The 576716-nt window shown below is 41.8% G+C and overlaps 1 protein-coding gene across 6 annotated transcripts; it reads left to right on the top strand.

Annotated features, from left to right (window-relative positions):
* Window positions 1-115601: 115601 nt before the first annotated feature.
* On the top strand, window positions 115602-576176 carry RIMS1 (regulating synaptic membrane exocytosis 1). 6 transcript variants are annotated; one of them, XM_077487395.1, is made up of 29 exons: window positions 115602-115643; window positions 156317-156660; window positions 163939-164795; window positions 195443-195499; window positions 202691-202758; window positions 213007-213117; window positions 216891-216990; window positions 220002-220125; window positions 235864-235910; window positions 238170-238282; window positions 246442-246572; window positions 246785-246956; window positions 260056-260209; window positions 260329-260400; window positions 296471-296624; window positions 304049-304174; window positions 305168-305230; window positions 319217-319294; window positions 322699-322788; window positions 328038-328109; window positions 336521-336624; window positions 387456-387568; window positions 395033-395199; window positions 408139-408359; window positions 545769-545910; window positions 549878-549990; window positions 565690-565791; window positions 567387-567526; window positions 573533-576176. In XM_077487395.1, exons 2-29 carry the CDS (start codon window positions 156320-156322, stop codon window positions 573749-573751), a joined length of 4251 nt encoding a protein of 1416 aa, XP_077343521.1. In that variant the 5' UTR covers window positions 115602-115643; window positions 156317-156319; the 3' UTR covers window positions 573752-576176. The 6 variants fall into 6 exon arrangements, with proteins under 6 accessions (XP_077343521.1, XP_077343516.1, XP_077343517.1 ...); XM_077487390.1 differs by lacking the exon at window positions 115602-115643 and adding an exon at window positions 341947-341976 and having other exon boundaries at window positions 156320-156660; XM_077487391.1 differs by lacking the exons at window positions 115602-115643; window positions 156317-156660; window positions 163939-164795; ... (13 more) ...; window positions 305168-305230; window positions 319217-319294 and adding an exon at window positions 341947-341976 and having other exon boundaries at window positions 322770-322788; window positions 328042-328109.
* Window positions 576177-576716: the final 540 nt, after the last annotated feature.

The raw sequence follows: 576716 nt of genomic DNA, 5'->3' as shown, positions 1-576716 counted from the left end.
TGGCAGGTGACGTGGCAAGTGACGTGGCAAGTGGACAATCCACTTGTGGCAGGTGACGTGGCAGGGGACGTGGCAAGGGACGTGGCAAGTGGACGATCCACAACTTGTGGCAGGTGATGTGGCTGGTGACGTGGCAAGTGGACAATCCACATCTTGTGTCAGGTGACGTGGCAGGTGACGTGGAAAGTGGTGTGGCAAGTGGACAATCCACAACTTGTGGCAGGTGATGTGGCTGGTGACGTGGTAAGTGGACAATCCACAACTTGTGGCAGATGGCATGGCAGGTGACGTGGAAAGTGGACAATCCACATCTTGTGGCAAGTGACGTGGCAAGTGGACAATCCACAACTTGTGGCAGGTTATGTGGCAAGTGATGTGGCAGGTGATGTGACAAGTGGACAATCCACATCTTGTGGCAAGTGACGTGGCAGGTGATGTGGCAAGTGGACAATCCACAACTTGTGGCAGGTGACGTGGCAGGTGATGTGGCAAGTGACGTGGCAGCTGACGTGGCAAGTGGACAATCCAAAACTTGTGGCAGGTGACGTGGCAAGTGACGTGGCAGGTGACGTGGCAAGTGATGTGGCAAGTGGACAATCCACAGCTTGTGGCAAGTGACGTGGCAAGTGGACAATCCACAACTTGTGGCAGGTGATGTGGCAGGTGACGTGGCAAGTGAACAATCCACAACTTGTGGCAGGTGACGTGGCAAGTGACGTGACAGGTGAAGTGGCAAGTGACGCGGCAAGTAGACAATCCACAACTTGTGGCAGGTGATGTGGCAAGTGACGTGGCAGGTGATGTGGCAAGTCACGTGGCAAGTGGACAATCCACAACTTGTGGCAGGTGATGTGGCTGGTGACGTGTCAAGTGGACAATCCACAGCTTGTGGCAGGTGGCATGGCAGATGACGTGGAAAGTGGACAATCCACATCTCGTGGCAAGTGACGTGGCAGCTGACGTGGCAAGTGACATGGCAAGTGGACAATCCAAAACTTGTGGCAGGTGACGTGGCAAGTGACGTGGCAGGTGACGTGGCAAGTGACGTGGCAAGTGGACAATCCACAACTTGTGGCAGGTGACGTGGCAGGTGACGTGGCAAGTGAACAATCCACAACTTGTGGCAGGTGATGTGGCAAGTGACGTGGCAGGTGATGTGGCAAGTGACGCGGCAAGTAGACAATCCACAACTTGTGGCAGGTGATGTGGCTGGTGACGTGGCAAGTGGACAATCCACAGCTTGTGGCAGGTGGCATGGCAGATGACGTGGAAAGTGGACAATCCACATCTCGTGGCAGGTGATGTGGCAAGTGACGTGGCAAGTGGACAATCCACAATTTGTGGCAGGTGACGTGGCAGGTGATGTGGCAAGTGGACAATCCCCAACTTGTGGCAAGTGACGTGGCAAGTGGACAATCCACAACTTGTGGCAGGTGCCGTGGCAAGTGACACGGCAAATGCAAGTGTACAACTGCTCTCTATGCTGCTGCTGCTCACTCTGATCAAAATAGCAGAAATAGTTAAAAAAAATGCTTTGAGAGCTTGGGGAGGGTCTACATGATGTTATCTTTATAAACGCGTCTAAACGCAAACGCGTCTAAACGCGTCTAAACGCGTCTAAACGCGACATGCAAACGCGGCAAAACGCGCGTTTCTAAACGCGCGTTTCAGCTTTTTTTTGACAGAGGTTTCATCTGCGTCTCGTGTGCATGAGGCCTAAAGTTCCATTTTTTTGGTTTGGCTGATTCTAGGCATTTGAAAGCAAGAGTGTTATTTAAGGGGACTGTGCTAAGTGAATAAACACAGAGGAACCTTTGTCACCTCCATGCTGAAAATACCCTCACTCACTCAGTAGTGTCCCGTAGACATTGTGCTGCCTGATTTTGGTTTCTCTGGTTGCCAGACATCACAAATGGTTCACTTGACCAGCGCCTAATGATGTTTGTGCAGACATGCCTGTTGGAGTTTGTTTTGTAAGCAAGCTTTTATTAAACCAGTAATAAACCCCCAGTATTTTTTTTAGCTTAGTGCATTGAGCACTATAAAATACACATTCCTCTATTTGCTAAAAACCCTGGACAGTGTAGTCTCTAATCAGCCTATTAGCTGGGGGGGGTAGGAAGAGGGAGGAGCAGGGAAGTGCCTGTCAGGAACCATGAAACAGACAGAGACAGAAGTACAATCAAATCACACTTGTTTATTAATAAAAATAAAAAGGTAAATAGAAAAGAACGTAGTCAAGCATAGCCATAGTCCAGTAGCCAGATCGGGTAGTCAGCCAGTCCAAAGTTCATAAACCAGATCGGGTAATCAGCCAGTCCAGACGTCAGGGATCCAAGGAGAGCAACTGCAAGCAGGATAGAAGCTAGGAGGGATGTCAGCAAGCCAGTCTTGAAACAAACAGCAGGAGATGGTTCCTAGTGATGTGACCAACGTGAAGGCAAAGGAAAGAGTGAGCTGGAAGGCTTTAAATAAGCAGGTCAGACGAGCATCATCGGGAACAGCTGGTAACTGTGGAAAGAGAAGAGAGCTGGCAATTAGCTGACAGCTGAGCGGCCAGCCCAGAGGAGGAAGGGCTAAGCCAGCCCTGACAGTGCCTTGCCATGAGGCTGCATGTTTCTATTGATGCGCACAGATTAGGAAGACATAACTCTAGTCACTAGTCACATGCTGCAGGAAAAAGGAACTACTGTACCCAGACTCAGGAAACCTGGGGCAGTAGTCATGGCACCAGATTGGTGGGTTTGGGAGGGGCAGGCTGCTCTATTTGGGAGGGTTTTTGGGGGGTGGCTTATAGGGCTGGGGGCCAGGTGAACCCGGGTGGGGTGGGATTGGGAGGCACTGGTATTATGTTGATCATACTGTTTTTGATATGTCAGCACCTTTTTTGTTACTCTTGTTGTGTTGTGAGTATGTGACACCTACCCATATATGGCTATAGGGATAGGCAGCGCCATATTTTCAAACTCGGGGACTCCCAGGACATACTTTTTTTGTTAACTTAATAGAGTTTTAGATTTAGTTGGAATCTAGCAGGAATTCAATTAAAATTTGCTGTCCTCTAATTATGATTATAGTATATTTTTTTTTTTGTTTTTTTTTTGACAGATTTATTTACTATTTTTTGTATGCTAAACCATATACAAACAAAGCATAATACGAATATCTTTACAGAATAATTATATAGATAGATTATAGTATATTTTTTAGAGAAAATATTGTTTTGATAAACATTTGCGCAACTATAGCGGGTCCTAAAAAATCAGCACCCTTTTTTTTTATTCCACGGGTCATGTCCTTTCAGAAAAAAATATGGCTTGGTGGGTGTTTTAGAAACTTTGAAAGCTGTAAGTGAAAAAATGATAACCTCCAGACTTTTAGAATAATACGCTTATGCACAGTTTTGCATACCTTAGATTTTTCACCTTTTCCCAAAAAAAGCACAACCTAAAATTTATAAATATTTGGTATTTTTAGTGAAATTTTAGTAGGAATTTAGTAAATTTGTTATGTTAAACATTTTTTTGATAAACATTTGAGCGACTATCGTGGGACCTAAAAAAGTAGTAGCATATTTTTTTTTTATTTTACTTTCAGAAAATGCGTGGTTTGGGGGGTCTTTTACAAACTCTGAACGCTTTAAGGGAAACATAAAACATTGAGTTTAAAAGTGGACCTTGTGGCCTGACAGCGAAAGGGTTAAAAGATAAAGAAGCTGTATACCCAGTAACTGAATAAATTAGGTGCTGAAAGTGATAAAAGCAGAGGGTTTAATATCACTTTAAGCATAGGGGGACATTTACTAAAACGAGTGCACTCCGAATCTGGTGCATGGTAGCCAATCAGCCTATAACGTCAACTTGTTCAATTAAGCTTTGACAAAAAAGCCTCAGAGTTAATTGGCTTCTATATAGAGATGTACCAGATTTTACACACTCCTGTTTTAGTGACCCCCATAGTACTAAGAATAAGGCTGAAATACACAAGGATAAAATATATAGTAAGCATCATATTTAAAGCAGAGCAGCCAAAAATACCAAGATAAAATAAAGAGCCCATTCAAAATATAATGACAAAACCAGCTTTTGCTACATTATTCAACTTCATTCCAAAGATTTCCCTTGCAGTACTTTTCTCCTACTAGACTCGGCATCTTTTAATGGGCTTTCTCTGAGCCCAGGTCATTCTGCACCAACCCAGCCAGTGACAAGACAGTGAAAGGTGAAGCGGCATATTGATGCGCTCACCCCTCTATCACACTGCTTCCCAATTGCAAGCTTCTTGTCGGCACATGACTTGATTGGCTCATTGTGCTGCTTCTTCCTCTCACACTCAAGTCTTGCAGTACAGGGACTGCCAAAAGCAGAGGTCAATTTCTGATACAGACATTTAAAAAATAAATGAACCACTTGACCTCCGGAAGATTTACCCCCCTTCATGGTCATGCCATTTTTTGCGATATGGCACTGCTTTACTTTTACTAACAATTGTATGGTCATGCAATGCATGCATGCCCCTACCCGGAAGTGTAGGATCATGTGTGTATATATATATATATATATATATATATATATATATATATATATATACGTAATCATGCACAGGGGTGCCACCCTGTAGCAGTAAAACTGCTATAGGGTGGACCTAAAGAAGTAAAATGGTGTTTTCATGTTTAAACTCCAATTATTATTTGTATCACATGCATACATTTGTCCAGGTTGGCACAATGTAAATATACTTTACTCATACCCAATGAACTGCTGGAAAAGCTTGAAATCACTGTAGTAGTCGGCACTACTAAAGTGATAGTTGAGGCTCCCACTTTATCACAGTGGAAACAATTAAGTCCCAGTTACCTTTGTATAAAGCCACATACCTATTACGGGGCTGCTCTAAAAAAAAATCCATAAAGTGTGGGATATTTGGATTGAGGCCCCCTCTACTAATGCAGACCAAGGACCTCTTGGTTAAACAGATCAATCCCCTGTGTCTTAAACTATTGTTAGAGCATCCACTATGGATCATATTGGTTTTTGATCGATGGAATAGAGAAGATAACTTTATCCTCCATCTGGTACACACCTTAGACTCTGAGTGAGCGAATCACGCCTCTTTGTAGGAATCCTACCTTATAATTAGAGTGTGCTACTGGTTTAGTGTCAGTTCGGGCACTAGTGTTGTTGCTGAATGTACAGTATATGTTTTTTTGATGTATATGTTTCGAGCCTGGTATGCTAAATAGACTCTGTTTTTGTATAATTAAAAAAAAAAAAAAAAAAAATAAAAGAATAAAAAAAAAAAAAAGAATAGCTGAGACCTTTCACATCCTGGTCAGGTTTTATGCAAGTCACTGTCACACTGCGTACAGACCACATGAGGTCCCCTTCTAGGCATTCCTAGAATTATGTGTATTTTGTTTTAGTGAATACAAGGCATTCTCTGATTGGACAAGGTGGAAAAGAGAAGCAGTGATGTCACAACCTCTACTTTGTCCAATCAGAAAATGCATTGTATTCATTGAACAAAACTTTTTTTTCCCCATACTTCCCACTCCTGATTAAAAAAAAAAAAAAAAAAGGTAAGGGAATGTGCTTATAATCCTTAACTGCTACAATTTTTTTATTTAAAGCGCAGTTCCACCCAAAAGTGGAACTTCCGCTTTAAGCACTCCTCGCCCCCCTGACATGTGACATTTGGCATGTCATTTTTTGTGTGTACCCTTTTTTCGTGAGACTTCCTGTCCCACTTCCTGCTTCCTATCTTTGGACACCTAGGCTAGACTCCTCCTCTCGCCCTAGGCGGCCCCTCCCTGCCAGCAATCTTCTGGAACACAACTCAGGTCCTAGAAGATGGGCTGGCCAATAAGAGAATGTAGCACAACTCGTGCATGTGCAGTGCGCGCCCGGCCATTAAGCCGTAAGCTGTCACGGCCAGGTGCCCACAGTTACCACCGACGGTGTAGAGGAGAGGAGGGGGAGAGGAGCTAGCCTCTGGGCAGCCACATTGCTGGACCATGGGGCAGGTAAGTGTCGGTTTATTAAAAGTTAGCAGCTATGCTTTTTGTAGCTGCTGACTTTTAATAAACGAAAAAATGGCTTTAAGGTTCATTTCAGGTTTAGGGAGATATAGTGGCATTTGTACACATGTGCAGATTTACCGCCAGGCTCTGCCAGCCCCCAAATACCATCTAGGCACATGCTGTTTTTTTTTTTAAATGGCGGAGAAAAAGGGGGGATTACATTGTGGTTAGTTCTTCTTTAAGGTTTGCTCAAGTCATCTGGGTCTCTATTTGTATGTTCCATTGACAGGACTTGAATGTGAAGTTGTGGGACTCCTGTATGAGGGGAACAACTGTTGTGGGGCAAGTCACACAGTGTTGGTATTGGTCTATTTTTTTATTTTCTCATCAACTTCATTTTTTCTGGACAAATAAATGCATATGTTGATTTATCTGTTATCGTTCTGTGTACGCTGACATATTGTATTTCTAGCCTTCCATAAGGCTAAGAGCAATGTGCACAGTGATATAGCCTACCATTCAGCAATTATCTTGCATTGCTGTAAACTTGAAAAGCCTAGATCTGCTTGGTTGATGAAGGTTGCTGCACTTTGCAAATCATCTTTTGTTTTCATTTCCATATTAAATCTAGTAATCTGGCGCGGGTACAATAAATGTTTACTATTAGAATGACATCATTGTTAATACAGAACTATTTCTCTCAACCACTAATATCGTTTCATATTGACTAATTTTACAGCCTTATGCATTACAGAAAAGAACATTAGGTCCCTTGATAAGTTCCTTGTAGAATTACCTGATGCCTCATCAACAGTCAGTTGCTGCGTGCTATAGAGCGTATGTGCAGAGAGCAGAAATGGTTGAGTGGGCAGTTGGCAGTCATTCATTGCCATTGATTGCCACTCATTCATAAAAACTGCACAGCTTAGAGAGGTGGAGTCCAAAAAAAAAAAAAGAATGAGACACTTGCTGGTAGCACTGGCTTGCATAATGTAATGTGATTACTGAGGCGACTGCAATGCTGCTGATAAATGTAATGAAGAGATGTATGATAAACCCTCATGTAATTAAAGAGCATAGCTAAGCAACAGCCACTGCATTAGAAAGTCTTAGATGCAGGCTGTGCTCGTGACATACAGTGCCTATGTGCCATTTCTGCCTTTTTCTGCCTGCTTGATCTGCTCTTATTTGCTGTTAGCTGCAGGAACTAACTGGTATTGGTCTGTAATCGAAGATAAACATGCTTGATTGACTGTCAGACTTCTTGTACATGCCTTATGAAGAAAATGAAGATTTCTTGTGAAAAGTCTGCTCTTTTGTTTGGTCCTCTTGTTAGCAAGAACTAGGTCCATCTCAATTATACATATTTATACATACTTAGGGTTGCACCGATGCTAGTATCGGTATTGGTGTACTTTGCACAAGTATTGGCACTCGTGCAAATGCACCGATACCTGAAACTGATACTTTCAGGCTCGGTTCTTTGGGCTGTCAGTGGGTCTCCCCAGTATTAAAGAAGTCCGGTAATTGGAGCTGTCAAAAAAAAAAAAAGCTGGCAATGTTTATTACCAACATTGCTCAGCCCTAAAACACTAAAATAAAAAGAAACATTGTTTCTTTTTGTATCTTTCTGTTTCTTCATATGCAGATCAAAGGGATGAACATAGGCATTCGCAGGGAGTCTGCCAGGTGTGCCTGGGCACACCCTAATCACTATGGCCCCTTTCACACTGGGGCGGTGCGGCCATCGGCGGTAAAGCGCCGCTATTTTTAGTGGCGCTTTACCGTCGTTTTAGCGGCGGTCTGCGGGCGCTAGCAGGGTGGTTTTAACCCCCGCTAGCGGCCGAAAAAGGGTTAAAACCGCCCGCATAGCGCCGCTGCAGCGGCGCTTTCCCGGCGGTATTGCCGCGCTGTCCCATTGATTTCAATGGGTAGGAGCGGTTTAGGAGCGGTGAATACACCGCTCCTTCACCGCTCCAAAGATGCGGCTAGCAGGACTTTTTTCACCGTCCTGCCAGCGCACCGCTCCAGTGTGAAAGCCCTCCGGCTTTCACACTGGAGTGAAAGGGGCCGGTTTTTTCAGGCGCTACAGAGGCGCTATTTTTAGCGCTGTAATGCCTGAAAACCGCCCCAGTGTGAAAGGGGCCTATGTGTGTTGCTTATTCAACCTAGTGGCTTCCCCTCCATGTTGGCCACCCCGCCCCACAGTGCTACTGGCTTCTCTCCTCTCCTCTCCCCTCATCCCGCTTTTGCGAGGGATGTTTTATGATGGTGAGCATGGGAAGGGTTTAGTGAATATGTAATTTACAGGTCCCTTCCTTTTCTAAATGAACATAGTGAACACACTTACTCACTGTGTCCATTCATAACGGAAGAATAGTAACTGAATTTACTATGCTTCAGTTTGTGAATGAACAGGAAACCATTCAGCACAGCACGGATTAAGCAGGTAAAACCGCGCTATGGAATGGGTTCTGGCCAGCAGGAATATATATAGGTGTTAATTTATACCTGTAACCTTGTATTTTGTATGATTTTTTTATGATTTTTATTGGTTACAATTCTACTTTCTAATTCTTTATCCTAAAAGGTTTATTAGGAGTTTTCTCTGATTTTATGAGGTTGCTGCCACCCTAGTATGCACAGGCTGCATTGACAACCTGCTTTCATGGAATGGTTCTTAATTATAGGTTACTGGCGCTACCTCCAACCAACTAATTCCAATACCACTATTTATTTCCTCAAACTTTTATGTCTATTACCTCAACCTGTCCCCAGGGACTACGTGAATTGAACCCGTGTTCCGTGTTTTAACTCAGCACCACCCCACTTATCCAACACCTCAAACTCAAACCAAAAGTGATTAAGCACCACTTTATATCTCCTCTGCTAGGTGAGCTGATACCACTTATTCTACATATAATTTCATTAGTACTTCAAATCAAAAAATGTAAGTATAAGTGAAAAAGTGATAAATGATTAATAAAACCTCTACCGCAAAAAAACCAAAACCAAAAAATTTTTAAAAAATCCAAACAAAAAAGACAGAAAAAAAGACAGAAAAAAAACCCAAAAAACCCAAAAAAGAAGGTAAAAAACCAGAAAAAATCCCCAAAAAAAGGGGGGGAGAGAAAAAACTTCCAGGTGTTATATAGTGCAAACACTTCCTAACTGGGAAGCAAAACTACCTTCAATTTTTGTACAAATTACTTGTGCTAATTATTAAATATCCCAAATATCCCTACATTAGTAAATGTGAAAAATATAAAGAAATATATAAAAAGTCCGATTACATCCAGTGATATATGCACCAATCCAAAACCATATAAAATTGTGAAAGGATCAATAAGGCAAATATATATACAAAATAACCAGTGTATGTATCATAAAAATATTTCAGTCCACAGTGAGTCTTCTATAGCCGTATCAATGTGCCATTACACCTCTTCAAAATACAGGAAAGGTGACTTTCGTGAGAGTGCCTGCGCTTTATTAGTGACTTTCGTGCTTGTTCCCCCTCAAGGATCCCCACTCACCAGATCCATTCACCCCCTAAGGGGTTATACGCCCATAATCTGTATCCCATTTATCCGGAGATTCCACCAACCAGTTGTGTCTTCAGCGGATCCTTCTCAGGGTTTTTGTAAAGAGATGCAGGAAGATCCTTATATCCACTAATAATTCCTCAAATAAAAGAAAATTCCCTCATGGTGTAGTATTTTTGATTATACTTGGGAAAGAGGGGAGAACAGTCTGATATTCTTCTTTAAGGCAGGTATTTTTTAATTATGTAGAAACAGTAGGAGGCTAGTATCCACTTAAAAAAATGCTTTATTACCAAAAACTTTATACAACACTGTATGCAAAACGAGGGTTTTTTTATGCAAGATGCAGTTTAACAAACCATACATCAGCATACACCGTATATGAATTGTATTATACGGCTAACAAAAAAAAAGTACCAACCCTTTTCAGCAAAAAAAGAAAAACAATATATCTTTAAAAAAATAAAATAAAAACAAAAATACAAACCAAAAAGATAAAAATAAATATAACGCACTGATTCCGGAGTGCAAAAAATATATATATATATACCAAAAATCCACAAATTGTAAGAGTAAAAAATGTAAAATAAAAATAAAATCCAAAGTCACCTACAGCCCTTGCAGCAATAACTGCACTTCGTCCCAAAAAAGCCCTATTCCCCCAGTGCTAGAGTCCCCTTACTGCAATGGGGTTAGATGATGGTCTCCCCAGGGGACCGTTTGCCAGGCTTAAGTAGGTTAAGAATGGGGCTACGTAGGTGAAAACAGCCAACATAAGATGAAAAAAACATAAAGGTTAAAAGGATTTGAAAAGTTGTTATTGGGCTCGCTTTCTTCAGCCCAAGTATTCAAACTAGCCGGTCCGCCGCGATGCAATTCCCCTGAACGCTCGGCGTGCGCTCCAGGCTGCGTTCCAGCGGGTCTGGCGCACCGGAAGTGACGTGTGTGCGTAATGACGCTGTACGCGTTTCGTCAGAGATGGATGTAATCGGACTTTTTATATATTTCTTTATATTTTTCACATTTACTAATGTAGGGATATTTGGGATATTTAATAATTAGCACAAGTAATTTGTACAAAAATTGAAGGTAGTTTGGCTTCCCAGTTAGGAAGTGTTTGCACTATATAACACCTGGAAGTTTTTTCTCTCCCCCCCTTTTTTTGGGGTTTTTTTCTGGTTTTTTACCTTCTTTTGGATTTTTTGTGTTTTTTTTCTGGGTTTTTTTTCTGTCTTTTTTGTTTGGATTTTTTAAAAAATTTTTGCTTTTGTTTTTTTTGCGGTAGAGGTTTTATTAATCATTTATCACTTTTTCACTTATACTTACATTTTTTGATTTGAAGTACTAATGAAATTATATGTAGAATAAGTGGTATCAGCTCACCTAGCAGAGGAGATATAAAGTGGTGCTTAATCACTTTTGGTTTGAGTTTGAGGTGTTGGATAAGTGGGGTGGTGCTGAGTTAAAACACGGAACACGGGTTCAATTCACGTAGTCCCTGGGGACAGGTTGAGGTAATAGACATAAAAGTTTGAGGAAATAAATAGTGGTATTGGAATTAGTTGGTTGGAGGTAGCGCCAGTAACCTATAATTAAGAACCATTCAGCACAGCACAAAGCACTTCCCATTCATTCACTGCCCTATGCAGCTAAGGCTGCAGAAAAAGTCATGTGTGTTTGAGCTTTGGGGTGCACACCTTGATGCAATAGGCTGTGCACACCTATGGGGATGAACACATTTTCCTCTGTTTAACCCCTTATTAACCCTTAATTTACTCTAATCGTCCTTCATTAACTCCCTATTCTCCTCCATTTAATTATTATTTTCAGCTTTTTTTTTTTCTTTTTTTTTTCATGTCTATTTTATAAACGATAAACAATTAAAACTTTTTTTTGTTTTGCTTTGTTACACATATATATTAATGTTTATTTACGCATTTCACATTGAAAAAGCGCTAAATTCAAAAATAATCAATTTATTTCATTTGTAAATAACTTTTCAATGCTTTGTACCATTGCTGACATCTGAAGTTAAAACAAAACAATTGGTAAAAAAAATTATTGGTACTCGTACTCGTAAAAAAAAAAAAAACAGTTAAGTGCTCAGTGCTCCAAAAATGTAAAAAAAGAATGAAGTGTGTGGAATAATTTAATAAAATATACAATAAAAGTCTCAAGTGATCACTCATTTTTTTTGTAAATTAAAAACTTTGGCCTTTTGTGTATGTGGTGTGGAAAAAATAAAATCAAATTCAGCTAGCACATTAAAGTTTAACTAAAAGCAAAACAATTTTTTTAACATTTTGGACTGAGTAGAGATGGATTAGAACACCTGTTATGTTTTTTTCTGCTGTCTATGTCCCCATTAGGGAGATTCACCCTCTCTATATGTCCAGTTTACCATTATCATTGAAAGTAAAATAAAATCCCAAATTTTGGGTCGTCCCCAGAACAGTAGCAGAGAGGGAATCTTCCAATGAGGACACTAGTTCTGGTGACCTGGGGGGCCTCGCAGGATTTCTCTCACTTCTTGTTTTGGCTCTGGGACAGAGGAGTTATAACCCTCCCTAAATCTATACTAAATTTCTACTTTAAGGATAAAATATATATTACACACATACACGTAACAGACTGTTGCTGTATGGGAAATTGTCTCAACTGCAATCTGGTACTAGTGCTTGGTCTCAGCTTCCTCCCCTCCAACCTGCTACCGTTGCTTGGCTTCCCCACCTACAATCAGTGCTGGTGTTTGGTCTCATCTTTTTCACCTCCAACCTGGTGTTGGTGATTGGTCTCTCCTTTCTCTTCTCCAACCTGATACTGGTGCTTGGTCCCATCTTCTTCCACTCCAACCTGGTCTCAGCTTGGTCTCAGCTTTCCCACCTCCACGTCTGGGAACTGTGGAGGCCAGTTACCGGAGCTCTGGCAGTGGAATGTTGTCCCATTCTTGACTGAGCATATGCTGCTCTAAAACCTGGATATATCTTTCAGCAATGATGGTGCCTTTCCAGATGTGCAAACTTGCCCATCCAATATACACTAATGCAACCCCATACCATCAGAGATTCAGGATTTTGAACTGAGCGCTGATAACAAGCCAGAATATCCCTCTTCTCTTTAGTCTCAAACAGGGTGCCGATGGTTGTCAAGAAGAATGTCAACTTTCAATTTGCCTGAACACAGAACAATTTTATACTTTGCAGTAGATCATTTTAAATTAGCTTTGGCCCAGAAAAGATGGCAGCATTTCTGGATTATGGGTTCTGCTTGAATGATAGAGCTATACCTTGCATTTTTGGATGGCACCACAAACTGTGTTCAAACACTGTGATTTTTTGAAGTATTCTTGAGCCTGTGCAGTGATGTCCATCACAGAATCATGATGGTGTTTAATGTGTGGAGATCATTATATATGTTTGCAGCTTCCCGTAAGATAATTTTTTAATGTAGCGCTGTCTTAGGACCTGAACATCACGGGCATCCAATATTGCATTTCAGCCTTGTCCCTTGTGCACAGAGATTTATCCAGATTGTTGGAATGTTTTGATGATGTTATGTACTGTAGATGATGATATACCGTATTTTTTGGACTATAGGAGGCACTTCTTTCCCCCAGAAATATGGGGGAAAATGTGCCTGCGTCTTATGGTACTCCGCAGCCTCAGCCTTGGGAAAGGCTGCGGCTTCGGCCTAGCTCCAGATCGGCAGCCATCTTGGTACACTCGTCGGCCGTTTACAATGTGATCGCTCCGTCAAATGATGGAGCAATCACTTGTAAACAAACCAGCATCATGATGCCTCCAGTTCCTCTTTCCCCTCTGTGTACAGATCTGTACAGTGGAGGGGAGAGGTCGGATGGCAGCAGAGCTGTAGGCTGCATCTGTAGTGCCCACAGCGCTGCTCTGTGACAAGTGCAGTCACAGCCATCCCTCCATACCCTGCCAATACTCTGCAATTCCCTGCCAATACTCTGCAATACTCTGCCATACCCTGCCAATACTCTGCCATACCCTGCCAATACTCTGCCAATACCCTGCCATACCCTGTCAATACTCTGCGATACCCTGCCAATACTCTGCAATACCCTGCCAATATTTTCTATGGTAATGGCCACTCTGCATTTTCTATGGTAATGGTCACTCTGCATTTCATGGGCACTGGAAAATATTTTAGTACACCATTTGGTTCAGAATATTTTTTTTCTTGTTTTCAACCTCTAAAACCTAGATGTGTCTTATGGTCAGGTGCATCTTATGGAGCGAAAAATACGGTATTTAAAGTTTTTGCAATTTTATGTTGAGGACCATTATTCTATAATGGTTCTGCAATTTTTAGAGGCAGCTTTTCACAGATTGGAGAACCTCTGCCCATCTTTACTTCTGAGGCACTCTGATTCTCTAAGATGCTATTTTTATATCCAATTATGTTACTGACCTGTTGCCAGTTGAGTTAATTAGTTACAAAATGTTCTTCCAGCTCTTCCTTTTTACTACCATTTACTTTGCCAGCTTTTTCTTGCCCTGCCCCAGCTTTTTGTGAGACGTGTTGCTGCTATCAATTTCAAAATAATCATATTTTTTTCTTAAAATGGTACATTTAAAAAAAAAATCAAAATAAAATATAATTTAAACATTTGATATGTTTTCTATTGTGAATAAAATATGGGTTTATGAGATTTGCAAATCATTGAATTGTTTTTATGTAGATTTTACACAGTATCCCAACTTTTTTGGAATTAGGGCTGTATATACATAGCCACAGTACATGACAGTCGTGGAGTAGTCCACTCAAGTGGACCTCTGATAACAAATAGACTTACATACTTACAAACGGAAGCAAACAACAGGAAGTAAGAGGAAATCTGCCTCTAGGAAGGGAAGTTCACTACTGTATGAGTTATCATAGGCAAAAAGGTGTCTCCACTGAAGGTTTATCACCAATCCTTGTTTCCACAACAACCCAAACTTTTAAAAATCCAATTCTCACAGGCACAGAAAGTGAGGTGAAATCTTCTGAACAGAGGCCCTTAGGTATGCTGTTCAAAAAGATGTAAAAAGAATTAATTTTTTTGGCTGGAGTTACACTTAAAAAATTTACCTGTTACAACTTACATACAATTTCAACTTAAAGTGATTGTAAAGCTTTGTGCTTTTTTTTTTTTTTTATGAAACAAACATGTCATATTTACCTCCACCGTGCAATTAGTTTTGCACAGTGTGGCCTCAAACCTCCTCTTTTGGGGTCCCCCGGCGGCACTGGTAGCTCCTCCCTGCATCGTATAACCCCCTATTAGAAGCGCTCTCCTGGGGGATTGCCTTGCGGGAGCGCTCCTGAGTCCAGCATTTGCATCGATTGACGCATAATGTCGGACTCGGTCCCACCCCCTGTGCCGCGTTATTGGATTTGATTAACAGCAGCAGGAGCTGCTATCAATTTATCCAATCAAGATCTGAGAACCCTGGGCAGAGGAAGGGTGTGTCTCCACCTTGGGAATTATGGGGCTCAGGTGAGTAAAATGGAGGGGCTGGGGGGCCGGTCACTAGAAGAAGTTTTTTCACTTTAATGCATAGGATGCATTAAGGTGACAACCCCTTTAAGAACAAACCTACAGTACCTATGCTGTTTGTATCCCGGGTACATTGCAGTGATGGTGATCTAGCGCTTCTCGTGTCTCCCCCCAGGATTCCAACACCAAGGAGGATTTTAGCCTTTGGTTGCAATACTAACAACAATATTTATAGTTTTGATCTACAAGTGAAATGTGTTGAAGTTAGCAATTTCTACTTTGTATATGGTTTCAAGTGTTTTATTGTGTACTCTAGAATTATGATAATATGGGTAGCCAAAATACACTATATTACCAAAAGTATTGTGACACCTGCCTTTACACACACATGAACTTTAATGGCATCCCAGTACTAGTCCATAGGGTTCAGTATTGAGTTGAACAGCCACTTTCACTTTTCATTGGTTTGTGCAAACTTGCTGGTTGCATCCAACTGTGCTACTTTCATAAATATGTGCATTCTAGTTGTGTACGGCCCTCCACAGTCATGTGAATGAGCCCTAAGAATACATGACAAGCATTTGCAAAGTGCTGTTAAATGTCTTCTGGTTGTAGAAATGTTTTTAACATCCTGAAATATTAGTGATAAAACCATTAATCTTTTTGCTGTCTCTAAAGACCTGTTGGAATCTATAGTGGGGATCTGATGTTTTCTGTACCCTGTGATCATATTTGGAATAGCGTTTGAGGATGGAGGCATAGTACTGGAGGGTGTCTGGACAGACGTACCAGCTGGTTTTCCATCATCTATCCATTGGGCTTAATCTTAATCTATATATACATTTAATGGTGGTGGTTCTCTCTGTCTGTTACCTTCCGTTATTGAAGTGTTTTATTTCTCCTCTATCAAGATATGGGCTAATCTGTCATCATTTTTTAATGTATATTTTTTATATATTTATTTTGCATTTTGGAAATGTTTTACATTTCTCTGCACTTGGTTTTTACTTTTTATATTTGTACTTTTTATTTGTACTTTTTATTATTTATTTATTGCTTGGTGTCACGGTTTTTCACTTCATTCAATCTTTTACCAACTATATTCATTTGTCCTTATTGTATCCACGTGGTTCTTTTAAACATTGCATTTTGGGAGATACTAACTGCCCCTCTTGATTAGAGCTACAATAAAAACAAGGAAGACAAAATAAGGAATGTGAAATTCACAAGCAGACTAAGATAGAAATAACTTAATGAACACGCCTATAGGTTCATAATGAACCAAAAAAAAAAATTAATTTTAAAAAGTAAACTCATTCTAGTGGGATGTGAGAATGCCTTGTATTCTTTTAAAAAACACAAGGGGTTTTCTGAATGGAGGAGCTGAACAGTGAGCAACCCACTGTGATGGCTTTGCTCCAGCCCTGACTTTAAGGCCGGGTTAACATACTGTATTTGCGGATGTGGTTTGCAGTCCAGGGTCCGGTGCGTTTCTGTTCACTGCTTCAGGTGAGATCCAGGTGCACATTTTTGCCTGAATTCGCACCTGAATCGGATGCAAAAAACTCACCGTGGCCACCTCAGACATGTGCAAACTGGCTCTATTGAGAGCTGGTCACATTTACATTTCACGCAAATTGGATCCGGTTTAAAACGCATCCAATTTGCATATATGTGAACCCAGCCTCAGTTTCGCTGCTGGAACTTCAGCAGTGACTTCACTGTCAGAGGCTGCATAGAAGTAGCATTTTTCTAGAAAGATAAGAAGCAGACATCGTTGGAAATACCTTCCTAGTACCTATTAATGTCCCAATAAATTGTCTGCCCAGTTTTTTCAGGGAGAAAACATTGTTATTTTTTGCAAAACAATATATAATGGGTGAATCATGCAAATATCTTGGAAACTTTTTAGTTTGTTCTTAAAGTGAATCTAAACCCAAAGACAAAAATGCATTTCTTGCAGCTTACTAGTCTTTTGATGTGATGGCTAACTTTTTTTTTCCAGGGTTTTTTTTCTCTTTTTTAGATGCTATTCCTGCAAATAGCTCACATCTTGTCTATACACTTTTCTCCACTGTATCTATGGGGGCAGCTATGGTTGTCACACTGACTTGGAGGCAAACATGTCTGTCTTTTATTTACCTCCATTGATGGGACTAGTAGTTTACATAATAAAAAGAAGGATGTTTATGCATTAAGCACAGCAATGGTCCTTTCACATTGGTCCACTTTTGCTGCACTAGAAAGCACCTCTTTAGCTTGACAAAATTGCATCAAAATGATTCCCCTTTAGATCCAATAAAACCTTTCACATTGCCGTGCTGTGGTCTGAAAAGTCCTGCATGCCGTATCTTTGGTGCGCTTTTCAAAAGCTCACCAAAATGCACCTTTCATTGTAGGTCAATGGGAACGCACCAAAAATGCACAGAGGGTTTGTTTTCATGTGCATTTTTGGGGTCACATAACATCTTCCTTTTTTTTTATAGACAGCACCTGCTGGTGTCCCTAACAACAACTATTGAATTGCTGGTTGTTAAGGACCCAGCACATACCAGTATCCTTAACACCCAGCAGATATCTACACATAAAATACCCCCCCCCCCACCCTCATTGGTGGTCACCCCCAGCTTCTTTCTGCTTAGTCTCTTCATTTGGAGGAGTCGGTCCAGCTGTCTCCCTCTCTTCCACTCACATTTTCAGAGCCGCTGAAGCTATTTCTGGCAGTCCTGTCCAGTCTACACAGCCACTCCCCTCTCTGCAGTGTCTGATGGTAGGCTCCACTATGTTTGCTTTCCCTGGCCGCTCTCTGCACCGCCGGCCAAACTGACTCCTGCACACCCACTCTTGCACAAGAGAGGAGCTGGGGGTGAAATACTTTGGGGGGGGGGGGGGTGTTGGGAATGAATAACAGAGCTGGCAGGTGCTTAACCACTGAATAGCAGAGCCGGTACCTAACAGCATCCTAATAACCATCATATGTGTTAAGTTAAATGTTAACACAACACATTTAAAACATGTAACAGATGTATAGTAGATGTTATCCGAATTTGACTGCAAAAGTGAAAATACACCTTAAACTTCTTTAAGATGGTTTTGGATGAACTAGAGAGAAGGGTGAAAGCAAACCACCCTACAAATGCAACAAATTTATGGAAACTTCAGCAGTGGTTTTGGGAAGAACTTTCCTGAAAAGAACGGCACAAGTGTGTTTGGCTGTCTTATCTGCAATAAATACTACTTTGAAGAGTCAGAAATGAATAATGAATAAGGGCCAGTTCACACCAGATGCAGTTCTGTGCAGTTCCATTTTTCTGCACCAATTCAGTCAGTTCCAGTCATTTTCTGCACCAGAACTGACCGGAAACTGACCAGAAACTGACTGCATGGTGTGAACTAGAGACATTGTAATACATGGAAAACACTGTGCGCACTGTGCATTTAGACTGGATTCACACTAATGCATTTTTAGTGCTTTTTGCATTTTGCAGATTTGCACAACAGAACGTGTTCCATAAGAAACCATGTTAAATGGACTGTAGTGCAAATCTGCAAAGTGCAAAAAGCACTAAAACTGCATAGGTGTGAATCCAGCCTTAAGGGCCAGTTCACACTAGATGCAGTTCCTTGCAGTTCTGTTTTTTCTGCACCAATACAGTCAGTTCCGGTCAGTTTCTGGTCAGTTTATGCACCGGAAACTGACCAGAAACTGACTGCATGGTGTGAACTAGAGTCATTGGAATACATGGAAAACACTGTGCATGCATTTTTAGTGCAGAAAAAAAGCACACGGAAGTGAACGGAACTGCGTCTGGTGTGAACTGGCCCTTAGAGTCTATTTTCACACCTAAACATTTTTTTAAATATTTTTAATTGCATATAAGGCATTTGGCACATTAATAATACCACCCCTGTCCCATTCAGTTTTGTTATAAGCTGACAAATTGCAAAAAAAAGTATTAAAAAAATATTATTTTATGCATAACTTAGGGCCGGTTCACACGACTCGCCTCGCCACTATCTTACAAGTCGCCCCCGTTCTGTACAATGGAACCGTTCTGAGAGGAGCGACTCGAGACGCTCCGACTCAGAAAAAAGGTTCCTGTACTACTTTCGGGCGACCTCGGGGCGACTTGCATTGACTTCTATACAGAAGTCATCTGCAAGTTGCCGCTGAGGTCGCGGCAGGTCGCGGCGAGGCAAGTCGGTGTCGCCTCGCATCGCCTGCAGTGTGAACCGGCCCTAAAGGCTGAAGAGGTTTGCTTGTAAACAAATTTTAGCCTTCATGTGATCACCATGATTACGTATCATGGTGATCACATAATTGAGAACCAATTTGATTTGCTTCCAATCACTAATTGGAGACCTGTGACAGTCAGATGCACTGAGGTGCACCTTGATAGTTTAGCTGCAACAAAGAATAACATTATCACAGCATGTTAATCTACATACTGGAAAAGTCTGTAAATGAGGCCCTTTTTCAGACTTGTGCGACCTGAAAGTCGCCCGATTTTCCATGATTTTTTGCTGCGATTTTGCTGTGACTTTAAGCAATGCCTGTATAATGTTGAGGTCTAGGGATGTCAAGTCACCTCAAATTCAGACCAAAGTAGTACAGAGACTACTTTCAAGTCACTGCAACTTGAAGTTGCGCAGATATGACTGGTACTCATGAAAATCATGAAGTACGACTTGTCATGCGACTTTGCAGTCCCAAGTCGCACAAGTGTGAAAGGGGCCGTAAAGTGTTTTTAAAGGGGGAAAAAATAACAAACATGTCATACTTTCCTGCTCTGTGCAATGGTTTTGCACAGAGCAGCCTGAGTTCCCTCGCAGGCACTCTGGGGCCCTCCCCCTTGCCGAGTGGCTTGCTATGGGGGGCGCTCGTGCATGCTCGCTCACGAGCCGGCTCTGTGTCCATAGGACGCAGAGAGCGCAGCTCGGCATCCTTCTCCCACCTCACTGGCTGTGATTGACAGCTGTGGGAGCCAGTGGCTCCTGCTGCTGCATCTCAGCTAAATTGGAGCGAGAGACCCGGTAGAGCCTCGCTTTCGTGCACTTTGCTGGATTGAGATCGCTTAGGTAAGTATTGAGGCGGCTGAGGGGGGAGTTGCACACTGAAGGTTTTTTGTACCTTTATTCATAGAATGAAGGCTGGCATACAGGTTTGAGGCTGGATCAGAAGTTACCCTTGACTGGTGGAGAAAAAGGAGTAGAGAGGCAAAACAAATCCACAAAAGTAATAACATCTTGCAAGGAATGAATTAACAATAGGCAGCATGCACTGCTACCTATAGTAGTAAAGACAGTTTCTCAACAGGAGAAGGTAACTTGCGTGTTCCATCTTGAGGCCTTTGCACTATTCAGTAACAACCGGAGAACGCCTGAATAAAGGTAGTAATGTAGTGGATCAGGTCAATTCAGACTCTAAACGCTGTGGAGGTTGGGGGGAGAGAGATTGAGTATCAACAAGGAAGAGATTCCATTCTTTGAGAGACTTTTGTCCAGTAGATCGGGTCTTACCCCACTAGGTGTTTTGGGGGGAATCCCGATGCTTCTCAGGACCTTGCTAAGAGGTGCATGTTTTTCTCGAATCATGACCGTTATGTGAGATAGGAATGCATAGAGAGATATCACTGCTCAAAACTAAATTTTGCTTAGCCGCTGACATGAGGCATTCTGTGACCTGAAAAAAAGAATGCAAGCTAGGACATCCCTAGGTGTAGTGTCTGGCAAAAATTTCAGTTTAGGAATCCTGTGTGCTCTGTCAATACATAACTCAGTGTAGGATCATTCCGCATACGTAGAGATAATTAGATATCATCATAAGTATAAGAGCCTTCATTAGTTTCTGAAGTAAAACTGCAATTTATGCTGATTGCACATGTTCAGTAATACCCCGAAATGTAATGTTGTTCCATCTAGATCAGTCTTCCATGTCAGTAATTTTTTTTCAACCATTGTATTTTAGCAGAGTGATCGTTATGTGCATCAACAAGATTAAGTGCCAAAAACATTTCCTCCATTTTAGTTGCTACATGGTGCAATCTCTTTGTGTGCCTTTGAACAGTATGACTGACATTAGCTAGTGTGTGCCTCAGGAAAAGAAGCATTATTTTCATGGTGTGCTCTGAGATAGGCTGATCAGCTACAGGGAAGGCTTTAATAAAGGGCTGGAAGACTGATCTGCTGTTATACTCTGGGTTTCACAGGGGCTGGATGGAGGTCTAGATGCAGTACTTTCTCCTCTCTTCTCTGCCTTGTTTTTGCAGGGCTATGTGTAGTGGAAGTAGGTAGTGGGGGTGATTCACCCAGACCATGTAGGCTGAGCTGTCAGTATACAGTGCTCCAGGTGTTGCAGAGCTGCCGCAGAATGTGCCATTCAGCTGGGGATTGGCGCCATCTTGGCATTTGAGAACCAGCTACTAGATAGAAATCTGTGAGCTTCTGTCATGCTCTTACTGCCTTGTGCTGCTTTGACTTGTTCTGCCATGATAAGTTGCACTGGAGCCACTAAATATTTCAGTCTGATTGGAGTTCTGGGTTATGTGACCATCAGCAGCGCCAGCCAAACATGCCCCCTAGTTTTTATTTTGAAATAATTGTTTGACCTTAGTTATATTGAAATACTGTAACCTGTTCTGAATGAGGCAACCCAAAATATGTATAATCTGAAACCGTTTTCTATACAATAATAAAATAAATTCTAAGAGCTTCACAAACAGGGTCAGTAGCTTAAAAAAAGGTTCAATTACTGAAGTACAAACAGGCAAAATGTGCCATGGTTTACCTTTTCATTTTACCAGTATTCTATCATCCAAGTGCCCTATTTGTAAGCAGCATAGGTGACGTCTCAAGGTCAGGTACAGTCTGTTTTAGGTGATATTTTAACAGTTTGTCACCTTACCTATCAAATTAACATGGTGACATAAAAGCCATTAGCACTTTAGATAAGGCACATTCTTAGTCCCAGGGCAGTTTTAACACATGCTGCAGCTATTGCAATAGCAATGAAGTGATAAAAGAAAAAAAGATACCCTACACTAAGGAACTAACATTAATTTTAAAGATCTTTCTTCACATTAATAATTAATACAATAATCTATCTGATAGTGCCTGTTTTTATTCTTCATAATATTAATCATCATTGTTGGCCTATTTTTCATAATATCCGAGGACTGAATTGTCTCCGATGTTCTGTATAACTTACAATTCTTCATCCAACTTTATGTCATAGTGAGTTTTCCGGTCTGTGTCTGATTTTTTTTTTCCTTTGCAGAATTTTGATATCAAGACTTTTGATAATGGGTTTCCTATCTGGGATCATTAAGACCTCTACAGCTATCAAATGCGTTGGCTGAACTTTTTTGTTCCCATGAGCATCATGGGAAATGTAGTTCCAAAACATCTGGGGTGCCAAGGTTCACCTTCACTGCCCTAGGATCTACCCACATCAAGTCCCAGAACTGGTAAAAGTGACTGAGTGGATCATGGGACATGTAGTATCAGCACTAGAAAAGGAAGGAAACAGGAAGTCACAGAACTGAAATTCAGCCAGGAGGAGGAGTGACAACACAGACACAGAAACCTGCTGTATACAGCTAAAGGAGGCACAGTCAGGTCCATAAATATTGGGGCATTGACCCAATTCTAATCTTTTTGGCTCTATACACCACCACAATGGATTTGAAATGAAACAAACAAAATGTGCTTTAACTGCAGACTTTCAACTTTAATTTGAGGGTATTTACATCCAAATCAGGTGAACGGTGTAGGAATTACAACAGTTTGTAAATGTGCCTCCCACTTTTTAAGGGACCAAAAGTAATGGGACAATTGGCTGCTCAGCTGTTCCATGGCCAGGTGTGTGTTATTCCCTCATTATCCCATTTACAAGGAGCAGATAAAAGGTCCAGAGTGTGCTTGATTTCAAGTGTGCTATTTGCATTTGGAATCTGTTGCTGTCAACTCTCAATATGAGATCCAAAGAGCTGTCATTATCAGTGAAGCAAGCCATCATTGGGCTGAAAAAACAAAACAAACCCATCAGAGAGATAGCAAAAACATTAGGTGTGGCCAAATCAACTGTTTGGAACATCCTTAAAAAGAAAGAATGCACTGTTGAGCTCAGCAACACCAAAAGACCCGGAAGACCATGGAAAACAACTCTGGTGGATGACCGAAGAATTCTTTCCCTGGTGAAAAAAAAACACCCTTCACAACAGTTGGCCAGATCAAGAAAACTCTCCAGGAGGTAGGTATATGTGTGTCAATGTCAACAGTCAAGAGAAGACTTCACCAGAGTGAATACAGAGGGTTCACCACAAGATGTATAAACCATTGGTGAACCTCAAAAACAGGAAGGCCAGATTAGAGTTTGCCAAACAACATCTGAAAAAGCCTTCACAGTTCTGGAACAACATCCTATGGACAGATGAGACCAATATCAACTTGTACCAGAGTGATGGGTACCAGAGTGATGGGAAGAGAAGATTATGGAGAAGGAAAGGAACTGCTCAAGATCCAAAGTATACCACCTCATCAGTGAAGCATGGTGGTGGTAGTGTCATGGCGTGGGCATGTATGGCTGCCAATGGAACTGGTTCTCTTGTATTTATTGATGATGTGACTGCTGACAAAAGCAGCAGGATGAATTCTGATGTGCTTCGGGTAATATTATCTGCTCATATTCAGCAAAATGCTTCAGAACTCATTGGACAGCGCTTCACAGTGCAGATGGACAATGACCGAAGCATACTGCCAAAGCAACCAAAGAGTTTTTTAAGGAAAAGAAGTGGAATGTTATGCAATGGCCAAGTCAATCACCTGACCTGAATCTGATTGAGCATGCATTTCACTTGCTGAAGACAAAACTGAAGGGAAAATGGCCCAAGAACAAGCAGCACAGAAGACCGTTGCAGTAGAGGCCTGGCAGAACATCAACAGGGATGAAACCTAGCGTCTGGTGATGTCTTTGTGTTCCAGACTTCAGGCTGTAATTGACTGCAAAGGATTTAAAAGTGAAAGTTTGATGGATGATTGTTAATCTGTCCCATTACTTTTGGTCCCTTAAAAAGTGGGAGGCACATATACCATCTGTTTTAATCCCTACACCGTTCACCTGATTTGGATGTAAATACCCTCAAATTAAAGCTCTTAATATTTAAAATCCATTGGGGTGGTGTATAGAGCCAAGAAGATTAGAATCGTGTCGATGTCCCAATATTTATGGACCTGACTGTAAGTTACATAAACTGACAGCGGGGTTGTGATTCATTTACATGCACAATGCATCTGTTATTTTGGATATGGATTTTTTGAAAATCTGAAGTTCTTCTCTAAATTCAGTCTTTTAATATCATTCCCTCACTCCATAACGTTACCACATGAAGAGTAGCATCTACCGAAGCTCACTAGACATAACGCACAGGTTTTCTGTAAATCCAAATAAGAAAGGTCATTTTCTTGTTATAGCTTCAGAGTTTGGGGTACCCCTGGATTTCCCTTACACCACAGAACTAAAGGTGTAGAGCCCATTTTACACTTTATTGCTAATTTCTTTTACAGTCAATACATTATTATCAACCTTTCACTTTTCTCCCTTTAAACTTCTGCACAGTTTTATAGGGTCAAATAAATCTGCTCTCAAAATGTATAGCAGGGTGCTTTTCACTTGCTATTTCATATTATTTCTTTCGTCTCATTATTTTAAAATATTGTGACGTAGAGGAAGGTTCACTGGTAAGAGTTTTTCAAGGTATTTGCAAGGAATATCAGGTTCAGGAAAGCCTCTTTTCAAGCCTACATTTCCGTAGATACTGTGATCAAAAAAATATATTGCTGTGTGACACGTATTCTGTCCGGATTTTTATTTCAGCAATTCCATATAACAGCACAGTTGGAAATAGCTGAATACCTTTTAGTTTTCCTAGATCAAAATGATCCAGCCTGACAGAAACATGGTGCAGGGCAAGTGGCCTCTTATGTTGAATGGCCAAGTATATCTAAAAGTTAAAGAACCATTACTGAAAGAATTGGAAAATAATGATTTCCACCTACTGTGAAATGCTATATTTTCATGTAGCTCCCAGAACCTAAAGAATATACCAGGACGGAAATGTAACGTTTTTCAATTGTGATAACTTGAAAAGTTTTAACTATTCCTGAGTTTTAAATATGAAACTTTACATGTTTCCTGTTCCACCATAATCATTAATCAAATATGGTAGGGGACATTATGCAGGAATAATCTGTTTATGGTGTGAGTGAGTTCTGGCAGAGAAAGGGTGCCTGATAGCTTAGGACAGGTAACGTATGGGAGTAGTCAGATTGGAGGCAGGTAGGTTTTTGTCCACCATTGTTGCTGAGGTTGAATGTAAGCTGTTTGCTTTCAGACAGGCACAAGAATCAGACCTAAGTCTTTGAGTGAAACTGAATGAGTCTGCACTGGAATAGGCTGAGAATGCCAAACCAGGGACTACAGTAAACGTAGACAGGAGGCTAGAAATGGTGTATTGCTTTTGAAATATCCCCCGCAAAGATGGATCATTTAGGTTTATTCCCATGTACACTTATACCATTGTTCATTCTACAACCCCTGGCAAAAATGATGGAATCACCAAATGTTCATTTAATTGTTTGATTGTGCAGGAAAAAAACTAGACATGCCTCAAAACTATTTTCATTTAACATTCCAACCTTCTGACTTTCAGAAAAAAAAAGAAAACTGTAGTCACTTGCAACTGTTTTTTGTAGATCAAGCAGAGGGGGAAAAAATATGGGATCACTCAATTCTGAGAAAAATATTATGGCATCACCATGTACTTTGCAGTTCTAAAACAGACATCCTGAAAAATTACGTCATTATCACCAAACATCCTTTCAATTGATGGAAAAGTGTCCGAAATCTCAATATAAACACCTAAAAACAGAAAAAAAACAAGGTTACATTGGGCTAAAGAAAAGCAATCATGGACTGTGGATGACTGGATGAAAGTGATATTCAGGGGTGAATCACAAATCTGCATTGGGCGGGGTGATGACGCTGGAACTTTTGTTTGGGTTTGTTCCAATGAAATGTATGAAGACGGCTGTCTGAAGAAAACATGCTAATTTCCAAAATCATTGATGATATGAGATTGCATGTCAGGTAAAGGTACAGGTGGGATGACAGTCATTAAATCTTCCATAAATGCACAAGTTTATATTGAGGTTTTGGACACTTTTCTTATTCCATAAATTTAGAGAATGTTTGGTGATGATGACATCATTTTTCAGGATGTAATCTGATGCAGATGTTTGTTTTAGAACTGCAAAGTATATGGTAATATTTTCCACAGGATTTTGTGAGCCCATATTTTTTTCCTCTACTTGATCTGCAAAAACAATTGCAACTGACTACAGTTTTCTTTTCTTTTTTTAACTGTTTCTTTGGCCAGGTTCACATTGATACAATTTGGAATGCGATTTGACATGTCAAATTGCATGCCAAATCGGTGGCTATTGCCAGGAAATGGCACTGTCCAAAGCGGTGCGACAGCGTCTTTGCGGCACGCACCGATTTCCAAAAGTAGTTTCTGTACTACTTTTGGCTACTTTGGGTATGAGTTCAATAGACGTCTGTGCAGGAACCCGCACAGATGTCTCTGAAATCACCCTCGAAGTTGGACTGACATGCAGATATAAAATCGTGCGAGTTTGGCGAGTTTGCATGATTTCAATACCGCAGCAGTGTGAACCTAGGCTTACAGCCAGAAGGTTGGAATGTTAAATGAAAATAGTTTTGAGGCATGTCTGTAATTATTATTTTTTACACGATTAAAATAAAATTTTCAAAGAGTGGGGATTCCATAGTTTTTGCTAGGGGTTGTATTACACAGCTTGTTGTTTTTTGTATTCCACCAATTGGCAAATAATGGTAATTCCATTGATGGTTGCTGTGTGACATATTCTTTTTGACATACTGTATATATTGCAGTAGAACACTGATAGTTAGCTTTTGCAAGTCCAGTGGCACAACACATTTGGGGCTGCTCCTATGCACTATAGTAAATTTGTCATCATTAATCACTGTGGCTGTCAGTGCATTTGCTAAATGCCAGTGCTAACTACTAGCTGTCAGTAATTCTTAGTGAGTTATATTTCCATAAAGAAGACAGAGGTTGTTATCCTGCTTTGTTCTCAAAGGCAGTCTATAAAGTTACCCATGGATTTGAGATGATCAATACCCAATGATGGATTCTTTAAGGCAAATGGTGTTCAGCTTTGTTAGATTTTTTTATTGTCTAGCTGCCGTTGACTTTAAATAGGTAATCCAGAGCTAGGTATGTTGTCCTGCTTTACTCCTTTTGATTCCATAACTATAAAAACACATGTTTGTATGTTTCGAGCATATATTTTAATAGAATGTCTTTCTACAAGCAAGATCCATCAGCCTTTGAATTGAGTCAAAAGTGTATTCTTCCTATGACGTCTATAGGTAGCTTAGGGCAGGTTTGGTTTAAAGGTCTGTTTTTCTTCTTTACTGAACATCACTGAGTTAAAGAGGAAGTAAACCCTGATGGGTTTACTTCCTCTTTGTCTCCCTGCAAAGGTAAAGCATAATGGGCTACTATGCATTGCATAGTAGCCCATTATGTGTCACTTACCTGACACAGGAGCCAGCCATGTCCCCTGTAGTCCGGAGCATCCATCTTCTACTGGGTATCGCTGCTCCGGGCACTCACAGCGCCGGAGCAGCGATGACGTCACTCCCACGCATGCGCGCGGGAGCCGCCACCTAAGCGCTGCTGTCTACGGCGCATGCGCCATAGACAGCTGTGACTGTCTTTTAGTAAATATCTCCTAAACCATGTAGGTTTAGGAGATATTCCTTGGACCTACAGGTAAGCCTTAATCTAGGCTTACCTGTAGGTCAAAGTGGTTTGTAAGGGTTTACAACCACTTTAATTATGAAGTTATAGGGGCAGTGTTGCAGTATTCAAGGCTAAGTTGCTACTTGTTCTGTGTTTGTAAACACATCAACATGCATCAACACTTTTTTTTTTTTTTTTTTTGCAAGCAGCCTCAATGCAGTAATAAAATAGGAAAGTAAAGTGTTTGTACATTTTTTTTTTAGTCCGATAAATATCTCAAACTTACTACAGTCTTCTGCTGTCTGCAGGTTTTCTTCAGTTCTTTACTTCTATGCTGTAAAGGATGTGCACATTATAGGTCTGCTTGTGTTATACTCCTCTTTCTTGTCACCATCAGATCAGTCAATTCCTAATCTCATGTGATATTTCTGAAGGCCGCCTGCATCTCCAAGGTCCTTTACAGTTTTTGGTTCCGAATTTACCATGGAAGCTTTTGTAGCCAAGTAGCATTATTATTGGATAGGTCACAATAAAACAGCCCCCAAGGTCCATATACTTTTACAAAAAAAATGGGCAAAAAAATGGGTAGTTGCACTGCTAAATAGTATGACGTTTAATACATTAGTCCATCACTAAGTCCTTGAAGTGGAATACCCAGTATATATAAAATGGCAGAGATGAAGAGGGGGGACCTGTATTCATTACTTTAACAGTCCAGAAAACCTTGGCAGCCTTTGAGGGGGAAGTTGAGAGCAGACTCCAGATATGCAAAGAAAAGGAAAACACAGGTGCCTCTAGGTTAGAACTGTAAACATTTAATGAGATACTGGTGCATTATCCACTGAAGGTTAGGGAAGTAAGGCACAAGTCCATCCACACTGGCGTGGCGTCAATCCGTACAGAGCAGTGTACAAAACAGCTGATTTGGGAGGAATCCTAGCCAGCTGGATCTCTGGGACCAAGACAGCCAAACTGAGTCTTGGATCAGGCTGATGATGAGGGCTGGAACGCAGTGTCAGGCATGGTGACATCACTGGTGGGGTCGCAGTGTCGTTTCGGAGCATGCACACTGGCAGGTTGGACTCAGGGCATGTTCCTTCTTCAAGCTAATGGGACCTTTACTGATAACAGCCTTATATGTGCCTTTAAACACTGCCATCCAGTGGAAAGAGTGTGAAGTACTTTCCAACATGAAATACCCAGAGCTAAATTAATATAGATATACGCAAACTGTTAACCGCTTATGGTTTAACAGAAATCATGTAACATCACATATTAGATTCAGTTCTTGGAGTAATTCCATATAACAGGGCTATGCAATTAGCGGACCTCCAGCTGTTGCAAAACTGCAAGTTCCATGAGGCATAGCAACAAGCATGACACCCAGAGACAGAGGCATGATGGGACTTGTAGTTTTGCAACAGCTGGAGGTCCACTAATTGCATATCCCTGCCATATAAGAATAGGCAATAAAAAACATTAAAACATAAAATCAGTCTGAAAACACTGCATTGCATTACATTTCTTTTGAATAAATTAATTGATTATTTTGATAATAATAGTATATATAGATTTCAATAGGTCAAGGAAGGGAGGGGGGTTGGGGGGATGTTTTTATGGAAAGATGCATGGGATTGTTATTACCATGTATAATATGTATATAAATTATAAATTAAAATAAGAGAATCTATTTACACTCTGTATGTATATCACATAGAGACCAGTAGTACCTGAATATTTATTGCGAGGCAATAATTTATATTTTAGATTTATGTGATAATAGTATATATTATATATACTGATGGTATATGGTGTGATAGATTAATGATGGGATAATATAATATAGGGAAGTAGTTACGCCTTGAGTGGGCTGTTGGGAAATAGAGGAGATAGGGGGTTAGAGAAAAGGAGGGGGAGGGGGGATAAATAATATGGGGGGGGGAAAAGAGGGTAGTTTAAACATTAAAATAACACTATGTTTACTATTAGGACAAAACCTCCCACCACCCCAAGACAGAAAAATATTTTATATGAGAACCACCTTGTTAAGGAAGTGATACCTAAGGAAAAGGGGGAAGAAAAGCAATTATTGTAGGGAACTGTTATAGTATAGTAGACACCTATAATTCCTCATTAAGTTCCCCTGGCGAGAGAGTGTCGAGAGAGTAGATCCAATATATTTCGCATTTGCAGAGCCTATGGAATCTCTCAGCTTCCGAAAGGTTCATAGGCATCTGTTCCACGATCCACACTTTTAGGCCCTCAGTATATTTCTTGTGATATTGGGAAAAGTGGTCGAGGAACGCTGTGTTTGTTTGCTTCCTCATCAATTCTCCGGTGCTTGCCGAATCTCTGTCAGAGGAGGCCGATAGTACGACCTACATAAAGTTGGTGACAGGGGCAGCTAAGGCAATAAACCACATAATCTGATGAACAGTCATAAAATTCACTGATGTAGGTTTTGCTATTGGTAGTAAATTGGTTCTTGCCATGTTCTACAAAACTACATGTCTTGCATAGTGTTTTTTTACATCAAAACATACCATGTAATGGTATAAGGCATATCTAGAGTATCAAATTAGTGGGGCGAGATTTAAGCTTCCTTGGTGTGATTTTATTTTTATTGTTGGTGCTTTTCTGTGTGTGACTCTGGGGAAGAAATATCTGCCACTGTTTTTTGAGAATTAATTCCATTTTTTTGTAATCGGAATGGAATCCGGTGATGAAGCGAACTGATTGGTCAGATGCCCCTTTGTCTGTTTTGGTGGGTATGTCTCGTGAATAATGAGTATAAACTTGTTTGACCAAGGATTCTGGATAGCCCTTGTCCTTGAGTCTGTTAGTGAGCAAGTCGCTTTGTTCTGAATAGTCTGTTATTTTGGTACAATTACGTCTCAAATGGCAGAATTGCCCTTTGGGTACGTCGTTTTTCCACTTGTGGTAGTGACAGCTTTTGTAGTGTAATAGTGAGTTGCTTGCTGTCAGCTTACAGTAGTTTTTAGTGTGTATTTCGTCCTTAGAATTAGAGTTCCAGATCGAGAAATGCAAATTTGTCTGGGTCTGTAACATTTGTGAAACTAAGGCCATGTGGGTTGGTGTTGCAATGAATGACAAAATCCTGAGATGTCGTTACTGGAGCCATTCCAGCTGATAATGATGTCATCTATGTACCGTACCGTAATAAATAAGATGTTTAGAGTAGGGATTATTTTGCCAAATGTATTGGTGCTCCCAGAGGCCCGTGGATAGATTGATGTATGAGGGAGCAAAATTGGCTCCCATGGCAGTGCCTTTGACTTGCACATAATATTGATCATCAAAAGGAAAGTAATTATGTGTAAGACAGAACTTAGCGCATACCAAGATGAACCCAGCTTGTCTATTACTCATATTTTGGTCATGGAATAGAAAATGGTCCAGAGCTGCTAGAGAACTTACATCGAGAGACATCCAAATGTAGTCATTATCCCATTTGTATTTGTACTTTAGTTGCTCTAATAGGGGGGGTACCATCTCTTATGTAGGACTGCAAGCCCTGGGCCAAGGGCTGAAGATAGTGATCAATTTATTTGGACAATCCCTGTTATGCTGTCCATGGTGGCTATGATGGGTCTACCTGGGGGATCTATGAGACTTTTGCGGATTTTTGGGGTATGATAAAAAATATGGTGTACCCACCTATTAGAGCAGTCATACAAATGGGATAATGGATAATTTGGATGTCTCTGGAAGTAAGTTCTCTATACACATCTGTGCCCCACACTATCTTTTACTTCTTTCTATAATAAATATCCCAATTTAAAAAAAAAAAAAAATATATATTTTTTCCTCAGTTTATTCTTGTACATATTTTTGCAATAAGCGTATATTGATTGGTTTGCACAAAAGTTATACCGTTTACAAAATAGGGGATAGATTTATGGCATCTTATTATATTTATTTTTTACTGGTAATGGCGGCAATTAGTGATTTTTATTGGGACTGCGATATTGCGGCAGACAAATCAGACACTTTTGACACATTTTTAGGACCAGTGACATTTATTCTGCAATTGGTGCTATAAAAATGCACCGATTTACTGTATAAATGTCACTGGCAGGGAAGAGGTTAACACTAGGGGCGATTTTCCCTGATAGAACCGGGATTTGTGTTCCCGATTCTCACTCTCTCACGAGCGATCACGGTGCCCAGTGTCATCTCGCCCGCCAGGCACTCGCATCGACACCGGGGACACACTGTGGGCACGCGCCTCCTACAGTGTCTTAAAGGGCCAATGTACAGCTACGATGGCTCACCCAGGGGAGCCATCCTGCCACAGTATAACTGCGGCGGCTGGTTGGAAACCAGTTAAGGACATTTATCCTCTCTATTTGTTTACCATTATCATTGAAAGTGAAAGTAAAAGAAAATCCTAAATTTGAGTTGTCCCTAGAAAAGTAATAGAAGGGAAATCTTCCAATCTTCTGGTGACTTGGGAGTCCCCAAGGAATTCCTTTAATGTACAGGGATTTCCCCCCACTTCCTATTTGGCTATGAGAAAGAAAGTGAAGGGAAATCTCTGCAATGGGACACAGATGGCAAAAAAAGGGTTTGCTTGCTCTATCCAAAATGAAAAAAAAAATGTTGCCAATAATTTTACTTTAAGCTCCACTCCGAAGTTCTTCCTTGTGTAGCCCTGCCTGTTGCTTCACAACCTTTGTGAAAAAAAACAGCATTGGCTGTATCGAGCTCCGAATGTGCATGCGTGCTGCTTGGCCCATGCATTCCTATGGCTAGAGCATGTAATCCTTTGAATGGCTGGGGTCACTTTGAGTACTAATCAACCATAGGAATGAATGAGGCAAGCAAGCAGTACACATGCGGAGCAGATGTTGTTGGAACTTTCTAAGACTAAGGCTGTGCAGTGCCAAGCAGGGCTGCACAGTGAGGCAAGTGTTAGGTTGATGGCACCAAGGTGTCCTGTAATATTTGCAGATTGTTCTAAATAATGCCACGGTTGCATTCCACTGCAAGCGCACACAAATTATTGGCTCATTTACACCCGATGTGTTAAGCTGTGTTGATCTAGATTTATAGCTTTAATGTTCGCGCCAATATCTCACATGTGTGGTCCGAACATCGTTTACATGTATGCGTTCGCTTCTGCACATGAGCATGGAGGAATGAGGTGCTTTACATTTTATTTATTTATTTATCTATTTTTTTACACGGCTACCTTTGAAAGCAAAAGATCCAAAAAAAATCGTTCTTTTGATTGTAAAAAATTTAGAAGTGTTAGTTTCCTGGGATTACCAGTACAAATGGTAAACCTGAGAAAAAGCCTCCCACTGCATCTAAATGTGATCCAGAGGCTAATCAGCCACTCGGATTGCTTTTATGAGAAACAGAATAGCCGGCTGAAAAAAAAATACCAGGATTATGGCTAATAGCTTCAGCCATAACCCCAGTAAATCACTTCAAATCCGCAACGTATATATATATACATGTTGCGGTTGGCAAATTGATAGGGCAAGAAAATTGCAATCAATAGGTTCCTATGAACCACTCAGTTTGATAGGAACTGACTTACCCATTAAACAGGAGGGATTTACTTTATTAACATTTTTAATGGTTTGACCATATTCTCCCAAATGGTTAACCAATAAGGGTAAAGTTTGGGCTCTGCCAAATTTAGGTGTCAGACATTAGCATAAAAGAAGTTTTGGGCAGAAGTTTTTGGGCAGTTGGAGTAAAGTATATGACCGATGTAATCTGGTCTAACTGCTAAGAAACAAACTTTATGAAGAGTAAGAACTTTATTAGGACTGAAAAATTATCCAAAATCAATTCTAATCGATAATGCAAATTGTTGACAACAGTTTTTATTATCAATTAGTTGGTCAGCCGATTAGTTGGCCTGCATACAGAATGCATTATTACAGAAACCTTGCTCACCTCCCTGCTGGGCCTCAAAGATCTTCTGCCAACATTCGTAGTGGAGAGAGCGCACAGAATGCCACCGATCCCAGGTGCCCCACCGTAGCCATTCTTCATACTCGGCAGAGATATTTACTCCATATGCAAGTATATAGGGTAAGATGTACAATGCTGGTATTTACCTTCCAAGTCCTACAAAGCCTTGCCATTACCGCAATATTGCTGTTTATGTTTATACTGAAGTCACTCATGCACAGCCAGATTATCACTCGATCACGGCACACTGACCCATGCCATTGTCTTCAGAGCAACTTGCTGGTGTATGCATCTCTCTTCGGCACAGGAGCTTGATCTTTCGAGGTTCTGCTGATGCTTCTGGACATCCCATGTGATTACTGCGCATACACAGGATTTGCTATTGAGGCCTAAAGCAACATTTGAGTAAGTTATGGCCAGAAAGATACAAAGATGGTGTTGGCTTCAGAACTAACGGGGAATAAGTGCACCCAGAAATACAGTTTGGATCATAATTATGCCAGAGAAAGCATTCGGTAAGCAAATACTTACCTTTTTGAATGAGGTTCTGTTTTTTAATAGGGTTTGAATGCAGGGTTTACTACTCCCTCAGTTTTCATTATACTTATTTTATTATCAGAGGCTAAACATGCAAAAGATATCATTACATTGTTTTATACTGTAGCTCAGGCCTAAACACTGATGGTAAAGTGGTAAAGGATGGATTGTGGGATTCGGGAAGAAGGGACAGCTGGGAGGTGCCATGTATTCTTTGTTGTTGCTCGGAGCAAAAGAATTGCTCATGAGCAGCTCAGGAATTTACATCGGTCTATAATTAAACAGAACACTATGATTTCTTTATTAGTAAATACTGCCTTGGCAGACACCCAGACTACTGTGACAGTAACTTAAAGAAAAATTGGGAATGGCTTGTAATGTAGTACTAATTATAGGCACTGTCAACACTCATAGAGGAGGATTAAAACTATCTAATTATTCATGCTTTTAAATGTTTTAATTGTTTAAATTCCCCTCGTCCTCCATTTAAATTAAAGTTTAATCAGTAGTTTAATTCAGAATGAGCCCATCAGAATATATTTTTCAAACATAGCAGTTTCATAAATTTTTTTCTTTATTTAAGGATTCAATTGCATTTTAGAAGCTGTAAAGGCATTTTATTCTCGTAAAATTTCTTGCATCACATGCAATTGGGGGGATTTACTAAAACTGGTGCACACAGAATCTGGTGCAGCTGTGCATAGTAACCAATCAGCTTTTAGGTTAAAGGCTGTGCATATTGTCATGCAGCTTTGGACATGACAATTCGCAGCTCTTCTTTCTCTGGTACAGATGTCTTCTTCCTTCTGTGCAGTCTTCTCCCCGAGCTGTCTTCTATTCTTCTATGTGTATGTATATATATATATATATATATATATATATATATATATATATATATATAAAATTTATATTATATATATATTTATTTATATTATTTTTTTCAATTTTTTCTAAGGGGGGGCAAGATTTGTTATTGCGGTATTTCCGCTTTAAGACCTCCTCTCCTCCTCCTCTTTAACATTTTGGCACTTTTTTTGGGGGGTGGGGGTGGGGCAGGTACATGGTTTTGGTACCCTTTCCCACTTTCACTCAAGTCACAAAAAAAGCTATTTATCTCAAAGGAGTTTAATTTATCTTTATATGCATACGTATTTTGTTACAAGAAGCAGGTAGGATATGGAGGTTATTATAGATATTAGATAAATAATTTCACCGTAATGTTTTGCCGCTAAGGACATGTTTTAACTTGGTTGCAAACAGGAAATACATATAAAAAAATGTGTAAACAAAAACAAGCACCCCCTTGTTTTCCAGCGTCATTTTATCACTGGTTGTGTGAACGGATACTAATTATTGCAAAAATATTAGTGATAGTTGGCAAACTATCAGCTCGAATATGACATTTTAGAAAACTGAAGAAGATATGAGGACTTGAGTTCCTCTATTAAAAAATATTTACCAAAGATTATTGTTATAATTAGTTCCCTCTGTATAGAAAAGCCACTCATTGTGAAGATTTCTTTAAAGAGGAGCTCCAGGCACTTTTAGAAAAATTAAAAATTACAGTCAGCAGCTACAAATACTGTAACTGCTGACTTATTATAACAATTATTATAACACTTACCTGTCCAGGTATCCTGGGATGTCGGCACCCCAGCTGATTTTTCAATCTTGTAAGGAAAACCGGCAGTGAAGCCTTGCGGCTCCACGGCCGCTTTCGTACTGTGCATGCGCAAAGCGTGCTGCACTTTGTGAATGGCCAGGTGGTGGGGGGGAAGGAGGAGTGGGGTCAAACTTCCTGGTGACTTCACTGCAGCGGGATCAGCCGGAAGTGGGAGCGGGTACCTGTTTGCCTCCTTCTACAGGGAGGAGGCAAACAAGCAGAGCTTCCCCTTTTAGGTTTAGCTCCCTTTAATAAGATGATGATCATCCTGATGACTTAAAGTGGAACTGCACTCTCACAATCGATAGGCAATTACGGTATATCACAAAAGATGTGTTAAATTTGGTGTTATCACTTTCACTCTCTCATACTGGTCACTAGAATTTCAACATGGCACCTCATGGCAAAGAACTCTCTGAGGATCTGAAAAAAAGAATTGTTGCTCTACATAAAGATGGTCTAGGCTATAAGAAGATTGCCAAGACCCTGAAACTGAGCTGCAGCACGGTGGCCAAGACCATACAGTGGTTTAACAGGACAAGTTCCCCTCAGAACAGGCCTTGCCATGGTCAACTAAGGAAGTTGAATGCACGTGCTCAGCGTCATATCAAGAAGTTGTCTTTGTCAATGTGAACCTAGTCTTACCTTTACTTTTCAATCCGCACTTCTGCAATTTCCTGTAGAATACAATTCAATTTGGTAACCTGGAGGCATTTTGTACACAGATGGCGCACAGAATGCGCCCCATAAATGTAATTTTCTGCTTGTGTGATTGGCTTACTGATTTTCCCACTAGTCAGCACTAAGATACAAGTCAAATTTTGAGCATGCCTGCAACAAAAATAAAAAATTTTGGTGAGATATTCTCAAAGGGAAACCATGTCTAAAGGGATACAGACCTTGCCACTTTCCTCATTAGAACCCTGCAGGTTCAGCAACTGATTGATAATTAGAAAATCACTTCCAGTCAATTCACTTTGCACATGGACACAGACAAACAACTATTTCTTCAGAATAACAAAATCTAGTAATTTGCAACAAAGTTAAAAACCTTGCAATGTACATAGACCACCCAGAGAATGTTTTTTTCTCAAATTAAGTGGCGTTACTCTTTAAGGGGAATCTCCCCAATGGGGCACAAACAACAACAATAAAAAATATAACTGACAGGGGTTTTAACCATTCCATCCTCTATCCAAGTTATAATTATAACCTTTTAGCTATAGATATTATTTAAATGAAGCACTACCATGTCAATAAACTATGACTGAAACAAACAGCAGTACCAATTGTGTTTCTTTAACCACCTCAATACTGGGCACTTACCCCCCCCCCCCCAGGCCATTTTTCAGCTTTCAGCGCTGTCACACTTTAAATGACAATTGCACGGTCATGCTACACTGTAACCATGTAACGTTTTTATCATTTTATACACACAGATTATTGTGGTATTTAATCTCTCCTGGGTTTTTTATTTTTTCCTAAAAAAAAAAGACCAAAAATGTCTTTTTAAAAAAAAGTATTTCTTAGTTTCTGTCAGTAAATTTTGTAAACAAGTAATTTTTCAACTTCACTGATGGGTGTTGATGAGGCAGCACTGATGGGCGCTGATGAGGTGGCATTTATGGACACTGATGAGGCGGCACTTATGGACACTGATTAGGTGGCACTGATGAGGAGGCACGAATATGCCGCACATATGGGAACTGATAGGTGGCACTGATGAGCACTGATAGGTGGCGCTGATGGGTGGCACTGGTGGGCACTGGTCACAGATAGGCAGCACTGGTAGGTACAGGTAGGTGGCATGGATTGGCGGCACTGATGGTCATTTATGGGCACCAGTGATGGGCAGCACTGATAGCCAGCACTGACTGGCATCACTGATAGCCACTGATTGCTGGCACTTGTGGGCACTGATTACTGCCACTTATGGGCACTGGTTGCTGCCAATTGTGGGCACTGGTTGGCACTGCTGGCAGTGGCATTGCTGGCACTTTATTGTAATCAGGGCACTGCTGATCAGTGCCCTGATTACATCCCTACATGTCCTCTGTGAGGAGATGCCGCTGATCGGCTCTCCTCTCCTCACACTCTGTCCGTGTGAGGTAAGGAGCGCCGTTTACCGGCATCTCCGTGTTTACATGTGACCGGCTGTGACTGGACACAGCCGATCACATGGTTAAAGAGCCGCGGCTCTTTACACAGATTGGGGTCGCGCCATGTCCTAGCAACATGGCGTGGCCTCGATCGCCACAGGGACGCACGAGAGCGGTCATTCTGGAGGGCCATTATATGACGTCCACCCAAAACAAGAGCCGTGCCGCCCAGCTGTCATTTGATGGTCGTTGGGGGGGAAGAAGTTAAAGTTCCAGGCTACCACTAGTCCTAAAATGTCCCCCCAACACCTATGCTGACTAACCTATATAAGAAAGATGTATATACTTACCTATTTTCTGGCCACTCTGGTCCGGTCATGTGATCCCCTTTGGCAGCTGCAGAGAAGAGGTGAGAGCACTCAATAACTGCTAGGAATTCCTGTGAGTGGTGACATCACTCATTGGCTTCTATGGAACATCTATTGTCGGTGCTCCCGCCTCTATCCTGCAGCTTCCACTGGCTGACACAGGGGGACTGGATCATGTTACCGGAGGTAAGTATATACATCTTTCTTACACAGGTTAGTCAGCATAGGTGTTAGAAATGGGGAGATTTTTAAGACCAGTTAGGTGGTAGCATGGAGTTGTTTAAGGTACCTAAAGCTTTGCTTGTTGTGCATGATATTGGGTGTATTTTTAAACAAAATAAAGCATACATAGAACAAATCAGCTGTGATTTTGAATTTCACTCTACTATATACAGATATACAGTCTTTGCATAAGCTAGACTTGGGGTCATGCCACACTGATCTGCAATTCTGCTGCTGGAAACACCTCCAGATTTTTAGTGTTTCATAGAGAGAATCAGAGTGGGTGCTTAAAATCAGAAATGCTTGGGCTTCTTTTTTGGGGGGGGGGGGGGGGTTAAAATATGAATATAAAGCCGCGTACACACAGGCGGACTGTCTGGCCAACTAAGTCCGTCAGACAATCCGACAGACAGTCCGTCCTACTTTTGAATGAACGGACTTGACCACACACGATGAACAGACAGTCCGTTGAAAGCTTGCGCGATGACGTGTACAGCACGTACGACGGGACTAGAAATACGACGTCCAATACACTGCAATGCAACCTTCGGCCGTGTAAATCCTTTCTGAGCATGCGCCATACTTAGTCCGTCCAACTTGCCTACTCACGAGCGGACTGTCCGCTGAAACCAAAGTTGGACGGACAATATTACGGAAATTCCGAAAGACTTAGTCCGCCAGACTGTCCGCTGAAAAAGTCCGCTGAAGCCCACACACGAGCGGACTGTCCGCTGAAATGTGTTTCAGCAGACTAAGTTGGACAGACAGTCCGCCCGTGTGTACGCGGCCTAAGGCTAAAAGAGCAAATCAGCAAATAGATTGTGTTTTTTTTTTTTTTTTTTTGGAGTGTACCTTCAAACTACAGGGCATCTTTTTTGTGAACTATTGAATGAGTGTAATATTGTGGATTCCTGAGCTTCTGCAATAAATAATATCAGGGGCTGTCATTGTTGGCATCCTTCTGTATATATGATTTTCATCATACTGGTGAATATGTAGATCCAAGAAGGCAAGCCAAAAAGTCAGAGGTTTCTCATCTCCATACTTGGTCTGGATCGGTGATTAGGAGCACATAATGAAGAGGGCCGGCATAACAGCCAGATAACTAGAATTTTCAGCAGCAATCGGTAATAGGAATCTTCATGTATCCCTAATGATGGACTGCCTTTTAAAATTGATTGGCATATGTGATAACTGCTCTGTGGACGATGCCAGGCATAACCCTAGTGACTAAATATATTAACATAGTAGACTGTTACCAGGAATGTAAAGCGAGCTTGTTATAGCAGTAAAATATACTTATGCACTACATAATCTAGAAAATGCTGATAATTAGCATTTATTTGCACTAAATGAAAGTGTTTTACAGGTAGTACAAATAGATCAAGCAAGCGAGGAAGTGGGCGAGAACATGTGAGAAAATTCTGCCAGGGCTGCTATAAATTATCCTCCTATTATTTTATTAGACTCTAGAATCAATTTCTACTAAGGAGTCACTAATGCGAATATAATAAATGGATTCCTATTAAGACTTCTATGGAGACTGATAATAAACCCCATAGAAGGCAATGACTCTAATTATTATAGAAGATCAATTTGTAGAATCATAGGTAGAATTTTTCCCAGTACATTGATCCTTCTTATGTATTTGCTTCTATAAGCCTGATACTGGGCCAAAGCATGCATTTAGCAGGATAAAAAGTAGAAGGTTCTTTTAGCATGAGAGAACGTATAACTGTAACCGTAGACTTGAAGAGTTCAGGTTATGATAGAAGCATAAACCATATCCAGGCATCTCCTCTTGGAATCCCAAAGAGCAAACCATATGTATCCTATGGTATAGTATGTCTTTTATAATTTCACAATCATAGTTAACGTACTTGAAATCCTAGAGGAATGGCTGTTTAGCTTCTAGCTATCTATTAGCTAGAAACTGAACAGGATGAATTCCTTTAGTAAAAAAAAAATGCCTAAATGCCTAATTGTAACAATATTGCATTCATGAATGAAATGTGCAAATATACAAGTGCTGTGGGTTTTATTTTTCAGGAACTACTGTTAGTCCTGCACATGCACAGAGTGGGAGCAGGCTGTCAAGCTGTCAGCCAAACTGCAGGTTACTCTCCCATTCTAATCTGTGGGCAGGTTTATGGTCCCAGCTGCCCCCACGTGCTTCAGTGCCCTGAGGCAGGCCCTCTCTCCTGTCTATGGTTTTGGCCTGGCACTAGTGATGAGGGTTCAGGTTCCTTATAAACATTTGATTAACATATCTACATTTAATTAAAGGGCAGGTGTACCAGTGTGATAAAGTGTTACATTTCTATTTTTTTTTTTATTTAGTCGTGGTGTGTTTACAGCACATACATTTTAAGAAGGAATAGAAATCAGAGAGGAAAGAAGCAGCAGAAGGATGGCATGCTCAGGAACACTGTCAATGAGAACCTCCCGTATGAGACAGGTGGAAACAAGATTTTATGAGCATATATGTTTAAGGTGATCCTCACTGCCTTGATTAATATAGATCCTCACAAAGTTCAGATGCTCCTGATATAAGCCAAGGTATAGGCTTGTGTTGATGGGCTTTGGGGTTGAGTTGATGGCGCTAGTTGACATTCAGTTATAGCTACTTCTGGGGTCATTCAAAACTAAAGTGGTTGTAAACCTCAGTCATGGAATCTGAGCAAAGCACATATATCTATAGTATTTACTTATCTCTCTCCAATGCTCTAAGTGTTATTTCTCTCTGGTGCTTTGTTCTTCTGTTATCAGCATGGGTGACTTTTGAAAAGTTTTCCTGACATGAGATACATTTTGTGTTGGGAGGGAGGAGGGAGGGAGAGCTCAGAATGGAGCTTGTCTATTTACAACACAGTTCTTCTGCTGTGTGAAGGGAGGTTACTACAGTCTCTCCTTCCCCTCCTCTGTGCTTCTGACAGATGAAGAATGTGTTTAAACTCTATCTGCCCTTTTGAATGGATGTAGGGAAGAGATTTCTGCAGATAAACAAGTAAAACTTGTGTAGGAGGACACACAGGATCTCTGTGTATCATCTGAGGCTGTTCACTTTACTGGATATATGTAAGGGTTTGCAACCACCTTCAAATGGTATTAACAAACATTTTATACTTACCTGCTCTGTTCAGTGGTTTTGCACAGAGCAACCTCTATCCTCCCCTTCTCGGGTTCCCTGCCAGCGCCCCTTGCTCCCCCCCCTTGACTAGTGCCCCCAATGGCAGGCTGCTTGCTATAAGGGAACCGGCGCATGCTCACTCCCAAGCCCTGCTCTATGCCTCCCATAGAGCCGTGGCCTGGCCCCACCCCCACTCTCTACTCATTGGCTCACTGGCTGCGATTGACAGGAGTGGGAGCCAATGGTGCCTGCTGCTGTCTCAGCCAATAAGTAGAGGGAGTCCCGGGACAGCCGAGGCTTTTGTGCACAATGCTGGATTGAGAAGGGGCTCAGGTGAATATTAGGGGGGCTATGGGGGGAGCTGCACACATAAGGTTTTTTTTAAAAAACTTTCAGCCTTTACAACCACTTTAACTGATAGGTGCATTTAACCAGCAGTTGATCTCCTTGTGACCTGCATTAGACCTGCTTCAAGTATGTTTTGCATTCCCTTAGACTTTTGCGGGGATGCAAAATCTGCCCTTTGAGACAGCTCTGGAAGTTGAGGGAAAAAAAAAGGAAAACATTATGTATGCAAATGTGCTTGCTTCATTTGCCTGCAATGCATTTATCCTATAAGTTTAGTTAGAAAAGAAAGCCTACTTTGTTTTAGTTAATGGAAACCTGTGGAGGCTGGTAGTGATTATGGCTTCTTCTGGAATTATTAGTTGCCTGACTGTCCTGCTGATCAAGTAAGTTCTGAGTCACTGACTTGGAAATACAATTCATAGTAGATGTTTCTGTGATTTTCCTCATATGCATGCTTTTCCTGATAATAGACTTAGAACATATTGAAAACCGAGACAGCCTGTTAGGACCTGGGCTTGAACCTGGGACCTCTGGTATGTCTGGTGGTGACTCTGCTTGCTGAGCCACCTTGAACGCTGGACAACTCCTTGCACAGTTCCTTGGATAGTTCCTTAGACAATTCCTTGAATGATATTGTCTTGAATCTTGTTTGCCTTGGACCTTGAATCGTTTGCTCCTCCCATGAACTTCCTGATTTAAGCCATGTCTCTGCACTTCCTGGTTGCCAGAATATTGTGCCTTCATCAGCCAATACCTTGCTCCTGTATCTCCTGCTGCCGACTGTATCTCCGCTACCATTTGTTACTGATATTTGGCTCGTTCCTCAACTACGCTTCTGCTGAATCCCAACCGGCAACTATTTGTTACTGACTTTTGGCTTGTTTCTCGACTACGGTTCTGCTTGATCCCTACCTGCTATATCTGCTACCGGGACCCCGGCTTGCTCACCTCCTGGTGGGACTATCCTGAGGACCACGACCTGGCACTAACACGCAAAAAAAAAGCCCATCTCCACCATCAGGAGCTCTGGTGAGCTCTGATGAATACCGGTTAGTGCTTAGACCCCGCACCTCAGGTGAACTCGTGTCATCAGCCAGGGTGAGCTGTATGAATATCTACTCTGCTGCTATAGCTATTGGCCTCTGAGCCTGACTCCAGACCGTGACAGAATATTCTGGACAAAAACATGGAGGCCATTGTAGCAGCTGCTGTGGCTCCTCTCAGGGTGCAAATCGCTGAGTTGCAGACGTTTGGCATTAACTACCAGGAAAAATGTTCTGAGTTACAAATTGAAGTGAAAGGTCTACAAGAGGAAATCCTTGATCTACACAAACAATTGTGGGATTTTCATGCCCAAAATACTTCGGCCACTAATGCACGAATGCCCCACCACTCAAGTTTAACGGAGACCGCCGCCATTATAGAGGGCTCCTTAATCAGTGTCGTATATACTTTCAGATGCAACCTGCTGCATTTACTTCTGACAGGAAAAAGGTGCTGTTTATTATCAACCTCCTGACTGAGGAAGCCTTAGCCTGGGCCTCCCCTTATGTGGAGAAAGATAATGTCATCCTGGATGATTTTGATTCTTTTGTGACTGCGATGAACTAAGTTTTCGATGATCCTAACCACTGTGCTACTGCTGAGGCAAAATTGCACAATTTACGGCAGGTTAGATGCTCTGTTGCAGAGTACACAACTCATACCAATTGGAATCCAGCAGCACAAAAGAGTCAGTTCCGTCAAGGACTCTCGGAACAAGTAAAAGATGAGCTTGCCAGAGTAGAAAGTCCTGACAACCTCAAGGCTTTTATTAAATTATGTATTCAAATTGATCAGAGACTTACTGAAAAGAGAAAGGAGAGACTGGGAATCCTAGGCAGTAATGGTGGCATGCATTTTTCTACTACTCAGTATCCTCCTAAGGGTCCAAGAGTTTTTCCTGATTCTGACACACATGAACCTATGCAGGTGGATGCTATTAAAAGATCTATTACTACTCTGGAGAAAGAAAGACGACGTTCAGAAAACATATGTCTTTATTGTGGAGACTCTGGACATTACGCAGTTAATTGTCCCAATAAATCTAACCACTTGCCTACCAGGCACGGGCACCCCTTTCCTGCCCAAGCCATTTTTCATTTTTCAGCGCTGTCGCATTTTTGAATGACAATTGTGCAGTCATGCAACGCTGTACCCAAATAAAAATATTTATAATTTTTCCCCCACAAATAGAGCTTTCTTTTGGTGGTATTTGATCACCTCTGTGGTTTTTATTTCTTGTGCTATAAACAAAAGAAGAGGGACAAGTTTGTTTTTGCTATAATAAATATCCAATTTTTTTTTTTTATGAATTTTTTCCTCAGTTTAGGCCGATACGTATTCTTCTTCTACATATTTTTGGTATTAAAAAACGCAATAAGCTTATATTGATTGGTTTGCGCAAAAGTTATAGCGTCCACAAAATAGGGGATAGATTTATAGCATTTTTATTATTATTTTATTTTACTAGTAATAGCGGTGATCTGCGATTTTTATCATGACTGCGACACTGCGGCGGACATATCGGACACTTTTGACACATTTTTGGGACCATTTACATAGCGATCCATGTTATGAAAATGAATTGATTACTGTATAAATGTGACTGGCAGGGGAGGGGTTAATACTAGGGGGTGAAAAACAAGCTCTGGACTGCCGCACTCTTCAGAAAACCACTTTCTCTTAATGGAAAATCACATCACAGCTCAACAAACACAGTGAACAAGGAAAAATTGCTGACGTTTCGCACTAGCTGTAGTGCTTATTCATCCCTTCTCCTAACAGTAGGGCGTGATCGAGGGGTTAATATGTTCCCTATGGGAGTGATTCTAACTGTGGGGGAAGGGGACTGAATTGGGGGAGGTGACCGATCGGTGTCCCTATGTACAAGGGACGTGGATCTGTGTGTTTACACACACAGATCCACGGACTGCTCAGTTACTGGGCAATTGCGGGTGCCCTACAGACATCGCGGCCGCCGGGCATGCGCATTGGGTCCCTAGCGACACAGCGGGCACACGCGCGCCCGCCCCCTAGTGGCCCGCAATGGAAATCATGTCATATGACGGCGGCCCAGAACTACAGCTGCTTCTTCCCACCGTATATATGACAGTGGGCGGGTGGGAAGTAGTTAACAGAAAAATTACAGCAATGGATGTTACAATATCTGAACAAATAAACTCAATTTCTCAGTCCATATGTCCTTTGATTCAGGAAGCAAATAAAGTAAATTCTTTATCAACTCATTTTGTCATCCCTATAAAGCTTATTGTTGAAAGCAATTAAATACCTTGCTCTGCTATGCTGGACTCAGGGGCTGGGGGAAACTTCATAGACATCGAATTTGCTCAAAGTAATAACATTCGAAAAAGAAATAAACTCGCCCCTATTGATATGGAAACTGTGGAGGGCTCACCTTTGTCTTCAGGACCTGTTACCAATGAGACAATCCCGCTTAAACTCCTAATTGAGACTGACCATCAGGAGACTATCAGCTTTGAGCTGATTACATCACCCAAGTTCCCTATTATCCTGGGCATTCCTTGGTTCTCTATCCATAATTAAAAGTGAAAAGTGGTCCTGCGCAAATCAACCAAAATCATAAATAAAGTGCTACGTGCTTATACTCAAAATTAATAATACAAATAATTAAATATATAGAAAGCAGGCAAAAACAAAGTCCATATAGTAGATCTCAAATTCTTGTTCAATGGCACCAATTAGGAAAGCAGCAGGCAAAAAGGTACTTCTAAAAATCGGAAGGCTAAGGGCTCCTAGAACTCTCACCTCCAACTGTAGAAAAGTAGGCACATCAAGCAAAGCAGACAACCTCCATTCTTGTTACCAGCCACTAGGGGGTCCTCAGCCACGGCCGACTAGGAAACAGTCATCTCCGGATTGGGCCACAAGGTGGCCATATATTACTGTGTAGACTGTACTGTAGCTACGAAGAGGGTTTCCACAGGAGTGTGCAGCTCAAAAAAATATTAACATAGAGAGAGAGGGAAGGCTCTGATAGTGTAGTAATTCTTAAAATTGTAAAGTTTAATCAGTAAAAAGTGTATAAATCGGACTCTCACATCTTAAACAATAACACAGCACATTAAGTAAAATGGTGTCCTGGCGTTTTCCACCAGTCCTACTTCACTTCCGGTACGACGTTATGGCCACTCCCTATGCGTTGCGTCAATCACGTGACTTCTTCAGGGGAACGCAACGTCGTACTGGAAGTGAAGTAGGACTGGCGGAAAACGCCAGGACACCATTTTACTTAATGTGCTGTGTTATTGTTTAAGATGTGAGAGTCAGATTTATACACTTTTTACTGATTAAACTTTACAATTTTAAGAATTACTACACTATCAGAGCCTTCCCTCTCTCTCTATGTTAATATTTTTTTGAGCTGCACACTCCTGTGGAAACCCTCTTCGTAACTACAGTACAGTCTACATAGTAATATATGGCCCCCTTGTGGCCCAATGCGGAGATGACTGTTTCCTAGTCGGTTGTGGCTGAGGACCCCCTAGTGGCTGGTAATGAGAATGGAGGTTGTCTTCTTTGCCTGATGTGCCTACTTTTCTACAGTTGGAGGTGAGAGTTCTGGGAGCCCTTGGCCCCCCCGATTTTTAGAAGTACCTTTTTGCCTGCTGCTTTCCTATTTGGTGCCATTGAACAAGAATTTGAGATCTACTATATGGACTTTGTTTTTGCCTGCTTTCTATATATTTAATTATTTGTATTATTAATTTTGTGTATAAGCACGTAGCACTTTATTTATGATTTTGGTTGATTTGCGCAGGACCACTTTTCACTTTTAATTTTCGTCTGGTAGTTTCGTGTAACGCTATCAGGTCCAGCTGCAGCTTCTAGCACATTATTGCGATATTTGCACGTGCACTTATTTATTGCATTATTCGTTTTATGTATTCTTATTTTTCATATTGATTTTATATATGAGGTATATTATTACCCTGTTCTTTATTGATTATTTTCACCTGTAAATAGTAGCACGAAGGCCTTTTTTCACTATTTTTCTCTATCCATAATCCCTCCATCAACTGGGAGACATATTCTTTAAGCTTTACATCTGACCATTGCAAGAAACATTGCAAAGAATCTTATTAAATAAACCCTCCACCAACCCAAGATTTACAAGCAGTTTTGGCAACTATCCAGTCATACGACAAGCTACCTCCACAATATCTTGAGTTTCGGAACATTTGTGATAAAAAGAATGCAGATCAGCTGCCACCTCGTCGCTCTTATGATTGTTCCATTGAATTCCTTCCAGGGGCAGAAATACCATTTGGTCACCTGAAAGTGCTCAGGGAGTGGATTAATGAGAATCTTGAGAAGGGTTTTATCAGACACTCAACCTCTCCTGCTGGGGCAGCCTTATTCTTCGTGGCAAAAAAGGACTCCACCCTGCGTCCGTGTATTGACTACAGAGATTTAAATAGGATCACAATTAACAATCGCTATATTTTATGTATTTGCTTTATGTTTAATTTTGATGATACATGATGTATTTGTCGATAATTAAAATTCAATAAAAACTATTGAAAGAGAAGAATCGCTATCCACTCCCACTGATTCCAGAAATGCTTGAGAGACTCCGCTCCGCCAAGCTCTTTACCAAATTAGATTGTTGTAACCCCTGTCAGTTAGTTTTTTGCCATTTGTGTCCAAATGGGGAAATTTATCACCTGTTCTTGTATCCCAGCCAAAGCAGGAAGGGTCACCAGAACTTGTATCTCCGTTGGAAAATGTCCCCTCTAATCCTGTTCTGGTGACAATCCAAAATGTCTTGATAATACAGGTACATTTAGCATTGGCAAATAGAGGACAATAATCTACCTAATGGGGACACAGGCAGCAATAAAAAACATCACAGGTATTCTGATGCCTTTCTGCTTTATCTAAAACAAAAAATAAATTTTGCCATTTGCCATAAGTTATACTTTAATGAGAAAAGGGGAAAAAAGATGCACTGAAAATAAGCTTGTTTTTTTATTCCTGTGGAGATTTTACAGATGGATTGCAGACTGAATAAGAGAAAAAGTACATGATCTAACAGTAAGGGATGTCCCTGGTAGGAAGGGACATATGTCAACCTTAGATCAGCCGCTGATTTAAAAACCATCCCCAGTGCATAAATATGCCTAGTATTGTTGTTGGCATATACTGTACTTTTTAAATGTGCCTGAGTTGAATAGTTAGGAACAGACATATATCAGTTAACCACTTCAGTACCAGGCACTTAAACACCTTCCTGTCCAGACTGATTTTGAGCTTTCAGCGCTGTCGCTCTTTGAATGACAATTGCGCGGTCATGCTACACTGTACCCCAATGAAATTTTTATCATTTTTTTCCCACCAATAGAGCTTTATTTTGGTGGTATTTGATCACCTCTACGGTTTTTATTTTTTGCTAAACAAATAAAAAAAGACCAAAAATTCTGAAAAATATTATTTTTTTTGTTTCAGTTTCAAAACTTTGTAAATAAGTAAGTTTTCTCCTTCACTGATGGGCACTGATGGGGCAGCACTGACGGACACTGATAAGGCAGCACTGATGGGCACCGATGAGGTGGCACTGATGAGGTGGCATTGATGGGCACTGATATGTGGCACTGATAGGCGGCACTGATAGGTGGCACTGATAAGTGGCACAAATTGGCACTGATAGCTGGCACGGATGGGCATGGATAGGCGGCACAGATGGGCATGGATAGGCAGCACGGATGAGCATGAATGGGCACTGATAGGCAGCATGGATGGGCACTGATAGGTGGCATTGTGTTGTATTATATTGTACTGATGGATGCCAATCAGTGCCAAACAATAATGCATGCCAATCAGTGATGCCCATTGTGGGCACTGATTGGCATCCATTGTGGGCACTGGCATCCATTGTGGGCACTGACTGGCATCCCTGGTGGTTTAGGGTGGCATACCTGGTTCTGGCATCCCTGGTGGTCTGGTGGCGCCCCTGGTGGTCCAGTGTGGGTATCCTCGGGGGGGGGGGGGGGGGCTGCGCTGATAATCGATCAGCACAGACCCCCCCTGTCAGAGGAGCAGCCGATCGGCTCTCCTCTACTCGCGTCTGACAGACGAGAATGAGGAAAAGCCGATCAACGGCTCTTCCTATTTACACTGTGATCAGCCGTGATTGGACACGGCTGATCACGTGGTAAAGAGTCTCCGTGGGAGACTCTTTATTGAGATCGTAGTTGCGGGGTGTCAGACTGACACCCCGCAACAACGATCACGCGACGTGCGCCCCCGGGGGCACATAACGGCTTAATATCCTGATCACGTCATATGACGTCCAGTCAGGATATTAAAACCACTTTGCCACTGTCATTTTGCTATATAGCGGGCGGCAAGTGGTTAAGCAACTCATGCTCATTTACATAATTTTTAATCGTAATGATTTATATATTGCCAAGAAATCCAAATGATGTCTCCATTTGGGCATGTTGGGAATCCAGTTTATGCTTCCTAGCAGGGTTGGCAGGGTAGAGAAGATGATGTGGTAATGAAAAGTTGTGCACTGAGGCATGGAAGCTGTAAAAAAAAAAAAAAAAAAAAAATCCCTGCTTTAGCAAGCAACATATATGGAGACAATAAATGTTAGAAAAAATTAAAAAAATTGTACTTTATGGAATATCCACTATAATATACCACTTTTTAAGACGGACTCAATTTTCTTTCTTATAACATGCATAGGCATTAAAGCAGTAGGGAACCGAAAAAGAAAAACAAGCAAAAAAAAAAACTATTTTTTCCCGCAAGTTAAATGTCATAATGTGCTGGTGTGCATCACATACTAGCCCATTATGAAACACTTACCTGAAAATGGAGCCCTCTAGCAGCACGCTGTCACTGCTGACAGGGCTTCCATCTTCACCCGGTCTTCCTTCTGAGTTCACATGCTTCGGCCATCAGATTGGAGCCGCAATGTCTTCACTCCTGCAGCACAGCTCTCCTAATGGACGGCATGCCATCCATTGAGTGTGCAGTGCTCATGCGGCAGTGACATCACTGGCACTGCTTAAGTAAATATCTCCTAAAGAGTACACGCCATTTTTTTCTTTATTTTTTCAATAGCCGGGTTCCAACAATTGGAACTGCGAGTCATTTTAAATGGGGTTTGCTTTAAGAATGTAATTTTTGCTGTAGCATGTTTTATGCATGCTACAGATGCACCACTTTACACGCAGACTAAGGGGACCCTCAGGCACTAAATTTAAAGGAAATTTTCATTTTTATTGTTGCACTTGTAGCATAATTAATATCACTGCTCCTGAAAAAAGTATAGTTTTTTACATTTTTGATGATACATGTCTCACAGGGTAGTACCCAGACCCCCATTTCTCTTTTATGGCCAATTACTTGCACATAAACCTTCAAAATGGGCACTGGGGTTCACTGTTCAAGTTAGAACATTTAATTTAAATTCCTTCTATTTCTGTTGTCCATTGAATAATATACAAATTAGGGATGGGCCGAACAGCCCCCTGTTCGGTTTGCAGCAGAACTCCCGAACAGGGGGGTGTTTGGCCTATCTCTAATTTGTATATTATTCAATGGACAACAGAAATAGAAGAAGTCATTTAAAATCCAACAAAAGCTGAAGTTATTTTTTGGTGTGTATGGGGTTATAACTCCTGTCAGTTTTTTGTATTGTTGCCATCTGATCCATTGGGGAGATACCCTGTCTATTTCTTCCCCATAAGAGGGAAATCACCTCTTAGACAGTTGTCACCAGTGTGGTCAATGTTAGTAGTTGCCACTGATTACCTTCGGCACCAGGAAGCGACCGGTAAAATCTGGAAGTGCCCATGTTTTCATGCCACAATATTCTTCCTGATGCTCTAACAGTGTTTCTTGATTGTCATATCCAAGTGGTGTCAGAATGTTACAGGAAGTCTGGAGTAAAGCCACTATGCATATATACAGGTCTGGAATTGGGGGATTAAAGGCACACACTTTACAAAGTAAAATGAAATTGTGGCAAAGTAAACACACTTTGCATATATATCACAGGTAATTTTGTTCACCTATGCTTTAGTTCACCTATGCCTACTTAATAGCCCTAGTGTAACATCCTTGTTAAGTGTACACCTGATGATGCATCCTTATGTCGAAACGTCAGGTGGAGCTAAGGACGTGTGACGTGGGATGCTGACCAGAGAAACGGCGGCTATTTTGTTGGTTGGAAATGCCGGTTTGTTTCCACAGGCTTGGTTTTTATATACAATACATTTTGTTACCCGGATGCCTGCACAATGAGCGTTTTTATTCTTTACATATCTGTGTTGATGCTGGAGCCATGCGTTGAAGTTTTTATCAATTGAAGCGGTTCTTGGGTTCCTTTGATAATTTGGAGAGGGTTAGGCCAAAGGGTTGGATCGATCGGTGCAGAGGGACTGTTGGGGCCATTAACTAATACTAATGCCGCGTACACACGTAGCCGACTATCCGGCGGACTTAGTCTGGCGGACTTCCCGCCGGACTTCCCGCCGGACTGTCCGTCCGACTTGCCGAACGGGCTACTTGCCCACACACGGCACTTTTTCAGCGGACTAATACGGCGTACTAAGTCCGCCGTACTATCCGCCGTACTTTTGAAATGAACGGACTCGCCCACACACGCGGAGGAAAGTCTGCTCATTTTGAGCGCGTCTCCAGATAGGCGGGGCCAGCGAAGGAGGCGTTGCTGGCCCCGCCACCTGGTATGGACTTAAAGGGGAACATCGGCGTGGGGGTCCCCCCAGGTCCACATCAGACCCTTGTCTGAGCACGCTACCCGGCCGGCCAGGAAAGGGGGGGGACGAGCGAGCAGCTCCCCCCCTCCTGAGCCGTACCAGGCCGCGTGCCCTCAACTTGGGGGGTGCCTTGGGGAAGGGGGGCCCCGCGGCACCCCCACCCCTAAGCACCTTGTCCCCATGTTGATGAGGACAAGGGCCTCTTCCCGACAACCCTGGTGTCCTCTGGTACTGTGGCACCATAACGGGCAGGGACATCATCCGGTGATGTCCCTATATAAGTCGCCGCGTGTCCAGTCCCCGTCATTGTGAGCGGAGAGAGCGACGAGTCAACATCTGAAGAGAAGAGAAGAACAGAAGAACAGAAGGCGGCGACAGAAGGCGCGGTGGTCCGGCAGAAAAACCGAAGAGGGGGACAAGACCCCCGAAGTCGGAAGAAGAGGCCAGCAGCGAGGAAGAAAGCCGGGCTCCTCCGCTAGTAAAAGAGCTAGAAGAAGATAGCGGAGGAGTCCGGCGAGAAGACCCCCGAAGACGGAAGACCCCCGGAGCTGTGCAATAAACAATTTTTACCCTGTGTTGTGTCTTTTTGTACTTTTTTCACAGGTGAATGGGTAGGGGTACATTGTACCCCATACTCATTCACATAGGGTGGGGGGCCGGTATCCGGGGGCCCCCTTATTAAAGGGGGCTCCCGGATTCCGATAAGCCCCCCGCCCGCAGACCCCGACAACCAACGGCCAGGGTTGCCGGGAATTGGCCCTTGTCCTCATCAACATGGGGACAAGGTGCTTTGGGGTGGGGGGGGTGAGAGGCCGCCCTTCCCCAAGGCACCCCCCATGTTGAGGGCACGCGGCCTGGTACGGCTCAGGAGGGGGGGGGGGGCGCTCGCTCGTCCCCCCCTTTCCTGGCCGGCCGGGTAGCGTGCTCGGACAAGGGTCTGATGTGGACCTGGGGGGACCCCACGCTGATTTTTTTCGGCATTGGGGTTCCCCTTTAAGTCCATACCAGGTGGCGGGGTCAGCGACGTCTCCTTCGTGGGCCCCGCCTACCTGGAGACCCGCTCAAAATGAGCGGACTTTTCTCCGGGCGGGAAAAGTCCATTCATTTCAAAAGTATGGCGGACTGGCATACGCACGGCCGGATTGTACGACGAAATGCAAGTCCATCGGGAAGATTGGAGTGCAAAACTATTTTCTAAGTCCGCCGTACTTTCGGGTCAAAAAAGTACGCCGGAGGCTACACACGGGGGGATTGTCCGGCGGACTTGAGTTTGCTGGACTTTTCCACCCGATTGTTTGATCGTGTGTACGCGGCATAACATTGCGTATACCCTTCACACTGGCGGTAAGGGTCAGGTGATTTGGGTGCTGGTGGTGGCTATTCTATGCACTCTATCTGGTTCTGGAAGTAAGATTTCTGATTCGATCGTCTTCACGTTTTTTACTATTGATGGACTTTATTGTTTATTAATTTAAACCCTACACCTTTCCATTTAAGTGTACACATAAATAAGTAATGTTTTCTGTAAACAGTCCAAGAAGTGTCCTATTTTTATTTTCGGTTATGTCAGGTATCCTCCAGCACATTGAAATGGAATACCACACAGTCTAATAAAAATGCAGCTATCAGCTATAGCAGAGCAGCTACTAAAACACAATACTACAAGACCTTTAAATATAATGCTCTGTAACTTAATTATTTATGGTTCGGCTACTTAACATTAATCTTTATTGATCCATTTTCCTTTGATGCTTTACATTGATGGTACATTAATTTCATTAATTTTTTAGATTACAGGAAGCATGATCCTCTTATTTTAGTCTGTGGTGATTTATGTGTATGCTTTTACAATATGGAACAGAACATCAGATATATCATTCAATGGAATCATAGTCTAATGAAGAACATAGTGTTTAAAAATAAAATAATTGGTATTTGTTTATAGTCATCACCAGGACAATTCAGACTGGCATCATTACAAAGAATGTGCAAAGCTCAATTGAAGAAGCTTTTCAGAGTTTCTATATTTGGCTGTAATTCACTGGTGGCTATTCAGCTTAGCTCTACAGGAGATATTTTGGGCAGTGGCTTTCACCATGGATTCATTGAGTCGTCCTGTAATGTTAGTAGTATTGCACAACAAGTATTCTTACTTAAATTTATGTTTCTGCAGTCTTTTAGAGCCTTTGATTCTTTAACCTGTTTTCACTATTCTGATCCATAGTCAGCCACCCTATTTCAAATTATAGTCTTCTGCTGTAATTTTCATTATCATTATCAACTGCCCAACCCATCCTTGTCTTCCCACTCCTTTCTGTTTATAGTATTGTCACTTAAAATCTTTGCTAGCTTGTAGGGACACACCCTCAACAGTAATAACCAAGTTGTTGTCAGGTCACCTTGAGGCGAGGTGACAGATGCACACCGTAGGGATCAGGAGTGCACTGCAAGGTTGTGGACCCTACGGCTGACTGCTGCAGGCGGGGGACAGATCCCACTGGGGTTAGAGTGTAAGATTCCCTGGGGCGCAGAGTCTAAGAGCCAGCAGGGGTTCACCAGCGCCTCTAGTGGTGAGGATGGACTTGGCTGCAACTGGCTCCAGGTCGCGACCCCCAGGGACCCCCAGCTCACACCCACAGTAGGCAACAGGAGGATAGGGATGGTGAGGGACAAAGCCAAGGTCGGGGCCACAAGCAGACAAGAATAGTCGGGGACACGCCAAAAGGTCAGGATCACAGGTAAACAGGCATAGTCGAAGACACGCCAAAGTCGGTAACGGAAAACAGTAGAAGAGCACACGGCAGGAAACAGGAAGCTAACACACAAAGGTATACACAATGGTTGATCAGCACTGATGGCCTGCAGTGCACAGGTTAATATAGGGCTCCCTGATAGGGCCTGGGGTGGAGCCATGCTTAGAGGAGAGGTTATAAAAACCACCAGGTGGAAGTGGCCTCTTAGTCTGAACACATGAGGGGAGGTAAGCAAACACAGGAAGATCACTGCATAACCATGACAGTTGTCAGATTTTGTCTGTAGTGAACTCTACCTTTCTCTATATTTTAGCAGTCTATATTACATTATTAGACATGTATGCACAATTAAAGGATAAGTCCACCCTACCACTAAAATTGCTACATCTACAGACATCCATGATATAAGCCTAACCTATCTAGCCCTATAAAGAAGAAATCAGTATACATAACTTTTTTGAAGCCAATCTGGTCCGGTCTCCATCGGCAGAAACTCTACAGAGGACACAGCCGGCAACAGCTGTGAAATGAATGGGGAGTGACGTCACCCATTGACTTACTATGGGGCTTCTGTTGTCAGCTGTGTCCTCTGCACCCGCCTGACAGCTCAGCATGGGATCAGGTCGGATCGGCTTCAAAGAAGTTACAGTATGTTTACTGATTTCTGCTTTACAGGACTAGATAGGTTAGTGCTAGATTGTGGATGTATATAGATGTAGAGATTTTAGTGTTAGGGTGCACTTATCCTCTAAACAGCATAAGCAAATACTTTGTTGCTATTAGCCTTGTATTTAAAGTGTTAAAGTGGATCTCCACCCAAAAGGGAAAATTTTAAGGCTTCTTCCCCTGCTCCTGTTTGTGAAATGGAGCTTTTAGGGGGAAGGGGGAGCAGGTACCCAATTTTGACAGGTATCCACTCTCACCTCCACTCCAGTCTCCTTAGGTGATCGGAGGTGGAAGTTCCCCTTCCCCCCTCCCTCCTGAAGTCTTCTGGAACACATGACAGGTCCCAGAAGACTTCGGGCCAGTCACAGAGTGCAGAGCGAGAGAGTTGCACAGCCAGGTGCCCATAGGGAAAATAGCCAAGTTGCACATAGTGAAGATGCCGGAACCAGCGAGGGAGAACACGACTGGGGTGAGCACACCGCTGGATCCTTGGACAGGTGAGTGGCTGTTTATTAAACGACAGCAGCTACAGTTTTTGTATCTACTGACTTTAAATTTTCACTTCAGAAACTGGAGCTCTGCTTTAAAGTGTGTGTAAAGGCAAAATGTTTTACATATGGGATAGAAAAAGGGAGAGTTATAACCTCAGCCAGATTTTATTTTTTTTCCCCATCTGTGTCCCATTGAGGAGATTTCCCTCCACTTCTTGTCCCATTGCCAAACAGGAAGTGAGAGAATATCCCTCCAAAGTGAAGGAATCCCAGTGTGTCCCCATTGAAAGATTTCCCCTCTATTACAGGGCACAGACTTCAAAAACTGACAGATGTCTAATACCTCTCCACTTGCCAAAACTAAAAAAAAAAAAGTTGCACTTTAATATCAAATGTGTTTTAAGGTCAATGTGATGTTTAAATCAGACCCAAACCATAGTCTAAATGTAACTTGTTTTCTACCTTTTCTGTCACCTAAGCAGATGGTAAAGCTCTGAAATACTTTTCTGTCAGTAGTGGCTACAATCTGCATGCATCTGTAGGCTCTAGAAACACTGCATCACCAAAGAATCATGTGATCTCTATAAAAGAGTGACATTTAGGGCCGGTTCACACTGTGGGCGATGCGAGGCGACACGACTCGCCTTGCCGCTATCTTACAAGTCGCCCCCGTTCTGTACAATGGAACCGTTCTGAGAGGAGCGACTCGAGTCGCTCCGACTCAGAAAAAAGGTTCCTGTACTACTTTCGGGCGACCTCGGGGCGACTTGCATTGACTTCTATACAGAAGTCATCTGCAAGTTGCCGCTGAGGTCGCGGCAAGTCGCGGCGAGGCAAGTCGGTGTCGCCTCACATCGCCTGCAGTGTGAACCGGCCCTTAGGTACGTTAGCCAATCAGCAAACTGACAATAGAGTATTACATAGCTTTTGTCATTATCTTAGGTAAAAGGGAGTGAAATGTCGGCTAAAAAATAAACCAGGGTTTACAGTAAGTCAACTTTATTCCATTGTATTTAGTCTTGACTATTGACAATGTAAATTAAGGCTAAGAAAAATAAATAAATAAAACTATATTAATCTTAGGAGGGATCAGACCAGTTGCTGCAGGGCCTGAAAGGACCAACCTTTTGGGGAGTCCTGGGTGGGGTGTTAAGTACCATTTGTTGATCTATTCCTCATCACTGGAGTAGTCTGTGTCCAATAAAACAGGAAGTAACAGACTCGTCTGTAATTGCAATTGTTTTGGGAGTGTCTTCATCCCCATCCTCTCTGAAATCTGCTGTACAGAGACTGCAAGAGGCTGATACAAAATATAATTAAGGAACTTACACTTCCTGCATAAAAGACTCTATTAAAGCGGGAGTCCGCCGGGACTCCGCGTTTTTTTTTTTTTTTAAAAGCCAGCAGCTACAAATACTGCAGCTGCTGACTTTTAAAATAGTGACACTTACCTGTCCAGCGCTCCCGCGATGTCGGCACCCGAAGCCGATCTCTAGATTGTCTCTCGGGTGCTGCCGCCGCCATCTTGGGTATGTGAATCAGGAAATGGAGCCTTTCGGCTTCATTTCCCGGTTCCCTACTGCGCATGCGCGAGTCGCGCTGCGCAATAAGGACGGTCCCCGCTGCCTCTGGGATCTGTGTGTTTCCCAGCAGGCAGCGGGGCACTTGCGGAAAGGGGCGGGCACTTGCGGAAAGGGGCGTAATCTACGCCCATTTCCGCAGAGAGCTATCCAGGAAGTGGGTGCAGATACCTGTACTGTACAGGTATCTGCACCCCCCTCCCCCCTGAAAGGTGCCAATTGTGGCGCCGGAGGGGGGGAGGGTTCCGATGAGCGGAAGGTCCACTTTAGGGTGGACCTCCGCTTTAATGGTTACATTTTTGTTTTTATTATTTTGTGTCTTTATATCTTTTCTTAGTCAAGTTTTCCATTTTTTTCTTTTGTAGGCTTAGTTAGGGATTCACTGATGCCAGCTTTTTAAGACCCAGTACGAGTACCGATACTTTTTCTCAAGTACTCGCTGATACCAATTATCAATGCCTAATTTTAGTGTCATGTGACAGTTTTTTAGACTAATGAAAAATTATTAGTTAAAGTGTTACTAAACCCAGGACCCGGAATTTACTATATCTGGTCTTCCACAGTACACAGCACATGAAAATGCAATAGTTTTAGTAACTACAAACTGCTAAATACCTTTTTCTCACCTCACCTTCCAGGAGAGCAACACATAAGAGATGAGAGGCTTCTCCCACAGCAAAATGTTTTTTTTTTCTTTCTCTGACCAGAAGACTAAGAGTCAGATGGTCCCCCTATGAGTCAGGTTTAGCAATGCCAGTGAGGGCTGCAGTAACCTGCTGCCTCAGAGCTTCTCACAGGTCGCCACCAGGGCATTGTGCAGGCGGTTTGGGTTTAACTGATTCCCCCGCCATTGCGCACCACTCAGCTGCCCGGGTCTCCTCTTGTCTTCCCCTGCGTGCAGCAGGCGCCATTTTCCAAAACAATGCAAGACACCAAAGGGAGGACTTAGTGCACTCCAAGCCTCACAGAAACACACAATGTTTCTCAGGTTGAAACTTCCTGTCAGAGCAAGAGGAGGGTGAAGCATGCACAGCGTGACCCAGGAAGTGGGCCTAAAGTGTGGAGGAGATGCCGGACCCATGTGGCTGCAGAGACTGAAGCATTCCTGTCTCACAGGGCTCAGCGAGCTGCAAGGAGCTGAAAGTCTGTCTGAGCCCACTTCACGGAGAAGGAGGATGGAAAGACTGCACAGGGGGTTGCAGGCAAGAGCAAGCCGGGGCAGAGCAAGTGTGTTTACCTACTATGGGGGTGATACCAGATTGAGAAGTAATGCCTAGTAATCCCCCATGCTCTTGCCTCTGGGGATGGGGGCCTGCAGCCATGATACAAGGGGCAGGAAGAGTGTCTATTGGTTGTTCCCTCTTCTCTTGCAGATTCGCCAAGTGAAGTGCAGGAGGTCTCAGACAAACAAACTTCCTCATCCGCTAGCACTAGTGGCAGTAAAAACCACACTAACCCATTTTTGTAATAGGTGTATTAACAAATTGTCTGGAAAAGAGGATTAATGAAAGATTTTCTTTAATCTGTTCAAGAGGAAATGTTGGCCACTATTCAAACTTTCTGCACCTCTTTACCCACACCTCAGGTGGTAGACTTAGAACAACTCACCCCTAAAGAGGGTAATGACCCTTGCTTCCCCTCCCCCCCTCCTTTTGAAAAACGTTTGGATCCCAGAAGAAGTGTGTGTGCTACTGGTGCAGTGCACACAGCCTAACTTGGCAGCTCCCTAGTGGGTACAGCAACTTGGAAGGGGGGGATTTTTGGCCGCTATCCTCTTCTCATGCAACCCTTGAGGAGAGAAAAGCAAGCCCTGTGGCTGTGGCAAAGGGAAAGAGAAACAGCGCTGAGTACTTCCCTTTTTTTGCCTTGGGAGATTAGCAGCAGAATCTCTAATGACAGCCTGGCAGTTTCTGGGCATTGAGATAGGACTCCCTCCCTCAATACAGGGTGCTACTATCCTTGCCCTTGGGTCTGGGAACAAACAAAGCCTAGAAGCTTTAGCTAGACCAATGTCCACAGCTCTCTTTTACAGGAAATGCTGTGGCTATTGCAACATTAAGTTGCCAGCATCTCACTATAAATCCATCAATAAGGATAAATATAGTGAAGAGTTGAGACCTGCTAGACACAAATGGTTCCTTTTAGGCTATTTTTGCCACTAAACAAAGTACACATTCCTAAAGGGTTAATTGAAAGGATGTAAAGTGGTCTGCGGGTACCTGGTGATTCCAGGAGTAATAGCACAGATTTCCTCTGGTCAGCAATGCATACCAAGTAATTTGAATATATTAGGCCAGCTGCTATGAATCTGGCATATAGCTTCAAGAGGGTTCATTTAAAGGTTGTTGGCTTTTAAAAGCCTGCCGTACCTTTGTGAACATATTCTCTTTGTGGGGGTTGCTTGGTATGTGTAACATCTTATCAAGCTCCAACCTTGTAATTCCACCTTACACTACTGCAGTTATATCTGTAGTAGAGCTGTATGATTAATTGTTAAGAATTAAAATTGCGATATTTTTCCCTTCACGATCTTCAAAACAACATGTCACGATCTTTCTAACAAGTGCAGAGAGTTCTCACAGCTGGGGAAAAAAAATCCAGACAGCCTTCCAAGTTTAATCACAACATAGGAATAAGTAGAAACAAAGTATCTTTTCGTTCTTTTATCAAAGGAAAGAACTCCAATGTGTAGCTGAGGGAAGTTTAACCATTTAAAGACCAAACCTTTTCTGACATTTGTTGCTTACAAGTAAAAATCATTATTTTCTGCTTGAAAATTACTTGGAGCACCCAAACATGATATATTTTTTTAGCAGAATAAAATTGTGGTCGTTGCAATATTTTATGTCACACCATATTTGCACAGCGGTTTTTCAAGCGCAATTATTTTTGAAAAAATACACTTTAATTCATTAAAAAAAACTAAACAGTAAAGTTAGCCCAATTTTTTTTGTATAATGTGAAAGATGTTACAATGCGAGAATCATGATATTTATTCTAAGCAACAAAATCGTGATTCTCATTTTAGCCAGAATCGTACAGCTCTAATCTGTAGGTGTGTAAGAGTTAATTGGGACCTCTTGAGTGTTTGGGCAACAGCCCCACCCTGGGATGAATTCGAAGCATAAATTGTTATCCTGCAACCCTTAATTGATGGGTTCTGGTCAGGGGCGGACTGACAACTCACGGGGCCCCCGGGCAATAGGAGATTATGGGGCCCCCAGGCAATCAGAGATTATGGGGCCACATAGTATACACAAACACACACACAGTATAATATCACACACACAGTACACACAGACATGTTTCTATTGGCTGAGAAGGTACTGGAGAGGTGGGGCAACTATAATCTTGGGTTTTACTGAGGCTGGCAACCCTGATGGGGCCCCCTAGTGGCATGGGGCCCTCGGGCAGTGCCCGAGTAGCCCAATGGTCAGTCCGCCCCTGGTTCTGGTGCAAACCTCTATGCAAGAGCCATATATACTAACCTGTATCTAATGATTGCTGGTTAAGCCCTAGAGGTGTCTGATTGCCTCCAGGCTAAGATTGTGACCACCTCTTCTTAAGGCTTAATTGATCTCTAGGTCTGTGCTCATTAAGACCTTAAATGCTTGGGAGGCTTGGACTCTTTCACATGTGTGTCTGTCTAACTACACCTGCTCATACAATGGTAGACCAACAGCTATTACTACTGTGGGGTATTCACACACCTTAGACTTCCATTATTTGGAATTACCCTGCTTCCTCTCTGGTGGTTGAAGGTTTAGTATATAGAGTCCAGGCTATGCCTGTGGTAGATTTTGCCCTTTGTTGGGCAGTTTAATATACCATGACTCTGACTTCATGCTTTGTCTGGTTGTACATCAGAAACACAGAATGTGGAAGTTATTTGTGTCTTTTCTGGTTGTCTTGTTGCACATCAGAAATATAAAATAGTAAGTGTTACTAATCAGAAAATGCACAGCATTTATAGTTGTTAGTGACATTTCTGTCAGTCTTAGTACTATACCCTGTTGCTAATCAGAAATGCACAGCATTTAAAGTTTGCTAATGACATTTGTTGGTCATATGACTATACGCGGTTGCTAATCAAAAATGCACAGCATTTAAAGTCTGTCAGCGACATTTCTGGCAATCATCAGACTGTAACCTTTTGCTAATCAGAAAAGCACAGCATTGAAGTTTGTCGGTGTCTTTTCTGTTATGACCGCACCGTGTTACTAATCAGAAAGGTACAACATTGAGAAGGTACCTTTTCTGTTTTCATATTAGTTAGATGACTGTACCTTGTTGAGTATCAGCAAAGCGCAGCACTGAAGGACGGGTCCTTCTGTCCTTATATTGCCACACAACACTAGAAGTTTCTGTGTATTTTCTGTTTTTTACATTTGGCTGCACATCAGAATATGCAACAGTGAAGATTGTGTCTTTCCTGTTTATATTTATTATATAGCAATACCTTGTTGCACTTTTCAAATTCACGACTCTGAAGTGATGGTCCATCTAGCTCAGGGGTGCCCAACCAGTGGTCCGCGGAGCCCTCTGATGGGGCCCGTGACGTCCTGCTCTGGGATGGATGGTTGGCAAGCCCAGATCACGGGTTCCTGACCCTGCATCCCAGAGCATCAGTGTTGGGAATGAAGCCGGCGGTAGAGGAAGCAATCGGTTGCATAGCAGAGCCACATAAGACGATGCTTCCTGTATAGCGCCACCTCCTGTCACAGGCGGAGTGATACCAAATGCACTCTGCCTGGAACAGCAACAGCTGGCGATACCCGAATTGAAGGCTGTTATTAAAGGTATGTTTAATACTATAATCACAGTGTATATATGGACATATCTGTTCTACAGTGGTTACCAGGCTGCTTTCAAACTGCCTTGAGCCATAGACCTCAGTTATTACCTACGGGTTTGGTGCGCTTGCAGAAAGTGCACAACACCTGCAGGATATAATGGAATTCTATGGCAAAGTGCAGCTAACCCACAGAAAATCTAGAGGTGCACTGCTCTGGGTGGACCACAGCACATCAGTGTGAAAGCAGCCTCAGCCTTTAACATGATCGGTCCGACTCAATCAGACCCTCCATTCACCTCTATGGAGCGGCAAATGTAAACAGACGTGTGTTTACACCTGCATACCTTCAATCTGATCCGCTAAAAAGAAAAAAAAAACAGAAAGGGATCTGTCCCCTTCCATATGGGCAGATTGGAGGACCCATAGAGTAGAGTGGGCTATGTCCATGTCCGCTTTGCATATGCGGAGTGTACACGGACCTGTCATTTGCCCACTCTTGCTCTTCAAAAGGTTGGGCACCCCTGATCTAGCTGCACTTCAGAAATACACAACATTGTTGTCTATAATCTTTATATTTGTGATATTAATTTATACATGTATCACCTTATTTTTGCTTGAACACAGAAGAGGCCAGGAATTCTGGCTGCAGAAACTTCAGATGTCAGAAAATTCAGTCCCTTACATTCAGGCGTGCCTGATGCCGCGTACACACGACCAGACTTTTCAACATCAAAAGTCCGACGGAATGATTCCGGCAGACCATTCGATCGTGTGTGGGCTGCAGCGGACTTTTGATTTGCAAAAGTCTGACAGACTTTAGAAATGGAACATGTTTCAAATTTTTCCGCCGGAACTCCGCCGGACCCAGTTCCTACTGAGAAATCCGCTCGTGTGTGTGCTAGTCCGACGGACAAAAACCGACGCGAGGGCAGCTATTGGCTACTGGCTATGAACTTCCTTATTCTAGTCCAGTCGTACGTCATCACGTTCGAATCCGTCGGACTTTGGTGTGATTGTGTGTGGCCAAGTCCGTTCATTCAGAAAGTCCGTCAGAACTCTGTCAGAACTACGTCAGAACTCCATCGAAAGTCTGTCGGACCTAAGTCCGGTTGCGTGTACGCGGCATTAGGCATTCCCTGTGCTTGTAACCCGGTAGAGTTGTATGACACTGGAAGAAGGCTATAAAAATCACCCTTTTTAGTACTTTGGTTCATAGAAGTATTACCTGAAGATGCAGTATCAAAAATTATCTGATCCATATACTTAACTCAATAGGTTTACAGTTCCATATGTATTCTTCATAGCAGAACTGGTCGTAGCAGACCAACTTGAGTGTTCTGCTCCTTCTATAGACTTAACCTCCTGTAGTAGTAGTTCTGCCTAATGTATGCACTCATTAATACCAAAAATGTATCCAATGGTGTTGGAGTGGATTATGGTTCAGACATCAAATAGGATTTACAGAATAGGTACAATCTGGTGTTTGTTTACCAAGCTCCTTTCCGCCTAATTTTAATGCATTTACGTGCAGGGGTATATGGGTATATAGAGCACTGTCATAGCTGACAATACTAGCATTAGGATGTGAAGGAAGTAATAAGGTTGATGTGCTTGAGCACATACCTGTCCAGCCTTCTAAGCCCAGGGAATAACCATTTTTTCTTATTCGACTACCCTTAAGTGTGCTTTCCTTTATCCTTCACTATGAAAAAGGAATAAATGATAACTTTAAGAGGACCTGCAAGGTCAAGCTGTCAAGGAGTCCTTTTTTTTAAATCCTTCTCCTGAACAGAGTTATGCTTAAGCCAGACCCTCCTTGGTGATCAAAGTTGTATCTTTGTTCCACAGCGCAGGTCTTTGGTCCTTTTAGTGGTCCTAAGAAGTGTTATAATTGCTAGATGAGACAGTCAGACTGTGCTAATCTACTGATTTCACAGGTTTTCTGATTCAATCTTTAAAGAGCAATCCACATAGATCCTGCATCCGAAGTAGAGAAGGCAGGGACATCAGTGGAGCAAACCTCTTGAACAGCCTCCTGATCAAGCTAAGATACCTGCATCAGTCCTAATGAAGTGGAGGTTAAACGTGCTGCAGAACCTGAATTTTGGCAGGAAGATCTTGCAGCCAGTGGTCCCACCCTAAGGTAGGCCTGCGGATTTCGTGATTATCCTCATATGTTTCCGTCCTGGAAGGTGAGGTGAGAAATCAATGGTTACTTACCGATAACGATATTTCTACGAACCTTGCAGGATGGCAGGCCTACTTCTCGCCCTGTTAAGGGTGGAGGAAAATGTATACAATAGGAGAGTGCCTAAGACCTCTTGTGAATCAATTACTTTACAACAACTGAGAGCCAAAGGATAAGTTGGGGCCTTTTAAACAACTGTGAACTGATTGTGTTTCCTGTAGGGAGGAGCCTCTCATCTCTCATGTATTGCAATCCTGTAACACTGTTATCTTTAACCGTCGGTTTTTCATCAGCAGTATATAGCAGTCTTGTGACTTCTATCAGTGACTGGTTAAAGCTTTTAGGAGGAGTTTTCATTCTGCTCTGACAGTCCTATCAGGCTGCAGGACCCCTAAACCTCTGTCTAGACAGTGCAGATTGGCCCTGTGCTGATCATATGTACACTTCCAAGAGAAAAAAAAAACTTTCTAGCAATACACACCAAACTGAGCATGTGTAGCCTGTCCCCTAGTCTCTATTCTATCAGGAGATGGGTTGGGGACAGTAGAAGAAGGGGAGGATCGGAGAAGACAGGTTCAAACATCCTTTTTACATAATGCAGAGGATTAACTCCCTAGGTTCCACAGTGAGTATAACAAGCATGCTTTACTGCCTATACAGACTAATTTTGCTGTTGTGGGTTTAGTAGCACTTTAAGGCTGCGGTTAGCCCCGGTGCACATATATACGAATTGGATGCATTTTGAACCACACTCGATTTGCATAACATGTGAACTAAATTGGTTTTCTATGGTGTCCGTTCACATATGTGAGGGTTGGCCGCAGTGCGATTTTAAAAAGAGGTACAATTTCCTGTCCGGTTCAGGTGCGATTTCCAGTATCATACACTTTAAAAAGTCACATCTGAACTGCTGAATGAAATCGCACTGGCCTCTTTTTACAAATCACATCGAATCCAGCTCCGCACATATATGAACCCAGTCAGTCTGCGGACTCGAAGGTGTCAGTTTTAGTATTGCCACATTTGCACATGTACAAGTACTCACGCAAATGCTTAGTATCAGTACCGATAACCTTACCAGTATCGGTGCAACACTAATCTTGGTCATACTAAAGAAAGTATGTACAAAATCACTTCACAACCCTTTTGAAGTGAATTGGGGAGTGCTAAGTACCTGAAGCTTTCTTATCTTATTGATATACTGTAGGAGATCAGTGAACAGAAGTTCAGTCTTCTTCACTCTCTATTCAGAAATCGCCATAAGATGTCTGAATACAGTTTTGTGAATTTAGATTAACAAATACCCCAGCGTGAAACTGTAAAAAAAAGGACTACACCAGAGATATGAGGAAATTAAGATTGGAAATGAGTGGGTGGCTGCTACTTGTTCTCCTTGAAAAATTGACTGCTTGCTACCGATTTAATTATGTACAACCAGCCTGTCGGGTTTTTCTTGAACGTTCAGTGGCACTGGCTATAGCTGACAACACTGATCATTATATTCCCTGCCAACAGAATACAATAGCTCAGCAGGAGTGATTCCTCCATGCACATTGAATGTGTGGATGGGGAAATCGGGTCATTTTTTAGTTCAATCCACTGGTTGCATGAAAAAAGACTCATGTATGGCATGCCTAAGTGATGGCAGCAGATAGCCCACTGATAACCAAAGTAACCTGATTCCCATATCAGACAGTTATACAGATAAGACAAATCGCTGTATTGTTATATAAAAATGTTATGCACTCCAACACGCTCTACACTTCTTTATTACATATTATTTGCTGCACAAGCCTAGGAGGATTTTCTTTGTTTTTTTACTTGGTTGAAATTAATCTTAAGGCCACAGCACTGACTAACCTCGAAGTACCAATTCAGCTGACTCTTTATATATATATATATATATATATATATATATATATATATATATATATATATATATATACACACACAAGTTAAGATTGTCCAATGGGCTATAGAGATACCATAACTTGGAAATAGAGCCGTGTTTTCTACAGGTTTACTCATAAGAAAAAAAAAATTATAAAGCTGATATTTACACGTGAGGCTCTGTCAGGTTTATAAAAGTTGTGCTAATTAAATGAGAATGGAAAGAAACATGTTTTGGCAGGTTGCAGTGGAATAAACTACTTTCTTATTACATGTGCGAGACTTTTTAATCTCCTGGTTGCATTTATGGATATTGACTCCATAGATGCCAAGCCACTTATTATAGTATGTATTGTAATTGTAATTATAGTTATCGTAATTCCTAAAAAGGCAAATCTGAAGTTTATGTATTCATATTTTTGCAGAGTTACATTGATCCAGCTTGCATCGATATAAGCATGCGTGTGTCATACCTGGTTGTTTCTTGTCCATTCCCCATTCATTCTGGAGATCACTCGTAGTCACCCCTACTACAGACATCACCACTACAATCCTTGTACCCGACTGAACAGGAGGTTGCTCACACTGTAAAAAATATTGTGCTGGGTCTACTTAAAAAATTGAGGCAACTATTTGCACCAGCTTTTTAAGTACTGTCAACTAAACTTATTTTTGTCTGACTCATTAGACTTTTCATGTTTTCAACTTTGTTGTTTTAAGTAAAGCCAACCAACAAAATGTTTTTCAGTTTATAGACCATAGTGTTTTAAGTTAGGAATACATACCTTAAAGTGATTGTAAGGGCCGGTTCACACAGCGAGGCGAGGCGAGGCGACACGGCTCGCCTCGCCTCGCTCCCGCAAGTCGCCCCCATTCAGTACTATGGAACCGTTCTGAGAGGAGCGACTCGAGTCGCTCCGACTCAGAAAAAAGGTTCCTGTACTACTTCGGGGCGACTTCGGGGGCGACTTGCATTGACTTCTATACAGAAGTCCTCTGCAAGTCGCCGCTGAGATCCCCGCAGGTCGCGGCGAGGTAAGTCGGAGACGCCTCGCCGCGCCTCGCTGTGTGAACCGGCCCTAAAGGCTCCTTTTTTATTTTTTTTAAATAATAAACATGTCATATTTACCTTTACTGCGCATCTAGTTTTTCACAGTTTGGCCTCGAAAATACTCTTCTGGGGACTCTTGACGGCTCTTGTGGCTCCTCCCCACGTCAGATAACCCCCTGGGATAAGCACTCTCCCGGGGGGTTTCCTTGCAGGCGCACTCCTGAGTCCAGCATGTGCGTCCATAGACACGAATGCCGGACGCGACCTCGCACCCTGGCGCCCGCGTCATTGGATTTGATTGACAGCAGCGGAAGCCAATGGCTGCGCTGCTATCAATCTATCCAATCAAAAGCCGAGAACCCCCGGACAGAGGAAAAGCATGTCTCCGGCATGTGAAAATTCCAGGGCTCAGGTAAGTAAAGCAGGGGGATGGGGGGCCAGTCAGTGCCAGGTGTTTTTTGACCTTAATGCATAGGATAAATTAAGGTGAAAAAACACGAGGGTTTACAACTCCTTTAACTTGTCTGGAACTATCGTTTCCATTTTTCCAGTTTGTAGACAATAGGTTTAAGTAAAGCCAACTCAATTTTTCCAGTTCCTAGAAAAGCTTAAGTTAGGAACACATACATTAACTTAACTTATTTATTTCAAGTACTTATATAGCACCGTGAATTTATGGAGTGCTTTATATATACAGTTATGCTCATAAGTTTACATACCCTGGCAGAATTTGATTTCTTGGCAATTTTCCAGAGAATCTGAATAACACAAAAAACTTTTCTTTCACTTGTACTTTGTGTTGGGCTGAAGCCATTTATTATCAATCAACTGTGTTTACTCATTTTAAATCAGAACTGAAACGGAAACTATCCAAATGATCCTGATCAAACGTTTAAATACCCTAGTTCCTAATACCGTGTATTGCCCCCTTTAACATCAATGGCAGCTTGAAGTATTTTGTGGTATTTGTGGATGAGGCTTTTTATCTTCTCAGATGGTAAAGCTGCCCATTCCTCATGGCAAAAAGCCTCCAGTACTGTAAGTTCTTGGGTTGTCTTGCATGAACTGCACATTTGAGATCTCCCCAGAGTGGCTCAATGATCTTGAGGTAAGGGGACTGAAATGGCCACTCCAGAACCTTCACTTTATTCCGCTAAAGCCAATGACAGATCGACTTGGCCTTGTGTTTTGGATCATTGTCATGTTGGAATGTCCAAGTATGTCCCATTCACAGCTTTCTGACTAATGAATGGAAATACTCTTCCAGTATTTTTTGATAACATACTGCATTCATCTTGCCAACAATTTTTCCTAAATTTCCTGTGCCTTTGTAGCTCACACATCCCCCAAACATCAGCGATCCACCTCTGTACCTTTCATCATAGGTCTTGTTGACTCCTTGCCAAATGTATAGTTTATGGTTGTGGCCAAAAGGCTCAATTTTGGTCTCATGACTCCAAATGACTTTGTGCCAGAAGGTTTGAGGCTTGTCTCTATGCTATTTGGTGTATAGTAATATATGTGGATACTTTGTGGCATTTGCGTATAAATGACTTTCTTCTGGTGACTAGACCATGCAGCCCATCTTTCTTCAAGTGCCTTCTTATTGTGCATCTTGAAACAAACACACCACGTTTTCAGAGAGTCCTTTATTGCACCTGAAGTTATTTGTGGGTTTTTCTTTGCATTCCGAATTTTCCTGGCAGTTGTGGTTGAAATTTTAGTTGGTCTACCTGACTGTGGTCTGGTTTCAACAGGACCCCTCATTTTCTAATTCTTGATTAGAGTTGGCATTCTTAATTCCTTGGATATCTTGTTATAGCCCTTTCCTGTTTTATACAGTTCAACTACCTTTTCCTGCAGATCCTTTGACAATTATTTTGCTTTCCCCTTGACTCAGAATCCAGAAACGTCAGTGCAGCACTGGATGAAAGATGCAAGGGTCTTTCAGAAACTCATTGACCTTTTATACACACACTAATTGCAAGCAAACAGATCGCAGGTGAAGATGGTTACCTTTTAATAGCCATTCAAACCCCTTTGTGTTAACTTGTGTGCATGTTTTCAGGCCAAAATCACCAGGGTATGTAAACATTTGATCAGGGTTATTTGGGTAGTTGCTGTTGCCATTATGATTTAAAAAGAGTAAACACAGTTGATAATAAATGGTTTCAGCCAAACACTAACCATGAGTGAAAGAAATGTTTTTGTGTTATCATTCATGTTCTCTGAAAAATGACCAAGAAATCATAATGTTTGCCAGGGTATGTAAACTTATGAGCACAACTGTACATTGTACATTCACATCAGTCCCTGCCCTCAAGGAGCTTTCAATCTAAAGCCGCATACAAACACGCTTTGATTTTCGGACAACAGAACGTCCGATTTTTGTGGCACGTTAGTCTCATTTTTGAAAGTGAAGAGGTTACTAACAATATACGAGAATTTTCGTTTGACAGAATACAACGTCAGAAGTGATGTAACGTGTTGAATAGTTTTGTATGTATTCTTTTGTTTCTGAGCATGCGTAGTATGGCTCTTACAAAAATTTTTTCGTATGAAAACCATACTAATGAAATGAAAATCAGACCTTGAGTTCACATCTGACAAAAATTTTATAGTCTGCACATCCAGCTTTTGTCTGACGAAAAAGTGAAATCAGCTGTCGAAAGCACCGTACTAACGGTAACACAATTGACGTCCGAAAATCAAAGTGCGTATATGTGTCTTAAGATCCCTAACTCACAATCATGTATACACATACTAGGACCAATTTACACATGAGCCAATTACCCTACCAGCTTGTCTTTGGTGTGTGGGAGGAAACCTACGCAGGCACAGGGTAGAACATGCAAACTGCAGGCAGGTAGTGTAGTGGTCACGATTTGAACCAGCGACCCTTTTGCTACTAGGCGAAAGTGCTAACCACTACATCACTGTGCTGCCCTATTACTTAGGTACTTAGTTTTAAGTGATATTAACCTGTAACTTACTCAGTTTTTTTAAGTTGCTAAATCTTATTTTCCCAATCTATTTGATATGTTTTGAGATTTTTATATAAAAATAATACATTAATATGTTTTTTAAAAAAAGGAATAGTCTCACGAAACAGGCTTTCAGAACAAAGTAACATCTATTATTTATAAAGTGGTAAGGCCCCTTTCACATGGGCTTATAGAATTCAGTTTTTAGCTGCGGATAGATCAAGTTATCTAGCGCACCTAAACTCACACAATGCTTTCCTATGGCCCCATTCACGTTCTGCATTTAGCAACAGTTTCGTTACATGAGGTTTGGTGCGGCGGTTAGAAAAATAAATTTGACTGCGTCCAGGACCGCTTTATTGCAACTACAGTCAGGTCCATAAATATTGGGACATCGACACAATTCTAATCTTTTTGGCTCTATACACCACCACAATGGATTTAAAATGAAACGAACAAGATGCGCTTTAATTGCAGATTGTCAGCTTTAATTATTTGAGGGTATTTATATCGAAATCAGGTGAACGGTGTAGGAATTACAACAGTTTGTATATGTGCCTCCCACTTTTTAAAGTGGTTGTAAACCCTTACAAACCACTTTGACCTACAGGTAAGCCTAGATTAAGGCAGTGGCGTGCAGGCACACTGGGCAGGCCGCAGATCGCGGCGATATGCCACGAGCGTCGGCTCCCATGCGCATGCGCGGGAGTGACATAATTGCGGCTCCAGCGAATCACGTTGCCGGAGCAGCGAGACCCAGAAGTCACTCCAGGATCCATGGCAGCGGCGAAGAGGAAGACGGAGGACCGCTTCGGGGGCTTCGTTCGCAGGTAAGTTATTCATAATGAGCTAGTATGCTATGCATACTAGCTCATTATGCCTTTGCCTTACAGGGTGTGTTTTTTATTTTTTATTTTTTTGCCATTACTTCCTCTTTAAGGGACCAAAAGTAATGGGACAATTGGCTGCTCAGCTGTTCCATGGCCAGATGTGTGTTATTCCCTCGTTATCCCATTTACAAGGAGCAGATAAAAGGTCCAGAGTTAATTTCAAGTGTGCTATTTGCATTTGGAATCTGTTGCTGTCAACTCCCAATATGAGATCCAAAAAGCTGTCACTATCACTAACACTAAAAAACAAAAAAAAAAAACATCAGAGAGATAGCAAAAACATTAGGTGTTGCCAAATCAACTGTTTGGAACATCCTTAAAAAGAAAGAACTCCAGGAGGTAGGTGTATGTGTGTTAAAGTCAACAATCAAGAGATGACTTCACCAGAGTGAATACAGAGGGTTCACCACAAGATGTAAACCATTGGTGAGCCTCAAAAACATGAAGGCCAGATTCGATTTTAGATGTTGTTTGCCAAACAACATCTAAAAAAGCCTTCACAGTTCTGGAACAACATCCTATGGACAGATGAGACCAAGATCAACATGTACCAGAGTGATGGGAAGAGAAGATTATGGAGAAGGAAAGGAGCTGCTCATGATCTAAAGCTTACCACCTCATCAGTGAAGCATGGTGGTGGTAGTGTCATGGCGTGGGCATGTATGGCTGCCAATGGAACAGTTTTTTTTTGTATTTATTGATAATGTTACTGCTGACAAAAGCAGCAGGATGAATTCTGAATTGTTTTTCGAGCAATGTTATCTGCTCATATTCAGCAAAATGCTTCAGAACTCATTGGATGGCACTTCACAGTGCAGATGGATAATGACCCGAAGCATACTGCCAAAGCAACCCAAGAGTTTTTGAAGGGAAAGAAGTGGAATGTTATGCAATGGCCAAGTCAGTCACCTTACCTGAATCCGATTGAGCATGCATTTCACTTGCTGAAGACAAAACTGAAGGGAAAATGACCCAAGAACAAGAAGGAACTGAAGACAGTCGCAGTAGAGGCCTGGCAGAGCCGGTGATGTCTATGCGTTCCAGACTTCCGGCTGTAATTGACAGCAAAGGATTTGCAACCAAGTATTAAAAAGTGAAAGTTTGATGGATGATTGTTAATCTGTCCCATTAATTTGGGTCCCTTTAAAAGTGGGAGGCACATATACAAACTGTTGTAATTCCTACACCGTTCACCTGATTTGGGTGTAAATACCCTCAAATTAAAGCTGAAAATCTGCATCTTGTTTGTTTATTTTCAAATCCATTGTGGTGGTGTATAGAATCAAACAGATTAAAATTGTATCAATGGTCCAATATTTATGGACCTGACTGTATCTGCACATAACTGCAGGTAATCGCAGTGCACTATTTCTCCTGCAGATAGCAGCTGCAACAAGGAAAGAAAAACAGGAAGCACATCAGAAATGGCAAGAATGTTCCAACGCAGCTAAACACAGCCCCATGTAAACGCACATAAACGCTGCTAATCGCAATGTACAACTGCAAGTGAACGCTGTGCCAGGATTCTCTGATTTTCAAAATAACAAAAAACGTGTGAAAGGGGCCTTAGAAATGTAATGAACGTAGAATACAGAATGTAGTAACTTTTTTTTTTTTAAAGTTTTTTTGGAAAGTAATTTTTGTGCTATAAACAAAAAAGAGTGAGTTTTTAAAAAAAAAAAATTTTTTTACATTTCTGCTAAACAAATTTATTCATCAGTTTAGGCTGATATATATTCTGCAACATATTTTTGGTAAAAAAAAATCGCAATAGGGGTACATCGATTGATTGGTTTGTGCAGCATAAATATGGTATATTTGTTTTTGAAATGTAAAAACAAAGTGGGTGGGGCCTTAGGTTACATAATCTAACGTTTCAATGTCCAATATCTCAAAACAAACAGTTTGTTTTTGTGGTACAAATCAGCACAAACACCCCACAAACAAATTGTATAATTGTTTTTAACTACTTGCCGACCAGCCTCCGTCATTATACGGCGGCAGGTTGGCACGTTCCAGCGAATCGCCGTACCTGTACATCAAATCCTTTAAGAGCCATAGCAGGCGTGGTGCGTGCGCCTGCTTCACGTCAGAGGATCTGATGCATGTGGCCAGGGCCGCGATGTCTGCCGGCCACCCGCGATCGCGGGCACGAGAGCCAGAACAGGGATTTTTGTGTGTAAACCCGACATTCATACTGTAAGCAGTAGCTGCCAAGATAGTGCTACTTAACAGGGGTTTGAAAGTTGGTTCTCACACTCTTGAGACAATATGTGCATCACACAAGGTTCCACAATCTCACAGATGAGTTAAAAGAGAAGTAAGGTATTTTTTTTTCCAGTTTCATACTTACCTCGGTGGATGCAGCATTGGTCCGATGCTGCATCACCATCCTTGCTGAAAATTTGACTCCCCCAGCTTGTCGGCTGCCTGCACCACCCTGTTAAACTGATGGGATCCATGCCCCATCCATGAGGACCCTTTATCGGCAGCCCTGATAATCACTACAAATAATTTGATTATACTACATATTATTAGATTCAGCTCTATAGTTTGTATACTAAACACTATATATGGAAAGGACATATACTGTTTAATGCATTGAATGTGTTAATTGGAACTTTGCTTGTATTAAAAAAAAAAAAGAGTCCATGAATTTCACAGGCAGCCCCAATTAAATAGCACTATACCCGAGCACTACCTTGTTCAGTCAGGAAAGTGTGACTCTTCAGTGTAGAATGAAAGGTGCAAAAAAAAAAAAAATTCACACCCATGTTTCTAATTTGCCTTGCTGATAGGGAAGTGAGTGAACATGCTGCTGCAGTGGAATTCAGTATAGTTGTTACAATGTTGTCGTATTCCAAACTTTGAATTTGGTGAGGATTATAAAGGGTGGTTCCTAATATGATCCACTGGTTAGGCTGTTGGCCTCTACATACCATCTGACATTTTCAGGTAATGTGACCTTTGCTGATACTTTGGTCTTGTGAGCAAGAGATAATCAGAATTCATGAGTGTTCAGTGTCTGTTATTGCTCATAGAAACATAAAAGAGTGACGGCAGAAAAAAGACCAAGTGGTCCATCGACTTGGCCTAATTCATTTTTAAAGCGGGAGTCAGCCCAGAGTTTTTTTTTTAAAAAGCCAGCAGCTACAAATACTGCAGCTGCTGACTTTTAAAATAAGGACACTTACCCTCCCAGCGCGCCCGCGATGTCGGCACCCGAAGCCGATCTCTCGATCGTCTCTCGGGTGCTGCCGCCGCCATCTTGGGTATGGGAGTCAGGAAGTGGAGCCTTTCGAGCTTCATTTCCCGGTTCCCTACTGCGCATGCGCGAGTCGCGCTGCGCAATAAGGATGGACCCGCTGCCTCTGGGATTTGTGTGTTTCCCAGCAGGTAGCGGGGGACTTTCGGAAAGGGGCGTCGATTCACGCCCCTTTCCGCAGAGAGCTATCCTGGAAGTGGGTGCAGATACCTGTACTGTACAGGTACCTGCACCCCCCTCCCCCCTGAAAGGTGCCAATTGTGGCGCCGGAGGGGGGGAGGATTCCATTGAGCGGAAGGTCCACTTTAGGGTGGACCTCCGCTTTAATTCATCATTATTTTTATTCATGCTTTGTCTTCAGATTTACCAAAACCTTATAATATGAGGTCAAAGCTTAGGAGTTTCAATTTGTATGCAATCAGGCAGGCCCTTGCACTACATGTTTTTGGTAAATCTGGAGACAAAAATCAGCAGAAAATCAGATAGTGTGTAGGGGGCTGAAGACAGTGAGTAGGGATCGAGGGCGGCGCCAAGTCCCCCTGTCTGTGTCAATGGATGCAGCAACGGTGCTCAGGAGTGAGCACGCACGAGTGCCCCCATGGGAAGCAGCTTCCCGTTGTGGGCACTGGACAGAGAGGAGGAGCCAGGAGCGCAGATGGGGGCCTCGAGAAGAGGAGGTTCTGGGCTGCTCTGTGCAGGTAAGTATAGAGAAGTTTATTTAATAAAAAAAATCCTTTACAATCACTTTAAGTTGCCACAAAACTCTGCATGGAAGTGCAAATCTTGCAAGAAGATCATCCTATACTGCGCTTCAGTGTCTTCTCACTGGATTTGGGCTGCTCAGCCTTCCCGGGGATCTTGCCAAAAATGGGAGGATATCATCCCTTGCACTGGGAAAGTCAGAGAGAGGTGAGCATGTTATCTATCCCCCCCCTCCCCAGGTACTTTTCTGAAATTAGTATTTTTATTTGGGGGGGGGGGGGTTATTTGGAATAAGCAGACTTTTCCGTGGAGATGTAAGGTTCATTTTAAGTCATATTTTCAGCTTGTAGTTGCTGAGTGCGGATTCTATCCTACAATCAGTACATCCAGGTGTTTGACTTTTTACACAATGCATTAGGATGCAGCAGATGGAGGTTTGCTCCTTGTTGTAATTGACATTTGCCTGTGTGTGGCCTCCTTTTGGGCTGGTTGCTGTGAGAGCATTTGCTTCAAACTGAGAACAATGCTTACTTGATTTTAAGTTGGCTTTCAGTCACAAATAGTAATCACTGATGTCTTCTGTGACTGTAGCTGTCAGTATACATTGACAACCCTGCTTTTCTTGAATGCATTCAATATACTGCTTGCAGCATCTGTGGTGTATTCAGAAAAAAAACATCATCAATGTATACTGTCAGCTTCTATCACTTTAGGAACAGTTCAGAAAAAAATGTTGTACTTTTGAATGTTTACACATCACTGTAATGTACAGTATATATTTACTTCAGCAATAGAGCTCCAACTAAATGCCCATACTTGTTTGGTACAAATTGTGTTTGAACTGTATAATTATATTTTCTATACTAATATAACAGCAACCCATTTTAATTTATTACTTTACTTTATTAGTTTACACAATATATACAGCCATTCACATCAATCACTGCCCTGGCAAAACTGACATTTGAATGTCCCTATCACAGTCATACGTGTCATGGTATTTCTTCAAAGCACAGGTGTACATGCTTGGGCAGATGGGGTACCCTTCAACATTCTGAGGAGAAAAATAAGTACCCCTTGCCTAGTGTACCATCAGCCCCCTTCCTCCCCAGTTATTGAACTGTAGGCATAAGCGGCCTATATTGAGACTACTATAAAGTTTATAATTTTACCATACTGAAACAAAGAAAAAAAGGATGCCAAGCGGGGGGTAGCAATGAGTTAGCGATTTCACATATCCACCTTCTAAAGTGAATAAGTGCCAACTAAACAGTTTCCAATTACATGCAATATGACGGTTGGATCCTCTTAAAACAATAAAGTGCATCCAGTGACAGTAAACAATAAAGTGCATCCAGTGTCAATAAAAATGACCAAACTATAATATTTGCAATGAGATCAACTTTGTGACTCAATCCATAAAGTGCATATAGTGCAAAACAGTGCAAAGCAGGTGGCACTGTTTGGCGGTGGCACTGGTTGTCACTGGCAGGTGGCACTGATTGGCGGTGGCACTGGTTGTCACTGGCAGGTTGCACTGATTGGCGGTGGCACTCGGCACTCGGTGGCCGTAGCTTTTGGCTCCTCCCCCACAGCAAGCAGCTTGCTATGGGGGCACCTGAGCCAAGCCACTGTTCTGTGTATCCATTCAGACACTGAGCTGTGGTTTGGCCCGCCCCCTTTCTCCTGATTGGCTGACTGATTTTGACAGCAGTGGGAGCCCATGTCTCAGCCAATCAGGAGGGAGAATCCTGTACAGCCGAGGCGCTCGTGTATATCGCTGGATAGAGATGGGGCTCAGGTAAGTATTAGGGGGGCTGCTGCATAAAATGTAGAGCTGCACGATTACTTGTTAAGTATTGTTATCATGATTTTTTTTCCCCTCACAATCTTGACAAAGCTTTTTCACGATTTTTTTACATTTTTTTTTCTATGCAGAGAATTCTTTGCTGAAGCCGACAGCTGTCAAAAAAAAAAAGGCCAGTCTGCCAAGTATCACAATATTCCTCAGCCCTAAGCTAACTATAAACATTGTAACGTTTTGTACTTTAGATCAAAGGAATGAACTTTGGTGTGTAAATGAGGGAAGTTTAACCACTTAAAGATTAAATCTTTTTCTAGCACTTGGTTTCAAGTTGAAATCCTTTTTTTTTTTTTGCTAGAAAATTACTTAGAACCCCAAACATTATATATATTTGTTTAAGCAGAGACCCTATAAAATGAAAGGGTGGTTGTTGCAATATTTTATGTCAGGGGTTGACAAATTTGCTTTGAATTTAGGAGCCAGTTGGAAAAGTTAGGAGCCAGGTTTTTTTTTTAAGAGTGGTATGGATTGTAAGCTCCCGGGATAAGGCCAGTCATTTTCACCCCCTATCCCTAACTCACAATGGAGCACCCAGTCAATAACTCCAATGTAACGCTGTTACATCAGGGTTTTGGGCTGACCAGAAAGAGTAAGGCTGGCAACAGATGGAACTGGTTGGCTTAGGAAGGTGGCACTGGTTTGGGACTGACAGATGGTACTGGTTGCCACTGGCAGGCACGTGGAACTGCCAGATGGCACTGGGAGGTGACACTTGTTGGCATTGGCAGGTGGCACTATTGGCACTGGCAGGTGGCACTGATTGGTGGTGGCACTGGTTGGCCCTGGCAGGTGGCGCTGGCATGTAGCACTGATTGGCACTGGCAGGTGGCTCTGGCACATAGCACTGATTGGCACTGGCAGGTGGCACTGATTGGCAGTGGCACTGGCAGGAGATTGGCAGGTGGCACTAGTTTGGAACTGGCAGGTGGCCCTGGTTGGTGATGGCAGGTGGCCCTGGTTGGTGGTAGCACTAGTTGTTGCTGGCAGGTGGCACTGATTGTCACTGACAGGTGGCACTGATTGTCGTTAGCAGGTGGCACTGGTTGGTGTTGGCAGGTGCCACTGGTTGGTGTTGGCAGGTGCCACTGGTTAGAGGTGGCACTAGTTGGCACTGATTGGTTGTGGCACTGATTGGTGGTGGCACTGGCAGGTGGCACTGGTAGGGGGCACTGGTTGGTGGTGGCAGGTGGCACTGATTTGCGGTGGCACTGGCAGGTGGCACTGATTGGCGGTGGCACTGGCTGTCACTGGCTGGTGGTACTGATTGGAGGTGGCACTGGTTGTCCCTGGCAGGTGGCACTGATTGGTGGTGGCACTCGGCACTGGCAGGTGGCACTGATTGGCAGTGACACTGGATTGCACTGGCAGGTGGCATTGATTGGCGGTGGCACTGGCAGGTGGCACTGGTTGGTGGTAGCAGGTGGCACTGGCAGGTGGCACTGATTGGTAGTGGCAGGTGGCACTGATTGGCGGTAGCACTGATTGTCACTGGCAGGTGGCACTGGCAGGTGGCACTGATTGGCAGCGGCACTGACAGGAGATTGGCAGGTGGCACTGGTTTGGAACTGGCAGGTGGCCCTTGTTGGCGGTGGCACTAGTTGTCACTGGCAGGTGGCACTGATTGTCGTTAGCAGGTGGCACTGGTTGGTGTTGGCAGGTGGCACTGGTTGGCGGTGGCACTAGTTGGCACTGATTGACACTGGCACTGGCAGGTGGCACTGGTTGTGGTGGCAGGTGGCACTGATTGGCGGTGGCACTGGCAGGTGGCACTGATTGGCGGTGGCACTGGTTGTCACTGGCAGGTGGCACTGTTTGGTGGTGGAACTGGTTGTCACTGGCAGGTGGCACTAATTGGCAGCGGCACTGGTTGTCACTGGCAGGTTGCACTGATTGGTGGTGGCACTCGGCACTGGCAAGTGGCACTGATTGGCGGTGACACTGGATGGCACTAGCTGGTGGCACTGATTGGTGGTGGCACTGGCAGGTGGCACTGGTTGGTGGTAGCAGGTGGCACTGGTAGGTGGCACTGGTTGGTGGTTGAAGGTGGCATTGATTGGCGGTGGCACTGGTTGGCACTGACAGGTGGTGCTGATTGGCGGTGGCAGGTGGCACTGGTTGGTGGTGGCAGGTGGCACTGGTTGGCACTGGCAGGTGCCACTGGTTGGTGGTGGCAGGTGGCACTGATTGGCAGTGATACTCGGCACTGGCAGGTGACACTGATTGGCGGTGGCACTGGCAGGTGGCACTGGTTGGTGGTGGCACTGATTGGTGGTGGCACTTGCAGGTGGCACTGGTTGGTGGTAGCAGGTGGCACTGGCAGGTGGCACTGATTGGTAGTGGCGGGTGGCACTGATTGGCGGTGGCACTGATTGTCACTGGCAGGTGGCACTGGTAGATGCCACTGATTGGCGATGGCACTGGTTGGTGGTGGCACGTGGCACTGGTTGGTGGTTGCAGGTGGCATTGATTGGCGGTGGCACTGGCAGGTGGCACTGATTGGCAGTGGCAGGTGGCACTGGTTGGTGGTGGCAGGTGGCACTGACTGATTGGTAGTGACAGGTGGCACTGATTGGTGGTGGCACTGATTGGCGGTGGCAGGTGGCACTGATTGGCGGTGGCACTGGTTGATGGTGGCAGGTGGCATTGGCACTGGCAGGTGGCACTGGTTGGTGGTGGCAGGTGGCACTGATTGGCGGTGACACTCGGCACTGGCAGGTGACACTGGTTGGCGGTGGCACTGGCAGGTGGCACTGATTGGTGGTGGCACTGGTTGGCATTGGCAGGTGGCACTGATTGGCGGTGGCACTGGTTGGTGGTGGCAGGTGGCACTGATTGGCGGTGACACTCTGCACTGGCAGGTGGCACTGGTTGGCGGTGGCACTGGCAGGTGGCACTGATTGGCGGTGGCACTGGCAGGTGGCACTGGTTGGCGGTGGCACTGGCAGGTGGCACTGGTTGGCGGTGGCACTGGCAGGTGGCACTGGTTACTCTGTTACTGAAAAGTAACAGAGGAGCTGTCAGAATTGAACTTAATGTTGGGGGGTGGGCGGGACCCAGCCGGGGTGTGAAACTGACAAGTAGCAGAGAGGCAGATCTGTCAGATTTGAGCTTGATGTCGGGGTGGGTGGGTCGCAGCAAGGGTGGGCGGGACTCAGCAGCTATCAAACATCAGCCAACGATTGGGCTGCTTAAGAAAAGGGGCAGGGCCACATACAAGTAACGGCCCGCCCAGATCCCATTGGCTGGTGTTTGACAGCTGCTGGATCCCGCCCACCCCGGCCGGGTCCTGCCCACTCCGGCCGGGTCCCGCCCACCCTGACATCAAGCTGAAATCTGACAGATCCTCCTCTCTCCTCTCTCAGTTGCTTCTCAGTTTCACACACTTAGCGTGGCGCTTGCCAGAGCCGCTGAGTGTGGAGGATGGAGGAGGACAGCAGTCAGTGTTAATGCGCTGCATGTCTGGGGCATCAATAGTGAGTGGGCTGGTGGCAGCTTAGGCGCCAGGTTGCGATTTCTGGTCGCATTGGGGTTTGTCGAGCCCTGTTTTATGTCACACTGTATTTGCGCAGCAGTCTTTCAAATGCAATTTTTTTTGAAAAAAATACACGTTAATGATTTAAAAAAAAAAAAAAAGCTAAACAGTAAAGTTAGCCCAATTTTTGTTGTATAGTATGAAAGATGATGTTATACTGTGAGAATCGTGAAAGAATCGTGTTCTTTATTCTAAGCAAAAAAATTGTGATTCTCATTTTGTGCAAAATTGCGCAGCTGTAATAGAATGCATTAAGATCAAATACCTTCTGCCTTTACCACCACTTTAATCACAAAACTGTGAGCAGACACAAAAAGAAAAACACTCATACCTGTCTGCATGTTAGAAGAGAGCCAAATCAGTGAAAGTGCAGGTCATAAAAATTCATGCTGTGGCTGTGGTGGAAACTGAAACCAGGATCACACTGTAGTAAGACAAAAATGCTGACCAGTTTAGCCTCTGTATGATTTTAAAATCAAACTTTAAGCAAGCAAATATATAAAACACATTGAAATCTCCACCAACAAGCTTTAACCAGACACTGATAGAAGTCACAAGACTGTTGTAACTGCTGATGAAAAAGGTATTTAGCAGTTTATATTTACAAAAAAATATTGCATTTCCATGTTCTGTACTGTGGGAGACCAGATATAGTGAATGCAAGATCCTGGGTTTAGTAACACTTTAATACAATCCAGTGAATAAACGGCTAAATAAAAATAAGTCCACATGCAAACAAAAGTCCTCTTCAAAGGTGTTCATATCACATCTGAGTGGTAAACATCAATTACCAATGTAGAAAAGTGTCCAATCATGAAACCACCACCTTTTATAGAGAAAACTACAGCTTACCAGCTATATATAACTTAAAGAAAGGTCATCAAGGCTTAAAGCGGGAGTCCGCCGGGACTCCGCATTTTTTTTTTTTTTTTAAAGTCAGCAGCTACAAATACTGCAGCTGCTGACTTTTAAAATGGTGACACTTACCTGTCCAGCGCGCCCGCGATGTCGGCACCCGATGCCGATCTCTAGATCGACACTCGGGTGCTGCCGCCGCCATCTTGGGTATGGGAATCAGGAAATGGAGCCTTTCGGCTTCATTTCCCGGTTCCCTACTGCGCATGCGCGAGCCGCGCGGCGCAATCCAGACGGTCCCCGCTGCCTCTGGGAACTGTGTGTTTCCAAGCAGGCAGCGGGGCACTTGCGCAAAGGGGCGGGCAGTTGCGGAAAGGGGCGTAATCTACGCCCCTTTCCGCAGACAGCTATCCCGGAAGTGGGAGCAGTTACCTGGATTATCCAGGTAACTGCACCCCCCTCCCCCCTGAAAGGTGCCAATTGTGGCGCCGGAGGGGGGGGGATTCCGATGAGCGGAGGTCCATTTTAGGGTGGACCTCCGCTTTAACACTAGGAAACCCAGCTTTGGAGCATCCAAGGGCAGTTCCAGAGCTTCTCCCCATACAGCAGATGGTTAAATGGTAACTCAAACCAACATCATCCCCGAAGGTTTACCACATGGACACAAAAATAATTCTCCAATAGTGTAAAACCTTACTATTAGATTTATTCAAATTTAAAATCCTACTTACATAGAATAAGTCATCATAGTGCTATACATTAAAATCCTCACCGGCCAAAAACAAACACAGCACTTGCACTTCCAGGAATTCAGGAATGCAATGTCAGCACACAGCTCCTCCCTACGTGTTTCGTGCCCTGGACAACGTCATGTGTGATGAAACACAGCCAGCTTCCTACTGCACATCTGTGAGCAGCCATCTGGAACCTGTGTGTGTCCCAGATGGTTGCACGGGGAAGCAGGAGGGGGTCGAACATCCTCACAAATTGCTGCAGCGATCTGACCCAGAGGTTGGAACGAATACCTATCAAAACCAGGTACCCGCCCTCACCCTCCCAAAAATACCAAATGTAGCAGTAAGGGGGGGGGGGGGGACAAATAAGCAGAATTTCCCCTTTTGAGTGACGTTCCACTTTAAGCTACATCTAAAGGAGTCTCTAATATCCCCATCATTCTTCCTCTGCTGGATAATGCTAGTGATGGCAAGAGGAGTTCTGCAGAGCTAGTGCATCATTTTCTTCCACTGTGCAAACATCTGCGTCTTCCACAGGGAACTACAATTCCCATGATTCCTTATGCCACCTAGTGTGCCTATTTTACATAACACAGGCCAATTTGTCAATCAGTCAGCAGGGGCATAGGCAGCATAGTGGGCGGAGGCTTGGAGCAGTGGGCAGGGCATAGGCAGGAATGGACGGGGTATGTGCAGGCTGATCATGAGGGGAAGTGGGCAAAATAGAAGTATATGGCAAAGCGCAGCTGACCTGCAGGAAAGCCGCAGGTGCACTGCGCTGCACCCACGGTGCAGGTAAACTGCAATGCATTGGTGTGAAAGCAGCCTTATAGAGGGTTCAGGACAGTAAGGGCTTGTTTACAATTGAGGTTTGGGGGGGGGGGGGACACTGATCATTTTGCATGCATTTGTACAATAAGAATAAGACCTTCCTAATGTCACATGGCAGCTGTAGCAAACTGGCAAATGCGTGATGCTTCCATTTTACAACAAATATGTAAAGAAACTCTAGTGTTATTTCAGACAAAGGTTTTAAAAGGAGCTAAAAGCTGTTTCTTAGTACAGCACTTCTTACAAGAGTGAAAGATACCACACACTTAAAATCACTCTGATCCTGTGACATGGAATGTTCAAGTATATCCAAAGATACATTGGGGTGGATTTACTAAAATCGGAAAGTGCAAAATCTGGAGAAATTGGAGAATCTAAGAAATAGAAACTAATCAACTTCCATTTTTTTTTTAATCAAAGCTTAATTGAACAAGCTGAAGTTAGAAGCTGATTGGCTGCCATGCACAGCTGCACCAGATTTAGAATTCTCTAGTTTTAGTAAGTCAACCACATTGTGACAAAGCCAGGGAATTTCCTTGTGAAATGAAAGCTGAATTCCAGGAATTCAGCTACTTTGTAAAAACTGTAGGCATACCATGAGTTAAAGCGGAGTTACACCCATATAAAAGTCAGCAGCTACAAAAAGTGTAGCTGTTGACTTTTATTAATCGGACAGTCACCTGTCCCACGGTCCAGCGATGCAGGCGAACGAAGCACCACTCATCTCTCCCTCTTCTCTGCGGTGCTGGCATTGTCACTGTGGCTTCACTCACTGTGAAAGCACGAGTCACGCTGCACACTGTGACTGGCCGGGCAATCATTTAGGACCTGTGACATATCCCAGATGATTGCCAAGAGGAAGTGAAATTCCTTCCGGCGCCATGGTGCCGGAGGAAATGGGAGCTGGATCCCTCTAAAAAGAGGGTATCTGCTCCCCCCAACAAAAATGACATGCCAAATATGGCATGTCAGGGGGTCACCTGCACTTAAAGCGGAAGTTCAATTTTTGGGTGGAACTCTGCTTTAAGTCTAACAAGGTGCCTGCTGCCTTGTAGACTTAGCTCTATTACTCACTGACACATTTACTGTGCTCTAGGAAGATAACTTCCAGAGCTCCATTGCTGTTCACTATGGTATCAATCTCTAGAACTGGTAATCCCGTGAGTGAGAAAAATATATATAACAATAAAATTATAAAAAGATTAAATATATTATATAAAGTATATTCCACAGTCCGTATTGAATCATGCACTGAAAAGAGTCCACTCTGTGTGCAAATATCTGCTAATCCCGTGAGTGAATCGTTATTCCATAGGTGATAGCGTGCAAGGTGTCCACACACTGGTAGCAATGGCTACCTTACCTTACTGCTGTAAGGGAGCAGCATATATCCTTTTGAGCAGGTGGTAGATGTAAACAACAATGGATGCCCCCCTCTCTCGGTCCTCAGTCACAGGTAGCATATGCATCCATAGGAGAAGAGAAAATGCCAATAGTGAAGTATGTAATGCAATCCGAACTTTATTTTTTAAAAGGACACAGTCCAGGGTACTCACATTTTAGCATACACCATAAATGCAAAAAACTTTACACGAAGCGACAGCATCAAACGAACGAGCAGGTAGTGTGTACTACGAACGTCACTTCCGGTATCCACCTCTCATCTCCTTCTGCCCATTCACAGAAGCCTTTGTATTATGTGAACTCTTTCACAAAATACAAAGGCTTTTGTGAATGGGCAGCATAGGGGAGGGGCGGGCATAGCTGCCTTGTGTGCTTCTCTTCTCTCACAGCCCAGAGTGTATCATCGTGAGTGCAATAAACCTGTCACATATAAGTAATAGAGATAAATCCCAGAGGTGACATGCTCCTACTTGGACTTAGTGTTACTAAACCCACAACAGTACATGTTTGCATGGTTGGTAAGGTTGAATAAAGACAAAAGCCTATCCAGTTCAACCTGTGTAGGTGTGTGTGTAGAAAAGTAATTTCCCATATCCCCGTATACATTGTTTTTGCTAAGATGCACATCCAAGAGTCTTTTAAAACTATCCATACTTCCTGCCAACACCACCGATTAAAGAGAGTTCCACATCCTTACCGCCCTAACAGTGGAAAAACCCCTACGCAGCTTAAGGGTAAACTGCTTCTCTTCCAGTCTCATTGTGTGGCCCCATGTCTTCCTACACTCATTGGGACTACAAAAGTTTCATATTTATGCTGGGATCACCGTTGAGATATTTGTATATCGCTTGCATATCTCCTCTCTCTTCTCCAAGAAGAATACATTTAGCGCTTGTAGTGGTTCCTCATAATTGAGGTCCTCCAGTCCCCATATTAATTTAGTTGCTCTTCTCTGGACTCTCTCAAGCTCCAGCACATCCTTTCTGGGGATTGGTGACCAGAACTTGACGGGATACTCCAGATGCGGCCGAACCAGAGTTTTTTTTAAAGTGGGAGAATTATCGTTTTATCTCTGGAATATATTTTAACCACTTGCTACCCAGGCCAATTTTGACACTTCGCTCCTACATGTAAAATCGTAATAATGTCACTGGTTCCCAAAAAAGTGTAATTTGGGGTCATATTTGTCTGCCGCAATGTCACAGTCCCACTAAAAATCGCCATTACTAGTAAAAATAGTTAAAAAGAAATAAAAGCCCCTAAATCTATCCCATAGTTTGTAGACACGATTTGTTGATTGCACAAACCAATCAATATACACCTATTGCAATTTTTTTTTATTGATTTTTTTACCAAAAATATGTAGAAGAATATATATCGGCCTAAACTGATAAATGTTTTATTTATATATTTTTTGGATATGTATTGTAGCAAAAAGTAAAAAATATAGTTTTTTTATTAAATTGTCGCTCTTTGTTTATAGCGCAAAAAAAATAAAAAATCACAGAGGTGATCAAATACCACCAAAAGAAAGCTCAAATTGTGGGGGAAAAAAAGGACATCCATTTTCTTTGGGTACAGCGTCACGCAATCATGCAATTGTCAGTTAAAATGGCGCAGTGCCTTATCGCAAAAAATGGCCTGGTCATTAAGGGGGCAAATCCTTCCAGGGCTGAAGTGGTTAAAGGTCATTTTTTTGTCCTTAATATGACATTATATGTTTTGGTTTAGGCACCCAGGTTTAACCTTTGTTCTTCTATTCAGTATTTATTACCCCTTGGAAAGCACTCATGATACTTTTATTTAATATGTTCCTAAAGCACTCCCATTTTTCCTCCGTGTTCAATGTTTCAAGGATTTGGTCCCACTTAATATCCTGCAACATTGAGCGCAGTTTAGAAAAGTTTTTGAAATTTAGTGTTCTTGTACTCCCCTCATGCCTCCCTTTCCTATTATTTATGCGGAATGTAATAATTCTGTGGTTGCTAGTTCAAAAGTTGTTCCTTGTCTTCAATCTATTCCCTGAAATATTTTTTTAGGACTCTCCACCTTCCTCTTTGTCATTGATGCCAACGTGTACTCTGTCCACCCGATCCACGATGTGCCGAATCTGAGCGCCCGATAAACAATATACTGTTTGCCCACCTCAGTCTTTGTGACAGATTGTCCTCTCTGTCCTTCTAATAATTGAATCCCCTACTACCAGTACCGGTCTAGCCTTTCCTGTTTCCCTGGCTTCGTCCTTACCGGAGCAGTTACTCCCCTGGCAGCTAGGGGAAGGCTTCTGCTCCAGCACTGCCACCCCTGAGCTTATATCCCCAACATCATGCAACTTGGCATATTTGTTAGGGTGTACCAACTCAGGACTGGCCTCCCTAGTGCTCTTCCCTCTACCCCTCCTAGTTGTCACCCAGCTAACTATCTCTGGCTCCTGTGCCTCCATGTCTCCACCTTCATCTACACTGGCCCCCGCCAGCACCTGCTGGGTAATGTCCAAACTCCTTTCCATGTTGTTAATGCTGCGCAGTGTTGCCATCTTGTTTTCTAGATCCAGGATCTGGGCTTCCAGAGAAACAAGCTAACATCTCGCACAGCAGTATTTGCCCCCGATTGACTCGTCAAGGAATGCATAAATTAAGCAGGATGTGCACTGGGTCGCATGATCCAATCCTTTTTACCTGCTAATTTAATTGGGATAATTAAATGGTTACTCTCAGTACTCTATACTAATCTTAGGTACACCCTGTGCTAGAGTTCCACGTTGTTTCAAATGACTCTGTTATCCCCAATACTTCAAGTTACGTCAGATATTACTCCCAAGTTACTTCAGATATTACTCCCTGGGTTACTGACGATATTACTTCCCGAGTTACTTCAGAAATTACTCCCCAAGCTACTTCAGAAATTACTCCCTGAGTTACTTCAGATATTACTCCCCGAGTTACTTCAGATATTACACCCCGAGTCACTTCAGGTATCACTCCAAAGTTAGTTCAGTTATCACTCTCAAGTTACTTTAGGTATTACTCCCAAGTTACTTCAGATATCAAAAGTAAAATCAGTCTGTATATGCTGTAAAGCATGCTCGTTATACTCGATGTGGGACCTAAGGGGTTACTCCTTTGCATTGTGTATAAAGGCTATTTGATCCTGTCTCTCTGATCCTCTTATTCTTCCTGTGTCTCAAAAAAAACAAAAACCTAACGATTACAGAGCCAGTGGGTGGGCTGCACATACCTAGTTTGGTGTGTATATATATATATTTTATAAATGTCAGCAGTGAAAATGCCTACATTTGACATGGTATCGACTTCTTGAAGTCTTTGTACATTAGAGATGGGGACAAGAGAAGCAGTCCAAGGAGACAATCATTTGGGTGGCAGTGTAAGGAGCATGCTGATAGGAGAAGAGAGTAGAGCGAGAGATGAGTTACACATTAGACTGTTGATTTTTCTTTTCACTGTCCAGTCAGAGTAGTGGAGTAAAAAGACCTGTCGGTGTTACTGAACTGCAGCAGAAAAAAGAGCTCTTCTGCCCAGCCAGATAGGGCTATGCTGTGTTATTTGGCTGTGTAAATCTTAGGACTGGATGAACAGAGATGTAAATCCCTAAGCTGGTAAACCAGATGTCATATACAGTAGGGGAAATAATTATTTGACCCCCTGCAAGTTTGCCCACTTACAAAAAAATGAAGGGTCTATAATGTTTTATCATAGGTGTATTTTAAATGATAGAGACAGAATATTAACCAAAAATCCAGAATAAATATGATACAAATATTATAAATTAAGTTGCAGTTCAGTGAGTGAAATAAGTATTTGATTCCCTACCAACCAACAATAAATTCTGGCTCCCACAGATTGGCTACAGTATGTGCCCATGTGGTACACAGATTAGTCCTGTCAATTTAGGAAGGTGCTCCTAACTATAACTCGTTATGTGTATAAAAGACACATGTCCATAGAATCTCTTTCTAACATTCAAAACTCACCATAATGGACAAGACAAAGAGCTGTCAAAGGATATCAGGGACAAGATTACAGACCTGAATGCTGGAATGGGCTACAAGACCATCAGCAAGAAACTTGGTGAGAAGGAGACAACCGTTAGAGTGATTATACGCAAATGGAAGAAATACAACCATCAATCACTCTCGATCTGGAGCTTCATGCAAGACTTTTCCTCATGGGGTAAGGATGACTATGGGAAAAGTGAGGAATCAGCCCAAAACTACACAAGAAGAGCTTGTGAATGATCTCAAGGCAGTTGGGACCACAGTCACCAAACCATTGGTAACACAATACACTGCCATGGACTGAAATCCTGCAGCGCCTGAAAGGTCCCCCTCCTCAAGAAGGCACATGCACAGACCCATCTAAAATTTGCCAGTGAACATTTAATTGGTGCAGAGAAGGATTGGGAGAAAGTGTTGTGGTCAGATGAGACCAAAATTAAGCTCTTTGGCATTAACTCAAAAATTAAGAAAAATTCTGACTATGACCCTAAGTACACCATCCCTACAGTCAAGCACAGTGGTGGAAACATTATGCTTTGGGGCTGTTTCTCTGCTAAAGGTACAGGCCAACTTTGCTGCATTGAGGGGCCAGTGGACAGGGCCATGTATTGTAAAATCTTGGATGAGAACATTCTTCCCTCAGCCAGATCACTGAATATGGGCCGTGGATGAGTTTTCCAACATGACAATGACCCAAAACATACCACCAAGACAATAAAGAAGTGGCTCAAGAAAAAGCACATTAAGGTCATGAGTGGCCTAGCCAGTCTCCAGATCTTAATCCTATAGAAAATGTATGGAGGGAGCTGAAACCTTGAGTTGCCAAGCGACAGCCAAGAAATCTTAAGGATTTAGAGAAGATCTGTAAAGAAGAATGGACCAAAATCCCTCCTGAGATGTTTGCAAACCTGGTCACCAACTACAACAAACATCTTACCTTTGTACTTGCCAACAAGGCTTTCTCCACCAAGTACTAAGTTGTGTTTTGCTTGGGGATCAAATACTTATTTTACTCACTGAACAGCAAACCCATTTATAACATTTTTATCGTGTTTTTTAAATTTTTTTGGTGGATATTCTGTCACTATCATTTAAAATACACCTATAATAAATTATAGACTCTGTAAGTGGGCAAACTTACAAAATCTGCAGAGGATCAAATATTTATTTTCCCCACTGTATGTATTTTATCTGCATATTTAACTGTTTGCCTGAAATTCAGGTTTAAATTGTCGAATATAGCTCTGAAGGTATCAGTTGCTTATCAGCAAATCTTTTAATACATATTTGCCGGCAAATGCTTTTTTGTTTCTATAGTTTTAATAAATGGACATATGTCTAGCTTTTATTGCTAAGTTTCAGTTGGGCTCATTTGAGCTTTGATAGCTGCCTCACCAAGAAAGATGTGGAAGAGCTTGGAACCCATTCCTACTCAATTCAAGAAAAAGAAAAGAAAAAAAGATTGACTGGAGATCATCATCATGTATGTCTTGATTTCCCTGGTAAAAATATAGGCATAGCTAGGTTATACCTAATACAAATGTACATAGCAAAGTAGTAAACCTTTATGCCTCATATGCACAATCGGACTTTCCGACAACATAACCGTGGATTTTTGTTAGAAGGATGTTCCTAGAGGCGATTCAGTTCGCATTGTGCGCTATATAAGTATTTCATTCATTCATTCATTCATTCATTCATGTTGGCTTCAACCTGTCTTGCATACACACGGTCACACAAATGTTGGCCAACAATTACAAACGTAGTGACGTACAAGCCGTACGTCATGTCTCCACTACGAATGCTAGTTTTACAAGACTGAGCGCTTCCGGCTTGTACTTGATTCCGAGCATGCATTGACTTTTTTCCGACGGACTTGTGTACACATGATCCGAAAGACCGACAACAAACACTTGTTGGCGGAAAATTTGAGAACTGCTAGCCAACATTTGTTGGTGGAAAGTCCGCCAATAAATGTTCGATGGAGCATACACACGTCGGATTTTCCGCCAACGAGCTCACATCCAACATTTGTTGTCGGAAAATCCGATCGTGTGTACGCGGCATTAGAGAAAACGTATCTATTTAGCTAAGTAAAAGGGAAACTGTTACTGTTTTGATATCAACATATGTATAAATAGTATTTTCTTATGCATTGCACTTGTGTTTCCAAGCTTCTAAGTGTCAGATGATATGGTTTTGCCATTAGTTTTTGTGAGTAGTTAACAGATTTTCTCCTCTGATGATTTATGTTCTTTTCCTGCACAGGAGGCTACATCAGCAATTTGAGAGCTACAAAGAACAAATCAAAAAAATAGGGGAGGACACGCGTCGGTATCCTGGGGATCACAAGGATGACGCTCCAACGTGTGGCATCTGCCACAAAACAAAGTTTGCAGATGGCTGCGGACATTTATGCTCTTACTGCCGAACAAAATTCTGCGCCCGATGTGGAGGTCGTGTTTCGCTTCGGTCAAACAATGTAAGTACACTTTCTTTTACACGCAGTATTTATTTAGTGAATATTGATACAGAAGTTGTATGTATTTACAAAAGTGAGTACACCCCTTTTGTAAATATTATATTATATCTTTTCATGTGACAACACTGAAGAAATTACACTTTGCTACAATGTAAAGTAGTGAGTGTACAGCTTGTATAACAGTGTAAATTTGCTGTCCCCTCAAAAAAAAAAAAAAACTTAAGCAATATATCACACCAAACTGTCAGGTAGTGTGTGAGTCAGCGCTCACTGGCAGCTATAAGGTGGACCATAAGGGATCAATAACAGGAGGGGGGGGGGGGGGGTGGGACAACAAGATATACCCAAAATGTATTAATAAGAATTAATCCATACAGCCCATAGTAGTAAGGGATATCAAGGAGAAGTCCACAGGGCAGATGCATCCACAGGTGAATGGGGATTGTACAGTCACCGGCAGCTCCTCAGCAGGAAATGGGAGTTCCCTCAGACAAATAGAAACAACAGAAAGAGGGCACCTGGGTCAGTGTGATATTCAAAGCAAGTAACACTTTATTCAGATACATTTACATAAATGTATCTTTTAAGCTGCACGCAGGGTGGATATGGTTCACCAATCAAGCAGTCAGCCGTCACAAGGGATGAGAAGACCACTGTGGGGTTAAGCTCAAACTTGCCATATGGAGGTATATAACCAGCAGCGTCTCCAGCTCTCGCACCTGCTCCCACAGAGCTGGCAAGAGACCAAATCAGGACGGGGGCAGGCCGCAACGCATTTCCGAGGTGCCGCCTCCTTCTTCAAGCAAACTTGCCCACCTCTAGAGGGAAAAATTTATACTGTCAGGACAGAATAAAACAAAAGACATCCAATCAGTACAGAGACTAGGCGTGGCCAGTCATCCAATCAATAGGGCTATACTGGCCAACTTTTTTAGCTATAATCCAATCTCCAACATGTATAGCTGTCATAGCATGGCACAAGTGTACCTATAGCACAGCGGGCAACGAGCTTAAAAGTATATTAAATAGAATAAAGGAAAATGGGCATGATTATAAAAAAATCCTTAAAAATGATAAAAAATGTCATCTGATCTGAATGAACGGCTGCATTGTAACACATCTATGATAGCATTTTATAATAAATGGTAAAAATCAAATAATCACTATATAAAAGGTGACTTCAAATAAAATAACCTATTATGATCACTACATTATTAATTACACCAAAAAATACAAATGATAATTTTATCGAGATACGCATCAAGTAATAATTCCTATCAGCATATCTAAAGGGCAATGGATATATACAGGGACTTTGAGGAGGGGTGGTAGGTAAACAAAAGGGAGGGGATGTAAAGGATAGAAGAAGGGAAGTAAAAAAAAAAGAAAAAGGAAGCGGGAAGAGGATATATACTCTTAGTTGTGAGTATAGATAGAAGTCAACACAATTCTATGATACCTACATCTCCTCATTCAAACCCCCAGGCGCCAGAGAATTCAAGGTAAACATCCAATAGGTTTCCCTACGGCATAGCTTCTGGAGCCTTTCAGCCTGGGAGTCACAAGGAGGGATAGATTACAACACCCAGACTTTTAACCCTTCAGTGGATTTATTATGGACATGAAGGAAGTATCTAGGGACGCTATGTTCATCCCTTTTCAATAAGTCTCTGATGTCCTGGAGGTGTGTTTTGGGTCGTTATCATGTTGGAATACTGCCCTGTGGCCTAGTCTCTGAAGGGAGGGGATCATGCACTACTTCAGTATGCCACAGTACATGTTGGCATTCATGGTTCCCTCAATGAACTGTAGCCCCCCAGCTCCCCAGTGCCAGCAGCACTCATGCAGCCCCAGACCATGGCACTCCCACCACCATGCTTGACTGTAGGCAAGACACACTTCTCCTTGTACTCCTCACCTGGTTGCCGCCACACCATCTGAACCAAATACGTTTATCTTGGTCTGATCAGACCACAGGACATGGTTCCAGTAATCTATGTTCTTGGTCTGCTTGTCTTCAGCAAACTGTTTGCAGGCTTTCATGTTCATCATCTTTAGAAGAGGCTTCCTTCTGGGATGACAGCCATGCAGACCAATTTGATGCAGTGTGCAGTGTATGGTCTGAGACAGGCTGACCCCCCACCCCTTTAAACTCTGCAGCAATGCTGGCAGCACTAATATGTCTATTTCCCAAAGACAACCTCTGGATATGACACTGAGCACGTGCACTAAACTTCTTTGGTTGACCATGGCGAGGCCTGTTCTAAACGAAACCTGTCCTGCTAAACTGCAGTATGGTCTTATCTCCGTGCTGCAGCTCAGTTTCTGGGTCTTGGCAATCTTCTTATAGCCTAGGCCATCTTTATGTAGAGCGACAATTCTTTTTTCAGATCCTCAGAGAGTTCTTTGCCATGAGGTGCCATGTTGTACTTCCAGTGACCAGTATGAGAGAATGAGAGTGATAACACCATATTTAACACACCTGCTCACCATTCACACCTGAGACCTTGTAACACTAACGAGTCACGTGACATTGGGGAGGGAAAATGGCTAATTGGGCCCAATTTGGACATTTTCACTTAGGGGTATACTCACTTTTGTTGCCAGCGGTTTAGACATTAATGGCGGTGCATTGAGTTATTTTGAGGGGACAGCAAATTTACACTGTTATACAAGTTGTACATTCACTACTTTACATTGTAGCAAAGTATAATTTATTTATTGTTCTCACATGAAAAGATATAATAAAATATTTACAAAAACGTGAGGGGTATACTCACTTTTGTGAGATACTGTAACATTAAAAACACTATTGCGCACCAGAGGTTTATCAGAAACTGGAGCATATAGGCATATTGCAGGAATTCACATAAAGAAGCTCCCCCTTTTTGATGCCAAAGGTTATATGGGCTTGTATTAGCATGCCTCGCTCAATCTTTGGTCCTCAAACCCATATGTTTGGTAAGTCAGGCTTGTATCCTCAGGACATGGTCTACAAACGCTATAAAGAAATATTTTTCAGTTCTTTTTTTTTTTTTTATTTGTTTATGCTTCATTATAAATACTGCAGACTTTTTTTTGTATTTCTTATTCGTAAAGTTAAAAAAAATGTATCTATTGGATCTCATTCACACTAATGCTTTCAGGCATCTGATATAAGTTGCAGGTGCATTTCCTCCCTAGAAGAGACAGCTGCAGTATACAGCTCACAATAGTAATGAATGGCTCTGTGTGGATACACATCGTACTTATATAAGCCCATGCATGTAAATGGAAGTAAATTCCACAATGTGGTTTTTGTTGTATACTTGAGTACAGCTAGCATAAGGCAAATTATTACTATGGGCAACTGAATGCTACAGCTGTCTCTCTCAGGCATGGAAATATGCCCACAATTTATGTCAGATGCCTAAAAACGGCCGTGTGCATGAGGCCTTAAGATGTATATCATATTTAGCAACCAGCAGATTTTTTTGTAAATAGCTTGGGTTATAAAAACAAAATGATTAGCAGCATATCCGGTTAAAATATGCGTATGTGGCCATGCTTCGAAAGGAACATGAAAGCTCCGTATTTTAACCACTTCAGCCCTGGACGATTTTACCCCCTTCCTTACCAGAGCACTTTTTGCGATTCGGCACTGCGTCGCTTTAACTGACAATTGCGCTGTCATGAGACGTTGCACCCAAACAAAATTGACGTTATTTTTTTCTCACAAATAGAGCTTTCTTATGCTGGTATTTGATTACCTCTGTGGTTTTTATTTTTTGCGCTATAAACAAAAGAAGAGTGACAATTTTGAAAAAAACACAATATTTTTTACTTTTTGCTATAATAAATATCCCATTAAAAAAAAAAATAATAATAATTCCCTCAGTTTAAGCTGATACGTATTCTTCTACATATTTTTGGTAACAAAAATTGCAATAAGCGTATATAGATTGGTTTGCGCAAAAGTTATAGCGTCTACAAAATAGGGGATATATTTATTCGATTTTTTTTTTTTTTTTACTAGTAATGGCGGCGATCTGCAATTTTTTTTCGTGACTGCGACATTGTGATGGACATATCGGACACTTTTGACACATTTTTGCGACCATTCACATTTACACAGCGATCGGTTCTATAAAATTGCATTGATTACTGTGTAAATGTGACTGGCAGAGAAGGGGTTAACACCAGGGAGCTCTGCAGGGCTTAATATGTTCCCTATGGGAGTGATTCTAACTGTGGGGGGAGGGAACTCACAAGGGGAAGAGACCGATCGATGTTCCTCTGTACTGGGAACACACCATCGGTCTCCTCTCCACTGACAGGATGTGGATCTGTGTGTTTACATACACAGATCCACGGTCCTGCTGTGTTCCCGGGCAATTGCGGATGCACGGTGGACATCGAGGCCGCCGAGCACGTGCACCGGGTCCCGAGCGACGCCGCAGGCACACACGCGCCCCCTAGGTGGCCGGGAATGGGAGGACGTCATATGATGCCCACCCAGGATGGGAGATCCCATCTGTGGGCGTCATATGACTATGGGTGGGTAGGGAAGGGGTTAAGGAGGAGCTCCAGTCGGTTTTCTGAAATTAAAAGTCAGCAGCTACAAAAAGTGTAGCTGCTGACTTTTAATAACCAGACACCACCTGTACCAGGATCCAGCGCTGTGCTTACCCAAGGGGGCAACAGAGACCAACTTTGGTCCTTGATGCCAGCATCTTAACTGTAGGCACCAGGCTGTGACAGCTTGCGACTTCACAGCTGGGTGCCCCCTGTGCATGCGGGACTTGTGACATGTCCTAGAAGACTGTGGGGAGGGGGGGGGAAATTCTGCTCAGATTGCCTAGGCAATCCAAGCGGAAGTGGGAGCAAGTACCCCTCAAAACCAGGTACCTGCCCCCACCCCCAAAAAAAAGCCAAATGTCAAAGAGGATCGGGGAGGCTTTAAAGCAGAACTTCCGCTTTAATTAGCAATTTGTGAAAGATATTTTAAGCAAAAGGAAAACATTTCGCCTTTCAAAAAAAGTTCATCATAAAACTGATTAAAAGCTCTTCTAGTTTCTTTTTAAATCATAAAGAATAGATTAAACAAGTAAACATGAATTTTGTGCTGGTCACATAATAGCACAAGATCAGCACTGTGGACAGTTCATAACATACTGTTTCTTGATTATCATACTGTTTCTTGATATTGGTGTATGCATGGTACTATAATGCTTTAAACAAAATGGTAAATTAGCTTGCAGCATAAAGTAATGAATACATGGTCACACCTCAAGAAAATAAAGTCATTGAGGAACGATGTGTGATTTGCTACCCTGCAAAAAATCGTAACCTGCCAAGATTGTCAAAGAGGTACATTTAAGCCCATTCATTATGTTAAAGAGCAATACACTTCAAAGCACACTGCGTTGCTGGTGTGAATCAGCCCTAAATGTTACATTTTTTTTTTGAAAACTGTGAAGAAATCTGATACAAATAAATGATTTACCGTATATACTCGAGTATAGGCCGACCCGAATATAAGCCGAGGCCCCCAATTTACCCCCAAAAAACTGGCAAACTTATTGACTCGTGTATAAGCCGAGGGTGAGACATGCCTGTCCATCCCTGTGTGTGTGTCCGTCCATCCCTGTGTGTCCGTCCATCCCTGTGTGTCCGTCCATCCCTGTGTGTCCGTCCATCCCTGTGTGTCCGTCCATCCATCCCTGTGTGTGTGTGTGTGTCCATCCATCCATCCATCCCTGTGTGTGTGTGTCTCCATCCATCCATCCATCCATCCCTGTGTGTGTGTGTCTCCATCCATCCATCCATCCATCCCTGTGTGTGTGTGTCTCCATCCATCCATCCATCCATCCCTGTGTGTGTCCCCATCCGTGTGTGTGTGTGTGTGTGTGTGTGTGTGTGTGTGTGTGTGTGTGTGTGTGTGTCCAGCCTACCTTTGTCCCGAGCCTCCGTCCCGTGCCTTGCCTCCTTGCCTCCGTCCCGTGCCGTGCCTTGCCTCCTTGCATCCGTCCCGTGTCGTGCCTTGCCTTGCCCCCGTCCCGTCCCGTCCCGTGCCGTGCCGTCCCGTGCCCTCTTCGTCGGCGGCCATTGTAAAGTTCAAAAGCTGCGCCGCCGCCTTCGCCTGTGATAGGCGGAACACTGAATTTCCCAGCAGCCTGTGTTCCGCCTATCACAGACGTCGTATCATCCTCGTCCGTAGTACGAGGATGATACGATGTCCGTGATAGGCGGAACACAGGCTGCTGGGAAATTCAGTGTTCCGCCTATCACAGGCGAAGGCGGAGCCGGAGGCGCGGCTTTTGAATAGAATGGCCGCTGTCTGTCTGCTCGACACGCTGATCGAGCGGGCAGACAGCGATGACTCGAGTATAAGCCGAGGGGGGCACTTTCAGCCTCAAAAAAGAGGCTGAAAATCTCGGCTTATACTCGAGTATATACGGTATCTATTTTTTATGGAATGTCTTACTTATGAATTTTACTGTGTCAGGCCTTTAATCTATCTAGGTAGTAAAAATGGCAGGAATAGGGGCCTACTTCAGATTACTAGAGCAGATTGTATCCTTGTGCTCAAAATGTGGTGAGTACCTCGTGACTACTGAGCAGAAAGTGTGAAGCGTGCACTATGTTCCATTTAAAGTGCAAAATCTCTTTAACAAAGGAAAATCATTTGCTTGCTGTAAAACCTTTACCTTTAACCTTTTCTAAACTGCTTGTGAATACCTGCTTACCATTCATTTTATCATTTTTTTTCTTCTTTTCTGCTTCCTTGGATGCTTTCCCAAAGGAGGACAAAGTGGTTAGAATCTTTTCTTTCTTTTATCTTATATATGATACAACATTGAAATATTTCAGTAGACATTATGGTGCCAAATGCGTGGGTTTTGTTATTGTGTAGTTTTGACAGTCATGATGTAGCTACTCTTCAATCACTCACTCGGTAAATTAGATTAGATACAATTTGCAATTTAAATTACCTTTGTCAGGTAACCTATGTTTATATGAGGTTAGAAACAAAACTGCAGCTGTTCTCCTATTTTTAAAACAGAATATAAATACTATATTCTAATGTAGCAGTAAAACAAAGCCACTTAAAATGCAGGTAGCATTTAAAGTAAACATGTATTAAGTTTAACATTAGTAAACTTGCACATATACTCAAAGAGGTTCTTCAACCTGAAAACAAAAAATGAAAAGTCAGCAACTACAAATACTGTAGCTGCTGACTTCTATTAATAGGATACTTACCGGCCCAGGGATCCAGCGCTGTCCTCATCCGAGCTGGCTCTTCGGCTGTCTTTGTGTCCAGTGCCAGCATGTTTACTTGGAAAGCTGCCTGTGACTGCTTGCGGCTTCAAAGCCGGCTTCCACATGTGCGAGCTGCTCTGCCTTTTGTGAATGGTCCCACAAATCTTGGTGCACCTCAAATCTTGGGACAATTAGATATGCAAACAGAAGCATTTTACATTCCATTGTTTGCTCCTAAATGTGGTAGGCAGAAGCTCATGTAGGCACATATAGGTGCTGGCTATTAAAGACACTGTCAGTGTTAAGGAGACACCAAAATGCTACAGGTATGAAATATAGGCAGATAGAATTAGTTGCAGCAGTTTAGGCAGACAGTGACTTGATCCAAATTACATCTTGCAGATCATAAAAAGCTTTAACCTAAAACATATGTAAATCTTCACAGATGACCATCAGATAGGTCAAAAAAATCGAAATATGCCTAGCTCCAACAATACACGTGGTCAGAACAGAAACTTAAAAGGCACACTAAAAAGAGGATGGGACTAACTAACAGAATAACTCCAAGCTATGGAGTGAGAAGGGACAAAATGATTTCAAGGCAAACAGTGCATTTGTATCATGATGCTCCCCATCAAAATCCATGACTTCAATTTAAAAACAATTGAGATTTAAGTCCAAACAAGTGAAGGCCTAAAGAGAAGAAAGCAAACATGAATATAAACGTATAAAATCATTCCTTGTGCCTGTAAACAGGCACTGAACACAATAAATGAGTCTGCCTTCAGGCAGCAACATGCACCAGTCCTTCTTACCTTCCTTTTTTAAGAGGTTGGTATGAAAGAGAAAGCCTCCTCAATGGTTGGAGGTCCTTTGCAGATGTGCCATCTACAATACTCATGGTGCATCTAAAAAAAATGTGACTATCATCAATAAGTTAATTTATTTCAGTAATTCAATTCAAAACTTGAAACTAATATATTTTATATAGATGTGTTACACACATAGTGATGTATTTCAAGCATCTCTTTTTTTTTTTTTTGATGATTATGGCTTACAGGTAGTGAAAGCCCAAAATTCAATATCTCAGAAAATGTGAATATTACATAAGAACAATAAAAAAGGATTTTTAATACAGAAATGTTGGGTTACTGAAAAGTATGTCCATGTACAGTATAGTATGCACTTAATACTTGGTTGGGGCTCCTTTTTGCATGAATTACTGCATCAATGCGGCGTGGCATGGAGGTGATCAGCCTGTGGCAGGGCTGAGGTGTTATGGAAGCCCAGGTTGCTTTGATAGCGGCTTTCAGCTCATCTGCATTGTTGGGTCTGGTTTCTCTCATCTTCCTCTTGACAATACCCCACAGATTCTCTATGGGGTTTAGGTCAGGCGAGTTTGCTGGCCAGTCAAGCACAGTGATACTATGATCATTAAACCAGGTATTGGTCTTTTTGGCAGCATGGGCAGGTGTCAAGTCCTGCTGGAAAATGAAATCAGCATCTCCATAAAGCCGGTCAGCAGAGGGAAGCATGAAGTGCTCTAAAATTTCCTGGTAGAGGGCTGAGCTGACTTTGGACTTGATAAAACACAGTGGACCAACACCAGCAGATGACACGGCTCCCCAAATCATCACGGACTGTGGTAAATTTTGCATTTCACTTGGAAATTAAGGTCCCAGAGGCTGGAGGAAGAGTGGAGAGATACAGAATCCAAGTTGCTTGAGGTCCAGTGTGAAGTTTCCACAGTCAGTGATGATTTGGGGAGCCGTGTTATCTGCTGGTGTTGGTCCAGTGTGTTTTATCAAGTCCAAAGTCAGCACAGCCCACTAGCAGGAAATTCAGAGAGAGAGAACTTATTGCTTCCCTCTACTGACCAGTTTTATAGAGATGCTGATTTCATTTTTCAGAAGGACATGGCAGCTGCCCACACTGCCAAAAGTCCAAATACCTGGTTTATTGATCATGGTATCACTGTGCTTGATTGACCAGCAAACTCGCCTGACCTAAACCCCATAGAAAAACTGTAGGGTATTGTCAGGAAGAAGATAGGACACAAGACTCGACAATGCAGACGAGCTAAAGGCCGCTATCAAAGCAACCTGGGCTTCCATAACACCTCAGCAGTGCCACATGCTGATTGCCTCCATGCCACATTGATGCAGAAGTTCATGCAAAAGAAGCCCTGACCAAGTATTGAGTGCATTGAGTACATGGACATACTTTTCAGTAAGCCAACATTTTCAAATTAAAAACCCTTTTTTATTGGTCTTATGTAACATTCTAATTTTCTGAGATACTGAATTTGGGGTTTTTACTAGCTGTAAGCCATAATCATCAAATTAAAAAAAAAAAGAAATGCTTGAAATGTATCACTATGTGTGTAACGCATCTATAAAAAAATGTATTAGTTTCACATTTTTAATGGAATTACTGAAATAAATTACATTTTTGATGATATTCAATTTTTTGGAGATACACTTGTACATTTTCCTTAGTATTGATTGTAAAATGATGACATGTATAAGTTGTGAGATAGCTCGTACAAATGAAGACCACTTGGAAAGGCATTCAACAGTGAGAACTCAGCCTTGTCCTTGACTTCACAGAGGTATTGCGTGGAATAGTATTAGCTCTGAATCCCTTATCAGACTCTGGATTAACCAGTTCAAATATAGAATCAGTGTGAATTGTGATAGGGTCATTATTCAAGCAGTCAGGTGGGGATGATAAAATGTCTGAAAATGCAGTGGCTGGTGCTGCATGAATGCCACAATCGGGCAGTTGAGGTCCGTAGGCACATAGTTCAATTGATCTTCATTGGAGAACTTTCTGATGCATTCTACTCTGTTATTGACATACACATAGAACTGTTTTGTCTGTTTGTGTATGTATCTCAACAGTACTATCTTGCTGTCTGTGTAAAAGTGAAAATAATCACTTTCAAAGTCTATTTCATGTTTTATAACTTCAGCAATTTCATTTTTTTTCCAAAAACTCATATGCCTGTAAACTCCTGAAATTGCCTATAGTGTACATGGACACATTGGCAAACATGAAGGGGAGTTTCTAGACAGAGAAAAATGAATGCTCAAAAAATGCCTGTAGAAGCAGCTTTTTTGAGTTAAAGTGTGCATGAGCCCTAATTCTGTTAAACCTTCCAAGTTGGTTTAACCAAGTTTACCTTGTCTGCTTAATTTCTAATCTGGAAAGAATTCTGGTTCTTGATGTGCTTCAGCATCCACAGAAGGCCTCTTGCACATGATACTCCTGTTAAAACATCTACTTTTTCAAACGTTTTTTTTTGTATGTATTTGCGTGCATTTTCACGCATATGTGTTTGCACAATTTTCATGAAATTCACGGATGCGAAATGACAAAAACTTGTTCTCGCATTTTTGTTCTGCGCAATATGTAAATGGGCATTTGCGCACATTTGTGTGCACTCGTGCAAATTTGCATGCATGAGGTGTAAATTTCTGACCAAAAATGCAGATTTTTATGTTCTTTTTTTTTTTTACTGAAGAATGCACGGCACTTGTTTACGTGTCTGTGTGCTTAGGCACATTCAAATTAATGGGCATTTTTTTTCGCTCAGTAAAAAAAAAAAAAAGCTGGACTGAGCTTTTTCAAACTGCAGTGTGCAAGAGGCCAAACATGGAATGTTCTGCTGTGACGTTGTTCTGACAATGAAAGAGTTACCTGACAGCCTCTGAGAAATGTATCAGTTGCTTGGCTCTGTGTATGGAGCTTTCTGTCTTACTTGTGTAAGAGGGTATTCTAAGCAGAAATCAGAATGTTGTGTAGTAGTGTAGGCAGCCTCTACTGTGTACATGTTTAATACACAATTGGCTTGTGTAACAGTCCCATTAGGCAATCACTGTAGTGTTGGTATTGCAGGCTGTAAGATTGTGTGCTGTGATTAGCTTGTAGGCATGTACAGGATTGTATGACAATGGATGTATAAGCCTAAATTGCTGTATATACGGGGTCTAAATCGTGCAGTATATTCCAGAGCTATAAAAGATTTTTTGCCTGTAGCTAAACATTTTTTTGGCTGGAGCTAAACGATTGTTTGACTTTTCTGCTTCCCCAAACTAAGTACAGAGAGATAGCTGTAACTTAAAGTCTCAGCAGTATAGACAGATAGTGACTTCAATCAAATGAAATCTTACAGATCATAGAAAGTTTTATTTAAAAACTTGTTTTGATCTTCACAGGTGAACAACAGATTGGTCAAAATCTCTTATGTCCTTCTCCAGCAATGCATGTGGTCACAACAGAAACGAAATAGGCACACGCTCAGGTGTGAATGCAGCCTGAGACTAACTATACAGAGCATCTCCTTGCTACATAGTGAGGAAGGGACACAATTATTTAAAGGCAAACAAACAACAATGCATTTGTAACATATTAGCCTTTGTTTGATTTGCAGATGCCATGGTGCTGCACGTGGCATCTGTTATGACACCTGCCTTTCAATGGCTTGACCATTTGGTTGAAAGCTAACATAAGCACATAAGTAACCATAACATTTATCATTCAAAGGCATGCCTTGAATGTAATAGTCATGGAAAACTGTGAAATCGGTAGGTTTAGTTTTGCTATAAAAGCCTTTCTCCTATTTATAGTATAGATCCAAGATGCCACATCTACATTCCTCATGCAATTATTTTATCTGATTACAACAGGGTGATAATAAATGTATCTTGAGCCAAAAATTGTTTTTTTAGGCTAGAATAGCAAATAGTGAAAAACCAAAAAGTACCATAATATGAAAGCTACAGATTTCAAGAAACTCTGCTATAGGGGTTATACAGTATACAATAATGACGGTATTGTATAGAGCCATAAATAAGACAAAAAGCCAGCATGCTAAACTGAAGGATGGAAAATTGATTGAAGTACTATATCAGCAAATAGTTAGCATCAGTGTTTCAAGGTGTTGAAGGCTCTTTAACTCTGCTTGTCAGCTTAAAAAGAGCTTGGCCTGAAAACGTTGGTGTTAACCTTTTGCTTTCCTAATAATAGTTAGAAAAAAAAAAATGTTATGTCCTGTTGGGTAGACGTAATTTATTTCCTGTCATTGAGATACATCAGGAGGTAATAAGAAATCCCTTTAAAATGAGGAGAAGCCCTCGTAGACTGTTATCACCCAAACAAGTGTCCCTGTTGGGAGATATTTCCTGTGCTATTGACTGCTATAACATTTTTGATTTCCCACCATTGTTTAGCCAAATGACGATGGTCACCAAGGCAAATAGAAGGGGTAAATCTCCCCAGCATAGACATGGACAGCAATTAAAACCTTTTAGGGGTTCTAAACCCTTCCCTACTCTATCCGACACTACATACCAAAAAAAGTTTAGGTTTAGATATAATTTAATATGAAATCTACCGATATTCTATATTCCACTCCCTCCCCCAACCCTGTTCCAACTTTTAAATTTACCTGGTTCTGATCCAGCAGGATATCGTCTGCTCGTTCTTGGTCTTTGGGGGTAGGAATGCCAGTTAATTTACTTACCTCATGTATGATGTTATAGTTTTACAGCCAACCTTATCTCTGGTTATACCCCATTATAATCAATGGTACCTGTAGTGACAGGCTGTAAACTGTGCCAAGTCCTCTGCAATCCACAGCATACTGTAAATGTGTATTTGATTTTGATGAGGACTGCCTGAATGGGCATTTACTTAAATGTGTGCTCATTACTGGTATTCAGAATTGTAGCTTTCAACAAGTTAGTCCTTGGGAGAGTAATTTTTGTTTGGCTAATAAGAGGACTGGCACTTAAAAAAAAACTATGCTCAATATTTAGCAAAAATGTTGCCATTATTTCACACTCTCCAATTTTAAACCCAATTGTAACCAATTTTTTTTACAGATAATATGGGGAATACTTACAGTTACTATTTGTTACAATTACTATATGTTTTTTATATCTGTCTGTGACCCCACTGAGGAGATATTCCTTATCTCTTATTCCTGTGACTCCTGTGCAAGAAATGCTGTAGTCATTGTGTAGTGGGTAAATAAAACATAGACAGCAGTAAAAAAAAAGGTTTAATCAGTCTCCACTATAGATGAATACAGCAAAGAAAACCGTGTCAATTGGGAACAAATGTGACCTAGCAGCAACAAAAAACTGTGAGATACTAACACAGTGGCAAAAATATGTACAAAAAAAGCTGCGCTAAAGGTTTTGAAAAAACAATAATTCATATTGAGTGCATTACAAAAAGTGACAAAAATATAAATATGTGAATAAGAATATAGAGATGATGAGATGCAGTAAAAATCCAGTGCAAAGTCCAACAAATAAATATAATCTAGTGAAAATGTTCAGTGATTTCAATGGGTCTTCCACACCATCCAATATCTTAAGTGATCTGTGAATTTTCACCACCAAAGGCTTGCTTACCAGATCGACTGGACCGTTCATCACAAAATGTCATACACACCTATGGCTCCATACCCAGTCAGGGCCTTTATCCGGTCCATCTCCTGAACATGGAACATCAGTCCTCCTCAGCGATGTTCGTGGAAGTACCCCAAAAAAAAAGTAAAAGAGACTCTGCATAGAGTAAAAATTCTCACGGTTTATTTCTCTTAAAAATACACTTACAAAGGGACATATTGTAGTGTAAATGCGTGAATTTGCATGTGCAACCGGCACACATACAGAAAAACACATCTTCCGGGACACGAGTGTAGCAGTGACATCAGCATGCCCCTCCGCCCTATGTGTTTCATTATATGTATGACATCATCCAGGTGCCCCATCTGTATATTCCTATTCACATATTTATATTTTTGACACTTTTTGTTATGCACTCGCTCACTATGAATACTCTATTTTTTTCAACACTTTTAGCGTGGTTTATTTTGTATGTATCCACTATAGATGAGTCAAATTGCCCTGGGAACAGTTCCAGCAGGGTTTGGCAAACTTCAAAGAATGCTGAACCCCATTGAAATCAATGGATTTCAATGGCTTGTAATGCCCATTTTCTGGTTTGTCAAAAAAAAAAATGCATCAGGTTTGGACACTGCCCCGGAGAATTTCATTTGACAGCAATTTAAACGATATAATTTTTTTTCTTTGTAAATGTCACTTTTGCTGTAACACATCATACAGCAAAAATTTTAATAAATTGCCTACAGTCCCCCTCAAAATATATACCAAACCCTTTGATTCTGGTATGGATTTAAAGAGGGTACCTCACGCAGAAAAAAAAAGCGTAACCTAGAATTAAAGACAAATGTCTAACGTAATTTATTAAAAAAATAAAAATCCCCAAAAATTTCACTTTTAAACCCATTGTCAATCACAATGCTCACAGGCTCTCTGAAGTTTAAAAACTCAACAGACCCAGGGCAAATGACTGTTCCCAACTGTACTGCTTGCTGAATGACAGCTCCCCAAACTATATAAAGGAAGGGGTAGCAGTGACCATATTTGGGCAATGATGTCACTTCTGTGGCCAGGGATTCCCAGCTATGTAAGAAATTTCCAGTGCAGTGGTTGCTAGAGACGTATTGGGTGCCAGCACCTGCTGTCAGTGCTAGCTGCTTCCTTAGGAACCTTTTGACAGGTGGAAGCTGTCATATATTGAAGTGGTAGAAATACCATTGCTATATATATGATACTCCGCTCCCACTGAACAGGAGGCTGAAAGGGCAAAACTTTTTGTGCAAAACTTGACCAAGGCTCAGTCTCTAAAAATGCAACATCACATTTTTGGCTGAAGTTGGGGTTTAATTTACCAATATAAATAACTGTCTTTCTCTTTCTTTCTTTGAAACCTGTGCTGATAGCCAAGACCCAAAACACATATGCAGATTGAAAAGAGTAAAAACCTGCCAGATCTGCATAATTTTTCTAGGTCGGTGATTTATAAAGTATTGCTGGAAAAAAAAGAGTATATTAAATACACCCATTTTTTTTATTTCTTTTTTTCTTCATCAAACTCTTTCTTCAAAATGTTATCCATTAGTGAAGTGTGGCCTACTTAATATTCAGTAGAATAAAAAAATACCCCTAAGAGCTATTCTATAATTTGATGGATTGCCGTGTGTGTTTGCTGGAAAAGTATACTCATAGGTAGCTCTGTCACTTGAGTTGGTGACTAAACGTATGCAGACGTAGTTACTTTTGGGGATATTTATTATATCTGGCAATGGCTTATGACACTTAAAGTGGGTCAGTCTGGCAAAAATTTTATGAAGCGTTGTTTTAGAACTGCAGAAACCCAATGAGCTATGGTGTTTATGTCTACTATTTCTCATGTTAATGTTTCTATAAAGAGCTAATAGTGTTATTACTGTGGTAAATAATCATATCTCCAGCTTAACAATATACAGTAGGTGTGCATACATTGTAGATTTGTTTCTGCTATTGATTACATTTCTGGAGTCTCAACAGTTAGCTGTCCTTAGCTATCCTAAACTAATATTACTTTTGCTATGCTGTTATAAATTCACTAGCATTCACTTGTATATTTAAGGACAAAACTGTGCCAAAGATCAGTTTTAAACATTAATATGTAAAGTTGCTTTCCACCAGATCCATAATACCTACCACAACTGTAAGTGACCCTGTCCCCACTGGAATAGTTTCAAATGTGTTTTTTTTTAGCATGCGCCTTAAATTCCCTGTGCGCATCTTTAGTTGTTAAAAAACTTGCCTTTACCCTAGAACCTAGGGATTTATGTAAACCCCTAACTTAAAATGATTTTCTTTTTAAATATAAAAATAACAAACCTGTTATACTTACCTGCTCTGTGCAGTGGTTTTGCACACAGCAGCCCAGGTCCTTCTCTTCTTGGGTCCCTCTCTTCTCGGGTCCCTCTTTGTTGCTCCTGGCCCTTCCCTCCTGCTGAGTGCTCCCACAGCAAGTAGCTTGCTGTGGGGGCACCCAAGCTGAGCCACAGTTCCCTGTCTCCATTTAGGCACAGAGCTGCACTTCAGCCCCACCTTCCTCTCTCTCCTCATTGGCTCACTGACTTTGATTGACAGCTATGGGAGCCAATGGTGCCCGCTGCTGTCCCACCCAATGAGGAGGGAGAGTCCCGGACAATGGAGTCTCTTGTGCAACATTGCTGGATCTAGATGGGACTCAGGTAAGTATTAGGGGAGTTGAGGGGGGCTGCTACACACAGAAGGTTTTTCTTAGAATGCATTAAGATAAAAAAAACCTTCTACCTTTACAACCACTTAAAAAACCTTCTACCTTTACAATCACTTTACGTAATACACCCTCCAGATACCTCTCCACAATTCAGGCTCCTCTTCATAAATTGGGAGAGGCATGCAGTTTGTATTGAGGATGTGTGTTACAGATCTTGGCTTAGAGTTTGGCATTGAAGATTCACGCTAGGATCTGAGGGCACCCAGGGTGCGCACAAGCAGATGGCCATGTGCTGGAATATTTCGAAGGGATTTGCAATGCAACTTGGCTCTGCTCATTTCAGGTTGTTCTGTAGCCACATCAGTCTGTATCTTAGGTGCAAGTTCAGCTTATAGCAATAAAGCTTGTTCCAGGGCTGCCACATCTTGTTATTGGAGACAGAAGTAGCAGCAGAACACTGGGTTTACCTCTGTGAAGAGCAATAGAACCCCGAATGGCCAAGTATTGCCATTTCTCCCCATTCTAAGTAATGCTGTAATAGGCTTGCATATAAAGATTTAAAGTTGTTGTCACTCAAAGAGGTAAAATCACTGCCAGCCCCTCTCTTGTGTACAGTGATAACACACCCTGTAAGTGTTTTTTCAAACGGTGTCTCTAAATACCTTTTTTTCTATTATCTTCAGGCCGGTCACGTGACTACTGGCCGCTCTGCTACTCCAATCCAGGGCGCCAGCTGTAGCCTTGGATCGGAATAGCAGTGCGGCCGGGACTCACTTGACCGGCTTGAAGATAACAGAAAAAAGGTGTTTAGAGACACTGTTTTCAAAAGAAACTCTTACAGCGTGTATTATTGCTGTATGCAAGAGAGGGCCTGCCAGTGACATTTTAAAAACTTTTTTACTAATAGCAGCGAGGGGGCCAAGACAGCTCACACAGACACAGGAGCTGACAGGCAGGGAGGGGATGGGAGAGCAGACAGAGGTGGACAGGAGAGAGTGGATGACGGAAGCAACTAACCACAATGTCAGGGCTCAGCAGCCATGATAAACCATGGTAAGTTTACCGAGAGGAGGACAGAACCATGCAGGATTAGCCAGGTATTTTACAGCTTCCAGAGAAGCAGATTAGATAGCACAAGCACTGTGCTGTTTAACCTGCTATAAGGAAACAGGATTTCTCTTATTTTTTTTCTTTGTTTTTTTAGGGTTACAACCACTTTAAAATCATGTCTTTTTTCACCTGCCTGGACCTTGGCTGTGTTAGCTGGTTTAATGTGTTTAATGTGGTGGCTGCCATCAAGATTCAAATACGTATTCTAGTCGTACAACTCCAATTCCCAAAAATTTGTGACGCTGTGTAAAATCGACATAAAAACACGAATCAATGATCTGCAAATCTCATAAACCTGTATTTTATTCACAATAGAAAGTAGAAAACATATGAAATGTTGACGCCCGTTCACATATGGTGTTTTGGGACCTCTGGCAGAATAGCTGTAATTGCACTGTGTGGGTGCCATTCATTTTAAATGGCATCTAAACGCAATGCTGTTGTGTTTAGGTGCCATTTACTGCATTTGTTTAGGTGCCATTGCATTGCATTTGTTGCATTACAATCACAGCAAACCACATTGCAAGAAGCTTGAGGCCCCAAAACGAGCAGCTTTTTTGGGTGACATGTTTCGCGCAATGTGGTTTGCTATGATTGCCGTGAAATGTACTAAGCGGCAATGACAGCGAAACTGCACCACGTTTAGGTGTTATTAAAATTGAATGGTACTCAAACACGTGTGGTGTCACTATGTCACTATTGAAGTGTGATTAGGCATCACGGACAGAATCACAGCAATTTCACTTTAATTTAAAAATAAGGTAATTTTGAAATTAGTGGCAGCAACACGTCTCAAAGAAAGTTGGGGCAGGGCAACAAAAAGCACACAAAGCCCTTGTACACACGGTCGGAGATTCCGACAACCAAATCCGTCTGATTTTTTTCATCAGATTTTGTCCGACGGATCTTGTCCGAAACTGTTGCATACACACGGTCGGACAAAGTTGTCGCAAAATCCAATTTTTCAGAACGTGGTGACGTAATTTCGTTACGATGGGACTACGTTCAGGCTAGTAACCAATAGCTTTGATGTAGGAATTTGATCTGAGCATGCATGGCACTTTGTCCGATCGGAATTCTCTACACATGATCGGAGTATGTCCGATTGGAGCATTTTGACGGAAAATATTTCCAGCAAGTTGGAAAATTTGGTCCGGCGGATATTCCGACGGAAACAGTCCGATGCAGACCACACACAGTCGGAATATCCGACAAAACGCTCCGATCGGACACATTCCGTCGGAATCTCCGATCGTGTGTACAAGGGTAAAGTGGCAACATGTCAGTAGCATGATTGGGTATAAAAAGGGCGTATTAGAGAAAGTTAGTGTGTCTCAGAAGTAAAAATGGGCAGAGTTTCACCAATCTGTAAAAAATCTGCATCTAAAAATTGACAAACAATTTAAGAATAATGTTGCATGACATAAAATTGCAAAGACTTAAAATACATCATCATTTACAGTACATAATATCGTAATAATAGATTCAGAGAATCTGAAGAAATCTCTTTGTGCAAGAGACAATGCTGAAACACAATATTGGATGCCAGGGATCTTTGAGCCCTCAGAGGGCACTGCATTAAAGTGGAAGTCCATGCAAAAACTAAATTCTCTGCATCTATAGACAACAGGGATCTAACACTAACCTCTCTATCCCTGTTAAGAAAAAATTAGAATACATACCTTGTTTGGAAGCCGATCTGACCTGCTCCGAACGGATCTCGCGCTGAGCTGTCAGCCACGGCTTCACTGTAGAGGTGGGTGACAGGCGACAATGGAAGCCTCATAGTAAGTCTATGGGTGACGTCACTTCCCATTTATTTCACAGCCGTTGTCGGCCATGTCCTCTGCAGAGCTTGTGCCGCTGGAGATCAGGTCAGAGCGGGTCAGATCGTCTTCCAAAAAGGTATGTATACTCATTTTTTCTTTACAGGGATAGAGAGGTTAGTGTTAGATCTGTGGTGGCTATAGATGCATGGATTTTAGTTTTTACATTGACTTCCACTTTAAAAACGTGCATGATTCTGTGATGGACATCACTGCATGGGCTCAGCAATAGATCCACAAATGTCTGTGAATACATTTTGCTGTGCCATCCAAAAACACAAGGTAAAGCTCATTATGCAAAGAAGTAGTCATATCTGAATATGACCCAGAAACACCACCATCTTCTCTGAGCCAAAGCTAATTTAAAACAAAATGGTCTGTTGCAAAGTGGAAAACTGTAAAAGACCCCCCCCCCCCCCCCCAACCATATATTTTCTGAAAGCATGTAACCAATAGAATAAAAACAGGGTGCTACTGATTTTTAAGGCCCTGTGATATTTGCACAAATGTTTACCAAAATAATATATTCACTAAAAATACGCTAAAAGCATTATTAGCGGATATAAACACAACATATCTTACAAAATGCCTGCTAAATTCCTACTAAATATGAACGTATGCAAAAATATAAATAACCAAATTTCTCAAAAATCTGAAGGTTTTCATTTTTCCTTTACAGCTTTCAGAGTTTGTAAAAAAAAAAACATATATTTTCTGAAGCATAGGACCATTAGAATAAAAGGAAGGTGCTACTTATTTTTGAGTCCTCATGATATTTGTGCAAATGTTTACCAAAGCAAAATTTTACAAAAATCTTGCTAAATTCCTACTAAATATCAAAGCTTAACCTGTATTGAGTTAATAAATAACAAATATGTGTACATTTTTAAATTGCGCCTTTTTGCAAAATGGTCAAAATGTACTGTACACAAACTTATAAATCACCACATTTCTCTAAAAATCTGGAGGTTTTAATTTTTACTTACAGCTTTCAGAGTTTGTAAAATATTCCCCAAACTATACATCTGTCAGGGCTGGGCTCAGCCCTTTCCTTCTCAGAGCTGGCAGCTCAGATGTCAGCTAATTGCCAGCTACTATCTCTCCAGAGTTACTCAGCTGTTGATGATATCCTACTCGCCATTCCTGCCTACTTAAGCCGTTCAGCCCAGTGGATCTCTGCCTTCACCTTGGTCAACATCACAGAGACTCATGCGTTCCTGTTTAAAGACGTGCTTTGCTGACATCCCTTCTGGCTCCAGATCCTGCTTGCTGTTCCACTACATTGATCCCTGACTTCTGGCTTGGCTGACCATCTGTTCCGGTTACTGAACTTTGGCTATGTTTTGACTACAGTTGTTCTTTTAACTTTACTTTTAACTTTACTTTTATTACTAAACAAGTGTGATTTAACTGTACTTGTGTCTTGGTCTGATTTCATGGTTTCTGACAATATCTTCTGAAAGCATAGGACCAGTAGAAAAAAAGGAAGGTGCTACTGATTCTTAAGGCCCTGCAATTTTGCACAAATGTTTACCAAAACAATATGTTTGCAAAAATGCACTAAAATCATTATTAGTACAAACACAGAAAATTTTAAATAATTTCTGCTAAATTCCTTCTAAATATAAAAACTAACCGTGTATTGAGGTAAATAACAAATATTTGTAAATTTTAAATTGTGCTTTTTTGAGAAGTGGTGAAAACTGGACGAACGCAGAATTTCTCCAAAAATTGGGAGGTTTTAATTTTTCACTTGCAGCTTTCACAGTTTGTAAAAGACCCCCTAAACCATATATTTTTTGAAAGCACATGGCCAGTAGAATAAAAAGGTGATACTTATTTTTAGGGCACCATGATATTTGCGCAAATGTTTATCAAAACAATATTTTCACAAAAAATACACTAAAATCATTATTTGTGGATTCATACATGGCAAAATTTACAAAATTCCTGCTAAAGTTCTACTAGATGTAAAAGTTAAAACTGGATTCAATTAATACACCTTTTTGTGAAATGGTGAAAACTGAAGGTGCACAAAACAGTAAATAAAAACAATTTAATCTAAAAAGCTGGGGGGTTACCATTTTTCCCTTACAGATTTCAGAATTTGTAAAAGACCCCTCAAACCATACATTTTCTGCAAGCACATAACTTGTAGAATAAAAAATAAGTGCTGCTGATTTTTTGGGCCCCACAATAATTGCCAAATGTTCATTAAATCGCTATTTTCACAGAAAATACACAAAGTGTATGCCCTTAGAGGGCCATGTTTACCTCAATGGGGATGCACAGGTGTTCTGTAGTGCAGGCAGTCCCATTTATGTCAATTGGGATGCAAAGGCTGCACAGGCATAGCCACTGCTCCCATTCTGACGTGGGTGTGGGTGCAGGACCCCGAACGCAGACAGTGTGAGCTCAGGGACATGCACCCGTACCTACATGGATGTCATGGATGCTACATCCCAAATTACTTCAATGGGACTGCCTGCATACAGGGATGCACAGAACACATGTGCATTCCTGTACAGGTAAATAAAGCCTTAACAGGGGTGTACGCTGTGTATGCCCTATGTGAACAAGGCATTAGGCTCCTTTCACATGAGCAGACTGATCGGGTCCGCCTGTCTTTTTTACAGCTGGATTTGATCAGACCACCCATTGTTTTTTATAGAGAGGCGGATGTAAATGGACATGTGTCCATTTACACCTGCCTACATTTGATCCGATCCGGTCCACCAAAAACAGACTGATGGGGCCCCATTCCCGATCCATCTAGCAGATCAGATCTGATGACAATCGGATTGAAACAGACAGGTGCTCTGTTTCCATCCGACTGCTCTATAGAGAACAGTGGGTTGTGCCTGTGTCTGCTCTGCATCAACGGAGCAGAGACTGACTTGTCATTCACATGCTCAGCAGGGATCAGAGAACAAATTCCCTTCTGAGCAGGCGGATCTGCTTGACAGAATCTGTTCCAATGTGAAAGGGGCCTTATTATGTTTTTTTCTTTTTGTTTTTTATATTTTGTAACCTTTTACCTTTTTTTTTACATTTACAATTATATTTTTTTATATTTTGTACTTTTTTTGTTTGTTTTGTCTTTGGTGAGATATCGGAGGTCTAACAGACCCCTGATGTTTCTTTTTTGAGACAGTGGAAGGAACTTTAGACAGTGCCCTTTTCTGCAGCACATTACATGAATGAATAAGGAATCTTTATAGAGACTCCTATTCATTCATAAACTGACACGTAGTAAACAGTTTACTTTGCTCAGTTATCACTAGGAACAGGAGCGATCTGTAGTGATCGCTGCCTGTGCCCATTGTAATAAAGGGAGGAGGCTGGTAAACACATGTTTACCAAGCACCCAGCCCCAACCTCAGCTGCCATTGCCATCCCACCCAACCCTGCTCTCCAGCCTGACAGCTTGCCAGAGCTGGCCAGCCAGCAGCAGCAGGAGGTGGGAGGGGAAAGAGGGAATGCGACCCAGCAGAGGGGGGTCAGAGATCCGGGAGTCATTGTGGGGGGTGATCGGAGGGGCAGGGGGGGCATAGTTTGATTCTCTCAAAGCCCCTGGAGCATCTGAAGTCAGCAGGAGTGGCAGAGAAGTAAAGCCAGCTTCTCAAAGGTAGCTGCAGGGGATCGAGTTTGCACGTGTGTGCATGTATGCGCGTGTGTGTGTGTGTGTGTGTGTGTGTGTGTGTGTGTGTGTGTGTGGGGGGGTAGAATCGGTGTGGGAGGGGGGGGGAGAAATAGGTGCTGGAGGGGAGGGGATAAAGGACATAGAAAAGAAGAGGGGAATTTCTAGAGGAAGAGGACCGGCAGGAGGTGTAGAGGCTGGAGACAGCGTGGGGGTAGTGGTCACATTTGAGGTGAATAACTCTGATCAGCAGATTGCAATCTGCTGATCAGAGCTATAGGTTTGTTCAGCAGATTCTGCTGAACAATTCTGCTATAAGTTTATGGTCACCGAAGTGACCATGAGCTTATAGCAGAAGGAGGAACGAGGTCTGCACGGTGTATGGACCTGGCCAGCTGGAAGCAGTGCTTTAGGTCTGAACACTGTATGGACCTGGCAGCAAAAGGGGTGAACAATTGATTTTTCGATTTTCTTTTGTGAATAAAATATGGGTTTATGAGATTAACAAATCATTCATCATTGCATTCTGTTTTTATGTCGATTTTACACAGCGTCCAAACTTTGTTAGAATTGGGGTTGTATAAAAAAAATACATAAAAATAAAACTACTCACAATACCTTGGCTTTCAGTAAGACTGACTTTTTATTTTGACTCGTTCATTATATAGTATCTAATTCCTTTTTTCCTGTATAATGTTATTTACTGGCTGAAAAGTTTTTATCTGTTTCAAGTTTGTTTTGCTTACATGTACAAGAAAAAGGACCCCATGTTAGCCTATTAGGATGTGATTTCTCTGCACTTGTAAAGTAGTGTAACACTTCAAGTAGTTAAATTCCAATAATAAAAAAAAGTAACACTGCTAGCAAGCATAAAGCTTCCTTCATGGCGGAATGCTGAGACATTCTGAACCAACAAAACTTCAACACGTCCTTATTGCTTGCCTGACCCTTCCCATATATTTCTACTGAACATAGAGGCAGCTCATCATAAGATTAGGCCATGTAGATTGGTGGGAGAAAATGAACAAGCGCTGACGCTACCAGAAATTATCAGGATTTTGCCTTTTCAGAATGATTCCATCATGCAGTAAAAGGTGCATGTGTACAAATGGAATACATCGCAAGCATCCAAGATGCATATTGTTTATTACGTCATTATGCTACTTTCCACAAATGGCTGCATACAACTGCCTTTGCCAATTCTTGTTAAAGGGCTGCTGTATGCAGCTCTAGAGCATCAGGGAAAACAAAAATGAAGTGTCTTTACACTGCAGAGGCAAATGTGCCCATGTGCATGTAGCCTAAATAGCTGAAAGAATCATAGGAGGAAAAGGCTACTCCAGACTAGAGATGCAAACTTTCCGTAAATTTTGAAGCCATAGGAAAAAAAACATATTTTCCCCAGTTTTTTTTTTTTTTTTGGAAAAATTTGGAATGTTCAGAAAAATTTAAAAGAAATTCAGTGTGGAGTAGTTTTACAAGTTGAAAGTTACTTTGTTACACTGAGAAGGTGAAATGCAGTATATATAAAAGTATTATGCTTGAAATAAAAGTATAGCTTAATAAACTAAACTTGCTTTTTAAATGTTTTTTTTTTTTTTTCAAATGAAACAACAAGGACTGTATATGTGAAGAACATTTCAACCATACACAAGAACAGGTAACCACCCCGCTTTCCCTCATAATAATTTAAAAGCTTCCTGCCAATATGCATTTTCAGTTATTGACAATGCTGAATCCAGAAGAATATATTGCTCTTGCAAGAGCGTGAACAATTTTCTCCTGATTTTCTGGTGTCATTTTATCAATGAATGAAGGGATTGTGTATTATTGGGAGGCTGTGGTTTACAACACTTCCTTACTTGAAGATGCGGCTGGTGAAGAAACCAGAAGCAGCAGAAAGAGTGTTTCTGGAATTAGAACTCTGGAGGGAAAGGCTACTTGCACTTTCATTATGGTCCTCATCTTTTCATTCCATAAAATATTTTTTAATGACTGTTGGGCACCTCTGGCATGCGTTTTGTCATCCTTGTAGTATTTGGGAAAGAATATTTCTTCTCACAATATTTGCAAACTACAGCTTTGCTCTCGTGAAACTATGACTGCACTCTAGATGTTGGTCTCACCATTTTACTGAGAGGACAAAAGAAAAAACTATTTACCGACCAGACTATAGGTAACCATTATACTGTAATGGTGGAGAGCATTAGTAGGAATTATTTAAAGGTCAAAAAAGATCAAACTAGATTACCTCTTAGCTTACCTGAGAGGATAGAAACTATCATCTACTGTATCCCAAGAATCACCCAACTGTAGAAGGTTCTCTTGTTTGAGAACTGCATTGAGAAGTACATTGTTGCCTGAAATGTATTCCTGGATTTGCTTGTCTTCCTCTGAGAGATCTTTCAATAATTTAAGACTTTACATAAAGGTTTAGAAATCTTTCAATAAGGTCTTCATGTTATATAGCTTGAATACCATGTCCTGGATATATTTTTTATTATCGTAATATAATATATTCCACACTTCTTTTTTTCCCAAATTTTCTTTAAAAAAAACTCAATTTTTCCCATGCCTTCCCACCTCTACTCCAGACTCTCTCCAGTGCTGGCCACATGACCACAAGCTTAAACATTTGGTCAGGTCGACCTCCTTAATCAGGCAGAGACATGTTACCAAAAAGCCTAGGCTTTGGTCATGTGTTTGGCTCTGGAGGATGTTATCTCTTTAATTCTCTTTGTGTATTCTTTGTATACTCTCTTTTACAGTTTTCCACTACTAGAAAGGTGATTTGCAATCCTCAATTTATATACAGTATATACATTAGCAATAAAGCAACCCAACAACACACTAAATTATTGTTTTCCAGACTGGCTAAGCATTGTATAATGATATGGTGTTTTCCAGCAGAAAGATATTTATTTTTATAGTGTGAGTTCTAGCTTTTCCAGAACTTCACATGGTTGCTTGTGTTTAATTGCTGTAACCCACACCTCCCACGTAACATTTTAGAGGTGTTAACGGTGATATTAGTATTTCCTAATTTTTTTACGTCAGCTTTCTCATTTATTTCCACCTTTTCTTTGACATTTTGTCAAAGGTGTGTGTGTGTGGTTTTTTTTTCAGATTTCTATTTGTTTTAATATATTTTTTTTATCGCTTTTTTTTTTCATTTAACTTTATTGCAGTCACAAAGGGACTAACAAGCCCCAATGTAATGTCACAAGCAGTTAGCCGGTCCTCTTATTACATGATTGACAGCTCATAACTTGAAAGTGACATAAAACTCATCACTTCCAAGTTCATTAGTCGCAGAGGAAATCTGGGAACAGATGTTCCTCAAGCTCCTCCTGCTTTAAATATTGGGGCATTTTACTACTATGGGGGCCACCTGCAGTAAAGGGGAATTGGCATCATTTGAGAAATGTCATATCTTGTAGTACAGTACAGTATAGGACACGGGCCACCCTCCCATTACTTGTTTTACTATGCATTGCTTGCTACAAAAATGAGGACCCATGCAGTGGGGTAGGGTTATAGGCAGTGTTAATTTCGTCGACTAAAACATTTTAGTCGGCCAAATAATTTTTGTTGACTAAAATAGTCGACTAAAATGTGACTAAAACAATTGAGATGACTAAAATACGACAAAAATTGCATTTTAGTCAAAAGACTAGAACTAAAACGAAATTGAAATTTTACTTCAAAATTAACACTGGTCTGTAGTGCATGTTCATACCATAAATAATAACATTTGGTTTTTCACTCCAGCAGTATATAATGAGTTTGGGAATTGTAGAGAAATGTTAACTAATGCATTACAATTCAATTACACTCATTAGATTTTAGCCGACTAAAATGTACTGTAGATTTTACTCGACTGAAACATAGGACATTTTAGTCTACTAAAATATACTAGAGATTTAGTCGACTAAATACGACTAAAATTGAAACAATCACAGAAGACTAAAATGGGACTAAAACTAAAATTCCATTTTAGTCCTAAAACTAATGCCGCTTACACAAGATCTGAATTTTGTCTGAAAAAAGCTCTGATGGTTTTCCCGATGGAATTCCGACGGGATATCGATCAAGCTGTCTTGCATACACATGATCACACCAAATTCCAACCATCAAGAACGTGGTGATGTACAAGACGTACGACGGGACTAGAAAAGGAAGTTCAATACCCAGTAGCCAATAGCTTCCATCTCGTAGTTGAATCTGAGCATGCGTGAGTTTTTGGGCGACAGATCCAGATCCAGGACGAGGGGGTGGGGGGGGGTGGAGTAGCACAGAGGGGGACCAGAGCAGGACCTGGGGAGCTGGAGGAGGTAACGGGATGATCAGTGCGAGCAGTTACAGTCACAATCTCCCTGTATAGCTTTCATTAAAGCAGCTGAGAGGCGTGGGAGGGAGAGGAGGAGAAGCGGATGTCAGCTGCTTTATTGAAAGCTATACAGGGCCCTGTAACTACCCACACCAATCATCTGTGAAGCTGCCCGCCCCCCCTCCCCCCCCTGCTACGCGAGGACTCGGGTATCGGATTAAGCATCAGAGCAATTGCTCCACATCGCCACCGGTGCAAATTTTAATTTTTCATTTTCACTGAAGTGTATTTATAATATAATAAAAAAATGTGTAAGCAAGTTTGTAAAAATGTAAACGTCGTGTCAAAAATGACTTAATAGTGCATCTAAACCCAAGAACAAAAATGTAATACTTTGCAGGCTAAAAGAGGTATGGAATGCAGAGAGATATAATTTTGTCTCTGTACAAATCATTAGTAAGACCTCATCTGGAATTCACAGTTCAGTTTTGGACACTAGTTCACAAAAAGGATATTGGGGAACTTATCAACCAAACTGATAAGAGACATGGAGGCGCTCAGCTATGAGGAGAGATTAGAGGACCTGAATTGATTCTATCTTGAGAGGAGGAGATTAAGGGGGGATATGATCAACATGTATAAATACATAAATGGTCCATATATTGAACTCACTGTACAGTTATTAAGCTTATGCCATCACAGAGGACTAGGGGGCACTCTTTACATCTGGAGGAAAAAATATCTAATTTCCAAATACGGAAAGGCTTCTTCATAGTAAGAGCTGTGAAAATGTGGAATAGACTCCCTCAAGAACTGGTTCTGGCCAGCTCAGTAGATTGTTTTAACTACTTCAATACCAGGCACTTTTATCCCCTTTCTGCTCAGGCCAATTTCCAGCTTTGAGCGCTGTCGCACTTTGAATGACAATTGTGCGATCATACAACACATTAAAAGAGGAGTATGGCTTCGGTCTGATGCTGCATCTGTCCCCCGGCGTCTCTGCACTGAGAACCGATCGAACATTGCGGGTGGCTTGGTTCTCTCGGCTCCCCAAGCAGAGAGCTGTTGCCTGTCAGTCAGCAGCCCCCCTACTCTAAGCTGAGCTGTGGATGGGCAGGAAGCGGCCAACTTAGCGGCTCGCTGAGAGGCTGAGACGGCTATAAGTTCAGGCACCTGACGGATCCAGACTCCCAGAGTCGAGATGACGTGGTGCTTGGACTGGTCTTGGTGACATCAGCAGAGAGCGACTCACAGGAGTGCAAAACGAATTGCACTCCTGTGATCCATAGGAGAAGCCCAGCCAAACAAGCTCAGGGTTGACTTCTACTAATGTTTTTTATTTTTTGCTAAATAAAAGAAAAAAGACCGAAAATGTAAAAAAAAATTTTAAGCAAATAATCATTCTTCATACATTTAGACCAAAACTTATTCTGCTACATTTCTTTAGTGAAAACAACCCAAATCAGTGTATATTATTTAGACTGTAGGAAAGTTAAGGAGTCCACTAACTGATATACACAGTATATCTGAAAATAGATCAGTCCTGATGTACTGACGGCCGTCTCATTTCTTGAGGCCCAAAAATTTCAGGACAGTACAGATATGCCCCAAATGACCCCTTTTTGGAAAGTAGACAGTCCAATGTATCTAGTAAGAGACATAGTGAGTCTTTTGAAGTTGTAATTTTTTTGTGTTAAGTTTTAAATTAAGGAAAAAGTCCCAGTTTTTTTTTTTTTTTACATACTGTCACTAGTGCAGTACAGCGTCATTATATAACTGGTGTGGCAGTGATCAGGGACACTGACTTTTAACACACTGTGACCAGAGCAATACAATACTCCCTATACCACACTTTCTGCTGTAAAGTGGTTGTAAAGGTAAAACATTTTTACCTTAATGCATTCTCTGCATTAAGATAAAAAACCTTTTAACATTTTCTTCTCCACAGCCCCCTTATGAACACCTACCTGATCCTGATCTCAATCCAGCACTGTGGCCACCTGCAGAAGCTCTTCTTCCCCTCTCTTCTCATAAGACACTTGGCAGCAACAGAAACCATTGGCTCCTCCTTCTCTCAGTCAAAACCTATGAGCAAGGGGCAGGGCTGAGCCGGGCTGTTTGTGTATATAGATGCAAACAGCCCGGCTCGGTATTGAGCCTGCACGAGAGCCCCCATAGCAAGCGGCTTGCAATGGGGGAACTCAGAGGAGGAGTCAAAAACACCAGTGGCGTACCCCAGTATGTATAACATGTTTGCTATTTTAAAAAAAAATGCCTTTACAATGCCTTTAATGCATATAGGAGACAGTTAATTTTGAAAATGGTGTCTACTTTTAGAGACTCTAACCTTCTTTGGAGACACATTTTACCATAAATTACTTTTTCGTCTTTCTTTTTAAGCGCGTATATCTCTATTTTCGTTTTTTTGTTGTCATGACATCTCAGTTGGTAGTTTGTACAGTGTAAATTCCCTTTACAAAAGATTGCAAAAAAAAAAAAAAAAACATTCTTAATTTTATATCTTCAACTACAGTACATAGATGATTTGTTTGCACCTTTATTAATACGTTCTTGAGGGAAAAAACAAAAAAAAAAAACTCTGTGTGGGCTTGCCTTGCTGTGTTTTGACATTATTTCAGCCACTGAAATAATGTTTTATTAATGTGCATCTGGTCATCTAGAACATCTAATGAAAATGGGTTTATTTAAAAATAGATTCTAAAAGTAGTATGCAGTCTTGGGACGTCAAGGGAGAATGTTTGCCTGCTTATAGTGTTTTTATGGAGATTTCAGTCTTATTAGAGAACAGTGATTAATCGTTGTAGAAGTCTTACTTTCTCTTGGGATGCAACCGCAGACAACACGTATAAATCGCCCAAGAATTATATTGCATTATGAGAACAAGCAGCATTGTTCCTAAAACTGAAAGCGTGAGGTCTGGCTATTCCAGAAAAAAACAGCATTATTATTTTATTTGGATGGAGGAAATGACACTGTAGACACTGTACATATTCTTCATTAGTTTGCCTATTGTTCTCCTTTCCTCATGACATTTGTAGGTTAGCGTTCTGTCTTCTAAAAATCTCTTCCAACAATTGATATTCTCGATTTGCCCCTGTGATCTGCAGTATATTGTGGAGTAGTTATGTGCTACAAATCGATTTCTCTGATTCAAAAAGTTTAAAACACACTCTCCACTGCAGACATGATCTGAACTCACAATCAAAAATAGGATGTTTACTGAAAATATAATAAGGAAAAAGTGGGTTTTCCATAGGACATTTTTTATTTACTTTTGTTCTTTTTGACAGTTTTTTTTTTTGGGGGTGCTTTAGTGGAGTTATTGGCTATGTCTGTGATCAAGTATTCAGAGCTTTTAAGTTGAAGAAGACTAAACAACTTCAGCAGCATGAGCAACATTGTCAATGTACTGGATAGGAAAGCCAATATTTTAAAATGCTAAAAAAATTGAAATTTTTTTTTCACAATCAACCAGTACCTGCATGTAAAACTTTGCAGGTAATGTTGACAATAAACTCAAAGGTTATCTTTTTTTTCCCATGAGGCAACTGCTTCTTTATCTTGGCAAGAGGGCCAACAGGGAAGACGATGGAAGAATTTGTTCATTCTTTATTTTTTTTTCTGGAATGTAGTGACATCACAGCAGCATATTGGCATTGTGGATAGATGGAGAGACTAATAACATAAAACCAAAAATGTAGTTGTCTCCATAGCTTTCTTAGCATCATTATCTGTGATCCTGGCAAGGAGGTAGAATATGATGAAAAACGAGACAAAATGCAGTTCAGATCAGCAGTATAACCACTTTGACCAATGAAGGGATTATGGCTAAAGAATAGATATATTGTATTCTCTCTATTCAACATTTGGTCCAGGTAGGGGGTTCAAGCATGAAGAAGGCATCAACAATGAAATTAGTTACGCATTTCTTATAAAGTTTGTGCCATAGGAAACAATTGTTCTTATAAGCAACAATCACATTACCTGATTAAAGTTTGAACTTGGACTATGACCTAGTGGAGTGCTAGAGGTGCACATGGCCACCTTGGCATGGATCCTTTCAATAATATTGGAAGGAATGCAACATTTTAGTATCTCCTGGAATGGTAAGCAGCGCCATTTGAAGACATTGCAACTTGAGAACTTAAGCAAGCTAGGTTATGAGGATAAAGTGAATAGTCTTGGCTTGTATAATATAATGTGGCCTGTGTGCTGTTTCACAAGAGAATGTGTTAGAAGCATAGTATGTGTAATATATGCATATGAGAACAGCTACATGTAAAAAAATATTATCAATATGTATTTTCTAAAACATTACATCTATGTATAGCGTGTAGTCTTAAGCCTCATACATACAATTACATTTTTTGTGGATTTTTGTCTTCAGATTTACCAAAACCATTTGACCTTGTGTTATATGGTTTTGGTAAATCTGAAGACAAAAATCTGCAGAAAATCAAATAGTGTGTATGGGGCTTTACATACAGTATATTTGGAAGTAGCCATGTGGGTTCATCACATACATATAGGATTCTGCTTCTTTTATTTCTGAAATGGTAATGAGGTACAACTGTTAGCAAAAATATGTGGGCATAGGACACACACAAAGGAGAATTGTACAAAAAATTATTGGTTAAAACCGTAAGTGTTTTTTTTACTACTACTATTCCTTTATACTGGCTTTTGGAATTTACAAATGCAGAAATTTATAAATTGGATGAAAGGTTAAGCAGTCAGTAGTTCATTTTATATACAACTATATAGAGTAGATCAGAACAAATGAGGAGGAAAGAGGGACAGAGGGACTTTGTTCAAAATCAGGGACAGTCCCTTGAAATCAGGAACAGTTGGGACGTATGCTGTCTCTGACTGCATAAACTCATTGACACAATAAATACTCAGCATGACTGATCTTTTATAATAGTTCTAAAGCAGCGACCTTAATCAGGGTGAGTCCAGTAGTTTCACCTAGTGTTTAATAGGCATGGGCGAACGGATCGGCCTGAGCATAAGTTCGGGCCGAACTTTCGTTGTTCGGCCGTTCGGCAAACAACAAACATTTTGTGGTGTTCACGGGAAATTCAAAAGCCGCGGAACGCCGCTAAAGTCTATGGGACACTAACAGGAAGAACCAAAAGTGCTAATTTTAAAGGCTTATATGCAAGTTATTGTCATAAAAAGTGTTTGGGGACCTGGGTCCTGCCCCAGGGGACATGTATCAATACAAAAACATTTTTAAAAACATCAGTTTTTTCAGTAGCAGTGATTTTAATAATACTCAAAGTGAAACAATAAAAATGTGATATTCCTTTAAATATCGTGCCTATAGTATGCCTGTAAAGTGGCGCAGTTTGACATTTCTAAATGAAAAACTGATCGTGGCTGGAATGAATTGTTGGGTCTCGGCAATATAGATAAAACTCATTGAAAAAAATGGTATGTCCCCCCCCCCAATCCATTACCAGGCCCTTTGGGTCTGGTATGAATATTAAGGGGAACCCTGAACCAAATTTTTTTAAAAAATTGTGTGGAGGTCCCCCAAAATCCACACCAGGCCCTTCAGGTCTGGTATGGAAAATAAGGGGAACCCTGCGCCAATTTTTTTTAAAAATGGTGTAGGGGCCCCCCAAAATCCATACCAGACCCTTATCCGAGCACGCAACCTGGCAGGCCACAGGAAAAGAGGGGGAATGAGAGAGCAGCCCCTCCTGAACCATACCAGGCTACATGCCCTCAACATGGAGAGGGTGCTTTGGGGTCTGACCCCAAAGCACCTAGTTCCCATGTTGATTGGGACAAGGGCCTCATCCCCACAATCCTTGCCCAGTGGTTGTGGGGGTATGCAGGCGAGGGGTTTATCAGGATCTGGAAGCCCCCTTTAACAAGGGGACCCCAAGATTCCGTCCCCCCATTGTGAATTGGTAACGGGGTACATTGTACCCCTACCATTTCACAAAAAAGTGTCAAAAATGGTTAAAAAGACAAGAGACAGCTTGGGACAAGTCCTTTATTAAAAGATAAAAAAAAATAAAAATGTCCCACAATGTAAATCCATGCCATCCAGTGGACCGAGGAAAAAAAAAAGAAGCTGCAAGAGTTTTGCCTCCATGGGAGGCTCCCGCCGAGTGATGCTTCTTCTTGGTGACAGCTGTTATATAGCTGAGGTCGGGGCCACCTGGTGATGTAAACGGGTGACCCCTCCCCTCTCTGACACCAAGGGGGCTTTCCCTTACCACGGATCTTATTAAGCAAATCAGTGCAAACAGCAAAGCTGAAGATCATAGTATGCAATAATCCATGGTAATCAGTTGGATTTCATTTTACTAATCAGATCATAAAGTCTAGTTCGACAGTCAGCAATCCATCGATCGCGGGTTACCTGCCGATCACCGGCAGGTGACAGGTAGACCGCGTCCCTGCATTGCCAAACCCGTTCTGCGCTGCTCCTCCACTCCCTGTGAAATTCTTCACATTCTGCAAATGCGCTGGCGCCTGACCTCTTCTCTGTCTTCTCGGGAGCTGACGCATGCGCAGAGGATGAAGAATTTCACAGGAGGCGGGGGAGCAGCTGAAGCATCATACACAGTTACTATTCCGGGAAAGATCAGAGGCACGAGGGTGCACAATTTCATGGGCGGGATTGAGAACTACGTCTAGTGTAAACATAGAGCACAGACACAGACATGCCAGAGGCAATCTCCTGGGTATACACAGAAGGACACAGGATTTTAAGGGCAGTCTGTATGAGGAGAGGTGAGCTGAGTGGCCACACAAAGATTTAACCCTACAGCTGCCAGGCAGAGAGCCAATTGACTGGCTCACAATTAACACCTGAATTGCCAGGCATCTCAGTCTTACAAATACCATCCACTGCTCGATTGACACCATCCACTGCTCTATTGACCCCATTCACTGCCCTACTGACACCATCCACTGCCCTACTGACCCCATCCAGTGCCCTACTGACTCCATCCAGTGCCCTACTGAACCCATCCACTGCTCTACTGACCCCGTCCACTGCCCTACTGACCCCGTCCACTGCCCTACTGACACCGTCCACTGCCCTACTAACCCTATCCACTGCCCTACTAACCCTATCCACTGCCCTACTGACCCCGTCCACTGCCCTACTGACACTGTCCACTGCCTTACTGACCCCGTCCACTGCCTTACTGACCCCGTCCACTGCCCTACTGACCCCATCCGCTGCCCTACTGACCCCGTCCGCTGCCCTACTGACTCCGACCTCTGCCCTACTGACACCGTCCACTGCCCTACTGACCATCCACTGCTCTACTGACACTGTCCACTGCTCCACTGCCCTACTGACCCCGTCAACTGCCCTACTGACCCCGTCCACTGCCCTACTGACCCCATCCACTGCCCTACTGACCATGTCCACTGCCCTACTGACCCTGTCTGCTGCCCTATTGACACCATCCACTGCCCTACTGACACCATCCACTGCCCTACTGACACCATCTTCTGCCCCACTGTCATCATCCACTGCCCTATTGACACCATCTACTGCCCTACTGACACTATCCACTGCACCACTCTCACCGTCCACTGCCCTACTGACTGACAAAGTCTTCTGCCCTACTGACCCATGCAATCTGCCCTGCAAACTGCTGATACCTGTACACTACCTCACATACTACTGAACCCTGTACACTGCAATACATCCAACTAACCTTGGTCACTGTTTGCTATGCGGTGACATGCAGGGACATTGAGTGAGATGCGATATTATGCAAACATATTGCATATCACATCTCTGGAACACAGAGAAACACAGTGTTCTGGTATGAACATGACACATAGAAGACTATTGTTTTCTGTGGGTCATTGTAGTTACCTGCATTTATCCATGAGGAAAAAACACAGGTAACTGCACACAGTGTAAAAAGGCTCCAAATCCCAGTGATCTCTCATCTCCTCCATGTTGTTGAAGTCGAAGTGGATTAGCACAGAATTTAGCCCAATAGTAAAAGCAAATGGAAAAACGAAATAAAATAAAAAGTTGTCAATAATATAATCCTTCACAATGAAATAGGTTAGTGTTCAGAATGTTAAATCTTTTGCATTTTTATGTCTCTACTTCCTGGGGAGTTGCAAGATGAACTGCCATAGCCACATACTCCCAACAGCCACACATTGCACTCTACTGCTCTTCATTCTTTTGCATAAAAGCTGTCTAACACATTCACCTTTTTTGTTGTGTAGAGGAGCTGATCTTTGCGATTCCTTTGCTGAGACTTAGGTTATCACCTGACTGGTATTTTGCCATGCTGTACTAAGTCCAGTCCCTTAGTGTTATCATGTAACCTATTTCTTCTCTGCCACGTGTCTAAGGGCTCTTTTTTCTGTTTTGACTAAGGAGTACCCTCGAGTCTAAATGCCATTGCTAGCAGCACTGAAATGAAGTTTGCTTTGAAGCTTGTTCTGCTGCCACAATCCTCACCTCTTGCCTGCTGCTCAGCAAGGAGGATATCCTACAGAAATATACAATATATTACTATATAAATATACACTCACCGGCCACTTTATTAGGTACACCTGTTCAATTGCTTGGTAACACAAATTGCTAATTAGCCAATCACATGGCAGCAACTGAATGCATTTAGGCATCTAGATGTGGTGAAGACGACTTGGTGAAGTTCAAACCGAGCATCAGAATGGGGAAGAAAGAGGATTTAAGTGACTTTGAACATTGTTGGTGCCACATGGGCTGGTCTGAGTATGTCAAAAACTGCTGATACTGGGATTTCCACACACAACCATTTCTAGGGTTTACAGAGAATGGTCCAAAAAAGAGAAAATACGCAGTGAGAGGCAATTGTGTGGACGGAAATGTCTTGTTGATGTCAGAGGAGAATGGGCAGACTGATTTGAGATGTTAGAACAGTAACTCAAATATCACTTGTTACAACCAAAGTATGCAGAATACCATCTCTGAATGCACAACACATTGAACCTTGAAGCAGATGGACTACAGAAGCAGAATACCACATTGTATGCCACTCCTGTCAGCTAAGAGCAGGAAACTGAGGCTACAATTCACACAGGCTCAACAAAATTGAAGATTGGAAAAATGTTTCTTGGTCTGATGAATCTCGATTTCAGCTTCAACTCTCAGATGGTAGGGTCAGAATTTGGTGAAAACAACATGAAAGCATGGATCCATCCTGTCTTGTATCAACAGTTTGGGCTGGTGGTGGCATAATGGTGTGGGGGGATATGTTCTTTGCACACTTTGGGCCCCTTAGTACCAATTGAGCATCGTTTAAATGTCACAGCCTACCTGAGTATTATTGCCATCCCTGTATGACTACAGTGTACCCATCTTCTGATGGCTACTTCCAGGAGAATAATGCACCATGTCACAAAGCTCAAATCATCTCACCACTGGTTTCTGGAACATGACAGTGAGATCACTGTACTCCAATGGTCTCCACAGTTAAAAGATCTCAGTCCAATAGAGCACCTTTGAGATGTAGTGGAATGGGAGCTTCACATCATGGATGTGCAGTTAACAAATCTGCAGCAACTGCGGGATGCCATCATGTCAATATTGACCAAAATCTCTGAGGAATGTTTCCAACACCTTACTGAGTCTGTGCCATAAAGAATTAAGGCAGTCCCGAAAGCAAAAGTGGGTCCAACCTGGTACTAGCGAGGTGTACCTGATAAAGTGGCTGGGGAGTGTGTGTATGTATATGTGTATATATATATATATATATATATATATATATATATATATATATATATATATATATTACACTAGAAAGAGAACAGCCAGCAAAACACGATTCAGTTTAAGTTAGGGTTGAGCACTTTGTTTTCCCAAGGGGCCACATGGAAAACTGGAACTTAATTCAGCTCAATATTAATTTTGGACCAGGGAAGATCCGTAAGTATGTAAACATATAAAAAACAAGCACCTGGCAGTGGAAATAATAGGCACAACAGCTCATAAATGTAACATAAGAGCTTTAAAAAAAATAAAGAATGTGTAGAGGAGGAGAAACCACCCCTCATCCCCACTTTATATTTATAATAAAAAATCTGGGTCACTGACTCACCGCACATTGCTATGGTGTCATCCTCAAACCCCCCCACCACATCCTCTTTGTAATCCCCTATCTGGTCCCATTGTTCCTTTATCTGGACCGTGATAGATAGATTCAGGAGGAAGAGTGGAGTTGATTGGAAAGCTCCTGTCCACTGATCCCACTGTACAGAATGAATCTGGATATGTTTAGCTTTGTGTACTTGAAAGTTTAATGCCGCATACACACGACTGGACTTTCCGGGAAAGAAAAGGTCAGACAATCTTCCCGACGGAGTTCCAACGGACTTCCGAATGAACGGACTTGCCCACACATAAATGAACCAAAGTCCGTTTGTTTTGAACATTATGACATACGACAGGTCTAGAAAAGGAAGTTCAATAGCCAGTAAGCAATAACTGCCCTTGCGTTGTATTTGGTCCGTCAGACCAGCATACAGACGAATGGTTTTCATGATAGGAATTGATTCCGTCGGACAGATTTGAAGCATGTTCTATTTCTAGGTCCGTCTGAATTTCTAAAGAAAAATGAATGATTCCGTCTGACCTTTTCTGCCGTAAAGTCCGGTCGTGTGCACCTGGCATTAGAGTTCAGAATCCTGGCACACCTGCTGGAGAAAGATGTTATCACTATGCTAATACCATCACATAGGGGGCTCAACAGCACCTTTTGAGATATAAATGAAGTTGCAGGGTATGTAAATCCTAATAATAAATATCAGAGCAGAGGTGTTGCTAGGGGGGGACTATTAATGCTATAGCCCCAAGTTTCTAGGGCAGTGGTCAGCAACTGGCCCGCCACTGCTGGATGCGGGCACCTGGCCCACGGACATTATCACAGGGCTGGATGGGGGCGGTGCAGTGGGGTGGGGTTCAGGGGACAGTGGGATTCATTGCTGGGCACGGGTGAGGCTGCATTGCAGGGCACTGGTGAGGCTGCATTGCTGGGCACTGGTGAGTCTGCATAGATAGGCACAGCTGAGCCCTGCATTCTTTATGTAACCAACACCTGAGCCCTGGGGCTATCTGGGGACCCTGATGTAAGTAGGGAGGCTCTCTAGGGACCTTGAAGTAAAGGGAAATCCGCACTCAGATATGCAACAATATTATATATATATATATATATACACACACACACACACACACACACACACACACGTATATTCTATACATGTGTATGCCCACCCAAGCATATGACTTTCTTTACTGCGCTGCTATGGGCTCTAGCCCCAGATCTTTTCTAGACCTAGCAATGCTCCTGTCTCTTAGTAAGACCTTTTCAAATCTACTTCTAAAAGCATTTTGTTATATCGGTTTGATAAGTGCAAAAAAAAAAAATGATTTATACTGCCATTAGTTACATTGTTTCCAGCTATGTTCAGAACTACAGTACTCCTCCCTTCTATGTTATGAAGAGGAGTGAAGGACGTTTTCCACAGTCCTGTCCTAGAATGCAAACGATTTTGAGGCAGGATACATTTGGAACTAATTAACTTATTAATTATGTTGTCTTTTATATTTAATGGGAATTTTTAGAAGTTAGTTTTGCTTGTATATACTAAAAATGTCTATTTTTATGAAAATGGTAGATTTCTTTTGTGTACAAAGTTTTCCTGGAAAAAATTCTGTCTTTTACGTGCTTTGTCTAAATAGTTATTGGTAGCCTATTTATTTCCTTATATATTTCCTTGCATTTGATTTGTGTTTAGGCTTTATTGGTCTTGTAACAGTAAGCTTAAACTCAGTAGAAGTAAATGCTTTGAAGGGTAAGCATTTTGGACAGTCCTCATCACATTGAGTTTCAGTGTACTCTACATACCAAGGCACTTTGCACGCTAAGCAGAAGTGTTTAACAATAAATAATAAAAGTAAGCAAGTGACTTTGATTTATTTTTCACAAACTGTAACTGTAAATTCTCTGTTGAAGTGTCACAATATATAATAGGGTTAGGATTAGTATTTGCAATGAAAAAAATTCACAGAAATGCTTCCTTCTACTGATGTATACATACGTCACATGGGCATAAATGACATTTGTATTCACCACCAAGATGAAAGGAGTCTGTAATATGAAATCTGACATGTGTGAAAGTGCTGAGCAATGATTTGTGTCTGAAACACTTTATCGCCCACTTGAACGAGGCATTTTTCTTATTCACTGTGTCCCCCCCGATGTCCTTAATATTCTAACTAGAAAAGATGTACCTGCTCTTAAATGGGAAAGGTTGGGGTGTCTTAGCGGTCAGTATGCAGGAGAGGAATGCGGAGAATATCACGGCAAGTTACATAGTTGGTAAGATTGAAATAAGACACCAGCTCAACCTGAGTGTGTGGCTGTGTGTAGAGGGTACAGTGGGTATAGAAAATAATCATCCCTCCCCTTCTTTAAAGTAATCACATTTTGTTGCTTTGCGGCCTGAAATTAAGACAGACACAGTTTTTGTTTTATGCAACTGTATTTACTAGTGCAACTTATAACATCCAAGTGAAAGATATAACATCAACGTATAAGAAAAAATAAAATCTAAAACAAAATCACTGAGTTGGAAAAAGGATCACCCCCGCTCATGTCAGTATTTTGTTTGACCACCTTTTGCTTTAATCACAGCCTTTAGTCTGTTGGGATATGTCTCTACTAACTTTGCACATCTCGACTTTTCAATATTTTCCCACTCTTCTTTGCAGAACTGCTTAAGTTTGTTTAAATTTGATGGTGACCGTTTGTAGACTGCAGTCTACAAGTGATTCCACAGATTTTCAATGTGGTTTAAGTCTGGGGTCTGAATAAGCCATGCAAAGACATTCAACTTTTTCTCCTTCAACCACTATGTGCTCATTTTTGCTGTGTGCTTTGGGTCATTGTCATGTTGGAAGGTAAACCTTCTTCCCATTGACAACTTTCTCGCAGAGGGCAGCAGATTTTCCTCAAGATTTTAATGGTATTATGCCCCATCCATTTTTCTTCTATTTATCTGGGAATTGCTTACGTGGTGACATCAGCAGGTCGCTCCACCTTAGTGCACAATTTGGGGGGGGGGGGGGGGAATGTAATTTTCGCCTCGCCTAGCCAAGATGCTATAAAGCTAAAAAAAAAATATATCTACATGTTAGGGAGGGGGAGAAGTCAGGGGAATTTTTTATTTTTTTTGTTTAGGATGAAGGTTCCCTTTAAAGCATATGCATTGGGTACTGGGTGCTGCAGTTTTTACTTACATGAATTAGGTACCAAAGAGAGATTAACATACATGCCCGGGTACTGAGGTGATAATACTGATGGGTCAAGTACTGAGTGTTGAGAGGTTATCTATGTACAGCAGCACTGTAGCAGCACAAGAGGTAATGAGTATATACTGAGGACAGGTGGGTGCATAGTCTTACAGTGATTGTAAAGTGCATGTTATGGAGGAGGAATACAGGGGAAAGGCCAATGTATGTGTGCTTGGGGAAGGATACTGGGAACAGACCAACGTGTGTGTGTTTTAGAGTAGGGATACAGGGGACAGACTTGTGTGTGTGTTCTGGAGGAGGGATACAGGGGACAGACCTATATATGGGCGTTATGGAGGAAGGATACAGGACACAGACCAATGTATGGGAGTTATGGAGGATGGATACAAGAGACAGACCAATGTATGGGAGTTATAGGGGAGGGATACAGGACACAGACCAATGTATGGGAGTTATGGAGGATGGATATAAGAGACAGACCAATGTATGGGAGTTATGGAGGAGGGATACAGGAGACAGGCCAATGTATAGGAGTTATGGAGGAGGGATACAGGAGACAGGCCAATGTATAATGCCTTGTACACACGGTCGGACATTCCGACAACAAAATCCATCTGATTTTTTCAGATGGATTTTGTCCTAAACTGGTGTTGCAAACACACGGTCGGACAAAGCTATCGGAAAATCCGATCGTTCGGAACGTGATGACGCTCGTTCGTTACGACTGGACCACGTGGAGGCTAGTAGCCAATAGCTTTGGTCTCATAATTTGATCTGCTCATGCATGGCACTTTGTCCGATCAGAATTCTCTACAAACGATCAGAAAAAGTCAGATTGGATTTTTTTTTGACGGAAAATTTGAAATCCTGTTCTCAAATTTTTTCAGTCGGAATTTGCTCTAGTGTGGACTCGATATGTACAGTAGGCCACATGTGAATCCCTGATCTCAATAGGGCAGCAACAGAGATGGGTTGTGGTGTCAATAATGTCCATGAGTAGTCAGGCTTAAAGTGCAACTAAACTCCAGATCCCTCGCCGGCCGCTGTTATCTTCTCTCTGGGCTTCTTTTGGGTGCCTTTGGATTAGCCAGACGGTGATGTGGGAGTGCATGGAAGTTATTCTGGCACAGCTGGAGTCTGTCAGGAATGCATGATGAACTGCTTATGGGCTGTGCAAATTCCGTTGAAGACTGCGAACAGGCAGCTAAGCCTGGCTTATTGCAGACGAGATAATGCATGTCTTTCCTGCAATATGATTCTGTTGACTTGCAGTTTTTACATTTTAGGTTTAGTTCTGCTTTTAGTGAGAGGAAATTTTGATCTAGTGTGGGCCACTGTACACAAAGTGGTAACTATCATTGAGGCATATTGGCTTGTAGTTCCAGGTGGGAATAAGCACTCTCCGATGTCAACACTGAGCATGCTAATGGTTTGATGTCACCCAATGACAGGAAGAGGAGAAACGCCTATATAAAGTACTATGTGAAGTTAGGATTCTAGGAAAGAGTAGTAGTGAGATTAAAAAGCAATGTAACTACTGTGAAGACACACGGTAGGCAACAATTTATCACACGAAAAGGTTAAGCTTTATATACAATTTAATACAATTTTCTGTTCATATAATTCTTAATGAAAAAAGTAACAACTAAATTATTACGAGGAATGCATGTAATCAGTATTCTTTTGCTGACTTAGACATCTGCAATCCACAGCAGGATTAAAATACCATGTATTTTTAGAAGATATTTGACCTAGATGCAAAACATGACTTTTTTATACAGTGCATATAGACATATATGTATATATCAAACATATGCAGAACTGAGTTTTGCAGTAAAATGTCCTAATTTCTAGGAAAACACTTTGTACTGAGGAGCACATTCATAAAGCGGTGAATTTCATGTTCACCAAACATTCACTGCAGGAGAGTCTGTCAGGTTCATGTGTTTTAAATGGCACTGATTAAGGGAGAAGTGTGGGATAGCAAAGAAAACAAACATACATTCTCACCTATATGGCTGCAGCATCGGTCCAATGTTGCAGCTGTCCCCTTTTAGCTCTTAAGAATGAGAACTGAGTTATCAAACGACTGCTGATCGCTCAATTCTCAATCTTCACTAAGCAGGAAGTGGTGAATGTTAGTCACCGGCTCTCTGCTCCGCCCCTCCTGCGCTCAATGGAGACCTGGGCTGTGAAATTGGCAGGAGCCGCAGGCTCAAGCTCCCTGTGGCATGTTGGAAGGTTGAGCCAACTGCAGGTCAGGCATCTGGGTGGATCCCGACCTTGAACGGGTTGTAAAGGTTCATTTTTTATTTTCTAAATAGGTTCCTTTAAGCTAGTGCATTGTTGGTTCACTTACCTTTTCCTTCAATTTCCCTTCTAAATGTTTTTTTTCTTTGTTTTCTTTGTCTGAATTTCTCTCTTCCCGTTCCTCCTCAGTAAGCTGTTCAGTAAGCTGTTCTGGCTGACTAAACACCGCTCAGATGATGGTGTGAAGTTTACTGAGGAGAAACAGGAAGTGAGAAATTCAGACAAAGAAAAAAAAACATTTAGAAGGGAAATCAAAGGAAAAGGTAAGTGAACCAACAATGCACTAGCTTAAGGTGGAAGTAAACCCATTGATTTAAACAGTTTAAAAAAACGGCATGCCGTGAATGCTAACTGCACATTGGCTGTGCTCCTCAACCAAACTGTCAAACCACCCAATGGCTGGTCTCATAACGGATCACATGTGCAGCACCGTGGACACTGAAGATTAAACAGAGGCAAAGATGGCAGCTTCCGTGGATGAAAACGATAGGGGAGTTTACTTCCACTTTAAAGGAACCTATTTAGAAAATAAAAAATGAAGCTTTACAACCCCTTTAAAGTCAGGATCCTTCCAGAGCCTGGAGTATTGTGATTTCAGCCAACAGCAGGTTTTAGCTGCATCTGGGTCACAGGAGTGCAGAAATAATGTGACCAAGAAGATACGTTTGGGGGAAAAAGCTTTAGCCATACATCTCTTTTAATTCACCACCAGTGAATGTTTAGTGAAAGTTCTATTCACTGCTTTAGAAACATGCTATGCTTAGTATTGCATGTAAAGAGTGCAGAATACTGAAACTACCCATAGCACTGTGTTCTACATGGAAACATGACAGGTAATCATGGTAAGATCAACATGACTTGTATCAGGTAATGCTCTGCCAGTTATACTGCAGTCTAGGAATAAGCTGAATCTCTATGTATAGTTGCTGTCATACATTAAGTTATAAATAATAGAAAGATGTTTTCACCAAAGCAGAACAAAATAGTAAGTTGCCACATCCCTAATAGCATAGAAAGACTGAAATACCCCCTAGGTGGGACTTTAAATGGCAACAACACTAGAATGTATATTAAATCGGTATTTATTGAAAAATTAGAGATAAAAAAATCATCAATCACATATATGATGATTAATAAATAAATACACGTAGAAAATTGCCAAAAAACATATTTTCTTGCAATATAATATTGTTACATATGTCTAGTAGTTGCTCTCCAATCTCTGAAAAAACTCTTCGGCACCCGACATGTTTCAGGTTCAAAGCCCTTTCATCAGGGGTATTTATATAGGAGAATTTGTATTCAGTATGAGAAGAATGGTGCAGCACTCAAGTACACAGATATTCAGACATAACCTTTTTCCTAATTGATATACAGCTGTAACATGACCTAGATCTTTTCCACCCTGTCTGAAGGGAAACTTCTAGTCCTTTGCTGCTGGTCACATGTTAAAAAAAAAAACTGACTTTGTAATACGGAGTAAAAATACAGTAAACAATTAATATCAATAGACTTTTAAATTCTCATGCAAATATATATTTGAAATCAAATCATATTTTTTGTCAATAACATGGTGTGGGTGGATTTCTCCCAGTCACAGGCTGATTCATGCCCCTCCAGTCTGTGTCCTAGAATAACTGGGGGGCGAAGCCTCTATTCATTTACATATAATATCCCACCCACATTGTGTTTAGCTGGCTAGTGGTCACGGAGGAGGAGGGAGTGGGTTGTTATTTACCACTGTTTATAAGCCCACTTGTGTGACTCTTTAGTCATATGGACTGCTCAGATGTGATAGGGAGGAAATGCTCAACATAGAAAATCACTGAAAACTGAGCATGTGCAGAGTTGTCACCACAGCTGCAAAATCCCTAGCTGAATTGGGGACTTAGACAGAATTTGGAAATAGAGAACAGCAGGATCAACCAGTTTTTTTTGCAGAATACAGAAAATAAATCTCATAGTTACTGAGTGAGCAAAAGCAGCATGTAATACAGCATTTATTGATAGCTTTTTTTATGATGTGGGCTTGTGGCACTTTAAGGCTGCTGGGCACCTTCATTAATCATCATGGTCAAACAGTCTTCAGCTTCCTGAAAAGGTACAGAAGGCTTCCTCCAGGCCTTGGTGATCGTCTATTTAGCTACTAAGAAAAGATGCATAGCTAATTTCTGCTGGTGAGTCCTGGAATGGGATGATGAGGTAAAGACAATTTGGCTTACTCACAGACTATCAGATATAAAGGGGGTCTGAAGTAAGCCAAAGGTTCTAGACCAAAATGCAAACAATTTGGGAAAGGACCACCATGTATAGAGCACATCACCCCATGGTCCACAGCTCCTAAAGCATTTATTATTGTAGGTGGGGTTTGCATGAGTTATATGTGCTGGATCTCAATACCACCTAAAGAGGACTTTGTAGATTACAGGCCATCCAAATCCATGGGTGCCCCAAGGTCCTGTTTCCACTGATTAACATAGGAAAGCATTGATTCAGGGTAGAGTATATAGTGGATATTATTTTATGGGACCCCAGAGAATGTAAGCAGATACGCTTAAAGCCTGTTTTCTGGAAGGGGATGTCGGAGGTAGGACTCAAGGACATAATCCAGTGTTGAATTTGTAAATATCTTTAATATTCCTAATTGGGTGCACCATGGTTTTTCGTAAAAGTATTCAAGGGAGGAAATACTCGTGTTGCAGTCTTATGAAATGAATTACTAGTGATCCTACAATGAGGGTCCTTGTTCAGGCAGTACCTCTTCAGTGACAACTGTGTCCCATTTGTACTCCTAGACTGTCACCTTGCCAAATAATGCAGGTTCAGATTGCAAGCTTTAGTGTCCCCCGAATCAGCAGTGCTCAGTATTCCTGCGTTTCCATGCTTCTCCCTTCAGCTGCTGGACATAAGGAATGTAAGCACTATGTAAGCTCTGAGTTACTTTAAAGCAGGGGTGTCAAACTCAATTTCATTGCGGGCTGCATCAGCATTCTCGTTGCCCTCAAAGAGCCAGTTGTATCTGTAAGACTATGTAAAATATGTACTCTTTATCATATTAAATTATTACCTCTGCGCTTGATTATTACTGGTTTAAGTAATATCTTAAGACTTCAGCTGTGAAGGGCAGTTGCAGACTGGCACAGAACCCACTCACACTCTTGTAGTAGATGATACAAGACTGAAAAAGAGGGCTGCACACCGTTGGTATCATCCACAAGAAACTTTATTGGCGTCTGCCCAGGCAGAACATTGTTCTGCCATGGTGTTCTGTCTGAGCAGTCTCCAATAAAGTTCCTCTCTGCAGCCAGCTGCTGAAACGGGGGTCAGAAATAAACCTCTCTGTGGCTGCATGGTGAAGCACAAATTTGGGCTGAGGAGTTCTGTCCTACTACTGAAACCAGGTGAGGGTGAAGAAAAAAGGGGTTCTGCAGCTGCAGGAGAAGTACGAAGGCCACATGAAATGGCCTCGAGGGCTGGATTTGGCCCACAGGCCTTGTGTTTGACACATGTGCTTTAAAGATTACGCAGGGCTATGAAGTTTCTTCCTGCCTCCCATGTGACGGGAGGCAAGTTTTTTTTTTCCGAGTATAGACTTATGTTTATCCCATGTCAAATTGAATATATTATCTTACTATTGATTGAATCTGTACATGTGCAGGAAGTTTGTTTTAAGTATCAACTCCTCTTTCTGTTAAATAATACTCTAGTTTTATAGGTTCGTTTTTCACTTTCCTTTTGTTAGTTTTAGTAATGCCCCCTAGTGTTCTTGATCTTAGTTTCATATTGAAAATCCCTCCTGAATCTATTGCACATCTGCCTCTATGCTATAGCGATTAGCAGACGGGGAGGCTGTCAGGCACCTTTTCCGAGGCCAAGATGCTGAGAGAGGCTCCCCTTATGACTAAGCGCAGTATAGGTTATACGGGAGGTATAGGGCTCAAAGAAGCACAGGTTGCCAGAAGGTCAAGAAGGATTGAGCTGATGATCACTTGGAGACTTTGCTTGAGAAGACGACAAGGAGTATTCAGGACACTTAGTAAAAATCTGGCTGGGGGTAGAACACAGGAGAGCCAATTGGAGGATGTGGTGGGACCAGCTGAGGGGCAATCATAGGTAAGTGATAAGCAAAATCAGTGAGCCAAGTCAGGGTCAAACACTGGTAATCAGGCAGGTGCAAGTATAGCAAAGTCTGTGAGCCAAACTGGGGGTTAAACACTGGTAATCAGACAGGTGCAAGTATAGCAAAGTCTGTGAGCCAAGCTGGGGGTCAGACACTGGAAAGGAGATCAGAGCAGGTCAGGAGGCAAGCCGAGGTTACAACAGTAATCACTTGAAAGTATAACACAGGTTCAGGAACAGTGAAGAGCTGAAGACAATCCAGCAACTTGGGTCAGATAGATGCAGCCTTTTATAGGCCAGCAGGGGGAACCATCTATCACATAATGTGCCTATGGCGCCAATATCTTCTACTGGCAAGATTGCCAGTACTTCCCCAGCCTATTCCCTGACACTATTTTTTTTAACAGAGTTGTTCTGTAGTCCTGACACACTTTCTGCCCTAGGGTGAAACTGCTGCTCTTCCCTAGACACAGTAAAGTAATTGAGTGTTGGAACCCTAGGGCAGGAAGGAAAATAATTTATCCACCACATCTAAGGATTGGTAAGCAGCTATATGCTATATTTTTTGTTCTTGTGTATAGTTCACTTTACTTTTTGGCTAAAGTTCTATTTTAAAGCAGAACTTTGAGTATCTAAAGCCTAAAAAATATATTGCAGCTTACTAGTTCTTAGATGAGGTGCCCTCTTTAATTTAATTGTTTCAGGCTTTTTTCCCTTTTGTGTTATTTAACCACCTTCCAAATAACTCCCCTCCTGTCCTTGGGTAGCTACGCTCACTATAAGGTCCATGACCAGACAACATAACATTCAAAGCTTGAAATCTTTAAAGTGGTTGTAAAATCCTAAAGATTTTTACCTTAATGCATTGCCTGCATTTAGGTGAAAAATGTTTCAAAATGTGTATCGCCCCCTATCGTCTAAGGGTGAAGAAGTAATGATGAAACCTGTCAGAACAGGACCATATGGTGACTGGAAGTGACGTCAACACGCTGACCAGAGGTGACGTGGACCGAGAGGACCGCAAGTGTGGTGGGATACAGAGTTTGTGCCCACACTATCCGGAGTGGTGTGCTGGCTTATTGCGAGTTTGATTTGATTATTATTATTACTGATGCACTTTTGTGAGTATTTTATTGGGCGTTCTATTTAAATAAAGCATTTTAAAAGGAATTATGCTTTGTGGGCTGCTTTTTCCTTTTGAGCATGAGTGAGCCTATCAACTTATGATGGAATGCAGGCTCTGATGAGGACCTGCTTTTCTGGAAGGAGTTTTCAAATCCTGTTTTGCAAATCAGTAAAATGATGGCAAAAGTAGTTGGTGAGTGTTGAACCATAAGGGGAGTGGATTTCACTTGGTCGCTGTGGTAAAGCGGATGTGGAAAATAAGAAGCACCTGGGATTTTGTACTGTTTACAAGCTTGTATGCCCCAAAAGGGGATTTTTTATTTGAACTGATGGACTTTGATTTATTATTACTATTTATTTTTATGATTTTGCACAATAAAGTGAACTGTTGACTTCATTACTGGGTGTTTTACGTATGTATAATAATAATAATAGTATTATTCTCCCTGATTACCGCCAGCTCTAGTACTCCAGTCCTAATCCTGTCTTGTTTATTGACCAGGTTTTTACCTGCTGCCTGAACTGATCCTTTGCCTGTTTGCTGACCATGTCTCTGCCTGTGGCCTGAACTGACCCATATGCATATCCTGCTGATTACGTTCCTGCGAGATACCAGTTTTAGCCTTCCCCTACGGACAGTTGCACTCCCGAAAATACAATAATTTTACCGTTCTTCCTTTTTTCAGCCTCCTGTACTTCTTGGCCAGTGAACATGGCATTCCTGGGGGCAGCCATATACCAGTAGGGTAGACTTGGTTAGCTTATAGGAACTGGGACTGCTATAGGTGAGGCTACATTAAGCTGTATTCCCTGACAACTTGTACAGAGGCGACCATTACAGTACACTGGAGTAGTAGAATGTGTTTTGAGTTGTAATGCTCGGTATGCCCATGCTGTGTGTGATAAATATCTTATTAAATTGACAACTTTGTGTAATAAAAATGTATTTTCATTTTCTTTACACATTTTCCAAAAAAACTGTGGAAAAAAAATAAGGTCTTCAAAAGACTCACAGTGCCTCCTAAAAAAAATGCCTTCTGGTGTTTTCATTCCTGGTTCTCCAGGGCCTCCAGAAATGTGATAGGCAGTCAGGAAATTATATACATACTTTATGCCCCTGTAGGGTCTGAAGGTGCTACTTGGATTTTGGGCCCCTGTATGTGGCTAGGCTGTGAAAAAGCCTCACACATGTGGTATGTATTGTCATACATGGGAGGAGTAGCAATATGTGTTTTGGGGTGTATTTATAAATATGCCTATGATGCATGTTAGAAATATCTTATTGATTGGCAACTTTGTGTAAAAAAAATACATTTTCATTTTCTTTTCTGCATTTTCCCAAAAACTTGTGGCAAAAAATTTAAGTTTTCAAAAGATTCACTATGTCTATGAAAACATATTGGGTCATTTTATGGGTGTTTCTACTGTCCCGGTGCTCTAGGGCCTCCAAAATGTAAAAATGTGATAAGTAGTCAGGAAATTAGATGTTTAATTTATGCCAGTTAAATGCCTGAAGGTGCTTCCTGGATTTTGGGCCTCTTTATGCATCTAGGTCAGGGGTGCTCAGCCTTTTGAAGAGCAAGGGCTACTTAAGTGATTTGGTAACCGGCTGCAGGCTTGCAGCCTTTGAATGCCAGTGGGAGGGAGAGGAGGAAGAGGGGGCTTTCAGCAGTTGCAGGAGGAAAATGGACAGGATTGGTTCTTATATATACCGCCCCTCCTGTCAAAATGTAAAACCGTATGTGGCAGGAAGGCCGCACAGGCCCCCTGGAGCATAGGACAGGGTTGGGAAGATGTGATAAAAACACGTCTCAACTATGGGGTTTACTGCCCTCCCCCAAACCACAATTGTGAATAAGCCCTTACTGACACTGCAGGTGCAGCACATTGCACCTAACTCTATCCTGCAGTTTAGCTGCCCTTTGCCAAGGACTTCTATTTTATCTTGTGGGTGTGGGGCACTTTCTGAAACAACTCCTGCAGTCAGTTTAAGGTCAAGGGCCACATCAGAGGGCTCCAGTGGCGTAGCTAGCACATCTGGTGCTCAGGGACGGTCATTTTTTTGCACCCACCCCCCCTCCCCAGAAAAATGGTGCGTGACAATAAAGCAGCGCCATGCCAAGACTGTGGGTGTGGTCAGATTGCATCAACAGTAACAGTGGGAAGGGCTTAAAGTGCCATATACTTTAACGACTGTGCCACAAGCCAGTATATAGCAGACATTACAAACCTCAGTATATTCATTTTAATACAATAAAACTGTTCTATTGCATATCCTTTACTACACACAGCTAACCTTAAAGTAAAATTAAAATCTTGTTTTTTTTATTGTTATACTTACCTGCTCTGTTGCAGTGGTTTTGCACAGAGCAGCTTGGATCCTCCTCTTCTCCTGTCTCGCTGGCACCCCTGGCCCCACCCTCTTTCTAGGTGTCCATACATGCAGCTTTCTATGGGGGCACCCAAGCAGGGGTGCTCCCAAGCCGCAGCTCTCTGTGTCCATTCACACATGCAGCCATGGCTCGACTCCATTCCCTTCCGTCTTCTTATTGTCTCACTGGCTGTGATTGACAGCAGTGTGAGCCAATGGCTCCAGCTCCTGCCAAAAGCCAAGCAGGAGTGTGAGTTCCTGGACAGCCAAGATTCTCGTGGACATCGCTGGATTGAGGGGGGGGGGGCTCAGGTAAGTATTTGGTGGGGCTGGGGGGCTGCTGCACACAGAAATTTTTTTATTTTCATGCATAGAATGCATAAAGAGCAAAAGTATTGTGCCTTTACAGCGATTTTAACAAAGAATGTGCTGTACTTACTTAGAATGCAGTAGCCAGGAGTAAGAAATGTAAAACACAGTGAGGGGAATTTATCAAAACTGGTGCAGTCAGAATCTGGAACAGCTGCACATGGTAACCAATCAGCTTCTAGCTTTAGCTTGTTCAAAAAGCTATGAGCTGATTGGTTGCCATGCACAGCTACTCCAAATTCTGTATGCTCTAGTTTTGATAAATTCCTCTAAGGGCTCATTTAGACAGGCGCTGAGACAGGTCCTGTATGCTGAACCAATTTTTGCTACATCCACCAGAGAGCTTCATCTATAGAAGTGGGTGCACAGATCTGAATGCAGACACTATGCATTTGGATACATGCATCCCTTCCTGTCTGCATTTAAATTTAGACATTTGATTATGTGTATGCAGCTGTGGCATCCCAATTTACTTTGACTGGACTGCATGTACAGGGATTCACAGAACAACGTGCATCCCCACGCGGTACACGGCCATCACAATAGGCATGGGCGCATATGCTCCATGTGAATGTGGCCTAATTGTCATCTGGGCCAGATAGCAGGAAAGAGGAAATGTAAAAAAAGCAAAGTATAGGAATTTTATTTATGAATCATACTTACCTAGGTAGATGCTGCATCTGTTCCCCCACTGGCTCTAAGGCTGAGAACTGATTAATCATACAGCAGATCACTCAGTTCTCACCGCTCCCTGATCAGAGAGCTGGTGGCTATCAGTCTCTGGCTCCGCTGTGATCAGCAGCGTACAACCAAACTGGCTTTGGGTGTACTTCTCCTTTAATAATTCTATCACACAACCTGTCTCTTTGCTCCTGTTTGGCATTACTTGCGACAATTGCTAAATGTCCCCATTTATGTGTTGAACTCACCCTCCAGGGCCCAGGCAGGCTCTTCCTCAGTCCAGGCTTTAAATCCAGTCTCTTTCTTCCTGAAGCTGGAAGGTTCTTCGGGCACCCTCTTTTCTAGTCCATAGGGCCTCCACAATCCCCTTCTCATAGTTCAGGGCCTCTAGACACCTGCTGGCCTAGTCCAGGGCCTCCGGACACCCCCTCTCCTAATCTGGCACCTCCAGGAACCCCCTCTCCTAGTCCAGTATCTCCCTTGTACCCCTCCCCAATCCAGGGGCCTTTGCCACACCAAGTAACATTTGCTAGTCGATGAACTTCTCTGCACCCCCCAGTCCAGGGCCCTCCTCTGCACCCCCCAGTCCAGAGCCTCCTGTCTACTCCTCTCCTAGTCCAGAGCCTCCTCTTCACCCCTCCCCCACTCCAGCACTTCCTCTGTGCCCCCCCGTCCAGGGTCTCCTCTGCACTCCCCCCCCCCCCCCAGTCCAGGGCCTTCTCTGCACACCCCCCTCAGCCCAGGGCCCTCTTTGAAGCTTCCGCTTCTCTGGGATGCCTCATGCAGAAAAGACATAGGCTGTTTGGGCACTGGGCAGAGCTAGGAGGGACACCTCACAGCAGTCCGCCGGGGGTGCCGCTGCTCTAGGGTATCACTGCCGCCAGATCAAGTGTAATGGACAGGCCGTGCCCGCTGCATAGTTTGACAAATACCAGAGAATCAAATAGGAGGGAAGCCACACAGGCGCACCAGCGCTGAATTATTCCCTTCCACTTTGGACCAATAGATACTTCTATTGGTCCAAAGCCAAATCAATGTAACTATACAAAAATATAAAAATATCCATACCTGCAATTAAGCTTTTACATTATGTTTAATAAATACAGCCAATGTAACATTGATTAAAAGAGGCAGCCTGCATTATGCATTATTGAAACATCAAATCAATTTTCTCAAATAAATATTCAGGTGCACATTATTTTTTTCTTGGAGAGAAAATGCTGCACATACTGTGTATGTATAGACTATAAACATTCTTTCTTGCAGAATTACTTGCACCTTGATTTTCAGTCCCTGAAATACCCATGTATAGATGATGTGGGTATTGTTTTATACAGATATTGATGAATGTTTACTTTTTTTCTGATTGTAAAACCATTTACTTATATTTGCTTTATTAGGTGGCCATACAAAGAAGTAAGAATCTGTCACTATGTCTATTCAGTAAAAAGTGACAGGTTTTCTTGACAAGCCATGCAACCTCTAAGCACCCAATGTACTCCCCTTCACTGTGCTGTCATGGTTCTCCATTCATTGTTTGAGCCCTTTAGAAATGCCCAACCCTCCTGGGTATGGGGAAGCATGTAGGCTTAACTGTGGAGGACAATCAAGGGGTTAAATGTGCATAACAAGTGTATGTAAGGCTATGTGTGCTGTTTGTACTCACAAAATCTGTCTGGCTTCTCTCCTTGAATGAAAAGAGTGCAGGGAGGAAGAAACCAGCCAGATCCTGTATGTTCTGTTTGCAAACACACAGAGGTCTGTACTGTGATTGGCCACAGCGGATCAGCAGGTATATAGCCAAAATCATTGGCTGTAACTGCTGACAGACTTGTGCTGTGGCCAATTACATCACAGACCAGCAGGGGAAAACCAGGAAGTAAGCTGCCACATACCCATTTGTCTCTTAGCCTGCAGCTTCCACCCACCTACAGTAAATGGGTGGGCAGAAAGTGGTTAAAAAATTGTAGTCAGCTATTGGTAAACATAAGTAATTTTATTGTTTACTGTGCACTATCTCTTACTAATGTATGTGTGTTACTGTGTAAATTTGTGGTTGCAAATCTCTCTGTACATTGCAGTAGTACAGGTTGGAAGGGAGAGCCTATAGCAGCAGAACAGTGCTGTGCTGTGTCATATCCCTCATCTCTCAGCAGTCAGGATTAGTGATGGACGAACTTCCGACGGGACGTTTCGCGAACGCGAAATGCGAACGGACCCAAACGTTCGCGAAACCGACCGTTCGCCGCGGGCCCCATTGACTTCAATGGGAGGCGAACTTTGCAAACCTTCATGTCGAATTTGCGGCCACGTGGTAATTATTAGGGGGTAAAACGTAGTCCCACCATCTGGACAATGACATAATACATGTATGAGGTGAATTTGGGATCGATAACTACAAGCATTTTTATTTTATTTGGGAAATTGTTCTAACAATTCAGGACTATGGAGCTAATGAAGGCAATGGAGGAGAGGGAAGGTCAGGGACCAGGGTAGGCAAAGAAGAGGGTGCAGGAGATGATCACCAGCAGCGTGACATACCGGAATGACACATGCACCGTGATAGAGGCATCTGACAGCAGCACCGTAATACAGAGCACTGACAGCAGCACCGTGACATACAGCGCTGACAGCAGCACCGTGACATACAGCGCTGACAGCAGCACCGTGACATACAGCGCTGACAGCAGCACCGTGACATACAGCGCTGACAGCAGCACCGTGACATACAGCGCTGACAGCAGCACCGTGACATACAGCGCTGACAGCAGCACCGTGACATACAGCGCTGACAGCAGCACCGTGACATACAGCGCTGACAGCAGCACCGTGACATACAGCGCTGACAGCAGCACCGTGACATACAGCGCTGACAGCAGCACCGTGACATACAGCGCTGACAGCAGCACCGTGACATACAGCACTGACAGCAGCACCGTAAGCAGCCCCAGGAGGAAGTCAGCACAGCACAGGGATGGTGTGATCCCCTCATAATAAGAACCCCCAGGAGGAAGTCAGCACAGCACAGGGATAGTGTGATCCCTTCATAATAAGAACCCCCAGGAGGAAGTCAGCACAGCACAGGGATATCATAAGCAGCCCCAGTAGAAATATGACACCGCTCAACCTCTTCAAAGAGGAGGGTAGGGGCATATAGTACGGTGTGCTTTTTTGGGTCAAGGAAGTGAGCCAAATGAATTAAGAAGGTCTGTGTGCTTGATTAAAAAAATAGTTTATAGACATATACATGGTCTACTGGTCACATGTGTTGAATTCCTCCGAGATCCATGCCTCATTCATTTTTAGAAATGTGAGGTAGTTAACACTGTGGTGAGCTAGGCGAGTACGCTTATCGGTCACAATCCCCCCTGCTGCGCTGAACGTCCTTTCGGACAGGACACTGGATGAGGGGCAAGCCAACAGTTCGATTGCAAATTGGGCAAGCTCTGGCCAGAGGTCAAGCCTGCCCACCCAGTAGTCTAGGGGTTCATCACTCCTCAGAGCGTCCACATCGGCCGTTAACCCAATGTAGTCGGACACCTGACGGTCTAGGCGTTCCCTGATGCTGGATCCGGATGACACCTGTCGATGGGTCGGCTGAAAGAATGACCTCATATCCGAAGTCACCAACACATCTTCAAACCGGCCTCTTCTTGCAGGCGCTGTTGGATTGGTACCCGCAAATCCTTCTCTGGGAGTGGGAATTGCTCCTCTGCCAGCGCACGCAAAAGCAGAATGCAGCATTTCTCGAAGCAAGGCCTGGAAGTGCTGCATTCTGACAGCCCTCTGCGACGGCGGTAACATTTCCGCCATTTTGTGTTTGTACCGGGGGTCTAAGTACGTTGCCACCCAGTACTGGTCCTTGACCCTCATGCTTTTTATACGGGGGTCCCTATTAAAACACTGGAGCATGAAGGCCCCCATTTGCACTAAAGTGGAAGCGGTGTGGTGGCCTGGCTCCTGCTCATCATCCAGGATAATGTCGTCCTCTTCATTCTCCTCTCCCCATCCTCGCACAACAGGGATCCCAGAAAGGTTTAAAGCATGCTCTTCTTGCTCCTGCTCATCCGCCCCGGCACCATCCTCCTCTGACTCCTCATCAGACTCCTGTTGTTGACTTGTCTCAGATAGAGTAGCCCCCCCTGGGAATTCATCCAGCATTGCGACTTCCTCATCTTCCCGCTCCTGCTCCTCCACAGCCTGATCAATGACACGACGCAATGCACGCTCCAGAAAGAAGGCATAAGGTACCATGTCACTGATGGCGCCATGGCTGCGACTGACCAGTTTGGTGATCTCCTCAAATGGCCGCAGAAGTCTGCATGTGTCGCGCATGAGCAGCCACTGGCGCGGTGAAAAAAAACCCAGCTCCCCAGAACCGTTTCTTTCGCAGAGTTCATACAGGTAGACGTTAACTGCACGTTTCTGCTGGAGCAGCCTATCAAGCATATAGAAGGTTGAGTTCCATCGCGTCGGGCAATCGCAAATAAGACGTCTGACCGGCAGATGGTGTCGCCGCTGAATGTCAGCAAGGCGAGCCATGGCCGTGTAAGATCTTCTGAAATGGGCCGAGATTTTCCTTGCCTGCCGCAAGATGTCCTGGACCCCAGGGTATTTGACAAGGAATCGCTGCACGACCAAGTTTAAGACGTGTGCCATGCACGGCACGTGCGTGATTTTGCCCTGTTTCAATGCGCTAAGCAGATTGGCACCGTTGTCACACACCACTTTACCAACTGTCAAATTGAGCGGTGTTAGCCACTCATCTGCCTGTGAACGCAAAGCTGAAAGGAGTGCCGGGCCAGTGTGGCTCTTTGCTTCCAGGCACAACAGACGCAGCACGGCATGGCAACGTCTCACCTGGCATGTGGAATAGGTTCTGGGGAGCTTGGGCGGTGCAGTGGAAGAGACGCTAGCAGCGGAAAAGGAGGAGGCAGCTGAGGAGGAGAGGGAGGAGGATGGAGTAGGAGGAGGAGAAGAAGAGTCAGGCCTGCATGCAATCCGTGGCGGTAAAACCAAATCTACACGGGTGCCACGGGTTACATGCTTGACGGCCGTCAGAAGGTTCACCCAGTGGGCAGTAAAACTGATATACCTTCCCTGCCCGTGTTTGCTAGACCACGTGTCTGTGGTCAGATGTATCTTGGCACCGACACTGTGTGCCAGAGATACATTCACTTGCCGCTGAACATGGCCATATAGCTCTGGGATGCCCTTCTCTGAGAAATACTTCCTTCCTGGGACCTTCCATTGTGGTGTTCCAATGGCCACAAATTTGCGAAAGGCCTCCGAGTCCACCAGTTTATATGGCAGTAGTTGGCGGGCTATGAGTTCTGACAAGCCAGCCGCCAACCGTTGGGCAAGAGGGTTATCCGGCATCATCATTTTTTTACGCTCAAACATTAGGCCCACGGAAGCCTGCCTTTTTGCAGAAAAATGTGAGCTTGGCGTGATGGAAGGTGGAGTGGAGGACAATTGTGAGGAGAGAGGAGAAGGAGAAGTAGAAGACGAGGCTGGACGGTGAGAGCCTGCAGTGTGGCTTTGTGTGTTCCGTTGCTCCCACTGGGCTCGGTGATGGCTGCTCATGTGCCTTCTTAAGGCGGTCGTCCCTAGGTGAGTATTGGGCTTACCGCGACTAACGCGTTGACTGCAAAGATTGCAGATGGCAACGCTATTGTCAGCAGCGGACACGTTAAAAAAAGCCCACACTGCGGAGCCATGTGCCGGTGTCCTGGGAGCGCCAGATGTGACCGTACATGGTCGATGACTCGCTCCTGATACATTTGCAGTCTGCTTTGTCCCTGCTGTGCAATGTAAGTCATTGCTGCTTCTCCTCCCTATCTGCTGGTCCATATCTCCCTCTGAACTCCCCTCCTCTTCCTCTCTTGTGGGCACCCACGTGACATCACTAGACACGTCATCATCAACGTCACCTTCCCCACCGCTATAAGTAGAGATCTCGGAGTAGGCAGCAACACCGGGGACCAACCTCCTCCTTGGGCTGATCTGGGTACTGGCGTCAGACTGCTGAGTAGCGCTTGTTGCTACCTCCTCTTCCTGATCCAATACCAAGAGTGGCTGCGCATCAGAAATGTCCTCTTGATATGGATCGGAAAATAATTCCAGTGACTCAAGCGGAAGGTATGTGGTGGTGGTGGTGGTGGTCGTGTTGTTGGTGGTAGTGTCTTTGGGGGTGCACATAGCAGAGAGTGAAGAAGAGGGTGCAGATCGAGAGGATGAGGAGGGTGCAGAAGAGTAAGGCTGAGCGAGCCACTCAACCAAGTCTGGTGCATCCTTTAAAGTAATTGAACGCACCTTCTGCAACTTCCCACTTTGGCTCAAGCCTGTTGCTCCTGCCCTACCCCTACCACCCCTGCGGAAGGGCCTGCCTCTTCCTCTGCATGTCATTTTTTAAATGACCCTGTGACAAAACTCTTAGTCCCTATACCGCTGAAGGACTGCTGCAGTATAGGTGAGCGGTCAGCAGTGGTGCACGTCAACCCTATCTATTGTGGACCTATAGCGGTCCTTACAGAACAGCAGACTGTACCGCACTCAAGCCTATGTACCGTAGCACCCTATACCAAGTTACCAGTCCTTATAAGAACTTTTGTGGACCAAGCAGGTTGTGTATTAGTGTTTAGCAGACTGTACGTCAGTCCCTATACCGCTGAAGGACTGCTGCAGTATAGGGCAGCGGTCAGCAGTGGTGCACGTCAACCCTATCTATTGTGGACCGATAGCGGTCCTTACAGAACAGCAGACTGTACCGCACTCAAGCCTATGTACCGTAGCACCCTATACCAAGTTACCAGTCCTTATAAGAACTTTTGTGGACCAAGCAGGTTGTGTATTAGTGTTTAGCAGACTGTACGTCAGTCCCTATACCGCTGAAGGACTGCTGCAGTATAGGGCAGCGGTCAGCAGTGGTGCACGTCAACCCTATCTATTGTGGACCGATAGCGGTCCTTACAGAACAGCAGACTGTACCGCACTCAAGCCTATGTACCGTAGCACCCTATACCAAGTTACCAGTCCTTATAAGAACTTTTGTGGACCAAGCAGGTTGTGTATTAGTGTTTAGCAGACTGTACGTCAGTCCCTATACCGCTGAAGGACTGCTGCAGTATAGGGCAGCGGTCAGCAGTGGTGCACGTCAACCCTATCTATTGTGGACCGATAGCGGTCCTTACAGAACAGCAGACTGTACCGCACTCAAGCCTATGTACCGTAGCACCCTATACCAAGTTACCAGTCCTTATAAGAACTTTTGTGGAACAAGCAGGTTGTGTGTTAGTGATTAGCAGACTGTACGTCAGTCCCTATACCGCTGAAGGACTGCTGCAGTATAGGTGAGCGGTCAGCAGTGGTGCACGTCAACCCTATCTATTGTGGACCGATAGCGGTCCTTACAGAACAGCAGACTGTACCGCACTCAAGCCTATGTACCGTAGCACCCTATACCAAGTTACCAGTCCTTATAAGAACTTTTGTGGACCAAGCAGGTTGTGTATTAGTGTTTAGCAGACTGTACGTCAGTCCCTATACCGCTGAAGGACTGCTGCAGTATAGGGCAGCGGTCAGCAGTGGTGCACGTCAACCCTATCTATTGTGGACCGATAGCGGTCCTTACAGAACAGCAGACTGTACCGCACTCAAGCCTATGTACCGTAGCACCCTATACCAAGTTACCAGTCCTTATAAGAACTTTTGTGGAACAAGCAGGTTGTGTATTAGTGTTTAGCAGACTGTACGTCAGTCCCTATACCGCTGAAGGACTGCTGCAGTATAGGTGAGCGGTCAGCAGTGGTGCACGTCAACCCTATCTATTGTGGACCGATAGCGGTCCTTACAGAACAGCAGACTGTACCGCACTCAAGCCTATGTACCGTAGCACCCTATACCAAGTTACCAGTCCTTATAAGAACTTTTGTGGAACAAGCAGGTTGTGTGTTAGTGATTAGCAGACTGTACGTCAGTCCCTATACCGCTGAAGGACTGCTGCAGTATAGGTGAGCGGTCAGCAGTGGTGCACGTCAACCCTATCTATTGTGGACCGATAGCGGTCCTTACAGAACAGCAGACTGTACCGCACTCAAGCCTATGTACCGTAGCACCCTATACCAAGTTACCAGTCCTTATAAGAACTTTTGTGGAACAAGCAGGTTGTGTATTAGTGTTTAGCAGACTGTACGTCAGTCCCTATACCGCTGAAGGACTGCTGCAGTATAGGTGAGCGGTCAGCAGTGGTGCACGTCAACCCTATCTATTGTGGACCGATAGCGGTCCTTACAGAACAGCAGACTGTACCGCACTCAAGCCTATGTACCGTAGCACCCTATACCAAGTTACCAGTCCTTATAAGAACTTTTGTGGAACAAGCAGGTTGTGTATTAGTGTTTAGCAGACTGTACGTCAGTCCCTATACCGCTGAAGGACTGCTGCAGTATAGGTGAGCGGTCAGCAGTGGTGCACGTCAACCCTATCTATTGTGGACCGATAGCGGTCCTTACAGAACAGCAGACTGTACCGCACTCAAGCCTATGTACCGTAGCACCCTATACCAAGTTACCAGTCCTTATAAGAACTTTTGTGGACCAAGCAGGTTGTGTATTAGTTTTTAGCAGACTGTACGTCAGTCCCTATACCGCTGAAGGACTGCTGCAGTATAGGGCAGCGGTCAGCAGTGGTGCACGTCAACCCTATCTATTGTGGACCGATAGCGGTCCTTACAGAACAGCAGACTGTACCGCACTCAAGCCTATGTACCGTAGCACCCTATACCAAGTTACCAGTCCTTATAAGAACTTTTGTGGAACAAGCAGGTTGTGTGTTAGTGATTAGCAGACTGTACGTCAGTCCCTATACCGCTGAAGGACTGCTGCAGTATAGGGCAGCGGTCAGCAGTGGTGCACGTCAACCCTATCTATTGTGGACCGATAGCGGTCCTTACAGAACAGCAGACTGTACCGCACTCAAGCCTATGTACCGTAGCACCCTATACCAAGTTACCAGTCCTTATAAGAACTTTTGTGGACCAAGCAGGTTGTGTATTAGTGTTTAGCAGACTGTACGTCAGTCCCTATACCGCTGAAGGACTGCTGCAGTATAGGGCAGCGGTCAGCAGTGGTGCACGTCAACCCTATCTATTGTGGACCGATAGCGGTCCTTACAGAACAGCAGACTGTACCGCACTCAAGCCTATGTACCGTAGCACCCTATACCAAGTTACCAGTCCTTATAAGAACTTTTGTGGAACAAGCAGGTTGTGTGTTAGTGATTAGCAGACTGTACGTCAGTCCCTATACCGCTGAAGGACTGCTGCAGTATAGGTGAGCGGTCAGCAGTGGTGCACGTCAACCCTATCTATTGTGGACCGATAGCGGTCCTTACAGAACAGCAGACTGTACCGCACTCAAGCCTATGTACCGTAGCACCCTATACCAAGTTACCAGTCCTTATAAGAACTTTTGTGGACCAAGCAGGTTGTGTATTAGTGTTTAGCAGACTGTACGTCAGTCCCTATACCGCTGAAGGACTGCTGCAGTATAGGGCAGCGGTCAGCAGTGGTGCACGTCAACCCTATCTATTGTGGACCGATAGCGGTCCTTACAGAACAGCAGACTGTACCGCACTCAAGCCTATGTACCGTAGCACCCTATACCAAGTTACCAGTCCTTATAAGAACTTTTGTGGAACAAGCAGGTTGTGTATTAGTGTTTAGCAGACTGTACGTCAGTCCCTATACCGCTGAAGGACTGCTGCAGTATAGGTGAGCGGTCAGCAGTGGTGCACGTCAACCCTATCTATTGTGGACCGATAGCGGTCCTTACAGAACAGCAGACTGTACCGCACTCAAGCCTATGTACCGTAGCACCCTATACCAAGTTACCAGTCCTTATAAGAACTTTTGTGGAACAAGCAGGTTGTGTGTTAGTGATTAGCAGACTGTACGTCAGTCCCTATACCGCTGAAGGACTGCTGCAGTATAGGTGAGCGGTCAGCAGTGGTGCACGTCAACCCTATCTATTGTGGACCGATAGCGGTCCTTACAGAACAGCAGACTGTACCGCACTCAAGCCTATGTACCGTAGCACCCTATACCAAGTTACCAGTCCTTATAAGAACTTTTGTGGAACAAGCAGGTTGTGTATTAGTGTTTAGCAGACTGTACGTCAGTCCCTATACCGCTGAAGGACTGCTGCAGTATAGGTGAGCGGTCAGCAGTGGTGCACGTCAACCCTATCTATTGTGGACCGATAGCGGTCCTTACAGAACAGCAGACTGTACCGCACTCAAGCCTATGTACCGTAGCACCCTATACCAAGTTACCAGTCCTTATAAGAACTTTTGTGGACCAAGCAGGTTGTGTATTAGTTTTTAGCAGACTGTACGTCAGTCCCTATACCGCTGAAGGACTGCTGCAGTATAGGGCAGCGGTCAGCAGTGGTGCACGTCAACCCTATCTATTGTGGACCGATAGCGGTCCTTACAGAACAGCAGACTGTACCGCACTCAAGCCTATGTACCGTAGCACCCTATACCAAGTTACCAGTCCTTATAAGAACTTTTGTGGAACAAGCAGGTTGTGTGTTAGTGATTAGCAGACTGTACGTCAGTCCCTATACCGCTGAAGGACTGCTGCAGTATAGGGCAGCGGTCAGCAGTGGTGCACGTCAACCCTATCTATTGTGGACCGATAGCGGTCCTTACAGAACAGCAGACTGTACCGCACTCAAGCCTATGTACCGTAGCACCCTATACCAAGTTACCAGTCCTTATAAGAACTTTTGTGGAACAAGTGAGTTGTGAATGTTTAGCAGACTGCAGCAGAAGGGCAGCAGTCAAGTATAATATCCTTTCTATATTTGGAAGAAAGAATATTATACATGTACAAGCCTATTACTGTACCACTGATACCAGTCCTGAAAAGAACCTTTGTGGAACTAATAATAACAGCAAGTCTTTAAAATTACCCTCACTGCCTGACAACACTGCTTCCTTCCTGTCCCTATACAAATTGGCAAAAAAAGAGAACGATTAGTGGTTACTGGAACAGCTCTTTTGTGGACCTTGATAGTAACAGCTAATGATGATGATGATGATGATGATGATGAAAGACTAATCTGGCTGTCCCTGTAGCATACACCGTCCTTTCCCTTTCTCTAAACTAACAAAAGACACTCAGGCTGCTGCAAGAATCAGCAGCACAGCAAACCTATCAACACCTAACACCTATACCAGTCCTGAAAAGAACTTTTGTGTACCAAATAGCTAGTGGTTTATCTCTCCCTACTCCACACAGGAACCTGTCCCTATCTTAACAGAAGAAAGAATGTAAAATGGCCACCGGATCGGGTGTATTTATAGGTTAGGGGGAATGTACAAGTGTCCATGTGCTGTCATGTCTCAATTGGCTGTCCTGTATCACATGATAAACGTGTCACCAAAGGTTAAAGTTCTTGTATACATTAAACACGTAAGTCCGCCGCGGCGAACGACGGAAAAAGGCGTTCGAACGTGCGGACCGCGAATGTCGGAAATTCGCCGCGAAACGACCGCCGGGCGAACCGTTCGGCCATCACTAGTCAGGATTAAATTGGAGTGTTGATGACTGGACTTTTGAGGAAAATGGCACAGATCTGTGTAGTCACTGGCACCTTTGCAGTGTGAATTTAACAATGGGGCTGAGATTACATAGCTCAGAACTGTACCTGATTTGGAGGGACTGTCCCTGATTTGGAGCAATGTCCCTCTGTCCCTCATTCCTCCTCATTTGTCCCTCATTTTGGTCTGATCTATATAGTTGCATATAAAATGCATGTTTTATCTTTCAAAAAGTGTTCCCCAGTGCTAAACCTTTCATCCAATTTCTAAATTGCTTTATTTGTACATTTTAAAAGCCAATATAAAGGAATAGTAGTGGTAAAAAAGCACTTATGGTTTCCCTCATGTCCCTCATTCCTCTCAAAATGTTGGGAGGTATGAGATTACAGTGATAAACCATCTCTGAATCATTGAAACTAGCATATCTATTCATACTTTTAGCAGTTGCCTTTCTCAACCTTTTTTTTACCACAGAGAGACCCTTATAAACAATTGTATGGTCTCAGGGAAACCCTGAAAAACATATTTCATTGGGGATCAATGGAAAAAATGCTGTCTTTTCAGTAGTTCATTGCTGTCATAATGTTGGCTCTGCCAAGTGGCATTGGCATTGGAAGCTATACAGGTAGTGTTAGATGGGAGTTCAATAAGCAAAAGTTCAAAGAACCCCTAGCAACCTCTAGAGGATCCATATGGTCCCAAGGAACCCTGGTTGAGAATGGCTGCACAGAAAGCTACAGTTATGCTTTGTGTCAAAATATTGTTAGAAGTATGCCAGTTAAACATTCAGGATAATCTTGCTTAATAGACATCTAAAATGTTGTGTTTGCCTTGTAAAGTATCTTTTAACATGAATAAAGAACTCCTACATTGGTTTATAGATTTTCTAGCATGGCTACAAAAAAGATAACTGTTAAAGCTTCATCAAAGCATTTTTTTTTATCTTGCTTACACTTGTGGACTGTACAACACTTTATTTCTCATGGCTGCTATAACATAGCTGGTTACCATATCCCCGTATATGAATTTACAACTAGAGCTCATATCTGATTCCGTACTGTACAGTTTATGTTAGTGTTTAGTACACCCTTGTCACCAATATTGTGTCTAATAGAAATATTTGAATAAGAAAATACCATTTTCAGAAAGCTGTAATATGTTACTGGTTAGTTTTACAGGAATTGCACATTACAGGAATGTGGTGTAAACTGTGGTTGACATTTACTTGCTCCACAAAAAAATGTTGTGAGGATTTCTAGAAAGCATAAGTATGGGGTCAACAAAAAAACCAACATACTCACCTCTATGCCACAGCATCGGCAGTTGTCCCACGCTGGTTTTGAGCCAGAGAACTGAGCGATCAATTCACACTCAGTGGAGAGCAGTGACTGCCAGTCACTACTGTCTGCTCTGCCCCTCCAGCACTTACTGGAGTACCAGACTGTAGAGGGGGCAGGTGCAGCTGGCTCTGGCTCTCGGTTGCATGCTGGGAGGCAGAGCCAGCTGTCAATCAGACAGCAGGGTGGATCCTGACAATATGGTCAGGATCCTTCCAGAGCCTGGAGCAGCTCTGCCATGTCAGCTAACAGTGGACAGTAGCCCTCTATCAATGATTCTTGGTCAGATGAGAGCAAAAGTAAGGGCACTCCTGTGACCCACAAGAAAAGTATGGTCAAAAAAGCTTTGGCCATACTGCTCTTAGAAGTAGTTGCTTCTATCAACTTGTGATATTTCAGCTGTATTTGTAAATGTGTATCTGAGTTTTAAGATAAAGATGGTAGTTTCTAGAAAATGTGCTATAAGATGTTTAGGCAATGCTAATTTGACAATATTTTGAAATTAACCCAATGAAGGAAAATGGGTAATTTACATATAAATGATTGTTGTGTGTAAGAGCTATACATGGACAATACCAACGATAGTGCCATTCTTAAAACATAGTGGATCTATACATGCTATAGCCTAAAGTGAAACATAGGGATCCATTTGTAAAATGTTTTCATCTAATATAAAGAAATGAGGGTACATTCCAAATATGAACATTAAAATATTGCCTATTTCACATGAGTGTGACTCATACTCTTCTCTGTCTTAATTTAGGTTATGTGGGTTTGCAATCTGTGCCGAAAACAACAAGAAATCCTTACAAAATCAGGTGCATGGTTTTTTGGAAGTGGGACACAGCAGCCAGCAAGCCAAGATGGAACACTAAGTGATACTGGTACTGGTGCTGGCTCTGATTCACCAAGAGAAAAGAAAGCAAGACTTCAAGAGAGATCTAGATCTCAAACTCCTTTAAGTACTGCTGCAACAGCTGGTTCCCAAGACGCCTCAACACCTAGTTTACAATCTGATAGTAGCAAGGGTTCAGAACCATCACTACCATCTGCAGTTCAAGATCAGAAGACTTCATCAAGGTCGAGAAGTGAACCGCCACGAGACAGGTAAGATAGAAAAAGTAATCCATTTGTTGTGGTACAACAGTTTATTTGCTATATGGTGCAAAGTCAGTTGTTACAACAATGTTTAAATTCCAACACTGAAAAATGTAATGTTATCTGGAGATATTTCTAGCTTTTGTATGGTCCACTAAACATATATATTGAATATATAGATAATAAAAAGCCAAACTGCATGGTGTTTCCCTAAAGAAAAAAACTGGCTAATTGTTGAATTGTTTAATATTGTATAATTACATATGACATTTTTAATACATAATTGTTGTTTATGTGGTTAGCTTATCACAATGGGACAAAGTAGACCAAACATGTGGCATGTAATAAAAAATCCCATAAAAATGTAAGAACATTCACTAAAGCTGCCAGCATCTCCAGTTAACCAACAGTGATTTTATTGAAATCTTTATAGCACAGATCTTAGCCACTTATACCAATAACATACACAAATTTAAAAAATAATCATAAGCACATACAGTATATGGAAAATTTAAATAAAAATAATCCCCTCTGTGTCCTTCTATTCCACCCAAAATTACAATATTTTCCTCCTGTTATCTTCTCCATCCGTGATAGGTCAAAATAAAATATATATAAAGTCCCTAGCATACTCCATAAATCAGCTTTTATCAAAAATTAAGAACACTCAAATTTTTCTGTGCATTTACAGCATGCACTCACTTTGCAGCATGTAAAACAGACAGCACAACTGAGCTACCTCAGAAGCGCAGTTCCTCCTCCCTACCTGGTTCTGGCATTCAGCGAGATGACATCACTCTCAGCTGCAAGTGAAGTGGGGGCTTAGAGTGATGACATCACTCTAATGCCCTCTACACACGACCGATTTTCCCGTCGGAATAAACTCTGAAGGTTTTTCCAACGGAATTCCACTGAAACTGTCTTGCATACACATGATCACACCAAATTCCGACCGTCAAGAATGTGGGGACGTACAACACTTACGACGGGACTAGAAAAAGTAAGTTCAATAGCCAGTAGCCAATAGCCTCCGTCTTGTACTTGCTTATGAGCATGCGTCGTTTTTGGTACATCGGAACAGCATACAGGCGAGCGGTTTTCCCGATAGGAATTGGTTCAGTCGGATAAATGTAGAACATGTTCTCTTTCTAGGTCCGTCAGAATTTTTGACGTAAAAAGTCAGACTTTTTCTGTCAGACATTCCGCTTGTGTGTACATGGCATTAGTGCTTGATGGGCACAGAAAATTGTGAATGTTCTTTTGTTTTATTTTTGGAGAACACTATGGTCCTACATATTTTATTCTGAGTTATCATAGAGCAATATAAAAAGAAGATAGAAGGAGGAGAGATCGGTCCTAATTCTTGGGAAAAGACTGCATGACCTTAGTTAAAAGATAAGGTCCAGCAGAAAAGATGAGCAGTGTTCTAATTATGGGATTTTCCACTAGTGGAGTTGCACAGAAGTAACCCATTTTGAAGGAGTTATTTTTTTGCACAAAAAGTGGTTATCTGGAGGATCTTATTGCACTGAAGAAGTTTAACATTATCTGTGGGGAACATATTGTGAGAAGACTAAGGCCGCGTACACACGGGCGGATTGTCTGTCCAACTTAGTCCGCTGAACCGTGTTTCAGCGGACAATCCGCTCGTGTGTGGGCTTCAGCGGACCTTTTCAGCGGACAGTCTGGCGGACTAAGTCTTTCAGAATTTCCGTAATACAGTCCGTCCAAACTTGGTTTTGTCCGTCCAAACTTGGTTTCAGCGGACAGTCCGCTCGTGTGTAGGCAAGTTGGACGGACTAAGTATGGCGCATGCTCAGAAAGGATTTACACGGCCGAAGGTTGCATTGCAGTGTATTGGACGTCGTTTTTCTAGTCCCGTCGTACGTGCTGTACACGTCATCGCGCAAGCTTTCAGCGGACTGTCTGTTCATCGTGTGTGGTCAAGTCCGTTCATTCAAAATTTGGACGGACTGTCTGTCGGATTGTCTGACGAACTTAGTTGGCCAGACAATCCGCCCGTGTGTACGCGGCCTAAGCATAAAAGCTTGAATGCACTTTGGAATTTTGGCTGGAATGGAAGGACAATTAGAAGATTCTTTTTTTATTTTTAATGTGCAGAAAATGTGCCTGTACTGATCTACCAGTGTTTTTTGCAAGGTCACAGAATTTAAAGGGTTACTCCACTTTTGTGAAAAACAAAACAAAAAGGAGTTAGTGTACTTTTTAATTGACATGTATACCTATGCATGGTGCTTCTGGGTAAACACTATTCCAGACCGTAATTCATTCTACGACTTCTAAAACCTCCTAAAGTGATTGTAAAGGTTTGTGTAAAAAAATATAATTACAAACATGTTATACTTACTTGCTCTGTGCAAAGGTTTTGCACAGAGCAGCCCTGATCCTCCTCTTCTAGTGGGCCCTGGCAGTGCTCCTGGCTCCGCCTCTTCATTGGGTACCCCCACGTGGAGCCGTTTCCATGGCTGCACCCGTGTAGGTGCACTCACGAGTCCCACTGCTGCATCCATTGACACAGACAGCAGGACCAGGCCCCGGCCCCCCATGTCACTGGATTTGATTGACAGCAGTGGGAGACAATGGCTCCTGCTGCTATCAATCTATCCAATGAGGACAGAGACAGTGGCTGAAGTGCTTGTGCACATCGCTGGAACAGACAGGCTCAAGTAAGAAAAAGGAGGGGGGCTCTGGGGCAGCTGCAGCACACAAGGTTTTTCACCTTAACCACTTCAGCCCCAGATGACTTTATCTCCTTCCTGACTAGAGCACTTTTTGAGATTCAGCACTGCGCCGCTTTAACTGGCAATTGCGCGGTCGTATGACAATCTACCCATACAAAATTGATGTCCTTTTTTTCACAAAAATAGAGCTTTCTTTTAGTGATATTTGATCGCATCTGCAGTTTTTATTTTTTGCGCTATAAACAAAAAAGAGCGACAATTTTGAAAAAAAAAATGTTTTCCCTCAGTTTAGGCTGATATGTATTCTTCTACATATAAATCGCAATAAGCGTATATTGATTGGTTTGCGCAAAATTTATTATATCTACAAAATAGGGAATAGTTTTATGGCATTTTTAGCTAAAAAAATGTTTTATTAGTAATGCCGGCGATCTGTGATTGTTATCGGGACTGCGACATTATGGCGGACAAATCAGACACTTTTGACACTATTTTGGGACCATTATCATTTATACAGGGATCAGTGTTGTAAAAATGCATTGATTACTGTGTAAATTACACTGGAAGTGAAGGAGTTAACCACTAGGGGGCCGTGAAGGGATTAAATGTGTCCTAGGGAGTGATTCTAACTGTGAGGGGGCTGGGCTTCAACACACAGGACAGTGATCACTGCTCTCGATGACAGAGAGCAGTGATCTCTGTCCTGTCACTAGGCAGATTAGGGAAATGCTTTATTTACAAAAGCATCTCCCTGTTCTTCCTCTCCGTGAGGCGATTGCGGGCATCCAGTGGATATCGAGTCCACGGGACCCGCGATCACGGTCATGGAGATCATGGTGGACGTGCTCGCGTGCCTGTGACACTGCTTCTTAAAGGGGACGTACCTGTACGCCCTTTTGCCTACCAATGCCATTCTGCCGACATAAATCGATGCACGCTGGTCAGCAAGCGTTTAATGCATAGAATGCATTAAGGTGAAAAATCTGGAGACTTTACAATGCCTTTAAGATTTAGATTCAGTAACCAAAAGATACTTGCAATTTTTACCATTTGGAAAGTCATAAAGAAACAGAAGTTAATAGGTCTATTAAAGACAAGCAAGACTAGTAAACAAGAACAAGACTAAGAAAAATTTCCACTGCAATTTCTATGCAGGTATAAAAGGAAAACTCTTGCATCACTGTAAAGGACCAACATTTAACCAATAACAGCAGTCTGTAGAGTTTGAATGCTACCACAAATAATAACGTTTCATGGCCAATACTCAAATATTTTTATACCACCACCATCAGTCAAGAACGAGAAGCTTACAAAAAGGGGGGGGGGGGGGGTGGCGGGGTGTTATTTACTAAGGGAAAATTCACTTTGCACTATAAGTGCACTTGGAAGTGCAATTGATGTAGATCGGAGGGAGGCATGTAAGGAAAATAAAAAACAGCATTTTTGTTTGCACATGATTGGATGATAGAAAACAGCAGAGATTCCCCTCATTTCAGATGTTCCCCTCAGATCTACAGCGACTGCACTTCCAAGTGCACTTGTAGTGCAAAGTGGATTTGCCTTTAGTAAATCAACTCCAAAATGTGTTGTTATCAACCATGAAATACTCCAGCGAAGCAAAGATTAAAGCCCCATACACACCATCAGATTTTCTGCTGCCTTAGGAGTTTCAATGTGTATGTAATCAGACAGGGCCTTGCACTACATGGTTTTGGTAAATCTGAAGACAAAAATTAGCAGAAAATCTGATAGTGTGTATGGGGCTTAAGGCTGGGTTCACACCAAGGAATGGAGTGGCTCACAGCCGAGGGTTCCAGTGCATCTCCGTTCACCGAAAAAAAATTAAAAACAACCAAATAGGTTTCACTTATAAAGGTAACAAATTATGGTAACAAAATGCCCCTCTTGACCAGATTACTCAAACCTGTGCACTACTGTCTAGACTTGGGATGCCCAGCCACTGGCCTGTGACATTCTGCTCTGGAATGGTGGGTCGGCAAGACAAGATTGCGCATTCCTGACCCGCCATCCCAGAGCATCAGTGTGGAGAATAGAGCCGGGAGTAGAGGAAGCATGCGGCTGCAGTAGAGAGCAGAGCTGATGCTTCTTGTGTAGTGCCGACTCCTGCCACAGGCGGAGTGAAACCAAATAGACTCCATCTGGGAAACAGCTGGCGATACTTGCAGGATGATTCCTGAAGAGAAGATTGTGTTTCAGGCCGGGTTCACACCGCTGCGATGCGGGAACGCCGCGAATCCACGGCGTTTTCCCGCATCGCACACCTCCCGCCGGCAGTTCACACTGCCCTATGCGGACGGCTGGGAGTGTCAATGTTATGTTAATGACACCCCCAGATCCGTCCGCATATCGCAGTGCGATCTGCCGACTCGCACAGGAATCGGATCGCATGGTGTGAACCACCATGCGATCCGATTCTGTTGCGGACCAAAAAAAGGGTCCCGTGCGAGTTTGCTGCGGGAGCGCTGCGAATTCAGCCATACTATCTGTATGGCTGAACTCTCATCGCTACGGAGATCGGATGTGATTTGCGGTGCGAATCACATCCGGATCTCCCCCCGCAGCAGTGTGAACCCAGCCTAAAGGTCAGTTGTTTTAATTAACCCCCATGGCGGTATTCCCGAGTCTGGCTCGGGGTGGAGTTTTTGTACCAAAAGCGGTAACCCCGAGCCAGACTCGGTACCGCATCGCTGAATGCAGGGAAGGTTTACTTACCTTCTCCCCTGGATCCAGCGATGTCCCCCCGCTGTGTGAGCGGCTCGTCCTCCACCCCAATCATCACGGAGCTGATCTCCGTTCCCTGCGAGCGTTGCGACACACGGGGATGGAGATCGGCGCCAAATTCAAAAAGTAAAACACACACATTACATACAGTATAATGTAATCTTACAGATTACATTGCTGTATGTAATTATTTCACCTCCCCTTTGTCCCTAGTGGTCTGCCCAGTGTCCTGCATGCAGTTTTATAATATAAAAACTGTTCTTTATGCCTGGAAACTGGAAATTGTCCATAGCAACCAAAACTGTCACTTTACATCAAAAATGATTTTAGACCAGCTAGAAAACAGCGATAATAAATTAGAATCACTCGCAGAATTGAGCGATAACGATTTGTGGGGAGATCCGTCATCAAATACTGAAAAGTAATGACAGTGACAATTCTGCAACTGAGCAAATTTCAGTGTTTTTGATTTGATTACATTATTGAATAATTTTTATTATTGTTATATTATTATTTGGTATAATTATTTATAGTTATTTATTATATTATAAATTATGATTTCATTTTTCAAACTTTATCATACCCGGGATGTCTGCTAGACTCTGGTTTGGACAGACTTAAGTGAGTTATTCCTAAGAATTACTGGACTACAATATAAAACGCCAAATTTTCATGCAAAATAATGGTACCACTTTTAGCATCTAAAATCCGAAATAATCGTACCGCCAGGGAGGTTAAAATCACATAGCAATGGGCATATCATGTTCTAGTTCTGCACTGGTTACTCTGGGCTACTTTCAAACTAATCTACAGGTGCAGTGCAGTGCACCTTCAGGTTTCCTGCACTAGACTTCTGTTATTACCTGTGGGTTTGGTGAACTTTCTGAAAGTGCACCACACCTGCAGGATATATTAGAATTGTAAGGCAAAGTGCAACTAACCTGCAGGAAAGCCACAGGTGCACTGCGTTGCACCTGCAGTGCAGGTAAACCACAGTGCATCGGTGTGAAAGCAGCTTTAGGCCCCTTTCACATGATCGGTCCAATCAGGTCCACCTGTCTATTTTTCAGGCAGACCCAATTGGACCCTCAATTCACCTCTATGGTGGACTTTTTACACCTGCCTACCTCCAGTCTGATCCGCAAAAAAAAAAAGGAGATCTGTCCCCTTCCATCTGTGCGGATAAAATTGGAGGACCCATATAGTAGAGCAGGCTGTCTCTGTGTCCGCTCTGCACATGCAGAGTGGACTGGGACCTGCCATCTGCCCGCTCCGCTCATTGTGCCCCTGAAACTGTTACCAGGTCAGGCACAATGGACACCCCTTGTCTAGACATAGCAAATAAGTTTAAACATAGAGAGTTAACCTCTTTGCGATAAGTGCACACAAATATGTGGCCTCTCGTCGGCCAGGCCTTTGCCCCCGAGCGGCCGCATATTTCTGTGCAGTATTGCCCATAGAGCTGTGACGAGAGTGTGCACCCTGCTCTCTCCCAGCAAAGTTACAGACGGGTAACTGAAAGCTCCCGCTTGCTGCTTGCATCCGGGAGCTTTCCGATCATGTGTCCGCCGTAACAGCCATTCGCAGCAGTCAAATGACCATAAGCCCTATCCCACCTCCCTGCATTCTAAAGCCCTTAAAGGGTCCGCAGGGTCCCCCTCTAAGCGGTTAGGATACTAAAATTATCAATTGTGACAAATACTACTACATTCTGTCCTAGATAAAATATAGTCAGTGGTGTAGGAATCTTTTATATTCCTGCTTAGAATAACTGCTCTTTTGTAATGGAATAAAAATAAGTTGTACTTAAAAATTAAATATATATTGGTTCAATTCTTTCCAGAAAGAAGACTGTAGCTGTTTCAGAACAGAATGGAAAAGTCTTTAAAGGGGAACGAAAGAGAGCCCAGAAGTTAAATCAACAAGGTCAGGCATATCCTGATGAACATAAAGAAAGGAGAGAGACTAGAAAATTAGGAAAGGGGAGATCCCAGGACATTCCAGAAAAACTAGAGGAAGGAACAAACTTAGAAGATGATCAGCAAAGACTGGATGATGATTATCAGACTCGGTATAGGAGCGACCCTAACTTAGCTAGATATCCTGTAAAACCACAGCCAGAGGAGCAACAAATGCGTATACATGCTAAAGTTTCAAAGGCACGGCATGAGAGGAGGCACAGTGATGCTTCCCTACCCCATGCAGAACTGGAAGAAACAGAAGTTCCTGAGAACAAACTAGGGAAAAACTCACAAGTACCAGTAAACCAGGATAAAAGAACAGTTCTGGAAAGTCATCAGTCATATTCAATTGATAGAAATGGTGACGAACCTATTTCTAAATCCAAACAAGTGTCCAATCACAGCCCTCCAAGTCCCAGACACAGTCCTGTACCCCCAGAGCATGTAGAATTGAAAAACCACGATTCATTTAAAAAACAAAGTCGGTTAGATCCCAGCTCAGCTCTTTTAATGAGAAAAGCAAACCGTGAAAAAATGGAGACAATGTCAAGGAATGATTCACTTAGTTCAGATCAGTCTGAATCTGTAAGGCCATCCCCACCAAAGCCCCATCGATCTAAGAGAGGTGGAAAGAGGAGACAAATGTCTGTGAGTAGTTCAGAAGAAGAAGGGGCATCAACACCGGAATATACAAGCTGTGAAGATGTGGAAATAGAAAGTGAAAGTGTCAGTGAAAAAGGTAAGAGTGTTGTTTCTTCAATGCATATCTATCACTGAACCCCTGGGCTTATGACCCACTATTATTATGTATGATTGTAATATCTAACATAAGGACTCTAGCCCATTATATACTTTATAGACTTTGAACTATGTATCTCATTATCCTTCTCTGCCATATGGACAAATTAAAAACTTAAATAAAAATGTTTTGAACACTAAAAGGTAAGAGAATGGTGTGCCAGTTTTAAATATCGTATAATGTATTTTAGCTAGGAAAAGTGGTAAATAGATACGCAAATTTACACATTTTGATTTTAATTTAGTAGCATTATGCATAGATAGTAGTATTCTTTACTCTACAGCAACAATGGAAATAAAGCTTTTATTAATCTTATTACTGGTATGAGCTTAGCACTGATATCTTTGTCATAGGTTGTAGTTTCCCATTGCTGTTGCACTTCATAGTTAAAAGGGAAATTGTTTTCTGTATCTCTACCCAACGTAAATTAAATCCAAAATGTAATATTGTTGGTTTGGTTTTCTCACTCATCCCTTTTCCAAAAAAAAGAGAGAATGTTACAAAAGCTTGAGAAAAAAAGATGAAATATTCCACCATATGCTATGACCATAACCTACCATGTACTGTTATCGAAACACTTAAAGTGATATTAAAACCCAAAAACATTAATGTGATATATTGCAGCTTACAAATCATTGGATGTCGTGACTACATTATTTTTTTCATTCTTTAGACTTTTTTCCTTTATCTTCACCTGGTGATCCAGTCAATAACACAGTTCCTGTCCTAGGTTGTCTCCACCCTGAATGGAGGAGCAACTGAGATAACCTTGGACAGCAGCATTGTCAATCTGTGGAGATGGTAATGCTAAATGAACTAGGAAATTTAAATGGACTAACACATTTAAACTAAAAAAAAACTCCCAACTAATACTTTTAGGCATTTTTTTTTCTTTTGGGATAAGGGTTTTATGTAAATGGGGGAAAAAGGCTGACCATTATAAGCACCCTGTCAGTGTTAAAAAGTTTGTCTCAGCCCTCTAACCGCCACTTTTACTGGATAGCTTGGTCTGGTAAAGGGAGTTACCAAAATACTAGAGTTACTGGTCTGATCACCGGGTGAAAACAAAGATAAAAATCAAAAAAATGAAAATAATGTATCCATCACATCTAAGAACTGGGAAGCTGCAATATAACAAAAGTTTTTGTTTTTGGGTTTACTACCACTTTAACTCAACACCCAAGCAATGCTTTATCTTTCACAGTAAACTATTGCTCCTGACATATTTTTACAGACTGCTGTTGCATGCTTTCTTCTGAACATGCTGGTTTCCTGATTATTATTCTAACCTACTGGCTTTAATATTATACTATAACTGATACAGTATGAAGATTCAGAAAGCCATAGTAAATTTAATGATCTTCATCTCCATGTTTGTAATGATTCAAGTTATCGAAGCCAGAGGGTCATCATAACAACCAGGCAGCTAATGTTTGCAGAATTAGAAGTCTGTTTCTCTAAAGAAAGGTTTCCTTTTATTGCCACTTAACAGTTTAAGCATCGTAGTCATTGCATTACCAGCCTCCATTTTTAGTTGTAGAGTTTTTCTGAATATTACTGTCTAAAAGGTACCATGTTGCCCATATCTTAAACAGGTCAAACAAACCACTCTCTCTCTGTGCTATAAATCTTCCCGAGGAAGATTGTGATGAGGGGTGTGGCAGCTACTCTGCTCTGCCAGCATATTCATTGGAGTGGGAGAGCAGGAAGAATGTTTCCACTGAGGATGCTGGGACTGTGACATCATAATGGGCGGGAACATCACCCGGTGACCCCACCCATTGTCCCTATATAAGTCGCTGCGCAACACGTCCCTGTCATTGTGGCTAGAGACAATGTCAAGTCAACATCTCCAGGAAGCAGAAGAGAAGGCGGCCACAGCAGCGGCGACCCCCGAAGTCGGAAGAAGAGGCGGTGGCGACAGAAGACCAGGCCACCGCTAGTAAAAGAGCTAAAGGAAGAAAGCGGAGGCCCGGCAAGAAGAACCGAAGAGGGGTACAAGACCCCCGAAGAGGGAGACAAGACCCCCGAAGTCGGAAGAAGACCACCGGGTGGCGACGAAGAAGAAAGCCAGGCTCCTTTGCTAGTAAAAGAGCTAGCAAAAGAGCAGAAGATAGTGGAGGAGTCTGGCGAGAAGACCCCCCCAAGACGGAAGAAGACCCCCGAAGCTGTGCAATAAATTATTTTAAAACATTGTGTTGTGTTTTATTTACATTTTTTTCACCAGGTGAATGGGTAGGGGTACATTGTACGCCATACTCATTCACATAGGGTGGGAGGCCGTATCTGGGGGGCCCCTTATTAAAGGGGGCTGCCGGTCTCCGATAAGCCCCCCGCCTGCAGACCCCAACAACCAACGGCCATGGTTGTCAGGAAGAGGCCCTTGTCCTCATCAACATGGGGACAAGGTGCTTTGGGGTTGGGGGCCCCTTCCCCAAAGCACCCCCCCATGTTGAGGGCATGCGGCCTTATACGGCTCGGGGGGGCTCGCTCGTCCCCACCCCCTTTCCTGACCGGCCGGGCTGCGTGCTCAGATAAGGGTCTTATATAGGCCTTGGGGGGACCCCCACGCCGTTTTTTCGGCATAGGGCTTCCCCTTTAAGTCCATACCAGGTGACGGGGCCAGCGACGTATCAATCTCACCGCCAAAGGCGGCAACACTGACCTCCTTCGCTAGTCCCGGCTACCTGGAGCCTCGTTCAAAATGAACGGACTTTCCTCTGTGTGCGGAAAAGTCAGATCATTTAAAAAGTCCGCCGGACTAGCACACAGACAACGGAGTCCGGCGGACAATTTTTTAGTCAAAACTACTTTCTAAGTCCGCCAGACTTTTGGGGAAAAAAAAGTCCTCCGGAGCCCACACGGGCGGATTGTCCGGCGGACTCTGGTCCGCTGGATAGTCTGATCGTGTATGTGGCATTAGTGTCACATGATCTGTCATTACTTATATACACACCTTTTTGAAAGGCCCCAGAGACTGCAACACCTAAGCAAGAGTCACCACTTACCAAACACTGCCATGAAGACCAAGCAACTCTCCAAACAAGTAAGGGACAAAGTTGTTGAGAAGTACAGGTTTAGGTTATAAAAAATATCCAAATCTTTGATGATCCCTAGGAGCATCATCAAATCTATCATAACCAAATGGAAAGAACACGGCACAACAGCAAACCTGCCAAGAGACGGCTGCACACCAAAACTCACGGATAGAACAAGGAGGGCATTAATCAGAGAGGCAGCACAGAGACCTAAGGTTCCACAGCAGAGCCTGGAGTATCTGTACACTGGACGACAATAAGCTGTATACTCCATAGAGTTGGGCTTTATGGCAGAGTGGCCAGAAGAAAACCATTACTTTCAGCAAAAAACAAAATGGCACATTTTGAGTTTACGAAAAGGCATGTGGGAGACTCCCAAAATATATGGAGGAAGGTGCTCTGGTCTGATGAGACTAAAATTGTATTTTTGGCCATCAAAGAAAATGCTATGTCTGGCGCAAACCCAACACATCACATCACTCAAAGAACACCATCCATGTTTTTCAGCAATCGGGACTGGGAAACAGGTCAGAGTTGAGAGAAAGATGGATGGTGCTAAATACAGGGATATTCTTGAGCAAAACCTATATCACTCTGTGTGTGATTTGAGGCTATGATGGAGGTTCACCTTCCATCAGGACTATGACCCCAAACACACTGCTAATGCAACACTTGAGTGGTTGAGGGGAAACATGTAAATGTGTTTCAATGGCCTAGTCAAAGCCCAGACCTAAATCCAATAGAAAATCTGTGGTCAGACTTAAAGATTGCATTAAGATAAAAAAAAATCAGATTTTACAACCCCTTTAACCACTTGCCTACCACTTACACGCCTTTCCTGCCCAGGCCATTTTTCAGCTTTCAGCACTGTCACACTTTGAATGACAATTGTGCGGTCATGCTGCACTGTACTGAAACGTATTTTTTATTATTTTTTTCACACAAATAGAGCTTTCTTTCGGTGGTATTTAATCACTGATGGGTTTTTTTATTTTACAAAAAAAAAAGACCAAAAATGTTTTACTTTTTTCCTGTCAGTAAATTTTGTAACTAAGTCATTTTTTGCCTTCACTGATGTGCTCTGATGAGGCCGCACTGATGGGCACTGATAGGGTGAACTGGTGGGCATTGTTGGCACGGATGAGGCGGCACTTATGGGCACTGATGAGGTGACACTAATATGCCGCACTTATGGACACTCATAGGAGGCACTGATGTACACTGATTGGCACTAATAGACAGCACTGGTGGGCACTGATAGACAGCACAGATAGGTAGCATGAATAGGCGGGACTGATGGGCATTGATGAGTGGCACTGATGGGCGACACTGATAGGCATTGATCAACAGCAGTGATGGGCATTGGTGGGCACACTGATAGGCGACACTGATTGCCAGCACTGACTGGCATCACTAATGGGCTCTGATTGGTGGCACTTGTGGGCACTAATTGCTGCCACTGCTGGGCACTGATTGCTGGCATTGGTGGGCACTGTATTGTGACACTGTATTGCTATACTGTAATCAGGGCACTGATGATCAGTGCCCTGATTACATTCCTAGATGTCCCCATGCGTGGAGATGCCGCTGATCACCTCTCCTCCACTCTGTCAGCATGAGGCGAGGAGTGCCAATTACTGTCACTTTGTTGTTTACATGTGACTGGCTGTGATTGGACACAGTCGACCAAATGGTTAAAGAGCTACGGACGCAGCTCTTTACAGAGATTGGGGTCACGCCGTGTCCTAGTAACACGACGCGGCGCAAGAGCGTCCCAGAACGAGAGCCGCACGGCGGGGTGGGTAACAACCAGTTAAGTAATTTTAAAGCAAAACGCATAATATACAGTAGTACAGGATTATAAAGAAAACAAGTGTGAAACTTTTATCTTTTAGGCTGACCCTGAAAAGTGACCCGTATCACGTAACCTTATGTTAACCACTTCCCGACCAGCGCACGACGATGTACGTCGACAGAATGGCACGGGCAGGCATATTGGCGTACATGTACGTCCAATATTCGATGCCGCCCTGCCATCGGGAGCGCGCCGCCGGCGGCGCGCTCCCGCGCTGGTCGGGACCCCCCGTGAGTCCGGTCGCGGGGACCCGCGGACTCGATCGCCGCGGGCATCCCCGCGATCGTCTCACGGAGCGGCCGAATGGAGGAAATGCTGTATAAACAACATTTTTCCATTCTGCCTAGCAACTAGTGACGCTGATCTCTGCTCCATGTGATTGGAGCAGAGATCAGTGTACACTAAATGAAAGCCCAACCCCCCCACAGTTAGTAACACACCCCTAGGAACACTTAACCCCTACACTGCCACCCACTGGTTAACCCTTTCACTGCCAGTGTCATTTACACAGGAATCACTGCATTTATATAGCAGTGATTACTGTATAAATGACAATGGTCCCAAAAATTTGTCAAAAATGTCCGATGGGTCCCCGACAATGTCGCAGTCACAATAAAAATCGCAGATCGCCGCCATTACTAGTAAAAAAAAAATAATAAAAAATTATTAATAAAAATGCTATAAAACTATCCCTATTTTGTGAACGCTATAACTTTTGCGCAAACCAATCAATAATCGCTTATTGCGATTTTTTTTACCAAAAATATGTAAAAGAATACGTATCGGCCTAAATTGAGGGAAAAAAATAATTTTTTATATATTTTTGGGGGATATTTATTATAACAAAAAGTAAAAAATAATGCGTTTTTTTCAAAATTGTCGCTCTATTTTTGTTTATAGCGCAAAAAATAAAAACCGCAGGGGTGATCAAATACCACCAAAAGAAAGCTCTATTTGTGGGAAAAAAAGGACGTCAATTTTGTTTGGGAGCCACGTCGCACGACCGCGCAATTGTCAGTTAAAGCGACGCAGTGCCGAATCGCAAAAAGTGGTCTGGTCTTTGACCAGCAAATTGGTCCGGTCTGAAAGTGGTTAAATTATAAAATGATATATATTATAAATTATGAAAGAGTTTTTTTTTCACATTTTGGTTAGTGTTGAGAAGTTGGAACCACTATCAGATTTAGCAAAGTCCCTAATGGCTTGTTTTTACCAATTGCATTGTAATGCTCTGTACACACGGTCGGACATTATGACGTCAAAATCCATCTGATTTGTTCCAACGGATTATGACCCAAACTTGTCTTGCATACACAGGGTCACACAAAGTTGTCGGAAAATCCGTTCGTTCAAAACGAGGTGGCATACAACACATACAACAGGACTATAAAGAGGGCAGTAGCCAATAGCTTTTGTCTTGCCCATCGGAATTGTCTACAAACGATCAGAATTTTAACAATCGGATTTTGTTGTTGGAAAATTTTAGATCCTGCTCTCAAACTTTGTGTGTCGGAAATTTCCGACGGAAAAAGTCTGATTGAGCCCACACACAATCGGATTTTCCGACAAGATCCGATTGCACATTTTCCATTGGAAAAAGGCCGATCTTGTGTACAGGGCATTATTCATTTTGTGTCATTTTCCAGCATAGGGATAATGTAAGAAGATCAAAAAATGTCTAACTGTCCCAATAATGTGTTGTATGGAAATACCTTGGAAAAAGTCCCTTTTGCTGCGTCTTGGGTATGCTGACCTACACTTTGACAATTTGATAAAATCAATAAAAACTTGTCAGATTGTCCAAATATCTTTAAAAAAAGCTATCTGACGTCAATGTTTAACATCACACACACACACAAACACAATATAAAGTGTTTTCATTGAAAAAGCCCTAATCTTAGGATTTAACGCTGAAACCTGGACCTGTTTATCTATGAACACCTAGTTGCCTATTTAGTGTTAAATTATATGTAAACCCTCATGAGGGGCAAAATATTTGTATATACATTATAAATACCTAAAGCACACTGATCTTCCCCGTGAATGGCTTTGAGGGGTGTTCAGCACAAGTATAATTATTGGAGGGGAAAGGCTAAGTTCCCAGCACATCCAGAAAACTAACCATGTTGTGCCCTCATGCCTCGTGTGGTCATTTTTAAATAGGAAAGCAAAGGGACTGGCAGGAACACTAGGCATTTCACACAAGGGAAGCAATACAAAGAGAACAGGATCATTTTTTTATGCTACAGCATGCACATATCAGGAATATAAACTCTTGGGTTGACATATTTTTTAAAAGTATTGGTGCTGAATGCTACCAAAGCCATGCTGACACTGGGAGGGTGGTACCTAAAGGACCTAGTTTGCTAAAATTGTGTAACAAAGTTCTCTCACAGCTAGAATCTCTAGTTGTGTTTATGAAGAATTACAGGCAATCCATTAATATGGTGTGACAATATCAATTGTAGAAAAAGGGTTGGGGATTCAAGTCTTAAAGTGGACATTGTACCTGAAAAAGAAGGTTTGTTTTTGTGAACCCTCCTGCATTAAAAGTTGTACGTTAACAGAATTATTGAGTTAAATAGATTACCAACACAATTGTAACTAGGTGGACTAGTATATTAAAGCTCTACTTTGAAGAAAGATGGGAGCTTCAAGCAAATGCATGAACCTGAATTTTGCTTGCAATAACACACCTATTTTTACTTCCAAGGTAGCACCCGGACTAGGGAGGGAGGGGCAGTACTAGGAGCCAACCAGGCATGCAAGAAACATAATAACAGAAGAAGAGACCAAAGGAATAACTATATCATTCTGCTTTTCCTTTACTATTTAATCACAGACTGGAGCTGAGAAATGACCTAGCATTTTTCCATAACTGCAGTTAAGAATATTCAAGTCACCAACCTGGCCGTGCTGTGTGGTAGGGTAAAACCTCTCCCAGATATGGATATTAGCTAAAAGTTTTTTTTTGTTAATGTACCGTATTTATCGGCGTATAACAGGTGTATAACACACACATTCATTTTAAGAGGGAAGTTCCAGGAAAAAAAATACATTTTAAATAAGGCAGCTAAAATGTAATATTGGTGTATAGCACGCACACGCTATTTGCACCAGATTTTCATGGTGAAAAAGTGAGTGTTATACGCCAATAAATACAGTACATTTTTATTACTTTAGTTACCAGTATGCCACACTTCGGGCAGACAGATGGATTCTGGAAGAATTGTCATTGCAGAGATGCCCATTTCCCTCTTGTATGTAAACGTCTGGCACATTTAGGGTTAAAGTATTACTAAATTCAGGACCTTGCATTCACTATAATCATAAGAAATAAATCAGAGGGCCCACAGACCTAGTGCATGATCCTTAATAACAATTCTTAAATGAATACAAAACAAAGCGATATACTCACAAAAGTGTGCTTGTATTAGAGCATTACAAACAGCATAGCTCCAACTGTCCCTCATTTAAAGGAATTGCCCGTCTTTTGGAGCCAAGTCCTTCTTTCCTTCATTCCTCCTTAGTTCTCCCTCCTTTTAGTCTGATGTATAGACTCCTATTAAAATTGTATAATTCGGCAAAAGTAAGTAAATAAACCTTTCAACTAACCTCTGAAATGATTGCATTTTTTATTATGAGAAGCCATAAAAAGAAAAAGTAGTGGCGAAATCTGTTTAACCAGAGGTTTGGGCCTTACCGTCCCTCCTTCGTGTCTCAGAAAATTGCGAGGTATGGGAGGGTTCAAGGGCTGCTTCCTTAGCACAGCTTTTTTACAGCAGCTAAGCCTGGAGCCCAAAACTATGAATCCCAGTAGCAACAGAAGGTCAGGAGACAAGAAGAAGGCAGGACATCCAGATGCCTGCACAATGTGGACAATACTTCATCAGGTAGCTAATGTCACCAAAGCGGTACAGAAAAGAAAAATAGATGAATTTCAGCTTTAATTGTTTTGGACAATTTAATGTAAAAAATAAGTTATTTTTATATTTGTTGCTTAATTTGTTTAGCATTCTTTTCCTTGGTGGCTTGAAGTAGAGTGGAGATGAAGCAGCCATTTTGGGTGCACAGGGAGAACATGCAAACTTCATACAGATAGTGTCCTGTTTGGGATTTGCTGGTACAGGGCAGAGAGGCCACTGTGCTGCCTAGGTATTTTATTACGAGAACATTTGAACTGTTTGCAGCAGTGTTAAATGTAAATGTAAGTAAACCATTATGCATAACACCAAAAATAATATTTACATTTAATGTTTACTGACGTTTTTAGTAACTAAATGAGCACTTTTGCAGCTACATTCAATAAAAAAATTAATCCTGAGGTATTTGGACAATGCAAGTAATAGATGTCTACACACAGTGTATATATATATATATATATATATATATATATATATATATATATATATATATATATATATATATATATATATATATATATATACACACACACACACACACACACACACACACATCATATATAATATCATAAGCCTACTCGCTTCATTCAGACTGTTTGATTTTTTTCTTCTTGAAATGTTCTCCAACTGACCACTAGAGGTCACTCAAAGACCACTTTCTTTTTTGCTGAAAATAACGCTTATAAAAAGTAACACATAGAAATCTGAATTACGCTCCACTTTATTGAATGGCCACCAGCTTTTGTATACAGATCATTATTTTGAAATGTGAACAGATATTTCTTAGCAGCAGGATAAGCTGTTTATTTTTTAATTGATTTGCATGCATTTAGGTTATCAAAATAATGATTATTTCACTAAACTGTAAAGTGTATGTGCAATATACTCTTTTAAATTTAGCTTTGGAAGTGTGGAAGAGTTGGAATACTTTTTCGGTTACTAAGGATATGCTGTGCTCCATTAAAGGGATTATAACGCAATTTATGACCTGCTGGCAAAGGTTTTACCAAACAGGAAGTAAGGAGATGTATACAACAATAACAATCTGTTTGGGTTCTAACCTTACCTTCCCTAATATTCTTTTTTTTAAATTATTTTCTGGGTGGCAGTCTCTATATAGTAAAATTGTACAGAAAGAAAGGCAATTATAGGAAATCCCTCTAACAGAGCCCCACTTAGCAATAAAACGTCAACAGGGTTTCTAAACACCTCCCCCCCCCCCCACTCTATCCAAAACAGAAAAAAAAATTGTTTGAACATCTGCCTTTGAAGTGTTTCGGTAGTTTAACACTTGCTTACTGGGCACTTAAATCCCCCTCCTGCCCAGACCAATTTTCAGCTTTCAGCGCTGTCACACTTTGAATGACAATTGCGCGGTCATACAACAAATTTTTAGCATTTTTTCCCACAAATAGAGCTTTATTTTGGTGGTATTTGATCACCTATGAGTTTTTTATTTTTTTGTTAAAAAAAAAAAAAAAATACAAAACCGTTTTATATTTTGTTATAAAATTTTGCAAACAGGTAATTTTTCTCCTTCATTGATGTACACTGATGAGGCTGCACTGACGGGCACTGATGGGCACTGATAGGCTGCATTCATAGGCACTGACAAGGCGGCACTAGTGTGCACTGAGAGGCGGCACTGGTGTGCACATAGAGGTTGCACTGGTGGGCACTGAGAGGTGGCACTGAATGGCATTGATAGGTGGTCCTAAAGGGCACTAATAGTTGACACTGATAGCTGGCATTGATAGTTGGCACTGACAGGTGGCAGTAAAGGACACTGATGGGCACTGGTAGGTGACACTGATAGGCAGCACTGCTAGGTGGTGGGCATTGATAGGTGACACTCCTGGGCATTGATAGTGGGCACTGATTGGTGTCACTGATTTACACTGGTACAAACAAGAAGAAAATCCCTATTGGTGGACTTTGGAGGCACGTACAACCATATAATAGAGTACAAAACTGTATTTGTATTTATACAAAATATGTATATACATAATCCCAAAAAGAATGAGAACGGTATAGTACAAAACCATTAAAAATAAGAAAACAATGTCTCTAATGCAGAGTTGAGCACCCATACACAATAAGGTGAACCCAAACACTTGTTACCCTATGCGTTTCAGAGAAATTTTACACTCCTTCATCAGGGGTAGGTGTGGACTATATGAAACATAATTCTAGTAAAAAACACAAATGACAGGATATTAGGAAAAGAGGCAGACATATAAGTAATGTAGATTAATCAAAAAAGTACTTACATCACAAAATATGCAAATAATCCACAGTTTATTGCGGCAGCTGACGGTAAGGGAGGCGAGATCGGGTCCCAGGTCGGCACGCCCCTCTGAGCGGTGTGTGCGTGGCCCCGTCCACAGCGCGCATGCGGACCCACACGCACCGGAGCGGTGCCCCACCCACTCCACCCACTGACAGACCAGGTTTTTTCCGCTCTACCTAAAGTCCACAAGGACATTAAAAATCCTCCGGGCAGACCCATCATCTCGGGTGTTGGGGCTATAAGCGATAATGCGAGCAAACTTGTTGATGAGTTCCTGAAACCTCTGGTTATGTCTTTACCTTCTTTTATCAAAGACACACTACACTTTCTTCAAATCCTTGAGCATTTACAGATCCCTGATAATGCCTTATTCATCACGGTTGATGTAGGGATGTATAGTTGCATCCCCCACAACAAAGCAGAGACGCTTGCTTTTAAGCCCCAGATGAAATGTCCGCTGACATTCCACGGTGGGGTGGTTCCTACAGGACCCCCTCATTTTGTTAACATCTTTTTTAATTATTGCAATTCATCAGTTTTATCGAGTTACATATGTGAAGCCCAACACACTGAAAGGCCATATCAGCTGACTATTCGACCTAATTGTTTTTAATTCATAAGACATTGCATGACCATATTTGCATATTTTGTTATTAAAGTACTGGGAACAACTTTTTTGATTAATCTACATTACTTATATGTCCGCCTCTTTACCTAATATCCTGTCATTTGTGTTTTTATTAGAATTATGTTTCATGTACTCCACATCTACCCCTGATGAAGGAGTGTACAATTTCTCTGAAACGCGTAGGGTAACGAGTGTTTTGGTTCACCTTATTGTGTATGGGTGCTCAACTCTGCATTAGAGACATTGTTTTCTTATTTTTAATGGTTTTGTACTATACCGTTCTCATTCTTTTTGTGATTATGTATATACATATTTTGTATAAATAAAAATAGTTTTGTACTCTATTATATGGGTGTACGTGCCTCCAAAGTCCACCAATAGGGATTTTCTTCTTGTTTGTAGTTTTTATAGGATGTGGCACAACAAATTTGCACAGACATGCTGTTCTATACCTGTATCTCTCTGATTTACACTGGTGGGCACTGGCAGGCAGTACTGGTTGGCACAGATGAGATGTCTTGGTGCCTCTTTGGGAACGATGTTCCTTATATAGAAGCCGGTGACCGAAAAAAAAAGTTACCGATCTTCTGTTTACATCATGTGATCAGCTGTCATTGGCTGACAGTTGATCACGTGGAAAGGGGCTGGGGTCGACCCTTTACTCTGATCTTGACTCGATGATCACAACGCACCCCGCCCGCGCGCGCCCTGCAGGGGGCAGCCTATCAGTTCCCATCAGTGCCCATCACAGAGAAGGGGGTTCCCCTAAATGTACTTTTTAGGCAACTAATAATATATATAAAGATATACAAAAATAATATAGTAACCGTAAAGTTTATTGGTAATTGAACATGATTAAAAATGTGCACGAAATATTGATTTATCTGAACACAGTCAGTAAATATCTCCATACAAGAGGGTATATGAAAGAACCTTCTTACACCCAATGCGCTTCAGGATACAGTTTAATCCTTCTTCAGGGGTGCAAAGGAATTTATATAATGTTGAATGGCAAGATCATTTTCAATATTTCGATATATAGCATTAAAAAGTACAGACAAACAGCACAAATTAATTGTGCCAGTGGGGTTAATATCTCAAGGCAAAAGGGCATCAGAAAGGTCTGTGAACAAGGGAACTCCAAGGCAGCAGAATGGCCAGAAGAATATACTGGGGCCAGATAGTGGAAACCCCTACTGTTAGAACTTAGAAAGAGATTAAGAGAGCCAGCCGCACACCCTGACATCTAGCAAACAAGCACTTTTTTAAGCAAAGTTTTGGCAATCAAGATGTTAATTTTATCTAAACTTTTGTTCTTTGTTTAGGGCTTTATCAATATACTCTTTTAAATTTAGCTTTGGAAGTGTGGAAGAGTTGGAATACTTTTTCGGTTACTAAGGATATGCTGTGCTCCATTAAAGGGATTATAACGCAATTTATGACCTGCTGGCAAAGGTTTTACCAAACAGGAAGTAAGGAGATGTATACAACAATAACAATCTGTTTGGGTTCTAACCTTACCTTCCCTAATATTCTTTTTTTTTAATTATTTTCTGGGTGGCTGTTTCTATATAGTAAAATTGTACAGAAAGAAAGGCAATTATAGGAAATCCCTCTAACAGAGCCCCACTTAGCAATAAAACGTCAACAGGGTTTCTAAACACCTCCCCCCCCCCCACTCTATCCAAAACAGAAAAAAAAATAGTTTGAACATCTGCCTTTGAAGTGTTTCGGTAGTTTAACACTTGCTTACTGGGCACTTAAATCCCCCTCCTGCCCAGACCAATTTTCAGCTTTCAGCGCTGTCACACTTTGAATGACAATTGCGCGGTCATACAACAAATTTTTTGCATTTTTTCCCACAAATAGAGCTTTATTTTGGTGGTATTTGATCACCTATGAGTTTTTTATTTTTTTGTTAAAAAAAAAAAAAATACAAAACCGTTTTATATTTTGTTATAAAATTTTGCAAACAGGTAATTTTTCTTCTTCATTGATGTACACTGATGAGGCTGCACTGACGGGCACTGATGGGCACTGATAGGCTGCATTCATAGGCACTGACAAGGCGGCACTAGTGTGCACTGAGAGGCGGCACTGGTGTGCACATAGAGGTTGCACTGGTGGGCACTGAGAGGTGGCACTGAATGGCATTGATAGGTGGTCCTAAAGGGCACTAATAGTTGACACTGATAGCTGGCATTGATAGTTGGCACTGACAGGTGGCAGTAAAGGACACTGATGGGCACTGGTAGGTGACACTGATAGGCAGCACTGCTAGGTGGTGGGCATTGATAGGTGACACTCCTGGGCATTGATAGTGGGCACTGATTGGTGTCACTGATTTACACTGGTACAAACAAGAAGAAAATCCCTATTGGTGGACTTTGGAGGCACGTACAACCATATAATAGAGTACAAAACTGTATTTGTATTTATACAAAATATGTATATACATAATCCCAAAAAGAATGAGAACGGTATAGTACAAAACCATTAAAAATAAGAAAACAATGTCTCTAATGCAGAGTTGAGCACCCATACACAATAAGATGAACCCAAACACTTGTTACCCTATGCGTTTCAGAGAAATTTTACACTCCTTCATCAGGGGTAGGTGTGGACTATATGAAACATAATTCTAGTAAAAAACACAAATGACAGGATATTAGGAAAAGAGGCAGACATATAAGTAATGTAGATTAATCAAAAAAGTTGTTCCCAGTACTTACATCACAAAATATGCAAATAATCCACAGTTTATTGCGGCAGCTGACGGTAAGGGAGGCGAGATCGGGTCCCAGGTCGGCACGCCCCTCTGAGCGGTGTGTGCGTGGCCCCGTCCACAGCGCGCATGCGGACCCACACGCACCGGAGCGGTGCCCCACCCACTCCACCCACTGACAGACCAGGTTTTTTCCGCTCTACCTAAAGTCCACAAGGACATTAAAAATCCTCCGGGCAGACCCATCATCTCGGGTGTTGGGGCTATAAGCGATAATGCGAGCAAACTTGTTGATGAGTTCCTGAAACCTCTGGTTATGTCTTTACCTTCTTTTATCAAAGACACACTACACTTTCTTCAAATCCTTGAGCATTTACAGATCCCTGATAATGCCTTATTCATCACGGTTGATGTAGGGATGTATAGTTGCATCCCCCACAACAAAGCAGAGACGCTTGCTTTTAAGCCCCAGATGAAATGTCCGCTGACATTCCACGGCTGGGGTGGTTCCTACAGGACCCCCTCATTTTGTTAACATCTTTTTTAATTATTGCAATTCATCAGTTTTATCGAGTTACATATGTGAAGCCCAACACACTGAAAGGCCATATCAGCTGACTATTCGACCTAATTGTTTTTAATTCATAAGACATTGCATGTCCATATTTGCATATTTTGTTATTAAAGTACTGGGAACAACTTTTTTGATTAATCTACATTACTTATATGTCCGCCTCTTTACCTAATATCCTGTCATTTGTGTTTTTATTAGAATTATGTTTCATGTACTCCACATCTACCCCTGATGAAGGAGTGTACAATTTCTCTGAAACGCATAGGGTAACGAGTGTTTTGGTTCACCTTATTGTGTATGGGTGCTCAACTCTGCATTAGAGACATTGTTTTCTTATTTTTATTTCAATAATTTTTATTGAAGATTTTCAGCAGAACAAAGCAAAATAGATGAACATTCCTTATAATAAGCAAGTAAAATCCACTTTTGCAGAAACAAGGGTAATCTAGAAGAACAAAGATCTAGACAAAAACCTAAAAGTACGTATCTGTATAACAACTAGACATGGTGTTTCCATATCAACTGCAGTGTCATGGACCCATAGCATTCAATTAATTCCCAACCGTGGAAAATGTCCAGGCAAGGCTCACAAGCCCGTAGCCCCTGATGCCCCAAACGGGATCAAGCTGCAGACCAGGGGCTGGGCTCGCTCACCAAGACCAGGGCACTCCCCATCCATCTCCTCCGAGGTCCAAAATTTGAGGTACCGCTAGAAAATTGTGTAATCAATTAGTCCAAAAGATAGCTACTGTCTGTCTTCTAACCCCTTTCGGGGTACCACATAGTACACCAAGAGAGGTGGTAAAGGAGGGAAAAGAGAAAAACGTGTGAAATGATAGAAAAAGGAATAAAGAACGTAAATTGCTATTCAGGCATTACTCACTCCATAGGCCAGGGTTCCAGGCCGCACCCCCGGAATGAGAGAAATATTACACTTTGTAGCCCAAGGTTCCCAAATCAACCGGAATCTCTCTGTTTTGTCTTTCCATTTGGCCACTATTTGTTCTTGTACCATAATCCAAGTTACCTTGGTTTTAAACATCTTAAAGGAGACCGTGTGTTTCTTCCAGGCTTTAGCTATCGTAACTTTGGCTCCAAGAAAAATAAAAAACGCCAGTTGCTGCAAATGTTTGGGTAGAGTCGGAATAATGTGATTTAGCAGGGCTGTACTGGGATGTGGAGCTATGGTGGTCCCTGTAATGGAGCTAATTGTGCAGAACACTTTCCGCCAAAAAGTGCGGATGCGAGGGCAAGACCACCAGACATGAGACATGTCACCTTCCAGATCACAGCCCCTGAAGCACACTGACGAGGAGCCCTGAAAGATCTTGGCCAGCCTGGAAGGAACATAATACCATCTAAATAAAACTTTGACACTCGCCTCTATGAGCGAGATATTCAGGATACCTTTGTGAGCTCTCATCGCGGCCCCATACCATTGTTTCGACTCCCAGGTGTGGCCCAAATCAGCTTCCCAAGCCCGAGCATAAGGGGGCTTATTGTCCGTCTTCAAAAGAGCCGCATAGATCAGTGAGATGCCCCCCCTCTGGTCCGCAGTCTGAGCACACCATTGTTCATATTGTGTCATATAAGGGGGAAGTGGCTTAGAGGTCCAAATGGAATTTAAAAAGTGTGAGAGTTGCGTAAATCTATATAATTCCGAATCGGGCATATCTAGTTTCTTTCTGCAGTGTGTTAGAGATAGAGGGCCTGTGGGGGAAAAGAAGTGTCCAATTCTGTATAACCCCTTATCCGTCCACCATTTAAAGGCTTCTATATCTTCCCCCGGGGGGAAATCCCCATTGTGGAAAATGTGTGTTAGCGGTTTCAGTGGGGAGATCAGCGATTCCCGTTTAAAAAGGTTAGAGCTCAGCGCCATGGAGTGTGAAAGGGTGGGAGCTAGAATCGCCGGTTTGCGTTTAGGGTTGCAAGTCATCAGGAAATCTATCGTGTGGTGAGGAGTAGACTGTCTTTCCATCAACAACCAATCCGGTTTTACAGAACCGGAAAAAGCCATAGATATCTGGGCCAATTGCGCTGCTTGATAATAACCCCACAGGTTGGGGAGACCCAAACCCCCTTGAGATTTCAGCCGGTATAGCGTGTTTGAGGAGCATCTGTAACCTTTCTTCCCCCAAACAAACCTCACAATGTCTGATTGTAATTTGTTCAGAAATGTTTTGGGGATCGGAATTGGGAGGGAACGAAACAAGTACAAAAGACGCGGTAAAAGTGTCATTTTCACCGCATTAATCCTACCCAGCCAGGAAATCCCACATCCAGACCAACGAGTCAAATCCGTTCTACATTTTTTCGCCATGTTAGGATAGTTAGCTTGAAATAGCGTGTGTATGTCCGAAGTGAGATTGATCCCTAAATAAGGAAGCTGGGAGCGAGCCCAGGAGAAGGTAAAATTGTTCGACAGTTGGGAGAGCATATCCGCGGAGATCGTAACGTTCAGAGCTAAAGATTTTTCCATATTGACCTTTAGGCCCGAGATCCTACTAAAATCCAATAAAGTCCGGTTAATTATGGGCATAGAGGTTAAGGGCGAGGTAACAAAAAGGAGGAGGTCGTCCGCATAAAGAGCACATTTGTGTTCACAAGACCCGCACATGACTCCCCTAATGTCGGGGTTGGAGCGTAAGGCAATGGCCAAAGTTTCTATGGCTATGGCAAAGAGAAGCGGTGATAGTGGGCATCCCTGTCTTGTCCCCCTACCGATGCTAAATGCGTTAGAGTACCTACCCATCAGACGTACTTGAGCCGTAGGATGCGAATATAGTGCCGATATAAGGTTAAGAAAGTACTGGCCGCACCCCCATCTCCCCAGAATATCCGTTAGGTATGACCAGTCAATGGAATCAAAAGCCTTATGAAGGTCGATGGATAACAGAAATCCTTGTTGCGGGGTGCCCCCGTCCCACTGTGCCTTAAGGAGTGTTATAATATCTACTGCACGTCTAATCTGGTCTGGTCCCTGTCTCCCAGGGATGAAGCCCACCTGATCTTTGTGTATGTATCTAGGGATAAAGCTTGAAAGTCTGTTCGCCAGAATTTTTGTCATTATTTTAATGTCATTATTCATAAGCGAAATAGGCCGATAATTGCCCACCTCGCTGGCATCCTTTCCGGGTTTTGGAATCACTGAAATAAATGCCGAGTTCATATCCGGGTGCAAGGAGGCTCCATCCCTGAGAGAATTGAACATTTTCACCAGATAAGGGGCCAGACCAGGGCCAAATTTCTTATAATACCCATTGGAGAATCCGTCCGGACCCGGAGCAGAGCCCACGGTAAGAGATTTAATAGTGTCAAGGACTTCTGCAAGAGTGAACGGATCCTCCAACAGATCCTTATGTGCCTTGGATATCTCGGGCAATGGGAGAGCATTCAGGAGTGTCTCGCGGACATTTGTAGGGGGGACAGGGCCTTGTTTATATAAGTCCGAAAAGAACCGCATAAAAGTTTCCATTATTTTAGAGGGATTCTGAGAAAGGTCCCCTGAATGTACCCTGATCTTAGGAAAAGAGTGTGAACGTGGCTTGGGGGTCAGTTTTACCGCTAATTTTGAGCCAATCCTATCCTTCTGAGAATAAAATCTGGCCCCCGTCCAGGTAAGATGCTGAGCAGCCGCTGTAGTCAAGGACATGTTTAGTCGGGCCCTGGCCTCGTCTAGTTTGGCTAGGGAATCTGCCGTGGGTCGTTGTTTATGTGCCTTAGCTAGTGAACGGAAGTCTTTTGTGAATTTGAGAGTGTCGGCCTGATGTTGTGCTTTGAGATTAGAGGACAACTGTATCAACTTACCTCTTATTACAGTTTTATGTGCAGCCCATAGTGTAACCGGCGATATTTCCCCTGTATCATTCAGTTCAAAGTATTCTCTGATAGAAGCCGCTATGTCTGCGCTATGTGCAGGATCGCTCAGAATGGATTCCCGGAGACGCCAGCACGGGCGACTCCCTGAACCCATAGGTCTCCTGGACACTACAACCACCATGGAGTGATCCGATAATGACGAGTCAAGAATTCTCGCATGTTCTAGCAAGGGGATCGTTTGGGGTTTTGTAAAAATGTGATCTATTCTAGCATAAGTGTGGTGTGGAGCCGAAAAGTGTGTATAGTCCTTTGCCCGTGGGTTCATCTCTCTCCAAGTATCAATCAGATCCTCAGAGTGGATCGTGTGGGCAATGTTAATGCTCTGTTTTGACGGACGTTTAGGTTTGGACCTACCCGATGCTAATTTGTCAAGAGAAAAATCAAATGCTACATTCGAGTCTCCTCCGATAAACACCGTGCCCTTAAGGCGGTGTCGCAGCTTCCCCAGCATGGATGTAAAGAAGGTGCTTTGGCCCTTGTTGGGCGCGTAATAGGAAACAAAAGTGTAGCATTCCCCATCTATGTATCCGGATACCAGTATATATCGACCCTGAGGGTCCATAAAAGTCTCAGGTTGAGATAGGTTAATGTGTTTGGAGATACACACTGCTACCCCTCTAGTTTTGTTCTCTGCGGAGGCTAGAAAAAATTGAGGATAATGTTGATGTAAATATGTGGGTTTGAAAGTAGAAGGGAAGTGCGTTTCCTGAAGTAAGAGAATGTCCGCGTGTACGGAGCGGTAATGTTCGAAGAGCTTCCGTCGTTTGAGTGGGGAGTTAAGGCCTTGAGTGTTGTGTGAAAGAATTTTAAGGGTGGGCGGCCTAATGGGTGTATCAGTCATGGACCAGAGGAGGGCAAACTACACAAAAGATCAAAGACTCACCGCTCCTATGAAGAGAGCCATACTGTCTGCGATGCATGAGCCACCAGTAATAACCACAAAAGTCCCGGAGTGCAGGCTGGATGTCAAAGCTGAATTGGAGATACCTGCAAAATACATAGAAAGAGAGAAGAGGGGAAGAAAAGAACATGAAGAAGAAAGGAGAAACAAAAGGAGAACGGACAGTAGCATGAGAAAAACCATGTCGCCTGATCAATATGCTATCAAATAAATTCCTACAGGGGATCCCAGTCCCCATCAACCCCCCTGAGTGGTCAGAATCCCCCCAACCACCCCTTAATTGCAAAAAGTCGGGGAAACCCTAGAAGAGGGTATCCCGAATGCGGCTCAGAAGCGTCGAAAGTGCCTCTGAACCAGGAGGAGCGCACTGAAACCACCACCACCCCGCCACCTTTAACTACATAAACTATTGGGCCGGCAAAAGCCCACATTCAACTGCTAACAGAGCGCCCATATTGAGCTGAAACAGGGTAACTGAAATTCTAGACCCAGATCAAAAGGTATGCACCCGGTAAGTCGATCCAGTCCCACCACCCCACTCCCCCTTTCCTGCACATAGGTATGGTGGTGCATTGACCTAACCTCTATCGAATCTCTACCTAGGTCCCGTATTAAGTTGTACAACAAGATAAACATAAACATGAACTAAAGCAGGCCCCCTGGTACATCCCTTGTGGCCGCTGAGAGCAGACCCAATGTTATCAACAACAGGATAGTCACATGTCTGGTCTTGCCGTTGTGAAAATAGTCTGTTTCACCAACTGCAAAAGTTATGAGAAGCAGTTACCGATACCTCAGACAGGAAGTAAAAGAGGCCATCCTGGATCTATGGTAAAGAACAGATCTTTTTTATAGGGAAAAAAAAAAAAAAAAAAAAAAACACCCAAAAAACGGATTAATAAAGGCCCAACATGTATTTCTCCAGATGTGAGAATACCTCCCTCATATTTCCCTGTACATCAAAGAGGGAGTGAGGGGGGCTCCCAAATTTCCCTGTGTCCCAGAGCATGTGGTACAATCAGGGGATCCATTCAAAAAGAAAAAAAGGGGTAGAAGATCATCCCCAGAAGGGGAAACAAAAGCTGTCTCAAGGTGGTAAATTTTCCTTTGAACGTTTGGAGCTTTGTGTCAGCCAGATCTGTTGCAGCGGACTCACTGGGGACGGTCTCTTGACTGATGCAGGGGTCCCCCTGTTGGACTGTTCCGTTGTGGGTTCCAAATGTATCAGGCCAATTCGAGTCAAAAGTTTTTCGCCTTCCTGGAACGAGGAGAAACCAAAGCTTTTGTTCTTATATGAAAAATTCAGCCGCAAAGGAAATGACCATCTGTATGCGATTTCTTTATCCAGTAACACTTGTAGTAATGGTTTGAGCGATCGTCTCTTCTGTATAGTGTATGGGGAGAGGTCAGCGAATATCTGGATCTTGTGACCCTGAAACGATAGGTTCTCCGTATATCTGGATTTACGCATGACCTCTTCTTTCACCGAGTAATAATGGGGTTTGACTATAATGTCTCTGGGTAAGCCGTCGGTACGGGGAGCCTGGAGAGCCCTGTGAGCTCTATCCAATTCCAAATGGCGCTCTGGGATGTCTGGGATCAAATTCTTGATGAGAGATCTCATCACCTTATGTACCTCTTTTTCAGTTTCGGGGATCCCCCTCACCCTGAAATTGTATCTTCTCGATCTGTTTTCAAGGTCATCGATTTTTGCAAACGCTGTTTCCAGTTGGTCCTGAACCTCCTCTAATCTGGCCGAATTCTGGTTGATCCGGGATACTGCCTGGTCAGTTTTCCGTTCCACAGTGTCCAGTCTCTGACCTATCTGCTGTAAATCTGCCTGTAGAGAGGTAGTGATCTGGTTTGCCTGCATTGCAAGGCTTTTGGACAACATGTGAGAGAAAGCAGTCATCATAGAAGGAAAGTCTGTGGGGGGGGGGAGATCATCTTGTGCCTCACTGACTGCAAGCAGCAGGCCTGTATGTGGATCCCTCATAGGGGTGGATGGATATCCTGCGCTCAATCCACCCAGCAGGGACTCAGTGGAGGAGGGAGAGTTAGTTATCTGTAGGGGGGCACAGTCTGTACCTTGGAAAGGCAAATGTTCTTGGTCCTGATCCGCGATGGAGGTGTCCTGAGGCGCTGTGGCCGGGAGGCCTCGTGACGCCGCCGCCATCTTAGCATAGCTGACAGGGCCGCTTTCAGCCTTCATGCGGCCGGATAGATCCTTCCTGGCGTTCGGGGTCGCCATCCGCGGGATCCTGGAGTATTCCCCCGTTCGAATCCGCCTATTTGCTGTGTGTTAGGACGCTCTGTGCTCCGTGGTGGTCTTTACAGGGCTGTGGTGGAGCGGAGCTCTAGAAGCCGGCGGCCATCTTGGGAGACTCCGCGCATGCGCCTTTGTTTTCTTATTTTTAATGGTTTTGTACTATACCGTTCTCATTCTTTTTGTGATTATGTATATACATATTTTGTATAAATAAAAATAGTTTTGTACTCTATTATATGGGTGTATGTGCCTCCAAAGTCCACCAATAGGGATTTTCTTCTTGTTTGTAGTTTTTATAGGATGTGGCACAACAAATTTGCACAGACATGCTGTTCTATACCTGTATCTCTCTGATTTACACTGGTAGGCACTGGCAGGCAGTACTGGTTGGCACAGATGAGATGGCTTGGTGCCTCTTTGGGAACGATGTTCCTTATATAGAAGCCGGTGACCGAAAAAAAAAGTTACCGATCTTCTGTTTACATCATGTGATCAGCTGTCATTGGCTGACAGTTGATCACGTGGAAAGGGGCTGGGGTCGACCCTTTACTCTGATCTTGACTCAATGATCACAACGCACCCCGCGCGCGCCCTGCAGGGGGCAGCCTATCAGTTCCCATCAGTGCCCATCACAGAGAAGGGGGTTCCCCTAAATGCACTTTTTAGGCAACTAATAATATATATAAAGATATACAAAAATAATATAGTAACCGTAAAGTTTATTGGTAATTGAACATGATTAAAAATTTGCACGAAATATTGATTTATCTGAACACAGTCAGTAAATATCTCCATACAAGAGGGTATATGAAAGAACCTTCTTACACCCAATGCGCTTCAGGATACAGTTTAATCCTTCTTCAGGGGTGCAAAGGAATTTATATAATGTTGAATGGCAAGATCATTTTCAATATTTCGATATATAGCATTAAAAAGTACAGACAAACAGCACAAATTAATTGTGCCAGTGGGGTTAATATCTCAAGGCAAAAGGGCATCAGAAAGGTCTGTGAACAAGGGAACTCCAAGGCAGCAGAATGGCCAGAAGAATATACTGGGGCCAGATAGTGGAAACCCCTACTGTTAGAACTTAGAAAGAGATTAAGAGAGCCAGCCGCACACCCTGACATCTAGCAAACAAGCACTTTTTTAAGCAAAGTTTTGGCAATCAAGATGTTAATTTTATCTAAACTTTTGTTCTTTGTTTAGGGCTTTATCAATTTCCGTTTCAATGTTTTTATTGAAATATTTTCACAAGAGAGAATACAAAAGTTATGATGATAGAAGTAGATCCTCCACTATGTGAAATACATACAAAATACATATTAACCTTTTACCTGCTAGGCCCTGTGCTCCATTTTAAACTTAGCTGCCGGACCAATTTTGCAATTTTTCTATAGCTTTTTTATTTTTCCCTTACAGCTTTCAGAGTTGTTAAACCCCCCCCCCCCCCCCCCACCATATATTTTCTGATAGACCAGTAGAATAGAAATAAGGTGCTACTGATTTTTAAGGTACAACGATATTTGTGCAAATGTTTATCACAACAATATTTTCGCTAAAAATTCACTAAAATAATTATTAGCAGATAATAACACAGCACAGTTTACAAAATTCCTACTAAATATAAAAGCTAACCTCTATTGAGTTAATAACCAATATTTGTAAATTTTAGATTGCTCCTTTTTGTGAAATGGTGAAAATTGAACATATGCAAAAATGTAAATATCCAAAGTTCTCAAAATATCTAGAGGTTTTCATTTTTCACTTACAGCTTTCAGAGTTTGTTAAAGACCCCCCAAACCATAAATTTTCTGAAAGCACATGACCTGTAGAATAAAATTAAGGTGCTACTGATATTTATGACCCCGCGACATTTGCGCAAATGTTTACCAAAGCAATATTTTCGCTAAAAATACACTAAAATCATTATTAGCAGATACAAACACAGCAAATTTTACAAAATTCCTGCTAAATTCCTACTAAATATAAAAGCTTAATCTGTATTGAGTTAATAAATAAAACATTTTTTTTAATTTTTTTTAATTTTTAATTGATTTGCAAAATGGTGAAAATTAAACATACGCAAAACTATAAATAACCACATTTCTCAAAAAATCTGGAGGTTTTAATTTTTCACTTACAGCTTTGAGAGTTTTTAAAAGGAAAACGAAAAATTAGGTCCGTATGGTGTACAGACCTGGCCAGCTGGAAACAGTGCTGTAGGTCCGTACACCATATGGATCTGGCAGTGAAAGGGTTAATCCGAGTATTGTAAAATAAAAGATAATGGAAAAGGCGTGTTCCAAAAAGCTTCACCAACACTATAAAATACTTTGTTCGTGGTGGGTTGCCCCAAACCAAGTCAATATACTAAACTTTTCCAGCCTGCTGTATTCTAAGTGCCTAAGTCCCACAAAATTTGAAATGACAGCGCAGCTGCAGAGTACATTTCTGATCCTATTATCAGTATGTAGGCCTCAATGGCTTAGAGATATTCACAGTATAGTCTGCATGTGTTTGTTGAAGGGGATCTGTACCTCCAGTAGAGGGGAGCAGCACCCCTCATCTCAGCAAGCAAGTCTTCTCCCTAAGTTAGCAATATCATTTCTCAATTTAGAACAGAGAGCCAAGAAGACCTAAAAAGAGTGGTGGTAAAGACCGAGAGGGGGAAAAAGAAAGAACAAAAAAAAAGAAGAAAAGGCGAGGGGGGGGGGGGGTATAAAGAGGTAGGCGATAAGAGAAGAACTCATTCTCCAAGTCCCACGCACCTGAAGCCATTTTACTCAGGTATAGATTTATGGTCGTTAGTCAGATACTTGACCCACAGGTCCCACACTTTCTCAAAGACCTTAATTTTCTCGTTCATGATCTCTGACAGCTTTATCATTTTACGTCCCTGACTTTACATTTGAAAATATACTGTCATTGTTCAATAAATGTATCTGTCAAAAGAAGAAACCCAAATTTGGTAGAAGGTTGTTGTACAGACCTTAATTGCATGGTGGCTTAGGAGTACCTAACCTGTGCCATTACTATCTGGTAGCCAGACTGGCACAGTTAGCATAAGGGCAAGCTCCTTTTCCGAATATCCCTGGCTTCAATTTAAAAAATCTTCTTTTTGCCCTTATTATCTTCCAGGTATTCTTTGGTCGGATGCTATTCTGGATAAAGATATACTTTCTTTGAATATTGTAGTGGGCCAACCTCTTTACCTGTGGTCAATCTATCAAGCCAAATATAAACTACCCTTTCAAGCTTCCCAGTTAGCTTCCTTTTCAAAAGACCCGACATTTCCTGTATCCTTCTCTAATAGGAGATATTTCTCCAGATGGATCCCTTGCAATCTGGTTTCACTAGGTTCACTTACCACCATTATTCTTTTGCTCATTTACAACAGGCACACAATCTGACAATTCTTGACAAATTTATGTACAAATTATATACAACAAATTAGACACTACAATAGTACCCACTATAGGTTGGTACCATCCCAACATACTCATTTTTAGCACATTTGCCTTTTCCCCCCCAGGTCCAGAGGTGGTATCACTTCTTTATATCAATATCTTAATACCGTTTCTCTGCCAGACAAAACCCTTCTTATGGCTTAATGGGAAGCAGAGATAGGACTTTCCACTCAAGACTGGTTGGACATGTTATCTAATCTCTATAAATGCACCCATCCCATCACAGTTAGGGAAACTGCAATTAAATTGCATACCAGATGGTACATGACACCCTTCGGAATTCATTCATATACCCTACTGTTCCTGCGACCTGTTTGCTCAGTTGTCAGGAACAGTGCCTCTTTACCCGTATTTTTTGGAGTTTCAAAAATAGTGCTTACTGTGGAAACAAGTTACCACTGAAACAGCACATATTTTAAGTCTTCAAATCCCTCCGACTTTACCAATGTGCCTATTGTTTTCTCCAATTTCAGATGTACCCCTGCCCTGTGAAAGGCTCTTACACACTTTATACAGTGTGGTTCAAGGGGCTATGGCCCTTAATTGGCACACTTCCTCTGCCCCCTGGTCACATGTCTTTTCCTCTATCCCCTGTTGACGGGTCTTAGATTTCATGGAGTCTATTAAGATCATGGGGAAGATTCACCACACTATTTTTGAAATTATTCTGATCTTTAATAGGAAGTGAAATTGCTGGTGCTCCTATTAGAGATAGTCTGTTACTGATATGTACTTATCCCGCTGGATATGTTTACATGTCTTCAACTGCCTGAAATTGTTACTGTTTAATAATATCCACACATATTGTCTTCCCATATATTTTTCCCACTAGTATTGCTTTTGACTGCCGGTCTTTGGCCTTATATTAGAATACTTATGAGACTTGTATTTGCCCTTTTTATGTTTCAATTTGAAGATTGCTTTGGACTATGTGATAAAGAAGATGCACAGTTTTCTGTCGTTTCCTTGATTATATCTCTTATGCTGGTTGCAGGGTTTGTTTGATCTGGACACTCTGGTTTACTGGACATTTTGTTAATTTGATGTTTATTTTCAATAAAAGCATTTGTAAACATAAATGTAAAATTTGCATATACGATAAGCTATTAGTTGAAATTTGCATTAGCTACTATGGTCACTAAATCTAGCTGTTTAACCCCTTGCCACCACTGCCCCTGACCCTTTAAGAGGTCAGGACGTGAGCTTTCTGATCTTGTGACTGCGGTGATTGACTGTCACAGTGGTCACATGATCAGAAGCTCCCGATCAAAAGTATACATCGGGTGCTGCCCCTGACAGCTTAATTGCTGTGCTGAGAGTGTGCAGTAAACATGCTCTCAGTACAGAAAAATCTGTACCCCATGGACCCATATAAATTCCGACACTTTGCATTAAAGCCCACCTGTCCAGCGGCTGGATATATGCATTCGGATGGCAGGAACTGGTTAACGGCTTTTGAGATAAAATTATTCCAAGGACAGGGAGCTGCCTCATAGACTTGCATATTGCAGAAAGCAATAAAGCACCGTAACACTGCAAACCAGATGTGCTTGCATAGAAACGGAGAAACTATGGCTATCTCAGATTATACATAGAAACAATTGAAAACAAATAAATTCACACTGATTACATTATTTACCTCAAGCTTATCTTTTATATTTCTTAGTAATTTTAAATAAAAAACCTAGAAACTTATATTTAGAGGTAACCTTGCCCATACCATTTTATGTGACAGAGATTAGTGTGAGTGGAATTGAAAAGTCCAGGGAAATTAAATGCAGCTGGCTAGGATGTGTCTGTATATACCATGCTGCAAATCATCAGAGTATTTTCATATTAATAAACAGAAGTTGTTTGTACATCCGAAAATTCATAAATTGCGCCCCCCCTCTCCAACCTGAGCAATAGCATGTAATGTCAAGCCACAGCAAGCAAAGCTAGCAGACTATTAGTACATATAGAAAAGGGAATTTAATCCAGAGATAAAACTATAATCCTGACACTTTATAAAGTTCTGGTTCGGACATATCTTGAGTATTCCATCTAGTTCTGGTCAACAATCCTCAGGAAGGCTGTGCTGAGGCTGGGGAGGGTCCAGAGAAGGGCAAAAAAATATTAAGGGGGCTGGAGGACTTCAATTATGAGGAGCAACTAGAAGCACTAAATGTACTCTCCCTGGAGAAGAGACGCTTGAGAGGACATATGATAGCGACATACAAATATCTCAGTGGTGATCCCAGCCTAGGTAGTAAACTATTCAGTCTCAGGGAGTATAAAAAGACACGAGGCCACTCAATGAGATTGGAGAAGAAGCGGTTTCACCTTAAGCTGTATAGGGGGTTTTTCACTGTCAAGGTGGAAAGGATGTAGAACTCTCTTCCACAATTGGTGGTGTCAGCAGGAAGTATTGATAGCTTTAAAAAACTATTAGATGTGCATCTTAGTGAACACAATATACAAGTATAGGGGAAATGATTATTGACATGAACACACAGATACACAGATTGAGTTGGATAGACTAGTGTCTTTATTCAACCTTACCAGCTATGAAACCTCATCCTTGTACAATGAACAAGCACACTGTTGACAAAGAACACAAGGTATGGATATTATTTCAAATGATCTAAATTGTAGCTACCTGTAGGTAAAAGTAACCAGGCAGTGTTTTCTACCATTTTAAAGTATATGTAAACCTTTACCTTGTAAAACAACCTATTCAGCATTAAATAGAAATAAAAGGCAAAACATTTGTGTATTTTTTTATACAGTAATTAATTACATAACCTCTGTTCTCAGCTGCATAGGGGGTATAGAGAGCTGGGGGTGGAGAAACAGCGTAATAATGATCTTCCCATTGAATGGCTGTGCAAGAGAGCATGTCAGCACACAAGTCCTGGCTATTAGTGGACAGACAGGCTGTGCTTCTAGAAACCTGAAAAGGCTGAGATGGATGAGCTTTAATGCCTAGCATATTCAGTTTGAAATATGAAAGAAGGGTAGTTGAAAAGTTCACTAGGTTTTTCAGCCTAAAGAAGAAATATAAAGAGAAGAGGACACTTTAACACAAGTACATGGTACAAAAGACACATATCGGGAATATGAAATTTTGGGGTAACACATTCTTTAATGTTGATTGAGAGAGTTTAGTTTTAGTTTAATGCTTGCAAGGTGGTGTGGGTTCTCTGTCTTGACCACTGTGACCATTTGTCTCTCACAGTGGTCACAGTATTGGGAGACTGTCCTGCTAGTTCCTAATCGGAACCAGGGACCTGGAGCTATTGGTCACAGCTTGGTCAATGTCGTGGGAGAGAACCCATATGTGATGTGTGCTACTAAGTTCTTTCTGCCCATATTACTTGTGTGTGTGTGTGCTTCTTTCACAGCCAGTGGACTGTGTTAGGGCACAGGAAGTAGCCTTGGCTTTTTATCGGTACATGTTTCTTTGCTATCCTTGGACCCATGGGACTAAGATATAAATAGTTTGAATACCACTGCTTTTAATGGACCGTTACTGTTTACGCCATTGCTTTTAGTGATCGCAAAGTAAATTCCTATAATACTCAGGTTAATTTGATTCCATGAAAAGGCAACCGGGATAACCTGTTAAAAAGGAATGATGGCTAAACATACTATAGTAGGTGATGTCCCCTTAAACTTAAGGTCTGAAACATATGGCTGGAGTTGGAAACGACAACAGTAGAACAAGAAGACCCTGTGAGTCACTCGGTCTGATCTGATTTACATGTGAAATGATGGTCCCTCTGACTGTTCCTCGGGGGGTACATCCTGATCAACCACGCACTTGTAGCCACCCGTTGGGCGTGGATTTTTAGTAAATGATACCTGTTGTTTGGCATATGTCTATGTAAACTGTCGAGCATTTCACTTATCCTGTCATTTTTAGCAGCAAGCTACGGGGTTTGTTTGTTATTGTTAACTTGATTAAATTGTTTAGGGTTGTAGTAAGGTATAGTAAGCCTTGCCTATATTTTATACACCTTGAGTCGGGGAATGCCCAGAGGCTCTGTTATATAACTTTCTTTTTCTGAAATAAATAAAAATAATCTTAAAAAAAAAAAAAAAGAATGATGGCTGCAGCAATGCTATTGATATTTTGCAGTTCCTGAGCTTGTGCACAGTTCTTTTCAGGAAACTTTTTATGGGGTGCAAAATTTATTTCATGCCACAGTCTACAAATGACCGGCATTTGCATCCCTTTTCACAAGACTGTTAATTCTGAACTCATCAGGCCTGCTGTCGCGGCGAAAACTGGAATCTAGTTAGTATTGCACTGAGTAGCTATTGATTAATGTAGTAATCAATGAGGGCAATCCGCTGCAGAGATTTGTTTTGATGACAGCAGCACACTGTATATGGCAGGTCTGGCCTCATTGCTGTGGGATGTTGGACACTGCAGAATATTTTGGCTCAGACCTTAAACGGAGCTGCCGCTGCTGATTTTATTTAAGCACATCTGTATATCTTTCTTTTTTTTTTTTCCTATTTGGCAGCTTTGACACCCAGCAGGACTATCTCCAGCTACATTATTGTCAGCTGTTTATGGGCTCACTGATTCTTGTGCTATGTTCTCAGGGCTTGTCCAGTTTTTGCTCCAGACATTGCACACAGGGACAGGTAACCATTGTGGTACTGCAGAGAGGACAGCTTTTTACTGGAGGAGTGCTGCAGAATGATTCAATAGCATGTACTACACATGTGCATCTCACTGTGGATTTTTGCATATTTACATGTATAGTTTAGTAATATGTGATTTGTCTGGCTAATAATGGCTTTAGGATTTCAGGTTCTGTGTATAAATGTGCTTCTTACAATAGTTTTCAAGCTATGTTAACTTTATCAAGAGGGCTGGAAGCAAGCAATGGCATGCAATTCATTTTAGGCTGTATGTGCATGTTGGGAAGGGATTAATCTTTGCTGTTGCTTATACTGGAAATGTATACCGCTGCCTTTTTTTTAACATAGTGATGGTATTCACTGGAATAAAATTCACGCAGATTGTCTGGGTTATTTTTAGCTGCTGTGTTTGGCAGAAGACAGTTGGAGTGTCCTGTGCCCCTTCAGTCATGCTGTGGTTAGTACATTTTAAGAGCCTATTGTAAAGCAATGAGTGTCTGTTTCTGCACTGTGTGATTAAATGTAAAAGATGACAGCTTGCCTTGGACAGTGCTTGGAATGAAGTCTTTGGGTAACAGAACTATTTGCATGAATATGTCAGGTTTTTTTTTTTCAAGTTACAGTAAATGAAAATCAATTGTATGAAAAGTCTCCTATAAGGAGTCTCATAACACTTAGACGGCCTAATGCTTCTACACTCTGAGCGGGGAATTGTTGTATTATCTTCCACTCCCTAATGTAAAGCAATATATTTCTAGCAGCACTTATAGGCCATTACAGACAGCAATATGCAAGTTTGGATCTATACTAAATCTAAGGGCCAAACATAATTGTTTAAACAGGAAACAACATTTAATTGTTGTCATTGTATCATATTTCTAGTGCTTTACATTACATAATGTATACATATCGTTATATATATATATATAATACATATAAATAAGCATTGGTGGGATATAAAGATGCAACTATTGTCTCATTGCTGCAATAAATAAAAATGTATCAAGTTTATATAATAAACAGCAATTTTAAGTGTGTAAAAACCGCATTAACCAATCACATTTTATCTGCTAATGATCTGATTTTAGCAAACAGAAATCGGATTTGTTTCCATTAGTTACTGTGTTTTAAGTGTCATAATTGTGCTTTTCAGGATTGAATATAAAAATACCATCTCCTCCTCTGGTTAAAAATAAGAAGTGTGTATGTGTATAAGAGCTGCACGATTCTGGATAAAATGAGAATTACAATTTTATTTGCTTAGAATAAAGATTTGTTTTTGTTTTTTAATTTATTGAAGTATATTTTTTTCCTAAAAAATAGCTTTTGAAAGTCTGGTGCGCAAATACAGTGTGACATAAAATATTGCAACAATCTCCATTTCATTCTCTAGGATCTCTGCTAAAATAAAATATACAGTGGATATAAAAAGTGTACACACCCCTGTGTGTACTAAGAAAATGTCAGGAAAGATTTCTAGGACAGCTGAACTTTATTTGGGGTTAATCAGAGGCAAGTTAAATAATTGGCAGGTGTGTACTGAGTCCTATTTAACATGTGTTTGAATGTGATTGCTTCATTCTGAACACAGCGACATCCCCAGTTATAATTTTTTTTTTTTACTTCCTCCTAAAAGATTTCAGTTTGTTTTTTAACTGAGTTGTACAGTTTATAGATCATATTAAAGGTTGAAAAAGTTCTGAAATTATTTATATTTTGTCTGATATTTTAACAGGGGTGTGTAGATTTTTATATCCGCTGTATATAATGTTTGGGGATTCTAAGTAATTTTCTATCAAAAATTACAGAAGTTAACTTGTAAGCATCAAGTGTCAAAAAAGGTTTAGTCTTTAACCACTTTCAGACCGGACCATTTTGCTGGTAAATGACCAGAGGTCTTTTTACACTTTGGCACTGCGCTGCTTTAACTGGTAATTGTTCGGTCATGCAATGTTGTACCCAAACAAAATTTGCGTCCTTTTCTTCCCACAAATAGAGCTTTCTTTTGATGGTATTTGATTGCCTCTGCAATTTTTATTTTTTGCGATATAAACGTAAAAAGACCGCAAATTTTGAAAAAAAATGATATTTTCTACTTTTTGTTATTAGAAAAATCCAATAAACTCAATTTTAGTCATACATTTAGGCCAAAATGTATTCAGCCACATGTCTTTGGTAAAAAAAAAAGTCAATAATTGTATATTTATTGGTTTGCGCAAAAGTTGTCACATCTACAAACTAATGTACGTTTTCTGGAATTTACGCAGCTTTTAGTTTACGACTGCCTATCTCATTTCTTGAGGTGCTAAAATGGCAGGGCAGTACAAAACCCCCCCAAATGACCCCATTTTGGAAAGTAGACCCCCTAAGGAAATTGATAAGTGGCATGTTGAGCCCATTGAATATTTTATTTTTTTGCCTCAAGCGATTGAATAATGACAAAAAAAAATATTTTTTTTTTTTTACACAAATTTGTCACTAAATGATATATTGCTCACACATGCTATGGGCATATGTGAAATGACACCCCAAAATAAATTCTGCTGCTTCTCCTGAGTACGGGGATACCACATATGTGGGACTTTTTGGGAGCCTAGCCGCGTACGGGGCCCCGAAAACCAAGCACCGCCTTCAGGCTTTCTAAGGGCGTAAATTTTTGATTTCACTTCTCACTACCTATTACAGTTTTGAAGGCCATAAAATGCCAAGATGGCACAAAACCCCCACAAATGACCCCATTTTAGAAAGTAGACACCCCAAGCTATTTGCTGAGAGGCATGTTGAGTCCATGGAATATTTTATATTTTGCCACAAGTTGCGGGAAAATTACAAACTTTTTTTTTTTTATTTTTTTTTTCACAAAGTTGTCACTAAATGATATATTGCTCACGCATGCCATGGGCATATGTGAAATGACACCCCAAAATAAATTCTGCTGCTTCTCCTGAGTACGGGGATACCACATATGTGGGACTTTTTGGGAGCCTAGCCGCGTACGGGGCCCCGAAAACCAAGCACCGCCTTCAGGCTTTCTAAGGGCGTTACAGTTTTGAAGGCCATAAAATGCCAAGATGGCACAAACCCCCCCCAAATGACCCCATTTTGGAAAGTAGACACCCCTAAATTTAGGGGTACACTAGTGAGACTAGGTATTAAATGGCGGGTGCCCTGAAACTATAAAAAAATAACTAACCAACCAGCGTCACCTGTAACAGTTATATGGTGATCACTGGTGAAAGGGTTAACTAGGGGGCAATCAGGGGGCTTTATGCGGTAGTATATGGGGGTCCCTGGCGCTATAAAAAGCTGCGGCGAACCTAAATACCTACCTGCCTAACTAGCGTCACCTGTGACACTAATACAGCGATCAGAAAAATGATCGCTTATTAGGCTGGGTTCACACTGGAGCGATGTGGGAACGCCACGAATGCGCGGCGGGTTCCCGCATCGCATGCCTCCCGGCGGCAGTTCACACTGCCCTATGCGAACTGCTGGGAGGGTCAGTGAAATGTTAATGACACCCCCAGATCAGTTCGCATATCGCAGTGCGATCTGCAAACTCGGATCGCATGGTGTGAACACCCATGCGATCCGATTCTGCTGCGGACCAAAAAAAGGGTCCCGTGCGAGTTTGCGGCGGGTGCGACACGAATTCAGCCATACTATCTGTATGGCTGAACTCGAATCGCACAGAGATCGGATGTGATTTGCACTGCAGTGCGGTGCGAATCACATCCGTTCTCATAAACCGCTGCAATGTGAACCCAGCCTTAGTGACACTGGCGACGGGGGGTGATCACAGGGTTAAACCTTTATTGGGGGGGTTAGGGGGGTACCTTAGAACTAAAGGGGGCTAACCCTAACTGCCCTAACAGTTATTACAGTCACAAATGACACCCGCTGGGTGATCAGGGGGTTAAACCTTTATTAGGTAATAAATGGCGGGTGCCCTGAAACTATAAAAAAATAACTAACCAACCAGCGTCACCTGTAACAGTTATATGGTGATCACTGGTGAAAGGGTTAACTAGGGGGCAATCAGGGGGCTTTATGCGGTAGTATATGGGGGTCCCTGGCGCTATAAAAAGCTGCGGCGAACCTAAATACCTACCTGCCTAACTAGCGTCACCTGTGACACTAATACAGCGATCAGAAAAACGATCGCTTATTAGGCTGGGTTCACACTGGAGTGATGCGGGAATGCCACGAATCCGCGGCGGGTTCCCGCATTGCATGCCTCCCGGCGGCAGTTCACACTGCCCTATGCGAACTGCTGGGAGTGTCAGTGAAATGTTAATGACACCCCCAGATCAGTTCGCATATCGCAGTGCGATCTGCAAACTCGGATCGCATGGTGTGAACACCCATGCGATCCGATTCTGCTGCGGACCAAAAAAAGGGTCCCGTGCGAATTTGCGGCGGGGGCGGCGGGTGTGGCGGGTGCGGCGAATGGCTGAACTCGAATCGCACAGAGATCGGATGTGATTTGCACTGCAGTGCGGTGCGAATCACATTCGTTCTCATAAACCGCTGCAATGTGAACCCAGCCTTAGTGACACTGGCGACGGGGGGTGATCACGGGGTTAAACCTTTATTGGGGGGGTTAGGGGGGTACATTAGAACTAAAGGGGGGTAACCCTAACTGCCCTAACAGTTATTACAGTCACAAATGACACCAATGCAAAAAAAAAAAAAAAAATGACATTGGTGTCACTGTGACTGGGGGGCAGGGGTAATTGGGGGGGGTGATCGGGGGGGGTGTGAGTGTGCCTGGCATGTTCTACTGTGTAGTGTCGTGTTGGTGCAACTCACCGATCCTCTCTCCTCGGTGTCGGAACGAAAAATACCGACACGGAGGAGAGATTACATCACTTCCTCTCCTGTGTTTACATTACAGGAGAGGAAGTGATGTCACGGAGCATTTTCATTCGTCGGGAGCGATCGCGAGGGGGTGGCCATGAATGAATGGCCGTCCCCTCGTCCGGGATCGCTCCCGAACGAATACCGACCGCCGCGGGCACCGGGCGGGGGCCCGATCGGGCCCCCGACCCGCGGGAAGGCAGGGACGTACATGTACGCCAATATGCCTGCCCGTGCCATTCTGTCGACGTACATCGTCGTGCGCCGGTCGGGAAGTGGTTAAGTGGTTAAACTGACCTCATTTACAGACAGAAGTTCATTCCTTTGATCTAAAAAAGAGAGTGAAAAAGGAGAGATACATGTTTCTCTTTATCGCTGTTGATAAACTTTTGTTGATTTTTTTTTTCTTTTGACAGCTCTGAGCAGAGAACGCTTTGCACTTGTTTAACATGAATCGGGGAAATGCTGTATTAAGATAGTGAGGAGGGTTGAATCGCGATTAAGATTTTTTAGCGATTAATCGCGCAGCTCTAATATATATACAGTTGTGCGCAAAAGTTTACATACCCTGGCAGAAATTGTGAAAATGTTGGCATTAATATTGAAAATATGACTAATCATGCCAAAAACAGTCTTTTATTTAAGGATAGCAATCGCATGAAGCCATTTATTACATATTTTTTTGGATCCTTTTTAAATCATGATAACAAAAATCACCCAAATGACCCTGATAAAAAGTTTACATACCTTGGAATGTTTGGCCTTGGTACAGATACAGAAGGTGGCACACAGGTTAAAATGACAAAGGTTAATTTCCCACATTTGTGGCTTTTTAAATCACAATTAGTGTCTGTGTATAAATAGTCAATGAGTTTGTTAGCGCACACATGGATACACTAAGCAGGCTAGACACTGAACCATGAGGAGGTAGGAAAGAACAGTCAAAAGACCTGCATAACAAGGTAATGAAACGATGGAAAAATATATCCAAAGCCTTGAATATGCCAGTCAGTACTGTTCAATCATAACTTAATAAGAAATGGAAAATTTGGGGATCTTTTGATACCAACCCATGGTCAGATAGACCAAGACCATTTGGGTGATTTCTGTTATCATTATGATTTTAAAAGGATCCAAAAAACTATGTGATAATAAATGGCTTCATGTGATTGCTATCCTTAACCACTTACAGACCACCCGCCACAGGTTTACAGCGGCTGTTTGAACGAGGATATCGTTGTTATGGCAGCAGCTAGCTGCCATAACCCAGGCATCCTCCTTTTCAGCGGGCGGTCCACTACAAGATAAAAGTAGTCTCTGCGGCAGATTCGTCGCAAGATTACTTTTATTGGTAGCGGGAGAGGGGCCCCCTTTCTGCCGCAATCTGGTGCCCTCTGCTGGCTTAGTATGGAGATAAGAGAGGGGAAGATAGGGGGAGGGGAAAACATCACTTCTGCCCACAGCTCTTAAAGGGCTATTTTTTTTTTTTTAATGTTTATTTTTTGCATGACATGTTAGGTATCAATTTACTTGGAGTAACATTATCTTTCACAATATAAAGAAAATTGGGCTAACTTTACTGTTGTCTTATGAAATTCAAAAAAGTGTTTTTTTTCCCCCCAAAAAGTGCGCTTGTAAGACCGCTGCTCAAATACAGTATGACAGAAAGTAGTGCAACGACTGCCATTTTATTCTCTAGGGTGTTAAAACATTTTTTTAGAATGTTTGGGGGTTCTGAGTAATTTTCTAGCAAAAAAAATGTTTTTTAACTTGTAAACAACAAATCTCAGAAAGAGGCTCGGTCCTTAAGTGGTTAAATAAAAGACAGTTTTTTGGCATGATCAGTCATTTTTTCAATATTAATGCCAAAATGTCACAATTTCTGCCAGGGTATGCAAACTTTTTGAGCATACATATATATATATATATATACACCAGATACATATGTGTTTTTATGTTATTTTGGAACATGGAGTTACAATAATTTTAGGTACAAAGTATTGGCAGAACCATCTATATTTCACTCTGAATTTCTCAGGGAAGCATGCTTTATATGCAACACCAAAATACTGGTGTATATTGCTAACGTGCAAACCTGCTAAATCTAAGCTAAGTTCTGCCAATAGTTGGCTGACAGCATATGTGGGTAAGTAGAGTTTGCAGATATGTAATGAGAACTGCGCTAAAGATAAGACATTCCAAAAAATATACTGTTTAATGTTGAGCGGATGGTGTCTACTAGCCTTTCAACAGAGGTAAATGTAAATCTATAGTGGGGCTTAAAGTAAAATTTTGCTTACCATGCAGGGTAAAGCAACAGGTTCACTTTAATGCCAACCCCAATAGCTGTTACTCCTTACCTTTCTTTTGCTCCCCCACCACTCCATTTTCCTAGGAAATCAAAGGGGCATGCTGTTTACTTTCAGATATGATGGCCCTTGTTACTCACTTTGATCTCTTTCACATGGCAGCTTTGGTAATTATTCACAACAAAGGGTTTTTCTAAATTATTTTGGGACCCTAAAAATTTGTTTTTATTAGATCTCTGCCAAATGAATAGCCTTTTAAATATAATGCAATGCCCCCCAAATCTATTATGTGACACTTTTCAAGGTATGCACATACATATTGCTTTAAAACCATACTTCCTCCTTTCAGGTCAAGGTCTAATTTGAATGGAATTCTTCCTGGAAAATCATAAATATTTATTTACACTTCTGATGATGCTTTGCTAACTGTTCCTACATAAATGGCTGCTTTCATGTTCCAATGTTTGAACTTTTTACAGGTGATTTGGATTATTACTGGTTGGACCCTGCCACGTGGCACACTAGAGACACATCTCCTCTTGGCTCGGTAAGAAAAAAAAAAGATAATTTCAATAACTTGTTTCTTTACAATTCACGTCACTGCCATTGAAAATCTCATTAGCCCAGGTTCACACTGAGTTTGGGGAATAAAGCTGTGCAAGTTCACTCCTGCATGTCAGTCCGGATTTCGGCCATGATTTCAGAGACGTCTGTGCAGGTTTCAGCACAGATGTCAGTGTAAGCCCTGGTTCACATTTCTACAATTTGACATGTCAAATTGCTTGTCAAATCGGCAGCACTTGCTAGCAATGGCACTGTCCTAATCAGTGTGACGCTGCATTTGTGGCGCCGCACCGATTTCAAAAAGTAGTTTCGGTACTACTTTTTGCGATATCGGGCTACGATTTACATTGAGATCTGTTAAGAAACCTGCACAGATGTCTATCTGAAATCGCAGCCGAAATCAGGACTGACATACGGGTGTGAAATCGTGCGAGTTCAGCTGAATTTGCACGGCTTCATTATCGCAGCTCAGTGTGAACCTGGGCTTAATGTGAAAACCAATCAGTCTTAACAAGCTGGGTATGGGCTTTCCATTAAAGTTGAGTGCAAGTCTGTGCACTGGGATTAGGTGCAGAAGCAAGCCGATTTTGGGAGTTTCTGTGGCTCCATGGACAAGCTGCACATAACAGAATTGCAAGGACCTGGGTTTTCAATACTGTATGTATATATTATGAAAACCCTGGGGAAGCGGAATAGGAAGGATAAGCACACTTAGCATTTATGACAAGCAGACAGCTCGATTTTTCAGATAGAGGCCAATATATTTCACTCCATGCAGTTTTCTCTTAAGGAAATTGATAGTTACTTTCATCAATTTAAAGCAACATATCAACTAAAGGTATTTATATATTTGCCTGGAATAATCATTATGGAATACTTGTATGACTGGACATTCATTATGGTCAATTCTTTCCACCAGTCTACTTGTTATCTTGTTGCACATATAATGCAATTCTCCTTTAAACATCTTAGGATCTTGGAGCCTAATCAATATGAAAGTCCCTCTTGTCCAATAAAAGGGATTACACAGAATTACCCTGTCAGGGATTCCTCTAATTGGCATATGGCAGTGTTGGTTTTGGTTGCAGAAGTATACTTTGTATATTAGCTAAAGCATTGAAGTAAAGTGTGAACAGTTTTGTCACGTTTTAACCATTTCAGTCCCAGGAGGGTTTACCCCCTTCCTGTCCAGAGAATTTTTTGCGATTCTGTACTGCGCCACTTTAGCTGACAATTGCGTGGTCATGGAACGTTGTATCCAAACAAAATTGACGTCCTTTTTTTCCCCACAATAAAGCTTTCATTTGGTGGTATTTGATCACCTCTGCGGTTTTTATTTTTTGCGCTATGAACAAAAAAAGAGCGACAATTTAAAAAAAAAAACTATATTTTTTACTTTTTGCTATAATAAATATCCCCAAAAAATATATAAAAAATTTCTTCCACAGCTTAGGGCGATATGTGATCTTTGACATATTTTTTGTAAAAAAAACTGCAATAAGTGTATATTGAATTGTTTGCGCAAAAGTTATAGCGGCTACAAAATAGGGGATAGATTATGGCATTTTATATTATTCATTTTTTTTACTAGTAATGGTGGCGATCTGTGATTTTTATCGGGATTGCGTCATTATGGCAAACACATCGGACACTTTTGACACTATTTTGGTAGCATTGTCATTTATACAGCGATCAGAGCTACAAATAGCCACTGATTACTGTATAAATGAAACTGGCAGGGAAGGGGTTAAACACTAGGGGCGATCAAGGGGTTAAGTGCATCCTAGGGAGTGATTCTAACTGTGGGGGGAAGGGCTTACTACATGACAGAGATCACTGCTCCCGATGACTGGGAGCAGTAGATCCCTGTCATGTTGCTGGGCAGAACAGGGAAATGCCTTGTTGGCATCTACTCATTCAGCCTCTCCTCGCTGCAATTGCGGGCTGCTGGCGAACATCAAGTTTGCAGGACCCATGGGCACGATCACGCGGTGCGAGGTGGGCACGCGTGCCCGATAGGTGGCAAATTCAAAGGGATGTACAGGTACGACCATTTGCCTGCCTGTGCCATTCTGCCAACGTATATGTGTGTGTGGCGGTTGGCAAGTGGTTAAATAAATAAAACATTATTTGTTATATTTCATTTAGGTATTCACAATGTTGTGAAAAAGTATTTGCCCTTTTCTGATTTTTTTTTTTTGGCATATTTGTCACACTTAAATGACTCAGATCATCAAACAAATTTTATTAGTACACAAAGATAACCCGAGTAAATACAAAATGCAGTTTTTTTTTTTTTTAAAGAGTATTTATTGAGAAATGAAACGGACATAATATTACATATGCAACAAAGGTAAGTGCAGTACAGTAGGACCAGCATCGCAGATGAGGTGCGCGAAGAGAAATGAGAGCAGATTAAGGCTGTAACATATTAATCGTATATCACTTACTGAATCAAAAGAACCAAATAGCAAGTAATGAATCAAATAATACAGAGCAGCAAACTGACAGTAACTGGATGGATCCTGAGGCAAGAGTATGTTGCGATAGCAATATAAAGTTAACCAAGAAAATGTCATTTCCCAAGATTAAGTAAAGAAAAAAAAGGGGGGGGGGAGAGGGGAGAGGGGGACACATACAGGAATAGGCAAACGGGGGGATGATGGAGGGGGAGAAGGCAAGGAGCCATGGGATCTCGTGTCTAGTCCCAGGGGTGGAAGGTTCCGTGGGGTAGAGTAGACCCTGGGGGTAGTGGGTTGTTGAGAGCAGATTAGACATTAGAGGGGGGGGGGGAACTGACCCCCAGAGCGGATGAACGAGCGCCATAGTATAAAAAGGTGTAGTGGTCCAAATTGGTAATGTCCACCGGGGAGAGAGTGGTCGATATGAAGGGAAGCCACAGCGCATAGAAGTGTGACTTTGCTTTTTCGTCCCGCAAATTTGCGTTGCATCGGTCCTTGTAGAGGAGTGAAAGGAGGTCTTTCTGCGTCTGAGCGACGGAGGGGGAAAGAGATGAAGTCCAGCTTTTTAGAATAGATTTCCTGGCTAGTAGCAAGCAGAGTAGAGCCCAGTCTTTGTGGGAAGGTTTGCAAGGCGTGCAGTTGGGGGGCATGAAGCTACTTGTGTGAGACCACGGAAGTAAGAGGGGGTCCCAATAACCAAAGATGAGGAGGAGGGGGTCCTTTGGCAATTTCAACAGGGTTACTTTGAAGATGTAGGCGAGTATCCGGTCCCAGAAAGATGAAATAAAGGAGCAGGACCAGAAGCGGTGGGCCAGCGAGGGCCTGTTGAGAAGACAGTGGGGGCACTTGGTGGTGTCCTGATCAGTGGCAGATGGAAGGAAGGGAAGGTATGCCCTATGGGCAATTTTCAGTTGCGATTCTCTCCAAAGTTCGTTGGGAGTTAGGCGGTAGACTTTGTTGAGACCTTGCAGAATTTTGTCTACTAAATCCGGGTCAGGAAAGTCTTTCTTCCAGTTGGCGACAGATGTAGATGTCAGTGGGGAAGAGTATCGCTGGAGCAAGGGTTTGTAGATGTCTGATATTTTGTAGGTATCGTCCCTGAGCAGACGGTCCAAGAAGGTTAAGGTGAAGCGTTTGTGTTCATCACTGCAGATGTCTTTTAAGTAGCTGATGCATTGCCTATAATGAAAGGCATGTGCTGGAGGGAGGGAAAACCTTTCTGCTAGGAGAGCAAAAGGCAGAGGGTGGCCAGAGTCCAGGTCACAAAGTGTAGCAAAGCTGGTGATGCCCTTCTCTTTCCAGAGGTGGAATGGCTTGTGGAGTAGGCCAGGGGAGAAAGTAGGGTTCCCCTGTATCGGGAGGTGTCTGGAAACAAAAGGGGGAAGCTTAAGGCACTTCCTGGTTTCTCTCCAGGCTATGGCAGTGTCCCTGAGTAGGAGATTGTGTTGGAGCAGTGGTGGTACCGATTTCCACCGGCAGTGGAGGAGAGCTGTCAGCGAAAGTGGAGAGACCATGGCGGCTTCCATAGAGTAGTTGGAGTATCTGGAGGATTGGGATATCCAATCCAGGCCAGTGCGCAACAAACATGACAAATTATACAATCTTAAGTTAGGCAAGCTAATACCCCCCTCGTGTCTGGGAAGATGCAACTTTTTTAGGGCTATACGTGGGCGTTTGCCCTGCCACAAAAAGGAAGAAAAAACTGATTCCAGAGTCTTGATGTCCTTGTGGAGAAGGAGCAGAGGGATGGTCTGGAGTGGGTACAGTAGCCTAGCAAAACTAACCATTTTTAGAAGGTGGCATCTTCCCAGAAGCGAGAGAGGCAGATCCATCCAGTTTACCATTTCCTGAGAGATTTTTGTGATCAGGGGGGGGTAGTTGAGGTGGTAAAGGGAGGAAGGCAACTTTCCAATTTTAATACCAAGGTAGGTGATGTGGGAGCTAGCGGTCGTAAAGATAGAGTGTTGCGTCCAGGGGGGTTTACGATAGGAGCCTATCGGGAGGATTTCGCTTTTGCTGTAATTTATCCGAAGCCCCGAGCAGGATCTGAAGACGTCAAAGACCTCTTTAATGGTGTGCATGTCGGAGGCAGGGTCCGACGAGAAAATGAGCACATCATCAGCAAAAAGGGAGGTGCGCAGATCATGTTGACCTATGCGGATACCGTGAAGGGGAGCTTTGTGTGATAAATATCTGGACAGGGGTTCTAGGGCGATATTAAAGAGGAGAGGGGAGAGTGGGCACCCCTGACGAGTGCCCTTGTGCAGGTGGAATTCATCTGAGAGAACTCCAGCCGCAACTAATTTAGCTGCAGGGGAAGAATACATGGCTTTGATAAGGTGGCAGAAGTGCCCCGTGAAGCTCATTTCGGATAAAGTCATAGAGAGCCAATCAAAACTGACATTGTCGAAGGCTTTCTCCGCATCTAATGTTATAATAGCAAAGTCCCCATCAGGGTTGTTTTTAGCATGTTCCAGGGCGAGCATAACCTTACGGATGTTCAGGGTAGCGGTTCTGCCTTTCACAAAGCCAGATTGGGCAGGGTGAATTAGGGAGGGAATGATGGCAGCTAGTCTAGTGGCTATTATTTTGGACAGTATCTTGACATCCAGGTTGAGGAGGGAAATCGGCCTATACGAGCCTGGTTCGAGGGGGTCCTTCCCCTTTTTGTAGAGGAGTTTGATAACAGCCTGATTCCCAGAGGGGAGATATGGACCACCGGACCAGATGCCATTGTATACCTTATGGAGGGTGGGCTCTGTGATGGAGGAGAGGGTTTTATAGAATTCACTGGTGAATCCGTCGGGACCTGGAGCTTTGGACGGGGTTAGTGTGCGGATCGTGGAGGAGATTTCGGCGAGTGAGATGGGGGCATTAAGGGTTTCTAATTGTTCAGAGGTGACTTTAGATAGGGGCACACTATCTAGGAAGGAGCGGGCAGAGGCATTATCTATAGGGTCTGGAGCGTAGAGGGCCGTGTAATAGTTTAGCATCACCTTGTTGATTGCTTGTGGGGTGGAGTGAAGGACACCCTTCGTATCTTTAAGAGAGGTGATGTGCGTCGGGTGGAATGCGCCCTTGCACAGCCTCGCTAGGAGCTTACCCGCCTTATTGCCAAATTTGTGGAGCGTTGCGTCGAGTTGAGATCTTTTAGTGCGTTCGAGTGTGTCCGCCCAGGTGTCAAAACCTTGCTTGGCTGCCTGCCATTCGGCTCTATTGTTGGGGGAATCATTAGTGGAGAGGGATCTTTGGGCTAGATGTAGTCTCGCGCTGGCGCGTTTATAATGGGACAGGGCGTTTCTTTTGAAAGAAGACGCATAGGAGATGATTCGGCCCCTGAGAAACGCTTTACCAGCATCCCAGAAGAGGTTGGGGGAATCTGAGTGTGGGGAATTCGCTTCCGAGTATTCACGCCAGGATGCCGCCATAAAGTGTTGGAAGTCAGGATTATTGTGGAGATAGGAGGGGAAGCGCCATAGTCTAGGGTGTGGTGGGAGATCTAAGTTATCAAGTCGAATTACGATCGGGGCATGGTCAGAAATAGCTATGTCAAGTATTTCTGCTTCAGACAAATTGGGGATGAGATCGTCGGATCCGAAAAAATAGTCGATTCTCGAGAACATGTTATGGGGGTGGGAGTAAAAGGTGTATTCCCTGTCTGCCGGGTGAGACAGGCGCCACAGATCGCGAAGATGTAGGGACTCCATGGTGGAGGCAAAAACGGAGGTGGCAGAGGGAGCACTTTTTAACCTATGTCGTGGGAGAGGGGATCTGTCGTCTGTGTGGTGTAGGATGTCGTTGAAGTCACCGCCGACTAAATGGGGGGTTTGGGTGAAACGAAGGAGCCAGGAGGTCAGTACGCTATAAAAGGACTTGCCAGGGTTATTGGGAGCGTATACGTTAGTGATCACTAGGTCTTTGGTTCCCAGGCGGACATGCACTGAGAGGAGCCTGCCCTGAGAATCTGAGTGTGTGGACAGTATTTCGCAGGGGAGGTTTTTATGTATCAGCAGGAGAACACCCGCCTTACGGTTAACGGCATCTGAGCCTAGGACCTTGCCAACCCAGAGTTTCTTCATGCGATGAAAGTCTGGAGCGGATAAGTGGGTTTCCTGCAGGAGGGCAATATCTGTTTTCAATCTTTTTAGGTGCCGTAGGACTTTCATTCTCTTATTGGGCGACCTGAGGCCTTTCACATTCCAGGATATTATGTTCATGTCAGGGGGGGCGAGAAGGGGAATTGGGCCGATGTTGTATATTTATCGCTAGCCGGTGGACCGAGTAGGCCGGACTGTAGATTGAATAGAAGGAACCCGGTGTGGCAGTGGAACCCGTAGAGTGTGGTGGTCAGAGGGGGGACGTAATCTCCGTGAGAAGGTAGGGGGAGGGAGCAGGGGGGGTGGGGAATAAACTTAAACACATACATAAACAGAAACATTGGAGCGGACTTCGCTTTTTTCCGCATGGAGTCACTGTGTAGGCCAGCCCCCAGTGCACGACCCAAGGCATGGAGCAAAAGCACTCGGGTGGGAGTATGAGCAAGGTTAATAGTGCCAAGGGAGAGCCAAAAGGAATACGTGCCATGGTACGGCGCTAGTCATGCACAGTGAGTCCAGGGGGAGCACAATAACATCATAAGACATGTAAGGAGTGAGCTTCGTATATACATGCAGTTTAAACATTTTAGGATAGAGACCCAGAAAAGCGGGGTATTCTACAGGTGGAGCATATATATAAAAGAAAATGTGGACCGCAAAATATACGTAACAAAAAAAAAACATATAAAAAGCAAGTAAACATACAAAGGTACTAGTGTAACCATAAAGTATAACGTATAGAGTGGCCGCAATAGCGGCAGGACCACGTCTAAGCGAGGACAGAGAGTCAGTCGAGGTAGAGGTGGCCAAGAAAGCAACGGTGGTGTGACTGCTACATAGGAGCAGAACTTGGTACAAGGCCTAAGGAAGAGAGAAACCGGGTAGACATCAGGCAGAGCATCAACCGTGCCTGATCGGATGTATTAGAACTAACAAGGCAACTTACAAGTCTGACGGACCCGGCGAAAGGGTCACCGGAAAGGTGAGCAGAGGAGGAATCAGGGAGACTGCCATGTCCTCACCGAGGGGTATCACGGGGATGGCGGTCCGGGGCAGAGGGCCTGAAACGTTTGGGCGAGTCTTTCCGTGGGCTCCTTTGGTCCAGGGAGCGGTTGAGCGATGATGACTTGGATGGGGTGTGGGGGTGCGAATCCCAGTGAAGAGAGCGTAGAAATGCCTCCGCTTCAGAAGGATCTTGAAAGGTCAGTTGGTCGCCGTTCGGAGCCTTGAGGCGCAGGACAGCCGGGAAGGCCAGGGAGAACTTGAGTTGCATTTTGAAAAGTTCCGAGCACACCTGCTGGAATGCTTTCCTCTTCTTGGAGACCTCGATGGAATAATCGGCGAAGATTAGGACCTTGATTACATCCAGTTGAAGAGAGCGAGTTTGTCTGAACTTCTGTAGGATCAGGGCCTTGTCAGAGTAGATGAGGTACTTTGCGATTATGGGTCTAGGAGATTTGCGTTCAGGTGTGGCGGGACCCATACGGTGGGCCCTCTCTACCGTGCAGGGGCCCGGGAGGCCCAGGGCTTCTGGGATGCGAACTGCGCAAAAGTCAGATAGTTCGGAGGTCTGAAGCGACTCAGGAATGCCAACGAATCGCAAGTTGCTCCGTCTGGCCCTATTTTCCAAGTCATCGAGCTTCTGCAAGATGTATTGGTTTGTCCTGTCCTGGGAGCGCTCTGTGGCTTGGGCCTGGTATAGTTCCTCCTCCATGTCTGACACGCGGTGTTCCAGGTCGTTCAGTCTGGTGTGGTGTTCGCCTATTTGGGCCTTTAGCTGTTGCATGCCTGCATTTACAGCCTTTTCCACCGATGCAGAGATCATGGGGGATAATAGAGCAGCCACGGCCTGGGCAATGCGTTCCGTAGTGGAATCACCAGCAGGGGTTGTGGGGAGAGTGCCCTGGGATGGAGGGGCTTGAGAAGCCAGTAGGGGTTGTGCAGAGCGAGGGGAGGATGGGTCACAGCTCACCTCCATGTCTGTCATGCGCTGCGAGGAGAAGGTAGCCGAGTAGGCCGAAGCCGGGGCCTCAATTTGCGGCCGCGCCGCGGTCGCGGGCGGCGCTGTATTCGCTCGCGCGCCGGTTTTCTCCACGAACTTGTCCATGGCTGCAGGAGGCTATGGCAGAGGTGGAACGATGGATTCCCAGCCGCTCGGCCGAATTTATAGGCAGATTTTAGGGTCGTGCTGCGGGAGCTGAGGAGAGGAGCAGTCACTCCATGCGGCGCCGGAACCGGAAGTAAAATGCAGTTTTTAAATGATGGTTTTGTTTATTAAGGCAGAAAAGCTGTCCAAATCTGCCTGGCTTTATGTGAAAAAGTAATTGCCCCCTAAACCTAATAACTGGTTGTGCCACCCTTGACGGCAACAACTGCAATTGTTTGTGATATCTGGCAATGAGTCTTTCACATTGCTGTGGAGCAGTTTTGGCCCACTCTTTGCAGAACTGTTTTAATTCAGCCACATTGGAGGGTTTTCCAGCATGGATGGCCTGTATAAAGTCATGATACAGTATCTCAATTGGATTTAAGTCCGGGCTTTGACTAGGCCACTCCAAAACCTACATTTTGCTTTGTTTGAACCATTTGGAGGTGGACTTGCTGTTGTGTTTTGGATCATTGTCCTACTGCATAACCCAAGTGCATTTGAGCTTGAGGTCATGAACTGATGGCCAGACGTTCTCCTTTAGGATTTTATGGTAGAGCTCAGAATTCATGGTTCCATCAGTTATGGTAAGTTGTTAAGGTCCTGAAGCTGCAAAGCAGCTCCAGACCATCACATTACCACCATGCTCTTGGAGTAATTTTTGTAGGCCGGCCACTCCTAGGAAGGTTCACTACTGTTCCAAGTTATCTCCATTTATGGATAATGGCTCTCCATGTGGTTCACTGGATTTCCAAAGCCTTAGAAATGGCTTTGAACCCCTTCTTAGGCCGATACATGTACATTACTTTGTTTCTAATCTATTTTTTAATTTTCTTTAGATTGCTGCCTGATGTGTGGCTTTTTGTAATCTGTTAGCGTGCTTCACTTTGTCAGAAAGCTACTATTTATGTGACTTCTTGATTCAACAGGTCTGGCAGTAATCTGGCCTGGGTGCGGAAAGTGAAATTTAACTCAGCTTTCAAAAAAATGTGGTTAATCACAGTTCATTCATGATTCAGCATGGGAGGGAGTGAGCATTGTTGCTGATATTTTCTCTCCCCTGAAGCCAACCGCTGGGAGATAACATGACTGGAGTGGAGTGCCATCTTCTGCATTTTCCTTTTACAGGGTAGTTAGTATAGGGGTTAGAAGGGCAGTGGGAGGAGGTTTAAGCTTAGTTAGATCAATCCTGGAATTCCACTTGAATGCTTATACTGTATTAAAATGTGACAGATTTATTATTTTATGCCAACATATTGCGATTCATAATAAATGAAAAATGACCATTATATACGTCAGTTTTATTTGTAATAACTAATAAATGTATCTTTTCATTAATATATTAATATGTTCTTTAAACTTTATTTAAATTAGTTTGCCTTGTATAACTAGCTGTCCTTTGCTTTCTGAACCAGTTGGCTTAGAAAAATGTGTCACTATGAGTTAAATGCTCCTGGAATTGACTGTTGAAACAAAGAAAAGAATACCAAATACATTTTGTGTTTGTATTTAATCATCTTATTCAGCATCCTGTAACCTGGCAGCCTTCAAAGGAGGGTGATCGTTTAATTGGACGTGTTATTCTTAATAAGAGAACAAGTATGCCGAAGGAATCAGGAGCACTTCTGGGACTGAAAGTAAGCACATCTCTTTTAAAGTTGCGGTGGTTTTATTAACGTTCTAGATGCAGAATACATAAACAATTTATATTTTTGAATTTAAAACAATATAAATGACATTCAAAACTTCCGCCTCATAGAAAATTATTTCTATGTATTCATTTGCCACTCTTTACAGCATATCATAGATAATAAATACACAAACAATAGGGATGCTCCATCTTTAAAGGGCACCTATACTATTTGCCAAAATGGAGAAAACAAGACAATGTTTACAATGAATGAATGAAATACTTATATAGCGCACAATGCGAACTGAATCGCCTCTAGATTCAATGTTTGTATTAAGTCTAAGTTTGAGCTTTGTGTCAAACCCAGTGGTATTTTATGCTTTTTTTTATTTAACTTGCCTTTTTCTGATGTCTTCAGAACATTTAAATGATGACTGGGCTGTTTCCCTCTTTGGTCTTCTTCCAGTGATGGGTAGTCCCTTATGATTGATGCTAATGATATCCTAGATCAGTGATGGCGAACCTTGGCACCCAGATGTTTTGGAACTACATTTTCCATGATGCTCCACTACACTGCAGAGTGTCAGAGCATCATGGGAAATGTAATTCCAAAACATCTAGGTTGCCAAGGTCCGCCATCATTGTCCTAGATGATGCATCAGTGCATTAAAAGTGCAAGGCACCGCTCTTGGGGGGAGGGGGCTAGGCCTATGACTGATGAGTGATGCAGAACATCTTACATTGAAGAAAATATTTTGTGGGGAGCAGCTCTAAACTGTAGGTTAGTGTTGCAGCCGGAATCAGCAGCAAGTATGGCCAAATCTGTGTAGCTGGGACCCAACTGAATATGCTTTAAGTGAGATTTAATTACAGTGAAACAAAATCCATCCAAACACCAGCACACAGCAACAGTGACAGAATATTTAACGAATCAACCTAACAAAAAGAAAGACTAACAATGAGCTATATACAATATATTTTCAAAAATGGGGAACACAGAAAAGCAGGAGGGAACAGGAGGAGCAGGGAGCAGATGGGAAGGGGGGAAAAAAAAAGGGATCAGGAACAAGGGAGAGCAGGTACAAGGCAGCAGGTCAGGTTTAGAATAAATGGCACGCAATCTCTGGCAGCAGAGCAAAACACTGGAGCGAGAGGTACTAGTAGAAGTTTACCTTCAGTAAATTCCCTCCTAGCAGCCAGCATCAGGTGGAAACTAATTACTGGGATCTGCTGGCTGCTGGGAAACACCGCTGATGGACACCTAAACTACATCCTTCCACTCTGGGAAGCACAGTGACAGCAGCAGGTGATCCAGATCCTGACACAGCCAGTGTATTTAGGGGTCAAGGGAACATTTAAAAAAGAAATAGCTCAAAGTTGGGCTTAAAATGTATCCATGCTGCATTACCATGGGTGGCATTTGTTTTTTCTATTTTTGCTGATAAAATCAGAAAGAAGAAAACTGTAGTAGCCTCAGACAAGCAAGTTAGAGAGGAAATTATGCTGGCTAACTGGCCTTGACTTTGTTTGGAAGTGTATTTATCATTTCTAGACTTTCAACTCTGTTGGGTAAATTGTAATGCTATTAATAGCTGTAGGCCACACTACAAAAATCTTTCTACGTCTTGTTTGATGGGTGCCTGACAGAACAGGAAATGAGAGTGAAGCCCCAATGGGGCACAAGTGGCAATAAAAACACATTTTCTAGTAGTGTTGTTTCCTGTCAAGGTGGCTGGTGTTAGAGAGAACATGAAGAGGTGAGCCACACACAGCATTTCAAACCCGACTGTGAATAATTTTAAGGAGACATAAAATAAAATGAAATGCACCTCAGATGCAGGTAGGTGTTGGTTCTTGTCATAGTTCCAGGCACCAAACACAAATATGGGAAATTGGCCCAAAGGGGGGCACACCTGACATTTGAAGTTTACACAGACAGAGGAAGCTAAGCACCAAATGATCAGTTCTAAAGACCATATAACCTTTATTGAGTATAAGTGCAACCGTATGAACAAACACAAAAAAAAAATCCCTTATGTTCTGATAATTACTATTATACATATATATAGTATGTTCTATAGACTACGTGCACTTATAATGTAATGAAAATCCTATTACATAAATGAAAAAACATAAAACGTACAAAAACAAGATGCCCTTTATGGTAAAAGTTTTTTTTTTTGGAAGAATATATTGCATTGTAAAACCATTTGGAATGTCTTCCAGTAGCAGAACTTGTTAACTTGCAGCCAATCATGTTACATTTTTATAATAACAACTGCTCTAAATGGAATAAAGGTGGGCTACTTTGCTTAACATAATTGCTGTAGCAGGAGGGCATATCATGGAAATCAAGGATTAAAAAATCAGTATGTGATCAAAGAAATACCTATACTTTTGTTTAGGACAGTGAGGCATAATTAGCCAGTGGATATTATGAAAAAAAATCATATATACTATAATTGTTTATTTGCAAGTTTACCTTGCTTCTGCATGCTCCAGTTTTGAGTCTCAGTGTGGTTTTTTTAAAGGTGATCTCTTTCTGTTTACATATGTAGGGGTCATCCTATGCTCCAGCAGACATAAATGCTAACACTCCATCTGACCAGTATTCTGAATACTTTAACCTGACTGTGTCGGCACTACTGATATAAGCCTGCTGAGACTGCAGTACTGCATGTGTCAGCCTAATGGCAGACTTCTCTTGTTAGGGTTCATTGATATTGTTACAAATTGGTATGTATGTACAGCGCTGTGTGAGACTAGTCACATGGGAGGAGAAGAGAATGCCCCTGCTCAGCATTTCTTTTCCGTGTTTGCTGTGTGTGATCTTGCAGGCTGTCTCAGGGGACAGGATCTATAAATTATGTAAAAACGACAATTGTTTTACATAATGAGTATAAGTACTGTTATCCTTAAAGCGACTATATCTAGAAGTATGGAGGCTGCTATTACAGGCCTTGCTCTAAAATTACTAGATGCACAGCTGTGTCTGACTTTGGTCAGATATTTTACCCACAGTCCCAGAAGAGGCATTCTTGTAAATGAGTATCAGAAAAAGGTCAGAAGTGTCTATTTTTATACTGGGTCCAGATCAGAGACTCAGACAACATTTATGTCAAACCATCAGATTGACAGCCAGGAACTAGCATTCTCAAAAGAGAGTTCAGTAATGGTAGCCTTCATTAATATTTCATTACGATCTTCCTTAAAACTCTGCATTTTCCAAAAATTAAAACAACTTTGTGCGAGCCACAACTTAACATTTAAAAGGTTGCCTTCTCTGTGAATGTTCTGAGTATATGAGGGATAGTTTTCTGTTTTAATGTACAGATTCTAAATTCTATACTGTGCATACAAGGTGGCCTTAGTGTTGAGTAAGGGGCCCGCTGTAAAATCTAATGTGATAATGTAACCAACTCAAGCCTGTATTCTCTGTTCTTTAGGCTATTGTCAACTACCTTTGAAATTTGGAATTTAGCAATGATCTGTAGCGGCTGTAGTTGCTAGCAAATTAAAATTGCATGAACCTCACCGTTGCCTTTCTTAACCAGTAAGGAATATGTATTGTTTGTTTTTTTACTACATAGTGCATTCAGATCATTTGGTATGTTTGTAGAAAGACAGTGTAAAGGTTTGTTGATAATCTTTTTATAAATCAATTAGAGTTAGCTGGGGTACTGTTTTTTTAATTGATACATTTTTGTATATTTGTTAATCCATTTCATAACTGTTTTTCCCCCTTATTGTTCTAATTGTATTTATACATTATATACTCAGGTTGTTGGAGGTAAAATGACTGAAACAGGACGCCTTGGTGCCTTCATCACCAAAGTCAAGAAGGGAAGCCTTGCAGATGTTGTAGGCCATTTAAGAGCAGGTATTTCAATAAGGCTTCATGTCTGCTTACATGTAATATTATAGGTATTACAATTATCCATTAATTGTCTACACTGTTGTATGGACATCCAATACTAGGGATGAAATTCAATGTATCAATGAAATAGGCAAATATTTTCTTGTTAGTTATAACAGCGCCAGATGCCTGTAGCTTCAGAGCTGTATTTCCAATCAGTGTAATTACTATTATATTTTGAAAATAGCATTTTCCAAAAACTTGTGGCAAAAAAATGAAGTTCTCCAAAGACCTCTTAAAAAATACCTTGAGGTGTTTGCTTTCCAAAATGTGGTCATTTTGTGTGCTTTTCCTTTTGTCCTGGTCTTCCTGGGCCACCAAAACTGTGATAGGTAGTTAGGAAATTAGATGTTTAATTTATGCCCCTTAAAAGGGGCTCCTTGGATTTTGGGCCCCTCTATGTGGCTAGGCTGTGAAAAAGTCTTAGGCCGCGTACACACGCGGGGACTGTTCGCTCAACTTTGTCCGTCAAACAGTTTCAGCGGACAGTCCGCTCAAAATTAGCATGGACGGACTTGCCCACACACGACGAACGAACAGTCCGCTGAAACCGTGCGCGATGACGTGAACGGCACGTACGACGGGACTAGAAAACGACGTCCTATACACTGCAATGCAAACTTCGGCGTGTAAATCCTTTCTGAGCATGCGTGGAACTTAGTTTGACGAACAAGCCTACACACTAGGGGACTGTTCGCTGAAACAAAGTTTCAGCGGACAGTTTTTCGGAATTTCCGAAAAACTTTGTTCAGCAGACTGTCCGCTGAAACTGTCCGCTGAAAGCCCACACACGAGCGGACTGTGCGCCGAAACACTGTTCAGCGGACAAAGTTGAGCGAACAGTCCCCGCGTGTGTACGCGGCCTAACATATTTGGTATCCCGATACTCAGGAGGAGTAGCAGAATGTGTTTTCTGGTGAAATTATATCTATGCCTCTGATGTGTATTCTAAATATCCTATTAATTGACAACTTTGTGTATTAAAAATACATTTTTATTTTCTTTTCTGCATTTTCCAAAAACTTGTATCTAGGCTGGGAAAAAGTCTGACACACGTGGTGTCCCCATACTTGGGAGGCATAGCAGAATGTGTTTTGGGGTGTAATTATAAGTATGCCTATGCTGTGAGTGAGACATAACTTGTTAAAATAACAAATTTGTGAAAATAAGAAAAAATTATATTTAATTTCTTAATTTTCCCAAAATTTTTTATGAAAATTTACAACTTGCCATTTCTCTTACTAAATGCCTAGGATGTGGACTATCTGCTTTCCAAAAAGGGGTAATTTGAGGGTATGTGTACTGTCCTGGAATTTTCGGGCCTCAAGAAATATATATACCATAGTTTGTAGACTCTATACTTTTCACACAGATTAAATATTATACACTCCGTGTATTATCATTAGCTTATCATTGGCTATGGCACAGCAGTGGGAGTTGTTGGCTCCCGCTGTTGTCAATCACAGCCAGTGTGTGTGCTCTGTGTAGACACAGAGAGGCAGCTCGGAAACTAGCACACAGAGTGCCCCCAGAGTAGGCAGCTAGCTCTGGGGCCAGTCAGCAAGGCAGAGGAGCCAGAAACATCTTAAAAAAAGCTGTAACTGTCGCAAAAAAAGAACATTTTTATTTGGGTACAGTGTTGCGTGACTGAGTAATTGTCAAAGTGTGACAGCGGTGAAAACGTAACAATTTCCTGAGCAGGAAGGGGTTGAAAGTGTCTGGTATTGAAGTAGTTAAATGTGAATAAAGTAAGATAAAAAGTCTGTATGTGATGTGCCAAAATACACTTCACTCTGTGGTGCCTTACATGCCTGGTATCTCAAACATGTTATGAGTTTTATTCTTTTAATAAATGAAAGGGGGCGGCACAGTGGTGTAGTAGATAGCATACTCGCCTAACAGTAAAAAGAGTCACTGGTTTGAATCCCAACCACGACACTACCTACCTGGAGTTTGCATGTTCTCCCTGTGCCTGCGTGGGTTTCCTCCGGGTACTCTGGTTTCCTCCCACACTCCAAAGACATGCTGGTAGGTTATTTTTTTTGGTCATTTATGATGGCATGGAAAGATCTGGTAAGAAGTTTGGGCACATTATTGGTGTGCTGTCCCCAGAATAGAGTGTATTTTGGCACATCACATAAGAACAAGAATTGTATGATTTCATCCATGAGCTTTTTATCTTTACTGAATACACGTTTATTTTTCCTTAATGATTTGTTCAGTTGATTGGGAACTTATCTGTGTTCTTTTATGCTGATGTAAAGGGATTATGTTTTCTATATATGGCTTGACCTTATATATATTCAGGTACTTAGTCTGCCGCTTTTCCATTTTCAATTGAAGATACACTTAGCCCAGGAATTCTATTTTTTTTGTTTTGTTTTTAATAAAAGGGCTTTGAGAGCCCAATTAAGCATCTGGCCAAATTATGCTGACATTAAATAGTACTAACTAGTTTATTTTGTATAAAAATGCTCATGATATCAAGAATGTTTCCAGTAACATAATGCACATGTTGCCATTTTCGTTTTTTTAGCACAGTGAGATGGATCAGCAAGCCATCAGGAATTACTCTCAACAAAATACACAATTCCTGGATACTGGTTTTAATGTACTGTATATATGGAGTAAAGTAGAGTGGTCCGCATATGCCACGTTGAATATTTGCATGTGTGTCTCTATGATCTGCATAAAGAATACAATTCAGGAACCGAAGTCATGATTAATATGTTGAAGAGTTAGATCTTTTTAAACTAATTTATACTTTAGTTATTTTAGAGTAGCTGTGTCCAGTATTGTTTTTCCTGTGTAGCAAGTTAATAAAATAAAAGTATATATATTTTTAATACTGTTATAAAAATGCTGCTGCCATTTCAGCTTAGAAATACAACTATATGTTTAAAGTCAGTGACGGTTATCCCTGTGTGACCTGTGTTAAGGCACATTTAAAAAATATTTTTTTGCCTTTATTAAAGGTGATGAGGTTTTAGAATGGAACGGGAAGCCTTTACCGGGTGCAACAAATGAAGATGTTTACAATATCATTTTACAATCAAAATCTGAGCCACAAGTAGAGATCATTGTGTCCCGTCCCATTGGGTAAGAGGCATGCATATAATTCTTTAAATAAACAGTGGTCCTAACCTTTCACACAGCACTACATTTTTTAATCTTTCAATAGTATTTATTGGTTTTAACCGGTAGAAAATACAAGCTACATTTTGAAAACACTGAAAATAGAAACATATTTTGGCCAACACGGTCTACAAGGCATTAAGAGGATATTATGCCAACACCAGTATCACATTGGTTAATGTACCATGGGTGATTAGGTAACTACGTCCAAATTTGACTGAACACAACCTATATGTGATTAGGCATTATTGAGAACATCATAACTTGAAAGTATAACTGTTTAGGTATATTTTGTCCCTAGGCTTGTCACAACAGTACTTATTAGCATGTAAGAGAGAAGAGGGTAGGCGAGAGTCCCACCAGCCACCCCCAATGGGATCATGCTGTGCGTGGGGTGACCATGAGGCCTCCTACCCCTTACTGATCTTTGGTACAAGATTCTAGGGGGAAAAAACTTACAAAGGAAAAGAAAGAAGGAGAGAGGAAAGAAAAGAAAAGGAAGAAATAAGAAGGGGTGGGGGAAGTGCACCCCTGTTGTTCCCTACTTAACTATACTAACAGCTCATAAACCTTCAGACAGATATTTCAACCATGGTTCCCAGATCTTATCAAAGACTGGTTGTTTATCTAGTAAAATTGCCGAGAGCCGTTCATTGATCATGATCCACGACAGCTTCGCTTTCACCAAGTTTAAGGGGATCATGGGCGTCCTCCAGGATCTCGCTACCACTATCCTGGACGCCGTAAAGATAAATTATATACTGTAAGTTTCTTTGTGTGTCCTGGTACTATTTGGTTACCCAACAGTGCCATTGCATTAAAACTTTATAATTCACTCTATCAGTGAGGTATTGATAAATGATTTAGAGACGGATTGCGCTATTTTATAAATGTTTTTTTACCCATTTATCAAATTCCATTGTTGCCTCTATATCCTGTTCCCATTTGTTCATGTAAAATAGTTTTTCCGACTTTGAGAACAAGATACTGTATATTTTTGAGATGTGGCCTGTTTGCTTATCGAAGCACCTGCACAGGTATTCCATTGAGGTGGAAGTTTTGATATCATTTGTACGCTGTAAAGCCTTCATATAAGGCAGGTAGGTGGTATACTTCTGTATCCGGAAGTTGATATTTTTCTATTAGAGTTTGTACCTGGGCCAGGTAGGGTTCAGGCTCTTAATTGCTCTTAATTGCTACCACTATTTCTCCCTCTGTGAAGTCATCTTCCATTAGTTCTACATGTTCCTGTGCTACCTTCGGGAGGGGGATATCATGGAAGAATTTGTCCGCCTGAGTTGTGGGGAACGGGTTTGGTTTCTTATATAATATAGAGAAAAAATGTGAGAATTCCTCTATTATTAATTGAGGATTTTGAGTTAATTTCCTTTCTTGCGTACGCAATCTTGGCATGGTAGGATTCTACAGTCGGGGTGAGTTTCCTGGCCAGGAGCATAGTGGGTTTGTCTCCCAGCGTGTAGAATCGATGTCTAGACCAACGAAGATACTTCCCTTGGTGGTGAGACTAAGGTTTAATGCTGTATGTGCTTCTTCTATTTTATGTCTCAAATCTAGTTGGGGTTTAGACTTATGTTCCTGGACTATGTGTTGTAACTCCTCCTCTTTTTGTTGTATCATTTGTACGTGGTTACGTTTGGTTCTGGAGGCTATTTGAATCAGGTTACCACAAATTGTGGACTTATATGCTGCCCAGTTAACACTGGGGGAGGTTATCAATTGCACGATTGTCAGCAAAATATTGTCATAGGGCAGTCTCTATCTCTGTAAGTATAGTAGGATCATTAAGTAATGAGGCACTCAGACGCCACGTTGAGGGTTTTGGTCTAGTCCACAAGTCAGTTAATGGAATTTGTACTGGAGAGTGGTCAGACCACGAGGTGGACAGTATTTTGGCCGAGTCTACGGAGGGAAGAAGTGATAATGGTGTAAATATATGTTCTATACGTGAGTATGTTTTGTGGACCTGAGAATGAGTGTAATTCCTGGTCATGGGATGAAAGTCTCTTCAGATGTCTATGAGATCATGGGAGTGTAATATCTGAGCCAATTTGCAACCCTGTTTGGGGGTGTGTTTCAATATTGGTTTGTGTTCATTGGTTCTATCCAGGGCTTGGTCTAAGAACACATTGCTATCACCCCCTATTATGATGTGGCCCAGCACATGGGGCATCAATGCTTTGAGCATGGTCTTAAAAAATTGTACTTGGCCCGCATTGGGGGCATAGTATGAGACGAGGGTGATTGTATGTTCGTTTATTTTCCCGACGATCATGATGTATCTTCCCTCTTTACCCTTTAATTACTGTGGTGGGAGTGAACAGGACCCTCTTCGCTATACAAATCGCAACCCCTCCTTTTTTATCTGGGCCGTTAGATAGGTAGAATGTGAGGTATCTGGCATTTCAATATTTGGGGGCTGAGGTACGAGAAACGTGCGTTTCCTGGAGGAGCAGGATGTCTATACCCAATTTGTGATATGTTTGGAAAGCCATAGTTCTTTTCATAGGGGAATTAAGGCCCTGAACATTATGAGTTCATATTTGAGTATGAGAGTGTTGGGTGCTTAACATTAAGGTTCGGCATACTGTACTCGCCTGTTGTAGTTATCCATCTTCACCTCCGAGGTGCTGGTGTTTCGGTTGAGATCTTCTGACTTTGGAACAGGGGTGCACTTAAGAGAAGGGATATAACAGAGAAAAGAGAGAAGCAAGAATTATTGGGGATGAGATAAACTGGACCAAGGTATATCTGCAACCCAGAGACAAAGAAACAGTATCCGCTGATGTAATATTAACAAAATCATGGGGGTTTGGAAAATTAGAGTTCCCATCAGGTAGGATGAGGTTGTCACCACCTTGCCGGGTAACGACAAGCTCACTAACCTGTGGCATGCGTTCCCGCCACGGTCCTTTCCATTTAAAATATAATAAAGGGGTTGTAGGAAACCGGTGGATCTATTTGAGCAAGTAAAGTTTTTAAGTAAACCTGGGGAGGGGCTACCGCCAATTATACTAGTATAACCCACAAAACAACATTTTGTATTTTCATATATTAACGCTCTCCTCCCAAATAGGAGGGACCCCCCCTCCAGGAACAAGGTGGTCACATTAAGGCTTAGTAACATTATCAACTTCTAAGAACTTTAAACAACAGTATAAGTCTCAAAACGCTCGAGGGAAGCCTTTTACAGGCAGTTGGTGATTCTAATTATCACCATGTGGGTAACACTTTCATGTAAGAGTCATCACAATCATCTATTTGGTCCTGCGGGAGGGTGTAGTCTCTTGGAAGAAGATCGCTGGCGTTGGTCCCACAGTGGTAAGATTGGACAACCTCCTGCTTGCTGTGCTCAAGGGGAGAGAGATTCTTTGGAGATCAAACCCAGGCTCATGAGGACTTCCTCTCCATCCGGAAAGTTGGCAAAGGAGTCTTGCCCTTATAGGTGAATGACAAGTGAAATGGAAATGACCAGTGATATTTGATTTGGCGATTAGTAAGCTGGGCCAGTAAAGGTTTCAATGCGCTTCTCTTTTGTATCGTCAATTGAGAAATGTCTGCAAATATTTGTATTGGATGGCCCAGGAGGGTGATGTCACCTCTGACGCGGGTTGTGGACATTATTTTTTCTTTAATTCTATAGAAATGTGGGTTGCCTATGACATTTCTAGGTAGGCCATCTTGTCTAGGAGCCATCAGAGCTCGATGAATTTGATCGATTTCTATGTGATGTGGAGCAATTTCTGGTATCAAGTCCTGCATCAGGATGTGTATAGAATCCTCAAGGTCAGTCACTATTTCCGGTAGGCCACGTATTCTAAAATTGTACTGCCTGGACCTATTCTCCTGGTCTTCAATTTTTGTGTTTGCCTGGTCCAGTTGTTTTTGTAGAGAATAGATCAGGTTAGTGTTCTGATTAACCCTCCTCACTGTGCCATACATCTTAGACTCAATAGTATCCAGCCATTCTCCAATACTATTGAAATCATGCTTCATTTCAGCTGTAATAGACTGGCAGGCTTTTGTTAGCTCTTGCTGGAGTAATGTTGAAAAGCGGGCTAGTAGGACAGAGTCCCCTGAATATGGTGCAAGAGGTAGAGGGGGATGATCGCTCCCTGTGCTCTTCTGGCTTAAAGCTAACTCAGCTATTTCAGCCATGTTTCTGTCCATAGATGAGGTTGGAGAATCAGCACTGTCTATCCCCTCCCCCTGATAAGTATGGGAGGGAGAGAAAGATAAACATGGGGATTCACCCTTCTGTTACTGTATCATGTCATCCTTTGACTGGGATGAAAAGGGATCCCGCTCTCGGTCTGCTTGTGAGGCTGCTGTGTTGTGAGGTGAGGTGGCTCCTTGTGCAGGGAGGGCTATATTTCGCTGTGTCCCACTCACCTGCTTGGCTGTACTCGTCTCTGTCCTCCGGCCCGATGTCATTTTGGATGGGGGAGTCTTATCTGATGCCTGTTCTGTGTTCCACGAGCGGAACAAATAGGTGGGTGGCGGGGGTTTCTTTTTAGCTGGCCCCCTCCGCGCGCATGATGGCGACATAGCATGATGTGGTCCTCGCTCTTTCTGAGGGTTTCTTGGAGGGTTTCGCGGAAGCTGAGAAAGTCCGGAGGCGTGCGGAGCAGGTCAGAACACATGCGCACTCCCGCACTAACAATTTTTAAAAAATTGACCTTTAACGTCTAACCAGATCCTGACATTTTAACACATTCCACTCCTTAACTATAACCCGTTACCTAACATTAAGTTAACTCTTATCAATTTGTCCATCCACTACTACTTTAGCTAATACTTTAGGTAATGTTATCTATAAAAGTGGATACACTCATTGCATGCTTTTTTTTTTTTACACTTGCCTCCAGGGCTGGGCCTTTTGGCTGGGGCTGGGGGAATACCAGCCAAAGGGCCTACCATTCAATTGCACATTGGCACCTGAAGCACTATCAACTTCCCTTTTCCCATTTTATGTTGTCTGTCGTGTTGTTTTTTGTTACACGTACACAGTTTGGCACTTACTCACCCTCGACCAGTAGGGTGTAGGTCCTCGGGCTTTACCTGAAAGTCATGGTGGGGAGGACACATAGCCCTTTGGTCAGATTCTCCCCCTCCCATGGGGTCTTTCTTTGGGGGAGATCCACATGGTACTTGTCAGGCCCCCCTTAGAAAGGAGTCCAGTTTTGGCTGAATGGACCACGATTACCCCAGTCCCCATCAGGAGCTTTGTGCCAAGGGAGACCAGCGCCAGGGTCCTTTCCCTTCGGAGGAAGACCATATATACACCCTGTGCACTTTTTTTGTATGCTCACTTTTTTTTTATGACCTGGTGTTTAGTTATGAGTGTGCTCTCTGTACTGCAGAGCTTCAAAAACAACTGGATACTTACCTGATCCACCTGCAAATACCACACAAATTCTTATAGTTCCAGCATCAATATGATACAGTAAGAGATACAGCTATCTCAATAATAAAACAAAATAATTTGATGAAAACAATGTATTTTGTACATCTCATATATAAGCCAATATTCAAAATTGACTTAGGCACAAAAGTAAACATGTTCACATTAGCTTCTAAGCCTTAGATACTCATTTAGAACAGGTAAACAAATGAATGCATACATATGGGCAAATCTTCCAGAGCTAACTATCCAGGAGCTTGAAACTGTATGTATGTGTGCTTGCACTGTAAAATAATAAGAAAATATGGACTTTAGGTCTTTCCACCCTTCTGAATCTCATTATTGGTCAATCACTATGATATACATCCTCTCTGACCAATATGGTGGTGTGGAAGGTGGCATGGCAAATTTAAGATTCAGGAACTGAGTTTGGAATTTGCATACTATAATTCCTAGAGTCAAAGCAGAAGTAGGGTGCTACTACCCAATATAATCAGAAGATTGTTTAGAGCTACCTGGGTGCGGAGAGGCAGTCACGCAGCTGCAGTAGCAATCATGAGAAAAGATGGTCCTCAACTCCAAAATCTTCAAAATGTATTGATTCTCCATAAAAGACACAGACAGCAAATGTAAACGCATTTCAGCCTAGCAGTAGTAGTAGTGAAAAAGGCCTGCAAGGCTGAAACGCGTTTGCATTTGCTGTCCGTGTCTTTTATGGAGAATCAATACATTTTGAGGATTTTTCAAGAGGAAACAAGGAGTTGCGGACTATCTTTTCTCAGGACTCTTAGCGATTCAGGGCTCATAGGCAGCTCTATATTGTATGCAAACATACATACGGGTTTAGAGGGAGCTCTGTTGTTTATGTAAATATACATGCAGAAATCCTTCTTACATGTAGGTGCCTGCTGTGTATGTCTGAGTTTGGAGCATTTTGAAGTCAACACTGGTACACGCAATTGTCAGGTAAAACTTTTCTCATCTAAGGTTGGCCCAACATACATCAGAATTGCCCATCCACTAATTATTATCAAATCCTGTGGAAGCCTGTTATTGGTAACATACTTATCTTGAGGCTTTCAATCCAATAACTAGACCTGTTTTAAAGCTAGTTTGGCATTTGCATTTGGCAGTTTTATTGATGCCTTGATCAGTTTTTTGCTCTGCCTTTAGTATCCATTTTTTTTGTTTTTTTGAACCATCAAAAAGGAGTCCTAGGTACATTATTTTGTACCATGCAATGCTTTATTGCTAACCATGCTGCAGACAATGACAAGTTTTGTTTCATATTGTTTACAAAGCTGTGGTTATTACAGCATTTTGTAAACTGGATTTGTGTATTTAACCTTCCAACAGAAAGCACTGCTCTGTAGTTTATTGAGCAACCTTAACCTTAAGCTAATAGACCCTAACACCAACTTCTCTCATGCAGAGCATGCCATCCATGTAATTTATCTAGATGTACTGTACTGCGTGTTTCACAATTCTGTTTTTCTCTTGTTTTCCTTCCTTTTTTATCTCCATAACTTGTATATTATGAATCTGTTGAGTAAAGTTAGCATTTTAAGTAAAGAGAGAAACTTGCCTATACCAGTTACACATTTTTTTACCGTAGACATTTAAACACAAATTAAGAAAATTTATTAAAATATTATTATTATTTTTATTATTATTATTGTACAGGATTTATATAGCTCCAACATTAGAGCTTACAATCTAGGAAATATAAGTTCAGTTTTCTAGAATGTTATAAACATAATGCATATATAAACATTTATTAAGACAATAGTAAGTGTAGTAATGAGGTGATCCCCACAATGGGGATAAAAATTTTTTGCAGAAGGGAGTTTAACAAGACATGTAGCCACTCATTAAAATTATAAGAAGAGAGGTTTAACAAACTACGTAGATGGCTTTTTACTGTAAGAGCGGCAAGAATGTGGAATTGCCTTCCACAGGCATGGTCTCAGCATGCATCAATGGTTTCAAAAAACTATTAGATAAGCACCTAAACGACTGCAACATACAGGGATATTCAGTGTAATACTGACATATAATCACACACATAGGTTGGACTTGATGGACTTGTGTCTTTTTTCAGCCTCACCTACTATGTAACTATGTTATTATGTTATGTACATTGCCAATGTAAGGTATAATACCTGGCCTTAAAGATAGACACGTTTTGTAAAGAGTTAATTTCCTCAGAATCCATGGCAGTTAGATGTATAAAAATATCAAATCAATCTACAAAAATAAATATAATACAAAATAAACAATAGAAAATACATAGAACGATCTAATATATTACAGTGATAAAAGTTGATCTCATGTCACACAGCCAAAAGGGAAAGATGAAAAAAAAAAAAGATGGGACGCCTAGGGGATTTCTCTCACATGTATCCCATGTGTCAAAAGAGGGGGTGCAACCTTTGCGGGGCAAGCATAAAGACACACAGCCAAAACTTAGATCCCACTATTCACAAGAGCAAATATCACATGATTCTATATTTTGCCTTTTTAACATACACAGAATCACACAAAAAGCCAGAATAAAAAGAAAACACCTTTTTTGTCACACTTTGGTGGCTGAAAGCTAAATAGGTTGGAAATTTGAGCTGGGAGTTAAAAACCGGAGTTGTGCTTTTGACTGCTGGTGATTGCTGTCACTTTTTAAACAGCATTTTTTTCTTTCCTTCCTTCAGTCTGCTAATTAAGGGGAGTGGTTAATTGACCACTCCCCACGTCAATTTTTTTTTTATTTGAGGCGGGGGTTCCCCTTAATATCCATACCATTCCTGAAGGGCCTGGTAATTGAATTTGGGGGAACCCCACGCTTTTTTTTTAATCAATGACTTTCAATTATAGCCCCGAGTGATTTTAAAGGACTTTTTTTCCTGCAGAAATTACACTTTGTGCAGGGACAGTTCTAAGCACGGGAAATATGCGCCCCTTCACAGGCATACTATAGACACCCCCCAGGTACAAAATTTAAAGGAATATTACACTTTTATTGTTTCACTTTAATCATTATTAAAATCATTGCTCCCGAAAAAACTGCCATTTTTAAAAAAAAATTTGCATTGATCCATGTCCCCTGACCCAGGTCCCCAAACACTTTTTAGGACAATAACTTGCATATTAGCTTTTAAAATTAGCACTTTAGATTTCTCCCATAGACTTGTACAGGGTGTTCCCGGCTTTTCGAATTTGCCGCGAACACCCCAAATTGTTCACTGTTCGCCGAAGAGGCAGTGTTCGACTCGAACACAAAGCTCATCCCTAGTATACAGTAAATTAGCAATAGCTCCAGGATGAATACCGCTGGAACAGTTGTGAGTGGGTTGCCCTTCTGGAAGCTCACATTGTAGATTTGGAGGAGCAAATTGCAAAACTGGCAGAACTGACAACCTGGAAAGGGGTCTTCTGCTCACTGAGCAGGTAGTTAAAGGGGCTGATGTGTAGGGAGGAGGGGTAGGTCAGGAATATCAGGTAGGAAGATGGGTTAATGTAGGCGGTGGGAGTGGTCGGGGCTCCCAGAAAAGAAAGGCCATCCCTGGATTTTAGCACCCAAACAAATTTTCCAAGTTGGGTGAAGATGTGGGGGTGGAAAACTCAGGTGGCAGCCCTAGATGTCACTACTACACCTAACAGCCGGGAGAACAGCCCATCTAGTAGGGGTGGTAAGGGTAGTGCAAGAAGGCCTAGACAGTTGGTGGTAGGGGATTCTGTTATCATAAGGAACGATAGAATCATTTGTCTACAGGATCACTTCAACCGAATGGTTTGCTTTCTCCATGGTGCCAGGGTTCAGTATGTGGTGGACCGGATTGATAAATGACTGGGAGGGGCTAGTCGTGACCCAGGTGTCTTGGTCCATGTTGGAACCAATGACAGAATACATGAAAGGTGGAGACTCAATTTAAAAAACTATGTTGCAAGTTGAAGGGAAGGACCTCCAAGGTGATATTCTCTGACATATTGCCTGTGCCATGTACAGCACAGGAAAGACCGGGGGAGCTTAGAGAACTGAAAGCATGGCTAAAGACATGGTGAAAGACTGAAGGGCACTGGGCTGACTTTTTTGTTGGGGTACAACCTATATGCTAAAGATGATTCACATCTAAATAGAAGGAGGTCTTCTGTGCTTGGGAGAGGTTTATTGGAAGTCTGGAAGAGTATTTAAACTAGGATTGAGATGGGGAGGGTGAATTAGATTATATTGAGGTAGACAGGCCAGACAGGGGTCAGTCCCTAATGGTGGCTGGAATGATGGAAGATGGGGGGAGGGCTATGGCATGCGATAAGAAGGTTCCCGTGTTACAAACAACCATTGGAAATGGTACTATTTGTGCACAAAAAATATGTGAAATACATGTGCAAATTAGGACAATTAAAGTGTTGGTTCACCAATGCCAAGCAAAATAAGTGAGTTGGAAGCTTTGGTGCATGAAGAGAATGTTGCTTTAATTGGTATTGCTGAATCTTTGCTTCATTCTTCATTCTACTGGGCTGTAAATTTTCCTGGCTATGCTCTCGGAGAGACAGGGCAAAACATAAAGTTTGCAGTGTCTGTCTCTATGTGAGAATTGATCTCAAAGCAAGTGTGAAAGAAGACCTAGTTGATGTAGATTGTGAGGCTGAATCATTATGGGTGAAATTGCACATAGGTGTGCACACTACAAAGTTAATCATTGGAGTTTGTTATAGGCCACCCAGTGTTATTTGCACAGATAGAAAGGGCTGAAACAGTGATTATAATGGGGAATTTTAATTACCCTGAAATTGACTGACGTAATGGCACCACTGGAACAGTTAAAGGGCAAAAATGTATAATCCTATTACAAGGCAATTATATGGTACAGTTCATAGAGGCCCCAGTTAGAAATTATGCTCTGATGGACCCGGTAATCTCAAACCATGCAGAGTTTATTACTATTGTTCATATAAAAGAATATTTGGGTACCAGTGACCATAACATGATTTCATTTAACGTTAGCTGTAAACAACAAGCACATACTGGAAAGATAAAAAACACTTTTAATAGGTTTTATTTTTACCCGTTTTAAAATGATGTGGCTCATGACCAAAGTTCAAAAAAGCTATAAATAATAAGAAACAAGTGTTTGAACATATAGAGATGAAGGAGTACTGTCATTTAAATGTTACTAGGAATATAACACAATATTTAGGCCGCAAAAATTCATAATGAATGAGAGATTGCAAAAGATAGTAGGATAAGCCCCCAAAAATTCTTCAAATATATTAATAATAAAAAGACCAGGTCTGAGCATGTAGGTCCTTTACAAAATAATTTAGATTGGATGACTAGAGACAAAGAGAAGACAAATTTATTAAATACCTTGTTCAGCTCTGTGTATACAAAGGATCATGGGGAAGCTCATGTCGATAATGGGGATGATATTGATAAAGTCTCAAATGAATCACAATGGCTCAAAATGTATATGGTCCAGAAATATTTAGACAGAATACAAGTAAATAAAGCACCTGGACCAGATGGCTTACACCCACAGATCCTAAAAGAATTGAGCTTGATAATTTCAAAGTAATTGTTTTCAAATTTTTAGGGACTCTTTAATGACTGAGATGGTACCACTAGATTGGCGTTAGGCCAACATGGTGCCTATATTTAAAAGGGGGGCAAAGACTTTACCAAGTTACTGTAAACCTGTTAGTTTACCTTCTATAGTTGGGAAGATACTGGAGAGTTTAATAAAATACAACATAGATGAGTTTTGCTAGATAAAAAATATTTTAAGCAAAAGTCACATGGATTCATGAAAGACAGAAGTGACCAAACTAATCTGAGGTCTAGAGGCTTGTAAATGGATTTACAACTATTCAGAGAGTAGTGGTTAATGATTCATACTCTAAATGGTCTAAGGTTATTAGTGGTGTACCCCAAGTTTCAGTATTGGGACCCTTACATTTTAATATATTTATAAATGATATAGGGCCTAGGATAGTGTATATGGAGGTTTTCTATTTGTTTGTATGTGTGTGTGTGTGTTTTTTTTTGTGTTGGTCGAGCTGGATGGACTTGTGTCTTTTTTAAACCAGATTAACTATAACTATATGTAACTATGTAGCCTATGAAATAAGATGAAACATAATTAAAAAAAGAAGAGTGAGAGTTGAGAAGACATGACATCCATAAGCCTAAGGAACTCAAACTATACCTGCCATTAAGTGCCTAAAAATTCAGCTAGCATTCAGTAGTTGAATTTGCCATCCCATCAATGTATCCTAAAAGTAAACCAATAGAAAAAACATCAACATCCAACCATGATGTCTAGCCAACTACAATCCAATATAAACAAGTCAAATACTTTAAAGAAAGTCCCCAGTTGCACACAAAAAAACAAAATGCCTACCACCTTTTTTTTTTAATGTTCTGTCTCTCTTTTTTTTTTCTTTTTTGGCTGTTTGACATGATTTTATATTTTTTAACTGGAATGTAATAATAGTTTTGTATGTATTTTCTATTGTTTGTTTTGTGTTATGTTTATGTTGATGTTTATTTTTTTAGATTGATTTGATTTATTATACAGTGCCTTGCGAAAGTATTTGGCCCCCTTGAACTTTTCAACCTTTTGCCACATTTCAGGCTTCAAACATAAAGATATAAAATTTTTATCTTTTGTGAAGAATCACCAACAAGTGGGACACAATTGTGAAGTGGAACAAAATCTATTGTATTTTTGAAACTTTTTTAACTAATAAAAAAATGAAAAGTGGGGCGTGCAAAATTATTCGGCCCCCTTGCGTTAATACTTTGTAGAGCCACCTTTTGCTGCGATTACAGCTGCAAGTCGCTTGGGGTATGTCTCTATCAGTTTTGCACATCGAGAGACTGAAATTCCTGCCCATTCTTCCTTGCAAAACAGCTCGAGCTCAGTGAGGTTGGATGGAGAGCGTTTGTGAACAGCAGTTTTCAGCTCTTTCCACAGATTCTCGATTGGATTCAGGTCTGGACTTTGACTTGGCCATTCTAACACCTGGATACGTTTATTTGTGAACCATTCCTTTGTAGATTTTGCTGTATGTTTGGGATCATTGTCTTGTTGGAAGATAAATCTCCGTCCCAGTTTCAGGTCTTTTGCAGACTCCAACAGGTTTTCATCCAGAATGGTCCTGTATTTGGCTGCATCCATCTTCCCCTCAATTTTAACCATCTTCCCTGTCCCTGCTGAAGAAAAGCAGGCCCAAACCATGATGCTGCCACCACCATGTTTGGCAGTGGGGATGGTGTGTTGAGGGTGATGAGCTGTGTTGCTTTTACGCCAAACATATCGTTTTGCATTGTGGGCAAAAAGTTCGATTTTGGTTTCATCTGACCAGAGCACCTTCTTCCACATGTTTGGTGTATCTCCCAGGTGGCTTGTGGCAAACTTTAGACAAGACTTTTTATGGATATCTTTGAGAAATGGCTTTCTTCTTGCCACTCTTCCATAAAGGCCAGATTTGTGCAGTGTACGAATGATTGTTGTCCTATGGACAGACTCTCCCACCTCAGCTGTAGTTCTCTGCAGTTCATCCAGAGTGATCATGGGCCTCTTGGCTGCATCTCTGATCAGTCTTCTCCTTGTCTGAGCTGAAAGTTTAGAGGGACGGCCAGGTCTTGGTAGATTTGCAGTGGTCTGATACTCCTTCCATTTCAAAATGATCACTTGCACAGTGCTCCTTGGGATGTTTAAAGCTTGGGAAATCTTTTTGTATCCAAATCCGGCTTTAAACTTCTCCACAACAGTATTATGGACCTGCCTGGTGTGTTCCTTGGTCTTCATGATGCTCTCTGCGCTTTCAACAGAACCCTGAGACTATCATAGAGCAGGTGCATTTATACAGAGACTTGATTACACACAGCTGGATTCTATTTATCACCATCAGTCATTTAGGACAACATTGGATCATTCAGAGATCCTCGCTGAACTTCTGGAGTGAGTTTGCTGCACTGAAAGTAAAGGGGCCGAATAATTTTGCACGCACCACTTTTCAGTTTTTTATTTGCTAAAAAAGTTTAAAATATCCAATAGATTTCGTTCCACTTCACAATTGTGTCCCACTTGTTGGTGATTCTTCTTAAAAAATTTAAATTTTATATCTTTATGTTTGAAGCCTGAAATGTGGCAAAAGGTTGAAAAGTTCAAGGGGGCCGAATACTTTCGCAAGGCACTGTACATATAACAGGCAGGGATCCTGAGAAAGTGAACTCTTTGCAAAATGTGTCGACCCTCGACACCAAATATTACACTATACATTGGCTATATATATATATATATATATATATATATATATATATATATATATATATATATATATTATGCTTTTTGTTTTAACGAGTTTTTGAATAAAGTTATTGGTATTTTAGTCATTTTGTGTGATTTCTTGGTGGCACATATAAAGTCTCACTTACCCACCCTAGCCCTTTTTGAACAAGAAGTGGTTATTTAACATCTTCCCGCCCGGCCTACAATAAAATGATGACTGGGAGGGACATTTGCTGTTCTGGGTGGACTTCATATGAGATCCTCCCCAGATCACTCCTTGTGCATGTCCCATGGGCCGCGATCTGTCAATTGCTGTGTTCGTTGCACACAGTGGATGGACAGGTCAGTGTACCGGCCCACTGTTGGTACCACGTGATCCATCATTATTTAAGAGGTCTTTTTAATTTAGCAAAAAATAAAAATCCCAGTGGTGATTAAATATCAGTAAAACAAAGCTCTATGTAAAAAAATAAATAAAAATGTCATATGGGTACACTGTTGCATGACCACGCAAGGAAGGGGCTGAAAGTGCTTGATATTGAAGTGGTTAACTAGAGATGGTGTCTCCTGAGAAATGTGTATAGACAGGGTGCCCCAACTCTACATACATTTAAAAGATGAGTTTCCCATTCGATAAGATGGACTACTGCAATTTGTATTTCATGACTGCTCGGGTTTCTTTATTGAATGTCTAGTAAGACTGGATCAAAGGAATATATATTTTATTTATTATTTCTTTTCAAATATTCTGCCTGTTAGTCAACATATGAATAGTATCTATGACTTTTATAAACTCTTGAAGTGGTAGTAAATTCTGTACTGTGACTATCTCCTAAAAGGAGATATTCAGAGTGCATGCAGCCACTGATATCACCAGTGCATGCACTTTGAAGGTCTGGCATCCTGTGCCAGACCTTCAGAGCCCATGCTGTAAATGGCAGCTCCTGCATGCATGTGTGAGAGATGTCATTGCACCAGTGGCCACTTATGTAGTCAGAGGCCGCAAACCCTGAAGGAAGACCAGGGGAAGATGGAAGCCCGCTCAGCAGTGACAGCGCTGTGGTGGAGGGCTTCGTTTTAAGGCAAGTCTCTCAAAATGCATACTAGAACGTGATATTTCCTTGCAGGAGATTTTTTCTTTTCTTCAACTGCAGCTTACTATCGCTTATGAACTATAAATTAAGACACTTGGGGTTGGATTACTAAAAGGGAATAGGCAGTTTATTTTGCAAGGGAATTTTCCCTTAACTTAGTGAATGAGTTGAAGCTCTGCTGTATTCAGTCAAGTGCATGTGTTTGATTTTCCTTGCACATGATTGGGTATTTTTTTTACAACATTATTCTTTAACACATGCACTAAGCTAAGGAAAAAATCTCTTCCAAACTAAAAATACTCTTGAAAAGTGAACATTCTCTTTCACTTTAGTAACAGAACCCCAAGATATCATGGCAAATAGATTCCGAAAGAATTCTCTGTGCTGTCTATAGCAAGCATGCACATTCTTCTTTTCATACTGTCTATTCAGAAAGGAAGGAACTGGTTGTTGACTGAACAGTGATTTTTTTACGTAATATCAGGGCTTTTTTCACAGAAAATAGGTGCAGGAACTCATTTAATGGTGGTGTCGGCATCTGCAATGCACCCGGGCACCTGCATCTAACTTGTCCCCATCCCGCACTCAGTGGGAGTCAGCTCTGATCTGTGGGAGCAGTTAGGAGACAAGCTTTCACAGAAGTCAGATTTCTGTGGTTACAAGTGATATTGGTGAACAGGGACCAGAGGGCGTGAGCCAGAGGTGGTGGGAACTAAGTTCCACCAGGTTCCAGCTAAAAAAAGCCCTGCGTAATAGTAATAGTTTGATAGATGTTTGTAGTCTCTGATAGTAAATACTGTATGTTGTGCTAACCCTGTATAAGTTTAGCTCTTTTAATTTACTGAGAAAAGTATTAAATACCACAATGGTTTTGTTTTCTTTCTGTTCACTCCAGAGACATTCCAAGGATCCCAGAAAGCTCCCATCCACCATTAGAATCTAGTAAGTGTTCAGTTTTCTTTATCGTATTTATTAGCATGTTGCTAGACAAATGGTTGAAACAAATACATTTTTTCTATAAAAAAAATTGTAAGATTTGAACTCTCTCATGCAGCAAAATGGTACAGGACTACACTTCATATGTCAATAATATGGGTATATATAGCCATATGTGCACCACTTAGAGATTTAATCTATGACCTGAATAAGTAAATTTGAGAATGTAATTTAACTGTACTCTATGGTCGCATGATCTTCCTTGAGGTTTTTATCTTGCTCTACAATGCCTGTGGAAGGAGTCAGTTGGAGCCAACAGAACACTGCAGTAATGCCCACTCAACATCCATTGACATTTAGCAGACATTATGCCTATATAAACTAGTATACAGTACAGGACAATAAACAAGATGCTGCATGCTACATGTGTTTAAAGTCCAGACCACAATGGCATGTCTGAGCTCCCTTTCCATACACCTGTGACCTAAAATAAAGGAGTGGTAACTTTACAGTGTAGCGCTAAGAACTTCCAGAGAAGTTGAACAAAATTCCTCAGATGATACCTGCCAGTACACAACATGGACAGGATGATAAAAACAATGCAGCCCTCTTAAGTTTGGGGAATCTTCCAACTGCAGAAACAAAATTAAACCAAGGGTGCAAACAACTAGTGCATTAGATACAACATTTTATTAAAAGACATAAAAAGTATATACTCATAAAGGAAATAGTGATAACAGCATTATGGGCATGCGCTTCTCTGGTTTGAGATTGCAGGTCACATCAGAGAGCTTCACGGGCCACATATTGAGCACCCCTGCCCTAAAGCCCAAGTGTGTTTAACTGACAGTCTGAAAAGTGACTCTCTCAGTGAGTTTTGTGATAGACTGGGCATCCGCAAACAGGAAGTGAACATACTGCAATACCCTTCAGTGAAGATGCAGTGAAGTACAGAGCAACAACATTTTCAATCAAGCACCAGAGGCTTAAAGCAGAGGGCCACCCTAAAAAAAAATTACAATTGTTTCTAAAAATCTTAAAAAAAAAAAATGAAGACTATTTTTTTTAACTTACCAGAAATGGCTGTTGCCAGGCAGATCGTCCTAATCTGCCACTTCTTACACCGCGGTAATCTTCAGTCTTCTCCTTCTCATGTTGTCTTCTGGGGAATGGGGCGCACTGTGTTGTGGGAACTCTGTGTGTCCCAGAACACAGCCAGACATTCACAAAGTGCTGCGCGACTCACGCATGCGCAGTAGGAAATGGGCAGTGAAGCCACAAGGCTCCACTGCCTGTTTCCCTTAGTTAGAATGGCGGCGCTGGGAGCCAAGGGACGGGTCGGCCTCGGGCAGCCGAAAACGCGGGCACCCTGGACAGGTAAGTGTGCTTATTAAAAGTCAGCAGCTTCGGTGTTTGTAGCTGCTGTCTTTTTAAAATATTTTTTTCAGCTGGCCCACTGCTTTAAGCAGATGGGTTTAGAAATGGATGAAAATGAATGAGTTCTTCTTTAACTGACTCACTATTACAGCTGGAGACATCCACATAAATAGAATTTTCAGACAAAGTTCAGCAACAGCAGCTTGCACTTTTCTTTCAGTACAGGCTTCCTACAGTTAACTACTATAAACGGATATTTCTCTCATGCAAATTTTTGTCTCAGATGAAAATAGTCAGTATTGCCCATAGCATCCATTCATACAGAGATTCACTTTACAATTGTTATTTTTCTGCAAAACAGACAGACTTGATCTGAGGCACATTGACAAATAAGGCTAATTGTGTTTCTACAAAATTCACTTTAGCTTTATTATTATAAACCGGTACATGGCTTTATAATGGAACACATGGCAGCATAAGTGGCTGAGACTTATGGAGTAAACATAATACAGAAATCACAATAGCAACAGCACAATTTATCACTCTTGCATACATTTCATTCAGTTATTTCGTAATCACTTGAGTCCTTGGCACCGCTTTAAAATGGCACTAGAATAGTGGCTATGTGTCCCAGTGCTGTTTTAAAGTGGCAGCGGGGATCTGTGGATCTCAGCGCAGGCAAGCACTGGAACCACCGGCTGCCTTTGATATCTGGAATACAATGCTATGCCCAGAAGCTGAAACAATCGGCTCCTGAGCTTCGGATGCTTTCACAGAGTGCTTTAAATGTGGAATTCAAGTAATGAATGGAATACAGTTTTAGACTAAATTGTAATTGTTTTGCAAATGCAGCTCATTTAATGTAATCCGTGTTTCCATATGTGTAAGGTTCAAGTTCTTTTGAATCTCAGAAGATGGACAGGCCTTCAATATCTGTTATATCTCCAACCAGCCCCGGAGCACTTAAAGATGCACCTCAGGTCTTGCCAGGGCAGCTGTCTGTAAGTATATGTCTGTATATCTGGCAATGTTTGTGTGACATGTTTCATTAAAAAGGTCACTTAAAACTGAACTCCAGGCGAACAGCTAAAGACACAGTTTATATGGGAATTATTTTACACACCTAAGAATTTTGAATTGTGTGTAGCCCATCTTGTGAACAAATCGCCTATCCCAGCCCTTACTGGCCAAGCTTGAGTACTTCTTCGCAGGAGGTTAGAGAATACTTTTTAATGCAGATGTACTGATTATATGGTGTTTTGTTTTCTGGAGTTCAGCTTCAAGTATGGAGTGCAACTTCAAGTATGTTAACAACCATGGCATGAGATGTTAAGTAATAACATTTTGACAAATGCTTTAATTGAACCGTTCCCCAAAACTGTATTTTGCCCTAAAAGCTCAAAAAAAAAAAAGCTCAATGAACTTTGGGATTTTTGATACTCAATTCTCCACATTTTACATTATCATTTCTACAGCTAAGCCTCACAGGCTTGTCTGTACAGTCCAGTGCTCTATGGTGGAACCACTGTCCTCTGGAGTGGTTGGGTGCCAATATTTTACCCTGTAGGAGGATTTATCAAACATTTTTTTTAGAGAGCGCCCCACATTTTATATATGTTATGTAGAGGGGCACTCCCCCTGCCCTGACTTTCCTATTTTTTTTTCTTTCCTTCAACTCTTCTGCTACTTTGGTTGAAATATTTTTTCTGGGTACTTAATTTTGTAGTAGAATACCATTGTAAAATAAAGTTCATAATGTACAGTATATGACTTTAGCCACTTAAGTCCCATACCATTTTGCAGGCCAAAGATCAGAGCACTTTTTGCGATTTGGCACTGCGTCGCTTTAACTGACAATTGAGCTGTCATGCGATGTGGCTCCCAAACAAAATTGATGTCCTTTTTTTCCCCACAAATAGAGCTTTCTTTTAGTGTTATTTGATCACCCCTGCGTTTATTTTTTGCGTTATAAACAAAAAAAGAGCGTCAATTTTGAAAAAAAAAAAATTGAAAAATAAATATCCCCCAAAAATATATAAAAAATATATTTTTTTCCTCAGTTTAGGCTGATACGTATTCTTCGACATATTTTTGGTAAAAAAAATCACAATAAGCAATTGATTGGTTTGCGTAAAAGTTATAGCGTTTATAAAATAGGGGATCGTTTTATGGCATTTTTATTAATAATTTTTTTTTTTACTAGTAATGGCGGCGATCAGCGATTTTTATCGTGACTGCGACATTATGGCGAACACATCGGAAATTTTTGACACATTATTGGGACCATTGTCATTTATACAGCAATCAGTGCTATACAAATGCACTGATTCCTGTGTAAATGACACTGGCAGTGAAGGGGTTAACCACTAGGTGACAGTGTAGGGGTTAAGTGAGCCCTGGGGAGTGTTTCTAACTGTGGGGGGCGTGGTTGTGTATGACACGTCACTGATCTCTGCTCCGATCACAGCAGAGATCAGTGACGCTGTCACTAGGCAGAACGGGGAGATGCTTGTTTATATTAGCATCTCCCCGTTCTTCCTCCCCGTGAAACGATCACGGGTATCCTTGCAGCGATCGAGTCCTCGGGACCCACGATCGGACTAACGGAGGTCCCGACCAGGGCGGCACACACGTGATGGCATGGCAGAAAATTTAAAGGGACGTACCTGTATGCCCATTTGCCTGTCCATACCGTTCTGCCGACGTATATCGGTGTGCGCCGGTCGGGATGTTGTTAAAGAAACATATTTTTCCTTTTTAAAGTATTTTTAAAGAGCCTTCCATGTGACGATGCCGACCAAGTTAAATCTGTCTAGTCCATAATGTCAGTGTTGGACAGAGAGTAGAGAGTAGAGAAAGTAGTAGAGATTTCAAATTCTTGGAGTGGAGATGCTTGCAGAAGCCTTGACAGCTCAGGATCATGGGTAGAAAGTACTGGGCTGGGGGGTGGATGGTGTATGGGGGGGTGGGCTGGGGGGTGTTCGGTGTTAGGTAATTTTTACAGAAAATCTGTAAAGATGACCTAACACTTCAAATATAGATATTTATAGGTTTTAATATCACAGTGTGCAAAGTGCAGCAATCTACAGCATGCATTCAGAATTGTATTTTCCCTAATCTGACTCCAATAGATAATTGTACACTTTGGGTTTCTATGTTTCTTTTTTTTAGTAAACACCCAAGTTGTACATATTCATAAACAGAAAAAATTCAGTTCCAAGAGATATACAAAGTCAAGCAATCCATAGTAACCATTTAGATGTTTCAGATTTGAATTGACTTAAGTTAGTTAAGAAATTAAATCTAAATTATGAACATAGGTTATTTTTAGCATTCAAAGAATCAACTAGTCAGTTGATGAGGATTGGACAGATCACCATATCGTATACTTTGTAGGCTAATTTTAATTGCCTAATTTATCCTCTTAATCTCTAAATTGCAATTTATCAGCAGGTTGTAACTTCTGGTACCTGAAAGACAGTTTATGTTTACAAAGTATCATATTTGCTCAATATTTGATATTGATATTTGCAATATCAGATCTGGAAAGAATAGAAACAGTTTGAGAACTGCCTAGCATTATGTATTAGTAAAACATATTATATATTTAATTAAAGCGGTATTAAACCCCAAAACAAAAATGAAATATGTTGCAGTGCTAAGATGTGGGGAATGTGACGAAACGTCCCTACACTCCGCTTGAGTGCTTTCATCATTTACCGCTTCCTCCCAGTCTGAATATAGATATCAGATGCTCCCAAGCACAAAACAAGATGAGACTTGTTTCACTGCTAACATGGACTGATTTATTAGAAACAAAATGACAAATATGTATAATACAGTAGAACAGGCGGTCCCCCCCTCCTGCTCATATTATTCTAACAATATAACTGTAGCCAGAAACAGAATTGACATGAGCTGGAGGGGGGGAACTCCTCTTCTACTGTATTATAAATACTTGTCATTTTGGTTTTAATAAATCAGTCCATGTTAGCAGTGAAACAAGTCTTGTCTTGTTTTGTGCTTGGGAGCATGTGATATCTATATTCAGACTGGAAGGAAGTGGTATCTGTCGAAAGCACCCAAGCGGAGTTTAGGGACGTTTCGTCACATTCACCACATCTTAGCACTGCAACATATTTCATTTTTGTTATCCGCCCGCTGAGCAGGCGGATGACAGGTCCACTATGCAGAGCAGACACGGCACAGCCCCGCTGTTCTCTATGGGGCTGTCAGATGGAAACGAACCACCTGTCTGTTTCCATTCAACTGTCATCCGATCCGCCTAATGGGGGGGGGATCCAGCTTTCCCCCAGCTGTTTTTTGCAGACAGGTGCCACTCCATAAAGAGCAATGGCTGGTTTGATCAGGTGCACCTTAAAAACTGACAGGTGGATTCGATCGAACCGCCCATGTGAAACCGGCCTTAGCAAGATTTCCCTTTACTTCCTGTCCCGTAGCCAAAGCAGGAAATGATAGGGAATCGCTCCAAAGTGAGTGAATCCAGGGGTGTCCCTGGGGTCATCAGAACTAGTGTCCCCATTAGAAGATTTACCCTGTATAACTTTTCTGATGTCAACACAAAGAATTTGGGATTTTCTTTTACTTTACCAGGACAAATTGCAAAACTAAAAAATGTTTTGCCTTTAGTTACAAACTAACTTCAGTTAACACTTTTATAAGCAGCTACAGCAAACAGTTTTTTTTTCTTTCCCTTTTGGAATAAAGCATTTACATAAATGAATAAAAGCCAACCTTTATAAAGACCCCTGTCCATTTGAAATATTTTGTCTTGACCCTCTAGTTGTTACTTTGTTTGGACAGCTTGGTCTGTTAAAGTAAGTTGAAAAAAAAGACATTTACTAGCTGGATCACAAGGTGAAAATAAAGGAAAAGAGTCAGAAAAAAAACCTAATGCAGCCACCACATCTATGAATTCATAAGCTGCAATTGAAAAAATGTTTGGTTTTGGGTTTCATATTGCTTTAATATATACAGTAGGCCATCAGGCCACAGGGGAAATTAATAATAATAATAATAATAATAATAATAATAATAATAATAATAATAATAATACAAATAACAATATTTTGTTATCCAAGCTTTACTTAACTTTAATCCAGGATTCACACATTTTTCAGTTGAATACTATTTAAAATTGTGTGAATATTGCTTCATAGGTCTACAAATATTGGGGTAAAACAATTTTTAAATCCAAAATCTTGGATTTTATAGTATGAGCATAGTACGAGTATGTGTTTTTTATCTATTGCAAGCGTGAACATGAACTGTGCTATTATACATCTCAAAAAATATACTCATATTAAAATCATAGAAAAAAAATCTCCCTTTTTTTTTACCCCTACGTAATCTATTTTCATTTCAAAATGCTTTTCATTAGTTCTTCTAAGAAAATTGTGCATTAGAGACTGTCGCCTTCAGGGTAAAGTGCATTTCGTAGTGTGTGCGCAATATGTGTTATTCACATTGCTAATAGCATTTTTCTTAATGGGTCTTAAAACATTCTCGGACTTTAGAAATGTTTTCTATAAAAGTTAGTCAAGCTTGTATTCTTTAGCATAAAAAAAAATACACAAAAGTTATCACTACATGGATATTTAGTTTCTTCTTGGTATGGAAAGGCCCTTTAGAAATTACAATCTTTTTGATATTTCCTTTTTTGTAATGTACAGTAGCTTTATTAAGCTTTTTTTTGTAATTTTTTTTGCCGTTTTAATCAGCACAGGAGAAATGTAAAAAATGACTGGGGAATTGGTAAATCAGCTGTTAATAAGTTGTACATGAAGTCCAGAGTGTTTCTGCACACATGCACCTAGCCAAAAAGCTTGACAAAAAGAGGGCAAGCACCCCTAGTTACCGTTTCACTTGAAGTGTAACTGTGCCCAGACTATTAACATTAATGTATTGATATATTTTTCTAACAAGCAGTAAAAACTTTAAAGCAAGCCCAACGTGAACTCTATACTCTACTGCAAACACTGTGGAAAAAATACCCATTAATATAAGTTAGGTTTTTCTACGCTCTCATCAGTGTAATCTTCATTAAAAAAATGACACCATGGCCTCATTTATCCTCTGCTGGGCTCTGTTCTCCATGTTTCACCTCATGTGGCCAGACCATTTTTAGAATTTCTCACTTTTTTTGTCATGTTTCACTTGCACTAATATATTAGTTAAAAATTAATGAAAAAATTATAAACAAACACCACAAATGCATATTGTATATACCCGCATAATCCCACAAAACCAAAATTATAAACCAAAGTGTATTACATAAAAGACAAAAGTCAATGCATTGGTGAAAATCAATCCTAGCAGCCGCAATAATCAGTATTTAAACTCTTCAAATGTATTCCACCTCATTCTCTTTCCACCATATTATTATTTGTATGAGGTTACCACAAATTATGTGACTCTCAGTTTATAAGAAGTCAAACAGCGCTGAGTATCTACATCGATCTGCGGCAGGTACAAGAGCCGACATTACTCCAGCCCCCAAAAATCTACCAAGTAATGCTGAAGCAAAAGAAAAAAGAGCACCAGGTTCCAATAGTGTAAAATCCTGAATAATTCTTTATTATAAGTTAAAAACACTTACAACATGCAAAGGGCAATTGGCATCTCTTAAACTACAATTTTACAAAACTCCAAGTGGTTGCACACATGCGTGGTGATGTCACAACTTCTGGCTCTGCTCTATGCTTTTCATCATCATGTTCAAGGAAGGATCAAGTACTTTATGATTTATTGATATATTAAATAAAGTGTTAACGCAGCTGAGTCTTTTATATTTTATGATCTAATACCACTTTGATCACTTGGTTTCAGCAGCAATTTTCAAGAGAGCATGGGTGTTTAAGATTTTTTTCTTGCACACCTCAATGCTTTTGAGGTTGCTGAGCAGACAGATCTTTCAGACACATATGGTGGGACTGTCTGAAAGAGGGTAAATTCTGGATTACAGTTTTCCAAATGCTGTACACAGTTACAAATATTTCTGTTTACATGGACCCCTAGGCTTCATGTACAATAGCCTACATTTATGGCTGTTGTGGAAAGACACAAAACCGCATTTTATGATGCGACTTGCGTTTTCCCGCGGCCATGGTAAATGTAGGCTAGTGTACATGAAGCCTAAGGGGCCTTGCGAAAGGATATATTTGGCCGGGGGTCAAAATGTCCCTATCCTGAAAGTGATATTTCCATGTTCATGAGAGGGAGTTTGAAGCTCACCTAAACGCAGTAGCTCTCAAACTCTGCTAAAAGCCTATGTGTACATTCACACATAGGCTTTTATGTAGTTGAGTTTAAGAGCTTTCCAAAAAAATGACAAAAGCTCCTAAACACATGTTTAGGATCTACCAGTGTGGGCTAGTGTACATGAAGCCTTACAAAGCCCTCCTACATTGGCAGCCTGCAAAATGCACCAACACTCATTTTAGGTTAGTATTGCACATCCTCATGGCATTAAAACAAGTCATAGTGCATTCCTGGAGGAATCCAACCATCTCATTTGCTGAAGTCAAATTTCTCAAGTGTTGATTTTTGAAAAATGATTGCCCCTCAAACTAAAAAGATGTCTAAGTTTCATAAGACATGAAAGTTGTGGATCAAGATCTATATACCACCTTCTTTTGAGCCAAAGTCTCTCTGGATCAAAAGAAGTTGGAGGGGGAGGAGTTAGTCCCCTGGTTCTTTCTCCCCCCACCTTCCCTCCTCCATCACCCTTTTTTCCATCTCCTTTTCCCACCAATCCCTTCTTCTTCTTTTTTTCCCCTTTCTTGCTGCTTTGTTATACAATTTTTTTTGCTGGGATAAGGGGTGGTCCTGTGCACATTTGGTGGAGCAGTATCCTGTACCATTTCTCTTATTGTCTTGGTTCTATGACATATCCTCCTTTTTTTTTTTTGTTCTGTTGCCTGTAAATCATTGAATTCTTCTGTCCCCAAGACTGCTTGTAGTTCTCAGTGAATTGCAAGGATGCTGGTGAGTACTCTCATACTTGCATAGTAGGTGACATTGAAAAAAAAGACACAAGTCCATCCTATGTGTTTGATTATATGTCAGCTCTCGTAGTTCATTGATACTTCCTACAACTTTTCTTGTTCATTGTTATTATTGAAATAATTACAAAGCTTACATAATAAGAGAAGCACTAGAAACGATTGAAAATATGACTGATAAACATAGGGTGTTATTTACAAAAGGTAAATCCACTTTGCACTGCAAGTGCACTTGAAAGTGCACTTGGATGTGCAGTCGCTCTAATTCTAAGGGGTAGATCTGAAATGAGTGGAAGCTCTGCTGATTTTATCATCCAATCATGTGCAAGCTAAAATGCTGTTTTTTATTTTCCTTGCATATCCCCCAAGTGCAAAGTGGATTTGCCTTTAATAAATAAACCCCATAGTCTGTGTACAAAAGTCATAACTTTAAGTCATATGAGGTAACAAAGCAATGAAATGTGATGATAAACCAATTGGTCATAATTAGAAAATAGAGCGGAGGTTCAAAGCCTCCAAAAATACACATAATATTGGTCCATAAATCTGGAGATATAATGCCAAGTTAGCCAGGAATAAGGGTCATGTAATATACACAGGGGAAACCCCCTAAAATCATACCAAAGAAACAACAAGAAAGATAGCAGGAAAAGAAGAAGAAACAAGAAAAGAACAGGAATATTTTTTCCTGTGTTGCGGAACCTTTAAAAAGAATCAGCTGTGGTAATCCAGCATGCTTCAACACATGATAAAGCACATAACTGCAGAGCAAGGTGGTGAGAATAGGACCTAAAGATGCATTTCTCCTCAGTTCCTGCAGCTACTTAGGTCAATGATGTTTTTTTTAAGCTCTTATTGCTTGTTAAGTATAGATCAACACTATAATATCTATAATCTGGGCACAGGTACACTTTAAGAGAAATTATAACTGAACATGTTTGTATTCTCAGCCCATTCAGACAACCACTTCTGCTAGCCAAACACATACATATGTAGCAGCAGAAGAACAAATCCGTGAAAAATACACGTTTGACAGAACAGTGTCAGAAAATTCTGTATGTCCTGTTTTTTAATTGCTGTACTTTTTTCATTTTTCATTACAGTGTATATCTGATATTATTATAATTGTATTTTAGGTAAAATTGTTATATGATAAAGTAGAACATCATCTAATAGTCACTGTGTTACAAGCAATAGACCTTCCACCCAGGCCAGATGGACGCCCGAGAAATCCCTATGTAAAAATGTATTTCCTTCCGGACAGAAGGTAAGAATTTAACATAATGCTGTTTTTCTTTTAAATGCACGAGAAAGAGACATGACATCATGAATGTTAGCTTCTATGTTTCTCTTAGGAACGGTTTCCTTTAATAAATAAAGCCTTTCTACTTTATGGTGTAAACAAATGTTTGACTGCAATCATAACAGCTGCCACTAGATGACAGTATATAACTTTGTTCTAACTTCTCTTTTTAACAGCGATAAAAGTAAAAGGAGGACCAAAACAGTGAAGAGATGCTCAGAACCAAAATGGAACCAAACATTTGTTTACTCCCATGTGCATCGTAAAAATTTTAGAGAAAGAATGTTAGAAATTACCGTGTGGGATCAGCCTAGAGTACAAGAAGAAGAAAGCGAATTTCTTGGCGAGGTATTTGTGAGAATTATTGAATTGCTTGATGACACTTTCAGACAGAGTAACATGGTAATAATAAAACAAGTAGAATGTTATGCTAACCATTAGACAAAATAAGGTACATCATTTTTTTATCTTTATTTTTTTTTACACAAAGACAAAGAAATTAAGGGAAAAAAATATCCCTTATACCGTATGTATGTGTATATGTGTATATACAGTGCCTTGAAAAAGTATTCATACCCCTTGAAAATTTCCACATTTTGTCATGTTACAACCAAAACGTAAATGTATTATATTGGGATTTTATGTGATAGACCAACACAAAGTGGCACATAATTGTGAAGTGAAAGGAAAATGATAAATGGTTTTCAAAATGTTTTAAAAATAAATATGTGAAAAGTGTGGCGTGCATTTGTATTCAGCCCCCTGAGTCAATACTTTGTAGAACCACCATTCACTCCAATTACAGCTGCAAGTCTTTTGGGGTATGTTTCTACCAGCTTTACACATCTTGAGAGTGAAATCTTTGCCCATTCTTCTTTGCAAAATATCTCAAGCTCTGTCAGATTGGATGGAGACTGTTGGGAAATTTTCAAGTCTTATCACAGATTCTCAATTTTTATTAGGTCTTGACTTTGACTGGGCCTTTCTAACACATGAATATGCTTTGATCTAAGCCATTCCATGTGTAGCTCTGGCTGTATGTTTAGGGTCCTTGTCCTGCTGGAAGGTGAACCTCCGCCCCAGTCTCAAGTGTTTTACAGACTCTAACAGGCTTTCTTCTAAGATTGCCCTGTATTTGGCTCTATTCATTTTCCTATCAACTCTGACCAGTTTCCCTGTCCCTGCTGAAGAAAAGCATTCCCACCGCATGATGCTGCCACCACCATGTTTGTTGTGGTGTGTTCAGGGTGATGTGCAGTGTTAGTTTTCTGCCACTCATAGCATTTTGTCTTTAGGCCAGAGCACTTTGTTCCGCATGTTTGCTGTGTCCCCTATATGGCTTCTCCCAAACTGAAAACAGGACTTCTTATGGCTTTCTTCTTGCCCCTCTTCCATGAAGGCCAGATTTGAGAAGTGCATGGCTAATAGTTGTCCTTTGGACAGATTCTCCCACCTGAGCCGTGGACCTCTGCAGCTCCTCCAGAGTTACCATGGGTTACCATGGGTTTCTTGGCTGCTTCTCTGATTAATGCTCTCCTTGCCCGGCCTATTAGTTTGGGTGGATGGCCATGTCTTGGTAGGTTTGCAGTTGTGCCATAATTTTTCAATTTTTGGATGGTGGATTGAATAGTAGACCTGTGCACACTGAAATATTTTGTTTCGGAATTTCGTTTTCGTCCGAAAAATACATTGATTTCGTTACTCCCGAAATTAGTTTTTAATTATTTTGTTTCATTAAAAAATGCATTCGTCCAAAAATCCGAAATAATTAAGGTTGAATCTGTCATTGAAGGCTTATGGTATCTGTCGAATGTCCTAGGAAGATTTGATGGAGCAGCCAAACTGTACGATGCCGCAATTGTACATTTCCGGTTGAATGTTCCGCTTACAAGCTATAGTAGAATTCTAATGTTGACATTTATTAATTATTATTACTAGTCAACCAACATTAGAATTCTTCTATAGCCTATGGGCGGAGCATTTGACCAAAATGAGTCCACTCTCGGCGACTGCTTCGTCAAATCTTCATGTCACATCTTTTCTCTTTATGTCGAATTATCTTGGACTAGTTAGGTTAGGCACATTCAACCTTTTTTGCTATTGTCTCTATAATATTGAATCTTTTCTCTCTATGTCGAATCTTTTCTCTCTATGTCGAATCTTTTCTTTCTATGTAGAATAATCTTGGACTAATAGAGCTAAGGTTAGGCACATTCGACCACAGGTTCGATGGACATAGATTGCTATTATTAGCGCCATGTCGAATCTCCTATCTATATCGAACTGTTGTCACAAACGAAAACGAAAATAAAGCATTTGTTTATGTTGGATCTTTCGGTTTTCGGATTCTGCACGTTTGTTATCATTTGTTAAAAAGATAAAGAAAATACCCGAAATTTGGGAGAAAATGCATTTGGACGAAAACAAATGCATATGTCTATTGAACAGTACTTTAAGAGATGTTCAAAGATTAGGATTTTTTTTATAACCTAACCCTGCTTTAAATTTCTCCACAACTTTATCCATGTCCTAGGAAGATTCGATGGAGCAGCCAAACTGTACGATGCCGCGATTGTACATTTCCGGTTGAATGTTCCGCCTACAAGCTATAGTAGAATTCTAATGTTGACACTAGTAATAATTATATTTATTAATTATTATTACTAGTCAACCAACATTAGAATTCTTTTATAGCCTATGGGCGGAGCATTTGACCAAAATGAGTCCACTCTCGGCGACTGCTTCGTCAAATCTCCATGTCACATCTTTTCTCTTTATGTCGAATTATCTTGGACTAGTTAGGTTAGGCACATTCAACCTTTTTTGCTATTGTCTCTATAATATTGAATCTTTTCTCTCTATGTCGAATCTTTTCTCTCTATGTCGAATCTTTTCTTTCTATGTAGAATAATCTTGGACTAATAGAGCTAAGGTTAGGCACATTCGACCACAGGTTCGATGGACATAGATTGCTATTGTTAGCGCCATGTCGAATCTCCTATCTATATCGAACTGTCGTCACAACGAAAACGAAAATAAAGCATTTGTTTATGTCGGATCTTTCGGTTTTCGGATTCTGCACGTTCGTTATCATTTGTTAAAAAGATAACGAAAATACCCGAAATTTGGGAGAAAATGCATTTGGACGAAAACTAATGCATATGTCTATTGAACAGTACTTTAACCACTTTCAGACCGGACCATTTTGCTGGTAAATGACCAGAGGTCTTTTTACACTTTGGCACTGCGCTGCTTTAACTGGTAATTGCGCGGTCATGCAATGTTGTACCCAAACAAAATTTGCGTCCTTTTCTTCCCACAAATAGAGCTTTCTTTTGATGGTATTTGATTGCCTCTGCGATTTTTATTTTTTGCGATATAAACGTAAAAAGACCGCAAATTTTGAAAAAAAATGATATTTTCTACTTTTTGTTATTAGAAAAATCCAATAAACTCAATTTTAGTCATACATTTAGGACAAAATGTATTCAGCCACATGTCTTTGGTAAAAAAAAAGTCAATAATTGTATATTTATTGGTTTGCGCAAAAGTTGTCACATCTACAAACTAAGGTACGTTTTCTGGAATTTACGCAGCTTTTAGTTTACGACTGCCTATCTCATTTCTTGAGGTGCTAAAATGACAGGGCAGTACAAAACCCCCCCAAATGACCCCATTTTGGAAAGTAGACCCCCTAAGGAAATTGATAAGAGGCATGTTGAGCCCATTGAATATTTTATTTTTTTGCCTCAAGCGATTGAATAATGACAAAAAAAAAATTTTTTTTTTTTTTTTACACAAAGTTGTCACTAAATGATCTATTGCTCACACATGCTATGGGCGTATGTGAAATGACACCCCAAAATAAATTCTGCTGCTTCTCCTGAGTACGGGGATACCACATATGTGGGACTTTTTGGGAGCCTAGCCGCGTACAGGGCCCCGAAAACCAAGCACCGCCTTCAGGCTTTCTAAGGGCGTCAATTTTTGATTTCACGCCTCACTACCTATTACAGTTTTGAAGGCCATAAAATGCCAAGATGGCACAAAACCCCCACAAATGACCCCATTTTAGAAAGTAGACACCCCAAGCTATTTGCTGAGAGGCATGTTGAGTCCATGGAATATTTTATATTTTGCCACAAGTTGCGGGAAAATTACAAACTTTTTTTTTTTTTTTTTTTTTTTCACAAAGTTGTCACTAAATGATATATTGCTCATGCATGCCATGGGCATATGTGAAATGACACCCCAAAATAAATTCTGCTGCTTCTCCTGAGTACGGGGATACCACATATGTGGGACTTTTTGGGAGCCTAGCCGCGTACGGGGCCCCGAAAACCAAGCACCGCCTTCAGGCTTTCTAAGGGCGTAATTTTTTGAGTTCACTTCTCACTACCTATTACAGTTTTGAAGGCCATAAAATGCCAAGATGGCACAAAACCCCCACAAATGACCCCATTTTAGAAAGTAGACACCCCAAGCTATTTGCTGAGAGGCATGTTGAGTCCATGGAATATTTTATATTTTGCCACAAGTTGCGGGAAAATTACAAACTTTTTTTTTTTTCACAAAGTTGTCACTAAATGATATATTGCTCACGCATGCCATGGGCATATGTGAAATGACACCCCAAAATAAATTCTGCTGCTTCTCCTGAGTACGGGGATACCACATATGTGGGACTTTTTGGGAGCCTAGCCGCGTACGGGGCCCCAAAAACCAAGCACCGCCTTCAGGCTTTCTAAGGGCGTTACAGTTTTGAAGGCCATAAAATGCCAAGATGGCACAAACCCCCCCCCCCCAAATGACCCCATTTTAGAAAGTAGACACCCCTAAATTTAGGGGTACACTAGTGAGACTAGGTAATAAATGGCGGGTGCCCTGAAACTATAAAAAAATAACTAACCAACCAGCGTCACCTGTAACAGTTATATGGTGATCACTGGTGAAAGGGTTAACTAGGGGGCAATCAGGGGGCTTTATGCGGTAGTATATGGGGGTCCCTGGCGCTATAAAAAGCTGCGGCGAACCTAAATACCTACCTGCCTAACTAGCGTCACCTGTGACACTAATACAGCGATCAGAAAAACGATCGCTTATTAGGCTGGGTTCACACTGGAGCGATGCGGGAACGCCACGAATGCGCGGCGGGTTCCCGCATCGCATGCCTCCCGGCGGCAGTTCACACTGCCCTATGCGAACTGCTGGGAGTGTCAGTGAAATGTTAATGACACCCCCAGATCAGTTCGCATATCGCAGTGCGATCTGCAAACTTGGATCGCATGGTGTGAACACCCATGCGATCCGATTCTGCTGCGGACCAAAAAAAGGGTCCCGTGCGAGTTTGCGGCGGGTGCGACACGAATTCAGCCATACTATCTGTATAGCTGAACTCGAATCGCACAGAGATCGGATGTGATTTGCACTGCAGTGCGGTGCGAATCACATCCGTTCTCATAAACCGCTGCAATGTGAACCCAGCCTTAGTGACACTGGCGACGGGGGGTGATCACGGGGTTAAACCTTTATTGGGGGGGTTAGGGGGGTACCTTAGAACTAAAGGGGGCTAACCCTAACTGCCCTAACAGTTATTAGTCACAAATGACACCTGCCGGGTGATCAGGGGGTTAAACCTTTATTAGGTAATAAATGGCGGGTGCCCTGAAACTATAAAAAAATAACTAACCAACCAGCGTCACCTGTAACAGTTATATGGTGATCACTGGTGAAAGGGTTAACTAGGGGGCAATCAGGGGGCTTTATGCGGTAGTATATGGGGGTCCCTAGCGCTATAAAAAGCTGCGGCGAACCTAAATACCTACCTGCCTAACTAGCGTCACCTGTGACACTAATACGGCGATCAGAAAAATGATCGCTTATTAGGCTGGGTTCACACTGGAGCGATGCGGAAACGCCGCGAATCCGCGGCGGGTTCCCGCATCGCATGCCTCCCGGCGGCAGTTCACACTGCCCTATGCGAACTGCTGGGAGTGTCAGTGAAATGTTACTGACACCCCCAGATCAGTTCGCATATCGCAGTGCGATCTGCAAACTCGGATCGCATGGTGTGAACACCCATGCGATCCGATTCTGCTGCGGGCCAAAAAAAGGGTCCCGTGCGAATTTGCGGCGGGTGCGGCGGGTGCGGCGGGTGCGGCGAATGGCTGAACTCGAATCGCACAGAGATCGGATGTGATTTGCACTGCAGTGCGGTGCGAATCACATTCGTTCTCATAAACCGCTGCAATGTGAACCCAGCCTTAGTGACACTGGCGACGGGGGGTGATCACGGGGTTAAACCTTTATTGGGGGGGTTAGGGGGGTACATTAGAACTAAAGGGGGCTAACCCTAACTGCCCTAACAGTTATTACAGTCACAAATGACACCAATGCAAAAAAAAAAAAAAAAAAATGACATTGGTGTCACTGTGACTGGGGGGCAGGGGTAATTGGGGGGGTGATCGGGGGGTAAAGGGGGGGTGTGAGTGTGCCTGGCATGTTCTACTGTGTGTGGGATGTGTTGGTGCAACTCACTGATCCGCTCTCCTCCGTGTCGGAACGAAAAATACCGACACGGAGGAGAGAATACATCACTTCCTCTCCTGTGTTTACATTACAGGAGAGGAAGTGATGTCACCGGGGATTTCCATTCGTCGGGAGCGATCGCGAGGGGGTGGCCATGAATGAATGGCCGTCCCCTCGTCCGGGATCGCTCCCGAACGAAAACCGACCGCCGCAGGCACCGGGCGGGGGCCCGATCGGGCCCCCGACCCGCGGGAGGCAAAGGACGTACATATATGTGCTTATGCCTGCCCGTGCCATTCTGATGACGTACATCGGCGTGAGGCGGTCGGCAAGTGGTTAAGAGATGTTCAAAGATTAGGATTTTTTTTTTATAACCTAACCCTGCTTTAAATTTCTCCACAACTTTATCCCTGACCTGTCTGGTGTGTTCATTGGCCTTCATTATCTGTTCACTAAGGTTCTCTAACAAACCTGTGAGGGCTTCACAGAACAGCTGTATTTATACTGAGATTAAATTACACACAAATTTTAGTTTGGGGTATCGGAGTAAAGGGGTCTGAATACAAATGCACACCACACTTTTCACATATTTATCTGTAAAAAATGTTTTAAACCATTTATCATTATCCTTCCACTTCACAATTATGTGCCATTTTGTGTTGTTCAATCACATAAAATTCCAATAAAATATATTTGTTTCTGGTTGTAACATGCCAAAATGTGGAAAATCTCAAGGGGTATGAATACTTTTTCAAGGCACTGTAACTTTTATCATTTAGATAGATGTTAAATTGTTAGTTTTTTTGATGCTGATGTGTTGCATCATGACATTACCTATAAGAAAGTAATACATTGACTGGTCATGTGATGACACACAGCTAATGACTAGTACAATGTAAAGGTGTTAAAAGTATGAGACATGCTTCTACTACTAAGCCCGCCATTCAGCCACTCCTTTCTATCAGCCAGCTTGTCTTTTGGCAGAAAACTGGCCATACTCTGGTGCCAATACCCCCTCTTCTCCCATTGGCCAGTGGTGACGCTCAAGGATGTCTATTTGTTAGACAATAGCTTGATGCTGCCTATTCCACCTCCTCTTCTCTGAGTGCCTGCAGTGCTTTGGCTGCTCTATTTGAACATCACAATTCCTGGGCTTTGGGTTTTTAATAGACTTAACTATACTGGCACTAATCTTTTACTTTGACTCTTAGTTCTGACCCTTGCTAGCTTGTCTTGGGTTGCCCTACTGTCTGCTGCCTGTCATGACCTCTGCCTGACTCTGGATTACACTATTGTCTGCAGCCATTCCTGACCTCTGCCAGCCTCTGGACTTCCTTACTGGTAATACTCCTCTTTGAACATCTGTCCATGATAGGCAGCAGCATGGAATTGCCAGTTCCTACTCATTTGCCTTAGTACCTTGGGCACTTAATTAATGTATTCTACACTGGGACTGCTCAGACCTGCAGATATGTCCTATGACATTCTGCATGCTGCCTTTTTCTAACACACACAGTTCCTCCCAGAAAAAAAAATGCTCCAGGTGGGGGAAAAGGTGTGGCCAGTGTTTAACCTTTTTGCATACCACTAGAGCAGGGGTGCCCAACCTTTTGAAGAGCGAGGGCCACTTAAGCGGCATGGTAACTGGTTGTGGGCCACAATGAGTGGAGCGTGTGGATGACAGGTCCATGTCCACTCTGCATATGCATATGCAGAGCGGACACGGACACAGCCCACTCTGCTCTATGGGCCTTCCAATCTGCCCAGATGGAAAGGGATGGATCCCCTTCCCTTTTTGTTAGCAGATCAGATTGGAGGTAGGTGGGTCTAAACGGTCACAAGTCCATTTATATCTGTTGCTCCTTAGAGGTGAATGGAGGGTCCGATTGGGTGGGACAGATTGTGTCAAAGGGGCCTAAGGCTGCTTTCACACTGATGCACTGTGGTTTACCCACATCGAGGGTGGAGCGCAGTGTGCTTGTGGCTTTCCTGTGGGTTAACTGAGCTTTACCATAGACTTCTATTATATCCTGCAGGTGTGGCTCACTTTATGAAAGAGCAACAATCCTGCAGGCAATAACAGATGTCTATGGCTCAGTGCAGGTAACCCTGCGCTGCACCTGCAGATCAGCTTGAAAGCAGCCCAGTAATTACTGCAGAACAGATACGCCCATATATACACTGGGGGTTATTTACTAAAGGAAAATCCACTTTGCACTGCAAGTGCACTTGAAAGTGCACTGAAAGTGCACTTGGAAGTAAAGCGAGGGGAACATGCAAGGAAAATAAAAAACAGCATTTTAGCTTGCACGTGATTGGATGATAAAATCAGAGCTTCCCCTCATTTCAGATCTACCCCTTAGATTTAGAGCAACTGCACTTCCAAGTGCACTTTTAAGTGCACTTGCAGTGCAAAGTGGATTTACCTTTCGTAAATAACCCCAACTGTGATTTTAGTAATAAACTTACTATTAATAACAGTCTTCCATTCAGGTATCACGGGCTGTTGCTTTCCCAGGCAGAGTGCATTTGGTATCACTACCCCTGTGACAGGAGGTGGTGCTATACAGGAAGTATGGGCTTATGCAGCTCATAAGCCCATACTCTGCAGCTGCCACTTTCTTCCTCTACCACCAGCTTTGTTCACAACACTGATATGCTCTGGGATGGTGGGCCGGCAACCCACAATCTGGGCTTGCCAACCTGCCATCCCAGAGCAGGAGGTCGCGGGCCACATCAGAGGGCTCCGTGGGACACATGTGACCCCCGGGCCACTGGTTGGACACCCCTGCACTAGAGAGACCTATCACTGCCTGCAGTTCATCTTATGAACTGCAGGCAGTATCATAAGTGTCATCTTATGACACACTCCTAGACTTTGTTGACAGCTTTTCACAAAAGAGTTGAAAAGGATGGGCCAGCCCAATATTGAACCTTACGGACTAAGACTGGAATGCCACTAAAGTTCATGTGCGTATAAAGGCAGGTGTCCCAATACTTTTGGTAATATAGTGTATATATACAGTATCTCACTAAAGTGGGTACACCCTTCACATTTCTGTAAATATTTTATTGTATCTTTTCATGAGACAACACTGAAGAAATGACACAGAGTAAATTTGCTGCCCCCTCAAAATAACTCAACACATAGCCATGTCTAAACCGCTGGCAACAAAAGTGAGTACACCCCTAATTGAAAATGTCCAAATTGGGCTCAAAGTGTCAATATTTTGTGTGGCCTCCATTATTTTCCAGCATTGCCTTAACCCTCTTGGGCATGGAGTTCACCAGAGCTTCACAGGTTGCCACTGGAATCCTGTTGGCTGGTGGATGTTAAGAGACCTTGCGCTCCTCTACCTACCATTTGAGGATGCCCCACAGATGCTTAATAGGGTTTGTGTCTGGAGACATGCTCGGCCAGTCCATCACCTTTACCCTTCTTTAGCAAGGCAGTAGTCGACTTGGAGGTGTGTTTGGGGTCATTATCATGTTGGAATACTTCCCTGTGGTCCAGTCTCCAAAGAGAGGGGATCATGCGCTGCTTCAGTATATCACAGTATGTGTTGGCATTCATGGTTCCCTCAATGAACTGTAGCCCCCAGTGCATGCAGCCCCAGACCATGACACTCCCACCACCATGCTTGGCTATAGGCAAGACACACTTGTCTCTGTACTGCTCACCTGGTTAATGCCACACACGCTTGACACCATCTGAACCAAATAAGTTTGTCTTGGTCTCATCAGACCACAGGACATGGTTCCAGTAATCCATGTCCTTAGTCTGCTTGTCTTCAGCAAACTGTTTGCGGGCTTTCTTGTGCATCATCGTTAAAAGAGGCTTCCTTCTTGGATGACAACCATGCAGACCAGTTTGATGCAGTGTGCGGCATATGGTCTGGGCACTGACAGGCAGACTTCAACTTCCCTTCAACCTCTGAAACAATGCTGGCAGCACTCATATGTCTATTTCCCAAAGACAACCTCTGGATATGACACGGAGCATGTGCACTCAACTTCTTTGGTCGACCATAGGAGGCCTGTTCTGGGTGGAACCTGTCCCGTTAAACCACTGTATGGTCTTGGACACCTGGCTGCATCTCAGTTTCAGGGTTTCGGCAATCTTCTTATAGCCTAGGCCATCTTTATGTAGAGCAACAATTCTTTTTTTTAAGATCCTCAGAGAGTTCTTTACCATGAGGTGCCATGTTGAACTTCCAGTGACCAGTATAAGAGTGAGAGCTATAACACTAAATTTAACACACCTGCTCCCTATTCACACCTGCGACCTTGTAACACTAACAAGTCACATGACACCGGGGAGGGAAAATGGCTAAATGGCTAATTGGGCAGAATTTGGACATTTTTACTTAGGGGTGTACTCACTTTTGTTGTCAGCAGTTTAGACATTAATGGCTGTGTGTCGAGTTATTTTGCGGGGACAGAAAATTGACACTTATACAAGCTATACACTCGCTACTTTCCATATATATATATATATATATATATATATATATATATATATATATATATATATATATATTTTTTTTTTTCTTTTTTTTCTCCCACAAAAGTATTGAAACCTCCATGTTTAACTGAGAAAGATTGCTGAGAACACCAGTGCTTACACTTCTACTCAAACAATGCAGCTTACCAGAGTGTAAGAACTCACACATGAATGTCATATAGAGCTTGTGTTGTTTTGTACTCAGCAAAGGAACTCATTGGTACTCCTACACAGCCATCCAGCTTATTCCAGTCTGCTTTCCACCAGCTTCCAAAGCAGCACTCCTCTGGTGGTTTATCGCCCCCAGGGGAGAACAAGAAAATAGCACTCCCATTATATTAACCTCCCTGGCGGTATGATTCAGTCTGGATTTAGGTGCTGAAAGCAGTACAGTTATTTTGCATGGAAATTTGGCATCTTATATTGTAGTCCTGTAATTCTTAGGAATAACTCTCGTAAATCTGTTCAAACCAGAGTCTAGCAGACATCCCCGGTATGATAAAGTTTATAATATAATAAAGAATAATAAAAAATATTCAATAACGTAATCAAATCCTAAAACACTGAAAAAGGGACAATTTTTGGTTGCTATGCTATGGACGATCTCCAAATTCCAGGCAGAAAAAACAGTATTTATAATATAAAAGTGCATGCAGGGCACTGCACAGACCACTAGGGACAAAGGGGGTGTGTCATTTTGTAATACAGTACTGTAATCTGTAAGATTACAGTGCTGTGTGTGTTTTGTGTACTTTTACTTTTTTGAATTTGCCGCCGTTCTCCGCTCCCGTGCGCCGTAACGTTGCAGGGAACGGAGCTCGGCGGCATTCAGCACTATGAATCGAACGGAGGACAGCTCAATCACACAGTGCGGAGGACATCGCTGGATCCAGGGGACAAGGTAAGTAACTCTCACTGTGTCCTCCCTGTATCCAGCGAAGTGATCCCGAGTCTGGCTCGGGGTTACTGCTCCTATCAGTAAAATCCTAACCCGAGCCAGACTCGGGATTACCGCTAGGGGGGTTAAACCAACATCTGACATTACCCTGACTCCGCCCAACTCATTTCAGCCAATTAGCTGTCTTCAAAAAAAAAAAGCGCAACATATTTGCATAATCCCCTCCCCAAAGATATTGTAGGCTTATAAATGAACAAAAATGTAAAATGTCATTGAGAGCCAGAATAGAGAGTTGATCACATATGAAGTGTCAGATGCTGACTCGTAGGGCTTATCTTTATTATTGTATCATGCCGGGGAATGTTAATCTACAGACTGCACATGGGAAGGGATTAAAAAGGCTTACAATTCCAGCAAGAATACGTGTTGCACAGTCCCATCACTCATGACTCCAGTCTTCGCTCTCTTTCTGATTCACACCTGCCAGTAGATTCAAGAGCAAGTGACACTTCAGGTATGTCAGATGCCTGTGTTTCCCTGCTGTGTGCTATAGTGCCACCAGTTGGCTCTTACGTCTTTAGTGTGTCCTGTCAGCCTGGCACAGTGACTGCCAATTGAAACCACAGCAAAAATGTATCTTTGCAAATAAGTGAAAACTATCGGTACTGGCGCTGAGGATGGTATTATTTAATTGTTTTGCACTGTGTGTAGCTGTAATTTCCACCATAGCATTCATCTTCTGCTCTTGTATCTCTGTTTAGTTTGTTCATTTGTTTCTGTCCTTTTCTTCCATTGTGTTCCCTGGTTTACTTTCCCTGTGCCTGAAGACATCTGCACCTCCCCATCATTGGTGGCTGGTGCCCAAATCTTTTTTTTGGGGAGGCGACACAAACTAAGACCCCCCCCCCCCCCCTGCAGCGGCGATCATAACCCCACCCAAACAAACCCCCTAGGACAGTGATGGTGAACCTTGGCACCCCAGATGTTTTTCCCATGATGATCATGCACTCTGCAGTGTAGTTGAGCATCATGGGAAATGTAGTTGGGGTGCCAAGGTTCGCCATCACTGCCCTAGGAGAGGGGGGGCGACGATCAGCCATCACCCCCTTTTCTGTGCCCCGAGCCCACTCTTTTTTGAAGCCTATTCGAGCCCCTGGCTCTAGTCACATGCTTCAAAAAAAAAAATTCAATTGGAATTCATGCGTCCAGTGCCCCCCCATGTAGATTAGGGGGCGGACACATGTATGGGGGGCAGCACCCCTGCACCACTAATGGACAGGCTAACCCTGCTCCCCACAATAGAGATTGCACGGCTAGAAATCCATGTTTTTAGAGTCTTTAATTCTACCTATAATCAGCACAGGAAGCCTACTTAGTCCAGCTTCATAGTATTATATAAAACATAGAATAAAAGTGAGCAGACCTTTTGAATTTAGCATGGTGTTAACGTTACAGAATAGTGTTGTTTATTTTACTTTATGTGCAAGACTTGTCTCACAATGTACCTTTCCTCTCAGATTCTCATAGAGCTAGAGACTGCACTATTAGACGATGAACCTCACTGGTATAAACTGCAAACACATGATGAGTCTTCACTACCTCTGCCTCAGCCATCACCTTTTATGCCAAGGAGACATGTACATGGGGAGAATTCTAGCAAAAAATTACAAAGTAAGTGTGCAACAGTGGGAAATGGCTATTTCATTCCAGGTAAAAAAATGTCTGCTAATTGCTATGTGCATCATTCCTCTTCTTGAAATGACCACCTATACTGGTTTGCTGTTGTACAGGATCTCAGCGAATCAATGATAGTGACTTCTCAGATTTTGATGTTGATGATGGTATTGGAGTTGTGCCTCCAGGTGCGTTGGTAAAAGGCATGGTCCTATCTTCTTTGCTTTATTGCTTTTGTTTCACTAATTAAAAATTTTGTAGGATGTTCATTTTGGAGATTCAGTGTATTGTGGAGACTAGTAATAAAATACTGAATGTGATTAAGATTCCTATTTTGCAGTTACATGGATTAAATGATTACCAACACTGTGTACTCAAATCTGCTTTGATTTATCATTAAAATGATAAAATATGGGGTTATTAAAGATTTTGCTTCACAATGCTCTGAGCTAATAAATGCAACATTGATTTTAGAGCGTGAACACCATGACATCAATTAATGTTCTGAAACGCATAGATTTGTCTTATTTGTTTATTTGTTCTGCTTGTGGAATTAACTAGTCTGTAGTTCCCATGGAACGTTGCTGCTGCACGGTAGTGTTAACAGTGCATGATGCATGGCTGGCAATTTATAGTTTGCAAAAATTCAGATACAAAATAGAAATTCTGATATGCCACCACTGATGCCTATAGCAATTGCTTTCAAAGTCTTATTGCTTCTGTAGGTGTAGGATATACTTTTTGCCGTGACGGTATGGCTTTTGGGATTTTTAGTTGTCTGCATACTGTACATTAAAACTATTACCAACCATTGGCAGAACATCCATTACATTTTACTAACTCATGTATGACTGTTTCTGTGTTTACATTTTTTCTCACTCACACATTCATTCACTCTTACTCTCTCACTCACTGACTTTTATCCCGTCCATCTACGTTCATGTTTTAAATAATTTTTAGCAGGATGGAAGGTCCAGGGAAGTAAAGCTGACTCTTCAGCTTCACTGTATGTAAAGTCTTTGAACTGGAGAAATGTAGCAGGTGAAGTTGTATCTCCCAACCCTTCATTTTATTTCAAGTTTATCTAAAACAAAATATTTTTTTACAATTTTTTATAGAGAAAGGAAGGCTGGGGCCTCTGTCAAGTTTTTATTATTTTCTGTGTCTTTATAGCAAAGCACTAAAACCAAAAGAAAGATCCCAGATTTTAGATTGAGTACACTTCTGGTGGGGAATGGTGGGGTATGCTGAGAGGCTTAGCCAGCTGCCAGTCAGGCGTCTGGGATCCCTGCAGAGGCTGGACTGGCTCTGTGATGTCTGCCAACAACGGGCTTTAGCTCGCTGTTGGCTGAATCTGGATCACAGTAGTGCACTCCTGTGACCCACAATAAAAGTATGACCAAATGCGCTTTGGCCATACGGCTCCTTTAAATTACTGTTAATATGAACATTTTTACATGTGCCTTAAAAAAAAGCAGTTGGTAGATGCATTTATGTAGTGGTAAATTTTTTCTCTGTAAAATGCAGTAAGCGTTTTTTTTGGTTTGGTTTATGGTTGGGATGCACAAATATGGTACAAATTACAAGTTTTCAGTCTATAATGCTGTTTCAAACATTGGCACTACACACTTAATTTTTCTTCTTTACCTTTATTTGGATAAATAAAATCGTAATATATGCTAATGCTGTGTACACACGATCGGAATTTCATTCAGCATAAAAGACCAATGAGAGCTTTTCGTCGGAAAATGCGACCATGTGTATGCTCCATCTGAATTTTGCTGGGCGAATTTCTGCCAGCAAAAGATTGAGAGCAGGTTTCCTAATTTTTCAGATGGAAATTCCTATCCTGTGTATGCAATTCCGATGCGCAAAAGCTCACGCATGCTCAGATTCAACTATGAGATGGAAGCTATTGGCTACTTGGTATTGAACTTCCTTTTTCTAGTCCTGTCATATGTGCTGTACGTCACTGCGTTCTTGACGGTCGGAATTTGGTGTGACCGTGTGTTTGCAAGACAGCTTGAGCAAAATCCCGTCGGAATTCCGTTGGGAAAACCATCAGAGCTTTTTCCGACCAAAATTACGAACATGTGTACGTGGCATTACAGGTTCATTGTAGACAAAACCAATATGTTCTTTTTTTTCTCAAACTCCAGGAGAATTGCAGAAATTGTCAGTGATTATACTTTCATGTTTTTGCTGTTACCAACTCCGTATATTATACAGTGGGTATAGAAAAAACTTTTTTTTTTGATCCAACTGTATTTACTAGTGCAACTCATAACATCCAAGTGAATACCGTATTTGCCGGCGTATAAGACGACCTTTTACACTTAAAAAAACTGAGCAAAAAGGAGGGGTCGTCTTATACGCCGGGTCCGCTGCTGGGATGCCTTCTGGCTGTCCGGTAATACTGTATGTAGCTTCGGCTACATACAGTATATACCACTGAACCAATCCCAGTGAGCGATGTATTCAAATGAATACAGAGCCTGCTCGGATTGGAGCAGCAATCTCTGCCAATCCGAGCAGGCTACACACAGTAGCCTGCTCCGATTGGCTTTGAGAGTGAGGCGCGGGCTGATGATGTAACAGCCTCCGCCAATCCCAGCAGGCTTTGTATTCATTAATAGAATACATTGCTCGCCGTGATTGGCTCCAGCACCAGAAGGAAGAAGGAAATGGCTCCAGCAAGAACGAAGAAGAAGAGGGATATGAAGCGTCGGAAGCCTCGGAATCGGGGGTCGTCTTAAACGGTAAGTACAGGCAAAACATTTTAACTGTGCAGGTTTTTAGGGGGTCGTCTTATATGCCGGGTCGTCTTATACGCCGGCAAATACGGTATACCACCAACATGTCAGGGACTGGAGCATTTGCCAGGATAGAAGCAAAATGGATGGGGCAAAATACCATCAAATTCTTGAGAAAAATCTGCTGCCCTCTGCCAAAAAGATATCAATGGGAAGACATTTTGACAATGACTCAAAGCACACAGCAAAAATGATCACACAGTGGTTGAAGGAGAAAAAGGCAAATGTCCTTGCATGGCTTCATCAGAGCCCAGACTTTAAACCACATTGAAAATCTATGGAATGACTTGTAGACTACAAACATTCACCATCAAATTTAACTGAACTTAAGCAGGTCTGCAAAGAAGAGTGGGTAAATATTGCAAAGTCTAGATATGCAATGTTAGTAGAGACATATCCCAACAGACTAAAGGCTGTAATTAAAGGAATATGTGGTCCAACAAATACTGACACAGGAGGGTGATCCTTTTTACAACTCATGCTTCTGTTTTTGAATTTATTTATTTTTTGTGTCATGTTGATGTTATATCTTTCACTTGGATGTTATAAGTTGTGCTAGTAAATTCAGCTAGATAAAATAAAAACTGTGTCTGCCTCATTTCAAGCTGAAAAGCAACAAAATCAGATTATTTTAAAGGGGGGGAGGGGGGTTATTTTTTATACCCATTGTATTTGTTTTACAAATATACATTTAATACACAGCACTTTAGGTTAGATATGGAGGTAGAAAAGTCTAGAGGCTTTATTTGTCCGATTAAAACCTATGACACAGATGTCCAATAAGGGAGGCATCACTGCAATGAGCCATTTACTTTGAGAGTATACTGAGTGGGTTGCAGCTAGCAAGCTAACTTTATTGCTCATTAGGTTATATGTAATCTAGCAACATTTTAGGCATCCCTGCCAATTATCAAGTTAAGCTTAACATTAAGACTAACAGCATGGTGTATAGTGCTGCATTGTAGTGACCTGTGGTGCCTACAGAAGCGCTGCAGAAAAATGCAGCATTCACTCTAGCACAGGGCACATAAAAAACATGATGACTGAGGCTATATGCCCTTGTTTTGCCATGAAGTTGTATGCCCTTGTTTAGTATTGGAGTTTCCTTTGGAAGTGGCCAATTCCTGTGGTAAACTCGGCTATTTGCTACCTTAAAAAGAGCCTCACTACTCTCCTGGAGGTTAAGCCTGTGTTCAAAAATCTGGTAGATAAGAGGTTAGAAGCCCTACTTAAGGCTATATTCCCCCTGGCAGGCCCTGACATGCAACCTGTAGTATCTATGGCAGTTTGTCAGATTAGTGCTGTCTGGACTAAGCGTATAAACAGAAATCCCAGCTCCATCATAGTTAGCTAAAACTTTGAATGGCTTGACGGACACACTTTCATCACACATCCAAGTTTCTAAGCCTTCTCTGTACACAAATGCTTAGAAATCTCAGGGTTAATAATAGTCAGCTGAACTCCCCTGCAAGAAACACCTCTTTGGTCCCTCAAGGAAATTACCGGGGATAAAAGTACTCACCTCCCCCCAAAAGAAAAAGGCTTGCACCTCTACCAGTAGGGCTACTACCTCCTGAGGTTAGAAAGAGTTCCAATTTTGCCTCATAGTCTTCCAATGCTAAGTCTAGGACAAGCAAGAATCCATGTCCAACCAAGCCAACCAAGACTGGAGTTTTGTCTTGAAAATGCCAGATCAGTCATTGCCTCCCCTCTTCTTGGGAATTTTCAGGTCTCATCATACATCTAGGATGCTTACCTGCACATTCTCATATTTCTGCCTTGTTAATGCTATTAGCGTTTTACAGTAGGTGATCAGTATTACCAGTTCTTCATATGACCTCTCCACATGTTGCTCCCTGGGTCTGGCTCTTCTCTCAGGGGATCCACATCATAGGGTAACTGGACTATCCCCTTTTACAGGATCAATGCTCCCTGTCCCTATGAGCCAATATCCAGTGGATGGTATTGGTTCTGCAGTAATTCTGTTGAATCCTCAACCTACAAAGTCTTTGGAGTAACTGGGTCTGACAGTGTCCAATCCAAGGTTTCATCAACACACTCCTAGTGGCCTCAAAATGTTGCTTCAAGTAAAGTTCAAGTAGGTTAAAGTAAAGAGATATAGTACATGTGAATAAACAACAATAAACACGTGTGGCAGCACATCAGAATAGACAGAAGAATTCTCTGTAATCATAATGATCTGTATCAGGTTGTGCATATCACAGGCACCATATTTTGCTAGGTTTTGTTCAGGGAGTAGCTCACATCTCTTTACCTGTTTATTCCCCTCTATCTCCTTGTGATCTTAATCTGGTTCTCTTGGCTCTTCAGAATTCTCTTGTATGACTTTACCTGTAAGGTGGCTTCTCTCAAAGTATAGAAGTATAGTAGAGAGTATCTGAGTTGGCAGTTTGTAGTGATGTAGTGGATGCTGTGACATTGAGTCCACGGGATCTGCGGGCACGCTCCCACAGCAGGCTCATGCTCGCTAGCCTGGGATTTTCAAAGGGACGTACGGATACTCCCTTTTGTGCACCCATGCCATTCTGCCAACGTACATTGGCACATGGTGGTCGCAAAGCGGTTAAAGGCCGTCTTTGCTCTTGCAAGCCCAGCACTCCAACCAGCTATTAATGCCATTTCAGTATAACAAACTACAGCTAACTGGACTAGGGCAATGAACAACCAACATGACCCTGTATTCTAGGATCCTGTTGGTGGAGAGCAATTACAGCAATTTCCTTCTGCTTTTTTTGTGTGAATGCATAGAACTTGTCATGAGATACATTTCCAAAATGGTCCTAATTTACATTCACATGTGAAAAATCTTATGACTAAAAGCATGGACAGATGAAGCTGCCTGTAAAAGGCACCTCACGTGCCTTTTTAATGAAAACATCTGTTTGGTAAGCAATTCCTCAAAGAGGTCACAGGTAGGAAGATTTTACTTTTACAGCAGAAGACCCCAAACACTTTCTCCTTAGGAGCCCCTAGCTCCTCTAAATGCAGATCACCTATCCTCTGCAGCCAGGCTTCAACATCAAAATCTAAATTCAGCCCTTCCTTTCTGCACATGACATGGCCCACCAAGGCCATCAAGCCTTCCACAAAGCCCTCTTAACAATGTAGAGGCACCCTCAGTCCTAAGAGTGTGGGAAAAGTCTGTTACAGTTTGCCTCTTTCTGGGCCACAGACCTGTGGGTTATACAAAATAGAGTTCAAAGCTCTACCACCTCACCGCTTTCTTCTTTTAGATCAGCAAAAAAATGCCCAAGGATAGTTAGATTTGCAGAATGCCCTGAACCATCTCTTGTCCCAGGGATTTGTTGTGCCATTGCCACAACAAGACAGGTTCAAAGCATTCTACTCAAACCTCTTTATGGTGCTAAAGCCCAATGGAGTAATTGCATATATGAGTGATTTATACATATGTATATACCATAACTGGCCGATGCCCCTGCAAGCTGAAAATCACTGACTTCTTTGCCCCACTTGAATTTTGGTCTAATGGATTGGATGAAGTGAAGAGGTGGGGTGGTGACATCACACTTTCTGCCTCGTCCAATCAGAGAATGCTTTGCATTAATTCCAAAAATGCAGAGCATTCTATGAATGGCACCCTGCCAAGCTGCCAACCTCCCGTGTTCAGAATGCAGCAGGCCAGCCATTCAGCACAGATGCCGGAAGCAAGTGAAGCTCATTGAAGTAGCATTGTTTACGTCTGTGATTTCCAGCTTCCAGGGGCATTGTCCAGATATGGTTTATACATATTTACATACCTGGAATTCCTCTTTAAAATCCTTCAACAGAAGCCTTCAAATTCTGAACATTGCAGACGCATGGAATATGCAAGGTCAGTAATTGCCTCCCTGCGACAAAGGAAATACTTTGCATACTTGGGCATCTAAGATAAATGTCTGCATGTTCCCATTTACCCACTTTATTAGAGCTTTCTGCTCTTTGCAGTGACAGACAATTACTTCCGGTTTGTCACACTGCCCTTCTGCTTATCCTCTACTCCCAGAACCCAGGGTATCCAAGTAACAGGCTATCTAGAGTACCTTCTTTTTAAGCACTTATCTCTCTTCCAGCTTTTGGAAAATACCCACAGGACATGTCACGTACCTGGTGGTTGGAGCCCGGAGTGCAGGGAGCGGCCTCTCGTAAGCCTCTGGCTCGAGATCCCCTGAGAGTGGGAACAGGGACTCTTGAGGTCAGAGGGCACAAGTGACAAGCAGAGGATGGTAGGTATGGCCCTGGAACTGGCGTCAGACAGAAGCGGGAGCAGGCTGGTAGTTCTGGAACAGCTGGTGAACAGTCAGCGGCTGGCAGCAGGTACAGGTGGTAGTACTGGAGCGGCTGGCAGGCAGGCAGCAAGCAGCAGTGGACACTGATGGCAGACTGGAGCAGCTGGCAGGCAGGCAACAGGCAGCAGCGGTCACAGATGGCAGGCTGGATCAGCTGGCAAACAACAGGGTCAAACACAGGCCGGGTCGTCAACGGGCAGGCAGCAGAAGTACAAGGAGAAGGCAGAAGCGTGGTCTAACGGTCCGAGGGTCAAGGCTGGCAGCAAGCAGGAGTAGTCAGGAACAGGCCGGGTAGATCAGGGCAGGAACAATCAGGTAACAGAGGTAAATCACAGGAACGCTGTAGACTGGACAGCACTGGGAGACTGTAACAGGTTCCTTAAATAGCCCTTTGGGCGCCAAGAACGGTCGCACGGCGTGTTTGTGCGTGCCCGTGCAAAACCGTGCAGCCGTTCGTGACCCCGCGCACCCGCGTGCGCCCGTTCGTGCCCTCGCGCACCAGCGTGCGCTCGTTCGCCACATCGCGCACCCGCGTGCACCCGCTCGTACCTATAAGCACCCGTGTGCGTTCGTTCGCGCCAACGCGCGCCCATGGGTACCTATTGGCTCTGAACGAAGAGATAACGTGGACAGGCCTTCCACGAGTCACTGGATTCCGGGAACGACCATGACAGGACAATTCAGATGCTCCAGGCCTTTTGCTGGGCGATTAATTTTAACAAACTTACTTTCCAGCCTTCCCTTCACCTTGGATACTTGGGATTGATTCTGGGCAGATGCCAAGTAAACATCTTTTTCACAGAAAAAACAGTCCTTGCACTAAGAGCATATATACAAGAATTGAGATCCAAGAGATTCCACAATGTGATTCTCCATAAGAGCTCCAGGCATAATGGTATTTTTTCAGAGCAGTACCATTCACCCAATTCCATTCAATACTCCGACTTAATCTCCTGTCAGCTTGGAAGTAAGCAGGCTCCTTCTCTTGATTTGTTATACTGGTGGCTCACCACCATAGCCTGAACAGTGGAATTTTGTAGCAAGCAATAGGGAGATCATAAGAACAGAGAACTTAAACAGCGGAGTGTCCTGTACTGTATTTCACTAATCAGATTGCACTGGTAATTTTAAAAAGATACCTTTTGATTTCTATATCTTGAAATACAGTACAGGACACAGCCATGGGTTATAGGTGTGTACCTTCAGGTATTGGAAACTAGCAAAGCTAGATCAAATAGCAGCCAGTGCGGAGGAGCCAGGAGTCTCGCCAAGAGTAAGGAGAACCAGTGGCTTCCACGGCCACAGTCACCCCAAGCTCCGTCTGCAGTCATGGAAGCCACTGGTTCTCCTTCCTGTTGGCAGGACTCCTGGCTCCTCCACGTTGGCTGCTGTTTAATCTGTCCCCCTGTGCATGTTTACTTGCTGCTTGCTTGATGCCGGTTTAATGATTGACTTCCAGTAATTCATCTGTAAGTGTGCTATTGTCAATAAAGTGTTGCCTCTTTTATTCCACTAATCCCAGTGCCTGGTTCTGTGTTTCCCTTCATGGATTCCCTGTTTGTCCTGTCTTTGAGCCCGCGCAAGGGACATCATGCTTTAAAGTTAACCATTGCACAAAGGATAAGTAATTTGATCGAAGAAGCTTACATTCGCAAAGAAAAATATCCTCATGCACTTTTACATGCCTAGTCCACCAGATCGGTGGGTGTTTCCTGGGCATTTTGGCATCAAGTCTTTGTAGCCTAGCTGTGTAAGACTGTCGCCAGTTCTTGCGTTCATATTTTTTCAAAGTTTTACCAATTGGACGTCCAGTTTTCTTTAGATGCAGCTTTTGGCCACAAGATTCTCACAGTGGGACAGCGGAAGTTGGCATTTGTTGTTTGGACCTGTTGGCAAAGTTATGTTTACTTATGTTAACTGTTGCCCAGCTTTGCTAGTTTCCAATACCTGAAGGTACACACCTATAACCCATGACTGTGTTCTGTACTGTACTCCAAGGAATGGAAATCAAAATGTATCTCATTTGGATAACCAGCAAAATCTGATTTGGGATTTGAATTAAGATATGTTTGTCATCGCAGAGTATGAAACATGATTTTGATTTGCATTTGTTTCTTCTCATAGCAGATTCCATTTCACTCCTGAAAAGAAGGATTATTAGTCACTTAAAAATACACAACTTTCTCGACCAAAAGCAGCATGGCTTTACTGGGGGCAGATCATGTCAGAGTAAGCTGATTGAATTTTTTGACTATATGACCAATGTTTTGGACCAGGGTGGTGCTGTGGACATAGCATCTCTTGATTTCCACAAGGCATTTAATACAGTTCCACATAGTGATCTAAAACAAAAGTTGTCCATGCTAGGACTTAACCCTTGGGTAGTTCAGTTAATATGCAGTTGGCTAAAGGATGAATACCAGAGTGTAGTTGTAAATGGGATTCATTCAGAACAGAAACCAGTCACTAGTGGTGTACCACAAGGCTCTGTACTAGGTCCTGTTCTATTTCATCTATATGTAAGTGATATAACTAAAGATTTATTGGGCAAGGTATGTCTTGTTGCTGATGATTGATACAAAGGTGTGTAATAGGGTTGATATCCCTGGAGGTGTCTGTAACATGGAACATGATTTGGCATTGCTGTAAGAATGGTCAAAACAGTGGAGACTGCAGTTCAATGTTTCCAAATGTAAAATAATCCACCTAGGGAAAAATAATCCCCTGAGAGAGTACAACATTGGGGATACAGTGTACTTATTTCAGATGATTGCAAAATGAGCAAAAAGTGTGTGTGACCAGGCAGTGGGAAAAGCAAATAGAATTCTAGGATGCATCACTAGAGGGATCACCAGCAGGAGGAAGGAGGTCCTGATTCCCCTATATAGATCTTTAGTGAGACCTCATTTAGATCACTGTGTCCAGTTCTGGAGACCTCACTTACAGAAAGATTTTGATAAAATGGAATGAGTCCAGAGATGGGTAAAAAAAATAGAGAAAGGTTTGGGGGATAAAACATATCAAGAGCATTAAATCCTACACATTCTATTCCCACCCGCACGACAGCTTTGCTCAACTCGATTACATCTTCTGCACCCCAATCTTGCCAATTCCACTAAGGCAGATATCCATACATGCCCTTGGTCTGATCACCACATAGTCTCTTTAACACTTCATGCATGGGTCTAGCCACCACAACACACTTATGGCGAATCAACGATTCCTTGCTCACTGATCCATCAAGCAACCAACAAATCCTATCTCATCTTGAGCAATACTTTGCACATAACGTAACCCCAGACATGTCCCCTACAAGTATATGGATGGCACATAAGGTGGTAATGAGAGGCCACCTGATAAACATTGCTTCAACCAAAAACAAATCCAAACTACCAGACATTAGGTCCCTCACGAAAGATCTAGACCATTTATATAACAGAAACAACCAAAACCCATCCAGTGACCTTCTTAAATTCCAGAGAAACGCACTACCTTAGACACAATATTAACATCGGACACCGAAAAAGCCCTTAGATGGTCTAAAGCTAGATTTTTACTCAACAGCAATTCATATTCCACCATGTTTGCTAGAAAATTAAATCAATCCATGAAACCACCTCACACATACAAATTAAGGAACTCTTCTGGAAATACAGTGTTCCATCTCAAGGAAGTTATGAAACTGTTCTTAGACTTCTATAAAAATCTTCTTTCCATACCACAATCCTCCCCCAAACAATCCTCCCTAGACTGGCTCAATGACATTCCATTACCCACTCTCTCTAGGGATCAAATCTAATCTCTCGATGCCCCTTGCACTGATCTAGAAGTTAACGGAATCATTGGAACACTAAAGATTTCCACAGCCCCAGGACCGGACGGGTACTCCACATCGTACTATAAAAAATGTGCCTCTACTATTACCTCACACCTTACTAAACTATACAATAATATATTGATAGGCGGCCATTTCCCATCTGAAATGCTTTTAGCTAACATGTCCCTTCTTCCCAAACCAAATAAAGACCACTCCACCCCTCAAAACTTCTACCCAATATCGGTTATTGACAACGACCTAAAAATATTTGGCCGTATTTTGGCTGACAGATTATCTGCGGTTATCTCCCCATTAGTTAATCCTGACCAAACTGGTTTCATTCCTAACAGACAAATAACAGATAACATACGACTGACCTCAAATATCATTCAAGACTCCAACATACATTCCAAATGCACATTATTACTTGGCCTTAATATACAAAAAGCTTTTGACAGCGTTTCCTGGTCATATCTTGACACACTACTCCCCAAATATGGCATTAACAATGATTTCTTACATGGCTTTAAGGCTCTCTATCACAACCCACAAACATGTATCAAACTCACAGGCAACAACTTTTTTCCCCTGACCAAAGGTACCAGACAGGGTTGCCCCCTCTCCCCTCTACTTTTCGCCCTAGCGATAGAGCCCCTCGCCTGTGCTATTAGAAATAACAAAAATATTAAAGGATATCTTATGGGATCCAGAGAATACAAACTGAGTCTTTATGCAGACGATGTGCTTCTATTTATAACTGACCCTCTCATCTCCCTACCTAATTTAACTAAAACCCTTGACATCTTTTATGACCTGACAGGTCTGGGTGTAAATCTATCTAAGTGCTTGGCCTTACCAATCAATATTCCCCCAGCCTTAATATCTTCACTTAAAGACAAATTCTCATTCAATTGAAACACAGATTCGTTTAGATATCAAGGTACTCAGATTACACCGTCATATAAAACATTATACCAAGCAAACTACCCTCCCTTATTTAACAGTATTAAAAATCTATTTAAACTATGGTCATAATACCAAATTTCATTCTCGGGCAGAATAGTGGCTGTAAAAATGATACTACCTAAACTTTTATTTTTCTTTAGAGCCCTTCCTCTTATTCTACCTAAAAAATTCTATTTTTACAAATCTTCATAAATGCACCAAAACAACCTCAATCAGAGAATCAGCCATCAAATTGCTCTACAGATGGTATCTTGCTAAACTTAACTCATTTTATCCCTCACTATCCCCACTCTGCTTTAGGGGTTGTCCCTCCCAGGAAACACTTCTAGGTATCTTTTGGGACTGTCCCCACATTAAGATCACTGGGCTTAAAGTAGAAGTAAACCCATGGATTTAAACAGTTAAAAAAAAAGGCATGCCGGGAATGCTAACTGCACATTGGCTGTGCTCTCAGCCAAACTATCAAACCATCCAATGGATGGTGTCATAACAAATCACATGTGCAGCACCATAGCAGTTGAAGATTAACCACTTCAGCTCCGGACCAATAAACACCTTAAGGACCAGAGGTCTTTTTGCAATTTCGCACTGCGCTGCTTTAACTGGTAATTGCGCGGTCATGCAATATTGCACCCAAACGAAATTTTGCGTCCTTTTCTTCCCACAAATAGAGCTTTCTTTTGATGGTATTTGATTGCCTCTGCGATTTTTTTTTTTTGCGATATAAATGGAAAAAGAGCGAAAATTTTGAAAAAAAAAGATATTTTCTTCTTTTTGTTATAAGAAAAATCGAATAAACTAAATTTTAGTCATACATTGAGGGCAAAATTTATTCAGCCACATGTCTTTAGTAAAAAAAAAGTCAATAAGCGTATATTTTTTGGTTTGCGCAAAAGTTATAGCGTCTACAAACTAGAGTACATTTTCTGGAATTTACACAGCTTTTAATTTATGACTGCCTATCTCATTTCTTGAGGTGCTAAAATGGCAGGGCAGTACAAACCCCCCCCAAATTACCCCATTTTGGAAAGTAGACACCCCAAGGAAATTGCTGATGGGTATGTTGAGCCCATTGAATATTTATTTTTTTTGTCCTAAGGGATTGAATAATGACAAAAAAAAAAAAAAATGATATATTGCTCACACATGCCATGGTTATATGTGGAATTGCACCCCAAAATATATTCCGCTACTTCTCCCGAGTATGGGGATACCACATGTGTGGGACTTTTTGGGAGTCTAGTCGCGCACGGCACCCCAAAAACCAATCACCACCTTCAGGATTTCTAAGGGTGCAAATTTTTGATTTAACTCCTCACTACCTATCACAGTTTCGAAGGCCATAAAATGCCAAAATAGCACAAACCCCCCCCCCAAATGACCCCATTTTGGAAAGTAGACACCCCAAGCTATTTACTGAGAGGCATGTTGAGTCCATGGAATATTTTATATTTTGCCAAAAGTTGCGGGAATATTACAAACTTTTTTTTTTTTTGCACAAAGTTGTCACTAAATGATATATTGCTCACACATGCTATGGGCAGAAGTCAAATTACACCCCAAAATAAATTCTGCTGCTTCTCCCGAGTACGGGGATACCACATGTGGGGGACTTTTTGGGAGCCTAGCCACGTACGGGACCCCGAAAACCAAGCACTGCCTTCCAGATTTAAATATAAAATGCTACCAAAAAACCTGTTAGCGATGGCAGGGATCAGGCCTGACTCTGCGATCGCTGCAGTTATGTGTTTAGTGTTTTGTAAGTGACAGTGATCGATCGATACTGCACTTGGGTGGGCTGGGCAGAGGGGCAAAACGCAGGTGCTAGCAGGTATCTGGGCTGATCCCGCTAACAATGCGTTTTTTTGGAACCCTAAACTGCTGGGGACGCTAGTATAGATCTGATCAGATCAGATATTGTTCAGATCTATAGCACTACGGGAGGTGTATGCTTTGCGTGTGGGTGTTAGCGGTACTGGCACTAACCAAATAAATATTGCAAAGTCTAGATATGCAATGTTAGTAGAGACATATCCCAACAGACTAAAGGCTGTAATTAAAGGAATATGTGGTCCAACAAATACTGACACAGGAGGGTGATCCTTTTTACAACTCATGCTTCTGTTTTTGAATTTATTTATTTTTTGTGTCATGTTGATGTTATATCTTTCACTTGGATGTTATAAGTTGTGCTAGTAAATTCAGCTAGATAAAATAAAAACTGTGTCTGCCTCATTTCAAGCTGAAAAGCAACAAAATCAGATTATTTTAAAGGGGGGGAGGGGGGTTATTTTTTATACCCATTGTATTTGTTTTACAAATATACATTTAATACACAGCACTTTAGGTTAGATATGGAGGTAGAAAAGTCTAGAGGCTTTATTTGTCCGATTAAAACCTATGACACAGATGTCCAATAAGGGAGGCATCACTGCAATGAGCCATTTACTTTGAGAGTATACTGAGTGGGTTGCAGCTAGCAAGCTAACTTTATTGCTCATTAGGTTATATGTAATCTAGCAACATTTTAGGCATCCCTGCCAATTATCAAGTTAAGCTTAACATTAAGACTAACAGCATGGTGTATAGTGCTGCATTGTAGTGACCTGTGGTGCCTACAGAAGCGCTGCAGAAAAATGCAGCATTCACTCTAGCACAGGGCACATAAAAAACATGATGACTGAGGCTATATGCCCTTGTTTTGCCATGAAGTTGTATGCCCTTGTTTAGTATTGGAGTTTCCTTTGGAAGTGGCCAATTCCTGTGGTAAACTCGGCTATTTGCTACCTTAAAAAGAGCCTCACTACTCTCCTGGAGGTTAAGCCTGTGTTCAAAAATCTGGTAGATAAGAGGTTAGAAGCCCTACTTAAGGCTATATTCCCCCTGGCAGGCCCTGACATGCAACCTGTAGTATCTATGGCAGTTTGTCAGATTAGTGCTGTCTGGACTAAGCGTATAAACAGAAATCCCAGCTCCATCATAGTTAGCTAAAACTTTGAATGGCTTGACGGACACACTTTCATCACACATCCAAGTTTCTAAGCCTTCTCTGTACACAAATGCTTAGAAATCTCAGGGTTAATAATAGTCAGCTGAACTCCCCTGCAAGAAACACCTCTTTGGTCCCTCAAGGAAATTACCGGGGATAAAAGTACTCACCTCCCCCCAAAAGAAAAAGGCTTGCACCTCTACCAGTAGGGCTACTACCTCCTGAGGTTAGAAAGAGTTCCAATTTTGCCTCATAGTCTTCCAATGCTAAGTCTAGGACAAGCAAGAATCCATGTCCAACCAAGCCAACCAAGACTGGAGTTTTGTCTTGAAAATGCCAGATCAGTCATTGCCTCCCCTCTTCTTGGGAATTTTCAGGTCTCATCATACATCTAGGATGCTTACCTGCACATTCTCATATTTCTGCCTTGTTAATGCTATTAGCGTTTTACAGTAGGTGATCAGTATTACCAGTTCTTCATATGACCTCTCCACATGTTGCTCCCTGGGTCTGGCTCTTCTCTCAGGGGATCCACATCATAGGGTAACTGGACTATCCCCTTTTACAGGATCAATGCTCCCTGTCCCTATGAGCCAATATCCAGTGGATGGTATTGGTTCTGCAGTAATTCTGTTGAATCCTCAACCTACAAAGTCTTTGGAGTAACTGGGTCTGACAGTGTCCAATCCAAGGTTTCATCAACACACTCCTAGTGGCCTCAAAATGTTGCTTCAAGTAAAGTTCAAGTAGGTTAAAGTAAAGAGATATAGTACATGTGAATAAACAACAATAAACACGTGTGGCAGCACATCAGAATAGACAGAAGAATTCTCTGTAATCATAATGATCTGTATCAGGTTGTGCATATCACAGGCACCATATTTTGCTAGGTTTTGTTCAGGGAGTAGCTCACATCTCTTTACCTGTTTATTCCCCTCTATCTCCTTGTGATCTTAATCTGGTTCTCTTGGCTCTTCAGAATTCTCTTGTATGACTTTACCTGTAAGGTGGCTTCTCTCAAAGTATAGAAGTATAGTAGAGAGTATCTGAGTTGGCAGTTTGTAGTGATGTAGTGGATGCTGTGACATTGAGTCCACGGGATCTGCGGGCACGCTCCCACAGCAGGCTCATGCTCGCTAGCCTGGGATTTTCAAAGGGACGTACGGATACTCCCTTTTGTGCACCCATGCCATTCTGCCAACGTACATTGGCACATGGTGGTCGCAAAGCGGTTAAAGGCCGTCTTTGCTCTTGCAAGCCCAGCACTCCAACCAGCTATTAATGCCATTTCAGTATAACAAACTACAGCTAACTGGACTAGGGCAATGAACAACCAACATGACCCTGTATTCTAGGATCCTGTTGGTGGAGAGCAATTACAGCAATTTCCTTCTGCTTTTTTTGTGTGAATGCATAGAACTTGTCATGAGATACATTTCCAAAATGGTCCTAATTTACATTCACATGTGAAAAATCTTATGACTAAAAGCATGGACAGATGAAGCTGCCTGTAAAAGGCACCTCACGTGCCTTTTTAATGAAAACATCTGTTTGGTAAGCAATTCCTCAAAGAGGTCACAGGTAGGAAGATTTTACTTTTACAGCAGAAGACCCCAAACACTTTCTCCTTAGGAGCCCCTAGCTCCTCTAAATGCAGATCACCTATCCTCTGCAGCCAGGCTTCAACATCAAAATCTAAATTCAGCCCTTCCTTTCTGCACATGACATGGCCCACCAAGGCCATCAAGCCTTCCACAAAGCCCTCTTAACAATGTAGAGGCACCCTCAGTCCTAAGAGTGTGGGAAAAGTCTGTTACAGTTTGCCTCTTTCTGGGCCACAGACCTGTGGGTTATACAAAATAGAGTTCAAAGCTCTACCACCTCACCGCTTTCTTCTTTTAGATCAGCAAAAAAATGCCCAAGGATAGTTAGATTTGCAGAATGCCCTGAACCATCTCTTGTCCCAGGGATTTGTTGTGCCATTGCCACAACAAGACAGGTTCAAAGCATTCTACTCAAACCTCTTTATGGTGCTAAAGCCCAATGGAGTAATTGCATATATGAGTGATTTATACATATGTATATACCATAACTGGCCGATGCCCCTGCAAGCTGAAAATCACTGACTTCTTTGCCCCACTTGAATTTTGGTCTAATGGATTGGATGAAGTGAAGAGGTGGGGTGGTGACATCACACTTTCTGCCTCGTCCAATCAGAGAATGCTTTGCATTAATTCCAAAAATGCAGAGCATTCTATGAATGGCACCCTGCCAAGCTGCCAACCTCCCGTGTTCAGAATGCAGCAGGCCAGCCATTCAGCACAGATGCCGGAAGCAAGTGAAGCTCATTGAAGTAGCATTGTTTACGTCTGTGATTTCCAGCTTCCAGGGGCATTGTCCAGATATGGTTTATACATATTTACATACCTGGAATTCCTCTTTAAAATCCTTCAACAGAAGCCTTCAAATTCTGAACATTGCAGACGCATGGAATATGCAAGGTCAGTAATTGCCTCCCTGCGACAAAGGAAATACTTTGCATACTTGGGCATCTAAGATAAATGTCTGCATGTTCCCATTTACCCACTTTATTAGAGCTTTCTGCTCTTTGCAGTGACAGACAATTACTTCCGGTTTGTCACACTGCCCTTCTGCTTATCCTCTACTCCCAGAACCCAGGGTATCCAAGTAACAGGCTATCTAGAGTACCTTCTTTTTAAGCACTTATCTCTCTTCCAGCTTTTGGAAAATACCCACAGGACATGTCACGTACCTGGTGGTTGGAGCCCGGAGTGCAGGGAGCGGCCTCTCGTAAGCCTCTGGCTCGAGATCCCCTGAGAGTGGGAACAGGGACTCTTGAGGTCAGAGGGCACAAGTGACAAGCAGAGGATGGTAGGTATGGCCCTGGAACTGGCGTCAGACAGAAGCGGGAGCAGGCTGGTAGTTCTGGAACAGCTGGTGAACAGTCAGCGGCTGGCAGCAGGTACAGGTGGTAGTACTGGAGCGGCTGGCAGGCAGGCAGCAAGCAGCAGTGGACACTGATGGCAGACTGGAGCAGCTGGCAGGCAGGCAACAGGCAGCAGCGGTCACAGATGGCAGGCTGGATCAGCTGGCAAACAACAGGGTCAAACACAGGCCGGGTCGTCAACGGGCAGGCAGCAGAAGTACAAGGAGAAGGCAGAAGCGTGGTCTAACGGTCCGAGGGTCAAGGCTGGCAGCAAGCAGGAGTAGTCAGGAACAGGCCGGGTAGATCAGGGCAGGAACAATCAGGTAACAGAGGTAAATCACAGGAACGCTGTAGACTGGACAGCACTGGGAGACTGTAACAGGTTCCTTAAATAGCCCTTTGGGCGCCAAGAACGGTCGCACGGCGTGTTTGTGCGTGCCCGTGCAAAACCGTGCAGCCGTTCGTGACCCCGCGCACCCGCGTGCGCCCGTTCGTGCCCTCGCGCACCAGCGTGCGCTCGTTCGCCACATCGCGCACCCGCGTGCACCCGCTCGTACCTATAAGCACCCGTGTGCGTTCGTTCGCGCCAACGCGCGCCCATGGGTACCTATTGGCTCTGAACGAAGAGATAACGTGGACAGGCCTTCCACGAGTCACTGGATTCCGGGAACGACCATGACAGGACAATTCAGATGCTCCAGGCCTTTTGCTGGGCGATTAATTTTAACAAACTTACTTTCCAGCCTTCCCTTCACCTTGGATACTTGGGATTGATTCTGGGCAGATGCCAAGTAAACATCTTTTTCACAGAAAAAACAGTCCTTGCACTAAGAGCATATATACAAGAATTGAGATCCAAGAGATTCCACAATGTGATTCTCCATAAGAGCTCCAGGCATAATGGTATTTTTTCAGAGCAGTACCATTCACCCAATTCCATTCAATACTCCGACTTAATCTCCTGTCAGCTTGGAAGTAAGCAGGCTCCTTCTCTTGATTTGTTATACTGGTGGCTCACCACCATAGCCTGAACAGTGGAATTTTGTAGCAAGCAATAGGGAGATCATAAGAACAGAGAACTTAAACAGCGGAGTGTCCTGTACTGTATTTCACTAATCAGATTGCACTGGTAATTTTAAAAAGATACCTTTTGATTTCTATATCTTGAAATACAGTACAGGACACAGCCATGGGTTATAGGTGTGTACCTTCAGGTATTGGAAACTAGCAAAGCTAGATCAAATAGCAGCCAGTGCGGAGGAGCCAGGAGTCTCGCCAAGAGTAAGGAGAACCAGTGGCTTCCACGGCCACAGTCACCCCAAGCTCCGTCTGCAGTCATGGAAGCCACTGGTTCTCCTTCCTGTTGGCAGGACTCCTGGCTCCTCCACGTTGGCTGCTGTTTAATCTGTCCCCCTGTGCATGTTTACTTGCTGCTTGCTTGATGCCGGTTTAATGATTGACTTCCAGTAATTCATCTGTAAGTGTGCTATTGTCAATAAAGTGTTGCCTCTTTTATTCCACTAATCCCAGTGCCTGGTTCTGTGTTTCCCTTCATGGATTCCCTGTTTGTCCTGTCTTTGAGCCCGCGCAAGGGACATCATGCTTTAAAGTTAACCATTGCACAAAGGATAAGTAATTTGATCGAAGAAGCTTACATTCGCAAAGAAAAATATCCTCATGCACTTTTACATGCCTAGTCCACCAGATCGGTGGGTGTTTCCTGGGCATTTTGGCATCAAGTCTTTGTAGCCTAGCTGTGTAAGACTGTCGCCAGTTCTTGCGTTCATATTTTTTCAAAGTTTTACCAATTGGACGTCCAGTTTTCTTTAGATGCAGCTTTTGGCCACAAGATTCTCACAGTGGGACAGCGGAAGTTGGCATTTGTTGTTTGGACCTGTTGGCAAAGTTATGTTTACTTATGTTAACTGTTGCCCAGCTTTGCTAGTTTCCAATACCTGAAGGTACACACCTATAACCCATGACTGTGTTCTGTACTGTACTCCAAGGAATGGAAATCAAAATGTATCTCATTTGGATAACCAGCAAAATCTGATTTGGGATTTGAATTAAGATATGTTTGTCATCGCAGAGTATGAAACATGATTTTGATTTGCATTTGTTTCTTCTCATAGCAGATTCCATTTCACTCCTGAAAAGAAGGATTATTAGTCACTTAAAAATACACAACTTTCTCGACCAAAAGCAGCATGGCTTTACTGGGGGCAGATCATGTCAGAGTAAGCTGATTGAATTTTTTGACTATATGACCAATGTTTTGGACCAGGGTGGTGCTGTGGACATAGCATCTCTTGATTTCCACAAGGCATTTAATACAGTTCCACATAGTGATCTAAAACAAAAGTTGTCCATGCTAGGACTTAACCCTTGGGTAGTTCAGTTAATATGCAGTTGGCTAAAGGATGAATACCAGAGTGTAGTTGTAAATGGGATTCATTCAGAACAGAAACCAGTCACTAGTGGTGTACCACAAGGCTCTGTACTAGGTCCTGTTCTATTTCATCTATATGTAAGTGATATAACTAAAGATTTATTGGGCAAGGTATGTCTTGTTGCTGATGATTGATACAAAGGTGTGTAATAGGGTTGATATCCCTGGAGGTGTCTGTAACATGGAACATGATTTGGCATTGCTGTAAGAATGGTCAAAACAGTGGAGACTGCAGTTCAATGTTTCCAAATGTAAAATAATCCACCTAGGGAAAAATAATCCCCTGAGAGAGTACAACATTGGGGATACAGTGTACTTATTTCAGATGATTGCAAAATGAGCAAAAAGTGTGTGTGACCAGGCAGTGGGAAAAGCAAATAGAATTCTAGGATGCATCACTAGAGGGATCACCAGCAGGAGGAAGGAGGTCCTGATTCCCCTATATAGATCTTTAGTGAGACCTCATTTAGATCACTGTGTCCAGTTCTGGAGACCTCACTTACAGAAAGATTTTGATAAAATGGAATGAGTCCAGAGATGGGTAAAAAAAATAGAGAAAGGTTTGGGGGATAAAACATATCAAGAGCATTAAATCCTACACATTCTATTCCCACCCGCACGACAGCTTTGCTCAACTCGATTACATCTTCTGCACCCCAATCTTGCCAATTCCACTAAGGCAGATATCCATACATGCCCTTGGTCTGATCACCACATAGTCTCTTTAACACTTCATGCATGGGTCTAGCCACCACAACACACTTATGGCGAATCAACGATTCCTTGCTCACTGATCCATCAAGCAACCAACAAATCCTATCTCATCTTGAGCAATACTTTGCACATAACGTAACCCCAGACATGTCCCCTACAAGTATATGGATGGCACATAAGGTGGTAATGAGAGGCCACCTGATAAACATTGCTTCAACCAAAAACAAATCCAAACTACCAGACATTAGGTCCCTCACGAAAGATCTAGACCATTTATATAACAGAAACAACCAAAACCCATCCAGTGACCTTCTTAAATTCCAGAGAAACGCACTACCTTAGACACAATATTAACATCGGACACCGAAAAAGCCCTTAGATGGTCTAAAGCTAGATTTTTACTCAACAGCAATTCATATTCCACCATGTTTGCTAGAAAATTAAATCAATCCATGAAACCACCTCACACATACAAATTAAGGAACTCTTCTGGAAATACAGTGTTCCATCTCAAGGAAGTTATGAAACTGTTCTTAGACTTCTATAAAAATCTTCTTTCCATACCACAATCCTCCCCCAAACAATCCTCCCTAGACTGGCTCAATGACATTCCATTACCCACTCTCTCTAGGGATCAAATCTAATCTCTCGATGCCCCTTGCACTGATCTAGAAGTTAACAGAATCATTGGAACACTAAAGATTTCCACAGCCCCAGGACCGGACGGGTACTCCACATCGTACTATAAAAAATGTGCCTCTACTATTACCTCACACCTTACTAAACTATACAATAATATATTGATAGGCGGCCATTTCCCATCTGAAATGCTTTTAGCTAACATGTCCCTTCTTCCCAAACCAAATAAAGACCACTCCACCCCTCAAAACTTCTACCCAATATCGGTTATTGACAACGACCTAAAAATATTTGGCCGTATTTTGGCTGACAGATTATCTGCGGTTATCTCCCCATTAGTTAATCCTGACCAAACTGGTTTCATTCCTAACAGACAAATAACAGATAACATACGACTGACCTCAAATATCATTCAAGACTCCAACATACATTCCAAATGCACATTATTACTTGGCCTTAATATACAAAAAGCTTTTGACAGCGTTTCCTGGTCATATCTTGACACACTACTCCCCAAATATGGCATTAACAATGATTTCTTACATGGCTTTAAGGCTCTCTATCACAACCCACAAACATGTATCAAACTCACAGGCAACAACTTTTTTCCCCTGACCAAAGGTACCAGACAGGGTTGCCCCCTCTCCCCTCTACTTTTCGCCCTAGCGATAGAGCCCCTCGCCTGTGCTATTAGAAATAACAAAAATATTAAAGGATATCTTATGGGATCCAGAGAATACAAACTGAGTCTTTATGCAGACGATGTGCTTCTATTTATAACTGACCCTCTCATCTCCCTACCTAATTTAACTAAAACCCTTGACATCTTTTATGACCTGACAGGTCTGGGTGTAAATCTATCTAAGTGCTTGGCCTTACCAATCAATATTCCCCCAGCCTTAATATCTTCACTTAAAGACAAATTCTCATTCAATTGAAACACAGATTCGTTTAGATATCAAGGTACTCAGATTACACCGTCATATAAAACATTATACCAAGCAAACTACCCTCCCTTATTTAACAGTATTAAAAATCTATTTAAACTATGGTCATAATACCAAATTTCATTCTCGGGCAGAATAGTGGCTGTAAAAATGATACTACCTAAACTTTTATTTTTCTTTAGAGCCCTTCCTCTTATTCTACCTAAAAAATTCTATTTTTACAAATCTTCATAAATGCACCAAAACAACCTCAATCAGAGAATCAGCCATCAAATTGCTCTACAGATGGTATCTTGCTAAACTTAACTCATTTTATCCCTCACTATCCCCACTCTGCTTTAGGGGTTGTCCCTCCCAGGAAACACTTCTAGGTATCTTTTGGGACTGTCCCCACATTAAGATCACTGGGCTTAAAGTAGAAGTAAACCCATGGATTTAAACAGTTAAAAAAAAAGGCATGCCGGGAATGCTAACTGCACATTGGCTGTGCTCTCAGCCAAACTATCAAACCATCCAATGGATGGTGTCATAACAAATCACATGTGCAGCACCATAGCAGTTGAAGATTAACCACTTCAGCTCCGGACCAATAAACACCTTAAGGACCAGAGGTCTTTTTGCAATTTCGCACTGCGCTGCTTTAACTGGTAATTGCGCGGTCATGCAATATTGCACCCAAACGAAATTTTGCGTCCTTTTCTTCCCACAAATAGAGCTTTCTTTTGATGGTATTTGATTGCCTCTGCGATTTTTTTTTTTTGCGATATAAATGGAAAAAGAGCGAAAATTTTGAAAAAAAAAGATATTTTCTTCTTTTTGTTATAAGAAAAATCGAATAAACTAAATTTTAGTCATACATTGAGGGCAAAATTTATTCAGCCACATGTCTTTAGTAAAAAAAAAGTCAATAAGCGTATATTTTTTGGTTTGCGCAAAAGTTATAGCGTCTACAAACTAGAGTACATTTTCTGGAATTTACACAGCTTTTAATTTATGACTGCCTATCTCATTTCTTGAGGTGCTAAAATGGCAGGGCAGTACAAACCCCCCCCAAATTACCCCATTTTGGAAAGTAGACACCCCAAGGAAATTGCTGATGGGTATGTTGAGCCCATTGAATATTTATTTTTTTTGTCCTAAGGGATTGAATAATGACAAAAAAAAAAAAAAAATGATATATTGCTCACACATGCCATGGTTATATGTGGAATTGCACCCCAAAATATATTCCGCTACTTCTCCCGAGTATGGGGATACCACATGTGTGGGACTTTTTGGGAGTCTAGTCGCGCACGGCACCCCAAAAACCAATCACCACCTTCAGGATTTCTAAGGGTGCAAATTTTTGATTTAACTCCTCACTACCTATCACAGTTTCGAAGGCCATAAAATGCCAAAATAGCACAAACCCCCCCCCCAAATGACCCCATTTTGGAAAGTAGACACCCCAAGCTATTTACTGAGAGGCATGTTGAGTCCATGGAATATTTTATATTTTGCCAAAAGTTGCGGGAATATTACAAACTTTTTTTTTTTTTGCACAAAGTTGTCACTAAATGATATATTGCTCACACATGCTATGGGCAGAAGTCAAATTACACCCCAAAATAAATTCTGCTGCTTCTCCCGAGTACGGGGATACCACATGTGGGGGACTTTTTGGGAGCCTAGCCACGTACGGGACCCCGAAAACCAAGCACTGCCTTCCAGATTTAAATATAAAATGCTACCAAAAAACCTGTTAGCGATGGCAGGGATCAGGCCTGACTCTGCGATCGCTGCAGTTATGTGTTTAGTGTTTTGTAAGTGACAGTGATCGATCGATACTGCACTTGGGTGGGCTGGGCAGAGGGGCAAAACGCAGGTGCTAGCAGGTATCTGGGCTGATCCCGCTAACAATGCGTTTTTTTGGAACCCTAAACTGCTGGGGACGCTAGTATAGATCTGATCAGATCAGATATTGATCTGTTCAGATTCTATAGCACTACGGGAGGTGTATGCTTTGCGTGTGGGTGTTAGCGGTACTGGCACTAACCTAGCGCTGCCTGGGGCGACGCAGACCCTGACCCTAAAACCTAATTGATATCACCCGCCGGGTGATCAGGGGGTTAAACCTTTATTGGGTAATAAATGGTGGGTGCCCTGATGCTATAAAAAACAAACTAACCAGAGTCACCCGTAACACTTATACGGTGATCAGTGGTGAAAGGGTTAACTAGGGGCAATCAGGGGGTTCAAATTTTTATTAGGTAGTATATGGGGGTCCCTGGCGCTATATAAAAACCTGACGGGGAACCTAAATAACTAACTGGCTAACCAGCGTCACCAGTGACACTTATACTGTGATCGCTGGTGAAAGGGGGTGAAAGGGTTAACTAGCAGCAATCAGGGGGTTAAAACCATTATTGGGTAGTATATCGGGGTACCTAGCGCTATAAAAACCTGGCGGTGAACCTAAAAAAATAACTAGCTACCTAGCGACACTAGCGACACTGATGCAGCGATCAGAAAAACGATCGCTTAGTGACAATGGCAAAAGGGGTGAAAGGGTTAACTAGCGGAAATCAGGGGGTTAAAACCATTATTGGGTAGTATATCGGGGTACCTAGCGATATAAAAACCTGGCGGTGAACCTAAAAAAATAACTAGCTACCTAGCGACACTAGCGACACTGATGCAGCGATCAGAAAAATGATCGCTTAGTGACACTGGCAAAAGGGGGTGAAAGGGTTAACTAGCGGCAATCAGGGGGTTAAAACCATTATTGGGTAGTATATCGGAGTACCTAGCGCTATAAAAACCTGGCGGTGAATCTAAAAAAATAACTAGCTACCTAGCGACTGTAGCGACACTAATGCAGCGATCAGAAAAACGATCGCTTAGTGACACTGGCAAAAGGGGGTGAAAGGGTTAACTAGCGGCAATCAGGGGGTTAAAACCATTATTGGGTAGTATATCGGGGTACCTAGCGATATAAAAACCTGGCGGTGAACCTAAAAAAATAACTAGCTACCTAGCGACACATGCAGCGATCAGAAAAATGATCGCTTAGTGACACTGGCAAAAGGGGGTGAAAGGGTTAACTCTAGGGGCAATCAGGGGGTTAAATCTTTATTGGGGGGTGATAGGGGGCTACCCTGGACCTAACACTAACTGTCCTGACAGTTTTTACTGTCACAACTGACACTGAATGCATTGATCAGTAAAGAAATGATCAATGCAATCAGTGACACTGTGACTGGGGGGGGAGGGGATCGGGGGGCGATCGGGGGGGGGGGGTTTGTGTGCCTGTGTGTACCTACATGTCAGTGTAGTGTTGGTGCACACTTACTATTAGTCTTCTCCTCGTAGTCCGGTCAAAAAGACCGCCCCGAGGAGAATGACATCACTTCCTCCTTCCTGTGTAAACAATACACAGTGGGAGGAAGCTTCTCATTGGCCAGGAGCGATCCAGAGGGGGTGGCCGAAAACCAACGGCCATCCCCTCATTACGGAGCGCTCCTGGAGCGAACCGGACCGTCGTATCCAACGGGAGGGGGTCCGATCGGACCCCCCACCCGCTGGAAGGCAGGCACGTACATTTACGTGATTGTGCCTGCCTGTGCCATTGTGTTGACGTACATTGGCAATACGGCGGTCCTTAAGTGGTTAAACAGAGGCAAAGATGGCAGCTTCCTTGGCTGAAAACGATAGGGGAGTTTACTTCCACTTTAAGGCTAGTACAATCATAGAAAAAATATCTGGCAGAAAGATTTCTCTTACACCCCAAATATGTCTTCTATTCTTTCCTATACAAGATATTCCAAGGATTAACACAAGACTAATCCATACATAATATGGAAGCGATGCAGGGAGGTGGTGGGGAGGGAGTGAGTGTGGAAGAAAATGAGGGGGAGAGAGAACAAAATTTAGGTTCTGTTTTTTTTTTTTTGCTGTTTTTTTCTCTTTCTCTTATGGCCTTACAGAACAAACAGCATTATGAAGGCCAAGGAACACACCAAACAGATCAGGGACAACGTTGTGGAGAAGTTTAAAGCAGGGTTAGGTTATAAAAATATATCCCAAGCTTTGAACATCTCACGGAGCACTGTTCAATCCATCATCCTAAAATGGAAAGAGTATGGCGCAGCTGCAAGTGTACCAAGATATGGCTGTCCATATCTTGGTACGGGGAGGGGGGCTGAATACAAATGCACGCCACACTTTTCACATATTTTTTGGTTTAAAAAAATTTATACCATTTATCATTTTCCTTTCACTTTACAATTATGTGCCACTTTGTGTTGGTCTATCACAGAAAATCCTAATAAAATACATTTACGTTTTTGGTTGTAACATGACAAAATGTGGAAAATTTCAAGGGGTATAAATACTTTTTCAAGGCACTGTATAAAGCAGCAATGTAAATGTATTATTTTACCTAATTCAAAATGTGCAGAGACAAAGTACAAATTGTAGTGCTGTAAGTCATTTACAGTACAATTTTATATAGTAAAACAGGGGTCTCCAAACTTTCTAACAAAGGGATGGATTACTGTCCTTCAGACTTTAGGGGGGCTAGAGTGGTCAGTGGAAGTAGAAAAAGCCCCAGTGTCAGTGGGAGTAAAATTTTTTACAGAGTGCCTGTAGTCAGTAGGAGGAGTAATAGTGCCCCATCGTTGGTATTAGTGGGAGGAATAGTGCCCCATTGGTATTATCAATGAAAGGAATTATGCCCCATTGGTGGTGTCAGTGGGAGGAATAGTATACCATCGATGGTGTCAGTGGAAGGAAATATGCCCCATTGTTGGATCCTTGTTTATGTGTGCCTAATCCAATAGTTAGATCCCTTAAAGAATTCTTGGCATCCTAAAAAGAAAAAAAAAAAAACATACCTATTTCCCAGGTGTCCTTGGCTATGTCAAATAATGTCACATCACTTCTTTGTCATCTTCTTCCTCTGGCAGAGAGGGAAACCTAAAGCTGCAGAGAGTAGTACTACATAATGGGGGTTATTTACTAAAGGAAAATCTACTTTGCACTGCAAGTGCCCTTGAAAGTAAAGTCGCTGTAGATCCGAGGGGGACATGCAAGGGAAATAAAAAACAGCATTTTAGCTTGCAAATGATTGGATGATAAAATCAGCAGAGCTTCCACTCATTTCAGATCTACCCCTTAGATTTATAGCGACTGCACTTCCAAGTGCACTTTCAAGTGCACTTGCAGTACAAAGTGGATTTGCCTTTCGTAAATAACTCCCAATGAGTCATTGATCTAATATATCAGGCAATTAGTGGACCTCCAGCTGTTGCAAAACTAGAAATCCCATCATGCTTCTGCCTCTGGGAGTCATGCTTGTGGCTGTCAGTCTTGCTATGCCTCATGGGACTTGTAGTTCTGCAACAGCTGGAGGTCCGCTAATTGCACATCCCTGTAATATATGATAGGGAGGGACCATGCCCTGGACTCACAAAAAGTGGTCCCTTTCAACCCAGAAGAGGCGTGTTAAAGGATCAGTGAATATTTAGGGTCCAATGAGGCCATGAGGTCAGATGAGCTGCTTTGTTGTTTTTTGACACTGCCTAGGGATGCTTTTTTGGGATGCCCAAACTGAAATTAGGCTTTACTAACTGTTGAGGTAAGGAAATGCATTGCTCCAATGAGTTAGCTCACTCATTCATTTGCATTGTGAGAGGAAGCATTAAAGTTCAATCATTGTGAAGCAATGTAGAGCAGGAGGCACTCCAGAGGGACACAGTTACATAGATCTGCTTTTCTACAAAGCCTTAGCAAAGCTGCATCTATAATATACCATTTTGGGTGTCTCAAAAAAGGGTCACGGAGAACCTCAGCTGTGAGCAAAAAGTAGGGGATATGATCACTTAAATATACAGTATACATACATAATTCATAATTCAGTTAATTTTAGGCATGATGGGACTTGTAGTCCCATCATGCCTCTGCCTCTGGGTGTCAGGCTTGTGGCTGTCAGAGTCTTGCTATGCCTCATGGGATTTATAGTTCTGCAACAGCTGGAAGTCCGCTAATTGCATATCCCTGCACTATGGGAAGTGTTCTTTATTGTAAGAGCTTTTTTTTTTTTAGCAAATTCAATATATTCTAATAAAACTAATAGGACATTTCTAAAAGCACAGAATTTTAATGGCTACATATATTAATGAGTAATGCATAGTAAAATGTTGATCCATAAATTATCTTGGTGCTTTTTGGGATTAGGAAGGGTTGTTTACATTTTAAACATTGTGGCGAAAGAATAGAAGCATTGTTAGGGTTGTACTGTTACAAAAACAATGTAAACAGTGGCGCTAGAAAGATGTATAAAAATGAATTACAACTTTTAAAAAACAATAATAAATTAGATCAATATTGATCATGTATGAAGGTAGGGGTCAAGCTACTCCTGACAATAACATTCTAGTTATAAATCTAATTAAAAACTCATGGTAAATATAATAGTCCATGGATAAAGTCCATTATAAGTGTTCAATCAGCTCTTGGAGGCAGCAACCTTAGAGCGAAGCAGTGAACTCTGTAGGTTAAAGCAGGAAACAGAGGGGTGCCAGACTAATGCAGGCCATACACGGTCGAATTTCGAACGAATTTTCTTTTCAAAATCAGAAAATTCGTTTTTTTTGTGATCCGATGATGCCACCATTGATTTTCGAAATTCGGCCGACCAAGCCTTCAATTTCACCTCATGTTGCTACAGAAAAGAATTTTCTTGGCTGGGAATCTTCTTTTCTCTCCGTACATTTTCTTTTATCTCCGTACATTTTCTTTTATCTCCGTACATTTTCTTACATTTCTCGCACGATTCTCCCATCATTGATCAGAAAATCTTTCGTTTTTCAAAAAATTTCCAACATGTCCGATTCCTCAAATTTTATTTCCGCACGAAAATCGGCTGTTGCTGCAGCCCACTAATGGTGCGAAATTCATACGAAAATTCTTAGATACGATTTTCGAAAGAAAATTCTTTCGAAATTCGAACCGTGTATGGCCGGCATAAGTGCAGTATTAAAATCATTGGTTTAATACATAAAAGCACATTGACAACTTACCAAGTGGACGAGTAGTAACATGTAAATCGTCAGTCCCAGAATCTCTCCCAGCCATCCTGATGGCCATGGCAGCCTCAAGTGCAGGCTGTGTTTTGATGGAGACAGGAAGCCCCGATCACGTGACAAGGAAGGGCGTACTTGTCGTGCTGACGTAAGAAGGGCAGTAAAGCATTTCAAAGCAACTGCTTCTTCTTCAGACCTAATATATATAGGAAAGAAAGACTAAAAAGCAGACCTGATAGGCTGACAGACCCATCAATGAAATATAAAGAAAACAGCCTAAGGGAATAGATTGAAAGGGAAGTGTGGATATTTGTTAATAAGACAAAGCTACAATATGTTTATACTGGCTGTTATTAGAGTAAAGTAAATAGATGTGATCCAACAGTAAGGATATTATGCACAATTCCTGATGAATGAAAAATAAGATAAAAATAAATAAATAAAAAGGAAAGGAGGTGAGGGGTAATCCATAACCAAAAATGGCTGCATTTACCCCGTAATAACAAAGTAGGGTGTGTGTTACATTTTTGCTCACCACACTTTCTGATGACATTGTAATGCAAGCATCCCGATCATATCACTTCCTGTCATCGACTTCCGACTTCCAAAATACAGCGGCGGTGGAACGCATGCCGATTACCAAGTGGAGGCTGGGCGGCTGGGAACTTCTACACCTGGCTTTATGCTGTTATCTCTAGTGCTGGGGAAAGGCACATAAAAATGTGAGCAGCCAATTGGCATTGTTATTATATTCTTTATTTTAATAAACTATATTGCGCTATGGTCCAGTTCTATGTTTATTTCTAACGTTATACTTATGGTGGAGAGGAGGATCCCAAAGGTTTACAGCTCAATTGGCAGACCAGCAAGCCCACTGATTTTTACACACAGCCTGTTGTGACCTTCTTTTTAGTTAAAGAGGTCATCTACATCTGGTGAGTAGGTAATTTTACTCACATTCATCTGGTCAAATTCATGAGAGTTACGTGGTTAAGGTGCAGGGATAAGATTCACAATGGAAACAATATGAATGGACTTTGATTTGATTGATTATTGGACTAATGAATTTATCACGAATAAGATTAATTTTATAGTTTGATTTATGTACTGTATTAGAACTATGCACTTTATTGATGTTGTATTATCACTAATGTGTACTATTTAAGATTTCATTTTATTTGTTAAGCACTTTACTAGCGCCCCCTACCTCATATCACTTCAACAGCAAAAAGAATGTCCAGTAGAGTCAAGGCACAAGATTACACAAAAAAAAAGAATTCAAGCAATCGTAATAAATTAACCAAATTATTATTTGTAGATCAGAAAAATTGTCATGCATATATTTAGAAGTGTCAATAATTTTGCAGTTAGCCAGTCGATCTACTAGAGAGTTCAAAAGATTAAAACTGAACTCCAGGATCATACCCTTTTCCTTTCAGAATTTTTCTCTTTACTGTCTATTCATATATACGGTAAAAAAGCAGAACTTTTTTTATCTTCTGTAGACAGAAAAGCACAGTTCTAATATGTGTCAAGCCACTAAATCTCCTGCAAATGGATGTAGGTACAACTCACAGAACTTCATTTTTCACAACCCTCTAGAAATCCTTTTTTGCTGTGAGACACTATGGTGCTAGTTAGAAATCTGGATATCCTCCCCATTAAAGGCAATGGGTATTTTTAGATGGGCAAAGACCAGGTTGATCCACAGACCATATTCACCCACTGCAGGCTGGGCTGATATAATGACATCAGTACTGCTTTGCCTGAAATACAGAAAGGGGAAAAAAGTATTTGATCCCCTACTGATTTTGTACGATTGCCCACTGACAAAGAAATTATCAGTATTTAATTTTATTGGCAGGTTTATTTTAACAGTGAGAGGCAGAATAACAACAAAAAAATGGCGGCAAAACCCTTGTTGGCAATCACAGAGGTCAGACGTTTCTTGTAGTTGGCCACCAGGTTTGCAAACATCTCAGGAGGGACTCCTCTTGGCAGAGCCTCTCCAAGTCATTAATGTTTTGAGGCTGGCGTTTGGTAACTCGAATCTTTAGCTTCCTCCACATATTTTCTATGGGATTAAGGTCTGGAGACTGGCTAGGCCACACCGGGACCTTAATTTGTTTCTTCTTGAGCCACTCCTTTGTTGCCGTGGCCTTGTGTTTTGGGTCATTGTGCATGCAATACCCATCCAAAACCCATTTTTCAATATGCTGGCTGAGGGAGCTTCTCATCCAAGATATGACAGTACATGGCCCAGTCCATCTTCCCTTTAATGCAGTGAAGTTGTCCTGTCCCCTTAGCAGAAAAACACCCCCACCTCTCCTGTGAATCATTCAGATGTTCATTAGCAAACTTCAGATGGGCCTGTACATGTGCTTTCTTGAACAGGGGGACCTTGCGGATGCTGCAGGATTTCAGTCCTTGAGGGCATAGTTTGTTACCAATTTCTTTCTTGGTGAGTATGGTCCTAGCTGCCTTGAGATCATTGACAAGATTCTCCGGTGTAATTCCGGGCTGGTTCCTCACCATTCTTATGATCATTGAAACTCCACGAGGTGAGATCTTGCATGGAGCCCCAGACCAAGGGAGATTGGCAGTTATTTTATGTTTCTTCCATTTGCGAATAATCGCACCAAGCTGCTTAGCAATGGTCCTGTAGCTCATTTCAGCCTTGTATAGGTCTACAGTCTTGTCCTTGACATCCTCGGACAGCTCTTTGATATTGGCCATGTTGGAGAGATTGTAATCTGACTGATTGGTTCTGTGGACAGGTGTCTTTTATATAGGTACACTCCCTTTAAGAAAGTGCTCCTAATCTCAGCTCATTATCAGTATAGAAGACACCTGGGAGCTAGAAATCTTGGTGATTGATAGGGGATCAAATACTTATTTCACTCATTAAAATGCAAATCAATTCATACATTTTTTGAACTTCATTTTTCTGGATTTTTTTTTTTTGTTATTCTGTCCTTCGCTGTTAAAATAAACCTACCATTAGGGATGGGCGAACGGTTCGGCCTGAGCATGAGTTCAGGCTGAACATTGGCTGTTCACACGCTCACCGAACAACTGAATTATCAGGGGGATCGGCCATTTGTTAGGCCCACCGAACGACCACAATGCACTGCACCGCCACCCAGTGCATTGAAATGTCTGATTGGGGTTCATTATTTGGTTCCAAACTTTCACAATGTTCAAAAGTTCTGGTGCGAACCGAACTGGGGGTCGTCTGGCCCATCCCTACCTACCATTAAAATTATAGACTGATCATTTCTTTCTCAGTGGGAAAACGTACAAAATCAGCAGGGGATCAAATGTTTTTTTTCCCCTCACTGTTCATGGTGGTGTTAACAAGGCCCCTACGCAAGAAGAGGGAGCAGCAGTGACAGTCATCTTTCCCTAACCACTTCAGCCCCGGAAGATTTTACCCCTTCATGTCCAGGCCATTTTTTGAGATACAGCACTGCATTACTTTAACTGACAATTGCACAGTTGTGTGACGCTGTACCCAAATAAAATTCATGTCCTTTTCAGCTGTCAGTTGGGGAATCCTTAAAGTATCGGTATCAGGTATCTGTGCATTTGCATGAGTACCAATACCCGTGCAAAAGCTTGGTATCGGCACCGATACAACAGTGATGAAACAAATCCTCTTACAAAAGTTTTACTTTACTTTATGTGCAGTCTTCTCTTCTCTACAGACATTCAAAAGTACATAATTATGATAAAATCCTTCTCCATCTGTTAGTATCACAGAGGAGGGGGCGGAGTGCTGCAGTTACAGTGTGTGAGAGCTGATTGGAGGAAAGGAACACACCCCCTTCAGACAGGGCACAGGACTGACGAAAGGATACAGAGCTGTGTTCTTAATTGGCAAGCTGTTTGCTGAGCTCTCTCCCCCGTCACAAACTTATCTGATGTGTCAGAAGGGACTTGTGCTGATAACAGAAAAAAAAAGCACCAGAGAGAAACAACACTTAGCGCTTTGGAGACAGATAAGTAAACACTACATATATACTATGTGCTTAGTTCAGATGTCATGACTGAGGTTTACAACCAATTTAGGGTACTAGTATGAGGCAGGTTTGAGGAAGGTGTATGCAAGCTCTGCTGCATTATTAATTACCTAATTAATAAATATAGATTCTGTTAGGGTAAGGCATTTCATTGGCATATAGCAGGGGTAGTGAATTAAAATTCAAGGAGGTCCGGTCACTAAAATATTTTTCCCGCCGAGGTCCGAATCACATACGAAGTCCGTACCATGAAAGATTGTACGCGTCTTCTTTTCTTTTTTTTGGTGCAAGCCACGCTCTCTAGTGCTTTTCTTACAGTTTCCTCCACATGCTCTGGTAATACTCTGTAAATGTAAGTGTCCCCAATAGTGTTTACCCTTACATCAGGTGCCCCTACCAGAGTAATTCATTACATTGGGTGCCCCTATCAGACTATTCCCATAAATCAGAATCAGTTGCTACCATTGGGGAGGGCACCCTCTTTTATCAGATGTCCCCATCAGAGTGTCCCCTTACATCAGGTATTCCCATCAAAGTGCCCACTTACATCAGGTTTCTTCATCAGTAGGACCCCTTACCTCATTTGTCCCCATCAGGGTGCCCCCTTACATCAGGTGACCTCATCAGAGGGCTCTTTTAAATTTGGTGTCCCCATCACATCAGGTGTGCCCATCAGAATGCCTCTTTACATGAGGCGTCCTCATCAGAGTGAACCCTAACATCAGGTGCTCCCATCATATCAGGTGTGCCCATTTGAGTACCCCTTTACATCAGGTGTTCTCATCACAATGCCATCATACATCAGGTATTCCCATCAGAGTGCCCCCTTTCATCAGGTGTGCCCATAAGAGTGCCCCTTTACATCAGGTGTCCCCCATCACAGTGCCACCTTACATGGGGTATTCCTTCCCCCTTACATCAGGTGTCCCCATCACATTAGGTGTGCCCATCAGAGTGCTCCTTTATATCAGGCATTCCAGTCAGAGCACCCCTTAACATAATATGTGGCCATCAGCCTGCCCCCATTAGTATAAAATGTTCCCATCAGCATGCCCCTTATTTTATCCTTATTTTATGTTAAGGTTCACTATGATAACCCTTAACCTAATATGTGCCCATCAGTTTGCCACCACTAACATATGTGCCCATCAGCATGCCCCAAAAGAGAAAATGTGCCCATCATTGTGCCCCTTTATATATTACATCCCACATACCTTGAGGGCAGACAGGGAACAGAAGATAACAAAGGTAACAAGTTTCAGGGGCTGAGAGCTGTGCCAGGTGTTTTGCTGAAGGGGACGGGGCATGGATCATACCCCGTGGCCGGCAAGGAGTGCGAGTCGGGAGCCAAGGGAAAATGTGACATCACACCTTACCTCACTGGGAGATGCAAGATGGGCAGCAGCAGGGTGCGGGGCACACATGTAATGTCATTGGCTGCAGGGACGCTCGTGGTCCCTGCAACCACTGGGAGAAGCGGAGGCACTTTACACTGGTGGCCTGATGGTCCAAACAGGAGCATCGCTCGGTCTGTGTTCGGACTGCAGTTTGCCATTTGATGACAGCTGACATATAGCCTATCTTAGTGCTGGCTGGAGTTCTTCCTCAAGTAATCTTGCATCTGTGTTTTCTTTTTCATGGTTTTCCTTATTCAAACTATTTTTGTATAGGTGTGAATTTTTCACACATAATGTGGTTTGATGTTGCCTGTGAGGACATTTACGGCCATTTGCGAAGCATGAGAAAACATTGCCTGGTGTTTTATTGTATGTTGATTGATTGCAAGAATAAAAAATAGTCAGTTGTACCTATTTTTTCATGTATTGGCTCTTGTGCAGAGAATATTGCATGCTAATCTTAAAAAGGACATTATTTATGGTATCCTTTAAAAGAGTATTAAACCCAAAAGAAATTTTTTTTTTTATATTGCAGCTTACCAGATCTTACATGTGATGGCTGCATTAGTAAGTCTGCTGTTTTTTACAAGCTCAAGCTTTGCAGCTTTCCAGCAGAATGTTTATATGGCAAAGAGGAGAGGAGTGTGAGGTGGGGTTTGGCTTCAACTTGTTAGTGCATCGAAAACTGCTAATACATTTAACACTACCCAACCCCCCCTCTAGACTGACAGTGCTGCTCTCTGCTGAACCTCCTATGCTCATTGCCCCAGAGTTGTGTCTCACTAATACAGGAGTTGGGTTACTGGCCAGATCATTAGGTGAAAACAGAGGGGAAAAGAGCTGAAGAAAAGAAAACTGATGCAGCTACCACATCTAAGGATTGGTAAACTGCAAAATAATGCAGTTTTGGTTTTGGGTTTAATATTGCAAACTGCTGTGACACAACATCCAAAGAGTAATTTTTTTAAAATATTTATTTTAAACCTGTTAATTAAATTAAATAAAGCATGTGTCTGTGTTTCACATACCAACAGTTCAATATGCTTTATGTACGGTTTCCAAAAGTAATCTCAAAACTACATTTAAAACATAAGGTTTCAAATGTCTTCAAGCCTTACTCCAACACAGTGCGATTTCATGTTCATTTGTGATGCTTATTTTACATGTAAAACATTTTACATTGGTAGGTTCAAGGTCTAATGCTAGACAAAGCAGATCCACAACGTTAACAGTGCCAGAACAACAAAGAGTGACCCATCACCGCTCACGTTCCGTATCTCCTCACCGTGTTGATGATCAGGGCAGGACCCGCTCACGTTTACCAAATGTGCCATTACAGAGGTAAGATGTGCTCAGTGCACTAATAAAAATCTGATGATATGGTCAGCATAAACTAACAGTTTAGATGCATGAATTATGAAGGGACTTGTTATCCACTTTGGCTCATATATAAAAAAAAGGATATGTCTAAGGCAGAGATGTTTTTTTTTTTTAATCTGAAGATCCTATCTGAAATAATGTTACCATGCTGTGGCCCAAGAGGAGAATTATTACCAAAAATGTCAGCAAAACTAAACATTGACAAATTATTTGGGTGGCACAATGGTGTAGTGGTTAGCACTGGGTGGCACAGTGGTGTAGTGGTTAACACTCTCACCTAGCAGTAAAAAGGGTCACTGGTTCAAATCCCAACCACGACACTGCCTGGAGTTTGCATGTTCTCCCTCCTGTGCCTGCGTGGGTTTCCTCCCACAATCCAAAGACATGCAGGTAGGTTAATTGGCTTCTGTCCAAAATTGGCCCTAGTATATGAATGAGGACCTAGGATTGTGGGCTCCTTGAGGGTAGGGACCCATGTGAGTGTACAATGCACAGGGGTAGGGACAATTGTAGACACTCACTCAGGATGGACTGGTGTCTTTGTTCAACCTTACTAACTATGAAACTATGCCATTTGGCATATTTTTGTGAACTTTAGTTAATATTTTTCTGTGAACTTTAGTTGAGTTGAGATACACAGATTCTTTGGGGTTTTTTTTATGCATTTTCAACTAGTGCTAGAAACTCTTCACCTCATAACTTTGTTTGCTTGTGACACCCCAGTTGAGAAACACTGTCTTAGACATCAACAAGCATTTAACCCTCACGGTATTGGATACAGCCTCATCGCAAGGGGGATTGTTTTCCCTGAAATTCAGCCTTAAGTTCTGTTCTAGATCCTGGGGCCTAGAGACTTTGTACAATTTTTCATGGGATAAAGCCCCCAATTTCAGTTCCACATTTGTCCTGTTACCAGCCCTTGCTGATTATGGCCATGGGTTTTTTTGTACATGAACTAAGACCAAATGCTTCTCCCATCCCTAGTAGAGTTGTGCTGCAGTGCATGTCTGTGTTCCGGCCTATCTGGCCACAAAGACAGGCAAACTGACCAGGCCATCATGTAAGAGTTGTGAAAGTCTGTGCAGAGGCATACTGAGGAACTTAGTCCATATAGCCAAGAGGTTGTTCTTTGCTTTGTATTCTGTGTGATGCTGAAACCCTGCATCCGAAACCTGATGTTAAAGTAACTTTCTTCTAGACTAAGTCCTTGAAGCGTGCTCTCTCTCTCTCTCTCTCTCCCCCCTGTGTGTATATATATATTATTATTATTATACAGGTTTTATATAGCTCCAACAGTTTGCGCAGCGCTTTACAACATGAGGGCAGACATTACAGTTACATTACAATTTGATACAAGGGGAATCAAAGGGTCCTGCTCGTTAGAGCTTACAATCTACAATATTATATACAGTGCATCCCTAAAGTAATCAGCCTCCCTTCAATTTTTTCAGTTTTGTTATGTTGCAGCATGATACTACAGTTGTTTAATTTTTTTTTCTTCTTCTCATTATTCTACACTCATTACCCCATAATGACAAAGTGAAAACAGTATTTTAGAAATGTTTGCAAATGTATGAACAAGGAAAACTGAAATATCAAATTGCCATAAGTATTCAGACCCTTTGCAACAACACTTGAAATTTAACTCCGGTGCCTCCCATTTCTTTTGATCATTGCTGTAGAATCTGGTTCTTATGATGTTTTTATGATATTCTGTAAACTTATATTTGTGAGACATGTCCAAATTATAAAGTCCTTCCAGTTCTTGTGTAAAAACTCAAAATGGATTTAATAATAAAATAGCATAAGATTACAAGAAAGATATTAAAATTAAGAATGTAAAAATAATATAATATATAATAATGTAGTTATGTTCTTGACATAAAAATTGTGTTTGTGTATAATCATGTGTGTATGTACAGTAGCTTTGTGCAGCTTGTCCTCGTGTAAGTTCCAGAAGTCTTTTATCTTACTTTTTCCTCCATAAGTGGTAGTAAAATTGTAATTTTTACCTACAGGTAAGTCTATAATAAGGCTCACCTGTAGGTAAAATTAACTTCTTCTGAACGTGCACCGTTCAACCTGGATGCAGCCAGTGATGTCACCGGTGCGTGCACACTGAAGGTCCCGCATACCCCATGCAGGACCTTCAGAGCACTGTGCCATAACAGAGAGCTCCCGCATGCATGCGCAAGAGTGAGATCATCGTGGCTCCTGCTGCTCACACAGCCGGAGTCTGCAAACCCAGAAGGAGGATCGGGGGAAGATGAAAGCCCTCTTATTGGTGACAGTGCAACACTGGAGGTCTTCATTTTAAGGTAAATATTTCATAATGTGCTAGTATGCAGTGCATACTAGCACATTATAGTATTATTTTGCAAGGGAAAGTTTTATCTTTATTTTTTTGGAGTGGTTTACTTCCCCTTTAAATTTGAATCCCATTCTCTCCTAAAATGGGTTGGTTTAAATTACTTCTGCTGAGCTCTGTCCCTTTATAAGTCTTCCCCCTCCTAACAGCCCCAAAAAAAAAAATGCATTCCTAGACTCAACTAAATCAAATACTACATATACCAATATATGTATGCTTTATACCAAATTATTTACCATATTCAAATATTAATCAAGAGATATTACATTATAAAACTTATATTCTTAACTTATATAAAATAAACTTTTTCCACTTTCAATAGCCGTACCATAATCCACAGGGAATCTTAACCTGGGGAGATGGAAAGCTGGCCAACTCATGACTAAGTATTACCATTTTTAAGCTCACCAAGGATATGTACAGAAAAACCAAAGTTATATAGTATATATATAGTTTTCACATAGATTGGAAAAAGTACCGTATATACTCGAGTATAAGCCGAGATTTTCAGCCTCTTTTTTGAGGCTGAAAGTGCCCCCCTCGGCTTATACTCGAGTCATCGCTGTCTGCCTGCTCGATCAGCGTGTCGAGCAGACAGACAGCGGACATTCTACCATTCAAACGCCGCGCCTCCGCCTTCGCCTGTGATAGGCGGAACACTGAATTTCCCAGCAGCCTGTGTTCCGCCTATCACGGACATCGTCTCATCCTCGTACTACGGACGAGGGTGAGACGATGTCCGTGATAGGCGGAACACAGGCTGCTGGGAAATTCAGTGTTCCGCCTATCACAGGCGAAGGCGGAGGCGCGGCGTTTGAATGGTAGAATGTCCGCCGAGGCGCCGACGAAGAGCGGCGATCCTGGCAAGGCACGGGACGGAGGCAAGGCAAGGCACGGCACGGGACGGGACGGAGGCAAGGCACGACACGGGACGGAGGCAAGGCACGGCACGGGACAGAGGCAAGGAGGCAAGGCACGGGACGGAGGCAAGGAGGCAAGGCACGGGACACAGGCTCGGGACACAGGTAGGCTGGACACACACACACACACACACACACACACACATGGACACACACACACAGGGATGGATGGATACACACACACACAGGGATGGATGGATGGATGGAGACACACACACACAGGGATGGATGGATGGAGACACACACACACAGGGATGGATGGATGGATGGAGACACACACACACAGGGATGGATGGATGGATGGACACACACACACAGGGATGGATGGATGGATGGAGACACACACACACAGGGATGGATGGATGGATGGACACACACACACACAGGGATGGATGGATGGATGGACACACACACACACAGGGATGGATGGACGGACACACAGGGATGGACGGACACACAGGGATGGACGGACACACACACAGGGATGGACGGACACACAGGGATGGACGGACACACAGGGATGGACGGACACACACACAGGGATGGACAGGCATGTCTCACCCTCGGCTTATACACGAGTCAATAAGTTTGCCAGTTTTTTGGGGGGTAAATTGGGGGCCTCGGCTTATATTCGGGTCGGCCTATACTCGAGTATATACGGTAACATAAGTATATTGTATAATCTAGAAGAAATAAAAATATAGCAACTCAGTTATTCTATTAATATCCAATACCCTCATGCATATGTTAGTAATTTAATAAGCAAATATTAGATATTAAAATAAGGAAGGCTTCTAACAGTTGTTAAGATATGGTAAAGGCACACTCCTCTCTATAAAAGACCTCACAGCTGACAATATACTGTATCTGAGGAAAAGCCATAAGGTCAAAGGAACTGCCCGCAGAGCTCAGAGGTAGGATTATTGCAAGGTGCAAATCTGGGGAAGGCTACATAAAAATTTGTTGCACTGAAGGTTTTCAAGAGCACAGAGGCCTCCATAATGGCTGCCCACTGACAGTCCTCATCCTGAGCTTGAGAGGATTTGCAAAGAAGGATGGTAGAAAAACCCCAAGTCTAAGTGAGCAAAGCTTGTCACATCCTACCCAAAAGGACTTGCGCCTGTAATGGTTGCGATAGGTGCTTCAGCAAAGTACGGAGGAAAGGGTCTGAATACTTAAGTACGTGTGATATTTCAGTTTTTAGTCAATTCAGACATTTCTGAAATTTTGTTTTCACTTCATTATGGGGTACTGAGTGTAGATTAATGAGGTAAAAATGAATTTAAACAACTGTAGTAGCAGCCTACAAAATTGAAAAAAGTGAAAGGGGTCTGAATACTTTAGGAATGCACTGCATGTATATCCATTATATATAGTTGTGCAAAATGATATTGTAGAAGACATGAAGAACAAGCACTTACATTCTTAAAGGAGAGGCTATGGTTACAAAAACATTGGTGTCTGCAAAAGCAAGCAAAGTTGGTTACATATGGGTCAAAGCATGTAACAAAATGAATAAATAGACATACACTACACCAACCACTATGACAACATTTTTAATGGTAAAAAAATGAATAAGTAAATGTACTAAACCACAATAAAAATATGACAACATTGGCACACATAGAACACCACAAATAGTCCAGACCACCCTCCTACCAACCATAGGCTTCTACATTAACCATTGCACTATTATCCTATCATGGATTATGCCCAGAAAGGACTGTTGAAGCCCCAATCACTCTCTAAGACTGGATGCTTATCTTTTCCAAAAGTGTCCTATGCTGCATTCATACAGTCACTGTACTGTCAATCTTATATTGTTAGCAGACATTTAGAATACACTGCAGTCTTTGGTATTTATCCACTTCAATACAGGGAACTTTTACCCCTTTCCTTCCCAGGCCAGTTTTCAGCTTTCCTCGCTGTCACACTCTGAATGACAATTGTGCAGTAATGCAACACTGTACCTAAACAAAATTTTTATTATTTTGTTCACAAAACTAGAACTTTCTTTTGGTGGTATTTAATCACCACTGGGTTTTTCAGGTTTTGCTAAATAAATGAAAAAAGGCAGAAAAGTTGGAAAACAAAATTAGTTTTTCTTTGTTTCTGTTATAAAAGTTTTCAAATAAATAATTGTTCTTCATAAATTTCAGCCAAAATGTATTCTGCTACATTTCTTAGGTGAAAATAAACCAAATCCGCATATATTATTTAGTTTGTGTGAAAGTTATACAGTCCACAAACTATGGTATATATCTGTAAAATTGATCAATCCTGTTGTACTGACGGCCTATCTAATTTCTTGAGGCCCAAAAATGTCAGGACAGTACAGACATCCTCCAAATAACCCATTTTTGGAATGTAGACAGTACAAGGTATTTTGTAAGAGGCATGGCGAGTCTTTTTTTTTGTAAATTTTTTTTTATAGTAGTTTTAATTGTAGATGACAAAACAGAGCCTCTTGGACATACCTAGGCTTGGAGACACAAAAGAAACAAAAACTAAAACAATAAAAGCAAGACTAAAACTTCCTAAAACAACCAAGAGCTGTACGCTCAATCCATCTATACAAATTGAGGTACAGGAGTTTTTCACGGCAATCTTCAGTGGCAGACTTAGTAATGAGATGCCCTCTCTCCCAGAACCCAGTCACCCAGTATCGTCCACCCTGTGTGGCAGAAACACAAAGTTCTGCAACCTAAGGGGGTACAAATCGTAAAGTCTGAAACTCATTATTCGTCCAGAGAATCTGCATTTGTACCTGAAGACTCCATCCAGATATTCCACATTTTATGGAAGTTCTTACCACACACCCTAGACAGATAAGTGGCCTTGTACAATGGTAGGGCTATGGCGAGTTTTTTGAAGTTGTAATTTTTTGTCATAATTTTTTGGAAAAGGAAGAAATTTAAAAAATAATAATAATTTTTACCTACTGTCACCAGAGCAGTACAGCATCATCCTATAACTGGTGTGGTGGGGATCAGGAACACTGAATGGTGACAGTAAGACCCCTTTCACACTGGGTCATTTTGCAGGCGCTATTGCGCTAAAAAATAGTGCCTGCCAACTGACCTGTAACAGTCGCTGCTGTGTCTCTAGTGTGAAAGCCTCAAGGGCTTTCACAATGGAGCAGTACGCTAGCAGGACGGTAAAAAAAGTCCTGCTAGCAGCATCTTTGGAGCGGTGAAGGAGCGGTGTATACACCGCTCCTCTACCGCTCCTGCCCATTGAAATCAATGGGGCACTGCGGCTATACCACTGGCAAAGCGCATCTCGGCCGCTAGCGGGGGTAAAACCGCCCACCGTTAGCGGCAGAATAGCGTTGAAAATCTGACTCACCTCCCGCTCCAGTGTGAAAGGGGCCTTACACACTTAGAGTAATGTAACATAGTAACATTTTACTACTCCGGGAATGTGATCAGCAGTTTTTTTACACATTTCATTGCTATAAGCAAGCATCTTACTGAATGAAATTGATTCATTCAGTTTGTTTTGTTGTGATTAGCACTGATTGGCTACAGCTGATCACATGGCACAGATGAGCTGTGATTGTCTCAGTCTATACTATGTGATCACTCTGAAAACTCACAGCTAGCAACACAATTGTACGCAATGGATGGCTTGAAAGGAAGCCATCCATTGTTTACAACTGTCATGTGACCTGCTGTGAATGGTTACAGCGGTCACATGGTACCGGCAGTGGGCCGGTACTGTGATCATTCATGGGCTGTGTCTGGTGGATTATGGTGACTGATCATGCCGTAGTGTGGCCCTGTGGGTGTGCATGAGGTGCGATCCGGGAGGATGTTACATGACATCCACCTGTATCGGTGAGAATCCCGCCTAGCTATCATTTTGCTATAGGCTGGCCAGGAAGTTAAAATCCCAGAGATCTAATAAGACTATACTATAGCCATATAGAAGCACAAAAGGATACAAAAACAAAAAAAAATTCTGGATTGTAAAGCCAGGGGTATTTTTTTTGGGGGATTTACCAGAGACAGCTTTAAAAAATTGGTAAAAGTTCTGTACAGTTGGCATTCTTATAGTAAATTTACACTTAACTTGCTCTTGTTGGCCAATTCCAGGAGTCTGGATGAAATTCATCAAATGAGACGATCACGTTCTCCAACAAGACACCATGATGCCTCCCGCAGTCCAGTTACTCACAGGTCCAGGGACTCGGACAGTCAGTATTTATCTGATCAAGATAGGTATGTCTGCACAGCAGCTCTAAGATATGTAGGCCTGTATTAATGGAGAGGATTTGCCTTTTCCAACACTCTTTCTCATAATGCAATTTACCCTGTTCTACATGAAATTAGTGTGAGTCACCACATAATTTTATATATTATTAATTCACAATGAATGTAATGTGTGTTTTAGCTGTTCGAAACATATCTTAAATATTGATCCAATGGCTCACCCTGCCCTACTGAAAAGTCAATTAAATGTACACATCCAGCAAGGCTTAAGATTATATTGTCACTTGCTCATTCAGGCCATTTACCCCTCTGTAAGGTATACTTATTAATCAGCACTACCCAACCACCTCCCCACTGTAGGAGTGCACCTTTATGTTTGCTTCAGTGTTGGATGGTGTCATAACTTACTCTGGTGAATGATGTCACTGCCCCCTCTCCCCCACAATCCACAGTGTTCAGATCTGGCAATTGGCCGCTCACCAACACAGTCAAATGGGTAAAGTCACATGTTCCCCAATGCCCAGAGATTGATATAAGTATACCTTGCTGGGGTAGTGGGCTATCAGCAGGCACTGCCACTTTGCTCTGAATGGGCAGGCGACATTGGGGTTTACCTTTCCAAAAGGTAAATAGACTGTTCACTTTGTAGGAGAAATCGCACTATGCAAGGAAATTTTCAGCAGAGCTTAGTGAAAGAGGTGAAGCTCTGCTGACTTCCATCATCCAATCAAGTTCAAGCAAAAATGCTTTTCCTTTCCTTGCACATGATTGGGTATTTTTTTACAAATTAAAATTGCACCACATTCACTAAGCTCTGGGGAAGATTCCCTTGCAAAATGAACAGTCTGTTTGCCTTTAGTAGATCAACCCCTATAGTCTTTTTAAACTATGCAAAGTTGCCTGTGATGGTTGTAGCATGAACTGTTTTTTTTCATTTGGTTGTAGTATGAACTGTTTTTTTTTTTCCATTTGCTAGCTAATTAAAAATTCTGTTTTTGACAGTGAGCTTCTTATGCTGCCCAGAGCAAAACGTGGCCGAAGTGCTGAGTGTCTACATACTATCAGGTATTGTGAACTTGCAGTTTATTATGAATTTATAGCTGAATATATTTTCTTATGGTAATATGCAGTGTTCTACAATACAGTTCAGTGTTTGAGCTCATATACAAATCATTCAATGAAAGGAATCAGCCAAGAGAAATATATTGACCTTCCCTTTCCCCTCCCCACTCAAGGTACATCTTTCAGGTCTATTTAAATGATCCTTTGGCTTCATTATTTTTGAAGTGGCTGACCTTTACTACATGTTTAGTAGGTGAAGTGGGGCATGTTTGTTTACTCCATGTTATTAAAACCCAGAAGTCAGCGGGGCCGTCTTGGAAGGAGGTAGGAGGTGTCAGAGATATTTTTCCTCATTACAGCCCTATTTCAATAAGTTCTGTTACAAGATTGCATCAAATAAGCTCAATTATGCTTAGTCTTTATAGTCTAAAAGTACCTGCTTCTATCAAACAGGAATTTAGTTTAGTGTCTTACTATTTTGTTGCAAGATAACAATACACCACCACCAATTAGCTTAAATCATCTGGTGTATGGCAAGATATCCTTCCCTAACCAAAATAAATTTTGTATGTATACAATTTTTCCATCAACTTTGATAACATCTTACAAATTATTGATGTTTCAAGCATTGGTTCCTTATATCATTTGCTTTAAAGGGAATATATATTGGTTTATTAAAAATGTAATTTATTTTAATGTTATTTAGTATGACCAGGACTAAAAAAAACAAATGTAAACATATTTAAAATTTCTTTTTAGTCAAGTAAATATTAAATTTGCAGGTAATACTATGTAGTTTTAGTCCTGCCAGCAGGTGGAGCTTCAGACCCCATTTAATGTATTTTTCACTTTCTCTTTACCATGTGCTTCAAAAACGTGTTTCGTAATCGTACATCAGGGGACACAGAGCAGCATAGTAATAACTATGTGGGTTATAAGCCACCTTTAGGTGAATAGACACTGATATAACCAAAAGGGAAACAGGAAATGCCCCTCCCTATATAACCCCTCCCATACCGGGAGTATCTCAGTTTTTTCACTAGTGTCTAAGGTGTTGGTTACGAGTGAAGATGTGCTCTGAGGAGCTCCACTGGAGGGATCCTTGCTGGATTTAAATAGCATTCAGAGACCGGATCCATCCAAAGTGAAACTGAGGCCAAAGTGGATGGTACCCGGGCCTCGTATAGGAAGAATGAGGTTTTGCCTGTAACGCCTCTCCTTGCAGGGCTGGACCCTGGTACTCAGGGCTTTGGTCATGCTCACATTACCTAAAGATTTTCCTGGCGGGATGCTATACAAGTCCAATGGAGTGGAACCCCGATAAAAAGGGACCCGGTCCTTGAAGGTTTGCTAATGCAGCCTACCGTGATGGGTGAAGTCTGGATCTGTCTGTCACAGCAGTATCCTGCAGTGAGGATAAGGTAAGGGAAGAAGCCTAGGAACTATAAAAAGTCCATCTATGGCTTTTCTTCCTTGAGTAAAATGTTGGCATGCCTTAAGTCTCCACTAGAGGGAATAAAATGCACATATCTTGGTACGTTGCCTCTCAGTTCAGCTCTGTGTCCCAGTTAACAGCATGTGTGTGGTCTCGGCCGCTAGCATATATCAGGGGGATCCTCATAAGGGAAAAGATTTGCTAAATACAGCATTTCCCCCCTGGGAGAACTAAGGGGCTGGGAGGTACAACAGTAGTTTGTACTCCCCCTCTACCCCCCCCCCCCCCCAGGGGGTGCGGAGGCTGCCCTAAATTTTCATCTTCTCCTGAAATACCAGAGGTGGCAAGCCAGGGTGAGTCATTGGAACCAGTTGGTAGGCAAGCTGCTTCTCACATCTCAGCCCCTGTATACATGACTGAAGATGCCTGAAGATTAGCGGCTTTAATCGCATCCTGCATCCAAAAGGATAGGAAGCATTATAGATCCCCCTCCCCACCTTAGACCTTTTACCAGGGGAACAGTGGGTAGAGGATGAGGTGTTTCCCTCAGGAGATCAGGAGGAAAGACAAACCGTTTACTACTCTGCAGAGGAAACAACGGTGGATGAACACCATTTTTCACAATCTGAGAAATTGCTGCTACAGTCTCTTTAGGAAATCAACAGAGTCAGCTGAAAGTTCAGTTTCTTCTTTGGGTTCCTTAAAACATTCACAGCCTTTGCATGTGTTTCCTGTTCATGCATTACTAGAACAGCTTATTTATGCTGAATGGGATCTCCTGGATAAGCATTTTCTCCCTCCAAAGAGATTCACAGTACTCTATCGCACATGGAGGAGAAATTCACCAAAAGACGTAATGTACCAGCAGTTGACGCTGCTATTTCCAGTGTGAATAAAAGTCTAACTTGTCCAGTAGACAATGCATAAATGCTTAAGGATCCAACAGATAAAAGGTTGAAATTCTTGTTAAAATCCTCCTTTTCTTTGGCAGGTGCGGTTACTAAGCCTGCAGTAGTAGCAATAGGCATCTGTCAATCACTAAAGAACCAGTTTAGACAGGCCCTTAAGGAGCTTCCTGTACAGCAAGCCCGGGATTTGTCCGAAATGCCAAGAGCATTATGTTTTGCCATAGACGCCATTAAAGATCATATTCACCAGGCGTCCCACCTTGTGCTAGTACACATGCGTAGGATCCTGTGGTTAAAAAATTGGTCGGCCGAAGCACCATGCAAAAGGCTCCTGACTGGATCTCCTTTTCATGGGGATTGGCTATTTGGGGATGATTTGGACAAATACATCCAAAAGATTTCAAGTTGGAAAAGGACTCTCTTGCCAGTTAAGTGAAGGAATAAACACCCTTCGTTTAAGCAGACTCTTTCTCCTGCACCAGGGGCATCTACCTCTAGGCAGTGGCGATGGCCTCCACCCTCAGACTCTAGAGGAAAACCTCAGGGTCAAGCCCAAGCACAAAAGGGGGTGGGGGGAAGACTTCTCAGAAGTCTGGCAAGAGGAAATTCAGGACAGATGGGTCATCTCCACGGTAACTCTAGGGTACAAACTAGAATTTTGGGAATTTCCACCGTCTCGTTTTCTGAAGTCAAATGTTCCCAAAGATCCACGGAAAAGGCAATCTCTGTTTCGGGCGCAGACCGATTACTGGCTCAGGGGGTGATCATACAAATCCCCACAGAAGAGCAAGTTTTGAGGTTTTTTCAAACCTCTTTACGGTCCCAAAACCGAATGGAGATGTCAGACCCATTATGGATCTCAGAAATTTGATTCACTTCCTAAATATCCGCTCCTTTCGAATGGAGTCAATTCGGTCAGTTGTTTCCACCCTATGGGGAGGAGAGGTTCTAGCATCCATAGATATTAAGGATGCATATCTACATGTGCCGATATTTCCCGCTCACCAGAAGTTTCAGTTCGTGGCCTTGCTTTTTGGGTTAGCCACTGTTTGCAAAAGTTTTAGCCCCAGTACTAGCAAGACTAAGGGGCCAGGGTATAGCAGTAATAGCATACTTAGACGACCTGCTCCTGGTAGATCAGTCAATAGCAAGGCAAATCAAGGTGTGTCCAGAACAGTCAGTTATCTGAGACACCTGGGTTGGATTCTCAATCTAGAGAAATCATCCTTACAGCCGGTAAGAAGGCTGCAGTATTTGGGCCTGGTCATAGACGCAACCCAGGAAAGGGTGTTCTTGCCTCAGGGCAAAGGTCAACGCACTAAAAGAGTTGGTCCAGACGATCAAGGCAAAGAAGGGTCCTTCCATTTGCCTTTGCATGAGATTACTAGGGAAGATAGTAGCTTCTTTTGAGATTTGGGCAGTACGTCTGGCTCTAATAGCCTGGACGTCTAGGTTGCTGAATGCTCCTGTCAGGATACAATCAGATATAGGCCGCTGCTGTGGCATCGTCGATCACCAAGGAGGCACTAGAAGCCACGCTGCCCAAAGGGGAGTGGACCATATTCTGTCTTGGGCAGAGAAACATGTTCCTTGCCTATCTGCAGTTTACAGTCCAGAAGTGGAAAATTGGCAGGCAGATTTTCTGAGCTGTCAACAGTTGTTGCCCAGAGAATGGTCTCTACATCCTGAAGTCTTTTTGGCCATATGCCAAAGATGGGGTACGCCGGAGATAGATCTTTTGGCGTCCAGGTTCAACAAGAAGTTGGAAAACTTTGTGGCGAGAACAAGGGATCCACTTGCACCCAGAGTAGATTATTAGTGATCCCAGGGCAGTCAGTGCTTCATGGGCAGTGCATCACCAAGCCTCTGTAGCTCAGGTTTGCAAGGCCGCTACTTGGTCATCAGTACATACATTCACGAGATTCTATCAAATAGATGTAAGATGGCAGGAGGACACTGCCTTCAGGCAGTGTGCTGCAGGCAGCAGTATAGGTCCTCACGCCTGGCGGTGGCTATTTTCTTTGTGTCTCCCTCCCCTCAGGTAGCATTGCTTTGGGACATCCCATATAGTTATTACTGTGGTGCGCTGTGTCCCGTGATGTACGATAAAGAAAATAGGATTTTTATAATAGCTTACCTGTAAAATCCTTTTCTTGGAGTACATCACACAGGTCCCTCCCCTCTTATTGGGATATGTGTATATATTTCTTTGCTACAAAAATTGAGATACTCCCGCTATGGGAGGGGTTATATAGGGAGGGGCATCTCCTGTTTCCTTTTTGGTTATACCAGTGTCCATTCATCTAAAGGTGGCCTATAACCCACATAGTTATTACTATGATGCTCTATGTCCCATGATGTACTCCAAGAAAAGGATTTTACAGGTAAGCTGTTATAAAAATCCTATTTTTTACACAGATCAATTTCTGAAGTTAAAATTTACACACGCGCGAATGAGTCAAAACAGTGACCCCTCCTCCTCTCACAGGGCACTATGTGGAGAGTCAACCACACAAAGCCAGCCAAACAATCTTCTGATCTGCTCTCTCATTACATATCACATGGTGCTGCAAGAATTATTTCTCATGTATCAAATATTTATTTTAAAACTAGGATTGTATGCATTTAGTAAAATCATATACATAATTAGTTCAAACTGCGTTAAGTAAAATTAACTCAAATCCATTATAATGTAGAAGTAAGAGCAGGAGTAGATTACCACAAAGCAACCGCTCAGTTTCAAACTTTTTCAACCAGTAATTTTTTCAGTGCAATTTCCATTCTGTATTGTAGCTTGGGGAAAATTGATTCATGATTGAGACAATGATAAATACCGTAAGTAATTGTCTTAGAATTAGACTTTCAGATCATCCTTACTTCTTGCTTGTCAGAATTAAAAACAATGACTATTATGGGACTGTTTAGTATTTTGGTTTCAGAAGATACAGTAGCTATAGTAAGACAGTGGGTGAAGTCAAGGTTTGTTATTCTAAAAGGTTTAAATCTGGAGAAGATAAGGATGATGGTGCTGCTTGTACAACTCTGAATTTGACTTTGAAACGAAAACCCTGAAACAGAATTGTTCCACTAGTAAGTTTATGTTTAAATAAATAATTAATTATGAGAACCAGAAGAGGTTTTGTAAAACCTGATGCTACAGTTTTTAACATGGAACATCTTTGAATAGCAACTTAGAAACTCTAGGATCTTGAGGCAATTATTTTGAGAAGAAGTAATAAAGCTATTTTTTTTGTGTAACCTGCAGTATAGCAATAAATTTAAAAAAAAGTGCCCCAACAATGAGACATTTCCTTATTTCCTATGCAATGCAAGCCAAATCTTGAAATAAAGTTGCACTTCATTTTCAGCTAAGTACAGTTTGAAATGAATATTTTACCTTCCAATTAAAATACTGTAAATAATTGTAATTGTATTTTTTAACAGTCAGGCTCAATGTTTTATTGTCTGTTACATAGTTACATAGTGGGTGAGGTCGAAAAAAGACACAAGTCCATCAAGTCCAACCTATGTGTGTGTTTATATGTCAGTATTACATTGCATATCCCTGTATGTTCAGGTGCTTATCTAATAGTTTCTTGAAACTATCGATGCCCCCTGCTGACACCACAGCCTGTGGAATTCCACATACTACTCTTACAGTAAAGAACCCTCTACGAGTTTAAGGTTAAACCTCTTTTCTTCTAATTTTAATGAGTGGCCATGAGTTTTGTTAAACTCCCTTCCACAAAAAAGTTTTGTCCCTATTGTGGGGTCACCAGTATGGTATTTGTATATTGAAATCATATCCCATCTCAAGCGTCTCTTCTCCAGAGAGAATAAGTTCAGAACTCGCAACCTTTCCTCATAACTAATATCCTCCAGACCCTTTATTAGCTTTGTTGCCCTTCTTTGTACTCACTCCATTTCCAGTACATCCTTCCTGAGGACTGGTGTCCAGAACTGGACAGCATACTCTGGGTGCGGCCAGATCAGAGTCTTGTAGAGTGGGAGAATTATCATTTTATCTCCGGAATTAATCCCATTTTTAATGCATTCTAATATTTTGTTTGCTTTGTTAGCAGCAGCTTGGCATTGCATGCCATTGGTGAGCCTATCATCTACTAGGACCCCCAGGTCCTTTTCTATCCTAGATTCCCCCAGAGGTTCTCCTCCCAGTGTATAGATTGCATTCATATTTTTGCCACCCAAATGCATTATTTTACAATTTTCTACATTAAACCTCATGTGCCATGTAGTTGCCCAGCCCATTAATTTGTTCAGATATTTTTGCACGGTTTCCACATCTTGCAGAGAAGTTATTGCCCTGCTTTGCTTAGTATCATCCGCAAATACAGAGATTGAATGGTTTACCCCATCCTCCAGGTCATTTATGAACAAATTAAACAGGATTGGTCCCTGCACAGAACCCTGCCCATTCCGAGTAGTCCCCATTTATCACCACCCTCTGAACTCACCCTTGTAGCCAGTTTTAAATCCATGTAGTCACCCTATGTTCCATGCCAACGGACCTTATTTTGTACCGTAAACATTTATGGGGAACTATGTTAAATGCTTTTGCAAAATCCAGATACACCATGTCTATGGGCCTTCCTTTATCTAGATGGCAACTCACCTCCTCATAGAAGGTTAAAAGACTGGCGGACCTTATTTTGTACCGTAAATGTTTATTGGGAACTGTGTCAAATGCTTTTTCAAAATCCAGATACACCACGTCTACGGGCCTTCCTTTATCTAGATGACATCTCACCTCCTCATAGAAGGTTAATAGACTGGTTTGGCAAGAACAATTCTTCATGAATCCATGCTGATTACTGCTAATGATACCATTCTCTTTACTAAAATCTTGTATATAGAACCTTATCATCCCCTCCAAGAGTTTACATACTACTGATGTTAGGCTAACTGGTCTGTAATTCCCAGGGATGTATTTTGGGCCCTTTTTAAATATTGGTGCTACATTGGCTTTTCTCCAATCTGCTGGTACCATTCCAGTCAGTAAACTGTCAGTAAAAGTTCCCTAAGTACCCTTGGGTGCAAGCCATCTGGTCCCAGTGATTTATTAAAGTTATGTTTCCCAAGTCTAATTCTGATTCTGTCCTCTGTTAGCCATGAGGGTGCTTCCTGTGATGTGTCACAAGGATGAACACTGCATAAGCAGTTTTGGTTACTGAAGCACCCCGATTCCCTCATGAAGACTGAGGAGAAGAATAAATTCAAGACCTAGCTATCTTCCCAATCCTTTGTAACCAGACGTCCTTCCTCATTCTTTATGGGGCCAATATGGTCTGTCCTTCCTTTTTTACTGTTTATATACTTGGGATTTTTTTGGTCTCCTCCGCTATGTGTCTTTTGTGTTCTATCTTAGCCGTCCAAATTACACCCTTACATTTTTTGATCCCTCAACCTTGTATTTTTTGAAGGCCTTCTCTTTTGCTTTTATATGCATTTTTACATTGGTGTTAAGCCACCCAGGACTTTGGTTTGCTCTTTTAAATTTATTACCCAATGGGATGCACTGGCTAATGCCCTTATTTAATATGCTCTTAAAGCGAACCCATCTCTCCTCCATGTTCTTTGTTCCTAAGATTTTATCCCAATTTATATGCTCTAGCAAGGTTCATAGTTTAGGGAAGTTGGCTCTTTTGAAATTAAGTGTCTTTGTATTTCCCTTATGTTTCCTATTTGTGTGATTTATACCGAAGCCAATTGACCTGTGATCGCTGTTTTCTAAATTTCCCCGTATTTCCACATCCATGATCAGGTCTGTATTGTTGGTAATCGGTAGATCCAGTAACGCTTTATTTCTAGTTGGTGCGTCTACCATCTGACCCATCAAATTGTCCTGCAAGACGTTTGGGAACTGTGAGCCTTGGATGAATGCGTGGTTCCCTCGGCCCAGTCTATGTCTGGATAATTAAAATCCCCCATTATGATAACACTTCCCATCCTTGCTGCTAATCCAAATTGTGATATGAGATCTGTCTCCCCTTCCTCCCTCAGGTTAGGGGGCCTATAGCATAATCCCAGTATTATTTTCCCCTTAGTTTCATCCCTTCGGAGCTCTACCCATAAGGATTCCACCTCCTCCCTAGCTCCATTAGTGATGTCAAGTGATGTTCCTCAATTACCACAGAGAGGCCAGTTTCCCAGTTCTCTTCCCATCTTCACCGTTCAAATTATAGTACCCATAAATTGTGACTAACATTGGTGTGCAGCTTATTAGACGTTTTCAAACATAACCTGTTAGTTGTCTTTGAAGTTAAGATTTCGGAAACACTGGCATAATTAACCTTTTACACTATTAAAATTCAGCAATTAAAACAAAGCATGTTACTATTTTTGCAACAATAGAAAACAAGAGATTGTTCATTAAAATAATACTAAACACAGACTATTTAATTTACATTGTTCCTTTTTTTGTATATGGATGATGGCACTGTAATTATTTTAACAATAAAAAAAAAACTTGGTACCTTTTTTTTCCTAATCTATATACAGCTGTCCCAGCTCTTGCCAGCCTCTCTGCAGGGAAACATGCAGGAGGAGCTTCTAGTCCTCTGTTGCTGGTCACATGTTCAAAATAAATAAAACAGCCTTAGGTGTACAGAGTAAAAATAAATAATATCAAAAAACAGTTTTTAATCATCATACAAATCTATATTTGTATTCAATTCTTTATTATTTTTGGCAATAACATGGTGTGGGCGAATTTCTGCCAGTCACAGGCTGTGTCACGCCCTCCAGCCTGTATCTTAGAATAAGAGGGAGGAGAAACCTCCATCAATCAAGATGTAATATCGCACCCCCATTGTGTTTATCTTGTTAGTGGGCATAAAGGAAGAGGGATGGAGTTGTTGGCTGTCATTTACCACTGTGTATATGCCCACATGTGTAACGCTATAGCCACATGGGCTGCCCAGATGTGATGGGGAGGACATGCTCAGCATAGAAACCCAGTGAAAACTGAGTATGTGTATTAGCTGCCAACACTGCTCTGCAAAATCCCAGACTGCATTGGGGACATGAAATATGAAAAGGAAGTTTTGGACTTGGTGTGAGGCAAATGGCAATTGAACAAGGTAATACATACATGGTGACAATCAGTTTATTAACATAAAGGGGGTATAGAATCACACTCAGTATGAAATATATTAAATGCCACTACATATATGTGAATGTTGAGTAAAGTACAGTCCATGAACATATAAAATTGGAGAGTCTGTAAAAAATATATCTAGATACCGATAAGTTCTGATAAGAACTGCAGCATCAAAGAAAAGGGGGATGGAAAATATCCTACTCGTTTCCTTACACTCCATACATTGGCAACTGGAATGTGCTTCTATTTTGTTTTTAAAATTTGTGTATTATGAACTATTTGGATTATGTATTTGTACTCATATTTTATGTGTTCATGGATTGTACTTTACTCACCATTCACATATATGTAGTGGCTTTTAATGTATTCCATACTGAGTGCACTTCTATACCCTCTTTATGTTAATAAACTCATTAAGTCACCATGTATGTATTACCTTGTTCAATTGCCATTTGCCTCACACAAGGTCCCAACTTCCTTTTCATATTTCATTAATCCAGGGGTGGCGGCACATATTACCATATGTATGCCTCATTTACAGTCTCAATCCCCCCCCCCCCCTTTTTATTTATTGGGGACATGAACAGAAGAAAGAGACAGAAAACAGTAGCATAAACCAGTTTTTTTTGCGGACTACAGAAAACAAATCCCATAGTGACTAGTGAGTGAGTATGAATAGCATATAATATAGCATTTATTGATAGTTTTTTATGATATGTGTTTAGTGACACTTTAACCTTCCTATAGTTAAAAGGCCGATTGGGGGAGCTTTTACTCTGAATGGATGTTTTAAATGCCCTTCTGGTTACAGCATGTGTGCATGCTAGTTGTACACACAATGCCTGCGATCAGGCTATCATTGGACAGAGCGAAACTCACTCAAAATGAAAAGAACCACTCAAAGGCTTTGTACCTTGCTATCACTGTGAACCACTACCAGCGATCACAAGGTAAACACCGCCAGGTACAGAAGATGGTGGGGACTTGTGGGAGGCTTTGTTGTTGCTGCATGAGAGATGAGGGTATGCAGACACACACTTCACATACATAAACACAACATAACTAGAACTTGAGGGCAGATCTGGTACACAGAAGGTCATAATGTAACATGGAGTTGAAGGTGTACCATGAAGAGGGAGGTGAGACTAAGTAAGTGGTAGGCTAGGGATTTAGGAAAGGGAATGCAGTAGCTAAGGCTGGAATTACAATCTGTTAATATAGAAAAACAGTAAGGCATTCTGCTAAAGTGACTTTTTATTAACCACCTCATGACTAACATTATCTTTTTTATCTATCATTTAAAAATGTCCTTGTTGAAATGTTCATGTGCCAGCCCCCTCCAGCTTGTACACGTGTGAATAAAACACCCCACCCCCTATAGAAAATAAGGGAAACAGGATTTTATGCAATTTGTTACCAATGGATAATGAATACCACAAAAACAAAAGCTGTGTTTAAGTATTATATAAAATGAATTTAGCTAGTGCATGGCAGAGTAATTGTCAGTCAAACTTTACAGCCTTGAAACTGAAAAATAGCCTGGAAAGGAAGGGGATGCATCATGCTGATATTGGGGAGGCTAAAAACCTTTTATCTGTTGTCTCTTTACTCTTTGTATATAAGAATCCATACCAGACCCAAAAGGCCTTGTATGAATTGTGGGGGGGGGGGGGGGGGCTGCACATCATTTTGTTTTTCATTTTTTAAATGTCAGGTTTAACAAGAAGTCCTTTTGTGTGTTTGGCAGGGGGAAATTGTGGAGGAGTGGGTCTGTAACACAGTAACTCCGGGTTACAAACCTAAATTTCAGAGCCTTCCCCCACTGTGCTTTATGCTATCCAATGTTTATTTTAATCCACAAAAAAGGACAGTTCTTTTCCTAGTATAAAATCAATTGCCTGCTACCAGGAATTAATCATTCCGCTCCAGGAGAACAAAAGTTTTCACAGCTGATACGTGAAACTCTCCATGTACGTTCCAGATGGAATCAATGAAGTTAGTGTTTGCCTCCCTCCAACAGGGAGATTTTCTGACATCTCTGGATATCAAAGATGTTTATCTGCATATCCCAATTTTCCCACCTCACCAAAAGTTCCTGAGATTGTCAGTGGAGAACCATGACTTTCAGTCTGTGGTCCTACTGTTTAAGCCTGTCCAGTGCTCTCACAGAATTTACTAAGGTGCTAGCCTGGTCTTGGGACTCCTACATACTCAGGGTATTCCATCGTAGGTTAACTGGATGTTTTTTTCCTGAGGAAGCAGTCTGCTCCATTTCTGGAATCCAATGTGACTTGCACAGTGTAGTCTGGAGAGATTTGGATGGGTCCTGAATTTTCAGAAGTTGGCCTTAACTCCAACCCAGGGGTTGAAATATCTAGGCATGACACGTGACGTGGCCCAATTGAGGGTGGTGCTTTCCCGGACAATCCCCTTAATTCAACTTTGCATGTGGATTCTGGCAGTTCCCTTTAATCAATTGCACTGCAGGACCCTCAAGCTGATAGCCTTGTTGACATGGAGGATGCAGTTGTTGAGCTCTCAGATTCAATTACACCCCAGAATGAGACTGTCTTTGGACTAGAGGATATCTTTATGAATGCTGGAGATGGGAAAACAGTCTCTCCATCTTTCTTCTTCCTATTGGGTCCTAACGATGGATGCCATCCTAATGGTTTGGGGTGGAGTTGCAGACAGTCACTCAGTCAAGGGGACTTGGTCACTTTAGGAGAGGTCATTATCCATCAATATCCTGTAATTGAGGATGACCAGCTATAATGGTTGGTGCAGATGGAGGGCTGTAACTGTATATAGCTGGTTACTAAGCAGAGGGGCTGGGAAACTGGCTGCCGTATCCTCAACAACTGATGAAAAAACAGGGAGACCTAAGTGTAGTATTAAAATGATGACTTTAATAGGATAAGATTAAAAACACAAGATGATAGAAGATGTGTGTCCTAGGGAGTGATACTAACTGTGAGGGGTTGGGTTTGCTATAACATGACATAGATAGTGTTTCCTAGGGAGTGATTCTAACTGTGGGGGGGTGGGCTCACTATAACATGACAGAGATCACTGCTCCCAATGACAGGGAGCAGTAGATCCCTGTTATGTTGCTAGGCAGAACAGTGAAATGCCTTGTTTACATAGGCATCTCCCCATTCTGCTGCTCCATGTCAAGATCGTGGGCCCCCAGAGGACATAGAGTCCTTGCCGGTGTGCGCACCCACTAAATCATGCCTTAAAGGGGATGTACAGGTATGCCCATTTGCCCAGCCATTCTATTGTGCCGACGTACATCGTCATGCCCTGGTCGGCAAGGAGTTAAACAAATGCAGTACTAATAAAAATACTGCGACTATGTGCATATGCCCAAACAAGAAACCAAGACAAAGGATATTTGTTCTTTACACAGCAGGTCCTGCTTTTGACTTTAAACTAGCATCATAGACTTTTTTAAGCATTAGAGGCGGTGGTGTGTGCCTCTTGCTGGTACTTGCTGACAGTTTTTCTATCACTAGCACAGCAGATGAGTGTTTTGAGGACCATTGATAAAATATTATCATAATTGTATATACCCCTAAACGTTTAACGAGGGGGATCATCAACATCTAAAACAAACTCAGCATATGGTTGGGGTTGAGGGAAGACCAATAGCAACTGATGTTTGCAGGCACAAAGCTCCTGAAAGTGACACTCTAAAATATTTGGCCTTTAATTTACAAAGTGGTTGTAAACCTCATTCATGAAATCTAACCTATGCACATACATATGTAGTGTTTACTTATCTCTCTCCAAAGCTCTAAGTGGCGTGTCTTTCTGTTGCTTCATTCCTCTGTTCTCCGACACACGAGATAAAAGCAGCTGGAAATTTGTGTCTGGGAGGGAACTTAGGGACAGATAAGCAGAGAGCTTGCCTATTCACAGCACAGCTCTGCAAGTTTCTTTGTTCCTCTGCCTAAATGGAGTGAGGGTGTGTGCCTTTCCTCCAATCAGTTGTCACACAGTGTATGCTCAGGCTCCACACCCACTGCTGAATGAGGAAACAAGATTTGTAATGTAATGCGCACTTTCTAAAGAGTGTAGAAAGCTGAAGACGGCAGATACACAAGTAAAACTTATATATGAGGATTTGTTTTAACTCTGTGTATCACCTGAGACTGTTCACTTCACTGGGTATATGTAAGGGTTTACACCCACTTTAACTTGAACCTTGTCTAAACAAGTTAATAATATTGATGTGTAATAGATAGTATTCACATAACAAGTCATTTTTCATAACAAGTCAAGCATATTTGTAAAGAACTGAATGTGACATTTACCAAACATTCACTGATGGTGAATCAATCAGTATAATTTAAAACAGGAGGAGACACCTGCAGTGAGTGTCACATTCGCTGTTTTATAAATATACCCCATAGTCTAAAACAATGAAAGGCAATATTATTTATATATGTCTTTGCAAATTACTTTTCTGAAGTACTATTGCATTCTTTCTTTGTGTTCTCTTGTGTTTTGTAATACACAAGAAATACTGTTAGGCACAGTAAAACTTTGCCACCCAAGATGCCTTTACTAGAGTTTGGTTCTAATTGGAGATTGTACAGGTAAGAAATGTGTTGTGAAGTAAAAAGTTATGTGATCTATGTTTAGTATGTTTATAAATGCAAAACTAACCTCAACATGTCACATTTGTTTAATCTTATGGAAGGAAACATTGTGTTAACAGTGTTGCTTTCATTGTCTATCTATTGTTGTTTTTGATGCTCTATATTGTATGTATTGTATGAAATACTGGGTTTGTTATCTTGTGTAATTGGACAGGGCTCTTGAACTGTTACTATACTCAAATTGAAAAAAAAAAAGATAATATTACTAAAAAGCAAGATCTTGATTTTCAGAAAGAACATATCATATATAGTTGGAAGAAAATGGGCAAATCTTAATAAACATTTTCATGATGGGTTCGTGTAATGGGTTGAAGAGCCCTGTTCTGTGAAATCTTGATGTCTAAGAAAGAACAGCTCATGCTGTATGTGCTTAAATACACAACTTAATTTCAGTCTAACAGTTAGTGGTCTCTCTATTTGTAGTCTGAATACCATCACATGCTGTGATATAGAAGATTTATTGCAGCATACAGTATATAATGTTTCAAAAAGTTTGCTTACATTATTCTGTGTAGTCAGTGGTAGACAGCATTTGTTACCCTAAAAAAAAATGGATCCTGTTCTTTTAAAGAATGAATAACTGCACAGTGCTTGTGCTGTGTAATTTGGCCCCCTGTAACACCTGAAATACCTGGCTGATCCTGCCAGATTCTGCCCTCCCCTTTGTGAACTGACCACGGTTTATCATGGCTGCTGAGCCCTGACACTGTGGTCAGTTTATGTGATTGGTCACCCGCTGTGTGTCTCTCTCCTATCCTCCTCTGTCCTCTCTCCCCTCCCCTCCCTGTCTGCCAGCTCTGTGTTCGTGCCCATACCCGCCCCTTCTGCTGCTAAAATTACAGTTCGCAATTCACACCATCCTCTCTGTTTATTAATGAAATCTGCCCGTGTCTGTGCCTTATTAAAAAAATGCAGCTATATACCTGATTTCAGAGCACCGCTCAGCGCTCACATGACCTGCGGGCTCTCTCCTCCTCTCCTCCTCCCCTCCTGACTAACATCAGCTGGGGAATCTGAAATCAGGTATATAGCTTTTTTTTAATAAGGCAGACACGGGGGCAGATTACATTAATAAACAGAGAGGATAGTGTGAATTGAGAACTGTGGGTTGGCAACCTATTTAAACAATATACACCATACTAATGCATACATAGCTACATTGCCATTAAGCTGCCATTTCGTGTGAATAGATTTATTTGCAAACAAAACCTCTTAATCCACATACTTAACATTGGGTTTTTCTTTTTGGGACAAATGCATGGAGTCTGAAATTCATAACATTTTTATATCGCCAATTTCAGTTTTTTTTTTTCAGCTTAAATAATATATATTTTGCCATCTTCATCATCTTCAATATATGCCATTTTATTTTGTCCTGTATTTATTTTGAGGTGCAGTGTTACCGACTGTGTCTGCTATGAGATATTGTAACCATTCTTTTTGCCATTGTTAGTATGTATGAGTTTACAGTGATGCTCGGTAATATAGTGTAGATCATATTTATTGTGCTAGCTATATACCTACAAAAATCGATCATATGATATGCATTGTATCATATTTAACAGCAGAAGAATAAGTAGTATAAACTTTTTTAAAAATTTTTTGTTAAATATTTACATGCACAAATTACGGTTCCAATTTCAGCCTTTATCAGTTTTTAGAGGGTGAAACTGTACTGTGCAACCATGTTATTAAATGCACAATAACACATTTTCTGACGTTTTTATAATCTCTTCTTTATCAAGTACATTTTAATATTAAAGTGATCTCATATATCATATACTCTATATTACCAAAAGTGTTGGCACACCTGCCTTTACACGCACATGGACTTTAATGGCATCCCAGTCTTAGTCCGTAGGGTTCAATATTGAGTTGGCCAACCCTTTTGCAGCTATAACAGCTTCAACTCTTCTGGGAAGGCTGTCCACAAGGTTTAGGAGTGTGTCTATTCGAAAGTATGACCATTCTTCCAGAAGCGCATTTGTGAGGTCAGGCACTGATGGGGGATGAGAAGGCCTGGCTCGCATTCTCCTCTCTAATTCACTCCAAAGGTCTTCTATTGGGTTGAGGTCAGGGCAGACAAATCAGGTTCCTCTACCTCAAACTCGCTCATCCGTGTCTTTATGGACCTTGCTTTGTGCACTGGTCCAAATCATTTGTTGGAGGGGGATTTTGGCATGGTCTCGTTCTTCAGGGGTTGGGCTTGGCCCCTTAGTTTCAGTGAAGGGAACTCTTAAGGCGTCAGCATACCAACAAATGTTTGAGAATTTCATGGTCCCAACTTTGTGGGAACAGTTTGGGAATAGCCCCTTTCCTGTTCCCACATAACAGTCCTGACCTCTACAACATAGAACACCGCTGGATTGAATTAGAGTGGAGACTGCGAGCCAGGCCTTCTTGTCCAACATCAGTGCCTGACCTCACAAACGCCCTTCTGGAAGAATGGTCAAATATTCACATAGACACACATCTGAACCTTGTGGACAGCCTTCCCAGAAGAGTTAAAGCTGTTATAACGGCAAAGGTGGGCCAACTCAACATTGAACCCTACGAACGAAGACTGGGATGCCATTAAAGTTCATGTGCGTGCAAAGGGAAACATCCCAATACTTTTGGTAATATAGTGTATCTGTATACCCATATGCCTCTGTGTGCTTCTATTTTTTCTAATAGATGAGGAAAGATAGTGAGTAGAATAGACCAGAGTAGAGAACAGATGTTTTCAATGCTTAAACATTTTGTTTTACAAGGGTCTTGATTGCAACACATTAGACTCTCTCCGCATCTGCTGGGCCCCATTTTTAGAATGCACTACATTTACAACAGAGCCGTGTTGGTCTCCAATGGCCATGTACTTTTGGAAGTGTGCTCTTTATGGACTTAAATAAACTAGGGAGGGCAAACCTTTGTTTTTCCAGTGTCGAAGTAAAACTGGCACAAAGAATCTGCATTCAGAAGATTTATACTTCTAAAATGTTTCTTTCAGATTATGATTCAGCTTTTACAAAAACAAAAGCATTTTAATCCTAACATTTCAAGCTTTAAGAATATATACTTTGCCAATACATTTTGGTATAAGTTTAGCATTTGCAGTCACATTGAGAGGCCAGGTGGATTGCAGCGTGTGCTTGAGGTTTATTACCTTCATAACTTCATTAGTGTGTTTGTATTCAGCTGGGTGCATTCATACTCCTGCAAACATAAACTGTCATGATGATTTTACATCTTATGCTAAGAAAACATTACCTTTTATGATTTTTTATCTAACATTGTATTCCTTTGTTTTCTTTTCTATTCCTCTTTCTCTTCTACCGCTGGATGCAATGCACTGGCACTAGTGAACTACAGCCCTCCCTTGACAGGGCTCGAAGTGCTAGTACCAACTGTTTGAGGCCAGATACTAGTTTGCATTCACCAGAACGAGAAAGGTATAAACCAGACTTACTCATTTTTATCATGTGTCGTAGTGGTTTTTTTTCTTCCTTTTTTTAAATCATATCATTCAGAACTTTATGTTGTATTCATTTCAGCTTTGTCATGCTGTGTGTTGTGTTGTCCTCAAAAGCTTCCTTGTAGCATTTCAAAACTCAAATGCATCAGGAAAAGAAACAACAGGTTCATAGCAGTGAACATCAATATGAAATAGAGAATTTTATATGTAACGGGATTTCAAAGACAAGCTGAGCGTTTTTTGAGTTAAAGTGGTATTAAACCCAAACTCGGTTCACCAATCTGTGCATCCGGTTTCATTTTTTTTTCTTTAGGCTTTTTTAGCCTTTGTTCTTATCAAGTGATCTGGCCAGTAACGCACTTACTGTCTTAGGTTATTCCCACTTTGGATCCGTGGTGGCTGGTGGTATATCTTTTTGGGGAGGGGCAAACAATGCACCCACAGCCACCCCCTTCCGATCAGTCGTCCACCAGCCCCGCAATGCTTCCTCCGGGCAATGGGTGGCGGCTTCCCCTGCTTCTCCTTCTCTTCGGCATCACAATGACTTCCGCCTTGCGTATCTTCCCTCCTCTTAGGTGGCCAATAGGATCCCTTCTCCTCTCGCCCAATCGGGTGATGGGTCTTAGGCCCTTCTTCCCTATTGACTGGGAGGAGAATCAGGAAGAGAATAGCGAATATTCATTTCCTATTGTCACACAACTGGATGGGCTAGAGGGACAGTGCCGACCCTTTTTGAAGCCTATTAGAGCCTCTGGCTCTAATCGCATGCTTTAAAAAAAAAACTATTTTAACCCATGCATCCGGCCCCCTGCATGTAGATTAGGGGGTCGGATGCATGTATTTGGGGGCAGCGCCCCTGCGCCCTGCATTACAGGCTGCCACGCTCTGGATAGAATGGTCAACAGATGCACCTTTGGACAGCAGTGTTGTCAATTTGAGGAGAGTATAGTGTTACTTACACTAGCAATGATGAACTTGACACACAATATCCATGCTAACACTGTGTAAGCAGTTACAGCAACCGTTTTTTGGGAATAAAGTAATTATATAAGTTAATAAATGTTAACCATTAAAAATTCCTCATCAGTGTTAAAAGGTTTCGGTCAACCCTCGCTGTTTTTGCTGGACAGTGTGATGTGTAAGGCTGCCCAAACATTATACAATTTTCTTGCACAATTTTCCTTTAGATTGACCAAAACCATATAATATGAGGTCAAACCTAAACACTTTCATGCACTTTGTAGGCAATCAGGCAGGTACTTGCACTACATAGTTGAATCTAGGAAAGGAAATTGATTAAGGAAATGTTATAATGTATAACAGACTTATTGGCTGGATCACCAGGTGAAAATAAAAGGAAAAAGCCTAAAAAAAAAATATTCAGCCCCCCACATCTAAGAAGTGGTAAGCTACAATATAATAAATACATCTGTATTTTTGTGTTTTACACCTTTTTAATGTTTTCAACAAATACAATCCACAATCCGTTTATCAAGCTTGTTGGGGTTAGACTGAATGGAACAATATTTAATATATTATATTTAAGTGTTGGGAGCATTTTGAATATATCTTACACTATATTAAATATGCTCTGACTGATCCTGAATATGGAGTTGGTGTTGGATATTGTCCAACGTACCAGGAAATATATTGCCATCAACATCTGTGTTATGTTTTTTTAATTGGAAAAGTCGGAAATCGGTTCACTATGCATACTTTTTTGCAAAAAATGGTGCTCTGTGATCATGTCAGGGACATAGCTTTCCATTAGAATAGCTTTGGTGATATGTTATAATCTGACTGCATAATATACTGTACTTTATGTTCACAAACAACTATGTAGTACAGGGGTCTTTCTGTTTGGCTATAAATGAAAATGATTATTTATGTAGGTGATTACACTAATGCTGGATAATTGCTATTAAATGTAAACATAAAGAATATTTTGTATAGCGTATGCAATCAGATTGTAACACTTGTACCCAGCTTTCCCCACTCTTTACTCAAATTTACAGCAAATTCAATGGAAAGCTTTCCAGGTTATCCAGTCAAGGCAATGACGGAAAACTTTTGACCTCAAAGGCATACACAACCGAGGCATGCTAAAAGTGTCATATAAAGTATGCCGCAGGTATTAGTAGCCATGCTGAAAGGTGTTTGATACCCCAAAGAAACTGGTTTTGAACAGGTGAGGTGTTAATGTTGAGCAGAGTTGTATAACCTCAGCTGCTGACACTGACTGCAGACCCCACACTGATTGGGGTCTGAATAGAGGAGTATCACAAATCAGGGTCACCAGCCCAAGATATATTATTTGTACTGACTGGGGGGAAAAATTTCCCCCCGACCCCCAGCTCAGTCCTTCCCTGATCCCCTTAGATTCTGCAACTCAGATATTCAAGCACAACTGTAATTGTATGTTCGCAAAAAGAGAGAATGGGTGTTGGGACTTTAAATATGCCCCCGTGTGCAAATTACATATAAACAGCTACTAATAACATACAATATGTCCAAAATAATTTTGTCTTTATTTTACACAATATAAAAAGCATATAATGTAATGTAATTGTATGTTGTTATATACATAGGACAATTGAAACCTGTGGCCTCAGTCATATTTATGATGATTTGTATTAGGAAGAAATGCCTGTATCAAACACATTATTCATACAAACTGCCTGGATGCTCTTAAAAGGAGAGCATACATGTATTACCACTTGTTGTGTAGCACTACATCCACTGTAAACTTTCTGCTTATTGGACCTGAATTATTTCTCTACTTCTCACTTGTGTATACTAACAATTAAAGCAAAAATTCAGATATCTCTCTGACCATTTTGTAAAGTTGTGGATCTAGTATCCTTAACATTTATTGTACAACAATTTCTATGAGTATCAGTAGTTATGATTATCTGCCAGCTTGAAAGAAAACCACACATTTGAGAGTAAGTAACTACAAAATGAAGTCTTCAGTTTAAGACAAGTCCATCAGAGAAAATACCTTATCAAAAATAGCATTTATTATATCAAACTGCATTGTTGCTTCCCAGCTGCCTATGTGTTTTTTTTCCCCCCTGAACACTTCAGAGTCAGAATGCAATGATGCTCCATTCTGTAAGAGATGGTACACTAGCATGTAATTTAAGGTTTAGTAGGATTATGGTTTTCTTTCTTAGCTTGAAGTTGGAGGTATTGCTGTCAGAAGAGATGTTTCGGGTAGTGTAATCTAATATTAGGCCACACACACATAAACCTTAAAAAAAACTCTGAAGTATTATATGTAAGGTAGCAGTGAGTGTCTATGTGCTGTATATGTGTGCAAATAGGAATAGTGCATCTTATATATTATATATGATAGATCACTGAAAATGTCATCCAAGGCACTGTTTGGGTGAGCATGTCCTCCACAAGATATGTGGCAGATAATGACTTACTGTTCCAATGTGTGATTTTACTATCGTACCTTCTTGCTACTCATACAGATTTTTTTCATTGGTTCATCTACATTATACAATGCATGCTTGTGACTCTGCATATCTTTTCATCAAGTGTGTTGCCCTATAATTAGTATTGTACAATAAATGTCATTTTCTTATCAAACATTTTAAGCCAAGTTTGGTAGAGATTATTAAAGTGAACTTGTCCACCCACAGTTTCAGACAATCAAGACTATCACTTAAAAGAAAGCTAGAGACGCAAACAAGCCTGCTAATTATGTAAGAGGTGCAGAGAGCAATAATTATGGGCAAAGTATAGTTAGCCTTAATAATTAATATCTTATTAAATACACTATCTTATTTAGATAGGTGTACCTCAACAGCCAGACCCAAACTGGAGCAAGTCTCTTTATTCAGTGTGTTTTTCTCCTTGCATTTATCCAGATCATTGGTTTATCCAACAGTGTCCTTGAGCGTAAAGCCCTAAATCAAGATGCAATACCTCCACTGGCTCAGTTTGACTTGCATAATTTCCATGTCACACAAGAGGATGTATTGAAATAAAAAGCTGTCTCTAGCACTAGACTCCTGGCGAAGTACATATAAAGTGGTTGGAATCCTCAGACATGAAAAATAAACAAAGCACATCCTTCTATAGTGTATGTGCTAGCTTGAATCCAAAGCACCAAGTCTGAATCCTCTGTAATCTCTCCTCTCTCTGCTAATCTGTTGTCCTCCACCCCCAGCATACAGCAGGTGACTCATAGCCTCATCCCTGTATGTTTTTCTATGTCAGTATGTAGAGGGCGGTGTGCCCCTTCCCTCCACTAAGGGATCAGATATTAGGGAATTTGGTGCTCCAGCTCTGCAGTTTGTGTGTGACACCAGATGCCCTCCCCCCTGCTTTCTAGAGCTCAGAGATGTGTAAAAGTTGTGTTTTAGAAGGCTGCAGATTAGGTACAATTTATGTAAGAGGATTTGTTTAATATCGGTGTAACATATCTGTGTGAAAGGGTTTACAACCACTTAAGAGCATATTAAACCAAAAAAAAAGTCACACTTACAACACATAATGTCAGAAAAGCATATCCTCCAAACTTCTCCACATCTTTTGTTGCCAACATCTTTTAACCCAAACTCGCCAGGTATGTGTCAAGATAGAGATGTCCAAGTATAATTCAACTACTGAATCCATTTGACAGTTTCCTTATCTAAAAAGTCTGTAAGAAAACTATAGCATTGTTTGAACTAAAGGCCTGATGAGGCTGAAAATTTGATTGTGGGGTAGAATTTGAGCTTCAAAGTTCTTCCTACAGTATATGTATAGTAGATTGATGTAGCATTGTGGATCAACAGGTGAACCAGATATTATGGGGATAACTACGGTATATTGGTTGTCATTAGTTATATTTTCATTTTTTGTGGTTTAATCATCCTTTAAATCATAGCATGCTGATCCAACTCCAGTAAACTAAAGCCGTTTTGGGTAACTGCAGTTTATTTCTTTATCTACTACGTACTGACTTTTATGTAAGCCTAAAACTTCCTCATCTTACTGTGATGTAATTAGCTTCTGCTTAATTGACATGCCGATTAATTACCCATTCTACAATACTGCCTTGTGTGTAACAGGTACACTTTAATACTCTCTACATATGTTCCTGTTGTGAACTTTTACTACGCACCTCTCAAAATGCTTTGTATGTATGTAATCTCATTCTCATTGCTGTTTCTTTTTGTTATTATTTCTGCTTTGCTTTGTTTTCTTTTATTTATCATTTCATCTCAGGCAGCCCAGAAAATTGGAAAGATCTAGCAACCAAAAACAGAATAGAAAAAACATGGTTTCTGAAGTAGAAAGGTAGGAGAGTTTCCCATGCATTTCTAGAAAAAAAGATAAGTATGCAACTGTTAGTGAGCAATTGACTTACGATAGAAATGTTAGGAGCAGATTAATACTTTCTAATCCTTTTTATACTGACATCTTGTGAAGAGAATGTAGGGAGTTTTGCTATTCCTTTTTTATTACACTTCACGTCAGTAAGACACCACGCAAATTTTCAAATTGTGGGAAAAAAAACGAAGTGAAATGGGAAAACGGGGTAAAGTGCAGCAAAACACAAACAACCCCCCATTTGCACTACATGTAAGTATTTAGAAAAACATACTTCACATATACAGCAAGTATATTTTGAAAGAAAAACCATGCTTTATTTCCAGGCTACACTACAATTTGTAACTTCAAATGACTCAAACAGTTCTTATGCAGTGACAAAACCCGTGTATATATATATATATATATATATATATATATATATATATATATAAAAATATAATATATACTGTATACATTTGTGAAACTAAAATACTAGCATGATTTAAAATTATTTCTGCTCATACTTCACATTCACATTCTACTCTACACATTTTCTAGGATTTCTTCTTGTGTTTCAAAGGGCAGACCCTGACAATAATAATGACTGACTTTTATTTAGTAACAAAAAAAAGCACCTGTCACCTACAGCAGTGATGGCGAACCTTTTTGAGCCTGAGTGCCCAAAAAGCGACACAAAACCAACTTATTTATTTCAAAGTGCGAACATGGAATTAAACCTACCAGTGGCTTTGTACAGAGGATGAGACTGATCAACCCTCTGAGCCCTAAGTGACCAAAAACGTACGATTCTGCCCAGAAAAAACCTTTTGTGCTTTTTCAAAGGAGTGCGTTATGCTCAGAATGCAGGGATCAGTTATTAGTTATGCTCAGGTGGCAGTGATTAGGAATGCATTGTGCTCAGAATACAGGGATCAGGGGCGTATTGTGCTCAGAATACAGGGATTAGGAATGCATTGTGCTCAGAATACAGGGATCAGAGATGCATTGTGCTCAGAATACAGGGATCAGGGGTGTATTGTGCTCAGAATACAGGGATTAGGAATGCATTGTGCTCAGAATACAGTGATCAGAGATGCATTGTGCTCAGAAAACAGTGTACTCTGCCCCCTTCACAGCCCCCCCCACATACACAGCAGTGTCCACAGTGCCCTCCCCCCCCTTTCCCCCATAGCACTGTCCTACCTGTGTATGTACAGCCAAAGTCCTCCACATTGTCATGCTTCAGTGCCTGAGCCCCTGCACATTTAGCCGCTCTCCTATTGGCTCTCAAAGTCCAGGAAGGGAGGAGTCATTCTTCTCTTCCTTGGTATCAAGAGTCATCACAGCACTGTTTACAGCAGACACTCTGTGTCCTTTTCACTGGGCTGCCCTGAGTACATACAGGGAGGGTTTTATTGACATCTGCCGCCCCGCTGCCCAATCTCACTGATAATAGGAAGGGAGCCGGCTCCTCCGTGTCTGTCTGGCTGGGGGATCCCCCCCCATCCTGGTGGCACGCTGCGTGTCCACAGAGAGGCGTGATGGTGTGCCATAGGTTCGCCATTACAGACCTATAGTAACCAATTCAATTTCAGCTTTTTTTTTTTTTTTTGATGCATACAGTTTTAATTATGGGCATTTGCCTTGTCATACACCAGGTTTGTTCTACTGGAATTCAAAATCTGCAGTGTCAGTTTTGACCTGTGTTTTAATCTGTTGTATTTTGGAGCCATCATATGTTCATTTTATTTTGCTTCTGTCATTGTCAAAGCTCCTTACATTATTGCTATTCCTCTGGATTTCCATTTGTTTGTCAATTAATTTTTTAATATTAAAACTACATACAGTAGGGAAAATAATTATTTGATCCCCTTCAGATTTTGTAAGTTTGCCCAGTTACAAAGAAATGGTCTATTATTTTTATCATAGGTGTATTTTAAATGATAGAGACAGAAGATCAACCAAAATTTCTGAAAAAAACACATGTTATAAATTGAGTCGCAGTTCAGTGAGTAAAATAAGTAGTTGATCCCCAAGCAAAACATAACTTAGTTCTTGTTGGAAAAACCCTTGTTGGCAAGCACAGAGGTATGATATTTCTTGTAGATTTCTAAATAAATCCTTAAGGTCTCTTGGCTGTCACTTGGCAACTCAAAGTTTCAGCTCCTTCAAATCTTTTTTTTTTTATAGGATTAAAGTCTGGAGACTGGCTAGGCCACTCCATGAACTTAATGTACTTCTTCTTGAGCCACTTCTTTGTTGCCTGGGCGGTATGTTTTGGGTCATTGACAAGCTGGAAGACCCATCTTCAGTATTCTGGCTGAGGGAAGAAGGTTCTCATCCAAGATATTACAATACATGGCCCTGTCCTTTGGTCCCTTAATGAGGCAATGTCAGCTTGTACCTTTAGCAGAGAAACAGCCCAAAAGCATAATGTTTCCACCTCCATGCTTCACTGAAGGGATAGTGTTCTTAGGGTCAAAGTCAGCATTTTTCTTTTTAAGACCCTAAGAACATCTTCCCTACAGTCAAGCACAGAGGTGGAAGCATTATTTTTTGGGGCTGTTTTTTCACAGCATGACAATGACCCAAAACATACTGCCAAGGCAGCAAGAAAAACATTATGGTAATGGAGAGGCCTAGCCAGTCTCCAGAGTTTAATCCTATAGAAAATGTATGGAGGGAGCTGAAACTTCGAGTTGCCAAGTGACAGCCAAGAAACCTTAAAGTGGCGTTCCAGCCTGGGGAAAAAAAATTAAAAGTTAGTCACTACAAATACTGTAGCTGCTGACTTTAATATAAGGACACTTACCTGTCCTGGAATCCCACAATTCCAGCAACCCGTCCATCAGCTCCAGGGACCGGCATCCTTACTAAGGGAAACAGGAAGTGAAGCCTTGCGGCTTCACAGCCTGTTTCCTACTGCGCATGCACGAGTCACGCTTCACTTTCTAAATGGTCCCGCTGTCGTCTGGGACTTGTGTATCTCCCAGAAGATAGTAGGGGAGAGGAGGAGGGACTGAAATTGCATTGATCGCTGCACAACGATTGTGGCGATCTTACGTGGAAGTGGGAGTGGTTACCTGTTTTTGACAGGTATGGCCCCCCCAAAAAGTGCCAAATGTGGCAGCGCTGGGGGGGGGGCAAACTAGCAGGGCTTCCCTTTTTGGCTGGAGCTCCGCATTCAGGATTTAGAGAAAATCTATAAAGAAGAGTGGACCAAAATCCCTCCTGAGATGTGTGCAAACCTGGTAACCAACTACAAGAAATGTCTTACCTACTTGCCAACAAAGGTTTCTCCACTAAGTACTAAGTCATGTTTTGCTTGGGGACCCAATACTTATTTTACTCACTGAACTGCAACTCAATTTATAAGTTTTGTGTTTTCTGTGTTTTTGGTTAATTTTCTGTCTCTATCATTTAAAATACAGCTATGATAAAAAAATTATAGACCCTTAATTTCTTTGGAAGTGGGCAAACTTACAAAATCTTCAGGGGATCAAATAATTATTTTCCCCACTGTAGACCATTTGTGGTATGACTGCTACGCAGAATAGCAATAGCTAAAGAATCAGCAATGCGTCGTTGTTGAATATTAGCCATTGCAAACATGACTTTCTTAATTATACATTAACTACTTATCCACTGGGCACTTTAACCCCCTTCGGAACCAGACCAGCTTTCAGTGCTCTCACAGTTTGAATAACAATTACTCATGACATGTCATGCAACATGTACCCGTATGAAATTTGTGTCCTTTTTTCACACAAATAGAGCTTTTTTTTGTTGGTATTTAACACTGCTGGGTTTTAAATTTTTTGAGCTATAAATGAAAAAAGACCGAAAATTCTGTAAAAAAAATGCATTTTTCTTTATTTCTGTTATACAATTTAGAAAATTAGTAATTTTTCTTCATACATTTTGTGAAAAATTTATACTGCTACATATCTTTGGTAAAAATAACCCAAATCAGTGTACGTTATTTGGTCTTTGTGAAAGTTATAGTCCACAAGCTATGGTGTCAATCACTGAAAATTGATCACACCTGAAGTACTGATGGCCTATCTCATTTCTTGAGTCACTAACAAGCCAGGACAGTATAAATTCTCCCCAAATTACCACTTTTTGGAAAGTAGACATTCTAAGGTATTTAGTAAGAAGCATGGCAAGTTTTTTGAAGTTGTAGCTTTTTCCCACAATTCTTTTCAAAATGAAGATTTTTTCTCTTTTTTTTTGTTTTGTCCACACAATTATCATATTAACAGATTATTTGTCACACACAGCATATGCATACCACAAATTACACCCCAAAATACATTTTGCTACTCCACCTGAGTATGGGAATACCACATGTATGGGACTTTTACACAACATGGCCGCATACAGAAGCCCAACATGTAGGGAGCACCATCAAGCGTTCTAGGAGCATATATTACACATATCATTTCTTGACTACCTCTTGCACTTTTGAAGGCCCTAGAGCACCAGGACAATGGAAACAACCCAAATACCCCTAAACACCCCAACGTATATTCTATGAGGCATAATGAGTCTTTTGAACGTGTTATTCCTTTCCACAAGTTTTTGGAAAATGTGGAAAGAAAATGAAAACGCATTTTTTTTTACACAAAGTTGTCTATTTATACAATATTTCAAACACACAGCATGTACATAGCAAAAATGACACCCCAAAATATATTCTGTTACTCTTCTTGAGTATGGTGATACCACATGTATGAGACTTTTACACAGCCTGACCACATACAGAGGCCCAATATGCAGGGAGCACTGTCAGGTGCTCTAGGGGCATAAATTTCAAATCTAATTTGACAACTAATTACACATTTGTGAGGCACTGTAGTGGCACTGATGGGCACTGTAGTGTAATGGATGACAACTGATGTGGCATAAATGAGCCATTGATGGGGATGAATGAGCTGTGGATGGGTATGGATGAGTCATGGATGGGGATGGATGAGCCATGAATTGGGATGGCTGAGCCATTAATGTGAATGGATTAGCCATGGATGGGGATAGATGAGCCATGGATGAGTATGGATGGGGATGGCTGAGCATGGATGGGGATTACTGTGCATGGATGGGGATGGCTGTGCATGTATGGGGATGGCTGAGCATGGATGGGGATGGCTGAGCATGGATGGGATGGCTGAGCATAAATGGGGATTGGTGAGCACGAAAGGGGATGGCTGAGCATGGACGGGGATGGGGATGGCTGAGTATTGATGGATGGATGAGGCAGAAATGGGCACAGAGCAGCGCTGTGGGCACTACAGATCCAGACCAGAGCACTGCTGCACCCGATCTCTTCCCCTCTCTTCTCACACTGCACTGATCTGTATGGAGAGGGGAGAGCTAAGCCAGACATGCACCAGCTTTTTTACAACTGATCATTCCGTTATTTGTCATCGGCCATTTATCGTGATCTGTGAAGTGGTCATGGATGTTCCTGGGCACATGCCCCAGGGAGCGTGATGGCCCGTAATTCTGGGAGGACGTCTTGGTCGGTCCTCCCAGAGTTATCGAGCCGCACTGTAGCCATCATTCGGCTACGGCGCAGTTGTTAACTGGTTAAGTTACACTGGATAGAAATTCAGGTAGATAGGGTTATACTGCTACTGACAAAACAAAACAGTAAGGACAGGCTGGTATAACCAATGCCACTTCTATTTTTTTGCTAGTGTCCTCAGAGATCAGATTTCTTACCTCCAAGAAAAGCAAACAATTTCTTGCTTTTTTACATTTTTTTAAATCCATATACTTTTACTCTTCTATGAAGATTCTTCAGTTGCTGCAGAGCCACGTGGACTCATTTTGCAGCCGATCATTGGCATAGCTATAGAGGCCATACCCAGACCCTGCTGTGGAGAAGAAGCAGGGCTGGCCTGTAATGAGTCCTCAAAACACTGGACTGTGCTGAAGATGCTCTCCTAGACCCCCTTTGTGTAACGTGTGAGTTAGCTGCAGAGTGCTTTACAGGTCCAGGCTGCAGTGCATGTGTCTGGTGGAACCCTGTTCCTGAAGACTCCAATTCCTTAGGTGGGGCCACAAGGTACCTCTGGACCACTGTTACAGTAAGTTAGAGCTATGCTTTTATGGTAACCTGGGTGTGCTCCTGCTCTTTTCAGTCCCTAAGGGGTTAACTCAGACGCGCAGTCTGCGACACTTTCAGTCACATGCCAGCAGCAGGAGGAAGTGAAGTGCAATTTTTAAAATGGAGGCCATTATACTGAGCTCATTGCTAGTGTGTCTCTACTGAGTCTGCACAGCCTCCTTCTGGTTTGTTGTACTTCAAATTCGTTCACCAGCTCCTGGAGCATGCACAAACCTCTCTCACCTAGACAGAAAAACAACAATAATCTCCTGCGCTTGGGTGCTTAGTCTTCCAGTCTCTCACCTGCCATCTTCTCAGCCAGGACATTTACTCATGCTTCCTGTTGCCACCAGTGACAAGTGACAGATGGCATTAACCCCTGCAGCTACTGCAAAGTTCTTGTGAGCACCTCTTGTGGAAATCACTCACATGCATACTAATTAATTGCAAGGGCAGTGGTCCTACTGGCTTTGCCAGCTCATGATCCACTAACTTTTTTCGGGGGGCTTGCAATGCACATCCTAAGGGACCTGACACTGATAGCCAAGGCTGCTGTTTCCTTCCTGAGTTGCAGCACTCCTCAGAGTCCTTCTTCTTATCCAGAGATTAATTTTCTTCTACTATGTCTGAGTTTATGGGGAACATTTCAGCATTGTTAACTGATTCAGAATGCCAGGGTCATGAGCATTAATCTATGCCCTCCCCTCCAGAGTTCATGACTGATTTTCATCTAGATGTAGCTGCTTCTGCACAGTCAGTGGTGGATGATGGTCGGGCTAGTGCTTCCCTTAAAAAGGCTGTTCTTCTAAGGGATACTGAATGCAGGTATCCAGCGGCAGCAAGAATTACAAGATCAGTGTAGCTGTGCTTCAGAAATTGGCATCAGACTGAGAAAGATTAAAATAAAGTTTATTATTGCACACAACATCAATCCAACACCAACAGACGATAGACACAGCAAAAGTGAAAAAAAAAATACGGTAGCAAAACCAAACAAACAACTGAACTATAATACACTATTTAGAAATGGAGGGAAGCTGATATAACAGGGCAAGACCAGGACTAGGACCGGTGACAAGGGGAGTAGAGATGGGGTAACAGGATATAGGGAACTAGATGCAAGATACTGGATAAGGCAGGGATGAGGTTAATCAGCAAGCAAATATATGGCCAACAGGCAAAACACTGAAGAACTGATACAAATCTAGTGAGCGGTTATATACCTTCCCAGTAGCTAGCATATGGTGGTGCCTAATTATTGGGATCTGCTGGCTGCTGGGAGACACCTGCTGGTGGCCACTGGAACTGATCTCTTTAGCTCTGGAAACCACAGTGCCATCAGCAGGTGATCCAGGTCCTGATTGTTATCTTCTCTTTTTGTACAAAATGTGACAAGGCTATCCTGCAAAATTATTTACTTAAGCCTCAGTCTGTAAAGAATTTGCATTGATAGTCTTTCAGTTTGCTAATAGTGACTGTCAGATTAGGATATACGCCTAGTCAGAAAATATGTTAAATCTTAATTATGCTATAAAAAAGCATACATGTCCACAATAGTTTTGTCATTTATAGTGATACATATAGACTGTTAGTACAGAATAGAACATTGAAAGCAATTCCTTTTCAATCTCCAGTGGTATTGGTATTCAGGGCACACCTAAAAAGGCAGTTGTAAGGGCTCACTTTGAGATTAAAGTAGTATGCATAGTGTGTAAAAAATTTTAGCATGCAAATGCAGTAATCAGAAATGTGTTTATCAGCTTACAATTTTAGACGACAATAAAACTATTTCTACTTATGTCAACCACAAGGTTGGGTCCATTCGGGGCCTGTCAGCAGACACTCTGGTAAGTTCAATGACCAGTGAATCGGTAGTGTGTAAGAATAAGCTATTAACAGGGCAGCAGAGTAATTTAATTTAAAAATGAAGGCAATATTATGAATGTTTTTCAATAACTAAATGTTCATTGTTCATTGTGTATTGGATGGTTTCAAAATCAGAGATAAGCAAATATTAAGAAAACTGCTATGTTTATTGAAGTGATTTGGGTACAGAAGAGTAAAACTGTGAAAATACAATCTTTGGGTTGTGTTCAAATTTGGGAATGTAAGGCATGTCAGTTTCATAAAGACTCGTTTGCTCATCTCCCTTCAGATTTTCTAGGTTATTTGTACTCTAGAAAATCTGACTTATTTAAAATTTTCAAGCACATTTTGAAATTACATATACGTACACTTTTTGCATTTGAAGATTTCTAAAGTAATTGTGCTTGTAACCTTACAGAAACCATCAACTAGGAAGCCAGTCATCCACGGGGGATTCTTCATTCAGTCGAAGAGGAAGGCAGCTTCCACAGGTCCCTGTAAGAAGCAACAGTGTAGAACAAGGTAGCCCAAGTGACCAACCACACTTGAGAGCCGTGTTTTGTGCTTTTATTTGTTCTATGAGTTATGGTGTGGATTGGTGGATTACTAATGGCCTTGCTGTGTTTTTATTGTCAAGTGATTATCTTTCTAAGTGTAAATCTTCGTGCAAGGTTTCATGTCTAGTCATGCTTGAATATGCTTACCTAAATACTTTTGTGTTGTGCAGAAATAGAATTGTGCTCTTTGTCTATGTTCAGCATTGTCTTGCTTGTGAGATTTATACCATGACCAAACCATGAATTTGATACAGAAGCAAAACTGTTACATCGCTGTTGCAAAGTCATCAATATAGGAGTATCTGTGTTTGGTAAACTGTATGACCCAATAGGCTGGTCATACTGTTTTTTTTATTTTTTTTTATTAGCAATTCATACCATACTTTTTCTGTATAAGAATCAGCAATGCAGTGATATAGGAAACACATGAAGAAATTTATTTAGTGTTTACTAAGTGACAATATCATGCATTATGTATACTTTTACAAGGATCAGTTTTTATATTACAGCATGTTGTGGATGAGTGCAGAATCTGTATAATTGTTATCAAACTTTCCAACTCTTTTTGTGATGTGAATTTGATTCTTAAAGGATCAACTGACTGTAGGAAAAAAAGTGTTTATATGATACCTCTCAGGTGTATTCATTTTGGGTGTGCTAAATAAACAAATAGCTATTTTCTTTTTAATGAGAGTTTAGGAGTAAGACCATGCTTTATGAACACAGAAGCAAAGGACGAATATTTTCTAATTGCAAAACGTTGCACAAAGCATGCATTTTAGAATTTCTATGTGCATATAATGAGTACATTGTGGATGCTAAAAATATTGAAGTAAACAAAGATATTTGATAGACTGTAAGGGAACCTATTATGCAATTTTAAAGTAAGTAAAAATTGTATATATATATATATATATATATATATATATATATCTAAGTGTTTTATTTTTAAAAAAAAATCTTTAAATAGTTGAAAAAATGTCTGCATTTTGACGTCTTCAACCCCTGTTAGGCTATCAAATTACTAGGAAAATAAATATAAGTTTTGTATTGCCTATTAAACTCAAGTCAGATTTTTTGTATAATACTGTTGGCTGCAAGTTTTTACATTAGATTTAATTGCTGCATAGTTTATATGATTAGATATGTATTTTTAGGGCTATAATGTTAACTTTAAAAATCTATATTAATATGTTCATATTATATGTACATTTTAAGATTTAAAAAAATAGAAAAAAAGTCTAGCGTGCAGACATATTTGAGCAGATAAACACCGACAGTCTTATTTTGGAAGAAGTTTGAATGTGAATACTGATGTATTGCTTTAAATGCAGTTGTTTGGGTTCTTGTAGATCCACTAAGTGACAGTATGGTTTACTTTTGCTGTGCTGCTCTGAAAATAGTTTGTTGGAAACAATGGGCTTACTGTTGGAACCATCTAACATGTAAATGCCCAGTCTTGGAATATGCTATTTAAAAATTACATTATGACTTGTTTGTTTATGCTATATGAGTTGGTGCAATCTTTTAATTTTCAAATATTTTCCGCAATTTTTTTTCTCTCAAGAACAGAAGAACAGTTAACAAAATGGTGTGATTGTAATGATGTTGAAAACATCTTAACTGATATATATATATATATATATATATATATATATATATATATATATATATATACACTGTATATAGTTAATGCACACACATGGGTCTCATCATCTTCAGCAACTCAGTGACAAGTTATTCTCAAGCTGTGCAGTTAGGAGAAGCATTACTACCAGGGCTATAACTTCCCTTGGGTAACTTGCAGTTGATTTGGTGACTGGATAGGGTTGAGGAATTTTTTTGTGCTTTTGAAAGCTACTAGAGAAGAGCTCAGGTACCCAAGGGGCAAGCTGGCACTTTCTTGCGGTGTATACTGTCTGCTTGTACTTGTTCATTTGATCAGCAGTGATGTGCTTACTGCTCTTGAGCTGCTATTGTTCTATGCATGGAAGACTAAAATCATACCGTTCTTGGGGATTTAAACCAAAAAATTACATAAACCAAAAAGTAGTATATAAACCCAAAAAAAAAAGAAACACAAAAATGTAACATTTGCCATATTATAAAAAGTCTTTCCTGTCAACTGAAACTTCAACCACATCATTGTCTTTACTCATCTTTGGGCAGATAGTAGTTATCTTAGCTGCTGCTGTGAAATCTCTAGACCTGCATCTGTATGAATCAACTTACATGCTGGCACGGTGGTATCTATAGCAGTGCTCTGTGTCCTACTTAGTTAAGCTCTTCCATTTGAATATCTCAATTTAGTGGTAAAAGAAAGATAATTCAGCAATTTACACGTTTTTACTTACAATATTGTGCTTAAATTAGTTTTATGAAAGTTATTTTTTCCTTTTAAATTGTCATTTGTAATCTTTTGGAGACATTGATAGGATTCTGAGTATTGTTAACAGTTATTGCATTGCCTATGTATAGTGGTTGCTGTGACAATGTAAGGGATTCTAATCCCTTTTAAGGAGCATTGCATTAGGAATTGTCCTAATTTTGTAAGAGACATTTCATGAAGCTGGCATTTTGTGAGAAATATAAAGCGATTTGTGTATTATATTAGATCTAACAAGTAAAACAGTTGACATTCATACAATTTTATTCACTGAATCTATTTGATCCAAGTGATAAGTTTATTTTTGAATAGTTCTAATAAACCTCTGACGCTAGAACAAAGGAGACTTCTATTACTTAGTGATAAGCTTGAAACCTAAGCTGTTCAACCGTTCCACACATGGCATACAAATATATTTATTTATTTATTTATTTATTTATTTATTTATATAAATATGGAAATTAAACCAGTCAAATGATTTATTTCATCATCATAAATGTGTAAACCTTAAGTAGAGTGCAGTTATATATTTGACACCAGTGTTCAACAGTGATAGTGTCAGTGATATCTTTGTGTGATAATCCTCTCACAGATAAATGGCATGTAGTTATGGAATAATGACAGTGAGTGATGTATAGGTATGGGTCTATAGGTATAAGAATGTTACAAACATATGGGGTACATAGTGTGACATGACATGATTATACAGTTTTATAAACATTAAAAAACATTAGTATTCTGGGTTGGTGGCTGTGATTCAGTATTGTGAAAAGCTTTTACCAAAACATTGCACATAAAGACAATTTTGGACGTCACCTTACTTATAACTGTATTTCAATAGCACTAATTAGTTTGGCATATGTAGTCCAATGTTAAAGTGGAAGTCAATGCTAAAATCCCTGCATCTATAGACACCCATGATCTAACACTAACCTATCTAGCCCTGTAAAGAAAACATTAGTATGCATACCTTTTCTGAAGCTGAACCGACCCGATCCCATGCTGAGCTGTCCTCCTCGGCTTCGCTGTGTAGGCGTGTGCAGAAGACACGTCCGACAATGGAAGCCACATAGTAACTATATGGGAGACGTCAATTTGCATTCACTTCACAGTCATTGTCGGCTGAGTCCTCCTCTGCAGAGCTTCTGTCGCTGTAGATCAGGTTGGAATGGCTTCAGAAAAGGTATGTATACTAATGTTTTCTTTACAGGGCTAAATAGGTTAGTGTTAGATTGTGGACGTCTATAGATGCAGGGATTTTAGTTTTAGCATGGACTTCCAATTTAAGGTTAATGGCACCTCCCTAGCAAACAAATTGCACACAATCATTTGTTTACTTAATATAGGATACTGCAGTTTCCAGCCATGCATTAGCAAATACCCATATTTCTTTCAACCTATAGTTAGAAAGCAAATTAACCAAACAATAGTCTTTCAATTCTCAGTCTTTATTTAGATCACCTACAACCAAAAACTGACTTTACTTTTGTTATATAATTTGAGTATATATATATATATATATATATATATATATATATATATATATATATATATATATATATATATATATATAATATTATATAATATGAGATTCTATCTTTGTTGACCCTAATAAAATGCTTATGTTGTAATTATAATGTTAGGAAAGATAGATTTTTATCAAATCAATAATACAAAACATTCCCTTAATGAACACATTTAAAAGAAAAAAAACCTGTGAGCTTTGTATTTAGTGAAGTGACAATTCATTTTTATATTCTGGCAGTTTAAATTGCAAAGTTACCAACACTAGCATGAATTCATTTTTTACACCAACGTTCTTGTAATATAATTATTATAACTTCTTAAAGGGTATCTGTCACCAAGAAAAGAGCCTTTCGACATGCTGGTTTTTACTAACTAAAAATAGCAGCATGTTTTTACCAAATCAGTCAGTATCTAAATTAATATTACAATGTAATTCTAAATTTGGTCTTGCTGCAGATATTTATTAATAATTTTCTAATTACTTATCTGTCTAGCTGCATAGCATTGTCCAGTGCTTGTGACTCTACTGAACATTACATTTAAAAAAATGAAATCAAAGACACGAAGCTGGTGATCTTCCTGTGCTAAATATTTGGCAAAAGCATTGTGTGTTTAAACTTCAAGATTAGTTCTTTATTATGTGTAGTCTCTTCACATGTGACAGGTTCACTTTAATGCTTGAGCATTTGAGTTAGCAAAGTTCCTTTATAAAATGATGACATCTACAAAGCAAAAGGTTGATAGCACCATATTTATGTATGTGCATGTCTTGTACTACTTATTTAGCATGCTCTTAGTTTTCATGTTGCTTTTGTCTTTAAACGCTCATGCTTAAACTGTGTAATTTCATGTAGTTCAGCAAGTTTGAAGCCCATTGCAATTATCTTATGTTTTTTTGTTTAGTAAAAAAAACATTGTTCTAATGTGTAGAAAAACATGCCAGAATGTGGCACCAGTTATTACAATGTTTAAAATTTTAACTCAGATAAAGCTTTGTTTATTGATCTTCTTTTCTAATATGTTTAAAAGGAAAACTGCAACTAAAACCTAACGGCATGGTCATTTGCATGTGAAGTCTAAGAAATTAATGGTGTTTAAATGATTTGTTTCCCTATCAGACTTGGACCAAAGGAAGTGCAAACTCTGGTTCATTTAGTCATTATATCTTTTATTTTTAGTTATTGTTGTGGTTTTCCTTTACTGTACATTTTCAAATTTTATAAATTTGTCATATTATTTTGTGTTTTCTTAGAGTTTATAGTATTATTATTGTGTTTCTCATTTGTCTTTTTTTGTAGCATGTATTGTCTAATGTATACTCTGCTGATTTCTTTCTTTTTATTTCTCATCATCCTATGCATTAAATCATTGAAGAACCAGAGCGTTATAGTTCATCTTCAACAGGTAAATATCAACCACTCTTGAATACCTTCAAGTTCAGTGCTCTTCAAATAGAAATATCTGAAGAATCATTTTTCATAATACATAATTAGTTATAAAACAAAGTGGTTTATTCAGTAGAACTTATTTCCTCTTTGTTTAGTAAACAACACACAAATACCCATATAGAAACGTTGTTATATGACCCATAATGAAGCTGAATACATATGTAGATTACATATAAGGGAGCTGTTTTACCTGTAGAAAAGATTTGTATTTCTGTCCATCCATTCCTGAGAATTACCTAGTGTTGCCTCCCAAAGCATAGGATACAATATTGTTTTATGCTGCAGTTAAGTAATCCCTGAGTGATGAGCCGTCATTCTGACCTCATCTACAATCAACATGTCCCCAGTTAGCACCTGAACACTGCAGTGCTGCTTCTCCACCATCCTAGTCTAAGTTCTGCTATACAGGGACTGCAAGAAGATGACACCAGGTCATATTCAGGTACTTATGCTGTTGGCATTTAAAGTAGAAAATATGTCCATAAATATTTTACCTTTTAAATGCTGGCTTCTCATTGCATGGTATCATAATTCACAAATACTTAAAGTGGTTCTAAAGGCAGAACGATTTGTATCTATGCATTTTATGCATTGAGATAAAAAAAACTTCAGTGTGCAGCAGTCCTCATCAGCCCCGCTAATACTTACCTAAGCCCCATTTTGGTCCAGCGATGTTGCATAAGAAACTTGCCTGTCCTTGAATCTCTCTCCTGATTGGCTGAGACACACAGTGGGCACGATTGGTTCCTTCTGGTGTCAAAGTCATTGAGAAAATTAGAAGAGAGAGGGGGCAGGGCTGGGGCATGGCTCCATGACTGAATGAACACACAGAGCAGTGGCTGGGCTTGAGTGTCCCCATAGCAAGCGTTTTACTGTGGGGGCACTCAATAGGAGGGGGGGGGCAAAACTGCCAGTGAGAGATCCAAGAAAAGGAAGATCTAGGCTGTTCTATGCAAAATCACTACACAGAGCAGGTAAGTATAATATGTTTATTATTTTTAGACAAAAAAAGCAAGACTTTAGTATCACTTTAATGCTTTTACGTTTACACAAATATGTAAATACCGTTTTTCATGTTTTTATTTGCATTCAAGTAACTGCAAAGCTCTGATTCCTCTGTGTAAATGAGTGGCTGCTGAGTTATAACTCTCTTGCTAATAACACCTGGAGCAGTGGACACCGATGGGTGACCTCACTGCTCTATGTGATTCTGCCCCATTGTCAGCCTTCCACATTTAGACAGAGGAGCTCTACTGCATAGAAAAATATAAAAAAAAGGTATTTGCACAGCGATTTATGCTAAAATGTATGCAGGGAGCAATGGGGAGACAGCATTTAAAAAGTGAGATATTGTATAACCTTAACTTGTACTTAACAAAAAATACAGTACTATAGGCTGACCCTGCTTTACTTATACTCACTTTACGTACACTCGTGAGTAAGGACATATCTTGGTCAGCTTGACATGGCACTGCTCCTGGTTTTTAGCATTTAACATTGGCGTCTATAAGAGATCTTGGTCAGCGTGACATGGCACTGCTCCCAAAACATAGGTGACAGGGACACCAAACTTGGACAGCACCGAGAGGGGACCCAGGACTACAACCTATCCATGGGGTTAGCCAGCTTGCCTAGATAAGCTACTATGTCATAATCCTGGGTCCCCAAGTCAAGTTTGGTGTCCCTGTCACTTATGGTTTGGGAGCAGTGCCACGTCAATTTGACCAAGATTTCCTATAGAGCTAATGTATTTACATGCATTGTTTTACATACATGCTCTGGTCCCATTGTGTACGTAAAAATGGGGTATGCCTGTAATGTATCAATGATTATATTTATTCCTTTTTTTATATCTGATTAGAGTTCATCTTTATCAGCTTAAAATATAACTTTGCACATGTATTATATAGATAGGAGTTGATTTACTAAAGAAGTAGAGAATGCTTTGCGAAGCTTAGCAAATAACCCGAAGCTCAATAAGAAGAGACTTTCCATAGTTAGATCACTTTACCATGCAAATAACTTCAGATTTAAAGTAAGTTATGCCCTTACTTTATTTTTCACCCATCACTATGGTGAACAGCCTCACTGATCAATCAGGAGGAGCAAGAGGGACTGGGTCTAAGCAGCAAACAATAACGTAACCAAGCACAGTATATGCAGAAATCCCTTGGATTAATTTACAGCCTTCTAGTAGTTTACTTCTTTAAAATGTATGTCTAGTCAAACATTATTTTTTTAAGTTTATTTTAGCAGTGGATAAAGTGTGAAAGAGTTAGACCCTGTTTGGGTTTTTAAAGCTATCTCTGCTAGAAAGAGTTTGCCATGCTTTCTATACTGCTGACAATGTTTTACCAGAAAATACATAAGGAGAGTTCTCTAACAGCAAAATGTACATAAAAAAAACACAGTAAGGGAAGCCTTACTTACTTACAACCCCCTTTCACTTTGAATGGTGCCCGTGCCCGACCGTTTGTGTTCAGAATGTAGCAGGGCAACTACTCAGTTACCCAGAAGCTAGTAGAGATCACTGGATGATGGGGGCGGTGAACTGGGGGGGGGGGGGCGAGGAGACATGGATTGGAATGAAAAATTTGGGATTTTGGTTAGTTCATTTGAGATCATTTGGACATGGCTCCTTTGAGTGAAGTGCTAATTTCATGGAATGTCAGGGGGCTTGGTAGCCCATCTAAACGGCAAGCAGTGTTTACCTCATTAGGGAGATTTTTACCCTCAATAATATGTCTTCAGGAGACCCAATTAAATTCTGAAACGCTGCATTGCTTAAAACGGAACCAGTTTAACAGTCAGTATCACTCTACATATACATCATACTCCAGAGGAGTGTCTATACTTATATCTAATGGAGTGGATTTTAAATGTAGACAAATTAAGGACAGTAAAGGCCAATTTATTTTTCTGTATTGTAAACTATCAGGACGATCATACGTCATTGGAAATATATATATTCCTCTGCCATACTCAACAGTAGTTTTTAAAGAATATATTCAATGTGTATCTAATAAATCAGATAGTGCATGCCTATTGGTTGGTGACTTTAATAACTATATGGATTCCACACTGGATAAATGCAGCATATTGGACAAGCAAACCTCATTGGGGTCTACGGCCTTTGCTAGATATGTAACAGAACTGGGATTGATAGATCTCTGGAGACAGCATAATCCAACAAAAAGGCAATTTTCATGTTTTTCCAGTAGATATAAAACCTTTTCTAGAATAGACATAGCATTGGGAGCATGCCCCTTGTATGAGGATAGGGGTATTTCAGACCACTCCCCTATAGTATTACATTTTTCCTTTAGGACCAGTCCCGGGTGTACTTTATGGAAGGTGAACCCATATTGGCTGTCACTTTTTCCTTCATCTGAAGGAATTGTGACTGGATTGATTATATATCAGAATATAAACAGAACCTCAGTTTCACTTCTAATATATTGGGATGCAATGAAAGTGTATCTTCGAGGTCTCCTTATTGCACAGATATCAAAAATTTTGAAAAAATCTAGGCAATGGGAAAAAACTTTAGCTGACAATATGATGTAGGCCGGATTCCAATATATAACTAATCCAAATGAAGACACTAAAAAGGAATGGCTCCATAGCCAATTACATTATGCAGCAGTAGCTAAGAAGAAAGCAGAAAATAAAAGATTCTTCTTACAACAACCATATTTTATAGAGGGTGAGGGGACAGGACATCTATTGGCAACTATTGTTAAATAAGAGGGTTGATACTACTCCAGAGATATTGGAGGTATTCAGGGAATTCTATCAGTCACTATATAAAAGTAGGGCATCCTATCCGGAGGAGTCCCTGAGTAGATTCTTTGATACTATTGATTTACCAAGTTTTTCAAATGATGAAAGGGTGGCTTTGGAGGCCCCATTAACATTGGATGAGCTAAGAGAAGCAATATCTAATTTACCTAATAATAAAGCACCAGGACCAGATGGCCTTCCACGAGAAGTGTATAAAAAATATGGGGTTATTTTGTTACCTGAGTTGCTTGATATCTTTAATTATACCATGGAGGTGGGCTCATTGCACCCTCTATGACTGAAGCAGTAATATTGTTTTGCTTAAATCTGGTAAGGATCCTGACTCATATCGCCCAATATCGTTGTTATCGAAGGATATCAAATTGCTGGCAAAGGCATTGGCGATAAGATTATAAAAATGCATTTCGAATTTAATCCATTGTGACCAATCAGGTTTTATCTATAACAGATCCACAGCAAACAATATCCGTTGTCTATTTTTAAATCTACAACTCCCAACAGATAATATGGGAAATAGAGCTATACTGTCACTTGATGCTGCTGTGGAATTGTCTAAAACAATATGGGTTTGGTCCCAGATTTATCAAATGGATACAACTTTTGTATGAGTCCCCAAGTGCAAGGGTACAGGTGAACGGATGTGTTTCAGCCTCTTTCCCATTGACCAGAGGGACAAGGCAGGGATGTCCTTTATCCCCACTTTCTTTGCTCTGGCCATTGAGCTGATACTATCTGTTCCTCCACAAATATTGTTGGATTTGGTAGATCTACAGGTGAAGATAAGATAGCACTAAGGTGCAGATGACACCTTAGTGTTTCTGGGGGATACAGGCCCATCCCTGTCCGCAGTTATGTCCTTAATATAATTATATGGATCCTTTTCAGGATTTAATATTAACTGGGACAAATCCTTAATGTTGCTCTTGGACCCTGTGCATTTTGAGCACCCTCGCCAGCTTCATCAAATAGCCCTGGTTACATCATTTAAATATTTGGAAGTGGTAATTGCATCAGATATCACAGAATACACAGATAGGAATGTACTCCTTCTCATTGTCAAATTTAGACAACTGAGTAAAACATGGAGTCAATTCCCGTTGTCCATGGTAGGAAGGGCGAACTTGGTGAAGATGGTGTGGATGCCCCAGATGCTATATGTATTACACAACTCCCCCATATGGTTGACGTTGCAATTATTTAGGACTATTGACTCTGTTTTTAGGGATTTTTGCATGGAGGGGGTGGAAAACATAGAATTAGATTAGAAACATTACAACAGCCCATAGATAAGGGGGGAGTTGCGATACCTAATCCAAGATTATATTTTATTGCATCACAATTACAAAACTGCCATGGCTGGGAGATAGTGGATATGCAGGACCCTGCACAGAAGATAATATCAGAATTTAAAAAACACCCTTTAGTTCAACTAATAGTAGCTCACCACTTTTACAATAAAATAAAATTCCCTACTTTTTATTTGATTCATAGGGTATGGGGAGCAGTCCAAACTATCACTCAACATAAGGGCTATATGAAACATATGCCTATATGGGACAACTACTACCTTTATGAACTGAATAAACTTGGAATTTTTGGATTGGAAAAAAGCGGGTATAATATTTCTGTATTATTTATATGAAGGGGACGTTTTACTGCCTTTTGATATATTAAAAGACCGCTATCAGTTAACGAACAAAAACTTCAACCAATATCTTCAAATACGCTATGCTTTACAGATTCAGAACTCAAAAATCCAACTACAGTATAAATATTCTAAAATATTATCAAAGGCAACTTCAGTTTCTTGCATGAAACGAGGATTAGTAGGTGATTGATCTTTACTCTAATTTACAATCGGAGAACACTGAAAAACATGAAAATAGTTTTGTAAGGTGGAAAAGAGGATCTAGAGGAAGAGAAATGGACATGAAACACTTCCCAGGACATCCCTCTCACCCTCCCAAAGGCTATCTCAGCTTTTTTATTATACATAGGGCCCATTACACCCCACAAAAACTCTAATCTTGGGGAAAATACACAACACCATTATGCCCACGATGCTCACTATTTAATGGTTCTCTTATTCATATGCTTTGGTAATGCCCAAAGCTTCATCGTTACTGGGAAAAAAATATTTGTAACCCTAAATTTATTGTGCTTCACTGAGATAACAGGAACGCCTAAACTTGCACTGCTGGGAATAATTCCCGATGGGACGTTGCCAGTAGTAGATGTGAATAAGATCCCTATATTTAGCACGTAAAGTTATTTTACAAAAATGGTAATCTGCTGATCCTCCAACCCATAAACAATGGGTTGAGAAACGTAATTACACATTCAAAAGAGAAAAATTAACATATAAACATAGAGGTACACCCCAAAGGTTTGGTAAAATATGGTCATGCTGGATAGACCCTAGTTATCAACTATATGATGGTTTACCTAGCGGAGAGGAGTGAGGTAGAAGAGTTAGATGGGGGCAAATAGTCGAAGTAGAGTAGTGATAGAAATATAACTTGATGCTGTATAGAGGAAGCTGCCATTGTTTAAAGTTTGAAATTAGCGGTGAACAACTTGTTCAGTAAAATGTATCTATGTCTCTATAATGTTTTGTTTAGTATACGCTAAGTTACTTTAGTCCGAGAGGTGCCAGGTTTGTTTGTTTTATGTGTTTTCCTATTTTTTGATATTTTGTGGATTAATGTGACATATCTGTATGTATGTTTAATAATAAAAAAAAAAGAATTACTTGATTCAAAAAAAGAGATCACTGGAGTAGCAGTGCCTACATCAGTGATTTTCAGCTTTGAGGAAGCTCGACCAGGTATGGTATATCCATAATAAATATAAAAAATGTGTTGTGCTATCACTTTAAATTGACAATCCAAATATAATGCATAAATCCTTCAACTCAAAAAACGTATGCAAAAAAGTGACAGGGGCAAAATAATTATTTTTTTTGTAAACATTAATAAGTAGTGAAGTAAGCAGCGAAAAAGTCCACTTTCATTAGAACCCCGAGGGCTTTCACACTACAGCGGTGCGCTGGCAGGACGTCAGGAAAAAGTCCTGCCAGCAGCTTCTTTGGAGCGGTGAAGGAGCGGTGTGTTTACCGCTCCTCCACTGCTGCTCCCCATTGAAATCAATGGGGCAGCGCTGTAATACCGCCGGCAAAATGCCGCTATTGCGGTGTATTGCCGGTGGTTTTAAACCTTTCTCGGCCGCTAGCGGGGGGTAAAAGCACCCCGCTAGTGGCCGAAATGCGCCGGCAAATCCGGCGGTAAAACGCCGCTAAAAATAGCGGCGTTTTACCGCCCACGCTATGGGCGGTGTGGTGTGAAAGGGGTCTTAGTCACAAGAAAAGGCCCTGACCCCTAATAATGTCAATTTAATAAGCGTCAGAAAGTTTTCTGATGTCTTCATGCATGCACAATTTTACAAACCCTGTAGTGGTACAGAGACAAGATTGTTCAGAGACTGTCCAATTGAGTTTAAGTATACAAGAAGGAGAAAAGGGGGGAGGGAGATGAAGGGTATAATAAGAAAGAGGGGGAAAAAACACATAACCTCCAAAATGCCTACCTCCCTCTTTTCTATCCCACAATATTGTCCAGAGAATGGGGGTACCTCTTTTTGTTTTGGTTGTCTTGTGTGTCAGGTAGAAGAGATAATTATCTGGTATCCCAATCCTAGGGTACAAAAATTCTTTTGCACTTTTTTTTTACACTTGTTTTGTATTTTGTATTTTTGTATTGTATTTGGATTGCCAATTTAAAGTGAAAGTGCAACATATTTTTTATCTTTATTATTGTTTAATATATGTTTTTGGATATTTTGTGGGCAATGCTGTCTGTTTTTACTAGCTATCAATGTAATTTGAATATAGTACAGTGCAGAGTTCACATTTGTCTCAATCTCTTTTCCTATATCACAGGATATATGCATTTCAAACAATCTGTGATTTAGTGGACATGTATTGTGACATTCATTCGTACCTCCTCCCTTCACTGAACGCCATGCATTCTGTAAAAAGAATGCAAGTTTTTTTTCTGCACGTTGCACAAGCCACAGCTGCTGAGTGAGCAACCTCCTATATTTGTATTACAGCCAGAACTACAGTGGGAACGGAAAGTATTCAGATCCCCTTAAATTTTTCACTCTTTGTTATATTGCAGCCATTTGCTAACATCATTTATGTTAATTTTTTTCCTCATAAATGTACACATAACACCCCATATTGACAGAAAAACACAGAATTGTTGACATTTTTGCAGATTTATTAAAAAAGAAAAACTGAAATATCACATGGTCCTAAGTATTCAGACCCTTTGCTGTGACACTCATATATTAAACTCAGGTGCTGTCCATTTCTTCTGATCATCCTTGAGATTGTCCTACACCTTCATTTGAGTCCAGCTGTGTTTGAGTATACTGATTGGACTTGCTTAGGAAAGCCACACACCTGTCTATATAAGCCCTTACAGCTCACAGTGCATGTCAGAGCAAATGAGAATCATGAGGTCAAAGGAACTGCCTGAAGAGCTCAGAGACAGAATTGCAGCAAGGCACAGATCTTGCCAAGGTTACAAAAAAAGTCTGCTAAGAGCACAGTGGCCTCCATAATCCTTAAATGGAAGGCGTTTGGGATGACCAGAACCCTTCCTAGAGCTGGCCTTCCAGCTACACTGAGCTATCGGGGGAGAAGAGCCTTGGTGAGAGAGGTAAAGAAGAACCCAAAGATCACTGTGGCTGAGCTCCAGAGATGCAGTCAAGAGATGGGAGAAAGTTGACAACCATCACTGCAGCCCTCCACCAGTTGGGGGTTTATGGCAGAGTGGCCCGACGGAAGCCTCTCCTCAGTTCAAGACACATGAAAAAAAAAAAAAAAACACCTGAAGGACTCCAAGATGGTGAGAAATAAGATTCCCTGGTCTCATGAGACCAAAATTTGACCTTAATTCTAAGCGGTATATGTGGAGAAAACCAGGCACTGCTCATCACCTGTTCAATACAGTCCCAACAGTGAAGCATGGTGGTGACGGCTTCATGCTGTGGGGGTGTTTTTCAGCTGCAGGGACAGGACGACTGGTTGCAATCGAGGGAAATATGAATGCGGCCAAGTACAGGGATATCCTGGACGAAAACCTTCTCCAGAGTGCTCAGGACGTCAGACTGGGCCGAAGGTTTACCTTCCAACAAGACAATCACCCTAAGCACACAGCTAAAATAATGAAGGCCTGGCTTCACAACAACTCTGTGACTGTTCTTGAATGGCCCAGCCAGAGCCCCGACTTAAACCCAATTGAGCATCTCTGGAGAGACCTAAAAATGGCTGTCCACCAACGTTTACCATCCAACCTTAGAGAACTGGAGAGGATCTGCAAGGAGGAATGGCAGAGGATCCCTAAATCCAGGTGTGAAAAACGTGTTGCATCTTTCCCAAAAAGACTCGTGGCTATATTAGATCAAAAGGGTGCTTCTACTAAATACTGAGCAAAGGGTCTGAAAACTTAGGACCATGTGATATTTCTTTTTTTCTTTTTTAATAAATCTGCAAAAATGTCAAAAAAATCTGTGTTTTTCTGTGAATATGGGGTGCTGTGTGTACATTAATGAGAAAAAAAATGAATGTAAATAATTGTAGCAAATGGCTGCAATATAACAAAGAGTGAAAAATTTAAGGGGGTCTGAATTCTTTCCATCCCCACTTTACATGTCTGCTCTGGGCCTTCAGTGCTGATTGGAGGCTGTGAGCTGAAGAAAAAGTACGAGATTTAACCTATTGCCGCTGGCAGCATGCACCTATGCGGCCTTTTGACACCTGGTCCTCAGCTCCGAGGGGCTGCATATTTGCGTGAATTGCTGTATATACGCCTGTATTGGTTACACGCCAAGCACAGTTACCGTCCCCTAACTGAAAGCTCCCGATTGCTTGTTGTGATCGAGCATTTTCGGACATGTGACATCCAATCACGACGGGCACGTGATCTTAAGCCGTGCCATGCCTCCTGGCCTCATAAACTTGTTAAAGGGCTTGGAGGCGCCGGCGCTAAGAGTTTAAAATGATGCAGCAGGCAGAGATGAGGAATGCTTTTTTAACTGTGCAGATCTGCAGAAATATTTTTTTTTACCATACTTCAGCTTTAAAGTCTTTCCCATAATAACCAAAGCTAATATACATATTTTTGGGTTGACTTGCACTTCAGAACAGTTCAATACTGATTTGTTTTAAAACTGTGGGTAAATAGGATATAATTGTTTTAGTTTGGTGTAGTATAATAGATATACCTCCATGGTTTTTGTTGGGTGGCCAATTTTCAAAACTGTCAGTCACATTTTTTACTTTGAAAATACTTCTCTTTTCTTATAAGAGCATCTGCAAGATGGCAATAAACAATGCAGCTGTCAGTCACTATATTATTACATATACAGTATTGGGAATCCCTATTGCTGTGAAATTCTGAATATTCTCAGCCCCTTTGCCAGTAAAAAGTGGGCTGCCTGGTGCATGTGATTTCAAATGTAATTAGTGCACCTTAATTAAGTAGGTTTGGCTTTACTGACATAGTTATTAAAGTCATTCTAAAGGCAGAAGGTTTCTTACCTTAATACATTATCTGCTTCAAGGCACAAAAACTTCCATTTTCACTTTCCTCCCATCCCCCACCCCCCTTATAGTTACCAGCCCAATCTCGATCCAGCCCTGTGCCAGAAAGCAGCGTCTTTCTCTGCTCCCTCTCTCCTCACTGGACATGGAGGCATCTATTGGCTCCAACTTCTGTCAATCACAGTCTGTGAGGAGAGAGCAGGTGGTGAAACCAACCTACACTCTCGGTTTCAATAGGCAATAGACACACCAGGATCGAGACTGCATGAGTGCCTGAAGAGCAAATGGATTGCTATGGGGGCACTCAGAAGGGGGGAGAAACCAGGAGCTCCCGCTGTGGACCCGAAAAGAGGAGGATTGCACAGAGTAGGTAGGTTTACCATGTTTGTTTGTTAAAGAAAAATTCCCTTCACAAATGTAATGATACATTTCGCACAATTTACTGTTGATAGTTATCTCAGTTTGAACAAATATTTTCAGTTTAGTTATTGCTTTAGTTATGATCGTCTGATGCCACGTACACACAATCGGAATTCCAGCCAGAATAAGACAGATGAGAGCTTTTCATTGGAAAATGCGACCGTGTGTATGCTCCATCGGAATTTAGCTGTCCGAATTTCCGCCAGCCAAAAATTGATAGCATGTTCTCAATTTTCCCAACGGAAAAACTTTCTATCAGTAAATTCGATCGTGTGTATGCAATTCCGACATGCTAAAATTCACGGATGCTCAGATTCAACTACGAGACAGAAGCTATTGGCTACAGGCTATTGAACTTCCTTTTTCTAGTCCCGTCATATGTGTTGTACGTCACCGTGTTATAAACGATCGGAATTTGATGTGACCGTGTGTAGGCAAGACAGCTTGAGCCGAATTCCGTCGGAATTCCGTGGGAAACACATCAGAGCTTTTTCCAATGAGAATTCCGATCGTGTGTACGCGGCATAAGAGCTCTTGCACATGGGCTGGCTAAGCCTATTCAGCATAACTGCCGGAGTATTTCTTTTATCTGGCCAGCCAAGGCACAGTGTACAGCATGTCAATGTTGACATGACCATGAACTACTTTATACAATTGTGCAATTATAAATATGGGTCAAGCATACAGGTGTAAGCAAAAAATATAAAGTTTATATGTTTTTCATATGCCTGTATGCTATACTCGTGTTTATGCTTGTACCGCCGTATACACGAGTACTGCAGCCTACAGACATTCAGGTCAATGGAAGTCTGTACGCCTCACCTGGGCGGCCTGTCCATGGGAGCTATGCTGAAGAGGCTCACTTTTTTTTACCTTCACAACTCAAGGCAAAAATAATCAAATACTCAAAACCTGACATCTGTACATTGGTCAGATCATTTTCTGATTCCCACTTTGTGTCAAGGAAGCCTTGAAAAAAAAGCATGATAGTGTATCTAGGAATATTTACAAAGAATGTCTCATTAATAGGTGAGAACACTTTCCTCTGCGCTTAAAAATGCAAGTCAGTTATAAATATTGTTGGAAGCTTTGAAAAACATACCACGTATAACTAATTTACACATTTACTGAGTCCAATTTTTTTCCCCATTTTTTTGGATGATGGATTGAACAGTGCTCCGTGAGATAGGGAATTTTTTTATAAGCTAACCCTGCTTTAAACTTTTACACAACTTTATCCCTGATCTGCCTGGTGTGTCCCTTGGCCTTGATAATGCTGCTTCTTCACTAAGGTTCTCTAAGAAACGTCTGAGGGTTTCACAGAACAGCTGTATTTATACTTAGATTAACCACCTCGCGCCCGCCCTATAGCCGAATGACGGCCGTAGAGCAGGCGCGTTCGTCCGGGTGGCCGTCCCTGGACGTCCTAATGTTTACTTCCGCAATGCGCGCCGCCGCGGGCGCGCATCGCGGAAGTTCTGTGTTCGCCGTGTCCCCCGGGGACAGGCAAACACAGATCACTGTAAACGGCCAATCACAGCGGCCGTTTACAGCGTGATCGGCGTGTCCAATGGGAGATGATCTCATATGTAAACATATGAGATCATCTCTCAGCGCCGCTCTCCCTCCTCACACAGACAGTGTGAGAGGGAAGAGATGAACGGCTGCAGCGGCAGCCGTTCTGCCTCGAGTTAAAAAAAAAAAGTTAAAAAAAAAAGTGCCATCCTCCCCCAGAAGTGTCATCCTCCCCCAGCAGTGCCATCCGCCCCAGTGCCATCCACCCCAGTGCCATCCACCCCAGTGCTGCCTGCCCCCAGTGCCATCCACCCCAGTGCTACCTGCCCCCAGTGCAATCCACCCCAGTGCTACCTGCCCCCAGTGCTACCTGCCCCCAGTGCCACCTGCCCCCAGTGCCACCTGTTGTCAGTGCCATTTGTCCCCAGTGCCATCTGTCATCAGTGCCACGTATAAGTGCCATCTGTCATCAGTGCCACGTTTCATCAGTGCCACATAGTGCCATCTGTCATCAGTGCCACGTATTAGTGCCATCTGTCATCAGTGCTACGTCTCAGTGCCATTTGTCATCAGTGCCACCTGTCAGTGTTACGTGCCATCTGTTGTCAGTGTCACATGTCATCAATGCCACTTATCAGTGCCATCTGTCATCAGTGTCACGCGTCATCGGTGCCATGTATTAGTGCCATCTGTCATCGGTGGCACATATTAGTGCCACGTATTAGTGCCATCTGTCATCAGTGCCACATATTAGTGCCATCTGTCATCAGTGCCACGTATAAGTGTCATCATTGCCACGTATCAGTGCCATCTGTCATCAGTGTCATGTGTCATTGTCCTGGTGCTTCAAAAGTGTAATAAGAAGTCAACAAGTTAGATGTGTAATTTATGTTCCTAGAACACATGATGGCGCTACCTGCATGTTGGGCCTCTCTATGTGGCCAGGCTGTGAAAAAGTCCCACACATGTGGTATTGTAATACTCAGGAGGAGTAGCAGAATTTTTTGGGGGGTGTCATTTGTGGTATACACATGCCACGTGAGAGAAATAACCTATTACAATGACAATTTTGTGGAGAAAAAAAATGAAAAATCTTAATTTTGCAAAGAATTGTGGGAAAAAAATGACAACATCAAAAAGCTCACTGTGCCTCTTACTAAATACCTTGGAATGTCTACTTTCCAAAAAGGGGTCATTTGGGGGGTATTTGTACTTTCCTGACTTGTTCGGGTAACAAGAAGCGAGATAGGCCACCAGTACATCAGATGTGATCAATTTTGTGCGATTCGCACCACAGCTTGTAGACTCTCTAACTTTCACAAAGACCAAATAATATCCACTAATTTGGGTTATTTTTACCAACGATATGTAGCACTATAAATTGTGGCCAAAATTCATGAAGAAAAATTAATAATTTGCATAATTCTGTCACAGAAACAAAGAAATATGCGTTTTTTTTCAAAATTTTCAGTCTTTTTTTATTTATAGCGCAAAAAATAAAAACCCCAGAGGTGATCAAATACCACCAAAAGAAAGCTCTATTTGTGGGGAAAAAAAAGACAAAAAATTCATTTGGGTACAGTGTTGCATGACTGAGTAATTGTCATTCAAATTGTGAGAGCACAGAAAGCTGAAAATTGGTCTGGGCAGGAAGGATGTTTAAGTGCCCAGTAAGCAAGTGGTTAAATTACACACAGGTGGACTCTATTTACTAATTAGGTAACTTCTGAAGGCATTTGGTTCCACTAGATTTTAGTTAGGGATATCAGAGTAAAGGGGGCTGAATACAAATGCATGCCACAGTTTTCACACATCTATTTGTAATAAAAAAAATAAAAAATATGATGAAATGTGGACACTTTCTTTACTGTATTTGGACTTAATTAAATATAAAAATATTTTGTAGAAAGAAAAAGAAAGTCAAGAGTCATTGCTGTGACCTAAGCCATTTAATTGACTAGCTCTGATACTAACACCAAGGTGTTGAATTATAAAAAATAGATTGCTAACTCTGCAAGGGGATTTTCTCCAGATCTTAGTGAATGACTTGAAGCTTTGCTGACTTCTATCATCCAATCACATGCTGTTTTTTATTTTCCTTGAAAGCAATTGGATATTCTTTGCAAAGTGAATTACCACAATTACTGATGCAAATTGCAATCTCCCTTGCAAAGTAAACAGCCTTTTTGTGTTTAGTAAATTGACCTCTATGGTTTCATGCAAAATGCCCCTGTAAATCTCTAAACAGAGCAATAATGGTAAACAATTTAGCGACCTTGCATTTAATCTTTTTTGGACTAGATCCTGATTGGTGGTGTATCGGATCTGCCACAGCTTCAAAGAAATGTTAAGTCAAGATTTCTTCCTTGAATACTGAGTAAAATCGTAATGTTTTTTAGGGTGCTTTTCATTTTTTAAACCTTCAAGGCGCTCATTGTTTAGCACAGTTATCCACTACTGCTAGGGCCGTATGCTCCATTTTAATGTGTGGGCAGCTGTCAGTTTTGGGCTGTAGTGAGACGTGGCCAGGATGGTGTTATGAGCAATTTATTGCATCACACAATTCCTTTTTTTTTGTATTTTTGTTCAACTTTAAACAGCAGCATAGGTGACATGCAGTGCCTTCTTGTGAGCTGCAGTAAACCTGAGGGAGAACAAGCCCTTATACTTTATATTCTTTTACATTTTTTTTGGTTGACCAAAAAGTTCAATTTTAGCATCTTTACTTAATTGAATCTTGAAAAGCAATACTGACTGTATTTTAACCATGTGTTCAATTTAAATATGCTGTTTAAAGGAGTTTTAAAGGCAGCGTTTTTTTTTTTATCTTAATGCAATCTATGCATTAGGATAAAAAAACCTTCTGTGTGTAACACCCCCCCCCCCCCCAGCACCCTCCTAATTACCTACCTGAGCCCCTTCTCTCTCCAGCGATGTCCACAATACCCTCAGCAATCCAGGACACTCCTCCTGATTGGTTGAGACAGAGCAGCGGTGCCATTGGCTGTCAATCAAAGTCAGTCAGCCAATCAAGGGGGGGGGGCAGGGCCAGGTCAGGGCTCCATGTCTGAATACATACACGGAGTTCTTACTTAGCTTGGGTGCCCCCTGTAGCAAGCTGATGGCTGAGTGGCACCCAAAGGAGGGAGGGGCTAGGAGAAGAGGAGGATCCAGGTTGCTCTGTAAGCTTTCCACCCAGACACCTTTACATTTGATTTTCCCTCAAAGCAGTTTCAGCATCACACAGAATACAAACCAAAATACAGCTATTTGGTCAGTTGGCTATTTGGACAACATAGCATAATAGCTGGTTATTTGGGCCATGTAGTTTCTTAGTCTGTTTCAGCACAGACTAAGTTGTTGGGTCCAGGTGAAAACCTGGTCGAAATGCCTCTCTTTGAGACCAGAACAGACATTCTCCTAGTATCATTAAACACACACTGCTCCTGCAGAAGTTGGTCTACTGGGAAGCCTGATTCCCTTTTTTCACACCCACCTGACCTAATGGGCCCTTCACCTGGACAGACACTTTTTCAATGCCAAATCAATTATAAACCACTTAATAAGGCAGTGACAGACTGTCTCTTACAATGCATCAAATGGGTTTTCTAGTAAACTAAATATTAAAAGTTTGTTTTAATGACAAAATTGTATGAAGCAGGAGATGAAGTTGTAGGTGACAATAAAGGAGAGCTTAGATAGGTAAGAAAATAAGCAGACAAGAGCAGACTTTTGAAGGCCAACAAAGTTTTTTGAGTAGGTGTTGATGGTCAACTGTATCAAAGTCAGGAGAAAGGTCTAAATAGTATGGGTAAGGAGTTGGCCAATGGTTTCCGACGTTAGTAGGTTGTTAGTGAGCTTTAGTAGGACAGTTTCTGTAGAGTATAGCAGGCAGAATCCAGACTTAAGGGGCCGACAAGGTTGTTGTCGGTAAAATAGCAGCTCAGATGGTTGTAGACCATTCTAGAAGTTTAGAGATCAATGGGAGCAAGGAATAGATCTTAAGTTTTTCAGACTGGTGGGTTCCAGTGAGAGCTTAAGGATGGGGGTACTACTGTATATTTTAGAGGGGATGATTCCAGTAAAGAGGGAGATATTGAAGATGTGCGTTAAAGAAAATATAATAGAGCGGGAGGGTTACTGGAGTAGTCATGGGAGAAAGGGGTCCAGGGGGCAGTGTGTTAAGTGGGTGTCCAAGAAGAATTTAGTAACCTCCTCTGTAGTAGTAGAGTCAGAAGAGGAAAATATTGAATGTGGTGGGAAACATTATATGTTAAGTGGGGGGGATATCTGGACATTTGAGGTCTCATCAAGAAGTGCATCTATCTTGTTGAAAGGATTGTCAATGTCCTGGGCAGTGAATGGGTACGAAGCGAGGAACTATATTTTAGGAGGCAGATTTATATAGGGTGAAGTCTTGCACGTATTTTATTTTATTCCACAATCACTCAAGAGCACAACTATGTATTTAGGACTTCTGGTGTCTTCAATTTACCAGTTTGTAGCAGACGGGGCCTAGTTCTGTGTGTAGAAAGGGAATGTGTGTCTGGGATGAGTGCAAGCTGTTGTAGACAGATGTAGCCAGGTCACAGAACAGAATAAGAGTGAGATTTTGTTGTAGTGATGATCAATAGCAGAATAGTGGCTAAGGTTTCTGTTAGCTGGTAAAAGGGGAAGGGGGTGAGAGAATGTTAAGCCAATAACGTTGTTATTAAGTTAAGTTGGGAATGTGAGAGTTAGCTTGAGTGTTATCATTAGCAGGCATTTTAAGTTTTCTAAGAATTATAGTGTGTATTTAAGAGGGTTGCCAGACAGAGAAGTCATCAAAGAAGCAGCAGAAACGGGAGAAAAAGGTCAATATCAGTGAGCCTCTAAAGAGGAGAAGGACGGACAGGGATGTAAAAGAAGCATGAGGAGAGGATTGAAATGCCACCTCCCTCTCCTTCACTGAGTCTGGGTAAGTAAATCCAGTGGAGGCTACAGTGGGAGAGGGTAGCTTCCCCTGTCAGGAGAAGACAGTAATTATTGCTAGCAGCTATAGCCGCCACTAGCGATAATCACAAGTAAATCTTGCAGGCTGGTCAAGTTGATCAATTGATCAATCAACTTGGTGCATTCAGCCTGGCCAAACACAGTTTGAATCTCAAACTGTCTTTGGCCAGCCTTAGTATGTAAAAGAAGGAAACTGTCAACACCCACAGGTAACTCCTGTTTGAATAATTACTTCTTTTAAGTGGCATTTTCACTAGGCTATCCACAGTGATAAGCAGTATTGATCCTGGTATAACCATACTCCTTATGCCGTATATAGACTGCCCAAGGATAGGAAGTGGTTAAAGCCATTTAAACTGTATTTCCAATTTTGGGTGAAGGTGAAAAACCTTCTTTGCTGCAGCGCCCCCCCCCGACCCCTTCCCTTTTTATTACCTGAGCCCATTCGTTCCAGTGCCTTGCACGAGCCCAGCGACTCCAGCCACTGGCTCTCATCTCATCGGACAGATAGCAGCAGGAGCCATTGGCTCCCGCTGCTGTCAATAAAATCCAATGACGCGGGAGGCAGGGCTGTCTGTGTCAATGAAAGCAGCTCTCCGTGGGGGCACCCAATTAAGAGGAAGGGGGCCAGGAGCACCGCTGGGGCACCCCAGAAAAGGAGGATCAAGGCTGTTGTGTGCAAAACCCTTGTGCAGAGCAGGTAAGTATAACATGTTTGTTATTTTTATCTAAAAACATCCAAACCTTTACAACCACCTTAAAAATTGCAGCTTACCATTTTTAAGAAGTTTTTTCCACTGAAAAATTGTAATTAGTTCTTCGAATGCCACGTACACACGATCAAACAATCGGGTGGAAAAGTCAGACAAACTCAAGTCCGCCGGACAATCCTCCGTGTGTAGCCTCGGGCGGACTTTTTTTACCCGAAAGTACGGCGGACCTAGAAAGTATTTTTGCACTCCAATCTTCCCGCCGGACTTGCATTTCGGCGGACAATCCGGCCGTTGGTATGCCAGTCCGCCGTACTTTTGAAATGAGTGGACTTTTTCCGCGCGGAGAAAAGTCCACTCATTTTGTGTGCGTCTCCAGGTAGGCGGGGCCTGCGAAGGAGACGTCGCTGGCCCCGCCACCTGGTATGGACTTAAAGGGGAACCCCAACGCCGCAAAAATCTGCGTGGGGGTCCCCCCCAGGTCCACATCAGACCCCTGTCCGAGCACGCTACCCGGCCGGCCAGGAAAGGGGGGGACGAGCGAGTGCCCCCCCTCCTGAGCCGTACCAGGCCGCGTGCCCTCAACATGGGGGGTGCCTTGGGGAAGGGGGGCCGCACGCCCCCCCACCCCAAAGCACCTTATCCCCATGTTGATGAGGACAAGGGCCTCTTCCCGACAACCCTGGCCGTTGGTTGTCGGGGTCTGCGGGCGGGGGGCTTATCGGAATCCGGGAGCCCCCTTTAATAAAGGGGCCCCCGGATACCGGCCCCCCACCCTATGTGAATGAGTGTGGGGTACAATGTACCCCTACCCATTCACCTGTAAAAAAAAAGTTTAAAAAAAACACAACACACAAGGGTTAAAATAGTTTATTGCACAGCTCCGGGGGTCTTCCGTCTTCGGGGGTCTTCTCACCGGACTCCTCCGCTATCTTCTTCTAGCTCTTTTACTAGCGGAGGAGCCCGGCTTTCTTCCTCGCCGCCGCCCTCTTCTTCCAACTTCGGGGGTCTTGTCCCCCTCTTCGGGGGTCTTGTCCCCCTCTTCGGTTCTTCTTGCCGGGCCACCGTGCCTTCTTCTAGCTCTTTTACAGGCGGAGGCCCGGTCTTCTGTCGCCGCCTTCTGTTCTTCTCTTCTTCTCTTGTGTCAATGTTTTTTGCGTCAATGTTCAACAGCGAAATAGGGCGGTAACTCACGCAATCACTGGGGTCTTTGCCCGCCTTGGGGATAACAGTAATGTGGGCATGGGTGGTTTCTGGAAGCAGAGCTCCGCCGGTCAAGGTCACGTTAGCATAGTTGGTCAATTGAGGGATCAGTATGTCAGCGTACGATTGATAATAAGTCACAATGAGGCCATCAGGCCCCGGGGCCTTGCCACAGGCCATGCCCTTCATGGCACCCAGGAGCTCCGCCGATGTAAACTCACCCTCTAAGGAAGCCAGGACTTCCGCAGGGAGTGTAGGGAGGTCGGCACGGGCCAAGTATTCCCAGGTAAGGCGTCCCTTTGTTTCCCCATCACTAATATCATGGTGCACCTGATACAGGCGTTGATAGAAGTCCCTAAACGTCTTGGCTATGTGGGGGGTGTCAAGCACCAGGTCTCCCGCAAGGGTTTTAACCTTAGCAATAAACGCAGTGTTCTTACGCTGTCGCACCGAATTGGCCAATAACCTACTGGGTTTATCCCCCACTCGTAAAAACCGTTGGGCTACTAACCGAGAGAGTCACTTTTGGTCCAAATGTAGAAGGGACTTCAGTGTCTCTCGTTTTTCAGTCAGGGTTTGGAAAAGGGCCGGGTCTGATTTAGTTTATGTTGGCGTTCTAAGCCTTCAATTTCACGCAGTAAGGTAGTTTGTTGTAGGGTACGCTACTTCTTTTTCCTGGATCCCAATTCCATAAGCTTACCCCTAATAAACACCTTGTGGGCCTCCCATAACACTCCAGGGGAAACATCAGGGTTCACATTAGTCCTAAAGTAAAATTCTAAATCTTCGCCTATCACCTTCTTGTCTAACTCCTCGGATATCAGATCTTCATTCAACTTCCAATTAGTGGATTTCAGGGGTAGGGACTCTACTCTGATAGTTAGCGAGAGAGGCGCGTGATCTGATAAGGGAGAGGATTCAATGCTTGACTTCACTATTAGCGGTAGATGATGGTGATCAATGAAACACAAATCAATTCTGGAGTACGTTTGGTGTACTGAAGAATAGTAAGTAAAATCTCTTTCCCGTGGGTGAGTAATTCTCCAGACATCCATCAACTGCAGGTCATGGAGTCGTGAGCGTATGAACTTTAATTATCTGCCGGATAAAGAAGAGCCACCCCTAGAGGTGTCCAGAGCAGGTTCCAGCGGAACATTAAAGTCGCCCGCTAGGAGGATACAGCCACGGGCAAAGCTCCGCAAGGAGTTGAGTGTGGAGGCAAGAAAATTTGCTTGATCCCTGTTAGGGGAATATAAGGTAGCAAGAGTACATGGCATGCTGCCCAGGGTGCCCCGGAGAAACAAGAAGCGTCCCGCAGGATCGCTCAACATAGATTCCAGTGTAAACGCGGTTCCCCCATGGAGCCCAATGGCCACACCCTTTGCTTTGGAAACATCTGAAAGGCTGTAGTACCACGTGGGGTACTTTGGGGGGTGTAGTCTGACCAAAGTCGTATGTGTGAGGTGGGTCTCCTGGAGGAAGACCACATCCCCCCGCAGGCGATCCAGCTCTCTATATAAATTGTGTCTCTTCCCCGGAGCCTGGAGGCCCCTTATGTTAAAAGATACAAGGTTCACCGTTGCCATGAGGTCTCTAGAAGAGGAACCGCGATCACCATAATACAACCAGTACAATGCAGAGGCGGACCATAACTAAATGGGGAGGGGAGGTTAGAGGAGGGTATCGGGAGGAGCCAAGGGAGGAGGGGTAGAGAAGAAAAAAAGAGGGAAAAGGGACAGAAGTAAAAAAGACCACGTAACAGTGGGAAAAACAGAGCACAAATATACCAGAAAAAATACTGTCGGATAACGGCTAGTGTTGCACGCATAAATATGCCGTGCAAGAGCGGGCTGCGCGCTCGACACAGCGCCCCCGCGCCCTCCACCCCGTAAGGGGCAAGGACACCGGGGCTCCGCGCCAAACAGCCCCCGCTCAAAAAGGGGGAGGCGGGGCTCAGGCAACTGGGCGCAAACCTCTCCATGGGGGTCTGAAGCGCAGCCCAATGGCCCAGCGCCGACACTACAGCAGATAACTCATAGCATCCTACTATGGATAACAGTAGTACACATGTATGATAGGGTACAGATCTGGGGCGGCATAGTATGCAAGGGGAAACCGCAACCCAACCAAAACTAAAACAAGGGAAAGAACAGCATTAAACAAAACATATGCAAAACAGAATCAGAGGACCCAGAGCAAAAACATAGCGTCCAACCTCGGGTAGGGGCCCCATGGGAAGCATAAAGGAGCAGTAGACACTGCAATCAACATCCCACCCACAGAATAGCAAGGTCCAGCAGCCGCCGTAATCGGCCCATGTCAACTTACATCCAGGGCAGGGAAGATATCTCACTCTCAGCAGGGGAATAATCCCTGCGACTGCAACCAAGAATCCGGAGCAGGAGGGGAAGCAAACGGCAAGGCACTTTATCGATTCAAGGGCGGTGATCCTGGTCGGAGGTGCGGCGGGCGCGGCCCGCTTTCTGCCAACCGTGGTCGGCCCCGCTTGGTAAAGGTGGGATGCCATCTTGCCAGCCAGGTAGATCCGGGACACTGATATTCAGGTCTTTGCAGAATCTGGCCAAATCTTCTGGGAAGCGAAGTATCGCGGTTCTGCCATCCTTAGAAGCAATCAGGGCCGCTGGAAAGCCCCATTTTTATTTAATGGACGCCGCCCGGAGCAGCTCCGTAAGGGGACGCAGGGCCCTGCGTCTATCTAAAGTCTCCCTTGCCAGATCGGGAAAAAAGGATAGCATCGCCCCATCAAAATCGAATGGTGTGGAGCCCCTGGCCTTCTGCATGATCAGCTCCTTCTTGGGGTAATGGTGGACCCTGCAAATAACATCTCGTGGAGTGTCAGCGGTGAGGTTGCGGGGCCAGAGAGCTCTATGCACCCGGTCTATCTTTAAAGGAGCATCCGCCGCTCGGCCGAGGAGGCTGTTGAAAATGCCTCTGACGGACGGTAAGAGGTCATCGTCCCCAGTTGCTTCAGGTAGGCCCTAATCCGAACGTTATTACGTCTGTTGCGGTTCTCTTGGTCCTCGAGTTTGTAAAGGGTCGTTCGGTGAGCAATGGCAAGCTGACGGGTAGACGCCTGCAAAGTCCTAATGGCGTTCGCATGCCGATCCAAGCTCTGCTCGGATTCTTCCACCCGCAGTAGTACTTGAGACAGGTCCGATTGGACCGCGGAGACCTCCTTCTTAATGACCCGCTCTAAGCAGCATAGAGGCCAGGTCAGATTTGGTAGGCAGGTCGCTCACCTTAGTCGCCGCTCCGGCCGAACTAGGCAGGTCCTCCTCATCGCCCGAGTCCGCAGAAGATTCAGGCGAGTGCGGTCTCCGCTCGGGCTTATCGCGGGAGGCGGGGTCCACTCCCAGAGGCACGCAACGTGGCGAGCGGCCTAGGCCGTCCTGTCCCTCCGCATCCTCGGGTTCCACGGAAAGGAACCGTTTAATTGACCCCGTAGAGGTACCTTTCTTGGGTAGGGACTTGCCCGTTCTCCGACCCATCGTCAGGCGAGAAGGTTGCGAGAGGATCCGTGTAATTAGGCTAATTTAGTAGTGTTGGCCCCGGAGCTCACGGAGCAAACGTCCGCTCTAGTGCATCGCCAGGCCACGCCCCCTGTCATCTCTATTCTAAACAAACATTTCACTGTCTGTACCTATTGAGGATAGTTCTTCTTTCAAAGATTTTCCTAATAGGAAATTTAAGATGCTTTTAACCTCCCTGGCGGTACAATTATTTCGGAATTTAGGTGCTAAAAGCGGTACAATTATTTTGCATGAAAATTTGGCGTTTTATATTGTAGTCCTGTAATTCTTAGGAATAACTCACTTAAATCTGTCCAAACCAGAGTCTAATAGACATCCAGGTATGATAAAGTTTGAAAAATGAAATCATAAATTATAATATAATAAATAATTATAAATAATTGTACCAAATAATAATATAACAATAATAAAAATTATTCAATAATGTAATCAAATCAAAAACACAGAAATTTGCTCAGTTGCAGAATTGTCGCTGTCATTACTTTTCAATATTTGATGACGGATCTCCCCACAAATCGCTATCCCTCAATTCTACAAGTGATTACAATTTATTATCTCTGTTTTCTAGCTGGTCTAAAATAATTTTTGATGTAAAGGGACAGTTTTGGTTGCTATGGACAATCTTCAGTTTCCAGGCATAAAGAACAGTTTTTAGAATATAAAACTGCATGCAGGACACTGAGCAGAACACTAGGGACAAAAGGGATGTGAAATTATTACATACAGCAATGTAATCTGTAAGATTACCTTATACTGTATGCAACGCTCGCAGGGAACGGAGCTCGGCTCCGTGATAGATCGAGCGAGACACGGCTCGCTCGTACAGCGCAGGGACATAGCTGGATCCAAGGGAGAAGGTAAGTAAACGTCCTCCTAGATCCAGCGATGCGGTCCCGAGTCTGGCTCGGGATTACCGCTTTTGGTATAAAAATTCCACCCCGAGCCAGACTCGGGAATACTGTCAGGGGGGGTTAAAAGCCCTATCTAACCTAGCAGGCCCAGCCCTGCATCCAGCTCTTGCCACTATTTCTGTATGTTAAACTGCAGCTAATTAGAGTAGAACAATGAATAACCAACATGGCCCTGTGGGGGGATTTACTAAAACTGGTGCACACAGAATCTGGTGCAACTGTGCACAGTATAATAAACAAAATATATGTGATAAGGGGCGCCAACTCAAATAAAATTTAATGAGGTGCAATGCCCCTTTTAACTATAAGTAACACTTAAACATAGGAACAATATAAAGGCAGGTGTTACTCCTTTACGATAGGGATATTAACGCTCAAACACTGTAATGGTAACAATCAACAACATACACTCACTGGCCACTTTATTATGTACACCTGTTCAATTGCTTAGTAACACAAGTTCACATGACAGCAACTCAATGCATTTAGGCATCTAGACGTGGTGAAGACAACTTGCTGAAGTTCATACTGAGAATCAGAATGGGGGAAGAAAGGGGGTTTAAGTGACTTTGAACGTGGAATGGTTGTTAATGCCAGATGGGCTGGTCTGAGTATTTTAAAAACTGACGATCTACTGGGATTTTCACACATAACCATCTCTAGGGTTTACAGAGAATTGTCTGAAAAAGAGAATAAAATCCAGTGAGCGGCAGTTGTGTGGATGAAAATGCCTTGTTCATGTCAGAAGTCAGAAGAGAAAGAGCTGACTAGTTTTAGATTATAGAAAAGCAACAGTAACTCATAACCACTCGTTACATCCAAGGTATACAGAATACCATCACTGAATGCATCGAATCTTGAAGCAGGTGGAGTACAGCAGCAGAAGACCACACTGGGTGCCACTCCTGTCATCTAAGAACAGGAAACTGAGGCTACAATTCGCACGGGCTCACCAAAATTAGAAAATAGAAGATTGTAAAAAGTTGTCTGGTCTGATGAGTCTCAATTTCAGCTGAAAAATTCAGATGGTAGGGTCAGAATTTGGCATAAAACAACATGAAAGCATAAAAGCATGAATCCAACCTGCCTTGTATCAATGGTTCAGGCTGGTGGTGGGGGTGTAATGGTGTGGGGGAATTTTTTTCTTGGGCCCCTTAGTACCAATTGAGCATTGTTTAGAGGCCACGGCCTACCTGATGTCAGGTCACCTTGAGACGAGGTGACGGATGCACACCGTAGGGATTAGGAGTGCACCGCAAGGTTGTGGACCCTATGGCTAACTGCTGCTGACAGAGGTCAAGGTGATAGGGAGGCAGGGCCGCCAGAACACCAAGATGGATCCCACCGGGGTTAGAGCGTAAGATTCCCTGGGGTGCAGAGTCTAAGAGCCAGCAGGTGTTCACCAGAACCTCGAGTGATGAGGATGGACTTGGCTGCAACTGGCTCCAGGTCGCGACCCCCAAGGTCCCCCAGCTCACACCCACAGTAGACAACAGGAGGATAGGGATGGTGAGGGACAAAGCCAAGGTCGGGGCCACAAGCAGACAGAAATAGTCAGGGACACGCCAAAAGGTCAGGATCACAGGCAAACAGGGATCACCCACAGTAGGCAACAGGAGGATAGGGATGGTCAAGGACACGCCAAAGTCGGTAACGGAATAACAGCAGAGCACACAGCAGGTAGCAGGAAGCTAACACACAAAGGTTGATCAGCCCTCCTGGCTTGCAGTGCACAGGTTAATATAAGGTTCCCTGATAGGGCCTGGGGTGGAGCCATGCTTAGAGGAGAGGTTATAAAAACCACCAGGTGGAAGTGGCTGGCCTCTTAGTCTGAACACATGAGGGGAGGTAAGCAAACAGGAAGATCACTGCATAACCATGACACCTGAGTATTGTTGCTGACCATGTCCATCCCTTTATGACTACATAGTACCCATCTTCTGATGGATATTTCAAGCAGGATAATGCACCATGTCACAAAGGTCAAATCATCTCAAACTGATTTTTTGAACATGATAATGAGTTTACTATACTCCAATCAAATTACATCATGGATGTGCAGCTGACAAATCTGCAGCAACTGCGTGATGCTATCATGTCAATATGGACCAAAATCTCTGAAGAATGTTTCCAACACCTTGTTGAATCTAAGCCACAAAGAATTAAGGCAGTTCTGAAGGCAAAATGGGGTTCAACCCAGTAATAACAAGGTGTACCTATTAAAGTGTCCGGTGGGTGTATATCCACAAATCATAAATCAAACAACAAAAAGTCCATAGCATAAATATTTTCCCAACCATGTTTCCCAACCATGTGCCTCTAATGCTGCGTACACATGATCTGACTATCCGGCGGACTTAGTCCGGAGGACAAACTGACAGACTTTGCAGTGGAAATCCGCCGAACTTTCCGAACGAGAGGATCTGCCCACACACGACTGGACTTTTCAGGCGGACTAGGTCTGGCAGACAATCTGCCGGACTATGGTGGGAGTCCGCCGGACTTTAGAAATGAATGGACTTGACCACACACGGAGAAAAGTCCGTTCATTTTGAACGTGGCTCCAGGTAGACAGGACTAGTGAAGGAAGTCATTCACCTGGGGGAAAAAAAGTGTAAATAAAAAAACACAACACAAGTTTTTAAATTAATTTATTGGACAGCTCCGGTGGTCTTCTCTTCTTCCGTCTTGGGGGGTCTTCTCGCACATAGGGTAGGGGGGTGGTATCTGGGGGGTCCCCCCAAAGTCCATATCAGACCCTTACCGAGCATACAGCCCGGCCCGGTCAGGAAAGGGGGTGGGGACGAGCGAGCAGCCCCCTCCTGAGCCATACCAGGCTGAGTGTCCTCAACATGGGGGTGCTTTGGGGAAGGGGGGCCCTGCGTCCCCCCACCCCAAAGCACCTTGTCCCCATGTTGATGAGGACAAGGGCCTCTTACCAACAACCCTGGCCGTTGGTTGTCGGGGTCTGCGGGCGGGGGGCTTATCGAAATCCGGGAGCCCCCTTAATAAGGGGGCCCCCAGATACCACCCCCTACTCTATGTGAATGAGTATGGGGTACAATGTAAAAAAAAGTGTAGGGGGCGTGGCCTGGACATGGCGGAGTAAAGACACGTTTTTGTTGGGCTCCCGGCCTCGGACCCCCTTTCCCGGCCTACTGCACCATAATCCCGGCATGCTGCCGACTAAAAGGCACAAGACCAGAGCCTTAGCCAGGGGGACTTCTGCCTCCAAAAACCCCAGTGAGATTAGACGCTTTTTTAAGAAGATCCAGGACCCGAGCGCCGGAGCCCCGGCCTCGCGGGGCCCTACACGTGGCACATCGCGGGCGGATCAGCACCGGGAGGATCTCCCTGGCTCCCCCGGCTCGGACTCTCTACCCAGTGGCTGCCCAGAACCTCCAGACCCACCCGGTGGTGAGATGTCGGCGGGAAGCCCCGCTGCGCCGGCAGATGTGGACCAGGACATCCGAGCGCTTCTACAGGCGCTGCCCACACGGAATGACATAGAGGCGCTGATCCTCCGCCTCGAGGAGACCCATCGTCGGGATATCCAGGAGGTGAGGGGAGAGGTTTCCAGCCTGGCAGAGCGCGTGCACACGGGGGAGACCTCAGTCTCCTCCTTAGAGGGCCGGGTGCTAGCCCTGAAACAGGCAGGGGACCGGCACCGTGATGCGGCAGTTTCTCTCCAGCTGCACATAGAGGACATTGAGGACCGGAGCCGTCGTTCCAATGTGCGGCTCCGTGGCATTCCGGAATCCTCAACTGCAGAGAACCTGGGGGACATAGTGCTGAACATTTTCCGTGTCATAGCGGCAGACCCGGAGATGTCCGTCGAGCTCGATAGAGTTCATAGAACTCTGGGACCGAGATCCGCGGACCCGGCGCGGCCGCGTGATGTAGTTTGCCGATTCCACCGCTATGTACAGAGGGAACTTATACTTCGCCGGGCCTGGGAACATGGCGAGGTGGAGTTGGATGGTGCTCGGATCCTGATTTTGCCAGACCTCTCTAGGGCTACCCTGAAGCGCAGGGCACTGCTCCGTCCCCTGCTGGAACTGGCAAGACAGCGTGGATACACTTATCGGTGGGGATATCCCCTCTCGGTCACGTTCCGGAAGGAGTCATCTTCCTTTACACTCCAGGGACCGTCAGATCTCCCAGCACTCTTCCAGTTTCTGGCCGTGGATCCGATCGTGATTCAGGATTGGCTGCAGCTACTACCTCGCCCGCCCGGCAGATCCGGTGTCCTTCAGCTGCAGGGCCCGCTTCCCCGCCGCCACAGGAGACCAGGAGGGAGACGGCGTTCCGCTTCCAGAGACGCCCGCCGTGAGTAACTGGGGGACTGCTCTGCGTTCTCCTCTAGCCTGACGTGACTGTTTGCCCCCTTCCTACTCTAACTGGCTCCTGAGTTGGCTGTTTGCTAGCCCCCATTTCCCACCCATCTCTTGTGCCTCCCCTCCGCGACTGGCGGGACCCCCCCGGGAGTTTGGGCGACTGGACACGAACTTCGGCTTCACTCTGATAGATGCCGGTCTTGCTTCTGGGGTCAGCTCTGCCTATTGGGAGGATTGTCTGCCGCCCGCTGTGCGCTCCACGTTGCCTTTGGATTGTGAAGTGAGAGGTACACTCTTTGACCCCGCACCCCCTATTTGACCTGTACCATTTGTGCTGGCTGGTTCCCCAGGGGAGTTCTACCGGTTACCCTTAAGCTTACATGGATCTGGTTCCACTCCAATTGACGCCGGACTCCTTCCTGGGGTCTCCCCTGAATGTTTGTGGGGTGCCCTGCCCCCCAGCCTGACCCGGGATCATGAGGCAGGAGGACTATAGCTGGACTGGGGACGGATCTGTCTGGTTGTTTGGGGGCAGCTCTGCACCTCTTTCTGATCGGATGTGCCTGCGGGCCCTTTTGCTTAGCCCTGGTGAGTCGGTAGCTATTGCGGGTTGTCCTCGGGCCCCTGCTTTACCCTTCTTGATGTGACCACCCGCAGTTCTCGGAGACGGCAGGGGATCGCAGACTGTAACGCCTGAATCCTCACGGCGCTGGCGCCCCTCCTGTTCGCTGCCATGCTTTACGGGCACTGCCTTTGGGCGATATCATGCCTCCCTCCGTGCACCCCGCACTGACCTTTGACCACGGAGCTGAAGGAACTTTGCTGGATTGGTCCCGGGACGGTGACTCTATCCTGCTACTATGCTGAGGGACACCTGGGGGGGGGGGGGGGTATGCCCTTTCGTGGTTTGTTTGGTTATCAAGCTGCGGTGTTATGAGACCGTGGATGACCACATGAGTGTTCTCCGGGGGTGACTGTTTACCTTCCTTGCTCTTTTTTTCTTTTTCTTTTTTTTTTTTTTATTTCTTTTTTTATTTTATTTTTTCCCTCAATACCTCTCCCCCTTTTTTTTACCCTTTTCCTCTCTTCCCTCCTCCCCCCTGCACTTTCTTCTCCCTCCCTACCCCCCCCCCCCTCCATCCCTTATTCACCTCTCCCTCCCCCTTCTTTCCCCTTCATCTGGTCTCTTTCTGCCTTTCACTCTCCCCCCCCTTCTTCCCATCCTCTTTCTTCCCTCCCTCCCTCCTCTCTGTTTCTCTCCGGCTCCCCTTCTTCCCCCCCCCCCTCGGAGATGCTACAGAATGCTATAAGTGGGGGTGCACTGCATGTATATGTACATATATGTATTTTCTTTTTTGGGTTCTCGGGACTTGGGGATGTGGAGCGGGGGGGGGGGTGGAGGTCACTCCCACGGGTGGGACCCTGGGTTGTGTTAGGCTCCCCCGGGCGTGTCTATGTTTTGGGGCGGGGCGGGGGACCCTTTAGAGCTGTTGAGTTCACGTTTGTCATTTATTATTTATATATGTGTTTTTTTTTGTTTTTTTGTTTTTTTTTCTTCCCTCATGTACTTCTGTGTGCCTTTCATTGTTTGCCTGTCACATGTATGCCGTTTCAAGACGATGTTCCTTTTATGGCTGGGAGTAGGGGGGGACGAGTCCCGGGAGTCTCTCTCCGACTTGTCCACCTTACGCTCCAAATAGGACGACGCTTTAAACCCAGTATACTGCTGGTATGCGTTATAGCAACTTTTTGCTAGTTTAGTGATTTTATATTTTCTTTTTTTTTTTTCTCTCTTGTTACTTTCTTTTCTTTCTCTCTCTTGTTCGAGCTTTTAGTGCGGACTTCTCTACTTTCTTTCTCCCACGGGCTGTGGGGTACTGTCCTTAATATTTTCCATCTGTTTTCTTCCCCCCCCACTCTTTTTCCCCCTGGTCTATCAGTCACGCGATATCTACCTGGGTTTTGCCTGGCGTGTTTTTTTCTGGGCGCCCATTTCTATATCTCAAGGGCGCGATGGCGGACCTTATTAAATTCACCTCCTTTAATGTCAAGGGGCTGAACTCCCCTGAAAAGCGGCGTATTCTCCAGCGAGAACTGAAGAAATCCTGCACTGATGTGGCCTTTATCCAGGAAACACATTTTAAAAAGACGAACCTCCCCTTTCTCCAGTCGAGATTTTTTCCTCATGTCTACCACTCCACTAACCCCTCGGCTAAGACCAAGGGGGTCTCCATTTTGATCTCCAGCAAACTCCCCTGGGTGTTTCTGGAGTCCCGGGTAGACCCGGAGGGCCGCTTTCTCTTTCTTAAGGGCCGCATAGGAGAAGTACTATTTACCTTTGCTACGATATATGCCCCCAATGTTCAGCAGCATGTGTTTTTTAGGGCTGCTTTTGATTGTTTGAGGGACTTTCGGGAGGGTCAGTTGATACTGGGTGGGGATTTTAACATCCCTCTTACACCTCAGGTTGATACGTCTGCCTCGTGCTCCTCAGTGCCGGTTTCTATCAGAAAGCAGATAACCAGGTACCTTCTACAGGACCAGCTGGTTGACGTATGGCGCCTGCAACACTCGGGGGAAAGGGATTATTCTTTTTACTCCCCCCCCCACAAGTCCTACTCGAGGATAGATTTATTTTTGATCCCTCATGATCAACTACACCTGGTGGACTCTACCGCCATCGGCCATATCACTTGGTCCGACCATGCTCCAGTGGCTCTTACTTACGCCCTCACGAAGAATCCCTCCCCCCGGTCTTTGTTTTGGCGCCTCAACGAGAGCCTCCTTCAAATCCCGGAGGTTTTGGCAGATGTTACCAGGTCAATTGACCTGTACTTTCGGGAAAACGAAACGCAGGATTGCGACCCGGGGACGGTCTGGGAGGCCCACAAAGCGGTTCTCCGCGGGGTCCTGATCAAGCATGGGGCTCGAATCAAACGAGAGCGGAATGAGCGGCTGACCAAGCTTCTTTCTGAGCTTGCCACTACTGAGGCGAGGCACAAGCATGCTCCCACGCAGCTTCTGGAGAATGAACTGGGGGTGCTGCGGGCCCAGATCACTGACCTACTTCACTACAAAGCGAAAGCGGCACTCCAGTTCTGTCGGAAATTGTCCTATGAATCGGGGGACAAATGTGGGAAGTTGTTGGCCCGGTCGGTTCGGGAATTGAAGTCTGCCTCCTATATCCCGCAGCTGGTAGATGGGAAGGGTCAGAGGGTCTCTACCCCAACTCAGATAGCTGATACTTTCGGGAAATTCTACCATGATCTTTATAATTTGCCCGACTCCGGGTCCAGTCTGGAGGAAATAGATAGGTATGTGATCAGTTCCGGTCTACCGACCCTTTCGGTGGAGACACGGGAGGGTCTGGAGGACCCGATCACATTGGAAGAGGTGCAACGGGCAGTAGGCTCGTTGAAAGTAGGTAAGGCCCCGGGTCCGGACGGTTACACCGCACAATACTATAAGACCTTTTTGCCTACCCTCGGCCCGCATTTGGTGCAGTTTTTTAATGCTCTGGGCTCGGGAGGGGACTTTCCGAGGGATACCCTTAGAGCCCATATTTCATTGATCCCCAAAGAGGGCAAGGACCCAGGCCTGTGTGGGAGCTATCGACCTATTTCCCTCCTAAACCTGGATCTGAAGCTATTTTCCAAAATCCTCGCCACGCGTTTGGCGCGGCACCTGCAGTCTCTCATACACGTCGACCAAGTAGGCTTTATCCCCTCTAGGGAGGCCCGGGACAATACTGTTAAAGTCCTTAACCTGGTGCATAAAGCCAAATCATCTGGGACTCCCTGTCTCTTCGTGTGTACGGATGCTGAGAAGGCCTTTGATCGGGTTGATTGGACGTTTTTATTCTCGGTCCTCCAACACATAGGCCTAGGGGGACGAATGTTGACCTGGATTCGTAATATATACTCCCGTCCCTCGGCTCAGGTAAAGGCGAATGGAGTGCTCTCGGCATCTCTCGACATCAGGAATGGGACCAGACAGGGGTGCCCTTTGTCTCCCCTTCTCTTCGCGCTGTCCTTGGAACCCTTTCTTTCTACTGTTCGGCGAAACCCTGACGTAACGGGACTCCTTATGGGCAGCACCGAGTGTAAGATTTCGGCTTATGCTGACGACATGCTGTTTTCATTAACGAACCCCAGAATCTCCCTGCCAAGTCTCCTTCGAGAGTTCCAGCTTTACGGAAGGCTCTCCCACCTCAAGATTAATTTTTCGAAATCGGAGGCCATGGGGGTGGCTGTATCACCGCAGACGCTACTAGATATGCAGTCTACCTTCCGCTTTAGGTGGACTCACACGGCCCTGACATACCTGGGTACACAGATCCCGCCCGATATAACACATACGTTTGCGATGAATTTCCCCCCCCCTGGTTGTTAGGGTGCGCGCTCTCCTCCAAAAATGGAGCTCCGGCTTTCATTCATGGTTCGGGAGATGCAATCTCATTAAAATGAATATACTTCCCAAATTTACCTATCTTTTCCAGGCTCTCCCAATCCAGATCCCGGTCCCATTCTTTAAACGGGTTCAGTCCCTACTTACTCAGTTTATATGGGCACACAAAAAACCTCGTCTTAAGCGATCGCAATTGACTCTAGCCAAACAGCAGGGAGGGTTGGCTCTCCCTGATCTACGACGCTATTACCAGGCCTCTCACATGGGGCGTGTGTTAGATTGGAATTGTAACCGTCTGACTAAGCTGTGGGTGCAATTAGAACAGTCTTACTCCTGCATTCCCTTGAAAAGTGCCCTGTGGTGCTACAAAGATTTGCCCAAGGCGTTGAAGTCGCACCCTACTATAGGGGCTTCTTTGAAAGTCTGTCACCGGATTGCTGCCCAAAATGTACTGACATCTCTGACTTCCCCCTTGTTCCCTATCCTTGGACATCCGAGATTTGAGCCGGGAATTTCCGCCCGAGAATACGATCTGCTCAAAAGTTCCAATTTGGACCATGCGTCTAAATTTGTTAGCGAAGGTAGGTGGCCATCCATCTCAATTCTGACCGATCCTGCGGGAAAGTTTCAGCTACCTTTCTGGAGAGCGGTGCAACTGCATCACTTCCTCCATTCTATCCCCAATCCCAAAGATTTCGACCGCCACCTGACGGACTTTGAGGCTCTCTGTACAAGTGATGGCCCCTTGGCCCACATCCTCTCTCAGACATATACGCTCCTGAACACACTTCCGGAGCATCCACATTTACCATGTCTGTCCAGGTGGGAGAGAGATCTTAACTGCTCATTTTCCCCGGCGCAAAGACAGCGCATTGTTACCCTCGCTCTCAAGTCCTCGCTATGCACCAGGATTCAGGAGACAAACTTTAAACTTCTCACCAGGTGGTACTTGACACCATCTAAGCTACATAAGTGCTTCCCCGCTACCTCTGACAGATGCTGGCGATGCGGTGAGGAAGAAGGCACTCTGCTTCATATATTTTGGTCCTGCCCAAGGTTGACTGATTTCTGGAGAGAAGTCAGGCGCATTACACAGCAATTTGTGGAATTCCCGCTCCCGGATGAGGCGGCTTTCTTTCTCCTGCACCTCTCACAGGTCCCCATTAAGCAATACAGAAAGTCCATCCTGCGGCATTTACTAAATGCTGCAAAGTCCTGTATCCCGCTTTATTGGAAGAACAGTTCCCCCCCTTCTATTGCTCACTGGGTCAGGAAAGTAGAGGACATTAAAAAGATGGAGGACTTGATCCTTACGGCACAGGATAAACAGGAGATTTTTAAACAAACCTGGGATGGTTGGAATGTTTTCATATTTTCGCTGGAGGGGCGCCGCCTGCTCTCGCCTTAGTGCCAGGGGATGGCCTGCATGGGCCCCCTGGGACGGAGGTCGCCATCGCGTCTTTTCCCTCTTTCCTTTCTTTTCCTTTTCTTCTGCTCTCTGTATTCCTCTCCCCCCCCCCCCCTTCTATTGCTCACTGGGTCTCTTTCTTACTTTCTTCTTACTCTTTCTTTTCTTTTTGGAAAAAGTGAAAAGTGGGAACGACAGACCCCTTCCCCTTTTTGGGGATAGATGGTGCCGGGGGGACTTGGGGTTTATATGATCCCAGACCCTGGCACGATATACGCGCTATATGTTACTTCGTTATGATTGCAATATGACAGTCCTAAAGTCCCAGTTTTTGTCTGTATTGAGTTTTGCTTCAATGGATTGTACTTGACTTGTTGTTGTATGTTGTACTGCGGGGACGGTCTTCCCCAGTTTGGAGTTGAATAAAATTTATATTTGAAAAAAAAAAAAAAAAGTGTAAATAAAAAAAACACAACACACGTTTTTAAATTCATTTATTGGACAGCTCCGGTGGTCTTCTCTTCTTCCGTCAGACTCCTCCCCCGGACAAAGATGAAAGCAGGGCTCCTCCGCTAGTAAAAGAGCTAGCAGAAGATAGCGGAGGAGTCTGGCGAGAAGACCCCCCAAGACAGAAGAAGAGAAGACCACCGGAGCTGTCCAATAAATTAATTTAAAAACTTGTGTTGTGTTTTTTTATTTACACTTTTTTTCCCCCGGGTGAATGGGTAGGGGTACATTGTACCCCATACTCATTCACATAGGGTGGGGGGGCTGTATCTGGGGGCCCCCTTATTAAAGGGGGCTCCCAGATTCCGATAAGCCCCCTGTCTGTTGACCCCGACAACCAACGGCCAGGGTTGTCGGGAAGAGGCCCTTGTCCTCATCAACATGGGTACAAGGTGCTTTGGGGTGGGGACACGCGGCCTGGTACGGCTCGGAGGGGGGCGCTCGCTCGTCCCCACCCCCTTTCCTGGCCGGCTGGGCTGTATGCTCGGATAAGGGTCTGATATGGACTTTGGGGGGACCCCCACGCCGTAGGGCTTCCCCTTTAAGTCCATACCAGGTGATGGGGCTAGCGACGTATCAATCTCGCCGATGGAGGCGGCAACATTGACTTCCTTCGCTAGTCCCGTCTACCTGAAGCCACGTTTCCGAATGAACGGACTTTTCTCCTTGTGTGGGCAAGTCCGTTAATTTCTAAAGTCCAGCGGACTAGCACACAGACAGGCGGATTGTCCGCTGGACTGCCGAGTCCGGCGGACAATTTTGAGTCAAAACTTCTTTGTAAGTCCGCCGGACTTTTGGGAACAAAAAGTCCGCCGGAGCCCACACACAGGCAGATTATCTGCCGGACTAAGTGCGCCGGATAGTCTGATCGTGTGTACGTGGCATAAGTGATAGTGAATAATTTGTCTTCTCTAATTCCAGCCAGGTGCTTCACCCCATGTGAATAAAAAAAGCTTTTCATTGGGTGTGTTTTATCGCAGAAAGTAAAAAATACTGCTTTTTTTTAATTGTTGACCTTGTTTTGTTTATAGGGCAAAAAAATAAAACCGCAGAGGTGATCAAATACAACCAAAAGAAGACTCTATTTGTGGGGAAAAAGGGACATCAATTTTGTTTGGGTACAGTGCCGCACAACCATCAGTTAAATTAACGCAGTGCCGTATTGCAAAAAATGGCCTGGTCATGAGGAGGTTAAGGCCTGTCAAGGTTTCCAGATGGGACCAGAAGTAGAGCTGGGATCACTATCTTTAAGGGGTAGCGCCTAACTTTATTTTGTTCCTAGCTGTGCATAGTTACCAATCAGCTTCTAATCTCAGTTTGTTAATTTAAGCCTTGATAATAAAACCTAGAAGCTGATTGGTTACTTTGCACAGGTGCACCAGATTCTTTGTGCACCAGTTTTAGTAAATCTCCCCCAGTATTTCAGGATTATGCTGTTGCAGAGAAAATACAACTGCCTTCTGCCCCTCTTTTCTGTGTTAATGCCCCGGAACATGCCATGTGACAAATATCCAGAATGTCTTTAATCTCCATTCATATGCACAGAATTGTATGAGTAAAGATAAACTTACGCCTTTCTAAGGAAGACATCTGTTTGGTGAGGCACTTGGCCAATTCACCAAAGAGGTCACAGGTGGGAATGTTTTACTTCCTTAGAGGAATGTTACAAAACCCCCCTCCTCAGGAGCCCCTAGCTCCTAAACACAGAACACCTACATGCTCTAACCAGGCTTCAACTTCAAAACCTAAGTTCCTCGCTTTCTTTTGGCACAAGGTTTTGTCCACAGAGGTCACCAGGCCCTCCCAGAAGTCCTCATCAAATTGAAGGGGTGCCTTCACTCCTGGGGGGAAGGTTCTTTTGCAGTTTGCATCTCTCTGGTTCACAGATGTCCCAAACCTGTGGTTCCAATTGGTAGTTTCAAAATGATACAAAATCAAGTGCAAAACTCTACCGCCTCACTGCTTTCTTCTTTCAAATCAACCAAAAGCTGTCCAAGGACAGTCAAGTTTGCAAAGGGCATTAAACCACTTTTTTGTCCCAGGAAATTATTGTACCAGTACCACCATAGGACAGGTTTAAGGGATTCTACTCAAACCTTCCTATCCTGGACTTTGTCACATTGCCTTTCGGTCTATCCCCTGCTCCTGGAGTGTTCACAAAGGTATTAACACCCCTGACATCAGATCTCAGTGCATCCAGTTAACAGACTATCTAGACAACTTTCTTCTGAAGGAAACATATCCAAAAGTCAATTCAGCCGCTTCAGGCATTTGACTAGGTGATCAACTTCAACAAATCTTTTCTCCAGCCTTCCCTGTGCCTTGAATACTCTGGTTTAATCCTGGATATAGAAGAGCAAAGGTTAAACCTGGGCACTGCGTGGATTTAACTAACAATTGCGCGGTCGTGCGATGTTGCACCCAAACAAAATTGATGTCCTTTTTTAAATGACACAGGCAGGTAAGGGGTTAAACACTAGGTGACTATCAAGGGTTTAAGTGTGTCCTAGGGAGTGATTTTAACTGTGGGTGGGGATGGGCTCACTACAACATGACAGAGATCACTGCTTCCGGTGACAGGGTGCAGTAGATCCCTGTCATGTTGCTAGGTAGAACAAAGAAATGCCTTGTTTACATCTCCCTGTTCTGCTGCTCTGTGTCATGATTGCAGGCCACTGGCAGACATCGAGTCCTCAGGACCCGTGGGTACGCTCGCAGAGTATGAAGTACATGCGCGCTCACTCAGCCACATCTTAAAGGGGACATAAAAGTGCCCTTGTGCCGACGTACATCTTCGTGCGCTGGTCGACAAGCAGTTGAAAAGAAAAAAAATGGCCTTTAAAAAAAACAAAGCGGAAGGGGCATTGTCAGCATTCCAATACTACAAGGAACGCAATAAGATGTGTAAGAACACGACCAGGGTTGCAAAAAGAGACTACGACTGACATAGCAGAGGAGAGTAAAAAAAATCCCAAGGAAGTTTTTAGATACGTTAACAGTAAAAAAGCGAAACCAGAGCACATTGCCCACATAAAAAACGATGATGGGGGGATGGTTACAAATGACACAGAGAAGGCAACTGTACTAAATGCTTTCTTCTCCTAATTTTTTACTCAGGAAAAGGAGGGGTATACTGACCATGAGAGTATTATTAATAACAGGTCACAGGAGGTACTCTTGTGGTTAACAGAGGCCGGAGTCAAGGAAAGACTAGATAAGCTTAACACAAATAAATCACTGCGACCAGATGGCTTACACCCCAGAGTCCTCAAAGAACTCAGTGTCACGTACCTGGTGGAGATTGAACTGTAGAGGGGGCTTCTCTTTCATCTCCTGTCCAACGCCCCTGATAGAGGTAACAGGGAGTGTAGGACGCAGAGTGGCACAAGGGCCTGTATAGCAGGTGGCACCAGCTGGAGCTTGACAGGAACCGATGGCCTTAGATCACCAGGCACTGGGAACTGGAACTCCGTGATGCTTGATCAGTGGGCAGGAGCGTAGCCGGAACATAAGCCAGGGGGTCATCAACAGACGGGCAGCGCAGGTAAAGGAATGTGAGACTGAAGCAGGAACAGCTATATGAAGCTTAAGCACCATATAGCTATATGGTGTGACTAAGTCACCATATTTTTTGAAAATGTTAAGGTGTTTTAAATAGCCTTGCAGGGGTTAAATGTAATTTTTGCATGTGTGCGCTGTAATATTTTGTTCTGAAGCAGGAACAAGATACAAGCCAGGTTTGGTACACAGACAGGCAGCAAGGTACAAGAGCATAAGGCAGGAGCAGAGTCAAACACAGGCCAAGGTGCAGTGCATTGCTGGCTCATTTTTGGGCAAGCATGCACTGTGACCCCGCATGCTTGGCCAATCACAGCGCCGGCAGCGAGGAGAGCCATAATTGTGCACAGGCAGGATGCCTGTGGCCAATTATAGCTCAGGGGGTTTAGTACACGCATGGGGTTTAGTACACGCCAGTGCGGCGGCCTTGTGTAGTGTGTTCCAGCGTGCAGGGAAAGAGCAAGATAGTCAGGGACAGTGTTCTTTTCTCAGGCATCTGCAGGAGTTAAAGTGGGTGTTGTGTGCCCCCAGAACAGTATACACCTGTATCTACCCTTTTTTGCTGGTGTTCTCTAATACAGGCATCTGCAGGAGTTAAAGTGGGTGTTGTGTGCCTCCAGCACAGTATACACCTGAAAATACCCCTTGTTGCTGGTGTTGTCTGTTGCATATCTTGCATATTAGCCTTTAAAATTAGCACTTTTGATTTTGAACTTTGGAGTCCCATAGACTTTAATAGGGTTCTAAAGTTCGCACAAATCTTTGATCCGTTTGAAGGTTCCGGTGCGAACCAAGCCGGGGGGGTGTTTGGTTCATCCCTAGAAACCAAACTCCCAGTAAGCATCTTGGAGCCCAAAGCAATCTCAATTTGACCCCACTTCCAAAGGGACAACCAAATCTGGTGCAGTCAGACAATGCCACCACAGTGGCATATATGAATCATCAAGGGTCATGAGCAGCCTAACTGCCTTGAAGGAAGCAAACAACAATCTTTCAAAAACAAAAACTCACTGCCCAGTGATTTCTATATTCATTGGAATGATCTCTTTATCAGATGTGTTAAGTCTGATATGTGTTCCAGATGTGGACATCGTAGCCTCCAGATACAAGTTAAATTTTTTTTGTTGCCAGTACCAGGAATCCTCTAGCTCTGGCCTTGGATGCCAAAGTTTTCCCCTGGTCTCATTTCAGGCTTATTTATGCCATCTCAGCACTCCAGATTCTGTCTTGCCTGCACCATAAAATAGGGCAAGAGGAGAAAACAGGTGATTCTACGTGCTTCAAACCGGCACAGAGAAACCTGGTACACAGACCCACTCAGACTTTTATGTCTGCTTCACAGTTATTGGGTCTAACAGCATAGTTGTTGAAATACAGATATTACAGGTTAGAGGAATTTCCGAGTCTGTGATCCCTACCTTGCTAAAAGCAAGAAAGGCCACTTCCAGGGAGATTTATTAAGATGCCTGGAAATCTTACTTTTCCTTGTGTAGGTGAAGTCGATTCAATCCCAGAGACTAGTTTGTCCCTTGTGTACTGGCCTTCCTGCAAACAGGTCTTGACCAGAACCTGTTTTTTTGTACCATTAAAAGTGCAGACATTGCCCTTACTATCCTTTTCGAAAGGCCTTTATGTTTGCATTCCCTTGTGAAAACCTTTTTTTTTTCAGCTGTTTCTTGTATTAGCTTAACTATTGCACATGTGGTTCAGGAACTTCATTACAAGAACATTTGGTTTCTTGGGCCTATTAACACATTTTACTTTCCCTAATTGTTGCCCACCCTTTCTATTCATTGCTTGGGGATGTCCCATGGTATATGAGCCTATGCCGCGTACTGTATGAATAAGATAAAAGTCATTTTGACTTGCTTGTAAATTCTATATCTTGGAAAACAGTATAGGACACTCTCCTTAAACAGTCCTGGTTATTCTACATTGCTTACTACAAAATTGAGGACTTACAGAGTGGGCAGGGTTACAGGGGAGGTGCCCCAGGGGGTAGTGTCCTCAAAAGCTTGACAGTGCCCAATCTACTGAAGGTACAGGCTTATAACCCATGGTGTATGAATAAGTTGCCTGTGCCATGTACTGTACTCCAAGATACGGAATTTACAGGTAAGTCAAAATTCCCTTTTTTCTCCTACACTCTCATGAAGATTTAAGCTCAATGGATCAGGGTTCTGGCAGTGCAGAGAGTTGAAATAGGTTTTAGGTTTTTTTATTTGACATGATAGGATTGCTTTAAAACTTTTCACTTCTTTATATATGTTAGTTGTTTTTTTATGTAAAACATGTTATAATCTTATTTAAATAGTAACAAAAACATTTTTTTTATGTAAATATTTTATCATCTTATTTATCTGATAAAGCTTTTAGAGTGTTCTTTTTTTATGGTCCTCTGATGTTGCTGGAATTGGGTATGATAACAATATTAGCAAGATAACCTCTTTCAATGAAAACAAGAAACTCAAGATGCAGAAAACCTTTTTTGAATTTTCTTGCCATCTATAAAAATTGAACTACTAAAAATGTTATAAACCCATCAGGTTGGAAGTTTTTTAAATTTTATTTGTATTATAAATGTTTAAAAGGTATTCTGTGTTACAAAATGTTTGTTTGAGATTAAATCCCATTGATGAAAAAATGAAATCAATAGTTACTTAACATCTTTTTTGTCTAATCAATTTGCATTTTTAAGACAGCTAATAACAATCTGACAAAATTTCAGTTTAATTGTTCTGCTGATAAAGTGCTAAATTTGAAAAAAAAATTGATGAGAAGAGCTTGGACTTTTTAGGCACAACACAAAGGTTACAAAAATATAAATGTATTTAGAGAAAATGACAAACCATGAATAAAATCACACAGTTAAAATGAACCAATGAGGGGAATATAAAGTCCTTTTAGTTTAATCTGATTGGGATACCCATTAATACCTACCTCTATTCCAATTTCAATCAATAAGTGCCCTGAACCTATTCTTTCATCGACATATCCTGCACACATCCAAACCCCCTTAAGATTGACAATTGACTTTTTCCTTCATTTCATGCTCTCTTCTATTTGATACATATTTTTTTGTGTCGTTTATAGTATACTACATGAGTGAACTGTTACGAGACTGTCACTCAGGCATTGGGCATTTTTGCTTTGTATGTTATGCGTATTTACTCATCAATATTGTTATTACCCTTTTTTGTGACCTTTTTTGATTGTTATTGGTCTTCCGTTTTGTCTCATCCCCCCTCCCTTTCCTCTGGTGGCTGCTCTGTTATTGGCTGCACTATTTGGCTTTATCCCAGCACTATGTTGCCGCCCAGTGCCGTATCCTGCATAATCATTTGCAGTATTCAACCCATGGAGGACGAGCTGGAAGGCGCTGTCCTCACTCCTGGTCCCCCTTATGTCACTGCTTGTTAGGCACTTGCGTCCCACACTGTGATAATATCTACTGCGCAAGCGCGTCCTCTTGGACTGGGCTCATGAGCAGTGATGTTGTATAGTTGGGCTGGATGATGTCACCTCGGCGTGCAGACTGATTAGGTGATTACAGATGGGACGTGCATACATAGGTAAGCCAGCTTGCCATATTATTGAGTTACACACACCTGGTGTGTTATTGCACAGGTGGCTGCATGTTCTTGAGGGTTCTCCCTGTTAAAGGTAATTTATTTTCATTTTACTGTATTAAGTCTGGCCCTTTTCTTATCTCTACAATATGGTTTGAACAATCCCTCCTTTTATTTTTAGATTAGTACACTAAGCGGTGCTTTTCTCTCTGGGGGAGTCTGCTATAAATGGCCCTTCTTAAATCTGTGGTAATGTTTACTATGAAGGGGGACTTGTGCTAGTGCTCATTTAATCACTGTTATAAGCAACCATTTTTTTTATGAATGACATCCATTCTTTCAGTGTGTACTACTGTGATTGGCCCTATCTGTACCATGTGATCACTGTGACCAATCACAGAGATCAACAAAATAGTACACACTGAATAATATGAATGGAAGCCATTCATTGTGTACAATTGCCATGAGATCTGCTGTGATTGGTCACAGCAATCACATGGTACCAGCTGCAGCCCGGTCAGTGACACATCGTGCCACACACAAAGCGTGATCCCGGGAGGACGTCGTTTGACATCCAACCAGGATGACATCATTTGTCTATAGGCTAGGAGGGAGATAGGTAAAAAGATACCTAAACATTTGCCAAAATACAGCCTTTTAACAAGAAAAACAATGTATGGTGTTGTTATCTGAATAGACCTTCCATTTTCTTGAAATTCCTAACAAAATTATTTGAGTGATGTCAAGTGTTCACGAAGTTTTGGCAATATACTGTGTTACACATGATCAAAACTGCTTGTGTTGTTTTGGGATAGATTTTTATGCATATGTTAACAGGTTTAGTGCAGTTTCAGTTTGACAATAAAGTGTGCCTTTAGGATGTCTATGACTACACTGTAAATAAAGGGCACCTGCTGCATCTAAGGACTTATTCACACCTCTGCATGTGCATTAATGTTTGCTAAAACACTTGTTTTATTGAGCATTAACAGACACGTTAATGCATGGTATACATGTGGGCTCTGTGAGTTGTCGTTCATTTCCAAAACTATTGCATGTACTTTTGTGTATTCATACTCTTTATTTACCCAACGTGTCAACGCAGGAAAATGAACATGTGTATTAATGCACATGGAGAATTGTAAAAAAATATATGTATAAAAAAGAGTAGTCCGGCACTCCCTATATAGTGAGAAAGGACAGTCCTATCAATTAAATATAGTAAATAGTGATGTGGCTAAACCAAATAAATGTGATAAACAAAAAGTCTGAAAAGCGACAAAGAAATTACTAAGTCACCTTACAGAGTGTTAAACTCCTTAGTTGCTACAATGTACATGTGTCATAAGTGTACCATGTGAAATGACAAATATTAACGTGATAATAAGCCTTGATATTCATACAGTGCCAGAAATAACACCAATTAAACAAATAAAAAAATCACATAAGAAATATTGCAGGAAAAATTTGTAGATAAATTATAAAATATATGCAAATATGAGATAAGTAAATGAACCAAGTCCAGATTATAATGACCAAAACCATGCAATGCTAGCAAAACCAGTCTTTAGTGATTATAAAGTGCTCAGTGACTTCCTATTGCAGTGAACACAGGAAAATATCCAGGTGCCTTTTCGGTGCTCCCCCTTGTGGTTCGCCAGCTGCAGTAACCCCTGCAGGAGCATTACACATGTAAGGAGGGTTGGTGCCCAGATGATGTTATAATCCTAAGCATCCGATATTCAGCTGTTATAGATCATTCAGGGGTATCTCCTGGATCCGTTGGGATACACCTGATGTGCTCAGGGGGCAGATTTCCCAGCTGTAGTAGTATCCAACTCCTTGCTCTCACCATTCAGCCAAGGGTATGCATACGAGAAAAAAATAAGGGGGCTCCCATAGTGTAGTAAAAGGTTTTTGGAAAAAAATATTTATTATAAAAAGTATAATATTATATAAAAAGCGCTAACAAAAATCATAAAAATCCAAGAAAAAACTGGTAAAAAACAGGTTTTCCACAAATAAAGATAAAAAGTCCTCAAAAACCTGATCTACATCTACGGGACAAGTATAGGTGGCTTCTAGGGTTGTGGAGTAATGCTAACAGGGTGCATTTCAGCTGCGCTCCACAAACACCCACAGGCGCTATTGTATCCGAAAGTAACGTCAGTACGTGGTAACGCCTTAGGGTAGGCTGCATACCTATTGCCCTTTTTTTGCCTAAGCGCGGTTGTTTTTATATATTCTTACATGGAGAATTGTGAATGGGCCCTCAGAGTTTGGGAGTGCCATGCTGACTACTCTGCAGAACCAAGGTATGAGGTATGAACCGCCTCATTTCTAAATTTGGGTGAGAGTTTTAATGTGCTTTCCTAATTGGTAAAAGTCTTGAAAATGTGTGAATAGGCCTTGTGTGAATAGACCTTGTAAGGCGTTGTAAGCCAATACATATACTGTATATTTTTTTTCTTTGTGCTCAACTGGTGTTCCATCATCGTATTTCATATATAATAGTTTGTCAAGACTGGTAAGGAGATGTTTCAGTTTGAAAAAAATTACATCACTTCAACCATCGTTTTAATGGACATGTTTCAATTTGATTAGTGGCTATGGAGAAAAACTGACTTTTCTTTGTGTTGATTCATTCCCAAGCACGTGTGACTGTAAATTGCCCCAAAAAAAAAATCTTCTCCCTGCAAATGAATGCCATAATGTGCTAGTATGCATCACATACTAGCACATTATGAAAGACCTACCAGAAAACAAAGCCATTCAAGAGCATGCTGCCAGGGCTTCCATTTTTACCCATTCTTCCTTCTGGGTTCACAGGCTGCAGCAGTTTGATTGGTAGAGCCATTAAGACATCACTCCCGCGAATGCGTGTGGGAGTCACGCCCCCTGCACAACTTTCTCTTTGGCCAGCACACCATCCATTGAGAGGGCAGTACGCATGCGCCTGTGACATCACCAATGCTGCTAAAGTAAATGTCTCTGAAACGTTGCACATTTAGGAGATATTTACTGTACAGGTAAGCCTTATTATAGGCTTACCTGTAGGCATAAATATAAAAAAATACACCTTTAAATGCAACATAGAGCTGTCCGGATGATGCCTGGATGGCCAAAACAGCGCAAATTATGAGTGAGTCAGTAGATCAGTATAGTTCTTTGGAAACCCACTTAGCATGGCACATGCTCATAGGTTTGCCATGTAAACAGACATTACCTAAGAGTCATTTCCACTTTTGGATATGTTTGCTGCACAAATTTCCAAAGAAGCATTGCTTGAATTCTCCAACTGTACATTGCAATCCACTGAAAAACAAATCAATATAAATGCTTAAGTAATGCTTTAAAAGAACCGTTGCCCCCTACTTGTTTACTCGTTCTGTCCCAATTATCTTTTCCTGTTCTGGCTACATAATTAGTCAAAATGTTAGACATCCATTATTTTTAGAGGCGGCTCTGTGTATCACTGTGCCATGTAGGTTGCATGAAATTATTTGTGTACTAGGAAAACAATACTGCTGGACAGTGGACACATTGTAACATGCAAACAAAATCTTTGTAAATGAAATATATATTCATTTATTTTGTCATTATATTTGTAAATAAATAAATGGCCTGTGTCTATAAAAAACAGAATTAAAATACCCCAAAAAAAAGTATCAGTTATTAACAAATGCTGCTATGTAATTTCATAATTTTGCTGATTCATTTCATCAACGCTCTGCTGGATTTGATAACAGTAATGGAAGAATATTTTCTCTATTTTAAATACACAATTTTTCTTCAAGATAATTAATATGTATAAGATACAAATTCATGGTGCTTATATAGTTCAAGAAAGAAAAAATAACGATAACTAGAACACGTATGTAAGTGTAAAATGTAAGTTTTTCTTTTTAAATAAGTTGTACCTATATTTTTCAGCAAATTTATTAGTGGAAGAACGGGCAAGACAAATCAAATTAAAGGTTCAGCGGTATAAGCAAACAGCTGGGTCTAGTTCTAGCCAAGAATTAGAGCGAGAGCAATATTCTAAGGTAAGTACAATGCTTTCTATGTTTTGATAGTCCTGGCTTTTATTTCTTTTTTTTTTTTTTTACAAAGAAACTGAATAACATAGAATATGTGACCAATTCCCAGTTTTTTACAAATGTTTCAGTTTTGATAATACTATATATGGAATTGGATGAGAGAAGAGCTAGTGTAAAAAAAAAACTGGAGGAAAGAAAATAGATGTGCTATCTATAGTAGAATTCAGAGTTGCAGGAAAAAAGTTAGTTGTTTTCTGATTTTCTTAATTTTTCTTTTTCACTTTCTATATGTAAACTTTTTCTAGACATAGTCAATACTTCACTTCACATACTCTTTGCACTGCTGTGTTGAATAACCCTAGTTAAAAGTTCTAGTTGTGTCTGTTTGTTTATAAGTTGGTATATTGTATATGATGACTTAGATTTTCGGAAGTATATATTTGTGATAACTAATTTGTAACTTTGCTAACTGCCCATACGAACAATATAATTTCGGGCATAGATGTCCTAACTTGTTTTTTCTCCCTTAAGAAAGCATTATTGGGCAGTTGTATCAATAAGACCTTCCTATCATTTTACCGTATCCATACCAGTTTCTACACTTGCCCAACATTCAAGCTGTGGCAAACATCAGGTTTTATGAAAAAGGAGCAGGGCTTACATAATTCTGCAATGCTAAGCACATATATCACCTGCTTCAGGTTTTAGGTCTTTTTATGTGTGGCTTGCACAAATAGTGTTCCTATAAATAGTTAAAAGCCATATGCCCCTTTTTGTCATAGTTTATATTCAACATTAGTTTAAGTATCCTACGACCTCTGAAAATGAAAACCCTAGTCTTTGGTGCCTTTATAGCGTAAATATAATTTTTGTTGCTGTATTTCTGTAGAGCCAACATATGCTTTGACCTAGGGTATCAGAGCTAACAGGGATGACATATTGCCACCCAGTCATCTTGTTGCTGACTGCCAATAACGCACTCCAGTATATATTGAAAGGTTCTGGACTGTAATGTCTGTAACAACCCCATGTAATCCATACATACAAAGAAACCAAAACAAATAAGTTCGGAAGCTAAGTTATGTGTAAAATGGAATGGCACAAGAAAAAAGAATTGAACACATGAAGAAAGGGAGGTGCAAAAAAAGTAATGGAAAGCCAAGACATCAGCTGAAATCTTATCCGTAATCCTGCCCCTTGTCAGTCCAAATTAATATCAGCTGGTTCAGTCTCAATTGATGGCATATAAAAAGGTGTCTCATTACTAAGGTGTCACACAATAACATGTCATGATGGGTAAAAACGCTCTTGCAAGACCTTTGCAACCTTATTGTTGCAAAACATACTGATGGCATTGGTCACAGAGGGATTTCTAAACGTTTGAATTTTCCAGTGAGCACTGTTGGATCATAACCTGGAAGTGGAAAGAACATAATTTCTCCATAAACAGGCTACAATCATATGCTCTTTGTAAGATGTCTGACAGAGGAGTGAAAAGAATTACAGGAAGAGTTGTCCAAGAGCCAAGAACCACTCGTGGAGAGCTTCAAAAGAACTTAGCGGGTACAATTGTTTTAAAGAAAACAATAAGTAATACACTCAACTGCCATGGCCTATGTGCACGCTCACCACGCAAGACTCAATTGCTGAAGAAAAAGCATGTTTAATCTTGTTTAAAGTTTGCTGCGCAACATTTAGACAATCCTATGAAATACTGGAAGAATAAAACCAAAATGTAACTCTTTGGATGCCATAATACACACCATGTGTGGATGTCAAATGGCACTGCACATCACCCCAATAGCACTATACCAACAGTGGAGTTTGGAGGTGGGAACATCATGGTGTGGGGCTATTTTTTTTAGCATATGGTACTGGCAAACTTCATTTAATTGAATGAAAGATGAATAGAAAAATGTACCAAGACATTCTTGATAAAAATATGCTACTAGCCAATCACGACATAAATCCAATAGAAAATCTATGGAAAAAACGAAAGATCAGAGTTCATAGAAGAGGCCAACATAACCTTTAAGACTTAAGTTTGTGTGGAAAAATGGGCCAAAATCAAACCTAAGCAATACATGCGACTAGTTTCTCCATACAGGAGGTGTCTTGAAGCGGTCATTACCAGCAAAGCAGTTTGTACAAATAATTAAATACATTTCAGTTAGCATGTTCAATACTTTTTCCCTGTGTCATTCCATTTTATTACACATAACTTACTTTCTGGACTTATTTGTTTTGGTTTCTTTGTATGTATGGATTACATGGGCTGTTACTGACATGTGGTGAAAATTTCATGTCAATAGCACCTTTATAAATGTATTTACCTAAAAAAAAGTTGATGTGTTCAATATTTTTTCCCCGCTGTATATACTGGAATTTGTTATGATTATTATTATTATACACAATTTGTATTTATTTTTTTATACTAGTAATAGCGGTGGTCAGCATCTTATAGTGGGGCTGTTATAGTGCAGCGGTCAATCTGACACTACTGACACTGGGTGGGAACTGACAGTGACATCACCCGTGACATTAGGGGCAATGGAAGGGTTAACTGTGTGCCTAACAAGTAACGTGTGCAATATGTCATGCTTTTACTAGTAGATGTGGCTGATTTAAAAGAAAACAGCCACATCTCTGCTCCGTGCACAGAGCCCCATGCTGTTAGTAAACACGAGGCTCTGTACTGTGATTTCCTAAGCTAATCAGAAGATCCCGGCCATAAATCATTGTCCAGGACCTGCTGACTGACTTGTGCTGCATCAAATCACAGCACAGATGGTGTGGCAGGTGCTGGAGTGTGCGCCCCCTACTTGGAAATGCTATATCACCTACATGAGCAATCTGGCGCAGAGCGCACACTCTGTCGTCATATATATGTGCATGAAGCAGTCTGCAAGTAGTTAAAAGATTCAGCAAAACTTGCTGAAAGCTCTGCAAATGCTTTAGCAAAGCTTGCTGTTCACGCTGCTCTTATATAAGCTGAAGCACATGTAAACAGGCCTTATGCCACGTACACACGACCGGACTTTCAAATCTGGTGGACTTCCAAACGAACGGACTTGCCCACATATGAACGGAAATTCTGTTCGTTTTGAACGTGATGATGTAAGACAGGACTAAAAAACAAAGTTCAATAGCCAGTAGCCAATAGCTTCCCTTGCGTCGTATTTGGTCCGTCGGACCAGCATGCAGACGAAAGGTTTTCCTGATAGGAATTGAGTCCATCGGACAGATTTGAAACATGTTCTATTTCTAGGTCTGTCAGTTTTTTTTTTAATGAAAAGCAATCAGATTAGCCCACACACGATCTGAATGTCTGACGGACTGATTCCGTCGGACCTAGTCTGCCGGAAAGTCCGGTCTTGTGTACGCGGCATTAGAGTGAGCACATTTTTTCAGACATCTCAGCCTAAAACCTTGATATACCTTGTGATAGAAGGCATATGGCTCGCTTTTTCATTCTCATATTGTGCAGCCCTTTGTATGGTATAATAAACTGCACTGTAAAAATTAACTGTGGCTGCTAATCTAGCCTTGACTGTAGGTGTCTGTAAATAATCCAAGCATGATCCTGAATGGAACCATAGTAGTCAAAATATTTGCCTAAAAAATGTCATCGATAAAAAAGGTATTGCTACCCCAATCTACAGGCTAAGAAGACAATTTCTGTTTATTAATATGTACAATCCAATGTATTAAAGAAATTCCCACTGCTACGTTTGCACTCTATTATAGATTATAAGCGATATCAATAATTTCAGCAGGAAAGATATGCGTCAACTTTTCAGAGTCTTTATAATGCTTTTATGCCACTTAGATATTTTAAGGAGTATTAGATAAATAGTGCAAAGAACAATAGATTTATGCAGATGGAAGTAACCCATTGAAAGCAATCAAAGTTCATTTTGGCAATGTTTGCTGTGAATTGTTGAACCAGGGATGGGAGGAAGTAATATTTTCATGGCCTATACTCATTATGATGTTTTCAGTAACAGTATGCTACTGTACCATGGATGAAAATTCGGGTGTGTGTGTGTGTGTAACCTTGAGTTGAGGGAACAGCAGTGTTTGCAGGGGAACATTGAGTCAGAGATGGAGGAATAAGATTGTCATGTGTTTCAAGTCTTAGATTATGGGTGTGGATCTTAGGCAATCACATTTTTTTCTGATTCCCATGAGAAATGACTTTGATGATGTCCCATATTTAAAGTCTCATCTAATGGCAGCTGTACTGGCTGAAAACTCAGCACCATGTTGTTGTTGTTGCCTCTTCTTGTAACACAGGAATCTTAACTGATAACCTATAATTATTTATTTAGTTCTGCCAAAGTTCATTCAGCAAGAGCACTGATATTCTCGTGTAAACTGTGCACACTGGAAGGAGCTTATATTGTTTTGCAAGATTACCTTGTAAGAGACTCCAATTAGATTTTATAAAGTCAGCGGACATACCCAGTAAGTCTAATGTGCTTACAGTTTATTACTACTTTCCTTATTTAATTAATTTGTTCAATTAAATATCATGTATTTATTTAAATAAATTATATCAGTATTTGTCCAGCACTGCCATAGAGAGCAGGGAGATGCAAAACAAAAAGGCAAACAAAAAGGCAACAATAGCCACCTAGTAACTGCTCATAAACAGAAGGTGGCTGGTCCTGCTGGTGCAATTTGACCATCAACTGGTACCTATAATGATCAGTATATCCCTAAACATGAATATTCATATCAGGCCACTATTTGTCTTTAGTCCTTTATGAGAGGATCCGTGCTACAGACACCCCCAGTGCCCACTTTCAAACACATCAATTAATATTTTCCCAATTCATTTTAACTGGCAGTACCCATAAATATATCGCCAGTAGTAGTAGTAGGCCAGAAGACTGTCATTTGTCTTTAGGAACTTTAAGCCTCTTTGTTATACCCCTACGGTTTAGGGATATTAGTATAGGTTTATGATTTTTAATAATTTCTAAAGTTATATGATGGTTGATTTTAGAATACTGGCTGTTCTTCATATTAAGGCGTTGCCTTTTTCATGACTTTTTATGTAAAATGTACTTAGAGGTATGATATGGAATTGTCATAAGGGTAAAATATTAAAACCAAAATATATCCCTCTTTAGCTAGCTTGGAATGTTGGGAGGTACTGTAGGTTTAGTTTTGCTTCCAGAGGTGTATGTTTACTTACCTTTGCTAATTATAAAAAAAAGTTGTGTTCAGGTGTGTCTATAAGCTCCTTTTTATTAAAGCGGAGCTAAACTGAGCACCACAAACTTAAAACACTATTTTATTAACTTTTAATATTCAAAGCAATCTCACACATCCATCCATGACAATAATCTTTATTTTGTTGAGAAATTACTTTAAACACCTCTCTTTATGGTCTTTGCTTTGTGCACTGGCCCAAATCATTTGGTGATTTTGTTTTTCAGGGGCTGGGGTTGGCCCCTTAGTTTTCAATGAAGGGAATTCTTAAGGCATCGGCACACCAATACATTTTGGACAATTTCATGCTCCCAGCTTTGTGGGAACAGTTTGGGGATGGCCACTTCCTGTTCCAACATGACTGCGCACCAGTGCACAAAGCAAGGTCCATAAAGACATGGATGGATGAGTTTGGGGTGAAGGAACTTGACTGGCCTGCACATACTCCTGACCTCAACCTGATAGAACACCTTTGGGATGAATTAGAATTAAGACTGTAAGCCAGGCTTTCTCGTCCATATCAGTGCCTGACCTCACAAATGCACTTCTGGAAGAATGGTCAAAGATTCCTATAGACATACTCCTAAACCTTATGGACAGCCTTCCTAGAAGAGTTGAAGCTGTTATAGCTGCAAAAATTTGGCCGACTCAATATTGAACCCTACAGATTAATGGGCCATATGTGAGCTTGTTGTCATAAATTCCGACCGTGTGTATGCTCCATCGGACATTTCCTGTCGGAATTTCCGACAACTGTTTGAGAGCAGGTTTTCACATTTTCAGACAAAAAGACTTGTTGTCAGAAATTCTGAGCGTGTGTACACAATTCCGATGTGCAAAACTCCACGCATGCTCAGAATCAAGCAGAAGAGCCGCACTGGCTATTGAACTTCATTTTTATCGGCTCATCGTACGTGTTGTACGTCACTGCATTCTTAAGGTTCGGAATTTCCGGCAACATTTGTGTGACCGTGTGTATGCAAGACGAGTTTGACCCAACATCCGTTGGAAAATAATCCACGGTTTTGTTGTCGGAATGTCCGATCGTGTGGACGTAACATAAGACTGGGATCATTAAAGTTCATGTGCATGTAAAGGCAGACTTCCCAATACTTTGGGTAATATAGCGTAAGTTTTAAGTAATAAAGCCTCCCATCAGCACCCTCATCATCTTTGATGACTAAGAAAGAAAAATTAGAAAAAGTTTTTTTTAGAGACTGCAGGCATAAAGGCCACTAGTAGAACAGGTGTTGTCATTCCCATAGATGTGAAATTTCCATACAAAGCTACATGCACACAGGCATATAGATTTATGCCCCAAATATCCTGCCATTAGTTGGCAGAAAAAATGCCTTTAATGTTGCATATGTACATGCATTTATACTCAAATGTATTTGCAATCATGCAGATTTACATGCATATGAGCATAAACTTATTCTGTTAGTCATTTTTTGTAGCCACTGGGATAAAGTTACACTAAAAACTTTTCTCTGACCACAGGTTTGGGGCATTTTATTCACCCCCCAAACATTGCTCTATAAATGACACAATATGCATATGCACATTAGATAACCTAGAGTTGCTTTAAAAAAAAAAAAAAAACCCCAGATGATGCCTTTAGTAGTTCAGTTCAGTATTTTTTCTGCTGTGTGTATAAGGCCCAGGGGAATACAGCCTGCTAGAAACAAGTTAAATGCAGGGAGACAAATGCAAGTTGAATGTTGATAAATTCTGAATGATCTCAGAAAAGTCACAAGCTGATGTAATTAACACAAGCCAAAAATCCATTGACACAGGCTATAAAGCTTGCATTGTTTCTGTTTAAAAGAATTTTACAATTTTCTTTCTGCAAATCTGTGTATTTTGTTAGCTGCCATTGCAAGACAAAATATGAATGTGTTTGTGGTTATAGGCTACAAGACATATGGTACAGCAAGGTACGGTATATAATTGTACTGTATATGAACTGCATAATCTATTTAAGTTATAAAATATTTCATATTTTTATAAATGGATACACTGATAGGATTATTTAGTAAGGCAAAGAGTTTATTATACAAAAGGACAGTAATCCATAGAAAACAGCAATATATTGGAAAGTAGAAATTGTGGTATCTCTTAGCAGTCAGATAAAATTAATCAAAGGTTTCTGCGTAATTTATGTTGTCAGTATAAACAATTCTCTATATTTTTCATTGGATGTATGATGTGTTAAAAATACGTTTTAAAGCCATTTTTCTCCACCACTAGTATAACATGCATAAAGATCAATACAGAAGTTGTGACAACGTCTCAGCCAAATCATCAGATAGTGATGTCAGTGACGTGTCAGCCATTTCCCGTACCAGTAGTGCCTCCCGCCTCAGCAGCACAAGCTTTATGTCTGAGCAATCTGAGCGTCCAAGCAGAAGGCTTTGGTGAGTGGAAAATGGAAATGTTTTCTAATGTTGATACCTACAACAAAAACCCTCCACAATGCATTTTAAACTTTCTTTCAGAACTGTATTTTTACCAAGCAGTGCTCTAAAGTCAGCATGACACACAGTGTATACTTATCAACAATACACGTGATCATAAATACTTTCAGTTTAACTATAAACTCCATCTTAAGTGCGTTTCAGATGTACCTCTCACCTTGCCTCTGTGGATTCAGTAGTGTGCAAGGCAATGACCTGACTCTGACATCACCATGACTTTCTAATCTTCATACTTGTTCTAGGTCAGTGTTTAAGTATTAAATCCATAGACAGCCAGCCAGCTAGTATTTTTAGAAGATGATCAGTGATGGCAGCCCAGTATTTCTTGCAAGAAGAGTTTATCTTGCTTACACTATTGCACTGTTTTTGTGCATTGACTTGCATTGAGCAAATTATTTTAATTTGAATGCATTTAAGCATTGTAGCAAGCATTTACATGCCCCATAACACTTTTATTGCTATGAATGTACTGTAGTCTCAGTGGACTTCTTCCTATATACGGCATGTCTGCTACCTAGTCCTTCACATCAGGAGTCAGAATAGGAAAGATGGAATTCATTACTGCCTGACCTATTTCCTAGCAGCTACAAAAGCAGTGATATTGGCACTTCAGTTTCCAAAGACATTGGTAATATTAATTGCTCCAAAATTTACTGAAGGACAAGTGCAATGCATGGGAGTGCTTTAGTGGCAATATTGCTACTGTGTTAACACTATAACATTAAAAAAAATTCCTAATGGGATGGGAGAGAAGAAGAGGGGAGAAGGCAGGGGAAAATACGATTTTATACAGGTCTGCTTTAAGTTGGATTTTATTAACTTCCTTGCTGTTTGATACTACTGAAGCCTATTGCTTCTGTGCTATACAGCCTGTCTGATATCTTCCAAAAAATGTGGGGGTGAGGGGGGACAGGACTGGAATTAACTCTGAGACAGAAAATGTGTAGTTGTTTTACAAATGCAGGGACCTTTTTAAAGTAGGGAAGTGTTAAAGCACCTATCAAGTAATTTTTTTACTGTTTTACTGCCTGTGTCTTATTGGGGAGATATCCTTTCACTTTTTGCCTTGAAGCAACAAAAAGTGACAGAAAACCTCCCCAAGGTATGAGAAATGTCCATTTTAGACAGTTGTTGCCATGTGCAACTATTCGAATATTTTCCATCACCCCTTGCTCTCATCACAGCTCTAGAATTTAGTATTTTCCCTTATTTTTGGTCTCAGTGACAGTGGTCAGCGGGATAAATAAATGGATGAATGTCCCCAGCAGGGAGACAAGCCACACAAAAACTTACTTGGTGGAGGGTCTAACCCTTTCCATGAAAATTGATAGCATTCTGTGTAGAGCCTTTCCATATGCTAAGGCCTTGAAAATGTAAAATACACTTGGCAAAGTGAAATGTGCATGCTTATAATAAAAACAAGTAGTAAAGACAATATACATACTTTATATACTCATGTTTATTATTGCTAATTTCTCGATGGAACCAATTCCTATCGGGAAAACCGCTTGTCTGTATGCTGTTCTGACGTACCAAAAACGACGCATGCTCTGAAGCAAGTACGATATGGAAGCTATTGGCTACTGGTTATTGAACTTCCTTCTTCTAGTCCCATCGTATGTGTTGTATGTCACTGCGTTTTTGACGGTCGGAATTTGGTGTGATCGTGTGTATGCAAGATAGTTTCAGCCAAATTCCGTCGGAAAAACCTTCAGAGTTTATTCCAGCTGGAAAAACAGTCATGTGTACAGGGCATAACTGGTTGCTGCTGTCAGAACACGCAGAACCCCCTTAGACCACCTCTATTCCGTGAGTACCCCACAGGGGAATACCTTTACTCAACAATGGAGGATTATAAGTGCTCAGTAGCTGGAACACATGGAATAGAAAACGGTGTGTCCACTGCAGGCCTAGAGGAAGCATCAAGCTTCCCTCAAGTCAGTAGGGCTTCCTTCGCTCTGGAAAAAAAGGTTTAACATCAACCCCACTCCCGCCTTATAACTCGAAGTTCTTTACAGGTGCACTGCATGCAACCTGTTTGAATAAGGCTAAATTCAGAGCAACTATGTCTGAACTATTCCAAAAGCTATCACCTTTTTTGGACTCAGAAGGGGCTATTAATTGCAGGTACTCTAATGCCTTGCCATCCCCTGATTATATCTGATTATATCTGCTCATACTATAGAATTATCTGATGCACTACATCTCAAAGGGGATGCATATGGTCCATCTGAGACACCTTTAGATTTCTCTCCTCCACTAATTATGATTGACCAAACTCAGAAAGGTCATTTCCTTCTCCTTCATCATTTTGAACCTTGTATCTTTTGACGCAGAACTCGTCCATCTCCAAGGTGGGCCTAGCCTTCTTGCATTTAATGCTGATGCTACGATCCCTAGTGAGGGTACCCCCTCCTATAAAGACTCAGTGGATAGGCATTTGGAGACTCTTCTAAAAACCTAATTTGTGCTAGCAGAGCTGGCTATAGCTCACCGCTGTCATCTTAGTGATTGTCCAAACTATGGCCAACTGGGGCATAGAAAATTCATTATGACCATTCTCATGAGATGGACAACCCAAATCTTTGTTTAAAGTTGCAACTTTTTCCTTTGACCCCAATTATCTAATTTATTATTATGTGGATAACCTACATTGTCAGATCTCTAATATGTCTACTTTCTGTGCATACGTGAGGAGTTCCATGGTTTAAAGCCTGGGCAACGAATCCAGTGCAGGAAAAGTGCCCTTCACGCATGTTCTTTGAGGGCTAGCTTCTATTTGGCAAGTCCCTTAATAGATAATTTGAGGCAGCTATTGATGGGAGAGATTTCAGACCCTTCTATGCAATATCATACTTCATTATGTACAGTATCTTCTGTGCATTTCTCATCCATATGCGCCTGTCAGATGCAGTCTTTATCTACTGTGGGTCCTTCTGGTCATGGCAAACCTATCTCTAAGCCCACCGGAGCTGCTCAAAAGTCCTCTTATTCCAATAGGTCTCTCTCTCTCATGGAGGTGTTGCTAACCAACACTTACTCTGCCAAAAAAAAAAATTAGATGTCAAAAAATCTTCCCACTCGTTATCTTTTGGAGGAGATGTGCAGTTATTCTTAATTGCTGTCCTCTCATTGCCTTTCTAGTTCTTCTTCATTTCCACTCACTTTGAAAAGAACAAGATTCCTTAACCCTACTCTCACTTATGCATGTTCTTTTCCTGCTCAGGAACGAATTTCAAGTCTTGCCAACCCCCACATATGAAGTCATACCCTTAAAGGTTTACATTCTACATGGCATAAAATGTATTGGTTTGATTATTTTGGTAGTTAGGCTTCCACAAGTTGCCTCCTAACACAGCCATTTGTCTAATCTAGTTAGATTTGTAAAGACTTCTGTACATTTTTGTCCAAATTTTTGCAAAATCATTTTTTTCCAGTTCACTTTCCCCATTTTCTTACTGATGTGAATTACTACTTCAGTTCACTATGTCCATACTCCCCAAGCACTGTGCCTACATGCAGTGGGAAGTGTTTGTTTCCTGTCATATTATTGTCTTGGTACTAACTTCTCTTTAGACACCCTCTTGACATGACAATCTTGTCTATGGTATGTCTGGTCAAAAATACAAAACTTTTTTTCTTAAGCCTTCTTCTAGGCATGATCCATTGCCCTTTTATCAGATAGTTTTTTTACAAACTTTGCCAGAGGAGAAGTGGATATGTACTTACCATAATACCAGCATATGTGATCGTCACAGAGATGCATGGTTTTCTTGGTATTTTGGATTTATCCCCTCTGTCTTAAATAGATACTGGGATTCACAGTGTTCCGAGTATATTGCTATATACCAGATATTTATTTTCCTCTGTTTACTTCTATCTTTATAGGTCCGAAACTATATCCTATGGGCCGGTAGGCAAAACATCTGAGACAGATCCTATAATCCTTTCCTAATTTTTTTTTGATTACTTATGATATTGAGTAAGAAACTCTGCATATAACACACTTGCAATATATGTATTGTCCTGAAGAAGCAGAGGATCCTGCGTAATGCGTAGACCAGTTACAAGTACATGTGTCCATCAGATTTGCATATTTTTGTATTTATTGCAAAGTTTATTTATGCACATCTACGTTTGTATTAATATTGTGTCTCTGACAATGTTTTATGTGTAATACATTTTTTTTTATAGATTTTTATTCTGGTTTTGTTCTCATTTAACATGTTTAAAGTCCCACTACTCTTTTGCTTCTAAAATACCATTGTCTACAGTATTTCTGATTAAAAAAATCTTTTTATTCTTTAGAGGCATGATCCATTGCCCTTTTATGAGATTGTTAGTTACTCTTATGTGGATTCTCCTTAAGATAGCACGGAGTAGTTATTTATTTTCTCATATGACAAGTTCCTGATTCTCTCTACTGGAACCCTGACTACCTCATTCTGTCATTAAATGATCTCCCTAGCATAACCCTCCTGAGCTCCAACACACCCTGTTTATATGTCAATCCACGACTGAAATTCGCTGTTTCCTGGTTAAAGTGTTTAATCTGTTCTCCCCTGCTTAGGTCTCAACATCGATACAGGGTACACAATTGCCAAATTGTATCAAAAATAGTTAAAATTCTCCTGTTTCTTAGATGGTTCCACTTCCTCTCCACCTATGATCCACAGCAGCTTCAGCACTTACCTACTTTACTCAGCCATCCTCATTAGCCTATGGATGCATGACAGACTGGGCAGGCAATTTTCTAATGCTCTTACCATATGTTAGCGCATTCCATGCTTATGTTGGATGTCTCCCTTTACATCCCTATTTGGACACAAGATGTTTCTCCTGCTTGGAAATCTTTAGAAAAACAGCTCTAGCTTCTGGACTCATAGAAAACCTCATCCTGAGTTCCTTATTTGTCCCTCATTCTACATGTACCTTGCCATACTTTTTGCATTTCATTTAGAACCAATCCACACAACAGAGAAAGTTGCTTACTACCCCAGATTAATGACAATCCTACTGAGCTGTCGGGTGCAGGATGTGCAGTTGCTCAGCTGACAATGTAATGAATGGATGAAAGACAATCCACAACTCCATACATTCTCTTAAAGCAGTCCAGATTTATTGTATCTCCATAAACATGAGTGTGTACAGCAGATGATAATGCGTTTCGGTCATAGTGGCCTTGTGAGCAAGGTATGGAAAGAGCATGTATGGAATTGTGGATTGTCTTTCATCCATTTAATTTAGAATCCTGTAGATTTAAAACCTTGTAGATGGACTTTATAAACAGCTTTTCTATCTCTGGACACCTTGGACACCTGGCACTCTTTGTGTTGTCTATTACACAGGATTATTCTTTTTCACCCAATGGGACTCCTATAGGACCTTGTAGCCATTACAAGTTATTCTTGTAAATAGGGGGATTCCATTCAGGGGGACCCTTGTGAGGTCCAATCCTTTGGCTGTCCACATCAATAGTAGTAACATTCCTTATACTCCTGTTTCACTTGGGGACAAGATAGCCTGAAGACAGGTATTCTCCTTACCTGCATGATGTTTCTTGTTTTCCCTTGAAATCGCCTTAATTTTTCCTGCCATAGCCTGAAACCAGCCCATACCACCTACAGTTCAGCACTTCTCCTTTGAGCAGAGCCGCCACTTAAATTATTTTTCACGTTTCTCCTGAACTGTTGGTCGGAAGGTGACTGTTCAGTCTCCACTGTTGCTCTTTCAGCAAGTTCTTTCAATTAGAAATGTATAGATGAAAGATGCACTCCTCTGTTAGCGCTTCATACTATTTCAAATAGCTGCAAACAAAGTGTCTCCACTCAAAAATTAACCTTCTTTATGTAAGTTGTTTTTACAGTAAACAACTTGTTTTGAGGCTTCTTGATTTCTTTATTTTAGACTGTTGTGGCTGTTTAGCTATCTTGTTGCCCACTTCTTGATAATTTCTTGGGGACATCCCATAGTCTATGAATCAATTCTTGTGTCCTGTACTGTATGATATAGACAAGAGGAATAACTGTAGATTCCATATCTTGCAATACAGTACAGGTCACTCTTTTCTCTGTTCTCTCTCATACTTGGTAACAAAGTGGAGTCTCAAGGAGTGAGTGGGGTTATATGGGGACATTAGTGGTTGAACCAAGCAAAGCATTTGCCATTGTCCAATCTCCTGAAGGTAGCATTATACAAACCATTGTTTATGAATCAATTGCTGTGTCTTATACTGTACTCTATGATATATGACATTTACAGGTATATTACAATTCACCTTTTTAAGCTCTAAAAATTTGAATATTGTCACAAGAAAGAAACTACTGCATATGTTATGTTTTAGAGCAATGGATATTGCTGGTGTTAAAAGTTCAGTAAGAGATAGCAACCATTCAGTATTTATTTCTTTACCTTATTACAGTAAACGGAAGTTTAACTGAGTCAGCTGACTTCAGTCAGAATTAATGCAGTTTGTACTACCTTAATAAATAACTTTTTAGGTATCAAGTGAAATTTCTGTCAAATTATTCCAAACAGAAAAAAAAGAGAAATGTGTGTCCATTTGACTTCTTTGATGTCATCTGGATGTGCATTCTTCTTCTGCCCTAATATGTTGTCGATTTGCTTCAGGAGAAGCCATACTTTAGTTCATATGCAAGGTTTTAGGGAGTTCAGGTTGGGGGTCAAGATTATGGTTATTTTGAAGAAGGTGAAGTATTAAGTTAAGGTGGTATTACATCCAAAAGCAAAATTCTAACATTTCACAGTTTGTGTGATGTGATGGCTGCATTAATTTCCTTTATTTGGCTTTTTCCCTTTATTTCACCTAGTGATCCTGCCAATAACAAACTTCCTGTCCTAGGATGTCTGCATTCTGGATGAAGTAGTAAAGCAGACATCTCTGGACAGTAGTACTGTCAGTCTGAAGAATTTACGAATGGCTGGTCCCTTGCTAATGCTGGTTTGCTTCTACAATTTCTGAACATAAGTGCAATTTTGAAATAAAGTGGAGAGTTAATAACCAGGAGTTAGTTTTGCTTTTGTGCTTTTGACTGCTTATGCTTGCAAGTGTTTTTTTTTTCCCCCCTCCTTTACTTGATAGGTTTGCTATCAGTTTTTAACTACTTCCCACCCGGCCACTGTATATAAATGGGCGGGTAAGTGCTCTCTCCTTCAGAGAGGATGTTCAGGAACGTCCCTCAGAAGGAGGGGGATTGTGCGCGTGCGGACACGACGCATCTCCGGTCAGCAGGAAGGCTCTGTGATTGGCCCTCCTGATCACATGACCGCTGTGCCCAATCACAGCCATCCTGTGATGTAAATACAGAGCTGGTTGCTAGGTAATCGGCTCTCCTCTCCTCACACAGAAGTTGTTGGTGAGGAGAGCGGATCGCTGCAGCTGACTGGTGATTAGTGAGTATGAGCTGTTTTTTACAGCTTTTTACTCACTGATCACCAGTCTAGTGTCCCCACAATGTAAAAAACACAAAGTAAACACACATGTCCCCAAAACATGTCCCCACATAGTAAAACCACATGTCCCCCACATATTATGTAACAGTAAAATCACATGTCCCAATGATTATCTGCACACATATGTCCCTGATCACCTGCGCACATCTGTACATGATCATTTGCGTACATATGTCCGTGATCACACAAACCAATTATTATACACCTAACACATTTTTTTTTTAAGCAAAAACATGTAGGAGAATACAGTTTGGCTTAAATTTATGACAAAATTAGATTTTATTGGATTTCTTATTGGATTTCTTTTGAAATAGAAAGATCAGGCATAGGACACACCCCTTGTTACGCCCCCTTAAAGGAGAAAGAATATATTGTTTTTTTTTCCCAAATTTCCGCTCTTTCTTTGCTTAAATCGCAGAAGATAAAGTCGTGAATAAATACCACCAAAAGTAAGCTCTACTTGTGTGAACAAAATGCTAAAAATTTTATTTGGGTAAGAGCGCTGAAAGCTGAAAATTGGTCTGGGAAGGAAGGGGGCGAAAGTGCCCAGTATTGGTGGGGTTAAAATACTTTTTTCCTCCCTTTTCTGACTATTTTTAAACAGCATTTTATTTTTTTCCTCTGCTAATTAAGGGGAGTGGTTAATTGTTTACAGGTGTATATAAGTGTCTATACAATCTCCCACTGGAGCTGGCTCCCTGCTAATGCTGGCTTGCTTCTGCAATTTGTCAACATAAGTGCAATTTTGAACTAAAGTGGAGAGTTAATAACCAGGAGTTGAAAACAGGAGTTAAAACAGGAGCCTTCTAACCTGTAAGTAACATCTTAAACTTCCTATAAGTAATTATATTGTAACTGGGAAACGAGTGCTAGCAGGCTTGAAGGTTTTGCTCAGTGCACAGTGTGCCACATGTATGCAAAAGTGGTAGAGCAGCTCCAGGATGGATACCGCTGTGACAGATGTAAGCGGGTTGCCCTTCTGAGAGCTCGCATTTGAGATCTGGAGGAACAAGTTGCAACACTGGGCAGAAGGGACAACCTTGAAAGGGGTCGATGTGGAGGGGCAAGTTAGGATTATCAGATAGGAAGATGGGTTAATGTAGTTAGAGCAAGTGGAAGTATGCACTCTTTCGGAGAGACAGGGTAAAAAGGAAAGCTGGCGGGTCTGTCTCTATGTGAGAAGTGATCTTAAAGCGAGTGTGAAAGAGGACCTGGTTGATGGAGAATGTGAGGAGTCTGAAGCATTATGGATGGAACTGCATATAGATGTGCTTAGCTCAAAATTAATCATTGAAGTTATAGACCATCCAATGTTAATGAGGACGGGAAGACTCAGCTCCTTGCACAGATGGAAAGGGCTGGAAGGGCTGGGACATTAATAATAATGGGGGATTTTAACTACCCAGAAATTTACTGGAATAATGGCACTAAAGGGCAAACATTTATAAACCTATTGCAGGACAATTTTATTGTCCAGTTTATTGAGGCCCCAACTAGGTATGATGCTCTGTTGGACCTGCTAATCTCAAACCATGCAGAGCTTCTTACTAATGTTCATATAAAGGAACATCTTGGTAGCCGCGACCATAACATGATTTAATTTGATGTTAGCTGTAAGCAAGAAACACATACGGGAAAGATAAAAACACTTAAAGCGGGAGTCCGCCGGGACTCCGCGTTTTTTTTTTTTTTTTTAAAGCCAGCAGCTACAAATACTGCAGCTGCTGACTTTTAAAATAGTGACACTTACCTGTCCAGCGCGCCCGCGATGTCGGCACCCGAAGCCGATCTCTAGATCGTCTCTCGGGTCCTGCTGCCGCCATCTTGGGTATGGGAATCAGGAAATGGAGCCTTTCGGCTTCATTTCCCGGTTCCCTACTGCGCATGCGCGAGTTGCACTGCGCAATAAGGACGGTCCCCGCTGCCTCTGGGATCTGTGTGTTTCCCAGCAGGCAGCGGGGCACTTGCGGAAAGGGGCGGGCACTTGCGGAAAGGGGCATAATCTACGCCCCTTTCCGCAGAGAGCTATCCCGGAAGTGGGTGCAGATACCTGTACTGTACAGGTATCTGCACCCCCTCCCCCCTGAAAGGTGCCAATTGTGGCGCCGGAGGGGGGGAGGGTTCCAATGAGCGGAAGGTTCACTTTAGGGTGGACCTCCGCTTTAACTTCAAGAGAGCAAATTTTCCAAGGATGAGGGCTGCTCTCCAGGACTTGGACTGGGAGGGAATATTGGCATCAATGGGCACAGAACAGAAATGGGAATTCTTTGAAGTGACTGTTTGTGAACTCGCTGCAAAGTATATTCCCATGGGCAATATGTTTAAAAGGCTAAAAATAAAACTTAGGTGGCTCACGGCCAAAGTTAAAAAAGCTATAAACAATAAGAAAAGAGCTTTTAAAAAATATAAAAGTGAAGGAACACTAGTGTCGTTTAAATGTTACAAAGAATGTAACAGAATTTGTAAAAAGGAAATCAAGGACGCAAAAACCCAGATTGAAAAAGATAGACAAACCCCAAAAATTCTTCAACTATATTAATAGTAAAAAGGCCAGGTCTGAACATGTAGGGCCTTTACATAATAATCTAGAGTGGGTGGCTAATTACAAAGAGATGGCAAATGGCTCAAAGGGGATATGGTCCAGAAATATTTAGACAGAATAAAGATGGATAAAGCACCTGGACCAGATGGCAACCACCCACTTATCCTAAAAGAATTGAGCTCTGTAATTACAACCCCATTGTATCTAATTTTTAGGGACTCATTAATCATGGGAGTAGTACCACTGGATTGGCGTAGGGCCAATGTGGTGCCTATATTTAAAAAGGGCGACTATGTGGCAGATGAGGTTTAATGTTGATAAATGTAAAGTTATGCACTTAGGGGCTAAGAATATTCATGCATCATTCATACTAGGGGGAGTATAACTGAGGAAATCAATGGTGGAGAAGGATCTGGGGGTTTTGATAGATTATAAGCTCAATAATAGCATGTAATGCCAAGCTGCGGTTTCAAAAGCGAGCAAAGTCCTTTCTTGTATTGAGAGGTATGGACTCCAGAGAGAGAGATATCATTTTGCCTCTGTACAAATCATTAGTAAGACCTCATCTGGAATATGCAGTTCAGTTTTGGGCACCAGTTCTCAAAAAGGATAACTGGGAACTGGAGAAAGTGCAGAGAAGGGCAACCAAACTGATGAGAGGTATGGAGGAGCTCAGCTATGAGGAAAGATTAGAGGAACTGAATTTATTCACTTTTGAGAAGAGGAGATTAAGGGGGGGGATATGATCAGCATGTACAAATATATAAGGGGTCCATACAGTGAACTTGGTGTTGAATTATTTACTTTACGGTCAACACTGAGGACAAGGGGGCACTCTTTGTCTAGAGGAAATAAGATTTAATCTCCAAATACGGAAAGATTTCTTCACAGTAAGAGTGTTGGAATAGACTCCCTCCAGAGGTGGTTCTGGCCAGCTCAGTAGATTGCTTTAAGAAAGACCTGGACCTGGATTCTTTCCTAAATGTACATATTATAACTGGGTACTGACATTTATAGGTAAAGTTGATCCAGGGAAAATCTGATTGCCTCTCTGGGATCATGAAGGAATTTTTTCCCCTGCTGTAGCAAATTAGATCATGCTTTTCTGTTTTTTTTTCTCCTTCCTCTGGATCAACTGTGGATATAGGATTGGGTATATGGGATGTATGATATTTTTTATTTTATTTATTTATTTTTTATGGTTGAACTGGATGGACTTGTGTCTTTTTTCAACCTGACTAACTATGGCACTATGTAATAAGTGAGCTGCAATTTATTAAATTTTTGGGTTTAAAAACGCTTTACGTTTCAGGCATTAGGTTAAATAGTTTATTATACTATAGAGTTTGGGTGACGTTAAAGTAAGGTTTAGTGTTATGTTTAAAGTTTAAGTGTATGTTAAGTGAAAGGGGTAAAGTGTATGTTTAGCCAAAACCCTTTTTCTAGTTTGGATAGACTGGGGAAGGGTTGGAACCCATGTCAAGTTTTAACTTATCACATTCAGATAACTTTACGTCAGTGGTCACCTTTGCATAAACACCCATCATTTTATAGTTCTCATTTTGCAAATAATGGCCAGCAAAACTATAGCTTCTATTGCATTGAACTGAATGCAGAGGAGGAAGGGAACAGCAGTTACAGTCTGAAAGACAGCCTGCTGGCATTCAAGAAATGGAGCAGCATTGATTGTTTGATTTAAGCAGAGAGTCTGAGTGCAGAGGCTGACTGCACTCCCTGAAAGAAGCAGTGCTGACAGCCTGAACTGCATAGAGATCATTTTTATTTATTGGTATATTTATCTGTTGTTTGAATGGCATTTCTCTGTAATAGGGAGACTTTATTCAGGACTTTGAGAGTGCAATCTTATGCTCAGCACAGTGCTGTCAGTGAATGCATTATGTGACTATTCAGCAGATATAGTTTGGTATTGGGGGTTTACGGATGAGGTTAAGCTTTGGCCATTACTTGTGAATCATGAAGTATAAACAGCTAGGTGATCCCTGGTTCTTAGGAGTGCACTAAAATGCTTTTCTTTAACAATATTCTTTAGTAGGGTGATCGTGTTGCTGTTGTAAGATTTTCTTAACTTCCTGTTTGGTGTAAGCTTAGTCAGCAGGACAGGAAGTGAGGATAAACCTCTCTACCAGGAGTTCAAATTATTCCCTACTGTATCTAAAATGAGAAAAAAAGTTTAGTTTGAAATGCACTTAAAGCGTTGAGGGGGAGTTAATGGTTGATTTAGGTGTTAGGTGAAGCTAAAGGTTTCAAGTAAGGTGAGGGTTATGTGTGATTGATAGCCTAAGGTTCAGGTTAAGTTTAGGGGTCAGAGGATATAGGGGGACTTTCTTTTACAAATGCTTTCAGCTGGGAAACTACCTGGCAAGATCTCTGTACAAAAATATCAGGAGAAGAAAGGCACCAAATAGTAAATAGCAATTATATGGTGGAAGCAAGTACCCACAGAAAGGTACTGACGCCAAATGTCTCAAGTTTAAGGTCGTTTCCTGTTTCGAATTAAGTAGATGCTGCTTATATTACCTAAAATTTGAAAATGTTGTAGTTTTTTTAAACTCATTTGCACAATTTAACCATTTTATTTTAATTCAACACACATTACGTCTTATTTACTTATCACAATATGTAATTCTATTAAAAATGTGAACTTATTCAGAGATGCATTACTTGGTTTGCATTAAAAGGCCATCTGCCGTCCAAGTCCAGGGGGCATGTATAGTGAATTATATGTTTTAGGGGAATCGCCAATATATAAATTGTAACAAGCTATAAATGTTTTTTGAGTGAGTAGCTGCTTGAACTGTTAGCAGCAGTGCATTTTTGTTAACATGCAGTACATTTCCACCTAGGATGCAAGGCAGACGGATGGGATCTTCAGGGAGAACCATAACTAAGAGCACAAGTGTAAGTGGAGAAATCTACCAGTTGGAGCACAATGATGGAAGCCAGTCTGATACGGCAGTGGGAACAGTTGGGTTATGTGGGAAGAAACGAAGACCAAGTTTTAGTGCCAAAGTAGCTGCAATAGTATCAAGAAGAAGTAGAAGCACATCACAGCTTAGCCAAACAGGTGAGTGGTATTGTTTCTGATTTACCAGCGTGTAGTGTATTAGTAGAGATGCAGATATTCGTTTGATTTTTATCTATACATCTTTCATTCTACTTTTAGCAACTGGAGAAAACATTGCATATGCTGATATGGACAAAACAGTTAACTTGTGTCTTTTTTACGCTAAATTGTTTTTTGTTTTTTTAAGGTGTAGGCTTATCTCACATGTCTGTGTTTAAAAATACATGCATTTGTAATTACTATACTTTTTAGCATTTTTCATGTATTGCGGTCTATTTGTATGCAAATTTGTTTGTTTTGGTTTGCTTTTTTTCCATTTTGCATGCCTTCTAAAACATGCCAATACGTATGAAAAATGCAGCTAAAAAACTTAACAAACTTGAAAAAATGTATTGCCATACTTAAAAGATCATAAATGGTCTTGAACAAATGTTAAATACTTTGTATTTTTAAACACAGAAGTCTGAATGACTGTTGGTTGATTCTCAGATTATCAGACAAGTGGAAGAGCATATACTACAGCTAATGGTTCTCTAACCTTTTTTTTATTTATTTTTTACAACAAACTTTTTGTGAGGCACCATGGAATTACCTTTTTAGTACGTCCTCGGCTAAAATGTGTTAAACATTTTGTTTAAATAACAGAAATTACACACATTGTATGACATTTAACAAAAATGTTAAAAAAATGCAGTTTAAATGAACAAAAATTGAAAAACAAAAAAACAAAAATAGTTTGCATAAAACCTTCTTTGATCTTCTCTATTTTGGGTAGCAGATATACAATACAAATAGGGAATGAGACCCACAGCATTTTGACATTTAGTATGATTTGTTCCTGCTGTCATAACATTCTATAGATGGACACATTTTGATTGGATATAATTGATCTTTACTATATGCTTAACAAAGCAAGAATACTTTATTTTTTTGTATTTAGCCTAGTGTTGCTTGCAGGCACATTTTACCTATTGCTATGAATTTTATTATGTGAGAGGATTGTCACATCACAGTAGTAGGCCTTATGTTTTAGACGCATTGGCTGAAAAACACTTAATGTTTCTCTGCTAGCATCCAGACAATAGCTATTCTAACCAGGTTCTACAAACAAGTTTGGCTTCTCTTAGTATTTTATTATGCAACGTTGCTAACAATGTACAATACATTTTTCTTCACTATTACTTTAGCAGGAAAATAACAGATCTATGGAAAAAATTCTTTATATATTCACCCACGTTATTTAGAAAAGTACCTGAGAATATTTAACATATACCAGTGTATTATTTATTTTTATTTTAAGGTGTATGTAAGTAATGCAAACATGACATAATTACAGCAATTTGGATGGAAGTCAAGTTGTTTATAGACCCCAGATCCCTCCATAAAGAGTACCTATCACTGCCTTTTACTGTCACAAGGGACATTCCTTCTGACAGCAATTAAAGTGTGATCAGAATTTTTTTTAAAGAGACAGTGCAAAAAAGAAAAGAAAGGAAAAAATAAGAATTTTTAAGGTGCCCCTCCCTCTGTGCTCCTACGCAGAAGTGAACACATATGTTAGTTGCTACTGCAAAAATGTAAACCATCTTCAAACCACACATGTGAGGTATTTCTGCGATCATTAGAATGAGAGCAATCATTTTAGCACAAGATCACCTCTGTATCTCTAAACTGGTAACCTGTAGAAATTTTTAAAGTGTTACCTGTGGAGATTTTTAAGTACCGTAGTTTGACTTTATTCCACGAGTGTACACAATTTTAAAGCATAACATGGGGGGCTGTGTAATATGTAGGGGGGAGGCTGTGTTATATTCAGAGGGCTGTTTAATGTAAAGGGGTCCAGAGGTATGAGGGCTGTGTAATGTAAAGGGGTCCAGATTATTATCTTCATTTAATAGCAGGTGAATGCGCCCCTCCATGCATTCACATACAGTTGTGCTCATAATTTTACATATCCTGGCAGAATTTATGATTTCTTGGCCATGTTTCAGAAAATATGAATGATAACACAAAAACATTTCTTTCACTCATGGTTAGTGTTTGGCTGAAGTCATTTATTATCAGTTAATTGTGTTTACTCTTTTTACATCATAATGACACCAGAAACAAATGACCCTGATCAAAAGTTTACATACTTCAGTTCTTAATACCGTGTATGGCCCCCTTTAACATCAATGACAGCTTGAAGTCTTTTGTGGTATTTGTGGATGAGGCTCTTTATCTTCTCAGATGGTAAATCTGCCCAGTCCTCTTGGCAAAAAGCTTCCATTTCCTGTAAATTCTGTAAGTCTTGCATGAACTGTACGTTTGAGATCTCCCCAGAGTAGCTCATTGATATTGAGGTCAGGAGACTGAGCTGGCCACTCCAGAACCTTCACTTTATTCTGCTGTAGCCAATGACAGGTCAACTTGGCCTTGAATTTTGGATCATTGTCATGTTGAAATGTCCAAGTACATCCCATGTGCAGCTTGCTGGCTGTACATTGAATCTAGTCCTTAAGTGGAAAAGGGTTGCTGACACCTGGCCTTAGGTCTGTGCACACCTATAAGAACGTGTTGGGCATCCCAATCTAAAACTATTGGGCACTAATAACAGTGATCACAAAATAAAACCAAAGAAATTCCCAGCTCAACGAACTGACCAGCCTGCTGACCAACCAAATTGGCCATTTGTTTGTACTGTTGACATATTCATGAGGGACGTACTGGACACCTTTGCTGTCATGGTGCTATATGCTGGGTGTCCAGTGCACCCTTGTGCCTTTAAGGAGGGGTAGGATCCCTCCAGGCTCACCTGCCCTCTGCCTATCCATTATAATGCATGTGCTTCCACTGTGGAGGCTCTCCAAACTTAGAGTTAGGACTACAGAAAATACTGGGGTGCATTGATGGGCTCTGTAGCTTATGCATGTATTTGCAAATGTGAGCAAACTAAACCCCTGCTTTTAACGCATGACATATGCTCTGATGTTAAGCGTAGGGAGAGCCAGAAGCTGTGACATCACCATGTATGAGGAAGTGCAGGAATCGAGTCCCAGGCTATGTTAATGCATAGTGCTTACATTCATTACCACCCAGCTCTTGCTCCTTCTCTTTTCATAAATGTGATGTTTGGAGGGGTTTCCTGAGATGAAGTGGCCATCATGACCATTCTATGAGGGGGGGTGTCATGTTTCTTTGGTAAGCTTTTATGTAAAGCACAATGGTGGAGCATTTGATAAGCAGATATGAAGAGTTGTTGTTTCTGTTTTTTACATTGTGTTATAGAAAGTATAGGAGTTTTTTTATAGAAGGACTTTGATGGATTCTTTCATGGACTGTTTTTTTATTTGTATTGTATTGTAGTTGTATTGGTGTATGAATACAAATATTGCTCACTGATTGTTTTTGCACTTGCACTATAACTTATTTTGGAATAGTGTAGCACTTATCTTTATGTCTGATGTTCAGTAAATTAAGAATTACAGTTCTAGTAAATAGTATATATACAGTATATGATTATGGTGTCTAGCGTTCTGTTGAGGATGAAGGAGCAGACTGGCCCTGTGTGTCTAGCTGGCTTGAGTTTTTTTTTAGGATCGATAAAGTAGGTTTTACCTCCTTGTATCATTCTGTTTAGCTGGATAGATCATGATGAATGCAATATTCTGATGCCTCAGACATTTTATACCCCCAAAAGGGTAGCATATTGTTTTTGAGTTGTAGATAAAAAGTATAGGAAAATAATGACTGCCCTAAACATCAATTCTCTGTCTCAAAAACGTAGTAGCTTAATTAAGAGGGGGTGCCCCTGAAGGTGGTGATGGGGGGGGGAGCTCTGTGTGCTTGTTCAATAGTACAGAGGGGGGAGATAACTTGAGGTTCAAACACAGGTTTGAGACATTTTTTCATAAATCCATCACATACCTCTGAGTCATAAGAGAACCCAAGGAATTTCAGACCTCCAAATGTATTAATAGGGACATTTGTAGGTTTATTAGGATCTCTCATTTCAGCACCCATTGGGTATAGAACATCTTCCATTTCTCCAAGGCATTGTTCTGCACTGGTGAGCCATTGGCGGATATTATGAATGTCCTGCTTAGGCACAGAGAAATCTATTTTTACAGAGCCAATGTGTGCTGCCAGGAAAGCCTGGCAGTGTTGAATCGCTTCCATGCTTTGGGACAGCATGGGTTCAGTACCTTGATCAAAGAAGAGGGGTTTTGCAGCTACAGATATAGCAGGATATCCTGCAGTTGGGGCAGAGCTCAGCAGTGGCACTGTTCATATCCTGGCAGTTGGACACACCCCCTATTATTATATACAAGTATGAATAAATTATACAAAAAAATTGAGAATTTTGCAAACAACACAGATACAATCAATATCTATTCAGAGATACCAATTTGGGCCTATCGGCAATAAATAAGTGTTTGATTATGTGAGATGAGCTGACACATATTAATTGGAAACATTGCCAGTTAAAAAGTAGTACTCAGTTGTAGTCCCAAGTACCACATGTTAAATACCTTTCTAGCTATAGCTTTATGATGGCAAATAGGAAATCTTTCAGTTTTATTTGGCCCTTTATATCCGATTGATTTTGTGTTAAAACAAACTTAACATGACTGTAAATATAATAGACTATATGTCAGCATATAAAGCACTTATTGTTTGTTTGTTTTTATTTAAAACTTGCGGTTGAAAATGGAAAATAAATTTCTCTACTAATATATTCTCAGGAGACATTTTAATCACTCCTAGATGAAAAGCAAATATATTTTCTGAAGACTGTTATCAAAATTAGGTCAGTGAGTTTCAACTTGCTTACGATTATATAAGTTTCAATTCAAACATCTTAAAAGCTTGGTCTATCATTGCCCAAAGCAAATTGAAGTAGAATGAAGCTAAGGATGAGGACAATCTTTAAGTGGCCTCCTTTTAATCTGCTTTAAAACTATGAGATAGTTGGCAATACAGCAGAATGCTAGTCTCAGCTAGAGAGATAAGGAAAAGGTAAGAAGGAAATCATTCCTGTCCATATTTATTTCTGTTTAATCAAACATCTCTGTAGGAACTTTAGAAATACACAGCTGTCATTTTAACCAGTGATACAAATGTAGTTTTTTTATGATATTTATTAGACTAGTTTTTGTTTTTTTAAGTATATACTTCTGATTAAAGCAGAACTGTGCCTTTAGATAAATATTTGGTTTGCATCAAATATGGACATAGAAAATATAATTGAGCTTCAGCTGTACCATGATGCAACCTTTCTATATAAGCTTCAGAAATACTGTTGGTTATGCTTCTGTATTTAGGCTAGTACAGATTTTTATCCTACAGTAGTGTCAGGGAAGTCAAATTTTCCCTTATTCACCTGTCGCCCTCCATCTGTTTCCACCTTATTTACCTAGAGTGCAGTGAGTAATTCCACGGATTGTCGCACCATGATAATATATGATTAGAGAAATCAGGAAAATAAAACAGCTTATAAAAGTAATTTCTGTATAGAAAAGTACAGTTAGCAATATATCACCTTAATGCCATGAAAATTGTTACTAGTTACTATGCTCAATGAACCACTATTAAGATGTGTTTGCAAAACGTTGCTTTTGTAGCAGAAATAATCCCATTTTATGTCTTGCTAGATGCCTTTGGTTACAGAAATTATGTATGAATTCTGTCAGTCTAGTTTATTGCTTAGTTTGCTGCATTATTTGGTTGTTATACATTCACATAGTCTAGATTCTTGGGGTATTTCAGTAGTAGAAAACTTGATTAATGTCTAATTAGCACTACATACCTGTGATAAAATAATATCTTAGATTATTTTGCTGACTTATAAATTAGTAGTATAAAATAGCTGGACTCATATAAGGGATATAAAGAGCATCTATAACATTTTCACTATAAACAAAACCACTACTTACATTAAATAGTTTTAAAACCTATTGTATTGCTTGTAAGCCAGTATATATAAGTATGGAGCATTACCACAATACCTTCTATAGTATATGCATACAAACATGTCCATTCTTCTAGGAAAAAAGAGTAAAAGAAAATGCGATACGGTTTTGTTGTTTAATCAGTTTTTCATAATTTTCTAAACTTTTAAACCATGTTTGTAGTGTTTTTCAGTCCCCTTTACCAGTTGCATTTTTACTGCAATAGTTCCAAATCTTTAAATAATAATTGAAAACTCAATAAAGATGACTAAATGATAATTATGCTACATATTTTCCTAGTGTTTGAAATGAAAGGAAGTTGCTTTTGTTATCTTTACCTAATATTTGAACCTTTACCTTTTTCAACCAGCCATAACCAATTCTGTGCAAGCAGCTCCATTTTTGAACAATGTCTCATCTTTTTTTCTATTCCCACAGCACTGAAAGGTGTGTTAGAATATTTTGGAGCAATGTAGGTCACCTAAAAATTCTCCTGGTATACTTGAGACTTTGGTAATAAGAGCATTTCTTGTTCATTGCAACCAATTAGTCTTTACTTGTGTTTTTGGATCCCTTTAAAATGAAGTAAGGATTTTATTTGGTTGCTAAGTACTTTTCAAATTGTTCCTGTTAACACATTTTGCATGCATCAACCTCTTCATTATTGTTTCTCTAGGATAATTATAGAAGACAAAAGCAAAGAAAGGATGTAAATAATATATCTATTTTTCATAGGGACACCTACAAATTAAATATTGGGTCCATTACTTGCATAAGATTACAGGTACATAACAAGGGTTCTGGGGCATTTCTGGGAGCACTGCAATGGTATGTCTGAATTATGTGTAAGGCCGCGTACACACGCGGGGACTGTTCGCTCAACTTTGTCTGCTGAACTGTGTTTCAGCGGACAGTCCGCTCGTGTGTGGGCTTTCAGCGGACAGTTTCAGCGAACAGTCTGCTGAACAAAGTTTTTCGGAATTTCCGAAAAACTGTCCGCTGAAACTTTGTTTCAGCGAACAGTCCCCTCGTGTGTAGGCTTGTTCGTCAAACTAAGTTCCGCGCATGCTCAGAAAGGATTTACACGCCGAAGGTTGCATTGCAGTGTATAGGACGTCGTTTTCTAGTCCCGTCGTACGTGCCGTTCACGTCATCGCGCACGGTTTCAGCGGACTGTTCGTTCATCGTGTGTGGGCAAGTCCGTCCATGCTAATTTTGAGCGGACTGTCCGCTGAAACTGTTTGACGGACAAAGTTGAGCGAACAGTCCCCGCGTGTGTACGCGGCCTGAGTTTTAAGAGAGTGTCTTAAATAGTGCTTAAGCTTTCATTGCTAAATATAAACTGTTTATTCTAGCATAAGAAAATAAACTTCTGCTCTAACGAGTTTACGGAGTTTGTTATGTGAACAAACTCTAAAGCCTCGTACAGGACATTTTAATGAGTTTATTTCTGCTCCACCAGACTGTGGTCAAATCCATGCAAACTAGTCATAAATGGAGCCACTGTCTCAACAAAAGTGAAACAGTTGGTCTATAATAAAATACAGTGCAGAGAATTTAGTTTACACAGAATCTGGAGTGTGGCGGTGGGGTGTGATAGTAACAGAGTGTGGGGCGAGATAGTATTGTCCAACCCAAGGGCCGCCATTACTTGCTCCCATACATGTACATTTTGGAGTTGTTGCCTGCGGTGCAGCCTTCGTCACACGGTGGACCAAATTAGTCAGCACAGAATAGGTCCCCCAGGACAGTGACCAACACTGCCTCCTCTGTTTTCTTGATTTATTGCCTTTTGGAAGATTTACAATTGCATCTTATCCTAGTGAAGGCTCTAAAATCTTGGATTTACTCTCGCCTTCTGTCTCATTGACAATGGTCAGCAGGGCAAACAGAGGGGTGTGCCTCCCTATTGGAGACACTGGCAGCAAACATTTGACAGAGGGTCCAACCCTTTATCACTATCCAAAAATAAATGTACAATATTAACTGCTTGCTGGCTGTCAAATGACGGCCAGGTGGTGCGGCTCTTGTGGCGGGAGTGCGTCATATGATGGCCTCCCATTTAAACAGGGAATGCGCGTGATCGTGCGTGCGCATCCCTGTTCCTTCGGTGGCGGCGTGTCACGGAGACACCGCTCACCACCGAGGGGGGTGAACAGCCATTGGGTATGGCTGTTTATGTTTACCACGTGATCGGTCGTGATGAATAGCCAGTGAACAAATGCAGATTAAGTCACTTGACGCGTTTCAGCCTATAAGGCCTTAGTCATGTTCACTGTGGCTATTGAATAAAATGAAGACATTTTAAGAGCAACAACTGGAGTGCGTATCATTTTTTCTACAGCTTCTAGCATTGGTTTGTTCAATTAAGCTTTGACAATAAAACCTAGAAGCTCATAGGTTAAAATGTACAGCTGCATCAGATTCTTTGTGCACCGACTTTAGTAAATCCCCCCCATTGTGTTAAAATGTAATTTTGAGAAATGTAAATTTGTTATGAACCTGGGCAGCTTAAAATGAGCATTCAGTGGAATTGTCTTTAACTCATTCAGATCCGCACTATAGCCGAATGACAGCTACAGCGCGGATCTTCTTTGCAGGGAGGCTGTCAATAGATGTCCTCCCCTTTGCACGCTCCCTATGCGCCAACTACAGGGTGCGCACGGAGTGCGCTGTAATCACAGAGACAATGAGACTCGGGTGATCACGTGATGTAAACAGAAGATCAGTAATCATTTTTTTCTCCTCATGCTGACAGCGTGAGGAGAAAAAAAAGCTGATCACCGGCTTTAGTGCAAGGGACATTGGTCCCGAAGAATAAGAGGCGAAGCCACCTCATCCGTGCCCACCAAAGCTGCCTTCCAGTGCCACCTGCCAGTGCCCACACAGTGCCACAAATCAATTGCCAAGTGCCAGCAATCAGTGCCACCTATCAATGCCCATGAGAGCCACCTATTAATTCCCACCAGTGGTGCCAATCAGTGCCTCATCACTGCCACCTAGCAGTGCTGCCTATCAGTGTCACCTAACAGTGCCGGTCAGTGACCATCACTGACACCTATCAGTGCCAGCTATCAGTGCCCTTCAGTGCCACTTATCAATGCCACCTATCAGTGCCGCCAATCAGTGCCACCTCTCAGTGCCCACCAATGCCACCTATCAATGTCCACCAGTGCCACCTCACCAGTGCCTACCAGTGTCACCTGTTAGTGCCCATCAGTGTTGCCTTATCAGTGCCTATCACTGCAGCCTATCAGTGCCCATCAGTGCAGCCTCATCAGCATACATCAATGAAGGAGAAACATTACCGGTTTGCAAAATTTATTAACAAAATATAAAACGGTTTTGTATTTTTTTTTTTATTTGGTCTTTTTAAAAAATTTTAACAAAAAAATAAAAACCCAGAGGTGATCAAATACCACCAAAAGAAAGCTCTATTTGTGGGGGGGGGGGATGATTAATTTGCGTACAGTGTTGTATGGCCGTGCAGTTGTCGTTCAAAGAGTGACAGCACTAAAAGCTGAAAATTTGTGTGGGCAGGAGGGGGGTTTAGGTGCCCAGTAAGCAAGCAAAGCAGAGGTTACCTTATTTGAGAATGATATCACAAAACAATATGTAGATCCAAAAATACAGACATCTGTATTTAAGCTCTTAAGCTTTTCTATTGGTGCTTTATTGTGATAGATGACTTTCAAACTTCATCTTTGATAAGGTAGGCTGATTTGCATGTAACTTTGGCTGTTTGTACAGTATGCTCAGCTCAGTTCGTTTAAGATGCACATCCTATTGTATCTCACAGTAATTCCCCCTTAAAATATTTTATTCATAAGCATATACAGTACATCATAGCTTTTACCACCTCAATGAGCTCCTTTTCCTGCTCTTCTTATGAATTATTCTTCTTGTAAACTTCCAGTTCTTTACACCCCTGGAGCGAGTGATTTTTTTTTTTTTACTGAAATCCATGCAGTAATCCTTATGAATGTGCATTTACAAGTTACCCTAGCTTGAAACTTTACAAAGTAACGCAAGTTTTCAATTTAACTGAACCCTACAGTATTTCCTTTAGTGAGCATAAAAAACTATTTTTTATTGTAAAACTATAATAGATATGACAAAGAAGTGCAGGTTAGAAAAGTATTTGCCTGGATTTTAGAAGGACCTTTATGGGTCTGATTCTGTGGGTCTATTCAGTTATTGTATAACCAAAAGTATTGATTGAATCTCTTATATATTACTATATCTCCTATAGGGATGTTTCCTGTAGTGGCAGTGATTGTATCTCCTATAGGAATGTTTCCTGTAGTGGTACTGATTGTACCTACTGTAAGAACATCTCCTATGGTTGTACTGATAGTGATAGGGATGTTTCCTAATGGGATATGTTTTGTATCTCCTGTGGGGGTAATTCCTGTAGGCATAGTCCTTCTTTCTTTGTACTCCCTGTACCTTCTGCAGTCATAACAGTTCTTAAGGCATCTCTCTTAGGGCATCAGCATACCAAGACATTTTGGACAATTTCATGCACCCAACTTTGTGGGAACAGTTTGGGAATAGTCCCTTCCAGTTCCAACATGACTGCACGCCAGTGCACAAAGCAAGGTCCATAAAGACTTGGATGAGCAATTTTGGGGTGGAGGAACTTGCTTGGTCCTGACCTCATAGAACCCCATAGAACAACTTTGTGATAAATTAGAGTGGAGACTGTGAGCCAGGCCTTCTTGTCCACATCAGTGAACCCTACGGTTAAGATTATGTGTGTATAATGGCAGACATCCCAATACTTTTGACAATATAGTGTATATTGATCTATTCACATGTAAAAAGGTAATGCCTTGGTAACTCAAAGGATCATGTTCATTTAATGTAATATACACTACCATTAAAGTTCATGTACGTGTACAGGCAGGTGTCCCAATACTTTTGATAAAAGTGTATTTCTGGACCATAACAATTTTGAGCCATAGTGGTTAATTTAGTGCTGTGTCAATATCATTCCCATTATGAACATGAGCTCCCCCATGCTCTTTTGTATACAAAGAGCCAAAGAAGGTATTTAATACCTTTGCCTTCTCTTTGTCCCCAGTCACCCACTCCAGATTATTTGTAAAGGGCCTACATGGTCAGACCTGACTTTTTTTATCATGTTATAAGAATAATGAAGCTGGGAGAAAAACAAAAAATAGTGCACTTATTTTATAACAGGCTGTCTTGCATATGAACAACTATAAAATCATACAAATTAAAAGCCTGCATACCATAGCCTAGAGGTTGTGCCAACCCTGCCCTGATTCACCTTTATGCATGGATGCCAAGGTTGTTGTATATAATTATTACTATGTGTCATTTGAGAATGCTTGACAAATGTGTTTCTTCTCTGCTGTATTGAAACATAAATCTTTTGAAAAATCCTTTTCTAGAGAAAGAATCCATAAACAAATTGCATGCCACAGTTTACAGACAGCTCATTTCACAAAGCTAACACATCTGGAAAAGGATACTTATTCAAAAAAAATGATAGTTGTTTTTAGCTAGGTCCAATGGGATTTGCAAATGACTAAGCTAAAGATTGATAATTGACATTTTGTGAATTGAGCCTAAAGACATTTGCAGCTTAGTCTAGGATACTTTTCTTTTGTTAACCAAAAACTGTCCCAACCTACTTGGCCAATTCCAAGGAACTGTAAATGCTGAGAACACTGGAGTCTTTGGTGGATAGATGCTTTTTAGGAGGAATAGAAACTAGTATCTAAAGTTTTTTGAAGACTTTACCTGTCAAACTTTGCCGGTGACAAGTGACATATGATTGTATTAGTAAAGTAATAAGGGTGATTCATTAATAAAGTTCCTTGCACATGGAAACAAATCCATTTAATAAAGTACACAGCATATGGAAACTAAGGTCTATGTCCAAGTAATTAAAATTTACAGAATTACTTTTTAGAAAATGTGTAATATGTAATGAGTTGTAGGGCACTAGATAGTAAAATAAGTGTGTTGTCAGCTTCCCTGTTTTCCAAAATCATTTGTTTCACACTACAAATGTTTTATGACATAACTTAAAAGAGAAGTATGGGAATTTTTTTTTCTTGAATCATACTTCCCTAGGTGGCTGCAGCATTGCTCTGATTCTGCATCTGTCTCCCGCTGGCTCTAAAGGCTCGTACACACAATCTGACTTTTTGACAACAAACATGCAAATTAGCTGTTTTGGAGCAACATCCGTGTGCATGCTCCATTGGACAAACTTTTCGGTTTTCATGAGACTTTTGTTGGCTGTGCAAATGCACAAACTTTTTGACAACATAAGTCCGATGGAGCAAAGTTCGATCGTGTGTACAGAAAACTATCGGACTTTTGTACAAAGTACAAACATGCATGCTCAGAACTAATTCAAAAGATCAGACAATACAGAAGTTGACCAAAGGTGGCACTGTAATAATTGAACGTCCTCTTTTGAAGTGTTGTCAGTACGTTGAAACGTCACTACGTTCGTGTTTGTTGCCTAAAAAGTCAGATCGTCTGTATGCAATACAGACTTACGGCCAATGCTCTTTGTACAAAAGTCCATGGGAAAGTTTGTACAAAGTCCAATCATGTGTATGAGGCTTTAGACTGAGAACCGAATGATCAACCACCTCCGATCGCTCGGTTCTCAGAACTACATGAGTAGAGAGCTGGTGATTGTCAGTCACTGGCTCTCTGCTGTGCCCCTCCCATGCCCTCACTGTCATGCTGGGCCTGTGGAGGGAACGGGAGCGGCAGGCTCAGGCTCTCAGCAACTCGCTGAGAGGCTGAGCTGGGTGCCGGTCTAGGCATGTGGGTGAATCCTGGTCACAATCTTGCCTGAGCCTGGACCGGCTCTATGACGTCAGCCAACAGCAGGCTTCAGCCCACTGTCTGTTGAAAACGGGTCAAAGGAGTGCACAATGAACTGCACTCCTGTAAAACAAAGGAGAGTCGCAGCCAAATGAGCTTTGGCTGGACTTCTCTTTTAAAAAAACGGCACCCACATATTGGGCTTTGGGCATTACTGGCAAAGTTTTGATCGAAAATATTTGTTGAACAGGACAAATTTATTGAGATCTGGTAAAAGTTTGAACTGATAGAGCCAGTGTTTACAAGAATCAATGAATGGCTTGAAAAATTGTTTATGTGACATTGAGTCATAAGAAAGTAAATAAACATTGATAACTTTCCAATTAAAATGATTAAGGCTCTATTCACACCTGAACGTAGCGCAGTAACAGCTGTTGCAGTGCATTCATTTTTAAAAGGTTTGTTAACCCATATATATAAAGCTATGACAGCCCCTCTATTAGAGGCTGGCATAGCACACTATGTCAATCATTTTACAAAACGAGCAGTGTAAATACTAATTTGAGCTATCTTCAGGCCCGTGACATGACTGACGGCCGCTTTCCAGCTCTGATGGATGGCTTCTGAGGGAGGGGCCGTGATCTCCCTCTGACGTCAGCCAGGGAGATCATGTGACCACTCGTCTCCTCCACGAAGCCCTGTCTCGGAGCTGTAAAGTGGCCGTGAGTCATGTGACCGGCCTGAAGACAGCTCAAATTGGTTATTTACACTGCACGTTTTGTAAAATGAATGAGACTGGCAGTGAAAATGTAATGATTTTATTTTACAAGCAATAGTGGTGGGGGCTGGAGACAGACACAGAGGCAGATGACAGGGAGGAAGGAGGGGGTTGGGGGGGAGAGAGGAGAGCAGAGGGGACAGTGTATGACGGAGGAGCGCACTTAGACCATGATGATCAGGGCAGAGCTACCCTGGTTATTATGGTCTATTTAGAGAGGGGATAAAGGAAGTGCAATTTTCAGGGTTTTTTTTTTTTTACAGTTTGGGGGGGGGGGGGGGGGGCAGATTACACAGCACAAGCGCTGTGCTGTGTAATCTGCTTTAAGGGACCAGAATCTAAATTATTTTTTTGGGGTTAACAAACACTTTAAGCATTTTTTTTTTTTTACTGAAGCGTTTTTGGAGCGGCACCATTCATTTGAATGGGCCTACCTCCACTCCAAAGAAACTCATGTACCAAATCCAGATCCAACAGATAAAAAGTTGGAATTCCTATTAGAACAAAAAAACAAAAAACACTTTTTTTTTCTGGCAAATTGAGTGTCTCAGCCTGCGCTGACAATTATTGCTTAATCGTTGAGACCAGTTTAAACAGGCGTTCAAGGTTATCCTGCTCAGCAGGCCCAGGATCTGGCAACTTTATGTTTGCAATAGTTGCTTTGAGAGATTCTATCCTTCAGGCCTTGTCCCTTTTACTAAGCACCGTGCAGAAGCTCCTGGCTAGTCTTCCTTTTGCGGTGAAACAGCTATTTGGGGATGTTTTGTATAATACAGCCAAAGAAATTCTAGAGGAAAAATACCCCTTTTGCTATTTAAGAAAAGGAGTAAATGTATTTTAAAGCTCCTTCTTCTATGCCAGGGGCATCAGCCTCCAGGCAGTCACGACGACTTCAGATTAAAAATGTAATCCTCAGGGTTAACCCCAACGACAAAAGAGGTCTTGGGGGAGGAAACCTACAAGATACTGAAGCCTTCTCATGAGGAGGTACCCCCGCTCGCTCAATAGGGGGAATTCTTCTGTAGTTCTCAAGGATCTGGCAGGAAGAGTGTCAAGATGAATGGGGGCTTCCTCAATAGCTCCAAGGTACAAACTGGAGTTCTAAGGCCGCGTACACACGGGCGGACTGTCTGCCCAACTTAGTCCGCTGAACAGTGTTTCAGCGGACAATCCGCTCGTGTGTGGGCTTCAGCGGACTTTTTCAGCGGACAGTCTGACGAACAAAGTCTTACGGAATTTCCGTAAGACAGTCCGTTCAAACTTGGTTTTGTCCGTCCAAACTTGGTTTCAGCGGACAGTCCGCTCGTGTGTAGGCAAGTTGGACGGACTAAGTATGGCGCATGCTCAGAAAGGGTTTACACGGCCGAAGGTTGCATTGCAGTGTATAGGACGTCGTTTTTCTAGTCCCGTCGTACGTGCTGTACACGTCATCACGCACGCTTTCAGCGGACTGTCTGCTCATCGTGTGTGGTCAAGTCCGTTCATGCTAATTTTGAACGGACTGTCTGTCGGATTGTCTGCCGAACTTAGTTGGGCAGACAATCCGCCCGTGTGTACGCGGCCTAAGAGTTCCCGCCTCTTCGTTTTCTCAGATCAAACATTGCTAAGGATCCAGAGAAAAAGAAGTCTTTCTCTCAAGCATTCGACCATCTTTTGGCAAAAAGTGATCATGGCAGCCTCCATGTAAGAGCAGAGGTTGGGGTTTGGTTATCAAAATGGACATTCTGGATCTAAAAAATCTAAATTCAGTTCCTGAATATAACCACTCTTTTTTCGCAATCAGTTATCTCCATCCTACAAGGAGGAGAACTTCTGGTGTCAATCGACGTCAAAGATGCATACCTCCATGTGCCGATTTCCTCGCTCACTAGTAATATCTATTTTCTGGTCCAGCTACTGCACCTTGAGTGTTTACAAAGGTTCTGGCCCCTCTTCTAGCCAGATTAAGGGCCCAAGGTATATGTGATTTACCTGCACAATCTGTTCGTGATAGTCCAGTTGGTAGCCCGCTTAGACCAAAGTATGGTCGCCACATTCAACTGCCTGGAACATCTAGGTCGGTTTCTCAGCCTAGGAGAAATCTTCTTTAAAACCATGAAAAGGGCTAAGATACTTGGGTCTGATCATAGGTACACCCAGAAAAGGGTATTTTTGCCCCAGGCAAAGATCAGCACCATAAAGGAACTAATTTAGGTGGTCGAAGCACGATTAATTTTTCTATTCAACTGTGCAAGAGGTTGTTGGGAAAGATGGTGGCTTCATTCGAGGCCGTTCCTTATGCTCTGTTTCATTCAAGACTGCTGCAAAACATTATCCTATCGGCTTGGAACAAAGGGTTCAAGCTCTAGATTCCCAATGTGTCTGACTCCAAAGCCTATGGCCACATCACTCTGAAAGCGCCCAATCTAGTTTAATCTTGGAGTCTAAGCAGGGTCGGGCCTGGTTAGCACCCGGATGGACCACCTGGAAATACCAGGTACTGTAGGCTGGGCATGCTTGAGCCTCAGTCTATGGTTAATATCCAAAATCTGCAAAGGGGAAAATCCTTCCTTCGGTTACCACAGAAGTGGCCCAGATCAGAAATGACCTTGCCCATTATCATTCTAGAAATTCAGGCAGAGCACTTGGTTCTGAGAGCCTGAACGTTCAGTTTACGGTATTGTCTTGCCAGGATTCAATCTGATTTTGCCACAGCCATGGCCTATATTAATCTCCAAGAGGCACAAGAAGTTGTGCAGCCCAGAGAAAGGTGAATCATATCCTATCTTGGGCAGAAAACAATGTACTTTGCCTATCGGCAGTCTTCATTCTAGGAATAGAAAATTGGCAGGCGGACTACTTGAGTCGCCAGCAGTTGTTCCCGGGAAAATGGTTCCTTCACCCCGATATCTTCCTGTCAATATGTTAAAGATGGGGGATCCCAGACATAGATCTGTTTATGTCCAGGTTCAACAAAGAAATCAACAACTTTGTGTCAAAAACAAAGGATCCTCTAGCATGCGGAACAGATGCCTTGCTATTCCCGTGGAATCGGTTCTCACTGATCTATGCATTCCCTCCTATTCTGCCTGTATCCACGACTTCTTCCCAGGATCAAGCAGGAAGGGAAGTCAGTGATTCTTGTGGCCTCCAGCAGGGCCCTGGAAATCTTGGTTTGCAGGGATCGTAAAGATGACAGTAGGAGACCCATAGACCCTACCACCATGGCCAGACCTTCTTTCACAAGTTCCGGTATTCCATCCTACTTTACAAACGCTAAATTTAATGGTTTGGCTATTGAGACCCACACTCTGAAGAAACGTGGGCTGTCAGGTTCAGCGGTTTCTATCATGATTAATGCAAGGGAGCCAGCCTCCATAATTATATATTATGGATTCTGGGAAGCATATGTCGCCTGGTGTGAAACCAGGGGTTGCACCCTAGGAAATAGGTGAAAGGTAGAATCCTTGACTTTCTGCAGATGGGATGAGAAACAAAGCTGGTCTTGAGTGCTTTCTAAGGACAGGTCTCTGCCTTATCTGTATTATTTCAACGACCACTTGCTTCGCTTTCTTTGGTTCATAACTTTATTTAGGGGGTAACAAGGCTTAATCCCCGGTTAGGTCACCCCTGAACCCTTGGGACTTGAATTTAGTTTTTGCCGGCATTACAAAACAGCCTTTTTTTTGGACTGATGCATCATATTCCCTTGGTCCTTTTTTGAAAAGGAATCCATTTTTTTCTGGTAACCATATCTGCTGCAAGAAGGGTATCAGAATTGTCTGCTTTTTCTAGTAAAGAGCCATATTATTAATGTTCACAAGGATAAGGTAGTACGGCGTCCTCATCCTAACTTTTTACCGAAGGTAGCATCAGGTTTTTATCTAAACAAGGATATTATTCTGTCTTCATTTTTTTACAGAACCCTGTTCTATGGAAGAAAAATCACTACATTCTCTTGATGTGGTGAGAGCAATCTACTTACAGACAACTGCTCAGATTCAGAAAACTGATGTTTTGTTCATATTGCCTGAAGGTCCTAAAAGAGGACATGCAGCATGGAAATCTACTATTCTAAATGGATTTGACAAGTAATCATTCTAGCTTTAAAGAGGTAGTTTCTACCCTCTCAAATCAACCTGTTTAGGGTGTGCCAGTGTCCAGCACCTGAAGGTGGACTATTACAGCACTAAATCAGCCTTTTATTTTACATAAACTTCTAATTAACAAATACATAGCAATCACAGTCACTCTAAATTGAATCAGGCCAACTAAGGCCCCTTTCACATATGTGCGACTTGTCTTGGGATTTGGGACTGCAAAGTGGCATGACAAGTCTTACCCCATGAGTTTCAATGAGTACTATTAATATCTGCGTGACTTCAAAGTAGTCCCTGCACTACTTTGGTCTGACTTTGATGTGATTTGAGGTCCATAGACCTCAAGATTACACAGGCATTGCTTCAAGTCAGTCAAAATTGCAGCAAAAATCACAATAAAAATCGCATGACTTTTAGGTCGAAAAAGTGTGAAAGGCATCTAAAGAACACCATATCTAAGATGGGTTCCACCGTTGTCAAAGACTCCAAACTGCTGACTGACCACAAAACAAATACAAAATCACATGACAAGAACAGGAGGGAGGGACATTCACCTGATGATGACTGCAAGTGAATTTACATCACTTCTCCCCACCAACTATACTCTCTATTGCTTCTCCCAACCACCTCCGCTGCTCAACCAATCAGGTAAGCGTCATGACTTTCCACCCCAATTTAAACTAGTTAACCCCCTGCTATCAGGTTCCCTTTCCACCCTGTCATGTATGCCCTATGCTTATATACTTATTTCAAAGTCATGGGCATACCTTTCACAGTGCCACAGTGACGTTCTCCTATGCATGTGCATAAAGGGCGTATGGTACAACCTATTGTATAGAACAGGTCGTACATTAGATCAGATAGACTACAAAACGTACATAACTCATGCCACAATTAATACATTCTCTGATATTAAAAGATAATCCTGTAACAAATGAAATAACGTTTTTGAACACAAATGTACATGACAGCATCTGCATGTATTTTGACCACAACAATAGGAGCCAGGATAAAGTAACCAAGTGTTTTTTTGCAATCATTAGAATCAAAATAAGGGGGGAAAGCAGAGAACCTAAAGTGGGTGATCTTTAACTAGAGAAGCGACACTCCTTGGACAAAATAGATAAAATAAAATAAATATAAAATAAAATATGAATAAAAGATAAAAGATGAAATAGAGTGGAGTTTTTGTCTGAAAAAAAAATAATTGAAGATTGTTATAAATGTTGTTTATACTGATTATACTCAGCTTGAGTAATCGGACACAAAGGTAACTATATTGCCTTTCTTATTAGATTGTTTTGTATAGAACCCTTTGTATAGATCAGTCTTAATAACCTCATTGTCTTTTTGATGGTATCACATTCATGGACTGACCTACCCCAGACTAAATGTAATGGTTGGGTAGGGTGACAACTACTAGCAAAGAGTGGTGCATTGCCCACACAAGCCTTTCTATATGTTTTAGTAACAATAGTTCCTGCTTCCTGGTCACCCTCTAGGGTGACATCTAAAAAATTCTGAATTGAATTAGACTTGGGTAAATTTAAGATTAAAATCATTATCATTGACATTAAACGAGAATTGTGCAAAGACAGTGTAACCACCCTCCTGAATAATGAGCAGGTCATCCATAAATATACCATACCAGATGATGTTGTCAATTAGGTTTTTTTTTAAAGGGGAAGATAAAAAAAACTCCTCCCACCACCCCATATAAAAATGTACCAGGGGGAGGAAAACCTAGCTCCCACTGATGTTGTACACAGGAGACACCATTAAAACAAAAGAAAGTGTGTGTCAATAGAAACCTAACACAAATTATGAAGTTCTTTAGAATACGTGCTATATTTGGACAAATGATATTGTATTGCCGTAATACCAAAAGTTTATGGCATAGAAGAAAATAATGCAGAGACTTCCATGGTAACCAAAGAAAAACTATGTTTTCAGTGCAAATCCTGCAATTAGGGCAACACCATCCCAGTGTCCTATAAAAAAAAAACAGGCAGATGTATAACTAGGTGTTGCAGGGGAAAATCCACCCATTCATCCAAAAGGCGCAAGTAAGGAAGTAATACCTGCTACCTTCAAGCACCTCTGAACAAAGGCACCCGATTTTTGTATATTAGGTAAATGATGGAACACTGGGGTGACTGGATTCCATCCATTGTCGGTGCTCTCTCCCCTCCTCTGAAGCTGGCTGTTGGGGAGATCACATGACCGGACTGTAGCACCCTGAGAATAGTTAGAATATGATTTAGATGGTTGATAGGAGCAGGTTTAGGCTTAGTTAGTAATAGTCTGAACTATTAACAAGTGTTTGCATTTCATATCATTGGGTAAGAAAAACAGTACCATAGGCTAAGCATTGTTTAACTAAATGCATTTACAGTATTAAGGTAAAATACACCACAGTACATATACAACCCCCATCTCCAAACACTTCCCTTGTGTCCCTTCTCACTGGCGCTAGGTCTGGGACAATTTGTTCCATTCCCAAACTTCCAGGTTGTAGAGGAGACAGTAAGGGTAGGCGATTAATATGTTCCTTAAGCTGTGCATTATTTTGCTATTAGGAGGGAACAGGAGTGTGTCTTGCTGGGCCATGTGTGTTTTAACTGGTTCAAACAGCCCTCAGCCCAGACTGAGAGCATCCACACACATGGGTCTCTATAGCAGCAAGCTAGAACCTGCAAACAGGGAGGTGGGGGCAGCTGTATAGGGACCAGCTGGACAGCAAAAATACATATTTTCTAGGAAGAAAACTATATATATAACAGTAGTTGTCTGGAGTTCAACTAAAATAGAAAAGGATTTTAAGTGAAAGTAAAGTCTTGTTTTTTTTTAAATAACAAAACGTTATATTTACAGTTGTGCTCATAAGTTTACATCTTGGTCGGAATTTATGATTTCTTGGCTATTTTTCAGAGAATATGAATGATAACACAAAAACATTTCTTTCACTCACAGTTATTGTTTGGCTGAAGCCATGTATTATCAATCAACTGTGTTTACTCTTTTTAAATCATAATGACAACAGAAATGACCCAAATGACCCTGATCGAAGTTTACATACCCTGGTGATTTTGGCCTGATAACATGCACACAAGTTGACACAAAGGGATTTGAATGTCTATTTAAGATAACCATCCTGGCCTGTGATCTGTTAGTGTGTGTGTGTGTGTATAAAAGTTCAGTGAGTTTCTGGAGTCCTGACATCCTGACAGACCTTTGCATCTTTCATCCAGTGCTGCACTGACATTACTAGATTCTAAGTCAAGGGGAAAGAAAAAGAATTGTCAAAGGATCTGTGGGAAAAGGTAGTTGAACTGTATAAAAAAGGAAAGGGATATAAAAAGATATCCAAAGAATTGAGAATGCCAATCAGCAGTGTTAATACTAATCAAGAAGTGAAAAATTAGGGATTCTGTTGAAACCAAACCTTGGCCAGGTAGACCAACTAACATTTTGGTCACAACTGCCAGGAAAATTGTTCAGGATGCAAAGAAAAAAGCACAAATACCTTCATGTGAAATACAGGACTCTCCGAAAACGTGGTGTGTCTGTTTCAAGATGCACAATAAGGAGGCACTTGAAGAAAGATGGGCTGCATGCTCAAGTCGCCAGAAGAAAGCCATTACTACGTAAATGCCACAAAGTATCCCACTTACAATATGCCAAACAGCACAGGGATAAGCCTCAAACCTTCTGGCATAAAGTCATTTGGAGTGATGAGACCAAAATTTAGCTTTTGGTCACAACCATAAACGTGACAATTGGAGAGGAGTCAGCATGGCCTATGATGAAATGTACACCATTCCTACTGTAAAACACGAAGGTAGTTCGCTGATGTTTTGGGGATGTGTGAGCTACAAAGGCACAGGAAATTTGGTAAAATTGATGGCAAGATGAATGCAGAATGTTATCAAAAAATACTGGAGGAAGGGGGCATGGTGACCGCTCAGTGTGATGGTCGGATAGTAGGAGAGCTCCGCTCAGCATAAGGGGAATCAACGGATTTCAGCCTGCTAGATGACAGATGCGAACGCTGCCCTACTCTGCCGAGACGCCGCTGCTACACAGCACACAGATCGCCATGCGGAGAACGTACCAGAGCCAGCCACAGTCACTAAAACTGCCGGATTTTTATCTGGCCATCTCCCACGGGCTACAGCAAAATGGCGGTGGGGGACAACTCCCAGGACACTCCTCCCAACCTCTAGAGCCAGTAGAGCGCACACACACAGACAGAAGAGTGACACAGACACAGCAGCCACTGATGCCGCGGAAGAAGCACAATCAAGTGCAGCTAACACTCCCTGCAACTCCCCATCATCAAGGAGCCCTGTGAAATCAAAGCCTAGACTAGATCCTGAGGCTATCGCACAGCACAACAGATATCCACCACTGGATATGGAGGTGAGTGGATCTCAAAGAAATGAACCAACTGCCCAGTTCACTGCAGACCCTAATGCACTGTTTCCAACCACATGGCAGCCAATCTCAGATATCACCCTAAAAGAAATGTTGATGTCACTAAGAACATTGCTGCAAGCAGATATGATAACATGCTTCCAACAATGTAGAGCTGAACTAAATGAACTTGGAGACAAAGTCCACCAAGTGGAAACGAGGACATACGACGTTACAACATCCTTCAACGCGTTGGTGGACTCCCATGCGTTACAACAGGAGACTATCTCCAAAATGCAATCCAAATTAGCCGATCTTGAAGATCGCTCCCGCAGGAACAACTTGAAAATCCTCGGGATACCTGAAACCATCGTGCGCGGGCAACTCCCCCTCTTTTACCGTGACCTCTTTCAAGCAGCCATACCATCATTGTCCTCACTGGACCTCACGGTCGACAGAATTCATAGAGTACCAAAACCAGCCTTCCTCCCACAAGAGGTTCCAAGAGACGGGCTGCTCAGAGTCCACTTCTTTCAAACTAAAGAAAAAATCCTAGAAGCATTCCGCAAAGGAGATAACCTCCCGGAGCAAGCTGCTAATTTGCAAATACTTCCCGACCTCTCACAACATACGCTGCAACTACGCCGCAACATGGCGACAATCACAAAAGCCTTGAGGAATCATAAGATAATATACAAATGGAAATATCCGGCTAAACTCATTATCTCTTACAAGGGATCCAACCACCTGGTCAACTCCCTAAAGGAAGGTTTACACCTTCTGAAAAACTGGCATATCATACCACCTGACGTGGGCCCAATGTTTCCACTAGGATTCCCCGAGTGCTTATGGTACCGACCACCGTACCTTAGACCCCTTCGCTTTGGGCAGCTACGCTGCCTGGTCCAATTGGACTTGTTTCTTACTTCTGTTTTTTTTACTTGTGTTATTTTTAAGAAGGAATGATGGATACCTTGAAGCTGATTACTTGGCTTACCGCCAGAACCACAGTTGTTCTTGCTTGTTACGTTGAACACTGTTTTAGCCCCTATCTTTGGCCCAGAACATTGGAAACTAACACAACTGAGATCAGAGCCGTTACCATCCTAACATCCCTCCTACAACCTCCTCTGGAATCCCTCCACCAACAACTGTTACAAGACTGCACTTTCCACAAGAAAGAACAACTCCTCAGGATTAAACCCAACAGGAATCCCTATATCAACCACCACATCACCTGGAATAACACATATGAGCCTTAGACTACTCTCCATTAACGCATAAGAGGACTCAATCATCATGCCAAGCGAAGATCCCTATGGAAAGAGACTCTCCAACACAAAGCAGACATTTTGGCAGTTCAAGAAACACACTTTCACAAGTTGGCCACCCCTAAATGCTCACACCCAAGTTTCCCTCACATTTTTAACTCTTCTATCACAGCAAAGAAAAGGGGGGTATTGGTGAAAAAAAAATTTGAAAAAAAAAAATTTGAAAAAAAAAAATTTGAAAAAGAAAGGCATCAAAAAAGTAGCACAAATGCGAGTTGGGAACGTATTGATATGTGGCGGTTTTAATATGGTTATAGATGACAAATTAGACACTTCCTCTGGAATTAGGAAACACTCTCCAAAATTCCGTGATCTCCTACTTAGAGAGGATCTGTACGATGTTTGGCGTTGCCTAAATGCAAGTGAAAGATCGTACACCTATTATTCCCCTAGGTACAACTCTTATTCTAGGTTAGACATGTTCTTAGCAGATAAAGTGTTGTTGCATAGAGGGGGGGAACAACAACACATATATGGAGATGCAATGGCTCGATAATATAGGACACAAAATTTCACAAGGAAATAACCCAGCAGCTTGAAGAGTTTTTCCATTTCAACGACCCCAGCACTACTAACCCCTTCAACAACTGGAATGCCCACAAAGCATTTATCCGAAGCGTCCTCATTAAATTCAACTCTAGACACAGGGCCCATTCAGCTAAAATAACGGACCTCCTTACCGAAATCAGTACATTAGAACTAAAAAAATCAATCAAACCATCCACAGACTTGGCCACAAAGCTATCTAATCTGCGCTTTAAACTCAGAGAAATGTTTTGTGCACAACACTGCCAAGCCATGCGTAAACTCAAAATAAACTACTATGCAAATAATAACAAAGTAGGTAAATTCCTAGCCAATTGACTCAGAGCGTAGCTCTAAAACGATAATCCCACACATATTCCACCCAGTAACCTTGACTAAAATGGAAAACCTGCAGGCAATAGCAGATGCCTTTGCAGATTATTATTCATCACTCTACAATTTAAAAGAGGATCCCAAAACACTACAACCAGTGAAAGAGGATATAGATAGATTTCTAGGTAAATTAAAACTACTCTTGATTTCTAAAACCCAACTTCAATCATTAAACGCCCCCTTTTCTTCAGCAGAGTTAGAACGAGTCATAATATCTCTACCCCTAGATAAAGCTCCTGGGCCAGATGGACTATCAAGCTGGTATTATAAAACTTTCAGTCAAATATTGATTTCCAATCTACTACCCTTTTTTAATGAGGCTAGATCAACAGGCACTTTCCCCTCAGAGATGCTTAAAGCCTTTGTGATCACTTTACCCAAACCAGGGAAATCTCCAGATACACCAGCCAATTTTCGCCCCATATCTCTACTAAATGGAGATATCAAATTGTATACCAAAATGCTAGCAAGTAGACTATATGACATTATACTAGAATTGGCGAGATCAGATCAGACTGGTTTTACCAAAGAACGTCAGGCATCCGATGCCACTAGACGTTTATTAAACATTATCCACCACTCTGAAACTCGGAAAACGCCTTCTCTAATTCTCTCTATAGATGCAGAGAAGGCATTTGACAGAGTACACTGGGGTTATAGGAAGGTGGTATTACAGAAATTGGGGCTCCAGAGTGAATCGTTATTGGCCATACTCACTCTCTATTCAAACCCTTCAGCGCAGGTTCTCACCTCAGGCCTTTTGTCAAAAAAATTCACAATATCCAATGGAACCCACCAGGGCTGTCCGCTCTCACCCTCTATATTAAACTTAATGATGGAACCCCTGGTGGAGGCCATTAGATCACATCCCCTCATATCAGGCTTTAAATTTCACCAAAAAGAGCACGTAATTAATCTTTTTGCAGATGATGTTATCCTTCTTCTGACGAACCCTACCGTTTCACTACCATTTACACACGAGACCCTTACTCTATTTGGCACACTATCATATTGCAGGGTTAACTTCAATAAATCCTTAATATTAGACCTTGGCATAAACCATCATGCCAGGTCATATCTAAAACAAGCATTCCCATACACTTGGGTGAATAAACATATTCCCTACTTAGGTATTCTTCTGACAGCGAAAATATCACAATTAGCGGAAACAACCGTTAAAACCCTACTCCTAGACATACGGAAGACCTTAACCCATATGGCTAATACTGAACTATCCTGGGCGGGCAAAATAGCATCTTTTAAAATGCTGATACTCCCAAAAATATTGTATATATTTTGAACACTCCCAATACCGCTCAAAACGTCCCACTTCTGTGAACTGAACAAAACACTCAAACAATTTCTCTGGCAAGGAAAGAGGGCTCATTGCTCCCACAGCATTCTTATACAACACAGAAAGGTGGGAGGAATGGGTCTCCCCGACATTAAGGACTATTACTGGGCATCCATACTTGCACAAGCCAAACACTGGTTTAACGCCACCCCCGATCCCCTATGGGTGAGCATAGAGGCTGCTGTCACTAAAACTCCACATATGAGTCTCTTACTACTTGCAGATACATGGAAACCAATACCCTTAACACACTTCCCCCTAACAATCAAAATATCAATACTAGCATGGAGACACCTATTATCCCAACCACGTCAAGATAACCCAAGCACCACGATCAGAATCCCAATCCAAACATTAGAAGTACTACTTCCTTACAGCTCCATTAACAAATGGAAAGAAAACGGTATAGAATGGGTGGACAACCTTTTCGAAACAGGGAACTTTCTAATCCTTCGACTCTTTATGGGCTAAATACAATATCCCACCTATGAGTTGTTTTTTATACAAACAGGTGTCCTCCTTCCTAGCCAAGTATCCCCCCCACAAATGGAACTAAGTACCCCAGTGTGGCACTTCTACACATTCACCAATAATAAGTGTAAGGGCATATCTCTTATATACAACATGCTTCAACACAAACAAAGATTTATTAAATCTACAACTATTCTGTCATGGGAAAAAGACCTGAACAAAACCTACGATACAGAACAATGGACCACAGTGTTCCATTATAACTACACAGCTACACACTGTATTAATCATTGGGGACTGACCCAAATGGTATTAACAAAATGGTACAGAACCCCCTATCAACTAGCCAAAATGTTCCCAACCCACTCCACATTGTGTTGGAGAGAGTGTGATACCCCAGGAACAATACTACACATATTTTGGCAATGCAAAAATCTCTCCAGTTACTGGAGAAAAATCTTTAGCATACTAGCAGACATCACTGGGATCCTGCAGGAACCAGAACCAGCACTGGCAGTCCTCCACCTGGGCATAAACAAATATCCCATCCAATTCCGAATTGTGGTGATCTACATCTTGGTCACTAGTTCAGGTTAATCTCAGCTACCAATACGAAAGGCTATTAGCCATTAGAAAATCCTCTTGTGAAACTTTTGATAACAATTGGAAATGTTGGAAAGAATGGTATAGGCGATAAAACAATGAAAATTAAGTGCAAATCAATACCTAGTTACTCTTCCCCCTCCACTCACTCCCCCTGGATTCCCCCACCCTATTAAGGCATCTGCCATCCCACCCCTAGATACCATGCTGATTTATACAGCTCAACTGCCATGAAGCCATGTGATCAATAATTTCTCGGCCTGGCCCTCTACGACACAGTTAGTTCCCAGTTGGGGTGGGCAGGATAGAGTACTGCTATTCCTTACTAAAGCTTAGTAAGCTTCCTTACACTGTTCACCTAGTATAACATCTCTTACTGTGTTCATAATATGTCAAAGACTGGCTATTGTTTGCTTGTGGCTTAATGTTTAATGTTTTTGTTTACTATTCTCTGTAATGTAATTACAAATTCTCTAATAAAAATTATTTTGAGAAAAAAAAATACTGGAGGAACATTTGCATTCATCAGCCAGGAAGCTGCGCATGGGACATACATGGACATTCCAACATAACAATGATCCAAAACACAAGGCCAAGTAGACCTGTCCTTGGCTACAGCAGAATAAAGTGAAGGTTCTAGAGTGGCCATCTCAGTCTCCTGACCTCAGTATCATTGAGCCATTCTGAGAAGATCTCAGACTTGCAGTTCATGGAAGACAACCCAAGAAATTACAGGAATTGGAGGCTTTTTTCCAAAAGGAATGGGCAGCTTTATGATTTGAGAAGATAAATCGCCTCATCCACAAATATCACAGAAGACTTTATGCTGTCATTGATGTTAAAGGGGGCAATACACGGTAATAAGAATTTGGGTATGTAAACTTTTGATCAGGGTCATTTGGGTAGTTTCTGTTGTCATTATGATTTAACCACTTCCCGACCGCCGCACGACGATGTACGTCGACAGAATGGCACAGGCAGGCATAAGGGCTTACATGTACGTCCTTGCCTGCCCGCGGGTCGGTGCCTGCGGCAGTCGGTATTCGTTCGGGAGCGATCCCGGACGAGGGGACGGCCATTCATTCATGGACACCCTCGCGATCGCTCCCGACGAATGAAAATGCTCCGTGACATCACTTCCTCTCCTGTAATGTAAACACAGGAGAGGAAGTGATGTAATCTCTCCTCCGTGTCGGTATTTTTTGTTCCGACACCGAGGAGAGAGGATCGGTGAGTTGCACCAACACGACACTACACAGTAGAACATGCCAGGCACACTCACACCCCCCCAATCACCCCCCCAATTACCCCTGCCCCCCCCAGTCACAGTGACACCAATGTCATTTTTTATTTTTTTTGCATTGGTGTCATTTGTGACTGTAATAACTGTTAGGGCAGTTAGGGTTAGCCCCCTTTAGTTCTAATGTACCCCCCTAACCCCCCCAATAAAGGTTTAACCCCGTGATCACCCCCCGTCGCCAGTGTCACTAAGGCTGGGTTCACATTGCAGCGGTTTATGAGAACGAATGTGATTCGCACCGCACTGCAGTGCAAATCACATCCAATCTCTGTGCGATTCGAGTTCAGCCATACAGATAGTATGGCTGAATTCGCGCCGCACCCGCCGCAAATTCGCACGGGACCCTTTTTTTGGCCCGCAGCAGAATCGGATCGCATGGGTGTTCACACCATGCGATCCGAGTTTGCAGATCGCACTGCGATATGCGAACTGATCTGGGGGTGTCATTAACATTTCACTGACACTCCCAGCAGTTCGCATAGGGCAGTGTGAACTGCCGCCGGGAGGCATGCGATGCGGGAACCCGCCGCGGATTCGTGGCGTTCCCGCATCGCTCCAGTGTGAACCCAGCCTAATAAGCGATCGTTTTTCTGATCACTGTATTAGTGTCACAGGTGACGCTAGTTAGGCAGGTAGGTATTTAGGTTCGCCGCAGCTTTTTATAGCGCCAGGGACCCCCATATACTACCGCATAAAGCCCCCTGATTGCCCCCTAGTTAACCCTTTCACCAGTGATCACCATATAACTGTTACAGGTGACGCTGGTTGGTTAGTTATTTTTTTATAGTTTCAGGGCACCCGCCATTTATTACCTAGTCTCACTAGTGTACCCCTAAATTTAGGGGTGTCTACTTTCCAAAATGGGGTCATTTGGGGGGGGTTTGTGCCATCTTGGCATTTTATGGCCTTCAAAACTGTAACGCCCTTAGAAAGCCTGAAGGCAGTGCTTGGTTTTCGGGGCCCCGTACGCGGCTAGGCTCCCAAAAAGTCCCACATATGTGGTATCCCTGTACTCAGGAGAAGCAGCAGAATTTATTTTGGGGTGTCATTTCACATATGCCCATGGCATGCGTGAGCAATATATCATTTAGTGACAACTTTGTGAAAAAAAAAAAAAAAAAAAAAAGTTTGTAATTTTCCCGCAACTTGTGGCAAAATATAAAATATTCCATGGACTCAACATGCCTCTCAGCAAATAGCTTGGGGTATCTACTTTCTAAAATGGGGTCATTTGTGGGGGTTTTGTGCCATCTTGGCATTTTATGGCCTTCAAAACTGTAATAGGTAGTGAGGAGTGAAGTCAAATATTTACGCCCTTAGAAAACCTGAAGGCGGTTCTTGGTTTTCGGGGGCCCCGTACGCGGCTAGGCTCCCAAAAAGTCCCACATATGTGGTATCCCCGTACTCAGGAGAAGCAGCAGAATTTATTTTGGGGTGTCATTTCACATATGCCCATAGCATGTGTGAGCAATATATCATTTAGTGACAACTTTGTGAAAAAAAAAAAAAAAAATTTAAGTTTGTAATTTTCCCGCAACTTGTGGCAAAATATAAAATATTCCATGGACTCAAAATGCCTCTCAGCAAATAGCTTGGGGTGTCTACTTTCTAAAATGGGGTCATTTGTGGGGGGTTTGTGCCATCTTGGCATTTTATGGCCTTCAAAACTGTAATAGGTAGTGAGAAGTGAAACCAAAAATTTTCGCCCTTAGAAAGCCTGAAGGCGGTGCTTGGTTTTCGGGGCCCCGTACGCGGCTAGGCTCCCAAAAAGTCCCACATATGTGGTATCCCCGTACTCAGGAGAAGCAGCAGAATTTATTTTGGGGTGTCATTTCACATATGCCCATAGCATGTGTGAGCAATATATCATTTAGTGACAACTTTGTGTAAAAAAAAAAAAAAAAAAAATTTTTTTGTCATTATTCAATCGCTTGAGGCAAAAAAATAAAATATTCAATGGGCTCAACATGCCACTTATCAATTTCCTTAGAGTGTCTACTTTCCAAAATGGGGTCATTTGGGGGGGTTTTGTACTGCCCTGCCATTTTAGCACCTCAAGAAATGAGATAGGCAGTCGTAAACTAAAAGCTGCGTAAATTCCAGAAAACGTACCTTAGTTTGTAGATGTGACAACTTTTGCGCAAACCAATAAATATACAATTATTGACTTTTTTTTTACCAAAGACATGTGGCTGAATACATTTTGGCCTAAATGTATGACTAAAATTGAGTTTATTGGATTTTTCTAATAACAAAAAGTAGAAAATATCATTTTTTTTCAAAATTTTCGGTCTTTTTACGTTTATATCGCAAAAAATAAAAATCGCAGAGGCAATCAAATACCATCAAAAGAAAGCTCTATTTGTGGGAAGAAAAGGACGCAAATTTTGTTTGGGTACAACATTGCATGACCGCGCAATTACCAGTTAAAGCAGCGCAGTGCCAAATTGTAAAAAGACCTCTGGTCATTTACCAGCAAAATGGTCCGGTCTGAAAGTGGTTAAAAAGACTAAACACAGTTGATTGATAATACATGGCCTCAGCCAAACACTAACCATGAGTGAAAGAAAAGTTTTTGTGTTATCATTCACATTCTCTGAAAAATGGCCAAGAAATCATAACTTCTGCCAGGGTATGTAAACTTATGAGCACATCTGTACCTCCTCCGTGCAGTTGGTTTTGCGCAGAGCAGTCTGGATCCCCCTCTTCTCAGGTCCCTCTTTGCTGCTTCTGGGCTCTCCCTCCTATTGAGTGTCCCCACTGTCAGCAGCTCCCTATTGGGGCACTGGAGCCGAGTCACAGCTCCATGTGTCCATTCAGACACAGAGCCCCGACTCGGCCCCTCTCCCTCTCTCTCCTGATTGGCTAACTTGGATTGACAGCTACGGGAGCCAATGGCACTGCTGCTGTGTCTCAGCCAATCAGGAGGAGTGTCCCGGACGACTTAGACACTTGTGAAAATTGTTGGAGAGAGATAGGGCTCAGGTAAGTAATTAGGGGGGGTGCTGTGGTGGCTGCTACAAACAAAAGATTGTTTATCTTAATGTAATGAATGCGTTAAGACAAAAGTCTTCTGCCTTTACAACTCCTTTAATACCACATTAAGGTGAATGTTTACACAATTTAATTAAGATTCTCAACTGATTAGAAAATCAGCCTCTTTGTTTCTATCAGTGAAAAGTGAACAGGAAATCTTGCAGGGTGTACCTATTGTTGGATATCTTATTATCTTTTTAAGGTTTATACCCATACTTTATGGTATGTTTCATTACATTGCACATAGTTATGTTAGCTGAACTTTCAAACTCAACCTATGTTACGATTACCCATTTGGCAACATTTTATCCACTTCAGCCCCGGAAGGATTTACCCCCTTCCTGACCAGAGCACTTTTTGCGATTTGCCACTGCGTCACTTTAACTGACAATTGCGCCGTCATGCAACGTAGTACCCAAGCAAAATTGATGTCGTGTCCTTTCTTCCCCAAAAATAGAGATTTCTTTTGTTGGTATTTGATCACCGTTTTTAATTTTTTGCGCTATAATCAAAAAAAGCAGCAATTAAAAAAAAAGCTATATTTTTTACTTTTTGCTATAATAAATATCCCCCAAAAATATATTTAAACATATATAATACATAATATTAACCACTTGCCGCCTGCCCTATAACAAAAGCACGGCGGCAAAGTGGTTTCAAAATCCTGACCGGACGTCATATGACGTGATCAGGATTTTGAGCCGCTGTGCACCGCCGGGGGCGCGCATGGCGGCGATCGTTGTTGCGGGGTGTCAGTCTGACACCCCGCAACTACGATCTTGGTAAAGAGTCTCCGACGGAGACTCTTTACCACGTGATCAGCCGTGTCCAATCACGGCTGATCACAGTGTAAATAGGAAGAGCCGGTGATCGGCTTTTCCTCACTCGCGTCTGTCAGACGCGAGTAGAGGAGAGCCGATCAGCTGCTCCGCTGACAGGGGGGGTCTGTGCTGATCGATTATCAGCACAGCACCCCCGAGGATGCCCACACTGGACTACCAGGGATGCCACCAGACCACCAGGGATACCCAGTACAAGGTATGCTACCCTAGACCACCAGGGATTCCAGTCAGTGCCCACAATGGATGCCAATAAGTGCCCACAATGGATGCCAATCAGTGCCCACAATGGGCATCACTGATTGGCATGCATTATTGTTTGGCACTGATTGGCATCCATTAGTACAGTATAAAACAATACAATGCCGCCTATCAGTGCCCATCCGTGCCGTCTATCAGTGCCCATCCTTGCCACCTATCAGAGCCCATCCATGCCCATCTGTGCTGCCTATCCATGCCCATCTGTGCCGCCTATATATGCCCATCTGTACCGCCTATCCATGCCTATCTGTGCCAGCTATCAGTGCCAATTTGTGCTACCTATCAGTGCCGATCCGGGTCACCCATCAGTGCCGCCCATCAGTGCCACCTATAAGTGCCGCCTATCAGTGTCCATCAATGCCACCTCATCAGTGCCACTTCATTGGTGCAAACTCATCGGTGCCCATCAGTGCCGCCTTATCAGGGCCCATCAGTGTAGCCCCATCAGTGCCCATCAGTGAAGGAGAAAACTTACTTATTTACAAAGTTTTGAAACTGAAACAAAAAACATTTTTTTTTCCAAATTTTCTGTATTTTTTTATTTGTTTAGCAAAAAATAAAAACCGTAGAGGTGATCAAATACCACCAAAAGAAAGCTCTATTTGTGGGGAAAAAATTATAAAAATTTTATTTGGGTATAGTGTAGCATGACTGCGCAATTATCATTCAAAGTGCGACAGCGCTGAAATCTGTAAATTGGTCTGGGCAGGAAGGTGTTTAAGTGACCTGTATTGAAGTGGTTAAACAATTTTTTTCCTTCAGTTTAGGCCGATATGTATTCTTCTACATATTTTTGGTTAAAAAAAATAGCAATAAGCGTATGTTGATTGGTTTGCACAAAATGTATAGCGTCTACAAAATAGGGCATGGTTTTATGGCATTTTTATTATATATTTTTTTATTAGTAATGGCAGCGATTTGCAATTTTTATCGTGACTGCAACATTGTGGCGGACACATCGGACACTTTTAACACTCTTTTGGGACCATTGTCATTTATACAGCTATCAGAGATATAAAAATGTACTGATTACTGTGTAAATTACACTGGCAGGGAAGGGTGTTAAACACTAGGGGGCGATCAAGGGGTTAAGTGTGTCCTGGGGGGTGATTCTAACTGCGGGGGGTGGGCTACTACTCACATAACAGTGCTCTGTCATGTCACTAGGCAGAATGGGGAATTACAAAGGCATCTCTCCGTTCTTCCGCTCCGTGACACGATCGCAGGCATCTGGCGGATCAAATCTATGGGACCCGTGATCACGGAGCACACTGTGTGCGTGCATGCGCCCACAATGCTGCTTCTTAAAGGGGATATGTACCTGTATGCCCTTTGCTAACCCATGCTATTCTGCCAATGTATATCGTCAAGCGGCGGTTGGGAAGGGGTTATTATCTGTCATATTTACATCATATTTGTTTGAACTAATTATTACTATTGTTAACTTTTTAATATTATCTTTTCTGATAGGTGTTGGGGATATTATCATTTTGTATATAATTTTTTATACTAATATGCAGAATACTTTTATTTCACTATATCAATGTCCATTTCAACAAATACATATGTTGAATTTATGGCTTTACTTTCCTTTATATTTATGTCAGTATTATTTTTATCATAGTATAATGTGTATCTTAGATTTTTTGTGCTTTTTATATACAGTATATTTTCACCGTGCATTTTATTAAACGGAGGTTCATGTATGCAATTCTGCATGCTTAAAGGATCAATAGATCCAAAATGTAGGGAACTGCAATGAATGCAACTTGTGCTTTAAAAGTCTGACATTTAATCTCTTACTCCCCTATTGATTGGTTATAAAGAAAAATTACTGTGCTACTAGTGGAAATGATATATAAGGCGCCAGCACCAACAATAAGACAAATTGTAAATGGAAATGTGATAAAAAAAATGCAGCCCTACAAAAGTATTAAGTGAACGTGCACAATAGCAGTTATACTGTAATGTTTTTGGGGGAAAAAAGTGCATTCATCATTAAATTCAGTGATTTTAATGGTAACCCTAATCCAGGGTCAAGTGACTCCATATAAATGAAAATGAAAAATAAAGTGACTAAATATATATTAATAAACCATATACAAAAATGAAGTGTCAGTTAATAATTAAATCAACCTTAATACATAGTAACACAATATAAAGTCCATCAATGATGAGTGTCATGATGTACTCCTGAGGAATGGCCCATGATGACATGAGAATCAAATGGATCTCAAAAACATAGATGGTAAAGCTCCAATATTCCTAAAACACCCAACACTGTGCTTCCACCCCCCAAAAAAGGGGTGGGTACTCTTACCATAAAACACGGACACACACGCCATCGGTAGTGGGTCAAACAGGCATTTATGGAAACCCGGATGTCAGGCCATGATCTCCAATAGTTGAAAAGGTACTTTTTCAGCAATGGAATAAACAGGCGAACCAGAAGCAGGAAAGTGACCACAATCTCCTGATCTGTATGATATCTTTAAGAATTTCCTCCAGCAGTGGGTAAAAGGTGATCATAAAAGAAAAAAGGAAGGCTTCCACATGGTGTAGATCAAACAACGTATGGATTTAATGATATATAAAAAGTACAAACATCCTCCAAGATGCAGGCATTTAAAATGTGATCACAAAAATGTATAAAACGAGTGCAGTGTGCAGAGCTAAGCAGGCAAGAACCCAACGCGTTTCATCCTATGGGGCTTCAACTGGAGTATGAGCTTTCTCGCTCACACCGTGCTTTATATAGTAAACTAAATAAAAAACGAATTGGACAGCAATTTCCATATTGAGTAAGGGACCATTATGGTGGATGCCGTGCATGTCTCCTCTCGCTTTGGCTCAACAGTCAGAGGAGCATGATGCCCGACGTGCACTTCTCGCCTTGCCTCTGCTAACCAATCGCGGAAACAAAGCATGATTGTGGCGCCGCTGCTTCTGTTAGATCACAAGGCATGATTTGTAACCTCAGCGATTTTGTGATGGACGTCAAAGACTCATGGCTGTGATCACATACCACCTGACACGTCATAGAACACATAGTGAGGCACAGCGCAACAATGCCAGCAGCATCATAGCACACTACATCGGGGGGCCCATCCATGTAAGTTATAACACAATGATGGCTCGGGAAGGCCGATCACACAGCCACAAATAATCAACACATACCACTGTGCTAAAAACAAATATGGGTATGATAAACATTAGCAACCATACAAATAATCATACACCACAAGGTCAGATAAAAACAGATCAGATACACCCCATCCAAATATTGGGCCACTTGGGCTTGCTGGCTTCATTTTCGCTCATAAGATGAATGCTCCCAACTGGTAGCTGGAGTCCCTCCCACCCCTAGATCCTGAAATCTTTCTCGTCTTCTCGATAATCTTTCATCTCTTGTGTTTTCTTCCTTTCCATTGTCAGATCATCCCCTCATTCACACCCTATATACATACTTTTGTTTTTAAGTCATACATTGTCATACAGATAGGAGCTTTTACTGTCTACGGAGCACCTCCCTACTGTACGGCATTCCCGTTTCATATATCTTCTCCATGAGCCACATGACTCAACCGTTCCTGGGAAGCGGTTTTCCGGGAATATCAAGAATCCGAATATTAGAAGTGTTTTGGAAGCATTAATCCGAATCAACATGTTAGTATAACCTATGCTGTTGTATATTAGCCCTGATTCAGATACTAAATTTTCCTGTTGTTTAAACTCTGTCAACAAGCTATTTGCACCTGCTACAAAAGTTGTATTTCTACTGTTCGTTGTTTTGCTGTTGTTTTGAATGGATACATTTGTTATGTATTGTGAATCCTTCAATAAAAGCATCTTTCTTGGAAAAAAAAAAAAAAAAAAACAGATCAGATACAGTATTCATCAAATCACAATAATGCAAAACATGAATGCGGTTGAAAATAAAACATATATGTAAACATAAACTGAAAAAAAAAAACAATCAAGGACTTATCAACAACCATCTAGAGTATAAGCCTTATTGATAAAGGCATTTATGTCCCAACCAATTTTGTGACACATATTATTGCAGCTTCTTGATGCACATATTTTTTCTACATCTTAGAAATTGAATGGATGTTGTTCAGTACAGAACAACCTGTTCCTTTAGCACAGACGGTGTATTTGTTGCTCTAAATGTAGTCATTTATAATTAGATGGCCTTTTTATGAGACTAAAAAATCTTATGGTAACCAAACTACATTTAGAATGGGACATAGCATTCCTTGAACAATATTCTAAGGAACGCATGGTCCCCTAGAGGCCTACGGTGGTATGTACATCCCCAACAAGGAGACTCTGAAACAGAACCTTGGGGTCAATTTTCTTAGAAACAGAAGCAGGGATCAATTTTCTTAGTTTCCTAACAGAAAAGAAAACGATTCGACTAACGATTATTGATAAAGAAATTAAAGATCTCAGAGAGGAGCTTCTCCCATATAAAACAACATCTGAATACATTTCTCTTTCAACCAATCTAAAAAATCATTTGGAGAAGGAAGAAAGGGAACAGAGAACAAAGAAACAGAACAAATACACTAGAGATGTCAACAAATATAAGTCTAACATGGTCTTTAGTTGGTAAAAGAGGGAGGATACACCTTCGAATGTCTGTGTAGAATCATCACAAATGGAGAGCTCCATTCCCTCTACATAGACAAATTAATCTAGGCCAGTACCATATCCTACTCAGCCTTCCAAATTGGGGAGGATAGATCATCTAACCTAGGAATGGGCCACAGGACCCGGTGCATCATGGATCACGGTAAACGGCCGCTCATCGCGGCTGTTTACCACGTGATCGCTCCTTTAAATGACGGAGTGATCACTTGTAAACAAACCGGCGTCATGTTATGACGCCGGTTCCTCCCTCCCCCTCTCTGTACCGATCGGTACAGCGGAGGGGGAAGAGATCGGTGTCAGCAGCGATGTGGGCTACCCCTCAATACCCTGCAATACTCTGCAGTACCAGCAGTACCAGAAATACTCTGCAGTACCAGCAGCACCAGCAATACTCTGCAGTACCAGCAGTACCAGCAATACTCTGCAGTACCAGCAATACTCTGCAGTACCAGCAGTACCAGCAATACTCTGCAGTACCAGCAAATACTCTGCATACCAGCAAATACCCTGCAAATACCTTGCAAATACCCTGCAACACCCGCCAATACTCTGCAACACCCGCCAATACTCTGCACTACCCTCCAATACTCTGCAGTACCCGCCAATACTCTGCAGTACCCGCCAATACTCTGCAGTAAAATTCCAGCCAATACTCTGCAATACCCTGCCAATACTCTGCAATACCCTGCCATAAATTGCCATTCTCGGAGATACCCAGCCATACTCGGAGATACCCTGCAATACCCAGCCATAGTTGGTGATACCCTGCAATACCCAGCCATAGACATCCCCCCCTCCCGCCGCCCTCCGGTGCTTCTACCGACTCGCCAATACGATCAAAGCCAGAATCTTTTTTATTTTTTTATTTCAGGCTTTCCAGCCTAGAGGTGAGATGCGGGGTCTTATTGACCCCATATCTCACTGTAAAGAGGACCTGTCATGCCATATTCCTATTACAAGGGATGTTTACATTCCTTGAAATAGGAATAAAAGTGATCAAAAAATTATTTTTGAGGAAAAAAATGTCAAACTAAAATAAAGTAAAGTAAAATGAACAATACATTTTTTTTTTTAAAGCGCCCCTGTCCCCATGTGCTCGCATGCAGAAGCGAACGCATACGTAAGTCCCGCCCACATATGAAAACGGTGTTCAAACCACACGTGAGGTATCGCTGCGAACATTAGAGCGAGAGCAATAATTCTAGCCCTAGACCTCCTCTGTAACTCAAAACATATAACCAGTAAAAAAAAATTTAAAGCGTCGCCTATGGGCGTCATTCCACAAGCGTGTGCAATTTTGAAGAGTGACATGTTAGATATCTATTTACTCAGCGTAACTTCATCTTTCACATTATGCAAAAATTGGGCTAACTTTACTGTTTTTTTTTTTTTTTAAGCACAAAACTGTTTTTTTCCCAAAAAAAGCATTCGAAAAATTGCTGCGCAAATACCGTGTTAGATAAAAAGTTGCAACGACCACCATTGTATTCTCCAGGGTGTTTGCTAAAAAAAAACATATATAATGTTTTGGGATTCTATGTCATTTTCTAGCAAATAAATGATGATTTTTACATGTAGGAGAGAAATGTCAGAATTGTCCTGGGTGCTCCAGAACGCCTGATGGCGCTTCCTTCATGTTGGGCCTCTGTATGTGGCCACGCTGTGTAAAAGTCTCACACATGTGGTATCGCCGTACTAATAGCAGAATGTGTTTTGGGGTGTAATTTGGTATGCATATGCTGTGTGTGAGAAATAAACTGATAATATGACAATTTTGTGAAGAAAAAAAAAAGTAAAAAAAATCTTGATTTTGCAAAGAATTGTGGGAAAAAATTACAACTTAAAAAAACTCATCATGCCTCTTACTAAATACATTGGAATGTCTTCTTTCCAAAAAGGGGTCATTTGGGGGGTATTTTACTTTTCTGGCATGTTAGGGTCTCAAGAATTGAAATAGGCCCGTCAGTACTTCAGGTGTGATCAATTTTCAGATATTGGCACCATAGCTTGTGGACTCTATAACTTTCACAAAGACCAAATAATATCCACCAATTTGTACTTATTTTTACCAAAGATATGTAGTAGTATAAATTTTGGCCAAAATTTATGAAGAAAAAATTACTAATCTGCTAAATTTTATAACAGAAACAAAGAAAAATACATTTTTTTACATAATTTTCGGTATTTTTTCTTTTATAGCACAAAAAATTAAAAAACGAGCGGTGATTAAATACCACCAAAAGAAAGCTCTATTTGTGTGAAAAAAAGGACAAACATTTCATATAGGTCCAGTGTTGCATGACTGAGTAATTGTCATTCAAAATGTGAGAGCACCGAAAGCTGAAAATTGGTCTGGATATTAAGGGTGTTTAAGTGCCCAGTGGTCAAGTGGTTAACCTTAGTCACGCTACATTTTCCGATGCTGAAAAACAAATTTTAGATAAGGAACTTAAACATGTCCCGCCCAAAAAACGTAATACATTTTCTACATTTGTAGATGTACAGAAATGTATATGAAAATTTAATATATAAAGACACTTTATTATCAACCCTTCAAGACCAGCAATTCAGGAGAGTGTGGGACGCACTGTTCATTTGGGTCTTTCTAACATTTCCTCTTTAACCCTCCAGGTCCTATTGCTCCTTGAGTTAATGTCTTTTTCATGACTTGATATTGAAGGATTTAGACATATTGCCCAAAAAAATAAAAATATGATAATCCTAATATCAGAGTCAGGCTTAATCAATTATGTGAACCTGACTATACACCCGGCTGATAAAGGAGGGGGTATAGTCATTTTAGATAAGTGACTACTATATAGAAATGGCTAGAAAACTCAATGATTTAGATACCTATAGACCATTGCTAAATGATCCCACCACAGACTTCAAAAAGATTTTGGTTGCTCTGGTTGATAAGGGTATACAATTGGGAAGTTTAGATAAAAAGGAGTATCTGGTATCCCTGGTTCCTCGTATACCTGTATTATATTATCTCCCAAAAGTCCACAAGGATGCAGCCCCCCCGGTCCTTCTGTTGTAAGCGGAATGGATTCTGTCACATCTTGAATAGAACGTTATATCGATTTCCATTTACAACCTTTGGTGAAATCCATTCCCTCTTATCTAAAGGACACCAGAGATAACATCAACCTTTTGGAACAAGTCAATTACTGTGACGACTACTTGTTGGTCACAGCAGATGTTGCAGCCCTGTACACTTGCATACAACATGAGCTTGGGCTCTCTGCTGTAGACCACTATCTAGCCAAAAGTGATAAGATCCCTATAGTCCAACGGGGGTATATTATGGAACTTCTTAAATACGCAACAAAACACAATTATTTCTGGTTTAACAACCAGTTTTACATGCAGCATGCAACTCCAAGGAGTGGCCATGGGGGCTAAATTTTCCCTAAGTTTGGCCAATCTCTTTATGGTTCAATGGGAGGAGGATGTTGTCTGTGCCCTTAATAGACCTGAATTGGTACTTTGGGCTAGATATATAGACAACATTCTCCCCCTGTGGAAGGGTGATGAAGATTCCCTGCAGGACTTCATGACTGCCCTGAATGATAATGAGAGAGGCATTGTATTGTGTTATGAGGCTAGTATTACTACTATACACTTTGCAGATCTAGAAATATTGATTAGAGATCATTAATTAGTCACTAGGACTTTTTTCAAACCTACCAACCAGAATGGATACATCCTGGTCGATAGTTGCCACCATGATTCATGGTTGAAGTCAGTTCCACATAGCCAACTACTGAGCATTAGGCACAACTGTACAAATATATCTGATTTTCACCATCCGGCCATGACCCTCAAGTCTAGGTTTGTAGAGAATGGCTTTGTCGGATAGGAGTACATTGATAAAAGAACAACCAAAACACATACAGGGCACACAGTTTAGATGGTCCTTCGTGACTGTGTTTTCTGTACAACCCAAACAAATAAAATATATTTCTAACTGTCATTGGAAGGTGTTAAAAAATGAGTGCTGGGCCCCACAGTTCCAGATCATACTGGAGCCATTTATAGGGGGAGCGCAGCCCTTGAGTGCACAGATTGCCCCAAATGTTATTGATCCCCCAATAAGAGCTTTGTTATTTCACAATCTTAAAGGGTAGCTGAGTCCTTAAATCTTAAAGGGTATCTTAAGTCTTAAATCTGAGTCCTTTGTGTCTACTGCCATTTCTATAACATATAAGATGAAACACTTTACCACCTGTGCTACCCGATACATAGTTTATCTAATTACTTGCCCTTGCAAGAAGCAGTACGTTGGACGAACTATTAGTACTTTAACTGTCAGGGTGAATGATCACATTGCCAGCATCAAAAAAGGCTGCATCAATCATAGCGTACCTAGACATTACCTTCACCGTCACAACAAGAATCCACTAGGTACCACATTTCAGATTGTAGACAAATGTGTCCCTCATTGGAGAGGAAAGTCCTCCTTATGGGGGGTATCACATCTGGAAACATTCTGGATTTACCAGCTCAAGTCATATTCGCCTTTTGGGATGAATATTGATTGGGACATAAATGCCTTTATCAATAAGGTTTAGACTCTAGATGGTTGTTAAGTCCTTGATTGTTTATTTTTTCAGTTTGTTCATGTTTACATATATGTTTTATTTCCAACGACATTCATGATGTTGCATTATTGTGATTTGATGAATACTGTATCTGGTCTGTTTTTGTCTGATCTTGTGATGTATGATTATTTGTAGCGTTGCTGATGTTTATCATACCCACATTTGTTTTTACAATGGTATGTGTTGATTATTTATGGCTGTGTGATCAGCCTTCTGAGCCGTTATTGTGTTATAACTTACATGGGTGGGTCCCTGATGTAGTATGTTACTATGCTGCTGGCATTGTTGAGCTGTGCCTCACTGTCTTCTGTAACTTGTCGGGGGTCATGTGATCACAGCCACAATGAGTCTTTGATGTCCTTGTGACCTTATGGTGGTGTCAACGCCACTCTTATGCTTTGCTTCTGAGATTGGTTAGTTGAGGTGAGGCGAGTGGCGCACGTTGGACATCTTGACGACGTGACGTCCATCACAACATCGCAGAGGTAACATAGCATGCCTTGTGACCTCACAACGGCGACAACGTGACTCTCACGCTACGCTTCTGCAATTAGTTAGTGGAGGTGACGCTACGCTCCTCTGACTGGTGAGCCAAAGTGAGGGGATACACGCACGCCATCCACCAAAATGGTTACTTACTCAATCTGTAATTGCTGTCTAATTCATTTTTTATTTAGTTTACTATATAAAGCGCAGTGTGGGTGAGCAAGCTCATACCCCAGTTGAAGTCTCTTAGGACGAAACGCATCAGTTTCTTGCCTGCTAAGCTTTGCACACTGCACCTGTTTTATTAATTTTTTGTGATCACATTTTAAATGCACACATCTTGAAGGATGTTTGTACTTTTTATATATCATTAAATCCATACTTTGTTTGATCTACGCCATGTGGAAGCCTTCCCTTTTTCTTTTATGATCACCTTTTACCCGCTGCTGGAGGAAATCCTTAAAGATATCATACAGATCAGGAGATTGTGATCACTTTTCTGCTTCTGGTTCATCTGTTTCTTCCATTGCTGGGAGTATCTTTTCAATATTGTAGATCGTGGCCTGAGATCCGGGTTTCCATACATGCCTGTTTGACTCACAGCCGCTGGTGTGTGTGTCCACATTTTATGGTAAGAGTACCTACCCCTCCTTTGGGTGGTGGAAGCACAGTCCCGGGTGTTTTAGGAATATTGGAACTTTACCATCTATGTTTTTGAGATCCATTTGATTCTCATGTCATCATGGGCCAGTCCTGAGGAGTACATCATGACACTCATCATTGATGGACTTTATACTGTGTTAATATGTATTAAGGTTGATTTAATTATCTACTGACACTTCATTTTTGTATATGGTATATTCATATATATTTTTTGACTTTATCTTTCATTTTCGTTTATATGGAGTCACTTGACCCTAATGCCCTGTACACATAACCGGTTTTCCCATTGAAATAAACTCTGAAGGTTTTTCTGACGGAATTCCGCTGAAGCTGTCTTGCGTACACACGATCACTCCAAGTTCTGATCGTCAAGAACACGATGACGTACAACACATATGACGGGACTAGAAAATGGAAGTTCAGTAGCCAATATCTTCCGTCTTGTACTTGCTTCAGAGCATGCGTTGTTTTTGATTAAAAAAAATATATAATAGCGCTTAGGAAGCAGAATATTTTTAGGTTGCTGCCACCTTCTAAGCCCTCAGCCCGTTAGGGAGCTATGGCTGGTTAGCTATTTATAATGTTATTATAGGGCTTATGGCGCTATCTATACCAGAATGACTAATTTATCTATAATATAATACCTAGGTTATATTTCCCAGTGCTCGTGCCAGTGTATAAACAATGGAATTAGCTTATCCACACACCATGTTACCAGTCACGTATGCACTGTACTATTGTAAAGGAGATAGCAACCCAAAAAAGAAGAAAAGGAAGGGGAAGGAGGCTCAAATCAATATCTTATATGAATACAGAATCCCTAACAAAAGGCCCCTTTAGTGCTAATGCGTGCTCACTTCCCACCTACCCCCTTTATGTACACCCCTCTGTGGTGCGCCCAAAATGTATTGCACCCGAGGTGGGTGATGGGCGTAAACTAAATAAGTATTCCTTCAAATATAAGTGGTGAAATGTGAAATATAAAAAATAATGAAAATAGAAGATCTCAATAAACAAATAACTATACGTGTTTAGTGTATCCTTCTTACAGGAAGTATCTAGGTAATGTCCACATGAACGTTCTATTGTATCTGATGTAGTACAAACTCCAGATCCTTATCTCACAGATACTATAGAATCCAACGCCATTAGAAAATATTATAAAGGAATAAAGTGTCCTCAAGGTGCAAATAGTGCTAAAGTGCAATACGTGCAAAAAAACTTGATGCAGCAAAAAACCATCAGAAAAAATATACACTAGACCCAATATAAAAATATAAAAGCTACAGTGCAGAAAAAAACGATAATTGCAACAATATTTTAGACCATGCAGACAACCGTATTAGGTTGTCTATACTAAACAGCAATCCACAATAATCAAGTGCAAAGATTATAAAGTTTGCTAAAATATACAACATTAATGTCCCAAAAAGTGCTCAGTGAAAGCTGTATATATAAAGTTCAATAAATGTCTCATGAAGTTCCGGATGCCTCAAAAAAAGGGGAGCAAAGGTGACTTTTGTGTTCACATAAATCCAGTTACTTCTGTGCTCGTGCCCCTTTGGGTCCCCACTCACCAGATTCCTCTCCCCCTGAGGGGTTACGGGCATGTAGTATCTCCGCCTGTGTATGCCCTGTATCGAATACTTCCACCTCCTTGCTGTGTAGTTGGTACCCAGGTGGCGCTCCTTTTCAAATGATGATCTGCAGTCCCAGCGTACGGCGTTTCCGCTGCACATGAGGAAACGCCGTACGCCGGGACTGCAGACCAGAATACAGGAAACGCCTGCCCGCTGATCATCATTTGAAAAGGAGCGCCCTCTGGGTACCAACTACACAGCAAGGAGATGGAAGTATTCGATACAGGGCGTACACAGGTGGAGATACTACATGCCCGTAACCCCTTAGGGGGAGAGGAATCTGCTGAGTGGGGACCCAAAGGGGCACGAGCACAGAAGTCACTGGATTTATGTGAACACAAAAGTCACCTTTGCTCCCCTTTTTTTGAGGCATCCGGAACTTCATGAGATAGCGGAATAGCATACAGACGAGCGGTTTTCCTGATTGGTTCCGTCTGAAAAATATAGAACATGTTCTCTTTCTAGGTCCGTCAGAATTTTCGAAGTAAAAAGTCTGATGGGGCATACACATAGTTGGAATATACAAAGAAAAGCTCCCATCTGACTTTTTCTGTCAGAAATTCCGCTTGTGTATACCTGGCATTAGGTTATTTGGATTAAGGTTACCATTATTAGCACTGAATTTAACGATCAATGCATGTTTTTTTTCCCAAAAACATTACAGTATAACTGGTGTTGTGCACGTTCACTTATTACTCAGTTTATACTTTGGGTATACACGCATTTGTAGCGCTGCACTTGTTTATCACATCCCTATTGAGTAACATTTGCCCAACACATAAAATAACCAATAAGAACGCATTAGAGTTGGGTTGAAGCTTGATTTTTACAGAAATTTCAAGATATGCATATAACTTCAGATGCTTATGTATCTCTGGAACTACATAGTTGATATAAAATGTCAAAAAACTGTTTTGAAATAAATATAACCTCTGTCTATTCATTTAATTTGTCTATGTAAAAACACAAACAAATCCTAGGTAGTTTTTTTGTGATTGAGTATACGCCCCTTTCCATACTTCCTGACTCCTAAACATGTGAAAAAAGGGATTAACTGGCCATGGCTATATCACTTGTTTTATCAGACAGTATACAACGGTGGTCATCAACCCTGTCCTCAGGACCCACTAACAGGTCAGGTTTTATGTATTACCTTGGGGAGATGCAGACTAGAATACTGCAATCACTGAGCATCAAATTATATCAACTGTGATGTATTTCAGTTATCTTGCACACCTGGCCTGTTAGTGGGCCCTGAGGACAGGATTGATGACCACTGGTATACAGTATTACTACACCATGCAATATTGAGACCTTGTAATGGTGGGGTCTGAGCTGCAAGATACAATAGATGGTGTCATATTGTAAAATGCAGAAACATAAGTCACACACTGTCATATTTGTCTTGGGAGGGTTTATTGAAACACAAAACTCACCATGCAAACAGATCCAGTATTTTGGGACCTGTGCATGCTTCTTTTATTGTATTTTTATATTTACTGTACACATATACAGTTCTTTTAACATGCCCTTTATATGCTGTGTGACAATACGTTGCAATATAATGCTAGGTTCATTAACATCCTTGATGTAAACCTTTTTCATGTATGTGTGTTTCTCTATGTCCTTTTTTTCCCACTTGTTTCTTAGAGGTTACCCAAGCAGGCTTGTACTAATCAAAATATGTTATTCCCTATCGCAGATCTCTTTGGTGTATGGTCTATCTAATTTTCACAGCAAGCCAGATGCTGTGAAAGTCTCTCTGTAAAAACCAAGGAAAGTTGAAGTACCGTGTTTTTTTTTAATGTACTTAATAAGTAATTATATGGAACAAAGTCTATAATAAAGTAGATACTGATGCTTTCTTTAAAGAATCAATATAGCTATAAGAAGAAATCGGCTGCAGATGGAGAATACCTTTTATAGCTGAATTCACATTTTGCATTGTGAAAAGGCATGCATTTTCTTGCATCTTTTAATCTGCTGTATGACATGCTTTTGAGTGTTGACGCACATCAATTGTGTTTTCCTGCATTTCTTTGCATGTGTTTTGCACGGTCTTGCCTAAAGAACGCAAATAAAAAAATATATTATATAGATTGCTGTAAAACACACTATATTGTAGTTTCCTGCAGTATCGATTGCATCATACTGCTGGAAAACATTGAGAAACATCTGAGATGTGCTAGCAGAGTGATTTTGTAGCAGCGATTCCCCACCACTACAGATTGCTAATGCCATAAATGAACAGTCATTTGTAGCTAGAGACGTTATCACTATAGTTGCTGGTAATTTGTCTCTAAAGATGGCCATAGATGGTTCCCCCCCCCCCCTTTTAGCCAATGTGTAGGGCATTGTTTTTGGACTGTTGTACCCTAATTTTTTTCCACAAAACTTTTCCAGCTCATCCGTTCAACAGAAGTCAATCTAACGATCTACTTTTGTCAAATGGGGATGGCCACACGTGGATCGAAATTAATCTATGGCTAGCTTTGGAAGCAATTTTTCTCAAGGACAGGTCAAAATCATGCTACATCATTATGTTAGTGTTCGCTACTATGAAACATGTTCCTTTAATAAATGACTTTTCTTATCTCTTTTCTTAAGAGACTGTGAACATCTATAAACATGTGAAAATGAGCCAAGAGCTTCACTGACAAAAAATAAAAAAAGCTAAATATTAGTATGCAATATTTCATATTGCATGAAATATAGTTAAAAAAAAAGAAAATTAAATATGTTAAAAACCATTAAAAATATTTTAATAGGAGCTCTGAGATTTTGCAATAAAGCCTGCTCAGAAATATAATATTCCTATATTCATATTGTTAAGTAAGCACTTGCTGTTGATTTAAAATTTAGCCAAGGTATTATCCTTTTGCTGTCTGTGTCCTGTTGGGGAGATTTTCATAAACTTCTCTTAGGCTGGGTTCACACCGCTGCGGGGGGAGAACCGGATGTGATTCGCACAGCAAATCACATCCGATCTCCGTAGCACTGCGAGTTCAGCCATACAGATAGTATGGCTGAACTCGCAGCTGTCCCGCAGCAAACTCGCACAGGACCCTTTTTTGGGTCCGCAACGGAATCGGATCGCATGGGGGTTCACACCATGCGATCCGATTCCTGTGCGAGTCGGCAGATCGCACTGCGATATGCCGACGGATCTGGGGGTGTCATTAACATAACATTGACACCCCCAGCCGTCCACATAGGGCAGTGTGAACTGCCGGCGGGAGGTGAGCGATGCGGGAAAACGCCGCGGATTCGCGGCGTTCCCGCATCGCAATAGTGTGAACCTAGCCTTAGGCAGTTGTTAATAGAACATCTGACCCTGTTGGAAGATTTTCCCTCACCGAATCTCTCCAGTTTTTACAGAGGCTGCAAAAAAAAAACATTTGCGGAGGGTTTGACTCTTCTTCACTATATAAAAAAAATTGCTGAGACATTTAAACTCGTTACAAAAAGGGTGAATGTTACTTTCCTTGCACATTCACCTGTCATCCCCTTAATCTGTTTGCAAATATTTGCCTGGTTGACTTGTGAAATAATTGTATTTTTACTGATAAATCAACAAATGTCAAGTTACAGTGTTGAGCATGGGCTGAGAAAAAAAGAGTAGAGTGAGCAGATTAATGATGACTCCTCACAGTGCTGCTACTTCGTCATTGTCCTGTAAAAAGGCTGGGGGGGGGGGGTGTCCCAAGGATTTGGCTGTACTCTTTGGTTAACATGCATGGATGAACATAATTCAAAATCCTTTGGTAAAATGTTTTTCATATATGCCTTCAAAAGTTGTGTTAGGCTGCTTACCCAGTGTTCAGGTTTATAAAATAAAGCCCCAGTAATTTTAAGAAAAATATAGTATATTAAAATATATTAAAAAACATTTTGTTTTGGACAGTGTAGAGAGGGATTAGAACACCTGTCAGGTTTTTATTTTTATTGCTGCCTGTTAACCACGTTAGGAAGATTTACCTTGTCTATTTGTCATGTTTACTATTAAAGGTGAAACTAAAGAAAAGTCCAAATTTTTGGGTTATCACTATAGCAGGAGTGAAAACTTTGGGGCACTAGTTCTGGTGACCTTGGTGATAACTCATTCCCTCAGTTTGGAGGGATTTCCCTCACTTTGTTTTTTCTATAGGAAGTTTCTGTAATGGGACACAGAGGGCAAACAAAAACCTGTCAGGGGTTATACCCCCTCCCTTAATCTATTCAACAGGAAAAAAAAAAAGTTTGCCCTAGGAGTTCTACTTGAAGAAAATATTGTGAATTGAGGCATGCCCCTTCAGACATGTGTGGTCTCTTGTGGTGCATTGCCACAAACTATTTTGTACATTAACATGCATTGCATTAGGACAGGTCATTCAGAAAATGGCCCCAAACCAAAAATGAGACCTGCAGTATTGTTTTAAACAGGTTAGCACAATGCATGCCAAATGCAGTGTGGTGTGCTGCAGCTTGAGGCTGTTGCCACCTACTGCATTGATATGCACCACCCAAAGTGACGAGGATTACCATGCATGGTAATGGTCCCAATGCACAAGTCCCAATAGGCCTAAATTATTAAAGGCACCAAGAAAATTATTACATTGAACTTTAATATATTTGTTTATTTTAAGTACACAGACTATTAACACCTGATAATTGCATTGTATCCTGTAAGTACTTTCACATGTAAGCTAAGCTCCCTTATTCCAGAACAATGAGGATGTTATGTGTTATATTTCTCATTTACAGCTGTTAATGTGTAGCATGCACCAGACTCTTAGTAGAAGAGTAATTGTAAGCAACTGTTTTTTCAAGTTACTATGCAGTTGAAGAATTCCCTGCCAATAATAGATTGCAGACACAGTGCAATTCTACTTACTCATCTTCAAAAAAGATTACCTAATAAGGGCTCGCATTTTTAAACAAATCTTTCTGCACAGATGAACACATGGTGCATATTTGCCTTTTCTTCCATAAGAAAAGGAAGTGCACCAGAGACCACAGTGGATGTTTTGGATTTTAAATGTTTTCATGGTAGTATCTTCAGGGTTTACTTGTCGTTTTTTGGAACTCGGTTAGCAGAAGTGAGTACATTTTAATCGGGACTTGCATTTTGTGTATTTTCATTTCTTGCAAACCAGTAGCAAGTCTTAGTATAGATTTCTTTGTCTAATGTAAATGTAGTTTAGGTCCAAGGTGGGGAACCTGTAACTCTACTACAAGCCTTGGCAAGCTTTGTTGCTGAAGGTTTACAATGCATAAACAGTATATACTGTATGGGTGTGCATTCTACAAAAATAATGTACTACTTAATATGTAATGTGACAGTTATAATCTATAATGTAACACTGAAAATAGTAACGCATGCTGCATATTAGCAAGACATACTCGAGAGTGCAATATACACTTTTGTATATGTGTGGTGAGATTTTAAGAAAGCAGAATTCTGACTGATAATAATTATTATTATTATTACAGTTCTCATGAATGGCCTAAAATGAATTTTTTTCAAAACATGGGATGTGTGTGAAACAGAAATTCACAGAATTCTGTTGTCAGCTAAGTCTGAGCATGGCTGCACTGCACACTTTGAGCACCCTTTGTCTTTAGCACTGATTTAGTGATTAAGCTAATTGTAATTTTAGACATGTACCATGAATTTTTTTGCATATTGTCTGACAGTTCTGCATGTAGTATGGATTATTTTTATTTTTTTATGTGACTTACAATTTGAATCCATAACATTGCTATCCTTATATAAAAAGATCACACCCTTCAATGTTGTGATATTCTATTCCTTTCAGTTCTTGTCATAGGTTTTGGTGGTACCCTACCTACTGGCACCTTGCATTTTCTTTTCTGTGTTTTTGATGCACATTTTGATGCATTTTTCATGTGTTTTGACACATTCTTCAATTTTTGTTTTGGTCAATAAGATCCAATGCGTGCAATTGAAATGCTGAACATAAGATAAACGGCAGGTTAGCATTAGTGGACCCTAACAATTCTTAAATAGAGACTCTTGTTTTAAAAGAATACATTTTTCAGGTATTATTACTATATCAGATGTCCTCCCAGGCCCTCTGGAACTTGCTCCATCTCGGTCAAAAGTCTGGATAAAGTAGAGGTTGCTAGGGGAGGAGGCTTGTTATGTGCAAAAACACAATAAAAACACACTACAATGCACAATACATGTTTTACTCATGCTGTCATTGAAGTCTATAGGGCATAAAACATACCAAAAGATGGTACAGGGCAAGGTCAGGGTCATAACATTACTATAGTGTTTGTAGTTTATTTTTTTATTTAATTTGTTTGATTTGTTTTATCTGGCATGTATTGTGCTCCTTTAGTAAACATTTATTTTTTATGCTAGACAATTTAGCAATCTGTGACCTGAGTATTCCTTATGTGAGTTCATAAAGAAGTATTGTTATTCAAAATGGGAAAAACAAAGTTATAGGATATACGAAATTGCTATAACACCCCTTTCACACCAGGGCGTTTTGCAGGCGCTATAGCGTTAGAAATAGCGCCTGCAATCCGCCCTAAAGAAGCTGCACCATTGTGTGTAGTGTGAAAACTCCGAGGGCTTTCACACTACAGCGGTGCGCTGGCAGGACGTTAGAAAAAAGTCCTGCCAGCAGCTTCTTTTGAGCGGTGAAGGAGCGGTGTGTTTACCGCTCCTCCACCGCTGCTCCCCATTGAAATCAATGGGGCAGCACTGTAATACCGCTGGCAAAACGCCGCTGTTGCGGCGTATTGCCGACGGTTTTAACCCTTTCGCGGCCGCTAGCGGGGGGTAAAAGCGCCCCGCTAGCGGCCGAAATGCGCCGCAAATCTGGCGGTAAAACGCCGCTAAAAATAGCAGCGTTTTACCGCCGACGCAATGGGCGGTGTGATGTGAAAGGGGTCTAAAAGAACATAATTTCACCAACTGGGGAATGTATGTTTATAAGAATTACTGGTGAGTAATATAAAAAATGATCTCTTACACACACACACACACACACACACACACACACACACACACACACAAACTTTTGAACATATAGAAGCACATCTGACTCATTAACCCCTTCACGCCAGCTTCCCCCGGCCCTTTAAGAGGCTTCTGATGCCGGAAGGCAGGGTTTCTGAACATGTGACTGCCATGATTGGTGGTCACATGATCGGAAAGCTCCTGATCGCAAATAGAGATTGTGAACTTTCCGTTAGCCACCGAAAACTGTACCAGGAGCGCGCTCTCGGCACAGTTCTATTATCATATGCAGCTGCTTGGCGTTAAGGCCCACACACCGAGAGGCCACATATATGCGTCTGGCCAGCATGAAGAGATAAAATTGGACCTAAACTCTAAAAGTGAGAATTTGTTACGTTTTAGGGAATACCTAGCAATGTTAATTGTGTCTGTGAGAAAAATGTAACCTTTGTCTTGAGTTCCTCCTGAAAAATAGCAGTCCACTTTCTCATATGTGAGTGTGCCTAGGCACTCCTGTGCCTGCAGCTGTATAGTTGTACCGCTGCAGAGTGAGATCTAAGGCACTGCACTGCTGCCTGTGACTGCTATTCTCATGAGATTTGCAGTGAGAAATGGTAATACACTAAACAGCAGGGGTCAGCAACCTTTTTCCTGTACCCCCATAGTGTCCTCTGTCCCCCTCCACCCCACCCCACAGTGTACAGCGAGCAGAGCAGATATCAGTATCACAGAGCTGGATGAGGGCGATACTGCTAGAGTTAGCTTTTCACTTCAGCAGGCTGGTGATTGGTTGCCAGGATTGCCCTGCAACCAATCACCTGCTGTGTAATGAAAAAGTTAACTCCAGCAGTTCCCGCCCCATTCAGCTTTGTGATAGCACATGGGTGCTGGGTCAGGAAAGAGGGGAGGTGAACCTGCACTATATATCAAATATAGCTAATAGGAGTTGTAAATTCAGAAGTTTTTATTTTTATTTTAATGCATTCCATGGATTAAGATAAAAAGCCTTCTGTGTGTAGCACATCCCTCAGCCCCCCCACTAATAGTTACCTGAGCCCCATCTCTGTCCAGTGATGTTCAGGAGTCCACGGCCTTCCGGGACACTCCCTGCTGATTGGCTGAGACACAACAATGGCGCCATTGGCTCCTGCTGCTGTCAAAGTCAGTTAGCAAATCATGAGAGAGAGGTGTGGGGCCAAGTGCAGCTCCATGTCTGCATGAAGGAGGAACCAGGAGCAGGGAAGAGGGACCCGAGAAGAGGAAGATCTGGGCTGCTCTATGCAAATCCACTGTATAGCACCTACTCTTTTGAAACTACCTGGTTCATAATGCCATAGACTCCCCTGAACCCATAAAGATTTTCCTGGGTATGAAAGGCTTCTATAAGTGTCAAAGATGTCTGCCCTGTAGAGTCAGTAAAAAACAACCTAAGAAGAAGGAATCATTCAAATCCAGGACTGACCACTGGGAATATCAGATAAAAGAACTCATTACATGTCAGAGCACCCATGTCACCTATGTAATTGAATGCCCCTGCCACCTCCAGTACATAGGTAGAACTACCCGCCCCCTATTTGTAAGAATACGGGAGCATATTAACAACATTAGGAAAGGGTTCCCTAAGCACAACCTATCATGTAATTTTGACGAGGTACATCATAGGGACCCTACTGGGCTCATATTCTATGGGATTGATCTTGTGAAAGATCACTGGAGGGGGGGATAAAGAGACCTTTATTTATAGGAATGAAAAAGGGTGTATATACAGTTTGGGGTCCCTTGCCCCCAAAGGCCTCAATCTTGACATTGATTTAAATTGTTTTATGGCTAATCCTTGAGATATGGGGTTTACCATTCACTGTATTCCTTCAAACATATAGACATTACACATACATTTGGATATATAGGTTATACAGTACTGCTACAATTATATATGTGGTAGAATGCTTTGTGGTTGTTGCTGTAAGTTCCAGATTAACCTGATACACTCTTAGCCCTTGTATACACGGTCGGATATTCCGACGGAATGTGTCCTATCGGACCGTTTTGTCGGATAATCCGACTGTGTGTGGTATGCATCGGACTGTTTCCGTCGGAATATCCGTCGGACCCAATTTTCCAACTTGTTGGAAATATTTTCCGACAAACTGGTCCGATCGGACATACTCCGATCATGTGTAGAGAATTCCGATCGGACAAAGTGCCACGCATGCTCAGATCAAATTCCTACACCAAAGCTATTGGCTACTAGCGTGAACGTAGTCCCGTTGTAACGAAATAACGTCATTACGTTCTGAACGATCGGATTTTCCGACAACTTGGTCCGACCGCGTGTATGCAACAGTTTTGGACACAATCCGTCAGACTAAATCTGACGGACAAAATCTGACGGATTTGGTTGCCAAAATCTCCGACCGTGTGTACAAGGGCTTAGTTTTACCACATAGTGGATTCCCCCTATGGGGTATATGTAGGGTTTAATTTTCCCCTGGTATAATAATCTGTGACTTTTGGCAAGGGACCAATGTAACCTACTGTTGGGGTTAACCGCCTTTGCGGTCTACTCTGGAGGCTGCTAATAGACATATTAAGGACATCACTGACTCAGGAGAAGATCTATGTCACTTTAGAGCTTAATTTGTCCTAATACATATTTATATTTACATTATGTGATTTACAGAGTAGTATCTGGATTGTCATGTCCACAGTAGTGTTATAGGCTATAGCATGGGGGCAATATATTCCTCCACCACTTGGAGGAGTCTAGTTAAAATGTAAAAATGTTTTAGCTAGTTATGCTAGAATTGCACAGATTTTAATTTAAGTTGTGATTATGTTTTTTATAATATTTACTTTATGAGATATGTTAATTTTATGTTTTACTTTTAAGTCAGTGCTGTTGTCTAAATGTTACTTGTATCTGCTAACTTATTGTAGGTAGGGTGAGCGGTGATGCTAATGCTGCGTAAACAAAGGGATTGGATATCTACCAAAGGTTGACCTTTTTTCCCATGGAGATTATTATATTCAATATATTAGATTGGGGAGGATATTTCCCTAATATGTCATGTGAAAACTACATGGAGATGATTATGGAGGGGGGAGGAACATGCAGATCCGCTCTCCTTATAAGACGTGGGGTGTAGTAAGATGGCACCTGCCTCAGACGACATCTATGATGAAACGCGTAAGTCGGAGCTACGTTACACGCATCCACGTCACTTCCGGAACGGCAACAGGGAGCCTGGAATGCAGTTGGAATGCACGCTGTGTTACCTGTCCATGTATAGACTGTGCTTACTAAGCACTGCAGCCTTGGTGGAGGTTTTTTATTCCCGGATGGGAAGTCTTTGTTTTAATTATAATTTTTTAATACATTTATTGTTGATGCTGCACTATGAGAGCCTATATCTCTTCCTTATGAGGACGCAATACTGGGACCTTTTTGGAGTATTTTGTGTACTGAATTTGGGAATTGCTGGAAAGCCAGGTGCCCTGGTCCGGATAAGTGGTTGGAGAAGCCATCAGGGGACGGGACGTCCGGTTATATTTTTTTGCCATTTCACCCCTGTAGGGGTAGAAGAAGTTGGACACAATACTGGGACCTTTTTGGAGTATTTGGTGTACTGAATTTGGGAATCGCTGGAAAGCCTAGGTGCTCTGGTCTGGATAATGCCGCGTACACACGTAGCCGACTATCCGACGGACTTAGACTGGCGGACTTCCCACCAGACTTTCCGTCGGACTTTCCGAACGGGCTACTTGCCCACACACGGCACTATTTCAGCGGACTAATATGGCGTACTAAGTCCGCCGTACTATCCGCCCTACTTTTGAAATGAACGGACTCGCCCACACACACGGAGGAAAGTCCGCTCATTTCGATCGCGTCTCCAGGTAGGCGGGGCCCGCGAAGGAGACGTCGCTGGCCCGGCCACCTGGTATGGACTTAAAGGGGAACCCCAACGCCGAAAAAAATCAGCGTGGGGGTCCCCCCAAAGTCCACAACAGACCCTTGTCCGCTACCAGGCGGCCAGGAAAGGAGGGGCGAGCGAGCACCCCCCCTCCGAGCCATACTAGGCCCTCAACATGGGGGGTGCCTTGGGGAAGGGGGGGCCGTGTGGCCCCCCACCCCATAGTACCTTGTCCCCATGTTGATGAGGACAAGGGCCTCTTCCCGACAACCCTGGCCGTTGGTTGTCGGGGTCTGCGGGCGGGGGGCTTATCGGAATCCGGGAGCCCCCTTTAATAAGGGGGCCCCCGGATACCGGCCCCCCACCCTATGTGAATGAGTATGGGGTACAATGTACCCCTACCCATTCACCTGTAAAATAAAGTACAAAAATAAACACAACACACAAGATAAAATAGTTTTTTGCACAGCTCCGGGGGTCTTCCGTCTTCGGGGGTCTTCTCGCCGGACTCCAGCATTCTTCTTTGTCGCTGCGGCCTCTTCTTCCGACTTCGGGGGTCTTGTCCCCCTCTTCGGTTCTTCTGTCGCCGCCGCCGCCTTCCGTTCTTCTTCTTTTCCTTCTTCTCCTGGAGATGTTGACTCGAAGCTCTCTCCGGCCGCAATGCCAGGGACGCGCTGCGCGGCGACTTATATAGGGACAAGGGGCGGGGTCATCGGTTGATGTCACATGGGTTGATGTCACATGGTGACCCCCCCGTCCCCTTACGATTTCACAGTCCCGGAGGATGCTGGGACTGTCGCAATGTGACATCAACCCATGTGACATCAACTGATGACCCCGCCCCTTGTCCCTATATAAGTTCCCGCGCAGCGCGTCCCTGGCATTGCGGCCGGAGAGAGCTTCGAGTCAACATCTCCAGGAAAAGGAGAAGAAGAAGAATGGAAGGCGGCAGCGGCGGCGACAGAAGACCGGGCCACCGCCTGTAAAAGAGCTATAAGAAGGCGCGGTGGCCCGGCAGAAGAACCGAAAAGGGGGACAAGACCCCCGAAGTTAGAAGAAGAGGCCGCGGCGACGAAGAATGCCGGGCTCCTCCGCTAGCAAAAGAGCTAGAAGAAGATAGCGGAGGAGTCCGGCGAGAAGACCCCCGAAGACGGAAGACCCCCGGAGCTTGTGTGTTGTGTTTTTTTTTGTACTTTATTTTACAGGTGAATGGGTAGGGGTACATTGTACCCCATACTCATTCACATAGGGTGGGGTGCCGGTATCCGGGGGCCCCCTTATTAAAGGGGGCTCCCGGATTCCGATAAGCCCCCCGCCCGCAGACCCCGACAACCAGCGGCCAGGGTTGTCGGGAAGAGGCCCTTGTCCTCATCAACATGGGGACAAGGTGCTTTGGGGTGGGGGGGCCACGCGGCCCCCCCTTCCCCAATGCACCCCCATGTTGAGGGCACGGGAAAAGTCCGTTCATTTCAAAAGCACAGCGGACTGGCACACACACGGCCGGATTGTCCGCTGAAATGCGAGTCCGGCGGGAAGATTGCAGTGCAAAACTACTTTCTAAGTCCGCCGTACTTTTGGGTCAAAAAAGTATACCGGAGGCTACACACGGGGGGATTGTCTGGCGGACTTCAGTTTGCCGGACTTTTCCACCCGCTTGATTGAGCGTGTGTACGCGGCATAAGTGGTTGTAGAAGCCATCAGGGGATGGGACGTCCGGTTATCTTTTTATGTAATTTCACCCCTGTAGGGGTAGAAGGAGGTGGTGAGTGGGGACCCACTAGGGGGAGCACAAGAGTCACCTGATAATCCTGAGCACCTTGTCACATTTGGAGTTTTGAGATTCACTATAGCAAGATTGATTACACATCAAAGCCTGCCTTGATGGGACTATATATATATATATATATATATATATATATATATATATATATATATATATATACACAGTGCCTTGCGAAAGTTTTCGGCCCCCTTGAACTTTTCAACCTTTTGCCACATTTCAGGCTTAAAACATAAAGATATAACATTTCAATTTTTTGTGAAGAATCACCAACAAGTGGGACACAATTGTGAAGTGGAACAAAATCTATTGGATATTTTAAACTTTTTTAGCAAATAAAAAACTGAAAAGTGGTGCGTGCAAAATTATTCGGCCCCTTTACTTTCAGTGCAGCAAACTCGCTCCAGAAGTTCAGCAAGGATCTCTGAATGATCCAATGTAGTCCTAAATGACTGATGGTGATAAATAGAATCCACCTGTGTGTAATCAAGTCTCTGTATAAATGCACCTGCTCTGTGATAGTCTCAGGGTTCTGTTGAAAGCGCAGAGAGCATCATGAAGACCAAGGAACACACCAGGCAGGTCCGTAATACTGTTGTGGAGAAGTTTAAAGCCGGATTTGGATACAAAAAGATTTCCCAAGCTTTAAACATCCCAAGGAGCACTGTGCAAGCGATCATTTTGAAATGGAAGGAGTATCAGACCACTGCAAATCTACCAAGACCTGGCTGTCCCTCTAAACTTTCAGCTCAGACAAGGAGAAGACTGATCAGAGATGCAGCCAAAAGACCCATGATCACTCTGGATGAACTGCAGAGAACTACAGCTGAGGTGGGAGAGTCTGTCCATAGGACAACAATCGTACACTGCACAAATCTGGCCTTTATGGAAGAGTGGCAAGAAGAAAGCCATTTCTCAAAGATATCCATAAAAAGTCTTGTCTAAAGTTTGCCACAAGCCACCTGGGAGACACACCAAACATGTGGAAGAAGGTGCTCTGGTCAGAACTTTTTGTCCACAATGCAAAACGATGTTTGGCGTAAAAGCAACGCAGCTCATCACCCTCAACACACCATCCCCACTGTCAAACATGGTGGTGGCAGCATCATGGTTTGGGCCTGCTTTTCTTCAGCAGGGACAGGGAAGATGGTTAAAATTGAGGGTAAGATGGATGCAGCCAAATACAGGACCATTCTGGATGAAAACCTGTTGGAGTCTGCAAAAGGCCTGAAACTGGGACGGAGATTTATCTTACAACAAGACAATGATCCCAAACATACAGCAAAATCTACAAAGGAATGGTTCACAAATAAACCTATCCAGGTGTTAGAATGGCCAAGTCAAAGTCCAGACCTGAATCCAATCGAGAATCTGTGGAAAGAGCTGAAAACTGCTGTTCACAAACGCTCTCCATCCAACCTCACTGAGCTCGAGCTGTTTTGCAAGGAAGAATGGGCAAGAATTTCAGTCTCTCGATGTGCAAAACTGATAGAGACATACCCCAAGTGACTTGCAGCTGTAATCGCAGCAAAAGGTGGCTCTACAAAGTATTAACGCAAGGGGGCCGAATAATTTTGCACGCCCCACTTTTCATTTTTTTATGAGTTAAAAAAGTTTCAAAAATCCAATAGATTTCGTTCCACTTCACAATTGTGTCCCACTTGTTGGTGACTCTTCACAAAAAATAAAAATGTTATATCTTTATGTTTGAAGCCTGAAATGTGGCAAAAGGTTGAAAAGTTCAAGGGGGCCGAATACTTTCGCAAGGCACTGTATATATATATATATATATATATATATATATTTTTTTTTTTTTTTTATCAATATTGATTAACTTTTGTTTTTCAACAGTATAGAGTGTGGACTGTTTATATATAGGGTTTTTACATATACACTATTTAAGTAGATGTGTGGTGTCACTGTATTGGGGGTACACCCATTTGTTTACCAGGTTGCACAAAGGTGGCCTATATTGTTTGTGATATTTATTCACATTGTGGGTTGCACATTTGTTGTATTGCAAGTCACGGTCATAGGACTTTTATATTTACTTTTAGTATAATTAAGTTGCATATATGTATATATAAAGGGAGGTTCACTACCCTTGAGACACATGTATCAGTGTTTACACTTGGCTTTTGTATCTACTCACTGGTAATAAGTCCCACACCATGTAGCCTATAGGTAGCGCCATTGAACCCCACACTTTTTTTATATTTATTATCTAGCCCCCTTGTGGGTGGCTATTATGGGGGGCTGCAACTGATCTTTTTTTCCTAAGAGCGGAACCTTTACTACTTTTTCAGATAACTATAACATGTTGTTTTTCTTTGTTTTTTTTTTAAACAATAAAGACTTTACGATCACTTTAAGGCTAAGGACCGGTTCACACAGGGGGCGACACGAGGCGACACGAGGCGACACGACTTGCCGTGCCGCGATCTGACAAGTCGCCCCCGTTCTGTACAATGGAACCGTTCTAAGAGGAGCGACTCGAGTCGCTCCGTCTTAGAAAAAAGGTTCCTGTACTACTTTTGGGCGACCTCGGGGTGACTTGCATTGACTTCTATACAGAAGTCATTTGCAAGTCGCCGCTGAGGTCGCGGCAGGTCGCGGCGAGGCAAGTCGTGTCGCCTCGCATCGCACCCAGTGTGAACCGGCCCTAACATTAATAAAACAAACAACACATTAAAAAACCCTTTGGGCCTGTCTTCCAACAGAGGAATCTCCTCTTAGTGTAATATACTGACCCCCAGAACAGACTGAAATATATGATAGTCTGTTGATTGATGAGATAACTTAAATAGCAAGGAAGAGAGAAGTTTAGATTATGGGTGGCTTCAACATGCCTGACATTAAGTGGAATTCTCAAACTACCGATAGAAGCAGGAGCATGGATGTAATGAATGCATTGTTTCTCTGAAACAGTAAAAAGCCAGACACAAATAAATCATATTCTAGAACTAGTACTGACTAATGGAGATCGATTGATGCTAAGTAGAGATGAGCCAAACACCCCCCGGTTCGGTTCGCACCAGAACTTTCGAACGGACCCCAAATTCGTACGAACTTTAGAACCCCATTGAAGTCTATGGGACTCGAACGTTCGAAATGAAAAGTTCTAATTTTAATGGCTAATATGCAAGATGCTGTCCTAAAAAGGGTTTGGGGACCTGGCTCCTGCCCCAGGGGACATGGGTCAATGCCTAAAATGTTTTTAAAAATGTCCGTTTTGGCGGGAGCACTGATTTTAATGACGATTAAAGTGAAAAAAAAGTGAAATATTCCTTTAAATATCGTGCCTGGGGGGTGTCTGTAGTATGCCTGTGAAGTGCCACGTGTTTCCAGTGTTTAGAACAGTCCCTGCACAAAATGACATTTAACAGAAATAACATCATTTAAAACTGCTTGCGGTTTTAATGTTATATCTGGTTCCTGCAATATGGTTGAAAATCATTGAGAAAAATGGCATGGGTAGCCCCCCTGCCCATTAACAGCCCCTTTGGGTCTTGTACGCATATTAAGGGGAAAAAGGGGAAAAAAGGAAATACGTGTGGCCCCCAGGCCCTATATACTCAGAACAGCAGTATACAGGCGGTGCAAACAAGACAGGGACTATGTAGGTTTGTTGTGTTAAGTTGAATCTGTTTGTAATTTTCAACTGGTACATTTTTAAAGTGTAGCTCCAGTCAAAAAAAACTATTTTTAAGCTTTTTGGAAAACATAGGGAAGGGTTATCACCCCTGTATAATTTGTTTTGCCGTCCGTCTTTTTTCATCTCACTTGCTGTTGTCTCCTTCCGTTTGCAAGTAGGAGATGTTTGTAAGTTGGATGTTTGAAAGTAGGGGCCTGCCCTATATGCTCTGCAGAAATGGCGGAACAAGGTGTTGGTTTTGCCACAACATTGTAAGCCCTCAAAGTGACTCTTGGTGGGCACTGGAGCGCCCTGCTGTGAACGATTATATCAAGAATTGTAATTACATGCCATTGTTGAACAGTGGTAGAAAAATTGACCTTTGGTGGTTGTGGTGCTGGTGCCACAACACTATAAGTCCTCACAGTTACTCTGGGTGGGCACAGGAACGGGCCCTCCTGTGAAATATTATATCAAGAATAGTAATTAAACGCCCCTGTTAAACAGGGGCAGAAAAATTGGGCCTTAGGCACTGGTGCTGGTGCCACGACACTGCAACCTCTCCCATATACTCTAGTTTTAGTGCAGGAATTAGCCCTGCTGCAAAGCATTGCATCAAAAATTTGTAATTAAACGCCTCTGTTAAACAGGGGGAAAAAAATTGGGCCTTAGGCGCTGGTGCCACGACACTGCAACCTCTCCCATATAATCTAGTTGTAGTGCAGGAATTAGCCCTGCTGCAAAGCATTGCATCAAAAATTGTAATTAAACGCCCCTGTTAAACAGGGGCAGAAAAATTGGGCTGATGGGATCACCCAGAACCAGAAATGTTCTTCCAACATATCAGCGAAGAAGGAAGAGGATAGACAATCAACATAACAGGACAGTCTCTCAGCATCAGCATTGGCAGTCTTGAAGGGATGTGATATTTCAAAAAAAATTATTCGGTTACATCAGCTTCAGGTGCTTGGTAGCTGTGGGTGATCCAAGACTGATTCATCTTGATGAAGGTCAGTCGATCAACTGATTCGGTGGACAGGCACACCCTGTGATCGGTAACAAAGCCACCAGCAGCACTGAAGGTGCGTTCCGAAAGAACGCTGGATGCAGGACAGGCCAGTAGCTCAATTGCATACTGTGCAAGCTCTGGCCAGTGATCCATCCTCAAGACCCAGTAAGCCAGAGGATTTTCGGTGGGAAAGGTGTCCAAGTCTGACCTTGCCCCTAGGTATTCCTGCACCATGTAAATCAGACGCTGACGATGGTTGCTGGAACCGATCATACCTTGGGGCTGCGGACTAAAAAATCTGAAAGCATCGGTCAGACGGCCTGAAAATCTGAAAGCATCGGTCAGGCGGCCACCTTCTCCACTGCTCCTTTTGACCGATGCCTCAGCAACAGGTTGTCCAGGACCAGGAGTTTGTAACCTCCCAGTCTCTGGGAACCCGTTGCACAGACCTTTCTGCAAGGCCTCCCGGAGATGTCTCATCCTCTGCGATGGCAAGATAAGGTCGGCAACCTTACCCTTGTACCGTGGATCAAGGAGAGTGGCCAGCCAGTAATGGTCCCTCTCCTTGATCCGAAGAATACGAGGATCCTTCCGCAGGCTTTGCAGGATCAGGGAGGCCATGCAGCGTAGGTTAGCTGAGGCATTCAGTCCGGAGTCCTCTGGGTCACTAAGGACAACATGATCCGCAGCTACCTCCTCCCAGCCACGTACAAGTCCGCGGGTTTCTTGGGACTGTAAATCATCCCTACAAGACTGCTGCTGCTGCTGATGCTGAGTGCCAGCCTCCACCTCCATGCTGACACAATCATCCTCCTCCTCCTCATCTTCTTCCTGTGTGATGGGTGGCACAGCAGGAACACTGTCTGGATAAAGGGGGCCTTGAGAGGCAAGGAAGTCCTCCTCTTCCTGCCTCTGTTCTGCCTCAAGTGCCCTGTCCATTATTCCACGCAGCGTATGCTCCAAGAGGTGGACAAGAGGTACAGTGTCACTGATGCATGCACTGTCACTACTCACCATCCTCGTGGCCTCCTCAAACAGTGACAGGATAGTGCATGCATCCCTGATCATGCCCCACTGGCTTGGTGAGAAAAAACCGAGCTCCCCTGACCCTGTCCTGGTGCCGTAGTCGCACAGGTACTCATTGATGGCCCTCTGCTGCATGTGCAGCCGCTGCAGCATGGCCAACGTTGAGTTCCACCTGGTGGGCATGTCACATAAAAGGCTGTTCTTGGGCAGGTTCAAATCCTTTTGGAGCTCAGCCAGCCGAGCACAGGCATTAAATGATCGGTGGAAATGCACACAGACTTTCCTGGCCTGCATCAGGACATCCTGTAAGCCCGGGTACCTGCCCAAGAACCGCTGCACCACCAGGTTAAGGACGTGAGCCACACAGGGCACATGGGTCAGTTGTCCCTGTCGGAGGGCGGAGAGGAGGTTGGTGCCATTGTCGCAAACCACCATTCCTGGCTTAAGCTGGCATGGCGTCAACCACCTCTTGGCCTGCCCCTGCAGAGCTGACAAAACATCCGCCCCAGTGTGGCTCCTGTCCCGCCTACGGAGCACCGCTGGTTCTGAGGACAGAGCACTGGAAGAGGCCATGGAGGAAAAAGAAGAGGAGGGGTGGAGGAGAGAGGTGGGTGACAACCAATAGTAGCATTTTGGAGGCGTGGTGGCGGAACAACCTCCAACACTACTGCACCTTGTCCTGCATCCTTCCCAGCTGCCAGAAGAGTGACCCAATGGGCCGTGAAAGACAGGTAACGTCCCTGTCCATGTCTGCTGGACCATGAGTCAGCAGTAATATGCACCTTACCGCTGATTGCCCTGTCCAGCAAGGCAAAGACATTGCCTTCCACATGCCGGTAGAGAGCCGGAATCGCCTTCCGTGAGAAAGTGGCGTTTGGGGACCTGCCACTGAGGAACCGCACATTGTACAAACTCACGGAAGGGGGCCGAGTCTACCAACTGAAAAGGCAGTAGTTGAAGTGCTAGCAATTTAGCCAAGCTAGCATTCAACCGCTGGGCATGTGGATGGCTGGGAGTGAACTTCTTTCGCCGGTCCAGCAGCTGGGGCAGGGACATTTGCCTGCTATAATCGGACGTGGGTGTACTGCTAGCAGAGTGCCCGGAAGCACTTGGCTGTGACACACCTAATTCTACACCTTCATTCCTCTCAGAGCAGGTTTCAGAGAGGACTGAAGGTCTAGTGGGATTGGAGATCCCAGCTGATGAGGAGCAAGGAGAGGTCCGCTTTGTTCTTTGGTGTGGGTCTTTGAGGTACGCTTGCCAACGAGCTGCATGGCGAATCAACATATGTCTGGTCAAGCATGTGGTGCCCAAGCGGCTGATGTTTTGGCCACGCGAGATACGCTTGAGACATATGTTGCAAATAGCAGCGGTGCGATCTGATGCACTCGTCTCAAAAAAGGCCCACACCAAAGAACTTTTAGAATAACACGCAGAGGCAGCGCCCTGCACAGGCGGAGCTCTGCGGTGTGGTTCAGTCAGTGTGCTGCCCCTAAGCTGGCCCCCGGAGGGCATCCTGCCTCGTTGGACATGCCAGGCACCCACGTGGAGTCAGTGCCCTCATCATCCCCTCCCTCTTCATCGCTGCAGCAAACCTGGCAGTATGCTGCAGCTTGTGGAGATTGCTGTCCTTCTGGAGCATCCCTCTCTGCATTCACGCTACTGCCTTCCTCTAGCTGAGTATTATCATCAGAGCCTACAAAACACTGGGCATCCTCCTGGAGCATGTACCCAACACTGTGCTCAAAGAGTTCAGGAGACTTCTCAGGAGGACGTGGTGGGTCTAGGGAAGGAGTCACTGATGATGACATTGAGAGGAGGGAAGACGATGCGTTGGCAGCTGCTTTGCTAGTACCCTGAGCCTGGGTGAGAGAGGATAAGGAGGATGAAGAGGGCTTGGTCATCCACTCTACCAAGTCGTTGGCATGTTGCGGCTCAACATGTCCAGCTGCTGAAAAGGACAAGCATGTCCCATGGCCACGTGCTGATGATGACGATGCACTGTGTCCATGACCAGCACTGTTGTCTCTAGACACAGAGCCTGCTCGCTCCTGTCTGCCTCTCCTTGCTGGCCTTCCAGACATGGTAATGGCCTGAAGGGAGTTGGGAAAACCAGCAATTGGGTAGGGTATATTGTGCTGGAGGCACACACAACTTCCACTAACTCCTGCAGATGGCAGATGGCTCAAATAGAGAAGAGCTATATAGGTGGATATAGCGGTGTATACTGGGTTCAGAGCACGCAGACAGCACGCACAATCTCCTACCGCTGACTGCAAGCTCTATTTAAAACGAGCAAGATAGTCAGCTATATAGGTGGAATAGCGGTGTATACTGGGTTCAGAGCACACAGACAGCACGCACAATCTCCTACCACTGACTGCAAGCTCTATTTAAAACGAGCAAGATAGTTAGCTATATAGGTGGAATAGCGGTGTATACTGGGTTCAGAGCACGCAGACAGCACGCACAATCTCCTACCGCTGACTGCAAGCTCTATATAAAACGAGCAAGATAGTTAGCTATATAGGTGGATATAGCGGTGTATACTGGGTTCAGAGCACGCACAATCTCCTACCGCTGACTGCAAGCTCTATTTAAAACGAGCAAGATAGTTAGCTATATAGGTGGATATAGCGGTGTATACTGGGTTCAGAGCACGCAGACAGCACACACAATCTCCTACCGCTGACTGCAAGCTCTATTTAAAACGAGCAAGATAGTTAGCTATATAGGTGGATATAGCGGTGTATACTGGGTTCAGAGCACGCAGACAGCACACACAATCTCCTACCGCTGACTGCAAGCTATATTTAAAACGAGCAAGATAGTTAGCTATATAGGTGGATATAGCGGTGTATACTGGGTTCAGAGCACGCAGACAGCACACACAATCTCCTACCGCTGACTGCAAGCTCTATTTAAAACACGCAAGATAGTTAGCTATATAGGTGGATATAGCGGTGTATACTGGGTTCAGAGCACGCAGACAGCACGCACAATCTCCTACCGCTGACTGCAAGCTCTATTTAAAACAAGCAAGATAGTTAGCTATATAGGTGGATATAGCGGTGTATACTGGGTTCAGAGCACGCAGACAGCGCGCACAATCTCCTACCGCTGACTGCAAGCTCTATTTAAAACGAGCAAGATAGTTCGCTATATAGGTGGATATAGCGGTGTATACTGGGTTCAGAGCACGCAGACAGCGCGCACAATCTCCTACCGCTGACTGCAAGCTCTATTTAAAACGAGCAAGATAGTTAGCTATATAGGTGGATATAGCGGTGTATACTGGGTTCAGAGCACGCAGACAGCACGCACAATCTCCTACCGCTGACTGCAAGCTCTATTTAAAACGAGCAAGATAGTTAGCTATATAGGTGGATATAGCGGTGTATACTGGGTTCAGAGCACGCAGACAGCACGCACAATCTCCTAACACTGACTGACGGCTCTATTTAAAACGAGCAAGATAGTTAGCTATATAGGTGGATATAGCGGTGTATACTGCGTTCAGAGCACGCAGACAGCACGCACAATCTCCTAACACTGACTGACAGCTCTATTTAAAACGAGCAAAATAGTTAGCTATATAGGTGGATATAGTGGTGTATACTGGGTTCAGAGCACGCAGACAGCACGCACAATCTCCTAACACTGACTGCAAGCTCTATTATAAAAGATAGATATATCGCTAGCTATATAGGTGAATACAGCAGTGTATACTGCGGTCAGGGCACGCAGACAGCAACCACTACAGAAGAGCAAGAACGAAAAATCGGCCGATAACGATCGGTGTATACTGTGTTGAAGGTACACAGAACACCCACTAACTGCTACAGACGCCAACACACTACACAAGGCCGCCGCGCTGGCGGCCTTATATAGTGTGGGGCGTGTACTACACAGCCTGAGCTATGATTGGCCACAGGCATCTATATCATGGCTCTCCTCGCTGCTGGCGCTGTGATTGGCCAAGCATGCGGGGTCACAGTGCATGCTTGGCCAATCATGAGCCAGCAATGCACTGCGCCATTGCAGTGCATTGTGGGCCGTGAGCGCCACGCGAATTTGGCGCGAACGGCCCATAACGTTCGGAATTCGCAGAACGGGCGAACAGCCGATGTTCGAGTCGAACATATGTTCGACTCAAACATGAAGCTCATCCCTAATGCTAAGGTGAGAGAAAATGTGGGTTCTAGAAGTCATCAATGTCTTGGTTTGATAATAAAACAAGAACTAAAAAATCATATACAAAAACTAAAGTGAAACTGAAATGGTGAATTTCTAAAAACATTATTAAAAGGTTAGAGTAAAATGACAGGAGTCAATGGGCACTGTTAAAGTCTACCATCCTGGAGACAGCTAGATTATATGTCAGACAATTTAGTAAGTAAACGGAAGAAAAAAAATATGGTTCACTAAAGAGGTAAGTAGGATAGTAAAGGAGAAAATCAGAATATAGCAGATTCGAGGAAACCATTCAGCTGATAGAAAAGTGTATAAAAATACACAAAAGGAGGCCAAGCACATTATCTGTGCTGCCAAACAATTATGCTGAGGGAGACCTGTAGCAAACCATGAATGCAAAAACTCTGTTCAGTCTTCTTAGAAATAAATGGCATCAACAATAACAAGCTGGGGGATCATATGGTTCTAGAAATGATGGTTCATTTTCAGGATTTCTGGAAACAGTGATAGCAGAGAAACTGTCTCAGTTAAAGCTTAAAGTATATGTGAACTGCGTGTGTGTGTGTGTGTATATACATATATATATATATATATATATATATAACACACACACACACACACACACACACACACACACACATATATATATATATATATATATATATACACATATTATGTGACAACACTGAAGAAATTACACTTTGCTACAATGTAAAGTAGTGAGTGTACAGCTTGTATAACAGAGTAAATTTGCTGCCCTCTCAAAATAACTCAACACACAGCCATTAATGTCTAAACCGCTGGCAACAAAAGTGAGTACACTCATAAGTGAAAATGTCCACATTAGGCCCAAAGGGTCAATATTTTGTATGGCCACCATTATTTTCCAGCACTGCCTTAACCCTCTTGAGCATGGAGTTCACCAGAGCTTCACAGGTTGCCATTGGAGTCCTCTTCCACTCCTCCATGATGACATCCCGGTACTGGTGGATGGTAGAGACATTGCCCTCCTCTGCCTTCCATTTGAGGATGCTCCACAGATGCTCAATAGGGTTTATGTCTGGAGACATGCTTGGCTAGTCCATCCCCTTTTATCCTAAGCTTCTTTAGAAAGGCAGTAGTCATCTTGGAAGGATGTTTGGGGTCGTTATCATGTTGGAATACTGTCCTATGGCCCAGTCTCTGAGGGGAAGGGATCAGGCTCGGCTTCAGTATGTCACAGTACATGTTGGCTTTCATGGTTCCCTCAATGAACTGTAGCTCCCCAGTGCCGGCAGCACTCATGCAGCCCCAGACCATGGCATTTCCACCACCTTGCTTGACTGTAGGCAAGACACACATGTCTTTGTACTCCTCACCTGTTTGCCGCCACACATGCTTGAAACCATCTGAACCAAATAAGTTTATCTTGGTCTCATCAGACCACAGGACATCCAGAAATCCATGTCCTTAGTCTGCTAGTCTTCAGCAAACTCTTTGCAGGCTTTCTTTTAGAAGAGGCTTCCTTCTGGGATGACAGCCAATGTAAGACCAAGGTGAATGGTCTTCCGGGATTCCAGATGTGGACATACTAGCCTCCAGATTTAATAACAATCTACCTCTGTTTGTTGCCAGAATCCGCTATCCTCTTACTCTAGCCCCAGATGCCTTAATTATCCCCTGGTCTCAGTTCAGACAAATTTTTTGCCTACCCTCCACTCCACTCCAAATTCTGCCTTGCCTGCTCCACTAAATAGAAAAAAACAGAAAAATTGGTGATTCTAATTGTACCAACTTGGCCCAGAAGAACATGTTACACAGTCATATTCAGACTACTAGCAGGCAAATCCTGGCCTCTTTTCCAACAAATTAGATTTTTTGTCTCAAGGCCCACTATTACATTTTGCTTCACAGTCTCTCGTTTTAACAGAATGGCAGTTGAAACCTAGGATTGAAAGGATGGGGTGGGGGGGGGGGGGGGGGGGGTTCTGAGTCTGTGATTCCAACCTTGCTAAAAGAAAAAAAAAAACACTTTCAGGAAGATCTATTGTCGCACCTAGAAATCTTGTTTGGCCTGGTGTGAACACGGTTCCATGAATTACTTTGTGTTTTGCATTCTGGCCTTCCTGTAAACAGTCCGTGACTAGAACTTTGCTCTGAGCTTCCTTAAAGGTCACATATTGGCCTTATTCATCCTCTTTAAAAGGCTTTGCATTCCTTTGTAAAAAAAACTTTTTTTGAGTTGTTTCTTGTATCAGTCGCCCCATGCGGCATCCTTCACTTCTGCAGGACCTTCATTTGGTTCTATCTGCCTTGTAGAAAGCACCCTTTGAACTCATCAGGGGTATTCTCCTGGAGAGTCTTGCCATCAAAGTATCTTATCTGGTCTGTGTATCAGCCTTAGGGCTTGCACTCTCACACCTGCATGGTTAAGTAATCTTCCCTCAGTGTAGCTCCACCCCAGCCTCAACAGGACCCAATATAAAACACTGTGTTCTCCAAGCTTGCTTTGCTGAGCAATATTGTGTGTTTGGTTTCCTCTTCTCTGCTTACCGTGTGCTCTGTGTCTGTCTCTGTTACCGATCATGACTTGTTCTTGACTATCCCTGCCTGCTTGGGACCCTGAACTTTTGGCGTGTTCTCTGTCTATCCTTGTCTGCTAGTTGCCCAGAACTTTGGCTTATCTCCTTACTATCCCTTGTTGTCCTGGGCTGCTGCTTCCTCTCCATCCTCCTGTAGCATACCATGAGCTTGAGCTGGGAGACCCTGGGGGCCACGACCTGGAGCCAGTTGTAGCACAGTACATCCTCACCACTAGAGGCTCTAGTGAACACCTGATGGCTCTTAGACTCCACGCTCTGGAGAATCTTATTCTCTAGCTCCCAGTGGGATCCGTGTTGGCGCTCCAGTGGACCTGTCTTCCTGAACCACTCAGAGTCCCATCCTCAGCAGTCAGCCATAGGGTCCACTACCTTAGCGGTGCACTCCTGACTCTGACGGTGTGCATCTGTCACCTGTAATCAGGTGACCTGACAAAGCTGTCCTATGACATTGTTCTGCCATCTTTGTGACAAGCTCCAAATCATCCAGGATTTTCCTGGGCTTTTTGGCACCAAGCCTCTGTGGCCCAATTGTTCATTTCAAAATGTTACCAGTCAGAAGTCCAACCTTCTGTGGCTGCAGCTTTTGGCCATTTCTCAGTGGTAACCATTGTAGGAAACATAGTAACAATGAGAATAATCCTTTTGTACTTTAACTCTGTTAGAAAAAAGAGCAAAGATTGCAGTCTTAAACCTGTAAAAGGCTACAAGCCAGTGTTTTATGACACACAGAGAGATGCTCTCTTCTCCTGCTTAAGAGCTGCCAAGAAATAAAACAGATCAAGTAGGTAAAAATAGATCACATTCAAAATGTATGAGTGTAAGTGTGTTATACAAGATGTAGCAGGGCCTGTATTCTACTGTTCAGTAACACAAGATAGTTTTAACAGCAGAGGAGGCATTTATCTCCTGCAGTTAAACATTTACATGGATGTTGATTATAAGAAGACATTTTAGTCTAAATATAGGCAGAAATATTAGTAGCAGCTGCTTTCTTATGCTGTGCAGTCTTTCCAAAAAGCTCTCTAGCTTTATTCTTATACATGCAGTACCTAGAAAGACATTTTCCCTCTGTGGAATGGTCTTCTACACTTCTGTTTCACTGTACTATACATTGTCCTACCAAATACAATCAGTCATCTTGTTGTTACTTTCTCTAGTGGGTGGTCTCTAATTATGTACGTAGTTTAGGATTATGCTGATGCATTATACATCACCGAGCAGTGACAAACTACTAAAGTGTTTTTTTCATTTTGAATAGAGTAAGGGAGGGTTATAACCCCATCTTATTTTTTTTTTTGCTATCTGTGTCCCATTGGGGAGATTTACCTTCACTTTTTGTCCCATAGCCAAATTAGAAAGTGAGAGGAAATCCCTCCAAAGTGAGGGAATCCAGGTGTCACCAGGGTCACCAGAACTAGTGTCCCCATTGGAAGATTTCCCTTCTATTACTGTTCTAGTGTCATCCCATAATGTGTTCTAGTGTCATCCCATAATTTGGGATGCGAGAAGAAAAATATATTGTTAATTGGTGCTAGTTTTGAAGGACTTTATGAAGGACTTATCTGGAAACGAAGCCCTCCAGCGGTGCACTGGCACCACTTATGGGGTTTCCATTTTCGCCCCGTCTTCCTTCGGGGATCACGGGCTCTGGCCACTTGAATGGTCGAGCTGCAGCACAGAGCTCTGAAGGAATGGCCAAACAAGTGAATATCTCTTATAAAGTGCACGTTTAGGAGATATTCATTTTACCTACAGATAAGCTTTATTATAAGCTTACCTATCTGTAAAAATCACAAAGCGGAGTTTACTACCACTTTAACTTTCAGTATCAATGATAACGGTAAACAGGAAAAATTGAGAGGGTGGATCTCCTTAACGGGAGCACAGATAGCAATAAAAACGGACAGGTGTTCTAATCCCTCTACACTTTATCACAGAAAAAAAAAAGTTTTGCCTCTAGTTATACTTTATTAATTGATATTAAATAGTTGAATCTGACTGACAAACATATCTACACCAAAAAACTAAAATTTTATATATTGCAGCATAAGGCTGGGTTCACACTTATGTGAATTGGATGTGGTTTTCAGTGGCGTAGCTAGCACATCTGGCACCCAAGGCTGGACATTTTTTTTGCAACCCACCACCCCCTGAAGAAAAATGATATCTGGCAATATAGCGGCGCCAAAACTGTGGGTGTGGTCTGATAGCATCAACACCGGGAGGGGCGTAAAAGGGCAACAAGCAAGTATGTAAAAGACAGTACAAACCTCAGTACACTCATTGTAATAAAATAAAAACTGTTCTATTGCATATTTTTTACTACACACAGCTAACCTTAAAGTGATATTAACCACTTCCCACCCGGCCAATGCACATATACGGCCGGGTGGGAGCCGTCTACTTCTGATAGGACGTTCAGGAACGTCCATCAGAAGGAGCGGGATCGCGCGCGCGTGCCCGCGCAGCAGCGCGATCCCGATGCGCCCGTGTCACCCAGACATGGCGCATCTCAGATCGGCAGGAGGGCTCTCTGATTGGCCCTCCTGATCACATGACGGCCGTGTCCAATCACGGCCATCATGTGATGTAAACAAACAGCCGGTTGCTAGGCAATCGGCTCCTCCTCTCCTCACACAGAAGTCATCGCTGAGGAGAGGAGAGCAGATCGCTGCAGCCGGCTGATGATCAGTGAGTATGAGCTGTTTTTTACAGCTTTTTACTCACTGATCACCAGTCTAGTGTAATACACAACACACCACACAGTATAAACACAGTCCCCACATATGTCCCCAAAACATACATGTCCCCAAAACATACATGTCCCCAAATAATAAAAACATGTCCCCCACATATGTCCCACTAAAATCACATGTTCCAATGATTATCTGCACACGTATATACGTGATCACCTGCACACATATGTACATGATCATTTGCGTACATATGTCCGTGATCACACAAACCAATTATTATACACTTAACAGAATTTTTTTTACCAAAAACATGTAGCAGAATACATTTTGGCTTAAATTTATGACAAAATTTGATTTTATTGGATTTCTATTAAAATAGAACAATAAAAATATTGTTTTTTTTCCAAATTTCCGCTTTTTTGCGCTTATATCGCAAAAAATAAAAAACTGAGTCGTGAATAAATACCACCAAAATAAAGCTCTATTTGTGCGAACAAAATGATAAAAATTTCATTTGGGTACAGTGTAGCATGACCGCGCAATTGTCACTGAAAGCGCTAGAGCGATGAAAGCTGAAAATTGGGCTGGGAAGGAGGGGGCGAAAGTGCCCTGTATTGTAGTGGTTAAAGACTTTTTATTTTTTCTAAATAATAAACATGCTATACTTACCTGCTCTGTGTAATGGTTTTGCACAGAGCAGCCTGGATCCTCCTCTTCATGGGTCCCTTGCCAAGAACCCCTGGTCTCTCCCTCTTTCTGGGTGCCCCCACAGCAATCAGCTTGCTATAGGAGCACCCAAGCAGGCATGCTCCTGAGCTGCGGCTCTGTGTGTCTATTCACACAATGAGCCATGGCTCGACTCCACTCCCTCCATCTTCTGATTGGCTCACTGGCTGTGATTGACAGCAGTGTGAGCCAATGGCTCCCGCTGCTGCCAAAAAACAATCAGGAGTGTGAGCCCCCAGACAGCCAAGGCTCTCTGGGACATCGCTGGATCAAGAGGGGGCACAGGTAAGTATTAGGTGGGGCTGGGGGGCTGCTACACAAAGAATATTTTTTTACCTTCATGCATACGGTAGAATGTGTGCCTTTACAACACTTTAATAAAGAATGTGCTGTACTTAGAAGGACTTATGCAGTAGTCAGGAGTAAGACATGTAAAACACAGTGAGGGGAATTTATCAAAACTGGTGGTGTCAGAATTTGGAACAGCTGCACATGACAACCAATCAATTTCTATTTTCAGCTTGCTCAACTTTAAAAATGAAAGCTATGAGCTGATTGGTTGCCATGCACAGTTGTTCCAAATTATGTCTGCTCTAGTTTTGATAAATGTCATTAAGGCTGGATTCACATCTATGCATTTTTAGTGCTTTTTGCATTTTGCAGATTTGCACCATAGAATGGGTTCCATAGGAAACCATGTTAAATGGACTGTAGTGTAAATCTGCAAAATGAAAAAAGCACTAAAAGGGCATACGTGTGAATCCAGACAGGTGCTGAGACAGGTCTTGTATGCTGTGCCACTTTTTGCTGCATCTGCATCCACCAGAGAGCTTCATCTATAACTTGACTTTGACTGGACTGCTTGCACAGGGATGCACAGAACAGCGTGCATCCCCACGCCGTACACAACCATCACACTGGGCATGGACACATATGCTCCATGTGAATGAGGCCTAATTGTCATGTGGGCCAAATAGCAGGAAAGAGGAGATGTCTGGTAATTAAAGGAGAAGTATGGGCATTTTATTTATAAATCATACTTACCTAGATGCTGCATCTGTCCCCTGCCGGCTCTAAGGCTGAGAACAGAGTAATCAAACAGCCGGTCACTCAGTTCTCAGAGCTCCCTGAGCACAGAGATGGTGGCTGTCAGTATCTGGCTCTGCTCTGCCCTCCCCTCCGGAGCTTACTTAAACACTGGGCTGTGGAGGGGGCAGAAGTGGCAGGCTCAGACACTCAGCGGCTCACTGAGAGGCTGAGCTGGGTGCCAGCCCAGGCCTGTGAGCACATCCCAATCATATGGTTGCAATCTTTCTCCAGCCTGGACCGTCTCTGTGACAACAGCCGAGAGCAGGCTTAAGCCAACTGTCAGCTGAAAATGGGTCACAGGAGTGCAAAACAATCTGCACTGATGTGATCAACAGGAGAAGTACAACCAAACAGGCTTTGGCTAAACTTCTCCTTTAATCAATCTATAACACGACCTGTATCTCTTCTCCTGTTTTTGTATTGCTTGCGACAATTGATAAATGCCCCCATTTATGTTGTGAACTCACCCTCCAGGGCCCAGCAGGCTCTTCCTCAGCCCAGGCTTTAAATCCAGGCTCTTTCTCCCTGAAGCTGGAAGGTCCTTCAGGCATCCTCTTTCCTAGTCCAGAGGGCTTCCACGACCCCCCTCTCATAGTCCAGAGCCTCCAGACACCCAATGCCCTAGTCCAGGATCTCCAGACTCCCCCTCTCCTAATCTGGAACCTCCAGGCACCCCTCACCTAGTCCAGAATCTTTCTTGTACCACCCCCTATCCAGGGGCCTTTGCCACACCAACCACCATTTCCTAGTCAATGGCCTCCTCTGCACCCACCCCCTAGTCCAGGGCCTCCTCTGCACTCCTCTCCTAGTCAAAGGCCTCCATTACAGCCCACCCCAAGTTAAGGGCCTCCACTGCACCCCCAAGCCCAGGGCCTCCTCCACACTCTACAGCCAAAGGCCTCCTCCACAACCCCCATCAGTCCAGGGCCTCCACTACATCCTCCAGTCCAGGGCCTCCTCTAACACCCCCAGATTGGGGCCACCTCTGCATCTCCTCAGCCCAGGGCCTTCACTGCACCCCCCAGCCCAGGACCTCCTCTGCACCCCCCAGTCTAGGGCCTCCTCAGAACCTCTCCTGTCCAGGGCCTCCCCTGCACCTCCCACCCAGTCCAGGGCCTCTCCTGCACTCCCCACTCTAGTCCAAGGCCTTCTTTAAAACCTCCCCTTCTCTGAGATGCCTCACGCAGAAAAGACATAGTCTGGGCACTAGGAGGGAGACCTGCCTGTCCATTACACTTGATTGGCGGCAGTTACACCCTTAGAGCAGCGGTTCCCAGTGCAGGTGGGGGTGTCACCTGTGCTGCGTCACCTGGGGCACTGCCCCCCCATAGTTTCGGCCCTGGTGGGTTGCCCTGCATCCAGTTCGCATAACAGGAGAGTGTGACCTGCTCTCAATGGAGTCGGTTCACACATATCCAGGGCAGCCGTAGAGTGTACTGCAGAAACGTCCTGTGCATCTTTGGCTCCATTTCAGGTCCGAATTCAGACCAAAATTCTGACCTAATTCGGACCTGAAATGTTGAACAGGGAAGCACCGGACTCCCTACTGTGAGTCGTCCCACAGATGGTGTGAACCCAGCCTTAGTCTCTAGATATGGCTGTTGTAATCAGATTCTTTTCCAGACTTCTTCCCCTTTATTTTTTACCTGGTGTTTCTGCCAGTAACACTTCCTGTAGTCCATGGAGATACCAATATTTAATTACTGTCAGCAGAGGCAACAAGCACAGAACATTGTCAGGCCAGAATATTTTTTGCAGGGTCAACAGGTATTTATTTTCTTACACTTATCGAAAGGATATAACAATGGTATATTTAACAGACCAAAGGGAGCAAATAGAAATTATTCTTAGAGGTTGCATATAATGTAAGTCATAGCAGTGCAGTTTGCTCTACAGCAATCTAAATGAGTTACAAAGCCAGAAAGACTGATTCTTAGTGCTGTAAAATGTTAAGAAAAGTGCTGTTTATGCCATTGTTAATACATTCTCATCATGAGAAATTCAACCACTGTTTATAAGAGACAATTCAAGCACTGTTTAGAAGAGACCAAGTTAGGCGCACTTAGGAGGTAGGGGGAATAGTTTGCCACCCAACTACCCTCTGCCAGGAGCCTGCACACAAAGGTGGCTCCATGGAACCCTGTAAGGTGATGGAGCCCCCTGAGACCAGGATCCAGGGAGAAAAGCATTTTGAGATAAAAAAAATCCAAAGTTTAACCTTTTCGTTGCCAGAGTGGTTTTTGCATTTTTTCTGCACACGTTTAAAAAAAAAATTTGGCCTAAAGATTAAACAAAACCCACAAACATTTTATATTTCCTGAAAGCAGACACCCTAGAGAATACAATAGTGGAAGTTCCAATTTTTTATGTCACACATTATTACCGCAAAGGTCTAGTGAATGCAAAATTTCAGCAAAATTGCAGATCACGTTGCAAAACATCTTTTCTCGGCTAAGCTAGCTGGGAACACCAAGAGCTTGACTCGGAAGTGACGTCAGAGACGTCACTTTCCAGGTCACAAGAAGGCAAGGAGAGCAGATGTGTGTCCGCTCTTCTCCTTCCCCTCCTGCTGCAGGCACCCGCCATCTCTCTCCCAGGCTGGCAGATGGGCAAGCGGAACCCAATAAGCATGGCGGGGTGTGGCAGTGCGGGGGAGCACTGATACTGAGTGCGTGTCCGAATGTTTTCCCCTGTCAGGCAAGAGTCTCCTGTCAGTTTCACACACAATTTCGGTGGCTGCAGATTTATGGACCTGGCACCAAAAGGGTTAATAACACTTTAAGCAGGGAGTTTGATTGAGGCTTTGTCAAATACAAAGCCCTTTCCCTGTGGCTAATCTTCAATTCTTTTTTAGTTACTACAGAACACAAAAATCCTTTAACGTTTATCTGTGGTCAACTATGGCAATTTAAGTATTTACATATTCTTAAGTAGCAGTTAATATGCTTTAAAACAATCACCTCTGCAGTTGCAGATACTATGGAGCAATTCATGTTCAGAGTTCAGAATAGAAACACCAAAGTCATCAAAGTCATTTTCTCAGCAGCTCAGCTCACCCTGCTTACTTAGCCCACCACTTTTTGTTAATAGTAGAGATTAGATGGCTAGAAAGGTGCAGAGTTTCTGAAGGGAGGGGAAGCAGGGATAGTTGTTCTGAAACAAACTGCTTGGATGATTTCAGTGCTGCTTCTTTGAAATTTTGAAATGATTTGTTTTAAAGTGGTATTAAACCCCAAATTAAACATTTATTATATTGAAGCTTACCAATTCTCAGATGTGATGGCTGCATTCGTTTTAATTTTTAGGTTTTCTTTCCATTATTTCCACCTGTCAATCGGTCTAGTAAGTCTGTTGGTTTTCAACAGAACGAGGTGTCCTGCAGCTATAGAAGTTACATGGTTGAGGCAAACTATTTACCACTGATAGGGGTTCTTACAATGATCAGCTTTTATATATTTATGTAAAACTTTTCTTACAGGAAAAACCCTGTTTGCTGTAACTGTGTATAATGTGTTAGCTGGAGTTCAGCTTCAGTTTCTTAGTGTAGGAAAATCAGCTGATGCAATTAACACTCCCCCCAGGTTAACAGTGGTACCGCCCCAAGGGGGTACTTGTGCTCCTTCATCCAGAGTTGAGGCACTCTAATACTGGTGGTGTGGTACTGATCAGTTCACCAGGTGAGAATAGAGGGGAAAAAGAGAAAACGAATGCAGCGCTCACATCTAATGATTGGTTAGCTGCAATATATTACATTTTATATTTTGACTTTAATACCGCTGTAAGTCTCATGTTCTGCTTGTATTATTAAAGAGGAGTTCCACCCAAAAGGGGACGCTCCGCTTATCTGCTCCTTCCCCCCCTCCGTTGCCACATTTGGCACCTTTCAGGGACGGGGTACCCAGTTTTGACAGGTACCCATCCTCACTTCCTTGGCTGCAGGGGGATGCAGGAGGGCCCCCAGAAATTTGGCCCCCTCCTCCTTCCCCCGCTAGGCCATTCACAAAGCGGAGTGAGCTCTCGCATGTGCAGTAGGTAACCAGCTTTGAAGCCACAAGGCTTCACTGCCAGTTTCCCTTACAGGCAATGATGGTAGAAGCACCCGAGAGCCGATGGAAACATCGGCTGGGGTGCTGACATCGCTGGCACAGGTAATTGTCCTAATATTAAAAGTCAACAGCTACAGTATTTGTAAAGGGCTGGACCTCCTCTTTAACTTACAGTATCTGTAAATGCTTGAATGGCCAGTTGCAAGCTCACTTTAAAGCAGAACTACAGAAAAATCTGGCTATCACTGTAGAAGCGCTGATTACTCCAGTGATTCATTTTCCCTAGTGACCCCTCCTTTATGTGAAATACTTCTTTTGTGCTAAGCTGGACGAATATTAGTATGCAGTAAAGATCATTCCTGGATTCTTTGTTTTATGAATAAAAATATCCTAATGATCCATGTTCTGATTATGTGTTAAAGAAAAAAAATATCTACAGTATCTCACAAAAGGGAGTAGACCCCTCACATTTTTGTAAATGAGTGTACAGCTTGTTCAACAGTGTGGCTGGCAACAAAAGTGAGTACACCCCTAAGTGAAAATGTCCAAATTGGGCCCAGTTAGCCATTTTCCCTCCCCGGTGTCATTTGACTCATTAGTGTTACAAGGTCTCAGGTGTGACTGGGGAGCAGGTGTGTTAAATTTGGTGCCCTGCAAACACGATCGGACATTCCGGCAAAAAAATCCATCTGATTTTTTCTGACAGATGTTGGCTCAATCTTGTCTTGCATACACATGGTCACACAAAGTTAGTCGGAAATTCCGACCATCAAGAACGTGTACAACACCTACGACGAGCCAAGAAAAATTAAGTTCAATAGCTAGTGCTGCTCTTCTGCTTGATTCCGAGCATGCGTGGCACTTTGTGTGTCTGAATTGTCTACACACGATCAGAATTTACGTGAATGGATTTTGTTGTCAGAAAATTTTAGATCCAGCTCTCAAACTTTGTGTGTTGGAAATTCCAATGGAAAAAGTCTGATTGAGCCTACACACAGTCAAAATTTCCGACAACAAGCTCCAATTGCACATTTTCCATCTGAAAGTCCGATTGTGTGTAGGGCATTACTCTCTCATACTGGTCACTGGAAGTTCAACTGGTCACTGGAAGCTCATGGCAAAGAACTCTCTGAGGATCTGAAAAAAAGAATTGTTGCTCTACATAAAGATGGCCTAGGTTATAAGAAGATTTCCAAGACCCTGAAACTGAGCTGCAGCACAGTGGCTAAGACCACACAGCAGTTTACCAGGACAGGTTCCACTCAGAACAGGCCTTACCATGGTCAACCAAAGAAATTGAGTGCACATGCTCAGCGTCATATACAGATGTTGTCTTTGGAAAATAGGCATATGAGTGCTGCCAGCATTGCTGCAGAGGTTAAATGGGTGGGGGTCAGCTTGTCAGTGCTCAGACCATATGGCTCACACTGCATCAAATTGGTCTGCATGGCTGTCCTCCCAGAAGGAAGCCCCTTGTAAAGATGCTGCACAAGAAAACCTGCAAACAGTTTGCTGAGGACAAGCAGACTAAGGACATGGATTATTGGAACCATGTACTGTGGTCTGATGAGACCAAGATAAACTTCTTTGGTTCAGATGGTGTCAAGCGTGTGTGGCGGCAACCAGGTAAGGAGTACAAAGACAAGTGTGTCTTGCCTACAGTCAAGCATTATGGTGGGACTGTCATGTCGTGCTGTTGGCACTGGGGTGCTACAGTTCATTGAGGGAACCATGAATGCCAACATGTACTGTGACATACTGAAGCAGAGCATGATCCCCTCCCTTTGGAGACTGGGCGGCAGGGCAGTATTCCAACATGACAACAACCCCAAACACACCTCCAAGACATCCACTGCCTTGCTAAAGAAGCTGAGGCTAAAGGTGATGGACTGGCCAAGCCCTAAGACCTAAACCCTATTGAGCATCTGTGGGGCATCCTCAAACGGAAAGTGGAGGAGCGCAAAGTCTCTTACATCCACCAGCTCCGTGATGTTGTCATGGAGGAGTGGAAGAGGACTCCAGTGGCAACCTGTGAAGCTCTGGTGAACTCCATACCCAAGAGGGTTAAGACAGTACTGTAAAATATACGTGACCACACAAAATATTGACAATTTAGCCCAATTTGGTCATTTTCATTTAGGGGTGTACTCACTTTTGTTGCCAGCGGTTTAGACATGAATGGCTGTGTGTTGAGTTATTTTGAGGGGACAGTAAATTTACACTGTTATACAAGCTGTACACTCACTACTCTACATTGTAGTAAAGTGTGATTCTTTCAGTGTTGTCACATGGAAAGACATAATAAAATATTTTTAAAAATGTAAGGGGTGTACTCACTTTTTTGAGATACTGTATATATAATTAGTAAGTCAGTCCTTAAAGCAGTATTTTATGTTTAAAAAAAATAACTGTTCACACTGGCTTTTTTTCCCATCTAGTGGATGTTTGTGTGGATACCACACGAATGCGTCCCAAGAATGCGTTACAATTGTAAATTGTAAAAATTATGATAAAATGGTAAACATTTTTATATTTCAACCATGCATTTAAAGTCTTACTAAACCCAGGAGCCTGCATTCACTGTATCTGGTCTCCCACAGGACACAGAACATGGAAATACAATTAGTTGAGTAAATATAAATACAATAATAAATATAAATATGCTAAATACCTTTTCTCATCAGCAGCATATAGCATCTTGTGTATATCTTGTGACTTCTATTAGTGGCTAGTGTCTAGACAGGATCAAATAGCCTTTTTACACAGTGAAGAGGATTAACCCCTTAGGTTCCATAGTGTGTGTATAACCAGCATGCATATACAGACTGCTTTTACTGTTGTGGGTTTTGTTGTGAGTGTGGTATGGAATTTTAATAATAATAAATATGGGAAATTTAAATTAAATAGAACTTAGTGTTTTGGCGAGTGATAAATTATAAATAAAATGGTAGTGTCTGAATATAAGTACAGTGGACTTACAGTGCCTCCAGCCAGTTACGGCAATTACTAAAAAAATTTTACTTTGTTCAGACAATCAGTAACCTACCACAATCATTTCCTGAGTTTGTTAAACTATGGGGTATTCTTACCAATGTATAAATATCTCCCAATTAAATTAATAAGTAAATGCATTTTATTAATTTACAAGTATAATTATACAATTTAATACAAAACCAGAATTTCTGGTGATTAATATTTCATACGCATTACCAAAGACATCAGCACAACGATAAAACTATTTTCCTTAACCACTTAAGCCCCGGACCATTTTGCTGGCCAAAGACCAGAGCACTTTTTGCGATTCGACACTTCGTTGCTTTAACTGACAATTACGCAGTTGTGCGTCATGGCTCCCGAACAAAATTGACATCCTTTGTTCCCCACAAATAGAGCTTTCTTTTGGTGGTATTTGATCACCCCTGTGTTTTTTTTTTTTGCGCTATAAACAAAAAAGAGCAACAATTTTTAAAAAAACACATTATTTTTTACATTTTGCTATAATAAATATCCCCAAAAATATATATAAAAAAAGTTTTTTTCCTCAGTTTAGGCTGATACATATTATTCTACATATTTTTGGTAAAAAAAAAACGCAATAAGCGTTTGGTTTGCGCAAAAGTTATAGCGTTTACAAAAAAGGGGATAGTTTTATGGCATTTTTATTAATATTTTTTTTTTTACTAGTAATGGAGGTGATCAGCGATTTTTATTGTGACTGCGACATTATGGCACACGCATCGGACATTTTTGACACATTTTTGGGGTCATTTATCCCCTTCCTGCCGAGCGTACGCAGATGTGCGTACTTGGATTCCGGGGGTATACCGGGATGATGCCCGCACCTGCAGGCATCATCCCGATACCGTTTATTTCAGCGGGCGATTGGCTTTCCAGCCATAACAACCAAAGTGGCTAAAAGCTGCTCGGCTGTTATGCCGGAGGAGCGGGAGGGGACGCCCGCCGCCTCCCGCCGCTGTTAACGGTGCTCCCGCTCGATCGGGAGCACTGATTCACGCTCCGATTCCTCCAGCTGCTGGGGAGGAACTGGAACGAAGTCGTAATTGGCTTCGTTCCAGTATCCTAATAGTAAACACGTCACTTCCCGTTTACTCGGCTGCCAATGGCGCTGGTTTTAAAAAATATACGGTATTCAGAATCGCCGTTTTCGGCGATCTGAATACATTGAAGTGTAAAGGAGGGATCGGGGGTCTTTTAGACCCCCGATCCCTCCATAAAGAGTACCTGTCACCACCTATTACTGTCACAAGGGATTTTTACATTCCTTGTGACAGCAATAAAAGTGATCAATTTTTTTTTTTAAAACAATTTATTCATTTTCAAATAAAAAAAATAAAAAAATAAATGTTTTTTTTTAAAGCGCCCGTCGTCCCTGCGAGCTCGCGAAGCAAAGAAAACGCATACGGAAGTCACATCCGCATATGTAAACGGTGTTCAAATCACACATGTGAGGTATTGCCGCGATTGTCAGAGCAAGAGCAATAATTCTAGCACTAGACCTCCTCTGCAACACTAACCTGGTAACCGTAAAAAAATTAAAGCGTCACCTTTTGAGATTTTTAGGTACCGTACTTTGTCGTCAATCCACGAGTGCGTGCAATTATAAAGTGTGACACGTTTGGTATCTATTTACTCGGCGTAACAAATTGGGCTAATTTTACTGTTTCGTTTTTTTTTAATTCATGAAAGTGTCCCTTTTCCCAAAAAGTTGAGTTTAAAACACAGCTGCGCAAATACCGTGTGACATAAAATATCGCCGTTTTATTCTCTAGAGTCTCTGCTAAAAAATATATATATATTGTTTGGGGGTTACAAGTAATTTTCTAGCAAAAAATATGGATTTTAACTTGTAAACACCATATGCCAAAAATAGGCTTAGTCATGAAAGGGTTAAACAGCAATCAGTGCTATACAAATGCACTGATTCCTGTGTGAATGACACTGGCCGTGAAGGGGTTAACCACTAGGTGGCAGTGTAGGGGTTAAGTGTGTCATGGGGCGTGTTTCTAACTGTGAGGGGTGGTGGCTGTGTGTGACACGTCACTGATCTCTGCTCCCGATAACAGGGAGCAGAGATCAGTGACACTGTCACTAGGCAGAATGGGGAGATGCTTGTTTAAATTAGTATCACCCCGTTCTTCCTCCCCGTGAGACAAATCATGGAGGTCCCAACCGGCGTGCGCACAAGATGGCATGGCGGCAAATTTAAAGGAATGTACAGGTACGCCCATTTGCCTGTCCGTGCCCTTCTGCCGACTTACATCGGCGTGCGTCGATCGGGAAGTGGTTAATATTTGACAAATAACCCTAGGGTAGCCCCAATCGAATATGTTAAAAAGGGTATGGTTAACCGCACCTTAAATTCAAAAACACAATGGGGGTTATTTACTAAAGGAAAATCCCCTTTGCACTGCAAGTGCACTTGAAAGTAAAGTCGCTGTAGATCCAAGGGGGACATGCAAGGAAAATAAAGAAACAGCATTTTAGCTTGCACATGATTGGATGATAAAATCAGCAGAGCTTGCACTCATTTTAGATCTACCCCTTAGATTTAGAGCGACTGCAGTGCAAAGTGGATTTGTCTTTCGTAAATAACCCCCAATATCTCTTGCAGCTCGGAAGACAATTTTCTGACTTTCTCCAGCCAGAAGAAAGGCCGAAATTATGTCTTGCAGAGCCAACAGATAGATATTATCAATTTGAAAGAAGTCTTAATTTAACAGGGCCACCCAATTGGATTGGGCAATAAATATTTTCCCTGGGACCACAGTAGCCAAATTAGTTGCAATACAGGTTGATCATAATTTCACCCATACACGGCTTCAACACACGGCAAGACAAATCATGTGGGATAATTATTAAATACTAAACTACCCTTCACACAGTACTTGATGAGATTAAAATATAAACAGTAAAATACGATTACTATAATTTTGGGAAGAAAAAGTTGATAAAAATGTATATGGTCGGTATATCACCACTGTTTAAAGTGAAAGTATGTGTATTTGATTCGTCCTAACAGCAACGTCCGAGATGGGGAGTGGTCACTTATTATCCTCAATCATGTGTATTTCTCTTTTTGTAGCGTGCAATGTAATTGTTGGATGTTTATCTCCCTTTCCTCATGTTTACCATCTCATGATTGGATGGTTCGAAATATTGGAGGTGTGGCTGCCCTAATTCTCACCCACCCATCTGTGATCATGGAAAAGGTGTAATCAGAATACGATGTCTAGTATTATGATGAAATGTATTTTAATATGTTTCATGTTAAGATAATGTGGTGATCGCTTGCCTTCATGTCCGGTTGTATGTTATTCCCATCTCGTGTACTTTGCAGGCTATAAGAATTTTTAAACAACTATATTGAGGTTGACAAAGATTTATGGAATCAAACAACACACCCTTTTAACCATAAAAAAATGGTGTCAAGTCCTTGTCCAATAGGTGGATGACTCCATATACATTGATCCTTACAAAATTGAACATAATAAATTAATGTACATATATATTTTTCTTTCAGTTTCTGTCTGAGCTGAAACTTTGCTAATTTGATGTATGGTTAACTGTGTGTCTACACCATTGTTCTGGAAAAAAAAACGGAGTCAACACTAGGTTCTTATTAAAGAGACAATCTCACCCTATGAAACAAAGGGGCTATTTACCCTAAATTTCCTTTGATCAAAGGCCTCGATCTTTGGATCTCACAACACCATTGTCAGTTGGTTTTGTGTAAAGTGGCTTGTATATGGATTTTCACCCTCCACTGGAGAGGATAATCCAATCAACCTTTCCCCTGGTGGAAGGAAATGCTCCCCTGATATGACGACTCCTTGGCTGAGTGTTTCATGAATTATGAACATTTTTATGTACCCCGGCCATGACAGTTTAGTAACACTTTAAGTGTTTGATTTCCACTTTGAATCAGGTTTTGTGAATGTAAAAGGTGTGTCTAGTTAATGCTGTTATCTATTTTAGGCATCCCTAAAAATATGTTTACAAAAAGAGCCTATATATGCTAGGTTGCTGTTATGCTAGTTTAATTTAAAGCAGAGGTAGTTGAATGTGCAATTGTTTCAGTGTGTTGTTTACATCTATGTGACGTACAGAAAGAATACGAATAAAGTCACAAAAAAAGTCTGAAAACTCAGTATTTGGCAGACTGATCTATAACATACACATGCCACCAGGTGAGATGTTGCTTTTGTGCATACCCCGTTGTCACATTTTCAGCAATATCTTCTGAATTATTAGCTGTCATGTAGTTTGTCTAGCTTTCATTTCATTGCCCCACATATAATCAGTTGTGAAGTGATCCAGTGAATACAACAAGTTAGACATGGCATACTGTGCCAAGTACAAAAAAAAAAAAAGACCACATACCAGCGAAGTCTTTGAAATTGTTTTACTTGATGGCAGTGTACCACACATTTAGCAAGGTGAAGCTTGAGTCTCCTAGGGACTGTTCAGTGCACATTTCAACTGAGTTTCTTTTATACGCACAGGTAGGCCTGTTTATTTGATTATTTCAGATCAGTGTTCAGTAGTGCTCTTGTTTTTAGTTTCTGGAGCGTAGATTTAATAATTTTTCTTTTTGATTTCATGGTTGTGTTGGGTTGAAAAAATATGCTTTAGATTAATCTAGGCTCATTGATTTAAACTAGAATTAAATCAATGTAATAGCTTTGTAAGCTTGGCATCCTTTAGGTTTTGACCGTTGAAATAGTGCTTATGTTAGAGGCTAATGCAGAAGTAATCATTGTTAAATATTGAAGTTATTCATAGGGGGTACTAATCAGTGAAAATAAGTGTCATTCAGGTGCCTAAATTTTCATCCACTTTACATTAAGGATGTTTCTATAATTAATGTGTAATAATCAGCAAAAAGGTAGAATTGACTTTATTTTGCCTTATCTTACCATGTAATAGCTAGCTTAATTTGCTTTAGTTTCTCCAGGTCATGTTGCTATTTATACTCAAGTGTTTTTCACTTTTCTGACCAGGAGATTTCAAATGATGAATAGAGTTTGGGAATAGAGCTGATTTACTCACATAGCAACCTAGGTGGGTTTATAAGACTTGTTAGCCATCTTGCTAGTGAGCTATGGATTTGTTTTTTTCTTGTATACTTGTATATAATTTATGGCAGTGTCAATACTACCCTCTGAAATCAATTGGCAGTGTGTGAATGCAGGAACTTACTTGTTTTTAGCAGACTTCTGTACGCTCTTTCTTTAAGATTACATTTAAATCAAAAGTTCCAAAACAGCTCACAGCCTCTAGTATTTAACCATTTCATTTGTGCAGAAGCTTCAGTTAAACCCTTCTCCTCAAGGCTACGTAGGTAAATAGCTACAGTCATGTCCAAAAATATTGGCACCCTTGCATTTCTGTCACATAATGCACCACTTCGCCCAGAAAATTGTTGCAATTACAAATGTTTAGGCATTCTCATGTTTATTTATTTAGTTTTGTATTGATATGACACAAAAATGTGGAAAAACAAAAGCCAAATCTGACACATTCCATGCAAACCTCCAAAATGGACTAGACAAAATTATTGGCACCTTCTCAAAATTGAAGAAAGAAAAAATTGCATTCCAAGTTTGTGATGCGCCTGTAATTTGTAATTAAACTCACCTGTATCAATTAACAGGTGCTGGTAATATAGAAATCATACCAGCAACCGGTTAAAAATAGTTGTTTTGGGGTTACTTTTCTGCTAAAGGCACTGGATGTCCTAACTGTGTGCATGGCATTATGAAATCTGAAGACTACCAAAGAATTCTGGGGTGCAATGTAGGGCCCAGTGTCAGAAGGTTAGGTCTCTGTCAGAGGTCATGGGTCTTTCAGCGGGACAATGATCCAAAGCACACGTCAAAAAGCACCCAGACAAAACGCTGGAGAGTACTGAACTGGCCAGCAATGTGTCCAGATCTAAATCCCATAGAGCACCTGTGGAGAGATCTCAGAACAGCAGTTTGGGAAAGGAACCCTTCCAATCTGAGAGACTGGGAGCAAGAAGAGCGGTCCAAAATTCCATTAGAGAGGTGTAAAACTCATTGATGGTTACAGGAAGCAATTGATTTCAGTTATTTTTTTCAAGGGGTATGCTACCAAATATTAAATTGAAGGTGCCAATAATCTTGTCCAGTCCATTTTTGGAGTTTTGCATGGAATGTGACAGATTTGGCTTTTTGTTTCTCCACTTGAGTCATACCAATACAAACAAAATAAGTAAACATGAGAATGCCAAACATTTGTAATGACAACAATTTCTGGGCGAAGTGGTGCATTATCTGACAAATGTATGGGTGGCAATATTTTTGCCCATGACTGTACATTCCATTGGTTCTTAACATACAGTATATATTTCATGAAACTTGATCTCTAAAACATGTTATGTACTGGAGACCAGCCTAAAGATTGTTAGCTTACAAGGTAATGGTGGAAAAAATGTGCCCATGCTCAGTATTTGCTCAATGGCCTTGGAATATTAATAACATCACTGTGGCACCCCAATTTAGCGTCAGTAGGGGCACGCATCAGGGGTGTCCACTATCCTCATTCTTGTTTGCATTTGCAATAGAACCACTGGCTATAGCCCTGAGGCAATCACCTGAGGTAGGAGCACTGGCGGTGGGGGGTATTAGGGAGTGCATAGCGCTCTATGCGGATGACATGCTCCTCTTCTTGAGGGACACAGGGCCGTCCTTGGAGGTGGTGTTTGGGGTGCTCGACAAATTTGCTGAGTTCTCCGGGCTCCGGGTCAATTGGGAGAAGTCCAACGTGATGGCTATTGACGGGGAGGCGCGAGAGCTGGCGACCACTAGGGTTCCTATTGCTTGGGTGCAGGAATTTAAGTACCTGGGAGTGAGAGTTTCACCAAGAGTGGGCGACTATATGTCTCTGAATCTCTTCCCTTTGCTGACCAGGGTTAAGGTACAGTTGGAAGCCTGGAAGCATCTGCCGTTGTCCCTAATTGGTAGGGTTAACTTGCTCAAAATGAAGGTCCTGCCAGTATTCCTTTACTTTTTACGTTTTTCCGGAGGGTTAATAGTCTCTTTGGCTCCTTTATATGGGCCACTGCGCACCCCAGAATAAGTCTCAGGGTTTTGCAGGAGCCATGGGGTCAAGGTGACTTGGCATTGCCGGATCTTTTTAAATATTATGTAGCTGGGCAAATGGTCGCCGGACGCTGGTTAACACGGGAGGACGGGGATTCGGCAAATGTACTGGAGGCGGCCCTTTTGGGCTCATATGAGAGCCTGTCCTATTTGGTGTATAGAGGTCAAAGGGCTTCACCAGCTCTGACGGCCTCAATGCGGGCAACGATACGGGCCTGAGAAAAAGCGCAGGCCTTGATGAAACAACCGGAGGGGAGTTGGTCTCCTGACACTCCTCTATGGTTTAATCCTAAATTGCCACATTTTGGGGAAATTCCGGACCCGGCGATATGGGCCAGAGTAGGCATTAAACAACTGAAGCATGTGGTTGGAGAGAGGAAGCTTTTAACGTTTGATCAGCTTAAGGTGAAACATGATCTCCCAAATTGGTATTTCTTTCACTACCTACAGTTGCAGCACGCTTTTCTCTCTGAAAAAGCCTCTTTCCGTTGTGTACAGAATGTTGTTCCCTGACAGGCCAAAGCCTGTCCAAAAATGTAGAGATGTTTGGAGTGCCTTGGTACCAGACTTTGAAGGGGAGGACTGGGATGACATGTGGGGTTACCCATTTCAGACCCTAGTATCGGCTAGAGACAGACTTATCCAGTTTAAAATCCTGTATAGAATATACTACACCCCAGCCAGATTGGCCAGAATTTATGGTACGGGTGCGGGGGGTGCTGGCGTTGTACAGCCGACCGAACTGACTTTGATCATGTGTTTTGGCAGTGCCCGCAGATAGAGGAGTTCTGGAAGGGAGTGACACAAGTTATACAATCAATACTTTCGGTGCCGATTCCAGTCACAGTCGTGACATGTTTTCTCGGACTGGTGGAGGAGTTGGCACCTCGAAAGGCGCAGAGGACTCTGATCTCTCTGGCGTTATTTTATGCACGTAAAGCTATCCTGTTATGTTGGAAGAAACCTGAACCTTCTACGGTTTCTTATTGGAAAGGTTTAATTAATAAAGCTTTGCCGTTCTACAAAGCCACTTATCTCAGTAGAGGATGTCCTAATAAATTTGAGAGGGTGTGGCGGTGTTGGCTTGATGCTGCAGATACTGTGAATTAATCGCCAGGGGTTGTTGGGACCTTTTTGTATGTTTGTATGTTATATATGTGTTGAAAAACTTTCAATAAAAAATAAAATAAAAAATAAATAACATCACTGTGGGGTTCAGTTACACAAATGTCTTAAAGTCTCCAATTGGTATATATAATGTCTCAATGCTAATAACGCATGTAAAACATGAACTACAATTCAAAATGCATTATTAATATAGCATCAGATATGTTTTGATACCTGCATACATACTATGCAACATCATAATGTGACACTTGCAAGTATCTCTTACCTCTCATTAGGATCACAGTACTCCTGACAACGTCTCCAACTACTCTTTTACATAGAAGGCAGGTACCATCTTTGTTTATAATCATCCAGAGCCTGTCTTTACTTCCTGGACTAAAATCCTAACTCACAATCATAGAAATCCAAGGTGCATTTACAGTAGGCTTTATATTCTGGACTTTTTATCTACATGCTAGGTTGCAGGGAACAGACTTCTTCTGCTACCTGTAACTTTGCGCCATGCTACAAAGTTAGAATGTTTCAATCAAAAAAAAAAAATTAGTGGGGGAGTTAAGGCAGCGGAAAAGATTCCTTCTGCCTTATTTTGATTTTTAATGATGAAAGGTGCAACTTTTTTGGCAGTTATATTGTTGCTGTACATTGTGACATGTCAGACAATTATTCATTCAGACATGTCATTCATTTTTACTTAACTTGGAATTGTTCCTAATTAAAAGTATTGTTACCACCATAGGTAGTTAAGTTAAGGCCCAGTTGATACCAGCAGTATGTGTTAGATTAAAGCTCATCAGAATTTTTGCTTAAAAATACCATTAAAAAAATTATTTTTACAACCCCAATTCCAAAAAAGTTGTGATGCTGTGTAAAATCTACATAAAACAGAATGCAATAATCTGCAACTCCTATAAACCCATATTTTATTCATAATGTAAAATAGATAACATATAAAATGTTTAAACTGAGAAAATGTACAATTTTAGGAAACAAATATGGTAACTTTTGAAATTGATGGAAGCAACATGTCTCAAAAAAAGTTGGGACGGGGCAACAAAAAGCTGGCAAAGTACAGTCCCAATTACAAAAAAAGTTGGGACAGGGCCACAGTGTAGCATCCTCTCTTTGTTTAACAACAATCTGTAAATATGGTGGAGTTTTGAGAGAGGAATGTTGTCCCATTCTAGTCTGAGCATATGTTACTCTAAAACCCGGATTAATCTTTCAGCATTGATAGTGCCTTTCCAGATGTGCAAGCTACTCATTCCATATGCACCCCTATGCCTTCAGAGATGCAGGCTTTTGAACTGAGCGCTGATAACAACCTGGAAGGTCCCTCTCCTCTTTAGTCCGGAGGATGGGGCGCCTATGGTTGCCAAAAAGTGCCCCAGCTTTTTTTGGGAAATGGGGTTGTAAGTGGAAAAGCACTTCCTGTTCTCCCACTCTATTGCTCTGTTCAGAAAATAAATGACCTGGCCTCTCATCAAAAGAGTCCTCAAACAGATTTCTAGTGCTGAGGAAGAAAAAGCATAGGTTAGCTAGATTATTGCATGTGTGATGCAGTATGGTCAAACTCTGCTTCCTTTTAAACCGTACAGTCATAGCAAGGCTGATGTTACACAGAGATTCCTTGATTTTTCACTGTTATTAGTCGCTCTCCTCACTCCCTTTCAAAAATCTGTAGTTAAGTCAAAGGGGTTAATGAAAAGTGACTATTGCTGGCATGCTTGTCTGCGACATGAAATACACAAGCACAGTTGCTGATTGACTAAGCAACTAACTGTTATTGCTTAGAAATTGTGCATTCTGCCTAATCCTGGGCTTTAAGCACAATGACCGTGTGCATACAGTGTTTTCTTTATATTTGCCCATTTACATTATCTGTGCATGAGATGTGTTCTGTGATATTTGCAGTGCAGTGTTGGATTACTAAAGATGAGGTTTTTATATTTTTGATATACATGCAAAATGTTTCCGCTTTGTATAATTTAATTATTATTAATATAATATATATTATTATTAATTACATTATTACAATTATTATAATATAATTAATATAATTATTAATTACTTATGTATGCACGGGGACAGCACATATAAGGAATCTGTGCTGATCCTCTTTGGTGAGGTTTGTGAACTATAAATTCTCTATAACCACTTCAATACTGGGCACATTCACCCTCTTCCTGCTCAGGCCAATTTTCAGCTTTCAGCGCTGTCAGACTTTGAATGACAATTGCATGATCATGCAATGCTGCACCCAAACAAACTTTTTATAATTTTTTTGAGACAGATAAGAGCTTTCTTATTTAACCACTAGCCGACCAGCTGCAACAGTTATACTGACCAGCGGCAGGTTGACTTGGCTGGGCAAATCACCGTAGCTGTACGTTGCTCCTCTAAGACGTGACAGCAGGCGCACGCTCGCCACCGGAGGCACACGTCCTCGAACCATATGTACGTGTGCCTGGCAGGCACAATTGCCGCCGGGCACACACGCTCACTCGTGACAGAGTGAGAACTGGGATCTGTGTGTGGGCACACAAATTCCGGTTCTCTCAGGGGAGAGGAGACAGATTATGTGTCCATACTAAGTATGAACACCAATCTCTCTCCTCCCCTAGTCAGTCCCACCCCCCCCCACAGTTAGAATACACCCATGGATCACAGTTAACCACCTTGATCGCCCCCTAGTGTTAACCCCTTCGCGGCCAATGTAATTTATACAGTGATCTATGGCTATTTTTAGCTCTAAACGCTGTATAAATGTCAATGATCCCAAAATAGTGTCAAAAGTGTCCAATCTGACCGCTGCAATATCGCAGTCCCAATAAAAATTGCAGATCGCCGCCATTACTAGTAAGAAAAAATAAAAATCACATAAATCTATCCCCTAGTTTGTAGACGCTATAACTTTTACATAAACCAATCAATATACACTTATTGCGATTTTTATTTATTTTTTACCAGAAATATGTAGAAGAATACATATTGGCCTAAACTGAGGAAAAATGTGTTTGTTTTTAAATTTGGGATATTTATTATAGCAAAAAAACTACAAAATATTGTGTTTTTTCAAAATTGTCGCTCTTTTTTTGTTTATAGCGCAAAAAATAAAAACTGCAGAGGTGATCAGATACCACCAAAAGAAAGCTCTATTCGTGGGAGAAAAAGGACATACATTTTGTTTGGGTACAACATCACACAAATGTGAAATTGTCAGCAAAACAGTGCCGAATCGCAAAAAATGGCCTGGTCAGGAAGGGGGCAAATCCTTCCAGGGCTGAAGTGGTTAATCACCATGGAGTTTATTTTTTGCTTAACAAATGAAAAAAGAACATTTTGAAAAAAAAAATTGGAAATAAGTAATTTTTCTTTCCCCCTCCCCCCTCCTTTTTCTCCACTGATGTGCGCTGATGAGGCTGCACTGATGGGCACTAATAGGCTGCACTGATGGGCACTGATGAGGAGGCACTAATATGCAGCACTGATAGATGGCACTGATATGCAGCACTAATTAGCACTGATAGATGGCACTGATATGCAGCACTAATTAGCACTGATAGGTGGCACTAATATGCAGAAGCGATGGGCACTATTAGGCAGCACTGATGGCCACTGATTGGTGGCACTGATAGGCAGCCTTTATGAGCACTGGGGGGCACTGATAGGTGGTACTGATGGACTGCACTAATGGGCACTGATAGGCGACACTGATAAGGAGGCACTGGCAGGCATCACTGATGGGCACTGACAGACAGCATTGATGGCCACTGATTGACACCACTGGTGACCGTGGATTGGTACCATTGGTGGGCACTGATTGGCATCACTGGTGGGCATCACTTGTGGGCACAGTTGGGCAACACTGGGGGGGGGGGGGAGGCAGGTATTGCTGATGGGGCTGCACTGATAATCACTGCACTGATTATCAGCACAAACCCCCTGCCAGGAGAGCTGTTAATCGGCTCTCCTCTACTCGTGCCCTGTGAGCAGTGAATAGAGGAATGCCGATAACCGACACTTCCTATTCACACTGTGATCAGCTGTGATAGGACAGGGCTGATCATGTGGTAAAGAGCCTACATCATAGGCTCTTTACCATGATCAGTGATGCGTGTCTGGCTTGTACAATGGAGCCCCCGCCTGGCCATCAATCTGCTATTCTGGGCGGGAGGTGTTAAAAGTCCCTACAGGTCATCAGTTTAGAGTTGATCTTGAATAATGAGCCTAGAATTGGGGGGGGGGGGGGTTGCTTGGGTGTAACTTTAATTTTTTTAATCTTTTTTTACATTTATTTTAAATCACTTAGGGGGCAAAAAGTCAAGCTGGCTTGTCAGATTAACGCACACTACCGGCGTGTGTGTGTAAAACCCCCCAAAGCCACCACCATAGTTCATATGATGGCTGCAGTAAAAGGGATAAAGTATTCCTTCACCCCTGCCTACCCCCTTTTTATATACCCCACCCTCTTTAAAATTATTCAGAGTTGCTACACCATTTTTTTTACATTTTAAGGGTTTCTTCTTCCTCTTTCCATTTGAGTTCCATTTGAATTTTCTGCTCAGTTCCATGCATTTCTCTTTAAGATTATTCTTGCCCATCAGGTCACGTCCATCCTTCCTATTATGCACCTCCCTTCTCTTTGATAAGAAGGGTTTAGGCAGTTCTACCTAAGTCTCCAGCTATAACCTGGATGTACCTTTTCTATCTGGCCTAGATGTGCTAGGCTTTGACCCTTAGAAACTTTGCTTCTTGTTTACCACCTTAGCTGGTGGTTGAAGTTTTTTTCTCCCTTGTGCAGGTAGTTTTTTGTTCCACCTGTTCTCTTTGGATGATTTGTTGTCCTCCACATTGATAATTGAGGCTCATCATTCTCAGGTAGCATTTATTCCTTTCCTGGTGATTACCTGTCCTGGTCTGGAGTACTATGTTGATCCTTGCTGCTGTTTTGCTTATGTTTTGGCAATTTACCATATTTGCTTTGTCCTGCTTCCTCCAGTTTTTATTTAGGCGTTGATCTCTTCAGATACTTTGTAGTATGATTTTCACATTTGTTGAGTCACTCAGTATCTATTGCCCACCCCTCAGTGTGAATGCTGCTGAATGCCCCAAATTGCTAAGAATTACTACAGTCCTATGTCCCTCAGTGGACAATAAGAAAGAATGATTTTTTTAACGGTAAGCACAAAAATCATAATTTTCCTTGGTGACTTCGGTCAAGGTTTCTTACATACTGCTGCTTGAACTTATCTCTATATTGCAGCTATCCAAATCAGCTCCTCAGCATTGGCTTTGAGGGTCATACCCAGACCCTGATGGACAAGTGCAGGGCTAGCCTGGAATGTGACCTTTGGACACTGTATGGCATGTTCTAGACCCAAGTGCACCAGAGCAGTTTTACATTTCCCACCAAAGCTATAGTAAGGACTAAGGCTGAGCAATTGAGTCCTGATGTAATTCACTGGGTGAGTACTGCACACAGATGCATCCCACAGCTGCTTCTGAAGCACCATGTGGATCTTTATTCTCTAGTCATTTTCCATTGCCTACCTACAGTGATTTGGTCTCTACAACTGCCTGAAACCCTCATCAGTCCTTGCTATCCTGATCTGCGAGTATTGAGACCTTTGTTAACGCTGGGCTTAGCTGCATTCCTGCTGGGCAGATGCAACGTGTCTTCTTTAAAAAAAACACAGAGGACAGACTAGCTGCCACATGTGACCTCAGACCATACTTAGTGATTCTGGGAGTCTTTTTTTGGTATTCCCTGGAGGAACTGATATCTGCAATATAGAATCTGAGACCCCTGTAGTTCATGGGTCCCTTCAACCTTGATGGGTAAGGTTCTAAGCACGCCCTGGCACAATCCTTTGCAGAATCTGCCTCTGACCCCCCAGAGCCCCAAAATCAGGCTGAGCTGACCCAGCACTATTCTGTCCCAGCAGTTTTCTTCTGAGGAGGCTGATATTGAGCCACCTACTGGTGACTCATAGTCTGTACTACTGCATTTGGAGGATGAGCCTGCTGTTCCAAGCCCAGTTATTTTTAGAGCTCTTTAGGCTGAACTACTGGCTGACTATTCAGTTCTCACTGGCAAGGGCCCATTGTTCCTTCAGTCAGGAATTTTCTTTAGCGATGGTTTTCTCACTCGTCTCTAGAACATCAAGTTGATGGGGTGTCTCCCTGTCTTTGATTCAGGGGTTTGTTCCTTTAGATACTGTATCTCTGAAATGCAATCGTTTCTAAATGTTATGGTCCTATTAGTGGCTGGTGCCTACCCCTGAGCTGTACTACTTTTAGAAATTATGATTGTTATATAATTCCTGTGTGCCCTATGGACAATAAAGAAAATAATATTTTTGTACTAACCGAAAAGACTTATGTAAAATATTGAAAGACACAGATTCCAACCTTCTCGTTTTTCTCTGACCCTGTGTATTGCAAACTCACAAAAATTAGCAATGCAAAGAAGAGAAGGGATTATATGGGACTAGCTTACTGCTTTTATGTTTGTCAGGGTCCCAGCCTCCTGTAGGCAGTAGTATAACTCAACTGTAATAGAATGACTGTGTCCCTTAATGGACCATAACTAAAAAAAAAAACGTATATTATATAAAATGCAATCTTTTAATGACACTTTCCTTAGCATTTCTAGCCTAAACTTTTTTTTACATTTTGGATAAAGTATTGCTAATATCAATGTCTATTGCTGTCAGTGTCCACGTGAGTGCATGAGCACGTAAGAGCCAACTCAAAAGAGCAAACGTAGAACTAAACTTGTTGCACTGTCTTTAGGTATGGCTTATAGGGGGTTGGAGCAGTCAGTCATGATCTCCCCATCAGTTGTGGCGATCTGATGGGTAGATTGTGACTCCGCCGTGCCAACTGCCTCTGTATCTCACCTTTCTTCTAGCTGCTCTGGTGGCCAAACCAAACCAGTCAGCTAAGCCAAACCCAGCCATCCAGGCCAGAACTGAAACCAGCCATCCAAGCCAGAACTCAAACCAGCCAGCTGTACCAGAACTCATCTCTAATTGTTTCTAATTCAACTATATGGAAAAGTACACAATTTCTACGGCTGTACTTGCTTTATTACATATCTGTAGTTACAGGTTTGTACCCCAGAAATTATTATGCCCTGTACACACAAACAGTTTTCCCATCGGAATAAACTCTGAAGGTTTTTCCAACGGAGTTCCGACGGAATTCCGCTGATACTGTCTTGCGTATACAGGATCACGCCAAAGTCCGATCGTTAAGAAAGTGGTGACATACAGCACGTACGACGAGACTAGAAAAAGTTCAATAGCCAGTAGCCAATAGCTTCTGTCTTGTACTTCAGAGCATACGTTGTTTTTGTTCCAAACAGCATACAGATGAGCGGTTTTCCCAATAGGAATTGGTTCAGTCAGAAATATTTAGAACATGTTCTATTTCTAGGTCTGTCAGAATTTTTGAAGAAAAAAGTCAGATGAGGCATACACAGGATCGGAATATACGATGAAAAGCTTACGTCTGACTTTTTCTATCGGGCATTGCGCTCATGTGTACGCGGCATTAGAGCCATTGGGTAAGCATAGTAGCCAGGTAACAAACATTTGCTGAAACAGGTCACCAACTTAAGTCTGCAATTGTCTCTCAGTATAGATTTACCTTAAACTCAAGTGGGAAAAAAGTAAATCAATTGCATAACAATTTAGATATGTTTAGACAAGTTATGGGCATTGACTCTCACAAATATTATATTCCTTATGAACAAAAAAGCTTGTCAGAAGGTATGCAGTTGAATGTAAATTAGCAAATATTAATTTTGGTGGACCCTAAACAGTGTTTTTAAGGAATTGTATACCATTTTGCTTAGGATTCAAATGTTCTAACACCTCTCCTAGTGATGCTTGAAAATGGCAGTGTTTTTCAACATTAACAATAGAGCTTCAGTAATTCTCTCATAAGGATGGGTTTCTAACAATATAAGTAGGCTATTGCAAGAGTGCAACAAAGAAATAAGAATCGTATCATTTATATAAAAGTTTTTGTTGTGCAGTCCTGCAGTTTTGAGCTATTTATATGTGTTTTGTGTTAAATATTTGTAGCTAGTGTTAGGCCGCGTACACACGGGCAGACTGTATGGCCTACTTAGTCCGTCGAAACACATTTCAGCGGACAGTCCGCTCGTGTGTGGGCTTCAGCTGACTTTTTCAGCGTGCAGTCTGGCGTACTAAGTATTTTGGATTTTTCGAAATACTGTCCGTCATACTTTGGTTTCAGCGGACAATCCGCTCGTCAGTAGGCTAGTTCGACGGACTAAGAATGGCGCATGCTCAGAAAGGATTTACACGGCGAAAGGTTGCATTGCTGTGTATTGGACTTCCTATTTCTAGTCCCGTCGTACGTGCTGTACACGTCATCGCGCAAGCTTTCGACGGACTGTTTGTGCATCCGTGTGTGGTCAAGTCCGTTCATTCAAAAGTAGGACGGACTGTCCGTCGGATTGTATGACGGACTAAGTAGGCCATACAGTCCGCCCGTGTGTAAGCGGCTCTATCTATTCCCTTGTAAAAGGTGCTATGTCATATCTTTGGGTTTTTATCTGTTTGTTGGATGCTCAGTTTTAATGGCTGACATGAAGCTCTCGTCTCTTTTAAATTAGACTTTTCTTTTCTTTAGAATTCTAATTTTTAAGTTTTCTTTTTATTTCCAATCACACTTTATTTCCTTAACCTCAAGCAATCAAAACCTAGGAAGCGGACTGTGGTGGACTGTTTTAGATGTTCCACTCTACAGTACCTAAATAAGTTTTAATTTATCTGTTTGTGACCACTCAGTATGGGACAGTATTCAAAAAATGTCCACAGAAAAGCATGCAAGTTTTGTTTAGTTGGCATTGCATGAAATATTGAGGGGGTATGTATGATGCTTTAACCACTTCAGCCATGAAGAATTTACCCCCTTCCTGATCAGAGCAGTTTTTGCGATTTGGCACTGCGTCGCTTTAACTGACAATTGCACGGTCGTGCGACGTGGCTCCCAAACAAAATTGATGTCCTTTTTTCCCACAAATAGAGCTTTCTTTTAGTGATATTTGATCACCCCTGCGGTTTTTATTTTTTGCACTATAAACAAGAAAAGAGCGTCAATTTTGAAAAAAACACAATATTTTTTACTTTTTGCTATAATAAATATCCCCCAAAAATATATAAATTTATTTTTTCCTCAGTTTAGGCTGATGCATATTCTTCTCCAAATTTTTGGTAAAAAAATTGCAATAAGCGATTATTAAATGGTTTGTGCAAAAGTTATAGCGTTTATTTACAAAATAGGGGATAGTTTATGGCATTTTTATTAATATATATTTTTTCAAATGGCGGCGATCAGCGATTTTTATCATGACTGCGACATTATGGCAGACACATCGGACATTTTTGGGACCATTGTCATTTTTACAGCAATCAGTGCTATACAAATGCACTAATTCTTGTGTAAATGACACTGGCAGTGAAGGGGTTAACCACTAAGTGGCAGTGTAGCCGTTAAGTGTGTCCTAGGGGCGTGTTGCTAACTGTGGGGGCGTGGCTGTGTTTTACAGATCACTGATCTCTGCTCCAATCACAGGGAGCAGAGATTGGTGTTACTGTTGCTAGGCAGAACAGGGAGATGCTTGTTTACTTTAGCATCTTACCGTCCTTCCTCTCCGTGAGGCAATCGTGGGTATCCCCGCGACGATCGAGTCCGCGGGACCGTGAGCGCGCCCCGCCGCCTCTTAAAGGGCAACGTACAGCTACGTGATTTTGCCTGTATGTGCCCTTTTGCCGACATATATCGGCGTGAAGAGGTCAGAAAGTGGTTAAAGGAGTGTTAGACCCAAAATCCAAAATACTTTAAATTGCACTTACAGATGTGGTTGCATTCTTTTTTTTTTGTCTTTTTTTCCTTTATTTTCACCTGGTGATCCAGTCAGTAAATCTGTTATTTTTCAACTTCCTTTAACAGACTAAGCTGTTCATACAAAGTATCAGTTAGAGAGTTGAGACAAGCCATTTACCACTAACAAGGGCATTTTCAATGGTCGGCTTTTATTCATTCATGTAAAATCTTTATCGCAAAAGGAAAAACAAACTGTTTGCTGTAACTGCTTAACCGCTTCCGGACCGCCAACCGTACATATACTGCGGCAGGGCAGCCCGGTTACTCAAAATTATGTACATGTACGTGATTTTGTGCATGCGGTTTCAGGGGTGCCCGCCCGCCGCCGGAGCGCCACTCCCACTGTGATTGGACACAGCGTGAGACCCGCCGATCATTCAGTGGTGACACAGATCAGCGGTGTGCCTATGTAAACAAGGCACACTGCTGATCTGTCAGTGAGGGAAAGCGAGATCTCGCTGAAACACAATCTCAGCTTTCCTGCAGTGCATCCGTCCCCCATTCAGTTAGAAAGCACATCCCTAGGACACACTAAACCCCTTGATCACCGCTAGTGTTAACCACTTCCCTGACAGTGTAATTTATACAGGGATCAGTGCTTTTTTTTTAGCACCAATCCCTTTATTCGTTTCACTGGTCTCACAACATGTTTCTTTAACGTCTGCAAGTTCAGATCAATGTTATGATGTTGAATGTGTAATATAATTTCAGTATCAGCCTTCCTATTTTGGAAAAAATATTTGCCTTGTAAAGGAACATTATAATGCGACCCCCCAGCACTATCTATTGTTCAAGTGAAAAGTGGCAAAGACATGGATTTTCTACTGTCCAATAAAAATATATATTCAAAGGAAATCTATACTCTACTTTTAGTAAGCATACAGTTTGTGTTGTTGTGGAGTTTACATGTAAATTTTTTTTATTATGTATTTTACAATTTCTATGCATGCATTTTCATATACATATTTTACATTAGAATTTGTAGAGTCTAACTTATGTCAGATAATTCAAGTTTGCACTTATATGAGCAACTGCAGAGAAAATAGTAATTCTAAGATAAGACATCTAAATAATGCTGTGAGCTGACACCATCTCAGACTAGGCAAAATCACTTAACTGAGGCTCACTGATTTCATTTTAATGATAATAGGTGGAACATTTATAAAAACTTAAAATGGTTGCTCTAATGTCAAAAGAATGAAGAAATGTAATGTTATTGAAAATTCCACAACATTTTTAGTAATATTCATTCTAAGGTTAAAAAAAACCTCAGTCAGGTCTACATGAAAATTCTGGGCTGGTCATATTTACAAGTATTGCTTTGTAACTTAATGAATTACAAAGATACGGAGATGGGAGATACTGGGCCCTCATTGGTAGCGGCAACGACAATGATAAAAGAATTTGGATAGTTCTCCGGACTTGAAATGAATTGGGGAAAAAACAGTTCTCCTGCCAGTGGACCCCTTAAAAGACCCATTGCCAATACCCCATCCCAAATCAAAATAGTTAATCAAATGAAATATTTAGGAGTGAATTTGACACCAGATCCGAGGCAGTATATAACAGGGAACTTAGTCCCACTTATGATAAAACTTAGAGTATGGAAAAACCTCCCCCTATCAATAGCTGGTAGGTGTAACTTAATTAAGATGGTGTGGATGCCTCAAATACTATATGTAATACACAACTCACCAGTTTGGATTCCAAAACATTGGTTTAAGAAAATAGAGAGCATGTTCAGAGAAGTAATATGGAAGAATGGAGTGGCAAGAATTTGTTTACAAGCGTTACAAAGACCAAGGGAACTGGGAGGTTTGGCGCTACCCAATATGAGACACTATTTTTTGGCTGCCCGATTACAGTATATGAAAGGAAGTAATTTAACGGTAGAAGAGGAGAAAGGAAATAACCTCCTAGTGAATGACACCCCGCATAATACAGTTGTGGAGGCCGACTCATTTAGGTCCAGATGCCCAACAGTTCAACTGATGGTAAAATGTTGGGAGGCGGTAAAATCAATGTTGGGATATAGTGGATACACAGAATTTTGCCCAGTTTGGGAAAATAAAAACCTAGTGGAAATAAGGAAAATGGGGAAAATAGAAGAATGGGATCGGAGAGGTATTCACTTCCTACCACAACTGTATAAGGAAGGGAGGTTGAAAACTTTTCAGGAACTAAAGGATGAATATGAAGTACCCGGTCACACCTTTTTTAATTATATGCAAATTAAACATGCATTGGAGGTACAATTTAGAGGAAAGAAATTGGAGTGGAGTAAGATGCCTGCACTTAGGAAAATTATAAATAGTAAGATATCGAAAGGAGCCATCTCAGATATTTATGGTTATATAAAGGGTGCAGAACAAGAGGGAGAGATAGAGAGTGTAAAAAGAGTAAAGTGGGAGAGAGATGTGGGTCCAATGTCAGTTGAACAGTGGGAGCGGGTTATGGCACTGGGGGCTAAAGTCTCGCTATCCCCCTCACATATTATATCTCAACTGTATTTGATACATAGGTCATATTACACTCCCCTTAAGTTGTTTAGGTTTGGGAGAAGACAGGATGCAGAATGCCAAAGATGTGGAGATAGAAGAGGGGACCTAGTACACATGATATGGCGATGCCCAAGGCTATACAGATATTGGAAAGGTGTTATAGGGATAATAAATCAAGTATTTGGGACATCATTAGAAGCAGAGGCTAAAATTTGTATAATGGGTTTGATAGAAGGGGAAGATGGGTTGGGAGATACCCATATAGCAGTAATTAGATGTCTTTTCCATGGGAGAAAGTTGATCGCTTATAAATGGCAGAGGAAAGAAGCACCTACAGTAAAGGAATGGATGGAAACAGTTAAAGATACGATAAAGAAAGAGGAATATATATATATAGGAAAAGAGGTAATTATAGGAAATTTGTAAGGATATGGGAAAAATGGCGTGAGCGGTGTGAGAAGGATGTGTAATAGTGGAAGGGATGAAAGGTGAATGGATGGAGGAGAACGGGAATAAGGGGAGGGGGGGAGAGGGAGGGAGAAACGAGAGAGACGACTGTTTAAAAGGAGAGAGAAAAAACAAAGAAAAGAAAATCTTTTCCCTTTTTTTTTCTCTCTTTCGTCTCTCCCGGGTCGTTTTGATAAGTGATGTTTTTAATGCTCCTGGACGGGTGCATCGGGGGGTGTAACGGATTGTCGGGGAAGGAGGGTATGCTTATGGGAGGTTGGGGATGTATGTTTTGGGAAAAAACTGTATATTATGTGGATGTGCTTCTTTTAACTCAAATAAAAAGAAAAAAAGAGTTGGATTAAAAAAAAAATGAATTACAAAACTAGTGTGTGGGGAGGTACAGCATGGTGTGGTGGCAGTAAACACTTTTAGAGTCCAGTTGCAGAAACAGAACTATACTGTATTGAAGTTCAACAAAGCACAACTAGGTCGTGGATGCACAGACAGTATTCATCTCGAGGGGCAGAATGTGGGCCTGGCCGGTCTGTGCCCAAACAGGAAGGCATCCAGGAAGGATGGCGTGTCCGAGCTTCTTCCCTATTTATCTAGAACCTCTCCCTGGCACTAATAACTGTCCCTGACAGACAGGTGACTTGTCCTTACATTATCCACATGTGAAATGCACGCCAAGCCTGGGAGCCACGGTCCTACATAGACTCTGCCTAACCCAAGATGGCCGCCAGAATAACATGGGGCACAGCATCCAAACAGATACAATGGATATAAAAAGTCTACACAACCCTGTTAAAACATCAGATTTCTCTGATTTAAAAAAACTAAGATAAGATAAATCATTTCAGACCTTTTTCCATCTTTAATATCACCTATAAACTGTACAACTCAATTGAAAAACAGACTGAAATTTTTTAGGGGGGGTAAAAATAAAAGTGATCACATTCAAACGCATGTTAAATAGGAATCAGTACACACCTCCCATCATTTAAAGTGCCTCTGATTAACCCCAAATTAAGTTTAGCTGTTCTAGTAGGTCTTTCCTGACATTTTCTTAGTCGCATCCTACAGCAAAAGCCATGGTCTACAGAGAGATTTCAAAGTATCAGAGAGATCTCATTGGTAAAAGGTATCAGTCAGGCGAAGGGTACAATATAATTTCCAAGGCATTAGATATACCATAGAACACAGTGAAGACAGTCATCATCAAGTGGAGAAAATATGGCACAACACTGACATTACCAAGAACTGGACGTCCCTCCAAAATTTACGAAAAGACCAGAAGAAAACTGGTCAGGGAGGCTGCCAAGAGGCCTACAGCAACATTAAAGGAGCTGCAGGAATATCTGGCAAGTACTGGCTGTGTGGTACATGTGACAGCAATCTCCCGTATTCTTCATAAGTCTGGGCTATGGGGTAGAGTGGCAAGACAGAAGCCTTTTCTTACAAAGAAAAATATCCAAATCTGGCAAAATTTTGCTAAAACACATCTGAACTCTCCTAAAAGCATATGGGAAAATGTGTTGTGGTCTGATGAAACCAAGGTTGAGCTTATGGCCATAATTCTAAAAGGTATGTTTGGTGCAAAAACAACCCTGCACGTAACCAAAAGAACACCATGCCCACAGTAAAGCATGGTGGTGGCAGCATCATGCTTTGGGGCTGTTTTTCTTCAGTTGGAACAGGGGACTTAGTCCAGGCAGAGGGTATTATGAACAGTTCCAAATACCAGTCAATATTGGCACAAAACCTTCAGGCTTCTGCTAGAAAGCTGAACATGAAGAGGAACTTCATCTTTCAGCATAACCACGACCCAAAGCATACATCCAAATCATCAACAAAGGAATGGCTTCACCAGAAGAAGATTAAAGTTTTGGAATGGCGCAGCCAGAGCCGAGACCTGAATCCAATTGAAAATATGTTCAGTGATCTGAAGAGGGCTGTGCACAGGAGATGCCCTCACAATTTGACAGATTTGTAGTATTTTTGCAAAGAAGAGTGGGCAAATATTGATAAGTTACGATGTGCCATGCTGACTCATACCCAAAAAGAGTGCTTTAACCACTTGCTTACTGGGCACTTAAACCCCCCTCAGTCCCAGACCAATTTTCAGCTTTCAGCGCTGATGCACTTTGAATGACAATTGCGCGGGCATACAACACTGTACCCAAATGAAATTTTTATAATTTTTTTCCCACAAATAGAGCTTTCTTTTGGTGGTATTTAGTTACAGCTGGGAGTTTTATTTTTTGCTAAACAAACAAAAAAAGATGCAAAAAAATAAATAAATAAATCATGCTTTAATAGTTTGTTCTAAAATTTTGCAAACGGGTATTTTTTCTCCTTCATTGAAGTGCGCTGATTAGGCGGCACTGATAGGCTGCATTGGTGGGCACTGATGGGCTGCATTGGTGGGCACTGATAGGCTGCACTGGTGGGCACTGATAGGCATAGTTAAGGCGGCACTAATAGGCACAGATAAGGTGGCACCGATGGGCACAGATAAGGCGGCACTGATGGGCAAAGATGGGCACAGATAAGATGGCACGGATGGGCGGCACGGATGGGTGGCACGGATGGGTGGCACGGATGGGCACTGATAGGTACCACTGATAGATGGGACTAATGGGCACTGATAGGTGGCACTGATGGGCACTGATAGGTGGCACTGATAGGTGGCTCTGATAGGTGGCACTGCTGGGCACTGATGGGCGGCACTGCTGGGCACGGATGGGCGGCACTGCTGGGCACTGATGGGCGGCACTGGGGTGAAGCTCCTTTGAGGCAGATTGTGGGCACTGTGGGTGGCACTGCTGGGTGGCACTGTGGGCACTGCTGGGTGGCACTGGGCACTGCTGGGTGGCACTATGGGCACTGCTGGGTGGCACTGACGGGGGGCACTTACTTTTATTCAGGATGGCACTGCGGGGGGCAGGTGGGCACTGGCAGGAGGCAGATGGTCGCTTGAATTGCTGGCCGTGATCGGGACTGATGTCCCGATCACGGCCGCCGGCGATCGGCTTTCTTTTTTTCTCCGCGCGCTGTCAGCGCGAGGAGGAATACTAGCCGATTACCGGCTCCGTTCTATCACCTGATCAGCTGTCATTGGCTGACAGCTGATCACGTGATAAGGGGTCGGGATCGACCCCTTGCACGGATCGGTGATCAGGCGAGTCTCATGGACTCGCCGATCACAGAGCGCGCCGCGCGCGCCCCTCAGGGAGCGCGCCACGCGCGCCCCTCAGGGGGCGCGCAGGCCGCTCGTGCACGGGACGACGTCAATAGACGTAGTCCCGGAAAAGTAGGTCCGCGCTAATGCCGTCATTTGGCAATACGCAGATCCCAAGTGGTTAATAAAATCAAAAGGTGCTTCAACAAAGTATTATTTCAAGGGTGTGTTACTTTCCTTAACCTAAAATATTTTAGTTTGTTGTTCAACTGAGTTGTACAGTTTATAGGTCACATTAAGGTGGAAAAAGTTACAAAAAGATTTATCATTCTCTATTTTTTTTACATCACAGAAACCTGACATTTTAACAAGGGTGTGTATACTTTTTATATCTGCTGTAGCTCCCCCAGTGGCCCAGGAAATTCTAGAGGAACAATGTTCCTCTTGACTCCCTCTCTCTCTGCAATGCCACTGTGGTGAGTGCCACCTGCAGTGGAGACTGCCTACAAATGATCTTTTGAATTCCCTGTATTTTGAAATTTCCTGACACTCTCTGCTTAGGCCATGCATATACTTAATCTTTATTCTGTTTAACCTATAGAGAATGAGAGCAAGCATAGTTCAGAAATAAGGTAGATCTATGAGTTAAGTTATGGGAAAAGACAAAAATGTTTATATCCTTGTCATAGAATATTACAGTTGTACAATTAAAAAATGTGTTTTTAGTAATAGTGGAAAAATGTATATTTATCTTTTAACACTAATTAATGTGCAAATCAAAAGAAATTAAAGCAAACTACTTCTTTGCTTACAAAGATTGGGGTCATTAATTAAGATTTTAAAGTTTAAAATGATAATTATTTCCTGTATTTTCCCACAGCATAAATTTAAATAATGTAACACTGTGGGAAGAGAAACATGATACTGAAATGTCACCGAACAGACTTGTCAGTTGAAATAAAAGCACAAGGGAATAAACATCACTTAAAATGTTACATACTTTTTTCCATGTAAGTGTAAGCAGATTTTTTAGAACTCTGAACTGTAATAGCTTTCTTTATCAAACTATTAAATCAAATTTTAATTTGAGTCTCTGAAAACCTATTACTGCACAAAAAAAAAGTCTTGAATAATTTTTTCTCATACATATTTTACTATGTGATTTTTTCTAGGGGAAGAGGAAACTTTTCACAATTGATAGAATGTGGGATAATGACTGTAAAAACGAAACCATATTTGGTGTTTTTAACAATATAACTTAAACAATAATTAGTTGACCGGTTCATTTTTTATAATAGAATATACAAAATAATGTTATAGTGTTGCAGGTTACTGGACAGAATCACAACAGTTTAATATTTTTACCTTAAACACAACAAACCGGACACATGCAACCAGTTACCAAGCTTTGTAATCCTGACTGTATTTCAAAACTTTACAACCTAAGGCTTGCTCAAGGACTGTTGGCACTAACCCTTTAAAGTTCCTGCAACATTTTCAATCTAGACTCTGTGCTATATTGGCAACCCACACAATTTAATAAACAACTGACAGTGTTGCTACCAGATACAACATCCTTGCCATCCCTTCATGCCACGTTTAATACTTTATTGAAAGAGGAAATCTCTTGAAGTTCAGTTGGCCTTTAAATCTTTCTCGCCCAGAAAGCTACTAGGTCCAGACAGGTTTTAGGGTGTTATGTTATAAAAAAAAATACACTGGATTTCTTGGCTCCAAATTTAGTATAAACTTTCAATAATATCCAAAAGGGATCTAAATTTAACCCTAATGGTTGACTGAAGCAATTAGTATGATCCCCAAACCTCATACTGATGATAGCCCATTGGCAAAATTTTGTCATATCTCCTTCCTTAAAGTGGACATTAATCATAACTTGAATTTTGCTGATTTGATTGCTAGCGACCAAGTGGGTTTCATTCCAGGTAGACAAATGAGAGACAAAGTATTCAGTTTACTCCATATAGTCAAACAGGGGGCTGCTTGCCATGCTCTTCTCTCTGTATTTGAATAAAAAGATTAAGGCTAGTGCGAAGTAAAGCCAACATAGTGCAAGTCACATAAATGTATACAGTTCTACATATTCCAAAGATACCATGACGAAGCTACCGTGGCAGAGCATACACAGAAGCTTCATTGTGGTATCTTTGAAATATGTAAATTTATTCGCAGCGCTTCACTTTTTCCACATTTTGTTATGTTACAGCCTTATTCCAAAATGGATTAAATTAATTTTTGTACTCAAAATTCTTCAAACAATACCCCATAATGAGAAAGTGAAAGAAGTTTGTTTAAAATCTTTGCAAATTCATTAGAAATCTTTAATATAACAGATCTGGGGAAGGGTACAGGAAAATGGAAGAAGTTTAGAACCACAAGGACTCTTCCTAGAACTGGCTGTCCGGCCAAACTGATTGATTAGGGGAGAAGGGCCTTCAATAGAGAGGTGACCAAGAACCCGATGGTCACTGTGACAGAGCTCCAGCGTTTCACTGTGGAGAGAGGAAAACCTTCCAGAAGAACAACGTTCTCTGCAGCACTCCACCAATCAGGCCTGTATGGTAGAGTGGCCAGATGGAAGTCATTCCTCAGTAAAAGACACATGACAGCCCACCTGAATTATTTGGCCTGAATGGACAGCGTCATGTCTGGAGGAAATCAGGCACTGCTCATCACCTGGCCAATACCATTCCTACAGTGAAGCATGGTGGTGGCAAAACCTTATTATGCTCCAGTCTTAGAGGATGTTCACCTACAGCTACATTTGGTGGGAATATCTAAAGGTCAAAGGTTCTGGAAATAGGTATTCTATCAAGTTACATTGTAGGTAACAACTCCCTACTCCCCAATCATGTCTTAGGTAATACTTGACTTTATATGAAAGATACCAAACATTTGCACACATGGAACAAATACCAAATAATCTAGTTGGGGAAATTGAACACTATATACAGTAGATGGCAAATCACCTAAGAGTTGGTTCCCAAAAAGACTCCTACCACATCCCATAGAAAATTGTGGAAAAAGAATGCCCTTGGGGGGGATTTTGCGGGTGGGAGTATAAGTAAGGGATAGATAACAGCAGTATATATAAAAGTAAACAATTTTATTCCAAAATAATAATGATAACAAATACTATAAATATTCCTAAAAGCATTTAATAGAACATTGATGCATATAACGTTGATAGGTTCTTGGATCAACAAATGAACTTCACAGAGGGAGTCATGGAAGTTTTGTGATCACATCGCTTCCAGTACTCCCTCTGTGAAGTTCATTTGTTGATCCAAGAACTTAGCAACATTTATTATTTTGGAATAAAATTGTTTACTTTTATATATACTGCTGTTATCTATCCCTTACTTATACTCCCACCCGCAAAATCCCCCCCAAGGGCATTATTTTTCTGCAGTATTACTTTTCCTTCAAAGTAAGTTATTAAAATGTAAATGGAGTCCAACCTGGCCTAAAGTTAACAAGCATGCCCTTTATCAGCACAAGCTCTGTGGCGGTATTGGGGTCCATTGCTTACTTAAAGGGTTAACTCACCTTTACCAAAAAATGGCCTATGCAAGTAAGGGATGTCTATACATAAAACCTTAGAATCTAGTCAGCTTTGACTACAGTGGAATAATGCCCTTGCTATAGATGTAGTGTAGTCCATTTACATACTTTCCAAAGTCTGACTGGAATACTCTCTGAGCATTGCTAGGATGTTTCTAAATGATCCCTAGTCATTACTACTCACCTTCACCATGACATGGCAAGCTCTCAAAGGCTAAGCTCAGAGCTACCACATCTGCATCAGGGGAGAGAAAGGGTCTGAACCAGAGACAAAACTCACTCCTGTGATGGTGGAGATGAAAAGTAACAACTAGTCTTTACTTAGCAATGTCCTAGCAACATCTTGGAAGTCTTTCAGTGAGGCTTCAGGAGATATGTAAATGGCCTAAACCTATCGTAAGGGCATTATTCAACCTTAGTTGCATTTTTTTTTTCAGACACCCCTTATCTGCATAGGCAGTTTTTGTAAAGGTTAACTAACCCTTTATTTAATATAAGGCATCCCAAATAGGACCACTCACTTTTTTGCATGCTACTATACAAATTCCTGTCTGGGTGTTATTAGATGTGGAGGATTGTAATGACACTACTATCTACATGTTGATTTGGCTTCCACTCACCTCTCGGCGGTCGCCATGTACCCCCTTATTAGAACATTCTATTAAAGTCTGGGTTAGGGTAAAATATTCAGGAGGTTGTATTTCCCCTCATTTACAGTTACTTAATCTGATAAGATGCCCATGATTTTCCTCTGGGTTTGAAGCCCCCTCCAGATTCAAATGGTGAATCCATAAGGGCTTCACTGATGAATATTCTCATTTCAGAAGGTATCAAACCATTTGATTATTTTATAAAAATTATTTAATTAAATAAATGAAGACCTTCTTTTTAAAACTATTAAAAATAATAAAAAAAACTCCTAGATAGGGAGGGGTTAAACATCCTTGATGTTTAAAATTAATTATCTCTAATATTTGTTTTATATTGTTACATGCAAAGTAATTAAATACTTCCTGCGCCTTCTGAGACCCTTTTTTTCAGGTAGGAAGGGAACTTCTCTTTTGAGTAACTATTTAATACAATATTTCTCAAGATGGGAGCTTTCCTGAAAACAAATGTTGGCTTCTGGGCTCAGATAGATCGCAGTATGGGGGTCTTTCTTTAGCAATAACTAGTGCCTGGTGATGATTTTAGTTATTCATCTGTATTCTTAGGAAGCAGCACACAAACCAGGACCAAATGAACATTAGGAGTTAAACTGGAAACTAAACCCTCCTACCCTTTACAGCCAAAGAAGCTGCTATCTTAGCCTCTGTCAGTGGCCATGGCACTGCACATGTGATCAGCTATGACATCAGACATTTGATGGCTTGACAGTTCAGGTTGAGAGCTGACATCACTACATTAGCAATTGTATCAGTTATTATTCAAAGCATACCTTGAATTTAACTGTTTTTGGAAACCATTAAATTTGCGAATTGGGTTTCACTTTACAATGGAACTAAACACTGAGAAACATACCTCTCCTTCAATGATTTGATGTTCCTCTCTGGAACTAGCATATTCTACCTGGCTTTTTCTTGGTGCAGAGACTTTGTTGTCCAGCATGAGATATTATGCCTAGCGTAGGATATTAGAGAAAGCTTAGAACCATAAACGAACCATAAACGAAATGCCGAAAAAAAGAATTAACTTCAAGAGAGCCTAATTTGGAACTATAGTCCTGCTTTCAAAAATTGCAAGCAAGCAAAAACTGCACATTGTTACACTCCCTAAATCCAGGAAAGACCCGACTATCCCTCAAACTTTAGACATATCACTACTAAATTTGGACATTCAGCATATTGTATGATGAACATCATGCCTTCCCTAGTCAAGGCAGACCAAATAAAGAAATTCAAATTAAATTCACTAAAGATTGACAGGCTTCTGACAAGGTGCTTAATTAAGAACATAGACCACGCTGAACGCACTTGAACACATTTTCTGCTCTTATCTACACTGTGTGCACAATTATTAGGCAAGTTGTATTTTTGAGGATTAATTTCATTACTGAACTACAGTTCTTGGTCAATCCAAAATGTTAATAAACCTCCAACCTGAAAATTTAAAAAAGTAAAAGTGAGGTTTTGACTTTCTTAGGAGAATAACTGTGTGCACAATTATTGGGCAACTATTACTGTGCAGAAGTAGTATGCAGCTAAATGAAAAAGGAACATTTTCCCATCTCCCTTTGTTTATTATTCTCACTTTGACCGATGAAAATAAATTATTTATAAATATTTACAAATAAACATTTCTGACATTTAATAATTAAGTAAATAAATAAATAAATCAGTGATCAATATAGCCAGCCTTCTTTGCAATAACAGTCATAAGCCTTCCATTCGTGGAGTCTGTCAGTTTCTTGATCTGTTGATGATCGACTTTTTGTGCAGCAGCAACCACTGCCTCCCAGACACTCTTCAGAGAGGTGTACTGTTTTCCTTCACCGTAAATCTCCTGTTTAAGAAGGGCCCACAAGTTCTCAATAGGGTTTAGGTCAGGTGAAGAAGGGGGCCGTGTCATTCTTTCATCTTTAGGCCTTTACTGGCTAGCCTTGCAGTAGAGTACTTTGAGGCATGCAATGGAGCATTGTCCAATATAAATATCATAGTCTTTTTCAAAGATGCAGAATTTTTCCTGTACCACTGCTTGAAGAAAGTGTCTTCTAAAAACTGGACGTAGGTTTGGGAGTTGATTCTTCAACCTGAAAAGGTCCAATTAGCTCATCTTTAATAATACCAACCTATACCAGTACCCCACCTCCACCTTGCTGGCATCTGAGTTGAAGTGGAGCTCTGTGCCCATAACTGATCCAGCCTCAGGCCCATCCATCTGGTCCGTCAAGAGTCACTCTCATCTCATCAGTTTATAAAACTTTTGAAAAATCTGTCTTCAGATATATCTTGGCCCAGTCTTGATGTTTCAACTTACGTGTCTTGTTCAATGGTGGTCAGGTTTCAGCCTTCCTTGCCTTGGCCATGTCTCTGAGCACTGAACACCTTGTACTTCTGGGCACTCCATGTAGGTTGCAGTTCTGGAATATGCCAGCACTGGAGGATAATGGGTTCCTGGTAGTTTTTCTTTTGAGTCTTCTCAAATCTTTGACAGGTCATTTGCATCTTTTTTTCTCAACACATTTCTTGCAACCATGTTGACTATTTGCAACAAAACATGCCCCAAAATCTTAGCAATTTCAAAAGTGCTGCATCCCTCTGAAAAACTTTTGACAGTTTTTGACTTTTCAGAGTCAGTTAAATCTCTTTTTTGGCCCATTTTGCTGGAGGAAAAAAAGCTGCCTAATAATTATGCACACCTTGATATAGGGTGTTGATCTCCTTAAGCCACACTCTTCCTCATTGTACAACTACACATCACCTGATATGCTTGTTCGAAACAGTGCATTAAGGTTATTTATCGCTCATGTCTTGGATAAATTTGGTTTTCATGGACCAATACTCTCGGCCATACTGTTGTTGTATTCTTCCCCTTCCGCCCAAGTTTATAACGCTAGTCTATTATCTAAACCCTTCCAAATTACAAATATTACAAATATCACAAGACAGGGTTACTCACTGTCTCTACTCATCTTTAACCTTATGACTGAGGCATTAGCAGATGTCATTCGGACCCACACTTGTATTGTAGGCTTTAAATTTAAAAACAGATCACGTTATCCATTTATTTGCTAACAATGTGATACTTACTGATAAATTAATCTGAATCATCACATCAGGTACCCTAAGTCCTCACACAGTTCAGCTCCATCTCCTTCTATAAAGTACATTTTTCTTAATCACTTATTCTAAACCTAGGCATCACCAGCAAGGACCAATCCAGCCTACCATATTTAGGCATTACTTTAACATCATCTACCTGAGCAGAGGCCAACTTTAAACCCCTTATTACCAAAATAAACACTGAACTTCATAACATTTTTAGCGTTGAACTTTCCTGGTCAGGTAGATTGACCACTTTCAAAATACTTATCCTCCCACAAATTCTATACTATTTTTCACACTCTCCCATACCCCTTAAATCCTCGTATCTAACATCATTGACATCCCTCTTCAAACAGTACCTTTGGAAAAATAAAAGAGCTACATACTCCTATGCCCAATTTGTAAAACATAAATCAGTGGGTGGTAAAGGCTTAGTTGATATCAGGGATTACTACATGGCTGTTCTCTTGGACCAGTTAAAATACTGGTTCACTCCCACATCAAAAATGTTATGGGTGTCTTGAAGGTGCTACTGATTTTTAAGGCGGCACAATATTTGCACAAATGTTTATCAAAACAATATTTTCACTAAAAATACACTAAAATCATTAATAGTGCACATAAACCCAACATACCTTACAAACTTCCTGCTAAATTGCTACTAAAGCCTCGTTCACATATGGCATACTAAGGTGTATGCCCACGGAGGGCCATGTTAATCTGCACAGTAATGCACAGCTGTTCCATGCATCCCCATACGGGCAGTCCCATTTATGTCAATTGGGATGCAACGGCTGCACAGGCATAGCTGCTGTTCCCAATCTGACATCTGTGTGGGTGTGGGTACATGACCCCAAACTCAGACTGAGGTAGTCCCTTTCTCTGCAGCACTTTACTTGAATGAATGAGGAATCTGTATAGAGATTCCATCCATTCATTCATAAAATGACAGTCTGATACATTATAACACTGGTGCTTACAATGATCAGCTGTCAGTGAATATAGGAGCGATTGCTGCCTATATTCACTGTACTGCAGGGTCTGCTGAACAATTCTGATATAAGATTATGGTCATTGAAGTGATTGATTGATTTAATTGATCCACTTGGTATAAGGAAAGTAAAACAGATCAGCAATGAATAATATAGAGTGTTTTTGACTGGATTGATTGTCAATGGCTGGTTCCACTAGATCCCATTAACGTTGGCCCGTAAAGTGCTGTGAAAAACACAAAGCTATGTCTTGATTTTGTGTACTCAGAAAACAAATTTCATTGGTGATGGAATTCTCTAATGCTGCTTGTAGGTTTTCATTAATCACTTCAATACCGGACACTTTCACCCCTTCCTGGCCAGGTCAGTTTTCACACTTTATGCAACACTGTATTGAGATTTTCATCATTGTAGAGGATAGAGGTTCCTTTTGTTTGTATATATACATATATATATATATATATATATATATATATATATATATATATATATATATATATATATATATATATATATATATATATTTTTTTTTAATAAAAAAAAAGACCGAACATTTTGAGTAAAAAAAAAATATGTTTTTTCTTAGTTTCTGTTATAAAATTGTTCATAAATTTAAGCCAAAATGTATACTGCTACATTTCTTAGGTAACAATATCCCAGAACAGTATATATTTTTTAGTCTGTAGAAAAGTTACATACTGTCACCAGGGTAGTACAGCCTCTTATTATATAATTGGTGTGGTGGGATCAAGGAAACTGACTGCTGACAGTATGTAAAAATAAAAATGTATTTTTTTTTAAATGATTTTATAATTTTTTGTTACAATTTTTTTTAATACTGTGACAAGAGCAGTACAGTGTTACCATAGTGTCACTGTACTACTCTAGGGAGGTGATCAGGATTTTTTACACACTATGATTGCTTATAACAGTGATAATAACTGTTATAAGCAATCTTTTTATTATGAATGGCATCCATTCCATTAATTCTGCACTATTGTGAAGCTGTGATTGGCTGCACTGTATTCAATCACTGTGCATCTGTACTATTGTTAACCTGGTATGGTACAGATGCACAGTGATTGGCCCTGTTTATACCATGTGATCACTGTGACCAATCACAGAGATTAACACTAAGAATGGAAAGCCATTCATTGTGTACAATTGCCATGTGATCTGCTGTGATTGGTCATCGTGATCACATGGTACCGGCAGCAGCCTGGTATGCTGATTTGTCATTCACTGTGTCTGGTGGACACTGCAGGAGACAGATCATGCTGAAGCTCTGTCATCTTTGGGAGGCGGGCAGCAGTATGGGACACCTCAGCATATCTCTGACGTGCATAAACACTGAAAGGCTTTACACTTAAAATGATGCTAACACTTAAACCTGTCTCTTTCCAAACTCTTTAAATCAGCCTTTGCTAACTTTTTTTTTTTTTTTACCAAAGTGGACCCTTAAAATTAATGTTCAGGTCACAGGGAACCCCTGAGATAAATGATTATGTAAACAAGCAATGATACATTAACCACGCTACAATGGTTATCAATGGTGATCAAGAAAGTCTCCTTTTCACTGCTATTCAGTAAATATGGGCTCTTTTACTTCCATAGTCATATGGAAGAATGTTCTTTTACATTGGTTGTCATTGGGAAAAATGTCCTTTAAATTGGTGATCAATGGGTAGAATTACACCCTTACAGACAGCTTGCATGATCATTGGTGTTAGTGGTTACTTACATGGGAAATGATAGGGAGATTGCAACTCAGTGTATATTCTACAGAAGACTGTGAGCATTGCATATCTCTTCTGCAATAAAAAGCCTGCCTGCTTACAGTTTTTTATTTAATATTAGACTTTAGTTCCACGAAATGTAGAACTAAATGTACTTTATGTAGTAGTACTAAGCATATCTGCGACACAAACGGAACAGTATCATGCCAATATTGCGCTGAGATTATAGCTGACATTTGAATGCCATAAACAAATGGTGTGTTTCTCTTGAGACATTCCAGTCCCGGCAGTGTCTGGCTGTGCTCCCATGTCCTGTCGCCACTGACGTAAACATGCATGCTCACATGATAATGCTGTATTATTTTTTAATATCTGTCACTAACAGCATTTAAAAATATGCTGTCTTCAGCATGAACCAACTAAATAAACTTGTATAATAAGAACATACACACCATAGTAATCATGCTCATTTATCATTCTTTCCAAGTTCTTGAAAAAAGGTCAAACGGCTAAGGAATAAGTACATCATATTTTGTTTTATAAAACACACAGTGGCAGCAATTGTTTTTTTGTCCAAAATAAATAGCAACTGCAACTATAGTATGATACATCATTGGTGTTCTTGTCTGTCTTGAGAACCTTGGTAGAGTTCTAGAAGTTTGTGGGATCTTACAGTTATTCTGTAAGATGCAGTACGATGCAAAAAAAAAAAACCCATCTAATTACATTACGCTTTTGCTAAATGACTGACCGTTTAAACAAATTTGATTTATTGTTTAAATACTCCTAGATTGTAAGCTTTAACGAGCAGCGCTCTCTGATTCTTCCTGTATTGAATTGTATTGTATTGTAATGTCTGCCCTCATGTTGTAAAGCACTGCACAAACTGTTAGTGCTATATAAATCCTGTATAATAATAATACAGCATAATTTACTAGTTCTATTATTTCAAAAAGCTTATGTGCCAAAAACTCAGTCAAATGGGCTATGTATATATATACACACCTGTCAATATTTCCAGTGTGCTACTAATGTAGTGTACTGTAAACTTAAATCATGTGAAAACCTGATCACTAAAATGCCATCTCCTATAGGCTTTAACATATTATTTTAATTTCAAAGGTAATTTTCAATATATTTAAATCTGCATTTTTTTTTAACCACTTCCCACCGGGCCACGGCACATAAACGGCCGGGTGGGCGCTTCCTCCTTCTGAGTGGATGTTCCTGAACGTCCTTCAGAAGGAGAGGGATCACGCGTGATCCTGATGCGTGGGCATCTCCCGGACACGCCGCATCTCGGATTAGCAGGAGAGCTTTGTGGTTTGCCCTCTTGATCACATGATGTCGAATCACAGCCATCATGTGATGAAAACAGCCCGGGGGGGACGTCCAAGGAAGCGGGATTGCGTAGCCGCAATCCTGATGTGTGCCTGTCCCCAGATACAGAGCAATGTCGCTCGGCAGGAGGGCTCTGTGATTGGTCCAATCACTGCCGTCATGTAGTAAACAGAGAGCCATTGCCAGGCGATCAGCTCTGCTTCTTCTCACACAGATTCAGCGAGGAAAAGGAGAGCGGATCTGTGAGCAGGGCATTATGTGTATGAGCTGTTTTTTACACGCTGATCACCCAGCTAGTGTCCCCACACAGTGTCCCCAAACTGTAAAAAAAAAAACATCTGTCCCAGTAAACATCTCTCCCAGTAAACATCTGTCTCACTGAACATCTGTCCATGATCATCTGTCACATCTGTCTGTGATCACCTGGAGCACATCTGTCCATGATCATCTGGTGCACATCTGTCTGTGATCATCTGGCACATCTGTCATGATCATCTGGCACATCTGTCACATCTGTCCATGAACATCTGACACATCTGTGCGTGATCATCTGGCACATCTGTCACATCTGTCCAGGATCATCTGGCGCACATCTGTTCGTGATCATCTGGCACATCTTTTTGTGATTATCTGTGCACATCTGTTTGTGATTATCTGTGCAAGTCTGTTTGTGATCATCTGGCGCACATTTGACCGTGATAATCTGGTGCACATCTGTCCGTGATCATCTGATGCACATCTGCCCGTGAACATGTGGCACACATCTGTCTATGAGCATATTGCACATCTGCCTGTGATCATCTGCGCACATCTGTCCGTGATCATCTGCCACATCTGCCCGTGATCATCTGCCACATCTAATTCCATTGTCCCGGTGCACCAGGGCCTTCAAAAATGTGATGGGTACTCAGAAAATGTGTAATTTATGCATTTAGAACTCTTGACAGTGCTACTTGGATATTGGGCCTCTCTATGTGGCCAGGCTGTGTAAAAGTCTAGCACATGTGCTATCACCATGCTCAGGAGGAGTAGCAGAATGCATTTTGGGATGTAATTTTTGCAATGCACATGCTGTGTGTTATAAATACCTTATAAATTGACAATTTTGTGTAAAAAAAAAAAGAAAGCACATTTTCCAAAAACTTGTGGAAAAAATTACATATTCAAAAGACTCATTATGCCTGCTACAATATACAATAGGGTGTTTGCTTTCCAAAATTGGGTCATTTTGTGGGCGTTTCTATAGTCCTGGTGCTCCAGGGCCTTTAAAAAAATGTCATAGGTAGTCAGGAAAATAAATGTGTAATTTATGCTCCTAGAACGTCTGATGGTGCTCCCTGCATGTAGGGCCTCTCTGTGGCGCCAGGCTGTGTAAAAGTCTCACACATGGGGTATAGCCATACTTAGGAGTAGCAGAATGTATTTTGGGGTGTAATTGCAAGTTTATGTATGCCATGTGTGAGAAATAACTTGTTAGTATGACAATTTTGTGTAAAAAAAAAAAAAATCTTCATCTTCCAAACTATTGTGGGCAAAAAACTCACTATGCCTCTTACTAAATACCTTGAACTGTCATATTTACAAAAAATGGTCATTTGGGGGGTATTTGTAATGTCCTGACATTTTAGGGCCTCAAGAAATGAGCTAGGTGGTCAGTACATCAGGATTAGTCAACTTTTAAAGATACGTAGCATAGCTTGTAGACTCTATAACTTTCACACAAACCTATTATCATACACTTATCATGATTTTTTTTTACCAAAGGCATGTATCAGAATACATTCTGACCTAAATGTATAATGACATTTGATTTTATTGGATTTCTTTTGAAAAATAAATATAAAATGTATTTTTTTCAAAATTTTCACGCTTTTTTTGGTTATAACGCAAAAAAAAAAAACTGTGGTGAATAAATACCACCAAAAGAAAGCTCTATTTGTGTGAAAATGATAAACATTATTTTTGGGTATAGTGTAGCATGACTGATTAATTGTCAATGAAAGTGCGAGAGCACTGAAAGCTGAAAATTGGTCTAGGAAGGAAGGGGGTGAAAGCGCCCAGTATTGAGGTGGTTAAAATACCGTAATACTTGGTGATGAGGGTCCCTGTCTTCCAGTTGTGTTTCTTCATTGTTTTACTGTCACATACTCTCCTAATGAAAACTGTAAAGGGCTGTTTCAATACACATTACATATGCATGGTCTATTGTTGTCCAATATTAGGAAACCCACTCTAATGCGGCATAAACACGACCGGACTTTTCGACGGACTAGGTCTGACCGCCTTCCCAACGGACTTTCGGCGGAGGTCCGACAGACTTTCTGAACGAGCGGACTTGGCCACACACGACCGGACTTAGTCCGTTTGAAAGTTCGAAAGTCCATTAGTTTTGAACGTGATAACGTAAACGGGACTAAACAAGGAAGTTCAATAGCCAGTAGCCAATAGTTGCCCTTGCGTCGTATTTGGTCTGTTGGACTAGCACACAGATGAATGTATTTAGACCGTAATTATATAGCAACCACGTAGACACAGATTCCCCAAATAATGGACAGCAGAAACCTGATTTGACCTCTTTCAGGATTTGCCCTCTTCCATGAACCTAAGTCTGCTGATGTCAGTATAGTTCCAATGGCAGTATGGAGTCAGATAGCTAATACCCATGAGCCTACCGCAGTGGCACTGACTGTCCTCTCTGCAGTCTGTGAGAGGATGGCCCATGTGTTCCTTTACAAATCAGCAGCTGTGCGTAGTAAAATGGCAATTATTTTCCAACGTCAAACTAGATTATGCATTGTGAAATACCCAAAGAATGGACGTTTTTGTCCTTTATCTTGATTGCTGGCAATAGTCTGGGAGTGTGCACTGCACTGTACCTGCACCAGAAGTAGTATGCAATAAGAAGAAAAATTATAGAAGATGAAATTGTTTTTCGCAAAAGAGACAAGCGGAGTCTCCACATATAATGTTTTTTATTTCTAAATAAAAGTCTGCTTTAAGTAAAGCTAAAATAATTGCAGTTTTGAATTAAGGCATTTGGTTGACGTTAAGGTGAAGTTGTTAAGTACACAAACCTTAAAATAATTATATTCTTGGTGTCATTCTCTAAAAGTTATGCACCTGTCTATAACACAGATCCTTACACTGCCATCTACGATTTCAAACTTTTTTGTCTATACTAAGACACGGTATGTATGCTATTTTGCAAAAGTATTGGGACACCTGCCTTTACACTCACACAAACTGTAATGGCATCCCAGTGTTAGTCTGTAGGGTTCAATATTGCGTTTACCCATACTTGGCAGCTATACCAGCAGCAACTCTTCTGGGAAGGCTGTCCACAAGGTTTAGGAGTGTGTCTATGGAAATGTTTGACCATTCTTCCTGAAGCGCATTTGTGAGGTCAGGCACTGATGTGTACAATAAGGCCTGGCTCGCAGTCTGCTCTCTAATTTATCCCAAAGGTGTTCTATTGGGTGGCGGTAAGGACTCTGTGCAGGCCAGTCAAGTTCCCCCACCACAAACTCGATCATCCATGTCTTTATAGACCTTATTTTGTGCACTGGTCCAAATAATTTGGTGGAGGGTGGATTATGGTGTGGGATTGTTTTTCAAGGGTTGGGCTTGGCCCCTTAGTTTCAGTGAGGGGAATACTTAAGAGGTCAGCATACCAAGATATTTTTGACAATTTCATGCTCTCAACTTTGTGGGAACAGTTTGGGGATGGCCCCTTCCTGTTTCAACATTACTGCATATCAGTGCACAAAGTAAGGTCCATAAAGACATGGATGAACAAGTTTGTGGTGGAGGAACTTGATTGGCCTGCACAGAGTCCTGACCTCAACCTGATAGAACACCTTTGGGATGAATTAGAGCGGAGACTGCGAGGCAGGCCTTCTTGTCCACACGAGTGCCTGACCTCAAAATGCGCCTCTGGAAGAACGGTCAAACATTCCTATAGACACACTCCTAAACCTTGTGAACAGCCTTCCCAGAAGAGTTAAAGCTGTTATAGCTGCAAAGGGTGGGCCAGCTCAATATTGAACCCTACGGACTTGGATGCCATTAAATTTCATGTGCGTGTAAAGGCAAGCGTCCCAGTTCTTTTGATAATATAGTGTATCTGCCAGTGGACTACATATCCCGACATGACATATTTGCACTTTAAATGTAAACTGTACAAAGGACTATAGTTGCCACCATGAACTTTATATAGTCCATAGCTGAAATACATCAAATTCTGTGTCTGTTCTTTCCCCTCTGAGTTACTTGGACATAAGCTACTATTAAACATCCCAGTCCTTCCTTTTGCCAGAACGTTTATATAAAAGAACAGCTTTAAACAGCATTTGTAGATATATGTTTCACTGTTGTGAGTGTTTTAAACAGTCTCAAAGGATCATAAAATTCTATATACACAATTATGACTTGTTTATCAAACATTGCTTGTTTGCATTTGGAATGCTACCTGGCATTAAAGTGGTTGTAAACCTCAGACATGAAATATGAAAAAAAGCATATCCTTCTATAGTGTGTAATTGTCTCTCTCACAATATAAGTGTAATTTCTCTGTGCTGCCTGGTTTCTTTGCTGTCAGCATAACTCAGTTCTGGCAGCTTTTCCTGACACGTAGGGTTAAAATGTTGACGGGGAAGGAGCTGCAGCACACAGCTTGTGACTGTTAGCCACAGCTGTGTTGTTCTCCGCAATTTGTGAATGGGGTGTGAAGTCCCTTACCTCTAATCAGGACTCAGACCTGTCGGCTTTGTGAAGACTTCAGTTCCTCACACACTGATCCTAAAACTAAAGAGAAACCCTTTCTTCCATGTGGTTTCAAAATGATCTACAAAAGAAATGGCTGCAGATACACAGCTAAAACTTTTTCAGGAAGTTTTCATCTCTGTGTATCACCTAATGCTGGTCACTTTATTGGTTACATGCAGGGCCCCCCCATGCAATTTCACTCTCCATCTGCTCTTAGACATACAATAAATAACAGCTAGACTTAAAATAAGTTTACTGTATCAGATCAGGCAGCGATTGTGATTGGTTGTCATTGGTTACAGCATATCATTACTGCTTAATGCCTGGTTGCTAGAGGTTACAGTACATATTACGGTTTACTGATTAGTTGCTAGAGGTTACAGCAAATGATTTCTGCTTGTTAATTGGTTTCTAGAGATTAATGTGCAGTAATACTGCTCACTGATTGGTTGCTAGAGGTTACAGCACATCATCTCCTCACTGCAGGGGAGCATGATACACATATGAATGCCAACTTTATTTACATATCAATGCCGCCGGCCGCAGCTATTAACTTAGTAAGTACTATTTACATATGAATGCCGATTATTTACATGTAAACACAGGGTCTGCAGGTGAGTCATCTGTACACAACAATAGGGCAGAGCTGAGCAGCATTAGTACCAGCACTTTACACTGAAATATTGGGACACAGCACAGGACTAAAACTTCAAGGGACAAGGGAATTTAAACTGGGATAGTTGGCAAGTATGAGGCAGCTGCTTCGGGTCCCACAACAATGGCAGGGCCCAGGGCAGCTGCCCCTTTTGCCCTGCCTTAAAGACGGCCCTGGGTACATGTGAGGGTTTGCAACCACTTTAAATATAGCCGAACAGAATTAGAAATAGAGAAAATGGACATAATGGTACAGTTGGTAATTTCTGGAAACAAGGGACAGACTTTTCAAGAAACAAAACAGGGAAGTCATTGCATAATTTGCTCTTATACTAGCAGTGGCACGTACATAGGAAAATATAACCCAATGGATAAAACACTCCCCAAACCCAATTGTTTTTGTCATGAAGACTGGCTGATCTGGGATCTGGATGTTTGATACCTGTAATCACTTTAGATGGTCACAGAACTCATTTTTAGGCAATATTTTAAATATTTTAAGTTTGCAGAAATTCTTTACCTGATTTTGGTATTGGCACTAACATAGAACTTGATTTTCCGGATGGCAGAGTCATATGCACTACTGTGCAAAAGTTTTATGCAGATGTGAAAAAAAAATCTGTAAGGGAAGAAGGCTTTCAGAAATAGAAGTGTTAATATATTTTTTTTAAATGAACAAAATGGAAGTAAATGAAGAGGAGAGGAAATCCTAATCAAATTAATATTTGATGTGACCACCCTTTGCCTTCGAAATAGCATCAATTCTTCTAGTACACTTGCACAGAGTTTTTGAAGAAACACAGCAGGTAGGTTTTTCCAGACATCTTGGAGAACTAACCACAGATCTTATTTGGATGTAGGCTGCCTTAAATCCTTTTGTCTCTTCATGTAATCCCAAACAGATCATCATGTGCCGGATTCCTTGTTCTTTGTGCTGAAGATAGTACTTAACAACATTGCCTGTATTTTTAGGATTTTTTGTCCTGCTGCAGAATACAGTTGGGGCCAATCACACGTCTCCCTGTTGGTATGGCATGATAGATAAATATCTGCCTGTATTTCCCAGCAATGAGGACACCTATGATCCTGACCAAATATCCAATTCTTTTTGCAGAAATGCAGCCCCAAATTTGCAAGGAACCTCCACCATGCTTCACTGTCGCCTACAGACACACGTTATTGTATTGCTCTCTAGCTCTTCCTAAACAAACTGTCTTTTGCTACAGCCAGATATTTAAAATTTGGACTCATCAGTCCAGAGAACTTGCTGATATTTTTCTGTACTCCAGGTCCTATGTTTTTGTTGTGTTGTGTAGCCTTGTTTCCATGTCAGACGTATGTTTTTTTGGGCGCAATTCTTCCATGAAGACCACTCCTGGCCCAAAGGCGGATCCAGAGTCTAGTCTCGGGAGGGGCACTACCAGAAAATAATGTGTTGCTTACAGAACTGTATTTAACGTATTGTACAGACAGGCAATGTTCGTTTACCAAAAATATGTAGCAGAATACAGATCGGCCTAAACTGATGAAGACTTTTTTATAGCAAAAAGCTAAAAATATTGCTTTTTTTTTTTCAAAATCTTTTTCTGTTTATATTGCACAAAAAAAAAATGGCCTTATCATAAGAGGGGTAAAAGGTTCCGGAGCTGAAGTGGTTAAGATTGAACAAGTTAAGACTAAAAGGCATTTTTTTCATACATAATGGCACACATGTATTTTGCGTTATGACTTGACACATGAATTCATTCATTCTTTTTTTTTTTTAACTCACTTTTAGTCAAATAATTTGGTGCTCTGGTGGGGGGGAGGGGCTCCCATGCAGGAGCAATTGAGTCCAGTTGGTAGGGTCCATTAATTTCACTGTCAGTGTCCACAGCCTTCTTCTTGTATCCATGCCGCTCTGCAGACTGCAAGGTGGACAAGATGGAAGGAGGAGGTGGTTGGAGCCAACACTTATCAGGGACGGAGGCCTGCAGTCAGTGTGAGTGACTGTATGGACAAGATGGAGGCGGTGCTGCCGGTGGGAGGGGTCAATACACTCAGGGACGGCGCGGAGGAGGAAGATTGCTGGTCTCTAACACACAGTGTCAGACTGCAGCAACAACTGCCTATCAGAATCAGCCCTTGAAAGACAGCTACACTTAGGCAGACTCCTCCGCTCCAGGCAACATCTCTCACCGTCACATCGGCTCTGAGTCTGAGACTCCAAGTCCAACGTGACTGACTCAATGACATCACTCGTTGCTAGACACCAGGCGGCCCAGGCGCTAGCAACGAGTGCAGGGACAGGGTTGCCAAGCTAACGGTACAGCTCCACCCACCTTCAGGCTCCTCCTGGTCCGTGACGGCACCGCGTAATTACCCACTAGTCTCTCTCTGCGCCGCTGATCAGCTGATGAGAGAGAGACTCGGGCAGAGGCTTCACTGCTGCAGCCTGAAAGTGACACCAGTGTGACAATCATGTCAGTGCCATATTCTCGGAGGGGGCAATTGCCCTGTTGCCCCCCCACCCCCTGGATCCGCCCCTGTCATGGACAGACTTCTCTGGACAGTAGATGGGTGTACCTGGGTCCTACTGGTTTCCACCAGTTCTGTGCTGATGGCACTGCTGGACATCTTATGATGTCAAATGGAAGTAAGCATTATGTCTCATATGCTGCATTACGTTTTCTTGGCCAGTCTACGTTCCTCAATGTTGCCTATTTCTTTGTGCTTGTTCAGAAGAACTTGGATAGAACATCTTGAAACCCCAGTCTGCTTTGAAATCTTTGCCTGGGATAGACCTTGCTGGTGCAGTATAACTACCTTGTGTCTTGTTGCTGTGCTCAATCTTGCCATGGTGTATGACCTGTGACATGAAACTGTCTTCCACAACCTCACTTTAGTAAAAGAGTTTGCCTGTTTTAAGCCTCCTAAACAGCCATTTCTGTTTCAGTTTTTGACTGTAATTCAACCTACACATGACATTGATGATCATTAATCATACACCTGACCCTAATACTACAAAATCCCTGCCTTTGTGTAAGAATTGATGCTCGTTTGAAGGGTAGTTACACAAATATTGATTTAATTTACATTTTTCTTCTGTTTGCACACTTTGCATTTTGTAAATTGACAAAAATAAACAATTAAAATATAATTTTTTTTAAAGCATTCTTACTTTACAGCATGTGTTCACACCTGCCTAAAACGTTTGCACAGTATTGTATTTATATAGCTTACATAAAATTGAACATATCCCTGTATACTTTGTAAACTTTGGATGTCAATCTAGTAACCCCTGATTCTTTATTAATTGCAAAGTGGCCAAATGCAATTTTTAATTCTTTCAGAGAAATTGTGGCATCTAATAAATTTCGAATAAATATCAAAAAATCGTGCCAGATGCCTTACTAAAGTAATTTAGTTAAACCTGTCATGAGTAATAAAACATGTAAATGTATTGGGGTTAGACAAGAACTAGGCTTTTAGTGAAAATCTTCCAAGCACTACAGATGACTTTCCTTTAACATAAATGTTGTATTTATCAAAGTACATGCTGTCCATATATGGGAAGCTCTCTGACATGCAAAAGAAATCCAATATTAGTATTTACAAGTAATTGGCAGTCAACACCATGACAACTCATTTACTATTATTTGTGTGCCAATTTTTACTCATACAATTTTTTTTAATTATTTTTTTAAAGGGTTTTATTTGCCAAATGTACATACATAGCATAAAACAGTGCAAACAGGGTACAGCCATAGTTGCATATGTCAGTATATTATTGCCATTTAGAAGTCTTTTCTTTTCTCATAACTGAATATAATATATTCATCGGTACGAATAGCTCTTTTCTACCAGTTTCTGCCAATAACTGTGATGTAAACTAACAACATCTTACAACGTATTAAAAGTAAAAATAAAGAACAAAAACTTGAAGGCAACACTTCCATAACCACTTGTGCTGTATGCCAGCATTCCCCCGGAACCATGCTCTCCCACCTTCTTCATGCTTTATATATAACTCTACCGTTTTACATAAAAAATTATTTTTTTAGATACCATTTGGTAGAGTTTCCCTTGAATTTATACACCTTCCCCTCACTTTATTGAATTTTTTTGTACATCCCCTGGTTTCATAAGTCATTTTATACATTATGATATTGGCATTGACTAGACTCCTTTCTAAGCAGATAATGTAAGATAGTCCCTTTTAATCCAGTTGAGGACAATTAGCTTTCTGACATAGTAAAATAGTAGTCTCAGGAGCGTTCTCATATTGTTACTCATAACTTCATCTTTTATAATACCTAAGAGACCCAACAGTGGACTACATATGTTCGGGAGATAAAATGTGTCTGCAAGAAACTGCTACCTGCCACCATAAGGGCCGTATCCTATTGCAGTCCCATACCATGTGTATAAAGGTTCCTTCTGCTGCTAAACACTTATGACATATGGAGTTGTCCTTTCTTCCCATCTTATATAGTCTGTGTGGGGTATAATACATTTGATGCAGGTATCTCAGTTGTATCAGTTTGTCCCTGGCAGAAATAACCTTGGGCATATACAAGGGCAAAACTTCCTCCCATTCCTCCACTTTTTGCGATTCGGCACTGCGTCGCTTTAACTGACAATTGCGTGGTCGTGCGACGTGGTTCCCAAACAAAATTGACGTCCTTTTTTTCCCAGAAATAGAGCGTTCTTTTGGTGGTATTTGATCACCCCTGCAGTTTTTATTTTTTGCGCTATAAACAAAAATAGAGCGACAATTTTGAAAAAAACGCATTATTTTTTTACTTTTTGTTATAATAAATATCCCCCAAAAATATATATAAAAACATTTTTTTGACTCAGTTTAGGCCGATACGTATTCTTCTACATATTTTTGGTAAAAAAAAAATGCAATAAGCTATTATTGATTGGTTTGCGCAAAACTTATAGCGTTTACAAAATAGGGGATAGTTTTATGGCATTTTTATTAATAATTTTTTTTTACTAGTAATGGCGGCGATCAGCGATTTTTATTGTGACTGCAACACTATTGGGGGACACATCGAACGTTTTTGACACTTTTTTGGGACCATTGTCATTTATACAGCAATCACTGCTATATAAATGCAGTGATTCCTGTGTAAATGACACTGGCAGTGTAGGGGTTAAGTGTTCTTAGGGGTGTGTTACTAACTGTTGGGGGCTGGGCTTTAATTTAGTGAACAGTGATCTCTGCTCCAATCACATGGAGCAGAGATCAGCGTCACTAGTTGCTAGGGAGAATGGGGAAATGCTGTTTACAATGGCATTTCCTTGTTCAGCCGCCCCGTGAGATGATTGCGGGTATGCCAGCGGCGATCGAGTCCGCGAGACCCGCGACTGGACTCACGGGGGTTCCGACCAGCACGCAAGCGTGCCGCTGGCGGCGCGCTCGCGATGGCAGGGCGGCAAATTTAAAGGGACGTACAGGTACGCCCATTTGCCTGCCTGTGCCATTCTGCTGACGTACATCGGCGCGCACTGGTCGGGAACCGGTTAAACATGGGTTAAACCATAGTGGGGCATTGGGTGACAAATGTAGAGGGTCGTCAGTTATATGTTCTATACAGGTCCCCAGCACTTGTTTAGCTGATCTGAGTATGGTTATACCCCCTGCCATAGGGACTTCCCCTGTAAAGAAAGAATTCAGTAGTGCTTTGTAGGAGGTTGCCACAGCTGCCTCAACCGCAATTACAGCGTTGCTCAGTTGTGGGAACATGCGCCAATGTATCTGCACTAGTTGTGATGCCAGGTAGTAGAGGCGGAGGTCAGGGACTGCCAGACCTCCCCTCCCCACCAGTAGTTACAAGATGGCCAGTGATACCCTAGCTGCCTTGTCACCCCATAAAAAGGAGATTAACAGGGAATCAATATATCTGAAAGCTTTTTTTGGAATGTATATCCGGGCATTAGAGAGCACATATAGGTAGGAAAATAATTTTAAACAGATTGGCTCTGCCTAGTAACATAAGCGGGAGGTCCTTCCACTTCTGTACTCTATCTTCAAAGGTTCTAATTACAGTCCAAAGGTTCTACTGGTAGTTGGATATTAATTCCTAAATATTTTAATTGAGACGTCACAGCCAGAGGGCACTGAGTAGGAAGCACTAAATTTGACTGTGAGTGCAGAGAAAACAACGTCCACTTGGTCCAGTTAATTCTAAAGCCAGAGATTCTTGGATTAACCACTTCCTGACCGGCGCACAACGATGTACGTTAGCAGAATGGCACGGACAGGCATATGGGCATACAGGTAGGTCCCTTTAAGAATGGTCGAGACCCCCATGAGTCCAGTCATGGATCCCGCGGACTCAATCACCGCGGGGGATACCCGAGATCGTCTCACGGGGAGGTTGAACGGGGAGATGCAGAAGTAAACAGAATCTCCCCGTTCTGCCTAGCAACAAGTGACACTGATCTCTGCTCCCTGTGATTGGAGCAGAGATCACTAACACACAGCCACACCCCCCATAGTTAGTAATAATCCCCTAGGACAGTGATGGCAAACCTTGGCACCCCAGATGTTTTGGAACTACATTTCCCATGATGCTCATGCACTCCGCAGTGTAGTTGAGCATCATGGGAAATGTAGTTCCAAAACATCTGGGGTGCCAAGGTTCGCCATCACTGCCCTAGGACACACTTAATCCCTACACTGCCACCCCCTGGTTTCTTCACTGCCAGTGTCATTTACACAGGAATCAGTGCATTTGTATAGCACTGATTGCTGTATAAATGACAATGGTCCCAAAAATGTGTCAAAAATGTCTGATGTGTCCGCCATAATGTTGCAGTCACAGTGATAAAATACCACCAAAAGAAAGCTCTATTTGTGGGAAAAAAAGGAAGTCAATTTTGTTTTGGGAGCCACGTCGCACGACTGCGCAATTGTCAGTTAAAGCGATGCAGTGCCGAACTCAAAAGGTGGTCTGGTCTTAAGCCAGCAAAATGGTTAAGGAGAATGCAGCACTTAGGGACATTTCAGGGTCTCCCAAATATTGGAGCATGTTGTCTGCATATAAGGACACTCATTCCTCCAGACCCCCAACCAACAGCCCTTTGATGGTATCCTGAGTTCTAATAGAGCAAACAGGAAAGGAGACAGGGGACATCTCTGTCTCGTCCCTCTGCCAATCTTAAAAGTGTTTGATATAAGCCCATTTACTCTAATACTTGGTCGGGGTTCTTTGTATAGCAGTTTAACCCAGGCTACAAATTTGCATCCAAAGCCTTGCTTAACAAGTAGGGAAAAGAGATAATCCCATTCGACCGAGTCAAATGCTTTTTTAGTATCCAGTGATACTATCACTCTTTTGCTTGTATTAGTATGTGGAATTTGTAAATTTACATATAAGGATTACCAATTGCAACCTATTGGCCAAAATTTTTGCCAATATCTTGACATCGGAGTTGATCAAGGATATCAGTCTATATGATTCACATTCTTGTGGATCTTTCCCTGGCTTTGGAATTACCACAATCAGAGCCTCATACATGGATTCTGGAAGGATATCCTCCCTCTCTGCTGCTATAAAAACTTTTTTTAGATGTGGTGCCAGATTCTCCCTATGTAGCTGATACCATTCAGCTGGAAAACCGTCTAATCCAGGCTATTTTCCTGGTTTAAAGGAGGAAATGGCACCACTGAGCTTATTTTCCCAGCATCATACAACTTGACATATTTGTTGGGGTGTATCAGCTCAGGACTGGTCTCCCTAGCACTCTTCCCCCTACCCCTCCCAGCTGTCCCCCAGCTACCTACCTCTGGCTCCTGTGCTTCCATATCTCCAACCTCCCCTTCACTGGCCCCTGCCAGCACCTGCTGGGTAATGTCCAAGCTTCTTTCCATGTTTCTGATGCTTCTTAGTGTTGTCAGTTGATTCTCCAGAACCAGGATCTGGGCTTCCAGGGAAACAACTCGCTCACATCTTGCACAGCATTATCTGTCCTTGATTGACTCATTAAGGAATGCATACATGGAGCAGGATGTGCACTGTGTGGCATCACCAATCCTTTTGGACATTTTACCCTCTATTCTATTGGGGATAAGAAGAATGACTTGCTATTAGTACCAAGATTGTCGTGGGGTTTGGATACCAACGGTACTCCCAGGCCCTATAGGAACCCCCAATTACTCCCAGGTCCTAAAGGTACTCTCACGTAATAAGGTTACTCCCAGCACTAAGAGTAATACCAGATACTAAGGCACAAACGGCACTCCCAGTTACTCCCAGGAATTAAGTTACTCCCAGGTACTAAAGTTATTCTCAGGTATCAAGTTATTCCTAGGCAGGGCTTTTTTCTCAGAAACTAGGTGCAGGAACTCAAACACCCCCCCCCCCCAAAACCAACCTTCCCTCCACACACACATACACCCTCCAAACCGCATCAAATAGTGGGCGTGGTCAAATTTCACTAACAGTACAAGGGTCTTACAGGGGCATTAAATACCAGTGCATTACGTGCAGAGTTCAGGGGGAAGGGGGATGTTACACACATAGTTCAGAGTTCCAGAGTGTGCTACGTGCAGAGTTTTCAGTTGCGCTATGTACACAGTGCAGAGTTTGGGAGTGCGCTGCATACAGTAAGATCATGGGGTACACTACACACAGTGCACAATTAAGGCATGCACTACACACAGAGTGCAGAGTTTAGCCTTCCGCAGCTGCTTACCTCTGCATCCCCGTCCACATCTCGCTTTCACCCCTCTACAGCTCTGACCTCTGCATGCAACCCCCCTTCCACTGCCCCCATCTTCTCCCTCCCTCCCTCCTGAAAAGCTCCACCATTTTCCACATGTCTTACTTGGGTTGCTGTATTAAACTGAAACACCCTGTTGGCTCTAGTACTTCCCCACACACTGTAGGTGGCTCCTCTCTCACTTGTATTGAAATGATCCAGTGGGGAAGTTGGGATCAGCTCTGCACCTGCATCTTCTCTGAGAGACAAGCTGTCCCTTGTAAACACAGAAGCCGGACTTTAAAGTTTAGAAGTAATAGTGGTGAGCAGGGAGCAGAGGACCTGAGCCAGAGGTGGTAGAAATGAGTTCCACCAAGTTCCAACTGAAAAAAGGCCTGTTCCACTGTATCAAGTAACTCCCAGGTACAAATGTTACTTGCAGGTACTAAAGTTACTTCCAGGTATTAAGGTACCCCCAGGTATTAAGTTACTCCCAGGTACTAAAGTTATTCTCATGTATCAAGTTATTCCTAGGTATCAAGTTACTCCCAGGTATTCATTTACTGCCAGGTACTAAAGTCACTCCCAGGTATTAAGTTACTCCCAGGTAATAAGTTATTAATATATTAAGTTTTTAAGGTATTAAGTTAAATTTGATGGGGTAATGGCAGGTGTTAGCGATTCAATCATTACTAGACCACGGTTGATATGGTGCTGGGATGATTAAAGCACAATATTTATATTATTTTTACATTAATGTAAAATAAAATAGCTCAACTCACCATAATGCAGAATCAGTGGGAGCCTTGAGTCTCATTTGCCACCATTGTCTGCTACCAGATGCAGCTTGTCACCATCGCCTGCCACCAGATGCAGTGTGTCACTTGCCACCCATCACCTGCCACCACAGGCAGCACAGCCACAGTTGCCTGCCACCAGTTGCAGCGTGTCACGTGCCACCATCACCTGCCACCCCTTGCCTGCCACCAGATGCAGCGTATCACTTGCCACCCATCTCTTGCCACCAGATGCAGTATGTCACTTGCCACCCATCGCTTGCCACCAGATGCAGCCCATCATTTCCCACCCACTGCCTGCCACCAGATGCAGCATGTCACTTGCGATCGTTCGTCTGCCATCAGATGCAGCGTGTCATTTGCCACCTGTTACCGGCCACCAGATTTAGCTTCCCACTATCCTGTCCTGCCACCAGACGTACAAAGTGACTGTAGCTTGCTACCAAAAATACAAATTGAAGGCCAATTTTTAAGGTTTTTTTTGCACTGAAAGAATTTACTCACACCCTCTTCTTGCAACCTCGCAGCCTCTCCCAGCACTATGGTGTCTGACAGAGGGGGTAAAGCGGCACAGGTGCAGTTGCTGTGTTCCGTCCTATGCTAAAGTGAGAGGGCAGAACAGCAGTAATGCGGGGCTGGATGTGAGAGATGATGTCAGCTCACTGCTTGCCCACCGCACCTTGGTCAGTGCAGCCTTTGCAGCCCGGCTGCAAGTAGAGTACAGGCCAGCCCTTGGGTTGGGGACCCCCGCTAAAGAAATTAATAATTAAAAATAATTACAAAAATAAGAAATATAGCAAAAATACAAATGGGTGGGGTGGTGATTGAGTTAAAGTGCCACTTTATCCAACCCCCCCCCCAAAAAAAAGGTACTCATATTGAGTACTCTAATTGGAAGTAATGTGTGTCTCTTATAATTGCATCATAGGACAGTACATCATTTAAACCAATTATAAACCAAAACTTCCTTTCCAAGGGTGGCTACATATATATATAATATATATATATATGGGTCTCACTGAACTACTTTAACTGGCTATTGCTTGGTCATGCAACACTGTACCCAAATTAAATTGATATTATTATTTTTTTTTTCACACAAATACAGCTTTCTTTTGGTTGTATTTGATCTACACTGGGCTTTTTACATTTTGCACTGTAAATAAAAAAAAGACTGAACATTTTGAAAAAAATATTCTTTTTCCTTACTGCTTTAAAACATATCCAAAAAAAATTAGTAAAAAAATTTATTTTGTATAAAAAAAAATCCTAATAAGTGTAAATTAACTGCTTTTCGTGAAAGCTGAAACATCAAATTATGGTATATGTATTAAATTTGTTTTTTTCTTACTACTAAATACTGTGATTATGTTGGATAGCAGGTTTTAAAATTTTCCGTAGACAAATGTCTGTTGCCGGATTTTCCTGCACATGTGTACACAAGTTCATCGGACAAAAGTCCAAAGTACAAACGCGCATTCTCTGAAGCAAGGACGAGCCCGAAGCTCATCCTTGGTCTTGTAAACTAGCGTTCATAATGGAGAATTAACATTCGTAATGTGGCAAATTATGAAATCTTGAAATTCAGCGCACATTCTCTTGTTCTTTAATGGGATAATAATGAAGCCGCTTTGCTGGTGATACTGATGGAGTTATTGCAAACACATTTTTGAAGGCTTTTTTTTTCTAGTGCTATCAAGAATAATATTATTATGCTTTTTTTTAATTATTTGGGCAAGTTACCACAACACCATTATCCCGTAGTTTTTAAGATCAAAGATACAACTATGTTGGTGTCCCTTGTCAATTTTACACTATATTTTTTTAAATGTAACTGCCTACTCCCAAACTGTAATTTGAAGTAAAACACATAGCCAAGTATTATTCTCCACAATGTTTTTATTGTGCATTAAAAAAAAAAGAAAACAAATAAAATTAGACATGCTATCTGCCAATAGAACTTAACTAAAAAGTGTATTCTATGCATCCAAAAATATAGAAAATATACCAAATCATTATTATTCAACCAAAAAATAAAATGAAAGCCTCATGCATGTGTCCTGCTCCTTAATATAGGGGGTCAACAATGCCAAGAGTTGGTGAAAGCAGGGGTTCGTCATCTAGGAGATAATTCTGAAAATCATCTGGATTATTTTCCTGGAGCTCCTGCAGCAAAGACATATGACATAATTGGTCATGATTAATAAAGCAACCAATTTTTGGTCCAATAACTCCCCCTCCTCCTGTTCCTGGACTGGACTTGGGTCAAAGCAATAACTACAAGGCCAATAATAAATAACACGTTATCTCCTCCGATTCCGCAACATGTCTGCTTGACGAACGGCCATTCAGAAACAAACTGAAAAGCATGAAATGAAAAGTGCGAACTGAAAAGCATGAAATGAAAAGCATGAAATGAAAAGCGTGAATCAACACTCGCCAAACTTCTACTAACATGAAATTAGCAGAAGGAGTCCAAAGGGTGGTGCTAAAGAGCTGAAAAACCACGTAGTACGTCAGTACGTTTGTGTTTGTTGGCCAACAATTCCTTGCCGTTTGTATGCAAGACAAATTCCAGGCACACGCCTTCGGACAAAAGTTTGAGGTTTTGTCTGCGGAAAATCCGATCGCGTGTACGAGGCTTAACAGTGTGTAATGTGTGTGTCATGCTGCTTTTTACTAAATATCTCTTTGTTTCTTATCCTTCCCTCTCTACCAATTACCCATGTGACAGTTGTCAATTTTTATATGCAATGGGCTCTGAGCTAAGGGTTAAACTCTTGGTGTGGCTGCCTGCACAATGACTACTACTCAAGAGTAATCCAAAAATCTAAACCAAGTATGTGCGGCACTACTTAAACAACAAATAAATACTTACTGAGTGTTGGAAGTAATCAATTCCTAAACAGTGCTATAAATATATAAATCAAAATTCATGTAACATAAAGTGCTAAAGTGTCCTTCACATTAGTCCATATATATGTGACAAATTATATACCAAAATCTGTTGTGTTTAAAAGTGCTCTGTGCAGTAAACTTCAAATATGTTCAGTGCTATATGTGCAGGCCAGCACTCCGTGCTCCCCTGGCTTTGTGTATCCTACACACTCACCAAGCCAAGATTTTATGCTCGTTTTGCATATATCCACAATCTCTACTGTGGTTGTCTTTACTACTAGATTTTTTAGATCAATGCTTCTCAGGCCAAGATTTTATATATACCCACAGCCTCCACTCTGGTTGCCTCCACTATAAGGCTTTTGTATGGATCGGTACCCTTCTTTCTTTTTGTATATCTCATTGACTCATTGATTTCAGTGCACCAAGACCCCACACAGAAGGGAGAGAAGGTCCTGGAATTTCAGTGTCTGTCACTGTATACTGTGTAGAAATGCAGCATATTTTCCACCACTACTGTCTCCCCTCCTGTCACCAATTCTTAAGGTTGTTGTTGACTTTACGCCCACAGACTCCTATCAACCATTGACACAGAAAGTGGGTTGAGCATAAGGTCTGCTCCCTTCTTGTGGTTGATGTGTCGATTTTATAGTCAAAAGCAGGTTATCTATTGGTTAAGGAATCCACCCACTGACTGCTGTCAATCATAAAAGAAGCAGAAACTGGATGGGGAGCTAGTTTCTCTGAATCCTTATCAGGCTCTGTCCCCCGCTACAAAACTCCTCAGCCCCTGTGCCGTTTGTGTGCTGAGGGATCTTAACTGAAGTGAGGACGAAGTGTCTGTGTGGACATTCCGATCTCAGTGTGCATCCTTGCATAGTGCTTGCCACAAATTTGTGTACCTGTTTCCACACCGACATTTGTGATGCAGAGGTAAAATGCAATTTTAAAGTTATTGTAGGACACTCTTTATAATTGTTTAGAACTTCTCCACTGACAATCAAATGATAAATGAATTCTCCATAAAGATTAGGTGAAGTTAAACATACAAGAAAGGATCCAAAAAGGTCCTTTGTGGGAATTGTTATAAGGTATAGCACTGCCCTAATGGCATGTAGATTATTGGTTTAAAGTGGTTGTACACACTGTACAACCACTTTTTCTTACAGGTAAGCCTATATTAAGGCTTACCTGTAGGTGCTGGAAATATCTCCTAAACCTCCACGGTTTAGGAGATATTTACAAAAAAGCCACGTGCCAATTTCTACAGCGCATGCGCCAATGTCAGCGGTGCATGCGCACTTTAGAAAGGGCAGATTGTGCCATTTCTAAAAACGGCCATGCCATGACTTTCGGCTCTTGCACGCATGTACGGAAGTGACATCACGTGACTCTGACCAGTCACAGAGCTGGATTTCGCAGTCCCGGAAGGAAGAGGGGTGAAGATGGATGCACGCTGCTAGTGGGGACACCGGTGACATCGCAGGCTTCAGTTTTAGGTAAGTGACACATAATCGCCTACTATGCGATGCATAGTAGGCCATTATGCTTTACATTTGCAGGGAAATAGAGAGGAAGTAAAACCCATTAGGGGTTACTTCCTCTTTAAGCCCTTTGACTAGCCAGCTTTGCATCAACAACTATTGGTTTCAAATGTTCAATTGACCTATGAGCCATATAACTAGCTTTCATGTTTAAAGCTTTTTGCCCCTTATCAGCAAAAGATTCTGACAATAGGTTATGCAGTGTAGGGATTAAAACAAAAACTATTTTGTGAAAACATTTGTCAAGAAATGTTTTCATGAGAAAAGCAAGGATGATTTTGTTGCTAACCTCTTCTGAAAATGCTAGTTGATTGGTTGTGCTGCCTACCATTTTATTCAGTACACTGAATCAATAACACAGAACACAAATACAGATACCAATTTTTATGTGAGTTTTTACTGGGTTGGAGACTCAGGAAATATTGGTGAAACTCATGGGTCAATTTATCAACTAGAATTTTTTGAAACAGGACGATGACAGGCCCGATATTTCTCTTTAAACAGATCCCAGTATGTGAAAAAAAATACTGTAAGTTGCTAATAATTTTTGGAATAGAGAAATACTAGTTTGTAAACATTTGTCACACATACACTAAGCATTTTAAATTAGTAATGCTTTACCTTTTTATTACAATCTGGAGAATGACCCCTACTGTCGTCTGAATTAGGCATAAAATGTTTTTCAAAAGCATTTAAAGTTGTATAACCCCAACATCATGTCATGACATCTTACAAACTGGCTTTGTGTATCCTACAGGAACCCTTCATTGAGGTTGGATTGACACATAAACCTGCAAGAGGGTCAGGAAGATCCTGGTTTTAATGGTGTTTATATACTAGTCTTCACAGTCCTGTGTATATCTTTGAAATAGGGTAAAAAGTAAAAATAAAGTAAAAAAAAAAAAAAAAAAACAATCCTTCACCAATCTACACTCTTCTTTATTTTTATGACACTATCTGTTATATGAATTAAAGGCTTTCAGTTAGCCTCAAACAGAAATACATGATAACTTTCTGTTTTGTTTTTATTTTTAGCAAACAAAATTATTTGGACACAACCAAAAATTAATATTTGAGCTTGCTATTCGTTGATAAAAGAGAGAGCTTGTGCCAATGTCTTCTTATTTGACCTGTGTAAAATCATTATGGTGTACTCATTTAGCCAGTCGAAAGTATATATTGGTATCTTTCATATGTGGATTTTTACACAGCATCGTGTATATGAGTTCTGTTTATGGATCAATTTTTGAAATCACATTTTTGGGTTATTGTACCTTTCTAGGATTCCATACCAAAAATAAACACTGATGCAAGTATGATTTTGCATATAATGATTTACCTAAAGTGTTGGTATTTGCTTCTGTATTAATTCATTGGATTTGGTTTATGGGCTTTCATGCTGTAGGAATCCGATTAGAACTAAGTTCTATTAATAACATATTATCTCTTTAGATTCCAGCAACAAGAAATTCAAAAGTACAATACAGAGAAGCACAGAAACAGGAATGGCAGCTGAAATGAGGAGTCGTATGGTCCGGCAGCCAAGCAGAGAGTCAACAGATGGAAGTATTAACAGCTACAGCTCTGAAGGAAAGTAAGTATACAGTGTGACAAGATGAATAACACAATGCCTGTCATCATTCTTCAGTACAGGAATTCAGTGTTACCATTTCAGATTGTTCTAAAATAATTTGGTAGCGAAGTGCAATGAAAAATCATAAGTTAAACTGAAACCTTTGCTCCTAAAATCATAGGCAGATGTTAGAATCTGTCAAGTGTGACCTTTAACCACTTGAGCTGAGGAAGGATATACCCCCTTCATGATCAGAGCATTTTTTATTCAGCAGTGCACTATTTTAACTGGCAATTGATCAGCCATTGAACACTGTACTGTACTTCTCCCAAGAGTGGGGATACCACATATGAGACTTTTTGGGGGCCTAGCTGCATGCAGGCCCCCAAAATCCTCACTTAATTTCCTGACTACCAATCACAATTTTGGAGGCCCAGAAGTGCCAGGATAGTACAAACAACCCCCTCCTCCCCAAATGACCCATTTTTGGAAAGCAGACACCCCAAACTATTTGCTGAGATGCATGTTGAGTGCATGGAAGATTGAACTTTTTGTCACAAGTTTTTGGAAATTGACAGAAAGAAATGTTGTTATTTTTTTTACACAAAGTGGTCACATTAGATATGTCTCACACATTTCATGGGTATGTATGGAATTACACCCCAAAACACATTCTGCTACTTCTTCTGAGTATGAAAATACCACATGTGAGAGACTTTTTTGCAGGGTAGCTATGTACAGGCTCTGTTTGTGGCAAAAAATGAGATCTGCAAAATACTCACCATGCCTCTTTGCAATATCTTGGGGTCTCTACTTTCCAAAAAGGTATGTGCTAAGAAGCATGGCAAGTACTTTGCAAATCTCATATAGAGTCTGTTCATAGCTAAGCTGCCAAAAGATCTCATTTGTTGGCATGAGTTTTTGGAAAATAAAGAATGAAAACAAAAATGTATTTTTTATTTTGCATTTTTCAAAACCTTGTGACAAAAAAATTAGATCAGCAACATACTTACCATGCCTCTTATCAAATTCTTTAGAGTGCCTACTTTCCAAAATGTATTGGGGGGGAGGGGTTTGTACTAACCTGGAATTTCAGGGTCTCCGAAACTGTGATAGGTAGTCAGGAAATGAAATAAGGAAATAATGCCCTTTGAAAGACTAAAGGTGTGATATGCCCATACTTGGGAGAATAGTCAGAATGTGTTTTGGTGTGTACTTCCACATATACCCATGGCATGATTGAGAAATATCTCATTAAAATGACAACTGTGTAAAAAAAAAAAAAAAAAACTTTTTTTGTCATTTTCTAAAAACTTGTTGCAAAAAATAAAATCTTCCATGGACTCAGAATGCCTCTCAGCAATTACCTTGGGGTGTCTACTTTCAAAATAGAGTACTTTAGGGGGATGTTTAAACTATCCTGGCATTTAATGCCCAACATTAGAAGCTTCTGCCACACATCACCCACTCTTCTAACCACTTAAAGACCAAGCCTTTTCTGACACTTTTTGTTTACATGCAAAAATCTGTAATATTTGCTAGACAACTACTTTGAACTCCCAAATATTATATATTATTTGAAGCTGAGGCCATAGAGAATAAAATGGTGGGTGTTGCAATTTTTTATGTCGCACAGTATTTTTGCAGCGTTTTTTCAAATGCAATTTTTTTTTAAATTGTACACATTTTGAATTTTCATGCACAAAACAGGACCAGAACATTCATTTTTTTTTTTTTTTTTTACACAGTCCCTTCATTTATTTATTTTTGTTAACTTTTATTGTTATCACAGGGCTGTTGGCTGCACTTATGCTTTAAGAATAGGGGTTTCAGGAGTGACATCGTTGTTAGCTCTTTGAACAACAGTATCAGTTTCTGTGGGAAATGTCATCACTAAACTTTGGGACATGTGAGAGAGAAGTTGAACGTGATTCCACCCACCAGTACACACTCTCAATTAAAATATTTTTGGATACAGATTGTCTTTAACATATAACCTAATCCAAGAACATAAATGTAATATATTGCAGCTTACAGGTCCTTTGGATACTGCATGTTTTTTTCTCTCCATTTTTTAGGCTACATAAATACATTTTCTGCAAGTACAGGCTAAAATACCTGTAGATCCTGATAGAATTTCAGTATGCTTGAAACTTCCTGTGTACTAAACCGAGACCTCAAACAGGGTTATCAGCTTTTCAGGCCATCTCCTTTAAACTACACAGCCTTTCTCCTTTTGTAGTGAAGATGAAGAGAGTGGGGAGGTATGTATTTGTAGTCCAGATCACTAGAGAAGCCTTGGTTAACAATGCTACAGTATTTCTTCAGTATGGTAGTAGCATTGTCTTCCTAGGACAAGAAGAGTATTACTGTCAGGATCAACGGGCGAAAAGAAAAAGAAAACCCTTAAAACATAAAACTATTGTAGCCACCACATCTAAGGACTGGTAGTCTGCAGTATATTACACCTGTGTTTTTAGGTTTAGATACATGTTAAATTCATACACTAAAATCTGTAAAATCATTCATATTTCTTTGTCGTACCAAGATACTGTATCGTGAAAATATCTAGAGTTGGAAGCCTTATGAGCCACTTCAAGCCCGCAATACATATATACGTTGCAGCTTTGAAGTGGTTTACCAGTATTATGACTGAAGATATCAGCCATAACCCCGGTATTTGTTTTTTACAGCCAGGGCCTGGTTTTCTCATGAAATCAGTCTGAGCGGCTCATGAGCTGCTGGAGCGCTTTCAGAAGTGGCGGGAGGGGACATCCCCACACTAACCCTGGTCGCCAGGTTCCCAGGCTTACCGTTTCCACTGGTTCAGGCACAAGAAATCATCCGAAGGTGCAGTCGGCTAGTCCCAGAGGCGATCAAAGAGTAGATCCTCTTTGATCGCCTCTATGGCCTTGGCGGACCGGAGCGACATCAGGCGGGAAGGAACTTTTATTTTTAAAGCAAAAAATCAAAACATTTTTATTTTTATCTTTTGCTTTTAAAGATAAAGGAGAGATTTGGGGTATTTTTGACACCAGATCTCTCTATAATGAGGACCTGTCATCCTTATTTCTTTTACAAGTGATGTTTACATTCCTTGTAATAGGAATAAAAGTGATCAAAAAAGTAAAAAATAAAATAAACGGACAGTGTAAAAATAAAAAGTAAAATAAATAACAAAAGTAAAGCGTTCCCATCCCTCTGTTCTCATGCACAGAAGCAAACGTATATGTAAGTCGAGCATGGTATTCGCAACACACATGTGAAATATCATCGTGAATATTAGAGTAAGAGAACTAATTCTAGCACTAGACCTCCTCTGTAACTCTAAACAGGTAACCTGTAACTGTGTTTAAAGCTTTGTCTATGGAGATTTTTAAGTATCATAGTTTGCTGCCATTCCACGTGCATGCGGAATTTTAAAGCGTGAAATTTTAGGTATCTGTTTACTTGGTGTAACATCACCTTTCACATTTCCCCCCCCCCCCCAAAAAAAAATTTGGATATTTATTGTTTTGTTTTTCTTTTAATTCATTAAAGTGTATTTTTTTTTTTTTATTGCATTTGCAAAACCTCTGCCCAAATACCATGTGAAATAAAAGAATGCAATGATCGCCATTTTATTCCCTAGGATCTCTGCCAAAAAAAATTATAATGCTTGGGGGTCATTGCCAGTAACTAAGACAGACAGTTATGCTGGGTTATCTTTTGTCACCCTTTTCACTCTCACTGCCATGTTGATGGAACTATGCTCTTTATCTTTCTCTTCAGAACAGGTATCTCTTTCCATAGGCTTATCATTTCAACTGCTTTCTTCTTTCTTCCCCTGCCTATGTGCTTATATATATATATATATATATATATATATATATATATATATATATATATATATATATATATATATATATACACCATGTATTGTACATGGTTGTATAAATCTACATCAATGTACATGTTTTTATTTATATGTTTTTTTTTTCGTCTGCAGTTTAATATTTCCAGGAGTAAGGCTAGGTGTTGACAGCCAGTTTAGTGACTTTCTGGATGGACTTGGACCTGCACAGCTAGTAGGCCGACAGACACTGGCAACTCCTGCTATGGGTAAGTGCTACATATATTAATAGTCCTCTATTTAAATAGGTTATATAATAAGCTGAGGAAGCCAGTGGAATTGTAGAAGCAGTCATGGTTATTTATTAATACATTGGTGGGTTTCACAGCTTGTAGTAGCTAGTCACAACTGTGCTTGTTCTGTTATGACAACATTTCACTGCAGCTAAATAGATGTGATAAATGTCCAATCACCTACAAGACTTTTATTTTTAAATATATATTTTTTAATTTTCACAATTGGATGATGAAAGTCAGTAGAGCTTCAACCTATTCACAGAGGGGAAAACTGTTCACAGAGGGTCTAAGGGAAAATTCCTTTTTCCCTGCTGCCACTGCTCCTGCATTTGAAGTGCTTCATGGATTAACTACTCCCTGGTCTTGTTCCACTGCCTGCCTAGAGGGACTTGGTCACCTCTAAGTGCCTACAACCATCTTTGGCATCAGCTGCTTGGTTTGTGATTTGCCTCACTTTGGCCTTAATTGTTTTCCTGCTGCGTGGTCCCACATGAAGATGTAGATGACAAATGTTCTCTCAGCCTTAACCATTACCACTGTAGGAAGGATGAGAAACAACCAAGTTATAGCTCCCTCCTGACAATGTGAAGGAGCTTTTTCCCTTTCAAATGGAATTTAATGATAAGTGGTCTCTGCCCACTGTAGATGCTCCAGTCATTAGCACCTCGGTAAACCTCTTGTAAAATAACCTTTCTAAAAGCTGCAGGCACCTTCTGGTGTGTTAATTTTTATATTTAGTCCCTTTTATCTTAGGCACATTTTTTATGTAGAGCAATTTAGTAAATTGAATTATTCTACATTGAGAGTGTGGAAAAAGTACCCATTTAATTATTGTTCACACATTTCTGTGGGTTTTGGAAACACATGTATGCTGAACAATGTCAAGTCGATATAAATGGATGATTGAATTGCATAAACATGTGTGCTTTGTATATTAGAGGTGAAGAACCTATCCTTCACAAATCAAAATTTCATATTGAAGATATTATCGTTGTTAAACAAATGCACTCTTTAAGCCCTCATTTTTACAACTTTCTGATCTGCTTTGATTGAACTGTGTAAATCATATGTTTTGCTTATTGCTTAGCACCTTCGCTGTTCTGAATCTGCCATATGGCATTCATTTTAAATAGGTTAACAAGGCTTAATTGGCTACAGGACATTACAAGAAGTTGTCTATGCAAACAGTTGTTTAATTAGTGAGAATGGTGTGAATAATTAGATAGCAGGAAGAAAACGAAGGAAGTAATTTCTGGGCTTAGAAAAGCTTTGCTAATAAAAATAGATACTGTATCTTCCTAAAGGGTAGCAACAAATGTATGGCATAAGAAAATACAGTACAATCTCAAAATAAGAGTCACATAGAAATTATTATAACAATATTTCACTATTATTTCTTATATGTTTTATTACTTTATTACAGTTATTTATATAGTGCCAACAATTTACAGAGCACTTCACAAATTATGCATTCACCGCAGTCCCTGTCCTTAAGGTTCTTACAATCTAAGATCTCTAATGCCGCGTACACACGGTCGGAGAATCCGTCGGAATGCGTCTTATTGGACTGGACTGATTCCGTCCGAATCTCCGTCGGACCCAATTTTCCAACATGTTGGAAATATTTCCCGACCAACTGGGCCGGTCGGACCTAATCCGATCATGTGTAGAGAATTTTGATCGGACCAAGTGCCACGCATGCTCAGATCAAATTCCTACATCAAAGCTATTGGCTACTAGCTTGAATGTAGTCCCATCATAACGAAATTACGTCATCACGTTCTGAAAGATCAGATTTTTCGACAACTTAGTCCGACCGTGTGTATGCAACAGTTTCGGACACAATCCGTCAGACTAAATCTGACGGACAAAATCTGACGGATTTGGTTGCCAAAATCTCCGACCGTGTGTATGTGGGCTAACTCAGATTCATGCAAACACTTCTTAATCTACCAGCATGTCTTTGAAGTGTGGCTGGAAACCCAGGCAAGCACAAGGAAAGATGCACACTTCATGGAGGTGGTGTGGTAATTAAGATTTGAACTAAGGACCCTAGTGCTGCCAGGTGGAAGGTCTAACTACTAAGCCACAGGTTTTAAAAATACAGGGCCTTGAAAAAGTACTCATACCCCTTGACATTTTCCAAATTTTCTCATGTTAAAACCAAAAACGCAAATGTATTTTATTGGGATTTTATGTAATAATACACAAAGTGGCACATACATTTGTAAAAATATGAGATAAGGTGAAAAAAAATGATATATATGATGTGAATGAAACTTGGAGCAGCTATATGCAAAGTGCTAGACACTTGAGATAATGCAAAAAAATTGATAGCAAATTACAGCGTTCGCAACCGTGCAAAATATAATCATCAAAATATTGTGCAAATGTATCCCAGAAATATTCTCTTAAGGTGCTCTTATGCTACAAATTAACATATAACACTTGTAACAGTGTAAAAGTTGATAAAATTTATATATATATATATATATATATATATATATATATATATATATATATATATATATATATATATATACATATATATATATATATATATATATAAACAGTATCTCACAAAAGCGAGTACACCCCTCACATTTTTGTAAATATTTTATTATAACTTTTCATGTGACAACACTGAAGAAATTACACATTGCTACAGTGCAAAGTAGTGAGTGTACAGCTTGTATAACAATGTAAATTTGCTGTCCCCTCAAAATAACTCAACACACAGCCATTAACCCCCCTGGCGGTATTCCTGAGTCTGGCTCTGGGTGAAAATTTTGTACCATTAGTGGTAACCCCGAGCCAGACTCGGGACCGCATCGCTGAATCCAGGGAGAGCTTACTTACCTTATCCCCTGGATCCAGCGATGTCCCCCCCCCCCCCCCCGCTGTATGAGCGAGCAGTCCTCCGCTCGATCTATCACGGAGCCAGGCTCCGTTCCCTGCGAGTGTTGCGACGCACGGGGACGGAGAACGGCGCCAAATTCAAAAAGTAAAACACACACATTACATACAGTATAATGTAATCTTACAGATTACATTGCTGTATGTAATTATTTCACATCCCCTTTGTCCCTAGTGGTCTGCCCAGTGTCCTGCATGCAGTTTTATAATATAAAAAACTGTTCTTTATGCCTGGAAACTGGAGATTGTCCATAGCAACCAAAACTGTGCCTTTACATCAAAAATGGTTTTAGATCAGCTACAAAACAGCGATAATAAATTGTAATCACTCGCAGAATTGAGCGATAGCGATTTGTGGGGAGATCCGTCATCAAATACTGAAAAGTAATGACAGTGACAATTCTGCAACTGAGCAAATTTCAGTGTTTTTGATTTGATTACATTATTGAATCATTTTTATTATTATTTGGTATAATTATTTATAGTTATTTATTATATTATAATATATGATTTCATTTTTCAAACTTTACCATACCCGGGATGTCTGCTAGACTATGCTTTGGACAGATTTAAGTGAGTTATTCCTAAGAATTACAGGACTACAATATAAAACACCAAATTTTCATGCAAAATAATTGTACCGCTTTCAGCACCTAAAATCCAAAATAATCATACCGCCAGGGAGGTTAATCTCTAAATCGCTGGAAACAAAAGTGAGTACACCCCTAAGTGAAAATGTCCAAATTGGGCCCAAAGTGTCAAAATTTTGTGTGGCCACCTTTATTTTCCAGCACTGCCTTAACCCTCTTGGGCATGGAGATCACCAAATTGCCACTGGAGTCCTCTTTTCCACTCCTCCATCAAGACATCACTGCGCTGGTGGATGTTAAAGACTCCACCTTCCATTTGAGGATACCCCACAGATGTTCAATAGGGTTTAGGTCTGGAGACATGCTTGGCCAGTCCATCACCTTTACCCTCAGCTTCTTTAGCAAGGCAGTGGTCATCTTGGAGGTGTGTTGGGATCGTTATGTTGGAATACTGCCCTGCGGCTTTAATATCACTTTGAGTTGATGACTGGTTGGATTTGAAATATAGTATCATGGTGAGCACAAGCTTTGGCCACATTTTTCCAAACCATGAAAGTAATTAGTTGTTTATGAAATTAAATAGTAACATCATACCATAGCAAGTGTTGCACCATAGGTAAAGCTAAGCTCCAGGCAGATATTTTTTTGCATGAGCATTTCGATCTTTTCTTACCTATTACAAATAAGTTCTCAGTTCCATGCAGAAGTATAGTGGGTTTGAGAAACCCATATTCTCTCTCCTGAATTATAGGCATCAGTCCCCCGCTCATCCGTGTTATAAGACTGGTAGTCGATATCCCACCTATCCTCCCAGCTACTGGTCCTGTCACTTGTGACACCTGTGACATTATGGGAACTGTAGTTGCTACAAGCACCGCAGGGAGATCAGTATATCAGGATACTTTTTGTAACACGTGCAATGTGTGAAATTTTATTATGGGAAAATAAAAAACTGTTTTATATATATGGTCTTTTCTTGTTAAATTTTGCACCGAAAAAATCCCACCAGCATTTGGTTCTTCTATTTATTAACCACTTGCAGACTGGACCATTTTGCTGGTCAAAGACCAGACCACTTTTTGCGATTCGGCACTGCGTCGCTTTAACTGACAATTGCGCGGTCGTGCGACGTGGCTCCCAAACAAAATTGACGTCCTTTTTTTCCCACAAATAGAGCTTTCTTTTGGTGGTATTTGATCACCCCTGCGGTTTTTATTTTTTGCGCTATAAACAAAAATAGAGCGTCAATTTTGAAAAAAAACGCATTATTTTTTACTTTTTGTTATAATAAATATCCCCCAAAAATATATAAAAAAACATTTTTTTCCCTCAGTTTAGGCCGATACGTATTCTTCTACATATTTTTAGTAAAAAAAATCGCAATAAGTGATTATTGATTGGTTTGCGCAAAAGTTATAGCGTTTACAAAATAGGGATAGTTTTATAGCATTTTTATTAATAATTTTTTTTTTTTTTTTTTTACTAGTAATGGCGGCGATCAGCGATTTTTATTGTGACTGCGACATTGTGGGGGACCCATCGCACATTTTTGACACATTTTTGGGACCATTGTCATTTATACAGTAATCACTGCTATATAAATGCAGTGATTCCTGTGTAAATGACACTGGCAGTGAAAGGGTTAACCAGTGGGTGGCAGTGTAGGGGTTAAGTGTTCCTAGGGCTGTGTTACTAACTGTGGGGGGGTTGGGCTTTCATTTAGTGAACACTGATCTCTGCTCCAATCACATGGAGCAGAGATCAGCGTCACTAGTTGCTAGGCAGAATGGAGAAATGTTGTTTACACAGCATTTCCTCCATTCGGCCGCTCCGTGAGACGATCACGGGGATGCCCGCGGCGATCGAGTCCGCGAGTCCCGCGACCGGACTCACGGGGGCCCCGACCAGCGCGGGAGCGCACCGCCAGCGGCGCGCTCCCGATGGCAGGGCGGCATTGAATATTGGACGTACCTGTACACCAATATGCCTGCCCGTGCCATTCTGTCGACGTACATCGTCGTGCGCTGGTCGGGAAGTGGTTAAATACTCTAATTGGGATTAGGTGCCTTTAACTTTGGTGCTGATGGAAGCGTGAATCAAACTTTACAAAAAACCACAGGGAGATGTTATGTCTTCCCCCACATTATACCTACTCCAGGTCCAGCTAAGGCCCCTTTAACACGGGATGGATCAGTAATGATCCGCCCCGTGATGATCCGCTTGCTCAGCGGGGATCGCTCCGTTGTCCCCGCTGAGCCGGCGGTGGACAGGGCGGTCTCTGCACACTGTGCAGGGACCGCCCTGTCAGCTCTCTGTTCTCCTCTATGGGGGATCGGATGAGCATGGACCGTCTGTCACGGGTGCAGTTATTTGTAGGGTCCTTTCGAAAAAAAAATTTTTATTTTTTTACCTGCAAAAATCTGTGCATTTTTATTTTTGTTAAAGTTTAATTTCGCCTAGAATGTCTTAAACACTTTGTGGAAAAATCCATATTTGTTGTGTAGCACTGTAATAATGTTAATGAAGCAGGAGATGTGAATTAAACTGAATTTATAGTGCAATTTATAAATTTGTGTGAATTTAGGTATTTAAAAGATGAAGATTTTTTTCCCATCAGTATGTCTTTTCAGCATGCAGACTTAGCAGAGTATATATAAATATAGAAGAGTTCTCAAGGAGATTTTGTTACAGCTGTGCGTGCTGTAATGTATTACAAATATCTCTTATAACGTGCTGGCACCCTCTGCTGTCTATTTGGACAGACAGAAATTCCACTGTTTAACTTCTTGTAAAGTGGTGCATGAAAAGGAAATGTAATCTTTGAACAGGAGTGTGTTATGTATAACTTGAGAAGTTAGACTAAATACTATGGCACATGACCATTTTAGCCTTGATGTCTGTAAAAATTGAAAAAGTCAAGGAACATTCTTTAAGGCTGGATTCACACCTATGCATTTTTAGTGCTTTTTGCATTTTGCAGATTTGCACTACAGTCCATTTTACATGGTTTCCTATGGAATACGTTCTGTAGTGTAAATCTGCAAAATGCAAAAAGCACAAAAAGTGCATAGGTGTGAATCCAGCCTTAGGCCTGATTCACACCTATGCATTTTTCATGCTTTTTGAATTTTTCAGATTTGCACTACAGAACGTGTTCCATAGGAAACCATGTTGAATGGACTGTAGTGAAAATCTGCAAAATGCAAAAAGCACTAAAAATGCATAGGTGTGAATCCAGCCTAATTGTAGTAGTGGATTTAGTGGATTAAGGCTGGAGTCACACCTATGCATTCATTGTGCTTTTTGCATTTTGCAGATTTGCTCTACAGAACGTGTTCCATAGGAAACCATGTTAAATGGACTGCAGTGCAAATCTGCAAAATGCAAAAAGTACTAAAACTGCATAGGTGTGAATCCAGCCTTAGATTCAGGCCTGATTCATACCTATGCAGGTTGCAGTTTGCATATTGCACGTGCATTTTTCAATACACGCTTTTGATCTATTGAAGTCTATGGAACCAAAAACCCGAAAAAAGTCCCTGGCCCTTTGCACAGATGTGAGCAAAATCCATAGGAGACCATGTTAGGCTTCATGCACACGAGACGCAGATGCAAACGCTGCTGGACACATGTTGAAACCGGCGTTTAGAAACGCGCGTTTTGCCGCGATTTTTATCGCGATTTAGCGGCGCTTTGCCGCGTTTTACCGCGTTTGCGTCTAGAAGCGTTTAGTTAAGCTAACATCATAGACCCTCCCCAGCTCAAAAAAACAGTATTATTAACTATTTCAGCAATTTTGTGAGACCAGAGTGAGTAGCAGCAGCTGTGAGAGCTGCAGTGTACTTGTATTTAGCGTGTCACTTGCCACGGCACCTGCCACAAGTTGTGGATTGTCCACTTGCCACGTCATCTGCCACAAGTTGTGGATTGTCCAACTGCCACGTCACCTGCCACAAGTTGTGGATTGTCCACTTGCCACGTGACTTGCCACATCACCTGCCACGTCACTTGCCACGTCACCTGCCACAAGTTTTGGATTGTCCACTTGCCACGTCACTTGCCACGTCACTTGCCACAAGTTGGGGATTGTCCACTTGCCACATCACCTGCCACGTCACCTGCCACAAGTTGTGGATTGTCCACTTGCCACGTGACTTGCCACATCACCTGCCACGTCACTTGCCACGAGATGTGGATTGTCCACTTTCCACGTCATCTGCCATGCCACCTGCCACAAGCTGTGGATTGTCCACTTGCCACGTCACCAGCCACATCACCTGCCACAAGTTGTGGATTGTCCACTTGCCACGTCACTTGCCACATCACCTGCCACATCACTTGCCACATCACCTGCCACAAGTTGTGGATTGTCTACTTGCCACGTCACTTGCCACATCACCTGCCATGTCACTTGCCACGTCACCTGCCACAAGTTGTGGATTGTCCACTTGCCACGTCACCTGCCACGTCACCTGCCACAAGTTGTGGATTGTCCACTTGCCACGTCACTTGCCACGTCACCTGCCACAAGTTGGGGATTGTCCACATCACCTGCCAGGTCACTTGCCACATCACCTGCCACAAGTTGTGGATTGTCCACTTGCCACGTCACTTGCCACATCACCTGCCACGTCACTTGCCACAAGATGTGGATTGTCCACTTTCCATGTCACCTGCCATGCCACCCGCCACAAGTTGTGGATTGTCCACTTGCCACGTCACCAGCCACATCACCTGCCACAAGTTGTGGATTTCCACTTGCCACGTCACTTGCCACGTCACCTGCCACGTCACTTGCCACGTCACCTGCCACAAGTTTTGGATTGTCCACTTGCCACGTCACTTGCCACGTCACTTGCCACAAGATGTGGATTGTCCACTTGTCACATCACCTGCCACATCACTTGCCACATCACCTGCCACGTCACCTGCCACAAGTTGTGGATTGTCCACTTGCCACGTCACTTGCCACATCACCTGCCACGAGATGTGGATTGTCCACTTTCCACGTCATCTGCCATGCCACCTGCCACAAGCTGTGGATTGTCCACTTGCCACGTCACTTGCCACGTCACTTGCCACAAGTTGGGGATTGTCCACTTGCCACATCACCTGCCACCTCACCTGCCACAAGTTGTGGATTGTCCACTTGCCACGTCACTTGCCACATCACCTGCCACGTCACTTGCCACGAGATGTGGATTGTCCACTTTCCACGTCATCTGCCATGCCACCTGCCACAAGCTGTGGATTGTCCACTTGCCACGTCACCAGCCACATCACCTGCCACAAGTTGTGGATTGTCCACTTGCCACGTCACTTGCCACATCACCTGCCACGTCACTTGCCACATCACCTGCCACAAGTTGTGGATTGTCTACTTGCCACGTCACTTGCCACATCACCTGCCACGTCACTTGCCACGTCACCTGCCACAAGTTGTGGATTGTCCACTTGCCACGTCACCTGCCACGTCACCTGCCACAAGTTGTGGATTGTCCACTTGCCACGTCACTTGCCACGTCACCTGCCACAAGTTGGGGATTGTCCACATCACCTGCCAGGTCACTTGCCACATCACCTGCCACAAGTTGTGGATTGTCCACTTGCCACGTCACTTGCCACATCACCTGCCACGTCACTTGCCACAAGATGTGGATTGTCCACTTTCCATGTCACCTGCCATGCCACCTGCCACAAGTTGTGGATTGTCCACTTGCCACGTCACCAGCCACATCACCTGCCACAAGTTGTGGATTTCCACTTGCCACGTCACTTGCCACGTCACCTGCCACAAGTTTTGGATTGTCCACTTGCCACGTCACTTGCCACGTCACTTGCCACAAGATGTGGATTGTCCACTTGTCACATCACCTGCCACATCACTTGCCACATCACCTGCCACGTCACCTGCCACAAGTTGTGGATTGTCCACTTGCCACGTCACTTGCCACATCACCTGCCACGTCACTTGCCACGAGATGTGGATTGTCCACTTTCCACGTCATCTGCCATGCCACCTGCCACAAGCTGTGGATTGTCCACTTGCCACGTCACCAGCCACATCACCTGCCACAAGTTGTGGATTGTCCACTTGCCACGTCACTTGCCACATCACCTGCCACGTCACTTGCCACATCACCTGCCACAAGTTGTGGATTGTCTACTTGCCACGTCACTTGCCACATCACCTGCCACGTCACTTGCCACAATATGTGGATTGTCCACTTTCCACGTCACCTGCCATGCCACCTGCCACAAGTTGTGGATTGTCCACTTGCCACGTCACCAGCCACATCACCTGCCACAAGTTGTGGATTGTCCACTTGCCACACCACTTTCCACGTCACCTGCCACAAGATGTGGATTGTCCACTTGCCACGTCACCAGCCACATCACCTGCCACAAGTTGTGGATTGTCCACTTGCCACATCACTTTCCACGTCACCTGCCATGTCACCTGCCACAAGTTGTGGATTGTCCACTTGCCACGTCCCTTGCCACGTCCCCTGCCACGTCACCTGCCACAAGTGGATTGTCCACTTGCCACATCACCTGCCACAAGTTGTGGATTGTCCACTTGCCACGTCACCTGACACATCCCCTGCCACAAGTGGATTGTCCACTTGCCACGTCACTTGCCACGTCCCCTGCCACAAGTGGATTGTCCACTTGCCACATCACTTGCCACGTCACCTGCCACAAGTTATGGATTGTCCATTTGCCACGTCACATGCCAGTCACCTGCCACAAGTTGTTGATTTTCCACTTGCCACGTCACCTGCCAGGTCACTTGCCGCGTCACCTGCCAGGTCACTTGCCACGTCACCTGCCACAAGTTGTGGATTGTCCACTTTCCACGTCACTTGCCACTTCACCTGCCACGTCACTTGCCACAAGTTGTGGATTGTCCACTTGCCACATCACTTGCCACCTGCCATGTCACTTGCCACAAGTTGTGGATTGTCCACTTGCCACGTCACTTGCCACCTGCCATGTCACTTGCCACAAGTTGTGGATTGTCCACTTGCAATTGAAATTGTTTAAAATATTTTTCTAATGGTTTTTCATCATTTGCAATCATTTTTGAGATTTTTTATGTAAAAAAAAAGGTCACCTTTAAAAACGCATATAAATGCAAACGCGGCTAACACGTTTTGCCGCGTTTTGCCGCATTTTGCGTCTGAAACGTGGACATTTTTGCTTCTGAACGCATTTTTTTGCTTCTGGAAAAACGAGATTAAACGCAACTGCATAAAAATGGAAAAAAACGAGACTGTGTGCATGGACACATAGGATAACATTGAATGAGTTCAGGGGCAGTTGAAAAAACTGTCCAACTGCATCTGAACGCGCGTTTAACTGCGTCTCGTGTGCATGAGGCCTTAAATGGGCTGTAGTGTGCTTCTGCAAAACAAAAAATGCATAGATGTGAACCAGGCCTTAGGGAAGTTCTCAACAAATAATACAAAATATCCGCCATCAATGTAAACATCCCAAACTTAATTTTTGAGTTAGGCTAATAATAATCTCAAATCTTTTTTATTCAATTCAAGATTTCAATTTTTGAGATCTTATGGGGCATTATAAATAGATATTATCTGTAATCAGGTTTTACCATCTTGTTTTATTTACACGTAGATTTACATTTAAGTAAGATGTTCAGTTGTGCAAAGTGAACAGTTCTAATACCAAATATGATTCTTCAAAGAAACCTGTCTGAATAAAAAAAATAAAGTAAAAAATAGTGTGATTACTGCTGGGATTTGTATTCTCATTTTTGGCTATGCTTAAAATGCTGCTGTATAATTTATTCACTGCTTTGATTGCACATTTGTGAGATTTGTGAGACATTATATTTGACATTCTGAAAGAGTGGAAATAAAGATCAGTTTGGTAAATTAGCACTCCTCATAAGGCTCGATTCACATCTATGCATGTTGCTTTTGAGCGTTTTTGCAGTGCTTTTTGCGGTGCTTGCCGCGTTTTTGGACACGCGTTTTTTGCACGATTTTGTTTTTGTTTTTTACACTATTGTTGCTTAGCAACCATATATATACAGTGGGAAAAAAACGCAAATCGGGGTAAAACGCGGTAAAACGCGGTACTTGCATTTTTGATGCAGGTCCATTGACTTCTATTACATGCAAAATGCTGCATTTTGCATGAAAAAAAGTCCCTGACCCTTTCCAAAAACGCAGAGGCACAAAAAATGCATTGATGTGAACATGTTCCATAGGAACCCATGTTAAAAAAATTCCTTGCATTTCTGCAAAATGCATCAAAAAACGCGCTAGTGTGAATTGAGCCTAACATATTAGAATGACATTGTGCTGTTTAGCTGCACTATAGTGCTCTACCATTAAGGCTTGATTCACACTAAGGCCCCTTTCACATGAGCTGTCCGTTTTTACTCATCCGTTTGCTCAGCAGGGATCGCTCCGATCCTCGCTGAGCTGGCGGATGACAAGTCCATCTCTGCTCACTGTGCAGAGATGGACCTGTCAGATCTCCGCTTTCCTCTATGGGGGTTTGGATGAAAACAGACCGATTGTCCGTTTTCATGTGATCTGCGAGATGGATGGAAAATAGGGTTTCCATGCGTCTGGATTTAGGCTGGATTCACACCTATGCAGTTTTAGTGCTTTTTGCATTTTGCAGATTTGCACTACAGTCCATTTACCATGGTTTCCTATGGAACACGTTCTGTAGTACAAATCTGCAAAATGCAAAAAGCATTAAAAATGCATAGGTGTGAATCCAGCCTTAGTGGACCGGAGCAGATCGGATGTCAGCAGACATGGCCCTTGGGTCTAGTATGGATTCGAAGGGGACCCCTTCCCCCCAAAAAATGGCATGGGGTCCTCCCAAAATCCATACAGATCCTTATCTGAGCATGCAACCTGGCAGGTCAGGAAAAGGAGGGGACTAGCGAGTGCCCCCACTCCTGAACCATACCAGTCCGCATGCCCTCAACATGGGAGGGTGGGTGCTTTGGGGCAGGTGGGGCTCTGTGCCCCCCCACCCCAAAGCACCTTGCCCCCATGTTGATGGGGACAAGGGCTACTTCCCAACAACCTTGGCCATTGGTTGTCGGGGTCTGCGGGTGGGGGGCTTATCGGAATCTGGAAGCCCTCTTTAACAAGGAGGGCCCCAGATCCCTGACTTCCTGGCCCCCTCCTTAGCAACCAGCTATATACAGTGTAAAAAAACAAAACACAAATTGCGGCAAAATCGCTGTAAAATCACGTGTCCAAAAACATGGCAGGCACTGCAGAAACTCTCAAAAGCAACATGCATAGATGTGAATCGAGACTAAGGGTCTGTGCACGCTGGGTTTAAAAAAATGCTAGTTCTTTTGGCTGAATAAAACACACATACAGAGCGTTTTTGTACAGGCATTTTCTAAAAGCTGGGCTTTAAATATGCCTCAAAATGTCATAGATACATAGGATAACATTGAGCTACTTCTACAGGCAAACTGCAAAACCCCTGGGGAAGCAAAGTTTTTAAAGCCTGATGTGTATAGACCCTAAATCAGGGATTCTGCATGTGCACAAATTTTATTGTGTACTGGCTGTATCAGGCTTTAGAAGATGCCTACTTGCTCCAAATATGAGCTAGCCATGTATGCACAATGAACCATATGATTTTCCTGAACTATATATGTACAGATATGTTTGTTACTAGGCAGCATGGAATTGGGAGTGCTCAGGTGGTGAATTTATTTATTTATTTATTTTTTAGGGGGAAAACAATAGAAATCATTTTTTTAAATCTGTCTTGTCCGACACAGCCGTAGGCTGCATCAGCAACATAAGGGAGGGTTTAGAGCAGCCGTCATTAAATGGCGGCCTGCGGTCCGAGTCCGGACCGAGCGGGGCTTCTGCCCGGACCGCTATGCCGCCTGTGTTGTGAATTACAGCAATCACTGGTTTGCTGGGACCGCGGGTTTCCCTAGCAACCAGTGACGCTGTGCGCATGCGCCCGCCCCCTGCTCCTGGCCGCGTCTCTCGGAGCTGTGTTTTACTCACGCTCACAGGCCGTAGGGGGTGTGACGTCACGTGCGCGCCCCGCCCCCCATGCTGCCCGCGGTTCCTGATTCCCGGGTCCTGGCTCTCCTCGAGGCAGCTTCAGTTGTGCCCTTCCTCCTGCAGTTGAGGTATGTGGGCACATTAGTTTTCATGCACACTGTTGGGCATATTGTAAGGGGCAAACTGATAGGTATATTTGTAATGTGCACAATGCTGGGCTTTTTTTTGTAAGGGGCACGCTGATGGGTATATTTTTTATATGCACACTGATTTGCATGTTTTGTTAAGGCGCACCTTAACAAAATATGCCCATCAGTGTGCACTTAAAAAATATACCCATCAGCATGCCCCTTAAAATAAAATGTGTCCATCAGAGTGCCTTTTAGCATAAAATAAGGGTCACGCTGATGGGCACCTTTTATGTTAAGGGGTACTCTGATGGACAAATTTAATTTTACGGGGCACGCTGATGGGTATATTTTTAATGTGCACATCGATGGGCATATTTTGTTAAGGGGCACGCTGATGGGCACAACAAAATGTGCCCTACAAAATATGTCCATTGATGTGCACATTAAAAATATACCCACCAGCATACCCCTTAAAATAAAATTTGTCCATCAGAGTGCCTCCTAACATAATAGGCGCCCATCAGTGTGACCCTTATTTCATGTTAAGGGGCACTCTGATGGGCATATTTTATTTTATATTAAAAGGGGCACTCTGATGGGCAAATTTTAAGTTAAGGGGCACATTTTGTTGTCCATCAGAGTGCCCCTTAATATAAAATGTGCCTATCAGCATGACCCTTATTTTATGTTAAGGGGCACCCTGATGTGCACATATTATGTTAAGGGGGACTCTGATGGGTACATCTTATGTAAGGGGACACTGACAGGAATGTCAGTGATGTAAATGGACACCGTGATGGGGACACCTGATGTAAAGGGGCACACTTTATTTTAAGAGCAACACTGATGGGTACATTTTATATTAAAGGGGCACTTTGATGGGCAAATTTTAAGTTAAGGGGCACATTTTGTTGTGTCCATCAGAGTGCCCCTTAATATAAAATGTGCCCATCAGTGTGACCCTTAACATAAAATTTACCCATCAGCGTGACCCTTAACATAAAATTTACCCATCAGCGTGACCCTTATTTTATGTTAAGGGACACCCTGATGGGGACATCTGATGTATGGGGGACACTCTGACAGGAAGGTCTGATGTAAAGGGGCACTGTGATGGGGACACCCGATGTAAAGGGGCACTGTGATGGGGACACCCGATGTAAAGGGGCACTGTGATGGGGACACCTGATGTAAAGGGGCACTGTGATGGGGACACCTGATGTAAAGGGACACTGTGATGGGGACACCCGATGTAAAGGGACACTGTAATGGGGGCACCCGATGTAAAGGGACACTGTAATGGGGGCACCCGATGTAAAGGGACACTGTGATAGGGACACCCGATGTAAAGGGACACTGTGATGGGGCACCCGATGTAAAGGGACACTGTGATGGGGACACCCGATGTAAAGAGCAAATGTAAAGCTATCCTAGTTCCAACTGTCCACATGTTTAATATTGTAACTGAAACTTGACAATTAAATATTGTTGAAATGCTAAGGAAATTGTACATTTCTCATGTTTTTGATAGATATACAGTGACTACAATCTTTCTGAGTCATAGCACAGACTTGAGATTCGGACCTCGGCCCAAAGAAAATTTTGGCGACCAGACCTCCTTGAATTTTAATTCATTACCCCTGGTTTAGAGTCTTATGATTGTTTTCTGATCAGACTGTAAGCAGATGGTTCCAGCAAAGGTGTGTAGGCATATTAGGAAAGACCCTTTTTACATAATTCTAAAAGGTTGAAGAATGCTTTATGGGTGACAAGCAAATTCATTTACAGATATATTCAAAGAGCATAAAAGAGATACAAAATGTTTTTAGATCACGATGAACAGAAGAAATTCATTACTGCCTTTATTCTGCTTTTACTACTAAAACTTAACCAGCATAATTGGAATCATGCCTTAAATATTTATACAATAATGATAGTTTTTTTTTTATTATTTGCTATATGTAATATTTAATATTTGTAATCTAAAATGTTTTATTTTAGGTGACATACAAATTGGCATGGTAGATAAGAAAGGACAGCTAGAGGTTGAAGTAATAAGAGCACGAGGTCTAACACAAAAGTCTGGTTCAAAATCCACACCAGGTAAGTCCAAAGTCAATCCTACTGTTCATTTCTCTATTTGATTTGAACATAAATTACATGCATGTGTACAATGTTAAACATAAAAATATAGCATGGAAATTCAATGGACACAGTAAAGGAAACTTACTAAAACTGGTGCAGCTGTGCATAGTAACCAATCAGCTTCTAGGTTTTATTGTCAACGTTTAATTGAACTAAGCTGAAGTTAGAAGCTGATTGGTTACTATACACAGCTGCACCAGATTCATTTGCTGAGAGCGCTGATCGGGAAATGGTCGGATGCTGGTTTTCCTGCATGCACGTCCAACAGAGGCCATTGTCTCCCGACATTCTGATCATGTATACCCGACTTTCACTTTCATCACAGTGGTGTAGTGGTTAGCACTCTCACCTAGCAGTAAGAAGGGTCGCTGGTTTGAATCCCAACCACGACACTACCTACCTGGAGTTTGCATGTTCTCCCTGTGCCTGCGTGGGTTTCCTCCGGGTACTCCGGTTTCCTCCCACCCTCCAAAGACATGCAGGTAGGTTAATTGGCTTCTGTCCCAAATTGGCCTTAGTATATGAATGGGGACCTTGTATTGTTGGATCCTTGAGGGTAGGAACTGATGTGAGTGTGCAATGTACAGGGATAGGGACAATTGTAGACACTCACTCAGGTTGAACTGGATGGACTGGTGTCTTTATTCAACCTTACTAACTATGTAACTATCTAAGGTTTAAGATACTGTATTTGTTTCACATAAAAATAAACTGTAAGCATGGCCATAAAAATCAATCCTATATGTACGTGGGCCAGTTATGTATCCAGAATTGAAGATTTACACGACAGGCACAAGCCGACAGTACATTGTGAAACGTTATTTCAGGATAGTTGGATATCATCATACAAAAACCAAGACTTCTATTAATAGGGCTTAGGTGAGCTATAAACGAGCAGTGAAAAGCTACTTTCAGACTGGGGTTGGCATCGGTGGTAAATTGGCCCTATTCGGCTGCTAGCGGGGCGGTTTTAACCCCCGCTAGCGGCCCATTGTTTTCAATGGGCAGGGGCGCTTTGGGTGCGGTGTATACACCGCTGCAAAGATGCGGCTTGCAGAACTTTTATTACCGTCCTGTAAGCGCACCGCTCCAGTGTGAAAGCACTCAAGCTTTTACACTGGAGTGAGAGGAGAAGCTCTTTACAGGCACTATGCAGGCACCATTTTTAGCGTTATAGCATCTGTAAAGCACTTCAGTGTGAAAGTAGCCAAAGAAATGCAAGTAGCTGGTGTTGCCTTCATGTACCTTCAAACAATTTCAATTCATCCCAGTAAATTGCTGTCCTTTCCGCTTTCTGTCCCTCGCTGTAGGACACTGAGACTGCCTTTGACATACAGTGACAGGTTAATATTTGACAGTGTAAACATTCTGTATTAAATACATATAAAGCTTTCATTGTGTGACATTTTATTTTTAAATTATTAGTCAAATCAGTACAGTTTGGAAGGTGGCGTTATTTGAATTTTAAAAACAATTAAATATACTGTATGTAGTTTACCTTTCATATTGTACCCCCTTAAAAATGTTGTTTAACGCATTACCTTCATTTCCAGCTCCATATGTCAAGGTGTACCTTTTAGAAAACGGAGCATGTATAGCCAAGAAGAAGACCAGAATTGCACGAAAAACCCTTGATCCCCTTTATCAACAGAACTTGGTTTTTGAAGATAATCCCCATGGAAAGGTGCTTCAGGTAAATTTGTCAATAATAATCATTGAAGCCTCAGTATCCTACTCGCTGAATACTCTCCAGTATTCATCACTAATATGTGCTGACTGTATTTAGTTCATTGCTATGGAAGAGCTTAGAATTAAAATGAATCTATGGAATATACCATATGACTTACAGGCAGTCCCCGGGTTACAAACATCCGACTTACATACGACTCCTACTTACAAACGAGGGAGACAACAGGAAGTGAGAGGAAATCTACCCCTAGCAAGGGAAATTCACTCCTGTAAGAGTTATGGGAAAAAGGTGTCTGCCCTGAAGCTTCATCACCAATCCATGTTTCCACAACAACCCATATTTTTCAAAATCCAATTGTCATGGGGATGGAAGGTGAGGTGAATCTTCTATACACCGCTCCTTCGTTGCTCCAAAGATGCTGCTAGCAGGACTTTTTTTTACGGTCCTGCCAGCGCACCGCTCCAGTGTGAAAGTCCTTGGCGCTTTCACATTGGAGAGACAGCAGTGGCTGTTTCAGGTGAGTTTGCAGGCGCTATTTTTAGCGCAATGGCGCCTGCAAAACAACCCAGTGTGAAAGGGGTCTTAGTAAATTGACCTTATAGATGCATAAAACACTGCGAAGAAGAATTCTTTTTTTATCTTGGTATATATAAAAAGGAATAAGAAAAATGTAAGCTAATAATGACAAAAATTGTCAGTTTCCCCCAGAAAACCTACAGGAATAAATCAACATCAGTATTTGATTATTTTTATTACCATATTTGTTCCCTATTTTTAAAATAATATTTTCCCAAACTATTCATATTTTGTGTTTGCTTTTTAAATATCATCCACAGTAAGAAAAATATTAAAATATTCTAACGTAAATATTACTTTTGAAAGTAAATAGGAACTGGAAAAGAACTTCATGTTTGTCTTGCTGAATTTGTGCTTTTCAGTCATTTCACAGATACTTCAGCTTGTCCATCAAACAAATGTGCTTACATGATAGCACTTTAGATAGTCTTTCAAAACTAACAGCTTGGCTCCCAGAACATTAAATTAGGTAAATTAAGTCTATAAGCCCAAAAACAAACATGTATTTTTTTTTTCAGTTTACCAATTCTAAGATATGGCGGCTGCTTTCGTTTTCTTTCCTGGCTTTCTTTTTTTTCACATGATGATCCGGCTATTAAGTCTGTTGTTTTTCAACAAAACAAGCTGTGCTGCAGATGTGGCAGTTATAAGGCTATGACCAACCATTTACCACTGACATGGGTGCTTACAATGATCAGCTTTTATTTATGTACAACTTTTGTCCAAAATGAACAAAAGTTTTGCGGTAACTGCCTAAAAAGTTTAATCTAGAGTTTGGCCTAAATTTGTTTAGTGTATCTAAATCTGCTAGTACATCTAACATTACCCCCCCCCCCCCATACTGGCAATGCTGCTGTCTAAATATGTGTCTATTGCTCCTTCATCCAGAGTGTAGGCACTCTAATACAGGAAGTGTGTTACTGACTAGATCATTATGTGAAAACAGAGGGAAAGAAGCATAGAAAAAGAAAAGTAGTGCAGCCACCATATCTAATGACTAAGCTACAATATATTACATCTTTGGTTTTGGCTTTAATACTGCTTTAAAAGTAGAGCCACTTTTTTTTACACCTCTTTACGTAAGAATTAATACTATTTAACATATAATTATCAACAAGGCAGAGGGCTTTTATGATTGTAGACCTTCTAATAATAATGTTGCTAGCCTGCATGCTTGTGAGCACCAACCTGTATGACCTTAAGATTATATTATATTATATTGGCCAATGCATATAAATGACCAGGTGGGATAAACGTCAATTCTGGGAGCACCTACCTAAACGTCCTCCCACTCCTCAAGCAGCAGTATATGCTCAAAGAAATTAAACCGCTCTCATATTGCAGTATGTTCCAAAACACGTCCCCTTTATTAAAATAATATTAAAACACTCACAAATAGAATGCACTTAATCCAGTGCACAAAGAGCATTTACTCCTTTGATTCATAGGTATAGCCTCCTTGGCCTCGCGCGTGATGCTTTATGTCATGTGACCTGTGACTTCATCAAAGGGAAAAGGGTCTTTCACTTTGAAAGAGTTACAGGTCATATGACAAAACGCGTCAGTGGCGGGGCCTTGTGACGTCATCGTATACACCTGGAACGGAAAGTAAACTATTTATACATTGCCTTGATGCCTATATGCACTGATGCAGATGTTTTTCCTTAAGGGGGCAAAGCCTATGAATTAAAGCAGCAAATATACTTTGTGCACTGGATTAAGTGCATTAAATTTTTTAGTGTTTTAATATTATTTTACCACTTGCCGACTGCCGCACGCCGATGTACGTCGGCAGAATGGCACGGGCAGGCATAAGGGCTTACATGTACGTCCTTGCCTGCTCGCCGGTCGGGGGCCCGATCGGGCCCCCGCCCGGTGCCTGCGGCGGTCGGTATTCGTTCGGGAGCGATCCCGGACGAGGGGACGGCCATTCATTCATGGCCACCCCCTCGCGATCGCTCCCGGCGAATGAAAATGTCCGGTGACATCACTTCCTCTCCTGTAATGTAAACACAGGAGAGGAAGTGATGTATTCTCTCCTCCGTGTCGGTAGTTTTCGTTCCGGCACCGAGGAGAGAGGTTCGGTGAGTTGCACCAACACACCCCACATACAGTAGAACATGCCAGGCACACTCACACCCCCCTTTACCCCCCGATCACCCCCCAATTACCCCTGCCCCCCCAGTCACAGTGACACCAATTGCTTTTTTTTTTTTTGCATTGGTGTCATTTGTGACTGTAGTAACTGTTAGGGCAGTTAGGGTTAGCCCCCTTTAGTTCTAATGTGCCCCCCTAACCCCCCCAATAAAGGTTTAACCCCGTGATCACCCCCCGTCGCCAGTGTCACTAAGGCTGGGTTCACATTGCAGCGGTTTATGAGAACGGATGTGATTCGCACCGCACTGCAGTGCAAATCACATCCGATCTCTGTGCGATTCGAGTTCAGCCATACAGATAGTATGGCTGAATTCGTGTCGCACCCGCCGCACCCGCCGCAAACTCGCACGGGACCCTTTTTTTGGTCCGCAGCAGAATCGGATGGCATGGGTGTTCACACCATGCGATCCGAGTTTGCAGATCGCACTGCGATATGCAAACTGATCTGGGGGTGTCATTAACATTTCACTGACACTCCCAGCAGTTCGCATAGGGCAGTGTGAACTGCCGCCGGGAGGCATGTGATGCGGGAACCCGCCGCGGATTCGTGGCGTTCCCGCATCGCTCCAGTGTGAACCCAGCCTAATAAGCGATCGTTTTTCTGATCACTGTATTAGTGTCACAGGTGACGCTTGTTAGGCAGGTAGGTATTTAGGTTCGCCGCAGCTTTTTATAGCGCCAGGGACCCCCATATACTACCGCATAAAGCCCCCTGATTGCCCCCTAGTTAACCCTTTCACCAGTGATCACCATATAACTGTTACAGGTGACGCTGGTTGGTTAGTTATTTTTTTTATAGTTTCAGGGCACCCGCCATTTATTACCTAGTCTCACTAGTGTACCCCTAAATTTAGGGGTGTCTACTTTCCAAAATGGGGTCATTTGGGGGGGGTTTGTGCCATCTTGGCATTTTATGGCCTTCAAAACTGTAACGCCCTTAGAAAGCCTGAAGGCGGTGCTTGGTTTTCAGGGCCCCGTACGCGGCTAGGCTCCCAAAAAGTCCCACATATGTGGTATCCCCGTACTCAGGAGAAGCAGCAGAATTTATTTTGGGGTGTCATTTCACATATGCCCATGGCATGCGTGAGCAATATATCATTTAGTGACAACTTTGTGAAAAAAAAAAAGTTTGTAATTTTCCCGCAACTTGTGGCAAAATATAAAATATTCCATGGACTCAACATGCCTCTCAGCAAATAGCTTGGGGTGTCTACTTTCTAAAATGGGGTCATTTGTGGGGGTTTTGTGCCATCTTGGCATTTTATGGCCTTCAAAACTGTAATAGGTAGTGAGGAGTGAAGTCAAATATTTACGCCCTTAGAAAACCTGAAGGCGGTTCTTGGCTTTCGGGGCCCCGTACGCGGCTAGGCTCCCAAAAAGTCCCACATATGTGGTATCCCCGTACTCAGGAGAAGCAGCAGAATTTATTTTGGGGTGTCATTTCACATATGCCCATAGCATGTGTGAGCAATATATCATTTAGTGACAACTTTGTGAAAAAAAAAAAAAAATAATAATTTTTTTTGTCATTATTCAATTGCTTGAGGCAAAAAAATAAAATATTCAATGGGCTCAACATGCCACTTATCAATTTCCTTAGGGTGTCTACTTTCCAAAATGGGGTCATTTGGGGGGGTTTTGTACTGCCCTGCCATTTTAGCACCTCAAGAAATGAGATAGGCAGTCGTAAACTAAAAGCTGCGTAAATTCCAGAAAACGTACCTTAGTTTGTAGATGTGACAACTTTTGCGCAAACCAATAAATATACAATTATTGACTTTTTTTTTACCAAAGACATGTGGCTGAATACATTTTGGCCTAAATGTATGACTAAAATTGAGTTTATTGGATTTTTCTAATAACAAAAAGTAGAAAATATCATTTTTTTTCAAAATTTTCGGTCTTTTTACGTTTATATCGCAAAAAATAAAAATCGCAGAGGCAATCAAATACCATCAAAAGAAAGCTCTATTTGTGGGAAGAAAAGGACGCAAATTTTGTTTGGGTACAACATTGCATGACCGCGCAATTACCAGTTAAAGCAGCGCAGTGCCAAATTGTAAAAAGACCTCTGGTCATTTACCAGCAAAATGGTCCGGTCTGAAGGTGGTTAATAAAGGGGGGGGGGTTGGAACATACTGCACTATGAGAGCTGATTCATTTCTTTGAGCAAATACTGAAGTGAGAATTGCCCACACATTGAGCATTAAAGATTAACGATTGGTACAATGTGCCCAAAGGGGGTACAGAAGCCCAAAGGGGATACAAACCCCAAGTTAAAGGGCAAGGCGCGAATTGACCTAACTTCATAGGGGGGTCAAATAAAGAGGTAAGCTGTCTGTGTGGATGGTGGTGGAGCACTAGCACGGGTGGAGAATATAGGATTAATTGTGCACACACATGGATTTGGAGGAAAAGGTGTAACAAAAGTTGTGATTAACACCCACGAAAAAAAAGCAGAAGGTGTATACACATTAGATGGCACACGAAAATGTATTTATTTAATGCACAGACATATATAATGTTGATTTTTTTGGTGAAAATATGAAGTTACGCATTTAATGATTATGTTGAATTATGAATTGATTCACTTTGGGGGTTATTTACGAAAGGAAAATCCACTTTGCACTGAAAGTGCACTTGGAAGTAAAGTCGCTGTAGATCCGAGAGAAACATGCAAGGAAAATAAAAAAACAGCATTTTAGCTTGCATGTGATTGGATGATAAAATCAGCAGAGCTTCCCTTCATTTCAGATCTACCCCTTAAATTTAGAGCAACTGCACTTCCAAGTGCACTTACAGTGCAAAGTGGATTTGTCTTTCGTAAATAACCCCCTTTGTGTCATTATCTGATTGCGCTGCACTCATTCACGTATACACAATTTGGCTGATGTGGGAACACATGACAGTGATTTAGTGACAATGTTTTTATAAATTTTTACATTATAGTACACATATTGGTAGTGCGGAGGGTATTTTTGTTGTTTGTTCTCCCAAGTAGAATGCAAAGAAGAAAACTGACCTCACTGGGATGGATGTGCTTCCATGCATAGCATGGTCAGTTTATAAAAGGTAAACTGGAGGACTGGTAGGATCACCAGGTATTTCACACAAAGGAAGCAATGCAAAGAGAACAGGATATTTTTTAGTACACGGTAACAGACACAGAAATATGAAATGGGGTAACATACACTTTAAATATACAATAAAGTGCAGAGGAACATGGCCATATATTACTACAGTCTGTGTTTTCAACTTTCTTTTTTTCTTTTCTAGGTAATTGTCTGGGGAGACTATGGTCGAATGGATCACAAATGCTTCATGGGTGTTGCACAGATTCTCCTGGAAGAACTTGATCTGTCCAGTGTGGTGATTGGATGGTACAAGTTGTTTCCACCTTCGTCATTAGTGGATCCAACACTGACACCCCTAACTCGCAGGGCTTCCCAGTCATCTCTTGAAAGTTCAACAGGGCCTCCTTCCATTAGGTCTTAATGAACTGGAAGGCAGTATAGCCTAATGTAATCACAATGTTAATGCCCGATAAAAGTTTAAGAGTGGTATATTTACACGATCAAAAGCATTGCTGGAGACAGACAATCATTTTTTTTTGCCTGTAGTAGTGATCCAAAAAGATCTTATATTGGCAGAGAGAAACAAGAATATGAGTACTGTAAATGAACATACAGTTCAGCACTATTGGAAATCACACATGCTCAGTGGCATAGCAAGGGTGACATTGAATTCAAACTGGAAGCTTTCACTCTGTTAGAAATGTTTGTGATACATTTTTACAGACCATAAGCAGTGTTATCATATTGGTATTTCCACCTATTTTATACTTGTTAATTCCATAATTTTTTTTTTTTTTTATATATGATGTGTTAATCTGCCAGTTTCATAAAAAAAAAGCATTTGTGATAATTCTCACATAGCGCTTTTTGTCCTTTTTATTGATTTTGTGAAAGCTGAGCATTACAGAAGTGATAATGGCTACAATTCTGTGTAATATTCCCTGCTGCCTGAAATACTGACAGTGACTTTGAGAAGCACTGCTATGTAGTGCTGTTCTATTATTAATGACCTTGCTTTTTTTTCATGTAGTGTTACACAACTTGGAGCCACAGATGTATTTTATGTATTATAATGCATGCTGCAATTTGATTGGAGCACAGCAATTGTCTGCACTAAACTCCTGCATTCTGGCACCAGGGCTAGGAAATGATATGCAGACGCTGCAGTGCAGCAGTTGCATGCCACAAACTCCCTGTCTAGGTGTTACAAAATGCATCTTTGTTCTTACAAAAAAAAATTTGAATAACACTACAAAAATCAGTATGAATGCAACAGCTTTCTTTATATCATATGACCAGGTTGCCAATTTTTCATTGTCCAAAATGCTGATTGATAAAAAAAAAAAAGCCAACTTGTTTGTGTTATTTTTTTGTTTTACAGTCTGTGGAATAAACGATTGCTTAAAAATATTCTTTTCAAAAAAATAAATAAACTAAAAATAGAGGATATATTATATAATATATATGAAAAAATATTCCACTTTTATTTTGTAACTTTTGGATTGCAGTACAGATTATGATATTTTCTGTTTTATTTCTGTTGATTTTTTAAGCATGGGAGAGGTTTGAAGAATTTTATCTGCAACCAATGCTGAGGTTGATGCAAGAGATTTTATGACTTTGGCATTTACAAATAATGTTTTTGTCTGTGCTGTTTTGTTTGCCATCAGCCAGTAGCTGTACTTATTTTTGTGTCAAAGAAAACAATGTGTATTTGACATCCAGGATTACCAAGCAATGGTGGAAATGAGCATATGACACTTTGAGCTGTACTCAGGCCTCTATGATATGTGTCACTTTAGACACCCTTGTCTGTCCTGGGTAGAGCATGGTATGAGCTGTTTAAAAATTCACTGGAAATTCCAGTAGAAATATTCTGCACTTACTAATATTTTTATCAGATTTTCGTTTACATTTGTTTGAGATTGATGCAAGCACAACGCTTGATTTTTTAACGCAAAATATTTTACTTTTTTGGGACTAGAAATCAACCCCTCCTTCCTCTGTTTCAGTTAGCAGTGACTTTGTCCATTTTCGGCCTTGAAACCCCTTGTGAATTCTGTACATGTGCTAAGAGCTGCAGACTGTGCAGGTGCATTGGTATGACCCCCTCTACCCCACCTTTTTTGCGCCATTCAATTTTGTGATCACACAAGTAGAGCAGCATGACATAGAGTAATTCAGAGCTGCATGCACGTTTTGTAAAAAAAAACATAAAAAAAAATGAAGAGACAAAAAAGGTAATTCAATAATGTGTGTTAGTTCCACATAGGCCAGCTTGTATGTTGCATGTACTTGTACAGTTTGCCCGTAATTCTGATGACATAATCAAGAACTCTAAGCCATCCATTTTTCTTATAGACATTTGCAGGTTTTTACCAGACTAGTTGTGTTAGTCTGGTGCTAAATGCCTATAGATGGACATTATTTTTTACCCTATGGAAACGTAACGTAGTACGGACCAAATTCCTTCTGATAAATATTTTGGTGTAGATTCCTACTGTGGGGCTTGTAACACATGTAGAAATTGTGTACACACTAGGTTTTGATTCATAGACATACTGCCTGCACCAAGTGAACTATTTATTGTTATTATACAGGCTGATACCATTATGCCCATATTTCTGTAGGGCAACAATAGGTTACTGCTTGACCTGCTGAGCAGGAAGAACTGAAGCACTGGTGCACTAATAGATTATGTACTGTCTTAGTGGCCAAAACAAATAAATTATAATTGGGTAGTATCTTTCTATTTTGACCACTTGTCTTAACACCCCCCTGTGCTTTTAAATAAACTTCCAACTCATGTTATGTAAACATGTTTAATAAAATTTACTTTTCATGTCCATGGTTGTTGTCCTTTACTTAATAAAATGCATCACAGTTACAAAGCATAATGGAGACAGAAATTACCGTTAGAGACGGGTAAGTGTTTTAAAGCTGCATCTGTCAAACCTTAGTTTGTTACTAAATGTTGGAAAGACAAGCAAGATGTGAATGTGCCTGTTAAAAATTGACAAGTCTTGAACCTGTGGGACCATTTATATGGCAGCTGGGCTAATTTTAGAATTGGACAATTGCTGCAGATAACCTTAGCTTACCTCCAATGAAATGCAGTCTACATGTTAGAAAACATTTTCTTTTGTAAGCCATTTTAAATGCTTGCCCATCAGACATGATTATTTTAGGGTATGTATATTTTATGTGTAATATATACGAAATCACCAAAAGTATTGGAGCGCCTGCCTCTAATTCATCCCAAAGGTGTTCTATCGGGTTGAGGTCAGGACTTTGTGCAGGCCAGTCGTGTTCCTCCACCCCAAACCCAGTTATCCATGTCTTTATGGACCTTGCTTTGTGCACTGATGCGCAGTCATGTTTGAACA

The sequence above is a fragment of the Lithobates pipiens genome, unplaced genomic scaffold (assembly GCF_037356315.1).
Source record: "Lithobates pipiens isolate NorthernLeopardFrog02 unplaced genomic scaffold, aLitPip1_a1.2 Scaffold_18, whole genome shotgun sequence".
Lineage (NCBI taxonomy): Eukaryota > Metazoa > Chordata > Amphibia > Anura > Ranidae > Lithobates > Lithobates pipiens.
The sequence above is the reverse complement of the archived record's forward strand: the minus strand, read 5'-3'. Positions and strand labels throughout refer to the sequence as shown.

Coding starts and splice junctions, on each gene's coding strand:
- RIMS1 (XM_077487390.1), top strand. CDS start 156,320: ATGTGGGTTTGCAATCTGTGCCGAAAACAACAAGAAATCCTTACAAAA. Junction 202,759..213,006: donor ACACATCTCCTCTTGGCTCG/GTAAGAAAAAAA, acceptor CATCTTATTCAG/CATCCTGTAACCTGGCAGCC. Junction 216,991..220,001: donor TGTAGGCCATTTAAGAGCAG/GTATTTCAATAA, acceptor CCTTTATTAAAG/GTGATGAGGTTTTAGAATGG.